This window comes from Podarcis tiliguerta, assembly GCF_965153285.1.
Source record: "Podarcis tiliguerta genome assembly, chromosome: 10".
Lineage (NCBI taxonomy): Eukaryota > Metazoa > Chordata > Lepidosauria > Squamata > Lacertidae > Podarcis > Podarcis tiliguerta.
In genome coordinates, this window is record NC_139543.1 from 19,845,444 (window position 1) to 20,422,159 (window position 576,716).

Consider the following 576,716-nt stretch of genomic DNA (forward strand, 5'->3'; position numbering starts at 1 on the left):
GTACATGTTAAATTTGCTGTGTTTTATTTTATTTTTTTAATGCTTTTTATTGAATTTTTCCACAAACAAAATAAAACAGTCATTCTTAGTGTCATCTTATTTACACTGTGTAGAATCACGCCTCGACTTCCTTCCTTCCCAGTTGCGGTTTTCTTAATATACATCTTCTCTTACAGTTTCTTCTTCATTTCTATACACGTCACAAGAATTATATTAACCCTGCTGTAGTTTTTAAACTTCTACAGTTAATTCCTATATATGTTACAAATCTACCCCATTCTTCTACAAACTTTGCCCCTTTTTGGTGTCAGATTTTATACGTCATTTTCGCTAATTCTGTGTATTCAAAAAATTTAGCCTGCCATTCCATAACCGTTGGGATCTCCGGTGACTTCCATTTTTGGGCTACAAGGATCCTAGCTGCTACCATGGCGTATTGGAATAATTTATGATCCTCCTTTTTTACTTCCTCCCCTATTATCCCTAGTAAGAAAGCCTCCGGGTTTTTTTGGGAATGTGTACCTAAAAAGTTTCTTTTTAGGGATCCTCATTCTTAAGTTTACATTTCCAACAGCCTTTGTTACCCAGTTTGTACATTTTCGCCAATTTGACCGGGGTAATATACCACATTTGCTGTGTTTTAAAATAAATTTAAAGTGTGTGTGTGTTAATTAAACAAGACTGTTACCTTCTCCAATCCTTGGTGATTAGAGGTGATTATAAATGGAATCAAGAAATCCGCCATAGACATAGGAAAGAATGGACATCTGGAGGCCTAATATGTGATTCATGTCAGCTTTGCATCTTACAAATAGTTGTGCCTTTGACCATTTATGCCACTCTGCTTGGCTGGAAGACGCTCATAACTTGAGCTGGAGCTGATCTACATGCATATGCCAGCTGATGACTCTGGACCAACATTTGAATAAAGAAGAATTACAACTGGAATTTGGCTTAGCGAAGACAGCTAATTGTCAGTTTCTCAACTTAAGCGCCTCACATCCATGTTGGAGACCTGCTAACAGGGCAACATCTGCTCCACCAAAACTCCTTGGAAGATCTGCTTGGGTTCCCTGGCCTGCCAAAGCCAGTGTCCTCTTTATACAGCTGGTTCTTAGACAGCTATAAGGTGAATAGATCATACCTTTCTGAAGAGTGAAATGAATAGTTGGAATGCTTTGTTCAACCGAAGCCCTGGCCTAGAGCATTCTTGTCTATCGAAAGATCCTCCTCTGATCCGATCGTATGTCTTATGCAACGAAAATGAATGTTGACATATCGGACACCACAGAGGCTCCACCACAAATTATTTTTGTCCCTGATGTGTTGGAGATGTGGGGGCAGAAATCAGGGCCACGTGGCGTTGTGGAATTGCCCACTGCACACCTCTTTTGAGATCCAGTTCTGGGGGCCTTCTGGTGGTTCCCTCACAGCCAGAAGTGAAAATACAGATATCCATTGCAGAGGGCCTTCTCAGCAGTGGCACCCACCCTGTGGAACGCCCTCCCATCAGATGTTGAGGAGATAAAGGACTACGCAACTTTCAGAAGACATCTGAAGGCAGCCCTGTATCGGGACGTTTTTAATGTTTGATGTTTTATTATGCTTTTATATATGTTGGAAGCCGCCCAGAGTGGCTGGGGCAACCCAGTCAGATGGGTGGGGTCCAAATAAATTGTTGCTGCTGCTGCTGCTGTTATATTGGGGTGAAATCTTGGTAGTTATCTTAGTCCTGGAAACCTTTCTGTATTTCAAAGATATACACATTTTGCTGATTACTATTAGGAATTCACCCTAATACACTAGGGTCAGCCAAAGGCATACTGCTTCCACAATGGAAAGACAAGTCATTGCTTTGCACAGAATTAAGGATTCGCACTCTCCTTATCTGAGCTGCCAATATAATGACGTGAGCATTAAGAAAAGAAATGCGAGAACATTTGGACAGTTCCCCCCCATGAGATTTATGCATCCCATTTGGCAGTAGAGTATATATGTGTCATTTGACAGTGAAGGGACTCCAAGGCTGATCTCAAAGCCTGGGTAAATATATGAAGGAAGGAGAAATGCTTTAGGTAACCTGCATATATATATTGTAATGGTTCTAGGGGTTGCTCGTGCGTAAAGCGTCGCCACACCTGGCTGGGTTGCCTGAGTGAACCCTTTCTGTCTGGACAGCCACTCGCCCGTGGCTGTCTCAATCGCTGGCAGAATCCGTCAGTGGGAGTTTCTTGAACTTCTTCCAGCATAAAAGTTCTTTGACGCCTAGTCGCCGCCTACTCTCCCTGCGCGGAAGCCTTCTGCGCAGGGAGTTTGTGGGCATCGGAGGACCCGTGCTCTCCCCGCTGGTCCCCGGCGAGGAGTCTTGGAGCCACCTCGCCGATTCCCCCATCTGCCCCCCTCCTCCACTGGTGCTACACTGATTTCCTTCCCCAGAAGATGTGCTGCTTCTCTCCCTCCCGGGAAGCTCTCCGGAATCCCCCTGGAGCCCTCCTTCTGGCTCCGATGGCAGTTCCCTGACATATATATATATATATATATATATATTTGCTTTCGTAGATTTTCACGGGTACAGGAATGCAGGTTTTGGTGTCCTCGGGTGTCTTCCCGTGTAAAAGTTGGGGTGTCTAGGCGACGTTTCGACGAGGTCTCACTCGTCATCTTCAGGCTGGTGCTTTCGGCTTCTTGTTACTGGAACAGAGCAGGATCTCAGTGTTTGAGTTCCTATAAATACTGTTGAGGAGGTGTGGTGTATAGCCTCCAATGTTCTGGGCAGAGAGGAGGTTCCCAGGCTAGTGTGCCTTTTCTTCTTTTGTTCCTTAATTACTTGAGGGATATCTTGAGTGATTTCTTGAGTGATTTCCTGAATCCCACTTAGGTGGGTCATTAGGTGTGGATTAGTTGCTAAAGCCTTCGTGTCTTGAACTCTTGAACTTTGTGAAGAGTTTTTCTGAGAAGATGGCTGTACTGCACTTGGTTGTGCTCTGGCTTGGCTTCGTGTATAGGGGCGAGCTGTGGTTTTGTGGCCTGTGCCAGCCAGATCTGTGTAGGGATTGCAGGGGGGTGCAGCATCCGGAGGTGCCACCCTGGTTTGGCTACTGGATGGTGTCTGTAATTTATCTGTGGAGAGGGTCTGGGTTTGGGTCTGGTGTGGTTGATTGGTGATGGCGTTCTGTGTGCAGACACCATCCAGTAGCCAAACCAGGGTGGCACCTCCGGATGCTGCACCCCCCTGCAATCCCTACACAGATCTGGCTGGCACAGGCCACAAAACCACAGCTCGCCCCTATACACGAAGCCAAGCCAGAGCACAACCAAGTGCAGTACAGCCATCTTCTCAGAAAAACTCTTCACAAAGTTCAAGAGTTCAAGACACGAAGGCTTTAGCAACTAATCCACACCTAATGACCCACCTAAGTGGGATTCAGGAAATCACTCAAGAAATCACTCAAGATATCCCTCAAGTAATTAAGGAACAAAAGAAGAAAAGGCACACTAGCCTGGGAACCTCCTCTCTGCCCAGAACATTGGAGGCTATACACCACACCTCCTCAACAGTATTTATAGGAACTCAAACACTGAGATCCTGCTCTGTTCCAGTAACAAGAAGCCGAAAGCACCAGCCTGAAGATGACGAGTGAGACCTCGTCGAAACGTCGCCTAGACACCCCAACTTTTACACGGGAAGACACCCGAGGACACCAAAACCTGCATATATATATATATATATATATATATATCTCCTCATTTTTATATCCTTAAGAGATCAATCCCTTCTTCTCTTTCCATGGTTCATTTTACATATCACAAATCCCTTCATATTTTACAGAAACTATACCATTCAGTATTCCATTATTACTCCCATCATAACTTATTTACAGTGTTGAATTTATCTTAATGCTGCCAGCGTACACAGCTGTACACAGTTATTTCCCATATATTCAATAAACATTTTCCAATCTTCTCTAAACATATGTTCTTCTTGTTTTCTTATTCTATATGATAAGTCTTCAAGTTGTCCATATTCTGTCAACTTAAGTTGCCATTCTTCTTTGGTTGGGACCTCGCTCGTTTTCCATTTTGGGGCTAAAAAAACACGAGCCGCAGTAGTAGCATACATAAATATGGTAACCTTTTTTCAACACCTGGGAATTTAAGTGTGAATTATCCCCAACAGAAAGGATTCAGGTTTTTTTGGGAAATTAACCTGCAATTTTAACACTGCAGGACAGATATACACGTACAGAGCTCATTCAGATGCTGGGGTAGTTGGAGGATAATGGTGCAACCTTTTAAGAACACTACATTTCAGGGTCCAACTAGTTATTCACATGTTTGAATATATATTCACAGCAATAATGCCATGTAAAACCATCATGCCAAGGAAAAGTATGTTTGCTTCAGTTCCTAGCAAGACAAGCCTATCCATGAAGCACCTCAGATGGCATAAGCCCAGAGGCAGCACCCCACCGTCACCTGACATGCCCTGCCATTCCATCACTAGCAGAAAAGCTGTGTTGGCCCCGGTGCAGATTTCCAGTGACATCTCACTGAAATGTCAAGGCGCGCTGAAGTTCTTGCAAAATTTCCAGCGAGATCTCACCGGGAATTGGTACAGATGCCAGAGCTGCTTCTCTGCTGGTGCCAGCAGTGCAGTGTCATAAAACTGTTGTTGTCATTTAGTCATTTAGTCGTGTCCGACTCTTCGTGACCCCTTGGACCAAAGCACGACAGGCACTCCTGTCTTCCACAGCCTCCTGCAGCTTGGTCAAACTCATGTTAGTAGCTTCGAGAACACTGTCCAACCAATTTCATCCTCTGTCGTCCCCTTCTCCTTGTGCCCTCCGTCTTTCCCAACACCAGGGTCTTTTCCAGGGAGTCTTCTCTTCTCATGAGGTGGTCAAAGTATTGGAGCCTCAGCTTCAGGATCTGTCCTTCCAGTGAGCACTCAGGGTTGATTTCCTTCAGAATGGAGAGGTTTGATCTTCTTGCAGTCCATGGGACTCTCAAGAATCTCCTCCAGCAACATAATTCAAAAGCATCCATTCTTCGGCGATCAGCCTTCTTTATGGTCCAGCTCTCGCTTCCATACATCACTACTGGGAAAACCATAGCTTTAGCTATACTGACCTTTGTCGGCAAGGTGATGTCTCTCCTTTTTAAGATGAAAAACAGGAAGGGACAACCACGAGCGTCATGTAGTTCAACCCCCAGAAAGGCAGTAATTTTTTGCCCAACATGGGTTTTGAACCCACAACCCTGAGATTAAAAGTCTTGTGCTCTACCAGCTGAGGTAGGAAGAGTCATGCTGGTGGAGGTGAGCCGTCTGGCAGCGGTGCAGCAGAGCGGGGCAGCACTACTCGTTTGGCTCAAGCGGCAAAACAGGACACACTGCTCCTGGTTCCTGCAGTGTAAATTTTCCGTCATAGCAGATAAACAGCACCCTCTCCTTGCCATTCCAAAATTACCTCTTTGTACAGAATACTCTGGGCACAGCAGTGCAACTCAGCTAGGCACCCATTGGATCCATTGCAAACAGTTTTTCATGGCTTCCCTACCGTTTCTGCCCCTTTGATCTTCCCCACAACTCACTGATCATAGCTCTTAGTTGAGCTAGGCTAGATTGGTTTGGAATTCATGGCTGCTTCCATACTGGAGCTAAGATTAGATCCCAGGACTGGAGGAAGTCCTCTAACTGATGGTTAGTGGTGCGCGGTGAAATTTTTCGTAGGGGAACAGTTACTGTAGTTAGGGCCAAGAGATGCCATCTTGCAATGGCGATTGAGGGGCTGATATTGCGTGCCTTGGCATAAGCTTGTTGGGCCTTTGGGAAGGTGGTGTAGGGCTCTTTGACCTGTCAGAGCATTGTGCCTCCCTCCCTAAGTCAGGCAGAAGCTTCCTGGGCTTTGAGAAGGAGGCACCAGGCTTTAATACTTTAATACTCCAATTTGCCGGGAACATTTAGGAGACTACCCTAGTTCCCGTGGTCCACATGTCACTGGTTCTGAATTCCTTACATGGCATTCATCACAACTCCCTTGATGCAACGGGAAGTATTCCTCCAATTTGGTTCTGAAGTTCAAACCGAGGAATCACAGCGATTGACTCGGTTTAGCTCTCCTTTTTTGAGCTACGTGGTCCAAACTAAGTTGCTTCCAGGTGACAGAACACCAAAGGGATCAGTCATACTTTCCCGATTGGACATAGCCTTCTGTACATCTAGGACACGTTCAGCAGGGCGGTGCTGAGATAAGTTCAAAGAAATTCATCAGAGCCATTTAACCAGAAATTACTTCAGCAACTCCTTTAAATCTATCTTTGTCTATAAAGCACAGCAATCTCCCCTTTGATCCTGTAAAGATAGAACCCAAGTACGCTATACATAGCACTGTGATGCAAGCTGAGGAGACGTTGAAAGCGAAGCATGCCACAGAGTTATACAAAGCATCCAAACACTGTGGGAATGAGATCGAAGGCTCATGATAAACAATATACTCCTAGCAAGCTTATCATTTCATTATGGTTCAGCTCGGGGAAAATCTTGGCCTTAAAAAGGCACCAAGTCAATAGAAAGAACTCAAGTGATCAGAGGTAAGGCCGGAGGACCAGAGGGTTTAAAAGCCAAAGTGCAGACATTCAAAGATTTTTTCCATGACCGTCATTTCCCAGGTCTTCCCTTTCCCATGTCAAAGTTTCCTCCGGGGAGGCTCCCTTAAGCTTTTGGTATACTGAAATCTTCTGCATAAATTCCTGAACGAGAGATAAGAGATTAGCAAGAAATGAAAATGCAGAGAATCTTCTTTGCTGAGTAACGACGGCGGCAATGGTACAAGGGAAAAGGCAGGAGCCAACCATCGATAGTTCTGTTTTCCGAGGCAAAGCAACCCAAAAGTAAGATATGTTTTCCAAATTGAAATTTGCATGGTTCCGTGTGTACGCCCAGCTGTTCACGTCACTCCAGTCTAGAGATTCTAGTGCTCTTCAGGCATTCATTACACTTGAGGCAGGGCAGAGAGGAAGAGAGTGCGAACTTATCTGCTTCCCAAGGCAAAAAAAAAAAAGGGGGGGGGAATGTAATTGAGAAAAGAGAATTTGAAGCAGAAGAGGTGAAGACTCACAGAGAGTGCCCTTTGCTACCAAGGACTTCAAGCCCAAGTCCCTGGTGGGCTGAGAGGTTGCAGCAGGAACTGAGACACAGACTGTCAGTTCTCTCCAGGAATCCTGGCATTTGCAGTGGAGTCTTGGTCCCCTGTGAGGAAAGATGTCTCCGTGGGGTTGTACACAGTGCTTCTGCCACTTTGCCCCCTTCTCCTTCCTCAAGGAAAGTGTTTTCGCTGTGGGAAAGAGAGAGGGGGAGAAGGAAACAGCTAATAACAGGATATGTTCACAGCACTGGTACATGCAGAATCAGCATGGCACAGGTGCCCGGCAAACAGCGCCCGCTTCAGTTCTGCTTACAATCTGAGCAGGGGTGCTCAGCTCTGCACCTAACCTCCTGCTCGCATTCTCACAGTAACTCTAATGCATATGTGGTTAGACTCCAGATGAGGTTGAGCTCTGTAACTTCCATCAGCCTCAGGCATCTTGGTCAGGGATGAAGGGAGTTGGACAGCCCTAGTCTGGGACGTGGGTGGCGCTGTGGTCTAAACCATAGAGCCTCTTGGGCTTGCCGATCAGAAGGTCAGCGGTTCGAATCCTCACGATGGGTGAGCTCCCGTTGCTCTGTCCCAGCTCCTGCCATCCTAGCAGTTCGAAACATGCCGGTGCAAGTAGATAAATAGATAGGGAAGGTAAACGGTGTTTCCATGCGCGCTGGCTTCCGTCACGGTGTCCTGCTGTGCCAGAAGCAGTTTAGTCATGCTGGCCACATGATCCAGAAAGCTGTCTGTGGACAAACGCTGGCTCCCTCAGCCTGACAGCAAGATGAGCGCCACACACCATAGTCACCTTTGACTGGACTTAACCATCCAGGGGTCCTTTACTCTTTTTTCTTTTCTTTTTTTTTAAAAAAAACACTTTAGTGTGTGAACTGTAGACTAACTCTTCTCTGCTTCTTCTATCTGGTATCCAGATTCCCAGTTAACCCCATACTTGTTCCATGGGGAGTTTCTGACATCAAGCATGCAGGAGTTGGGTCCCAAGACCGAAAAGAAATATTTAGAGCTACCCCTGCAGCCAATATAATAAACACAAACAAATGTCGGCAGTGTTAGAGCACACATTATATTTTCTCTTTTCAATCACACTGATTTTAAATTGTTTCAAAATAATTTTAAAGCTGTTGTTGGCATCCATCTGTCCCGAGAGACAGTGGAGTTTGCCTCCGGGTTAGCAGCACTGAAGTGACCTCCCTAGGGCCCAAGCCTGGGTAGTTTGTATGGAGGTCCTAAGCTGCCCCGATGACATGATGACTCTCAGTCTCACTGATGTGGTCCAAAAGAAAATAGAGCTGTTATGTACTAAGCTTGGATCCTAGAACAATAGGCAAGTACGATCCTTGAATGCAACAACTGATTGGCTTGTAGGAGAAGACCAATCAGGCTCCAGGAGGAAGTTAATCGGCCTATTAGGCTGGTAGGATTGTAGAATGCAACAACTGATTGGCCTGTAGGAAATGACCAAGACCAATCAGGCTCCAGGAGAGAAGCAGAATCAGCCAATCAGACTGGACTCATTGTCCTGAGGTTTGGGGGACAAGTCAATCACTGTTTTACAAGCTGCAATAAAGAGCATGAAATCACTACAGGACTCCGAGTATATTTCAAGAGCTATACTTTGGCACCAGCTTGGCTGTAAGAGTTGCCGGAAGGAGGCGTATAATACTCACATTGGACTATAAACACTCTGCTGTGAAGTGCCATGCCAACATAGAAGTTCCATAAGAATAACCAAAAGTTCCTGGGTTGACCCCCTTCTCAGCCTCACTGATGTGGTCCAGGTTGCTGGAAGGAGACATACAGTGGTACATCGGGTTAAGTACTTAATTCATTCCGGAGGTCCGTTATTAACCTGAAACTGTTCTTAACCTGAAGCACCACTTTAGCTAATGGGGCCTCCTGCTGCTGCTGTGCCGCCGGAGCACACTTTCTGTTCCCATCCTGAAGCAAAGTTCTTAACCCGAGGTACTATTTCTGGGTTAGCGGAGTCTGTAACCTGAAGCGTATGTAACCTGAAGTGTGTGTAACCTGAGGTACCACTGTACAAGGTGCCATCCAACCAAATTAGAACTCCACTCCAGATTTGTGGAGGATTTATTCATTTATAAGTGGTACACCCCCCTTAAAAAGTACTTATTTCCCTCCGGCGTGTTTTCGGCTTGTTTCCAAACAGAGCATAATTGAAAAGGACTTTCAGAATTTTCAGAATGGCTAACACTTCCGGTTACACTACATTGCTTTACTTCCATGGGAACGTTCTCCCTGATTCTTTTCCATTTTCAGTGTCATGGAAATTTCACGGAAGTTGACAGTCCAGCAGAAAGAAGCGCTCCTCGGGGACTGTTCATTAAGGCTGCAGAGCCTGCCAAACACTCATATGTCAAGGCTGCCTTCTTGCCAGAAGTGCTTGCTCATGCTTTGTGTCCAATGCATTCTCCGCAATCCATCACTTAAACGAGGGAGAAATAATAGAACGATCACGAAGCACATTCACACCTCTTTTAGACTGAGGCTCTGCACACACTCAGTGGGGCTCGCTTCTGAGTAGCTGTAAAAGGCAAAATGCAAAGGACCCCTGGGTGGTTAAAGGTGACCATGGGGTTGCGGCGCTCATCTCGCTTTCAGGCCAAGGGAGCCGGCCTTTGTCCACAGACAGATTTCTGGGTCATGTGGCCAGCGTGACTAAACTGCTTCTGGCACAGCGGGACACCGTGACAAGTACCAGAGCGCATGGAAATGCCGTTTACCTTCCTGCTGCAGCCGTACCTATTTATCTACTTGCACTGGTGTGCTTTCGAACTGCTAGGTTGGCAGGAGCTGGGACAGAGCAATGGGAGCTCACCCCGTCATGTGGATTCGAACTGCCAACCTTCCGATCTGCAAGCCCAAGAGGCTCAGTGGTTTAGACCACAGCGCCACCCTCTTATAGTATAGGATATAGAGGATTGTATATATAGTATAGGATTATATATAGTATAGTATATATAGGATTGCACTGTGTATGTGTATCCAAAGCTTCAGGATATTCAACATTAATGTTTAAATGCTCATGACCCTGCTTAAAAACATATACAAAATCAAATGCAGGATTTCAATGCCATCAAGGTGGTTTCAAAAAGATCCCTTTTTAGGAAATACCGGAGCAAATGTGGCCCGACTGCACTGGCTGCCAATTTGGTTCCGGGCTCAACTCAAAGTGCTGGTTTAATAATAATAATAATAATAATAATAATAATAATAATAATAATAATAATTGTTATTATTATTTTATTTCATTTATACCTTGCCCATCTGGCTGGGTCGGCCCAGCTATTCTGGGTAGCTTCCAACACATATAAAAATATAATAAGAACCCCAAACATTAAAAGCTTCCTGATACAGGGCTGTCTTCAGATGTCTTCTAAAAGCTATGTAGTCTTTGAACTATAAAGCCTTAAACAGCTTTGGGTTGTAATACCTCATGGATCGCCTCTCCCCATATGAACTGACCCAGACCCTGCAATCATCACCTGAGGCCCTTCCTTGTGTGCCTCAGCCCCTCCATGAGAGGTCCAGAGGGTGGCAACACGAGAACGGGCCTTTTCTGTGGTGGCTCCATTTATGGAATGCTCTCCCCAGGGAGGTTCTCCTGGTGCCTTCATTACATATCTTTAGGCACCAGGCAAAAATGTCCCTCTTCTCCAGCCTAATTAAACAACCTATGGCCTTTTAAACTGTGTGTGGGGGTATTGTTTTGTTTGCTATTATGTTATGTATTTTTGTGGTTTTATGTTATAAACCACCCTGTGGTCCTAGGATGAAGAGTGGTATAGAAATTTAACAAATAATAAGAATGATAAAATAGATGGAGAAAGCCAAAGGAAGCTTGATCTCCTGTATTCTAGTTATTACAGCTTTGTTGACGTGAGAAGACATAAAGGGAATATAAAGCTTTACCGCGTTATCAACTCTTTTAGAATAAGCATAATAAAATCTTATTGCTGATGACGCACGCGGTAGAAGGCGGGGAATGGGCCTGAATCTGCAACCATTCCTCCCATCTGCATCATATTTGCACTGAATAGTATATGCATGCGTATGTGTCATGCATCAATTAGTATTTGCATGCAAGGTGTAAAGGAAACTTAAGGTGCCTGCAGTGACAACTGCTTTATTGACAAATATACAAGCAGAGAGAAAGTGGAAGCAGAAGTCAGAAGGTATCCCAACAGGACAGCCATTCAGCATTTCTGATATCCTTCAAGCTAAGGGTGTTATCTTCTATCAGCTTTCTGGCCCTGTCTCTCCGAAACACTAGATCTGTATTGATCAGGAGACAATGACCTAACCCTTAACTGACCATATTGGACTTGTTATTCTGTTAGAAAGCAGAGCACTGTTTTAGAACAAGGATCTCTTCCAGGGCATTCTGCTGTTGCTCATCCTTTTGCTAATATATTTTCTCCCCAATCGAAGAGTTCATAACTTACTGAAAGAACCCCAAAGTCTGGAAAAATAAGAAAAGCTATTTATGGTGCATAATCCTTGCATGCTTAATTAAAATTAGCAAAACATTTTATGTATGCACACTACTGTACTGCATACTACTACAGAAGTGTTTTTGTGTTGTTGTTTTGTGTGTGTCAATTGAAAAATCACGTTTTGTTGGCGTTTATGTAAGAAAAAAAAAAGTTCAACCTTGTAAGAAAGGCTGCACAACCGAAAAAAGAGGCAAGGCATGTAAACCAAGATTTATTTATTTTTAAAACTTTTTTTTCAAAGAAAAGAAAGGCATTCATAATCCTATACATGTCCACTCAGTAGTGGACATGACCTCTGTCGTCCCCTTCTCCTTGTGCCCTCCATCTTTCCCAGCATCAGAGTCTTTTCCAGGGAGTCTTCTCTTCTCATGAGGTGGTCAAAGTATTGGAGCCTCAGCTTCAGGATCTGTCCTTCCAGTGAGCACTCAGGGCTGATTTCCTTACCCAATATGTAGCAATGGAGATTTATGTTACAGCTTTATGAATGAATTTTGGGGTCTCTCTAAAAGAATGTCAACAATTTAGGGTGTTTCCTAAGAAATATGGCATCGCACCGCGCCCAGATCACCAGGGATGCCTCTCTCCTCGCCCCAGGAGCCGGCGGGCCAGCCGTGGTCTCTAAGACCCGACAGAAGCCCGGTCTTGCTGTTCCTGCCGAGCATGCGTGGCAAGTACTTGTGCAGCTGGCGGCTGCCTCTCGTGGAGCCACCGAGGGGAAAGGAGGTGGGAGTCCGAGCGATTGGGCGAGAGTTATTGCCTAAGCAGCCCTCCTTTACCTGGCGGGGTTTGGAGAGGCTTTAGAACGGAGCACTTTCTCTTTCTCCTTTTTGCACCTTGGATCAGCTCCGTCGGGATCAGCTGTGGGGGGAGATCGCGGAGCTGCAACCCACGCGGCGAGCGTGGTAAGTAAGTTCACCAACTTCTCCCCGGCGCAACCCCCAGCGTTGCCCCGCGATCCTTGGGCAGGTTGGGCAGCAGCAGGGGCATCTGGAGTCCATGCCCACCGTTGCTTGTCCCGGGAAGGAGTTCAGGGCATGGCATGGGATCGGGAGCTGGGAGGGTGGGAGATGGAGGAGGAACCCGGTGGCTGCTCCCTGCGCCTTGCTCCAGCCGGATCCCTCGCCAGGCTTCCCTGTCATGGCTCGATCGCCCGTTTCTCTTATTGCAACCCGCACCCCACTCCCCTAAAATATTTCAGGGCCTCTCCAAAGACGCATTCAAATAGTGCGCCCCCCCGTCTTGTGATCGATTGTGCGCGGCGAAGCTTTCCTGGCCCCCCAATATTTTATTCAAGTTGGCACCCCTGTACCCCACTCTGACATCCTCGCCCTGTCACCTCAGCAGCAGTTCCAGGGCAGAAGCAATCGTCTACCCTGAATCCTAAAACAGGGAACGGCGTTTCCATGTGCAAAAAAACCAAATAATTAATTTAAAAAAAATTATTTTATTTTTTGGAAGAGGCGGGCTCAAAGAGGGAAGGGTCTGCGCTCTCCAAGAACGCGCCCCCCTTCTCCGATCCTGAACTCCACGGCTGTGAGTTGAGGTCTCCTTTCTCGCGCCCTGCCGTCGGTCCGCCATCGAGGTGGTTAATGAGTAATGAAAGGAGAAACTTCTTCCCACCCTGCCAAAGCGCCTTAACCGGAGCAATGATTCCGGGATGCGGGTGCGTGTGGGTAGAGAGAACGCGCGCCCTCGTGGCTTCAGTAAACAAGGGGGTTTCAGAAGGGTGCCACCCCGCGCGCGTCGTGTGAATGGAGGCCAAGGGCGAAAGGAGACCTCCCCTCCCAGGAAGTTTTGCATAGGGGCAGTGCAAAAAGCCAGCGCCTGCTGCTGCTGCTCCTCTCCCCCTCTCCGTCCCCCCTGACGCTCAAATGACACTTCAGTTGAAACGTATACAGCCAGCAGCAAAGAAAAGTTTGCAAAGTTGACTGCTGCAGCAAGAGAACTTTCCATCTCCGTCCTGCGGTGCCCGGTTGGTTTCACGCCCCTGGCTTGCTTTCTCCTTATACTGTCATCAGTGAAATGATTTTCCTTTTCCTCCCTCTCTTCCTGCCCCTCCCTTTCTCCCTCCCTCTTATTTTTTTTTTTGGAAGATTGCTGAAATTTTCTGTGTCAGAGGTGGCTGTTCGTAAGAGGATGTAGCGAGTCTGAGGATGGGGCTTTCTGCGGAGAGGCGCTCACAATGGCCAGAGAAGACTCCGTGAAATGTTTGCGGTGCCTGCTGTACGCCCTAAACCTGCTTTTCTGGGTGAGTTCCTCCTCCTGCTCAGATGAGAGGCTCCAGCATTTCCAGAGATTGCCCCCAAAGGGCAATTAGTTCGCTGGGCTCACTCCTCTGTTTCTTCCTTCTTCTAGGGTAAAAAAGTTCCCCTTATGTATAGCACTTCGGCCCTGTGCATTAAGGAAAGATTAATAAATGAAGGCTGTGGGATAGCTATGGAAGTAATGCTAGGTTTCGCCTTGCATCTGAAAAGTTTGTTGTCAAGAGGAAAGTATGCAAATCTGCTCTTGCAGGGCATTTTCATGCCCTCCTCGCTATTTCCAGTGTTGCCAGTTAGCCATATTGCTCATCAACAAATTGCGTTCTATTCAAATAATTTATAACCTACCTTTTAGGGCGGGGCAGTTTACAAATTAAAAGAATCTCCCACAATAATGGAATAATAATCACTATTTAAATTGGAATTAGGAGCAGCTAACACTTCTTTTTTTATACTGCCCGTTAGCCAAATGCAGACTAGAATAAAGGCTTCTTCAGAGTTGTCTTAAAAACCAGTAGCGATACAGCCCTGCAGATTTCCTTGGGGAAGGGGTTCTAAAGATGTGTGTGGCCACCCCTGAAAAGGCTCTGCTGACCTAGCCTTGATGAATTTATGTTATAGAGCAGGAATAGGGAACCCGTGGCCCTCCTCAACTCACGTTTGTCCTGGCCAGCATGACCAATGGTCAAGGATCATGAGAGTTGTAGTTCAACAACATCTGGATGGCTGCAGGATCGCTACTCTTTGACAGGGACTGCTCATTCATCAGAAGAAAAGTGGAACTGGGCTCCAAAAACCTGACAGCCTGACATCATGGGCAAATGTGTTCTTTAGGGTGGATGCAGTGGCGTAGCGTGGGTTGTCAGCACCCGGGGCAAGGCAAGTAATTTGCGCCCCCTAACCCGGGGCAAGGCAAGTAATTTGTGCCCCCCCCCGCTGCACTGTCCCTCGCCCAGATAGTCCCTCGCTCTCTCTCCGCACCGCACCGCACGCCTGGCACCCTCCTCTCCACAGTGGGCGGCGACTCGGCGGCTCGGATCGGATTCGCACAGCCAGCACTGCAGTGAGAGAGAGTGTGAGTGAGCCAGGTAGGGGCAGAGAGCTGCGAGTGCGAGCGCCCCCCCCCAGATTGCGCCCCGTGCGGCCGGCCCCCCCTGCACCCCCCACGCTACACCACTGGGTGGATGCATATATTAGAAGGTGCCTGCAGATTTCCATCGTTGTATTTTCCTAGTAACGCAACTGATTTTATGCAAATAGAATCTGGCCTACAGGGTGTGGCATTTGCACCCTTAGGCATCTGCCTAGAATCCCGACAGGGACTCACAGGTGCTGGTAGCTGCTCTGAGCTCCCTCCTCTAGGTGGCTGCTGCCCTGTATGTAAATCCATGGCCAAGATTGGCTTCCCCAACACAAGAATCTCTGCAGAGAGGATACTTGAGAATGCATAAATAAACGGATTACTTGTGTACTGTGTACTCCATACGAAACTGAGTGAGAATGTACCACTGGACAAGTAACTGTAGTTTGATGTTGTTCTTGTATTTATATGAAAACAATAAAAATTATTGGGGGGGGGGAGGGGACCAATTTAGGATGAAACCACCAGATTGCATGTTGCTGGTTCCCCCTTCAAACATGCCTGGCACTATCTTTGGGGCTGACATAGGCTTTCCATTCAGATTTGATGCTTTTTCTAAAATGATTTTTAGTGTTGTGTGTTGAAACAGAGTATTTTCTTCATTAGCTCACCAACTAGTAATTATTTTATATACAGTGGTGCCTCGCAAGACGAAATTAATTCGTTCTGCGAGTTTTTTCGTCTTGTGAATTTTTCGTCTTGCGAAGCACGGTTTCCTATAGGATATGCATTGACGGTTTCCCATAGGAATGCATTGACGGTTTTAAGAAAAAGGTGCAATACGTTTTCGTCTTGCGAAGCAAGCCCATAGGGAAATTCGTCTTGCGAAGCAACTCAAAAAACAAAAAACTCTTTCGTCTTGTGAGTTTTTCGTCTTACGAGGCATTCGTCTTGCGAGGTACCATTGTAATGGGTTGATAAAGCTGCATTGCCATCTTACCTGTTGTCACCCAGATCTGGTCTTGCGAAGTTCAGGTGCTTGCCTCGTGTCGTACTATGTTTTGGTTGTTTTATCCATCCACCTCAATTTTTGTCTTCCTCAAGGTTTCTTGCCCTTTTTTCTGAGAATTCATCTAGCCCCATATTCTCATTCGTCTGTAGTTCTTTATTTCTCCCACTGGAGTATATGACAAGCACTCAGTTATTTGGCAGAAAGAAAAGGGAGGCATTTTGGGACATCTCTGGGATAGGAGCTTTGTCCTCCACACTCTGGGCTGGTTAATCAAAGCCATTCAGAATCAAGTTCGTTCCTCTCTATATAACCCCTCCAATATTTGTTTCTTAGGCCTCATCTGCAGTATACCTTTAAAGCAGGGGTCGGCAACCTAAGGCCCATGGGCCACAAGCAGCCCATGGGGGTCATTTAACCGGCCCATGGACCTTCACTGCCTGCTCAGGGACTACTGCCACCTACTCAGTTGGCTCCTGTGCAGCACTGGCCGGGAAGCTGCGCACGCCTCCTCTACGCCGGAAGGAGCACTGGAAATAATGTTTGTGCATGCGCACGCTCACACACACACACACTCTGGCCTGCCGCGGTGTCTGTGGGACTGTGAACTGGCCCAAGCCACAAAAACTTTGCCGACCCCTGCTTTAAAGAGTATCATACCATTTTAAACAGCCCCAAAGAATCTTGGGAACTGTACTTTAGCATTGATCTGAGGGATTAGATTGGCAGCTTGAATGTGCTGTCAGATTTGGGCTTTTTTAAAAAACAGATTTTATTAAAGTTTGAAACAGAATACAAATGTTACTTTGTCAAATTTCCAGTATCTTTTTTATCAGAGATTTAAAAAAACCTAACCTAAATAACAACACAAACCAAAAAGAGAAAAGGAGAACTTCCGATTCTTCATCTGTCAGCTATATATAGAAAATTGTTGAAGGCATCCAAGATAACACCCCACAATTCTAATTTCTATAAACCAATCTTTTCTTCAATCCTCAAACCCAGGTATCAAGTTCATTTTCTTTTCCACGCAAAAGGTCTGTAAGGAGTTTCCAATCTTCAGTAAATAAGAGCCTACCTTATCTTTGGAGGCCCAAGCAGCACCCAGGGTTTCAAATACCTTTTTCCTACTTTGGTGCTCCATCTTCTTATATAGATGCGATCTTGCCTCACTTAATCCATGCTATTTTCACGGTAAGGTTAGATTACTGCAGTGTGTTGCGGCTTCTTGGGAAAAGCACTGGTCCATTATGCAGTGGTCAGATTGCGAAGAGGGTAGTCCTGCATTGAAAATAATTGCACTCATCTTGCAAAGTCTACCCTGGCTTCTGGTATGTTTTCAGGGGTGAAACGGAATGCTGCTTCGAGCTATAAACTCCAAATGGGGGAATCCAAAAGATCATGGCCTCCCTTGCAAAATTCCCATTTGCTTAAATCTGCATTGTAAGTCTGTTACCTTTTGAGGTGAGCAGGGTGTGGGCTTCAGAGAGGGTCTTTTCTATGTCCTGCCACTTAAATACATCCACAGCTGGTGTTGAGGTGCCAGGTAAATAATAATAATAATATTAATAATAATAATTTATTTTATTATTTTTACCCTGCCCATCTGGCTGGGTTTCCCCAACTACTCTGGGCGGCTCCCAACTGAATATAAAAAATGTGACAAAACATCAAATATTTAAAAATTCCCTAAACAGGGCTGCCTTCTGATGTCTTTTAAAAGTAGGATAGTTGTTTATTTCCTTGACATCTGATGGGAGGGCGTTCCACAGGGCGGGTGCCACTACCGAGAAGGCCCTCTGCCTGGTTCCCTGTAACCTCACTTCTCGCAGTGAGGGAACCGCCAGAAGGTCATTGGAGCTGGATCTTGGTGTCTGGGCTGAACGATAGGGGTGGAGATGCTCCTTCAGGTATACTGGGCCGACGCCATTACAAAATCGTTTGTAAAATTACAAAATGTAATTTTAATCCAAACCATGGCTTAGTTTTGAAGAAATGAGTGTGCTGCCTGTCAGTGAGAAGTCAGTACCGTCTGATGTTGCTGCCGACACTGTGCTCTGAGCTAAGCCATGGTTTGTCTTTGCGGTGTATTGCTTTGGGATTTTTTCCTTAAAAATATAAAGTGGTATAGAAATGGGGGGGGGGGAGTAATTATAATGTCTGAAGTGCAGGCTCATGGTTTCTCCCTCTCTGACAAAATACAGGCTTAGCTAAGATTTATTCTATGACTTACCGCTTATGGTTTGTTTGGGGGAGATAGACCATGAACTGGAGTTTGGGTGCAGCACTATGTTGAACTATGGTTTGGTTCCCAGCAGCAGCAGGATCAGAGGATGATAAGAAACAACCGCATGAAGTGACTAAGCCATGGTTTGTCTCAGTGTTACAAGTGACTCAGGCCCTGGATTGCTCTGATATAGAGATTCCCTTTTTTAGTTTCTTTTCCTTATTACACTGGAACGAATGGTCGTTTTATTGCTCTACGTGCAGCCTCTTGGAGAATCAAGACTTAAATGAGGTTAATAAATAAAATAAATTCACTGTTGTAAAAAGATCTCTCCTCCAGACTGATTGCGAAAAACGTAAGAAAGCTTAGTTAAATAATAAATGGATTTTGAAAAGTACCATGGTGTTTGCTTCTAACTGTGTGCAAAGATGGGCAGCTGGGGCAATCTATATAATGACTATATTAATGTTACTAATGAGCTGCTGTAGTTATTTGCTGAAGTGGGCAATTGCGATTGCAATGATTTTAAATGGCAAAGGACCGCAAAACACTTTGCCAGTCTACTACAAACCGTACTGCGGTTCTTCTAACAATGTCCTTATGGACTAGACACTCCTCAAAATCCCTTCCAATTTAATTCTATGATTCTACAAATTTAACACGAGACGTTCCAGTTATGTGCATCTTCTGAGTAGCACTTGTGATGATCGTTTAACTGATGTTACAGGACTCAAATACGACGCGATCTCTGCACAGTGTTCCTAGAAAATAATATTTTACAGTGGTGCCCCGCAAGACGAATGCCTCGCAAGACGGAAAACCCGCTAGACGAAAGGGTTTTCCGTTTTTCAATGCGCTTCGCAGGACGAATTTCCCTATGGGCTTGCTTCGCAAGACGAAAATGTCTTGCGAGTCTTGAGATTTTTTTCCGCTCCCCACCCCCTTTTTGTAAGCCGTTAAACCGCTAATAGCCTTTTAGCAGCTAATCCGCTAATCCCTTAAGCCTTTAATAGCCGCTAATAGCCGCTAAACCGCTAATAGCGCTAATCCGCTAAGCCGCTAATAGGGTTGCTTCGCAAGACGAAAAAACCGCTAGACGAAGAGACTCGCAGAACGAATTAATTTCGTCTTGCGAGGCACCACTGTACTTTTTTTAAAAAAAAAACAACAACAATCCAAAACATGTTGTGTGGCGTTCTGCATGCGCTCATGAGCTTTTCAGTCCTCCTCCTTGGGCTCAGCTTCTCAAGGCTACCCTAAAAGGCTAGCAACTCAGTCTTGGCAAAGCATACCACGAGGCACAATGATCTCTTGCCAGGAAGGAAAATGGGTTGTCTACCCACATAGGCGTAGAATTGTCTGGCATTCCCGCCCAAGCTCTTCTTGAATCCTGGCCGCCTTTGATGGCTCTAACCGCCGCAGAGACTTTTCAACTCTTGAGATGCCCAAGCCTGAACCCTTCCAAGTTATTTCAAAGTCATTTTCTGTTACCGTCGAGCAACCTTCCCTTCCAAATGCTGCTGCCAGATTTCCTAACTATGGCTGTAGGGCATGTGTGTCCTTGGTGTGTTCAGCTGCCGTGCCAGTCAAGTTTTGTGTGCGTTGCTTAAGGTCCTTCAGTGCCCCTGGAGCAAGAAAACAGACATGGCGCTGCTGTCCTCACTACGCTTTCCTAGAACTAAGGCATTCCCTTGGAAATGCTTCGGAGTTAATGTTTTTGAGATTGGGCCCCACGATTCAAGATGCAAGGACGGTCGTGGCGCCTTTATATTTTCACAGATTTGTTGTCTTACACTCCATGTCAGCTGTGGACCAAAGGGCATCTTGTAATCTGACAGCTGAGGCTGCTCTTGCACAATGAGATGATTTCTTTCTCTCCTCCAGAGGTTCAGAAGCACTGGCCTTCGAGCATTATTTCTTTGCGGCGTCTTCGGAAAGATTGGCAGATGGGCGTGTAGAACATAGAAAAAAGGCCGCAGTGTTGTGTACTTGCTGAAATGGTTTTATTTCCAGTGGGTGGTTAGCGGTCCTGAACCTTTTCAGGCTCACAGGCACATTTGGAACTTAGAAAAGGTGGCGCTGATTGGCGTTGAGTAGCGATTACTTAGGTGTGATTACTCAGGTGTGCACTGTCACTCTTAAAGGGATGTGGGTGGCGCTGTGGTCTAAATCACTGAGCCTCTTGGGCTTGCTGATCAGAAGCTCGGTGGTTCGAATCCCCGTGACAGAGTGAGCTCCTGTTGCTCTGTCCCAGCTCCTGCCAACCTAGCAGTTCAAAAGCATGCCAGTGTAAGTAGATAACACTGTGGCAGGAAGATAAATGACGTTTCCATGCGCTCTGGCTTCTGTCACGGTGTCCGGTTGCACCAGAAGTGGTTTAGTCATGCTGGCCACATGACCCAGAAAGATGTCTGCAGACAAACGCCAGCTCCCTCGGCCGTAAAGCGAGATGAGCATTGCAACCCCAGAGTCGCCTTTGACTGGACTTAACCGTCCAGGGGTCCTTTACCTTTTATAGTGGTACTTCGGTTTAAGAACAGCCCTGTTTACAAACGATTCGGTTTATGAACTCCACAAAACTGGAAGTAGTGTCTTGATTTGCGAACTTTACCTCAGTCTAAGAACGGAATCCGAACGGTAGAAGGGCACCGGCGGTGGGAGGCCTCATTAGAGAAAGCGCGCCTCGGTTTAAGAACGGTTTCGGTTTAAGAACGGACTTCCGGAATGGATTAAGGTCGTAAACCAAGGTACCACTGTACTTAGGTGTGATTACTCAGGTGTGCACTGTCTTAAATGACAATACCAACAGTCCTATCCTGCAACGGCTAACCCACTGTTCTTGTTGCATAGCATATACAATACGAAAATATTCCCCCACAAAATTCAGTGGTCAAACCCATAGAGATTGATTGATTGGTTTTGTCACAAGTATTGGAGAGGAGCCCTGGATTTCTTGGATAGACCTTTATTGCTATTTTTGCAGTTCCAACGGAATTCTCTGGGTTTAATATGGCTTATTCCTGTATTCCTGTGCAAAGGATTCCAACAGAATTAGCTCAGCAGGAGTCAATCGTTGAACACAAGGACTTACTAAGTACTTAATCCATAGTTAACATTTGGCTGCAAACAAGGACTCAAAACCACATTGCCGTTTTTTTGTTTGTTTGCGTGGTGTCAACTTTTCGTGATCCCAGGACAGGTTACAAAACAAAATAAAACTTCAATATAAAATATACAAACATTAAACTTGAAGAGCTATATGGCCTGCCAGGGGAGAGCTTAATTTGGCAAGTGAACCCATGCTTTCACCAAGTAACTGTTTGCTTTGAGGGCAATTACCTGGGGTCTTAACCAGGTTGAGGCAGCAAAATGCAGCGCTAGACTGTGTTTAAGCCTTCAAAATATTTCGACTGCTTCAGACCAACATGGCTACCTACCTGAATCTATGTTTAAGCATTGTTTGCACTGGATCATACTGTAAGGATTGGTAGATGATAATTCTACTGATTTTATTCTATTTTGTACGGTGTATGCCACTTTGATATATCTTATGAAGGAGCGGTTTGAATACAGGTATTTCAGTAAAGAAAGAGAAAATCAACCCCTTTTAGAATACTACCACCAACTCTCATCACTATAGAGAGTTTCTCTGTCTCTGACTTAAGATTGTTGGTGAGAAATTTGCCTTCTTTCAGAAACCAACAGCTATCTAATCTGGACAGGCCTAAACTTGGTGTTTCTAAAAGGCCCCTGTTGCTTTATTGTTTTTACACAGACTTGTTACAGCAGGTTCTTGGAAGGTGGTTGCTTTTAAGGTACATTATCTATTACTTGAAGTAAAGTAGCACTGAAGAAACCTTTTGGTTTCTGATCTCCTGAAGCCTGCAATACATATAGTTTAGTGCAGCAGGGAAAACGAGCGATTCTCAAATTTTAGGTAAAAATATAACTACTTTTTTTTTTGGTAAATAATTTTTATTCATTTTCCAATTAAAAAAACCCATTCATATTTATAACAAATCAAACCAAATGTTTCCACATTCAAAACCAAAAAACAATACAGCCAATTATAGTCCAAATTAATTAATTGATTTCAATGGGACTCCCCATGTTCTAGATTTCAAGAGCTAATATCCATCTTTTATTTTCTGCTGATATTGATCCTCTCCTCAGTCAGTCATCCATCGGTATAACTCTCTATCTTGTTTTATTTTACCATTCCTTATTTATAATCACATAGGGGGCAATTTTTCTAATATAGCTACTTTCAAGGTGCTGAAGTGGACATTGTGCCTGGCTTTGTGGGCAATGCATTCAATTTTTCTCTTAAGAAGTACACAGAGAGTCACCCAAAATAGGCTCTCTGCATTCACGTTGTACTTTGTCATCACTGTGAGAGATGCATGCGATGTCAGAAGCTGTGTGGAAACATAAACAGGTTTAAATCCTTTCAGGTAATGCGGAAGCTACAGGGTACGTACAGGAATCAGGTATAAAAGTGAGCCGAGTCATATAATGATATATCATACCCTCCAACATTTCTCCAATGAAAATAGGGGCATCCTATTCCATAGAGTTTATTATTATTATTATTATTATTATTATTATTATTACTACCCCACCCATCTGACTGGGCTCCCGCACCACTCCAGGCGGTTTCCAAAATATATAAAAACATAATAAAACATTAAACATTTCCCTATACAAGGCTGTCTTCAGATGTATTTTAAAGCTTGTATAGGCCTCCCTTGGCTTGGGCGTGTGTGACATAATTCCATACCCTCCAACATTTCTCTGATGAAAATAGGGACATCCTAAGGAAAAGCGGGACATTCCAGGATCAAATCAGAAACCGGGATGGCTTTTGTAAATTTAGGACCGTCTCTGGAAAATAGGGACATTTGGAAGGTCTGGTATATGTGGACTTTATAACAGGTGGATTTGTGGAGGACAGAAATAACAGTAGATTATGGTTAACTTTATTAATTTGTTTATTGAATTTATGTGCCTTCATCTGAGTATCACCGGGCAATTTACAATATAAAAACTCAAAAATGCATAACATAACAGCAAACAAAAACAGTAACCCCCACCCAGTATTTTATTTATTACACGGTATTTTATTTATTAAGGCATGTGATGTCAAGCTCAGAATGTCCTGTCATATCCTAGTCTGTCCAAAGGTAGGAGTGAATCACATGGCATGGAGTTCTTCAATTAATGATTTTTGCGGTTGTAAATGTCAGCGTTCAGAACTGCCTGGTATTGGAGACAGGATGGGCCCTATAGCTGAACTAGCGTTTTTGTTTTCTTCGGAGGATGTTCTGTCTTTCCTGGAGGGAAGGACAATCATCCTTTCAGGAAAAGGCTCAGCATTATTTAATGGCATTTGCCCTGGAAAACAGGCAAGCGCTCTTTCAGGAGAAAACTTAAATGGGTGTTAGACTATCCCAGAACTTGTCATTTGAGCAATGAAGCAGATTCTGCAATAATTCACCAGTAACCAACATTTCAGAAGCCGTGACACTATCCATGACACTACCTTCTGGATCAAAACTTTTCTGTTTCCCTGGGTATAGAATCATAGAGTTGGAAGGGACTCAGGGGTCATCTAGTCCAACCCCCCGCAATGCAGGAATCTCAGCATCCATGACAGATGGCCATCCAACCTCTTGTTTAAAAACCTCCAAGGAAGGAGAGTCCCCAATCTCCCGTGGGAGTCCATTCCACTGCCAAACAGCTCTTACTGTCAGAGAGTTTTTCCAAACATTTAGTTGGAATCTCCTTTCTTGAAACTTGAAGCCACTGGTTCGAATCCTACCCTCCAGAGCAGATTTTAGTGTCAACACAAGGGGGCTTGTGAAGAAGGCGCAGCAGAGACTGTATTTTTTGAGAATACTAAGGAAAAATCATCTTCCGCAGAAACTGCTGCTTGCCTTCTATCACTGTGCCATTGAGAGCGTGCTCACTTATGGCTTATGTGTGTGGTACGGAAGCTGTACTACCCAGGACAGGATGGGGTTGTGCAGGGTTGTGAAGGCAGCAGAGAGCATTGTTGGCTGCCCACTCTCCACCTTAGAGCAGAGTTATGCCACAAGGTGCCATAGGAAGGCACTGGACATAGTAAAAGATCCATTGCATCCTGGTCACTGTCTCTTCAAGCTCTTGCCGTCGGGACGGAGATACAGGACGATGAAGACAAGAACAAGCCGTCTTAAGAACAGCTTCTTCTCCAGAGCGATCTCAGCCCTGAATGGGAAGCCCGGACTTTGAAAGTCATCTAATCTCCCTTGCTGTATTATACTGTATTGTTTAATTAGTGTTTTTATGGAGCAGTCAAGTAATTTCGTTGTCCCCGAAGGGGGCAATGACAATAAAGATATTATTATTATTATTATTATTATTATTATTATTATTATTATTATTTTGTTGTTTGGCCAGTCACCACCCTGCTACCTTTTGACGGAGGGCAGTTTATAAATAGCTTAATAAAATAAAAGAGCTTCATACTTTAAAAGCTTGGCACTGAGGTAAAAACGGCAGAAGAGGGAGGACTAGTTAGCATGTGAGGGCATTGAGAGAGGTCAGAGAAGAGGCCGTGCCTTGATACATCAAAGGGATCCTTTAAATTTACTTTTAGAGCTCAAGGGGTAAGTAATGTTCTTTGGACATGCTTTCTGAGATGGTGTTATCCAGGAGAAATTGACCAACCTAAAATTAGACTGGAACCGGGTACAGACAAACGCTGCAAGATGACTGTCACTGGAGGCAAAATACTTCTTTGCCTTGAAAAGCTAGGTGTATATTTTTAAATAAATGAAATATGGAGTGTCTCGTTCTGATGAAATTTGGAGGAGGCATTGTCCATGAATCCTAGTTACAGGTAGGTAGCCGTGTTGGTCTGCCGTAGTTGAAACAAAATTAAAAAAAATCCTTCCAGTAGCACCTCAGAGACCAACTAAGTTTGTTATTAGGACGCGGGTGGCGCTGTGGGTAAAAGCCTCAGCGCCTAGGGCTTGCCGATCGAAAGTTCGGCGGTTCGAATCCCTGCGGCGGGGTGCGCTCCCGTTGTTCGGTCCCAGTGCCTGCCAACCTAGCAGTTTGAAAGCACTCCCGGGTGCAAGTAGATAAATAGGGACCGCTTACTAGCGGGAAGGTAAACGGCGTTTCCATGTGCGGCTCTGGCTCACCAGAGCAGTGATGTCACGCTGGCCACATAACCCGGAAGTGTCTTCGGACAGCGCTGGCCCCCGGCGTCTTGAGTGAGATGGGCGCACAACCCTAGAGTCTGTCAAGACTGGCCCGTATGGGCACGGGTACCTTTACCTTTAAGTTTGTTATTGGTATGAGCTTTCGTGTGTATCTGAAGAAGTGTGCATGCACACAAAAGCCCATACCAATAACAAACGTAGTTGGTCTCTAAGGTGCTACTGGAAGGGATTTTTTTATTTTGTTTCCATGAATCCTGTGTGCATCATGACATTTAAAAAGAAAAATTGGGTGGGCAACAGCTCCCACCTTCTGGTTGTGTTCTGCAGCGTCACATCCAAAACCAGATTGTTTTGCAGCCGTCCGCAAACGAAGCAGATGTTGAAATGCGAAGCTGCTCCCATTTGGCAGGCTTTAGTCCTTATGACCCCTGTGCATTTGTGACTGTGTAGCTTCTGCAGTATAACGTGTTAAATTTGCTAGTGACATACTATTGCTGAGGAGCATCAGGCTGTTTCATATTCAAAATCAGCCAGAAGAATTACGCAGGATTTGGAGAGTTTGGAAATATCAACACAATCGACAGCGTGCAGCACTCCTGCTTGAGCCAAGTCTGGTTTAATTTGGATAGATAGTTCCACTGGGAATAAAGATTCTCAGCCAGACATGACCTCTATCAAAGTCTGAAAAACCCACTATTCCTTTGGGTATCTCCCTAGCGCTTTCCTGCTAAAACCATAGCATTTTGTACAACATGAGATAAAGAAACACAATTTCCGGACTTAGCCTTTGATGTCTTCTGATGGAGAAGCCTTCTGTATCGGACTTCACTTTCTGACACTTAGGTTTGGTTCAGATGTAATGGAAAACCTGGCAAAACCCAAACTATTTTAATCCCCTCTCCTGCCCTCCTCTTTTCCTAGGGTGATGGAACATTTCTGCTAACCAGAGTTCCCTGTGATGTCCAGACATGGGGAGCTTTGGTTTGCTTGAATTAGAGTTGGTGAGATCAAGCTGGGTTCAACTCTGGTTTCAGATCCTGGCTAGTTGACAAACCACTGTTGTTGTTGCTTAGTCGTTTAGTCATGTTCGACTCTTCATGACCCTATGGGCCAAAGCATGCCAGCTTTAAACAAACCATAGTGTCCCAAATTCTGGACACCACAGGGTTCCGTGGGTAGTTTAAAATGGAATGCTTCTCTGCTTCATAAGGGACCTGTCTGTATTTGTGAGGACCTGAGACTCAGTTGTTGTTTAGTTGTTTAGTCGTGTCCAACTCTTTGTGATCCCGTGGACCAGAGCACGCCAGGCACTCTTGTCTTCCACTGCCTCCCGCAGTTTGGTCAAACTCATGTTCATAGCTTCGAGAACACTGTCCAACCATCTCGTCCTCTGTTGTGCCCTCCGTCTTTCCCAACATCAGGATCTTTTCCAGGGAGTCTTCTCTTCTCATGAGGTGGCCAAAGTATTGGAGCCTCAGCTTCAGGATCTGTCCTTCCAGTGAGCACTCGGGGCTGATTTCCTTCAGAATGGATAGGCTTGATCTTCTTTCAGTCCATGGGACTCTCAAGAGTCTCCTCCGGCACCATAATTCAAATGCATCAATTCTTCTGAGACTCAATACAGTATAGTGTTTTAGCAGAAACCATGGTTTCCTATTCCATGTGAGCTAAAATTTAAATGGAACCAGTTTCCCACCTCATTCTTAGTTTATACCAGGTTTGCAGTAATATAGGTGACTAAGAAGCCATGTGTCAGAAAGCATTACTAAGTGGTAAGCTGGTTATATGTCTTGGCAACCCCAGACAAGCAGGCTAGCTAAGGCAAAACAGCACTCTTGTTGGTTGTTTGGCCATCATTGGCATGGGCGCATCGCTGTGAATTGAAGTAGTTGTTTAGTAGTTAGTGCCATTCACTTTTGCCTTATCTTGCTGCTAAGGTATTTTCCCTGCTGTAAGTTGGAAGCAGAGTGGAATGAGAAAATGTGTACGCAAAAATATCCTGGGTCCCAGGGTACAGTCTGAGGTCATATGTAAGGCTATCACTTCACAAAAGCTAAGTAGATCTAGATCTGGTCATTGTCTGGATGGTAGATTCCTTGGGAACAACATGCAGGATATAAAAGCAAGCAAGCAAGAAAACATAAAAAAATGATGAAACTGTTGCCTGCAGTTTGCTCCAGTGTCATGGCTATCAATATATATTTTGTATGTTTTTCATTTAGGCTACAACATTTTTAAAAAATGTCTCCATTAAAGTACCAACTTTGTAAAGTATCTGCTAGTTTTGGGTTGGTTTTTTTGGCATAAATACAATTAAGCAAATGTCTGATTTAAAGTGAGGAAATGTAGCTTGAAAACGTAATGCTGGTCTGTGTGGCTTCATCACTTATTTTCAAGGCAATCACGGAGGCTGGCGTATCAAGCAAAAAATGTAAAGTAGCAATTTCATGGTGATGGCTATATAACATTCTGATGGTTTAAAATGAAACCAGAAGTGATTTGGCCAGTCGACTGTAACAAGCAGAAAATGTTGAATCGGTTACTGTTGTGTTTATAATATACCACAACTGATACCTACAGATAATTTTTGGATCTTAACATTATTGATATATTGGCATTTTAAGTCGCATATGATGCTTTTTTTTTTTTAAATGGTCTTCTGTGCTCTCAGAAACTTCAATATGGTTTGATTACCTTAGACTATCACCTTGATCTCAAACACTTTGCTGGAATGTAAATTCCATTTATTTCAGTAAAGCTTGCTTCAACATCCCTGAGTTTTATCTGGAAGCTCATAGCAAGTTTACACTTAAATAAGTTTCATAGAAATTAATGTGATTTGTGTAATGGGCACATTCCAGAGAAAGATAGGGCCACCTACATCCCATTAAGCAGGCTTACAGATGCAGTTAAATATAAGTGCTGACTATCAACACATTAGGGATGCGGGTGGCGCTGTGGGTTAAATCACAAAAGTCTAGGGCTTGCGATCAGAAGGTCGGCGGTTCGGATCCCCGCGACGGGGTGAGCTCCCTTTGCTTGGTCCCTGCTCCTGCTAACCTAGCAGTTCGAAAGCACGTCAGAGTCAAGTAGATGAATAGGTACCGCTCCGGCGGGACGGTAAATGGCGTTTCCGTGCGCTGTTCTTGTTTCGCCAGAAGCAGCTTAGTCATGCTGGCCACATGACCCGGAAGCTGTATGCCGGCTCCTTCGGCCAATAAAGTGAGATGAGCACCACAACCCCAGAGTCGGTCACGACTGGACCTAATGGTCAGGGGTCCCTTTACCTTTACCTATCAACACATTACATAGAAATAAGTTCACTGGTTTTAGTAAAACGTGGTTCCACATAATGCCCACCGTCCGGAGGTTGTTAGGATACAGAGTGCCCATTGTTGGCTATGAAAGGAAAGCTCACACAGGCAAGGAATAATTTCCATTTTCAATAGCTCTGCTTCCACTTCCTATTCTCCTGCAGTTGATTGTGGTCGGCTGGCACAGAAAGCTAGGTGTGTCCCACCAATGTAAATAGAATGGTGCAATCCTGCAGATGGCAACTCCTAAGTCCTGTTGTGTTCAATGGGGTTTACTCCCAGGAAAATGTGTTCAGAGTTGCAGCCTTAAGCACTTAGCTGTGTTCTTTCTATTCCTTTTTTTCTTGGTTTGTGTTTCTTTGGTTTTTCCTTTGTTTTTTCTCCCTTCTGTCTATGTTCTCCTGTAAGACTAAGTAGCTGTTTTATCTCAGTATATTATAAAAAGATAATGGGTAGGTATTTTTGTATATCTTTGAATAAGTATCAATATTTTTTTTAAAAAAAGCACTTAGCTGTGCTCTTCGGTCCCTCCAATTTGATGGTAATTATACATGAGTGAGATGTTCAGCAAAATTACACAGGGTGTAATTTTTTCCTTGCACTATATTGCCACTATATTGCAGCAGATCGCAGGTGCGGGTTTACATTCTAAAAAGAACAAAACAAATCTCTAATAGCGCACCAGATGCGTGTGTTTCTACTTTAGCCCACTTCCTTATGCACTAGGTTTCTGTGTGCGGGGTGTAATTTTTGTGCAGTGACTTTTTTTAAAAAAGGTAATTCCTTCAGCTACAGTTTAAAACGGCACACCTCCAGGAAGATTCCGAAATGTAATTTGCTGAATTTGTGAATTAGTTTGGAGCATAAGACGAATGGATTTCAAACTTTTTGTTGGATTGCACTCAAGGGATGCGGGCAGAAGTTCAGTATGCGCAGGGACTTCCTGTTCTCTTCTATGACGGGAAATATTCTTCCTATTATTGGGGATTCCCTGTTGTGCACGAGGAGTTTTCCTCTGCTTGTAAAATAGGACATGAAAGGCCAAGTTTGTGAGGGAATTATTTTGTCAGTGTCAGAGCTACTGAACCACAGGCAAAGTGTTTGGGATCCAGTACAAGCAATAGTTGGACTGAGGCTTCGATAATAAGGAGCACATTTCAATTTGTAAGGCAGAGGGGCTTGCGATTCTGATTTATTGACGTACTTTGAGGGGAAATTCCTGCGTTCTCAATGCACACATTACTTTTTGTGTAGGAGTTGGAGGTCCTCGTTTTGCTGAATGCCTGCTTTAATTTTGCATACTGAGAAGAAAGCAGAGAGTGCCTTCTGCATTTTTATCTTGTAAATTAACCCAACTCCTGTGTAATTGCGGAGTGTGTGGTTTGGGGACCCAGAGATACAGGCAAGACAGATTCGTCTGGAAATCTTCAACATTCAATAGGAGGAAGTGTTGAGAAGAACAAATTATATTAGAAGCACAGATGCTGTGTGGGCTGATGTGTTTTTTCCCTTGCAGTCAAAAGCCAAAAGTGCATATTGAATATATAATCCAGATGCCAGATGACTTCCACTTATATGTCATCTTCTGCTGGGTAGTAACCAGGTTTTTTTTCTCCTTCAGAGTGGGGGTAATACCCTGAACACTATTCCCACATTTGTGGTTCTGGCTCTGCATAACAAATACAGATAATATGCTGTTGAGCATGAATTTGCAGTGTCTCCAAAACTGACAGATTATTGCAGATGTCTCACAACTACTTCTCAAAATAAAAATTAAACACAGAGCCTCCGAGTGTCCCTATTTTCCAGGGACAGTTTTGGATTTACAGAAGCCATCCCGGTTTCTAATTTGATCCCGAAATGTCCCGCTTTTCCTTAGGATGTCCCTGTTTTCATCAGAGAAATTGTAGAGGAAATGGGATAGGGCACCCCTATTTTCACTGGAGAAATGTTGGGATGTCCCTGTGTTGGAGGGTATGTAAACTCACTCATTTTGAGTGGTTTTGCAAATCATAGGAAAGATTTTAGAATGGGGTTTCCAGCCTTTGCCAACCTGGTGCCCTCTTGGATCAAATGCTAAAGAGAGCTACTGTGCTTCATCAGTCATAAAAGGTAAAGGGACCCCTGACCGACTCTGGGGTTGCGGCGCTCATCTTGCTTTATTGGTCGAGGGAGCCGGTGTACAGCTTCTGGGTCATGTGGCCAGCATGACTAAGCCGCTTCTGGCGAACCAGAGCAGCGTATGGAAACGCCGTTTATCAGTCATAGAAGTCTCCTAAATGACTTAACAGAAACTTAATTTACTTGTCCCAGAACTGGTAAACAGGCGAGGAATATTCTTGATTCAGTGGAAAGATTTCTGGGAAGAATATTGTATGCAATGTAGAAGAAACCTGTTTTAGATACATTGAAAAATTATCTAGCTAGCTATATATTGACTCCAGTGTAGCCTAGAGAGCATTATTATTATTATTAATTACTATTATTTTGTGTTTATATACCACCCTATACCCGGAGGTCTCAGGGTGGTTCACAGAAAAGATCACAACATATATAATCAGAATAAAAACAACCCAATAACACCCTCACCCCAAGAAAGAGCCACATTTTAAAAGGGTATAGGATGCTGAGTTTGTCACATTTTAGAGACAGTGTATGTGTTCATAGGGAATTGTCTCACGCCATTATTTTGTTAAATCCCATGTTGCTTCCTACCTGCCTGCTGCGCCAGCTCTCTGGTAAATTTCTACCAAACATCTCTATTCTGATAGTTATGCCTTCATAGTTCCAGATGCCTTGTGTAATTAACACAAGACTTGAAAGGGCCCGTCTTAGAAGTTAACTTCACCATTGGCTGACCCCAAATCTGTAAATTATATTAGATATCTGTCTACAGACTTGGTTGGACAAGAATTCCCAAGCAACCTTAGGCTAGTGGAGCATTGTTTTGAAAGGAGGAGAGCTTTTCTCGTCGTGAAAGGGATATGAGTTTCCACATGTGCTATGGGAAAGCTGTGCACATCAGTACAGATGTTTAGCTTAGTAACCTTTTAGTCTTAAGGTCAATAGACCAACTGCCATCAATTGAAGAGCCAGGATTGAAAAGGCTGAATTATGTTTCTCGTTCAGTTTCTTTTCTAAACTGCCTGTAACTGCTAATGCTTATGCCTCTCTGTATTTTCCAGAAAAAATGTTCTAAACTGGTACGTTCTGCAAACTCAGTACTATATCCACCTACCCAGCCACTAATATTGCAAGCCTGTTCAAGTTTATTGATAGCCCACAGACCTTCATATTGCAAAAAGAAATATTTGAATCCATATGACGAGGAGAAAAGAAACTAAACTAAACTAAAACAAGCAACTTAAAGTAGAGTGGAAAATATTTATTGAATATATGGGAAATAATTTTACACAGCTCAAAACGCTGGCAGCGTTCAATAAATTCAACAGAGTAAATAATATTTGTTTGATGTAAAAGTGGAAAACTGATTTGAATGGTTATAGTAAAATATGCAGGAAACTGTACTATGAACCATGGAAGGAAAAGAAGGCAAGTCATCGGATGTTTCAAAGTTTGTAAAATGTTTAATTTGATATGTAGAAAAATGAAAACTCAGTACCTAAAAAAAAACACACAAGAAAGTCCATTGACTCTATATTTTCATTGTTTAAAAAAAATCAACAAAGATTAGGACAAATGTGATGAAGAGCAGTACAGAAATGCGATAACAGATTAGTTAATTAAAATCAATGCCCCCAAACAATTCTGTAACAGCAACGCACCCAGAAAGTGTGCTTTTCATCGCAGTTATTCCTATGGCAGTCCTTTGGCAGCAAAAACAGATGAACTGATGACGGTTAAGCAGCTCTGTGGTAATGTCAGAGAGAAATGGCATTTTAGTCATAGCGAAGGGATCAAACTCCTGCAGGTGAGCTCGTTCCCTTCATCTTATATAAGTGTGCAGCTCCTACTTTTTTCATGCTCCTGCTTTAACCTCACTTTTCAAAAGCGTCGGAATAGTAAGATAATGCAGTCCCAACATGAAAAGCAATATGACTGGGGAAATTCCTGCTGTTCAGTATGCTCACAAATTGTATTGTGCAGAGAAGCATGCCACGAAAAATATTTTGCTAGAGCTTACCAAAATGCTGTTTGGTTGGAGAAAAAAGGAAGAATGTTATCTCCTTTCTCTCTCTCTTTATATATATATAAATAAATATGTTTTGTTGAAAGAAAAGAAGCAGAAAGAAAGGATGGAAGGAAAAGGGGCGGGTCGGAGAGAGATTACTAGACTGGAGCCATTGCTAAGAAGAAGAAAAAAGAACTTTAGAAGGGGAATTTTAGAAAAGGGAAGAAGGGGATTCATGGAGCAAAGAAGACAGGTATACAATACGATTGTCACACACTTGGGAGCCCACAAACAAGAAATACATCACTGGAAAAAGAGGATGGAAGAGAAAAACCAATCTGCATAAAGCATGTAGATTTATATGGATAGAGGCAAATTTTAGAAATAATTACCAAAATTTGAATACACTATATATCAATATAACATACCCTCCAACATTTCTCTGATGAAAATGGGGACGTCCTGTTCCATAATAATAATAATAATTATAATAATAATACCCCACCCATCTGTCTTGGTTACCCCAGCCACTCTTGGCAGCTTCCAACATATATAATAAATGCAATAAAACATTTAAAAAACCTTCCCTGTACAGAGCTGCCTTCAGATGGCTCAGAGTCAAATAACCCATTCAATATTTATCTGATGCAAATAGGGACGTCCTACCATACCCACCAACATTTCTCTTTTTTTTTAAAAAAAATATTTTATTGGATTTTACAATAAGTATAAAGCAACAAAGAATAAAACACAACACGACAAAAAATAAGCAAATACAATAACATCCAAACACAAAACAGCAAAAAATGTAAAAAAGAAAAATAAAAAGAATAAAAACAATTTTTATCTCATTGTATTCTTTGCATTAACTTGTTTCTCCGACCTCCCCAGACCTCCCTTCTCTGTATTCCAGATCATATATTCTGTCAGCAAATTCCTTCCCTCTGTCATACTTTGATTTTATCATAATCTTAATATCTTAATATAGTTACATTTCCTTATATCTTAAAATATTAGATCTTTTTAATCTTTACACTTTTTTACTAATAACCTTTTACATTCAATCTGGTGTCATCAAACATTCATTATCTTATAGTGTTTCTGTAAATAATCTTTGAACTTCCTCCAATCTTCCTTCACCGTCTCTTCTCCCTGGTCTCTGATTCTGCCAGTCATTTCTGCCAATTCCATATAGTCGATGACTTTCATCTGCCATTCTTCCAGCGTGGGTAGCTCCTGTGTCTTCCAATACTGTGCGATGAGTATTCTTGCTGCCATACCCACCAACATTTCTCCAATGAAAATAGACGTACTAAGGAAAAGCGGGATGGCTTTTGTAAGTTGGAAAATAGAGACACTTGGAGGGTCTCATATAATGGGTAAAACTGTGACAAGATGAACTATGATTCTGCCAGGCGTGCCAACTCTGGGGGCCGAGGTTTCTTTAGCCCCCTCAATATTTGCTTGAAGGGGGCCCAGCCTCCCCATGTTGAGAGGAGCCCAGTGCAATGTTGCAGAAGGCTGCGCTGACTTCCATGATGTTGGGAGGTGTGTGTGATGTTGCCCCCCCCCAATCTTGGGGGCAACCTGGAGCCTCTGGTGCCTGTTCAGCCTGTTTTGGGGTCACGAAGAGTCGGACATGACTAAATGACTAAACATCAACAACTGTTGATGGGCAGCTTCAAGAGCCCTGCTCTGCCTTCTTATGGTTCCTTATCTTTAAACTGGACTTGGTCTGGACATCCCTTCCCACAGAGGACATCTTCAGACAAGCAAGTATTAAATCAGTCAAAATTAATACTATCAACCAACTGTTAAGCAAAATACAAAAAAAGCACAAAATCACAGCCTGCGTAGAACCAATTATTAAGGGAAGAATGTAAAATCTGCATTTAATTTTTTTTAATCCTCATCCCTATATATATATATATATATTTAAAAACACCCAACTTTCTAAGGCGCCTAACAAATAATACAAAAGCCAAATAAAAGAAATCATAAAACAAAACTTTTTAAAACAACAACAACAAAAAACCATGCTGAAAGAATCACCACCAGAATGACTTTCTTCTATATTGTATAAAATTCTCCACAGAAATATTTCTGAATTGAGAACATTCCTCTCTTAATTTATCAGTTTCGGAATAAGCGAATTAGATTCTGTAAAGCCATTTAGGAGGCTGTTATGATTGAGAGTAATTAAAATTTGTATGTTTTCAAGTAAAATTTTAACGTTTGCGTGTATGGTTGTAACATTTTCTTGGTCTTTTTGTTTTATCTTTTTGTAAACCACTTCAAGGTTTTTTTGTTTTTTGTTACCAATGTGTATACATTTTCTGAAATAAAAAAAATAAAAAAGGGCTTTTCAGGTATTTGACATGTGGGCATGTGCAAAGAGGCTGGGATCAGAAGTTCCTCACCATCAGAGGTGCCAACTTGAATAAAACATTGTGAGGGCCCAGGTAAGCCTTACCCCCATAATCGATCACAAGATGTGGCGCACGCACATCATTTCGATGTCCCCTCCAATGTTTTATTGGGGGGCCTTTGGCCCCTAGGAGTTGGCTCCTATGCCCACCATCGCTTTCCATGAGTTGGAGGCCAAACGCGGGGGTCGTACTTAGGGGTTGGCTAGATCTTCTTCTGCCCCACAAGCAGAAGTATGTGTGGCCCAAAAGCTAACTTGTTGTGTACAGTCATACCTTGGGTTGAATGTGCTTTGGGATAAGCACGTTCGAGTTGCGCTCCGCGGCAACCCGGAAGTAACGGAGCGCGTTAGTTCTGGGTTTCGCTGCTTGCGCAAAATGACGTCACGCGCATGCGCAGAAGCGCCGAAACGTGGCCCGCGCAGACGAGCGGACACGGGTTACGTTTGCTTCTAGATGCGAACGGGGCTCTGGAACGGATCCTGTTCACATCGAGAAGTACCACTGTATATCGAATGCCTCCCTCAGGAGACAAAACAAGGTTTCACTGGCACTGTGAGAGGGTGAAGAAAGGCTACGCCAGGGGTCAGCAAACTTTTTCAGCAGGGGGCCGATCCACTGTCCCTCAGACCCCGTGGGGGGCCGGACTATATTTTTTTGGGGGGGAAACAACGAATTCCAATGCCCTACAAATAACTGAGAGATGCATTTTAAATAAAAGCACACATTCTACTCATGTAAAAACACCAGGCAGGCCCCACAAATAACCCAGAGATGCATTTTAAATAAAAGGACACATTCTATTCATGTAAAGACACGCTGATTCCTGGACCATCCACGGGCCGGATTTAGAAGGCGATTGGGCCGGATCTGGCCCCCGGGCCTTAGTTTGCCTACCCATGGGCTATGCCTTCATGCCCATTTGCATTGTCATTCCAGGGCCTTGTGCCCATTTTTGTGCCAAGGAAGGAAGAAAAGGCTGGAAGAAAAAAGAGAACGATGAGTCTTGATGTGGGAAGAATGCCTTGCATACACCCTGGCATGTGCTTGTCAGTTTCGTAGCAGGAACTCCACTGCACGCCAAGAGAGCATGGTTCTAGTTGCAGCTGTTCCTTTGCTCCTCTGACATTCCTGCCTCAAATATATACAGGGTTCTTCTGTCTTCCGCATAGCTGCTTGTGGTGTAGCCTGCTGCCGAATGTAATTAATAGTTGCTCGTCCAGCAACTCAATGTCACCCCTTTGCTTTTGGAGGGAACGGAGAGTGAAAAATAAAGCGGCGCTGCTTGAGATAGCAGAGCTGTTTCTTAATTGATTGCGTCGCGGACGCAATTAGAAGTTACAGCTGGAAACCTTTTGTGCCGTTGTCATAGTTTGATGCTGTTAACTGCTCAGCGAGAGAGGCCAGATAAACCGATAGGTCTGTGCTTATCTTTCCTTAAAGCAAAGCTGGGGGGTGGTTTAAGGGGGCTTATTTCCACAGAGGCTAAATCAAATCGATAAAAGACGATTCTGGTTTTCAATAGGTAGAGCACATCAAACAGCCAGGCTTCTCCAAACAGATCTCCAAATCCCCCACATTGCTTGCACCCCCCATCACTTGCACTTTTGGTCATTTTTTGGTTTCCACCAGATCCCGAGTCCAGGTGCTGTGCTTTCTTTAAGCAGAGGCTTGACAACCATATGTCAGGAGTGCTCTGATGGTGTTTCCTGCTTGGCAGGGGGTTGGACTCGATGGCCCTTGTGGTCTCTTCCAACTCTATGATTCTATTCTATTCTATTCTATTCTATTAATGGCCGTTTACATGGTGCGGACTTGTCAACCTCACAGCCTCAGAATAGTAGTGTAGATTGCCCCCTAAAATCTAGTAATAAGAATTAGGCTGTTTTCCAGCCACTGTTACATGTGCAATGTGCAAACCAACTGCCATGAGCCTATGTAGATCTATCATGTTGCAATCCCATAGCTGTTCAGGAAAATCATGGAGCTATGCCAGACTCCCTCTCCAGGCCCCTCCCGATAATTAATGCTTACAGAATTAATGAGTGATCAGGATCTGATTTAAGGCCTAATTAAGAGCATGAATATTATGGTTAGAGTTGGAGGGAGGACAGGGAAATGTCTGATCCTGCACGTTTCTTTGGATTCTTAAATGTGGGTGCAGGACCCACAGTCTTAAGATCTGCATATATTATATAGGCTTCTTTGTGTAGGGGGAGAAGGGTTGGATAGAAGCATTGAAAACAAGTAGCAATAGTGGTGGAGGTGTGAGGAAATTAAGAAATTTTGGACAGTAATACAAGAAGAATTAAGATGTTGATAATATCAATAATAAAAAACCCAGAGATATACAGTGGTGCCTCGTAAGACGAAATTAATCCGTTCCGTGAGTCTCTTCATCTAGCGGTTTTTTTGTCTTGCGAAGCAACCCTATTAGCGGCTTAGCGGATTAGCGCTATTAGCGGTTTAGCGGCTATTAAAGGTTTAAGGGATTAGCGGATTAGCTGCTAAAAGGCTATTAGCGGTTTAGCGGCTTGGAAAAAGGGGGTGGGGAGCGAAAAAAATTCTCAAGACTCGCAAGACATTTTCGTCTTGCGAAGCAAGCCCATAGGGAAATTCGTCCTGCGAAGCGCATCAAAAAACGGAAAACCCTTTCGTCTAGTGGGTTTTCCATCTTGCGAGGCATTCGTCTTGCGGGGCACCACTGTATCTCCTTGGGTTGATAGGGGAAGAGATACCACGGAGGGGAAAAAGAATCTTCTTATATGCAAGTATAGCAGCTAGAGTAGTGATTGCTGCGAAGTGGAAGTCACAGACTCTACGCTTAAGGGAAGAATGGATTTGTAAACTAAATGAATACTTAACTCCGGCAAAACTAACAGCTATTATAAGAAACCAATCGAATCAAAAATTAAAAAAGGAGTGGGAATGTTTTGATGAATATATGGTAAAATATTGCTCAAAAAAGATATGCTAATATGCCTGGAGTAAAATGTAAAGTATCTGAGGGAAGGTAAATCAGTAAACGAAGATAATAAGAATATAGAGAAGATTTGAGAAGATTGTAAAATGCAAATATAAATGTAATCTCAGAATGTAGAGGAAATCGAGTGGGGGCGGAGGGAAGCGGGGGGAGGGACAAAAGAATATTAGGTTTGATTGATGGATATATGGGGGGATGGGGAGCATGTGATGGCTCTGGTTTATTTATATTGTGATGTAATATGGAAAAAACCAATAAAATTGTATCGGGGGGGGGGGAGAAAGAAAACGAATAGCAATAGCAACCTTCAGTTGCTTCCATTCTTTATCTAAGATCAGGCTACTCTTTTGATGCTATATCTGTGTTCCAATTCTGAAGGTTAATTTTGTAAACTGCCCTGTGATCATCGGGTGAAGGGCTGTTTAAAATTTAATGACCAATAATAATAGCAAATGATGAGGTAATCACTTTCCTTCAAACCTCCCTAAATGGAGATTATGAAAGCTCAATTTGATCCTCTTCCAGAATGGGTGTATTTATATGGTCCTTTTTTTGTGGCTCAAAATTAAAAATGTCATGGGCACATCCTTAGTTACTACTTCAGCAGTGTTAGAAACTGAGATATGAAAGCTAGGAGCCTTAAACGGAGTTTACGGGCATAAAAACAGAATGTGTTGGTGCGCCATTTTGTAACAAGAATACGAAGCTGAAAATGAATGAACTCCAGCTAAAATATTATGTTCATTTTTCACATGGTCTAGTCCTTCCCCTGCCCACCCCCCTAATATTCCTAAGAGGGTCTCTTCTCCAGTCTTCGGAGAGTAGCTAGAAGCGGGGAGGCAGAAAAAGGTCCTCCTTTCCTTCCACTCTGTCATTTTAATCTGAAATTTCAGGCGTGGTACTGCGCCCAGATCTCAGAAACTACTCGGGCTAATGAAATTCCCTGTCACAAAACACACCTAGAAAAATGGGAGTTTTGAACACTGTATTTCAGTATTGTGCATGTTTATATATTTTCTTTCTATCGAGTTGAGTACTTTGAACCCTCTCAGCCACAAAATTGCTATGCTCAGCAAGGAGTGGGATTTGGTGACTTCCACGGCCCCTTCAAATTCTGAAATTCTATGATTTTTAAAATCATGTATAAAATATGAAATCTTAAGTTCGTTTCGCTTTTCCTGATTGCCCACGTTTGATAACCAAACTGTGAGTGTTCAGAAGTTGGCAAAACCTTTTCAACAGCTGGAATTGATCCTATTACACTCCATCATCTTAACCTAGTCCAGGTCTCTGATGAGCTGCATCTTATTCATTCAGCTTCAATCACACAAGTGGCTTTCCCCATACATGCCAGCTTGGGTGAGGATTTCTCCCCTCCCCTGAGTAATCCGATAATTATACACATAGTGGTCTCTCAAAGCCAGTAGTCTGAAGGAAAACGTATCATGGTACCTTGTGGATTTCACTTATGAAATCTCTGCTGGAGTTATTAATCTTACAACAAGCAGAAAATAAAACCTCAAAGCTTACCGGGTCCCCGAGGTGCGCAGTTTTGGGGAGAGCAGCCAGTTCGGAAACGGCTCCGTTGAGAAACTCGCTCTTCCAAAGTATTAGTAAATTGGAAAGGAGCAGATTGCCATGTTTAGAGAAGTAATACTTAAGCAACGCATCTGCTCACAGCACTAAGTAGGGGGGGGGGAATGTTCTGTGCAACGGTGCCCACTGCCTGTAATGCTGTTTTAATAATTGAGTCTGCTCCAAATTGTGTTTGCTGAATAAAATCCCTGTTTTATTTCAGTTGATGTCCGTCACTGTGTTAGCCGTTTCCGCCTGGATGAGGGACTACTTGAATAATGTTCTCACTTTAACTGCAGAAACAAGGTAGGCTTGTCATGGTTGTCCTCATGTAGCTAGACTGCCAAGGAAGAAAGAGAGAATGTTTGGGTAGGCTGGGGGGAAGGGTGAGGTCCCACAAAGCTTCTGAAAAGGGCTTTGGTATTTTGCATAATTTATCTGAAATGCTGTTTAAAAACCCCCACTGCTGGAATAATCCTGGTTAAGGTCACATTTGCACCATACATTTTTTTTTTAAATAAAATTTTTATTAACAATTTCAACGTAAAAAATTATCAAAACAAATCATCTTCATTATTTCCCTCCTTTCCCCCCTCCCCCTCCCCAAAGAACTTGCTCGCCCCTCTTGGACTCTTTCTCTGAAAAGTCTAGCCCAGTATTTCCCAAGCTTGGATCTCCAGCTGTTTTGGGACTACAGTTCCCATCATCCCTGACCACTGGTCCTACTAGGTAGGGATGGTGGGAATTGTAGTCCAAAAACAGCTGGAAGCCTAAGTTTGGGAAACACTGGTCTAGCCCCTGGATGAGGAGTCTGTTGCCCTCCAGTTGTTGTTGGACTCCAACTCCCATCAGCCTCAGCCAGCCTGGACAAAGAACGTGGATGATGGGGATTGTAGTCTGGCAACATCCTCCAGAACCCCACAGTCAGAAAATGTAACATCCCTATTCTTGCACCAACAATCATTGCTTGAGCCTCTCCATCCAACCCTATTCCAAATTGCTGAAAGCTCCTCTTCACTTGTTTGCGTTTTATTTATTTGTATTCTGTTTCAACGGAAGACTCATAGCCTAGCAAAAAGGAATCAATGTTAAGAATTACAACGCAAATGCCTTACTTGCACATCCCAATAGAAAATAATTGATATAAGGAAAGCAATACAGATTCCATATTCAAAACTAAACAATACTTTTGATGCTAATTCCACATTTTAAGTAGCATAATGAGAGCAGGATTCAATTTCGCCCTCTTCTTTCCCCTGTGTGCCCCCCAAATTGGCTCTGGAACAGTAAATGAGGGGAGAAGCGGGGGGATTGTTCCATCTGGCAGGCTGAACAGATTGCACTGATGGAATGATTGACATAGGACCACGTTGAATTCCTCACTTGTGTATCTCTAAGCAATGCACATAAATGGGCAAAGCGTTTTAAACCACAAAAACGAACCATATACAAAACACCAAAATGCATCAAGATAGGACACCAAATGCAAGTGTATATCATCATGTGATATCTTCAGGTATCACAAAGAGAAACGCTAATAATAATAATAATAATAATAATAATACAGTTCTAATTCCAACAGTTCTCAAACAAATGCTTTTGTGCAGCTTGAAGGCGGCAGTCCTCTGGTTGTAAACTCACAGCCTATGTATTCAGAGATATACTGCCCCCAGCATGGAGGTTCCACTTCTCTATCACGGTTAGTTGTTGAGGGATTGATCTTCCCAAAAATTGGAAACCTCTCCTTCTTCCCCAGAAGGGAGAAGCCATTGAAGGATAGCAGTTTCAGAAGCAAAAGGCACAGGGCTTTTTCCGCCTAAGCACCCTCAAATCTTCCCTGAAGGGCAAAATAGGGACAATAATTTATACAGGTTCCAGAAAACTGGGGTTGTCCCTTGAGCACTGATTCCGTGGCTGTTTATTACTCTGCCTCTCATGAGATCTCAATAGGGCAGCCTCAGTTCATTCATTCATTGTCCGTGCGTTAAGGAATATGTACTTTAAAGTACACAGCAAAATGAGTTATTTCAAAACTAAGAAACTGAATAATTCCTAGCTTCTAAAAGCTGTTAGGCTATTTCCATGTAGATTCAGGGCAGCTAACACCAAATATCTAATACATTAAAAACACAAAATCAAACCATTAGTTTAAAATACAATTCTAATCACATTTAAAATCAAAATAAAATTACAGTGGTACCTTGGGTTAAGTACTTAATTCGTTCCGGAGGTCCGTACTTAACCTGAAACTGTTCTTAACCTGAAGCACCACTTTAGCTAATGGGGCCTCCTGCTGCTGCCGAGCCGCCGGAGCACGATTTCTGTTCTCGTCCTGAAGCAAAGTTCCTAACCTGAAGCACTATTTCTGGGTTAGCGGAGTCTGTAACCTGAAGCGTATGCAACCCGAGGTCCCACTTTCCGTGGGTACGACTAATGGTTTCTGCATTTTTTTATCACAAGACTACCATTTTCTAAAATGAGCCACGGTTCAGTTCTGTTAGCATGATCCTGTTGCTTTCATTTGCTTTCAGGGTAGAGGAAGCTGTTCTTTCCACTTACTTTCCAGTTGTCCACCCAGTCATGATTGCCGTCTGCTGTTTCCTTATCATTGTTGGAATGTTGGGCTATTGCGGAACAGTGAAAAGGAACCTTCTGCTGCTTGTGTGGGTAAGAGAGTTCTGTTTCCCCGTGCCATTTTGTCATTCATGCAAGGAGAATGTCTCTTAATATCCCATTGCCACTCTTTCTTCTTTGGCGATCACTTGTAGCCGAGTAAGATTGTCTTCCATGAACATGATTTTAACAGTGAGTCCATAAGTGACTATGGAGGCCAATTCTGGATCCACACGTCCTTCCACAGTGGGGATATAGGTTTCCGGGCGGGCGTTGATCACGGTGAGGGTTTGCCAACGGTGCCTTCCTCCTAGCACGTTTCTCCCTTTCAGCCTGAGTTCGAGCGTCTTCAAAGCCCATGACACCTTTGGTAAAGGCTGTTCTCCAATTGGAGCGCTCGCAGGCCAGTGTTTCCCAGTTGTCAGTGTTCATACTACCTTTTTTTAGACAATCCCACAGTGATTGGGATTGAGGGTTGGAGTGATCATTCTGTGATATTATGGCAGTGGGCAAAGCTGTATTGTAACTTTTGAATAAATGTTTTTTTCTTTTTAATGGCTTTGGAAAAAAAGAGAGAAGAGGGTTGCTGAAGGTATTTTGGTCACCCATAGTCTCAGAAGCTGGTAGAAGTGGAGAACTTTCTTCTCTGCTCTGGGACCAAGTCTTGTTCAACTTTTCAGTCAGCTTTGGAGCATTCTGCGTTTAGATACAGTTCTGTATGAGACAAAGCTTGTGGAAAGAAATAAAGCCTTTGCCAGTGGAATATAGATTAAGAGCTTGAGGAATGCCTAGCTTTGCTTGAATGGTAGAATGGTAGAATTTAGGTTCTTATTTACAAAGCTCTGAAACTGGTTCAATCTTAACTTCATGAGCATTATTAGAAAACAGCGCTGCAGTTTCAACACAGTTCTGTACTGGTCTGCTCCAAAGTAAGTCCTGTTGAATTTGGTGGGGCTTACTTCTGAGCAATGCATAAATTGCACTGTAATTCCCCATTTACCTGGAAGTAAGCTCCATTGATTCAGTGTCACTTACTCCCAGGTAAACGTGTATAGAGTTGCAGCCTTAGTGCAGTCCACTATCTGGACATTACAGTTGAGATAAGGCTGTGTACCAGGCAACATTCCACTGTAAGTTGTCCTTAACAGACAGATGCCTGGGAATGGGAAAGAATCTGAATTATTTGGTTCTTGCCACCCCAGACTTCTAAAACAAGCTCTTAAATCACTTGAGTGTCTTAAAACGTTTAACCCATTATCGTTTTGTTCTTTTTAAATCTCAGATGAATGTTCTGTTTAGCACCATTTTTTTTAAAAAATGCAGTGTGTTCAAATAACAAAATGATTTAAAACTGGGTCCTAATCCTTTCTTTCTTTGTTTATTTAAAATGCCAGTGGAGAAGCAGAATCAGTTACTGCTCTTTAACACAATCTGGAAGTAAACACATGTACTATGTGTAGAGCAATCAAACTCCATTAAATCAAGCCTAGACAGTTCTAGAGCTCTTAACCTACAATATTTCACTCTGGGGAGCCTGAGAACCAGCGCTTTCTGGCCCAACTGATAAGCAAAAAATAAATGATCTTTTCCTAAGTGCACTGCAGTTCTTGACTAATTGCTAAATAAGCCGTTTACCATGGCATTGCAGAGATGTGCAGGTGCAACTCAATAGTTGATTCATCACCCTAATAAGGAGCAACAACAACACCCCACAACAGCTCAACAGAAAAAGCTTTCGTAAAACCAGATGAAATGCAGGATAAAGAAACATGGTGTAAAATATTAAGTCTTTTCTGTCTTTCCCTTTGTTTTTCATTCTGAGACTTCTCGAGGTTTGAAGTAATCAAGCACACATTAATTTGAATGCATCCCGCAGCTAAATTAATTTAAATTTTATATATAGAGAGAGAGAGAATTACCGGTATTTAAACCCAGAAGTGTTTTTAAAGTACGGTGTACTGTAGAGGGATGGTCCTACTATTTTATATTATTTATTTTATTTTATATGTTTACTGCCCTGTAAGGTAAAGGTAAAGGACCCCTGGACGGTTAAGTCCAATCAAAGGCGACTATGGGATTGCGGGTGAGGGAGCCGGCGTTTGTCCACATATACCACATATACTTTTCCGGGTCACGTGGCCCGCATGACTAAACCATTTCTGGCGCAATGGGACACTGTGATGAGTGCCAGAGTGCACGGAAATGCCGTTTACCTTCCTGCTGCAGCTGTACCTATTTATCTACTTGCCCTGGCATGCTTTTGAACTGCGAGGTTGGCAGGAGCTGGGACAGAGCAATGGGAGCTCACCTCACTGTACGGATTTGAACTGCCAACCTTCCGACTGGTGAGCCCAAGAGGCTCAGTGGTTTAGACCACAGCGCCCTATACCTGTATTTTATAAGGCACGTAACCACCAGGGTGGGATTAGGTGGAGCTGAATGACATGCCACTGTCTTGAGATTGAAACAGAAACCCTAACCTCTTGCCTCAAGGAGTTCCACACTTGGGATGGCAATGCAGAAAAAGCATTCTCACATGTTGCCAACCACCCAATGGCCCATGCAAGCGAGGCACGACCATCAGTCTTAAAGAACAGGGTGGTTTGCATAAGTTGCACTGTTCAGAAAGGAGCTGGCTGGACCCAGAATGGATGGAGTCCTTGAGGAAGAGGACGGGATTAGCCTTCCTCCCAGTCACGTCTCCAAGTGCATCTCTTCACTTTTTGATCTAGGATTATAGCTTTCACATCCTTTGAACACAGCAGATCGCAGACTCTGTTCCTTCTGTCTCTAGTTTCTCATTAAAAAGGCATTGGATTTTGTGCGATGGGAAAGATCTTTCTCTCTCTGCCTGAGATCTTGGAGAACAGCAGCCAATTCAGGGCTAGATTCCTGTACCCTGGTCAGGGCTGTCTTTAGCATATGCGGCACCGGGGTTCAAAAATTCATCCAGTGCCCCCAATTTGGTGGGGGGGCAGGTCAAGTTGTTGAGTTTTTTTTAAGAGGGGCAGCTCAGAGTTGTTGAGCTTTTAAGGAGGGGGACAGCAAAAACTGCTAACATGAAAAAGTAAAAAATGGCTGCAATGCCTCCGTCTTTCCATTTTTGCAATCATGCTAAAATGAAAGACACCACTAGGGGCCACCGCCAGATATGTTGATTGTGCAGCTATTCTGCAATAGAGAGCGGAAATGACCCATTGAACGCAATCACCGGTAGGTCGTGGTTAACAGCTTAGGTGGCTTCAGTGGCGGGCGCCCCACAAAATTCAGCGCCCAGGTGCAACACACCCCTAGCATCCCCAGGTAAAGACGGCCCTGTCACAAGAGCAGGGGCTACATGGGGAAGGAGGAATAACTGAAAATAATCTTCCCACTTCCTCCATTGGTGTTTGGCATGAGGGCAACACTATTCATTGCAAGTCTTCTGGACCAATCCCAATGTCTGCTCACACACTTCCCAACCCTGACAACCATTGTCTAATTGTCTAAATTGAGAGTGAATCCACACCAGAGCAGCATTCTTCTTCTTCTTCTTCTTCTTCTTCTTCTTCTTCTTCTTCTTCTTCTTCTTCTTCTTCCTCTTCTTCTTCTTCTTCTTCCTCTTCTTCCTCTTCTTCCTCTTCTTCCTCCTCCTCTTTCTCCTCCTCCTCCTCCTCTTCCTCCTCCTCCTCCTCCACTGCCCTTCATTCAAAGATCACAGTGCAGTTTACAATATAAAAACACAAAAATGCATACCAGAGTAGCACTAACCTCCCCAGTTTAAGAGGTTATAGATTATTAATGAGCCAAAGGCCTGGAGAGGAATGTTTTTGCTTGGCACCTAGAAATATGTAATGAAGGCAGATTGGAACCTGCCCATTATGTTTGCTCGCTATATGTGTTTCTTGAAGACAAATTACATCTACATTTTGTTCGAGAATTATATGTTCAATTTTATTTGTCACGAGTCTTGGAAACAAACGAGCGTGGTTAATTAGAAAGATTTATTGCAAAAAAAACCCAACAGAGTTCACGGAGCAGTGAATGTTGCTGTCTGTCCCTCAGTGAAGATGTTCCTACTGAGGAGACTTCTTCCGGCGAAACCAAAAGCAGCCCAGCCTCCTCTTGTGACGTGATCTGTCCTGAAGGCCTCCTATTTGGCGTGAACGGGGGCTAAAGGGGTCAGCTCCTCCCCTTCTTCATTCCCAGACACGGAGCTTCCTTGTTCGTTCCTCCTCCGAGCTGCTGCTGTAATTTAAACTCCACTGGTCAGCTGGCAAATGGTTGTCTGTCTGCCATCAGGGCTGTTTCCAGTCGACATACCTGAGGGTTGGGGACAGGACTCCCGATTGTACTCATCTAGTCCTGCGTTTAACCCCCTCACTTCTTGACTGCCTTCTCCCTCTGCCTGCACTTCCTTCAATTATAGCATCCTTCAATTTCTTAGAGTTAAAAGTTACCAAACATTCTCCAGGCTGTTTCTTATCCTTATCTGATTTAGACTGGACCCTGTAGCAACTGTCAATAGATCCTTCAACATACTCCTGCTCCTCTCCTAACCAATCCGCAATTGTATTGGCTATGTATGTTTTAAGAACTCGTTCTCCCTCCGCCTCTGGAAGGCCTCTTATTCGCAGAAAATTAGATTTTTGTCTCATCTCTAAGACCGCGAGACAACCCTCAAATTGACCCTGTCTGCCAGCTAAACCTCTCATATCTCCTCTTACTATCTCTTGTTCCCCTCAAATTTCTTCGTTCTCTTTTCCATTTTTTTCCAAGTATTTCACAGATATGTCCAAAGCTTTTAATTTGCTAGACATTTCTGTGACCATTTTTGTGTTCTTCCCCAATTCCACCACAACTTTTCATTCTGTTTATGCATTTGTGTCAGCACCTCATTTTTAAAATCTGACAGAATATACACTATACAGTGGTACCTCGCAAGACGAATGCCTCGCAAAACGAAAGAGTTTTTTGTTTTTTGAGTTGCTTCGCAAGACGAATTTCCCTATGGGCTTGCTTCGCAAGACGAAAACGTCTTGCGCCTTTTTCTTAAAACCGTCAATGCATTCCTATGGGAAACTGTCAATGCACAGTGGTGCTTCGCAAGACGAAAAATTCACAAGACGAAAAAACTCGCAGAACGAATTAATTTCGTCTTGCGAGGCACCACTGTATTTGACTTTCTTCGGATTGTTTTACTGATGTTTTAATATTCTGTAAACCGCCTTGAGATTTTTCTTAAACATATAAAGCGGTATAGAAATTAAATACATACATACATACATACATACATGCATACATACCTGGGATGCTAGGATAGGAAGCACCCACATGATGTAGTCAGTGATGAATCATGGAAGCATCGTTAGAGCAGCAGGCACAGTGCAAAGGTTGCTTGAACTGGTCCTTAGATGCCTTGGCAGAGTTCAGAACCAAGCTTATTCACTGAAATCACTATCCAAAAACCCTCCCATGCTATTACATTGGGAAGTGAGGGATACAGGGAAAAATAAGAGGGGCATGATTGTTGCATTGGAAGTTAGCATGCACACCACAGGGACTTGAACCCTGTCCTGGGAACCAGGAGCGCCGGCCACCAGTGTCTTTTGCTTTTTTTTTTAGCAATGCAACAAGGTAAAAAGCGAATGTTCTCTCAGGAAAAAAACAACCCCATAAGATGTTCAGAAGAGCTCTTTGGAGAGACCTGTGAAAAAGAAAAGAAAAGAAAATGAGAAAAAGGAGAGAGCAATACAAAAAAAAGTGTCTTGGAAAAAGACCACCGAGTGGTGGAATGTGAACTTACCTAAATCAGCACAGTCCAAATGCAGGTGATTCTTCTCTCAGGTACAGTGAACCCTGGGAAGCCTATAGGAAAGAAGAGCTGGAAGAAAAGAAGAAGTGTTCTCCTACCTGCAGGTGAGCCTCATTGCGGCGACACAGAATAGGGCCTCTTCTGAAACTCTGTCACCGCAACCTGAAAGAGTCTTAGCACAAAGAGTTGCAGACGGAACACAGTAGAGATTTTCTCCCTAGCCAAGCAAGGCATACTCACCTAAATGTCCTTCAATCATACAATACCATTTTGACCGCCATTTTTGTTTGAAGCTGGATGAGCCATTGATCTACAGGGGCACAACAGAAAGATGAGATTCAGATTTAGTGTGGAAAGAAGGAAGATTGTTCACCCTTTCGTTTGTCTATCTTGAGGGTGACTTTGTGTCTTTCAGTTCTCCCTTTTTTGGTTGCGATCTAGAGTCACTAGTTTGCCCCCAGCCACCTTCCACCAATCCTACAGAAAACGAGTTTTTATTTATTTATTTATAAAAAAATGGCTTTTCTTACCACCATGACTTCTGGGACTCTGCTGAAAGCGCTGGCCTCATTTGAGGGTTGAGAGCTCTTTGGAGAGACCTGTGAAGAGACCAGCAGAAAAGAAAATGAGAAAAAGGAGAGACCAATACAAAAAATATTGTCTTGGAAAAAAGACCACTGAGTGGTGGAATGTGAACTTACCTAAAGCAGCACAGTCCAAATTCAGGTGATTCTTCCCTCAGGTACAGTGAACTGTGGGAAGCCTGTAGGAAAGAAGAGCTGGAAGAAAAGAAGAAGTGTTCTCCTACCTGCAGGTGAGCATCATTGTGGCGACACAGAATAGGGCCTCTTCTGACAACTCCGTCACTGCAACCTGAAAGAGTCTCAGCACAAAGAGTTGCAGAAGGAACACAACATAAATTTTCTTCCCAGCCAAGCAAGGGATACTCACTTAGATGTCCTTCAGGCATAATGTATACAAGTATATTGCTGCTCTCATTGTGATGTAGCATTTAGGGTTTACTTATGAGGTACCTGAGCCTGACATCGCCTCTGAAAATACAAGAGTACTTGATAGTAACTTCCTTTCACCGTGATGGTCACTTCAAAGTGAGAAGTTTGTATATTTTTGTTGATATAAAGTCAACGCTTTGTGTTGTCTGAGCTACGTGCTAAATAGCTGTTCCAAGAAGATGCTTAGCAAAAATGAAATAAAACCCCAAAACCTTGTTTATTACCACCAGAGAGCCGTGTTATGCATCAGGGATCATTTTGCCTGGCCTGTTCCATAGTTAACCTTTTGAGCTCCATTTCCCATATCTTTTCGTAATCTTGCAGGTTCTGCTGGAAAGGCTTAGTGGAGTTGATGTTCTAGTCTGCTTCCTCATTTGATCCTCACAACAACCCTGTGAGGTAGGTTAGGCTAAGAAATAGTTTCATGGCAGAGTGAGGATTTGAACTCAAGTCTCCCAGTTCCTAATCCACCACACTAGCCACTTCGATCTCTCAGGAACTTCCCTCAGAGAAAGCACTTTCCCATGAGATCCTGGACTTGCCATGTCCCTGAACAGTCACTCCAATCACCATCAGCAGGTTCATTCTCAAAATGCTTTATTTGCCTTTCCAGCAAGTTTTTAACTTACCTGTCTTTCTCTCCTTCCAAGGCAACCGGAGCCAACATGAAATTAGAAGGAGCAGTTTCATCCTCTGTCTTCTTTGCTCCCCCCATGCACATTTCTAGCTTCAGCAACAAAAAACCCCAACTTTCTCTTCATGAAATGACTTCTCTAATTGCCTTTTAAAAGAAATGCCTTCTATTTTCCCTACTCATTTTCTCTCTGCTTTAAGCAGGCTTCATATCCATGTGCTCCTTCTTTTCATCCGAAGACTAATTAGTTTGAAAGGTAAATAAAATTTGATTCCTCCCGCTTCACATCCCTTCATTCACCTTCATTTTCTCTTGGCTTTTCCAGTTAATTTTCTTGATTCTCTTTAACATCTCCATCTTGGTATTTTTCTGAGTATTCAGTTTAAATTTTGCTTGGCTAAACTCTTTTTTGGGGGTACTTTCTCAAGGTCCACCATCTGCCTACAATTTACTGTCCCTCTGTTATTAGGATTAAGTCTTCTTTGATTTCCTTCGGTTTCCTTTCAATTTAAAATTTAGTGCCTCTGCTAACACTTTTTAGGGACAAATACCTGATTAAGATACATGTACGCAGCATTTGAAATCAACCACAGCAGAGATCGCAGGTGAAAATTTACCTGTGTCCCTTTTTAAAGTTGTAAATGATGAATTTCAGCAGAGGGAAATCCCTTCATTTACTCCATTAAAAAAAATCCCAATGGTTTTGAAAAGTAATCTTACCTGAGCTGGTTTGTTGCCTTTTCAAACCTGTTACATCTTCCCCTACCTCCCTCCCCTAATCCCTCTGCCCATTTGCTCTTTCAGCTTTGACCAGTGAGAGGGCTAAAGCCAGTACTATAGCCAGGGACATGCTCACTCAGCGGAATGCGGCTCGCTCCTTCCACCACTTGTTGGTCATAAGAACACATAAAATAGTCCCCTGCGGCATTAATACAGGGGGTGCAAATGTCTTTATTTCCTTTTTCTTTTTTAAAATAATTTTTATTAAGTTTTGCAATTTTGTGTTCATCACAACAACATTGTCTCAAACAGAAAAAGAAATACAGCCCCCCCCGCCCCGCCCCGGAGACTTCCCTCAACTTTCTTTTCTGGTTTGTTGCGCAATAACATCTCCTGCTCATTTTCATGCCTTAAAAGGTAAAGCGACCCCTTACCATTAGGTCTATTCGCGAATAACTCTGGGGTTGCGGCGCTCATCTCGCTTTATTGGCCGAGGGAGCTGGCGTACAGCTTCCGGGTCATGTGACCAGCATGACTAAGCCGCTTCTGGGGAACCAGAGCAGCGCACGGAAACGCCGTTTACCTTCCCGCCGTTTACCTATTTATCTACTTGCACTTTGACGTGTTTTCGTGCTGCTAGGTTGGCAGGAGCAGGGACCAAACAACAGGAGCTCACCCCGTCGCAGGGATTCGAACTGCCGAATTTCTGGTTGGCAAGTCCTAGGCTCTGTGGTTTAACCCACAGCGGCACCCGCCTTACATTCTTCCAATTGAATATTTTATATTTTTATCGTTTTTCTTTTTCCCCGTACTTATTTTTAAATTACTTCTAATATTTTACTACTTTCCCATTATTACATCTTACTCTCTAATTTTGTTTTGTTGATTGTATTTAAAGCCTCTCTCAGTTTTCCAGTTAGCTTCGCCATTTTAGCACACTCCATCAATTTTTCTTGTCATTCTTCTTTAGTTGGTATTTTCTTGTCTTTCCATTTTTTGGACTAGTAAAATCCTAGCCGCTGTTGTGGTATACATGAATAATTTCTTCTAATCTTTTGGCAAGCCTTGACCTGTAATGCCTAGCAGAAAAGCTTCTGGTCTCTTAACAAAAGTTATCTTAAACATTCTTTTCATTTCATTTTAAATCATTTCTCAGAAATTTTTGATTATTTTACAATTCCACCACATTTGAAAAAACGTGCCTTCTTTTTCTTTACATTTCCAACACTTGTTGGAGCTTGTTTTATACATTCTGCCATCTTTGCTGGTGTGATATACCATCTATACACACACACACATACACACGAATGATACTAGTTACAGGTAGGTAGCCGTGTTGGTCTGCTGTAGTCGAAACAAAACAAAATAATTAAAATAAAATAATAAAATATTAAAAATCCTTCCAGTAGCACCTTAGAGACCAACTAAGTTAGTTATTGGTATGAGCTTTCGTGTGCATGCACACTTCTTCAGATAAGCTGCAAAGTGCATTTAATAATAATAATAACAACAACAATACTGTTTCTTTAATGTCCCCGAAGAAAGCCTTCAAAAAAGTGCATTGGGCATCTTGCTATAAGGACGTTTACATGTTTTATGAAACTCAAATCTTGCAGTTCTGTTTTGAAGCTTTGAGGCTGGCAGTACCTTCATTTCCTCACAAAACGCTACCATGTAGTAAAGTCTAAACCAAGTGGAAGCATTTGGGTTTAATGCAAGATGTAAATCTAAACTGAGTTGACATGTTTAGCCTCTCTAATAGCACTGGAACCCGGCTACAAGAAGACCATAATTTATTATCTGCAGCTGCCTGCATATGGTCACTTGACAGCAATCTAAACGGAAAGGTTAAAAATGAGGAGGCTTCCTTTTGGCTTAAACTAAAGTTGGGTCCATCTGTATAGATTGTATACATTAATTGCAAAAACCTATTAGTTGAGAGCTGGAGGGTCCTGTTAAGGATGAAGAAAGCAATGTTCAAGAAAGATGGCTGGTATCTGTAAGGGGAGACCAGTTGGGTATCTTTGATGACCCTGATTATCTAGACCAGGGGTAAGCAAACTGTTTCAGCAGGGGGCTGGTCCACTGCCCCTCAGACCTTGTGGGGGGCTGGACTATATTTTGAAGAAAAAAAATACGAACAAATTCCTATGCCCCACAAATAATGATGCACTTTAAATAAAAGCACACATTCAATTATTGTAAAAAACATGCTGATTCCCGGACTGTCCACATGCCGGATTTAGAAGGCGATTGGGCCGGATCCGGCCCTTGGGCCTTAGTTTGCCTACCCATGATCTAGATCCATTTCAATCTGGGTTTTAGGCCTGAGTTTCAACAGTAACTGATCATATTCTGTTGCTTTTAAAGCATTTTTTAAATCTTGTTTTTGGTAGGTGATTTATTTTTTAACCATTTTAATCCAACTTATTAATATATACTTTTCCTGTTCTTGTCTTTACAAATGGAAAAATGGACCAAAAAAAATACAATTCATAGTCCAATTCTGTGAGTTCCCTGTGAAAGACTGATGCTGTACCATGCAAATGAAGGTATATCTATTCCTAGCCAATGTCTGTGGTCTACTTGGGTTTGTGCTGCATATGTATTGTACATCTTCTTGAGTAAACATATATATAATCCGTGTAAGCAAAAACCATATACAAGCAGTATTCTGTTTACTTACATAAATTAAACTAGTTACAGGTAGGTAGCCGTGTTGGTCTGCAGTAGTCAAAACAAAATAAAAAAATTCCTTCCAGTAGCACCTTAGAGACCAACTAAGTTTGTTATTGGTATGAGCTTTCGTGAAGTGTGCATGCACACGAAAGCTCATACCAAGAACAAACATATTTGGTCTCTAAGGTGCTACTGGAAGGATTTTTTTTAATAAATTAAACTAATTCGTATTTTTACTTTCTTTTGTTGTCTTATCTATTTATTAACATGAATTAAAGAAAGAAAAAACCAGAAAATAAGAAAAAAGGTGTAGTTGGACTACCTGTCTTTTCCCGGTGTATAGCCTTATTCTAGTAATGAATATACCTAACATTATTGAGTTATTCTTTATATTCCTTCTAAGCCATTTCTGCACATTCCATAAGTTTTTGTATCCATTCTTCTTTCGCGGGGACTTCTTCTTTCCAGACATCTCCAAACAGTCGCAAAAGGTGGCTTGTCAGTGGCAAAATACAACTGGTGCAATGGGAGTATCAAACTGACTGTGAAAACAGGATGCTGGCCTGGGCGAGGGGGGGGGGCGCTTTGGTCTGATCCAGCAGGGGACTTCTGATGTCCTTATTGCGCTTAATCGGGTCCTCCCTTAAAGAGGGCACGTATTGCAGCGAGACCTGGAAAACTGACACCCTGTGTTGTGGGTGGGTACGATTGGTCAGCCACAACACCCGATTGGTAGGTCCCTCGAAGCTGGGTGCAATCTGGCCAATGGGACGCAGTCCAAAAGGTTTGAGGGACCCATGCACGTGACCCAGAGCTTCCTCTTTTGGCTCGTGCATTCGGAACACTCACCCACCTCTCCCTACTTTTAGGGCTTTGCGCTTGACCTTGCTATGCCGTCGTGTGTCGTCTGTCGTTGGGACAGGGGCATGGCAGGAATTTCCCCCCCTTGGCAGATTGACTGTTGCCATTTGGGTTTCGCTTGCCGCGTAGCAAATCGTCACAACTTGTAAGGTTGTGGATAGGCTCTGGTTCAGGTGATAGGGATGGGAGAACTCTCTCGCCATCCCTATGTGAAGGGTATTCCGTTAAAGGAATCCAGGGACTCAATGGTTTGGTCAAACCCTGAGAGGGGGTTGTACCTGTGCCTGAGTCCAGGGGGACATTTGGGTGGCGGAGTTAGCCCGTTCCCGGCTTTCCGCTTATCCAGGTGTTCACCCTTGGCTGACCTATGCTGGAACCCTGGGTCAGCGCTGTCTGCAAGGGTGCAGGGAGCTAGTCGAACCAGAGCCTATGCAACCACCCACTTTCTGTAATCAATAAAGTTGTGGCCTAAATTCTGCCAAAAACCAAACCAAAATTTGAGTCAAGTGTGAATTTATTTAGGGGGGAGGTTTCTGGGTCTGAACACGCAAATGCTAGAACTGCGTTAAGGCTGTACTGCAAAGCCTCCTTTCCAGCCTTAGATCTGTGAGCTGTAAAAGCTTGAGGGAACACTAGCTTAAGATTTGAAGCTTTGTTGTACTGCCTTTCCTCCTTCCAAGATGAAAGAGCTTGCCACACAGCCTCCTGAGCATAGCCCTATTTGAAATGGAGACACGTTTTTTGCAGACCTTCCATGTCGCCCTATTTTCAGTCCCAGACTTACAGAAGCTGTCCCAGTTTCTGATTTGATCCCCGAATGTCCCACTTTCCCTTAGACCGTCCCTATTTTCATCAGAGACATGTTGGAGGGTATGGAGTTGTATGACCCCTGAGCCAAGGAGATAACTGCAACCTTTAGAAAGACATATTAGGCAGTCCTGTATAAGGAAGTTTTTTTCTAATGTTTAATTATGTTTTTATATATGTTGGAAGCCACTTAGAGTGGCCGGGGCAACCCAGTCAGATGGGTGGGGTATAAATAATAAAATTATTATTACAGTGGTACCTCGGTTACGTACTTAATTCATTCTGGAGGTCTGTTCTTAACCTGAAACTGTTCTTAACCTGAAGCATTACTTTAGCTAATGGGGCCTCCCGCTGCTACCACGCCACTGGAACATGATTTCTGTTCTCATCCTGAAGCAAAGTTCTTAACCCGAGGTACTATTTCTGGGTTAGCGGAGTCTGTAACCTGAAGCGTATGTAACCTGAAGCGTATGTAACCTGAGGTACCACCGTATTGTAAAATATTATTTTATATATTACTTTAATATAAAAAATGATTGTTGTTATTATAAAATAGGACATCCCTATTTTCATCAGAGAACTGTTGAAGGGTATGTTTTTGAGATTGCAGGCCTCTCTGCCTCAGACTCCCATCTAACTAGCCTTTAAAGCTGGGAGCTCTCCTAGGCCACCAGGCAACTCCAATCTCCGTCTTAGCTCAACCAAGAATTACATGATTGAACAAGTGTCTGTAATTGCAAGCCTTGCCCAGCCTGAATAGTTCATGAGAGAGCTAGCTGATATTCTGCATTTGGCCTTGTGCACCTAAGTGGCTAAGCAACAGATCTTTTTTTTTTCTGAGGAAGCTATGCAATGCAATAAATAGCTCCAATGGCTATTTTGTGATATGAGCTTCTAGTGATGTAGCTTCTGGGGGAACATTTAAAAGTGTTCCTTGAGTAAATTTAGCCTTTCCCCCTATTGAACTGATTCTGGCGTGCGCAGTATGTGCTAAGATGAACCACAAATGCTGCAGAATGATTTTCCTAGCATGAGACTTGTTCATTTCAGTATGTGCTAAGCTGGTACACTGGAATAAGGTTTAAATTGCTGGCTGAATGATAAAACCAAATTTTTCATTTCCATAATGCTAAGTTTCCTGAGCCAGCAGTGAATTAACTCCAGTGTTGCTGCAGAAATAGGACTACAGCACCAAACCAAGATTTTATAGTTCTCTTTTTCAAAAAAACAGACTTGAAAATAAAAGCCAGTAGAGCTAGGTAGATAATGGTGGTCATTCTCCCTTTACAGGAACAATAGATCTGTCTTTTATATTGCTTATTTCCTCTTAACTAGACTTTCCAGTGTTTTACCTAATAGAATTGCAGCCAGTAATTCCAGTAAGAGACGACTTAAGAAGCAGCAATGGATAAAAGATGCTATCAGTTTCAGGTAGTTCAGGCTTCAAGGAATTGTTAAGCTTCCATTTAATTCAATGAGACTTTGAGCACAGATCGCCTATCAGTTTGGCTCTTTGCCAAATAATCTGGCTTCCTGTTTGGTGAATGCTATATATACAGAGATTCTGGTTCTTAAATACTTAGTTTTGTATTAGGTGGCTGGGGCATTCTGGTTGGAGGAAAACACTTGCCCATCATAAAGTTAAGATGTTTGCAGGAAGAATTTCATCACAGATTTTTTCTGTCATCTGATCCATTTGTAATGTATTTCGTTTCTGTAGCTTTAGGGGGTCGTTTTTATTTTGAAATAAAATGCAAATCTCCTGCTTCTCCTCCTCCGTATTTGCAAAAATCTCTCGCTATGTGAAAGAGCTCTTAAATATTCCATTTCAGCTTGACATCAAAGACACATGGGTGCCTGATATCACTTTCTAAAAAGCTAGCCATGCAATCTTATACATGCCTATCTGGAAATTATTCGTTGTTTCCAGTAGCGCTTTCTGCCAGGAAAGTAGGGTGCTGCCTCAGAGACAGTTCAGAGAGGCAGGGGGATCTCACGACTAGATGGGCAAGGCTTCAGGCAGGATTTCTGTCCCTCTCATAAAGACTTCCACTAATTTTTAATTGACAAAGAAAGCAGAAACACCAAGATATTAGTAGGCATATACCTTGAAAAACTCCAATTTTTCCTCTTGGAGGTCATGGAAGCAGTGAAGCTGGTCTGAATAATAATAATAATAATAATAATAATAATAATAATAATTTATTATTTGTACCCCGCCCATCTGGCTGGGTTTTCCCAGCCACTCTCTTTGACATCTGATGGGAGGGTGTTCCACAGGGCGGGTACCACTACCGAGAAGGCCCTCTGCCTGGTTCCCTGTAGCTTTGCATCTCGCAATGAGGGAACTGCCAGAAGGCCCTTGGCGCTGGACCTCAGCGTCCGGGCAGAACGATGGGGGTGGAGACGCTCCTTCAGGTATACTGGGCCGAGGCCATTAGATGAGGAACAGGCAACTTCTATGGCATGGAGAAGATGGCAGATCCATCGGAACATAAGAGGAGCCTAGTGGTTCAGGCCAATGGCCCATCTAGTCCAGCATCTTGTTCTCACAGTTGCCACTGGTGAACCAGTAAGCAGGATTTGAGTGCAAGAGCCCTCACCCCTCCTGTGGTTTCCAGCAGCTAGTGTTCATAAGCATTGCTGCCTCTAGCTCCATCCCAGCCATGACACCACCACAGATAGGCTCCAGTTGTCAGAAATGGGCTTCTTACTTTTCATGGGACTTGCACTGAACTGCAGATGGGACATCACCTGCTTGTGGCCACAGAGCAAGGGATTTCAAATGCTGTGGGTGCCCTGTGCAAGTTGGCAGGATGACCCCAGGGGCCTCTGCACTATTGCAAAGACACCTGTTTCATCTCTGTTTACTATGTGCATGGGAAGTAACTCCTTGACCATCAAGGAGTCCCTTGGACTCACCCGGCATCTGGTGCAAAGTGATGTTCTTGAGATCTTTCCTCCTCACCGGCCTGGGAAGATGGGAATAAGAGAGGGGACCACAATTGCAACAGGGGTGACCAGGTGTGGCTCACAGACCATCTGGCCATCCCTTGATTAGATCACATTGATCTATCTGGATGAATGAGCAGGGAGAGGTCCTGGAGCTAAACACCAGGAGCAGCTCACTGGGGGAGGTGGAGCCTCACAACTGCCTCCAAGGAGTGTAGTCGCTTCTGTTTACCGGTGTTAGACGAATTTTAAGGTCATATATATATATATATATGAGATAAATGTTCATAACTGCATATATAAACCACATGTCTGAAACCCCACAGAAAAAGTCCTGTAACCATTTTGTCCCTCCCAAATTGACCTCAAATATTTCTCTGCAAGGTCAAAGGAAAATGGAACAGCCTCTCCATTGTCTTTTTGTTCACAAATTACTATCATCATCATCATCATCATCATCATCATCTGACTAGAGTCCCATTGACTTCAGCTGGAAATATGTCAATCTAGGCATATATATTTTTTTACATCTCAAAATTTTCAGAAGAGTTCAGCCTTGGAAAAAGAAGCAGGAACACCATCAGAGCACAGTGCTGTGGTGAAAGGGGTGTAAAGACCTGGACACAAAAGGTTGGATACCCTGGATTCTTTTGAACAAAGCAGTTCATCTCCACTGGCTCAGGAACTAAGTATTTATCATTACAAAAGACTGGCCAGGCTCCCCAGGTAATCCAATCAAGTGACCATTAACAGGTAACCTTCCACAAAGGAGATAAACAGCACCCTTAGATTTCTGTTGTAGACCACCTCTTCTGAGATGTATGTATGATGTTTCTGGGGATGGTCTTGGACTCCAGGGCGGGCAATTTAAAATGTCTATATAAGGGCGGGCACACCTTTGTTCTCGATCCTCCTCTGTCCTCCTGCGTGTGAGGGGAGCATCCTGTTGCAACAGCTTTAATAAAGATCAGGCTTACTAGCTGCTTTGCTTCTCAATATTCTCTGGTTGGCCTCTGTTATTTTCTCCTACCAATAGGGAACCCACGTAAGGACTCTATACAGGCTCTTGGATACCCCATAAGGGAACAAGGGCAGGTTTTGTTTACAACACCAGGGAAGAGAGAAGAGCAAAGCAGCAGCAAGAATGGGACTGCACAAACACACCAGCAGGAGCTTCATTAGCTCAGCTGGTATCCAACACAGCTCCAACACTGTGACTCCATTGCTGGGAGGTTATTGCTCAACTTTACTTACAAGCTGTTGCTGCTAAATACAGTTAATTAACAAATTTTCTAAGCACCAGCTGATCTAGCACATAGCTTCATTTAGTTGAAGTCTTTTGTGTCCATAGCTGATCTGAGCTCTTATAGTTCTCACAAGAAAATTCTCTGTAGTCCATGAGCCAGTATGGACGCAGGTGGTGCTCTGGTCTAAACCACTGTGCCTCTTGGGCTTGCCGATCAGAAGGTCAGCGGTTCAAATCCCTGCGATGGGGTGAGCTCCCGTTGCTCTGTCCCAGCTTCTGCCAACCTAGCAGCTCGAAAGCACGCCAGTGCAACTAGATAAATAGGTACTGCTGTGGCGGGAAGGTAAACGGCGTTTCCGTGCACTCTGGCTTCCGTCACGGTGTTCCGTTGCACCAGTAGCAATTTAGTCATGCTGGCCACATGACCCGGAAATCTGTCTGTGTACAAACGCCAGTTCCCTCAGCCTGAAAGTGGGATGAGCGCCACAACACCATAGTCGCCTTTGTCTGGACTTAACCCTCCAGGGTTACCTTTTTTACCACAGGGGTGGACTGAATATTGACCACAGTTCACTGCTGGAAGACTGGTTAATTTCAGGTGGACCCACTGGAACTTGATGGGTGGAAAAAAGTCAGAGGTGACTATTTTGGCTACACATGGCTTTGTTACCAGTGAATAGGACATGGGAACAGAAAAACGTGCAGGAAAAGTTGGACACATTAAATGCTTAATAACTTTCAGATCTATGTTGGTCTCTTGCTGAAAAGCCAACATGGGGTTGGGTTTGACTTTAGTCATATTCAGAATAGACCCATTGAAATAAAGGAACATGACTAATTTAGGTCCTTTAATTTCATTGGGTCTACTGCGATCAAAACTTAGGTGAATACAACCCATAGCATCTTGCAGTGTCGACTAACAAATGTATTGTGATACAAGCATGTGGATTGGAGCCCACATTCTAAGAATCAATGGTTAATGTCGTCTAAAGAGGGACCATGGTTTCTGACCATTAATTTTTAACCTTTCTTCAGTTCCAGGTACGTGAGTCTATGACTCATCCATGGTTTGAAAAATGTGTTCTTCACATGCTCAGAGGCACTTTTTATTGCAGTTACACAAACTACAGGGCCGAGCCTTGGCTCAGATTCAGCCTTGAATATGCCAAGATTGTAAGAAGTAATTTCCACAAATGTCTACTGTCTCTTGAAATTCTTTTATCATCTTGGTTAGCCAATAAAAACACACTATGTCATTATTTGACAAAAATACGACCGTGAAGCTGGTGGAATTTTAAAAAAAGAAGAAGTAAGAAAATAGGCTTTTGTTACAGCCAGCCGAAGCATGGGCCAGAATTATTGCTTTCCTGTGGATTTGTATCTATATAACAAAGAAAATCTGTTAGGAATATATCTCTGAGCTGACGGCACAAATCTCTTTACTAATAGCTTTTATCGGAAAAATGGCAGAAAAATAAATATTGTTTGGCAGATAAGCACTGGAAGGCTCTCACTGCACAGCCAAATGATTTGTATTTTAACATTTGCTTAACACAGTCATGCATGGTGCAATGAATCTATAAACTGGCTTGTCCCTCTCTACCTAAGCCAGACCAAAATGTGTAAGATCTTGGTTTAACAATGATTAAGTTCCTTTATGACTGAATAAAGTTGTGCAGATAGAACCAAACAGGTTGTGGCAGCTGATAAGATTCCCAGATTTGGTAGCAGAAGATGAATAGCTAGCATTCATGACCTGTAGGTGAACTGGCGTTTCGTGCCATTTTAACTCCTAGAATACTTCTCTCCCCATCACATTTTTAATATGGATGCAACTTTTTCAGTTTGTCCATTAACACACCCACACACAGACCGTGGACTGGGTTGGGCCCTCAGAAGTAGCTCATACATCAAAAGTACAAAGAAGTCATAGTAGCTGGAAATATGTGGTTGCAGACCCTCCAAGTGCCCCTATTTTCCAGTGACAGTCCTGAATTTACAGAAGCCTTCTAGGTTTCTGATTTGATCCCGGACTGTCCCACTTTTCCATAGGACATCCCTATTTTCATTGGAAAAATGCTGGAGAGTATGGAGTTATCCAACCCCTGAGCCAAGGAGATAAGTAACTGTACAATCGTAGGGAAGTTTTTTTAAAAAAAAGTTTATTGTTTTGTTATGGTTTTATATGTATTGGGGGCCGCCCAGAGTGTCTGGGACAACCCAGTCAGAAGGGTGGGGTAGTAGTAGTAGAAGTAATATTGAATAGGACGTCCCTATTTCCATTGGAGAAATGTTGGAGGGTATGTGGTTGCAGTCTGAAGGCATCAGTGCTGAGTTCTGCATATATTGTGGGAAGACTCTTCCCTCTTCTGAAAGAACCCACACAACATCATCCACACAAGAGGAATTTTCTTGATGCTCAAACCTGTGCCTCTAAATTGCCCTTTGAGATGAGCCTCCCTGTTCTGGCTCTTCTGGGATGAGCCTCCTCTCTTTCCTCCTCCTTCCATACGATACAAGAGTCCATATAATGTTCATCAGTTGCACAAGCAAACAAATGGAGTTTGCTACCAAAAGCAACAACTGTACTTTGCTTTGTTGCTAAGGCTGGCAGTTCTTCTTCTTGTTGTTGTTGTTGTTGTTGTTGTTCTTCTTCTTCTTCTTCTTCTTCTTCTTCTTCTTCTTCTTCTTCTTCTTCTTCTTCTTCTTCTTCTTCCCAGTTACTTCTCTCAATAGCTTCAGGCCTTTAATCTCTCCTTTTCACTTTCAAGGCCGTCCCCATGCCTCTTACTAGAGGCTCCAGAAGGACTGTGAGCGTTGTTTTTGTCTTTTTGGCATAATAACACAGACCTGAAAGTTGCAGGTCCTTTTCAGTCATGTACGATCAAGAGGCTTCCTCCATAATTGCAAGGACTTGAAAGGCCACTTTCTCGTAATGAAAATGAGTTCATCACAAGGTTTCAACCCTGTCTCTTAAGCTCAGGTGCCATCGAATGAAGCTGATTGGCAGGAATTTGGGGCAATCAGAAGCACCACTTAACACGCTATTGTAATTAACTTATGAAATTCGCTTCAAGATGTAGTGTTGACCGGTTACTTAGACCGGTTGCTTAGACGGCCTTTAAAGGGGGATTATACAAATTCAATAGTTGCTGTTCATGGGGGTGGGGTGGGGCTAAATGGAGCCTTGTGATTCAGCGACAACATGTCTCTAAATACCAACTGCTAAGGAGCAACAACAGCAGAGAGCGATTGCCTTCATGTCCGGCTTGTAAATTTCCCTGAAGTGGCTGTATTGCCATTGTGAAAACCCTGATCCAATCAGGGCTATTACATTTGCAGTGTGTGACCTAGCCTCCCAGGTAACTCTTAGTTTCATGGCACAATTGTGTGATAGTTTGCGGTGGTAGCTGTCAGATATGACACTCACAAGCTATAGGCCATCCTGTTTATGGGGATCAACCATGGATCTGCATCGCATCGCATGGGCCAGCCATGGGTGGTGCTGGCCACTAATAATAATAATAATAATAATAATAATAATAATAATAATAATAATAAATAGTAGTAGTAGTAGTAGTACCATGCCAATCTGACTGGGTTGCCCCATCTACTCTGGGCGGCTCCCAACAAATATAAAAGCATAATAAACATTTAAAATTTCCCTATATAAGGCTGCCTTCAGATGTCTTCTAAAAGTCAGATACAGTGGTACCTCGATTTAAGAACAGCCCAGTTTAAGAACAGTTTGGTTTACAAACTCCGCAAAACCGGAAATAGTGTCTTGGTTGGAGAACTTTACCTCAGTCTAAGATCGGAATCCGAACAGTGGATGGTCACTGGCGGCGGGAGGCCTCATTAGAGAAAGCGTGCCTTGGTTTAAGAACAGTTTCGGTTTAAGAATGGTTTTCTGGAACGGATTAAGTTCGTAAACCGAGGTACCACTGTAGTTGTTTGTTTCCTTGACATCTGATGGGATGGCATTCCACAGGGCGGGCACCACTACTGAGAAGGCCCTCTGTCTGGTTCCCTGTAACTTCACTTCTTGCCCTGAGGGAACGGCCAGAAGGACCTTGGAGCTGGATCTCAGTGTCCGGGCTGAATGATGGGGGTGGAGATGCTCCTTCAGGTAAAGAAGAACCACATCATTTTGACTCCTAGCACTACAGTTTCTCACACGTTGCCTTCTAGCAGAGGAAGTGAGGCAAAACCTCTTCCCCCTAATATTTACCTTAATCTCCTGGAGTGCTTTGGTCACCTACACTTTGGGGTTTAGGTATTTAGGGGAGTTGGTGTCCGGCATGAAGGAATGCAGTCGCCACCTAAGTACAAAATTAAGAGTCCACCAGCTGCTCCATTACCTTGTACAAATATTGACACTGGACTTCGATTATTTGCTAAATGGGAGTGTTTCAATATATCACTCAATAGCCAATCAGTATGAGCAGCAAAAAATATAAACAACTGACAGAGATTTAGCGTTAAGGTCTGCAGAGAACCAGGCGTGACAGAGACTGGGATTCATCCCTGCTGGATTACCGGCTTTTAATCAGCTTTTTTTGTATTTTGGGGTGGCCAGGGCTGAATGTTTCAGCAAGGAGAGTATGCGCAATCCTCTTTTTTGAATTGCTTTCAAAATGTATAGCAGCAGCACTTTAAATACTTATATGGTCCCTTTTGCTTTCTTTGCAATCGCGTTCTGCAGAGTCCCACATCTCAGGAGGTATTTAACACTTCAGCTCAGAATAAAGCATGTAGTTCTAGCGTATGGCTAGAGAGTCTGCACATTCAGTTTTCAGATATATTTCCCCTCGTTTGCTGCCTCTTCTATCTAGCTTTAAAAACACTGAAAAATCTATGAGGGAAAAAGACACATAAGGGGCATTTTGTTATCTTGCTTTCAGACCAAAATTGAACAATTGAAAGTTTTTTAACAAGTTTAATAGCAGCCAGCTAGTTTCACACTGCTGCAAGTATGACACTGGCTCAGTGCTTCTATTACCTTAGCCATAGTTAAGTGTAAACTATGGTTTGTTGCATCGCCTGTGTTTTAAAGAAACATAGTTTGCTGAACCAAGTCTTGCCTCAGAAAAGCATGGATAGAGAAACAGAAGCAACTCTGCTGTGTGACAGCGGAACAGACTTCCACGAGAGGTGGTGGACTCTCCTTCCTTGGAGATGTAAAAGCAGAGGTTGGACGGCCATCTGTCCATAGCTGTCAACATTTCCCCCTTTTTAAGGGAAATTCCCTTATTTTGAATAGGATTTGGGATCTCTTAGAATTGTGTGATACTGTGTTTCTGTGGTTTCCTCGGCGCTAATGCAATGCTAAACCATGGCTTTTTAAAAAGCCTGGCGAACTTTTCCTTCAGATGAGTTTAGAGCCTTTCTTGTCCTTTGAGCTCTTCTGAGAGCTGTTTATTCAAGCAGTCTTGCTTTTCCTCTGTTATCAGATGTGCAAGGAGCCTGCCCCTTCCTTCAGTTACCCTTTCCCTCCCCAACCCTCTGCTGGGGTAGCAAGTCCCAGAAATGCTGCCTTTTCCTTCCTCCCATGCTGAGGCCTAAGTTGCTGTGGACAATCTTGCCCACAGCCTAGCAGACCTCTTTGTTTTCCCCCTGTTACTTCTTCTCCACCCTTGCTCTCTGTCAGGCTTCAGGGAATCGACTTCCTCCCGCCCCCCCTTTGGCAGTAGATAAGCAGAACAAAGGAAAGGAGTCTTTTTACCAGTTAGAAACTTTAATGATCACAGCAAGAGAACAAAGAATCCATTTTCTAGGAATGGTGGTGCTCCCAATTAAAGGTTTCACCCACTTCCTCCCTAGTCACTCACGTCACTAGTCACTACTGCGTCTTGTACCCTGAGCTCGTAACCACTGTGCTTTCTGTTCAGCTCTTCTTGACCTTGGGCTGAGCGGATGAATGCTTTCCAGAGACAGTGAATCTGTTAACCCTCTCTCTCCCAGTGTTACTTCTCCTAGCTGTCCCCCTTCCAGTATTTCCCAGCTTCTGCCTTCTGAACTATGCCCCTCTGCAAACCACTGTTCCAAATCTATACTGTCCTCCTGCTCCTGGGGAGATTCAGTATCCTGATCAGGAGCAGAGGGAGGGGGAGGTTCCTACCATTTCTCCTCAGTGCAGACCTTCTCAGCACGGTCCCTGACATCCCCTCCCTAAATGTGCTGCAGGGCACACCTTTATCCAGGTTGAGCACTCTTCCTTCTCCTCCCCCAGGGCTGCCTTGCCTGGCTTCTTCTGGTTTTTTGACTCCTGCCAGCAGCTGCCTATCAGGCTGACAGCTTGGGCAGGGAGCTGATGGTGCCAGCTGCTCCTGACACTCTTTTGCTGTTTAATCACGTTGGCTCCCAGACTCGTTTCTTCTAATAAAGATAGCCCTGTGCTTAACTGTTGCTCACAATAGCAATGCACTTGAATGCAGAAATTTCGATGATCAGGATCTCCTGAGAGTTGCAGGGGCCACAGGAAGGCCTGGGATATGTCTGGAGGGGTGGGGTGGGCTTCCTGTGGAATATCGGAGGAAGCTGAGTGAAGACAGCTTGTCCGTGAGCCCTCTAGCAGCTTTTCCACAGGTGGGCTATACTGAGAGGCTATGCTCTAGAGCAGCGCTTCCCAAACTTGGACTACAACTCCCATCGTCCCTAGCTAGCAGGACCAGTGGTTAGGGATGATGGGATTTAGAATCATAGAATCATAGAGTTGGAAGAGACCACAAGGGCCATCGAGTCCAACCCCCTGCCAAGCAGGAAACACCATCAGAGCACTCCTGACATATGGTTGTCAAGCCTCTGCTTAAAGACCTCCAAAGAAGGAGACTCCACCACACTCCTTGGCAGCAAATTCCACTGTCGAACAGCTCTTACTGTCAGGAAGTTCTTCCTAATATTTAGGTGGAATCTTCTTTCTTGTAGTTTGGATCCATTGCTCCGTGTCCGCTTCTCTGGAGCAGCAGAAAACAACCTTTCTCCCTCCTCTATGTGACATCTTTTTATATATTTGAACATGGCTATCATATCACCCCTTAACCTCCTCTTCTCCAGGCTAAATATGCCCAGCTCCCTTAGCCGTTCCTCATAAGGCATTGTTTCCAGGCCTTTGACCATTTTGGTTGTCCTCCTCTGGACACGTTCCAGTTTGTCAGTGTCCTTCTTTAACTGTGGTGCCCAGAACTGGATACAGTACTCCAGGTGAGGTCTGACCAGGTGAGGTCTGTCTGTTTTTGTAGTCCAAAAACAGCTGGAGACCCGGGTTTGGCCAACCCTGCTCTACAGCATTAATGGCATACCTGTGGATGTGGTTAGACTTCAGCTCCCATTATCTCTGATTGTTGGCAATGCCGGCTGATGGGAACTGGAGTCCAAGAAGCAACTGACGAGCTGTAGGTTCCTCACCCAAACCCCAGAGCCATGCTACCTTCCATGTACTAGGTTCATCGTACCCACTAGGTTCTTCCCCAAGGTTCTTCCAATATCTTATTGAGGTGACATAAGAAGTACAGTTGTTAGACGGTTTATGTGGCAAAGTTCCTAGTTCACCAGGAACGTGCTTCCTAGAAGGTCATATTTGACTTCCAAATGCGCCAGTGGGTTTCTTTGCTCAAGAGAATTCCACATGGCATTCTCAAAATGCTGCATCAAGGCCACGTCTTATGCTTGATCAGCCTAATGGAGGAGTATCTGCTTGTTCCTGTCAATGCTGCATATTCCTACTCTTACAGAAAGGGTGAGCAATTCGTGACACAACTTCCATACTTATTGACCAGTGGACTACAGGTTTCTTTGCTTTGCTTTTAAGCTGTGGCAGTCACCCCCTCCGCAGGGCTCTCCCCCTCTAACCTTGAGGATTATTTGCCAAGATGCCAAATAATGGGAGGATAGCACGGCACTATCTTGACATCCATGTATGTCTATATCTAGGGGCCCTGTTGCATCCATGGGACCGTGGTTTCCTCACCATCACCTGCAAGCTCTCACTTTGCTCAGGAAAACTCACCTTTCCTCTCATTCACTTTCTGTTCGAACCATCTGAAATGATGTTTCACTTGTATTTGATCGTGTGGGAATAAACTGATAAGCACATGGCATTTATTGTCTTTGAAATGGTAATGTGGAGAAGGAATGAAGTCTGCATTGAAAACACACACATGCACAACCCAAAAAGAATAATGATATTGGAAAGCTGTTACTTTTAAATTACAAGGAAACTCAGAAGGGAGGGATTTGAGGAAGTCAATCAAGATGTTTAAAAAGTTGGATTTGTGAAGAATTAAGTTTGTTATTATTGTCTATTTGTTTATTGTTCCCCCCTTTTCCCTCTCCCTTTTCCCTTCTTTTTCCTTTCTCTCTCTCCCCCCCCCCCCCCCGCCCTCTCTCTTCTTCTCCTTTTCCTTTTCTGTTTTTGTATATTAATCTGCTTTGTGGTTTGTGTTATTATGGCAGAAAAATCTAATAATTAAAAAAAAAAAAAAAGAATAGTGCCACATTCAGGGGAAACCTGAGAAAATTAACACACTCCGCAGAACATTTGGGGCTTTAAAAAAACCAACAATTTAGCAGTAATGTGAATCTTCACACCCCATGTACTGGCAAACAATAAGGGGGGTCATTTAGTTTCATCCTGATTTCCCTGAAGTCAACAGCTACATTTCAATTTGCTTGACCTAAGTCCACCCTTTTGCTTTGATCATATCTGTCATGAAGAGGATTTATTTTTAAAGACCTAACGACATTCATTCCATTTCTAAAATAGTTTGTCTTCCCAGCTGAGGAAACGCCCTTTTATTGGCATGCAAACGGGAAAAGCTGAGTTTCATCACTCCGGGATTTTGATAAGGGTAGCCGAAAAGAAGTGTGCCCTGAGGAATTCATTCCCCATTATTTGGGATGCTTTTCCCGGATTTAATCAGAGTTTTAAAAGAGCAGCTTCCAGAGTGATCTTTGGGCCGCCTCTCATCACGCTTCGTTGGGTTGTATCTATGATCTGAGCAGCAGAAGCCATCGGCTACAAAGGCAGGAACTTTTCTGTTTCCTGCTTGGCAGGGGGTTGGACTCGATGACCCTTGTGGTCTCTTCCAACTCTATGATTCTATGATTCTTGGCTCTCATCTTCTCCTTTTGAGTTCCCTTTGCAAATTGAGTGTTCTGCTGGGGGTCATGAGATGCTTCCGAGGGTACAGGCCGATGTCTGGATTGCTTGTTTCTCGGAAGAAAACTGGTAGCCAGTAGAAAATGCTGCACTTTCTCGTAACATTTATTGTCGTTTATATGTATATATATATTTGTACACTTTGTGGATGTGTTCTACACAAGCTAGCGGTAAATAAATTTTCATATAAATAGAATAAAATAAAAGATTAACAGTTTCAGAATAACAAAGTGTTTTGTAGAGACAAAAAGTAATACAATGATTCCTAGAAATAACAATAATAGCTGTTATAATTGTTTGATTTATATACCGCTTGCATGACAAAATGGCATCTGAGCGGTTTACAAGTATAAATTTAGTTATAAAATCCAAACATAAACCCCTGTAATGTGAGAGTGCCTGAACTATTCTTGACATTCTCCCAGGCACCAACCAATCTTCTTTCTCTCTTTCTTGAGCCAGAATCTCCCACCTACAATCTCACCTGTTGTTTCTGGGAAGTGTGTTTTGACTGCTTGTTGCAAACATTGTGTCGATTCCTTGCTTGCTGTAGATCAGTGTTTTGCAACTTTGTGTTTTCAGCTGTTTTTGGACTACAATTCCCATCATCCCTGACCACTGGTCCTGCTAGCTAGGGATGATGGGAGTTGTAGTTCAAAAACAGCTAGAGACCCAAGTTAGGGAAACACTGCTGTAGAGGCACAAAATACAGTGGTACCTCGGGTTACATATGCTTCAGGTTACATACGCTTCAGGTTACAGACTCCGCTAACCCAGAAATAGTGCTTCAGGTTAAGAACTTTGCTTCAGGATGAGAACAGAAATCGTGCTCTGGCGGCGCGGCAGCAGCAGGAGGCCCCATTAGCTAAAGTGGTGCTTCAGGTTAAGAACAGTTTCAGGTTAAGAATGGACCTCCGGAACGAATTAAGTACTTAACCCGAGGTACCACTGTAATGCATTGTACACATTCCATTTTATCTTCTCCTCTCCCCCCTGTCTTTTTAACAGTATTTAAAAGCTATCTGCGTTAAAAGCTATTCAGAAACTTTCTGAAAACCTGTTGTAAGGCAGAAAGCCATTTACACACACACACACACACACACACACACACACACACACAGTGTTGCTTCAGCTGTGAAACATTTAATGGCATTCAGAAAAAAAGGAAATGTTGGAATTAAACCAATATATTGAGTGCAGAAGAAGTGGCTGAACGGTTGCATGTGTAGCATTTTCTATTTCCACGCCCGGCATTCCTTGCACCATTACCTGAAACATGATGGCAGAGTCGATCCGTACGACACACTGTATGCATGTTCGTTATTTATTAGAGCGGTGAAAGGGAATAAATTAATAACAGCGGAAGACGCATCCTGACAAATGATTAATTGGTTTTCTAGCAACGTTGTAACTTTGACAGAAGAGAGAAAATAGGAAACACTTTCGCAAAGGGAAAGACCCATAAAATGCTTTTTTTAGAACAACAACAACATTTCCCAAGAGCAACGTTTCCCCCACTTCTTGACTGTAAATAACCTGCACATTCTCTCTCAGGGTTGAGGAAACTGCCCAAAGGCACATTTTCTTATAGGCGACTTTCTGAAAGCCATAAGGCAGTGATGGGGCAGAGCAACAGGTGAGACTTACCTTTGTAAAGTCACATGTTTCCTATATACAGCCACCTCTCTTTTTTTAAAAAAAATATTTGGTTTTTCAAATTAAAATTTTACAGAGATATATCAAACATAAATCATAAAGACAAGATTCCAAGGAATCTCTTGGACTTCCATCCTCCCCTTTGTGGGTCCTATTATTAATATCCTCCTGCATCTTTTATGATGATGCAAATCTTTTACATCTTCATTGTGTCCAGAATTCACCCTTAACCTACAAGTGATATTCTAATCCTACTAACGATTTTAACTGTTTACAATGGTTATAAATTTTCCCCTTCCTTATTTAAATTTTGGTCTTCCTGATTTCTGATTCTTCCGGTCATTTAAGCCCTTCCAGCGTAGTCCATCAACTTCATCCTCCATTCTTCTCTGGCAGGAACTTTATCATCTTTCCATCTCTGGGCCAATAACATCTGTGCAGCTGTGGTTGCATACATAGTCTTTTCTGCTCCCTTGGGATTTCGGCACCCAGCCACCTCATCCAGGGGTCAGCAAACCTTTTCAACAGGGGGCTGGTCCTCTGTCCCTCAGACCTTGTGGTGGGGCCGGATTATATTTTTTTTGGGGGGGGGAATGAATGAATTCCTATGCTCCACAAATAACCCAGAGATTTTAAATAAAAGGACACATTCTACTCATGTAAAAACACGCTGATTCCTGGACAGTCCATGGGCCAGATTTAGAAGGCGATTGGGTTGGATCCATCCCCCGGGCCTTAGTTTGCCTACCCATGTCATAAACCTATATAGCCAAAAGGGTAGCATTATCACTGTTCAATGATGCATTGACTCGAGGAGGGCACAGAACATGACCTTTGATGGATGCAATCTGAGGATAGGGGTTGTGGCCTGGGAAGAATCCCAAGGGGACCCAAGTAGGGCACATTTGGCGTCTGTTCCTGAGGTTCCTCACCTCATTCTACCCCCTCTGCAACCATTTCTCAGAAACTTGAGTTCCCCGAACCAGGTCTGCCACTGACCAAAGTAGCCGCCTATTCTGTGAAATACCTCGGACCATTTTAGCAAGCTGTACTCTTGTTCGGTGGTGAGCTGCAGTGCAGTTGGAGGTGGAGCAGTGTGGAGGCTTAATGGAAGGATGGGCCCAAAGCCGCTGCTGCCATAGCGACTGTGAATGGCTGTGCCACTTGCAAAGTGTGTTTCCTTGACCCAAACTGTTCAAAGCGGGCATGTGTGACTGGGTAAATCAGTCATAGAATCATAGAATCATAGAGTTGGAAGAGACCACAAGGGCCATCGAGTCCAACCCCCTGCCAAGCAGGAAACACCATCAGAGCACTCCTGACATATAGTTGTCAAGCCTCTGCTTAAAGACCTCCGAAGAAGGAGACTCCACCACACTCCTTGGCAGCAAATTCCACTGTCGAACAGCTCTTACTGTCAGGAAGTTCTTCCTAATGTTTAGGTGGAATCTTCTGCAGTCATAGGCCTGCAGCCTGAATACGAGAGATTCCTTGTTTTTGTTGGTCCCTGGTCGTTCTGACGCCAATAACAAATTTGTATGTGTTTGAATTTCAGTAACAAATGAGAAAGCAATGCTTCTCTCCCTCTGTCGTGTGCAAACATCTCCTATTAATAAGCCCTAAGACAAGAAATGCTTGATTCATGCCCATCTTCCAATTAAAGCTTGCCGACTGAAATCTCCTGGCGCTGTGACTGAACCGGAAGGTGCCAGGAATTATTTCTTCTATATCCACCCTATAAGTCGATGTGGTTACCAAACCACAAAGGTTGCATTTTTAAACACCTTTTTTAAACAACTGATATAGCTGTGGATCAGCACTCACTTTAACTATTTGCTTACTGGGTGACCTTAAATAAGACCCACTGCCTATGATAGCGACCAAATAGCTTTCTGTAGGTTTCCTGAAAGGACACATGGGAAACACTTCGAACGCTCAGATGTGCTGTATATATGCCAAACTGTGGTTGCTACCAATAATATTCCTCCTAGTGTGTCGTTCGTCACGTCAGTGCGATTTGTGGGGTAGTGGCTAGAGTAGCAAGGCTCCCCCCCCCCCGAAATAACAGTATGGTAAACCAGCTTTGATTTACTACATGGTAATGTATGCCACAACAGCAGCAAGAATACTTATTGCAAAGTATTGGAAGACACAAGATCTACCCACCCGGGAAGAATAGCAGATGAAGCTGATGGACTACATGGAATTGGCGGAAATGACTGGCAGAATCCGAGACCAGGGAGAAGAGTCGGTGGAAGAAGATTGGAAAAAATTTAAAGTATATTTACAGAAATATTGCAAAATTAATGAATGTTAGAAGAATACTGGAATGAAGTTATATGGTTTTAGCAGAAATGTTATAAAGAACTAAGCAAAAACTGATTGTTAATGGGCCAAAGTGGAAAATTTAAAGTTAGATTGTGTTAAGATAAATTATGGAACAAAAAATTGAGAAAGATGGAAAGGATTTGCTGAAATAGCTAATTGAACTTTTATTTTCGATGTATTGTCTGTTAAATTTTTTATTGTTTTTTTCCTTTCCCCCCTCTTTTTTCTGTAACTATTAAACCTCTAATAAATATTATTATTTTTAAAAATGTTATTTTTAAAAAATAATTATTAATTAAAAATATTATTTTTTAAAAAAAATGATTTACTACATGGTAAATAACTGCCTTGTAACTTGATCCTAAAATTATTACTTGGAATTGAACAGCCACTGATTATGTAACCTGCTATGATAGCACCAGCTGCCTGTTCTGAATTCCTCTTACCCTGAATTCTTGAAATCTACCCTCAGGGCAAAAACTACCCTCTATGAGCAGCTTTTGTCGAATTGTTTATTATCACAGCAGTTGGCTTGCATCCATCCCATTGATTAAGTGGGCTTGGAACATCTCGCTTTGCACGGGTCTGGGAGGTAGGTTAACTATACCAAAACAACCGTTATATGCTTTTGGTTAAGAAGCCAAAATTATTTTAGGAGTTTTAGGGCACAAAAATTGTGTTTTAAAACAAGAAGTCATTTCTCCCTACTAGACTAGTTACAATTTAACTCCTGTTTTGTGTTTTGCAGTATTTTGGAAGTTTGCTTGTTATATTCTGCATTGAACTGGCCTGCGGTGTTTGGACTTACGAGCAGGAAATTGCGGTGAGTGGGTAATGTACAGCGTTCAAATATTTTGATTGGGAAAAAATACAGCCGTACCTTGGTTTTCAAACAGCTTAGTTCTCGAAAGTTTTGGCTCTCGAACGCTGCAAACCCAGAAGTGAGTGTTCTGGTTTGTGAACTATTTTTGGAAGCCGAACGTCCGACGGGGCTTCCGCGGCTTCCAATTGGCTGCAGGAGCTTTCTGCAACCAATCAAAAGCTGCGCTTTGGTTTCCGAACGTTTTGGAAGTCGAACGGACTTCCGGAATGAATTCCATTTGAGAACCAACTACAATCCCTTCTCTCTAATTTGTGCTGCCATTCTAAGCACGTTTATTTGGAAACAAAGCCTATGGAAATCAATTGAATGTTTGACATGCAATCCTTTACCGTTCTACTCAGAAGTAAGTCCTGTTGAGTTAAATGGAGCTTACTTTCAGGTAAGTGGGTGTCCAATGGCAGCCTTGGGATTCTCTTGCTTAGTGACGTGCCAATCTTAAACCCACCAACTAGGCTGTAAGTCCAGTATATCTCACTGGAATTCTCAGTAAATGTGTCCAGGATTGTGTTTTTTATCTATTTTGAAGCATTCTAATTTGTATTATTGCGTAAAGTGGAACGTCAGAAAACACTTCTGCCATCTCCTTGATGAATAACCATAGATACCCCACATATGGAGACAGGTGGCAGAATTTTTAAAATTTATAACGCTGTGCATGTCTAGAGGCGTTTTTCATTATTATTTTGGGTGTTCTACAGGAAGGAATCCTAGCAGTGAAAACAGGATGTGGGGGCCAAGTATGAGCTCAGATTAATCCTTGAATAGCAGTTTTAACAGCAGGTGCTTTTGTATGTGTAAGATCAGCAGTCCTTTCGGAAATGCAGTTGATTCTAAAACGTGCTTAATATGAACATAATTGGGGTTTTTTGAAACCTAGCTCTCTATGTCTTGCATTATACCGAGGCAAATTTTCATTGAGAAAAAATTAGCCTCACCAAAGGATTATAGGGATGGCGACCCATGCAATCAGAATTTGCAGTGAGAATGGACAAATTAACTCGCCACGTAAAAGCGACTCTCAGCACAACCCCCTTGCAAGTCTACTCACTGAGCTTAATAAGACTTAAGGGTGGCGCTAAACCACTGAGCCTCTTGGGCTTGCTGATTGGAAGGTCGGTGGTTCGAATCCCCGTGATGGGGTGAGCTCCTATTGCTCTGTCCTAGCTCCTGCCAACCTAGCAGTTCAAAAGCAAGCCAGTGCAAGTAGATAAATAGGTACCACTGCAGTGGGAAGGTAAATGGCGTTTCCATGCGCTCTGGCTTCCGTCACGGTGTTCTATTGTGGCAGAAGTGGTTTAGTTATGCTGGCCACATGACCCGGAAAGCTGTCTGTGGACAAATGCTGGCTCCCTCGGCCTGAAAGCCAGATAAGCGCTGCAACCCTATAGTTGCCTTTGACTGGACTTAACCCTCCAGGGGTCATTTACCTTTTTTTTTTACCTTAATAAGACTTACCCTCAAGTAAGTGTGTACAGGATTGCAGTCTCAGATTCTACCCATATTAAAGGCTTCCTTTTGATCACATGTTGCCCACATAAGCAGTAAAGTGCAAACACAGAATCACCTGATAGTTACAAATTATTTCATATTAATCCCGAAAATTAGTTTTGGATGTGCAGGCACTGTCGTGTGAGGATGTTTTGCTTTTATTTGTATTTCTTTGAGTTGGGGAAATGGCACCCATTTGTAACATATTTTCAAAAAATGGGGAAACTATTTCTCTCTCTCTCTCTCTCTCTCTCTCTCTCTCTTTCTTTCTTTCTTTCTCTCTCTCTCTCTCTCTCTCTGTGTGTGTGTGTGTGTGTGTAGAGAGGGAGAGATAGCATTCTTCATTTCCTTTTGAGGAGGTTGCATCTTGAAATTCTGTGTTACATGACCAGGCACTAGTCCCTGATTCAGATAAATGTAGCTGTTCTTTTGAACCCATTGAAATAAATGAAACAGGTCAGTCTTGACTTGTTTGAAAGCTTTGTTGCTTTCAACAAGGTACGCACAGCAGTTCCGTACAGGTTAGCTCCCCATTGGGTGTATTCATTGGATTGTTAGGATTGCTGTCTTAGTCACAGCTGGATCGGGGCCACAATATATTCCATCCATTAAATGCCATGTGCTGGAAAAAGTTTAGCGACTGTTTCTTAAGTTGCTCGTGGTCTGTGGAAAACTCGCATCATTTCTAAAACAGCAATTATTCATATGAGCTTTTGCCTTGAGGTGGCATCCTTTTCAAGCTAGAGGTGTTGTTCTTGCATGGGGAAATAGTTTAATCACCAAGGAGAAAAGAAGCTGGCATGTTATTCGGCTAACTGTTAAATTCTCCCATCTTATATTCCGTCTGGTACATATTTATGAAGAGAGTGACAAGTTTTTTCACACAGCTGCCAAAATATAACCGCGGCAGTGGCCTTTTCAACAGCAGCAAGTGTATTAGAAATTACAACAGCGTTGGCTGTTTTCTTTTTCTTTTTAAATAAAAAGAGAGAGTTCATTTGGTATTTGTACAGCACTGGGACCAAAGGAATTTCTGGCAGATCTCGCGTCTGAAAATGCATGCTAACAGTTTTCATCAGAAATCATTCCCTTGCTGTACAGATTTCCAGCGAGAGGCGACTATTCCAAATACAACTGCAGTTTCTAAAAATAAAATAAAAAATAGATTACTTTGTTGAAATGTCAGAATAAAAATGGAAATGTAACTGCATGCTTCCTTCATCCGCTGAGCGTTTCCCCCCTTCCTCTGGGATTGTGAGGAAGGAAGAGTTTTTGGGAGCTCAGGAGTAATGCTTCTTGACAGGGGCTGCCTGAGGGTTGGACTTGAAGGAGACGTCATACCAGTGTAAGGCACTGGGGGACGATTCCTCCACTGTGCCCCAGTCTCATGGCAGGCCCCCCATGTGGAAGATGCTGCTTTTTCTATGTACCTTTGTCACCACTTGCATGTTTAGAGAGGGCAGGTGAACAGGCAGCAACAGTGCAGAGGAAAAGACACAAGAAACATTGGGTCACTGGTGGCCCACCCTGCGTGGCTGTAGGTCTTGGTGGGCAAGGCTGACCCCTGCTGGGTGCTGTACACATGGGTCTGTCGGTTTTCCTTTATCTTAAAGTGGTCAATAATGCTACTCAGGAACCAGGTTGGTTTCAGAGGTGTATGTTTGCAGTTTGACCTACCTGTGGTCTCTCGACTTTTTGCCTAATTAAAAGGGGAGTTACTTTCTGCACCGGGTGCAGGAAGGGATATGGATGTTAGAATTCCTGCTCCATGATTGCAGTCATGGGATTGTTGTCTTTTACATGACGGTGTATGTTTTGACTCCGCAAAGTGGGAAGTGACGGAGACAGGATGTTTGTGTTACTGTGTCGCATGAAGTGGGACTATTGTCCTTTGTTCTTTTTCTCTTTGCTGTCTGATGCTAGAGAGAGAGGGAGCCATGTTGCAGTGCTCCATGTGTGTTTATATGTAAATAAAGTAGATTAGCCAAAATGCTGACTTGCTGAGTTCTTTTACGCAAGCTGCGAAGACTCTGCAGATCCCTAAGTGTGCCGATGTCTGTTGGCATCGGTCACTGTGATGTTCGGGCTGAAGAAAGCTTTTGAAGCTCCCGAACGAACGACCAGGAGGGAGAGAACATGCCAGTCGGGCATGTGTCTCTACCAGGCTCCTACTCGAGTGTAGGATGAGCTCCTGACAATGATAGGATAATTGGTTAATTCAAACTGTATTTAGTTTGATCAAATGTCTTGTAAGCTGCTGCTGAGGATGAGTGATGGCTTGCAGCGTTTGGCTGTTACGTTTTCGAAAATAAAACTAAGAAAAGATATTGCGGACAGCTTTTTATTTTTACACTCCATTCGCTGCACACACTCTGTGTTGATGAAGAAGTTCAACAGGGTCATGTTGTCTGTTGTATGAGGGACTGTGGCGAAGATCACTGGAATTAAGTTCCTCATCCTCTCTTCTGGCATCCACACTCCTGTGATGCAGCTATATCTAGAATAGGAATTAGGACCCTCTGAGAATAGGAGCAAGGACCTTCTGGTCCTCCAGATGTTGTTAGGCTCCAACCCCCATCAGCCTCAGCTAGCATGGCCAGTGATAATAGTACAACAAGAGGGCCACAATCTCTGCTCATGTGTGTGTGTTTGTGTGCTGGTCCCGGGGGCTAACCGAGAGGCGAGGTCCAAGTCCAGTCCGAGGTCAAGGGAGGCTGTCCGTCAAAGGCGAGGTGGGTCCAAGTCAGGTGAGGTCAGGAACTCTGGCAGAAGAGCAGGACAGGGTGCAGGCAGGAACAGGCTACCATCAATGTTGCTCCCGCAACCTGGGGCTGACTGGCTTTTATCTGCCCTGAGGCATAGGGCGGCCCCAGTCCACAGGTGACTCGCCTCTCCTGGCCTGGAGGCGAGCACTCCTCCTGCAGGAACTTAGTTCCCTCCGCCTCTCTGCCCTGAGCCTCTTGCGGCTCAGGAGAGGCTGAAGGGTTACCAGACCCAGAGTCAACCTCCTCTTCCCCTGACGGGGCTGAGAGTGGAGCACCTGCAGGCAATGGGTCCTCCATCACCTCAGGAGCCAGAGCAGACTCAGCTGGTGCCTGCACCTGAGGATCCAGCACAGGTGAGGACCCTTCAGGCTCAGGCCCCAGCCCCAGCTCAGCTGGTTCTGGAGGTGGGGACTCCTGTGCAGGCTGGGATTCCTCAGGTTCAGCCTCTGAGTCCGAATCCCAGGCCATCACAGTTTGTTTATTACAAAGGGCACTGGAAATTAGTTGTGTGAGTCTGCTACATAACAACTATGAAGGATTTGATATTTAATTTGTCTTTACCTGTACACGCTATCCTTCCTGCAAGGAGTTTATCCTATTTTATCCTCTGTTCTCAGCACAAAGACTCTGCTTCTGGTTTGGCAGAGAACTGTTCACTAGACCTGTTCGCTCAACCTGCCATGTTCAGTGAATGAATGTATTGGTGGTCGAATCACCTGGCTTCCCAGTGCCACATGTTGCTCCTGGCTACCGACAGGTAAGGGAGCGAGGCAGCCAGGAGCCTGGTGTGGTCATAGCAGAAGCAGCATTGGATTAGCTCTGCCTGCACCTTGTTGAGATCCCCGCTGCCTTGCATCCCTCACCCCGTAACCAGGAGCAAGGCATATTGTTGGGAAGCCAGCTAAGCGATGCCGCCCTGCCCTTGCCATTGCAGTAGCCTCTGCTGCATAACTTGCTGTGCAAATTTCTCTGCTGCTTATATCATTCTTGCTGGGCAAGAACGTGACATTTAAGAAAGAAACAAACTACCGTATTTTTCGCCCTATAGGACGCACTTTTCCCCCTCTAAAAATGGAGGGGAAATGTGTGCGCGTCCTATGGGGTGAATGCAGGCTTTCGCTGAAGCCTGGAGAGCTCTCCAGGCTTAGCGGACCTCTCCCCAAGCAGCGGAAGCACTCCCGCTGCTTGCGGAGAGTTGCCTGCATGCTGAAGCCTACGGCGCTGAGCTCAGTGCGTCCAGGCTTTGCGGACCTCTCCGCAAGCAGCGGGAGCCAGCGCTGGGCTCCCACGGCTTGCAGAGAGCTGCCTGTTTGGGGGCTGGGGTCGGGGGAAGCTCGGGCCTCCCCCGCCACAGCCCCGCGCCTGGGGGGGAAATAATTTTTTCCCCTTTATTTCCCCCCCAAAAAACTAGGTGCGCCTTATGGGACGGTGCATCCTATAGGGCGAAAAATACGGTAAGTTCAGCATTCTTTAACAGCGAACTCTTAAATTTATCCAAATTTCCAGCTTTGATCAGGGAATAATATTTATTTCCCAGTATTTCCCAAGCAATAGCTTTCCTCTAGTTTCCAACACAAGTTTTCACTTTTAGGCCACCAGTGAGTTCCCTGCTTTTGTCTTTGGGCTACCCCTAAACCATGAATTTGCTTTGAATCCTATCAATTCACAAAAATATTCCTTCTCACCTTCACTCCATTTACATCATAATCAGTTTAAAACCGAGAGCAGAAGCTTTCAGATTTTTCTTCCAGCACATGTGTGAAGAGGACTAGGGAACACGTGAAGTTTGCTCTGGCTTGTTCTCGTAAGCAGGAAGCCATGCCTTCCCATTACGTGTGAACTCGACAAATCTCTTTCGTTTTTAGGGCAGGAATGTCTAGCCAGTGGCCTTTCATATGTTGTTGAACTATACCTCCCATCAGCTCCAACCAGCATGACCAAGGAAGATGGGAGTTGTAGTTCAGGGTCACAGTTAGATGCTGTGAGAGATGTATAACCTGGAACAAGTGTCCTTTCACTCACTATCGTTGCTATTCATAACAATACTAAGAGAAACTCATTTCTTTCAGTTCCAGTTATGCAGCTCGGAGTATCTCTCAGGAGTTACGGCTCATGAAGACTAAGCAACAGACAGGGCAAAGAACAATCTGAACTGTGCCCTGTTTTGGTTTCAACTTCGCATAAAACTATGAAAGCGCCCGAAGCAGTGTCAGAGGTCCAGTCAGTGCTGGTGCTTGTACATCCTTGAGGGGGGGAAAGTCATTGCTGCATTTAAAGTCTCACTTGACACTTTTTTGGCATGTATCTGCCTTGAGAACATTTGCATCAAGGATCTGATTTCTGTTATGATAGTTCTCACAACCAGAAGTGTGTCTGGTGTGTCTAATGTCTTCCATAAGACTGAGAAACCACAAACTGGTGCTTAGCTTCCTCGAAGCAAGGTTTTAGGCCTGGAAGCTATTAGAAAAATGACAATAAACATGATTTTAAAATCCAGACTGCTTGCTGAGAGCGTGCTTGATTAAGAATTGACACAATCGTGCACATTGATTCCTCAACCTCCTTACACACCCCTAAGAATTAAACCATTTTCTCAGAAATATTATAGACACCTGCTTTTGTCTTGATGCACATTTATACAAGATGTAGGGAAATGATTTTGTTCTGGAAGGTACATCTGGAGACCTTGGGATGCAGAGAAATGTACATTTTCTCATTCATGATTTGAATGACAGTTGAACACAAGAACATCGGCCTACAAATGTTGACAATCTCTCTCTCTTATTTAATCACAACATTTGTGCCATTGTGCTTGAGATTTCAAGATTTGGATGTCTTGTAGATGTCCCAAGAATTTTTGTGATCTCCATTAAGATAGAGATCTCTCTTAAGACAGAGATTTTAATTCTAAGCATTCTTATTCCAAGTTCCTGTTTGTTAATATTGACAAAGACTGGAAGGGGGTTGAGCTGGCCAATTAACTCCATCGGCAGCTGTGACAAAAAATAATAATTCAGGTAATACAACCATCCTGCATTTTAACGGTAGTTTCCATAGTTGTCATTTGATGTTTGGCTCTATGTCATGGCATGACATTTCATTTTCAGGCTATAATTAATATTTATTAGAAGTGTGACAATGTCCAATTTCACCCATTTTGTAGAGAAACTCGTGGCGGAATGAATAAACATCCTGTGTAGGTTTCTGTTCACCAATCCACAGATATCATGAGGTGGGGTAACATTAGAAGGGCATGTTACAAAAAATCTGAAAATGTAAAGGGTGATATTGCTTGCCCTCCTCTTTTTTGGGGGGAGGGAAGTCAATTCTGAGCCTGTCATACGAGTTGTCCTCTCATTTACAAATTCTGTCCACAACCACAAAGACACCATACTGGTACAAAAGTCACAGTTGGTCCTTGTCAACATGAATGGCTGGAAATTTATTAATACTAGTTCTCACCTGATGTTGTTGTTGTTTAGTTGTTTAGTCGTGTCCGACTCTTCGTGACCCCATAGACCAGAGCACGCCAGGCACTCCTGTCTTTTCTCACCTGATACGTTGAAACAAATCATAACCTCACCTGGTTATGGTCCTTCTTAATTTCTCTTTTGCCGCAGTGGCGTAGCGTGGGTTGTCAGCACCCGGGGCAAGGCAAGTAATTTGCGCCCCCTAACCCGTGGATTTGCGCCCCCTAACCCTAACCCCCAGATGTTGCGCCCGGTGCGGCCGACCCCCCTGCACCCCCCACGCTACGCTACTGTTTTGCCGCCTTGCATTTTGCGATAGTGTTTGTAATGCAGCAGCTTACCATTTGCATTTTGCTTTTGTGGTTTTTATACTTTTAAACCGCAGAGCCTAGGGCTTGCCGATCAGAAGGTTGGCGGTTCGAATCCCCGCGACGTCAAAGTGCAAGTAGATAAGTAGATAAATAGGTACTGCTCCGGCGGGAAGGTAAACAGCGTTTCTGTGTGCTGCTCTGGTTCGCCAGAAGCGGCTTAGTCATGCTGGCCACATGACCCGGAAGCTGTATGCTGGCTCCCTCGGCCAATAAAGTGAGATGAGCGCCGCAACCCCAGAGTCGGTCATGACTGGACTTAATGGTCAGGGGTCCCTTTACCTTTTACCTGGAAGACACTTTGTTTTCACCTTTGTTTGATGGAGATAAGTGAAAAGTATATCATTAAACTAACTTAACTAAACCCAGGGTAGGGGAAAATACCAAGTCGGAAGGTGCAATGATGATTTGCTATAAGCTTTGAAAAAGCTTTCTTTACCTAAGCTAGCAGTGACTTCCTCTTGACTGAAGGGACGCGGGTGGCACTGTGGTCTAAACCACTGAGCCTCTTGGGTATGTCGATCGAAAGGTTGCGGTTCGAATCCCCACGACGGGGTGAGCTCCCATTGCTCGGTCCCAGCTCCTGCCAACCTAGCAGTTCAAAAGCACACCAGTGCAAGTAGATAAATAGGTACCGCTGAGGTGGGAAGGTAAATGGCGTTTCCATGCGCTCTGGTTTCCGTCACGGTGTCCCATTGCACCAGAAGCGGTTTAGTCATGCTGGTCAGATGACCCGGAAAGCTGTCTGTGGACAAACGCCAGCTCCCTCAACCTGAAAGCGAGATGAGCGCCGTAACCCCAGTCTCCTTTGACTGGACTTAACTATCCAGTAGTCCTTTACTGAAAGGCTGAATGCTGATTGTGCTAAAAGAAAGGGAAACAGCTGATATTACCTTGAATCAGATTTAAATAGAACCAAGTTCAGCTGGAATCATTTTAAATTGCGTTTAAGAATGGATTCCATAGTATTGTCATTCACACTCCAGCATGTACCAGTCTGGAAGCGTTATTTCAGGATGGAGGCCCCCGTCTTGAGTCACACCATCTGTTTTCATGAGAGGATTTAGTGCTTTTTTTACACGATAAACCTCCTGCTCTATAATAGTTGCTTAGTTTTACGAGGAGCCATTATCACTAGTTTGCTTTTGCAAAATGCTTTCCCGTTACCTCGCTACCTAATAAGGACAGGCAGGGCAAGGATGCCAAGTGATAAAACCCATAAAAACCTGAAGATACCTGCAGATTATCGCACACTAAAGTGGGAGGGATATCACTTGAGGAGCTGCAACAGAAATTTCTCTGCCTGGCCACCCCCTTAACATTCAGCCAACTAGGAAAAAAGCTGTAATAGTTTTGTTGTTAATGTGAATTTAGGAATGCAGAATTACAGAATTGAGATCAGAATTATGGTGTTTCAGTGGGCGTTTATTTTGATGCAGAATTGCTCTCTCACTCAGAGAACAGTGAAGTTGACGGAAACAGAATCATGCTGAATCTTGTTACTCAAGCACTGACTGGGGTCATGAGAAAACAAGCTGTACACATCTAAAAATAGTCTTTATTTTTTGTGGGTGGAGGGGAGAATTGTAAAGGAAATATTTCCTCACACCTATCAAGCACGCACTGCTGGGCAAGTATTGCTGCTGCTGTTTATTTTACCAGCGAAAATAAACTATGGGTAGTATTCAACTGTGGTTCTATTTAGCCCCACCGAAGCTAATGAACGTGACTAACTTAGCTTCATTTATTTCAATGGGTCTATTCTGAGTAGGACTTAGTTGAATACCACCCATGTGTTTTTTTCCTATCGATTCTCTTCACATTTTGTGGATCATTTTATTAGAGTGTTTTTCAGTCAGGTCTTTTACTGGATAAATATTCATTGTAATTGATTCCCTATCATCCTGGCCAATTTCATGTGCAGGAGTTGTGGTGGTGGTTGTTATTTTGCACAATTCTAAACAAGAATGTATTGCTTTCCTTCAACGAAATATCAAATATAGTCAATATAACTGTTTTTGAGAGGAAAGAGCAAACTTGATGAGGTTTTTCCTCCCCAGCCTTCAGAAAAGGGAGCCATGAAAATCCTCACTGTGAAAAACGATGGACAACAAGCTTGAATTTGTATTCAGAAGTATACTGCAGAGCTTAGACGTTGTGCTAGTAGTCTTATCCTTTATGAATTTCTCTCATCCCTTTTTGAAGCCATCCAAGATGGCGGCCATCACCGCCTCCTAGGAGAGAGAATTGCATAGCTGAATGAAGTACTTTATTTTGTCCGTCCTGAGTCTTCCAACACATGGATTTATGTTTTTGTGTTTTGTCTCCCTGCCTTCAGGTCCCTGTGCAGTGGTCAGATATGGTCACTTTGAAAGCCAGAATGACCAACTATGGCTTGCCTAGATATCAGTGGCTTACTCATGCTTGGAATTTCTTTCAGAGAGAGGTAAGTGGTCGAGCTGATACTAAAATAATACAGAACTATGACAGAACAAAAATACTCATAAACCGCAGATAAAACATTTAAAAAATACAAAACCAAGCTGATCCATTTCCCCATAAATCTGAAATAAAGATACAAAAAAAAAAAAAAAAAACCAGCAAGAAAAAACCCCAAACAACATCCCAGCCCCCTTTAAGAAAAAAGTAAACCACATAGTTTGTGTTGGGTTTTAATGAAGTAGTATAGAAAAGGGACGTGAGAGCTGGACCATAAAGAAGGCTGATCGCCGAAGAATTGATGCTTTTGAATTATGGTGCTGGAAGAGACTCTTGAGAGTCCCATGGACTGCAAGAAGATCAAACCTCTCCATTCTGAAGGAAATCAGCCCTGAGTGCTCACTGGAAGGACAGATCGTGAAGCTGAGGCTCCAATACTTTGGCCACCTCATGAGAAGAGAAGACTCCCTGGAAGAGACCCTGATGTTGGGAAAGATGGAGGGCACAAGGAGAAGGGGACGTCAGAGGACGAGATGGTTGGATAGTGTCTTCGAAGCTACCAGCATGAGTTTGACCAAACTGCGGGAGGCAGTGGAAGACAGGAGTGCCTGGAGTGCTCTGGTCCAGGGGGTCACAAAGAGTCTGACACAACTAAACAACAACAACAACAATAACAATAGAAAAGGGAACAATAGCTCACTCTCTTGCCCGCTCATGATGAACAATAACCCTAAAGACATGCTTTTATTTGTTGGAAAGAGCAGCCGGATTAAGGGAGCAACTGCAACTCCCTCCCCCCGGCTGCAGGTTTTAATGAAATGATGGGGTCTCCAAAGTATTTGTAGACCTGTTGGGCACGGTAACCAGAGCAGAAGGCGGAGGATCAGGCAGATTGCTGTCCCGCCATGGAGCTAGCAAAGCAATTGAGCCCCGTGCTGTCACATAATGGAAACTGCCTTGGCATCCATCAGTTTCCAGCTCAGGGTTGCCCCCACACTAGAAAATCCCACACAGGAATCCTGCCAGCGACACTTCTGCTCACCCCCACATTTGGTGGGCAGAAGGGGGGAATTCTACAGCAGCCCACAGGGAACATGATTGACATGTCCGTCCATTGAATCCAGCACCACCCAGTTAAAAGGGGGTTTGAATTGCTGTGCCACTAAGTTATGCTAAGGACAGGCAGTAGAAATAGTACTCAGGCCTGACCTAGAACTCAGCTACACAGCTGCAAATAAAACATTTTAAGTGTTTTGTAATGTGCAATGTACAAATGCAACACTAGATGGCGAGAGTGAGCTATGGCAATTTCAATGTATTTTTTAAAAAACTCCCCCCCCCCAAAAGCGTTTTTTAAAAAAGTGTGTAGATTCCACCCTAGGGTGGGGGAGTTTAATGTTCATAAGTTAAAGCGAGAAGCTTTCCCACAACATGAAAGCAAAGAGCTTGTCAGAGATTGCTAATACTGACTCTAGAGGTTTTTGAATGTGAAACTTGAATCTCTAAAGTAGGGTTTGAGGTGCGAGTACTGTGTTTTGGATTGTTGATATATTAAAAAGGCCAGTTTTTGTTTGTGTTTAATTTATTGCAACAAACCTATGGTGAGAACAGCCCTGGTTTTGTATATTTTTGGATCCTTGCTGAGGGGAAACACAGCACTGTTTGTTTGGTTTTTTTAAAAAAGAATGAGCTATTCTATAGCGAAAGCATGGAAGTGCACAAGGTAAAAGCCATTAATTCTAGATATATGTTCAGGCACAGGAAAAGAACACTTTAAATGCCTGTCATTCTCTTGCCCTGGTTGAAATCTGAAATCTATCACTGTTGCACAGATTTCCTGTTTATTTAAGCGTTTCCTGGCCACATTTGATGTCCGTATTTGTTTTAGAAAGCACTCAATAGACAGAACGTAGAATTAACAAATTTAAAGTTGCACTCCTCTAAAGCTATGTAAGCGTTAGAAGAAATAGCAGCTTTTTATGAAGACAGAATGAAAGAATTCTGGTTTGCTTAACCTGAAAAAATAACTTCCTTTCTTGCACTCGGGTGACTGGATTTAAAAATGGAGTCACTAACGTCTTCCTCCAGAAAGCTCAGTTTCTGAAATAGCTGTGGGGAGTACTTGTGGGGAACTGCTGCCATGATCAGTAATTGAGACTCCGTCTCTTGATGCTTTGCTCTAACTTAGGGCTGCCATTCATCCAGAATTTCCGGGACGTATCTGGAATATGGCAGTTGGAGACAGTGTCTGGGGGGAAATTGCTGAAACGTCCTGGAAAATCTGGATGTATGGCAACCCATGTCAGAATTTCCTTAAAAATACAGTGGTACCTTAGGTTACAGACGCTTCAGGTTACAGACTCCGTTAACCCAGAAATAGTACCTTGGGTTAAGAACTTTACCTCAGGATGAGAACAGAAATCGCCTGGTGGCGGCAACGGGAGGCCCCATTAGCTAAAGTGGTGCTTCAAGTTAAGAACAGTTTCACGTTCAGAACGGACCTCCAGAATGAATTAAGTTCTTAACCCAAGGTACCACTGTAGCTCAGAATCTTTTTCTTCTTCTTCTCCTTCTTCCTCTTCTTCTTAAGTGAAAATGTGCAGAAGTGTTTTACCCAAATGCTCATTGAGAAATTAACCTGATCCTGCTTTCCAGTGAGCAAAATGACATCGCAATAAATCGCATTTAAGTCATACTTAAGCCACTGAAATAAATGGACTCAAGTTAGCTATGCCGCAGATTTAAATGGGTTTACGCTGTGTGTGACTTTGGTTGCAATTCCACCACTTGCTACAAGATTTAGATTGGGCAGACATAGCCCTCCACTCACTTCCATGGCCTCAGCCGGCCTCTTACTGGCCTCTTATTGTTCACTGGTGGCATCCCTGAAATAGGGTGTTTGGGGGGTGGGAATGAGCCAGCCCAGGATCCACTGCATTGGGTCCAGTCCAGACCCAATTGATGCTCCATCCCAAAGCTGGCTCAGGAAGAATGCACCATCTTCCTCCAACACAACAGCTTCCACTGCTGCTACTGTGAGGGCCCAGGCTGTGAGCGCAAGTGGTCATTGTGTTGTGATGGCACCAGGGAGTTAGTATAGCTCTGCCAGTGGGATACAGCTGCTTTATTGCTTGCACGGATGAATGGCTGGAGATTTTTTTACACTTCCTCCCCTGGTTGACTCTCGTTGGCTGTGATTATTTGCTTGGCTGGTAAGACAAAGACACTGCTTTTCTTGGCTCGACAGCAAAACGATGGGCACTTGGCATTTGTGTGTGTGTGTGTGTGTGTGTGTGTGTGTGTATATATATATATATATATATATATGCAGGTTTTGGTGTCCTCGGGTGTCTTCCCGTGTAAAAGTTGGGGTGTCTAGGCGACGTTTCGACGAGGTCTCACTCGTCATCTTCAGGCTGGTGCTTTCGGCTTCTTGTTACTGGAACAGAGCAGGATCTCAGTGTTTGAGTTCCTATAAATACTGTTGAGGAGGTGTGGTGTATAGCCTCCAATGTTCTGGGCAGAGAGGAGGTTCCCAGGCTAGTGTGCCTTTTCTTCTTTTGTTCCTTAATTACTTGAGGGATATCTTGAGTGATTTCTTGAGTGATTTCCTGAATCCCACTTAGGTGGGTCATTAGGTGTGGATTAGTTGCTAAAGCCTTCGTGTCTTGAACTCTTGAACTTTGTGAAGAGTTTTTCTGAGAAGATGGCTGTACTGCACTTGGTTGTGCTCTGGCTTGGCTTCGTGTATAGGGGCGAGCTGTGGTTTTGTGGCCTGTGCCAGCCAGATCTGTGTAGGGATTGCAGGGGGGTGCAGCATCCGGAGGTGCCACCCTGGTTTGGCTACTGGATGGTGTCTGTAATTTATCTGTGGAGAGGGTCTGGGTTTGGGTCTGGTGTGGTTGATTGGTGATGGCGTTCTGTGTGCCTCTGGATCTGGTGTCAGATTTTGTGGGGAGGGCTAATTTCCAGATGTCTGGCAAGCGGGATGTGTCGTCACGCTTGTTCATGTTGTGAGGGTGTTTCTCTATCTCGATGGCTTCCATGATTATTCTCTTGTGGTGATGTTCCATGTTAAAGAGCAATTTGGAATCTGCAAAATTAATTTCGTGTCCTGTTTCTTTCATGTCTTTTCCAACACATGAAAGAAACAGGACACGAAATTAATTTTGCAGATTCCAAATTGCTCTTTAACATGGAACATCACCACAAGAGAATAATCATGGAAGCCATCGAGATAGAGAAACACCCTCACAACATGAACAAGCGTGACGACACATCCCGCTTGCCAGACATCTGGAAATTAGCCCTCCCCACAAAATCTGACACCAGATCCAGAGGCACACAGAACGCCATCACCAATCAACCACACCAGACCCAAACCCAGACCCTCTCCACAGATAAATTACAGACACCATCCAGTAGCCAAACCAGGGTGGCACCTCCGGATGCTGCACCCCCCTGCAATCCCTACACAGATCTGGCTGGCACAGGCCACAAAACCACAGCTCGCCCCTATACACGAAGCCAAGCCAGAGCACAACCAAGTGCAGTACAGCCATCTTCTCAGAAAAACTCTTCACAAAGTTCAAGAGTTCAAGACACGAAGGCTTTAGCAACTAATCCACACCTAATGACCCACCTAAGTGGGATTCAGGAAATCACTCAAGAAATCACTCAAGATATCCCTCAAGTAATTAAGGAACAAAAGAAGAAAAGGCACACTAGCCTGGGAACCTCCTCTCTGCCCAGAACATTGGAGGCTATACACCACACCTCCTCAACAGTATTTATAGGAACTCAAACACTGAGATCCTGCTCTGTTCCAGTAACAAGAAGCCGAAAGCACCAGCCTGAAGATGACGAGTGAGACCTCGTCGAAACGTCGCCTAGACACCCCAACTTTTACACGGGAAGACACCCGAGGACACCAAAACCTGCATTCCTGTACCCGTGAAAATCTACGAAAGCAAATATATATATATATATATATATATATATACACATACCCCGCCCACCCCGTCCCAGACCGGGCTCAGGGCAGCTAACATCAAATATAAAAACATTTGATTAAAATACAACTTAAAAACAGGATTAAAATACAAGTTAAAATGCAGCCTCGTTTCAGTGGAAGCCCAGATCAAAAACTGGGGGGAAGGAAACGTCAAATCTTCACCAAGGCCAACTATCCAGACTGTTCCTACATGGGCCAGAAAAAAGCCAGGGAAGTCCCCAAATAGAGGTTCCATCACAGAAGGAAAAGGAAAGGCGGGGGGGGGGATCATTTTGAAATGTTTCTGGAACCTGAACAATTTATTATAGTAATTTGGTGAACACGTCTCAGCTCTTTGAAAATTTTTGTGTTTAGGGTTTTCACAGCGCCCCTTTAATATATCCCACTCTCCTCCTCCAAACACTTCTAGCTATAAACCTGCCAAACACATGTTTTTTGGTGGTGTTGTTGTTTTTTGCATGGTTAGAGCAGTATGTGTGAAATCCTTAACATACACACACACACACACAGACACACAGCAGAAGAGAGGATGTTGTTTCAGAGGCCCAGCAATGCAATATCTATTAGTCCACTGCTATGCAGAGCAAGGGACGCAGGTGGCGCTGTGGGTTAAACCAAAGAGCCTAGGACTTGACGATCAGAAGGTCGGCGGTTCAAATCCCTGCGACGGGGTGAGCTCCCGTTGCTCGGTCCCTGCTCCTGCCAACCTAGCAGTTCAAAAGAACCTCAAAGTGCAAGTAGAGAAATAGGTACCGCTCTGGTGGGAAGGTAAACGGTGTTTCCATACGCTGCTCTGGTTCGCCAGAAGCGGCTTAGTCATGCTGGCCACATGACCTGGAAGCTGTACGCCGGCTCCCTCGGCCAGTAAAGCAAGATGAGCACTGCAGCCCCAGAGTCGGTCATGACTGTACCTAATGGTCAGGGGTCCCTTTACCCTTTACCTTTATGCAGAGCAAAAATGTAAATGAGAGCCATTCGAAATAATGGAGCATGCTTTTGCACAGAAACATAGGTCAAAACCAGGCTGTCTTTATTCTCAGAATAAATAGAAATAAATCAGGCATTTTATAACAGTAATGCTCAGAAACATGGTTGTGTATTTCACTCCCCAATGCAGACTGGAACATTGTCGTATTTCAGAGTGAGACTCCCCCCGTGACGCTGCTTAATTGGAATTCATAGGTTATATCCAATGCTAGTCCTACTCTAAGTAAACCCACTAAAGTTATTGGACATGAGTAACTTAAGTGCATCAGTTTTAAAAGGTTGACTCTAACTTAGTTAAATGCAACCCCAGTTATTAGATTTATCTGTCTTCATAGGAACTTGCTTCAGAAGGTTCCTTCATAAATTATTCCTCCATTTGCATTATTTATCTTGCATTGCCATTCATTATCAGTTAGGATCTGAAGATTTCAGACCCCTGTCCCCGTTCTCCCAGTTTTCCACTGGACTTCATTTCTGCTTATTAAGGAGACATGATAGTTATTTCTTGCCACGCAGGAGCCTTTTGGTGTCAGTTTGAACTAATATTCTCCACTCTTTTCTTCTCTCTCTGCGCATGTGTGTGAGAGACATACATCTGCAAGTTGCACCTGACAAAATGAACTCTGGCCCACAAAATCTCACGCCACAATCAAACTGTTAGTCCTTAAGGAGACATCACAGTTTTGTTTCAGTTGACCAGTGCAGCTGTTCCATTGAAATTTGTTGCTGTGCACTTTGAATCCCGTTTCTGTTTCATGAGGACTAGAAACCTGTTTTAAAAAGAAGAAAGCTGAGATTCTTAAGGCGCAGAATGCCCTTCTGCCTGATTCAAATGCCGCGGAAGTGACAGCCTATGAATAGAATTTCCTGCTGTAGTCCTTTCTTTAAAATTAGCCAGAACCCCAGCAGCACTCTCTTGCCAGATATACTTTGGAAATAGGAATACATATTAAATGTATCCCTGGTCAGGGGCAATCTTTTAGGAGGCTTAATTAGAAAAGCTGTCTTCCTATTATGGGACTATAACTGATTTGGTGTGTTTCCCGTTTTGAACATTCTGCTAACTATTTTTGACCGCTTACAGATCAGCTATTGAATGCGTTAGAGCGGCGCTCATTCTCTGCCCTAATGAGGGCCTATCTTTTTATTTTACCGAAAGCAGATAATTTTAGTTTGGAAAGGATGTTATTTTTTAAAAAAAAAATATACTCGGCTGTGTTTTATGCAGAGTTCTCTGACTTCCTGATACCAACTTGTTAAAAGGAGCTATGCATCACAAGACACAGGAATGAACTTGAGGTTAAGGGGAATGTGTTTAATGACTACAAATCACACAATTTAGTGTAGGGGTGGGGGTGGGGGCTCTCACTTGAGCTTTCCTGGAGTTTATGGCCCATTTCTAGAGTCAGTGATTTGTGAATTTCAGCCAAGGTAGAAGACTGACAGGCAGAAGGAAGTAGCCAATTTGGCACACCAGAATATTTATTTATTTGTTTGTTTATTTGTAGAGCCAGTGTGGTGTAGTGGTTAAGAGCGGTGGACTCGTAATCTGGGGAACTGGGTTTGCGTCTCCGCTCCTCCACATGCAGCTGCTGGGTGACCTTGGGCCAGTCACACTTCTCTGAAGTCTCTCAGGCCCACTCACCTCACAGAGTGTTTGCTGTGGGGGAGGAAGGGAAAGGAGAATGTTAGCCGCTTTGAGACTCCTTAAAGGGAGTGAAAGGCGGGATATCAAATCCAAACTCTTCTTCTTGTTTATTTGCATATAAAACACATACATATACATTTACACAATACACATACATAACATACTACCTTATTTTCATAACATAAAACATAAATACTCTATATAATAACTACCTATACTGTACATATCAACATACCTACACACCTACCCTACACGGACACCCACTTCCAGCCACTCTTGTTACCCTACTTTATTTTTCCAACTAGCTTAAACGCATTTCATTATTTCTTTAATCTCTTCTTCTGTCTTGACTTTACTCTCCTTTCATCCTAATCATTTTCTGGATTCACTCTGGATTTCTGTCAGAAATCCTACTTTTTCCACATAAAGGCACACCAGAACATTTAGTTGAAGGGAGAAATAAGGTGCATTCAAAGTCATACTAGGCTCCATGCAGGGTGGAAGGGGACCTCGAATTCTTCTTAAATCCCATGGAGCATCACACCTGTTCCACCTTCCTCTTGCAGTTTAAATGCTGTGGAGTTGTGTACTTCACGGACTGGCTGGAAATGACGGAGATGGACTGGCCTCCGGACTCTTGTTGCGTCAGAGAATTCCCAGGATGCTCCAAACAGGCTCACCATGAGGATCTCAGTGACCTTTACCAGGAGGTAAGGACGTCCACAACATGTTTGTTTCTAAGCTTTGGAAGGTGGGTGCTGCTGTTATGGCAGTAGCTTCCCATGGAGGTCATTCAAACATCAGGAAGAGCTTTTGGATGGTAAGAGTGGTTCAACAGTAAAACAGTCTCCCTCAGGAGGTGGTGAACTCTCCTTCCTTTTTTTTAAAAAAATATAATTTTTATTAAATTTTCTGTTTTACAATTTGGAATACTCACTTAAACATCCTTAAAATATCAATGGCTTCCCTTCTTCTCTTTCAATGGTTCATTTTGCATATCATAAATCCCTGCATATTTTACATAAACTAAACCATTCAGCATGCCATTATTACATCCATCAAAGCTTATTCACACTGTTGAATTTATCTTAATGCTGCCAACGTTTTCAAGTGTACATAATTTCCCCCATATATTCATTAAACGTTTTCCAATCTTCTTTAAACGTATGTTCTTCTTGTTAATAAATTATTATTATTATTATTATTATTATTATTATTATTATTATTATTATGCCATTGGTTCAAAAATTCTGCTCTTCTAATTTGCCTCCTTGCACAGGTTTCGTTTCCCTCACTTTAAAAACCCCAAACTCCAGTTTTATGTTCCCGCATTGTGATAATATGCAAGCTACAAAAGACTTTTAATTTCACCTGCAGTGAATTAAATGCCTCGCTCTTTTCATTATCTTCCCACTGAAGAGCTGAAGTGTTTTGTGTGGAGATTTGGATGGAGTATGAACTTTACGGTTATTAGTGAATAATTATAGGCGATCCCATCAATGAGTCTCTATTTTCACTTGTCACATAGCTCCAAAGATCCCTCAGAAGTATGTGGAGAGCGTGGCCTTTTGAATCTCCTCCATGAGAGACCTATAGCTTTCTTTTTCAACAGAATGTGCTTTCCTGTGAAAGGAACAAACTCATCTCATCATTTTTGGGAGTTCATTAAAAATATCTGTATAGTGATATGGAGCTTTGGAGACTTTCTTCAAAGTCCTCAGAGATCTTGGCATCTCGGCTTTTTAACGAACATAAATTTTTGTGACATCAAAAGGTTCAGTAGAAAACGGGGGAGGGGGGAAGTGCTAGAACAGAAAAGGCTGTTTTATGACTAGGAAACTAAAAATTTTCTCTTTCTCTCTTTAATTTATTGAAAATTATTGTCTTGTTCATTGGCGTTCCTACTCCCCACGATACCTAGCTCACTTGTAATAATAATGCCATTAAATATCAGCATTTGAAAGCATATAAAACGCTGGAACAGCAGAACAATAAAAAAACACACAAGACAGAATTAAAAGCAACTCTAACAATAAACTAAATGGCATGGGGGAAAATGAAAAAGGAAAAAAAAAGGCATTTCCTGGCAGCGGAAGGTTATGAGCATTAGTATCAGGCAACTTTCTCTGAGATGGGAGCGTTCCAAATGTTGCTAGTGTGGTTGAGTGACTTACCCTCAGAGCATCGGGAGTACAGTGGTACCTCGGGTTACATACGCTTCAGGTTACAGACTCCACTTACCCAGAAATATTGCCCTGGGTTAAGAACTTTGCTTCACTTAGTCATGCTGGCCACATGACCCGGAAGCTGTACGCTGGCTCCCTTGGCCAATAAAGCGAGATGAGCACCCCAACCCCAGAGTCATCCACGGCTGGACCTAATGGTCAGGGGTCCCTTTACCTTTACAGGAAGGAAACAAGTTTGAAAGGATTTCTTCTTTAGAGAAAAAAACTATTCTATTTTCAAGCAGATGGCCAAGAAAACTGTGCTGCAATTAATATAGTTACAATGGTAGAGGTACAGTGGTACCTCGGGTTACATACCTTCAGGTTACAGACTCCGCTAACCCAGAAATAGTGCTTCAGGTTAAGAACTTTGCTTCAGGATGAGAACAGAAATTGTGCTCTGGTGGCGCGGCAGTAGCAGGAGGCCCCATTAGCTAAAGCGGTGCTTCAGGTTAAGAACGGACCTCTGGAACGAATTATATATATATAATTCAGACCTGAAACCAAGCTCCTAGGATGCTCAGACTAACACAACAAGTACCTTGCCCCAGCAGAGAATATTTTCAGCCAGTTTGTATGATCTTTGGAGTCCTGGGAGGGGGGGGGGGTTAGGGCAGGTCCCATGCCTGATTCCTTAGGACAGCTGGGATCACCTCCCCTTGCAAAATATATCAACTACTTCCCGAACACAGCCAGTCAGGACACACGGCCAACAAGCCAATGATTTATTATTATTGTTATCATCATCATCATCATCATCATCATCATCATCATCATCATTAATACTCTGCCCATCTGGGTGGGTTTCCCCATCCACTCTGGGCGGCTCCCAACAGAATATTAAAAGCATGATAAAACCTCAAACATTAAAAGGGCTGCCTTCAGATGTCTTCTAAAAGTCAGACAGTTGTTTACTATGTTGGTGCTGCACCAAGAACCCAAGTGGACACAAAGCAGAAATATCAACTTGGCTATGTCCACCTGTCTTCTCTTGTGGCTTCCAGGTCAGCACCCTTCTCCCAGATGAAGTCATGGATGATAGCTGTTTTGTTTTACGGACTGACATTAAGCAGCAACACCAAAAGCGTTGCAAAAAAGATCTGGAAATTTGGGGTAATGACTTCCAGTGGTGGTTGACCTTTCTCATTTCTCTTGGTCCACAGGGTTGTGGTAAGAAGATGTATACTTTCCTGAGAGGAACGAAACAACTGCAAGTGCTTCGGTTTCTTGGAATATCGATTGGGGTCACCCAGATTCTGGCGATGATCCTCACTATTACTTTGCTGTGGGCTCTGTATTACGACCGACGAGGCCCAGGTACAGATCAAATGTTGTCCTTGAAGAATGACACCACACAGCACCTGTCATGTCATTCAGTGGAACTGCTGAAACCTAGCCTGACGAGGATTTTAGAGCACACATCCATGGCAAACAGCTTCACCACACACTTCGAAATGGAGGAACTTTAGGGTGAACGTCCCTTTTGCTAATTGTACATTTGAAAAAGGAGTCTGAGGTCATCATTCTGATTCAGAGAAGAAAACAGAATGAATGGAGATGTTCTTCGTGAATGACAGCGATCCCGGGCTCTTAACCTTCTTATTTCTTAAAACGTTCGTGACCTGAAGGTTCTAGCTATAGTTTTACCACTAAAATATATCTGTCATTTTAAGTACTGAGAGTGAATAGGTTCTGTTTCGTGAGAAGATGTGCATTATATAAAATGCTGATTGTAGCAGGGCCTTTAAACTTTTTAAAAAAATGATCAACATTTTAAAATTAAGAAGCACCTGTCAAAAAGAACACATTCAGGTTATGACTTCAGGGCTCTTTGATTCTGTCTGAACTTTTGATTTTAAATGATTAGGTAAGAGTGTGGGCGACTTGCTCAGCACCGAGGACTGATCAGTGTTTTTGCTTACTTGTAATTTAAGTAATTTTCATAATCATTTGAAGAAATGGTAGCTGGATGTGTTGCACTCTGATACTCTGATGTGTTGCAGGCCGCAGCTGTTGGGTATGTTGCACTCTGATAAGCTTCTTCTGGGGTTGTTAATCACAGCCGAAGGCAGACCCTTCAAAATCTGGAAAAGGGTCTAAAGCCATGAGGTTGGAAAACAGGGATCTCTTTCTCTTTTAAGTGCTTCTTTCTTTCTTCGGTTTTAGAAAAAAAAATCCAAGATCATCACCTTTCCCGCTCCGTGGACAGAATCCACCTAGACTGGCTTTTGAATCTGACTTTGATGCTTATGATGGGATGGCATCCTCTGTCATACCTGAGGGAGCCACACTAATTTAAGGACTGTGGCATACACAGCTTTGGAGTGGCTGCTGCTGCTGCTGCTCAGAATTTGCTGCCTGAGGCAGTGCTCTCGCTCTGGCTAATGGTAGGACTGGCCTTGGGTGAAAAATATTCAGCTGCAGCTTAGTGAAATCCATGTATCTTAGCTTCCCTGTGTAGCCATAGCCAGTGCAATTGGATCTTCGGATCTTTTTCTCCCCCAGCATTTCAAAACCCTGAACATCCAGCCCTCCTACCACGCGCACCTAGACGCACAAAGCCCATATGCTATGGGCAAACTAATTGTTGGTACACAGTTAGTTGTTTGTAAGCTGATAGGACTTGATAAATTGCTAGGAAGGCCTATTTCAACCCCTCTGCTTGGACTTTGCGGAAATTGCCTCTAAAAGATCAGGGATGTTATTTGTATATAATAAGGCATGTGTATGTATAGCAGAACTGAAATCCATATTCACATTTTACTTAACACTTTTAAGTTTTGTAAAAAGAGAAACATGTGTTTTTAGCAGTGTCTTGATCTAGCTGTTTTTTTTAAAAAAATAATACAGTGGTACCTCGGGTTACAGACGCTTCAGGTTACGCGTTTTTGGGTTGCGCACTGCGTCAAACCTGGAAGTACCGGAACGGGTTACTTCCGGGTTTCTGTGCTCGCGCATGCGCAGAAGCGCTAAATTGCGCTTTGCGCATGTGCAGAGGCGCCGAATCGTGACCTGTGCTTGCGCAGACGCGGTGCTGCGGGTTGCAAACATGCCTCCCACACGGATCACATTTGCAACCCGAGGTTCCACTGTACCTGAATCATCTACTTTTTAAATGAATTTTTAATGTTCAAATTAAATTATGTGGTCCAGAGAGATTTTTAAAATGCTAATAAATGAGATATATCTGAAATACCCACTTTTAGGAGAGGAAATGAAGTGGTGAATGGTCTTGGAACTGGATTTATTGAAGAGAGATTCTACATTCTTTCTAAGCAAGGGATCGTGAGGATGTCTTTAATCCTCTTTTTTCCTGCCCTGTTCATTTTTTGTTAAGAATGTGTATGGTGTTAACTCTCCCATTGAAGCCAATGATACAGACATGTGTTTAATTCTGGCTTGATTACTCTTCACTTTTGGATTCCTTCCTGTAGCACATGACCTGGTTCATTTTCTAGAATCATCTAGAACTGTTTGTTCCTGTAGAAAGCATTCTGTGCTTGAAGCATGCTTTAATCTAGATTGCATGGGGAGAAGGATGGATGGTCAACACCTGTCCAGCCAGCCTCCCCCAGCCTGGTGTCTTCTATATGTTGTTGGACGGCAGTTCCACCAGCCACACACAGAATGCCCAATTATCATGGATGGTGGGAGTTGTACCGTATTTTTTGCTCTATAAGACTCACTTTTCCCCTCCTAAAAAGTAAGGGGAAATTTGTGTGTGTCTTATGGAGCGAATGCAGGCTGCACAGCTATCCCAGAAGCCAGAACAGCAAGAGGGATTGCTGCTTTCACTGCTTAGCAATCCCTCTTGCTGTTCTGGCTTCTGAGATTCAGAATATTTTTTTTTCTTGTTTTCCTCCTCCAAAAACTAGGTGCATCTTGTGATCTGGTACGTCTTACAGGGCGAAAAATACGGTAGTTCAAAACATTTAAGAGGCACCAGATTGGGGAAAGACAACCTTGTTTGTTGGAGTAGGAATTTGGAGCGGTTTATTGGACTGGGAATGAGCAACAGCTTGCCTTCCCCTTCTCTGGTGGCTTGGGTATAGACCCAAATTTGTTGAAATACCATTTTCTGAGATCCTTGTTAACAAACCAGGATTATACACAGTGCTTGAAACAGCATTTCTCATTCTGGACCTCTGCGCAGACTGCAATTTAACGGAGAAGGAAGTCTTCTCCCGAAGCAACATGGTAAAGAGATTAAAATGTATTTATTGAATTGCGAAAAGTGCATCTTACTGTATTTTATGTGTACTATAGAGTTACGGTTGTTTCCACCTAGCCACATTCTTGTTTCGCATGTTGTAGTAGTTAATTTAAACGCTTGCCAATCCTATGGTAGCTGCTTAAAAGCTGACTTTGTGGCAAATGCAGGCACATGGCAAGCTGAACTTCTCTGGCTTCGAGCCAGGTTGGTCCCCCGTTCACTGGTGCTCAAAAATGGGTATGTGGGGGTAACTCTGAGTGGAAACCAAAGGTTGGAGTCTGCTGACTTTTGCATTCCCACAAAAAAACTTGAAGTGGCTGCCATGTGACTCTGAGATATATGAACCCACCTTTAAGCTTCTTTCCTCTTGAGCAGTTTCCCTCAGTGCCTGCAAAGTCAGACCAGGGAACTTTCCTCATGGGATAAAGCCAGCATTGCACTGGCCCGAGTGGAAATTTGTGTCCTCCTATGATTTTAAAAATTGTTCCAGTTTGCACTCACAGTGCTTTAGGAGAAGAAAAAAAAAGCTATGTGTATTGTTGCAGGCAATAAAACCACTACTGTCGTATATTTTGTCATGGCTTTATTTTTAAATGGGAGCTGCCCTCCCATTTTCCTAAGATTCTGTGCGTTGTAGACAGAAACTTTCGCCTTCTTTATATTTAGCTAATACAGTGGTACCTCGGTTTTCGAATGCCTCCGTAGTCAAACGTTTCGGAACTCAAACGCCAAAAACCCGGAAGTAAATGTCTCAGCTTTCAAACGTGACTCAGAAGTCAAACAGGAAACGGGGCTTCCATTTTGAGCTTTCCGTTTTGAGGCTTCCGCTTTCAGTTTTCGGTTTTCAAATGCTTTGGAACTCGAACGGACTTCCAGAATGGAAGTGTTGTGCTGACCTTTAAAGCCCTAAACGGCCTTGGTCCTCTATACCTGAAGGAGCGTCTCCACCCCCATCGTTCAGCCCCGACACTGAGGTCCAGTGCTGAGGGCCTTCTGGCGGTTCCCTCATTGCGAGAAGTGAGGTTACAGGGAACCAGGCAGAGGGCCTTCTCGGTAGTGGCACCCTCCCTGTGGAACGCCCTTCCATCAGAAGTCAAGGAAATAAGCAGCTGTCCTATTTTTAAGAGACATCTGAAGGCAGCCCTGTTTAGGGAAGTTTTTAATATTTAAGGCTGTATTGTTTTTAACACACGATTGGGAGCCACCCAGAGTGGCTGGGGAAACTCAGCTAGATGGGTGGGGTATAAATTATTATTATTATTATTATTATTATTATTATTATTATTATTATTACATTCGAAAACCGAGGTACCATTGTATTACGGCAAGCCCACAACTTGTGCACATTCACCTTTACACAAAGAAATATAAAAAGGGGCTGGGGTTGTGGGGAAAAATACTATGGCATTCCCATTCACCATTGAACCCAGTGGGTTTGGGCTATACACAATTTTGGCTTCAGACGTGATCCCTGAAACATAAGTTGTGGATCTACTGTATAATGGGAGGGGGAATAACTGCCTCTTTCAAGACAGAGGCCAGCCCATTCTCCCACAAGGATGCCTTTGTCACCCTCTGGACGCAAGATACGTCCAGACTGGGAAAATTATCCCGCATGCCCTCAAACCACAGCAGCTCAAAATAAGATCCCATACAACAAGATGAGACAGTTCCTCAGGGGCCATCTTAAAACCAGCACGTGGTTTCACGTGGTGCCACTGCAGTGTTTTCACAGATAACAGCACCTCGCCAGCGCCTAGGGTCCAATAACAAATATTTGCCTATAGAACAAACAGACATTGCTTGAGAACTGCCAATCTTTTCTTTATCGCAGGCATGGAGAAATGTCTCTATCTCTGTAGTGCCTGCCAATATTTCCTTTAAGAATCCCCAGAACCGGGAGGCAGAAAAGGTACTGTCAGTCATGTAGACCTGTGCGTGAATATTAACAGATTCGGGTGCAATACAAATGAGGTGAATGAACTCACAGGAGTAATTTTGTAAATTTGGCCTCCTTGGGTCTCTGTTCTCCATCTGTACTTTCACTTCACTTAACGGAGCTTTGTCTAGACACATTAGATGGAAAGCTTTGGCAACACGTAAGTACAAATAGTTTTAGAGATCGTGTTTTACGGAGCCCTTTTTTAATCTGCCAATTTATGTAGGTGTCCACAGCCTACTTAAAAAAAATTAAACTACAAAAATAGATGGGGATTTATTCCTGCCCATATGGAAGGCATTCATGATTTCTATTGTAATTTTTCTCCCATACAGAAGTATTTGCTTATGCTATATATCAGAATTTTTCAACAGTTGCATCAAATTCAATCTTGACTGCCTTTCGTCTCATGGATTCACTTGCCCAAAGGGCCGTTTTTCATTTGTGCTGAAATAAACTGGTGCCTGGCTTTAGTGAGAGTAGACTCTAAGCCTGCAGATTGTATCTTTTGCTCCACAGCTTTCCTCTAGCCAACACTACACTGTAGCTTGTGGTCAAGAAGTAGCCTAGGCACATTAAATACGTGGAAGCAGAGATGCTTATGCCATATGTCTTGGTCACTGTGGTGCTGTGGGTTAAACCACTGAGCCTAAGGCTTGCCTATTAGAAGGTTGGTGGTTCAAATCCCCGTGATGGGGTGAGCTCCCGTTGCTCGGTCCCTGCTCCTGCCCACCTAGCAGTTCGAAAGCACAAAGTGCAAGTAGATAAATAGGTACCGCTCCAGCGGGAAGGTAAATGGCATTTCTGTGCACTGCTTTGGTTCACCAGAAGTGGCTTAGTCATGCTGGCCACATGACCCAGAAGCTGTCTGCGGCCTATAGAGCGAAATGAGCACTGCAACCCCATAGTCGGTCACGATTGGACCTAATGGTCAGGGGTCCCTTTACCTTTACCTTTATGACTGATGATCAGACTAGAACTGTGTGTGTACAGGTGCGGAACAGGATTTGAAGAGACTTCATGCATTAGAGGGTGTGTGTGTTTTGCAGTAAAAAGTGTGCTATTTTGAGGCAATGGAGGAGAGACTGATATTCAGAAGAAAGTGGTGCTTTTGCCTGCACGATAAGTAGAATGAATGGCATCTCGAATCACATGAGGACCTTTAGCAAAGGTTTCTCACATTCACTTGAGGTTCGTTTGAAATCCAGGCAGGAGCAAAGCGCTTCCTGAATGAGGTTATTGCAAAACCAGTTGTCCCATTCAAGCATGCAGAAGTTTTATTTAAATATTCCTCAGATGTCCGATTTATTCAGCGTAACACATCTTGTTATACCGCCTTTCCGAAGTACAATATCAGTTTCAAATCTCCCCACCCCCACTCCAAAATTGTCAAAAAAAACCTCCAACAACCTTGGTTTCTTTTGTGTGATACACAGAAATAATTACATTTCATTTACAGCACAGATGCATTTTACACAGTCGCCAAGTCATTCACTACCGAAAAACAGCATTTAAATCACCTAAAACACAAAAAGAAGTTTTAGCATCTGAATTTCAGAGGGGGGGAAATATAACATTTTTGCATGGGTGATGGGGCCGACGAGCGTTGTGGAAAATCCTTACCAAATTCAAGGGCAGCGGGGCAGAGAGGGGTGCATGAAGGTCACACTGCTGGAATGTAACCTGTTCTATAAGGAATGTAGCATCTTTAGAGATGGCATATTTAAATCCCAGCAGGGTTTCAATAGGGGACAAGATTGGGGGGGTCTTGCACGCATCCCATCATTGTGCTTCTGCTCTGTTTTCCTCTTGCACAAAAGCCTTTTGTGAAACCGGTGTGGCAGATCTCTGTGTTATAACCTGTTTTTGCATGCAGAGTGCATCTCCCGGACCAGGTCTTTAGTCTCCAGGAGTTTTCTGTGGCTGCCATATTCTATCGGCAAATCTAACATTCGTTAAACTCAGTTCAGAAGTACAATGCTGCTAAAAGAAGCAGAAGCTGCTGCAGTTTCAGATTCAGAAATTGACACAAATTGCAAACAAAGCGAGTTATCGTCAAAGTTAATTGGAGGGAGGGTTTGTAAACCTTGAACTGCCCTTTCTTGCTTTGTTTTTTTTTAAAGAGTCCAGAGCAGATCACGCACTCCCTGCATGGTGAGGCAAGCCGAGGGCTGCTTCACCATTTTCCAGCGCATTATATGAAAATGTTCATATTCCGCAGGAGTAAAGGGTTATGGCGGCAGGTTGTCAAAATGGAACTGCGTTTCTGTGGCTGAAGAATGAAATGATTGTGTGGTTTCAGTGGAGTCACTTAGAAAGATTACAGCAGAGAGCAGAAAACTCTAGCTTTGCATATTATAAAAAACGTCGGTTGAGTAAAAATGGCCAGATGTCACTTGCAAATGCTGTAGACTCTTTCTAGTGTGTGGAAATGAATGGGTGTTCCAATGCAAATGATTAAAATTATGCCTAAGTATCACAGCTTATCTGCCTTCTTTTATAAAAAAAACAACAACCCACCAATTTGACCGTTTTGAGTAACGTTTCCTATGCAAACTTACCTGGCAGGAAGCCCCATTGAAAATCTTCTGCACAGACAACATAATGTAACTGATAGGTTATCGGACTAGTTCAGTATCTGCCACAGCGTCTCGTGTGAAATACCACCAATTGGTGCAAACATAAGCCCTGGCAATGGGGGTTGGAGAGAGGGAGGAAGAGAAGGACTGGGCTCCTGTTTCCATAACAATTGTATGGAAGAGGGGATTTTAGCAGGTGCCTCTATCTGCCTAGTTCTTAGGCACAGTCCTTAGATCGCTCTGTTTTGCACCTGGCCACTCTACTGGCAAAAGACTTACTTTGGAGAGGATAATTTCCAGGGCAGATACATGCGGCCTAGGTGAAAAAAATGCCAGAAGAAGCAAAAGTTATTTCACTTTCTGCCTTGCATTCATCATTGGTCTCTCTCTCTCTCTCTCTCTCTGTGTGTGTGTGTGTGTGTGTATATATATATATATATATATATATATATATATATATGTGTGTGTGTGTGTGTGTGTATATATATATATATATATATATATATATATTTGCTTTCGTAGATTTTCACGGGTACAGGAATGCAGGTTTTGGTGTCCTCGGGTGTCTTCCCGTGTAAAAGTTGGGGTGTCTAGGCGACGTTTCGACGAGGTCTCACTCGTCATCTTCAGGCTGGTGCTTTCGGCTTCTTGTTACTGGAACAGAGTTCTGTTCCAGTAACAAGAAGCCGAAAGCACCAGCCTGAAGATGACGAGTGAGACCTCGTCGAAACGTCGCCTAGACACCCCAACTTTTACACGGGAAGACACCCGAGGACACCAAAACCTGCATATATATATATATATATATATATACACACATACATACAGTGGTACCTCGGGTTACATACGCTTCAGGTTACATATGCTTCAGGTTACAGACTCCGCTAACCCAGAAATAGTACCTCGGGTTAAGATCTTTGCTTCAGGATGAGAACAGAAATTGTGCTCTGGTGGCGCGGCAGCAGCAGGAGGCCCCATTACCTAAAGCGGTGCTTCAGGTTAAGAACAGTTTCAGGTTAAGAACGGACCTCCAGAACGAATTAAGTACTTAACCCGAGGTATCTGCAATTTCTTTTATTAACCCCCCCACCTCTTTTAGAACCAGGCTCCAAAAAAGGAGTTTTACCTGTGCAACCAATGATACCTGCATGAACATGTCTCTGTTGCCCCGGCTTAATCCCTGTGATCCTCTGCTCTTGTATGTATAACATTATGACAATTCGTTTCATTTCCCCTTGATTCAGTTTCAATGGAGGGGGAGCCACACCAAAGGGAGATATTTTCCTGCCCACTCCGAGAACTATTACTCTTAATGCACTGATATAGCATGGCTAATCCGTCCAGAGGACTGGGCTGGGAGAGCCTATAATTCTACATACCCCATACCCTCTCTTATAAATGAGCCTCTGACCCAATGTTGTGGCAATGTGAAATGTATTTGGATGTGATGCTGGTCACATAATGTTACAGTAATAGATGCAACTAACCCATACTAGACAAATTGTTTGGGAATAGATGAGGATGGCATCTGATGACCAACATCCAATATATTATTTTTAATATGACATAATTGCAGACAAGAAACTATGTAAGGACATCCTTACTTCCATACAGCAGTGTATTCAATGACTAGATGAAGACACATCTGTTAATACACAATCATATAGGACCCATTCTAGCAGAGGTGCTATATAAATCTATTTAGTAGTTTCTTGAGAAGCACCTTCAGTGTTTGGTTAAACGTTCTTACTTAGAAATATCTTGAAGATTTGAAATGATGAAAAAAACTCCAACCCACCATGTTCCTAAACAAATTAGCAACGATGGAGGAAAGTTACTTTCCTGGAAACAGCATTTTAAAAATCCTTTGGACAATGAAACAAACAAAGAAAAAAAAATTAAACAGTAAAGTTTGTGTATTGTTCCTACAATTATATGAGTAATCCTATTGGGGTACATCCTTTGACATCACTGGTTTTTTTTGCAAAATTCATCCTTGTCAGGGTATTGCATTACTAAGTGTTTCCGACCGACTACAGATTTGACAATCAACGTTTTCGTAATCCTCTGCAAAATTAACTTGCATGTCTCCCAGTGCTCAGCTTATCTAATAATACAACATAACAGCGACGTTTTAGAGATGTTAATCACTAAACCAAGTGATTGTCACTTTGGAAGAGATTTACATTGTATCACTGCACTAGGAAGACTGTCGTTTTCAGGAAACATAAAGGATGGTGTTCATAAAACAGGGTTTCTCAGTTAATTTATGGAAACCCTTGACATTCAAAGAGGATAGAAATGCAGCGAAAGGCAATGGTTGGCTTTAAGGAATTACAGGGTAATGAGAATTAAATAAACTTTTTAAAAAAACAACCAAAAGCTAACATCTGTGACACAAAAAATTTGCTTTTGAAATTATTCAAAACATTTTCATACAACAGAAAATACTTTACTGTCTATCCGGGTGATTATTTTACCTGTGTAGCTGAATTTGTGCAGCTTTATACATAAAGGCCTGATTCCTGATACAACAGGTGTATGTTGAATTATTGCAGTTGTAACAGTACCAAGGAAGCAAGCGAAAAGAATGATAGATGCCAAACTAACTGAACACCTCAAGTTCACTAATGCATGTTTCAAGTGAGAAATACTTCATTTCCCCCACAAGAAAGGAAGTTATTTGCACAACCATGGAACATTAACAATCAGTTTTTTTGTAAGTGCACAGAAATGTCCCTTTTCTACAGTAAAATGTTATCATGCCTAACCTGAAATAAACAACAGAAGTAAACTCAGATCACAGCTCCAAAGAATTTTCACATGCATTATGGTTGTGTTTCTTTCAATCGATACAAATATTGTATGAGCCATTTTCTCACTATCTCTTTTAAACTCACTTGGTCATGGGTTCATGGTTTATCAACAGGAAAAAGGAGGACACATTATCAAAACTTCATTTCCAGTCTTGGTTTTGCATTCATTTGGAACTGTCTGACTGGTGGGTTGCCGGGTGCGTTGTTTTTTTTTTTGTTGTTTTTAGATATTTTATCAAAAAGATTTTTCATGGTAAGAAGAAGCATCAATGGGAGACCTTTCATTGTGCTCATAGAGTAAATCAAAAGAGTCACAGAAGAGTTTGCTCCAGAAAAGTTCAAGTGATGTGTAGAAATTCCATTTGGTTGCCCAAAGCACACAGTTCAATATGGAAAACCCCAAATGTTTTGCATCTCCAGAAACTCAAATTTTCTTTCTTTTTCTTGTTTGCCATTCCACTGAACAAAGAGTTGTCGTGTCCCTCTTTCTTCAGGATCTTATGCTCTTGGCCGCAGCTTCCGAGTGGTCTTTATTCTAACTGTTTTATAAAGCAGATACTCTCACAATGTTTCCTCCTGAATACCTTGGAGATTCCGGTCTATCGTCTCCCTCTGGCGTAGTCACAGGCGGTGTTGGAATGCTGATTATTGCTGTGGTTACATAAGGCTGCTCACAGTTTAGTTTAACACACTCTTCCATTTTGGCATTTAAACTGGATCGGCTAGAGAAGTTTAAAAAAAACAAACAAAAACAACAACCAATGGATAAAAAAAATTATACAAATGTCCCATCTGCTTAGTGTTTTCTATTCAATTCTGGTATGTCACAAAAGCATCCGGGTTGCATGTAGGATGCAACGCAAATGTCTATTATCTCTTCCAATGCTTATTCTACTGTTCATCCACCAGCCTCAACACCTTTTACATGGAAGCAATTAGGAACCATGTCTTCATTGTAGGTAAGAAAGAAACACAGCGCTACAAAGGTAGGCAGGTCTGTGAAATCACCATGAACAGAACACCAAGGCGGTTTTCTGGTCTACAGCTTCATACTGGTCCTAGTGACTGGTGGCATCTCAGGTGGCTGTATTTGCTGTTGAGAGTAATGGAACAGCTGACCTCAGTTACTAACATTAGATAACCAACTTAGATATCATAGATGTTATAAGTGCGGACACCTGAGTCACAGACATGTGCAATTCGTCTATCTACATTCATTTCAGCGGAGGCCACCATATTGGGGTGCAAAGAAGTGCTTGAGACATGTCACACATGCAAAACTCTGTGTGCCTGTCAGTGTATACAAATCTTTGAATTGCAGCAGATTTTGGTGCACTAAATTACTCTTTGGGTTGTTTTGGAGGCTATTATTACAACATGGTTATAAGCTTTCACAAGACCAATGCACCTTATTAAAATGCCCTCAAAGGTTAGCATATTTCGACTTCACCATTTTACAAAAAAAGGTCATAAATCTCAGGTATATTATGTACATGTTATGGATATGAGAATCTTTCAGTATATGACTAAAATTAAGTCTTGATCATGTTTATTTAATAGATTTCTTTTCCTTTTAAAAAACACCTCTCTCATGTGATATGGTATGAGATCAGTTGATATGCCTGTAGTCGCAATATTGCCCAGTGCCATGAGTAAGTTCAGTGCTCATCTACACAGCAATATTTTCTCAATAAAAATTTTCAATCCTGGTGCAGTTAAGATTTTTTAAAAAATGAGGCCATCTATCAAGGGGAAGTATGACAAATGGTCTTGTGAAGAGCTATCTGTAAACATACTGACCATATTGAATTCATAGGTGTTTTCAATTCATTTGTGCCTTGTCACAATGGGACTACTCAGAGTCTCTCAAAATGTGGTTTCCAGTAGAGCCCAACATTTTACACAAATGATTTGCTTTGATATTTAAAAGGACCAACATTCATTCACTGTTCCTCTGCCAGTTAAGCACTTCAAAATCATTACGTTCAAGACTAGGAAACGTCTTGCCTCGTAACATTACAGAACACAGGTTTGACCCCAAACGGAGCAATATTTTGCGCGGGCACACACACACACACACACACACACACACACACACACATGTTCCATGCTAATTCTTTGATAGGCAAGATTGAACATCATGTTATCTCTGCCTGGAGAGCGAACATAATGCTATCTCTGTCTGGGGTCATTTTTAAGCTGAAGTACCTGTTAGACAGAGGTGTTCTTTCCATGCATCTGATCTGAATGGTACTGAGTTCTTGGACACTACTTGGGCGACTGCCAGTTAGGTTAGTGTTAGGGATGCGGAATGTCTTTTTATGTCTCCGTGAGCAGCAAGAGCTTGTCACTCCATGTTGAGAAGAGAGGGAAGGACTATGGCTGGACTGCCTGTTGACAGCAGACACCTCCATGCAGCTTTCTTCGTAGGTTTGTTCATCCAGGAAGTCGTGATTCTGCTCAACATGATTTAGAAAGGAAAACAGCATTAAAGCTAAAAGCAGCTGTGATAAATGAAAGTTTCCCCATGGCTCAAGATTCGGCCTAATTCATATTTCATGGGAAGAGACCTGGTTTGCTTATTTAATAAATTTAGTAGCCCAACTGTTCAAAATACAATGTTTTCCCATTTCAGCTTACAACATTTAAAATAATTTAGAACTGTATCAAAATATAAGCAATGTAATCAGAAGCACGATAACAGCGGAAGGAAGGGGGGGGGGACCCAAATTCTTCTATATCGTTTGCTTCCTGCCCAATATATCACAGTCAGCCATATCGGTAACAGACTTAAAACAAAAATACTGCCAATTGAACTCCCTTCACTAAAAGTAATTTAAACAAAAGCATCACAGAGCCCAAGTAAATAAGGCAAGGAGCAAAAACAAGGTCTCCTTCTGATTCAGATTTCTATAGCTTATTTTAAAAAATGGCATCATTAGGGCTGCTAACTTGAAGTCTGGCAGACCCAAACTTTGCTCAATTTCATGCTGCAACACTCTGAATTGCATTTCAGTCTGCTATATGTATGCTTCAAAACATGATCCAGTGCAGTGCAGAGTAAGTAAAGCGACCCCTGACCATTAGGTCCAGTTGTGGCCGACTCTGGGCTTGCGGCGCTCAACTCGCTTTATTGGCCGAGGGAGCCGGCGTACAGCTTCCGGGTCATGTGGCCAGCATGACTAAGCCGCTTCTGGCGAACCAGAGCAGCGCACGGAAACGCCATTTACCTTCCTGCCGGAGCGGTACCTATTTATCTACTTGCACTTTGACGTGCTTTCGAACTGCTAGGTTGGCAGGAGCTGGGACCGAACAACGGGAGCTCACCCCGTCGCGGGGATTCAAACCACTGACCTTCTGATCAGCAAGTCCTAGGCTCAGTGGTTTAACCCACAGCGCCACCTGCGTCCTCGCAGTGCAGAGTATGGATGGTAAATAGGAGTGCACATATAACTGTGCTTTTTTAAAAGTTAAAAAACCCAAGGTGCTGGCACTCATGCTTTTGATCAAAATGCTGTGTGTGCCAGCACAAAATGGCTGCCATGCAGGTCAAAAGAATAAGCAACAGTACTTCCTGTGGGTGAGCCCTGTCACAAAAAAGCCAACCTTTCATGTTTAACAGACACTATTTTTTAAAGGGATCAAATCTGGCGCTGTGGAACTCCTCATAACTCAGATTCGTTCGGCTGCCAAACTCAAGGCAATGGCCCTGAGACATCAGGTGGCTTCTGAACACAGGAGCTTCATCCACACCTGACTGAGCTTCCAGGAGCAGATGAGGCTCATGTCATTGAAAGCGATGAAAACAAACACCATATAATGGTCCAGTGTGGAATACAAGAGGCTACGTTTTCTATTTCGCAGTGAGCAAAAGCGAAAAAGAAAAATGCATATAATAAAACCACTACTGAACTCAAAGTTCTCTTCTTCCAACAAAGGGAGCTTTCTCCAGGTCAGGAAGCCTTCCCCCATTGGAGGAAGTGAGTTTTTGCAGCCAACCTAGTACAATTTTGCCAGCAGAATTGTCTTGTGGCGTTTTTGGTATCTGCTGAGAGAATTTGCTGCACTGGTGTTGCATTTCCAATAGCCAGCATGTTCAGATTTCCCCTTGGATCTATCCCCTTTCTTTTTGTTGTCAGGACTCATGAATGGGAATGTAAAATTCAGGCTATGGAAAGGAGCAAGTATGAACAGTGCTGCACACTTTGCTGGAGGGAGCCAGTGGTTACTACGGATAACCCTCCAAGTTTCCCTATTTTTCAGGGACAGTCCTGGATTTACAGACGCTGTCCCAGTTTCTGATTTAATCCCAGAATGTCCTGTATTTCCTTAGGGTGTCCCTATTTTCATCAGAGAAATGTTGGAGGGTACGGAGTTATGCAACCCCCAAGCTAAGGAGATACAACCTTTAGAAGACATTTGAATGAAAGCCCTGTATAAGGAAGTTTTTTTAATGTTTAATATTTTATGTTTTTATATTGTATATGTTGGAAGTTGCCCAGAGTGGCCCAGTCAGATGGATGGAGTATAAATAATAAAATCATGATGATGATGAAATAGGATGTCCCTATTTTTATCAGAAAAATGTTGGAGAGTATGCAACTCAGCCCGCGAATTATCTGATCAAGCTGTTCATAGGTTAAACTGAGCTATTAATCATTCAAGCACAGCGGTATTCTCAACAGAGCTAATAAAAACACAAATGAGTGCCATTTTTCCATATAAATTCTGCCACCAAAATAATTTCAGGAAACTGCCACTTCATGAAATTTCACTTGCTAAGTATGATGAAAATCTACTTTATCAGAGTAGCTCTTAACTAAGAGCAACAAGAGAACAGGAAATCAACACCATATTTATTTTTCTCAGATCACAAGGAAGCTGCAGGTTTATCATCTTACCGTGGTTTTTTCCAGACAGTGCAGCAGGTGATGGTGCTGGATTTCAAAGGAAGAACCAGATTTGCTAACAAAGGCCTCTTGTTCATCACCGCATAGCTGTAAATACATTGAATATTATATTTTTCTCAGTTGTGAAGGAATAGACTTTAAACTAAATTCTTGATCAGAGCACATCTGGACAATTTATAAAGAGATCTGTTTTGTGGAAATATCAATTAATATAAAATAACTTGCGCATATCCACTGATCATTAGATTTCCTCGAAAAATCCTTTCAATGAGCCCCCATCCCTGCTAATAACCTGATTCACAGTTCATTTCAGGTGAAGTATTCGGTCTTAAGACCAAGAAAAGTGGAAGCATTTAAGCAAATGACCGGTTTGCCCTCCCCAGTAGCTGTTGATCAAAGCTATCCTCTATGAAGGATCCTTTTGACATTCTAATCCTTTTTAAAAAATACGTCTACGCTGGTTATCATCAATATATGTTGTAACAAACTCCATATGTTAAGTAACACTCTGCAGCACAATCTAAAAGCGTCTCAAAGGATAGCCAGCAATTCTTAATGCTCTAAAGCTTTCCTGAATAAATGGGCTTTAGAAAATCACCTCAATGTCAGGAGGGAAGAATATAGGCTTGCACCTCTTGAGGGAAGTGATTGCAGAATTCTGGAACTGCTAGTGATAAAGGGCCTGCTGTTTGCTGCAGATGACTTCGCCTCTTACATTAAAGTGGGCAGGTTACTAAACTGCTGCTCACAAGTTTGTTTAGATGTGGGTTTACGCTCTGTCTTCCATCTCTTTCCCTGCCCTTTAACGTATGTGATGCAATAATGTGCGATTTAGCAGAGGAATAAGTGAACAGAAAGAGAGTCAGGAATGGACAGATCAAGAGGAGAGAAATTGCAGGAGAGGGATTGTGATGCAAGCACATCCTCATTATAGCAGGGACCAGTCATCTGTAATATACTATACATCAAAGTTGCAGACCAGTATGAAACTTGGTGGAGACCAGCAGGCATTTGGTCCATGCTATTTAATGGTGTGTCTGCCTGGATTAATCTATCCTGGTGAGTTATAACGTTATAAATGTATTATAAGAATGTGACACCAGGGGGCACTGTTCAGCAGCCAATGGAAAATTGCAGAGAGCTATATAATGGTTTTTTATATCTGTGTGTAGATCCAGCCCCTGTCTGTATGCGAAGGGGAGATGCTTTCTGGATGGCAGCTACAAACTCTTGGGAGCTGTATCAGAGATTCACAGGATGAAGGCTGCTTTCAGAGCTGAGCGGGCAAGGCTCCATCACCTTTGACAAAGAGCTGACTGAGTCCCAAGGGAAACCTGGCTGTCACAGCTTCCTCTTAGGAAGCACAATGCTTCCTTCCTCAACCTGACTGTCATTCTGTGTTTGGAGGCCTCTGGTGTGAAACAGAACATGGATTGCTGGGCTATTATTGAATGCTTTCCCCGAATTTAGAATGCACACGCTCATTACCTGGTTACTGAGCAAGCCGTTCCTTTTGCTCTGCATGTATGCATTGGCAGTCCCACTCTTCGCAGCGTGGATCCTAGCGAGCCTGGCTTTCTGTGTTGGGGGAAGGGGGAGGGAATGAGGATAAGAAAGAAATGTCACTTGCCTTGGTATCCTTCATTCTGTTTTCAAAGGAAGATAACAAAGCTAATTGGAATTACGTTTCCGTGAATAGCAAGGTCCCTAATCACGGAAGGGACTCTTTCAACTGGGCTTTCAGGTGCGGCGCTTTCAGATTTACAATGCAAATGAGCAAGAAGCATTTGTTTCTCAGCATGCATCAGCCAACGAGAACAATGAATGGTGTTTACACGCATTTTCACATTAGACATGTTGTTTCTCCATTTTTCCGTCACCACGATCATGCTGTTGCTTGTACGTCAAGGTCAGAAATGCTGCTTTCATCTCACTTTAATTACTCCATTTCTAAAGGTTCCTTCGGAGAAAAGGACAATACGCCAAAAAGAATGTGCCGCTGTTAAACTGCTGTGAGGTGCCACACACAATTGCTCAGAACATTCTGATTTGTGGTAGAACATCTGCATAACACAAGGAGAGCAAAACCAGTGGATCTCAATTTCTTTGAGTACAGGGCCTTGTGATACGACAACAGTGTACACACAACAAGGCCTGGTTGATGGGACTTTGCTTGGATAAATGCCCCAAACACTGAAGAATTCAAACGAAAACCTTCGTATTTGAATAACCTACTTTTAATTTCCATTATCAAGGCAATCCAGGAATGTCCACCTTAAATTCAAAGCACAAACATCAACAATAATGTTCCAAGGGTTAGTATAAAGAAGTGTAAGACCCTGTGGCTAAGAAGCAGTAGTCTAAGCAAATCATGTTAGATGAAAGCTCTTGAGTTCTGACACTCTTCTCAAGCTATCTACAGAGCTATCTTCAGTGCTATGCTTAATAGACAACTCTTTTCTACAGTGACAGCTTTTGCATGTCACACATGCTGACACTGGAAACATATCCCATTTTCATATATCCCATAACACTTGAAAAGGAGGCTTATATGTCTTTCTTAATAATTGCACAGTTTTGCAGTAACCGACATAGAAGCAACAGTTGCCCTTAGGGTAAAGAAAATATGCATCAGTGTTTAATATGGAGCCATTCTCAGCAAAGCATTTGGATTCTCCTTCTCATATCACAGGCCAAAGAGACCAAGGAGTATGGCGATTCTTCAGTTGTATTATGCATCAAATTTGTACTAGTGCAACTTTGTTGAAAACTATTATAAGGGAGGGTAAGATAAGGAAAGGACTGGGTGCAGTTCGGCTCGCCCATCTGTATACAACTTTCTGAAGTGCAGTGACTTTTTAACTAAGACACACTGCATATGCCAGGACTGGCCGACTTCAATTTTCTTGAGGGCTATTCTATTCTCCAGATAGCCATTTGATGGTGCAACCCCCTGTCTCCCTCTCAGATAGCTGTGCTTAATTTATAATAACTGGCAGAAGCTAGCAGCAACGACTTCACAAGTATGCAGGATGTAGCCTGGGACAGACCTTTACCTGGATTGGGCTAAGAAGAATGACTGTCCTGAGAAGACAGATTTGTGGGAGACTGGCAGGTAGACAATGGTAAGTTGGGCCTGAAGCTTCAAATTGATGTCTCAAGGTCCCATTTAGGGATGTGATTGCTCTTCAGGCACAATGACTGGCTCTACAACCTGTGTCATTGCTATGATAAATCAGAGGTGCAAAACCTCTGGTTCTACCCAACCTTCTGTGGTGATCCTCCAGCACCCAGATCAATTTATCAGGGGTTGGCTAACATACTACATTGCAAAGCAAAAGGAACAGGTACTAAAAATGCTGCTCTTGAAGTGGGCTTAGGAAATAACTTCAGGGGTCTGGAAGGCGAATTTACAATTCTTCTCAGGCTCAGATTTAAATCCGAGCCAGAGAAGAACTCCTGGCTTCCTGTTTCTTCTTTTCACACCAGGCCTCCCTATCTCCCAAAGGCACAATTGTACTTCAAGCGCCGACTCTCTTAAATATTCTCCCTTTACTTATCTGGGCAGTGGTGGTGATGAGAGCAGTGGCTCATGGGGAGACCCACTCTCTGTACCATGCTAATCCTTTGGCTTTGTAGTCTTCTCAGAACTAAGGAGGCAATCCTTGAGAAGAATATGAATCCCCATGCCTTTCCCCAGCGCAATAAGCTGATGGAAAGAAAGGGAGAGAAGTTATGGAGGGGAAGAGTAGCAGGACTCTGCTAGTCCTTTGCTGCACTTGCCCAGGTAAGGAAAGAGAAGAGGGTGGTCATGTTTTGGGAAGTGGAGTGCTGGAGGAAATTTACCACCCCCTAGGTCATTTCTAAGTCAACATTGGCTTTGGAGAGCTGAGCCATCTCTTAAATAAATAAAATAAATCCCCTGTGCTGTTTTATTTTAAAATGACTCTCAGTCCCATGTTGATAACAGCTGGGTAGGAGTCTCATCAGGGCTGATATTTTAGTCCTGGTAGGTCCCTGCAACTAGTTCCACTGATTCCTTGCCTTGTGTTGACACCATAAATGAAATTAATGTTTTTAATTGGAGTTTGAGAGGCACTAAAGAGTCATTGCTCTGAAGCTTCATTTCAAATGCTGCATGCCTCCAGGGGCAGGGCTGATGGATTTTCGTAGAAGCCACGCATTACAACCTTCCCAAAGTCTCTCTCTATATTTGTTCTATAATTCTAAATCTGTGACAGGGTGGGAAGGGATTTTTAGGGCAGCCATTTCCTTGCTCGCTAGCCAGCACAACTTAGAAGGAAGATTGCTCTTCAAGTAGGGGACATAACACGAGGGAGAACAAAGAAGACTGCAAAAAAGAAGAAGTTTAAAGTAAGAATGTCAGCTTGAGCAAGTAAGATGTGTAAATGGAACAGCAGGAAGTCAACATTAAAGATTACAAGTTCTGTTAGAAAGGAACAATTTTCATAGGATCAAATGCATGGCAGATAATAAAACAGCCTTCCCCTGACCTCTCAGAATATGAACAGTTGTACTCTCTCCAGTCACTTTACTTTTATGGCAAAATGCGTGCGCTGGGTGAAGCCATATTGAATTTGTTCATGTGCTTAAGCTGCTAGTGTTTGATATCTGAAGTCAAGCGCTGAATATTTTTTAGGTGGCAGTCCAGGTTGACTCACGAAGCACATTGGAAGAAGCTGGTCTGCAGTTTTGCTCCATTAAGATTTAAATGCTTAATTTTTAAGAAAGCAAGTTACCAAGTTAATTTTGGGGGAGAAATGAGGCAGACCTCCCTCCTACCCCCCCCCCCAGCACTGTTAATTACAAATACTGACAGAATCCTTGAATTGTATCCATAGGCCAAAGCACAAAAGTTGTATTAGCCAAATTAACTTCCACTGAAGATCTACAATGGCTTCATGGAAGTAGGATACATCACCTTCCACATGTGTTGATAGTGTTACACCATATAGCTGTTCTGAGCAGGTTTGTTTGTTTGCTATGGAGCTCAGTTTGTGGGGCTGGGAAAGGAAGGATCCAACACCAGAGCCGACCTATAATCAGTTACACATAATATACTATGTGGGCAAAGAATGCCTGTCAAAACCCTTCTAAGCTGCCACCTCAGGATAATGGCTGACAGGCTCTTAAGAGTAATAATAATAAGAAGAAGAATAATTTATTATTTATACCCCGCCTGTTTGGCTGAGTTTCCCCAGCCACTCTGGGCGGCTTCCAACTGAATATTAAAAACAATACAGCATCAGACATTAAAAACTTCCCTAAAGAGGGCTGACTTCAGTTGTCTTTTAAAAGTAAAATAGTTGTTTATTGCTTTGACATCTGCTGGGAGGGCGCTCCACAGGGCAGGCGCCACTACCGAGAAGGCCCTCTGTCTGGTTCCCTTCTCGGACCTTACTTCTCGCAATGAGGGAACCGCCAGAAGGCTTTCGGTGCTGGATCTCAGTGTCCGGGCTGAACGATGGGGGTGGAGACGCTCCCTCAGATATACAGGACCGAGGCTATTTAGGGCTTTAAAGGTCAGCACCAACACTTTGAATTGTGCTCGGAAACGTACTGGGAGCCAATGCAGATCTCTCAGGACCGGTGTTATGTGGTCCCGGCGGCCACTCCCAGTCACCAGTCTAGCTGCCGCATTCTGGATTAATTGCAGTTTCCGGGTCACCTTCAAAGGTAGCCCCACGTAGGTAGCCCCACGTAGTCCAAGTGGGACTACTAGTATTTATTTCATTTTTGGCCACTTCTGCACTGTACCACAAGCAATATCATACCACTTTAAACAGCCATGGTTTTCCTCAGAGAATCATGGGAACTTGATAAGAGTATGGACAACTCTCAACTTACTCAGGGGTTATGTTCTGGAACTTTTGGGGATAGCGTGCACAACCAAAATTGTGTCTAGTCAAAACACACTGGATCAATGGCAGGTGGGATTGCCAAAACCCTTTTTTCCCCTGGATGCCTGTCCCCTTTCCACCCAATTTTAATTTTTTTAACTTTTGCCAAGCACATAAAGTTGGATGTGCACAAGTTAAATGTGTGTAAGTTGTGAGTTACCTCTACCGAGTATTGATGAGACCCCTATTGCCCCAATACAGCTATAATTTCAATGGTTTAACAATTCATCCTTCTTCCCAGGGAACTCTGGAATCATAGCTCTATGAGGGGAATTCTTGGCACCCTTAGGAAACTTGAGTTCCCATGATTCTTTGGGGGGAACCATGGCAGCTTAAAATAGTATGATACTGTTCTACATGTATAATGCAGATGGGGCTTGTATTATTACATTTATAGGCCAACTTTCTTCCAAGGAGCTCAAGGTAGTGTTCATGCTCTTCTTCCTCTCCGTTTTATCCTCACAGCAACTCAGTGAAGTAGATTAGGCTGAGAGATAGTAACTGACCCAGAATCACTCAGTCGGCTTCATACCTGAGTAGAGATTTGAACCCTAGTCTCCAACTTCCTAGTCATTCACTCTAGTATTTCATACTCTTAAAGAACATATAAATTAGTTAAAAGGTGCAGCCGTCATGACACAAAGTTTCAAGCTGCCTCTGCATTGTAAGATGCGGCCTTAAGTAATCTTAGTGGAATGCATGCTGAGCTGGTTAGAAAAACATGAGGATGACGTACAACACCAGAAAGTAACTCCTGATGAATCAAGTGCCATTGAACAGTACAGAGGAAAAGCCAACTGACATCACAATTCATTATGCAATAACTGGAGTGAATTTTAAGTTGTGGTCAGCAGGCTAGCCCAATACATTTTGGCACCTGAGGTGAGCCACAAAATGGCGTCCCTCTGGTCAGGGAGGAAGGCACAAATGAAGAGCTAAATCAGGAACAAGGTAGGAATAACTATCTACATCGGGAACAAGGGTTGGAGGAGAACAGCAGCGCCTCCTATTCGCTAAGAGGCCACTGTGGGGCTGGATCAGGCGGGTATTGCCACCCGAGGCAGTTGTCTTTCCTTGCCTCATGGGCAAGTGCTGGTGATCTGTATGAAACAATCACACAATAATGTAGGGCTGCCATAGGGGAAAAAGAACTCTTCCAGTAGCACCCATAGGGGGTTTCAATGCCTAAAAAAGCTCCTAACTCACTTAACAATGTTACTAAGTTTGGTTTAAATACAGTTGAGATTTATGTTTGTTTGTTTATTTGTTTGTTTAATGTTTTTTGGAAAATTAATAAAAAAATTGAATAAAAAAGCTCCTAACTCAAAAATTCTTGTAGCTTTTATGGAAAAAAGCTCAACAACTTTGGGGGTTTCCTAAAGAAAGCTCAATAATTTCTGTGTTTCCTTAAAAAACTCAACAATTTTGAAATATGGCAACCCTAAATAATGTTGCCATGCACGCCACTCAGTTGAAGGTGAGCACAAGACATCCCAGCATCTGAGGTATTATTATAAACAATAACAACATCCCAAGGTTTAAAAACACACACAAGTGGACGTTTCAGGCAAATGCCACACTGTAACTCATGACAGGGCCAGCCCTGAATCTCACCCAGATATCCTCACCCAGATTGTCATCAAGTTGGGCTATGTGACGGCTTTAAGAGTCCACACAAAATGGAGGTCAAGTATATTCCTATGCACTATAGATTCATTGTGTGTGTGCACCTGTATGTTTAAAATCAAAGAGGAACAGAACAGCATGTTTTCTAGTAGGCCCTCTAGTGCTTTGTGGAAGAGAGCCCTTAGCTATATTAAATCTTTGCAATGCGACATTACTGGCAGGTGCAATCTGTGGGCAATTCCCTCTTTCCTAAGCAGTGTTCCAAGCAAATACATGTCCAGTAAATATCACTTAGTTGCTCTTGAAATTACTCCTGTCATTTTTTCTCTCTCATGCTGCCACTGTACTACTAATCATAGAACAGGCTGCCAAAATGGAACTTATCAGTTACTGTTCATATTCAGCTGCTTTTGACAGAATTCACTGGGGCGATTTAATATGTTTAGTCCCCGAGAGGTGCCAGGTGGAGAATGGATGGTTTCTGTATGTCATCAGAGAGTGAAAAGAACTGTATTTTTTCCATTAGCACCTGCCACCTGAGTGTTTTGTCAGGTGCGCTGAAGGGGCTTGGGCTTTGATTTCGCCAATGCAAAGCACTTTTCTCTTCGTGCAACAGGACGGGGAAAAACACGCACGCATATGCCGCAGTTCAAAACAAGGGAATGCAGGTACTACTGGAGCAAGTCATCTGTCTTGGCTGTGATGTTTTTCCCATTTCTTCCCTTAATCAGTAGAACGCTGATGCTAGGTAAAGGCACCTGTGAGCCTGGCAATCTCTGGAGGAAGAGCAGGATATTTAAGATGAAAGATGCTTTAAGATTTCTCCCTGCACATACAGCTCAAAAATGCCAACACAAAGGGAACTTTCTGGAATCGCATGCCCCCTTCCTTGTATGTGTCTTGAATTCAACTATTGATCTTGTACGACGAATTTGTACCACGTTTGCCTGCCAACTGCATCTCTTTGTCTGGCTAAAATACGACACCACATTCACTCACATGAGGCAAGCAGTCAAAATGGCACCCCTCTGCTACTCAGTTCTTTAATGATTTTGGAATCGGGGAAAATGGGGCTGCCTTTGAATTTTGTGGTCTCCAAATGTTAACAGCGAACATGATCTCACAACTTCCCTAATGGATACTGAATCTGGAAGCTCAAAAAATGCTGTTATTCTCAGAGGCTGGGTGATAGGTGACAAACATGAATTCATTTAGCGACTTGCCAAAAAAATTTCATATCCCAGGAGTAATGCATCCAGCTTTATTTCCGGAACCCCACTCCCCGAATTCAATCTGTTTTTCCTTGTATGCTATGAATTCTTAGTCTATAACATCAAAAGAGTGTATCTATTCTGTGTGAATAATTTCTGGATCGCTTGGATATTCAGTAAACACAAATTGGGCCCTGGGTTTGGGGTTTATTCCCTGTAATTTGCATCATAATACATCACCAGTGCAGAACCTTTAAACATCTGTTGTTTATTCTTCAAGACATTTCCCTATATTTCAGAGGACACAGCCCTACAATAAATAGTGATTTGAAATTCTCTTGCTTTCTTCCTTTCTAGCCTTTGAGATTGATAAAAATCTGTCAGATTTTTTTTTTTTTGTAAAGAGGTAAATTTGATTCTATTTCAATAGCATTTTAAATATCTACTATTCACACAAAATCGAGCATGAATTTTTGCTGCTTAGTGTTCGTTCTTTAAAGCCTTGATGTTCTAATGTGAAAGAGAAAGTGGGGGGAGAGAGAGACCAATTTGTCCACTGGTTTCAAAGAAAACGGATTCATGAAACAATCCAAAAGTGAGTGGGGCAACCTTTTCCTATGCCCTGCCAAGCTCATGCATAGCTGTCAACGTTTCTCTTTTTTTAAGGGAAATTCCCTTATTCCAAATAGGATTCCTCGCAAGAAAAGGGAAAAGTTGACAGCTATGAGCTCATGCCACCATAGCAGATGGGTGGTGTTTCCCCTTCGCTCCTGCTTTCTAGGTTTTTATTCATTTTAAAAAGTTTCCCTTCCACTGGTTGAGTAGAGAGTGAAATAAGGTACACAACAGGACGTCCCTCTTTTCATCAGAGAAATGTTGGAGAGGATGGAATAGGATGCTCCTCTTTCCATTGGAGAAATGTAGGAAGGTATGCTAAAGTTAGTATAGCTTGTCCCCCATTTTGTGGGAGGGGGGTATAAGGGGAACAGGAGTGCTTTAGATCTGTTGGATCCACTTTCTTTCCCAGCACACCCTCTGGAACACCTTTTTGCCTGCTCCAGAGTTGAAGCCCAGTGGAGGGACACTGGCTGTCTTTCTGCAGTCTCACGGAGGAGTCATATTGCAATAAGAATTTTAAGGTCTTAGATATATAATAAATGTTCATAAATGTACCAAGCAAACACATACATAAACCACATGTCTGAAGCAGCACAAGAAGACAGTCCCGAAACCATTTTCACTCCCAAGCTGACCAAATGTTTCTTTGCAAGGAGGGAGAAGGTGAAAAGAAGAAGAAGAAGAGTTTGGATTTGATATCCCACTTTATCACTACCCGAAGGAGTCTCAAAGCGGCTAACATTCTCCTTTCCCTTCCTCCCCCACAACAAACACTCTGTGAGGTGAGTGGGGCTGAGAGACTTCAAAGAAGTGTGACTAGCCCAAGGTCACCCAGCAGCTGCATGTGGAGGAGCGGAGACGCGAACCTGGTTCCCCAGATTACAAGTCTATCACTCTTAACCACCACACCACACTGGCTCTCAAAAAAACCCCACCTTCCTTGTTACAGGAATTTAGTAATGACCATTTCAAAGGGTGACAGACTACCAGGAAAAGACTACTAGAAAAGGCAATCAGATAAGGCATTATCAGATAACCTGGCAGACAGAAAAAACAACAAATTTCTGTTGTAGACCACCTTTTCTGTGATGTAGGTATGATGTTTGTGGGCGGTGGTCTTGGGTTACACCCCTTCTGTGATGTATGTATGATGTATGGAGGGGTGGTCTTGAGCTCCAGGGCAGGGAATTTAAAATGTCTACATAAGGCCTTGCGTGCCATTGTTCGAGGTCCTCCTCCTTTCCTGCCTGTGAGGGGAGCACCCTGTTGCAAGAGATCAATAAAGTTCAGGCTTACTAGCTGCTTTGCTTCTCAATATTCTCTGGTTGGCTTCTGTAATTTTCTCCTACCAATAGGGAACCCACGTAAGGACTCTATACGGGCTCTTGGATACCCCATAAGCGAAAAGGGGCAGATTTTGTTTACAACAATATGAGGTCCAGTGCCCCACACTGAGGGTGGACCTCTGTTCTTGCCCCCAGTGAGGAAGACCTGGAGATGCTCTCCCAGGAACCAGAGGATTGCAGAGCATCAATTACCTATCTATTTTATCACACCTCAAGTCTCAACAGAGACTTTGGGATTTCCTTGGCTTTCCCACACATTCACAGACAGGACAATATTCTTGGAACTGGGTTTACTTAAAGTTCAGATAGTTATGAGTTGCACCAATATTTAATGTGTCTTTCCCTCATCTACTCATGCAGATCTATGTGTATGATGACTGAAAGAGGATTTACAGTTCCTGAAGGGATAATTGTCTGAGTGCAAACTATACTTAGCGTTTGTTCTATATGAAAATGTAGGGCAAGCGCTTTGCTTAATTATATCCTCACGTCTCCAGTGAAGCTAACAACTTGTTTAATCTGAAAGTCATATTTATGTGGCTTATGTAGAAATGCACTTTGGTCCCTGGTGAGGTAGTTCTAAAGTATTCCTCAAACGCTGGGAGCATTTCAGGAATTAATGAAATGGTTTTTCAAATACATTTTTATATTCTATAGGCTGTTTCTTCCCTGTATATGGTACATCCACTTATACTACGCTTTGGTCAAAGAGGAGGTTCAGATAACTCACCCCCCTGCAGGTTCCACAATCATTCAGGAAATAAAGGAAGAGGTGAAGAATACTCAACACAAAGCAAAGGTTCTTAACAGATCACAATCATGTGAAATGCCTTGGCTTAATAATGGATTCAAAAGTCACTTTTTCCTTAAGCTCCTACTACTCCACCTTTTATTAAAAATATCACACTAGCTTCTCTCTAGGTAGCCAGGGTTTTTGCAAGCTGTTAATTAAAGTTTCCCGTGGCCATTTGGAGTGAAATTGATTTTTTACTGATTATGAAGAACACTTCATTCATAATTCCTTGGCTGTGCAGAAATTAAAGGTTTCTTGAATTCACAGCTGGAAAGGAGGTATGAGAGAAAATGAAGGGTTTAGCTTTGTTTGTTTTAAGTAAAATAATACTAACAATAATAATATAAACACTGTTGTTTGGGGAAATAAATATAATGCTCCCAACAAACCACTTAAACTGGTATCACATCCCATATAAATGATCTTAAATGGTTTAAGTGCCACAGGGAGGTCGATCCTATGCACATTTACTCAGATTTGAATCTTACTGGTTTCAGTGAGGTCTTTTTTTTCTCATATAGGCACATATAGAGATACTCATTGTAAGCAACCTTGAAATCAGGTAGAATGAAAGATGATTTATCAATATTTCAGATACGGAGGAAAAATTAAGACTGCAGGCTTAAAGAAATAGACTATGACTTCCCATTGCAAACCCCACTTCTATCCACACAAAATCTCTAGTATACTTGCAATTTTTGAATGTTAATAACGCATGCTCAAAATGTATAAAAATCCACTCAAAATGGTTTAAAAACGTAATTTTAGAGATATTTAAAGCAATCATTAAGGTTGTTTTTTTTAATGTGTCAAACCAACCAATCAAGTAGTTATATCTTCAGGAGTGAAGGCTGATTTCCAATTGATGGTTTTTGTTTTTGTTCCAGAGCTTCGGAAGCCGCCACATTTTTTTCTTTGTTAACAACGGCAAATTCACTTTGATAACGTACAGCATACAAAAGAACCACTTTGTGTCTATCCCAGAATGTAATGAATGGAAAGTAGAAGCACACCTTTTGTGCCTTGCGCTTATCTGCCCGCTGGTTCTGATGGTAGATGCGGCTGAAATTGGAGACAATGACAGGAACTGGAAGGGCAATGACTAAGACCCCACTCAGGGAACAAATCGAGCCAAAGATCTTCCCAGCGATTGTCTTCGGCACCATGTCACCATACCTGCGGTGGGGGGGGGAAAAGGAGAGATTTCTGTTTTAAAGTTAACTTGCAATTTACACACATATTTAACCAGCTTGACTGAAATTATTATTATTATTATTTTACGAAAAGGAGGTGGAAACAAGGCAGGTGTCCAGGAAAAAAGACTTTGGCAGTCCTACCTGCCATTGAACCCAATGTGTTTTGACTCTGAGATTTTGGCTTTAAGTGCTATCCCCAGAACATGACTGCCATGTAAGTTGAGAGTCACCTGTGTACATTTCCCTAGATAGAATTTTAATGGATAGAGCCACATTACAGCAGTACCTTGGAAGTCGAACGGAATCCGTTCTGGAAGTCCGTTCGACTTCCAAAACGTTCAGAAACCAAAGAATGGCTCCTCATTGGCTGCAGGAAGCTCCTGCAGCCAATTGGAAGCCACAGAAGGCCCATTGGACGTTCAGGTTCCAAAGAACGTTCACAAACCGGAACACTCACTTCCGGGTTTGGGCATTCGGGAGCCAAAATGTCCGACTACCAAGGCATTCAGGATCCAAGGTATGACTACTACTTTACTTTCATTCGTAAGTAACTTTTCCTACTTTGACCCACATTCTGTATGCAGCATCCCCAGAGATGTAAACAATATTGAGATAGATGGACCAATGGCATATTCCATATTCCTGTTTGTTACTTTTATACAGCACAGCATACAAAGGGATTACCCATTAACCCTCTCAAGGTTTTTGTTAGGTTCAACAGAAATGCACCCAAAACAGGGATGGACTTTGGTAATATCGCATCTGAGCAAGGACAAAGTTGGGTGCACCCTCCCAAAAAATATTTCGTATTTTCACAATACAGTCCTACCTTGGAAGTCGAACAGAATCCGTTCCGGAAGTCTGTTCTACTTCCAAAATGTTCAGAAACCAAAGTGCGGGTTCTGATTGGCTACAGGAAGCTCCTGCAGCCAATCGGAAGCCACGGAAGCCCCATTGGATGTTAGGCTTCCAAAAATTGTTCGCAAACTGGAATAGTCACTTCCGGGTTTGTGACGTTCAGGAACTAAGCTGGTCGACTTCCAAGGTATGACTGTAATTCCTTTTGTTACTTTGTTACATATGAACACAGGTTTTCTTATTCTTATTATTTTGTGCCCCCTCGGCTCAGCATCTTGTGCGGGGGAACCACCCACACAACCCTAAATCTGGCGCTGACCTACCCCATGAACTTCTTGGCTGGGGGATGTTGAATTTATTTACCATCCCTTCTGAGATGGCAGTGCTCCTTTTTATGGGCTGGAAGAGAGTAGCACTTCAGAGATTACTTCATAAGGATGGGCAGTCAGACATGAGGAAGTGTGACTTACACAGCCTCGTCCCTCAAAAGGTTTCTAAATTGCCCTACAGCAATAGATGGGCAGGGGCTAAGACGCTGTTCCCTCGCATTTAGAAGGAAAAATTTAAACTATTGATCAGTTGTATAGAATTAAATTTTCATCAAAAGTGTGTGGTGCATTTCTTTATTTAGGAACAGTTTATAAGATACTTCTCATCTGAAAAGTAAAAATTGTATTGTGAATTCTGCCGAGAAACTTTTAAATTTTTTAAAAAATTTTTTGCTGGTTAAAAGTTAGGAATGAATCCAATTTATCCATGAAATACAGCCAAAGCAGAGGAAACTAATGTGCTACAATAATCTTCTGCCCCACTAGAGGGCATAAAACACCACCAGAAAGCAGCCACTCAGCTGAAATGTGTCATATTTTACACCATGAGACACAAATGTACCCAAACACGTTCTGCAGATACCCTCCTTTCCAGTTCAATTACATTCTCTCCACAAATGTTATACCCATGTGGGGTTTCTTGTCCAACTTCTGCTGTGCTTGCTGAAAGGGGGGCGGGGAGACAGTACAATGACTTTTTGGTTTTATTTTGCAGCTTGTAAAAAGGGGACTGCAGAGACTAGGAAAGTAAAACAAATAGGTCATTGAACCTGACAGTGTTCCTTTTAAAAGGCAAGGTCATTCCTTACTAACGCATGAAAAAGATGAAAAACTTTAGACAGCAATGATCACAGTGGCTGATAAATAAATTAGAAGGCGGCGGAAATCAAATTTTGCAGGAAAACAGAACGGAAGCAGGGTGAGCAAATGTATTCTAATTTGTATGAGTTATTCTTGTCTGAAAATATAGGGCCTGCTGGTTGAAGAATTCAACAAGGTGTCTAGGGACCCTGAGTCTTGAAAGCCAAGTCAAATGAGTCTTAGGCCACCTTAAAAATTAATAGATCTATTGTGGAGTTAACACTTTGAGGACCAGAGGCAACTTCATCAGGTGAGTGATGCGGTCACCAAAGTGGGCAGGTGAACATGGTCTTGAGTACAGAGAAATGAAAATCATGGTGCAACGGTTGTCTGAAAAGAGTGAGGCCAAATGGGGAAGCAAAAGATAGAAGGGCATATAATATATATTTCCTGTTTGGTTCATATTGCTGCTTATAGGTAAAAGGTAAAGATAAAGGACCCCTGGACAGTTACAACCAGTTAAATGTGACTATGGGGTTGCGGCACTCATCTTGCTTTCAGGCTAAGGGAGCCGGCGTTTGTCCACAGACAGCTTTCTGGGTCATATGGCCAACATGACTAAACTGCTTCTGGTGCAACAGGACGCCATGACGGAAACCTGAGCACGCGGAAATGCAGTTTACCTTCCTGCCACATCGGTACCTATTTATCTACTTGCACTGGTGTGCTTTCGAACTGCTAGGTTGGCAGGAGCAGGGACAGAGCAGTGGGAGCTCACCCCGTTGATAGGATTTGAACCACCGACCTTCTAAGAGGCTCAGTGGTTTAGACCACAGCACCACCCGTGTCCCTATTGCTGCTGATAACACCAGTGTAAACAGGAAAACATTACAAAACAACAAAGCCACAGTGATGATCTTTAAGAACAAGAGGGGAGCCCCTTCTGGAGGAGCCAGCTGACAAAACAGCTCAGCCCGAGAGGCAAAGTGACAAGCGACAGGTGCCGTTGAAGCTCACGATTGCTGATACATTGAATGAAAATAAATAAATACAATGGCGTACAAAATACCGTATTTTTTGCTCTATAAGACTCACTTTTCCCCTCCTAAAAAGTAAGGGGAAATGTGTGTGCGTCTTATGGAGTGAATGCAGGCTGCGCAGCTATCCCAGAAGCCAGAACAGCAAGTGGGATTGCTGTTTTGGCTTCTGAGATTCAGAATATCTTGTTTTCCTCCTCCAAAAACTAGGTGCATCTTGTGGTCTGGTGCGTCTTATAGAGCGAAAAATATGGTATGTCTGCTTCAGACTGTAGTATTTCATTTCATTTTTGAGATTCTGAGCTATTGCATTAACTATCTGAATGAGGCTACACTTTTTGACAAACGTTGCAAAAGCTTGACAACATAGTCATAGAATTATAGCGCTGGGGGTTGAATCTAGAGATTTAAGAGGCCCATGCCCTCCATTGACGGAGCTCTCCTGCATCTCTGAGTCTTCCTGCCTTTTGCTTTCCAGTTTAGCTGTCACTAATCAGAATATGAGAAGCTCCTTCTGATCTGTAAAATGGCTCAAATCACCAAGAGTGATTTGCCACCGAAAGTTCAAGTTGTTCTGAGAAATGGAAAGCCGGTGTGGAATTTTGTTGTGCATTAGGAGGCAATCAGCTGTATCACTAGTCGCCTGCACCTAATAATTATTCCAAATTATTCCAAAGTTCCAAATAACCTGGAATATAGCACAATAGTCCAGTAAGCCATTGTAAAAGCAAACGTACAAGCAATACTGAAATGGGTTTCTTCTTCTGGAAAACAGGAAACAATCTACAGGCAACTTTCTGTGGCCCTGTTCACACACACACCAAAAACAACTTTGGTTTAACAAACCCTTAATGTGTTTTCATTTCTGTAATATCCTGTTTTAGAGGACAAAAATAAAGAGCAAGTCTTTATATTTGCAAAGATGGAGATTACTTTTGGGTGCTGCAAATAGGAGGCAAATTGGATTGAGAAGATATGCCAGATTCTGCATTTGAGAGTTTTCCTGTGGTGATCTTAAGTCTCTCCCATTTCCAATTATTCCTGTATTGTGAAGAATAAATATTGGGCTATTTCGGCTTAACATTTCTTATGTTTTTAATGCATGGTTCTATTTCTCCCCCCAAAATTTTACACCCAACCTAATTCTCAAGAACCAGGTGGAGTATATTGTTTGTTTATTCACAAACAGCCAAACAATTAATGTGGGAAATTAGGGTAATTCTCCAATGCTGGCATGCTTCTCTGTACATTAAAGCAAACAAACAGTCAGATGCTTTCATTTGGATAGTGGCTCGAGAAAATACCATTAGTGAAGGACAGGAATGGCCTGTGTTGAAACAGTGGAACAAGAAAGGAAAAATATGAAATAATATTATAGAGCTGTCAAATTATATTTGGCAACTGCAAAATAGGCTGCTTGTCTGTGGAGGGTGAAGCAAATCGGTATAAAACTGTTCCCTATAGCTTCCAAGCCGCTTGGTGACTAAACACTGGCAAGTGAGCCCTAATTAGTCATTTATTTCAGAACGGCACACTGGAGTAGTTAATTTAAAATGCCACTGGTAATAATCTTAAGTAGCATTTGGAACCATTCATGTGCATTACAAATGCACACATCTCTTGCATTCTGGTAATTTTTAGGAGGCTTCTACTTCCTGCAGTTTCTGTTTTGAAACCAGCCAGATTTGCTTCTGTCTATTTTTCCAATGTGTGCATAGAGCTCAGGATGAGCTGAGGCGCATCCTTTTCAAAACACGTAAGGAAATCCTTCATGTGCACTGGATATGATAGGGTAGCCGAGTCTTGGGTTCTCAAGCTCCTACACAGTTTGGCAATAGGCTTGTGCAAAGCTTTGCAATGAATGGAATCCTTTGCAGCTTTTGATCATTGCTGTTCCCTACAGGAAGGGACATGGTGGTGCTGTGGGCTAAACCACAGAGCCGAGGGCTTGCCGATCAGAAGGTCGGCGGTTCGAATCCCCACAACGGGGTGAGCTCCCGTTGCTCGGTCCCAGCTCCTGCCAACCTAGCAGTTCAAAAGCACGCCAGTGCAAGTAGATAAATAGGTACCGCTCCAGTGGGAAGGTTAACGGTGTTTCCGTGCGCTGCTCTGGTTTGCCAGAAGTGGCTTAGTCATGCTGGCCACATGACCCGGAAGCTGTACGCCAGCTCCCTTGGCCAATAAAGCGAGATGATCGCTGCAACTCCAGAGTCATCCGCGACTGGACCTAATGGTCAGGGGTCCCTTTACCTTTACAGGAAGGAAACAAGTTTGATAATTGAAAGGATTTCTTCTTTAAACAGAACGCTTAGAGAAAAAACTATTTTATTTTCAAGCAGAGGGCCAAGAAAACTGTGCTGCAATTCATATAGTTACAATGGCAGAGGTACAGTGGTACCTCGGGTTACATACGTTTCAGGTTACAGACTCCACTAACCCAGAAATAGTGCTTCAGGTTAAGAACTTTGCTTCAGGATGAGAACAGAAATCGTGCTCCGGCGGCGCAGCGGCAGCGGGAGGCCCCATTAGCTAAAGTGGTGCTTCAGGTCAAGAACAGTCTCAGGTTAAGAACGGACCTCCAGAATGAATTTAGTACTTAACCCGTGGTACCACTGTACAATGGAAAAGGTGGCTTCATTTGCCTCTGCGCTGGTGATGAGATGGTAGTACCAGAACTATTTTTGACACACAGGTGATAGACTGCTTCAAGACCAATTAAATCTTTAATGGCATGTTAATTTATGGTTGCGTTTTTCTTATGATTTATGGCAGGTTTTATGAGCAACGTCGACTGTTTAATCAGTTGACTTTAAAGGCCTGCGACTGCATTAAATTAGACTGTTTCTGTCATGACCTATGGTGTAGATAAATAAACATATGCTACTATATATCATGACATTATGTGATATGTTCCTTTTTTCATACCCTCTGACATTTCTCTGATGAAAATAGGAACGTCCTATTCAATAAATAAATAAATAAATAAATAAATAAATAAATAAATAATAATAATAATAATAATAATAATAATATACCATTGATCTGGCTGGGTTGCCCCAGCCACCCTCCAACACATAAAAACATAATAAAACATGAAATGTTAAAAAAACCTTCCCTATATAAAAAAACTAACCTTTAGAAGACATCCGAAGGGCTGCCTTCAGATGACTTCTAAAGGTTATATGGTTACATCTCCTTGGCTTGGGGGTTGCATAACTCCACACCCTCCCACATTTCTCCAATGAAAATAAGGATGTCCTAAGGGAAAATGGACGCGGGTGGCGCTGTGGGTTAAAGCCTCAGTGCCTAGGACTTGCCGATCGAAAGATCGGCGGTTCGAATCCCTGCGGCGGGGTGCGCTCCCGCTGTTCGGTCCCAGCGCCTGCCAACCTAGCAGCTCGAAAGCACCCCTGGTTGCAAGTAGATAAATAGGGACCGCTTACTAGCGGGAAGGTAAACGGCGTTTCCGTGTGCGGCTCTGGCTCGCCAGAGCAGCGATGTCACGCTGGCCACGTGACCCGAAAGTGTCTTCGGACAGCGCTGGCCCTTGGCCTCTTTGAGTGAGATGGGCGCACAACCCTAGAGTCTGGCAAGACTGGCCCGTACGGGCAGGGGTACCTTTACCTTTTAAGGGAAAATGGGACATTCAGGGATCAAATCAGAAACCGGGATGACTTCTGTAAATCTGTGACTGTCCCTGGAAAATAGGAACACTTGGAAGATCAGGTTTTTTGGATCTGTCAAATGTTTAGTTACTGCGAACATCAGTAAAAATGCAAATAGCTAATGAGTGTTGGAACTGCAAATAAAAAGAAGGTATCTTTTACCACATGTGGTGGACTTGTAAAGAGGTAAAGGCCTTCTGGGAAATGATATATAATGAGTTAAAGAAAATGTTTAAAAATACTTTTGTGAAAAAACCAGAAGCCTTTTTATTGGGTATAGTGGGGGAAGAGATACTAAGATAAAATACTGTTCATGTATGCAACAACAGCAGCAAGAATTCTTTAAGCCCAAAAGTGGGAAAAAACAAGAAGTACCAATGAAAGAAGAGGGGCATATGAAAATAATGGACTTTGTGGAACTGGCAAAGCTGACAGGAAGAATCCGGAACCAGCATGATCGAGTATTTCAAAAAGACTGGAATAAATTTACACAATATTTGAAAGATTATTGTAAGCAATTAACATCACTAGCAGGGTTGTCTGAAGACTTGTAATGAGAATTTTTCTCCCTTTTCATATTTATTTAAATTATAATGTATTTCGTAAGGAGCGAAATTAGAATTGGGAAATGCATAAAATGCTATGATATAAAGATTAACTTTTGAAAACCATGAGGTGGGAGGGAAGGAAGTCGATAGGCTCTGAAGAGCCAAAGAGGTAAAGTGAATGATAATGATGTGAATATATATTGTTAAATGGAAAAATTATTATTATTATTATTATTATTATTATTATTATTAATGCAAATAATGGCTCACAGAAACGGTCTACAGTGGCATGCACTCACAGAAGACTATGTTTGTGATTAGAAACTTTGCAAAATGCAGGATTTCCACCCTTCTAATTATGGAAATGGCTGTTACAATCCCTCCAGATTTCCCGTGTTGCATGCTATACCGCACATATGAGCCTATTGTTGTAAAGTCTGCAACAGCTCCTCCCCCCCCCTCGCAAAAAAAAAAGCCCAGCAGCAATGAAAATGAGTCGAATGCTTGACTGGATCGTTATTGACAGGCTCATAACACTTCTACAGAAGTTAAACATTCTCTTCAGCATATTGCTCCTGAGGTTTTGCTGCTCTGCAATAGTCACGTGGGGCCAATGTGCCTTAACTCTGCACAGATCAAGAAGAAATAAGGCAAGGAACAGCTGACATGAATGATCAGAGCAGACTCTGCATTATACCTCTGTCTTACCTATCTCCTTAATGGAAAAATCTCCAAGTGGCCTGCCTATAAAAAGAATGTTCCTTGCATGAACACTGTGCCATTTTTCAACACGACTGTTGCATTCTTTCCCCCTCTGAAAAGATTAGATTGTCTGACTTTTGGGGGATTCAGAAACCAGAAACATGGGCAAGATCAGAAAGAATGCATTATTTCCATCCCCAAGAACATCTTGCAAAGTGATGGATTATTGTCGAAGCCACGACTTCCCTTCAGAACAACAGAATCTCACAAGGTGAATTAATGATATTTTGGTTTCAGTGAAGGTCATTAATCTGTTGCACTGCTTAATTCACAACAACCGTCATTTTGCACTTTCCAGGTTGAATAACCAGTTTATATATGCATTCTTTTTACAACCGATTCTTCAGTTGTGATAGCTTCTTGATGGAAGAAAAACTAGCACCAGCGATCACATCAACTTTCCTGCCGCACATTTATTCCTATACCCTCTGAGAGGATGGGTGAACAAAGCATGGTACTCAAAAGAGCCTGAGGAATATGTAATGGCAGATGAAGCTAAAAGAGAGGCAATTTATTTATTTCCATTTTTTTTTGGGGGGGGAGGGACGTATAGAGCCCCATCCTAAACATACCTGCATGCCATGTTTCAGTCTGCCATCTTGATTCAAAATGGCACCCAGCATCCAAGCAGTGAAGACATTTGCCACTCCCACCTCTGGAAGCCTTGTGCCAACTAAACCTATGCCAAAAAATGGGCAAAGTCATGCCAAAGTGATGATTTGGCTTGCCATCTGGATTCAAAATGATGCCCAGCATCGAAACAGCGACAAAGTCTACCACCCCACCTTGGGAAGAAACTATGTGCTGAGTTTGCTGACAATATCTCAAGAGACAGGCAAACCTATGCCAAAATAATGGGCAATATCACATTGTGGTCTGCCATTTTGAATCAAAATGGTGCCTGCTGTCTTGACCTTGGGAGCCCTTGTGTCAAGTTTGGCAGTGATATCTTTAGAGGCATCAGAAATAATAGTGCGATCTCAGATGATAAATCAGCTATTTATCTGCAATTAGTTTGATAAAGAGCACAGCTGTCAACGTTTTCCTTTTTTGAAGGGAAATTCCCTTATTCCGAATAGGATTCCTCGCAAGAAAAGGGAAAAGTTGACAGCTATGATAAAGAGAGACATGCCAAGAAGTTCAAGGCATGAATTAAGCATAAGCTTTGTTACGGCAAGTAGGTGTGGGAGGAAACCTACATAGTACCAAGAACAAAAAATCATGTTCACACCCACCTATAATAAATATGTATACAATCAGACTCTGTGAAGCATCTGCAGATTTAATTATCTCTGCTGCAAACCGATAACGTTTTAATGCATTGCACGAAACTTCGCCTTCACAGACTAGGAAGCAGGTGCCCACAAGCTATCGAGCGCAGGCTGTTTACTAAGCCAGGCCAAGGGAATCAGTTCCCAAAGCTTGGCTGCCCCAGCAAAGTCTAATTATGTCCATAGTACAGATGGTAAACTAAGCCACAGCAAGCTTCGGGGACCTGCCAAAGGTTTCACAGTTAGAGAAGCCATGAATCCAATGTCTGCTGGAATGAGCCTCTACAAACTCTCCCATGTGGGACAAGCTTTGGTACACGATGCTGTTGAGACATCAATTCAAAATACACTTGCTAAAAATAAGTCCATGCCTTAAGTTGCTGCTACTTACGCTGTGTTCCCATAAGATCAGGAGCCCCTCTTCCGTTGCAGATTTTATTCTAAGAACAAGCAATGCCTTTATCCAGCATATAAAATGGGTAAAGGTCCTGTGAAGTGCATAATCCAGGCATAAGATGCCTTTTAAGCATCTAGAAAGTGTGATGATATACTCATACCCTATTTAAACCAATGGGGAAATTCCCATTGATTGTAGTAGACCAGTCTTATATTTTTGGGTCACATGAAGTTCGATGTAAGCAAAGTAAATAAGCAGTGCTTCAAGTTCAACTGTGGAGCGAATAGTATACTTTCTGACTATGCACCTGTGTTGAGGATGGGTAAAAAGAACATAAGGGTGGAAGGTGAGGTAATAAATAGAAGCAAAAAAAGGTACTTTGGCCAGATACCCAAAGTTCGAAGGATGTTCATAATTACATTTTCATTACTTAAACAAATCAATCTTTTTATTCTTATTTATTTATTAAATTTGTATACTGCACTTCATCTGAAAATCTCATAACATAAAAATACAACATAAAACATAAAACATAAAAATACAAAATGAGAACACAAAACACACAATAAAAGCAAAAACACATCGGTATACCATAAGGCAGATGTCTCATAATACAGTATCTAGAAAACTGATATGGGGAGGTATAAGAAGTCTGAGTTCTGTGGTCTTTAAAGCCTTATATGTGTACTATTCGGCTCCTCGCTAGCAGTCAGTGTGCAAGTGATTGCTAGTGACAGAGTAGACCGCAGCATTTTATGTTGTCCTCTATGGTAAGGCAGAATAGTCAAGTGCCCCTTGTTCATGAACCTAAATAATCTCATATTGTGGTAACCTCGGTCTCTGTGAGCATTTTAATTCACATAGATGCCACGAGTGCGTTCTCTTATTCAAACCATAGATGGTAACTATAGTTGCTCCATCAGGAAGCTTGCCAGATATGTTCTGGAATGGTTGATAAAGTTTCTGCTTGTTATAGGTGCAGACCTATATTGAAGAGTAACAACCATCATGCCCGAAATCAGGTTACTAGGTCTTTGGAAGCTCACATTCCGAAACTTCAGAGGTTGGAGCCTTGAAGCTAAAGGTGGTTTCCAGTGGAACTGGCCATGAGGCCTGTGGAGTAGGGATACAGCTTTATGGCACCTGATGCAGGCAGACGATGGAGCCTGGCAGGTCAGATGAAGAGCGCTCAGCTACGCAGGTGCCTCAGGGTGGATCCTGATGATTGTGATAGGGTGGAAGAGTGAACAGTGTTATGTATTCAGTGGTCCGTGTTTGCCTGAGCTTGAGTCTGGACTAAGGATTCTGAGCTCCTGTGTTCTGATTTGATACCTGATATCCAATCACAGAACATTTCAGGATTTGGGCCTCTGCCATTGGCCCTCTGAGTCATGATTCACAGCTTGGAAGTTTAGACAGGCAATCACGTTGGGAGTGGGAGTGACCCAGGCCTTCAGAAATGTATATAAGCAGTTGCTTTGCCCTTGTTATCCAGTTATGTAGTTCAATAAAGGTTCTTGCTGTTATCACTGTGTCTAGCCTCATGGGAACCCATCTACACTTCAACCCATTCAGATGGGTTGTTTTGTTGTTGTTTTTTTCTCTTTTCAAGGAGAATGTGCTGCACATATCTGTACCCACTGCCCTTCGTATGCGCTCTGTGTGTGTGTTGGGGGAGACAGTCTGAACACTCCTTGCCCCAGATACTAATCAGGAATAATAGATTTCCCTTCCTAGCAAAGAAGATCTGGTAATGTCAGGAACATAGCCTGATAAACTGTGCTTTCATTATTCCCTTTAAACAGTTTTATTTCATTTGAGAATGGTATCTGAGATCAAGCTAAGCAGCTGATAAACAAGAGCATTGTATCATTTTGCTTATTGCCATTATTCTCAATGGGGGGAAAATGTTTCCAGATTTCTATCTCAGCTTCAGGCAAACCAGGAACACGCAATATGGTTTGCGCCAATGAGAGATTGATACTGGCACAACATTTACATGAAGCTCTGCCAGTTACTGAGCACTGCAGTGAATAAACGGTTCAGAGACACTAATTATAAGTTTGCTGTATCCATGGGATGCTATATTAAGATAGAAAACCTTCATACTAATATGGTAGCAGACAGAGCAATCCTACTCATAAGTAAATCCTATTGAATTCAATGGGGCTTTCTCCCTAGGTGCTACTTTCATTTCTAACCCTTTTGAAACCCCCTTTTATTGGACTCATTCTTGTTCTACCTTTCCTGAGAGGGAGAATAAAATAACCAAAAGTCTCTTCAGCATGAGCTGAGATCCCTCTTGCAAATTCTTTTCTATACCAATATGTTCCCACACCTCTCTGACTTATTTCCATCGGCCTCTGGAAAAGCTCAGATAAACTGAAGGAAAGAAAGGAACTATCTACTGTTCTGAGGGGTGAACAAAACGGGGGAGAATCAGGTATGCCAGGATTCAGAGTTCAGCTAGTTAAGAAAGGAAGGCTTTTCACAGCCAACGTTTCCTTTCATCGCAGGTCAAATATCCGAGAGCATATAGTGGATGGTTCACCTTTCATTCCTCTTATAATCCCTCCTAGCAGCCTTAATTCATTCCTGCTGAGCCCAGTTAAATCTCACCCTCTCTCTACGAAACACCCACCCACCTGAACATGAGCGCTTTGTCTCCTGGAGGAAACTAACTTTCTCCCTGCTAGTCATAGGGATGCCAGTTTTTAAGGATGACCTGCTTGTTGTACCTTTACCCCGCAGATAATTGCACCCAGCATAAATGTGGTGCTCAGCAACTGCATCCGTGACCTTGCAATGGTGCTGAAGGAAAGCCTGGCACTAAAAAAAGAAAGTTAAACATTATCCCTGTGCTTAAAAAAGCATGCAGATGTTAAAGGCCCAGGAACATAGGAAAACATGGGAGCTCTAGCTCAGGAGGAGGCAAGGTTTACCTCGCCTGGGCCAGTTCATTCCAGCGGAGATCGCAGACACGATTTCTGGCACAATGGAAACGAGTCCCCACGCCACGCTGCGCCATGCTGGTTTAGTGCAGCATGTGGGGACTCACAGAGTGGGTGGCTCGGTTCGGGGGTGGCTCATGGGCTGGTTAAATGACCCACATGGGCCGCTTGTGGCCCATGGGTCTTAGGTTGTGTTATGTGCCGGTATGGTTGCTCGAGAGCGAACAGGCAAGACTCCCACCGGTCTTTCCCAGGCTTTATTATCTGTACAAAAACATTTACAGTGCAAAGCATCTCAAGTCCATGTCTCCTCAGTCGCTAGCAGAATCTGGGAGTGGGCGGTCCTTAAACTTTCCCCAGCATAACAGTCTTTTGACCCCCATCCTTCTCCTCCCCTCTGAGGAGATTTCACCCCTCCCATATCCAAGAATCTGCTGATGTTCTCTGCTGATTCTCCAGAGAGGAGGGGCGGTTTCTGCTCTCTACTTATTCCGCTCCAGCCTCACATCAATGTGTCGGAGAGAGAGACTGAGTGTTAGAGAGAGATCGTGTGTATAGATAAGGTTGCTGCTAAGAGCAGCTGCAGACACTCAGTGCAGTTCAGCATTTTTGTTTAGACCTCATTTAGCTCTGTATATAGTTGTGTATTATAGTTGTAGATAGAATAAAGAAGATATTCTCCAGAGCTGCTCTCCGAGTCGTTTATGCTCTGCTATACTCTGCTATACTCTGCTGTGTGACGACTGTCTTCTTGTTGGAGTGAATCCGGTGCTCACAACTCTAAGCTGTGAGTCCACAGCACTTTGACCTGTTCCTGTGCAGAAGGTGGTCTCTGGAAGTGCTACCCAGCTCGCCTGGCCCAGTCGGGGCTGAAGTGGATGAGTCCAGTCGGTGGCGCTGGCTCAAGGGCGATGCTGACACCCTCTCTGCGTGCGAACCGACTGCGCAGAGAGGGCGTGGGCAAAGGGGGACTTGTCTCTCCCCTGCTTTGCTCAGGCTCGGTGTTGTGGCTCTCTCTAGCATCTTCCGATCCATGCATCCCTTCCCCACTGAAGGCGGGGCTTCCCTCCTGGAGGAAGAGCTGCTTCGCAGGATCTTCTTCCGAGGCTCCCTGTAACCCAACTGCCCTTCCACCTCTCGCCTCTGAGCTGATGGCAGTTCCCTGACAGGTTGCCTACCCCTGCTCTTGCTAGTACTACCTGCATCTACAAAATTGATTGGGGGGTGGTGGTGATGGAATTCTTTGTTAAAGAGCTGCTGCTTGAGCATGCTCATATTGAGCCACAGAAACGGCTTTGCACACTTCACTGCAGATCGCCTCTGGAGCAACAAGGTGGGATTAACCCCAAAACCAAAACATGCTAGTGACTGCCTTTTGCATTTCAATGAGCTGGGCATTGGACAGATGTTGCTAACTAATCTGATTTAGGCTACTATGCTTCCCCAATTTAAGCCCCATTGAACTGAATAGGCATGCATAGGACCGCATGGTTACACCCTGATCTTCAGGGTTACTTACTTATTATGTGAAACACCATGACTATCAGTAAGTAATCTGAAGATTGCAGTCAGAGGTTCCACCCCATGACATCAGTGATAATGGCTTTGTTTCTTTCAGCCTGCATCTGATCTGAATCTTGGCCCCTGAGGTTAAAGGTTCTGTTTCCAATTATTGGCTCCCTGAGTCACCCAAAAACACTCCATTTTCACCCCACTGCTAATTTGTTTCTCTTGGCAACACTGCTAACTTCCCTGTGTTCCCTCCATCTTTGACTATCCCATCTTCTCTCTTTTTGTGTCTATTGGAAAATAATTTCAAGCCTAAAGCCAAGTCCTTGGCCATCCTATAATGTGTTCATTTGTTCAGATATAGTCAGAATACTCTGCCCAGCAACTCCTGAGCAGTCATGGGCTCCTTTTTAACCCCTGCCACCTGTTGGGAAGAATAGCAGCAGTGCTTGCAGTTAGTTACCTGAACCATCTGGGGGCGATAGAAATACAACATATTCTTTCTCCTGTTGGTTCCTTCCTTAGGAACTACTTATTGGCATACAGATCACTTCCCGTTTCACTTTTATTTCCTCCTCCTATTTCCATCAGTCTTTTCTTTGTCTTAGTGTTAAGATGCCTTTGGTTCTTTTGACCACATGACTCCATACTGGAGCTTGTGCTCGAATGTCTTTGAAAAACTGGAGTTAATTGACCTTTACTTTCTTTATTCTTTCAACCAGCAATCTTACCGTGCTATTTATTTCGACACACCGCTGCCATATATTTACCAAATTCCAATACCGTCAAGTTATTTTACGGAAGCAAACATGCTCCAAATCCAAAGGAAAAAGGCACGAAACCACCCATTATCCTTTCCTTTGAATACAACTTTCATTTGTGCACAGCGATGCCATAGACTTAAGCTAATTTCATAGCTATTTCCTCTTTGCAGGGAACTCTGACCCTTCACCAGAGGGCTAGGGATACATATGAGAGGAGACAAATGTAATATATAAAGAGCCTTGTCTTGTCCAGGGTACTCTCAGTGCTTTGAGCTGACCTTTATAACAAAACTGACAAACGAGCATTCCAAGTTGTCAGTTTCCCCCTTCCATATCCATTTTCTCCCTGCTGCCCTCTTCTCCTTCTGCTTCAGCCAGATGTCTTTCAATCACTTTCCAAGCTGTGTTGGGTTGTGGGAGGTGGAGCAGGTATTATCAGCACCCAGGGTCAGGGAAAAGGCAAGCACACAGGCAGGGCAACATGGCCAGTTTGAACAAGCATTAAGATTTGCTGCTACAATGTTCTTCTGCCATTGGAATTGTGGAGAAAACTCACAGCACGGCTGAAATCAGAGTCTTGTTTTTCCTATTGCCTGTGTTTTCTCCAACAGAATTTGCTAGGAAACCATACTTCCTAGTTGTTGTTTTAAAAAAGTTTTTTTATCAGTTGAACTGATAAAACACTGATTTAGGTCTGTAGGCTAGATAAGCTGCTAGAATATTGTAGCGTAGATAAATTCCTAAAGTTGGCCAACGCTTCTGCCTCCCCAGGCATGGCATCTGTGAATCTGGATTATGGAAGTGGAAAAGGAACGAGTGTCCAGATCTGTTAATTGGCTGGATGTTCCATGCCATAGCAAACACTTTCTGCTTTGCAAAATTAAGGGCTGGCTCCAATATTTGCTATTTTTGTTATTTAGAACATTTATCAATCAATGCTTTGCCCAAAGGCGCTTGATGTAACATACAATATTGACAATATTTGCTAATTCTCCTGTTGAAAGATCTCCCCGGAGGCTGATAACTGGAAGAAGCATCATTTGACCAAGGACAGAGCTCCCACTTCTTGGCAGGAATTTGTCTGAATGTCAGCGGTGCTGCTAGGGAGTGCAGGTTGTTGTGCTACAGGTCTGGGGCAGCCCCACAGCTCAGGATCCTCCCAAATCACTCCCCACACCAGTAGCAGTTGCTACGGTTGCTTCCTCCTTTCCAGTTTGTTTCTGTTTCAAAGAGCAGCCATGCTGCAGAGCAAAGCTCCTAACTGTCGTGCCCACCTTCTTCCTTTCCCAGAGGGCTGCCTGTGAAGTGAAGATGGCAGGTGCTTCATTCTGGAACATGTCTATCCTGTAAAACGTGGGGAAGGGGATAGGGAAGGGGATAGTAAGTCTCATCAACTTACTAGCACCTCCGATGCCCACTGCTATGCCACCTAGTGAGGGAGAAGGACCAAGTGATGCATAGGAATAATAATAATAATAATAATAATAATAATAATAATAATAATAATAATAATAAATTATTATTTATACCCCGCCCATCTGCTTCCAACAGAACACTAAAATACAATAGGAAGAAAAGAGTAGGGCCCCTTCTCTTTCTTCACAATGTTTTAAAAGTTGCTCTGTACAGGAAACTGTTCATGTATGCTACAACAGCCGCTGAGATGTTACTAGCCCAGAGATGGAAGGAAGAGACAGCCCTGACCAGACAAGAATGGCAAATCAAGTTGATGGATTATGCCTAAATGGCAAAACAAGGAGACAAGAAATTTAAAAAAGGATGGGAAATGTTTATAATGTATATACAAAATCACTGTAGACAGGTCAAAACATTAGCAGGATTTTAAATACAGTGGTACCTCAGGTTACAGACGCTTCAGGTTACAGACTCCACTAACCCAGAAATAGTACCTCTGGTTAAGAACTTGTTTCAGGATGAGAACAGAAATCGCGTGGTGACGGCAGCAGGAGGCTCCATTAGCTAAAGTGGTACCTCAGGTTAAGAACAGCTTCAGGTTAAGAACGGACTTCCAGAACGAACTAAGTTCTTAATCTGAGGTAGCACTGTACACTTGTAACAGAATTTATAGATAACTTGGGAAGATGAAAAATTGGAGAAGAACTGATATACAGTTGAAAATAGAATCAAAAGGACCCATGGAAGGGATTGGGGTAGGGGGGAGGTCTTGATATTTGGATTTTGTACTGTTTTTTTTGTTGTACGTTTATATTTTTGAAAATCAAAGAAAAAGATTATTAAAAAGTTGCTCCATACAAGCTAAAACCATTTTGCCAGGTTCAGCCAGTCGTTCTCAGCAGCTGACCGCCTCCAGCATCTTTCTCTTTGGCATATTATACCTCTCAGTATTCTCCCTTTCTGTTCAAGGTTTGATTCATCCTTGCCGCTTTTATCCCAGTGACAACCTGCTTTAAACAGAAGAGAGCCTCAATTAAAGATTGCCTATCAAGGCCTCTCCATTTTACAGGATTTAATTTTCTTGTTCTTCTCATTGATTGTAACACTCTTCCCCCCCCCCTCCAAAGCCTAAAATAACAAGTCCTCTGTCCTGTTTTGTTGTTGTGTTCGTCCTTTTCTGTTTGTCAAACATTGATTCTGTTCGCCCTCCTCCCCTTTCCCCACTGTGACTCTCCCTTTTGTTTTGGATACTTCCTTACTTGAGTCGACAATGCGATGTTGGTACAGCTGCAGGGAGGCCGTTAGGTAATTAATTGCTGTTGCTTGTCCAGCAGAGCAAGTTAACCAGAGCCACAGTCTTAATACCACTGTGAAATGTGGTTTCATGAGCTAAGCAATAAGCTTTTCATCTTTTCAAATACTCACCTGTTGGTGAAATACTGGGTCTATCTAAAATGATACTGTGCTTTATTGATGGGTCACTCATAATGTATGCAGCCCAGTGGCGTAGCGTGGGGGGTGCAGGTGGGGCCGGCCGCACCGGGCGCAACATCTGGGGGTTAGGGTTAGGAGGCACAAATCCACGGGTTAGGGGGCGCAAATCCATGGGTTAGGGGGCGCAAATCCACGGGTTAGGGGGTGCAAATTACTTGCCTTGCCCCGGGTGCTGACAACCCACGCTACGCCACTGATGCAGCCACTTATTAAATTCAGTGATGGCCTAGTCCTATGTCAGGGATTGGCTAGATGTGGAGGAATGGTCTGAGGACATAGCCAGGGAACTCTCCAGGAAAGCATCAGAGGGGGAAGGCTTCAGGCCAGGAGAATGGTGGTGGGATGCAGGAGACAGGTCAGAGGAAGATGGAGGTGCAGATGGGTTGGAGGCTGAGCAAGCAACAGGTTTAAGTGAGGTCCACCTCCAAGGGCCTTCTGGCGGTTCCCTTGCTGTGAGAAGTGAGGTTACAGGGGACCAGGCAGAGGGCCTTCTCGGCAGTGGCGCCTGCCCTGTGGAATGCCCTCCCATCAGATGTCAAGGAAATAAACAACTATCTGACTTTTAGAAGACATCTGAAGGCAGCCCTGCTTGGGAAGTTTTTAATATTTGACGTTTTGTTATGTTCAGGAAGCCTCCTAGAGTGGTTGGGAAAACCCAGCCAGATGGGTGAGGTAATAAATAATAATAATAATAATAATAATAATAATAATACTGAGGCAGCTGAGGAGGAGGAGGAGGAGGAGGCTGAGGCTGCCACAGATCCCCAGCCACCTGCCAGTTCCACTGTTCCCATCTCCCCTCCTCCTTTGGGCCCGAGATCGAGGAGGGTGTAACATGTAGCAGAACAAAAGGCACAGAGAGCACCTCCTCAAAGCAGTTTGTGACTGTTGGGTAGGGAGTCGGCTGGGGAGGAGCCTTAGGAGGAAGTAGGAGGCTGAGATCCTCAGTTCTAGCAATTGCCTCACTGGGCTAGACCTCCCTGTGGAGCTCTCTGCTGGGTTTGGTTTCTCTGAATAAAGAACCAGCCTTACTGCTCATCTCTGAGTTTCTCTGCTGAACTGCAGCTGGGCCAAATAAGGGTGTCCTTAAGGTGGCCCCTCTGTTTGTTCCACCCGCTGCTGCTGTCCTTGGGAGTCCTTTCACGAGGCCATCCTCCACAAAATCAAATACAGATTATTAAACAGAAACCATTTAAATCATTAAATTATGGATTCTGTCTGACAACAATGTTCATGTTCAATGCAAAGTCAGATAAGTGCTTTCTTTATCCTCTATTCCCCTGCATCCGTCCTTCTTAAAATAGCCTCAGCTGCCTGATAATCCATGATCTTTTGATTGATAGAAACAACATCCAGCTATCACTTCATTACCTCTCAAGAGTCAAGTTGTAAACTATTGACCCGCTAACATCAGTCCCGGCTTTCTCTGATATGTTCATGTTGCTGGTGCATAATATGGTGGTGATACAGAGGCTGGCATTTTCAAGATGGGAATCAGGGGAAAGAGATAAGCGAAGCAGAGGCTTCCTGCATTGTCTCCTCGATCCAACTGATATAACAGTGTAGGCTTCTCTGATGGTGTTAAAGAGGCAGGTTGAAAAGAAAGCCTGATCTAAAGGGGTTGGGACTCACCCCTCCAGTATAAGACTAGCTCCTACCCCAGTTGCTATACTGGTTGGTGAGTGGAGACATAGCTGTCAGCTTACAGATTTGAAAATAAGGGACCAGCAGCCTCGAAAATAAGGGATCAGCAGCCAAATAAGGGATTTTCTTTTTCCTCACCATGTGCCCCCGCTCCAGACAGACCTTTTCCACAGCACAGCAACCTGGCAAAGGGGATGCAGCAAGGAAAACCACTGTCACCTCTCTGCTGGGAAGCGCTGAGCAAAGGCAAGTCCCCAGGCAACGCGGCCGATTTGATCGACGCAAGGCATGCAAGCTCCACCCTCCAGTCTTTCTTAGACTCCTTATTGAGTGAGCAACACAGCCAAGGAACACAGTTGGAGCCTCCCTCCTCCCTGGCCAGCAGGGAGGGAGGGAGAGGAGCTGCTTCCTTTGAAACCCGGGAAATTTATGGGATATCATCAATCTGGGACAGCAGTGGGAAACGGTGCTGGGATAAGGGAGTTTCCTGCCAAATAAGGGACGGTTGACAGCTATGAGTGGAGAGCATATAGTTGCATGATAGGCCCTTATTCTTCCTGGGATAACTGGCTGAAAGCAATCAGAAATAAACACAATTTTGGCTAAAAAAGTAGGCCTCCCTCCCTCTCTCCCTTCCACCAGGGGCTTTCGGCAAGCTCATATCTCCGGTCTTCTTAACTATCAACTGAGATGGGTGCTGTGCTCTCAAGAAGCCATTGCTTCCCAGCCAAAGCTTGTTGTGGGTCTTCAAGCTGCAGTGAGATATAGGCAGCTTACAGGATACCTTCTCCTGGACCTGTTCCTTCACTCCTTTGGAGATGATTGCTGCCACCACCAGGATGGAGCCAGCTGCAGGTCTGGCATTGCTGCTGTTCCCCTCCCAGAGGTGTCAGAACAGGGAAGGTTCATGTTCCTTGAGAACCTCCCTACCGCATCCCTCACTGCTTCTACCTTTCCCGAGCCATCTGGTTCACCATGGCTAGCTTCAACCTCTTAATGGAGACAGAGGGCAAGACCAGCTGGCCATGTTGAGTTGGGTTGGCAGGCTTGCAGTTTCCTTTCAGGTTCCAGTCATTTAATTGTCAGGGTTTCAGGGCAGGATTTTTCCAGTAAAAAAAAAACAAAACAAAGCAAAACAAAAGGGATAGATTTGTGAGCTAGTAACTATATCCTGTTACTTTTATTGCCCTTCTTAACTATATTTTTTTGCCATCCAAGTAACTTGTACTTTTCACGTGTATTGTAATGCATAAACTCGCAGAGGTTGTGAGTAAGCTTCTTGCAGTGATTGGCTGAGCTGCCACACTGTCACAGAAGGGTGAGATTGGCAGAGGGGTATCTGCCTAAGCAGTTTATATCCTAAGAATCTGAGGATACTAGAGTACAATAATGGGGGGGGGGGATGCATTTTCCCCTACTCTTCTACATCATTATAGGAACAGTCTTTCAATCTTCTTTAGCATGGTGGTGTATGGGCAATCTATCCGGAAGATATTTGTATTTCAAGAAGTTAGCGATTTGGCATGGTTACCCTTCCTGCCCCCTGTTCCTTCCCCTTGTCTACCTCTTGTTAAGCTCTTTGATGGCTGAGAACAGCCTTTAATAATGTCCTAATCCGTCAGAAGGAAGCCATAGCGAGGAGTACCTTCTTTGATGTTGGACATTGTTTCAAGAGAGTGAGGCATTGGGAGAGGATGGCTAATGAATAATCTGCCAGTAGCTAGTGATCTGCATGTAGTCAGTCGGGCAAACCACACAGGTTAGCTATCTATAAATCAGATAGTTGTGGGCAGAGTTAGAGAGAGAAGCTCATGCATAGACTGACGGCTGAGGGGCTGTGCAACCTGAGGCTGCCTGGGGAGTCCCTTCACCACTTCTTGAGGTCTTGATGTTGCGAGCTGGAGATGGTCAGCAGCTATTTGGCATGTTATTGGTGTTGATTGGCTGTCACTGCGTCAACAGGGCAGGCGATTGGCAGCTTGTGCCGACATGGGGACAGACGATAGGTGATTTTCCCGAAGTGTGCGAGTGGCAGTGCAGGTCAGACGGGTGAGCGATTTTTGGCAACTCCCCGCCTAAAAGCAGCTCAACAACTCTGGGCCACTCCCCCTAATAAAAGCTCAACAACTCCCCCCATTTTCTTAATTTTTAGTCCCCCAAAATAGGGGGTGACTTATACACGGGGGGCGTGTTATACACAGAAAAATATGGTACTTCTGAATCTCATTTTAAAATTACACCTTGCATTTGGCAAGACAGGTGAAAATGGCCCTGCCCAGTTGGGCTTTGTGAACAAACAAATACATAAATAGAAGTTAGGTAGTCCTGTGAGGGTTCCTAATATAATGGCTGCAGCTTTAGCAAACCATTATTTTGTCTCCTGTGAGATGGGAATCTGTAAAACAGTGTTTTGGTAGAATGGGCTGACTTCACTCAACAGGTGTTTGCTTTGGTAATGTTAATGCTGAATCAGAGAACCAGTAAAGACAATCAGAACTTTATGACAGTCAAAATAATTGGTGCATTTTATCTTGTAGCTGAGGGGTTTAGTGGATTTAGTTAATCCCCTAGGAGGAGGGGGGCAACTTAAGAAGTTCACCCAGCCATGTATTGCAGCCTCTGAAAATAAATGAGAATATAATAGAGCCCCGCCCACACAGGTTCAATAAACGCAATTATTTATATCTGTAAACTTCTTCTTTTTTTTTGGTCTTGTTGGATGTAATTATTTCATTATATATACTCACATAAAAGGGCTGAGAATGTAACCGGGTGTTCCATTTTATTAAGCTTTTGCAGTCAACCAAGCTGCTTAGCAGAATGTACAATGGGTGGACAGGCTATAACTTTTGCATGCAGCTGTAGATGCGTCAGAAACGTGTGTGTGTGTGTCAGGCTGGAGTTTGCAACTGAACTGGCTCACAAGACTGCTGGTTCTGCTGAGAGTGAATTCAAAACGGGTTGGCCAAAAATAGGTTTGGCCTTACCAAAAAAGAGGAAATGCAATAAAAAAAGAAGAAATGCATATTTTGCTTATGCTAATTTACACGCATAGTTGCAAATCTAGAAATAGTCACTATAATTTAAATTGAAATATATTACACCATGGCTGGGAAGACTGATCAGGTCACCTGGATGCTGTTCTTCTTTCTTAGGCTTTTATGGGAGGAATTTGTTGCCAAGTTTTCCTAGTAGTTCCATCTGAGCAAGCCTTACAGCTTGGCAGATGGGACGATTCCTCCCCTCTCCTACCTCTCATGACCCCCAGAGCCAATTTCAGGGTTGCAAGGCAAAGAAGGAGAAAAGCCCCATGTCAAGGCTTCAGGGAATCCTATCTCTCTCACGGTGGGATGCCAAGAATCAGAAAAACCAGAAGAGTTCTTACCAAGTAGTTTATTCAATATTCACAGAGAGAGATGAAGGAATGAAGTCTCTCTTAGATAATAGCATTGCTCCAAGTAAAGTGCCACCCCCTCAGTCCCTCCTATTCTACGTCACCCATGTGCTGGCTGATCTGAGTTTTCTGTCTCTGAGCTTTCTGTTCTACTACCCTCAAAGCACACCTGGTTCGGGGGGTGGGTGGGTTCAGGAATGCTTTCAAGAGACACTCTGTCAGCTGTCTCTCCCCTGGTGCTCCTTTTTCCTGCTTCTCCCCCAATATTTCCCAGCTTCTCCCCTCTGCAGCCTCTGAACTATGCCCTTCTGCAAACCACTGTTCTAAATCTATACTGTCCTTCTTTTTTGGGGAAGGTGCAGGAAGAGGGGGAGGCGGCCGTTCCCACCAATCCTCCTCAGTCCAGCCCCTGACACCCTATTGCACAAGCAGAAGTCATTGCATAGGGCTTCTGTTGACGGGGCTGCTCAGGTGAATCCCACCCTGTATCTGTAAGCCATAATTCTCAAGCAAACCTAGAAAACTGCCTTATATTGAATCAAAACATTGACATGTCTAGTTCAGTACTGCCTACACTGATTGGCTACAACTCTCCATGATTTCAGACAGGTCTTCTGGCTCTACCTGGAGATGTCAGGATTGAACTTGGGACCTTCTTCATGCAAAGCAGATGCTTGTACCAGTGTGCTATAACCTTTTCTAAGGGGCCTTTAACCAGAGAGCCTTTCAAATAGAATATATCTTCAAATAGAGGACCATTCTCTTGCAGCCCTTCCAATGGAGATCCTTCATCAGCAAAGTAGACCATATGGCAACCTTACTTGAAAATTCTACTCATGCCAGTTCCTGTCAGGGACTGGACAGAGGAGGATTGGTGCAGACTGCCTCCCCAGCCTGAACCTTCCAGAGAAGAGGAAGACAGTATAGATTTACAACAGTGGTTTGTGGGAGGTCGCAGCTCAGAGGCAGATAAGGGGGAAAGTTGGGAAATAATGGGAGAGGAGGAGACCTGGACAACTGGCTCACACATTATCACTAGAAAGCATTGCAGAAGCCCCCTCCCAGAACCTGCGAGCATTGAAAGTAGGAGACCAAAGGGCTTGGAGACAGATGGTCCTAAGTTGCAACCGTAAGGTGGGTGTGCTGTTGACGAATGAGGAAGTAGGAGAGAAGGGGGGAGTGTAGGGATGATCGCTGGGTGCGGAGCACACTCCCCGCCCGCGGGCAGCCTCAGCTGCCTGCACGCATGACCTTGGGGTGCAGGGCACACTCCCCCTCACAGATAAAGCCACAACTGTCTGAACATCTTGCCCTCTGTCTAACCCTTTGCGTTCTCAGTAGTCTGCGGTGTCCTGTCTGCGACCTTTGTCTCTGAGACCTTTGTCTCCTTCGTCATACACTGTGCAAGGGGAAAATGACACGGTGGAAACAGGTGCCAAAATAACCACCCCACGATCCCAGGACTGGAAGATGTGTGAAGGCCACAGCCCAAAATGTATCTGCCTGGGTTTGCATATTGTGTCAATGAAAGGAGCCTCCACATAGCTGGCTGGCAGCTTGCTTGCAGCTCACCTGCGCTCAGCTCACCTGCATTATCAACTCCTGCCTCATGTCCTTCACTTCAGGGAGCAACACCATTACTTCAAGAGGCTGCATTTCTAAGCCTCTCTCTATGAATATTGAATAAACAACATTGGTAAGAACTTTCCTTGTCTTATCCATTCCTGGCAACCTACAATTGGGGGTGGGGTGGGTGGAGTGGATCTTCTGACGCCTGACAGTTCCCTGTAACAAAGAATGTGAGGCTCTTGCGCTCTAAATCCAGACAGAAAACCACATTCACTTGAACGAAGGTGAAGGTAGCGAGGGATAAATGTGAGCCAACACTTCCATTTGGAACAAGGACTAAGGGGTTAAGCCAAAACACCCCTCACTGCACAAAACAGGTGGCACCATATGCAAGATTCAAAAATTTGGCATGCCGCTGCAAATGGCACACATTGGGCATTTGCTGATGAGTTCTGAAAGCTGGATCATGCAAGTGATGGTCGATACACATGGCCGGCAGCTGGTGACAGCCTAGGAACTGGCAAGGAAAGGGGCCAACTGAAACAGATGCAAGCTTGTGATCCAAGAGGTGCGCTTCAGGGTTTGGACCACACAATTTAACACCTGGGATTAATGTAAAATATGGAGAGAGGGGTTAGTTGTGATATTTAGTAGAAATCCGAACAAAAGGCTCGCCCAGTAACAAAACACCTCAGTCCAATGGACAGTCTTTTCTGCAAATCAGGCAAATAGAAGCTTTGCTAGAGAATGTTCCTAGCTGTTGGCACACTCCATGGGAACACCGTCAAGCCCATTGAGAAGAGTGGGGAGCTGGAGTGGTGCTATTGCTAAGCTTGCCTTGGTTTCAATGGAGCTTGTGCAGGAGAAATTCCTGCTGGATTGTACTCAGCATAGCTGTTTCTTCTCTAACAATGTGGGGGAGTTTTCAATGGACTTTTGGAGTTGGGAGCGCCAGAATAAAATATTAGTCTTTCATTAATTTGATCTTTTTAAAAAGGAAATATTACACAGACACTATGTTTTGAATAGTGTGGATCTCAAGATGGGCAGTGTGCCCTGAAACCATTGAATGTTTGGCTCAGGAGATCTGAGCTTTCTTTCTGACTTTCCCTCAGAACTACCTTTTTGACCTTTAGCAAACCACTTAGCCTCATCATCATTTCTGGCCGTTTTCTACATGCTTGTAATTCCTGTTACGAGTGTCGGGACATTTACAACAGCAGATCCCTCTTAATTGTGCATTTGTATACCATTTTGTATAATGAAGCCTTAATCTTGGCTCACGCCTTCAGGCACTGTTTGCAATGCAAATATTAAACAGCAATTCTAGAAAGATTAATGGGATACAGTGGAACAGAAAGCAACAACAGCATACCTATGAACTGGACTTCTTCCAATGCCTTGGCTTATCTGAAGCCACTAAAGTAGACACAATGTCTAGCTAACATCAGTCTCCAAATCTCAAGTTGCACAATGTCGCACCAGTGCCTTTCTAAAAATATCTAAAAAGTAGTTTCTGTCTAGTAGCTCGAGGCTATGGAAATACTGATTGGGCTAATAGTGTTTCTAAATTCTTGTCCCATTGTTTCTGCTCCGGGCTACTTTCCTAGCAAGATTAATAAATGAAACAGGGTATGTGACATTGTACTCAAATCAGCAGTGGTTCTTTTTCAAAAGAATCAGCGGGTTTCTTACTGGTTTCACTGCTCATTTAAGGTTAGCGCCCTCTTTTCAGTGTAGCTTTGGCTCTTTTGTTTACAGCAACAGTACCAATAACATATTCTTCCGGGGTGCTCCACATAACACCTGTATGTGGCTAATAAAAATGCAACCTATTTTTACATAAAATATTCATGCTGTTGTTCTTTCTTGCACTTCTGTTTTGAATAGGGATGGGGGAGATGTTTGATCCAGCTCCCATTTAAAGGTGAGCTCACCTAATCCACACTTCTGAAACAAGACGCGAAGTGAAACACAGCCATCCTTTGAACGCCACACGTCTCTCGATTTTGCAAAACAGTTTCCCACCCAAAATCTAGTTATCCAGCCCTGTACAGCCAAAGCCCCGACAATCAGCTGGAATCACATGCAATTTGCAGCCAAGGGTTGGAGGGGTGACTTAGATTCAAAGCACTTCCTACAGTGCTTCAAATTCAAGCCAGTTTCTGAGAGAGGGGCGGGGGGAATATTCAGTTTAAAAAGGAACATTATTTTTTTTCTTTCCAGAGGAAGCAGTTTGCATTCAAAGTGCTTTGTCCGGTGTTTACGTAAAGCCAGAAGACCCTTTAGAATGGTGCTGTATCAAGTTCATCTACAAAACGTGGTTTATTTTATTTTATGCCTCTGCTTCTTTTACATATGCATGAAAGTTTTCACTTTCATGCCTGGTTAGCTGCTTACTGAGGTACCAGGGACAGCATGTTCCTCTCTTTGCATGCTCATGTGAAGTTGGGGATGCTTTCGTAAGACTGACAAATCATTAATGGGGGCAGCCCACTACTGTAGCACCCAAAGGAAACAGGATAATAATAACACACTTGTCCTTGCAACATTCTCATATTCATATTCTCATATAAGACCGGTCCTGAAAGATCTTCATTGGCTCCCAGTATGTTTCCAAGCACAATTCAAAGTGTTGGTGCTGTCCCTTTAAAGCCCTAAACGGCCTCGGACCCGTATACCTGAAGGAGCATCTCCACCCCCATCATCCAGCCTGGACACTGAGGTCCAGTGCTGATGGCCTTCTGGCGGTTACCTTACTGCGAGAAGTGAGGTTACAGGGAACCAGGCAGAGGGCCTTCTCGGCAGTGGCACCTGCCCTGTGGAACGCCCTCCCAGCAGATGTCAAGGCAATAAACAACTATTTTACTTTTAAAAGACAACTGAAGGCAGCCCTCTTTAGGGAAGTTTTAAATGTCTGATGCTGTATTGTTTTTAATATTCGGTTGGAAGCCGCCCAGAGTGGCTGGGGAAACCCAGCCAGATGGGCAGGGTATAAATAATAAATTATTATTATTATTATTCAGCTGGAATTGGGGGGGGGGCTCTCTTTTCTCACGTCCTCTTTATTGCCAGACACTTAATTGGAGATGCAGAAAGTGGTCCTTCATGGAACCCTGAAAGCAACTAAGGCAAAGTGGCAACTTTTTGTTAGCAGGTTTGTGCCAGAGGTAAGTAGCTCATCTATATAAGTGAGCCAAGCTGCATTCTACAAGCAAAAGTGAAAGCAAGCAAACAAACAATTAGAGTCAGCAGCCTATTGTTGTGCATAAGGGAAATTCATTTCCCTGGTCTGAAAGTTCAGCCCCTGACCACGAGCAATGTGCACTCATAGAATCTTTCCAAGGGAAAAAATATTGGGGTACAACTCATTGCCACCTAACAATCTAGAGCACTGATGGTTCAAATCCCTGCATGCACCTGTAAGCTCCTCAAGTGAAAAAGTAGAGTTTGAGATTCAACTGGGAGCTGCTGGCAGAAAAAGGTCACCCTGAAACTCATGCATATTTATTGTCTCACTAGACTGAGGTCCTTGACTCCAATTTGAGCAGTTCTTAAGTTGCTGGGTGGTGGTGGGTTTAGGAAGACGGAAGAGCAGACAGTAAGATCTGTGGCCGATAATGAGTGGGTGGGTTGCGGCAGGATCACACCCTCCAACATTTCTCCAATGAAAATAGGGAGGTTCTATTCAACAACAACAACATGACTCTTTTGGCCACGCCGATTTGACTGGGTTCTTCCAATCACTCTGGGTGACTTCCAACACATATAAAAACATAAAACATTAAAAAACTTCCCTATACAGGTGTCTGGCAGCCGAGGAACCAACCCCCACAGCCGGTTGCCAGGAATGGATGAGACAAGGAAAAATCCTTACCATCTGCTTTTATTCCATATTCACAGAGAGAGGCTTGGGACAGTAGCATCTCAGAATAAGGGTTTGCCCCGAGTGAGTCTCCAGCCCCTCCCTCTCTCCTTTTCATGCATCATCACTATGGGTGCTGAGAAGTGCCATCTGCCTCTGAGCCCTCTGCTCTCCTACTTTCAATGCTCGCTGGGTTCTGGAAGGTGGGGTCCAGAATGCTTTCTAAAGACACTGTGTCCATCAGCTGTCCTGCCCCTCTGGTGCTTCTTCTTCCTCCTCTCCCATTATTTCCCAGCTTCCCCCCTCATCTTCCTCTGAGCTGTGATCTCCCTCAAACCCATGTTGTAATTCTGAACGGTCTTCTTCTTCTCTGGAAGGGTCAGGCTGGGGATGCGGTCTCCACCATTCCTCCTCTGCCCAGTCCCTGACAACAGGGCTGCCTTCGAATGTCTTCTAAAGGTTGTATGGTTACTTATCTCCTTGGCTTGGGGGGCAGAACTCCATACTCTCCAGCACGTCTCCCATGACAATAGAGACATCCTAAGGAAAAGTGGGGCATTCCAGGATCAAACCAGAAACCAGGATGGCTTCTGTCAATCTGGGACTGTCCCTGGAAAATAGGGAGACTTGGAGAATCTGCAAGATTTTGGGCCTGAAAAATCCTCAGGGTTCCGTTCCTAGACAGTACCTTGAACTGAAAGCATGAGAGGCCACAACCTGTGGGGAAAGATAACAGCTTAGTTGTGGAGCACATGTTTGTGTGCAAAAAGGTGTCAGGATCAGTCCTTGGCTTCATCAGGTAAGGATAATAAGGATTCATATCTGAATCCCTAGGGAGCCGCTGCCATATAGACAATAGTCGAACGAGACTGACAACAACAACAACAACAACAATAATAATAATTTATTATTTATACCCTGCCCATCTGTCTGGGTTTCCCCAGCCACTCTGGGCGGCTTCCAACAGAACACTAAAATACAATAACCTATTAAACATTATAATGGTCATCAGTCATGGTTTCCTGTGTTTCTAATAACACCGCGCTGATCATGGAAAGAAAAATTTCCCCCTAGCAATGTGTATCTATCACAAAGTACTACTGAAAGCCCTTCTGTGACAGAACAATGTACTGATTAGGTCATCATGTGATAACTGCAATTGCCATGTGAAAAACATGGATGTTGTGAGTGCGTGCACAGTATGAGTTCTACGCTATAGGATTGGGAGATCATGGGCTAATTAAGGGTGGTAAATCATTTAAACACATACAGACACACTAGGGCACTGTGAATGTTGCAGGGAAAAAGCAGCTATCAAGAAATAATGTCTTTACATTGCAACACAAAAGCGCCCAGTGGTTTTTGTGCCGATAAAGTGCATTTATTTAGACACTCATGCCAATGTCAGCTGTGTTCCTGCTAAGGTCAGGTCCTGGCAACTGCCTTAGCGTTAATATGCAAGAATTGTAATGAAGTTTAAATATAGTGCTCTCTGGCAGAGTGCATATGTGCTGCACAGATAAGGCTCACTTTCAGTCAAAGGAGCTGAGGCTGAGAGCCGGTTTCAGTTCACTAAAGCCATCTATTGCCCTGACAGTTCAACAAAAGAAAAAGATGGTTCACAAATTGATGATTATGCCCTCAGCTAAGGAGGTAGATGGAACCCTGATTACTGTATATGGAGCACTGATTAGTTTCATGCATCCAGAAATAATGCTTGCTAAAAATATTTCAGAATGGCCCAGTGCATCATCGGAAGTTCTTTTTTTAAAACTTATTTTGGTATCATGGAATTGAGGTTACGTGAAAGGCAAAGGGGATACATTGCTCAAGGTTACCAAAGTTACAGGGGAAAAAGAATGGGCATCTCCTAAATCAGTTGGATACCTCTTCTTGCATAAGAATTTACAGTGCAAAGGTGAAAAGACTAAACACTTAAACTGCAGGGAAACAAGGCTCAAAGAAATGCACAACAGGCATTAGACATCAACCTGCACTGAATTAGACACAAACACATAATTATGGGCAATAAGAGTTTGCTTTCTGATCTTTGACCGGCAACCACACCAAGGGTGGACCTACACATAGGAAGAAACCCACTATAAATAAGTCAGAAATTAAATTGTTATAACAAAAGAAAAGAAAAACCTATGTAAAAATCACATACATTTTTTTTTGCTCTCTGGTGCCATCTGGTGTTGCATGTTTATAACAAATTCAAAATGTTATTTTTTTTACTATTGTAGCTGAGTCCCAGGTGAAACCCAAGAACACTCTTAGAAGGCATGCTTAGAGAGCCTATAAATACTGGTAACTAAATGGATTGTATGTGGACGCGGGTGGTGCTGTGGGTTAAACCGCAGAGCTTAGGACTTGCTGATCAGAAGGTTGACGGTTTGAATCCCCGCGACAGAGTGAGTTCCCGTTGCTCGGTCCCTGCTCCTGTCAACCTAGCAATTCGAAAGCACGTCAAAGTGCAAGTAGATAAATAGGTACCACTCCAGCGGGAAGGTAAACAGCGTTTCTGTGTGCTGCTCTGGTTCACTAGAAGCAGCTTAGTCATGCTGGCCACATGACCTGGAAGCTCGGCCAATAAAGTGAGATGAGCACCGCAACCCCAGAGTCGGCCACGACTGGACCTAATGGTCAGGGATCCCTTTACCTTTATAAATGGATTGTATAGGGAAACCTGAGGTTCTTCAGTAGTAATGTGTACCACATTGGTTTTCGAACAGTTTAGTTCTCGAACATTTTGGCTCCCAAACGCCGCAAACCTGGAAGTGAGTGTTTTGGTTTGCCAACTATTTTTGGAAGCCAAATGTTTGATGGGGCTTCCGCAGCTTCTGATTGGCTGCAGGAGTTTCCTGCAGCCAATCAGAAGCCGCACTTTGGTTTCCGAACATTTTGGAAGCAGAACAAACTTACGGAACAGATTCCGTTCGACTTCCAAGGTACATTGCTACATTGTGCATTTAAATGGTTGGTAGTTGTGGCAATTTGCTCTAAAAACCACTAAGGCCACTGCTGCTGTAGCACCACGGAAATAAGGCTTGCATCTTTTTTACTATTTTGCTCTTTCAATGAAAATTTCAGGCATTCGTGGCTGTGAGTGGCCAATGTATGAAAGGTCCCTGATTATCAAACGATGTTGCATCTGTGAACCTTGCAATTCATTATATTTTCAGATGGTCAGAGACAGGAGGAGAAGAAGTGTTGTATGAGAAATAGGAAATATGTTCTGTTACCATGGCAAATGTGTGCAGTGGCATTCACAAAAGAATTGCAAACCATTGCTTTGGGTGCATGTTATTTGTGTGTGTTTGTGTGTGTTTCTCAGTTCTAAGCGGAGCTTGTCTCCAAATGAAGTAAATTATGCTCATACGTATCAAATCTGCAAGACCTTAGCTGCATAATGAAGCACGGAAGATTGTTTTCTATGGAAGAAAACTGGCGGTTTCAGGAATCTTGAGCTTAATAATAATAATAATAATAATAATAATAATAATAATTTATTATTTATACCCTCCCATCTGGCTGGGCTTCCCCAGCCACTCTATTCCCCAAAAATATTAAAATACTGTAATACATCAATACAGTGGTACCTCGGGTTAAGTACTTAATTCGTTCCGGAGGTCTGTACTTAACCTGAAACTGTTCTTAACCTGAAGCACCACTTTAGCTAATGAGGCCTCCTGCTGCTGCCGCGCTGCCGGAGCACGATTTCTGTTCTCATCCTGAAGCAAAGTTCTTAACCTGAAGCACTATTTCTGGGTTAGCGGAGTCTGTAACCTGAAGCGTATGTAACCTGAAGTGTATGTAACCCGAGGTACCACTGTATAGGCTTCATAGCAATGGAAACAGGCAAAACTGATATCATGCTTGTCATGTCTATTATCTGGATCTCTATTCAGTGGGATAGGATAATAGCTCCTCACCTGTTGCCACTTCATCTCTCTATCTCTGTGACCAACCATACATTTCTAATAAAGGCCTAAGGTTATCATTGTTGCTGGATGTGATCACCACTTTGCTACCTTTCAGGGAACTGCCATCGGAGCTGGAGGCGGAGAGGAGGCTCCAGAGGGATGGCGGAGAGGGTCCCAGTAGGGAGAGAGGTAGCCCATCCGCTGGGGAAGGAAATCAGCGTAACACCAGTGGAGAAGGAGGGGAGATGGGGGAATCGGAGAGGTGGCTCCAGGACTCCTCACCAGAGACCAGCGGAGAGGGCACGAGTACTCCGCTGCCCACACCCACTGTGTGCAGAAGACTTCCGCGCAGGCAAAGTAGGAGGAGACTGGGCGTCAAACAGCTTCTATGCTGGAAGAGGTTCAAGAAACGCCCACTGACGGATTCTGCCAGCGACTGAGGCAGCCACGGAACTTGGGGCTGTCCAGACAGAAAGGGTTCAACCAGGCAACCTAGCCAGGAGTAACGGCAACTTACGCACGAGCAACCCCTAGAACCATTACACTACCCTAGAACTTTTGAGCCTCCAGGTTCATGGCAGGAAGTGAGGGTACTTTCTGTGCTTGCCTTTTCCTGTCAAGCATACACTGAGAGGATGGGGAGGCAAATGCATTCACGGAGTACTGGGAATGGTACCCAAGATAGGCGGTCATGAAACAATACCTTCACATAAAATTCACTTTTGATTCAGGAGAGGTTCACGGTAAGGAAGCCACACAGATGACGTCTAACTGTTTTGAGTTAAGAACTAATGACAAACGGTGTACACTCGATAGCCGGTAATCTAAAAGCCCCAGGAAAAGCCAAGATATACTTGCCTTTCCAAGGTCTTTATGGCCCATCTCAAATGTAACATTTCTGTGTCTCTAAGATAGAGCAAGTAAATAAGTTTGCCTCGAGCAGCTGCTATCATTATGTACCACAACAGAAAAGCAGTACGACAGAGTTTGGGGAGCCATTAAGTTCCTTTATGTCCCTTTCAATTTGTTTCTACAACATTGATGTTTGATTGCCACACAATCCTGACTTGGGGGTTGTCTAAATGGTGGAGATTTTTATACACGGGCAGCAAGATCTATCGCTACTGCTGACAAAACATTCCTAGGTAGAGATGTTATTTTCCCCCAACCCAACTGCTTGTGTCTAAAGGAGTCATTTGGAATGGGAACTACCAACAACTCTTTTCATGCTGTGTCTCACTTTTTCTTTTGGTAGACTTTCAGCAAAGAAAATAGAAGAGTGTTCCACAGTAATAGAACTGACTTCAAAAGCCAGACAGAGATTGCTTAGGTCTACCCGCTGAATGAGTGATATAAAGCACATAGTTTCTTAAATTATAGATGTAAGAAGAAGAAGAGCGACTGATGAAAGAAGCTCTGCAAATACTAAGAATCAAAGAATGTAATCCCGTTCTTGTAGGAAAATGTTAATCATCTGTAAATCTATTTTATTATCTTTTGTTCTTGGACTTCAAGACATCAGAAGAGATATTGCTGAGGATTCACACATGTTTTATGGAGCTTAGACATAGGGGTGGGTGAGGAGATATGAACTGATTCTGTTCTCCTATGAGACAGAGCAGTAGTGTAGTGTGGGTTGCCAGCACCCGGGGCCACATGGAGGGGTGGGAAGGGAAACAGACAGAACACACATGTGCTACACATGTGCATTCCACTGCCTAATGGTGCCCATGTCACCCAGGAGATCGCAGTTACAGAGATAAGAAAAGAGAAGTTGTTCCGTTGTCTGGAGAGGTCAGATGGAGAAGCCATTTTCAGCAGAGCCCAGTGACAAAAGTCCACAGCTGTATTTTGAGCCCCTAAGCATTTTGTGCCCAGGGAAACTGCCCCTGCGACCCCTCCATTAAGCAGAGGCTTGACAACCATATGTCAGGAGTGCTCTGGTGGTGTTTCCTGCTTGGCAGGGGGTTGGACTCGATGGCCCTTGTGGTCTCTTCCAACTCTATGATTCTATGATTCCATGCTACACCACTGAGACAGAGGAAGCAAAACAACCTACATGTATGCACACAAGTTTTTAAGGCTTGCTTACTTAGGTGGTAATCCATGGAGGTAATCCATGCTAAAAACATATGGAAATTAATAGGACATTAATAACAATAGCAACAAGAACAACAATATTTATTTGTTTATCCCCCCCATCCAGATGGGTAGACATGGCATGGTAGATTGTTACTTTATTCTAGTAATGGCAGTGAAATTCTTGAGGTTCAGAACCAAACTCTTCCAGTTTGGAAAACATGAAGCCATTATGAGGTGAGCCCAACCCTAAAGTTTGAGTCCAGCTCACTATCAGCTTGTCTAATACATCATTTTCTACTGCCAGTGCCAGCCAGAATTCCTGGCCATAATGGATCTTAGTTGTTATTGGGATGATGCTACAAGTCTGCACTGAATTTAACATGGAAGAAAGAACCACCAGAAGAATAAATTAGGAAAAACAAAGGTACTACATGGAAAAGGGAAAAGGAAAACATTTACAACTAAAGGAATTTCTGAGGACAAAACTCAGTCCCCTTAGCTACATTTGGCCCTCAAACTGTGCACCCCTATTGTTACATATTCTCTGGGTGGCAATTCTAATGTTCTTGAATTTATTATTGGGCAGGATCCACAATTTGTGGAGATTATTATGGTTCCATTTGCTGATCCATGCCAATATTTCAGAGTTATTGCAGACTTTCTAGCACTAGAAAAAAAGAATTATGGAGTGCTATGCATATATAGAACTTCAGATACTTAATTCTCTTGCATCTGTTAGCTTTTATAAGCACCATACCTATTATTTTCTAATTTTGCCACTAGACAGCAACACAGCACAGTGTACAGATGTTCTGCTTTGCAACATCAGGCATCAGTGTCTTAATTCTAACATGGGACCTTCATCCAGCCACAGTGCTTGGATAGCAGCATTGACCGATGATACTATGTACAACTGTTGTCCTTTATTTGCCTAGGAATCAAGCCTGTAGGTCCCACTTCCACACCAATGAAAGCCAGATCTGCCTGAAGATTTGCATTACATAAACCTATAATAGTACAAGCTATAAACCCAGCAAATTCCCCCCCTTAAGATTAAAACGTCCACATTTTAATACCTTGCTTTCAAATTACACATAAAGAACAAAGGCTTCAGTGAACTGCTGGCATACACGGCCTTTGCTTTGTTGAAGGCTATCGTTGCTTCGAGAGATCAAACATTATGCAGCTTGATAACACCAGGTTTTGTTTTAAAATGCTCTTTTTAACAAGCCTGGTGGAAGCTGGTATGCACCAGTATGTTGTCTGATGAATGGTGGTGGCTGATTCCATGGTACAATGTAATGCAAAGTTATGATTGCAATCAAATTGGAAAACTCACCACCTGAAATAATCTTGCAGCTTTTAGTTTTGCCTTTCAAAACAATTTACTTGTCCAATGATTTAAGCAGAAAGCCTTCTGGAGGCTTATCATATATTCCTATCGATTCAGATTTGCATCTTTATACAAAATTGGAAGAGCAAATCAGACTCCAATGGCATTCAGTTTTTGAGGTCCAGGATATGATCATACAAAACATGTCAGATAAATGTATCTGGAGTGGCTTGGTATTGATTTTGTGAACTCCGGAGTTAAGTACTTAACTTAAAAGGGAAATAAACTTTGCTGGATTCTGATTGGATGGTAGGAGTATTGTGAACTTCATTTTGGATTTTCATGGATTGACTGTAACCCTCCTTTGCCATCCACACACAATTATCCACATATTTAGCTGAAGACACATATCAAAAGATCTGTCCCTACTGGCCTCATGTAGGATCATATACATGCAAAACTATTATATATCTGTTTTGGGTCCCGTCCCGTCCCCCGAAGATGGATGCTGGTAACCCTGATATTAAACAAAGCTTTGATTTCAACAGACCTCAGATGCAAAGTGGTTTTAGTGGGGTAAACCCTACGGCTGCTATATTGAAAATCCAGACAGAAAAGTTGTTGAGCTTTTTTTTTTTTTTTTGGCTATTGTTGTTGAGCTATATTTTTTTTTAAGTTTTGGAGCATATATAAGACTGATCGCCGAAGAATTGATGTTTTTGAATTCTGGTGCTGGAGGAGACTCTTGAGAGTCCCATGGACTGCAAGAAGATTAAACCTATCCATTCTGAAGGAAATCATCCCTGAGTGCTCACTGGAAGGACAGATCGTGACGCTGAGGCTCCAATACTTTGACCACGTCATGGGAAGAGAAGACTCTCTGGAAAAGACCCTGATGTTAGGAAAGATTGAGGGCACAAAGAGAAGGGGACGACAGAGGACGAGATGGTTGGACAGTGTTCTCGAAGCTACCAGCATGAGTTTGACCAAACTGTGCCTGGCGTGCTCTGGTCCATGGGGTCACAAAGAGTCGGACACGACCAAACGACTAAACAACAACAATATATATATTTGGAATATCACCCAAAATGACACTGCTAACATGGGTTGCCATACATCCAGATTTCCCTGGATGTTTTTCCGCGATTTCTACCTGGACACGGCTTTAAATGCAGTATTCCATGTATGTCTGGGAAATTCTGGGCGTATGGGAACCCTGCCCAGTTCACATTATTAGACTGCCAATTTTTAAAAACTTTTGCATGGATTACAAATCTTCATGGGGTGTTAAAGTTATGAAAAATGAAAAAAGAATGTATGTAGGAGTAGGTGGAATTGTTGTATATTTCCATCTGATTTTCTCTAATAATCAAACCAATTATTGGGCTTACCTCATATTTTGATTAATTTATGATTACTCCTCATTTTCACAAGATTAGGTTTACCAATATGTCTGTAATCCTCTACGAAGGATGGGCAGTAAATTTAAGAAGCTTCCAGCAGAACAGCTGTTTTGAAACTGTGAGATGCCATAAACTATTTCTGAGAGAAACTGGTCATGCTTTACTAGAGATCATGCCTAATAGAGAAATTACTACACAACGGAAAATGAAACGAAATGATGCGGCACCTCTTTTATCACGTATTTCGAAAAGCACCCTCATTTTCGAGATGATGGAACTCGCACTATAATTTCACTGATTTGCTGTACCCATTCGATTTCTTATGACATGTTGAAAATATCCTTTAGAGAAAAAATGATTACCTGCTTACTGGAGACGTGTGTTATTGGGAGGGATGAATCTGTGGGTGATTCAAACAGAAGTAAATAGGATGGTCAAAACAGTTCCAGTTAAAAACCCGGAACTAATATCTTGGAATCTGCCAGATTTTTACATCCCTGCCCTGTAAACCCTGAATCCCATGTGGTATTGACTATCACATTCAATTTTGGATTTTTAAAAAATGTATTTTTAAAACTATATTAGAATCAGATGACAATCAATTTAAGGGCACATTTTGTTTTTTAACCTTCAACACAGTCACATACTGTTTTCAGATGGCAAAGACCACAACCTGTTGAACTAAATTGCCTTTCTTATATAGATTTTCCCCCCAAAGCTTAGGATGGTATATTTTGTGAAGTGTTCTGCTTCTGCTGTTCAACACTCCTGGTGAAAAACAATTATTTCCCTGATGGTGGAACATGGTTTTATCCATTCTAGGCATACAGAATGTGTTTCAAGGTTTTATTTTAATCCCAAAATATTTCACTGCAATTCAGGTGTGAAATCTTCTGGACTTTAAAATGCCTGATTTAGATAGTTTATGGGGAATGAGTTAAATGGATAATATATTCAGTGCATCTTTTTTTAGTCCTATATATTAATTTTGACAACCCTATCCCATCCGTCCTAACTCAGAAAAATAAGACCAACTGATTTCAATGTCACTTACTACAAAGGAAGTGAGCATGGAATTGCAGCCTTAGTGAATTTCTTTGTTTAATTATATCTATATCTATCTATCATCTATCTATCTATCTATCTATCTATCTATCTATCTATCTATCTATCATCTATCTATCTATCATCTATCTATCTATCTATCTATCTATCTATCTATCATCTATCTATCTATCTATCTATCATCTATCTATCTATCTATCTATCATCATATCAATAATATATATAGAAAGATGCATAATCATATATCAATAATATATATAGAAAGATGCATTATTAGAAGGCAGCCAGCCAATAGTAACATCCAGGCAGCTGGATCGAGGCGGGTCGGGGCTGCTGATTCTTCTAGACCTGTCAGCAGCCTTCGACATGGTCAATCACGAACTCCTGGACCACCGGCTTGCCGACGTGGGGATTCAATGGCTGTGCTCGTTTTTCTCTGGTCGGGGACAGAGGGTGGCGCTTGGGGGGGAATTGTCATCACACCACTCCTTGGTGTGTGGAGTGCCTCAGGGTGCGATTCTCTCCCCGATGCTTTTTAACATCTTTATGCGCCCCCTTGCCCAGCTTGTCCGGAGTTTGGGGCTGGGTTGCCATCAGTATGCCGATGACACCCAACTCTATCTGTTGATGGATGGCCATCCTGACTCGGCCCCAGAAACACTGACCAGATGTCTGGAAGCTGTGGCTGGATGGTTACGTGGGAGCCAGTTGAAGTTAAATCCTTCGAAGACAGAGGTCCTCTGGCTGGGACGGGGCGATATGGGATTGAGGGGGCAACTCCCATCTCTTGCAGGGGTGCAATTAGTGCCAGCATCGTCCATTAAGAGTTTGGGTGTAATCTTCATTACCTCCCTCTCTATGGAGGCGCAGATTACAGCTATAACAAAGGTGGCATTTTTTCATCTCCGCCAAGCTAAGCAGTTGGCTCCTTATCTCTCTGGCCCTGACCTAGCCACTGTGATCTACGCGACGGTCACCTCCAGACTGGATTATTGTAACTCGCTCCACGTGGGGCTGCCCTTGAGACTGACCCAGAAACTCCAGCGGGTGCAGAATGCCATGGTGAGACTCTTTATGGACTCTTCGCTGCGAGATCACATTCATCCGGTACTATACCAGCTGCACTGGCTCCCGGTGGAGTACAGGATCAGGTTTAAGGTGCTGGTTTAAACCTTTAAAGCCCTATACGGCCTAGGACCCTCGTACCTACGGGACCACCTCTCCTGGTATGTCCCATGGAGGACCTTAAGATCTTCAAATAAAAACATATTGGAGATCCCAGGCCACAAGGAGGTTAGGCTGGCCTCTACCAGAGCCAGGGCTTTCTCGGCTGTGGCTCCAATTTGGTGGAACGCTCTGTCACAAGAGACTAGGGCCCTGCGGGACCTGACATCTTTCTGCAGCGCCTGTAAGACAGAGCTGTTCCACCAGGCCTTTGGTCAGGGTGCAGCCTGACCCCCTCCTCTGGCAATCTGCACAGAATTTTGCTTAGTGGTTGCCATCAATTTGATTTTAATTAATTTTTATAATGAAAGGTTTTTAGAATGTTGGATTATTTTGATTGTTGTTAGCCACCCTGAGCCCAGCTTCGGCTGGAGAGGGCGGGGTATAAATAAAATTTATTATTATTATTATTATTATTATTATTATTATTAACCTGAAGCACAGTTTCTGGGTTAGCGGAGTCTTTAACCTGAAGCATATGTAACCTGAAGCGTATGTAACCTGAGGTACCACTGTATATATATGTGTGTGTGTGTATTTCCCCCCCCGCCATTCTTTATAATCACACTTTCATCCAGTGATGTCGAATAACTTACAAAAAAACCATTCAGTCAAAAATCTAACAATAACATGCATCAGAATCCTCCTCCTATTAGTTATACGTAACAGTATATACTTTTGTCCCTACTCATTTATTCTATTTCCCCCCTCCCTCCCTCCCCTTTAACCCCTCGCCCCAAAACTTGTTCTCTCTTCAAATCTTTAACCATGTGCACAGATTATTCATTCTAATTTGGGTGCCTGGGTTGGCTTCCCCCCGTGCTATCCAATTCCTATAATGCCACTCCCGACATCCGGAGGGGGCGATGTTGCGGGCTCACGCCCCATTCACACCCCCACGGGGCTGGCTGCAGCCCCGCGAGACCAAGGAAATCCCAGGATCATTACTATTCATTATTCACCGCACCAGCCAATCGGCTGGCGGTGGGGGCGGGACTTGTAAGGGGCATTTAAGGTCGGGGCAGCCCTTACTCGCCCCTTTCTTTTCCTTTCAGCAGCTGCGGTTTCCCTCCCTCCTGCCCTTTAGGTTCTCATTTGGACTTTGCTATGGGCTTCGGCTGGGCTTCCGCAAGGGGCCTGGTAGGAGTTTTTTTCGATTTGGCTAATTGGCTATATTTCGGAAGCCACTTGGTTTTTTTGCCTACCTCGTAGCAAAACGTCACAACACCTTGGTTTGGCAGTTAGGCATTGGCAGGGGTATTATTATGCAAATGAGATGGGGGGAGGAACGCCATCACCTCCCCCAAATGCTGAAGGGTAGTTCGTTAAAGGACTCCTGGGGGCGTCGCCTCGTCCGAAACCTACGGAGGCTAGGGCCTAAAGCCCGCTCCCGAGCGGTAACCCCTCGGGGAGCGCCCAGGGATGTGCATCTCGGGGGCTCCCCCTGTTGGTGCTTAACCCTTCCCGGTTATACCGGTTAGTCTGTTAGGGCCAATGCCTAAAGCCAATACCGCTCTTACCTGTAATCAATAAAGTTGTGGCCATTTTACGCCCATTAACCTAAATTTAGTGTCCTGTGTCTTTATTTATTCCATTCCGTGGGAGGGGGCGGGAATAGCCACGGAACTTGTCTATTTATTCAAAATCTTTTGACATTTATTTTCCCATGTATCTTCCGTCATTACCTGTTCAAATATATCAGATTGTAAATATTAAAAAACATAGTCATTTCATTTTTCCATTGTCCATTTATCCTTTTCTTCCCATCCTGATGCAAAAACAAGCATACCAGCTAAGATTATAATTTTATAATGTAGGTACAATTTGAATATCTTTCCCCCTCCATTTTAAGGTGAAAGGTGCAAATTTGACCTAGGTGCCTACAGTCATGCACGCAGGAACTGAGTTTCTGAAGTAAAGCTTGTTGTGCTGCAAAACTTTATAGCTGGTTTCATCAAAGATCCCAACAGGCAGAAGAAATGTATGTATTGCAGATGTCAGTTGCTTTATCTTGCCACTTCCGCTTTTTTGAAAATGCTGCATCTGTTTATAGCTTGAGTGACTTGGACTGCTTGCTCTGTGAACACATTTATTTGGGTTTGACGGCGTTTTTCTTGTGGTATACTGTGGCCTAAATCATGAATTAATCTCTGTTGGTCTGATGTATGTATAGCCATGTCTCTCTATGACCTATGATAATTTCCAGTGCTATAGCTTTAATCAAGGAATCTCTCTCGCCTAAATAACCACTTGATGCTGAGGTATATAGCTCTATGCTCAAGTGCTATTGCTTTAATGCATAGAATGAAGTATTGTAAAATCCACTCTCCAGTTGCAAAATCTTACTTTGGGTTAAAATCATTATCCGCGGCTGCCCAACTTTTAAATTTTTTGTTTAGTTGCACTCAAGACAACAGAATATAGTTTGTTCTATCTGCCTCGCTTTTAGCTAAGGAACGATAAATCAGATCAATATAATATATATATGTATGTTAGTCAATTAACAGCTGTAGCAGCACAAATTATATGGTCACAGTACTTTCTGGAAATATTAAAAAACCTATAAAAGCTCCGAATTCCCCTTATTCCCCCCCATTTTTATTGTAAATAATTTTGCTTGTGACACCTTTTCTGCATGCCCTGAAGGAGCAAACACTGTTAAAAATGTTATGAAGTTCATTTTATTACTCAAATCTGCTATGTATGTGCCTCCTATAATAAAATTGGCTAATGAGGAGTTTCATCAATGCATGATAGAGACAACTGCATTTATAGTTCAAGTAATGCTTAATTGGTATGGGTTAAACCAAACATGATTTTTTAAAAACGATCATGAGCCTCTATTATTAGCAATTTCCAGCTGACTGATAGAGGGGAGGAAGAGTGGTTATGGCGGTTGTATGCCCACTCCAAACAAAATGTGCTCCTTTGAAGGTCTGCATACTTTATGTACATACAATAAAGGACTCCTTCTTTATGATTGTGAACCTTAAGTCTCATTCTCCTTTCCTCCCACACATGTACGTACATGGGGATTGCCAGACAAGACGTGGTTTTGGTTGATGTTTAGGCATTAGAAGAATTAGCCTGAGAACTTATCTAGATGGCATCCAAAGGGGGAGAGAGTTGTACCAATACTTTTTCCCTTGTTGGTGCAAGTTCCTTCTTCTACTCAACCATTTGCGTGCTCCACATGCACCCTGACATGAGCGATGAGCATTGATGTGTCCATTTAATTGCACATAAACCCTACAATAGTGGTAAAGGTAAAACATAGAGGACCCCTAGATGGTTAAGTCCAGTCAAAGGCGACAATGGGGTGTGATGCCCATCTTGCTTTTCAGACCCAGGGAGATGGCATTTGTCCACGGACAGCTTTCTGGATCATGTGGCCGGCATGACTAAACTGTTTCTGGCACACAGAGGACTGTGATGAGTGGATTTCCACCAGTACTGTGTGGAGTAAAGTAAAGGTAAAGGGACCCCTGACCATTAGGTCCAGTCGTGACTGACTCTGGGGTTGCAACGCTCATCTTGCTTTATTGGCTGAGGGAGCCAGCGTACAGCTTCCGGGTCATGTGGCCAGCATGAATAAACCACTTCTGGCAAACCAGAGCAGCGTACGGAAACGCCATTTACCTTCCTACCGGAGTGGTACCTATTTATCTACTTGCACTTTAACGTGCTTTTGAACTGCTAGGTTGGCAGGAGGTGGAGTAAAGTAGATGACTGCATTTGCTGCATTTGATGGTGTACACAGAATTCACTATAGGGAAGTGATATTCATGTAGGAAATCTAGTATGTTAAGCATTCTTAGTCTAAAGCTGTATGGGACAAGGTTACTTGAAGGACTGCCTTCATCCATATAAACCTGCCCACACTTACTTCAGAGGCCAGACTTGTGTGGCCACCTGTAAGACCAATTAGGTTGGTGAGCACAAGGGGCAGGGCCTTCACAGCAGTGGCCCCAGACCAGTTTTTTCCTTAAGGTGCTGGTACTCACCATGAAGTTGTTATAGTAAATGCCACAACATTTGGGGGAAAATGGTGCTGTTACTGCATACCATTGAGTACCTCCAGAAAAAAAGCACCGCCTCAGATTACTCTAGTTGTGATATGCGAGGGCCCATGATGTAAACTCATTAATATGTTAATACATTGCAATATGAAAAGCCAGGCCCCATGATGTAAACTCATTAATATGTTAATACATTGCAATATGAAAAACAAAAACAAATTATCAAATAAAAATGCAACTCCATGGAACTGAAAAGGTGTTGCTGCTCTTACACTCTGCAGGAAATGCCGTATTTTTCACTCTATAAGACGCACCAGACCACAAGACGCACCTAGTTTTTGGAGGAGGAAAACAAGAAAAAAAAATATTCTGAATCTCAGAAGCCAGAACAGCAAGAGGGATCGCTGCACAGTGAAAGCAGCAATCCCTCTTGCTGTTCTGGCTTCTGGGATAGCTGCGCAGCCTGCATTCGCTCCATAAGACAGACACACATTTCCCCTTACTTTTTAGGAGGGAAAAAGTGAGTCTTATAGAGCAAAAAATATGGTAAATCTTGTTTGTTCCGTTTCTTCCCCTAGCTCAGTGGAACACAGTGCAATGATGAGACAATATATCTGCTCATCCCAGTAATGCATGATGCTGATGTGCTGCCTTTGAGGGCTGCAACCCTGCTGCCTCCACAATGGAGTGTTGTGTCAAAATATTACACTCCAGCTCATATGATAAATCCTATGTTATGCAGTGCAACAAGAGATGGATTCCCCCCTCCCTTTATTTTTGCACTGTACTGTGAGGCAATCCATTCAGCCCCACTAATTGGAATAGAAGTTAGAAGCCTGCATTAGGGATGAAATGCTTATTTTAGCTTGATATGTTCATTACTGGGAGGTGGAGCCACAGCTTAATTTGGCAGTCTATAGAAATGTCAGCATAATATTTCGTCACATGAGGCTCACAATATTAGCTATATTCCAGAAGAATTGCATGTACTCGGGGCATTTTTCTTAAATTAGGAGAATAAGTTGTTGCTATGTTCAATAAATTTCATTAAGTGAAAGGTTAGGAGATACGTTTTCATTATGAGATAGAGTAGCTCTGACACTAAGATCATATTGCTTTCCTGAGACACAAATCATTTACTTCTGGTATGGTTCTCTAACTTTTTAACTTCAAAATGTGTGATCTGTAATGTTTTTAACATGCAGTTTCATTTATAAGAAGTAGCAAGATTACCTCTTTGTGTACTATATTATTTAATCTAGGATATCTACTTTCCTGTAGAGAAACCATATGTTTGTTATGCTGTTTGTGTCAGACAACCCGATGTGCCAAAATTTTTTTACTGGGAAAGATATGTGTGTGGTCTTGCAATTTCTGCAGCAATGATGAAATCCAAAAATATGCATGACAAACTGGGCCAGTTGATGCTGCCATGATCAACCCAGAACAGGGCAGAAGAAGCAAAGTCCTAGGAAACCAAATGTAGCCCACCAGTCAGAAACAATGGACTGGCACATGTGCCTGTCAATCTCTTGTTTTTGCCATGTCAGGCAAGCAACAAACCAGAAGGTTATCTGCATGTTGGTAGACAAAGGTTCAGGGTGACAATGGGCTGAGGATCACAAGTGGCAGAGACAGAATTTGGGAAAGTGATTCATTTTGAGTGATTTTTAAAAGCCAGTTCTGAATAAAGGTAAAGGGACCCCTGACCATTAGGTCCAGTCGTGACCGACTCTGGGGTTGCGGCGCTCATCTCGCTTTATTGGCCAAGGGAGCCAGTGTACAACTTCCGAGTCCTACAGCCAGCATGACTAAGCCGCTTCTGCCAAACCAGAGCAGCGCACGGAAACGTTGTTTACCTTCCCACCGGAGCAGTACCTATTTATCTACTTGCACTTTGACATGCTTTTGAACTGCTAGGTTGGCAGGAGCAGGGACCGAGCAATGGGAGCTCACCCCGTCGCGGGGATTCGAACCGCCGACCTTCTGATCGGCAAGTCCTAGGCTCTGTGGTTTAACCCACAGTGCCAACCACGTCTCATACATACATACATACATACATGTAATCCGTTCCAGAAGCTCATTTGGCTTTGGAAAAGTTCGACAACCGAGGCACGGCTTCTGATTGGTTGCAAGAGCCTCCAGCATTCAAGCGGAAGCCGTGTCGGATGTTCGGCTTCTGAAAAATGTTTGAAAAAATGTTTGAGCATTTACTTCCGCCTTTTTCGGTGTTCAGAAGCCGAAGCGTTCCAAAATGGAGGCGTTTGGGAACCGAGGTTTGACTGTAGTTTAAGATTACAGCTCAAGGATCCATACTTGTGTACTTGGAAGGATGTCTGAATGACTGAGTTCAGCTAGGAATGCCTATTATGCAAGGAAGCATCTACTATGGAGGAAGTTGTAAGGCCCAAAGGTGCAGCCATGTTTAGGACTAGTCTTTAAAAGTCCAGCCTTGAACTACTTGTGGCTCTATTACTTCAAAGTAGCAGATAGGTCTGTGTTGCAAATGTTATAGAATCTGAGTGAGAAGAGCTGTGATAGGAGCTCATGAACTATGGTGAGCAGAGGTAGAGACTGCTCTTTTGCTCTGAGAAATATAGCAGTTATCCTGTTGTATATGCTTGATGTCGGTATAGCTTGGGTATGTGTTTCTGTGGTTGTGGAACGCAAGTTAAATGATGGCTCTTAAAATACAACTGCAAGAGAATGAGGTGGTGTGGAGTGCTGCTCTTCAGGATTTCAGCCAGTTGATTCTAATATAATACTGGAGATAAGAATCTAGGATGTCTCCCGGGACGTGTGAGTCATTTATGAATGAAAATATTACTTGATGTGCTTACTAATTATTTCCCATAAGTAAGATTTGGAGTGCACAGTCCATAATTGTTATAGTCATTGTTTTAGCCTGGTTTTTAACAGTTAATTTGCTACATAATGACCGAACACATAATTTATATTAATTCTGGTAGCCACGAACATTAAAAATCTATTTTGTGCAACTAATACGAGACCATAAAATTATAAATATGAAGCGAAGTTGGTGGAATACCAAAGCAACAATGAAATTGATATAAGGCGATTAAGTCTTAATTAAAAAACAAATGCATTTTCCTCAATTCATTAATTTAACTCGGCAAATAATATAGCAAAAAGTTTTGCAAACTGAATGTATAGCAGTTCTAATCACATCATTTGCATGTGTTTATAGCTACTTATGTCATTGGCATCCGTCTGTCTCAGGAGATAATAGAGGAGTGTGCCTTTGGGGGTGAAGTCAAACTGTTGGGCAGTTACGGCGCCTGCTGTGGATGTAGAGACTGATATGGGAGAGACATGTTTTGTTGTAGCTGGGGCAGATGAAAGCATTTGGTTGTGCTGCTGCAGATGCGCCATGGAGCTTCTTTTCTTTGCGCTCCTCCCAGCAGTCATTCCTTCTCAGATCACTGCTATGGATGCACCATGTGACTGTCTGCCTTTAGGGATTCACACATGGGAGGGTTGAGGCTGCCAGCCTCCATGCAAGCTTTGCAGACATCTTTGTAACACAGAGTTGGTCTGCCAATGGACCTGCTGCCTGAAGTCAGATCCCCATAGGACACGTCTTTGGGGACGCTGCCATCTTCCATTCTGTGGGCATGACCATGCCAGCATAGATGTCACTGAGACAGGAGTGCAAACATGCTGGGAAGAGCACATCTTTGTTTGAGGCTCTGTCTTGTCATGTGATGCCCAAAATCTGTTGCCCTCCTTGCCAGAAAAAAAGGTGCAGTTTTCCTTAATTGACACATACAAACATACAGGATGTCTCTGATTACCATACATTCACAATTTGCAAAACATTATACAACCTTACTAGCTTGAGCTAACGATGTGAGAAAATGAATTCATTTCTCAATTAGTGGAGAGCGCGCACACCCTTATTTGAGATGGGTAAATTATCCACTATTGGGACGTGGGTGGCGCTGTTGTCTAAACCACAGAGCCTAGGGCTTGCCGATCAGAAGGTCAGTGGTTCGAATCCCCGCGACGGGGTGAGCTCCCGTTGCTCGGTCCCTGCTCCTGCCAACCTAGCAGTTTGAAAGCATGTCAAAGTGCAAGTAGATAAATAGGTACCGCTCCGGCGGGAAGGTAAACGGCGTTTCCGTGCGCTGCTCTGGTTCGCCAGAAGCAGCTTAGTCATGCTGGCCACATGACCCCGAAGCTGTATGCCGGCTCCCTCGGCCAACAAAGCGAGATGAGTGCTGCAACCCCAGACTCGTCCGTGACTGGACCTAATGGTCAGGGGTCCCTTTACCTTTACCTTTTTAAGTCATCCACTAAAATACAACTTTTACAAATATTCAAAGCTGGTTTGTACACCTGTCTTGTTATACTTGTATTCATTTTGAACTGAACTATTTGATAAAGGATGACATTTTGAATTTTGAATACAGAATCTGAATTGCATTTCTTATTTTTGAAATTATTGTGTTATCAATCAATCAATCAATCAATCAATATCAATTACATTTATATCCCACCTTTCCTCCAAGGGGCTCAAGGTAGCATACATGGTTGGTTCCTCTTCCCATTTTATCCTCAGTGACTGGCTTAAGGTAGACCTGGTGATTTTCATGGTTGAGTAGGGATTTCTACCCTTGTCTCCCACAACTTAGTCTGACACTATTAATACCACGTCACATTGACACCTGCTTTTTGTGTTCAAACACACAGTCCTTTGCTCAAGTGCGACCTGAGTGAACATGGCAGGGCATTTTACTGGTCACAGAGTCTCAAACTAACCATGACTGTTCTCTGCATTTCCCCCCTGTTGAAACACAGCAAAATGAAAAGAACCCACTAAATACTAGGTGCAGCTTTAGTTAAAAATTTAGATCAGCATTGTTCCTACCATGTGAAGAAAGGAGCAATCACTGTGGTATAATAATTATCGTTACGTAGACATAATTAGCAACGCGACTGTGAGAACGTAATGGTGTGTAAATTACTACAGTCTCAAGGATCCAGTAGCAAACACACACCTCCTTTGCAAAAGTTTGCACTTTGATTAGCATGCCTCATTTATGCCATCAAAAATGGAAATCTTCATGCCTTAAAAACAAGGCTGGCTTTGACTCTTTATGAGCTAAGTAACTACCGTAATTAACTGCCAAGGGTAGAGGCACTGTTTAATTTGTAAAATAAGTTGCCAGGATTTATTTCTGACTACACTTTCTGACATGGAATCTCTGACCCTTAATTTTTTCAGAATAAGGGTACCGTTGGGGTAGCAGGGGAGAAAAAACTTCTTCTACCTAGCAAGCATGCAGATGTAGAAGCGGCAATCATAACCTAATGTGATGTGGAGCATATGAGAGTTGTTGCTGAAAAGAAATCCCAGAGCTTATTTCTTCTAACTCAAATTAAGCCCTTGTTAGAGTGGCTAAATGAAATATAAGGACCTTCATAAGGCCTATAGAACACATGCATTGTGTACAAAAGATTCAGTCTTGGAATCTCCAAGCAGAGCTACAAAAGAATGCTGTCTGAATCCCTGGAGAACCCGCTGCTAGTCTGAGCTAGATCATTTCTATTGACAGTCTAAGGTGAATTTGCAGTGACGCAGGTAGTGCTGTGGTCTAAACCACTGAGCTTCTTGGGCTTGCTGATCAGAAGGTTGGTAGTTTGAATCCACGCAACGGGGTGAGTTCCTGTTGCTCTGTCGCAGCTCCTTCCAACCTAGCAGTTCTAAAGCACGCCAGTGCAAGTAGATAAATAGGTACCGCTGCAATGGGAAGGTAAACGGCGTTTCCATGCACTCTGGTTTCCGTCATGGTGTTCTGTTGCTCCAGAAGCAGTTTAGTCATGCTGGTCACATGACCCGGAAAGCTGTCTGTGGACAAACACCAGCTCCCTTGGCCTGAAAGTGAGATGAGCATCACAACCCCATAGTTGCCATTGATTGGACTTAACCGTCCAGGGGTCCTTTACCTTGTTTTTACCTAAGGCGAATTTGTATACATCCTATTAAAAAACATCATGGATATGTGAAAGGTGTAAACCGAATCTATTATGAAATTTGTTTCAGAAAGCTGAGAGTTTCCACAATAAGGACAAAAAATTGGCCAGTTCTATTTGTGCTGTCGTTCCTTAAAAATATCTACTGGGTTGCAAGGGTCGGGCAAGGCAGGCAGAAAAAGCTATTACCTGCTAGCCAACACAGAGTCTCTTTCTCCCCAGAGTTCTGAAAAGCAATAACCCTTTCCCCATGAAAATGGCTTAAGGATGGTTCCTTGGTTAATGGCATTTGGGGCTGAGAGGCAGTCCCACTGGACTCAGTGAGGCTTGCTTCTGAGTAGACATGTATAGGATTGCAGTGTTGTTGTTGTTCTTTAGTCGTTTAGTCGTGTCCAACTCTTCGTGACCCCATGGACCAGAGCACGCCAGGCACTTCTGTCTTCCACTGCCTCCCGCAATTTGGTCAAACTCATGCCGGTAGCTTTTAGAACACTGTCCAACTATCTCTTCCTCTGTCGTCCCCTTCTCCTTGTGCCCTCCATCTTTCCCAACATCAGGGTCTTTTCCAGGGAGTCTTCTCTTCTCATGAGGTGGTCAAAGTATTGTAACCTCAGCTTCAGGATCTGTCCTTCCTGTGAGCACTTAGGGCTGATTTCCTTCAGAGTGGATAGGTTTGATTTTCTTGCAGTCCATGGGACTCTCAAGAGTCTCCTCCAGCACCATAATTCAAAAGCATCAATTCTTCGGCGATCAGCCTTCTTTATGGTCCAGCTCTCACTTCCATACATCACTACTGGGAAAACCATAGCTTTAACTATATGGACCTTTGTTGGCAAGGTGATGTCAGTAGGAAAAATAATCAGTTACTGTGTTATATTTACCCTTTGCTAGTGTAGTAAAATAATGCTTCCTATGTAGAAATAGAAACTAACATTGAATGAGAATTCAATACAAACTGATTTATGGAAATTAAACCTTGTTCCAATGGATGAGTCTATATTTCCCATTCAAGACAGGAAATCCCTCCCTCCCACTTCTGCAATATAGCTGTTAACCTCTTTAACCATATACTTTTTATTGAGATTAAATATATTCAAACACAAAAAGGATACATAGAACATGAGTCCTATGAAAATATGCCCCTCCTTTCTACTCCCAGCTGCAGAGCAGCTCCTCATCTTATTGTTATACAACATAGAGACAAATGGCCCCATGCAGTATGCTAACGGTGGTGCTTGTATAAGTACAGCTTGAAAACAGAATCAACAATATGCAATATGGCTGGATGCAGTTCAGAGAGAATCTTACAGACTTCATGTCTTGCAGTGTGTACTGCTGTTAACTGACCAACCTGCTAGTTGCAAAATGAGAACCATGTCATATACAAACAGCTGTAAACCTGCACATACGGTGCACCATTGTTCTACTGGTGAATCTTCCAGTGCCAAATCTAATTCAATTTCATCTGACAAGTATTTCATCTCCCAAATAAAGAAGTTAAAAGTCGCCTAAATGCACTTATTCAGGTTTGGGGAACAAATGCACTTTTGCTCTCAAGTTGCCTTGAGGTGAGGGACGTGGGTGGCTCTGTGGGTTAAACCACAGAGCCAGGACTTGCCGATCAGAAGGTCGGCGGTTCGAATCCCCGCAACGGGGTGAGCTCCCATTGCTTGGTCCCTGCTCCTGCCAACCTAGCAGTTCGAAAGCACATCAAAGTGCAAGTAGATAAATAGGTACCGCTCTGGCGGGAAGGTAAACGGCGTTTCCGTGCGCTGCTCTGGTTCACCAGAAGCGGCTTAGTCATGCTGGCCACATGACCTGGAAGCTGTACGCCGGCTTCCTTGGTCAATAAAGCAAGATGAGCGCCGCAACCCCAGAGTCGGTCACGACTGGACCTAATGGTCAGGGGTCGTGTTACCTTTACCTTTAAATGCACTTATTCAGGTTTGGGGAACAAATGCACTTTTGCTCTCAAGTTTCCTTGAGGTGAGCCATTTTTATGTGTTGCAAATGAGGACAGAAATATGGGGTGGGTTTTTGTTTTTCCCCCAGCACTGGAATGCTAGCTGGATGAGTAAAACAGCTGCCAAGATAACTAGGCTTAAGTGGATTGTATAACTAGTCCCCGAACGGAGTAAAGACTGCTTTCTGCCCCTATTCAAATGTATAATAGGGTTCTTATTATCTAGGAATAAAAATGTTTCCTGCAGCCCTTAATGTGAAATGCAAGAACAAGATCCGACCTAGTCATTTGGAAGCCGCAGCTTCCCAATATTCTGTCTTCAGCTCATCACTTCCCTATCGGTTTGAATCTCCCAAACTGTCAAGTGGCTTCAGTGCCTGCCGCCAATTAGGTTTGCTCAGGTAGCAGGGATGGGTTGAGCACTGCCAAGCAAGTCTGTTGACAGATTTTAATTGCTAGAAGCAACTGCAGGGCTTCTGGCTACTTGGAATAGGGCTGTGGCCCGAACAATGTCCAATTCAACAACAGAGCACCTGTAGCAAACTCACTGTTCATCACAACAAATGCCATGTACGTTTTAAAATATGGAGTCTTGATTTAGCTTAGAATGTGTTAAGTATAGAAGGCCAAAACCAGCTTGCAAGAAAAGAGTAAATGAATCTTGATTAGGCTCTGTTCCACTAATCTTGCAGTGACATGCGCTTATACGAATCCATGTTGCAATAGATTTATTGCAAATCTATGTTACGACACTTGCAACAGCATGCAGAATATCCCACATCTTAAAGGATTTTGTGGAGCTGGAAATGATGTATAAAAGAATCGCCAAACTGATTGGGCTGGGGGGGATGGAGTGCCTAAGAAAAAGCTACAATGTTTGTGATGTTATGGTTTGGGAAAGAGGTGACTGGGATGAGGGGCATAATATAGGTTTAAAAAATCATGTATGGAGTGGAGAAAGCGTATAGATAATGGTGTAGTAATTATTATTATTATTATTATTATTATTATTATTATTATTATTATGCATCACTGTGCACTGCACCTTCCAGAGTAGAGGAGCACGGATTCAATTGCAAGAGATCCCAGTCTATCATCTGGCACAATGGAAAGACCAGAAGATGGTGGAGGCAGGGGTAAAGTTGTGTTAGACGCCTATACTTTGGAATAGTCACAGTTGGGGCATGGGAATTTGTACACAAGGGGGTTGTGCCAAAGGCTTCATGGAAAAGGTGGCTTTTGGGGAGGGATGCCAAAGAACCAAGAGAGGTGGCACCACACAGATGATCTAGGAGAAAGTTCCAAGGACATGGAGCAGCAAGGAAGAAAAAGTGGAGTCTTCTGAGGAGCAGAAGGCAGAGGCCAGTGGTGGAGCTGGAAGAACAAAGATCTATGAGCAGGGATGTATCAGGATATAAGAGCAGAGATGCAAGGACAGACAAGATCATGAAGGGTTCTAAAGATAAGGAGGAGGAGCTTGTACAGGATTTGCAAGCAGACAGGAAGCCAGTGTAGGGATTTAAGGAAGGGTTCCATGTGATCAGAGCAATGAGAGAGGTGAATGATTTTGGGCGCAGAGTGCTGGAAACATGTGAGAGGAAGAGGGAGACCGAAGTAATACAGAGGAGAAGACTACAGTGGTCCAAGTCAGAGATGACCAAGACATGGACCAAAGCTTTTGCCAAGGAAACAGAGAGAGGGGTTGTATTTTTGTAATACTGTAAAGGGAGACTTGGCTATCGACTGAACATGGGAAACTAGGAAGAAAGAGGCATCAAAGATGAAGCCAATGGGAGTTTTACTTTTCTTCTTAATACCAGAACTTGGGGTCATGCAGTAAAACTAATGGAAATGAGCTTTGGGCAGGCGAAAGGAAGCATTTTTTTCACATGGGGTATGGAGAGCTTGTGGAACCTCTTGCCTCAAGATGTGGTGACAGCCATTAGCTTAATTGACTGTTAAAGGGAGTTAGGCATGAAAGATAAAGTTCTCAGTGGCTACTAGTCTTGATGGCTATGGGCTTTTTCCAAATTAAGATGCAGCATGCCTCTGAATAGGCCGGGCGCCATGGAGCAAGAGCAAGTGAGGTTCTTGTCTCCATATCCTGCTTATAAAAGGTGAAGGACCCCTGGATGGTTAAGTCCAGTCAATGGCGATTATGGGGTTGCAGCGCTCATCTTGCTTTCAGGCTGAGGGAGCTGGCGTTTGCCCACAGACAGCTTTCTGGGTCATGTGGCCAGCATGACTATACTGCTTCTGGCACAATGGAACACCGTGGTGGAAACCAGAGCGCACGTAAACACCGCTTACCTTCCTGCCGCATTGGTACCTATTTATCTACTTGCACTGGTGGGCTTCCTAGAGCCAGCTGGCAGGTCACAGTGGGGAAAAGGATTCTGAACTAGGCAGGCCTTTGGTCTAATCCAGCAGCACTCATAATGCTTGGCCACTGCAAAATGTTAACCCATTCATTGCCCTTGCTTTGCTTCCCCCCATTAGTTCCTTTTTAAAAAACCCACAACATTTATTTGTGGTTCGAGGACCCCAACCCCCGTGAGGTGGAAATAAACACACAAGGACACGTGGTATAAGGTTTATGGGCAAGGAAAAGGCCACAACTTTATTGGTTACTGCAATGAAAAGGTATTGGCTTAGGCATTGGATGACCACAGCAGAGGGGTTGAACCACCAGTAGATGGAGCCAGTTGATGCCGATCCAACTATAGGCTCACCCATGATGTCACCGGGGGTCGTGCCATGGCCTCCAGCCAAGCAGGCATCGGACAGAATACACGACCGCCAGATTCCTTTAACGGAATACCCAAATCGAAGGCGTAGGCGATGGCCACACCTAGCCTTCCCACACAGCATAACACCCAAATCCAATGCCTAACCTACCCACCAATACCACGGAAGTTGTGACGGTTGCTACGAGGTAGGCGAAAAAACCCAAAGGCCTAATGCCAACAGGAAAAACTCCTACCAGGCCCCCGGACAACCGGGCGACCAACCTAAGGTCCATAGCAAGGCCAGAGAAAGAACTTAAATCCTGAGCTAAAGGGAGTGGAGGGTGGGTGACTCTCGGAGTGGCGACGACGAAAAGAGGCTGAGGGGGGGCCGGCGCCTGAAGATAAAGGATGGCTAGGCACGCCCCTGCTACGGGCGGCTCCAGGTGGGAGCCGCCCCCTGGGCGGGAGGCGCCGGCCAGGTACACAGGAAGGGGCAGGGGCTCACGCCCCTGCGTGGGCGGGGGTTGGAGCTCCCGCCCACAACCACTCCCCTCCCCTCTGGGGAGGAGAGTCTTTATTAATATTTTTTACAACCCAATTCTCATACTGAAGAATGCTATTTTATGGATAGGAACGGTAGCTCAAGAAAACTGGACCAAGATGAAACAAAATAAAGTAACATAATCAACATACATTCTCATTAGCTTTCATTCAGAATGCCAGCCATGAATTTCATTAATGAGATTAAAAAAACTGTGCCGTGTTGCTTGCAACAAACCACTGTGAATAGAAATGAACTTTTAAAAAACTAAAAAAAGAAAAAGTAAATGCGAAGCAGGGAAAATGAACATCACATAGTTTTGTAGTTACTAAAAGCACCAACAATAACTGTGAGCAAGCCAGGAGCAGCAGGCTGCAAGGCATACAGTTAAATCTAAAGAGCCGGCGTTTTAATGTGAATGTAACATTGTAGACAATCACAGTGACAAAATAGCAGAATGTGTCAGAGTTAGCAGGAATGTATTGATTGGCATGTGTGGTGCACCACAGGCTTCCAATATAGCTTGACTGAGAAGGATTAATAAGGGATTGCTTAGTCAGTGGGTGCCGCAATTACCTGTGCATGGGCACAAAGGTATATCAGATTCTTCACAAATAAGGTGTTCTCACCTGAGCAGCAATCTAGCTCTGCTCTTCTTGCCAAAATGCAGAATTGCCCAACCCACCCATTTCCTACACAAAGTAAACCACACACCACAAAGAGCATGTACAATAGAGAGCTGGTGTCCGAAATACAGTCATACCTTGGTTTTCGAACAGCCTAGTTCTTGAATGTTTTGGCTCCCGAATGCTGCAAACCCGGAAGTGACTGTTCCGGTTTTTGAACGTTCTTTTGGAAGCCGAACATTCAATGGGGCTTCCGATTGGCTGCAGGAGCTTCCTGCAGCCAATCAGAAGCTGTGCTTGGGTTTTCGAACGCCTTTTAAATTGAACAGATAGCATGGAACTAAATGCATGGGGTGGAATTAAATGGGTAACGTGGAAGCGGAATGAGGTCTGCTCATGTAACAAGATTTGAATACCACGGGATTTACTTCTGAGTAACTTCTAATATGCATAAGATTTCACTGTTAGTTTATTAATTAACCCTTTGTAATGCAATGAATTAACCAGCTATTTCATCAATTGGTTAATTAATTTATTAGCTTTAAGAAGTTTGCATATTCCCAAGATCTCAACAGTCATCTATTTGTGCATTAGAAATATGTGTACAACAATTTTCTGCTTAATTAAAAAAAACCCTACCATTCATGGTTAGATAAAAGCATAATTTTTGATGTAGTTTTTTCAATTTCTCTTACCAGATGCAACAGATAAACTTGTTTGCCCTTAACTCTCAACCCCACTCATTAAGATTTGCCCTTGCCAATTAAAATCGGTCCCACCAATTAATCAACTAACGCTTTAGCTGATTAACTGACCGATTAAACCTCACAGTGCTAAAAATACCACATCGGCTTTTTAAAATATTAAAACAGCCAAATAACTGATTACTTTAGAGGGTTCTACCGGGGATTATAAATCTCTTTACAACACACAGAACTACCTAATGTCGGCGTGCAGGATTTACAATGACTCTTAAGTTTAAGGTGCCTTTTCACACTGCACAACCGTTTAATGAAAGTGTTCAGCGAAGCTTATTGACATTTACTCTTCCCTTTCCCATACATTTATTAAGCCTGACGCCACATCCACATTAACATCAAACACACATAAAATATAAAATAGCTGGAGAGAACACAAGGCATATTTTAAGGCTTTGATGTTGATGCCAAAGTTTTATTTAAGATATTTATGTCACCTAAAAAGGATAATAAATTTCACTGAAGGCTCACTGTATTACCAGACGTTCCATCAACTAACTCCACAGGGTAGTCTCAAAGTGCCAAAAGGAAAAAAAACACACAGAAATACCACGGAATAATCAATCTTTGAAAGCATGTTATTAAAAATATGTTTAAGATACCCATAATTTAAAAATGTGATTTATGAAAAGTGGAATGACATATATATATATATATATATATATATATATATATATTAGTTCTAGGTCAGGCATAAGAAGCAGTGCATGTAGATTCTTTTGTCTCTTTCCCCCTGACACAGAGATCATCCGTTTCATAAGCGTTAACAACTATGCTGCCCCTAACCCACCCTGCAAAGTATTTTGTACTTAGTATGAAGCACAATATGATTTAGGAATGCTTGCTTTGGGTCACAGCCAGCTGGAGGTAAAGACAATTCCCAAGAGTGAACTGCTTGCCAGTCACTACTTACTGCTGGCTAGATGAAAATAAATCCTTCTATAGATTTGTAGCAAGCCGAGGAAATAAGTGCAAAAGACAGGAGCAGGCACTCGATGGACCAAATGCAGTTCATCCAGCCGTAAATCCACTGGGTCCTTTGGTATTAGAGATGAACAAACTGAACCCGATTATATGCAAACTGACCTCTGCTTTGTCTAAAAGCAACTAAATGTGCATAAGGAGTTTAATTCTCTCTCTGTGTGTCTGACTGTCTCTGTCTATCTCTCTCTCTGCTTCAAAATGTGTCCAAATCAGAGTTTTAGAATATTAATTAATTCAAAAAAGCAGCAGTTAGACATCACTTGGAAGCGAAATGTGAGTCAGGTTTTGGTCGTTGTAATAATATCTGAGTGAATGAAGCCACAGAGCTGATGCACAGATTGATTTCTGAAATGAGAGTCCTGAGAATCATACCTGTCAGGAAGTAAAACTTCCTGTTGCTCTGGGAGCCTTTCCAACTCACCCCAAATAAGGACATAAGAAAAGCCTTGTTGGAGCAGACCTGAGGCCAGTCTAGTCCAGTGTTCTCACAGTGGTCACCCAGATGCTCACAAGAGGGCACACAAAAAGGGCACAAAGGCAATTCATGATCCCTAGCAACTGGCATTCAGAAGCATGGCGCCTTTGATACTGGAGGCATTACACAGCAAGCTTGACTGGTATCCAGAAATAGTTTTATCCTCCAAAAATTCGCCCAGTCTGCATTTAAAGTGTTAGAATTCCTGCTCCGTGATTGCAGTCATGGGATTGTTGTCTTTCACATGACGGTATATGTTTTGACTCCACAGAGTGGAAGTGACGGAGACAGGATGTTTGTGTCACTGTGTTCTGTGAAGTGGGACTATTGTCTTTTGTTTTTTCTCTTTGCTGTCTGATGCTAGAGAGAGAGGGAGCCATGTTGCAGTGCTCCGTGTGTGTTTATATGTAAATAAAGTAGATTAGCCAAAATGCTGAGTTGCTGAAGTCTGTCACGCGAACCACGCAGACTCTGCGGATCCCTAAGTGTGCCAATGTCTGTTGGCATCGGTCGCTGTGATGTTTGAGCAGAAGAAAGCTTTTGAAGCTCCCAAACGATCAACCAGGAGGGAGAGAACATGCCAGTCGGGCATGTGTCTCTGCCAGGGTCCTATTCAAGTGTAGGACGAGCTCTTGACATAAAGCTGTTCAACTTGATGGCCACCAATATATCTTTTGGATGCAAATTCCATAGTTTAACTGTCCCCCCCCCCAAAGCACTTCCTTTTGTCTGCCCTACAAGTGGCGCTGATTTTCATTATGCACGCTCAGTCTCACTATTCCTAAAGATTACTTCATATATTCTAGGGCAATGTCCTTTTTTCTTCTTCAGACTTTCTGAGGCTGAGTCTTGATGGAATCCGATGCTACTGAAGTCCTTTTCTATATGGTATCACAGCATCATGGGAAGTCAACCCACTGTATGTGTGCTCACGATGCATAGCTATCAGCGATTATATATGAAAATTAGCTGCAGCTTTCCATGCTGAACAAATTGTCTGCCTCGATGCAACAAAACACCTTAGCATCTGGTGTAATGGTTCTAGGGGTTGCTCATGCGTAAGTTGCCGTTACCCCTGGCTAGGTTGCCTGGTTGGACCCTTTCTGTCTGGACAGCCTCAAGTTCTGTGGCTGCCTCAGTCGCTGGCAGAATCCGTCAGTGGGCGTTTCTTAAACCTCTTCCAGCATAGAAGCTGTTTGACGCCCAGTCTCCTCCTCCTTTGCCTGCCCGGAAGTTTTCTGCGCAAAGTGGGTGTGGGCAACGGAGTACTCGTGCCCTCTCCACTGGTCTCCGGCGAAGAGTCCTGGAGCCACCTCTCCGATTCCCCCATCTGCCCCCCTTCTCCACTGGTGTTACGCTGATTTCCTTCCCCAGCGGATGGGCTACCTCTCTCCCTACTGGGACCCTCTCCACCATCGTCCTAGAGCCTCCTCTCCGCCTCCAGCTCCGATGGCAGTTCCCTGACATCTGGGTTTGGGTTTGGGTTAAACTTAGGCTCAGTTTTTTATTTTTACTTTCTGGCACCAGACTGGGTTTTAGGGCTGGTATGAACGACATATTTCTGAGCAGGACAATCTGTGTGATCCTTCCACTCCTTTGGGGAGGAGGAAAGACTGATAGCATGTATATTGTGGGCTGCTTCATATAAGACATCATTCACATGGCCTCTGCCCCAGCGCCTATTACATGGAAGAGTTTGAATGTATGAACCAGGCCAGAAAGAACTGACATGAAACAATCAAGTCCATTTCCCCCAATTGTATCCTTATTATATTTCCATTCTAGATATGGATCTGGTTCAGGGATTCAATATTTTCTGTTGTAGATAGATGTGGCCTTGAACTATGAGTCTAGCAGCCCTGTCATATCCTATCATGCTGTTACAGGGTTATAAATCTGAGTGCAACAGAAATAGAAATTTTGCTGGCTCAAGGCAGTGGCAACAATACAAATCGGATTGCTGCTTATAATTCCGTACACATCATCTTTAAACTGTCTGTGCAAATATTACAATGTTCCCAATTGACCTGTACAGAATTGCACATTTTTATATTCCACAATGGAAGCAATATCATCAAATTCTGTCCAGGCTCTCCTTTTCAAATGTCAGCGAGTTTTGCACTTAAATATTATGGCTGCTTGAATACTGAGTACCCTCTTAGGTTTAGAAACAAAGATAATATGCTTCAGTGTGTGGGGAAAGTATAAGCATCCTTACAAATGGCCCTGTGTTACAAAACTGCATTCACAGATAAAGATCCTAAAACATTATTTAAATATGCACAAACACAATTTCATGATGCCCTTTGTTTGATTTAACACTATCAGCCAAAGAACATCACCTTGATCACATTTGCAGATTGAACCTCAAGATAATAGACGTGTATTACCTTTTGTCAACAGCTTTAGAAACAGTTGTTAGCAAAATATGTAATCGCTTTCAAACGGCAGCTCCTCAAGGCTGATGGCAACACTAAGCCAAAGGATTTTCTCTCCCAATTTACAGATTTAGTTATCAGATGCAGTTAGCAGGGCTCTAGAAGCATTAACAGTCATATATGCCTAATTTCAAATTCTGCCATATGACATTATATTACAAGTCTGCTTCCAGCAAGAAGCATTTGCATAGTAACATAGGTTGTTTTTTTTAAAATGGAATGGAGATGTAAAAATTTTTACTCTGAAATTGTCCAGAGCTACTTGGCTCATCATAAAAACAAAATATGCGTAAGCAATAGCATAGCCCCCAGAAGCTGATTTTCACCTCCAGCCCCATTGTACTACAGGGCTGATTCATTTATGCACACAGTACACAATTTACATAAGCTAGAGTACTTGGATTCAAGCTGATTTATGTTAGCTGCATGTGTGGTGTCTGCGGGTTATTTTTGAATGGGATGGCTAATTCTAACTTTGAAGTGTTATCGGAACTAACAGAAATACAAGCCTCCAACATGCCAAGCTTTATGCGTACAAAACATCATGGGCCCTGGAAGGATAAACTCACCCTGAAGCTGCCTCAAATCTCGCTGATTTTAATGGGGCTGCACCTGATCCGACATGTATGGTTCATCTGCAACAGTCCAAATGGTGCAATGCAGTGCAGCACATGATACAGGATGCTCACATGGTCAAACTGAATGGCGCCATCTCACTATATAGTATATACAGTGGTACCTCAGGTTACATACGCTTCAGGTTACATATACTTCCGGTTACAGACTCCGCTAACCCAGAAATAGTGCTTCAGGTTAAGAACTTTGTTGCAGGATGAGAACAGAAATCGGGCTCCGGCGGCACGGCGGCAGCTGGAGGCCCCATTAGCTAAAGTGGTGCTTCAGGTTAAGAACAGTTTCAGATTAAGTACGGCCCTCCAGAACGAATTAAGTACTTAACCTGAGGTACCACCGTACTAGGCTCCATATTCTACTTCCCAGACAACCACCATACTACTGCTATCACTATTCTATGAGACCTCCATAGAGTTGTATGGATCACTGTGCTTCTAACAGTCCTGAAAGCTAGACCTGGCAAGTAGATCCCCTGCCTTCTCAGCCAGTGTTATGAAAGTGACTTTGTGCAGTGCTTTTATACTGAAAGTTCCTTCTAGGCAAAGGACTGCAGTTCCAGCAGATTAATTTTGGCCCCCTGCCCCCGTAAAACAACAACAACAACAAAGACCAGCCACAGACATGGAAACAGCAGAGTGAACTACTAGACAGAGTTCTTCAAGCGTCTTTATTTAGGGAAGGAATATACTACATCATGGAACAGACTAGATCTTAACCAGAGTTTCCTGAAATGTTTTCCTTGGTTCATACAGGTTGTGTGCAACAAGCTCCTGTTCACTTCTATGAATTAAACCTGATTAATGTACCACCTCTCTTGTGTTGGGAAATGGTTTAATTGCTTTGAAAACAAACTCACTTGAGCTCTCAAGCCAACATAATTTGTGAATGCATGCTTTCCAACCCCAACCCCACCTGACATAATAAATAAATTTCCAGAACTGTAGCCTTCATCTGCTGCAGCAAAAATAAGGGTACAGTGGTACCTTGGTTTACGAACTTAATCCATTTCGGAAGCCCGTTCTTAAACCAAGGCGTGCTTTCCCATAGCAGCGGGGGACTCAATTTACAAATGGAACACACTCGACAGGAAGTGAAACATGTTCTTATTCCAAGGCAAAGATCACAAACCAAAACACCTACTTCTGGTGTTTTGCAGCGTTCTTAATCCAAGTTGTTAAGAAACCAAGCTGTTCTTAAACCAAGGTACCACTGTATTGGTGACAATCATTTTGAAAAGAACTCTAAAATGAAAGTATTTCAGCTAACTCAGACATATTTGCCCCAAGTCTCAAAGAGAGACACTTCTAAAAAGATACTTCTTAAAAGGCACTGTAGCCAATGCATGGCAAAGAATATATTTGCATGTCAGAGGAGCCACTTCCATTCTATCTGCTGTCGAATGACAGTGCTCTGTCTGGTGACAGTGTTCAGAGAGCCTGCTTAGGAGTTTTTGAGATCTGCTTACCAATAATAGTTGACAGCACTGGACTAGATAGAATAAAGCATCTCCTTATATTTTGGCTTTTGTGGTCCGGCTGAAATTCAAATATCTGTTTCAATAGCACATAAAGTCAACGCCAGGGCATCTTATATTTAAGTTACAAAGACAGCAGAAAGGTGGATTCTGCTAAGGAAGAAGCTAAATAATTATGATTCTTCCCAAGCACTTGCCCAAAGCATTTCTAAGCAAGCTGTTATTGAGTAGGGAGTCACAGATCAGATTTATGTCAGTCATTTATCCTGATGCATTTTTGTTTTGGGACATGGGCATCTGCCATTCAGCTACTAGAAACATTCAGGAGAGACTGCAGATGAAGTCAGAAGATTTGGTTAGGGACTGAAGTGATAGACGGAGTAATCTTTGCTGAGATATATTTAATGAGACTATTAAACTTTGCTATTAATAGCTATCGCCTTACTTTGCTGTTTTGCTAGTGTTTCTTCAATTACTTAATTTGCTTCATTGGCTCTAAGTGATGGGATGTACTAAATCACTTTTTGCTGGGCGCTGTGTAATAAGGTTACTGGGAAGACACTATAATTAATTCTGCACCAGTTATAGGAAATGTGAATATACTATACTAATGCAACTAGAAAACTTTTCGTATCCTGCATACACTTTTTTCATCCTATGTGCAACAAAAGAAATTTGCTTTTCATTTAAAAATGAGCAATTTGTGTGTTTGTGTGGTATTTTAAAAATGTTTGCCTAGTCACTAATTACTATTACTATTATATTTGTATTCCACCCTATATCCATAGATCTCAGACACATAAGAAAAAACGGAAGTTAGAATAATAAAAAATAGGAGAAAAATTAGACGACATCCCCCCCCCCCCGGGCAGTTTCTAGGAGCGAGTTAACAACTGAAAAGTTCCAATCAATCAATATTCCTAAGAAAATGTTTTCATTACAAGAAAGATGCAAGGATGCTTAAAATTTTGATCACAGAGTTGACACAAATCCTGGAATCACAAGTGAAGCATCTGAAACATGTGACTAAGAAATCGTTGTGTTTTAATCAGGACTGATGATGTCCTAATTTTTCTGCCAGACTTGATTGTTGACAAGTACATAAAATGGGGGGGGGGGGACTTGCCAGCAACTTAATTACTGTAATACGTAAAGGGTGGTATTCAACGAAGTCCTACTCAGAGTAGACCCACCGAAATGAATGCAACTTCAATTGGTCTACTGTGTGTAGGACTAAGGGTGAATATCACACAAAGGGCTGGGGGGGGGACCTTTGCCTGCTAGCATTCATATATTAGGAAAAACACACACCATACATTTTGGTCCAAAACAGCTATAATGCAGTGCTGGCTACCAAGTCAATATGCTCTGCTGATTATGTAAGCTGAAGTGTATTCGCTGAAGTGCCCACTCAGATGTGTTAGGCAAATCCAGCACAGAATTTACACCTGATTATACCTATCTCTTTGAAAAGAAACACCTGCCATGTCAGTGCCTCTTGTCTTATAGCTATTACTCTTCTAATTACTCGCAATGGCTTTCAAAGCATTCAGTGATGCTTGATTGTGAACTTTGCTTCGTATAGGTCACTATTTACATTTGAATGAAATTTGATCTTGATTGTATTTATTAGTTAAGTCACTCCCCCATTGAAAAAGAAATAGCACATGCCAACAGAGCCTGCTTAGTCTCCCAGTGGAGCTGGTGGAAACTGAGAGCTCTTGGACTGTAAGAGTTCTGCAAGACTAGCCTCTTGCTATAAATGATTTCAGAGTGATGATAATTTTTACGGCCACATTATTTTCACAATAGCCGAAGTTGTCCAGGTTCACCAATGGGTAGGTAGCCACATGATATTTCCCAACTCTTTTATACCAGTCTAAATAGCGGCAAAATAAAATAAGTACCATGGACAGCTCTCTCCTTTTCCTAACTCCTGTCTTCCCAGTCTCTTCCGAAATGATGTTTCAAACTGAAATTTGGTGAGAACATCACTACCCAATCTTTTCTAGCGTTCTCTCCTTGTTAGCACGACATTGGTGAGTTTTGTGAAAGATGTGGAGATTTCTTCTTCTGAGCAAATATATGAAAAAGTAATTGATTTTTTGGGGGGTCTGTACCATCCCTAAGAATGTCTGTTACGTTCAATTTGTGGAGGAAATCCTTCATCACAGCAGCATTTTGAAGGATGCCAGCCTCCATTTCTCCCTGATACAGCTGTTGGAGGAAGGAATTTGGAGATTGTGAACAAAGGGGTGTCCTGTCTCGCAGTCAAATTCTCCCTACATGCCCCTCCAGAGATGACGAGAGGGATTAGCTCAACTTTGCTCCTCAAGTGACCATTGAGGGGCAGCACCATGTCTTTGAGACAACATCCCATGTGTCAGAGTCAAACATATCTCTCACCTCATGGTCACCTAGAGGAAAGCGGGGGAAATCTCTACTTCCTTTCATTCCCCAAAGGGCATGCTCTGAGTTCTTCTTCTTCTTCTTCTATTATTATTATTATTATTATTATTATTATTATTATTATTATTACCCTGTTCTGCCCTGCTGCAGCTGTTTCATAGAGGGAAGGACTCAGAGTCTTGCCTCCATTGTGACAATAGTTTGGATGAGGAATTTTGGATTTCAAGATAGTAAAGTGGTACCCCGGGTTACATACGCTTCAGGTTACATACGCTTCAGGTTACAGACTCCGCTAACCCAGAAATATTACCTCAGGTTAAGAACTTTGCTTCAGGATGAGAACAGAAATCGTGCTCCGGCGGCACAGCGGCAGCAGGAGGCCCCATTAGCTAAAGTGGTGCTTCAGGTTAAGAACAGTTTCAGGTTAAGAACAGACCTCCAGAACAAATTAAGTACTTAACCCGAGGTACCACTGTATTCCAAACAGTATTAAGAAAGCATAATTCACCCTCTTGTCTGGTCAGAGTGATGCTCATTCAGTGCCTAGGACTTCTGGGAATATGACACACATCATCACTTGCCAGAACCAATTTGGGCGTTTTGGGGCTAGGGGTGGAAAATTCTCCCCATACCTTGGTGACCCTCTAAGGACTTGATTTATTTTTTCTGATTTCTGTCATTTGGAACTATGCTTTACTAACTGGAGGTGTGACGAGTGTTTCAATATTAATGGTCTCGGAAACAAGTAGTCAAATACTGGTAAGTGCTGTGTTATTGGATATGATCCGTATGTGATTCCTTTCAAGTACGTCTGTAAAAATGAACAAGCATGGCCTATATTACCCTGATTTCTCTTCCTTCCTTCCTTTCTCTCTCTCACCCCTCCTCATCCATAATTTATGTCCTTTATTAAATATAAAAGCTCTAAAATAAGCCATAATTTCTCAGATAAAATGCTTTCTTCATAAAAAAAAAGGCTCCCATATACTGATTTACACCCACAGAGAGATCAAGGCCATATTGTGGCACCTGAATTCATGGTTCTTAACCTCGACATGTAATTGAGGTGTACAATGGGAAATCAAACTTTGAAATACTGTTTCAATTATGAGTGATGCCATATTTAAGCTCTTCTAATACATATTCCAAATACTTTCTCCCTCACAGTACAATGCACCATTATCTATACTTATTCTAGTATAAAGGATCATTCTGCACTAGCCATTCTTTCAAATAATGAGTGTTCCTAAATGGGAATGTTTCTGTATCAATTAATCTTGAGCACCACCCTCCTGCTTGTGTTCTTGCATTCATCTCTCCACGCTATAAAGGCCATATTCACAAGGTCAGTAAAGATGGAGTACTTATCACACTTAGGAAAGTGGAAGAATCCATTACACTTAATTCTCCTGGTTCAACATACTTCACCTTTATTTACAAGAACAGTAAATGACCTTCTGAATGCTCTTTAAGAAGGTTTAGGCCTACTATGTTCAGTGCTGAAGAACGACTTTAAATACTACTGTAGAAAAGTAACCTCTCCGCAGGAAAATGCAGCAGAATGTTAAGATAAAATATATAGTAAAGACAAGTTCACTTTGAAAGCAGAAACTATCAAGAGCAGCTTGCCTAATACATTTTTTTTTGCACCCCATGAATGCTGAACATTGTCATAGTGTTTTCCTGAAACTCTGTGAAACTAGTTCGTGATTAGTGCAGACAAGGCATAAGCCTGTAGCCAATATCTTATGCTGAACCATGAAATTAGACTGTTACAGTTATTTAAACTGATTTAAATGAATTCAGGGACGCGGGTGGCGCTGTGGGTTAAAGCCTCAGTGCCTAGGGCTTGCTGATCGCAAGGTTAGAGGTTCGAATCCCCGTGGCGGGGTGCGCTCCCGTTGTTTGGTCCCAGCGCCTGCCAACCTAGCAGTTCAAAAGCACTCTCGGGTGCAAGTAGATAAATAGGGACCGCTTACTAGCGGGAAGGTAAACGGCGTTTTACGGCTCGCCAGAGCAGCGATGTCACACTGGCCACGTGACCCGGAAGTGTCTTCAGACAGCGCTGGCCCTTGGCCTCTTTGAGTGAGATGGGCGCACAACCCTAGAGTCTGTCAAGACTGGCCCGTATGGGCAGGGGTACCTTTACCTTTACCTTTTACCTAAATGAATTCAAATGGTGCACTTGGAGGTCTGCAAATGTTAAATTTATCACTTCAAAATGGCAGGTATATGAAGCAATATGAAAAACAAAATAGAGTGGACCAAGAATGGGGAGTTGCACAGTGAGGAAAGGAACTCCATTGCCAAACTTGCATGGCAAAATGCCTCATTTGAGCTCCTCTTCTCTTGACTACACAGCCTCTTCAGATCCTGTTGCATAGGGTTCCCTGCTTTTTGTCTTCTTCACAGGAAAACTGACACAGACCTCAAATCAGCCATGACCCTCTTTTCCAAATACGTTTTCAGCTTACACAGTAAAAACCATGCTCTCATAAGCTTCCATTACTTTCTGGATATAGTAATCTTTTGATACAAACTTGATGGACAATTGACTATCGCATGCAACCCCCTTCCTGACACTGTTTCTTTTCTAACACCCCATTTTTCCTAATAAACATTTGTGGGTTAATTTTGCCAGCTCTGTATTGAGTAGCTATTAAGTAATAGACAACTATGTAATCACCTGTGATCCATATATCACACAACTGGGAATGCTGCAGTATGGAATAGTCCTGTTCAAGGTACCAGCTTGTCACCAGCCATATCCTCTTCCAGGAAATTCAATTCCATCCCTTCTGGCTTTCAGTTTTTTCTTTTACAACTGGTTCCCCATTTTTCTTTACCATCCAAAATGGCAGAGGCAGACTTTGGGATCTCAAATTTCAGCAGTGCCCTCTGAGGCACCAAAATTCACTGCCCCCTGCCTCTCGCGCTCCATTCTCAATAATAGTTGTGAAATCTCCCTGTGGCGCCCCCAAGCCTGTGCGCCCATTGCAGCTGAACTGGTTGCACTCCCCTAAATCAGCCTGTGCCCATGGCTACTGAACATGTTCATAAATTGGGACTTTTTTTGGGGGGGGGGAATTAGAGGGAGGTGTACACCTGTGATGGCCTGGGATTCCGATTCGGAGGATGAAACAGAGGAATCCCGGCCTGCACAGGAGTCCCCGCCTCCAGGGCCGGCTGAACTGGGGCCAGGCCTAGATGCTGAAGAGCCTGCACCTGTGGCAGTGCATCAGGAGCTGGCCCCAGGTGAAGCCCTTCTGGCCCCAGAGAGGCTTGACGACTCAGTGGCCACAGGTGAGCCTCCTCCAGGGCCCAGTAACCCTTCGGCCTCTCCTGATCTGCAGAGGTTTAGAGCAGAGAGGCGAAGGGAACTGGTTGCCCCCAGGAGGAGTGCTCGCCTTAAGGCCAGAGGAGGCGGGGCTCCTGGGGGCCGGGACCGCCCCTGGCCTTAGAAGAGGATAAAAGCCCAGTCAGCCCGGCCCCAGGTTGCGGGAGCAACGTCGTTGTTGGCTTCGGACCTTCCTGCGTTCTTGATCCCTGCTCGGCCTCCTGTTCCTGACTATCCGGTACTCCTGTTCCCTGCTCGGCCTCCTGTTCCCGACCATCCGGTGTTCCTGTTCCCTGCACAGCCTCCTGTTCCAGCGTTCCTGTTCACCGCCCGGCACTCTGCCTCGGACCTTGCCCCTCTTCGTGTGGACTTTGCTACACCCAAGGTACCTTACCCCCGGGACCAGCACAGTTTGCTCCCGCCACCTCCCGCACTCCCCCTTCGTCGGGGTGCGTTCGGGAAGAGCCAGAGGCCATGGCGGAACAGGCGGCTGCACTGGTGGCTTTGGCCCAGGAGAACCAGGCCTTGTCTCACACCGTGCAGCAGCTCAGAGACGCGGTTGAGGCACTTCAGCAACGCTTGGAAGCCCTACCGGCTTCTGGGGCCGACGCCCCGGCTCCGGGCAAGTACCCAGTGGCTTTGCCTGAGAAATTTGATGGAGCCCCGGCCAGCTTTCCCATGTTCCTGGCCCAGGCCAAACTGTATATTCAGGGGCGAGCCCGGAACTTTCCTGACGACCGTACCAAGGTGCACTTTTTGATTAGCTTGTTAAAGGACCAGGCGGCCAAGTGGGCGTTGCCGCTACTCAGGCAAGACTCCCCCTTGCTGGCAGACTATACGGGGTTTTGCAATCGTTTGGAGGCCGCGTTCGGCAACCCCCAGAAAGAGAGTCAAGCCAACCGGGCGATTCGGCATTTGAAACAGGGCAAGTCCACGGTGGCCACATATACCACGGAGTTCCGGCTGTTGGCACAGGACTTGACCTGGAATGACTCGGCACTGCGGGACCAGTATCTCGAAGGGCTTTCGGACGAGGTACTGGACCAGTTGGCCACAATGGAACGCCCCACCACGCTGGACACTCTCATTCAACGGAGTCTACAAATAGGCGACCGGTTGGAGGATCGTCGTCAGGCCCGGGGTCGCCGACACTTCCAGTTCACGGCACCAGCTTTTTCCGGCAGCCCCACGGTCACAACTGATTTAACGGAGGAGCCTATGCAGCTCGGGGCAGTGCGGCCACGCCTTTCCCCCGCAGAGAAGGCGCGGCGTCGGGATGGAAATCTCTGTCTTTACTGTGGCGGAAGTGGACACTTCGCTCGGTCCTGCCCTGAGAAACGCCAGCCGCAGGGAAACCGCCAACCCCAGTAGCTGATGGCCCTAGCTACCGGGGGTCCCAAACCGTACAGAATGGGCCCGCACCAATGGACTTGCAACATCTTATGGTTTCGGTACGTTTATACCCTCCAGGTGGGCCCTGGATCCTCACCCATGCTTTGGTAGATTCAGGGGCAACCCGCTCCTATATGGACGCTGCTTTTGCCGCCCATCATCAGGTGCCACTTCGGAACAAGCCAGTACCGGTCCAGGTGGAAGCGATTGACGGACGACTTCTGCGTTCAGGTGCCGTTACTCAGGAGACCCAGCCTCTGGTCCTGTGTCTCCAGCAGCACCGGGAGTTGCGAACTTTGGACATTGCCTCTATGCCCCGCTTCCCCCTGGTGCTCGGGATGGACTGGCTGGAGGCCCACAACGTTCAGATTGACTGGGTCAAACGGACCGTGCACTTCCCAGACCCATGTTCCCATGCTCAATCCGGAACGCTGGCGGCCGCGCCCTCAGAGGAGGCAGCACCCACGCTCCCAGCCGTATACCAGGACTACCAGGACGTGTTCGAGGAACGGGGGGCAGACCAGCTGCCGCCGCATCGGCCTTTTGACTGCGGCATAGACCTCCAACCCGGAGCGCCTTTACCAGTGAGTCGCTTATATTCCCTAACAGAGCCAGAGCGCGAGGCTTTGCAGGACTTCTTGCGCAAGAACCTGGAGCGTGGGTTCATTAGGCCTTCCACCTCGCCCACCGCGGCGCCGGTGCTTTTTGTTAAGAAGAAATGTGGGGAACTCCGCCCTTGCCATGATTACCGAGCCCTGAACAAAATTACCGTCCCAGACCGGTACCCCTTGCCCCTTATCTCGGAGCTGCTGGAGCGGGTGCAAGGGGCACAGGTGTTCACCAAGCTGGACCTCCGGGGGGCCTACAACTTGATTCGGATCCGAGCCGGGGATGAGTGGAAGACAGCGTTTGGGACCCGGTACGGGCAGTTCGAATATTTGGTTATGCCTTTCGGTTTGTGCAACGCGCCTGCTGTGTTTCAACGCTACATCAACCACGTGTTTCAGGACCTGTTAGACAAGTACGTGGTGGTGTATTTGGATGACATACTGATTTACTCCCGTGACCCGGCTCGCCATGAGGGACATGTCCGGACCGTGCTGCAGCGCTTGCGTGAGCACCGTTTGTACGCAAAGCTCAGCAAGTGCGAGTTCCACCAGCGGACTGTGGACTTCCTTGGTCACCGGCTCTCTCCAGATGGGGTGCAAATGGACCCGGGGAAGGTGACAGCGGTTCAAGAATGGGCGGCACCCCGGAACCGCAAGGACCTACAGCGTTTCCTGGGGTTCGCCAATTACTACCGGACCTTCATCGCTGATTATGCTCATCGCACCACCCCGTTGACCCGGCTACTGCGCCCAAAGACGCCGTTTTCCTGGGACAAGGAGGCAGAGGAGGCGTTTCAGGGGTTGAAGGCCTGTTTCCAGAGGGCACCAATCTTACAACATCCTGACCCCTCTCGACCCTTTGTGGTGGAGACCGACGCTTCCAGTACGGCTCTCGGTGCCGTCTTGTCTCAACAGATTGGTCCTGAAGCGCCACTCTTGCCCTGTGCCTTCTATTCCCGCCAGCTCCTACCAGCGGAGCGTAACTATACTGTGTGGGAGCGGGAACTACTGGCCATCAAGGTAGCCTTTGAGGTCTGGCGCCACCATCTTGAGGGGGCACGACATCCGGTGGAGGTGAGAACCGACCACCGGAACCTGGAGTACCTCCAGACCACCCGCAAGCTGAACCAAAGACAGATCCGGTGGGCGTTGTTCTTTTCCCGGTTCCAGTTCCGGATCCGCTACATCCCTAGCTCTCAGAATCAGAAGGCGGATGCCCTGTCCCGGAAACCTGACGACAACGCAGACACGGTACAGAAAGCAGAACCCACCACGATCCTACCTCCGGCTGCATTCCTGGCCACCCAGGAGGCGCAGCCACTGCAGGTTCGGGTGCGGGAACAGCAGCGGGTCGACGCTTGGGCCCAGGAACGACTCCGGGAGCTGGCTGAAGGGTCCAGCCCACAGTATCCGGGGCTGGTCCTGCATCAGGGCCTTCTGATGCACCACGGTCGTTTGTACATCCCGCCAGGGCCACTACGGCTGGAGGTTCTCCGGATGGCCCATGATGCCCCAGCAGCGGGGCACTTTGGACGGTATCGGACCACCCATCTGGTCAGTCGAGAGTTTTGGTGGCCCCGCCTGAAGGCTGACGTGGCTCGCTACGTCGCTGGTTGTGATGTCTGCCGGCGCGCCAAGGGACCTACCGGGCGACCCCCCGGCCTACTTCAGCCATTGCCAGTTCCACCGCACCCTTGGCACACGGTTTCGTTGGACTTTGTAGTGGACTTACCCTCGTCTCGTGGCTGTACCTGCCTTCTGGTTTTCTCCGACCATTTCACCAAGATGGTGCACTGCGCTCCCTGTCCATCTGTACCCACAGCCAAGGAAACTGCTCAGCTGTACCTTCAGCATGTCTTCCGCCTGCATGGCCTACCTGAGCGCGTGGTGTCCGACCGGGGCGTTCAGTTCACATCCCGGTTCTGGCAAGCACTACACCAGACCCTCGGGACGGAGGTCTGCCTCTCGTCAGCCTACCACCCACAGACCGATGGCCAGACGGAACGGGCGAACGCGGTGCTGGAGCAGTACCTCCGGTGTTACTGCAGCTACCAGCAGGATGACTGGGTCGACCACCTGGCATTGGCGGAGTTCGCCTACAATAACGCGGTGAATGCGTCCACCCAGCAGACCCCGTTCCAGGCCAGTTATGGTTATCATCCACGGCTGTTTCCAGAGGTGCTGCCGACATCCGCAGTCCCGGCGGTGACGGAGTGGCTTCAAGAGCTCCAGTCCCAGCAACAGCTTTTGGTGGAGCAACTGCACCAGGCCAAGGAAGCGTACAAGGCCCAGGCCGACCGCCACCGCCAGGTGGGGCCGGAACTTCGCGTCGGTGACCTGGTTTGGCTCTCCACTCGTCACCTCCACCCCTCTCGACCTTCGCGGAAGTTGGACGCCCGCTTCACCGGCCCGTTCCCTATCGTAGACCAAGTCTCTCCTGTGGCATTTCGTCTCCGGTTACCCGCAACCCTGAAGGTTCACCCGGTCTTCCACAGGTCCCTTTTGAGTCCGGTGGCCCCACCCGACGAGTTCCACCCGAACCGTCCCCGACCGCAGCCAGTGTTGGTTCGGGGAGAGCCTGAGTACGAGGTGGAACGCATCCTGGACTCCCGATACCGCAGGGGGAAGCTGCAGTATCTCATTGACTGGAAGGGGTACGGACCGGAGGACCGTTCCTGGGAACCAGCGGCCAACGTCCACGCACCTGCCTGCCTCCGAGAGTTCCATGCGACGTACCCCGGCAAGCCGGGTCCGGACCCTCGGTTGAGGGGGGGGCCTGGGAGGGGGGATGGTGTGATGGCCTGGGATTCCGATTCGGAGGATGAAACAGAGGAATCCCGGCCTGCACAGGAGTCCCCGCCTCCAGGGCCGGCTGAACTGGGGCCAGGCCTAGATGCTGAAGAGCCTGCACCTGTGGCAGTGCATCAGGAGCTGGCCCCAGGTGAAGCCCTTCTGGCCCCAGAGAGGCTTGACGACTCAGTGGCCACAGGTGAGCCTCCTCCAGGGCCCAGTAACCCTTCGGCCTCTCCTGATCTGCAGAGGTTTAGAGCAGAGAGGCGAAGGGAACTGGTTGCCCCCAGGAGGAGTGCTCGCCTTAAGGCCAGAGGAGGCGGGGCTCCTGGGGGCCGGGACCGCCCCTGGCCTTAGAAGAGGATAAAAGCCCAGTCAGCCCGGCCCCAGGTTGCGGGAGCAACGTCGTTGTTGGCTTCGGACCTTCCTGCGTTCTTGATCCCTGCTCGGCCTCCTGTTCCTGACTATCCGGTACTCCTGTTCCCTGCTCGGCCTCCTGTTCCCGACCATCCGGTGTTCCTGTTCCCTGCACAGCCTCCTGTTCCAGCGTTCCTGTTCACCGCCCGGCACTCTGCCTCGGACCTTGCCCCTCTTCGTGTGGACTTTGCTACACCCAAGGTACCTTACCCCCGGGACCAGCACAACACCTCTGATTTTTTAAAAAGCTTTATTTTCACTTCTGTTAACTTTGGGGCTCTCGTTGTTGTTGTTTAGTCGTTTAGTCGTGTCTGACTCTTCATGACCCCATGGACCAGAGCACGCTAGGCACTCCTGTCTTCCACTGCCTCCCACAGTTTGGTCAAACTCATGCTGGTAGCTTTGAGAACACTATCCAACCATCTCATCCTCTGTTGTCCCCTTCTCCTTGTGCCCTCCATCTTTCCCAACACCAGGGTCTTTTCCAGGGAGTCTTCTCTTCTCATGAGATTGGAGCCTCAGCTTCAGGATCTGTCCTGCCAGTGAGCATTCAGGGTTGATTTCTTTAAGAATGGATAGGTTTGATCTTCTTGCAGTCCATGGGACTCTCAAGAGTCTCCTCCAGCACCATAATTCAAAAGCATCAATTCTTTGGCAATCAGCCTTCTTTATGGTCCAGCTCTCACTTCCATACATCACTACTGGGGAAACCATAGCTTTAACTATATGGGCCTTTGTTGGCAAGGTGATGTCTCTGCTTTTTAAGATGTTGTTTAGGTTTGTCATTGCTTTTCTCCCAAGAAGCAGGCGTCTTTTAATTTCGGCTGCTGTCACCATCTGCAGTGATCATGGAGCCCAAGAAAGTAAAATCTCTCACTGCCTCCATTTCTTCCCCTTCTATTTGCCAGGAGGTGATGGGACCGGATGGGGGCTATCATAGAACCATAGAACTGTAGAGTTGGAAGGAACCCTGAGAATCATCTAGCCCAACCACTTGCGATGGAGGAATACGCAGCTGTCCCATATGGGGAATGAACCTGCAACCCTGGCGTTATCAGCACCATGCTCTAACCAACTGAGCTATCAGAATGAATTATCCCTGCTGTCTGCTTCTTAGGTGAGATTGTTTTTCAGTGTCCCCCCATTTTGGCTCCAATCCCGTTGACATTCCCCATCTAAGTTTACCAATAGAGGGACTATTTTATTTATCAGTTTTTAAACAATAGCATAACAACACCCAAGATGCCAGCACCATACGCTAAACCTGATGTCTATCATGCTACCTTATAGAAGAGAAAAGCTACAAAAATCGCATGCATTTCAAAAAAAATATAATAACACCCATAATAGGCATTTAGGGAAAGCTATTACATTTGTCCTCCCAGTAAGTAATGACAGACACATTTAAAGTGTATAGCTCAGAAGCAGGATTTAAGAATTGCTTGTTCAATATTCTCCATTTGCCAATAATTAAGAGTTGAAGTTAAATGATGTTTATGACAAGGAGAAGGTTTTGCAAGCCCCAAGGTATGGCTGACAATACAGCAGGGCTTCTGGATTTACAAGTTAATCCTTTTGCAGCTGAGGAAGGCAATGCTCACACTTCCTAGGTATTACATTCACTGCTGGGTATTTTATTTCATTCTAATAAATTATATTTATTTACACACATAAAAACTATATATCATATTCATTTTGGGGCCCTCCAACATGTTGAATGCTCCCTCTTTTCCTCTTCCTGGTGTTTATAGGGTGATCAATTTTGAACATTGCTTCTTCCTACTAGTATGAAAGAAAAATGCCTTCAGAGATATATCACTTATATTTATTCATATTTCAATGCAACTAAGAAAAGCACGATTGCAGTACAACAAAAAACAACGTCGATCCACTTCTTAGATGAAGAGGTTGGACTGCTTTTGCAAATTTCTTGTTGTTTCATATAAGATTATGAATGCTATGTGCAGAATATAATTGTGCAACTTTAAAAAAAATATTGAGACACAGAAATAAAGCTGTTGTAGATTTTTTTTTAAAAAATCCTTGTATCCCTTGAAAAACCTGAGGTTGGCTGGGGCTCCATGTAGATATATTTGGATAGGTTTTCTTGGCCATTATTTATTTTTGGCAACTCATCTAACCTTCAGTTTTATTCATCTCTGAATACAGCATGAATTCATATATTGACTATTTTTGAATCGTATTGTCATTAATTTCAAACACTCTACTTCCCAAACAATGTTTGCCTCCACAGAAGTGCTTTTTGAATTATTCTTTAGCCGAACATATATTTAAAATGTTGTGATTGTATTGAAAATCCAGGTGGACTTCCCCCCAGAAAATATATGCAACTACAAGCTGACAGGTGTCTAAATATCTACTAACAAGTCTTTCCTGAAATATCTATGTGGATTTGAGTTCTGATGTAGTGCTTTTTGTGCAGATACCGCTATCATTTTGTAATGTAAATATCCATGATGGTTCTGTGGAGGTAATCTACTCATGGATTCATATATCATTAAAAGTCTTCAGCTTTTTACCTACCTCACATGTTGTGCAATCATGCTTCCTATTACCTTTATTACCAGTATTTCTATTTTTTATTTTCCAATGTAATGAAACTGATAATGGCTTTTTTTTTACATTACAGAATGGCACCTCCATGGAAACAATTCCAAAAGCACTCCCATAGAGACAAAAATTATATTAGAACTACTCCTAATTTAAAGTCCCTTGAGACTCAAGTTTGGTAAATAATAATAATAATTTATTATTTATACCCAGCCCATCTGGCTGAGTTTCCCCAGAGTGTTAAAAACAATACAGCATTAAATATTAAAAACTTCCCTAAACAGGGCTGCCTTCAGACGTCTTTTAAAGATAGGATAGCTGCTTATTTCCTTCACATCTGAAGGGAGGGTGTTCCATAGGGTGGGCACCACTACCGAGAAGGCCCTCTGTCTGGTTCCCTGTAACCTCACTTCTCACAATGAGGGAACCACCAGAAGGCCCTTGGCACTGGATCTCAGTGTCTGGGCTGAACGATGGGGGTGGAGATGCTCCTTCAGGTGTACAGGACCGAGGCTGTTTAGGGCTTTAAAGGTCAGCACCAACACTTCAATTGTGCTTGGAAACGTACGGGGAGCCAATGCAGATCTCTCAGGACTGGTGTTATGTGGTCCCGGCAGCCACTCCCAGTCACCAGTCTAGCTGCCACATTCTGGATTAATTGCAGTTTCCCCCTTTTCTTACAGAGCTTTTATGGAGTTTATTTTACTTCCCTTCCTACACCAATTGTTTCAGACAGATATTCTTAGGAACAACTTGAAATAAAGCCTTTTATAGCAATATTTGTAGCCCACAACTGATTTGATTTTCTTCGGTGAAACGGACTAAGTATGATGAACAGGAATTGAGGAGCTACACTGATGTAGACCGAGATTTGAATCCATAACCTTCAGGAAAGTACTCAAGTGCCATAACTGATAAGCTAATATGCCTGTGGATAATTTACAGCGGAGTTGCTGGCTAGCATTGGAGAAGCTGGTTCAACTTTCATGATGAATAGCTTTCCAGTGCTTTTGAAATTGCAGCTATGATTTTTCGGAAGCCTTTTGTGCTTTACTAGCACATTTTTAAGGCAATGCTTCTAAGCATATCTGAAACAAAACACATAAACCTAAACCAGGAGTCCTTCCAGCTATGGAGAAGTTGTAGTGTTCTATACAAAGAGTTTTGGGATATGCTGTGGTGGCTCAGAGAGTGAGCAGATGTGTCAAACACTGGAAAGGACATCAGTGAAACAGAAGACAAAATAAATTGTGTGCATCGAAGATGTATTGCCGGTTGTGTTCTCGCAGGGGTGGGATTGTGATTAGATCAGGCCTCGATTTCAGTTCAGTTTGTCTAGCGCTAAAATGTTTAGCAGGCACTGCTTTTTCTTTTTCTAAAATAATTACCACTGGAACTGAGAATTAGACATAGATCCCAATTCAGCTAAAGCTGGTCATGACGACAAAGTCCCACTGAGACTAATGAAATAGGTTTGACATGTGACTAGCTTGTCTCATTGCTTTCGGTGCAGCATACAATGCAATTCTCAGAAGTCCCATTGTATTCAATGCTCTTGTTCTCTAGAAAGTGCGTTTAGAAACTGCAGCCTTAGAGCCAGTTTAAAAATGACATTAAATCAAGATTTGCATTTAGCATGCATTTGTTTTAAAATGCAAATGGAGACCATTGGGCATGGACTGATAAGATCAGGATCACATCTATCAGGAGGGGGAATTTAATCCCTGGCACCGTGGTCCTGGTTAAAACTGCTCCATAGAAGCCACTGTTTGCATTGGAAGAAAATCTCCATTGGCACCATGTCTAATTTGGTCCTCTCTCACGCTCAAATTTTAAATCTAGGATCTTACTTTTTAATGAAAGCTGCTACTGACTTGAATATGATATACGACTAGTGTCAGAATCCCTGATACTTGATACAATGGCCCAGTCACATACTGAACCACCGTCCTGTTTTAAGAGGGACATCCCAGATTGACAGAAGCCATCCTCGCTATTGATTCCAATCCGGGATGTCACATTTTGGCTACTGTTTTGGCAGCAAGTGGGTGAGGAGGTGAGGAAGGGGGCAAGCAACAGGGATGGCAGGATGGTGGGGGTGGAGGTGCCCCAATTTGTCCTCCCAAAATGTTGGGGGGGGTATGCAGTCAGCACATAATGCTAAGTCAAACTACAGTGGTACCTCGGGTTACATACACTTCAGGTTACAGACTTTGCTAACTCAGAAATAGTACCTTGGGTTAAGAATTTTGCTTCAGGATGAGAACAGAAATTGTGCTCTGGCGGTGTGACGGGAGGCCTCATTAGCTAAAGTGGAGCTTCAGGTTAAGAACAGTTTCAGGTTAAGAACGGACCTCTAGAACGAATTAAGTACTTAACCCGAGGTACCACTGTATTGCGTAGCACAAATGTGTGAGCAAGCAGCTACGCACGGTACAAAAAATACACCTGCTGCTCTTCTCTGGTTCTGCTACTGATGTATTACTCTGAATTAAGCCATGGTTTGGCTGAATGTTATGTCTGAACCTGAACTTGTGATTTGTCTCCCTTGGACAAACCATGAGCAGTAAGCCGGTGAAAGAAGATTGGAGGAAGTTCAAAGAATATTTACAGAAACATTACAAGATTAATGAATGTTAGAACGACATCAGATTGAATGTATAAGGTTATTGGTTTAAAATTTCAAAAATTAGAAGATTCAATATTTTAAGTTATAAGTATTGAATAAGTTAAATTAAGATATTCAAATTAAGACAAGAGTTAAAACATGACAGAGGGAAGGGATTTGTTGTTTAATTGTATCATTTGGAATACAGGGAAGGGAGGTTTGGGGAAGTCGGAGAAATAAGTTAATGCAAGGCTATTATGAAGATAAAATTGCTTTTATTTCTGTTGTTTTGGTGTTCTATGTTTGTGTAACTGTGTATTTTTCTTCTGTATTGTTTGTTGTTTATTGTATGTTTTTTTTTTATTTCTTATGTAAAACTGAATAAAATATTTATTAAAAAAAACAACCATGAGCAGTAAGCCAAGAACAAACCTCAGTTACACCTCGAGATTTGTCTGGAGCAGGGGTCAGCAAACTTTTTCAGCAAGGGGTTGGTTCACTGTCCCTCAGACCTTGTGGGGGGCCAGTCTATATCTTGAAAAAAAATAAAAATGAACCAGTTCCTATTCCCCACAAATAACCCAGAGATGCATTTAAAATAAAAGCACACATTCTGCTCATGTAAAAACACCAGGCAGGCCCCACAAATAACCCAGAGATGCATTTTAAATAAAAGGACACATTCTACTCATGTAAAAACACACTGATTCCCGGACCACCCACAGGCCAGATTTAGAAGATGATTGGGCTGGATCTGGCCCCCAGGCCTTAGTTTGCCTACCCATGGTCTGGAGTGAGACAAAGCATAAGCCCAGGTTCAGACATACCACTAAGCCAAATCAGGGATGAGTTTTGGGCAGTGCAGTAGCAGCAGCAGAACCAAAAGTGGAGTGCCGCAGGAACATTTTCATGGTTAGCCGTGGTTCGGTTTAGTTACGTGCAAACTGGGGCGGCTCCAGACACAGATTAAATAACCAGTCAACAGCTTTTGCTGTTTCTCTGAGACCTACACAAATTATGAAGTGAAAATCTTCACTATGGCAATAAACATCATGCACCTAAGTGACTACTATATTGCAAATGAGGTAGTCAAGTAATGCAGCATATATCACTCTATACTGCAATTGTTGTTTTTAAAAATGGTGGGATTCAATTGGTGCCACTGTACTCGTGGAAGGGTTTTTGATCCAGTGTATGCCTCCACTGATGAAAGAAGAATGGAGGTGATTTTTGATGATTATCCCTCCCCAATGCAGTCCTCAAAATCAGCTCCCAGAGAGCAAGGATACCCTCCAGAGCAGAGCAGATGGTGTCATGGGGACTGCAGGTTGAAGGGTGGATTAGCAAAAATTGCTTCTCCTCTTCTGTTACTGGAACCATCCATTGGATCGAAACCCTTAATGAGTGCAACGGCATCAGTTGGATTCCACATGAGAGACATAATAATGTAGAAGACACACAGGACTGGTATACAAATACACACACAAAATCTTTCAACTACAATGGGTATCAAAATGTCTGCTGTATGGCCAGTTGCTGTAGAGAACAAGACTACAAATATAGTAGCAAAAGAGAAATGTGCTACTGTCCCACAAGCTTTGTTCCAAAAATAGAAGCGAACAAAAATGAAATGCTCCTCAGATGTGCTCAGTTGTGCAATGTGTTTAATATTTTGCCACTAGCAAAGACTTTTAATATCACCCTGCAAATATTGGTATATTGCCTTGGCAGATATTGGTGCATTTGAACAAAACATCAGTCAGTTTAATGACAGTCTCCTGTAGATCATTTCATAGAAGTCCAGATTAATTTCTTTTGAGGATTCGTTTGAAGCTCACATAACTGATTTTGCAACCCTCCTGGCCCTTACAATATTCAACTAGATCACGATACCGAAGGCTGCAATATTATATACATTTACCTGGAAGTAAATTCTGCCAAATTCAGTGGGGCTGACTTCAGAGTAGACAGGGAAAGGCTTGCACTGTAAGCGGCTTAGAATTTGATCCAAGGTGAATGCAAGGTTATTGAACAAATGTTACTGATGTTTTAAATATACTGTATAAGTTCCACCACGGCTGGACTATTGCCCATGTTATCTGTTATCTTGAAAGAAAGAAAAAACCCACCTTCCACAAATGGAAAACCGTGTGTGTCTGAATGCAAATTTCAAGTCTTTAATTTTATACACTTTTAACATTTAAGCCAAAGTTTAAGTGATCAGAAGTACAGGTGTTAATACTGATGCAATGAACTGCTCCTTGTTAACACCTTCACACCCTCCCTTTAATCCCCGAGGTATCAGGAAAATGTCATTAATGAGAGGTAAATGTAAGTCTCAAATGATTTTTGATTTATGGAACTTTTGTGAAGCTGAGCCAATTCCCCTCTGGTAGTAAAAGAATAAATAAGAATGCAACAAGAAAGACCTTTACAATTCGTTCGGTCGCTGATACCAGATCTTTTGAAAATGTAACAAGATAAGTCACATATAATCATGATATGTTTGTTCCTATTTAGCAATATACTCTTCTGTCTAGTGGTCAGGATGTGAACAGTGAAGGTTCATTAATGGAGAATTAAGAATTAAGATCAGGTAGGAATATTGGTCACACCTACCTGCTGAGACAGGGGCTGAAAGTCAGGTTATGAGGAAAATGCCTAGTTCATTCACCTAGTATCATGGTTGCAAAAGTTTCCCATGGTATTTTAAGCCGAGCGAATGAAGCAGGCACCCATTATTGACTAAAAATGTTTTTGATCTTTTTATGTTTGTGAGCCTCCAAAAATATTGTTGGGCTGCGTTGTATAAAATATAGTAAATAATTTTTTTTAAAAAAACAACCACATGTTTCTGACACTTTGAGAAGACAAATTTCTGGTATAAAATGTTGGTTGTCAGCGGTTTTGCCTATGCTTTAATTTAAAGATGACGAGTACATATGTGGGAAACTAATATGGTGGTCAGACTCAAAGGTAGGAATAATGTATCTCTACTACTTTGTGGAGGAAAATGCTACTCATTTTTAGAATGAATACTAGACTACTAGAATTTCCCACATCTGGGAAACTTAGTACTGAAGCCCGTTTCTGATTAAAGCAGAGTTGCCAATCAACTGAGCAAACAATGGGCTGGACGCTTTCATGAGAGCTTCTATAGCCCGATGATGGCAAAGCCAAATTTCGTGACCCCATCACAAGTTCATTCAACAAAAGTCTTTGGCTTATTAGCCATGTTCACGGATAGCAAACCTGCCTGAATCTACCACACCACTGGAAAGCTGCTGATAATTGCATTAGAGATTATGGAACTGGCTGAGTTCACTGCACTATTTATTTATTTATTTATTTTCAAACTGTAAAATACAGAGAACAAGTAGCAATTCCTTTCTTGACCACTGAGCAACAGTCCTCCAACCTCAGTCCTCTACGGCACCAAATACTTTTCAGGAAAAAGGATTGGGTCTTTTTCAAAATATAATACTTCTTTGGAGCCTTGTCATAATTATTGGGGTGGGTGTCCAAAGAACTTTTATCTTTTGAATTATTATCTTGTTTTCACATGCTATGGTATTATTTTCATATAGGATCTACCTTATATCCTATATAATCTCGTAGAAAAAAAGATGGCTCAGACATTTAATAGCAAGTAAGTAGGCAAAACCTGAGAATTGACTGCTACCTGTTGCAATACTGAAATTGCAGTCTAAATTCAATCTAGCCAATACAGTATTCTTTTGCTTGTTGTCAAAACACCATCTTATGCTTAGTTCAGAATTACCATACAACAGCAATTCTTTTTTAAAAAATTCTTTTTTATTAAATTTCCATTTACCAAATCATATCATACAAATTATTCCAAATTATAACAATACAAATCATAAAATCCAAATATTTTGCCTAATTATAATTTTTTGTGGGGGGTACCCATGCTTCGAGATCGGTAGGAGTCCAATCATCTTATATTCCTGCTGCTTTGATGTTTACAATATAGTCACAATCCCGTCTTCTCATCTCCTTGTTCTTGTTCTTCTCAGTCACCTCCAAGTTATCTCCACAAGTGAGTTGAAAGAAACAGTCTTGTTTATATTCTGTGTGAACTTTGTAATGCTCTCTCGTAATTCACTCACATAGATCAAATAGTCCAAGAGTCCCTTTCGAGCGGGCATCACCATCTTATTCCGTTCCGATGAAATACAGTCTAAATGTCCACTCGTTAATTTTCCCAGACCCCATACAACAGCAATTCTCCGCCAAATTGGTGCGGCTGGAGAGGATGGCAAGTATGGCAAGAAGGTTCAAGGACAATCAATATTATATTTTGGGAATGACTCATGTTCTTATGTAGCTGCATTGTTTTGTATTTTCTACTGCTATGCACTATGCTTAAATATGGCTATACCAGTCTACTTATTGGTATGTCATGCAATGTAAGCATGTATGCATGAATAATGCAATCTGCATAGTTCTCCTGCTTCAAAACAATGTTAAGGTTCCTCAGTTAAATACTAAAGGAATATCAATATTAATGTGGTTGCATTTGATTTTAAACTGCTCCCTTGTGCATTTATAACGACATGACTCTCAGCTACCTAGGATTCTTTGACAACAGCAAATCCCATTAAATCCTGAGTTAAGGAAGAAATACAGTTTAGTACAATTTTAAATGTAAATAAATTCAATGCTGAATATACTTGCTTTTTCAAGAGTCAGCATATCAACTTCCATATGGTCCCACACTGAGGGGTAGCAGAACTCAAAGAAACCTTCTTTTATCAGAAACTACATCCGAGGATTACAAACAATTACAGAAAATCATGGCTTGAATGCATTACCAGTTCTTATCAATTTTTTCTCCCTACAAATATAGATGTCATGGTTCTTAGCACCATTACTAGTGCAATCTGAGATGAATAAGCCCTACTATGTTCAACAGAGTTTATTTCCATGTAAATGTGCACATGGGTGTCTGCGGGGATGGTGTAAATGTATTTATTTATGTATTTTAATGTAGATATTCAATATACATGCACATCCAGCTAGTAAAGAGGGACCCTGGTGGCACTGTGGGTTAAACCACTGAGCCTCTTGGGCTTGCCGATCAGAAGGTCAGTGGTTCGAATCCCTGCGACGGGATGAGCTCCCGTTGCTCGGTCCCTGCTCCTGTCAACCCAGCAGTTCGAAAGCACGAAATGCAAGTAGATAAATAGGTATCACTCCAGTGGGAAGGTAAACGGCATTTCCATGTGCTGCTCTGGTTCGCCAGAAGCGGCTTAGTCATGCTGGCCACATGACCGCTGTCTGTGGACAAACGGCGGCTCCCTCGGCGCCATAAGCGCCACAACCCCAGAATCGTCTGCGACTGGACCTAATAGTCAGGGGTCCCTTTACCTTTTTACCAGCTAGTCAGCAAGAGGTTTAGAGACCAATCCTACTGAGAGTGGCTATTAAAATATCTATCCTTACAAGCACTTTTCCTCCCAGTTACAAAAGGCACAACTGAATGATCCTTCAGCACTTTGGTCAGTGTGAAGACATGGCTATGCCTGACAATGAGTGAAGATTGATTGTCTGGCTTGCTGAGCGTTCATAGAGAAAAAAACAAGAACTATCCCAAGGAGAAATTTGTCCAAGACTCTCAAAGACTCCAATTTTCATTTAAAGAGTGATTCACTTTGTATTATATGTTTCTTTATGTTATAGATGTGCGAGGGGTGGAGGGTGGGAAGATTGTTTCTTACTTCAGGCATTCACCTCAGCCAGAAGTTTTACACAACTTTTGTGTAAAAGTTGTGAAGTTCAGCCTTAGGGCTTTTAAAATTTGGTTTAGAGTCCATGGGTATCGTTGATCAATGGACAGACGGAAGCTGTATATCCTTCTGGTGCCTTACTCTTATATTGTTAAATGGACAAATAAAGCAATTTGTTAGAAGTGAGTTCTGAAATATATCATCCCATACAACACTGGATCGAGAAAACATCAAAGAAGCGATTCAGTTAAACACGTTGTAAACTAAATACAGGGAAATTCTGTTGGCGAAAAATAGGACTCCACAGCGCTATTTGGTGCCACAGTGTTACAATGCATATTAAGTGCTTTATCTTTACGAATGTAGCTGAGTCCTAAATCACCATGGTTTCTCGTGGCTTCTCTTGAGCAACTTGTCATGGTGGGTAGGGTTTAGTCATATAAAGACTGCAAATAGTTTAGCCAACAACCTGTAGTTACAAGTCACATACCTCCTCCCACCTTGAATTATTTTTCAGATGCCCAGCAGTGTGGACAGAAATAACCCTAACCCTTAATACCTCATTCCCACATATCCTACAGCTGTTGTTTTTCTTGCTATCTTAACTCTTTAGAATGGTTAAAGGGTACTGTGTTGGCCGTCATGGATGGGAATGGTAGGAGCCTGAAATTCCTTCCTTGGTGGTCTTTAAATTAGACTAAAACACCTGCCTAACTCTGTATTTTAATGGAATTTGTTACCATTGAATTTCCTCATGTTTCTGAAGTGTCAGATGCTAATTACACAAGTGCACACTCTAGTCAAGCATTTCCAAGTGATGTGTGCAATTAAATGAGAAGTATCCTCCTGTGCTGGAAAATAGGCTATAAATTTTGGCATTCTTTCTGCCTTACATCTCTCAGCTTTTCTATGGTGTCAGCCTCCTCATTTTTTAAACCTGCTGATTTTTCTCCCTTCCCATTTTCCTTTGAGAAGCTTCCTTCAGAAGCCCTCCTTTCAGGAAATGTGCTTACTTTCATGTGGCGATGGCCACTAGATCACTCTTAGGAAGTTAAGACACATTCAGAGTGGATAAATGTTAATGTAGTTAAATGCTTGTGTAAAGGTAAAGGACCCCTGGATGGTTAAGTCCAGTCCAAGGCGACTATGGAGTGCAGTGCTCATCTTGCTTCAGACTGAGGGAGCCAGTGTTTGTCCACAGACAGCTTTTTGGGTCATGTGTCCATCATGACTAAACCGCTTCTGGCGCAATGGAACACCGTGACGGAAACCAGAGCACATGGAAATGCCGTTTACCTTCCCGCTGCAGCGGTACCTATTTATCTACTTGCACTGGCATACTTTCTTATTTTTTTATTTTTATTGGAATGTTATTTACAACATAACATAACCCCCCACCCTCCCAATACACAAATCCACACTCATTAAACGTGAACATAACACACAATGAACATATCATGCAACAATACAACCTTTTCCTGTATCTGTCCTCCTTATTTACTTCTTATAAACTGTTTCCTATATGAATAATTATTAAGATTTTTCTAATTATAACTTAAATATCCACAAAGTCTCCTGCAGACATTAATCGAAACAAGTCCAGGAATATATTTTAGGGCACTGTGGCGGGTGGCGCTGTGGGTTAAACCACAGAGCCTAGGACCTGCCGATCAAAAGGTCAGTGGTTCAAATCCCTGCGGCGGGGTGAGCTCCCGTCATTCGGTCCCAGCTCCTGCCTACCTAGCAGTTCGAAAGCACCCCTAAGTGCAAGTAGATAGGGACAGCTTTCTAGCGGGAAGGTAAACGGTATTTCCGTGTGCGGCGCTGGTGTTGGCTCGCCAGATGCAGCTTAGTCCCGCTGGCCATGTGATCCGGAAGTGTCTTTGGACAGCGCCGGCTCTCGAGCGAGATGAGCACGCAACCCTAGAGTCGGTCACGACTGGCCCTGACGGGCAGGGGTATCTTTACCTTTACCTTTACTGTTTTGTGAAGTATTCTCTGCATTTTCCCCATGCTTTTTGAAACTCTTGTCTAGTGTGATCTCTGATTGCCTCTGTTAATCTAGCCAGTTCAATATACTCTAACCGTTTGTCTTGCCATTCGCACAGGCATACTTTCAAACTGCTAGGTTGGCAGGAGCTGGGACAGAGCAACAGGAGCTCACCCTGTCGTGGGGATTCGAACTGCCGACCTTCCGATCGGCAAGCCCAAGAGGCTCAGTGGTTTCATAGCACGCAAGTGACAAGCCTGTTTGCTCATTGTCTATTCTCCTGCTAGCCAACACAGGATGGTATTCAATTAAGTTTTACTCAGAGTAAATCTATTTAAATGAATGGACCTAACTTAGTCTAGCTCATTCGTTTCAATTGATCAACACTGAAAAAAACTTCATTGAATACAATGCAATACCTTCGTGGTGGGTCCCTCTGACAGCTGCAGAACCAGCGGAAAGTGGGGATATGCTCTTAAATACCAATGATCAACAGTCTGACTAAAGCCTCCACCAAGGAACCTGAGCTAATCCTGTGGCAGAGCCCAAAGTTCTTGGTGCAAGCACAGCTGTTTACTTGGATACCGTCCATTGTTTCCTGAAGTTATTTGTCCTTTGAGTAGCAAAGGATATATACCCTCAATCAATTAGAAATTTGGGGGAGCATGAGAGTGACCTAGCCACTGTGATCCACATGATGGTCACCTCCAGAATGGATTATTGTAACTCACTCTACGTGGGGCTGCCCTTGAGACTGACCCAGAAACTCCAGCGGGTGCAAAATGCCGCGGCAAGATTTCTTACGGGGTCCTCGCTGCGGGATCACATTCACCCAGTGCTATACCAGCTGCACTGGCTCCCGGTGGAATACAGGATCAGGTTTAAGGTGCTGGTTTTAACCTTTAAATCCCTACACGGCCTAGGACCCTCGTACCTACGGGACCGGCTCTCCTGGTATGTCCCAGGGAGGACCTTACGGTCCTCAAACAAAAACATCTTGGAGATCCCGAGCCACAGAGAGGTTAGGCTGGCCTCAACCAGAGCCAGGGCTTTTTCAGCTGTTGCTCCGATCTGGTGGAATGCTCTGTCACAAGAGACTAGGGCCCTGCGGGACTTGACATCTTTCCACAGGGCCTGCAAGACAAAGCCTTTGGCCAAGGCACAGCCTGACCCTCTCCTTTGGTAATCCTCACAGAACTTTAGCCCAATGCCACTAATTTGATTTGAACTGATTTTATAATGAATTGATTTTTAGAATGCTGTATTATTTTACTGTTGTTAGCCGCTCTGAGCCTGCTTCGGCTGGGGAGGGTGGGATAGAAATAAATAATTATTATTATTACAGTGGTACCCCACAAGACGAATGCCTCGCAAGACAGAAAACCCGCTAGACGAAAGGGTTTTCCATTTTTCGATGCGCTTTGCAGGACGAATTTCCCTATGGGCTTGCTTTTCAAGACGAAAATGTCTTGCGAGTCTTGAGATTTTTTTCCGCTCCCCACCCCCTTTTTCTAAGCCGCTAAACTGCTAATAGCCTTTTAGCAGCTAATCTGCTAATCCCTTAAGCCTTTAATAGCCGCTAATAGCCGCTAAACCGCTAATAGCGCTAATCTGCTAAGCCGCTAATAGGGTTGCTTCGCAAAACGAAAAAACCGCTAGACGAAGAGACTCGCGGAACGAATTAATTTTGTCTTGCGAGCCATCACTGTATTATTATTATTATTATTATTATTATTATTATTATTATCCTCGCTTCACAGTGTAGTTGCCATTTGAGGAAAAGGTTCTGTATAGGGCTCAGCTGAAAGTTTTCATAGGATTCAAAGTGAAGGGTGGGAAATGGGTGCTGAAATCTCCCATCAATTTGGGGTGTGCGTGTTCAAATATCAGGGGCAAAATTGACCATAGCCACCAGAGGTCACCCTACTTTCCCTAGCATAGGTGATGACAGTATTTATCTGATGGAGGTTTCAGGCTAACCACCACTCGACAACCACCAGTAGGAGCTGCAGAGCTGTTTGTGAGTTTCTCCCTCATCCCTGACTTCTGCCCATGCCTAAGCATCCCCACAGTTTAAAAAGGTAAAGGTAAAGGTACCCCTGCCCGTACGGGCCAGTCTTGCCAGACTCTAGGGTTGTGCGCTCATCTCACTCTAGAGGCCGGGAGCCAGCGCTGTCCGCAGACACTTCCGGGTCACGTGGCCAGCGTGACAAGCTGCATGTGGCGAGCCAGCGCAGCACACGGAACGCCGTTTACCTTCCCGCTGGTAAGCGGTCCCTATTTATCTACTTGCACCCGGAGGTGCTTTCGAACTGCTAGGTTGGCAGGCGCTGGGACCGAATGACGGGAGCGCACCCCGCCGCGGGGATTCGAACCGCCGGCCATGCGATCGGCAAGTCCTAGGCGCTGAGGTTTTACCCACAGCACCACCCACGTCCCACCTCCCCACACTTTAATGGCCCTCAAATGGGGACTGTGGAATCAAGGCTGCCATTATGGGACTGTCCTAGCATGGATCATAATAGCAGAGAAACCAGTGACAGCTATAAAGCAGGCGTATTAATATTACATTGCCATTTCAGAGTGATGCTATGCACCTCATATCTGCTAGCCATTTTAAATGGGATTGGGTCTCCCAAGGCAGTAGAGGAGAATGAACACGTCTCATTTGCTAAGCATAAGATGTGCTATAGCTACAGTAAGTCTGTCTAGGCCATTGCATATTTTAGGAGATGAACACCAAGTTATTATTTAATAGCACACATCCTACTTTTGCAGGTGTGCAACACACACACACACAGCACCACATATAACTTATCTGATAAGCAAATCTGCACAGTAATGAATGACTTCATCTGCAATGTTAACTTGAAACATGTGACTATATTACTCCCTATTGATAATCAAACGACTATAACATATAGAGTTGATTTTTGCCATTTATTAGCTAAGCAATATGTAGTCACAAAGAGATAAGTTTTAGAACATTGTTGTTGTTATTATTATTATTATTATTATTATTATTATTATTATTATTATTATTATTTACAGGTAAATGAAAGGAAATGTAAGACCTTGTAAAAGGCTCAAAATGTGGAGTAGCATTTCTGCACCCAATGTAGTCAGGTCTGAATGTAAACTGAGTGTTGAAAATGTTTAATTGCTATATATATAAATGGCATTTCCGCTCTGGTTTCGGTCATAGTGTTCCGTTGCATCAGAAGCAGTTTAGTCATGCGGGCCACATGACCCATATATATATATATATATATATATATGCAGGTTTTGGTGTCCTCGGGTGTCTTCCCGTGTAAAAGTTGGGGTGTCTAGGCGACGTTTCGACGAGGTCTCACTCGTCATCTTCAGGCTGGTGCTTTCGGCTTCTTGTTACTGGAACAGAGCAGGATCTCAGTGTTTGAGTTCCTATAAATACCGTTGAGGAGGTGTGGTGTATAGCCTCCAATGTTCTGGGCAGAGACGAGGTTCCCAGGCTAGTGTGCCTTTTCTTCTTTTGTTCCTTAATTACTTGAGGGATATCTTGAGTGATTTCTTGAGTGATTTCCTGAATCCCACTTAGGTGGGTCATTAGGTGTGGATTAGTTGCTAAAGCCTTCGTGTCTTGAACTCTTGAACTTTGTGAAGAGTTTTTCTGAGAAGATGGCTGTACTGCACTTGGTTGTGCTCTGGCTTGGCTTCGTGTATAGGGGCGAGCTGTGGTTTTGTGGTCTGTGCCAGCCAGATCTGTGTAGGGATTGCAGGGGGGTGCAGCATCCGGAGGTGCCACCCTGGTTTGGCTACTGGATGGTGTCTGTAATTTATCTGTGGAGAGGGTCTGGGTTTGGGTCTGGTGTGGTTGATTGGTGATGGCGTTCTGTGTGCCTCTGGATCTGGTGTCAGATTTTGTGGGGAGGGCTAATTTCCAGATGTCTGGCAAGCGGGATGTGTCGTCACGCTTGTTCATGTTGTGAGGGTGTTTCTCTATCTCGATGGCTTCCATGATTATTCTCTTGTGGTGATGTTCCATGTTAAAGAGCAATTTGGAATCTGCAAAATTAATTTCGTGTCCTGTTTCTTTCATGTGTTGGAAAAGAGAGGAAGTTTTTTCTTCTTTTTTGACGGCATTCTTGTGTTCTGCGATACGTGCATTTATTCGTCTGTTTGTTTGTCCAATGTACGTGGCTGGGCAGACTTTGCAGGGTATTTCATAGACCCCTTGGTTTTCCAACTGAATTTTATCCTTGGGGTTTCTGAGGATATTGGCTATTTTTTGGTTGGTGCAAAAGGCTGTTTTGATATTGTGTTTATGGAGGATTTTGCTAATTTTATCTGTAGTGCCCTTGATATAAGGAAGGAGGGCTATGCCATTGTTTTCTTCTGTGTCTTGGTTTTTGGGGGGTGTTTCTTTTTGGATTAGCTTCGTAACCCTGTTTTGCTGGTATCCATTGGCAATTAACACATTTGAGAGATTCTGTAACTCAGTTGTCAAGTGGTCTTCGTCAGCCAGGCGTTTGGTTCTGGAGATGAGAGTCTTGGCTACGGAGTTTATTTGTGCAGGGTGGTGGTGTGATTGTGCATGTAAGTAGCGGTTGGTGTGTGTTTTTTTCCGGTAGATAGTGTGTCCTAGGGAGCCATCAGGTTTTTTGTAGATTAGGACGTCAAGGAAGGGAAGTTGGTTGTTGGCTTCTATTTCCATAGTGAATTGTATTTTGGGGTGTAGGCTGTTGAGATGTGTGAGGAAGCTATCCAGTTTTTCCTTCCCGTGTGGCCAAATTACAAAGGTGTCGTCAACATATCTGAGCCAAAGTTTGGGTTTGTGTTCTGACTTGTCTAAAGCATTGGTTTCAAAGTGTTCCATGTACAGGTTAGCGATGACCGGTGAGAGGGGTGATCCCATAGGTGCTCCTTCTATCTGTTTGTATCTTTGTCCATTGTGGATGAAGTACGTGTTGGTTAGGCAGTGGTTGGTCAGGTCCAAGATGTATTCGGGGGGATTGTATTTGTTTTGAATGGCTGTCAAGGCTTCATTAATGGGCACTTGTGTGAAGAGAGATACAACATCGAAGCTCACAAGTAGGTCATTGGGTTGTAGGTTTTGCTTCTTTATTGTTTCTATGAACTGGAAGGAGTTTGGAACGTGTGAAGATATGGATTCTGCATAGGGCTGAAGTTGCTTGGCGAGAAATTTAGCGAGATTTTGTAGAGGTGAGCCTATGGAGCTGACTATTGGTCTGAGTGGTGTTCCTTCTTTGTGTATCTTGGGGAGGCCGTAGAGTTTGGGGCATCTGGATGATTTTTCTCTGGGGATGATTCTTAGCTGGATTTCTTCACTGATAGGAGAGGCTTTTATTTTGGATTTGGTGGTTTTTTCCAGATAGGTGGTGGGATCTGTTTTTATAGGTTGGTAGGTAGGGTCTTGGAGTAGATTTGATAGTTTTGCTTGGTAGTCCGATGTGTTCATCACAACAGTGGCATTACCTTTGTCTGCTGGGAGAATGATTATGTTGTTGTCTTTCCTCAGGTTGGTGAGTGCTTTCTGTTCTTCTTTGTGTAAATTGCTTCTGGGTGGTTTGCTGGAGCAGAGGATGTTGGTGACTTCAAGTCTGATTTTATTGGCTTCATCTGGATTGATTTTGGTTAGGCTAGCTTCGACTCCGCATATGATGTTTTCCGTGGGGATGCGTCTCGGGGCGACTGCAAAGTTGAAACCTTTGGAGAGTACTTTGGTTTCAGTTGAGGTGAGGATCCTGTCTGATATGTTATGTACTGTTTGTTTCATGGGTTGTTGTGGAGGGTGGCTGGGCTTCTGGCGTTTCTCTAGTTTGTGGAGTTTGTTGGTGTGTGTGTCTGTCTTGTGTGAGGTCTCCGTTTCAGCTCTCCAGACGGCTAGTTGTTTGCATTTGTCCCAGAGTGCAGGGTGGATTTTGTTACAGAGTTTGAGGTGAAGAGTGAGTAGATCTTTGTTGGTTTGGTTTAGTAGGTATCTTTTCTTGTGTAGTTCGTTTCTGATTAGAGATAGTTCAGTTCGTTTCAGGATCCTTTCGGTAGCTGGGGTTTTAGAGTGGAATTTAACCACAAAACCACAAAAACCACAAAACCACAGCTCGCCCCTATACACGAAGCCAAGCCAGAGCACAACCAAGTGCAGTACAGCCATCTTCTCAGAAAAACTCTTCACAAAGTTCAAGAGTTCAAGACACGAAGGCTTTAGCAACTAATCCACACCTAATGACCCACCTAAGTGGGATTCAGGAAATCACTCAAGAAATCACTCAAGATATCCCTCAAGTAATTAAGGAACAAAAGAAGAAAAGGCACACTAGCCTGGGAACCTCGTCTCTGCCCAGAACATTGGAGGCTATACACCACACCTCCTCAACGGTATTTATAGGAACTCAAACACTGAGATCCTGCTCTGTTCCAGTAACAAGAAGCCGAAAGCACCAGCCTGAAGATGACGAGTGAGACCTCGTCGAAACGTCGCCTAGACACCCCAACTTTTACACGGGAAGACACCCGAGGACACCAAAACCTGCATTCCTGTACCCGTGAAAATCTACGAAAGCATATATATATATATATATATATATATATACACACATATATACATACATATATATATACATATATATATATACATATATACACACACATACACTTTGACTGAAGGCTGCTTTGGGCCTGAGCAGCTGTTAATGGAAAGATTGTGGATTCCCAGGTTACTGAAGAATTTGCATTCTTCAGATTCTTTTTCAGGAGTTTTATGAAGATGTGCTAGCTTATACTGCTAAGTGTGCACTTCAAGTGCTATAAACCAGAAGCAACATTGTAATGGTTTGCTTTTGATAGCACTGTACCAGAAAACCTATCATTCCCCCCCCCCCATATATATATATGTGTGTGTGTGTGTGTGTTTAAACAATCACTGGTTGGAATACTTTTGAAATTATTTAGCATAAAAACAAACATTTTTATTTGGGAAGTGCTCCCTGATTTATTTCTGCTAAGCAGCTCAGGCACTGCTATTTTACTTATTTATGTAAATATTTATATATCGCTATATCATAAAAAATATATCGCAGTGGTTTCCAACAATATAAAAAATGCAAAACCAGACAAATCATAAAAAATCCAAAACAAGTTGCTCCCATAATTTGCTCAGCTGGGCTAAGAGTGACCCATAAACCCTTCTATGACATCAAAATAGCTGAGTCAATGGCAGCCATAGAGTTTATGATGCTTGTAATCAAGCCTTGGGAGGTGGGTGGCGCTGTGGGTTAAACCACAGAGCCTAGGACTTGCCGATCAGAAGGTCGGTGGTTCAAATCCCCGCGACGGGGTGAGCTCCCGTTGCTCAGTCCCTGCTCCTGCCAACCTAGCAGTATGAAAGCATGTCAAAGTGCAAGTAGATAAATAGGTACCGCTCCGGTGGGAAGGTAAACGGCGTTTCCGTGCACTGCTCTAGTTCACCAGAAGCAGCTTAGTCATGCTGGCCACATGACCCAGAAGCTGTACGCCAGCTCCCTCAGCCAATAAAGTGAGATGAGCGCCGCAACCCCAGAGTCAGCCACGACTGGACCTAATGGTCAGGGGTCCTTTTACCTTTACCTTTAACCAAGCCTTATGAGGAACAGTTGAAGGAACGAGACTGAGAGGTGATACAATAGCCATCTTCAAATATCTAAAGGGATGTCACATGGAAGACGGAGCAAGCCTATTTTCTCCTGCTCCGGAGGAAAGGATCCAATCCAAACTATTCAAATTAGAAAAAAGGAGATTCCAACTAAACATTAGGAACAACTCTCTGACAGTAGGAGCTGTTCACCAGTGGAACAGACTGCCTCACAAGGTGGTAGACCTTCATTAGAGTTTTTCAAACAGCGGTTGAGGGATTCTTCAGTTGTGATTCCTGCATTGCAGGGGTTTGGACTAGATGACCTTTTAACTCCCTTCCAACTCTACAGTTCTATGATTCTATGAGGCCTGCATTAGACCTTGTGACCTCACAGCCAAGAGTTGCCAAGGGGAAACCTAGGGCCAAACAGATGCCTGATTTGCAAGAGAAGCACAGGTCTATGGTGACTTCTGAACAAAGCAAAAGGTATGATGTGTTTGGGTGTTTGCTTGTTTTGTAAATAGCGTTGTTCTCTCTACTTCAAGTTCTCAGTGTGATTTTGCATCCTGGCTATTCTGATACACTTACACCTTCTTCTCTGGAGAGTTAAAAAAGTGTAGAGAGAATGGGTGCTGATGACTAAATTTTGCATTTGTCGGGTATCATACAATGTGTAAATTCATACATTGTCCCTGCAGAAAGATACCTGAGTTCAGTTCCACATGCACTTGGATCTCATGAATTTTAAATACATGGGGAAGATGTGCAAGTTGTATCACACTTCTTTGGCTAGATTTCCCACAGGCATATCTATAATATACAAATGACAGTAATCAGCAAGTTTCTTTATTTCTTTTGTGATCTTGTTGTATTGCAAATTGCATTCTTTTTCTTGTCTGTATTTTAAATTTCTTCAAAAAAGGAGAGAGCATAAAGAAACAGAATATCACTGAAAGGAAATGTGGATTATTCACATATCTTGCTTCGGTGTTCCTTTGGAAATCTGAACCCTCCCTATGTTTCAATTACATTTAGTTGTCAAGCCCAGACATTGATATTTGTGCAGACCTTTAGGATGATAACTCATTATGATACAAGATTATCATATGCTACTCTTTCTGTGAACAGAACCTCTGATTATGAACATCCTCACTCCATGTTTTTCAGGCCTATTTAACCACAGTCACCAAGCCCAGAGCATCATCATATTACCTGGGGTTGAATTACTAAAACACTATGGGTTAAAAACTTGAAAATACAAAATAGCCAGCCTTTCCACTGAGTGAAAACATGCTGAGCCAATATAAGAGAGTTTTGTTCTTTAGAGAAACACAATTATTGAATCTAATCCACTTTGGATTAGTGTATCCCTCCATCTGCAGTACACGACTTCATGGAACAGTCCTGAATCTCTCTGTGTGTGTTTTTGCACATGCGCACAAGTAGAACGGGCTCGCGTATAGGATTTACCAGCTGTTGGTTTTATGGTATTTTGTTTTGTGATTTTATAGCACAATCCTATTTGCTGAGTTTAATGTGACTTCAGGAACAATCCAAACCCAAGATCCACAGGGATGTGCAGAGTATGGAACAGGTGGATGTCCATCTAAGACTACCTGAGCCTGGGTTTAATTGTGGCTCTTGCCAGCTGAAGCTTGAGATAAGTCAGCAAAGGGGAGTATTCCAGGGACATGGCAGGATGAACTGAAGCCGTGTGACCTAGCAAAATGGGTGGTGTTAAGTCACAGTCTTGTCTTTTCCCCATGCCAGGGGTCTGCAACCCGCGGCTCCGGAGCCGCATGTGGCTCTTTTACACCTTTGCCGCGGCTCCGGGGCGGATACTAGCGAGGGGAGGAGGTGCATTGTGCGCCCTGACACTCCCCACTGTGGCGGGTGCTGTACTGGCTGTGACGTCGCATGGGGGCGGTGCGTGCGTTAGTCACGCACCGTCCCGACGTCACCTTCCTGCCCGCCCGCCCGCTACATTGTAAGGGGCATGTACGCTGGTCACTGCATTGAAAGGGGGCATGTACGCTGGTCACTGTTTTGAAGGGCAGTGAAGAACACATACACAAAAAAAGGTAACTTGTTAATTTAACGTTTATTTCTATGAGGAGGAGTAATTCTGAGGGGTCAAACAAAGAAATAATAAAAAAGTGACAAAAAAGTTATTTTTATAATGACGAGTTTTGCGGCTCCCAGTTTTTTTTTCCTTCGGAAACGGGTCCAAGTGGCTCTTTTTGTCTTAAAGGTTGCAGACCCCTGCCCCATGCAATGACACTTTAGGACTGTAACTTTGCCCTCCTTCAGACAGAATGAACACTGTTTTTGCTTGTAGCCTTCTGAATTTAAAATTGAGCACTCCTAAGGAATCCATTTGGATCTCTTTTCGTGTTTCTTTCCATAGAATGTAAGTTGTGCAAAAACAAAACAAAACCCAGTGCTGAACTTTTAATCAACCTTTCTTTTTAGCTAGCTTTATTTTCAGAAGTAATGTAGTTAAGGAGGACTCTGGTAAACTGAAAATCCATTAGCGTTTAATAGCTGTTCAGATTGTTTAGTTCAGATATTTACTCCATTTTAGTTGCTTTTTCTAGAGAATTTTTTGTGCACAAATGAATTAAATTGTCCTTTATTTTAATCTTCTTTTAAGACAATAAGAAAGAGGAAATGCAAAATGCCATGTTTCAAATTAGATTTCACCATACAATCTTGTGAGCGAGAGATCTTTAGAAATGTAAGTGGTTTTGATATAGCGGTACTGTATAATTAGGTAAAGCTATTACAGTTCTGTTTGGTTATATTTCATCTTGCTTTCCTACTGCAATAACAAACTAAATAAAATATTATGTACTGATGTAACATTAGGCAACAATTCTACACCTGCTGACTTGGGAGTAAGCCCCATTGAGCTCAGTGGGATTTACTTCTGAGCAGACATATAGTGGGATGCACTGTAAGATCGCCTTTTACTGTAATTTAAGAGCAATGGGAGCTTACCCTGTCGTGGGGATTTGAACCGCCGACCTTCTGATCAGCAAGCCCAAGAAGCTCAGTGGCTTAGACCACAGCACCACCCGCATCCCATAGTGCAGTTGTAACAGAATTGATGCTCTGTATGATATGCTTGACTTCAACCAGGCAACAGTTAGACAACAGCATTCTGCATTAATTGCAAGCTTGCAAACCATTTTCAAGGGCAGCCCCAACATAAAGTGTGCTGCAATAGTCCAGTCTTAAAGTAACTGGACTAAACTATCCCTGCCCAGATCGGCTCATAGTTGGGCCACCAGACTAAGTTGATGGAGGGCACACCATGACACCTGTGCCTCAAGTGACAACAGCAGAGAATCAACAAATTATGAACTCACACCTTCAGAGGGAGTGTGACTCCGTCAAGAGCAGCCCATATGCAACTCGGCTGGATAGAGAAATTACCCACTAACAACATGTCAGTCTTGTCTCAGTTGACCTTCAGTTTTTTGACCCAAAACAATTCCCTTATCCTGACCACACACTATAAAACTCTGTATAGCCCCACTCAGTAGCTTCATGTAGTTGTTAGACAAGATGGAGAACAGAACCAACCCCATACTGGAAAAACCATGGATCTGAGCAATTACCAGTCAGTGTTGATAATATTAGGATTTCAGGGGAAGACTGTGGGATAGGAGAATAATTTAGCACCCCTCCCACACCCACTGCTTCTCTGATTTGAATTGCATTCACCCCTTCCACTTGTGGCTTCCAGGTGGAGGTTTGGGTTTGCAGAACAGAAGAAAAAGAAGAGGAGTTTGGATTTGATATCCCACTTTATCACTACTATGGTTTTCCCAGTAGTAATGTGATGCTTTTGAATTATGGTGCTGGAAGAGACTCTTGAGAGTCCCATGGACTGCAAGAAGATCAAACCCATCCATTTTTAAGGAAATCAGTCCTGAGTGATCACTGGAAGGACAGACCCTGAAGCTGAGGCTCCAATACTTTGGCCACCTCACGAGAAGAGAAGACTCCCTGGAAAAGACCCTGATGTTGGGAAAGATGGAGGGCACAAGGAGAAGGGGAAGACATAAATGAGACACGACTCAATGACTAAACAACAACAACAACAAGGAGCCTCAAAGCGGCTAACATTCTTCTTTCCCTTCCTCCCCTACAACAAACACTCTGTGAGGTGAGTGAGGCTGAGAGACTTCAGAGAAGTGTGACTAGCCCCAGTTCCCCAGATTATGAGTCTACCACTCTTAACCGCTACACCACAGAGTCTTCTTAATCTGTAGTTCTCGCTTTAGGCTTCTTAGGTGGGGGGTGAGCACCTGCTGGGGGAGCTGTTCTCTTATCACCTGAAAAACATGCCCCTTGCTTTCTGCCCTGTCAAAGGCTGCTTCTTGTATAATGAGCTAAAAAAGGACCTTCCATCTGGCTGCAGCAGAGGGCAAGAAGGGAAGCAGCACCACTCCATTGGTTCTGTTAAGGGACCAGTTTGTGCAACTGTCATCATCTGGAAGCAGCCATCCCTTTGGGCTAAAGGAGAGGAAGAGAGGGCAACCATCAGGCCTCTCCAGTCGTTCTGCTGAGACATCAGGTCCTTTCAGCTCTTCTTGTCCCAGAACTGTTTCCAATCTAGATTTTTCTCTCGCTTCGCATCTCTTTTTGCTTTTGTGTTATGTCTTTTAAATCGTAAGCTTGCGGGCAGAGGCCATTTTGTCCTTAATATTATGCCAACTTTTCTGGGAGCCATTTCTGCTGAAGAATGGGGGTAACAAAAAATAAATAAACTTATGATGCAGACTGAGGCTTGGTGATGAGAGGAATACTGAAACTTCCCTTGTACTTCAAACAAATACAGAGACTGAATGCAATCCAGACCTTTGTTTCTGGCTTGGATGGCACAAGACTTTGTATAAACCCAATCAAGGTCAACCCTGAAGCTCTGTCAATTGTAGCAATAAATAAACGTTTTTAGAGTTCCATCTGGATTTAAAACCTGCAGTCATTTCAGCTTTCCATATTAGAAAGTCTGCTTGTCTTCACAGAAGCATTTTAAGAACATTTCCCCCCCAGTTATCTTTTCCTCTCTAATGTCTGTTCTTTCTGTTTCTCTCCCCCGCCCACCCTTATTTTTTCCCATGTTTCATCTGATATAAATTATCCAACTGTGCAGCTCTGTAGAAGAGATTGCAGATGGCAGGCCGTTTGACAAGTCAATTCCCTCCTTGCCATGTTTTCTCGATTTGCTTAATCTATTTCCAGCTATCGGCTCTGTTTGTTTGCTTATTTATTCAGGTGCTACTGGTTACCTTTAAAACGCGGCTTGTGGCTCCAGTCCTGGCACAGCTCAAAACGGAAATGAAAATGCCTTCTTTGGAGTGGTTTATTGAAAGACTCATTGGTTGTGCAATGCCAATGTTTCACATCATAAATGAAATAGTTGCCACATCTTATCATCACTTTTCTAAGGGTTACCCAGCATCTACAATATGGAGATAATTAAGCTGTATCACCACTGTTTTCAATATATTGCTGCACATGAAGTGGACAGCAAATTGTAGACTTGAAAGGATTAAAATAAGGATCTCAGAGGACCACACTTTGGGCAAAAGGCTTCTGCGGTTTCTATTACTTAAGGCATAATTTCTTAAAGATTCTACACCAAATTCTTTTCCACTGGTTCCTGCAAACATTTGGGCTTTGGACCATGTGGAATGAAGTTCCTCTCCCAAGTCGAGGAGCTGAATGCATTTCCCATTCCTGCCCAATTCCTTCATGCCCCAGCACAGTCAATTTGGCCAGTTGTGGGGCTTAACTATGTAGCTGAGCCAGATTTCTCTAGAGGAAAGTAACCTAGATTGTAATAATGCAACTTAAAATAAACACAATGTTTACATATCCAATTAATGGTGTTGAGCAGAGAGGACCTGTTAAGCACAGCAGGTACCTCCAACCAGGAAGCTTAGCAGATCCGATGTTAGTCCACTACCATCTGCAGAAACCTTTGCGAACTTGGTGTCTTCCAGATTTTTGGGGGAGACCATACATCCCACCAGCCCTGGTTAGCAGGAGCTAACTGGTGCATAAGGCTTCATATGCTTGCTCTCTCACATGTCTTCTCTGTCATTTCGAGCAGCATGTAACAGCATCAGCTCTTGTTTATTCACAGGTCAGAACTGAACTGAACTGAAGGGTTCAGCCAGCCTGCTTATATAGAGCTCCACTAGAATGCAACAGTAACCATTTTCTGTAACTATCCAATCACTGAACGTCACTTTCGATCCTTTATTTGCATATGTGGACCTGAACTATCTACAGTATCCCCCTGTTGGCCCAGGGTGAAAACTTCAGTACATAACAGGAAGCTGTCATACATGAAGCCAGCTCAGTATTGCCCAAACTGTCTAGCAGCGTATCTCCAGGGTTTCAGACAGGAGACATTTCCAGCCAGCCCTACCTGCAGGAACTGAACTTGAAACCTTCTGCATTCAAGGCCAAGGTAAAAGCCTTATTCAATAAGGCTTATTCAATAGCCTCTTATTCAATAAGAGCTATAGGGCTTTCCTTTAATTTCCTATACATCAGCAGGCTTTCCGTCAAGGTACAGAAGACAGATGAAGATCGGACTTCAAGGCATCGCTATTCACTCTGCTGAAAGATCAGCTTCATCAGGTTCCTCCTTCAATTGTCATCATCAGCTATCCCACCAAGGTGTCAGCGACCAGGAGTCTGATTCCTTTTCATTGAATGGCAGCGGTGAGGACTCTGAGCCTGAAGAGGAAGGGCATACAGGGCCAGCCCCAGAAGCGCTGCTTTCAGATGTCCTTGTGATGCCAGTTTCCACCACCCAGGCTGAGGATGTGGCACTGCCATCTTCTTCTGTCATATTAGCTTAATGGAGAAGGCTGTCCCCTCTCAGTAAACAGTATCTTGGTCCTAACAACCAGGCTGCTCTTACTACTATATAAGGGCTCAGTGGTGCTATGTGAGTCTAGTCTTGCCTTGTCACAAAACGCAAGCTACAGAAGAGGGAGAGACATGCGCACACAGGTTCTTCCCATCAACTTTGCTGAAAGACTATCCAGGTTTGGTTCTGGACTCCCTTGAAATCTCTCAATTCCAGCTGGTATTTACAAGAACTCTGTTAACTCAGGAATAACGCTATGGCTGGCTTGCTTTCCTTGCTCCTATCTGCCGATTCCCTTTCCTTTTGCAATATATCTTTTAGAATGTATGCTGTCTAATCACTGACATTTGTAAGGATTTGCCCCCCCCCCCTTTTTGGCTGAAGAGTGAGCTAAAAATGGCTGTGAATGAATGAATGAATGAATAGATAAATAAATAACTTGGCTTTGTAATTCAAAGCCAGCACATGAGTTGAGATATGCTAACCTAGAATTTGTGTCCTGAACACAAATTTTAAAAACCAGTACATATATACTTGTTTACAGAAAACAACAATTATAGCAAATATTCTTTTAATAAAGAACAACAAATAGTTTTATTTCCCAGACCCAGAGTACTTGACTTCCATCTTTAATGGTTACTGCAACTTCACATCTTTTTCCTATGGTCACTCTCTCTGACAGTCTTTCTCAGTCTGACTGTTTCCACCTGCCACTCAGTCACTCCCATCGCATTCTGTTACACTTCCCTGCTGTCAATCATTCTTCCGCTCACTCTTCTGTTACACATTTTGTTTTCTGTCACCAGTTCTGTGTTTCATGTTTTGGTCAGGCATTCAATCCAGGTGGGAATGAGCAAAGGTGGGGAAGGGGCCTCCATGCTGCAATCACGTTTGCAAGCAATGATATTTCTCCTGATTAAAATAAAATAAAAATGATCAGTGCATACTAGTCTGTATGTGTATTGGTTCTAGGTCAGTGAATGTGGATAGGACCAAACCAACCCCTGATCTCCTCCAGTGTGGTGTAATGGTTAAGAGCGGTGGACTCGTAATCTGGTGAACTGGGTTCGCTTCCCCGCTCCTCCACATGCAGCTGCTGGGTGACCTTGGGCCAGTCACACTTCTCTGAAGTCTCTCAGCCCTACTCACCTCACAGAGTGTTTGTTGTGGGGGAGGAAGGGAAAGGAGATTGTTAGCCGCTTTGAGACTCCTTAAGGGGAGTGAAAGGCGGGATATCAAGTCCAAACTCTTCTTCTTCATACCGTGAATGAACACCTGAAGAGAGTTAGAGTCAAGAAGCAGAAATTGGCCCTACCTTACATTTATTCCTTTTATCCTCGAAAGGTGAACCAGAGCAAGGAAGATATATGTGAGGCAATATTGCCTGTTTGGGAAATGAAAGGTATACTTTAGGGGCAGACAGAGGGCAGCAACCCACTTCATGCAGCCCTAGGCTGCTAAGCATGGCCTAACAGCCCCCTCCCTTTAGAATCTCAATTTTCTCCCCTTGACAAAGAGCAGCCATTCCAGTAATCTCACCTTGATCCCAGCAACTTTCTCTTCCCTATTCTTCTCTTATTATCACACACCGCTCAGTTAATCTCCGGTTAAATCTCAGCCGCTAAAATGATTAATTATTCGCCTTCATCATAGCACTTTGTCTCAAGCAGTTAATAGCGTCTGCACACAGTCTAAATATCAAACAAATCTATTTAAGATCACTCATATTGCAGGAACTATTTATAGGGCTCTGGGTCTCTCTCCTCTGAATGAAATCCCTAATACCTTTTGAGCACTTAATACCATTTCCACTGATGTAAGTACACCTAATTAGAAGAAGATTCCTCTTGCCTCAGGTCAACTAATTCCTTGAGCGTGGTCCGAAGAATACTGAATGCTGGAGTTCATCTAATAGGCCTTCCAGAAAAAGAAGGAAATGTCTAGCTTGTAAAAGATATCAATGGCATTCTTATACTACAGGGAAATTTTCATCCGTCAACTAATACTACTCTAATCCGTTTCGATTTTCTGGTGGAAATTAATTTCTCAGTTCTAGTGGTTCTCTTCTACCAATCCCTGCATTCTTTAGAATATATTAATGCTATCTGGTCAATTTGTGGAACAGCTGCAGCTCCCCAATGCTGCCAGGTAGTCCTACTCCTTACTTCAAAAAGGGGGCGGAGAGAGACACCAGAGCAGTCACAGATGGACCTGTGATGTATTTTATAAGCTGCTAGAGATTTCTTTCCTAGCAGCCCAATTAGATGAATTCCAACAGCTCATGGAAAGCGCGCCAGCTTTCTACACACTCCCCTATTGCTTAGGCTTGATGTAGGTCCACTGATCATCTGAATAGTAGGGGAAGTGATGTCCATGTTGGAGAAAAGCATGTCCTACATTGGGTAGTTTTGCACCACTGGCAATATTAAAACAGTGCTTGCTTTGTCCCTGCTTTTCAACAAGCCACTCATAAATACTATTTCATTGTAACATAAGGAGTGTAGAAAGCAATATTGTAAAAATACTCAGTTTATACTGTTCCACCACATCCTGTGAAGGACTGTATATGAATTTAGCAAAGAAAAGCACCACCCTGACATTGCACTAGCCTATTGCACTCCTGGCAGAACAATTGCCTTTTAGGGAAAGGGCTTAAGGCAGCAAGGATGTTCTCCTGTGAAAACTCAACTGAACGAAATGGGAGCTGCAAAAGAGCACCACATCCATCTTAGCATAAAGCTAAACTGCATTAAATGCAGAGCCATCGGCAGTTTCTCTCTCCATAGCATCAGTAGAATTACCTAGTAGAGCGGCACCTCGGGTTAAGAACTTAATTCATTCTGGAGGTCCGTTCTTAACCTGAAACTCTTCTTAACCTGAGGTACTACTTTAGCTAATGGGGCCTCCCGCTGCCGCCGCACAATTTCTGTTCTCATCCTGAAGCAAAGTTCTTAACCTGAGGTTCTATTTCTGGGTTAGCAGAGTCTGTAACCTGAAGCGTCTGTAACTGAAGCATCTGTAACCCGAGGTACCACTGTACCACAACATCATGGCATTTCCTGCATTTTCATGCTATCTGCTCTTGGTTGTCAATGATAAGGCGTGGGAGTGGGGGGACATGCAGAACGTCAGAGTGCTACAACAGGACAACAGGATGTGAATACTACTAGTCAGTGGGGAGGGATGAGGCAGAAGTAGGATGCGCTGCAACTGGGATTTGGGGGGGGGGCAGCGATGGTATGTGTTCTATGAGACAGAGCAAATCAAAGTCTGACCCTAAAAGCCTATCTGGATCCCCCCACATTTTGTCATCTTATTTTTCTGTTGGTGCCACCCTCCTATAAGACTCCAGGAAGCGGTTTGGCCCCTGGATCTAAGATCCTCTCCATCTTGTTATAACCATCAAAGAAGGTCAACAGAGAGGCTTCTGGTTTTGAATGGAAGTGAATGAGAGACTGTTCAAGATTCTGCATCATCTACTCCAACTGTGTGCATGGTCAAAAGGGAATCATCAAAGGCCAGCGCAATGGTACCTTGAGCTTGATGATGGAGAGTTAACATCCAGGAAACACCAGAAAGAAGTTATGGATATAATTCACAAAATGTAAATTGCACCTTAGAGGGTTATAGTTAAGGTTCTTGCACATTCTCTTTGTTAGAAGGTCAGGCTCCCTCGACCATACCCTGTACAATCACTGAAGGGACCTAAGGGGGATGGGTGAGATAAAATTGGATCTGCGCGAAATGGTAGCAATTTCACATCAGCGTCTTCCTGGAAGGCAACAGTGCTCCTCCACTAATTAGTCACTTTTGCTACATCACGGCAACCTGCCCTCCCTCTGTTTTAAAAATCAATTTACAATTTACCTCCACTGTCTACTGGTTTCCCTCGGAAAGGGCATTTAAGAGATTATGGGAAATTAAAAACTAATGAAGTCTGCAGTCCACTTGGAAATCATTAGTATTCTCATACACCAGATGTACCTCCTACACTGATTTCCCCCCCACTAGTGTTCTACTGGGCAGCATAAAAACGAAGCCCCCAAAAGAGACTAGCCCAGCCCAGAGAATCACAGGAAATTTTACGCAGGAAATATCACACAGGAAACACCATGCCTCCTAATATTTAACATATTCAGAAAATTCAGGAATCAATCACCTTGAGACAAAGTTCATTTATTCTCTGCCTCCCTTCTCCCTTCCAATTAATTTGCAGAGGATTACTAATTACATGTACCAGTTTTAATAACCGATGAGTCAAGTGGTGAGTCGAATAGGTCAATGGATTGCATGCAACCGTGATTCAGAACTGTCTAGAATCCATTGTCACTGGGTCAAGTAGATAAGTATGCTGCCAGGTTTGTAGCACGCCATCAACTGACAGTACAAATTATTAAATCATTTAAACATATCATATGAGTAAACCATTGCTTTGCTTTGCTTCCTCTCCGCAGCTACCCCCCCCCCCGCAATGGATTCTGGTGCAAGGATAATCTCTAAAACAGTTTGAATGAGATAACCAGTGTGTTTAAACTTATTATGAAACTTGTGATAACTCATGAAGAATTGCTTCTCGAAGCTTTTAGCCAGAACCGAAAACATTGCACTTTGACAACACAGTGTTCACTGTTGACTGAGCTACAAATGTTCACACCAATTCCTCTTGTCCAGACAAGCAAAATGAGAATAGGTGTTTTTTTTCTCACAATTTACTAAACGCATGTTGTTACTTTTCTGTAAACAGTATCCTATTGAGTTAAAAGTCACAGCTGGGCACGAAAGGAATGCTGGTGATGTAACATGCACTATCATGAACAACTGTATGTGTTATGATCGCAGGCAGTGAAATGCAAACTTGTTTTGATTGATTTGTTTGCTTCAGGGAGCTGGGGGTAGGGGGTAGGGAGACGTTTTCTTTGCTCCAGATGATTCAGAGTGACACCTCACTGATGTCTGCTGAAAGTCAGACTATTACACACCATGTCTGTTCAGCAAAATAAAGTGTATCTGCTTTGGGGAGGGGGGGGGACAGCCTCTTTCCAACAACATGAAGGGTAAAAAAGATGTCACATTCAGTTAAAATGATGTGATGTTTTTGACACATTAACTATAGCAGTGCTGCTCTAAGATTGCTTTTCTATATAAAAAAATAAAAGCACGTGTTCAGCTATTGAAGACGTGCCCCTTGTATTAACAGAAAATTATTTAGCATTAGAGATTGCAAATTGTTCTTGGTGGTGGTGGTCAAAATCTGATTGCTATAGAATGAAAGAATTTGGGAAATGAAAATCGCTGACGTTTTTTTAAAAAATAACACCAGAAATGTCTTGCCCTACCTCTATTGGAACTTCTCTCTTCCATTTTTAAAGTAATCGTTTAAGCCTCTGCAAACTGTGGCTTTTCTTTTGTTTTTGGAAATGGAAAACACATTTAGAATAAAGCCATCCATCTCAAAATGAACTTGCATTTTAATCTTGTATAGATGGAGGTGGATCTGGAAGGTTAATGCCTACCCTTTCTTAAAATTCATGCAAATGCTTTCAGCCAGATGTGAGACGTAGTAAAGGGATTTCTGAATTAAGGAACGATTGACACTAGAAGACATTCTTGCTGAGTTACTGGAAATTCACTTCCCCCTCTTTTAATTTCACATTTTTATTATGCCAGGTTAGGTTAATGGAACATTTCATTGCACTTGCTTTTTTTATTTAAGCAACAGGAGCACTGTTGTATTAAATTGAAGGAGCTTTTTGCATTATGGTTGGAATTGCTTGGGTTGATGTCACACTGTCTGATGCTTTTCAGGTCTCAGGTGAAATTCTGAGGTGCATCTTTTAATCACTTTGAGTATGATCCAGTCATAGCTGAGCATTTCCACAAGTATATTTTAATTGATTTCCACTTTAATAACTTTTTGCAAAACAATTTACATTGCAACGCTATGCATATTTGCTCAGGCATAAACACCCTTGTCTTCGCTAATTTATCTTCTTCCACTCAGCCTTCAGTGCCACCTCCCAGGATGTTTCACAGGGTTCCCCAACACTCTGGAACAGCTTTTCAGGGGTACAGGGGACTCCAGAGGGAAGGAGAAAGTGGTAAAATGTACCTTCCTCCCCAGTCTCCTTACTTTGGATCAAACCCCATAACTCTATAAAGTCAAATTAGCATTTTCAAGTTATTGATTTAGTGGGATGCAAAATTAAGTTGGTTGGATTGCAACCTTTTGTTACAAGCCTAAAATACCAACGCCAGAATAGTCTCCTAATGCAATTTTATAAGACTCTGATAGTGGATTCCATATATGTTCCATTGCATTGAAAGAAAGAAAGAAAGAAGGCTCTTTTTGAACATCTGCTCTACAGCTCTTTCAGCGATGTTTGCAGCCTGACCCTTTGCTTGTTGGCAGTGGCAGAATTTATTAGCAGTGATGATTCATTCATGGTTGCTTCTTTCAGCTAAGTTTGCCAACTTTTCTCCAGAAGGGATCCCTGTGCTTTAAGGAACTCCATGGCAGCTCTTGAATTAAAACCTTTTTAAAATTTTCTGGCATGCCAGAATTTAATCTTTCAAATTTCAACCTTGCACGGTCAGGAACCATGAGAGAGTGAAGAAAGTAGCAATGCTCCTGCAGGGCTGGACTGCACTATGGTCTGAGCCAGAGTCCAAGCTCCAGGATTTTATTATTATTATTATTTGGTGGGGGAGAGGAAATCCAGAGATAGCAACACAGAAATCAGTACTGCCTCTTTAAAGAAAACCCAAGGGGAACCTAGCCTCTGTCCTTCCAAACCTGTTTCTCCACCGGTAGCTTCGCTCACCTTCATTCTCAACTTGTGGAACCAGATGTAGTGGTGGGCAGTGGCGTAGCGTGGGGGGTGCAGGGGGGGCCGGCTGCACTGGCCGCAACATCTGGGGGGGGGGGCGCGCTCGCACTCGCAGCTCTCTGCCCCTACCTGGCTCACTCACTCTCTCTCACTGCAGTGCTGGCTGTGTGAATCCGATCCGAGCCGCCGGGTCGCCGCCCACTGTGGAGGGGAGGGTGCCAGGCGTGCGGTGCGGTGCGGAGAGAGAGCGAGGGACTATCTGGGGGAGGGACAGTGCAGCGGGGGGGGGGCGCAAATTACTTGCCTTGCCCCGGGTGCTGACTGTTGAACTGTTTCTTTAAATCTAAAGGTTCATCATTGTTTCACCCAATGTGTATACCTTTAAGGGGCCAGAGCAAGGGCCAGAGCGAACTAACGAGATCCAGCTTTACAGCTGTGGGGTATAGCAGGTGCTGCTGAGTTGCATTGATTAAGCTGTGTTGGGAATTGGCTGCAGTATATAAGGAGCAGCACCTAGCTCTACCATTTACCCTGGGGATGGGTTGGTGGTTGGGTCGTGTTTGTTTGTAGAAGTATTTAGTGTTTAAGGAGTTTTTGTTTTTCTTATTAAAACCTTGTTTAAGTTATTTTTGAGTCCCTTCTTTTTAATGCAAGCTCTCCCCAGCAAGCTCTCTGCGTTACTATACTGCGAAAAGCCAACACTGACAACCCACGCTACGCCACTGGTGGTGGGGCAGAACATGGTGGGCAGCATCGCTCCCTCGGCTTCCTAACATGGAAGTCATTGCTAGGAACTGAGAGGGGGAGAAGCAATGTTGTGGGGAGGTCACTGTGGTTCAAGCACATCAGTTGAGTCAATCTATTTCTCCTACCGCCATGCCCATGCGGATAAGCACATCCAAACCACCAAACTGTCCCCTACTACTGCTAAGCATATATATACAGTGGTAGCTTGGGTTACAGACGCTTCAGGTTACCCAGAAATAGTACCTCGGGTTAAGAACTTTGCTTCAGGATGAGAACAGAAATCGCGTGGTGGCGGTGCGGCGGCAGCAGGAGGCCCCATTAGCTAAAGTGGTGCTTCAGGTTAAGAACAGTTTCAGGTTAAGAACAGACCTCTAGAATGAATTAAGTTCTTAACCTGAGGTACCATTGTGTGTGTGTGTGTGTGTGTGTGTGTGTGTGTGTATAATGCTCTCATAAAACTCAGTGGACCATGAATATGCTTATATTTAGTTGGATGATGTCCAATGTCTGTGATTGAAGACCTCGAAATATCTGCATCCATTGCCACGTTCCTTGATCTTTTGTAAGAAGAGCTCTGATTTCATGTGGGGAATTTGAGTCTTTTGATGCGAAATCTCAGTCTGTTTACAGTTTGTTGGGAAAGCTGCCTTTCCTCCTGGTAAAGTTGTGAAAATGAAAACGCTATCTCTCTAACTCAAGATTTCAAATAGATTCTCCTGAATAAAATTATTTACTCTACAAAGAAGCTAATAGCAGTTGCATTTTTTTATATACCGTGTTATTTCTTTTAAAAGAACATTTCCATGTTGATCGAAGTCAACAGGTCATTGAAAATGAAAATGATTGATGGCCACCAATGCAAGACAAATGGAAAAAAAGGATGCCAATGTTATAGACCTGATGGAAATGAAAATCTTATATTAACTGGGGCATTTTCAGGGTGACACTTTGGCTTTTTAGAGACACAGCTGGCATTCGTGTTAATAGGGGTTATGCAGCAAAAGTCAATTTCATCCAATTTAAGGGAAGATTCTTGAGTTAATAGCATACTACTTGACAGAACTTGAGTTTTGTTTAATTAACAGCAATTTAATTTTCTACAGAAATCTGGTGTGTGATTAAAAAAAAAGGAAGATAAATTGCTTCAGTTGGTTCTTCATACCACCCAAGGGAAGAATCTATGGGGTCTTGCTGTCACTCCTCTCCCAGCTGAGATGGAGAGAAATCCACCCAGTTGGCATTTTAATGTGAACAATTCTCACTTCCTGAATCAACTGTGAACTAAAAGGAAATTCACACACTTCTCCAAATTTTGTGATACTGTTCTCCAACCCAAAATACTGCATGAGCACTGGTCTCCCAAGCCATAATGCAACACTCTAACCCAATGGCGTAGCGTGGGTTGTCAGCACCCGGGGCAAGGCAAGTAATTTGCGCCCCCCCCCCGCTGCACTGTCCCTCCCCCAGATAGTCCCTCGCTCTCTCTCTGCACCGCACCGCACGCCTGGCACCCTCCCCTCCACAGTGGGCAGCGACCCGGTGGCTCGGATCAGATTCTGCAGCCAGCACTGCAGTGAGAGAGAGTGAGTGAGCCAGGTAGGGGCAGAGAGCTGCGAGTGCGAGCGCCCCCCCCCAGATGTTGCGCCTGGTGCGGCCGGCCCCCCCTGCACCCCCACGCTACGCCACTGCTTTAGTCATTTCACCACACTGGCTATGCTTCAGATACTGCTTTAGTTGCAAAGATACATATCGTTGTCTTCACAACCACCACTTTTATGAGGTGGAATCAAACTATTAGGAAGCAGTAAGCTGATTGAATAGGTCAAAAGCATTCTCTACTTCAATCAATGTCACACAACTTTCAGTTATTTTTCACACACTTACTGAAGCACTTAATTAACCAAAAATGAATTCGACACCGGAGGCACTGAATAGCAAATCAGGAAGCATAAGAACTGGAATAATATATGTCAGCATTTAAAGGCTAATCATATGTAAGGACAACTCTAGATAAGGAAAACCCGAGATGTGAAAAAGCTGGGTTTGAGACAAGGGAATGTGTAGGCGAACGGTCACTCTAGCTTGGGAAGCATCTGTTTCCTCTTGCACACCAAAAAGTAAGCTTTTAACCTAATTCCCTTAATTTTTGGAATTTTGGAAGGGCAGAGGATTAAAGTGAAGTGGAGAAGACGGAGGGGGAAGCAGCTAGGGAGAAAATGACTTTGATGTGGTCGTCTCTACTGGAGAAGCATGTATGGCATTGCAGTCTCCGCCCAGCTGCCACCAGCAAAGCCAGAAAACTCGTGAATTGAGCAGTGGCAAGGAAAGCACAAACATTGACTGGCCATATGATTGTGCACATGGATATCATGTTTCGCAACGTGGGTGGCGCTGTGGGTTAAACCACAGAGCCTAGGACTTGCCGATCAGAAGGTCAGTGGTTCGAATCCCCGTGACTGGGTGAGGTCCCATTGCTTGGTCCCTGCTCCTGTCAACCTAGCAGTTCGAAAGCACGTCAAAGTGCAAGTAGATAAATAGGTACCATTCCGGTGGGAAGGTAAACGGCATTTCCGTGTGCTGCTCTGGTTCGCCAGAAGCGGCTTAGTCATGCTGGCCACATGACCCAGAAGCTGTATGCCGGCTCCCTCGGCCAATAAAGCGAGATGAGCGCCGCAACCCCAGAGTCGGTCATGACTGGACCTGATGGTCAGGGGTCCCTTTACCTTTACTATTGTTTCGTGAAGATGGTGTGCATCTTTCTGATCATGGAAATGATCTTTGGTTAGCCAACGTTATCGAGGGCGTTAAACGTTGGTTGCAGTTGTGAGGGTATTTGGCAGCGAGCCATTTGCTTGAGTGGCGGTTAGGTATTGGAAAAGCTTGGTTCATGGGAGGGGAGGTTGTGGCCATCACCCACCCCTCCCCTTTAAGAGTATTCCGTTAAAGGAATCCAAGGGTCGTGGTTCCTGTCCGAAGCCCGGGTGGTGGCTGGGGCCATAGCACAAGCTTTCCGGTGACCCTGGGGGATGTGCCTCAGCAGGGCTCCCCCTACAGGTGGTTAACCCTTGTGAGACTTCCTGCATGACAGGCAGGAGTCAGATATAGTCGGTTCACATCCAATGCCTAAAGCCAATACCACTCACATTCTGTAACAAATAAAAGTTGTGGCTTTTTTTCGCCCATTAACCAAAATACTGGTGTCTACATGTTTTCATTCCTCAAGGGAGGGGGTGCGGGGCCTTGACACACAAAACTGTTGCAGGTTAGCCTTCAAAAATTTAGGAGATTTCATGCCCTCAAAAGTAGTGATGTTGCCTGAAACCTTCGTGCAATTCTGCCATTAATCTTAAAAGTTAGAGGTTCCTTTTGAAAATATATCAAATTTAAAGGTGACCAGGATGAAAGCCCCTGGACCTATTAGTCCAGGCTTTATACACTCTGGAGGAACAATATTTTTTCACTCAAGAGGGACTGGTATGCCTTAAAATTTCATCTACTTATGTAAAAGTGAAACAAAGAATCATTTTTGGACCCTGGTCTAAACTGGAGATTCCCCAAGCCATCTTGAACTGAGACATGTTGTTTTTCTGAAGAGTTAAACTGGGGCAGAACAAGTTCTTGTGGTTGGTGCACATCCTTAGCATATAACATTACATCCCAAAATAACACATGGATATATTTGGATGGAAACATGAAAATGTTTGCAATGTTCAGTTACCCTATATTTTTCATCCCATCTAATAAACTGGACATCACTGGAGTCAACATAGTGTATCAGCTGACAGAAACTATAGGAAACAATCAGCATACTGAAAAATGAAGCCTTGGGGAGCTATGATAGTTTAATGGTTACTATATTAGTAGTCTTGGTTTCTACTCCAGTAATTCCCCCTCCCCTGGTTGAGAAAAGAAGTTGCTCATTCCATTTTAAGGAATTCTCTCCAATATTTATAGGAAAGGCACCTGGAGACAAGATATGCACATTAAATTATTTATTAAAGTCAAACTGCATACATTAAAAAATAAGACAATTGTGCGTTGGTGTGGAAAGATGCATGCCCATAGAAAGACAATCTACCACACTCAGTCCCTATGTAACTAGAAGGAGGTGGGTGGGGAGAGAAAGAGAGAGAGAGGCGATTCATTAAGAATCCAGAGAAATACTCCACTAGTAGCTTTAAAAATGCTACAATTTTTCAATGCAAACAACACTGCTGCCAACTTACACTTCTGTGTCTTTTGAATAGAAAACTCAAGCACATCTGTATTTTGTGGTTCACATCTCATTACATCACTGTTCATTTTAAAAGGAATATCAATAAACTTGATGGAAACAGCAGGTTTGTACAAATGTTCTTTACGGAAAGAGCTTACGTATTTGAGTCATGCTCCATTTCCACCCCCAGCGAGAGAAGACTTTCTTCTAGGGCTCTGGAAGGGCCTGCTGTCCCCTTTGCTGCCTTCCCCAGCACCGCAGATGCATTTCTGGGGCCTTGAGGGACAGCGAAAGGGGTGGTGGGATGGACATTTTGTGAGGGCTCAGGCTGAGAGCTCACAAAAGCTCAGCCCTCTTTTGGGTTGACTAGGGATGCCCGTGCCTCCATGATTGCAACATAAAGGGTTAAATATACTTCCCCCTTTCTTAAGAGGATAGAATTTTTATTGATAGCAAAATGAAAATAGGTTTGGTTTTTCTCTGTGGCAATCATTTAACCATGCCATGCAATGTTTTGGGTGGGTGTTAAAATTCGCCCTTGATTCAGCAGCCTCTCTGATTTGTATGCTTCCATGGCAGAGGATGGGGAGATGACGTCTGAACTGAACCTTTAAAACCAGAGCCCACATGGTGCTCGACATCTGTCAGAGCCAGTCAGCATGGACAACAGTGATGGCAACTGTACACCAATAATGTCTGGATAGCAGCATGTTTGAGCATATAACTCCTATCCTGGCCTGACTGCACTGGCTGCTGATTAGTTTCTGGGCCCAATTCAAAGTGCTTGTGTTGACCTATAAAGCTTTACGCAGCTCAGGATCTCAATAACTTAAGGACCAACTTATCCCATACAAACCGACCCAGTCTGTTCGCCTGTTATCTGAGGCCCTTCTCTATGTCCCCTTCACCAAGAGGTTCAGAGGATGATGACAAAAACGGACCTTTTCTGTGGTGGCTCCCCGTCTGAGGAAAGCTTTCCCAAGAGAAGCTTTCCTGGCTCCATCACTACATGTCTTTAGGCACCAGGTGAAAATATTCCTCTTTACTAAGGCCTTTGGCCATTAAATAATCTATGGCCTGTTAGATGGGGGGGGGGGGCGTTACTATGATTATTCATCTGATGTCTATTATTCTGCTTTGTATTGTGTTTTTTATTATTACGCTCCATAAATTATGTTCTTAATGTTGTACACCACCCTGAGATTTTTTGATGAAGGGCATTATATAAATCTAATAATAATTCATAATAAACAAATCAAATTAAAAAGTAATAATGTTGTTGGCCTTTCTTGCTTTAAAGAGATAGAACAAGTTAGTATAAAGTGTAACAAATTTAACCTGCCAGGCGAACTTGACACTAACCAAAGAGAAAGGTATAATTTAGCAAACAACAGAAATAATTTTCCCCATGATTCATGGGCTGCTAACAAACTACCTAATGAGCTTCCACAAGATGCATCTTGTTTTTAATAACAAGCCAGCTTATTTCTGTTGCAAGCATGTGATTTATGTTCTGAGAGGTACAAAAGAGGACGTCTCAATATAACTTTCCCATTAGTTTATGAAGGGAATCCATGGAGTGTTATTCATATATCACTTTTTACTACGCAGGGATTATAAAATAATAGAAGCAGCAGCAGTAACGTAGTGCAGTCTGTTTTGGTAGCTCTCGTTCTTCCAGATTTTAAAAAAGAGCAATCTGAGAGAAACCTTAATTAGGATGGTTAAAAACAACAACAACAACCCTAATAACAGCACAGAAAGCTTTTGAGGATTACTGATTAGCTTTTTTGCACAGTACGGTACATTACAGGCACGCTTCATCCTCCCACACAGCTAGTTCAAAGTATGGGCAGAGTGTGCTAGATGAAACTACATATTGGCCTCCCATGGCTGGCAATGGCTGGGCATTGTGATGAGCATATTTCCAGCAGGGCCAGCCCTACTGTTGGAAAAAGGGAGGAAGCCACCCGAGGCAGCAGATGCTGAAAGGAGGCGGGGAGCACAGGGCAGTGGCAAGGACATCAGATTTGTGTGTGCTTCCATACTTAGCCTGCTGACTTTAGGTGCAGTGTGTGGGGGGTGTGTGTGTGTGTCCTGGTGCCAGTCTTAAAATTAGATTTAACTTTTGGGCTGTACGTGGATTTGGGGGAAGTGGGAGCCTTTTCCACCTCAGGCAGTAAAATGTGGTTCGCTTGTCCTTGGAGAAAGGTTTCAGATGAGCCCTTTGGAAATGCCTTCTGGCAATAACAGAACGATGGGCTGGAGCAGCGGTTCTCAACCTGTGGGTCCCCAGATGTTGTTGGACTACAACTCCCATCATCTCTGAGCTCTGGCCTTGCTAGCTAGGGGTGATGGGAGTTGTAGTCCAACAACGTCTGGGGACCCACAGGTTGAAAAAGGCTGGGCTGAAGGATGGATGATGCCCCTGCTTACTTATTATTATTAGAGTCTAAAGACAATGTAATTTTTGTGCGTAACCGAGCATGATATCAGAGTGAGAGCAATGCACCAGGGAAAGCTGTCAGATGGGGGAAGTGTTGCAAATATTATGCAAATAAGGAATATACAAATAATGTGCTAAATTAACGTACCTCATTTGTGTGTTTAAATTAAAAAAAAAATCACACTGTAGCTGGAATTTGAAAACTGAGATCTTGCGTATGAAAACTGAAATCTCTGGCATGATAGTTGAGAGGGAAACATGTGGAGGAAGGTTGTCGCAGTGATGCTCCAGGGGTCGGAGGGCTCTTTGGGACCACTCCACAGACTGCCATCTCCTGGGATGTAGAGACACTGCTCCATCGCCTCATCACTGCTTGTGTATGTGGGGAGGGCAGGTGAACAGGCAGCAAACAGTAAAGAGGAGAAAGAAGGGAGCGGTGTCAGAGTGCTCCAGAGACTGGCTGTGGCAGTGGCGTAGCGTGGGTTGTCAGCACCCGGGGCAAGGCAAGTAATTTGCGCCCCCTAACCCGTGGATTTGCGCCCCCTAACCCTAACCCCCAGATGTTGCGCCTGGTGCGGCCGGCCCCCCCTGCACCCCCCACGCTACGTCACTGGGCTGTGGACCCCTTACTGTGGCCTGGGACTTGGCAGGGTGCCCAGTGATGCCACTGCCTGGCACCAAGTCCAGGTGTCAGTTTGCATTTCTTTCTTTCTTTTTTCTCCCCCCACCCCAAATAATCTTTATTAGTTTTTCAATTAGATACTCCACATACACATATTGTATTACATTTTACATTTATACTTGCTCTTCAGAGCTGACTTCCCTCCTTCCTTCTTCTGGTTTTTTATATCACATATAATTTTATCGCATTATTTTCTTCCATTTTATATATTGTTATTCATTTTCCATATTTGTCCATAGTGTATCCATAAACAAATAAGTCTTCATGTTTATACAATTCTTGTTGTCTGTCTGTATTCATTTACCACTACTGTTAGTTATATTAGTTTCCTTGTACATTTTGCTTATTATTATTTTCATTATCCATCACTTTTATTAATCTTTCCCGTTATGAGGTTTGTTTCCAATTCTACTGGTTTTACTATTTCATCTTATCTTTCCTATATACAACATAAATTTTTCCCATTCTTTTTGAAATGTTTCCTCGCCCTGTTGTCAAATTTTCTCTGTTAGTTTGGCTATTTCTGCATATTCCATGCAGAATATGGAATATGTCAGTTTGCATTTCTTAGGGCAGAAAGTATTGATTTTATGTGTAGAAATGTTTCATATTCTACTTAATTCAAGAGGGTTCTGGAAGCTTCTCTGTGTGAAGGAAACAAGCAGAAGGTTCATGATGTCTGGGTTATAGGCATGGCCAAACTTGGCCCTCCAGATGTTTTGGGACTACAGTTCCCATCATCCCTGACCACTGGTCCTGTTAGCTAGGGATGATGGGAGTTGTAGTACCAAAAACATCTGGAGGGCCAAGTTTGAACATGCCTGGATATCTTCAGAGAAGCTGAGTGCAGCTGGCTTAAACGGGTTCTGTTATCTCTTTCTGTCAAGATCATGCGGACTATAATAATAGGCCAGAAGGAGCCTGGTTTTCACTTTCTCTTTCTATCCCTCTTCCTTCTGGTGTGGTTTTCTGTACATAGTATGCTCACTGTTAAGGTTTAGAATTGTTTAAATTAAGTCGGCTGCAACCGGATTTCTCATGGACAGTGCCATCCTGAATGTATTGGATTTGTGACCATTATGCTCATTTACCTTCAGTAGCAGTAAAGCTCTGCTGGATGAAATATAATTGCCCCTGGTCGATTTTTGGGAATCCTGCAACGTGTTTAAGTTTTTACTCTGCTAACTATACATTGGCATTTGCTCTGGATGAGTTGTATGAGTTGCATGGGGTGGCGGACGGAAAAGAAAAATTGTATTTAAGTTCCACTCTTTCTTAATAGGTTTGGAATGTGAACAGCAAGTACAGTAGTACCTCGGGTTAAGTACTTAATTCGTTCCAAGGTCCGTACTTAACCTGAAACTGTTCTTAACCTGAAGCACCACTTTAGCTAATGGGGCCTCCTGCTGCTGCTGCACCGCCGGAGCACAATTTCTGTTCTCATCCTGAAGCAAAGCTCTTAACCTGGGTTAACAGAGTCTGTAACGTGAAGCATAAGTAACCTGAAGCGTATGTAACCCGAGGTACCACTGTAAGGAATTCAGAAGCACAGGATATATTTGTATCATTAGAAAATTGGTGGGCATGTGTGCCTTTTCGTAGCCTTTGGAGAATGATGCCAGGACTCCAGCATCTGCAAGAGATTCTATGAAGTAATGGCTATCTAACATTCACATATTAAAACCATAACACAAATTCAGTGCTTAGAAATGGCAAGTCAGTTGTTTCCCATTTCCACACAGTGTTTTGCCTCTCCTCAAAGAACAGCAGATTCAAATTACATGAGTGTCTCAGGGAGTCTTCCCACCCTCCGTTATCTGGAAGAGTCTGTGAATCGATAAGCAACTGCCCTGTGTTGATGTCCACCCTAATTATGTTAGTTATTGTCACATTATTTTTAGAAATGCTCTTTCATGTCAAATCTGTATTCATGGAGGTGAAGTTGTAAATATGCCTGGGGATGCATATGCTAAATCATAGTAGTGAAATTTAATTAAATTGTTTGTTTCGTTCTTTGTTCTTTTTACTGCAGTCCTTTTAGCTCAGCAGTTGCTGCTTTAAGACCAATGATAAATATTTATTTATTTCAAAATTTATATCCCATCCTTCTGGCACAAGAAAAGACCACTCAGGGCAGCTTACTACATCTAAAATTACAACTTCATAAAAACCAAGCATATAAAACACTCAACTAAAGAAACAGGATCAGCAGTTAAAACCAAATGTAAAAACATTATCTGGCAGGTACAATGAAAACCTGCTGGAATTAAATGTGATCTAAAATATGATCCATAAACTGCGCTTCACTCTTTCAGGGGCATCATCATGAATAGTTTGAAAACTGAAGCATGAAGACCTTATCCACCAGGGCTGCAATCCTGTCTACACTAACCTGGGAGTAGTCCCCTTGAACTCAATGGGACTTATTTCTGAGTAGAGATGTATAGGATTGGAGATGGACAGTAGCTTAATGCTGTTGTTGTTTAGTCGTTTAGTCGTGTCCGACTGTTCGTGACCCCATGGACCAGAACACGCCAGGCACTCCTGTCTTCCACTGCCTCCCGCAGTTTGGTCAAACTCATGTTCATAGCTTCGAGAACACTGTCCAACCATCTCGTCCTCTGTCGTCCCCTTCTCCTTGTGCCCTCCATCTTTCCCAACATCAGGGTCTTTTCCAGGGAGTCTCCTCTTCTCATGAGGTGGCCAAAGTATTGGAGCCTCAGCTTCACGATCTGTCCTTCCAGTGATCATTCAGGGCTGATTTCCTTAAAAATGGATGGGTTTGATCTTCTTGCAGTCCATGGGACTCTCAAGAGTCTCCTCCAGCACCATAATTCAAAAGCATCAGTTCTTCGGCAATTAGCCTTCTTTATGGTCCAGCTCTCACTTCCATACATCACTACTGGGAAAGTAGCTTAGTGCTAGAACACATGGTTTGCATACTGAATTCAGTATCTGGCATCTCTTGGCAGGACTGAGACTATCTCCTGACTGAAGCCCTGGAGAGCCACTGCTTGCCAGTGTAGACTAGGGTTTCCCAGACTGGGGGCTCCAGCTGTTTTTGGACTACAATCTCCATCATCCCTGACCACTGGCCCTGCTAGCCAGGGATGATGGGATTTGTAGTCCAAAAACAGATGGAGGCCCACATTTGGGAAACCCCGGTACAGAAAATACTGAGCTAGAGGGATCAATGCCCTGATTCTGTATAAGTCAGCTTCTTTTGCAGCTATCGGACTGTTAAAGGAAATTAAGATAGGAATCTTGAGTTTCTTACACCAAAGTTAGTTCACTTTCTTAACACATGGTTCTATATATAAAAGGGGTGTACCTGATTTTTTATGCTAAAAAAATCAACGGCAAAACTCATTTGAATGGTTCAGGATTCCACCCAAAGCCTAACTGGTTTTCTTTCAATTAACACATTTATACTTCACCCTATCTGCAAAATTGCTCCCAAAGTGGATTACAAAATACAAACCAAACAACAATAAAGTATATATGAACATAATCACATCAACAGCAATAACAGATGCTCTCAAAGAATAGCATTGCCTGTAAATAGCAACAATAAGTCGAGAAATGCCCAGAACAGGGCTGTGTTGACCTGCCACCAGGATCACAACCATACCATGCATTTAAAGCAAAGAATCCTGAGAACGGTGTTTTTTTCTTTTAGGTGCTGAGAATGAATACAGTTCCCAGTATTCCTTGGGGGAAACCATCTTTAAATGTGTGTTAAATGTGGTGTGACCTGTGTCCCTGTGTCCCTGTGTCTTGAAGAGGTGCTATGGAATTGCATCTCTGGCTCAGAAATTAGCTATCAAGTGTCTTCAAAGGGTACTTAGAAGGAGAGGGAAAGAGAAGCAGACCCCTCATCCTCTCTTCTGGTTCAGCTTAATATTCCGGTCAACCTTCAAAGCACCCCCACCCTTCCTTTTATTTATCTGCATGTGAGGATGGTGCCAACGACAGCAGTACCATAGATCAGGGAGAAAGAATCTCCTTCTGTTCCCCTCTGTCATCCTGATGTGTCTCTGCGGTGTGTAGGTTCAGACAGCGTGGTGTCATCTGGGATTGTGGGTCTTCACTTGGGACTTCTCCAGCTGTCTTTGGGAGGCATCAAAATCCCAAGTCATGCTGTCGTTCCTAACCCCCGAGGCGCTGCACAGCATATCAGGCAGAACTGCGATCTGGGGGGGGGGGGGGGAAGCTTGGGGTTCCTTGACAGCTTAGCAAGGGTTCCTCAATGAGAAAATCCATATTGGCAAACAAGCTTCCTCCAAAGGTGGTTTGTCCACCACTATCAGTTCCCTCCCCGATTGTGCAGCAAACTAGGAAAGCGTTCTGGAGCAAATTTCTGGCCGTACCAGCTCAGAAAGTATCCAGATATGCACATCTGGGAACTTTAGTCTGTTAAGGGTGCTGGGAATTGTAGCCCTCTGAGGCATAAATTTCAGTTCCCAGGGTTCTTTGGGGGAAAATCATCTGTTTTAAATGCATAGTGTGTACCCACAGAGGTTACTCAGCAGACAAGCTGATGTGGAAAAGGCTTCTTTGAAGGCAGAAAGTTGGAAAAAAACACTACTTTATATGCTAAGTATAAACCAAATCTCCGGCTTCCAGGTTAACTGGATTTAACGTAGTCTGATTGTCACCTTCAATTTCACAAGTTTCATTTGAGGGTCACACCTGATACATAAATGAGCCCCGTTTCCTATATTCCGCCACAGGAATCATGAATTCATTCTTGATACTCTTAAAATATTGAAGACATTTATTTCACTGCAGAAAATTGACTGTTTTCATTATGTTAGCATAGCCCTCTACTTGTTTCATATCTTCCCCAACTTGAAACGTGTTGAGTTAGATTTGCTTTAAAGACCTTTAGCCTCTGCAGGGATTTCAACCTGAAGTAAAAGGAAAGTCAATATCCCGGGATGTTCAACAGGCATTTTTGCCAATTTTGTGAATGACAAAAAGGGCCTCGTTGCCATGGTGATGGTAAGGCGGTACAAAACAAAAGCCTAAGCTTGCACATTAATGATGGCTAAACTAGAAACGGGGATCAGCCCACCTCCCTGTCCGGAAAGTAAATTGGGCTGCTTAAGCATGCCAACTGAATGCTTGTCAAAACCCAAGAGGCATGACTAGAAAACCTGAAATACCTCAGTAGATTGGCCACTTATGAAAAGCCCCATTTCATGCCCTCCAACATTTCTCCGATGAAAATAGGGATGTCCTAAGGAAAAGCGGGACATTCTGGGATCAAATCAGAAACCAGGACAGATCCTGTAAATCTGGGACTATCCCTGGAAAATAGGGACATTTGGAGGGTCTGTCATTTCCATTTGCAGCCATGGACTACAAGTCCCATGATTCTCTGCCCAGCTGCTTCCCAGCTTCTACAGGTAAGACTTTGTTGTTGTTGTTACTTGAGGAGTAAGGAGCGGTATAACAGGCAGTGGGAGCCATGGTGAACTGTGAAATTCAAGCTGGAAGGGGTCTCTATTCCAGTCAAAATTGAACATACTTTTTTTGAAAGGAAGGGTGCTATATTTTGAGCTCCCCTCCCTGTCCTGTATATTGGCCCCATCCCTAGCAGAAATTCCAAGTCAAATGTTAATGTTTAATTAGAACGGGGAATATTTATACATTGTTACTTACTTATGAATTAAGATAGTGTTTGGATCATATGGCATTGTGTGTTAGAACACAGAGTTGTATTGTTTCTACAAAAAAAGCCAACTAATTACAGCAAGAAAAATGCACCACAATTGTTACAGTGCTACAAAAACCAAACCAAATGATGAACTCGAGGGACAATGTGCTCCAACAGCTGAGTTTTAATTCTGAAGGGAAAAAGAAGAAGAAAACAATTACAGTGGTACCTCGGGTTAAGAACTTAATTCGTTCTAGAGGTCCGTTCTTAACCTGGAACTGTTCTTAACCTGAGGTACCACTTTAGCTAATGGGGCCTCCCACTGCCACCACATGATTTCTGTTCTCATCCTGAAGCAAAGTTCTTAACCCAAGGTACTATTTCTGGGTTAACGGAGTCTGTAACCTGAAGCGTCTGTAACCTGAGGTACCACTGTATAAGAATGCTGTAAGGCAGCCCCCCCCCCACCCAAGAATGGGGATCTAAAGAGTCAGCGCAGCTATCAAGAAGGTAGCAAATTGGGACAGGATGCAAACAATTCCTTCTTGCTGCCAAAGGGGTCTTGGTTAACCCTGGGCAGATGAGTTGGAATGCTTGCTGGGGTGCAGCGGGAGGCCCCATTAGCTAAAGTTGTACCTCAGGTTAAGAACAGTTTCAGGTTAAAAACGGACCTCCGGAACAAATTAAGTTCTTAACCTGAGGTACCACTGTATTAAAAACAACAACAGTGGTAGCAGAACATCTTTAGCTGCCTTTCTTTTTTTTGGCCAATGTGCTTTGGATGTCGCATTGTTATGGGCAGAGCTTTTTTTCCTAAAAAAAATATGTATAGGTGTACTCTCATTATCCTACTCATATTGAAATACTGCCCCTCAATGAGGCCAAACTTAGATGCACAAAATGTTTAGGGGTATGCGTACCCCCAGGAAAAAAGCACTGTTTATGGGACATTCTGAGGAAAAACATGTCAGCCGTCACAAACAAATGGCAGCCCCACTAGCCAATTTCTAAGCTGAACATTCTCATTTCAACAAACCTGTAGGGCAACTATATTAACAGGAGTGGGACTGAAGCAGAGAGTCACTTGAACATACATGGTGAATTTATGGCAGAGACAGATTTGAACCAGGGGAAATTCTTGATTTGTAGCTCTGCCTCTTAGGTACTATACAACAGCTTTCAATGAGGGACTTGAACATATATTATTAAATTATCTTAATGGTTCTAGGCATTCCCCCCAATAGTTTTGACCAGAATACCATACCACTGACATATTAGAAAGGCAACATAGGTTGTAAGAGATAATTTAAATCATGTCTCACTCATCCTGTAGAAATGACAGTGCTTTCTCATATTATAAAAAAGCATTATGCCCATATGTCTCTGCCAATTCTACACATCAGGACTTTTCTTTAGTTTCATTGTACTTTCCCCAGGGAACAAAACGTTGAAATGATTTACATTTCATGAAATATTTACTAGAAATGAAACCAGCTCTCACTTTTAATGGTCGAAGCCTAACATCAGCCACTCTGCATAATTCCTATTGGGCTTGAGCAATAGCTCAGTATAATACTTTATTTGCAAAATAAAGTGATTTCTTCCTAATGTCAGCAAATAAGTGCTACACGCACACACACACGAAAGCCACATTTGTTTCAATGTAAGTAACAAATAAAAAAGCCCGTTAAAATATAAAATAGCAGCAAGATAAATAAGCTACACATCAACATACAAGGTGCAAAGAGAAAAGCTAAGTTAGTGGAGACATGATAAAGATATATAAAATTATGTGTGGATAGACAGATGTTTCTTGCCTCTTGTAATACTAGAATCCAGGGTTAGTCAACTGGTAAAGAGGACTTTGGAAGATACTCCGGACAGCCAAAAGGAAGTACTTATTTACAGAGTGCACAGTTACACTCTATTTGCCTCCATGAGATGTAGCAATAGCCAACCATTTATTGGGCTTTAGAAAGGAATTAAACTTACAGAAGATAAGGCTATGAACGGATGCCAGATTTGATGGCCATAATACCTCCAGAAGAAACTTAACCTGGACTCTCTTTAACAAATATAGGCATCTCAATGCCCTTTTCACAGAGCAGAGCCCCACATCAAAGCACTGGGCCAAAGCAATTTGGGCCAAAATTCTGGCAAGAGGGGTTTAAATCTAATATCATGACCTCCTGGAGAAGACATAGACTCCTCATATGCCTCAATAATAACAGGAGGAGTTTTTTCAGACTGTATTATAGATATTAACTGGGCTGCTGAAAGAGAGTTCAGTTTAATGCCAGCAAGGCTGCTTTAAGTTAGCTGATCATTTCTTCCTTATCTTCCGCAGACCTTCAATTGCAGTGTTAGTTCGAAGGGATTGGATTAACCCCACACCAAGCTCTGGAGTCAACAGGGTTGTTGTTTTTTACCAGTGGCTGATTATTGCTATAGCCTATATAAAAGGTTTTATAACTGGAAAACATTTCTGGAAACCAAACAATAATCTACCACACTGGAGTCCCAGTAATTCATAAAGGTGAACACACTGTGACCATCCTTAATAACCATTCTACTGAGAATTAGTAGGTCTAGTCTGTACTGTAGATGGGCCAAACAAAAGCCTGAAAACTTCACACCCTGATGTTTACAATTTCTACAGGGGAAAGATCTATCCTCCTTGGCTTCTGCAGCAATTTGGCTTCCAACATATGATCATTGCCTTGAATTTGGGCATTTAGCTACAAGCAAATAGACCTCAGGAACTTTTGTGGATAAAGATACAGTATTCCACTTTAATGCATGCTTCCTTTACACAGGTTTTACGTTTAAATAGAGAGTTATAAATATTAATAAAAACCACTAGATTTTAATTTCAAATGAATCCCAAGGGCAAATTGATATCAGTCTTCCCAGAAGGTTATTTTAGCAGTCAATGAGGTTGAAATTAGAATAGCAAGAACTAGCATGACTTTTATCAGTTTTCCTAAATGTTCTTGGTAGGCAGCAGGGGTCTAAGCCCAAAGTCCATAAATACAAATGCAAAAAGTGTTTTAAGTATTCCCCCCACCCCAATATGTTTTGGAATATCTGTTTTAGCAAACTAAAGAAGAACCCTCACATGCTCCAAGGAGATAGGTAATAATTCTGCTGACTCCAAATTAGAAAAATTAATATTCAAGAGTTGCTCAAGTTTAAAATTAACACTTGGGACTGAGTCCCAAGAAGTCCCAAGCTCTTGAAAGGATAAACATTTACTTGTAATATTAGACACTAGTTCTTACAGTACATTAGAAATTCCTTCAAGGGTTTTGGGTCAGGACACACTTGGCCTTGAAGGAGATAGAAATACACCCAGCAAATGTTGACTAGCTATAAGTCTAAAATGTAAACAGAGACATACTTGTCCATGCAAGTCATTCAGCAAAATTACTTTATTGAAATGCAAGGACTATCTAATATAAATAGTATATTAGATCTTGTGTACATGCCAAGAGAAATATATTTATAACAGGCAATTCCAAATGAATGTAACTCAGCACTTTGAAGATTCAAGGAAGAGAAATCATAATGACCTTTTCAAGCATTACTATTTCTATGCTCTTTATTACCCTTTACCATATTCATTATTATAGTCTAGCTGGAACAAGCCAAGTGAAAACCTGTAAACTGGAATATCACCATTAACTTTAAAATGTTGCTCTTGGTGATCACAAGCTAGAAACTGATGCCACTGGTTCAAGGTCTAGTTTAGAGTAGCTCCATTAGCAGCGAAGCTAGAATCTTTTAGTGGTATAAGGTTAAATTGGTGTTGGTGATACCAGACACAACAAACATTGCTTCTTGGCTCTACTTGGCAGAGTGAAATTTTACTAAGCAGTGCTTTCCAAGTCTTAAATTCTTTTTTTTTTTTTTTTTTCCTTTTTCATAATATTTTTATTAATTTACAACAAAATAAAACAAACAAATAAAATATCATTCACATTTCATATTTCAATCTCTTGGTTCTTGGTTTTTGACTTCCCTCAGCTTTTCCGCAAATCTTTCGTAGCCATATTTAAATTTTCGCATTTCCTTTATTACCCATTGCCATTGAATATGTTTTTCCTTCACCTTCCTTTAGACAATGTCTCTCAAATAATCAAATAATCACAGTGCTCTTTTGAAACCTTCTAGCGTTATTTGTCCATCACTTAGGCTCTCCAGATATTTAACAAATTTCCCCCAGTTTTCTGTAAACTTTTGGTCTCTTAGGTACCTAATCTTTCCAGTCATCTTATCCAGTTCAGCATAGTCTAACAACTTAGATCTCCATTCTTCGAGTGTTGGTATTTCTTGTTGTTTCCACCTCTGCGCCAGTAGCATTCTTGCTGCAGTCACTGCATATTGGAAAAATTTACTGTCCTTCCTCTTAATTTCATTTCCTAAAATACCGAGCAGAAAGATCTCTGGTCTCTTTGAAAAAGTATACTTCAAAATCTTCTTCAATTCATTATATATCAGTTCCCAGAATTCTTTCACTCTCTTACATTCCCACCACATATGATAGAAGGAACCCACATTTTCTTTACATTTCCAACACTTATTACAGGTCTTATACATTTTAGCCAGTTTTACCGGTGTAATATACCACCTGTAAAACATTTTCATCACATTCTCTTTCAGTGACATGCATGCAGTAAATTTTAAATTCTCTTTCCACAATTTTTCCCACTCTGCCAATTGTATATTATAACCAAAGTCTCTGGCCCAGTGGATCATAACCGACTTCACCTCTTCATCTTTTAAATTCCATTCTAGCAACAGATTATACATTTTTGAGATTCAAGGAAGAGAAATCATAATGACCTTTTCAAGCATTACTATTTCTATGCTCTTTATTACCCTTTACCATATTCATTATTATAGTCTAGCTGGAACAAGCCAAGTGAAAACCTGTAAACTGGAATATCACCATTAACTTTAAAATGTTGCTCTTGGTGATCACAAGCTAGAAACTGATGCCACTGGTTCAAGGTCTAGTTTAGAGTAGCTCCATTAGCAGCGAAGCTAGAATCTTTTAGTGGTATAAGGTTAAATTGGTGTTGGTGATACCAGACACAACAAACATTGCTTCTTGGCTCTACTTGGCAGAGTGAAATTTTACTAAGCAGTGCTTTCCAAGTCTTAAATTCTTTCATTCTTACAATTTAAATAATGTCATCAATCAATCTCTAAACTTCAGCAGATATTTGGGAGAGGCATATTATAGAAGGTCCATCAATTATTTCAAAAATAAGTTTGCAAATGAAAAGCCGTTCTGAGTATTTCCATTGCCTTATTCATTCATTTCTTAAACATCATAATCCTTAATGCTCATCTTGAAGTACACATTTAAATTGAACTTACTTCTGCGTCGGTAGCTTGGAATTACTGCATTAACATTCTGTTTTATACTGTGTTTATCTGCTTTGTCCTGTGTTTATATGACTGTTATTCAGCCACTGAGTGTCTTTGGGGGAATCACTTATGACAAGGATTCTCACATGATCTACTTCTATTCATACAGCAGAGAACTAGCCTCAAACTATTTTGAGGGTTGACAAGCTTGCGGCACTCCAGATATTGCAGGACTGCAACTCCCATCAATCCTGGCTACTGGTCATGTTGACTAGGACTGATGGGTGTTTGAGTCCAGAAACATTTGGGGATCACAGTTTAGAAATGCCTGGGCTTCATGATGTTCTGTACATTATGGGACAAAATCCAATCAGTGATCACTGAGCCTTAATAACGAAACAAGTTTCTATTGCCATCACCTAGGAATTTTCATCATTACACTTTCTGAGACCCACATCTCAACAGGGAGCCAGCTGCTATCATCAGAAACCTATGGCCTTAATGCTGCTCCTTTGTAATTGCCGTCTGCTCAATTTCTGGTCAGGAGGGACAGCGTCAGCAAACAATGGATTGGGCAAAAGGAACAGCAGCTTTCACTGCCTATACACTGATCAGCCCTTTCTCTCTGGGCAGGGATGGGGACTTGACCCAGTAGGAGAGCATGTATGCAATTGGCAGGAAGGAAGAGAGGACCCCATTAATAGCATCTTGAATAAGCCCCTTCTTTGAACCGACAACCAGTGTTGCCAATACGCATGATCCCAGCTCCACTTACACATGCACATAAGTCATGGAATCATAGAGTCAGAAGGGACCACGGGGACCATCTAGAAGAAGAAGAGAAGAAGAGTTTGGATTTGATATCCCGCCTTTCACTCCCTTTAAGGAGTCTCAAAGCGGCTAACATTCTCCTTTCCCTTCCTCCCCCACAACAAACACTCTGTGAGGTGAGTGGGGCTGAGAGACTGTGACTGGCCCAAGGTCACCCAGCAGCTGCATGTGGAGGAGCGGAGACGCGAACCCGGTTACCCAGATTACGTGACTACCGCTCTTAACCACTACACCACACTGGCACACTGACCAGGATCCTGAAGCTGCCCAGGAGCAGTGTAGATTTAGAGACTTGGTTTGGAGAGGAACGTAGTTCTGAAGACAAAAGTTAGGAAGAACTGGCGGGTGAACAGCAAAGAACAGGAAGGGAGAGAGCTAACAGTCTCTCTCTAGCTAGAAAGTATTCAACCTATCAGTCCAAGGTTACGTAGAGCAGATAAGTTGGCTACACAAAAAACAGGGTGGTTGCCAGATCAAGTTGCAAGATGGAAGTGACTAGGGGGGAATTGGGGGGAATCCTTAATTGGGAACACCTTTATTCCGAGAATGGCTGCTTTGTTCTTCTGCTGTGATCATTAAAGACTCTTTAAATGGTAAGCCAGCATCTTAAAAAGCAGAGACATCACCTTGCAAACAAAAGTCCTTATAGTTAAAGCTATGGTTTTCCCTGTAGTGATGTATGGAAGTGAGAGCTGGACCATAAGGAAGGCTGATTGCCGAAGAACTGATGCTTTTGAATTATGGTGTTGGAGGAGACTCTTGAGAGTCCCATGGACTGCAAGAAGATCAAACCTCTCCATTCTTAAGGAAATCAGCCCTGAGTGCTCACTGGAAGGACGGATCATGAAGCTGAGGCTCCAATACTTTGGCCACCTCATGAGAAGAAAAGACTCCCTGGAAAAGACCCTGATGTTGGGAAAGATGGAGGGCACAAGGAGAAGGGGACGGCCGAGGACGAGATGGTTGGACAGTGTTCTCGAAGCTACCAGCATGAGTTTGACCAAACTGTGGGAGGCAGTGGAAGACAGGAGTGCCTGGCATGCTCTGGTCCATGGGGTCACGAAGAGTCAGAAATGACTAAACGACTAAACAAATGGTAAGCGACTCTCTTCACTTTGTCCTGCCTATCTACGGCCAAAGGGGACGGAGGACTTGGGAAGCCAAGTCCCAGATCATGACAGCTGACTACTTTGACTGCAGGCAAAAGCCTTTAATTATTAAGTTTTAGGCCTTGAAAACAAAGTGTTTAAGAGTCAAGGATTTGTTGTTCCGTCTTTTATAAAACACAGTGACTTGGAAAAAAAGCAGAGAAGGAAGGAGGTGAAGAGAACCAGAATAGGTGTGAGCAGGTCACACTTTTCCCCCAGCAAAGAAGCAACAGTGAGAGTAGGGAACCAAAGCAAGACACATTTCAGTTCAGTTAGGTGCTTACTTTGTGTAATATTACAATGCTTAAGCGTCCATGGTAGCTTTGCAAGGAGGGAAGATGTGGTGAAAACCAGAATAACTTTGCTCCACTCCCATGACCTCCTAGCAGCTCCTCTAGGACTGATGAGCACCAGCTGGCACTGGCCACAGCTATCACATTATTGTCAATTTTTTTGCCTCAAAACATGTGCCTACTTCTACAAAAAATAATAACCGGTGGAGTGCCTGATTTCAGGATCATAATTTGCATAAAATGCCTTGCATTGCTAAACAGTTTTACCCTTTAAAAATTAAAATTAACCCCCCCCCAATACTTCCCTCATTTACCATTCCTCATTCACAGCAGTTCTATTTAGGAAACACTAATAGTTTGAAAGGTCCCTATTTGAGAACTAGTTTGAATTAAAGTCAAAGCAGCATCCCCTGCAGCCCTAGATTAGGGAGGCAACATTTTATCAGCTGCTTGGCAGCTTAAACTGTCAACAATCTTCTTGATATATTTATAGTCCAGGGATGTCCCTCAACTACTTTTGGAACACATGTGCAATACAAATGAGCATCGTTTGTAACAAGGGCTTCTCTTTGCAGGATTTTTTTTTTTTTTAGTAATTCTAGCATGGAGCCCCATTAGAGAGCGATTTGGTTGGGGGATTTACATGCCAGACCTGCATCCTAATGAGTGAACACCGGCCTCATTTAAATTCTACAGAATGCATTCATTGTTTTAAATTAGGCAAGAATCTGCCCTGTAATGTCATAGCTGTAAGTTGTCACAAAGGGATTGGTTTCAAATGCTCCAAAAATTTCCACCCAAGATACACAGTAGATGTTTCTAAGCTGTTCCCCCACCCTGACCCTCTGAAATGTACCTTGCTGAAGTTTGCCTGAGCTTACTGTATACTACATTAACAAAGTATGATGCAATATTAAGTCAACTGCAAAAAGGCGCAATCTGAGCAGGTTTTCCTCCCCTCCTGATAGCAATTAGTAGCTCTAAATGACTTGGCTAAATGGAAGTCTGAAAGTGCAGCCAAGCATATAAACCAGTCAGAATGTTTTAAAGACTGTGTTTTTCAATGACTGATGTTGATACGGTTACCAAAGGTAATGTGTAGCAATCATTACACAAGCTATTCAGGTCCTGTTGGTACATTATATCTCATGGTTTTCATTAGGAAAGGCTACTGAGATGAACCAAAAAGAGGAAGCATTTTTAGAGGGGACTTTGCTGCTGTCATATCAACCCCAGATGTGCATCTATGACAGACAAAACTAATAAGCCTATTTATCTCAAAATGTAGCGTTGATTGGCAGGCACACGAGAAAGAGCCATACTCAACAGGATGCATGGATTTGGTTAGCTCTTGGATTCACTCTTAAATATAGATTTTCAGGTAGGGGTACCTCTTGACCATTTCCACCTGATGAGAAAGCTGGCCCATTCTTTTAGCATTGGATCCAGTTGAGTCTCTTATTCGCATGGTGACTCAAATGCTCCTTTTGAAAGTTTAACAATTGCACAGTATACACTTTGGGAAGGGCAAATGTTCAGTGGAAGAGCATCTGTTTTGCATGCAGAAAGTTGCAGACACAATTCCTGAAATCTCTGAGTAGGGCTGAGAGAGAGACCCCTGTCTGAAATCCCGGAGAGCAACTGCTAGTCAACGTGGACAGTTCTGAGCTAGATGGACCCGTTGTTCTGTCTAGGCATAATTCAGCTTCTTTTTGTTTCTGCTGCATTTGCTAAAGCCCATTGTATCAGTGATTCGGTGCACAGATTTTAATACTGAAACAACGTGAGTCCTGCGAACCTTGTGGACATCCTTGTGTCCAATTGTGGACATCCTTTCTCCCAGAAGTTCCCTAAACCTTGACAATGCACACCTTCTACAAATGATACAAGACCAAATTTTAGTGGTCCCAGATGCGTAAGACATCTTAAGAATGTAACTATTGTAAGATACAGTGGTACCTCGGGTTAAGTACTTAATTCGTTCTGGAGGTCCGTTCTTAACCTGAAACTTTTCTTAACCTGAAGGATCACTTTAGCTAATGGGGCCTCCCGCTGCCACCGCACCGCGGGAGCACGATTTCTGTTCTCATCCTGAAGCAAAGTTCTTAACCTGAAGCACTATTTCTGGGTTAGCGGAGTCTGTAACCTGAAGCGTATGTAACCTGAAGCGTATGTAACCTGAGGTACCACTGTACTTGGAATTGGGTGGAGGGGGGACTGTATTAGTGGGTTCAGTGGCTGCAATATCATCTTTTCCCGATAAGCCTTCTTGCCTACCCTGCCCTGCTAATGATGTGTTATTTTTATGTTTTTCCATAGGTTTCAATGTATTGTATTAAATTTTGTCTGTTTAACATTATGAACATCCTTGAGACCTCATTGGTGAAAGGTGGGGTATTATTAATAAAACCTAGTTTGTTTTAGAAGAGTTGTTCCCTGCCCTGAGCCTCCTGGAACAGGACAGATTAAAACTTAAATAAAAAAATAAAAAATACAAGATAGTAGCATATTGCTGCCCACAACAACCACAGAATATATAGGTTGCTGAACTCTTGTGGAGGAAAGCATAATAAGCCAGTTGTATGAAAGTCCTCCAGGAGAAGGAGTAGTTATCCTGTTAATGATTCATTCATCCCACACTTTACAGTGTATTTCCCTATCACTTTCCAAATTGCAAAAAGTCTGGTTTGTTTTTGAAGTGGATTTACAGTGCTCCAGTGACAACAATATTTTAATTCACTTCAGTCATGCAAGCCTAAAGTTCCAGTAGACACTTGAGTAACTCCTGAAAAATGCCGACAGTCTGGAGGTTACCCTAATGAAACACAGGTATAAAAGCTGGGAATGTTTTCTGCTTGAAACAGCTCAATTTTATACGTTTAGATATAGCTTGTCCATAGTCAGGCTGCATGTCGCTCACATGCACAATGTGAAGTCAACACATGCTCAGTTGCGGCAGTAACTACAATAACATCTTCAGTAACATGTATCTGTGAAGACAGATTAAGATCCACTTTTGCTGATATATTACTAGGTAAAGGTAAAGGGACCCCTGACCATTAGGTCCAGTAGTGGCTGACTCTGGGGTTGTGGCGCTCATCTCGCTTTATTGGCCGAGGGAGCTGGCGTACAGCTTCCGGGTCATGTGGCCAGCATGTGGCCAGATATATTACTAGAGGCATATCATTCACACAATCAGATATGCTTAGCAATTCTTGGTTGAGTTGCCCTTACAAACACACACACAAAGAGAAAACAGCAACAATTTAGATGCAGCACATCTAGATGATGTTCTCTAAGACAGCATTCAAATGCCCCGGCTGGAGTCTGATAGCTGCTGTGTCAAAGACAAAGATCTGTGTTGAGTGACCCCACAATGTACCATTTTTCAGACCCACTCCTGGATAACTTTTAAATGTGCACAAGTGAGATGAGGCAAACCGGATTTCAATCTGGAGCCCATCACTGGTAATTGCTCCTTTTCCTGTGTCTTTTCCATGTGTCCTAGTGGACAGTTTCCATGAATGGCATGCAACCATTCCTACACACTGCTTGTTCCTCCTGGGTCTTATCTCAAACATTATCTGCAGAAGCATCCAGGTGAGTCTTTGAAGCTGCCAAGAGTCTGGAGCAAACTAGGGGCAAATTTAAACAAAATTTAAAGGAAATATTTGTTTAAATGAAATTAAATGGAGCATAATTTTGGGCATCTAAAAAGGAAAAAAGAGAGAGAAACAAACCCACTAAATGTTTTTAATTATATGTTTAGCAAATGAGCTGTGCTTCCATACACCTCAGAAGACAATTCTGACTGCACTCCCTTGTTACCATGCAATTTTATCTGGGGAGAAAATTCTGTTCTCTCTCTTCAGTCCTCAAAATCAGTTCACAAATCACAGCCTGATAAGAAACAGGAACAAACTGTTTAAACTGGTCAGCTCTAGAACATATTTTTACTAATCTCTGAACTTCCCTAAAGAGATCAAAATATCAAAATCTGATTAAAGGTAAAACATCTGGATATACACAGATGTATATCTCAGTCACCCATAGTCCCTGTAGCAGGTATTTGGCCTGCTGTTTATTTTTTTAAGTACAGTGGTGCCTCGGGTTAAGTACTTAATTCGTTCCAGAGGCCTGTTCTTAACCTGAAACTGTTCTTAACCTGAAGCACCACTTTAGCTAATGGGGCCTCCTGCTGCTGCTGCGCCGCTGGAGCACGATTTCTGTTCTCATCCTGAAGTAAAGTTCTTAACCCAAAGTACTATTTCTGGGTTAGCGGAGTCTGTAACCTGAAGCGTATGTAACCTGAAGCGTATGTAACCCGAGGTACCACTGTATTTAATATTGAAAGCCCATTTAGAAATTGTCAGTTTGCTTCTCAACTGTATGTGTTTTAATTTTATTTTTTTAAATTTATAGTACTTTCAGCTCAGTAATGGCTAAATAAATAAAAAAAATCACTGCCCTATGATTTTCAAATAGCAGACATTTAATATATATTAATAGAGAAGGATTCAGGGGGAAAGTACTTCTATAGCACTAGCAGTAAATAAGAAGCAATATAAATTGCCTTCCAGATGTCTTATTTATTTCCCCAAAGAGTGAAGTTTGAGTTGTTGTGGCAGCCTGTATTCACAGCAGTCTGCTAAAGATATTAGCACTTGTCAAATACAAATTGATTTCTGTCTAAACTGTCCTTCAGCCTCTTTAGCTCCTAATCAGGTTGTGAAATTGGATGACTTTAAATTCCTTTTATTCGTGTTAGTGATGTCACATACCGTTTTGAAAATTGTAGCAATATTCATTCAGCGCTGGCCTTGCTGAACGCTCCCCCATCCTCCAAAAGAAACAAACAGAATGTCTTCTAAAATGGGCAAATATCATCTTAGTGTGAAGCCATCTGAGTGGAACATGGGGCATGTCTGAGCAATGTCTGTGCAGTTACAAGGGTTTCATAGGCAGGGGTGAAATATAGAAAGAAAGGTAATCACTAATACTGGATGCTATGGTGGTAAGGAGATTAAATAAATGCCCAATCCAATAAGCAGCAGCACCAAGGGGATGTGGGTGGTGCTATGGTTTAAACCACTGAGCCTCTTGGGCTTGCTGATCAGAAGGTCAGCTGTCTGAATCCCCACAATGGCATGAGCTTCTGTTGCTCTGTCCCTGCTCCTGTCAACATAGCAGTTTGAAAGCATGCCAGTGCAAGTAGATAAATAGGTACCACTGCAGCGGGAAGGTAAATGGCATTTCCGTGTGCTCTGGTTTCCATCATGGTGTTCCTTTGTGCCAGAAGCGGCTTAGTCATGCTGGCCACATGACTCAGAAAGCTGTCTGTGGACAAACACCGGCTCTCTTGGCCTGAAAGCGAGATGAGCACCGCAACCCCGCTGGACTTAACTCTCCAGGGGTCCTTTACTTTTTACTTACTAAGGCAGTAGCTTATAACAGGTTTCCCTACTTGTGATTCACCAAGGTGAATGCAGTCTACCAGTGATGATTGACAGCAGGGATATGATAGTCCTTCTGCTTTTGCTGCTGCAGCAGGCCATAATGTATGGCTGGTAGACCATGTTGGGCATGGTGGGCCACAAATTGTCCTATTTGTGTTAAACGTAAAGATCTAATGCCAGGAGAAGACGATGGTCCAGAAGGAGCAGAGGCACTTCTGAGACTATTATCTAGACTTCATTCTGTCTATAATAGGCTTCTTCTTCTTTTAAGGATGCAGACGAGGAGGAAAAGGATTCCTGATGCTGTATCTAATTTAGTGCAGAACCAAAATGGTATGTGTGTGTTTGTCAACGTCTTTGAAAGCGTAATGCTGGTGGTCAACAAAAGAGGTTTAAAGACGGTCTCAAGGCAAATCTTTAAAAAATGTAGTATAAAACCAACAATTGGGAAACACTTGCCTGCGAGCGCTCCAATTGGAGAACAGTCATGGATTTTGAAGACACTCAAACTCAGGATGCAAGGGAGAAACATGCTAAGAGGAAGGCATGCTTGGCAAATCTGAACCATGATCAACTCCCGCCTGGAAACCAATGTCCCCACTGTGGAAGGATGTGTGTATCCAGAATTGGCCTCCACAAGTCACTTATGGACTCATTGTTAAAACCGTGCTTATGGAAGACAATCTTACTTGGCTACGAGTGATTGCCAAGGAAGAAAGAAGAAGAAGACTCTGTGAAAACATTTGGGGATTTTTCAAACCTCCGATGAATGCATGCAAATATGTTCACAAGAAGTCGGGTGTTAGGGTTAGGGTTAGAATGTGTCTCCATTGCTTAGGTAACTATCAGGTGGATGCTCGCTCAGTCTCCTCCAGTGTCATGCAGTTGACTGGTTGTGACACAGTATGGACGAGGGTACTTATCCCACTGAAAGTAACGAAGCACAGATGGATTGCATCTGTGTTTGAATGCACAGTTGAATGTGGATGTCCTCTGTTCACACAGCATTAATTTTGATGGCTTGTGCTGTTCATATAGAGGCATTGAACATGGACACATTTGGATATGGATATGGAGTGTAACATGCATCAGTGTACATAGAACCAAGAAGATAAACAAAAAGGTTGCCTATAAAAATTGATAAGCAGAACAGTGACAATATTTGCAGGAATACGAAAAATTCAAGTGGTAAACAAAATGCCCTGCTCTGAAATTGCTTGGCCTGCTCAGAGGGTGAACTGCTATTTAGGAAGAGAAAGTGACAATTTTGAGAAAATCAGATGTCTTTTAAAGAGATATATTCAATAAAATTTACAATATTGCTACTGAAAAACCCTGTCAGCGTCTTCTTTGTACTTAACTGGGTGTTATTTAGAAATGTGCTCAATTATTTTCAGTTATTGGGAACAATTTATCAATAACTATCCTCAAACAAGCCTCTGCTCTTATGATGGTGTTTGCATTGAAATAGTGACTTGACACAACATCCTAATTCTTATTATTAAAAGCCCAACTAGCAGATATAGTATGATTTAATATTATTTTAAGCAATCTGTTTTTAGTTTTCGAACTTTGGGGGAGATAATTAGAGGTAGGGCTCAGAATTGCTTGCCCAATTCCCCCTGCAAAGCCAAAGATCCCTTAAATGGGAAAGGGAGGATTGCTTGTTTTTATTAACCAAGTGGGGTTTTAATGTAAAAGGTAATTATTTAAAAGAGTCTTAAAAATGGGCCTTTAGATTCTGAGAAAGAGAATGAAACCTAAGGATTAGAACTGACTCTACTCCACATGTCAGAAGAACTGTGCAAATAGCCTCCAGCCAAGAGTTAATTCTTTCCCTCAGAAAGAGAGGCCAGACAGAGGAAGAGGGAAGGGGCATGGCTAAAATGGACACTGTGGTGTTGTTGGTTCCCACTCATCACACTGAAACAGATGATGCCATGTGCATGTGCCCTGGTACTTTGGTCAAACGGCTTGTGGGCAACAACCACTCTCCTGTGTCCTGACATGGGTCTGCAGCAGGCTTGCTCCCTGTGGGATAGCACAAGAAGGCAAGAACGGTTTTCATAAACTGGGGTGGAGGGGTGGGTCAGAAGCTAAGAAGAGCATAGATCCAGATCTTTGGGGAGTGTGAGGAATGGCACGTCCAAAGTCTAGGCCCTAGACTAAAAAGAAGAAAGAGGCAGAAGGTTTGCTTCCCTGACATCCAGCTTCTGAAATCCTCCCCTCCATCGGCCTGAGTGCTCATACCAGCATATTCATTCTGCAGCTGTCTCTTGTCTACATCCATTTAACAACAACAACAACAACAATAATTTTTTATTTATACCCCTCCCTCCCTGGCCAGGGCCGGGGTCAGGGCGGCTAACACTGAATATAAATTACAATAAAATGTAATAGAAAAAAGAAAAAAAAAAACAGTTAATTAAAATATGTCTTAAAATACAGCTTAAAATGCAGCCTCATTTTAGTAGTAGCCCATAAATCAATTTAGATTCCTGGAGTGTCACATGCAAAGACACCTAATGTTAAGAAAGTCTCTAGATTTTGTTCCATTTTAGGCTTAGGTGATACATTGCTTTTATTATAGTTTTGGGTTTTATTTAAAAAAAGGAAACAAAGTGTATACAGTGGTGCCTCGCAAGACGAAAAGAATCCGTTCCGCGAGTCTCTTCATCTTGCGGTTTTTAGCGCTATTAGTGGTTTAGTGGCTATTAGCGGCTATTAAGGGATTAGCGGCTATTAAGGGATTAGTGGCTATTAAGGGATTAGAGGCTATTAAGGGATTAGCGGCTATTAAGGGATTAGCGGATTAGCTGCTAAAAGGCTATTAGCGGCTTAGTGGATCAGCTGATAAGCGGCTTAGCATCAGCTGTTAAGCGGCTTAGAGAACAGCTGTTAAGCAGCTTAGGGGCTGAGGAAAAAGGGGGGGAGGGAAAACCCCCCCGCAGAACTTGCAAGACATTTTCGTCTTGCGAAGCAAGCCCATAGCAAATTCGTTTTGCGAAGCACCTCCAAAACGGAAAACCCTTTCGTCTAGCGGGTTTTCCGTCTTGCGAGGCATTCGTCTTGCGGGGCACCACTGTATTGCTTTTCATTGAAGCTAGTGGTCATGATACAGGTTTAATAATGAAGGGTCATCATCATGCAGAATAATTTACTACCTTCACGTGGCAGCTCATGGTGTTGTTTTACAATATAGATTAGCATCATAGCATGGTATACAGGGACATGGTAGAAGTTATAATTCTTACTGGCAGTATGAAAGTTGAAGGCTGCTTCATATTTAAACCACCTGAGCCATCTCCCAAGAGGACCAGTATTAAAGTTTGACAGTGAAAAGGAGAGAATGATATTTCCCAGTATGACCCAGAAGTAGCTTCTGACTTCAGGAAGCACCTAAACTAAAATAATGAATTTTTATGGTCTTTAGAATTTTTTTAAAAAAACAATTTATGGACTTTTAATAGCTCCCTGTGAGGGATTTACACTTGGGTCTCATGGAAGGAATGAAAGCAACAGAGAGTTGGGATTCAAAATATAGTCCCAAAAATGTTTCCAGAATGAAAACATGAAGTTTTCTTCTACTTTTTCTTCTAGGTTAATATTCTTGTAGACTAGAGCATATCCTGGTATGGGTATGGTTTTCCTAAGCCACAACAGGATAAGGACCAGTGGCGAAGAACAGCTGGAACCACAATCACATGCAAAGAAAGAAAGAAAGTGGGTGATCTGTGGTGCTAGTAGGAGACAGAAATTCAGGGCAGGTGAGACTTATGCTAAAGAAAAGGCACAAATTCTGTATACAGTGCTACCTTGGGTTAAGAACTTAATTTGTTCCGGAGGTCCGTTCTTAACCTGAAGCACCACTTTAGCTAATGGGGTCTCCCGCTGCTGCAGCACCGCCGGAGCACGATTTCTCTTCTCATCCTGAAGCAAAGTTCTTAACCCGAGGTACCATTTCTGGGTTAGCGGAGTCTGTAACCTGAAGCATCTGTAACCCGAGGTACCACTGTAATTCGAAGTGATGTGTCACTGGTTCTGAGTGGTCAACTGACATGCTGCTCAGTCAACAGGCCTCAGCCTTGGCCTGAAGGGTAGCAATTAAATGTCCCTGTAGGAGGTACTTTGGTGGTGATACTGAAGGGCGTCAGAAATAGAAATTCCAGCATGTTGTTATCAAAACAACTGTTACAAGACAGGGAAGGCCATAAGCAGGCAGACAAACAAAGAATGAGTAAATTAAGAAGTGTTAACCTTCAAAAGGAGAAACATGGAATGTTACAGCCTGATTGGATAAGAATGTAAAGTCTCACTCTCTGGGTTTTTTTGTATAGTCTATAAAAAGTGGGCGCACCCTGACTGGGGTGTGCAGATTGCGAGCTTATCACTCTGTACCTTTGTTCTGCATATGCATTTCAAATAAACCCTGTTACAACCTGCAAGGTCTTTGCCACTTTGTGTGAATCTGTGCTCCGGGGACCAAATAGCAGATATGGAACAGTTCCAACAATACTCAAATATCCAATGAAGAAAGGAAGTACAGTGGTACCTCGGGTTAAGTACTTAATTTGTTCCGGAAGTCCGTACTTAACCTGAAACTGTTCTTAACCTGAAGCACCACTTTAGCTAATGGGGCCTCCTGCTGCTGCCGCGTCGCCGGAGCCTGATTTCTGTTCTCATCCTGAAGCAAAGTTCTTAACCTGAAGCACTATTTCTGGGTTAGCGGAGTCTGTAACCTGAAGCGTATGTAACCTGAAGCGTATGTAACCCGAGGTACCACTGTATCCTCCTCTATTCATCCCACAAAGCAAGGCCAAACATGTCCCTTCAGGTCTCTCTATCTAGCTCTCATAACTCTTCACAGGTCATGTCTCCTGCTCAGGCCATGCCTACGCCACATACCTCACTGGCCTACTCCAACCCCTGCTCTGTTTTTCCTTTTCCTTTTTCTTTCCTGAATGTGTCCTTGAGCTGTAATGATGCCTCTAGCTTGCCTGGGTGGGATAACATGTAGAAAGCTCTTTGATGCGGCTGATGTTCTACACACTACTGGCGCGTCCCCCCCCCATAAGGTTTCCCACTAGAAACCTAGAGCTAAAAAAAGGTTCACAACCCATGCCATATTAAGAAGCCCAAACATATGTAGAACTTTGGTTTTTATCACAACTCAGGGAATAGTTTTGATGGAATTTATGCTGGAAAGGAGATTACCAGCGCTATAGATTGTGACCTTCCTTATTGATAGGTGGCAAATTAATTAATTAATATACTGCCTTATACCCACAGGTCCCAGGGCGGTTCACAGGGTAAAATCGCAATATAAAAACACAAAATACATAATCAAAATAAAAAGAATCACAGGGTAAAATCGCAATATAAAAACACAAAATACATAATCAAAATAAAAAGAATAACCCAAGAACACCCCCCCTCAAAAATAATAATCAGAGAGGGAAAATAGAATTTAAAACACACACGTGTGGATAACTTCACCTGGTTTTGACAACAGTTCATAGGTGTGAGCATCAAACAAATCTGGATAGATGCTGAGAGCGGAGGTTCATACAGCTATTATGTGGAGGTCATTCTTCATTTTCAAATGATGATGCATTTAAAAACCAAACTAAAAAACAGAAGTTTATAAACAGGAAGTGGAAGACACTTATTCCTGCTTATTTCAGGTGGACATGTCTGAAGCCATACCCTAGCGATTATGCCTTGGGATGAACAATTTGTTATCAAGCATTAAAAGTGGCTAAGCCAATTGCAGTTAAAATTGTAACATCTGGGCAGATTTTTTTTTTTTTAAATCATATGATTTGTCACCATCTTATTTTAAAATGCTGCAAATTTTTTTGCTGTTGCATTGTGCATCTGCCTGGTCTTTTGTGCTTCTAGCCCAGGTGATAAAACGATTAATATGTGCACTGTTCATTTGATATGATAGGAATAAAGTCATTGTCATAAGATCAATGCCTATTACTTTGGGAGAAAAAAATATGTCTTGCTTTTCAGTGGTATTTATTTGGCAGCTGGAGTCAATTAACCTAAGACAACTTTTTATTTCATTGACATAATAGCTTAATTAAAAGCATGCTGTCAAGAGTTTTAGGAGGGGGTGTGATTACATTTTTCAAATTGCTTTTGGCAACATGCCTTTCTAGGAGCTACGGAAAGGGATCCTGAAGGAAAAATCAACTACTTTCCACAATTCTATTGAGCATGAGTGCAAGAAACTGAAATATACAAAAATCTAATGTTAAGAGAGAAATAAGGCACATGATAAAGAAAAAGGGTGGCATATCCATTTACAAGTTTCAGAATCTTAAGATTCCTAAAACAGGTCTTTCCTATACTCTCTTTGGAATAAGTCTAAATACATCAGCATTCCGACAGTTATTTTGGCTTTATTGTATATTCACAGCATCACTATACAGTAAGGTAGGAGGAGACACAGGTGGCGCTGTGGTCTAAACCACTAAGCCTCTTGGGCTTGCCCATCGTAAGGTCAACAGTTCAAATCCTCACGATGGGGTGAGCCCCCATTGCTTTGTCCCAGCTCCTGCCAGCCTAGCAATTCAAAAGCAGACCAGCGCAAGGAAATAAATAGGCATTGGTGCAGCGGGAAGATAAACAACATTTCTGTGTGCTCTGGTTTCCATCATGATGTCCCGTTGTGACAGAAGTGATTTAGTCCTGCTGGCCACATGACCCGGAAAGCTATCTGTGGACAAACGCCAGCTCCCTCAGCATGAAGCAAGATGGGCGCCGTACCCCATAGTCACCTTTGACTGGACTTAAACATCCAGGGGTCCCTTACCTTTACTTTACCTTACAATAAGTTAGGCTGAAATATAAAGACTTACCCCAAAGTCAGGTTCATGGCTTACTTGAAACTGGAATCTAGTTCTTAGTCTAAATATGACTTTCTTTGTGGTTCGAGGACCCGACCCCTGGGAGGTGGAAATGAATACACAAGGACATGAGATATATGGTTTATGGGCAAAGAAAAGGCCACAACTTTATTGGTTACCGCAGTGAAAAGGTATTGGCTTAGGCATTGGATGACCACAGCAGTGGGGTTGATTCACCAGTAGATGGAGCCTGTTGATGGCGATCCAACTATAGGCTCACCCATGATGTCACTGGGGGTCGTGCCATGGCCTCCCGCCAAGCAGGCATCAGACAGAATACACGACCGCCAGATTCCTTTAACGGAATACCCAAAATTGAAGGCATAGGCGATGGCCACACCTAGCCTTCCATCACAGCGCAACACCCAAATCCAATGCCTAACCTACCCACCAATACCACAAAAGTTGTGACGATTGCTACGAGGTAGGCGAAAAAACCAAAAGGCCTAATGCCAAAAGGAAAAATTCCTACCAGGCCCCCGGACAACCCGGACGACCAACCTAAGGTCCATAGCAAGGCCAGTGAAAGCTTAAACGCTGAGCTAAGAGGGAGTGGAGGGTGGGTGACTCTCGAAGGTGGCGACGAGGAAAGAGGCCGGGCGAGGGCCGGCGCCGAAAGATATAGGTAGTTGGTCACGCCCCCCTTGGGGCGGCTCTGGAGCCGCCCCCTGGGCGTGGGGCGCCGGCCAGGTGAGCAGGAAGGGGCAGGGGCTCTCGCCCCTGCGTGGTTCATGGCTTACTGGAAACTGGAATCTAGTTCTTAGTCTAAATATGACCTTCTTTATCACACTCCATCTTTCAACTTTTTAATTTATTATAATTCTTTTTCTTAATCTTTAGGATTATAAGAAAATTTGTATAGCTCAAGAACAAATCTCAATATTTGCCTCCTTATTTATTTTTAGTTCTGCCATTCCATTGTTTATGCTATACAGTGGTACCTCGGGTTACAGATGCTTCAGGTTACAGACGCTTCAGGTTACAGACTCCGCTAACCCAGAAATAGTACCTCGGGTTAAGAACTTTGCTTCAGGATGAGAACAGAAATCGTGCTCTGGCCACACAGCGGCAGCGGGAGGCCCCATTAGCTACAGTGGTACTTCAGGTTAATAACAGTTTCAGGTTAAGAAAGACCTCCAGAACGTATTAAGTTCTTAACCTGAGGTACCACTGTATTCTAGAAGACCTGGGGAAAATATTCATTCACATCAGAATGGAAGGTACTGTTCAAACAGACAGCTGGTACAAGAAATAAATTACTCTATCCTTGTCAAATGTCATATTTAATGAATACTTTTGACAATTGTTGAGGTCCTTAGTAATACATAATGACACGTAATGATTGAGATCAGGTAATACTTTGATACTGTTCCCAATTTCAGATTTTACACCATTAATATTATATTACATGAAGTAGTTTAAGAGACAGCTGAAATCCATGCAGATCTCTTACAAAGAAAAATGTGTTGCTTTTCTTTATCCCTGTCTAAGTGAATTTAAACACACAGCCCTACATGATGACAATGTCAAGTACACAGCTGCATGTGTTCTTCGAGATCACCGTCAGCTTGAATTCACATACAAATTTTACAAAAAACAATTCACATGTAACATGTTTCATGTTAGACTTAGATCACCTGCTCTGCTTCAAGTTATCAAGCACTGATTTATCAAGCAATGAGACAAAAGAGTGTGGAGTGACGTATATGTGGATGGTAGCAAAGATTTCTGCAGCATCTCCTTTGAAACCATAAATTTCAAACACAGTTCCCAATAACTCTCCTTCTTGCAATCCCTGTCTTGAATCAACAACAATGTATGTAAGTAAGGAGAAATACATTTTGTTTTTGCAGAACGATGAACCAGAAAATATGCTGCTAATTATAAACAAACAGGGGTTTTTTCAAGGCTTGCAATTAGGCAAAAGTTCAGGCAGCCTTTATCAAACGACACATTTGCTAAATTTAGACATCCATACAGTCATATGTATGTGAACGTTGTTTAAATAAGCTGTTGTACCAATCATTTTAAGTATTGGGAAATGAGTGTTTATGACTAGGGTCCAAAGAACCTTGTGAATAAGTCTGTGTGCCCAAGGAAAACATGGGCTTGTGTTAGTCAAATAAAATAAAAGCGCAGAAGCCCTTGCATAAAGCCAACAAGTGGAGCAACATATTTCTTCATTCAAAGTCATTCTTTTCTGGAATTTTAAAAAAATCAGTCTGAATTTTATACAAGAATGCACATTTTGTATCAGATAAAATGTAAGTTTAATTTAACCATTCATATGAAACTTGAAAAGTGGCGTATAAAAAAACATCAGGGTACAAATGCAAAATATGCATTCATGAGTTGTACTAGAGATAGCATTTGGCATCCCTTATTTCTCTTTTAAAGTTGCACGTTCCTCCTCTGAAGTGAACGATAAGAACAGTTGCATCAAGATCACACCAATTATACCTTTTAAATCTCTGTAAACACACAACGTGACTAAAGGTATTTGAATGAGACAGTAACAATAGCCCAACATCAGTGAATAATGTCAACAGCCTTGATAAAATGGTGGCCACAAGAATAGCCTAAGGTTCAAATGTGTGAATGTGCCCTATATGAAGAAGAAGAAGAGTTTGGACTTGATATCCAGCCTTTCACTCCCTTTAAGGAGTCTCAAAGCGGCTAACCATCTCCTTTCCCTTCCTCCCCCACAGCAAACACTCTGTGAGGTGAGTGAGGCTGAGAGACTTCAGAGAAATGTGACTAGCCAAAGTCACCCAGCAGCTGCATGTGGAGGAGAGGAGATGCGAACCTGGTTCCCCAGATTACGAGTCTTAACCACTACACCACGCTAGCTCTCCACACTGGAGAAAACTTCCCCAGCCTTTTTACATTATTTCTTTTTAAACTATAGATGCCAGTGATTGGTGCAAGCTGACCCATTAGGGCAAATGGGGCACTGCCCACAGGCCTCAGTTTGCTGTCACCCAGACAGTCTGCTTCTTGCCTTCTTGCTATTTCCAATCCAGGGGCACCACTTCCTGTCAGCTTCCTCTTCTTTAGTGTCTGCTGATCTTTTGCAGATCTCAGCAGGGAAGAAGATGGGAGCAAACTTTGAATGAGCTGGCTTGTGCCCTTCGTTGGCTCTGTATCAATGGGCCCCAGCCGCAGCCACCACTGTCGGGGGGCACATTTAAGATTTCCTGAAAGCAAGGCATGCATTCCATCACTGAGATATGACTTGAAGCTTCAGCAGAGGCAGATTTCGGGGAGTGTGACAATTTCGGTTGCACTGAGCATGGAGCCTCAGGGGCGTTGCGGGGATGCCACAACTATGATTTAGAAAGGAGGGCACTGCTGAAATTTGAGAGCCCAAGATCTGCCACTGGCTTCAGTTAGTAATCTAGCTGATGTTCAATCACAGATACCTAAGGGCTGGCCAGGTTGGCCCCCACCAAGGGCACAGATCCAGGGGGGCGCAAAACCTATGCTTCTCCCCTCTGGGAAAGCAGCGAGCGAAAGGTGATGAAAAGCAAACCTTTTGAGTTTCTGGTCCATGGTCTCTCGTGGCCTCAGAGACACCAATACAGCTCCTGGCTAAGGTATGCCTCTGCAGGTACCAATGAGAGTTTAAATACTTTTCCACACTCCATTGTGCCTGGTACAGGAGCAAGGAAAGAAGGAAAGGCTGTACACACCATGCTGGAGTAGAAAGAGGCTCCACCATACTAGCTAGTTGGAAAGAACAACTTGATGGATGGATAACTCAATCTGTTTCCTGGCTGTGGTGCTTTCAGATGTGTGTTCACCCAAGTCCATTCAGAGCTAATTCTGCATTGATCCATGGTTTGTTTTCAAAAAATCATTGGTATAACTGTTTTGGGGTTTGTTTGTTTTTGACTGAGCATGCTTACTAGAAACATTTTAAAATATCAGGAAACAGACAACCATTGGAAGGTTTGAAATGTTTTCCATTTGCTGTTGGCTGCTCAGCAAATGGGCTGGAGTCATACAGTGGGCCAAGGGCCGTCTGTGTACAAAATATGTGTTTTGAGAGAAAATACACTGAAAACTAGGCATCTGAAAGTGATTTTCGTGTGTGTGTGCAGACTGAAAATAAAATAAAGATTAATGCTGAACTTATTGTACCAACAAAACATTCCTATTTATGCAATACATCTCATACATATTCTGTAGATAACAACTGAACTGGATGGAGCGAAGTGGTTTGCCCTGTCTTGGTATTATTTCTAGGTCAGCATCATATCTATCTAGGAAAGGGGCCTTGGCCAGAGTTTTCCTCTTCGTGATTTAGCTGACATAGTTGAAACCTTGCCAAGGTGAGAGAGCATTCCAAGTTCAGCAATGAGGAAAGCAGCTTGGGTCAGTGCCATAATAAAATAATAATAATGCAGCTTTCTGACCGTCATGGAGCAGAAGTTCAGGTAATTTTCAAAATGAGGAAAAAACACGCACGCCCTTGGCTTTGTTGAAGCTGGGACTTTTGAAGGAGAACCTTTGCAATGGAATGGGAACCTTTTCCCTAATACAAAGAGATCTGAAGTGCTCCGAAATTGGAGATTATATTTAACACAAATAACAAGAGGCATTTCAAGTTGTGCTTTTCTCTTCCATGAATGATAGAACAGGGATGTTTCAGGAATAGAAAATGAACGATGTCAAACTGCCCATGGGGAAAAGGCTGTGTTTTAATTGTATTGTGCTGTACAGAGTATGGAGAACAAATTATGATAAAGCTTTGATATTTACATTTTAATAAAGAACACCAACTAGAATACAGTGGTACCTTGGGTTACATATGCTTCAGATTACATACACTTCAGGTTACATACGCTTCAGGTTACAGACTCCGCTGACCCAGAAATAGTACCTCGTGTTAATAACTTTGCTTCAGGATGAGAACAGAAATCATGCTCTGGCGGCGTGGCGGCAGCAGGAGGCCCCATTAGCTAAAGTGGTGTTTCAGGTTAAGAACAGTTTCAGGTTAAGAACGGACCTCTGGAACGAATTAAGTACGTAACCCAAGGTACCACTGTACTTCATACATTTTCCTTTTGAGCTTATAAACATTTTTACATTACTGTGTTAATGCTAGTGCAGTTCATCATTATTATACCCATATTACAGGGGACAGAACAATAGCAGAGAGTGTGTGCTACACCAGCCCTGCAAAGTAGTCTGCTGCAATGACCATTTTGATGAAGAGAAGAGGGCAGTAATGTATGACAACATACCCTCCAACAGTTCTCCAGTGAAAATAGGGACATCCTATTCAATTATTATTATTATTATTATTATTATTATTATTATTATTATTATACCCCACTCATTTGACTGGGTTGCCCTAGCCACTCTGGGCAGCTGCCAACGTATATAAAAAACATAATAAAACATTAAACATTAAAAAAAACTTCCCTATCTAGGGCTGTCTTCATACATTTTCTAAAGATTGTATCATTTCTTTGGCTCAGCGGTCACATAACTCTATACCCTTCAACATTCCTTCAGTGAAAGTAAGGGCATCCTACCATACCCTCCAACTTTTTTACTTTCCGAAGTTTCATCAGATAGCTACAAAGTTTATTAATCTTACTGAAAATGTTGGGATATTTTATTGGCTGTGCATGATCCTTATTTTGGTAATTAGCAGTTGATTGCATGCATAGAAACCAGTGGGTCTTCTATAATATAATAAATCATGGGTTTAAATGGGACTTTTTATTACATTTGTGTCCTACCTCTCCTTCCCCCCCCCCATCTCTTTCTCCCTCCCTCTCATAGAGAGATCACCTTTCTTTGGCCATGAAGAGATTTTAATTATTTGAAATACTGGTATTTGTGTGTGCAGACAATTATATTACCTAGGTATACCTTGATAACAAAACTGCCTGCAATTTGCTGATATCTAAATACCATCACACAAAATTATTCAGAGATCAAAGGGTAATTTAGCCTATGGAGACTCTCTTCAAACAATTAATTCATGTAATCCTCTTTGAGATAATGAGAGAAACCATTACTTGAAAAAAAATATGATTTCTCCCTGCAAATATTATGATGTTTAATAATTATGTTAATCTGTAATTCATATTCACAACTTATCTGGCAAAATCATTATATACATTTAAGTTGATTGCATAAATATTGCATTACCTTTGATCACACATGTACTGTGCAATTAGGTTGTTGTTGTTTTTTTTAAAAAAATGAGCGCAGATGAATCAACAACTACGAATTCTAAAAGAATTGTCCCTTGAAATATTTGATGTGCCCATCCTTACTTTAATTAATCTGCTGGTCTTCTTTACATGAAGGGGCACCAATATAACCATTCTTATAGATTTTCAGACGTTGGGGTTCACTCCCCCTGTGGTGGAGTGAAGTCTCTTGATGAGCTTATTCACAGTGAATAATATTTTCATACAGATTTATCATTTCCTCAGATAGCAGGAAACAGCTGGTATAACAGTTCAATACTGACAGAATGCAGCTTGCTTGTAGGTTTTCTTCCTTTCCTCCACCTAGGCTTTAAGTCTTCAACTGCAATTACTTATGCTTAGAACCTGTCACTGTTCCTGTAGCCTTCAGTTTTGTGTATACCTACTTGGTGTTGGACATATGTTTGCAAGCAAATTGCTAAGACATTCAGTTTCCGTAGGTTAGGTGAAAATGATTGTAACGCTGGGGCTGCTCAGTCTGAAAGTATATGGGGGGGGGGGGGATTCAAGTAATTTTACAGTGATAGCACATACTCTGATCTATTGTTCCATGTGTGGTCAAATATACAATGAATCTTCAACACAGCTAGGTTTTTTCACTGAGCTGGAAGTAGATGTCCACTTGGAGGTGCTCTGAATGTTAGTGGTGTCAATCACAGATCTTCTCTGAGAGAGGACCCTGCCCCCAGGGCCAGATTTAGGTTTGATGAGGCCCTAAGCTACTGAAGGTAATGGCACCCTTTATGTGTCCAGCTGTCCTTTGTCAACAACAAATTGTCACTGTTTTTTGTGTTGAATATATGCTATATGGTAATTTATGGACCAGTCCATGCAGAATGTGGGCACCCTATATATAGAAATGAGCAAACCAGTGATATTTAATGGGGTAGGCTAGCAGGCGGGGGCCATTACTTACATCATGGGGGCCTACACAACACAAAACATTGTTGCTGTATGTAGGTTATTATTTTATTTGTTTTTTATCTTATATTTTGGAAATGTACATCCAGGTTTTTTCCTTTAAATTTTTTTGGGGGGGCCCAAGAGAGTGGGGCCCTAAGCTATAGCTTGTTTAGCTTATATGTAAATCTGGTACTGCCCTCCCCTTAATTCAAGGGGCTGACAAAGCACTATCCTTTTTATTAATACAGTGGTACCTCGGGTTAAGAACTTAATTCGTTCTGGAGGTCCGTTCTTAACCTGAAACTGTTCTTAACCTGAAGCACCACTTTAGCTAATGGGGCTTCCCACTGCCACCGTGCCGCCACCACGCGATTTCTGTTCTCACCCTGAAGCAAAGTTCTTAACCCGAGGTAATATGTCTGGGTTAGCGGAGTCTGTAACCTGAAGTGTTTGTAACCTGAAGCGTCTGTAACCTGAAGTGTCTGTAACCTGAAGCGTCTATAACCTGAGGTACAACAAAATGGCAACAAAAAACATTGTTTTGAGAATGTTGCTTGAAATCCTAGGAGTTTATTCTGAGACATGTTGAAGACTTGAAAAATAGAACACCACATAAATATCCACACCTTAAATCAAGGGGCAAGGTGTATTTTTTCAAAGTGCAGAGTTCAACAATATAAGTTAGAAGTCTAAAATCTAATTTTCAATGTGGTGGTAAATCTGTGGCTGGACTGACTCACGTGACATAGGCTGACTCACATGCTTGGTTTTGTTTGGGCATTATTGTTGCCGGCATCTGTCTGTCTCAGGAAACTATGGAGGCATACGCCTTTGGGGATGAAATCAAACCACTGGAAAATTGCAGCAGCTACTGTGGCTGTAAAGACTGATATAGGAGAGACATGCTTTGTTGCAGCTGGGGCAGATGAAGGCATCCAGTTGTGCTGCTGTAAATGCCCCATGAGGTTTCTTCTCTCTGTGCTCCTCCCAGTGGTCATTCCTCCTCTAGTCCCTGCTATGGCTGCATGACCTGACTGTCTGTTTCCAGGCACTGCGGAGTCCAACATGGTAGAGTTGATGCTGCCAACCTTCATGTCACATTTGCAGATATCTTTGTAACATAGAGTTGGCCTGATGACAGGTCCGGTGGCTGAAGCCCGCTCCCTGTAGAGCAGGTCCTTGTCATCCCGTCTCTGGTCACTGCTATGGATACACAACCTGACCGTCTGTCTCCAGTCTGGGTGTAACACTAAATTATGGTGAGCTTGGCAAGTATCTCTCTTCCTAAGGTACAGTGAGAAGCTTTGACTTCCATGTTCAATGCGCTTTATTCATTTTCGTGTCAAGCCCCAAAACCCGCCCCCATGGAATAAAGACACAATGGACACAGAATTTAGTTTAAAGGTTAATGGGCAAATTTAGGCCACAACTTGATTGAATACACAAGCGTGGCTGGTGTTGGCTTAGGCATTGGTATCTAATGACTATAACTGGCTCCTGTCCACCCACAGCAGGGAGCCTGCAAAGGGTAAACTACCAGCAGAGGGAACTCCAACAATGGCTATTGACTGGTGCTCACCTCCGGGGTTCCTGGGGGTCCTGGCATGGCCCTAGCCCCTCCCCGGGCTTTGGACGAGATCCAGACCCCCAGATTCCTTTAACGGGATACCCTATCAAATGGAGGGGTAGGTGATGGCCTGCAACTCCCCTCCCCACATTCTCCTAAACCAATGCCTAACTGCCAAACTTTACAAAGTTGTGACGATTGCTAAGAGGTAGGCAAAAACCAAGTGGCCACTGCCAATCTGCCACACTGGGAAAAATTCCTACCCGGCCCCCATTCCAAAACAGGCAACCAACCGAAGTCCAAAGCAAGGCCAAACGCCAATCTATCAATGGGTGGATGGATGAGTGTTTGGCAGCATGAAGCAAGAGGGGTTCCCCATGTCACGCTACCATTTAAATAGTAAAGCCCCGATCACCCCACCACGCCAATTGGCTCAGAGCCAGTGGCATGATTGTGACACGACCCCCCCGGAGCGGGGCAAAGCCCCACCTCCAGGCCGGTTGGGGGGAGTCCCAGGGTTGCGTGCAACATGGATCCTCGGTTAGGAGGATCCAACCTGGGCAAACCGCTGTTGGTCAACTTCAAATTGTGGTTTACAACTCTGGCTTGTTTCCCTAAACCATAGTTAAGACTAACCACAGTCAGTCATGGCGCATGAGCCGAGGTGTCACTGTTGTGCCACTGGGAGTAGGATGGGGAAGGCCAGGGTGATGGCAATGGTAGAAGAAGCACTGGGTTGTTTGGATGGGGATGGGACAGGGCAGGGTGGCAGAGTGGTTAGAGCTGCACAGATGCTCTATTGAAACCACTGGTGCTGGTGCATCAGTGAATCCCTGGCCTCCCTGCCCATGTGCCCAGACTCCATCCTGATAATCTGTAGTGATTTGGTGGCAGGAGGTCTGGCTCCACAGCTCTGCCCCACCACATCAACTGCTACTGCAGCCCAGAAGCAGGTAGCAGCAGCACTTGAAAGCTACACCTAGTGGGCAGATTAGCACTTGAAAAGTAAACTGAAAAGTAAGAGCGAATGCTTAAAAAATAAATAAATCAGCTGTACAGTTGGCTTTCTTGCCATGAAGATATAGCCCATCTGTATGAAGAAGACAAGTTGTTAAGGGAATATTTAGCAAAGCTGTGATTGTACAGATGGTTTAACTGAGCCTTAACCTTGTTGTCTTTCAACAGAAAAACTCTTTGTGGATGTAAGCCATAATTGATCATAACAAGCACGTATTATCTATAAATAACCTAATCAGCATTCAGTAAGGAGTTGCATAAATGAGCCCATCTACACATTGCACCTTATAATGAGCCACTACAAGACTAATGACTTATTAGTGCCACAGGCAATGAATGATTAATTAGTCAATTCAAAAATGACTTTTTAAGGGTCTAATTGCTACCTTTCCTAATTTCTGAAGGTTATGCAGAATTAATGCCATGTTGGCATATTAGTACTGATATAATAGTCTTTTGTTTACCAGCAATGAAATTAAAGAACTGAGTATACCCCAAAACCATGCTCTGTGGTATAGAAAATGCCTTTCCTTTCTCAAGAACACATGTGGGGGAGAAACATGGAACATGCTTTGATTAATTCTCAGCAAAGAAGTATGATGGACTCTGTGCTGCTGGTACTGCCTTCCTATATCCCAAAGCTCAGGGTCCATTTTGGAGATTTGGAGGAACACAGTTGAAAATGGATGCATTCCCAGTCACTGCTTTCCATAAAAGGTGGATGTCAGGAAGTGAGAAGAGGGGGAAATGAAGAGAGGATGTAGTTTTATGATTGTCAAGAATTGACTTTACCAGGGCTCTCTCCAATCACCAGTGTTGTGGAAAGGGACATGGAAGAAATATATCAAAACGATCTCACTGTTTCCCATTGATTTGGGCTAGTTTAAGTTTTTTTAGGAGTGGGGATGCTGAAATAATCTGTGGTGGAGTGTTGGTGGAAGTGTTTTGGCTTCTGAGCTGAAAAACATGGTTCTCATTTTTTTATTTTCAGTTTTGGTAGACCACTTAAAAATTGGTGGAGATCTTGGTAGACCACATGTTGTTGTTGTTGTTGTTGTTGTTGTTATTAATTTGCCTGTCTGTGAAACAAAGCATATACATAACTAATATTTTAGCAACCATAGTCCTGCCTTTCATTCTGGTGATACCGGGGCAAATGAAAAGGCAAATTCAATGCTAGGGATCATTTGGAAGGAATTTAAAATAAAACTATCACTAAGCTGTTATACAAATTATTTAGAATGCTGCATACACTTCTGGTCGCTTCACCTCAAAAAGGACGCTCGTTGTACAGTTGGAAAAGGTTCAGAAAACAGCTACCAAGATAATCAAGGGAATGGAGCGACTCCCCTTTGAGGAAAGTGTTAAGTTGTGGGTGAACATATCAGACAACACAGTGATTCTTCAAACAGCTCTTGTTTATTCACAGGCCAGGACAGAACTGAACTGAAGGGTTCAGCCAGCCTGCTTATATAGAGCTCCACTACAACGCAACAGTAACCATTTTCTGTAACTATCCAATCACTGAACGTCACTTTCAATCCCTTATTTGCATATGTGGACCTGAGTGAAAACTATCTACAGTATCCCCCTGCTGGCCCAGGGTGAAAACTTCAGTACATAACAGAAAGGTCGCAAGATTTGAAGCTTTTTAGATGAGAGAAAAGGCAAGTAAAGATGACATGATTTATAAAATCATGCGTGGCATGGATAAAATGGGTAGAGAGATGTTTTTCTCCCTCTCTCATAAAACTTGTAGGCATCCAGTGAAGTTGATTGTTGGAAGATTTAGGACAGATAAAAGAATTTACTTCTTCATGCAGCATGGAGACAGTAGAGTGAGAAGGCAGAGTGACAGAATTTTGGGTTTTTGTTTTTTAAAATTCACCACACCTGCCATAAAGTGAGTTTATATACTAGTGTTTTGGAGCATGGGTAAGGAATTGAAATACATCCTCTCACTTTTTTTCCTGAATGAGTTTGCAGTCTACTTCAACTGAGCCACATTTCCCTTTAAATATAAATGATGACTGAGCCAACACAATACTTTCTACATACTTAAAGATAACAAATACATTCACATTTCTGTAAAAACGCAGACGGAGCAATATTAGCTGCTTTAATGTTAGGAGAGCTATGTTGGTGTCTCCTTGGTAATGTAAGGAAGGGAACCGAAGCAATTGCATCTAAAATTAATACATCTAATTAACATCTGAGCCCTCAGTTAATGTAGGTCATTTGCTAGAAAAGTGCTGGAATAATTAGTGGGCCCATGTCAAGCTGAAGAACAAGAAATAAACAGCACGCAAAGAATTCAGAGAAGTGGACTAGGTCTCTAAATGGTCTCGAGTTTATGAATATTAACTGTCCTGGATCAAGAGTTATGCAAAATGAGATACGTTTTTGTACATATGGAATTCAATACAAAAAGACAAGCGATCACCCATTTCCATGAATATATGCAGGATTAGGGACGCAGGTGGCACTGTGGGTTAAACCACAGAGCCTAGGACTTGCCGATCAGAAGGTCGGCGGTTCGAATCCCTGTGACGGGGTGAGCTCCCGTTCCTCAGTCCCTGCTCCTGCCAACCTAGCAGTTCGAAAGCACGTCAAAGTGCAAGTAGATAAATAGGAACCGCTCCAGCGGGAAGGTAAACGGTGTTTCCGTGTGCTGCTCTGGTTCGCCAGAAGCGGCTTAGTCATGCTGGCCACATGACCCGGAAGCTGTCTGCGGACAAACGCCGGCTCCCTCGGCCCATAGAGCGAGAAGAGTGCCGCAACCCCAGAGTCGGTCACGACTGGACCTAATGGTCAGGGGTCCCTTTACCTTTACTTTATCCATGATATATCCATGATATATCCATGAATATCCAGGACATCTGGCTTGCCAGATGTCATTGGACCCTTCAACCCCAGCCACCATGGTCAGTGTTCAGGGATGATGGGATTTGTAATCCAGGGAGAGTTGGGGAGCCATTGGTTCCCCAACCTTACTCAATAGGTGTAGAAGGAAGGAAGGAAGGAAAAGAAAGAAAGAAGGAAGGAAGGAAGGAAGGAAGGAAGGAAGGAAGGAAAATAGAGATATTAACCAGTCTCCATACCTATCTTATCAAAGCACAAAGCATTTTCTGTGGATGTTCATGAAATTTTGATAAACTAACCAGTTTTTTGTGCCATCATGCAAAGCAGGAAAGAAATAGCTCTTGTTCCATGACCGTGGTTCTTTTTGTTAGTATATTTTTACAGGTGCCAGTGGCTTACCTTTACAGCCTGACACCATCCAATTAAAAACCCACGGATTGCATAGCGAGTATTTCTGCCTCAAATTCATCATTAGGGTAATAATGAACTGCTCAGCGTCGAAACAAATGTGGAGGAGGTTCGAATGTATAACATTTGTTTATTTATGCATCACCTTTTACATATATGCCTCAAGGTAACACAGTCAGTATCATAAAAACAGCAAAACAGTACAAAAGCATCAACTGACAAGATACAATATGAAATGAATGTATCTTTAATGGAGACTGTCTGTAGGAAGGGGCATAGCCCTATGTTTGGAGAAATAACAAAATGGTGGGAAACCTATTGCAGAGAAATGCAACATTGAAATGCTTGTATGGATGGATTAACAAACAAATGTTGTCCACACAACATGCATTTTTAAATGCATATGCACTAGTTTCCGTAGAAAAACTTGACTATTATGAACCAGACAATTATGAGCCTAGTCAGTTGCCTTTTATGAAGTCCCTATACCTCAATAGCAATTCCTTCTAACATGCAAACATAAGAAACCTCCTTTACATAGCTGAGTGTGAATAAGATACGATTTGTAAAGCTGTGTCATTTATTAATAGCCTTCAACTAAAACTACTGCAGATTTAATATCCCAGTAATCCTGCAACTCAAATGAAGCATCTACTCAGCAAAACGAAGTCTACACAAACTCAAAAAGCATCTGAGGACTTAATCTCCATGAAAAAGGATGAGCATTTCAAAGTGATTTACAAAGGGACTTTGATAGTCATTAGGAAGTCTATTTTCAAAATGTTAACCATGACGTAGCTGGCTTTTATGTTTTTCTGAATAAAACTTTAATTAGGAGCATATACACAGTTGTGCCATGGTTTGCATGTTCGGTAGTAGACAATAAAAACACCGAGGTTCATTAAAGCGATCAAAGAAAACTGCACACCCCTCACTCCTCTTAATAAGTGTTCTGCAGAAAGCTAGAATGTTTTTAAAAGCCTGAACAGGCCTTGCCATTAGCGTAATAAGTGACTGTAATTACCTAAATCAAGAAAAGACAACTTATTTGCAATGAACTTCCCAAATTAAAATAAACGTTTGACTGCTAACACAATGAGTTTTGGCTCATGAAATGCTAATTAGAACGAGACCACAAACTATTACTTTAAAATAGAATGAGTTCTCAGGACACTGCCCAGTCATATCTTTGAGGGAGCTGTTCTTTGCTGTATAGCATCTTACATAACAGTATTTTTATTTTTATTTTTAAAAGGAGAGGAGTTAAGCACTTTTTAGTCCTTCCGGTATCAAAGGGGGAATTAGGCATAAATCAGAACAAGCATCAGATATTCCTAAATCTCTCCCACTGACCTACCCATATTTATAAAATGAATTCTATGATTCTATGATTCTATGAATTTATAAAATGAATTACTGCAGTAAGAATCAGAGTTACCATGTTTGGGCTGTGCAGCGATAAGTAAGGCATTAAGTCTTCTCCAGGAGTTGAGCTTCTCTGTTTCGTAGCTTAGCTTTGGATCAGTTGCTTCAGCACCCAGAAAGAGGGCCCACAACACCTTACTGAGTGTCTAAAAAGCTTATATTTATTAGAATATAACATATTAGACGATTCTAGATTCAGGCAGGTAGCTGTGTTGGTCTGACGCAGTCAAAATAAATAAAAAAATTGTCCATTAGCACCTTAGAGACTAACTAATTGCAGTTGTCAACAGTCATCTACAGGTTTACCATACCCATTGAGTCAATCACCCATCTCCTACTACCCTTCTGAGAAAAACCCCACCCCACCCTCCCACTATATCTAAGGGTCTGGTGACTTCTGTTTCAGTGTATCTGAAGAAGTGTGCATGCACACGAAAGCTTGTACCCAGAACAAACTTAGTTGGTCTCTAAGGTGCTACTAGACATTTTTTTTTTATGTTAGATGATGTGACACATTTGACACGCAAGTAAGTGTGGGCAGGGGAATCAATGCTGACATAAGAAGGAATCACCCCTTACCCCTGGGCAAATAAACTAGCAGGCTGGGTGCTCCTCAGCAAAAGATGGGGAAAAACCAGTGAGTGTTGGGTATATGAAGCTCATGCTGTGTACCTGGGCCTCATTGTTCAATGCTGACCATGATGTGCAGGCCAGGCCCCAAAGGAACTCCCAAGTACCTGCAAGCCTTTGGTTCTGGATGATAATTCAAGAGCATCCCTTGCTCCACAATGGGTTGCAGTAAATTAAAATCTTACCTTTCCTTACATGCCTGCACTGAACGATCAGCTTAGGCTGGTTCACCTCCAGCCACTAAACCCAAGAGCTCACTAAGAGTTCTCCACAGGCTCTTCAGAAAGATGTCTATTCTCTCCTGGGAAAGGTGAACGCCATCTGGGCAGGAATGTCATACCAATGAGGGATGTTACACACGCAGAGCCGAGATGCAAGGGCATCCCTCCTGACAAAATGGTTAACTATTTGGTGAGCCCCATCAATGTTATTAGGAGTCATTAGGGTGCCTCTCTCCAGCACCATCTCTCCAAGAGTGCGGACCAAACTGCCACTAGCCCTGGAGTCCAAGCACAGATGCATTGAAGGTCTTTCACGGTGCCATGACTCACCGTGAGCCCTGTCTGCTGCACCAGGCTGTTCTCCACCAAATCGGCCACTAACACAGGCGTCGGCAAATGACTCCACAGTACCTGGAGTACTGTGTCCAGTTCTGAGCACCACAGTTCAAGAAGGACACTGACAAACTGGAACGTGTCCAGAGGAGGGCAACCAAAATGGTCAAAGGCCTGGAAACGATGCCTTATGAGGAACGGCTAAGGGAGCTGGGCATGTTTAGCCTGGAGAAGAGGAGGTTAAGGGGTGATATGATAGCCATGTTCAAATATATAAAAGGATGTCACATAGAGGAGGGAGAAAGGTTGTTTTCTGCTGCTCCAGAGAAGCGGACACGGAGCAATGGATCCAAACTACAAGAAAGAAGATTCTACCTAAACATTAGGAAGAACTTCCTGGCAGTAAGAGCTGTTCGACAATGGAATTTGCTGCCAAGGAGTGTGGTGGAGTCTCCCTCTTTGGAGGTCTTTAAGCAGAGGCTTGACAACCATATGTCAGGAGTGCTCTGATGGTGTTTCCTGCTTGGCAGGGGGTTGGACTCGATGGCCCTTGTGGTCTCTTCCAACTCTGTGATTCTATGATTCTATGTTTTGGGACTACAGTTCCCATCACCCCTAGCTAACAGGCCCATGGTCAGGGATGATGGGAATTGTAGTCTCAAAACATTTGGAGGGCCAAGTTTGCCTATGCCTGCACTAACAGATGAGGCCACCCACCCACCCAGAAGTGGATAAGGAACTAACCTCAGCATAGCTGTCAACTTTCAGATTTGAAAATAAGGGATCAGCAGCCTCAAAAATAAGGGATCAGCCGCCTCACCTGTCCTGGGCACAGTCTACAGGATATCTAACAGTCCGGGATAGCAGTGGGAAACGGCGCTGGAATAAGGGAATTTCCCACAAAAAAAGGGAAGGTTGACAGCTATGAACCTCAGAGCATCCCTCTCTTACATACCCACTGTTGGGAGTTCTGTTGGACATCTGAAGTAAGGCTGCAGAGGCAAAGGTGTGGCCAAAGTAGAACAGAATGGCCACACAAAAACACTGGAGCTCTGATCCCCAAACAGGCCCAAACCAGGATTAGATGGCTGTTCGGAAGCGCCCCTGGCCCTGCTAGTCAAAGAAGACTAGATGGGCAAATAGTCTGGTATAAGGCAGCTGCATATGTTCGTGATAAACCCAGAGTAATTCCAGTCCAGAGTTTATTTGGTGTTTTTGTGTTGCGATTCTCTCAGCTTGGGTTCTAGGCTGCTTGATTCCCTTCAGCCTAATGACTCGTGAAATACAGAAACATTCCTCTTGGTCTTTCCTCACCCTTGTTTTCCTGCCCAGCACTTCTATCTATTTTCCGTTTATTTATATGCTGTCAACTTATGTAAAATATCAAGGTGTTGCACAACAATATATACAAATACAACTCCCCCGACCCAATACCATAAAACAGTGCAAAAATAATCATTAAAATAAGAGGCTTATCCTAAGAAAAAATAAATACCGGTAACTACATAGGCATAAAAAGTATTGAAGAGACACATGAAAGTTACATAGCATTAATGCATATTGTTAAATTTAGTATTGTTGCATTGGTGTATGATGCATGGGTGTTGTGTATTATCTGCTGTGGTAATGCACAACATACAAAAATTTAGGGACCCTAAATTATTATTTATGCACCTACCCCTACCCCCATGTTAGAGCTAACAGCTAAGAATTTCACCAACAAGAAAAAGGCAATCTCTACTTCATAAACACACACACACACACACACACACACACACACACAAATATGCATGGACACACACAATGAAAAATATGTACTGTTACTGACATGCTACAAGGAACCAGATCCTTTGACCCGCACAATTTTCACTTGTGCACCTCACTATGTTCCCTTTTTTCCATAATTGATTTTAAAATTGAAATCTGTGAGGGGGATTTCTATCTTCCCAGAAAGGCTACTGCCTACCACATTCCGCCTCCAGACATGTCTAAACAGCCTGGATTATTTCATATTTTGTTTTTAAAATATTCTGAGAGACCTTCTAGCCCCCTATTATTCTGAGCAGGTATCTTTTTCAGTTTAAGGCTGTAAACATATATGCTAGAAAAGCAAATTGCAGTGAACTCTGTGGAACTTGTTTCATATCCGCCAGCATTTCTGGAGACACACTTGCATCCTTAGAATACCCCTATCCCCACAGCAAGAATAATTGTCTGAGATCCACCCACCCGCTATTTCAGATAATCTTTTTTTGACTGCTGTTCAATGTACTAACTTAGTCTACAATAGACTGCCCTGCATAGACTTCCGAAGCAGGTGTATTAATGAACTGATTGTAACGCTTTCCTTTTTTAAAAAAAGTCTTAAGTCTTAAGAGTCTTAATAAATTATTATTAAATTGTTGTAGTATCTGTTGCTGCCTTATTAAGGTGACTTACATAAAAAGAATGAATATGAACATAAATCCACTTTTCTGAAGCTTATACGCTTCAGGTTACAGACGCTTCAGGTTACAGACTCCGCTAACCAAGAAATAGTACCTCGGGTTAAGAATTTTGCTTCAGGATGAGAACTGGAATTGTGCTCTGGCAGAGCGGTGGCAGCGGGAGGCCCTATTAGCTAAAGTGGTGCTTCAGATTAAGAACAGTTAATCTGCTTTCAGGTTAAGAACGGACCTCCGGAACGAATTAAGTGCTTAACCCGAGGTACCACTGTACCTAGAACAAACTTAGTTGGTCTCTAAGGTGCTACTGGACAATTTTCAAATTTTTTATTTATTTCAACATAAATTCAGTTAAATACGATCATACTAAAAATGACTATTACAGCATTCTAAAGGCCAGCACGCCACCAAAAAAGAAATTACATGGACAACCAGCAATGTAAATCATATACTGAGAAGTAAATCTCATTGAGTTCTATTGAGTTTACTCCCAGGTAAGTGGGTATATGTCTGCAGCCTAAGAATTTAAAACAGCAGAAGCATAAAGCCAAAACATTCGGCACTGCATCTGCTTAACAGTGGCAGACTTTGAGCTATCAAATTTCAGAGGCATCCTGTGTGATACCAAAATTCAGAGCCACCCCCCAGACTTATTGCCTTCCACTGTTTTTCATTGCTGTGGTGCCCCTTGCAGCACTCTCTAGGATTGGCACCCAGTAAGAGTCCCTGCTGGGACGCGGGTGGTGCTGTGGGTTAAACCACAGAGCCTAGGGCTTGCTGATCAGATGGTCAGCGGTTCGAATCCCTGCAACGGGGTGAGCTCCCATTGCTCAGTTCCTGCTCCTGCCAACCTAGCAGTTCAAAAGCACACAGTGGAAGTAGATAAATAGGTACCTCTCCAGCGGGAAGGTACACGGCGTTTCTGAGTGCTGGTCTGGTTCACCAGGAGCGGCTTAGTCATGCTAGCCATATGACCCGGAAGCTGTCTGTGGACAAACGCCGGCTCCCTCAGCTTATAGAGTGTGACAATTGCGCAACCCCAGAGTCATCCACAACTGGACCTGATGGTCAGGGGTACCTTTACGGGTGAACCAGTCACGCTCCCCAAAATCCACCTCTTTGCTTAAAGCCTAACTTCAATGGGGCCAAGATATGTTCACTGGGAGTCAGTTTCAATAATATGGAGTTAATTATGAAAAAGCCTTCTAATTGATTTTAAATCTATAAATTTACTATAGAAGAGGTGCAACTTAAATACTTGAGGTCATTGAAAGAAAGATGGAAAGCTAATGAATACAGAGCAGATTTCCCAGTTTACAAGTGGTTCCATTTCATGGAACTTGAATGCAGAAATGAGTTCTTTATAGGGCTGGGTGTAATTTATGTGTGTAAAATATTGCATCTAGGGATACGAAACATCCCACTCAGAAGAGGATCAGCTCTGCCTGATGGAGGAGAAGGTACCATCTCTCTCTCTCTCTCTCTCTCTCTCTCTCTCTCTCTCTCTCTCTCTCTCTGTCTTTCTCTCTCATTTTTACACACTTTCACCTAACCAAGGCCAAGAAAGTTGGCCCTGGATACTTGACATCTTGGAAAATATTTACCCTCAGTTATATTGAGTTGCTCCTAATGCCATTATGAACGAAAGCAAAAGAATTTTATTGTGCTGTTCCTGGTATTAATAGATAGACTCACTATAGAACTCAGCAGAACGGTGGCTATGTTTTTACTTTTTAGAAAATTAACGAAGGAATGTTCTGGTGAGGTCACTTCCTCATATTTTGGGATGAATCTGCAATGGCCGGCCATTCAGAGACAGTTTCTTCCTACCTGACTGAAATTGAATGGCATTATGTCTGTAACATCAACACTATGGCACACTATGCTATGGCACAACATAATATAGCACCAGCTTTTGAAGGGATTTGCAATCTTTTTGGTGCAACACAAAGTTCACCAGTATGAACAGGACCATCCTTTCCCAATGGCTGTTCTCAAAGCTGCTGCAAGAGATTTGAACACACCTACCCACCTGCTGCAAAGTTTCAGAGATATTCATGACCTGCTGTTGTCTGTCATAAAGGGAGGGGAACAATGATACACTGCTACTTGGGGAATGATACAGTTCCATTTTAAAGCTATTCCAAAATGACAACGATGAGAAATTAACATTTGTAGCATTTTGTAGAGCGTTCTGAAACATTTCTCTCCCTTAATTCTGAATTCAAATATGCATGCTAATATTTTCCTAATTTTAATGACAATTGTGTCACCTGACTCCAATGATGGCATAATGCCCAGAAAATGTTTCAGTTAATTACACACCAAGATGATCTACTCTTTGGATTGTCTCCAGGACAAAGGCCTTGGTATATAATTAAAAACAATGAACAATTAACTTCCATCAAACATAACGTGAAGGACAAGCACAGTAAGTTTTTCTATAGATTACTACGAAAAACATAACCCATTTTCTACAACAAAATGACCGAATAACCTCGTGTTTAGATAGTATATGCACACTATTTAAAGCTGTAAGTATTCCTTTACAGTCACGCTGTCAAATTAAACACAAAAGAAATATATTCAGCATGCCCTAATAACTATTATTCTCTCCTCAAGGACCTGAGAAACAAAAAGGGGTCATGAGACATCTCAAACATTTCCTGCCCCATGTTTGCAAAGCCATAAACACCCATGTGGATTTTTGTGGGAATGTTTCTTGCATCATAATTAATGGGCCCAATACAAGGCTCAGTGGATTTTAAACCATGTAACGATGGCTGCTGCTTTCGCCTTAAGAAAATAATGAAGGCTGCCTCTAAAGAAGTCAGTGAACATGCATGCTAATTCAAGGACATCCTGTCTTTGGAGGAAGAAAAGTTGCAAAATACTATCTTTTCTCTCAGAAGGATTATAGGAATATTCGCATGCTTTCCATTTTCTCTGAAGGAGGTAAAAGGGGAAGGGCAACTGAGAGCTGGTTACACACATGTCTCCTTTTTCCTGTTCCCCTTTCTCTCCATCCTGTGTGCAGTTAATCTCCTCTACAAGTCTTCCGCCACCTTAAGGAATCTGCCATATAAATATTTCTAATGATCAGTGAATACTGCCAGGGATCTCATCAGTCACTGCAGAACAAGTACTCTTTTGGGCAGTCATCACATAAATCGCATACCGAGAAATTATAATTCCTTCAGACACACCTCTTGATCTTTGGCAAGGTCATGCGCGTTCTGTGCCCATGGATAATAAACACCAATGTAAGAAGATAGATAAATAAAGACTCAAGAAGATACACAATGCTGTAAGAACACAGTGCACCATCTTATTCCTTTAAAAAGCGGTACAATAACCCCATGGTTATAAAAAAATAAAACTGGTGTAGATGACAAGTGAAATCTAGTGTGCTATAGTGCAGTCATGGGTAGATTATGTTTATATTTGCAGCAGAATGAGTCGTTGCAGGTGCTCTCAGAATGCCTTCAGAAGGCGTTCAGACACATTTTTGAATGTTCCTGCATGCAAAACAAAACACAACACGCAAGTTCAGAGATAACATTGGGACAGAACTTCCTTCCTGACTTCCTCCTGCATTCCCAATGAGTTATGTGGTCTTCAACACACACACACACACACACACTTCTCTGTGTTCTTTATCTAAAAGAGGTGCAGTGAATGGCAATATGAGACTGGTCTTTTACAACATGCCTGGCACCATCATTTCCAGTTTTTAAAAGCCAGCCTAAGGCATTTTCATCTACACAGGCTTTGGGTGGTTGTGTCTTCTTCTTTTTTACATTCTACTAGTGTGTGGTTTTATTTATCTGTTGAAATATTTATAGACTTCTCTTTCATAAAAATATAGGAGGGCAGTATTCAGCCTACAGAATGACAATAAGAAAAATGAAAACATCAGTAAATATTTGGTACAAAGACATTCTCCTTGCCAATTTGTCCCTTTTGCAACAAATTTGAGTGTATGTAAATTCTTTCTTTCTTGGGACGCGGGTGGCGCTGTGGGTAAAACCTCAGTGCCGAGGGCTTGCCGATCGTATGGTCAGCGGTTCGAATCCCCACGGTGGGGTGAGCTCCCGTCTTTCGGTCCCAGCTCCTGCCCACCTAGCAGTTCAAAAGCACCCCTAAGTGCAAGTAGATAAATAGGTACCGCTTTATAGCGGGAAGGTAAACGGCATTTCCGTGTGCTGCACTGGTGCTGGCTCGCCAGAGCAGCTTCATCACGCTGGCCACGTGACCCGGAAGTGTCTCCGGACAGCGCTGGCCCCCGGCCTCTTAAGTGAGATGGGCGCACAACCCTAGAGTCGGACACGACTGGCCCGTACGGGCAGGGGTACCTTTACCTTTAAATTCTTTCTTAAGGAAAGTCCATTCTTAAGGAAATCAGCCCTGAGTGCTCACTGGAAGGACAGATCCTGAAGCTGAGACTCCAATACTTTGGCCACCTCATGAGAAGAGAAGACTACCTGGAAAAGACCCTGATGTTGGGAAAGATGGAGGGCACAAGGAGAAGGGGACGACAGAGGGTGAGATGGTTGGACAGTGTTCTCGAAGCTACCAACATGAGTTTGACCAAACTGTGGGAAGCAGTGGAAGACAGGAGTGCCTGGCATGCTCTGGTCCATGGGGTCACAAAGAGTCGGACACGACTAAATGACTAAACAACAACAACAAGAAGTGTGTGGTTTTATTTATCTGTTGAAATATTTATAGACTTCTCTTTCATAAAAATACAGCAGGGAAGTATTCAGCCTACTGAATGACAATAAGAAAAATGAAAACATAAGTAAATATTTGGTACAAAGACATTCTCCTTGCCAATTCGTCCCTTTTGCAATGAACTTGAGTGTATGTAAGTTTTGATAATTTTTAGCTTTGAGAATCTGCGTTCACTACTGACACTGGAAGTGTGACAAGGATCCTTGAAGCAACAGAAACATTAGGCACATTATCCAGGATTTTTTGTTCAATATAAACAAAAGGACTCCTTGTTGTGCCACAGACTTTGGAAGACTTCAAGCTATTGCTGCAAGTTCACAACACAGATCTTCAACATCAATATCTTTGTTCCATCAATGATTTTTTTCCAAATTCTTACAGGCCTTATATAGATTTTTTTTGGTTGATACTGTATATATCATACATGAAGCCAAATAGAGAATTATATTGTTGGAACTGTTGGAACGCCCTTCAACAGATTTCATGGCCATGTCTAGTGCAGCACAGGAGAACTCTACTTTTAATACCTGCTTTGGATTTTGTGGTGCCTCTTCTTGGGCCTCATACTCAAACTGCTGTTTCTTCCTCCTTTTTCTACCTTGTTCTGATTCAAGAGTTAGCTGGTATTTCTTTGTTATCCTAGTAGCATCTATCAAAACTTGTTGAAAACCCTTATCGCACTTGCAGCCCACAAGGTAATACTTGGCCACTTGCAATAGGCTTGTAGCTGAATTTAAATCAGCTTCCTTATTTTGTAGTAGCTTGCTTGTAAGATTGACTCCAGAAAGGATGCTGTACCATGTAACAAAGGGCAACACAAACTTGAACTTGGAAATTGCATCAGCCAGGGGCTTAGCTACTACTCCCTAATGCAAAAGGAAATGTGTGAGGGGAAATATGCCTTTATAGGGCCATAGTTGCACCTTGACCTCAGTTCACATTTTGCTCAAAAAATATATATTCCAACATTCTGAATATGGAACTCTGCGTTTGTGGTTATCATACGATTTTGCATAAGGAATGAGGAAGTATTGAATGGACAACTTCGGATTTGAAAAGTGCAAGAATAGCTTCAGAGGAATCATCATAAATGTCTCTTCAGAAAACTCTCACTTCTCCTCAAGCACTTGCTTGTTACATTAAATTGTTTTCCCACTAGCAAAAAAATATTAGATATATATATATATATAAAACCTAGAGGGAGGGATAATCTCAAATTTGTGTTTATATTATTAGTATCTCTTCTTAACTTAATTGCTTCTCTGGCAGCTTTTATCGAGACACGAAGCCAATAAAAATGCAGCCAGGAGGCAAAGCAGTTTAACACGAAGATCTTTAGAAGGCTGAAATAAATTCATATGCAGAAAACTCGAGTGTATGAGATTTAGATTTTATGCCTTTTAATAAAGTTATTTAAAACTGAGGTGGGTTCTTCAAATGCTACAGAAAATAAGAGAAACTTTTGCTGAAAGCCTTAACTCCACTAGAAATGTTGAAAAGATACTCCCATTTTTTTAAAAAAACAACAACCCACCATTGAAGATTTCTGTTGTCCATTTAGTGTAACAGGACTGTAATGGTACAGAAAGAATTGTGCTCCCTGCAGAGTAACTGTAATTAAATTATTTGGACGTGCACTCCTGCAGAATCACTTTCCGGACAACCAAGCATTCACTCAGGGGTAATCCTGGCCCTATTTTTCTTAGCAGGAATTATGTTTCTGTTTTAAATATAGCCATGTTATCTTTAATTTATAATTCGCTGCATACACCTAGGGCGAAGCATTTTAGCATTCAGTTCAGAAGTCTCTAAAGTGAGTGTAACTATAGACTTCTCAGAGTTTGCAAACTTTACTTGGGAATACAGTGGTACCTCGGGTTACATACGCTTCAGGCTACATACGCTTCAGGTTACAGACTCCGCTAACCCAGAAACCTTGGGTTAAGCACTTTGCTTCAGGATGAGAACAGAAATCGTGCTCCGGTGGTGCGGCAGCAGTGGGACATCCCATTAGCTAAAGTGGTGCTTCAGGTTAAGAACAGTTTCAGGTTAAGAACAGACATCTGGAACGAATTAAGTACTTAACCCGAGGTACCACTGTATATTTTTTCATAAAAAGAGGGAAGCACAATCTAATTAATTAAAAGTTATTTGATTTAAGCAAGTTTGATCCAGCTGGAGGCAAGGTCATTTACAACCAGGCCTGACTCAAAGCTGCAACTAACACCAGCACCTAAGTATTTATATTTATCTGCAAGGCTCTTAACTACTCAGGACCAAGATACCTGAGGGAATACCTTGTTCCCTTAATCCCTGCCTGAGCACTGAGGTTTTCCAGGGAGCCACTGCTAGTGGGTCCTTTTCTTCCTGTCTTTTCTGCATTCAGCAAGAAGTGTGTATTGATGACAACAACAACGATGATGATATTATTATTATTATTATTATTATTATTATTATTATTATTATTATTATTTAGCAGAGCCAACTTTGGGTCTCTACTTGTCAAGCAAGGCAAATGTGGTAATAAAAGCTATTCAGCTATGTATACAAGGGCATCAATCAATCTATAAATACACATAGATTCGCTGAACCCAAATTTCAAGGTACAATATTCAAGTATTTAATCACAATTATGAAAAGCCTTCCAGGTGAGATGTGACTTAGAAAATTCTATTGCTGAATTAAATCCAGCCAGGTAATACAAGGCCAATGTCCTGATCTGATTGATTCACTATTTGTTTCCTTTAAATCAGACTGTTATTAAAATGCATATTAATACAACTCTACAAAAATCTAATTATAGCTCCAAAATTGGTCATTCTGAAAGAATAATAGTTTAACTGGGAATTAATTATATGCGTCTGTGTGTCTAACTCAAAAATAAGATCTAAGCCACATTACAAAGACTACTAGAGCTTGTCCAACAGATTAAAATACATATTTTGATTCCAAATTGTCAGGGGTTCAGGAGCAGAGGCACAGGGAAGAGAGGAAATGGAGAGCGAGGGGGAGGAGTCTGAAGGAAATGTCAGCGATGACAATGGTCCGAGGTCTCTGAGTCTTTCCAGTGAATCGGATGATTCACAGAAAGGGGCTCCCATGGTCAGGGGAAGGGGGGTGCCTAGGGGGACACCCCAGGAAGAAGGGGCCAGAGGGGACTCAGAGAACAGCAGCTGGAAATCCGGACCAGCGTCCACACCAGAGAGCAGTAGGGGGGAGGAGTCCCAGGCATCGGGATCAGGCAGCGCGCTGCCAGCAGGAGAACATGAGGGAGGATTGACCACGCCTCCGTCGGGGAGCGAGGAAACGGTCAAGAGGAAGGTTGAAGGCTGCGCGCGCGCGCCAAGTTCAAATGTACAGGAGGGCGGCACTGTTGGCAGCCCGGATAGGGAGCCAGGTCCTAAAGCCCGACGAAGAGAGAGGGAGGACTCAGGGGGGTCAACGTCTGCGTCGGAAGAGTCCAGGAAGGAAGGAACCCCGGGGGGTAGCAGGACCCAGAGGAGAAAGGAGAGACGGAAGAGGTGGAGTAAGGCTAGAGTCTTAAACTGGTGTACAGGGGGCGGAGATTCAGACGGAGCTTCGCCGGTCTAGACCCTAGACGTAGAGCTGGAGCGCTGAGGCTTGGAAATGGAGACTATACTTCAATAAAGACTTTGTTACATTACTACCGGCTAGCGTTGGTCCTCTGTGAGCTGGGACCAGGAGCCAGCTCTGACACAAATATATGTTATAAACATCTTGGAATGAACTCGCTTTATCATCAACTTACTTTGCCCTAGTTTGTCAGAAACTGACACTGTCACCTTTTTTATAGCAAAAAAACTGTAAAGCTGAAATAAATTACTACCCCAAGGTCATAAATGGAACTACTAGGGATTTACTTTAAAAGAGAGGGATTAGTTGCTATTTTGTCTCTATTGGTTAAGGGAAATTGGAACATTCATCTCTTGGCTTCTGGATGAAATTCAACTAGCCATAACCTACATATTATTATATTAAATGAAACAGTGACAACTATCTAGCTATTAGAGATTGCTTCCCACATGATCAAAGTTATTAGCATTAACCTTACAATGTAATGAGAGGGAACACTCTAATGTATGTGCAAGACTTATCCAAGACATTTTGCTGAAGGACTGTGACTCTCTTCCCTCCATGCTCAAAAGCCAACCAGACTGGCAGCTGAAACTTACTACAATATTACTACAATACTATAAATGGGACGTTGTTGTTGTTGTTGTTGTTGTTGTTGTTACTACTACTATGGTATATCGGGTTACAGATGCTTCAGGTTATAGACACTTCAGGTTACAGACTCTGCTAACCCAGAAATAGTACCTCAGGTTAAGAACTTTGCTTCAGGATAAGAACAGAAATTGTGAAGTGGCAGCAGCGGGAGGCCCCATTAGCTAATGTGGTACCTCAGGTTAAGAACAGTTTCAGGTTAAGAACGGACCTCCGGAACGAATGAAGTTCTTAACCCGAGGTACCACTGAATTATTATTATTATTATTATTATTACCTTCATGCTTCCAAAAAGTATTTGTGCCTTCAACTTCCATTCAGGTTTTTTTTTAAAAAAATCATAATTCCAAAATTAAGTATGACTATGTTGTACTTCTAGACTTTTTCTACTTGTACATATGTTGAACATTATATTGTTTTGGTTAATGTTCCCCAGTGGTATGGTAACACTTATACAGTCGTACCTCAGTTTACGAACTTAATCCGTTCTGGAAGTCCGTTCTTAAACTGAAGCCATTCTTAAAACTGAGGCACGCTTTCTCTAATGAGGCCTCCCACCGCCGGTGCACTTCCACCATTCGGATTCTGTTCTTAGACCAAGATAAAGTTTGCAAACCAGGACACTATTTCCGGTTTGCCAGAGTTCGTAAACCGAGTAGTTCATAAACAGGGCTGTTCTTAAACCGAGGTACCACTGTATTCTGTACCAGATCTTTGGCAGTGCCCAGTGTTAAGTTATAGATCACCTCTTCTCTCAAACTGTTCAGTCTCTCCCCCCCCCCCCACAACCTGGGATCCCAGATGTTGCTGGACTACAAATCCATCATCCCTGATCAATGGCATGTTTGCTGGGGATGGTGGAAAAATCTGGACACACAAGGCTGCTTTAATCATTTGCCATATCTAGAAACCTTCCCTTTCTTTCATGACATGAGTGCAAATATAACCAGTCAATCTGCAGACAACTGAAGATGCTGAACATAACAGACAACCATTGTACTTGTAACCCACCAAATGGTGCCTTCAACCCACACACAGATAAACTTCCATGTGACAGCAACCTCAACATATTTCTCTGACTTTGAATGTGTACACTGAATAATTTCCCAAGTCGATAAGCAGTTAGTATTTAAGTGTAAAGTCAGAAGTGTGTTGCATTCTTAATGGAACGGAGGAAGATTGAAACAACGTGTATGGAATTACGTTATTAAAATATATATCTCCCTCAAAGCTGCTTTGGGCTTCTCTTAAAGTTGGTTTAGGGTTTTTTTTTACTTTATTCCTGTTTTATTTCCTGCATATGGCGAATGGTAGAAACAAACAGATTGGAGCAGTCGGAATACACTTTCTGTAATTCTCAGTGCTATCGAGCTTTGTAAACATGACTTTTACAGACGCATTTTGCCAGCTCTTTAAAGACTTGAAGTAGGTTTAATTAGCGCATTCAGAACTACCTTTTCACATTACATTTGTAGCTGCAGAAACATGTCTCCTTCTGATACCACTTGAGTAATATGGTCAAGTGGAGAAGCCCATCACAGGGCAACTCTCCCTTCCATCAGCACTGATTTAGTCTCTACAAGGGGCAAAGTGGGGCAGAGCTATAGTCTGAGCTTTTCCCATGGGGCCTAAAAAGCAGTGTAGGAAGGAACATCATCTTCTAAGCTTCAACTGGAGGAGGAGGAGGAGGAACATGTTTTCTTGTAACACTTCCTTCCATTGACGATTGCAACATGATCTAATATATTACTGCAGAAATACGCAAGTGAAATGCATGCTATTATGGGCAGATCCTCAAAAGTAAATCCCACAATGTTAAATGAGGCTTACTCCAAGGTAGGGATGGATGAATTTGTGAATTTCTATTCTCTATGTTCCTCATTTTTCAATCTTGAATTCAGTTCTCCCCATTTCTGAAGCAATTTGCCATTTTTTAAATATAAAATTTTCCTACGAAATTCATCAGTATTTTAGTATGGATTTATTTTAATAAACACACGTTACAGGGAACCAGGCAGAGAGCCTGCTCAGTAGTGGGACCCACCCTGTGGAACGCCCCCCTAATAGATGTCAAGGAGATAAATAACTATACAATCTTTAGAAGACATCTGAAGGCAGCCCTGTATAGGGAAGTTTTTAATGTTTGATTTTTATTATGTTTTTATATATGCTGGAAGCAGCCCAGAGTGGCTAGGGCAACCTAATCAGATGAGTGGGGGATTAACAACAACAACAACAACAACAACAACAACAACAGAATAGGACATCCCTATTTTCACTGGAGAAATGTTGGAGGGTATGTTGTCATACAGGGGACGCGGGTGGTGCTGTGGGTTAAACCACAGAGCCTAGGACTTGCCGATCAGAAGGTCAGCGGTTCGAATCCCCGCGATGGGGTGAGCTCCCATTGTTCGGTCCCTGCTCCTGCCAACATAGCAGTTCGAAAGCACGTCAAAGTGCAAGTAGGTACCGCTCCGGCGGGAAGGTAAATGGTGTTTCCGTGCGGTGCTCTGGTTCGCCAGAAGCGGCTTAGTCATGCTGGCCACATGCCCCGGAAGCTGTACGCCGGCTCCCTCGGCCAATAAAGCGAGATGAGCGCCGCAACCCCAGAGTCAGTCACGACTAGACCTAATGGTCAGGGGTCCCTTTACCTTTACCTTTTATGTTGTCATACACTACTGTCCTCTTCTCTTCAGCAAGAGGTACAAATGATGATGATGTTTATACATATACAGTTATAATGAATGCACACATTGAGTGCAAATTTCAAAGGCTGACATGTTTTGATTTGCGTATTGGCTTGAGAACTGAAAATTCATTTTTACTAATCCCCTCATTTGGGTAAATTTCCTCCTTTGAAGTCAAACATGACCATGTTGGATTTTCTTGGCAATTGGCCATTTACACGTGTGCTTAGTTTAATAGCACTGTGGTCAGTATTTTGAGATCCTTGAAGCTGTTGCTTTTGAACTTCCGATCTATTACTTTTATCTATGCGATTTCCTGAAGTTTCAACATCCTGTTTTGTAGATTTCATTGTATTTCAAAGAGAAAAACAAGACAGAAATCCCAAAATGACTACTTTAGGAAAGAAGAACAGGAATGGAAGAGCTTCTGACATTCTTTGCAGCATAATGACACTATTATATTAAAACAAATTATAATAAAAAGGGAACACGTAGTGCAGCTAAACATTAAGCAATTAATAGGAGTAATATAAGATAATAATGGCAAAAATTAAGCTACCTAGAAACTCGAAGGCTGCAAACCTGTAGCCACATACATTAGAGTAAGCCACGTTCAACTTAGTGAGACTTACTTCTGAATGGACATTTATTAGATTGTACTATAAAAATAAACCCCTTTTGGTGACAAAATATCATTACTTAAGAGTCATTTTGGAGAAAAATAATTACGTTCATCAAATAATCATCAGCTTCAGACAAATTACCTAAGATTTTCAATACCAAAAGTATTGATGTGGAGATTAGGTATGATATGCAATATCAAATTGGAAATCGTAAAAATTATGTAAGATTGGTTGAGTGAAGAAAATATGCAGCATAGTTTTGGAAGAAATAAAACTGCATGAACTATTCTTCTGAAAGCAATTTTGCCCTTAATACAGCAAACTGCTCCCCCTCTTTAATTCCTGTGCCCAATTATTTTTAATGAGATTGCATATACTAAAAGTTTCCAAAACAAAATATATCTAGTCAAAAACTATGTAGAAGACTATATAAATTAAGGTGTTTTTTTTTTAACCCTAGAGCAAACTGCTTTCTCTTATAGCTTCCGAGTTTATTTTAAGGAGTGAAAACGACTGTGTAGTTTTACCCAGGTGCCTTTTGTGCATCTGTATATTATATAGCGGGGACATGGGTGACACAGAGCCTAGGACTTGCGGATCAGAAGGTCGACGGTTCGAATCCCTGCGATGGGGTGAGCTCCATTGCTTGGTCCCTGCTCCTGCCAACCTAGCAGTTCGAAAGCACATCAAAGTGCAAGTAGATAAATAGGTACCGCTCCAGCGGGAAGGTAAACAGTGTTTCCGTGCGCTGCTCTGGTTCGCCAGAAGCGGCTTAGTCATGCTGGCCACATGACCCGGAAGCTGTACACTGGCTCCCTCGGCCAATAAAGCGAGATGAGTGCTGCAACCCCAGAGTTGGCTATGACTGGACCTAATGGTCAGGGGTCCCTTTACCTTTACCTTTATATTACATAGCACAATCCTAAGAACATTTACTCAGAAGTGAATCATAATGTATATAATGTTCCTCCCTCATTAGTAAGTACATGTACACACATTAAAAAATAGTCCTATTAGACACGATTGGGACTTCCTTCTAAGTAAACATGTTCAAAAATTAGACATTTTAAAAAACCAAAAACATAAAAGACAGTTCGATCTACAAGCCAGAATTGTGGGATTTGAAGTAATTCATTCCAATATCCTATGCACATTTATCTACAAGCATTTGCCGATGCAGAAGACCAATTTAGCTGTGGTGACCCCATTTACACTCAGCTTATAGGTCAATGCAGGTGCATGGAAAACTTAAAGCAGTGCAGTTGTCAGTTTAATGAAGCTCACGCTATCTTATTCCATTCTGTATGATTATTCGCATTCCACACTCCGTAGGCAACTGGCAGTCTATTTGGCTGCTATCAGCCCACTTAGGATTTATATAAATTCTGCAAATAGTCATTTGAACCACTCTAAAGTCCTGTTCACACATGTATCAGGGTTTGTCTGAAGAGGTAACGCTCCGCTCTGGGAAAGCAAACCTCGCACCAGACGTGCAACAAGGAGCGTTATACCTGCTTTCCCTGACCTTTTGCCTTCTTGTCTAGAAAACAGGATTTCCCCCCCTGACCTTTTGTCCTTTCACAATTTGTTTGCTAGACATATCGCTTGGCTGGAGCATGGCGGGGAAAACAGACGTAATCAAGTATCGGGGGGATATTTGAGGAAAGCACCTGCTGACACGTGTATTTGCTAATGCTGGAAATGTGCTGAGATGGAAATACGTTAAGTTCAGGGTGGTTTCACTACTGTTTCCAATTGGTGACTTCTGCTAATAAAAGGAGCCTTTACAGAGCTAGACGGCAGCTTGCTTGGAGCATGCTTGCTCCTGAACAGCTCACCTGCATTACCAACTCCTGTCTCATGCCTTCACTTCATTGGTCCAAGGCAGGCATAGGCAAACACGTCCCTCCAGATGTTTTGGTACTACAACTCCCATCATCCCTGAACACTGGTCCTCTTAGCTAGGGATGATGGGAGTTGTAGTCACAAAACATCTGGAGGGACGAGTTTGCCTATGCCTGGTCCAAGCAGTAGACACATTCTACAGTCTACAGTTTACTTGTTGTTGTGACCATCATGGTCATTTCAACCATCACTGGTCCAACCATCACTGGTCCAAGGCATTTTGGTATCTGCGGTGGACCCCCTAAATGGTGTCTCCCTCCCTGCCAGTGGAGTAGGAGCCAGGGAAGATCTACACCAGGAACGGGGGTGGGGAGATAAACACCAGAATCTCCTATTCTGGCTAGCCTTGGCATGTATGACAAGTCACAGATGGATATGACTAACATCCACAATGAGCCACTCAGTGTGAGGTGGCAACTAGTGATATGAAAATTCAATTGCTTCCAATTTAGGCATACCATGCAATCAAAACATCCAATTGTGTGGGGTCCCCAAATGTGTGGTGTTCTTGTGTGTGAGCAGTGTTGGCACTCAAGGCTTCCCTTGCAAATAACCAAGCTCAACATGCCATGGCCTAGGACCCTCGTACCTATGGGACCACCTCTCCTGGTATGTCCCACGGAGGAACTTACGGTCCTCAAACAAAAACATCTTGGAGATCCCGGGCCACAGAGAGGTTAGGCTGGCCTCAACCAGAGCCAGGGCTTTTTCGGCCATGGCCCCGATCTGGTAAAACGCTCTGTCACAAGAGACTAGGGCCCTGAAAGACTTGACATCTTTCTGCAGGGCCTGCAAGACAGAGCTGTTCCACCAGACCTTTGGCCAGGGCACAGTCTGACCCCCTCCTTCGGTAATCCTCATACAACTCTAGCCCAATGGTTGCCATTAATTTGATTCTGAATCGATTTTAGAATGTATTTTAATTAATCGATTGTGATTTTATGTACACTGTGTTATTTTTACTGTTGTTAGCCACTCTGAGCCTGGCTTCGGCTGGGGAGGGAGGGAGGGATATAAATAAATTATTATTATTATTATTATTATTATTATTATTAATGGGGGTAGCTTGCATAGCAGTGCAACTTCAGAGGTGGGACAAGAAGTATGTTCCACCCCTCTGCCTTGAAACTGCGAGTGCCCTACCTGCTGTTCACATATTAATTGGACTTTTATGTTGCCATCATTACATGTGAACATATCTGTGTGAAGCAGTCTCAAGTCTACAAGTAATGGAGGGGGGGATTCGTTAATTTCTGTATTACAGACTGCTATTAGATAGCAGAGGAGCAGGGTAACAATGTAATCCTATAGGTGTCTAGGGCTCAGTGGAACTTACTCCCAGGTAAATGAGTACAGAACTGAGGATTTAGTCTGTAAATTGAAGTAGTGTATTACAACACATTTTTCAGGTGAACCCTAACAAAAGAATGGACTATTTCATTGGAATTAACTCTGTGTAAATCATGCCCTTTATTATACAAATATATGTAATCCAGATTCTAATAATGACTCCAAAAAGGCTAATTATATATAAATATTTGCATGAATAGGCTGGTCCATACGGGCATACTGTTAAGTCCTGTATGAATGTAACATAATGTGTCCCCGTTCTTGTTCTACTGTTATCATTTATGAATATGCCAAATCTGGTAATTAGAGGCAATTCTGTCCACTGCATGGGTGATTAGCATAATTAATCTAGTTGAAGAGAAAGGTGAAAATCGAAGAAAGAGCCTGTAGGTTAAAGGCAAATAAACCAATCCGCTGGTGAAGACTCTACATGCTGTAAGTCAAAGAAAGGCAGGCATTCTAGTGAGAAAGCAATTACAAAAAATACAGAGGTCCAAAATGATAGACATGAAGAGTATCAGCAGTGGGTGGGATTTGCTGAAGCCCAGAGAATGTTGAGAAGAATATGCTGCCATATTCCTTGAGACTGCCCTTTAAAAATACTCAGAAACTGCAGCTAATGCAAAATTGTTTGGAGTCAGATCACTTCCAGAAAACCTGTTTCCTGAGCTGTTACCCCAATTTGTTTGCACAAAGTTTGTGGGGAGGCTGTACAATGTGCTTATTTACTGTGCATTCGTTCTGATTTGTTTTCAGGGACGTTATACGACATCATGTGAAGTTATCCCACACATTTTATATATGTCACTTTACCCATAAGGCATATTATTCGTTGTTGTTGTTGTTGTTGTTGTTGTTGTTATCTGGGTTTGTTGTGCAAGAATGCCAAATCAACTTTAATTGAATTTTAACCTGAATTTTAACCTGAATTTTCTGATACACAGTTGAATCCCACCTGCAAAGAAGTGACTGCTTGGAAGTGCCCTCAAAGCGGTCTGGCTTTATTACTTTTGATTTTTGCACAGGCTTCCAGTTCACTTCCTGGCTTGGGACCAGGCGATTCGAACCTGCCTATCTTTTTAATTTCTCATTGGATGCTGCAGCATCCCATCATCTTTGGCAGTAGCTGGCTGGGACACAGAATAGAGCCTGTTGTAGCTCACAGGTAATGGGACTTCCTAGAGATGTCCAGCTTGCCTCATCTTTTATGGAGCTTAGGCAATCTGCAAAAACATTTTTTCCCCCTACATTGAGTTCTCTCTGCTGTTATGGCTCTGTTTTATGGCTCTCTTGTGATACTTGTTATCTTTAAATGGAAATATGGGGGTGGGGGCGGGGAAAATAATGTACCGTATTTTTTGCTCTATAAGACTCACTTTTTCCCTCCTAAAAAGTATGGGGAAATGTGTGTGCGTCTTATGGAGTGAATGCAGGCTGCGCAGCTATCACAGAAGCCAGAACAGCAAGAGGGATTGCTGCTTTCACTGCGCAGCGATCCCTCTTGCTGCTCTGGCTTCTGAGATTAAGAATATTTTTTTCTTGTTTTCCTCCTCCAAAAACTAGGTGCGTCTTATAGAGCGAAAAATATGGTATATTAGGTTGCCAACGTTTTAATACATAACCTGCTTCTATTCATAAAAATAGCCTGAGATGTGCAGTCCTTCAATTCATGAAACAAAAGGTAATTTTCACATAGGATTATAGGACAGTGATTATTAGAGTCACAAAGGCCGCTCGCACGAGCATGGTATTTTGAGCAAATGGAGCTTCCTTTGATCATCAGAACCTCTCCCTGCTTCAGCTCCAGAGATGCTAGATGATCAAAACACATGACTTCCCCCAAAGAATCCTGAGAACTGAAGTTTTCCCATTACAAAGCTACAATTCTCAGCACTTTGACAAACCACAGTTCCCATGATTTTTTTTTGAAGGAAGCCTTGCGCTTTAAATTCATGGTGTATACACAGCCACTCTCTTGCAACAGCTAAGAAAGTGGGCTGAGAGAAGAAATATGAGCAGAAATGACAGACATCCATCATTCCTGCCTACACAAGTCTCTCTCTCTCTTGGATAACCTAAGAGGCTGTTTTAGAAGAACAAACCCAAATATCAATGGTAGTGATGACAAATTTAGCTAAAACCCTTCTGTACTGCTATATGCAACCTCATTTTGCAATGCTCCATTTACAGTGGTACCTCAAGTTACATACGCTTCAGGTTACATACGCTTCAGGTTACAGACTCCGATAACCCAGAAATAGTGCTTCAGGTTAAAAACTTTGCTTCAGGATAAGAACAGAAATTGTGCTCCGGCGGCGCGCTAGCAGCAGGAGGCCCCATTAGCTAAAGTGGTGCTTCAGGTTAAGAACAGTTTCAGGTTAAGTACGGACCTCCAGAACGAATTAAGTACTTAACCTGAGGTACCACTGTATTTGGATATGCTATAGCCTGTTCTTACACAGTGTACAGAAGAATTGTGTAGGGGAGGATTAATTATTTAAGCAAACCATTGAGAGATCTTTGGAAATTGGCGTTAAATTAAGGTTACCAGATTTTTTCCAAAGAATCTGGGGACACTTTTTAATTTTTTTGAAAAGAGAAAAAAAGTCATTGAAAAAAGTTATTTTTTAAAAAAAATAAGAAGCAATATCTTCTCTTCTGTGGACTCCTCTGTCGCACCACCTTGCTCTGGGCCCTGGCCTGCTCTCTTGGAGCGCTAGCTGCAGTGGAGTAGGCTCGGCCATGTGTCTTTGTCCTCTTGGTGCTCTTCTACTTCTTCTCCTCAGAGGCGGAAGCAGCATGGCAAGGTCAGGGCTCCTCTATTTTTTCCTCCTTCCTCTTCCTCTCTTCCTCCTCCTCTCCTTCTCCCTGCATCGGCTCTGGGGTTTTCCTGGCCCGGAACGCCACTGAGCAGTTGGCCAGGTGCTCTCGCTCCCAGCTCGATTTGGGTCCTGCGCGCATTTGTGTCAGTTGATGCGCCGGGCGTCCCCGGTTCTCCGTCAGCAGTGGCAGTGGCAGTCTCAGCAGCCCGGAGCCAGCCTGGTAGCACAGTTAGCTCTGACTGGCTTCAGGAGCTGCTCGCTGCCATAGCGCCCGCAATTTTGCCTCACCGGAAGTCCCCATAGTGCCGTTGAACTAACCACGCAACATTCGTTCTCTACTAATAAATCTACAACACTTAAAATATAAATCCGGGGACATTAAATGAAATCTGGGGACATTCCAGGGACGGATTTTGTCCAGGGACAGATTTGTAAATCCGGGGACTGTCTGTGGGAAACGGGGATGTCTGGTAACCATATGTTAAATCCTATGAAGTCTCTTTTACTTGAAAGGCATGTATCCTAATCCCAAAAGCGAGGAGCTCTAAAGGCACTCTGTTCATGCTCAGAGACACCCCATTATTATCAAGTATATATGAAGGCAAAGATTTAACATTGAAAAGAGGGTTGAACCCTGATGCAGAGTCCTGGTTCTCCTTTATATTTCTACTACAACCCACAGAAAGCTGAATGCAAAGATCGCATTGAGCTCAAGGAGAATTTTGTGAGGGCTTTGCATCTCAGAAGCTTCTGTACGTCACAAAGTGCATAAGGCTCTCATGCAGAGCATACAGTGGTTAAATATATCTGAGTGCAAAATACATATTTTATGAATTATCTGAAGATTAATAGCCATTTCCATTTCTTAACAGTGGTGTGACAGAGACGAAGTGCTCAGCGTCTCAGCACAGAGTATGCAATTCATCTAAGTTTTTTGCTTTCCTCATGCTCAACAACTAAGGAATTTACACAATAAAGTACATTTTGGGTCAAAACCCAGTAAATCTATAGTGTAGTCTTTAAATGAAAAGCTGTATCTTCCTGTCATGATGAAGTGCACATTGATTATTTTTGTTTTGTTTTGTTTTTTAAGAAAAGTAGCTTGCTATCCTCTCTTTAGTGGGGCTGGAGGAATCGTTCAGAAGAACTTCTGCTCTCCAGGCAAGTCTGTTTGGGTTCCTGTGGAAGGGCTTAACAAAGCTCTTTGGAATGCATTCCACATTCAGGCAAAAGCTGACTCATGGAGAGGCCAAGGATTTTATCTACGCAGCAAAGTTTGAAGCCATTTCCTGACCTCACTGATTGCTCCTTTTTCACTGTGTACAGATTTCAATACGGTATCTAAAACTGGGCATACGTTTAATTAATATTTGAACAGCTCGGATAAATATATGGGTTACATAGCTGGACCTTGCTACCTCACAAAATGCAGTCATAATACATAAATGATCAGTGTTTTGTTTTCTAAATTGATTTACGACTTGTATTGATCTGCCTCAGTGTGGGAACTTGTACCACTCACTAGCTGGGGGTTTGCTGACTGGGGCTTTTGTTATATTCTGGCTTTTAAGAAGTCTCTTTTAAGAAGAATTCCCAACGGGAGAAAGAAGGCGTTAGATAAAACCGTTTCCACTTTTTCGTATCTGAAAAGACCACACAGGTCCTCTTGACATGGCGCCATGGCAGCACCAGGAATCTTCCTGGATGTGGGTGACAAGGAACAGGCAAAGTGGGAGAAAGTTTCATCCCACATATTAGGGCCAAACTGCTCCTTACATCAAATACCAATTTTAAATAAGCACATATAAGCTGGTCATCTTCATTTCGAAGGCATGCTAGCTGCAAACGGCCCTGATTTTGGCTGCGTGTGCACCATATGGTTAAATTTAAATTGAAATAAATTGAAATTGAATTGAAATACTTTATTGTCACTTGTACAACTTGTATACAGTGAGATTACACGAGCACCCCCCACTCAGCTCTCTTAGTCTTAATTCCCCTCGTTTACTGACGCACACACACCAAACCCGAAAGTCAGTTGCCCTGTTGTTATCTTTTCATTCAGCAGCCTAACAGCCCACGGATAGAAGCTGTTCTTTACCCTGTTGGTGCGACTAATCATGCTTCTATATCTTCTGCCTGAGGGCAGGAGATCAAGAAAGTGCTGGCCAGGGTGTGAATCATCCCTGAGAATTTTCCTCACTCTCCTGAGGCAACGTTTTCCCACAATGTCATCCAGTGAATTCATGGGACAGCCCATAATATCTTGTGCTGAATTCACCACCCTCTGTAGGCACTTCCTATCAGTTGATGTCAAACCAGCATACCACACCGTGATGCAGTATGAAAGGACACTTTCTATTGTGGACCGGTAGGATGAGATAATCAGATGTTGATTGACATTAAAGCACATTTAATGCACCTGACTACCCCCCAAAGAATCTTGGGAATTGTAGCTCTATTGGGAGTAAACTACAGCTCCCAATATCCATAGGGGGAAGAAATGTGTTTGGAATGTATGGCGCATGTGTGTGGCTGAAAATGCTCCCTCGCTACTCTTTGCCCCTCAAATGCAGCAGTAAGCAGTAAAATGAACATTCACAGCAACTATCAACTGATTTTTGTTTTCAAGTATGAAAAGATTTGCAGACTAATTTTTTATTTTCCAGTGTATGAGGCGGGTATAATTTAGGTGTGAAAAGTGCATCTCATTTGAGAAATGGCAGAGATCCAGAAATCGTGGTGTCAGCACTTTCCATGGGCTTTTCCCTGTTTCATCCCTCCTCTCCTTTTTGTTGACCAATCTTGTAGATCCATATCTCCCACATTTTGGGGGATATATATTTTTAACATATGAGTTCATTCTAACAGATGAGTTCATTTTAACGTTTGAATTCATTCTGAGCACAGCTTCTTTCCACTGTTTTGCCAATCAGTGTAGAAATCACAGATCTAGATGTACCAGTGATCTGACTCAGCGTAAGGCATCTTCCTGTGTTCCTAAATTCTCAGAATAAAATAACTTTACAGTGGTACCTTGCTTCTCAAACTTAACCCGTTCTGGAAGTCCGTTCCAAAACCAAACCGTTCCAAAACCAAGGCGCACTTTCCCATAGAAAGTAATGCAAAATGGATTAATCCGTTCCAGACTTTTAAAAACAACCCTTAAAACAGTAATTTAACATGAATTTTACTATCTAACGAGACCGTTGATCCATAAAATGAAAGCAATAATCAATGCACTTTACTATAAAATAAATAAAAAAAATAAATAAGACAGTATTGTAGATGATAAAAATTGAAATTTATTTTTTTTCTTCCCTGCACTGATGATAGTCATTGTTTGGATGGGCGGCTTTTATCAATTTCCACTGTCACACAATCAATCAATCAGTAGCTGAACTGGGTTCCATGCAGTCACAAAAACAAATTAACAGAAAAAGACTCAAAAACAAAAAAGTCAAAATAAATAGAAAAAACGAAAGTGCCAAACTTAATCCGTTCTGGAAGTCCGTTTGGCTTTTGAAATGTTCGAAAACCAAGGCACAGCTTCTGGTTGGTGCAGGTGCCCCGGAAAATATAACCGACAGCCGCATCGGACGTTCGGCTTCCAAAAATCGTTTGAAAACTGGAACACTTACTTCCGGGTTTTCGGAGTTTGAGAACCAAGGCGTTTGAGAACCAAGGTACCACTGTAGTTCCATTCTAACTCATACTCTTGTTACATTGTAGGAAATCTGTGTCATTACTAAATCAAGAGGTAACAGGATGAAACCTGCTTTTTTTTATTCAGAAGCCATTAGTTTTAGACAGGTAAGGTAAAGGTAAAGGGACCCCTGACCATTAGGTCCAGTCGTGACTGACTCTGCGGTTGCAGCACTCATCTCACTTTACTGGCCGAAGGGAGCCAGCGTACAGCTTCCGGGTCATGTGGCCAGCATGACTAAGCCGCTTCTGGCGAATCAGAGCAGCGCATTTAGACAGGTAACTTCCATTAAAAAAACCAAAACACCACTCTGTAGGTTGCTTCTTATGAAAATAGTTGTGCTCACGAATCCAGAGCCCTAGCTCAATGCAGGCCCTGCTTCAAATGAATTCTATACTTTCTATATTGGCTTTGCACATGCCAATACTCTCCATCTTTCTCCAGGTGTGAACAGGGAAACATATGAACTTAAGATCAATTGAGCTCACGTTAATTTGTGAGCAGTGGGATCCAAAGGGAGAGAGATTCTCACTTATTTGAAGAAGAAGAAAAACAGTTACAGTTTCATGCAATTTATCATTTATCCAATGTATGTGATTTTTACCGTTCGCTATTGTTCATTATTGCATCCTAAAAACGCATCTGTCAGGAGTTAAATCAGTCTGTGTGTTGTGCCACACATGGCACAATGATCCATGATTGGGAAAGAGAATGATTGTCAGCATTATCATAATCCAACTCCCACTACACATTATTGCCCCTTCATTTAGTCAATGAGTAAAATGAGATTGTAAGCTTTCTGGCGGCACCACTTATAATTTGTCTGCCCTAGGATATTCCCTAGCACACGTCTGGGGGTTGTAAAATCATAAATGCCAACAAAAATCGGAGGATGGTAAATCTTTACGTACTAACAGAATCCCTGTCTAGCTGGCATTCAAGTTAGAAAGTAAATCGAAACGGAGGACATTATCATTAGATAAAAATGGAAAATTAAAAGCCTTTTGGCTCCAAACCTCAAAGGCCTCTGCAAATGTTTGACCTACAACTGGGCTGTCTCAGTGTTAGTATGAGTTCAACGGTAGTATGAAATGTGTCATAACCCCTCTGTCATTCTCCTTCCCATCATCTATTTCGGCATGCTGGTCCCAGAGGCTCATGATGAATTTCAGTTTCCAGCAACCTCCATTATTTTACAAGCTCAGGGCTGCCTGGCTTGAATTCTGCTGCATAATTTGATGCCGGAAAATGAATTGGAAGCAAATGCATGTGAAAATTGCAAGTTTCCATCCACACTGAGAAAACTTTATTTCCAGTTTGGCAAATTTATGGGAAGCAAAGTCTGGAACACAGTCCCTCCATGATTTTCTAAAAATTGTTATTTTAGGGCTAATTGCTTTCAGATAAAAAGGTCCAGGCTGTGATCACCTGTATTTATGACTAGTGTGTACAGAGAAAGGGGACCAACAGGCAACCAATATTAATCCTCTAAACCATATCCTCTATTTCTGATGTTCATTCTATGACTGGCACCACCCATAAGAGTGAGGTTTGCAGAAGTACAAAAAACAAAACAAAGCAAGCTACCATTGTTGGGGGGAAATTCCATAGGTGTTGAAATCCCTATAGGTGATGATAGGTTAGAGTACATAATGTTTTAATAATATAAATGTTTTAAGTCTTTTTTTACCAATTCAGTATATTTTCTTTTAATTGTCAAATAATTCTGTGTACATCGCGACAGCCTTTGGCTATGCGCAATAAAACTGACTGAGACTATAGGTGATGATATTAATAGACAAGATGTTAAATTGTTTTTATATGCAACAATAGCGGTAAGAGTATTGTTAGCCCAGAAATGGAAGCAAGAAGAAATTCCTATGAAAGAAGAATGGCAGACAAAATTAATGGACTACACAGAATTAGATAAAATGACCGGAAGGATTCAAAACTGCGGGACCAGAGATTTACAGAAGATTGGAAGAAATATGCAAACTATTTGAAGAGCAACTGTAACCAACAAATTACGCTAGTAGGACAACAAGAAGTTTTGTAAGGAGAAATATATGAAATATTGCAAAGAAGATAAATAAGAGAGATATTAGTTATGAGATTTAAATGTAATAGTGAAAGCAAGAAATGTATATTAAGTGAATAGATTGGAAAATTTTCAGATGTGATGGATGGAAGTCAAAAAAACTGTATAAGATGTTAAAGTGTGTTTAATTATTGTCGAAAATGATATGTAAAAAAAAAAAGAAATCCCTATATCAGTCCAGTGAGGACTGAGCATGCTCATTCGCCACAGAATGCTGGCTAATTGCTTTTGTTTGTGTTGTAGGGGGGGGACAGAAGGGAATGGTTGAAATCTTGAACAGGGAACATTGAGCACTGCAACATTTCGCCACAGGTCTGTTTGTTAAGGGTCAGTTTGAATAAAGTGTTATTCAGGAATCTCCTGCTCACAGCTAACACACAAACACCAGATAATTCATTGCCAGTGACTCATGTAAGCTCCCCCACCTGCCGTGATATATTGGGCTGGATGTACTGAGAATTTCTCCCTCTTATTGGGCTTTCTTCCCTACTTTCCACACTCCTGACACCTCTAACCACAAACGTGCCAACCATGTTTCTTTAAAAATGTTTGGCACATACTATACTTAGGTTTCATACAACCAATCCCACAGCCCCTCTCGTTTCCCGATTAACCATAGACTCAATATGCTTGTAATTACTATGCTGAATTAAGATTCCTTTGTCACTGAAGGCAATTTAAAACATATTCATTATGAATCTCACAGCTATATCCCCCATCCCTTGGTTAATTGCTCTTATGTAAAATTAGGAAACAAAACCAGGCAGCAGCATGGGTGGTATCTTTCCAGACCTGCAAAGTCTTTCCTCACAAAATCATTCCCCCACCATGTGTTTTTCTGATGAGTCGCAACACTGTGGGACCATCTCTTAGGACCTGTCCACAATTTCATTTCTCCCACAATTTCTAGTACTTTGTGTCAATCTGTTCTATTGGGTCCAGGGGGCGGGGGGTGTTTGTTTTTGGTCACACCACTTTTCCAGGGAAACCCCGCTGTTTAGTGCTGAATCAGAACAATTTGTGGAAAACCTGCAAAAAATAATTGCCTCTTTTCTGAACTAGTCCCCAAAGAGCTCCTGAACAGGATTTTGTGTGCTTTTCTGGGAAATGGGGGGGGGGGGAGAGAGAGACCTTCTTTTCCTGCTTTGCCCTGGAAGGTAATTTTTCCAGTTATTATGGATTGAATTTATATACCGCCCCTATAGCTGGAGGTCTCAGAGTGGGTCACCTGGAGGTCTCAGAGAGGTTCAGGGCAGTTGTCTCTCTAGCTTTGAGCAGTGCACTTCTGGTTTTCTTGGGATGCTTAATTTTTAAATTTATTGTACTTTACCCTGTTTAGCACTCATATAAAAATTGTGATCAGGTTATGTATGCTTGGTGTGTGTGTGTTCTTGCTCATTTGTTTTGATTGGTTGTGATGGTTTCAATCACTGTTTATTTTCTCTAATAATACGTATTGGAAGGATCCCAACTCCTTTGGTCAACATGATCCTCTGGTTTTCTGATTCTCTGTCTCTCTGCCACGGGTGGGTGGAGCTGAAGGTGGAGACAACATGAAAAGCGGACTATTGGTTTTAGGAAAAACAGGGTTTCAGGGGTGTTTCCCCAAGTAAAATCCAAGGCAGAAATCACAGGTAGGAGCACCCAGGCCAGACAAAATCCAAAACAGGTCAAAGAGGTATGGACTTAAGGGAAAGTGTGGCTGAGTCCTTAGTTTCATAGACATGAAGAAGAACTTGATGGGCCTCATGTGGTCCATGGGATAGTCTGGGTAGATATTTTTCCAGAAAAATAATTACAGTTCCAAATTCGCACATAGAACATAGCACATAGTGCTTTGGCAATTTTCTAAGTCCATTTTGTACTATTCATTCTATTTTGTTCTCTTGTTATTCTCTCTCCCCCCATTAATACCTATAGGAGCAGTAAAAGAAAAAGATAAAGATAAAATTCAGTTGATTTTACTATCTTGTTTTTATTTCTATGTAGAGAACAGGGAATGGAACCCTCTAGCACCGCCTTCTGGGGTTGCTCCTCCAAGAAGAAATGGAGCCATTATATAGCGGTGCCTATATGTCCCATGGGACGCGGGTGGCGCTGTGGGTTAAAGCCTCAGCGCCTAGGGCTTGCCGATCGAAAGGTCGGCGGTTCGAATCCCCACGGCGGAGTGCGCTCCCGCTGTTCGGTCCCAGCGCCTGCCAACCTAGCAGTTCGAAAGCACTCTCGGGTGCAAGTAGATAAATAGGGACCGCTTACTAGCGGGAAGGTAAACGGCGTTTCCGTGTGCGGCTCTGGCTCGCCAGAGCAGCGATGTCACGCTGGCCACGTGACCCGGAAGTGTCTTCGGACAGCGCTGGCCCCCGGCCTCTTGAGTGAGATGGGCGCACAACCCTAGAGTCTGTCAAGACTGGCCCGTACGGGCAGGGGTACCTTTACATTTTTTATATGTCCCATCCCAGCAAGGTGGCCCAGATGGATCCCATGACTGATGGTATCGAAAGCCACTGGCAGGTCTAGCAGAAAAAACAGGGACACACTCCCCCTGTCCTACCCATCATTTACCACGATGACCAAAGTCATCTCCGTCCCATAGCAAGAGAATTATGCACTCTCTTAAAATATTGATATCAATGTAAAAAATCTGTTCCAGATGCACCTGCAACCTAACGCCTTTTCTTTTTCTTTTTCAGCTGTGGTTTCTGCTCATTAGCAACCATTTCTGGAATTCAGGAAGGCTGTGGAAAGGATCTCTTAAGGTTCATATGACAGGGGGATGGCACATACAATAAGTAGGAATTTGAATACGTCCTTTTCCATAGCAGTACCGCACTTGACCCTACGTGTTGTATCTCCACAAGCTGTGACATTTAAGGTTCTGTAAAGTAGTTCCTGCCAGCAAAGTCTTAAGAACAAAAAAGTACTTCTGAGCAGATACATAGCAAACTCTGCAGTTCAGCTGATACTAATGTTAAGTGCACAAGCCTCTATATTCCAGGATAGCCTTCTATAATCTCCTTTCCCTTCCTTTCCGCAGGAGTCTAAGCTGACCACCTGTCTGCTTTTCTTTTGCTGGCAGGCAAATACTTTTTCTTTTGACAGGTCTTTGGCCACTACCTGTGTGTTGCAGTTGGGACTTTTAAGGGTGGGTGTTGTATTCCCCCCCCTCTCCTCTTGCGCTTTTAAATGGTTTTAGAGGTGTGGAACCTTATTTAATTGTTCTTTAATATTTATAACAGGTGTTTTTTATTTTTAAAAAGCTGATTCTTTTTTTAAAAAAAAATACATGATGGGAGTTGCCTTGGGTTCTGCACTGGGAGAAAGGCAGAATATAATAAATTAAATTAATATTTGTATTTAAAAAAATAAATAAATAAAAATAATTTGTACCTATCGCCTGATCTTCACCAAATGGTTCTACAATTGACAAATGGGTTATAAATTGTCATAACTAAAACAAGTATAGTTTACATGACAAACCATAAAATAAAACTATAAAACTATCCCCAGATGACGAGGTCATGCTGAGTCTTATGTCTGTTTATTTGGAATCAGCTTCCTTTGACGTCTATGGGTTTCTATCTAATTCCCTGCGTATTTCATATCCCATGTACAACAGTGGACGGGTGAAGAAGAGCATTTTGAGGAAGCATAGTGTCTGGTTTAAATGCATCAATGAGAAATCCATCCGGTCTGTAGGTAGCAATTGATTTCTGGCAACCAGTTAAAACATGTTTGTTCTCACAGGCTTTGGGTGGATATTGATTAGTCTGTCCAAGTTTGCTGTTGTTACCATGAACTGTTGCAGTTGTGATCGAAATGATTTGCTTCTTTCTGTTTTATAGTTTTATAATGGTTTGATTGTGGTTAAATCGTGCTTTGTCGCTATATATATATATATATATATATATATATTTTAATCACCCTGGGATCTATATTGCATGAAGGGCATTTTGGAAGTGAAAGAAAGAAGAAAATGACTGGAGAGATTGCTGTACTTGTTGATTCCCTCATTCCCATGGATTCAGCCCTCTCCCCAATATAATGTTCACCTGAAAGATCAAAGCAAAGTGTGGGAACCTAATATGTAAGTGAACACAGTATATGAGACTGGACAGAGTCTTTACAACTTAATCCCTGCCCCGCGCTTAACTTAATTCATTTGGTTGTGGGGTCATGAGTGAAAATTATAAACACTGCAACCTATCTTAAACCCAATGGCTTTTTTAAAAAATAATGAAATGTATGTATCGATATATATGATTCAAAGCAACACCCTGCTTGGCAGGGGGTTGGACTCGATGGTCCTTGTGGTCTCTTCCAACTCTATGATTCTATTCTATGATTCAAACACAGACCCAGAGCATTTAGAATGTGGTATGAATACGTGGATCCATAATATTTGAATTCAAATGTTCTAATCTCTTGTGTGATGATTTTCAGCAGGAATAATCATCCTTGATTCACCCTCCATTGCTTTGCTAGCTATAAGTTGGAGGGATAACATATGAAGTGGGGAACCTTTTGCAGTCCTGGACTCTCCCCACATAGGACGCGGGTGGTGCTGTGGTCTAAACCACTGAGCCTCTTGGACTTGCCAATCAGAAGGTCAGCAGTTCAAATCCCCACAACAGGGTGAGCTCCCGTTGCTCTGTCCCAGCTCCTGCCAACCTTTGAAAGCACGCCAAAAAAACAAAGTGCAAGTAGATAAATAGGTACTGCTCCAGCGGGAAGGTAAACGGTGTTTCCTTGTGCTGCTCTGGTTTCGGTGTTCCGTTGTGCCACATGACCTGGAAAAACTGTCTGCAGACAAATGCCAGCTCCCTCAGCCTGTAAAGTGAGATGAGCGCCGCAACCCCAGAGTCTTCTGGGACTGCACTTAACTGTTGGGGGTCCTTTACCTTTTTACTTTCCCCACACCATTTAGAACTATGATCTTCCAGGGCTCTATATTGTGCAAGGAACCTAATTGGGTACAGGAGGCTGCCCGGTGCAGATATTTGTCTCCAGCTTGTGGAGAGGTGGTGGAACTTGTCCCAGTCTCCTTCACACAATTCTTGTCCCAGTCTCCTTCCAATTGTGTGTGGAATTAGAACATCCAAACAGGTTTTTTGTTTTATTTACCAGCAATATGAACGTGAAATGGTGGGAGTGATTGAAGGCCGAAGCACAACCACTCAGAATTCTCAGACATGTAGATCTGGGAGCCTATAGAATGAGAAGATTTGTGTACTATCATCTGATGTCTAAATGGCATTAACAGAGCCCTTTCTACTGCTCCTGAAGAGATTAGATGTTTGAAGAGGGCGTGTGAAAAATCTCTGTCCAAGGTGAAAAGTCACAGGTTGGTTATCTTGACCTCTTTCTCAGTTTTCTGACCACAGAAGTGAAAGTTTGAGAAAGGTAGGCTGGAAGAGTTGTCTGCATCTAGGCAAGCATATTATTATAGAAGATTTACTTGTTTCTTTACATAGTTATATTAACCATGTCTTGACAATTTATTGCACCCCATACTTCACAGAAAAGCCGCAAGGGTGATCAGGCTTCTGTTGAAAAAGGTCTGGTCCTTTCCGTTAGCTCTCAATATCTGACTCTTCCAGGCCAGCACTCAGATGCGGCAAAGAAAGCTAAGAGTGTAAGTTGCATTCTTTGAGATAAATGAAGTAGCTCTGAAAGCTGCTCCAACATGGCTTGCAGGCCTAAATAAAGGGGAAAGTGTAGGTGGTCTCTGAAGAGGCATAAAACCATTGTGCGAGGATGGCCAAGAGGAGAACATATATAATGTTGTAACTTGCACTGAATCAAAACAGAACCGAACTGACTGAAGTGACTGAAAGTGTTCCACACACAAAGCATATTTTATTTAGCGCATTACGCATAAAACTGTTCACATATGAATTACAAGCCATTTGGAGGAGAGACCCTTGAGTACTTTCACAATGCCAGCTGGAAGTTTTTCCATCGCTGTGAGCATATTGGAACGCGACCATTTCCCACGACGCTGAAGCCACTTCCACCAAGTTCAGTTACTAAACATTTGCTACCTTCATTACTTCAGTGCCTTAGGTCATTTTTGTTCTTATTACAGAACTGTTTGGTTTTTGGAAATTAAGTCTGTGGCTCGAAGTGCAAAGATCTCAAATTGCAAAGTGTTCCAAAGGCATCATTTTATTAGTTGCAAATAGTTACAGTAAGCTTAAGGCCTGTTCACAGCTAACACATTTCCTACCTTCACAAGCAGCCCTGGTTTTCCTTAGTTGTGAGGACATATGTCTGCATAATGATCCATGTTATCACATATGTCTGATAGCAATTTTTGTTACTGTGACAGTGAGAATAATGTGACCCAGGAAATGGTTTTCTACTATGTCTGTGATGTTCCAGACCTCTCATTCCTTTAGGCCTTATGAGTGCATGTATTGAGAGCAAGCTAGTTTGGCTTGTGTGGACAATAAATTATTTATCATTATTTATTATATCTCACAGTGGCTGGCTTGGCTGTTTACGGCAAGACATGCTTAGCTTCAGCATAAGTTTATTGTGTGCCTTGAAATCAGCAATAACTTATTGTGTGATCTAGTCCTTGAGGCTCCATTTCACTGAAGTGATCTGCCTTCCATTTCACTGAAGTGATCTACCTTCCCCCGTCATACACCTCAAAGATGATCCTTCAAGGTGGATCGAAGTGCAGGATCCAATGCCACAGAAACATATCACAGATGACAATCTAAGGAAACACTTTTTGCACTCATCTATTCACCATGCATCACAAAAACACACAACCACGAACGTTTTCTCCATCCTGGACAATTTAGAACTGCTAACCTTAGAACCGTACCCATTCCAAAGTCTCGCATAGCGGGGAGACCTTTGGCATGATAGCAATGATGTACATGGTAAACAGGTCTGAAAATGTTTTGGGCAGGACAGGATGATTCATCACAAGCTTTTCTTGAGTGTGATTTGTCTCCCAGACTGAAAGCAACAATGGAGTGTGTCTTATGTGTCTGGCGCATAGACGCAACTTATTAAGAGTATAACTTACATCCTAACAGTTGCAGCAGCTTGTGGGGCTTAAACCATTCAAAATGTAAATTGTAAACAACCAAAACCAGGAAAGGCAGCTTGCATTATAGGAACTGACTAGAGCAGATGTTCAGAAAGAACCATGGGTGGATGTGTTGTTGTGAGCCTCTAGCATTTTAGGGTGCATACTAGAGAATCACATGAGTAGCTATTTTTGCACAGTGAGATTTTGGACTTGTATTTTGGGAGTGGCTCTCTATGGTTTCAGAGAGGAGCCTTTCTCCACCCAGGCTAGAGATGACAGGAATTGAACTGGGCATGCTTTACATTCATCTCATAAGTTCTACCAATGAGCTCCAACCCTTTGACTTATGTCACCCTTTGACTGTCAGTGTTTGTGGCCAAGATTCAAGTGCATTCCAGAAATTTAGGTTTGCACCATTATAGTGGATTAAAGTGCTCTGTCACTCTTAACACAAGAAATCCACTTTAAAAACAAAACAAAAAAACCACTGCCTTTTTGTGGTTAGGGTGTGATGGGGAAATGCACTGAAAAGCGTGAGATGAAGAAATGATTAATGGGAGGCATATTAAACATTGTGCATGCAGAATAAGGATTTGTGCTGTTTGTAGTATAACCTTCCTGATCAAATGCTTGATAAACAACTATCTGACTTTTAGAAGACATCTGAAGGCAGCCCTGTTTAGGGAAGTTTTTAATGTCTGATGCCAGATGAGCGGGGTATAAAAAACAAATTATTATTATTATTAAAGGCTGGACATTGTTTAAACCACACATAAGTTTTGTGCAAGCAAATCAAGTGGATGAACGTTCAATAATCAGGTTTTCTCGAGGAGCCCTTTAATTTGAAAATAAATAGGACTTACTTTGGCTTAAGGTTGGGCTGCTTGCATTTGGAATTTCGTACATTTTCCCGCATGAAATTTGCCGCTGAAATGATCCATGCTGCTAACAGCTTGCTTAGATATATAAGGTGCTATTTTGGTACAGCAGTGTGACTTATCTATACTTCAGGTGCCCTCAGCTGACCAGCCAATGCCGTTTTTCTTCCTTGAAAATGGGAACGAATTTTGTAAGGAAATGTGTTACAATAGCACACTGGCTTATAACACCACAGCTGTGCTAAATTCTTCCACACAACGTGATGCCCATTATGGCATCCTAATGCTGCGATGCTGAGTTATGTGCTGAAGGTGGAGTGCTGTGGAGTGAAGAGGTTTGGCAGCCAGCCAGGGTTGTGCTACAGTACTGCATGCTTGGCGGAGTGTAGCAGACGATAGCTGGTTGCTAGAAATTACAGTTCTCTCATGCTGCCTAGAATTATGAAGTGGTGTGAAGTACTGGCAAATGGTGGCTATGATTTTATGGTACAATTGAACTGCATTAAGGAGCAGGGAGGTATTCCTTAACAGCTTTAGCCCATGACAATTTGCTTTTTACTTGCAGTGAACTAATAGCCAAGCACTGCGGTCCCAGCATATGGGGGAATAAGAAACTATTTAAGCTTCACAGTCACAGCAGAAAGGATACCTAAATGTTCAGCAGTTCAGTTTTCTATGGAATCATTGTCCATGTTCATATGATGGGGTTTTTATAGAAGACAAATGTGAGATGAAATGTGAACTGAAATCTTGAACGGAGACAGCAACATCATTTATCACACTTGGGTTTTTTAAAGATATAAAACACAATGTTATGTAGAGCTGGAGTAAAAGTGCATCTTATAATAAGCGATACCTTATCAGGGAATGCCAATTTTCTGTTAAATCTAGCATTAAAGGCAGTCACTTGGAGATATAGAAATCTCTTGTTTCTAATTCCAGTGTATTTATTATAATATACATTGTATAAACATGTACAGTGGTGCCTCGCAAGACGAAATTAATTCGTTCTGCGAGTTTTTTCATTCTACGAGTTTTTTCGTCTTGCGAAGCACCGCTGTGTATTGACGGTTTCCCATAGGAATGCATTGGCGGCTTTAAAAAAAAGGCGCAAGACGTTCCGTCTTGCTAAGCAAGCACATAGGGAAATCCGTCTTGCGAAGCAACTCAGAAAACGGAAAACTCTTTCGTCTTGCGAGTTTTTCGTCTTCCGAGGCATTCGTCTTGCGAGGTACCACTATCCATCCAAATGTCTATTGTAAGAGCTTTAAACTTCTGAAAACTGTGCTGCAACATTTGGGAAAGAGCAAAATCTGTTAGAGAGCTAAGTGCTGATCTGTGCATTACCAAGAACTGAAGATCAGGTTAGGGTTAGGGTTAGGGTCATACATGAATTTCCTAAGTTCAAACTCCACAAGCATCACTACAGCTACTTAAAACAAAAGATGTTCCCACCTTTCTGTTGGCTATAAGCAACCTTGCATGCCTTCAGTCAGTAGAGAGCAAGGTTGAAACTAACAGATAGTCAGGGACAATACACTTTGTGGTTTCCCACTAAACATCTAAGCTCCACCCCTGATCTGATCTGAGATGTCTGATTAAAGGAACAACCAACTTGGAAATGTGAAGCATTTCCTGAGCCATCCCAGTGTGTCTCATGATTTGGGGTATAGATGGAACAACCCCCCCCCCCATATTTACATTAATCCCTTATCTTTCTTTTTTTTTAGTTTCAGTCTGCTGTCAGAGGAGGCAGATAACTTTGTTTCAGTTCACTATGATGATGAAGATGATGATGTTTGTACCGCCCTTCATCCAAGGATCACAGGCTGGTTTACAATATAAAAACACAAAAATACATAAAATAGTAACAAAGAAAAATATTAACATCTACAGTTTAAAATGCCTTGGTTTTTTCAATTAGCCTAAGGCCTGGGACGCGGTGGGACGCGGGTGGCGCTGTGGGTAAAACCTCAGTGCCTAGGACTTGCTGATCGTAAGGTCAGTGGTTCGAATCCCTGCGGCGGGGTGAGCTCCCGTCGTTCGGTCCCAGCTCCTGCCCATCTAGCAGTTCGAAAGCACCCCTAAGTGCAAGTAGATAAATAGGTACCGCTTTATAGCGGGAAGGTAAAAGGCTCGCCAGATGCAGCTTGTCACGCTGGCCACGTGACCCGGAAGTGTCTTCGGACGGCGCCGGCTCCCGGCCTCTTGAGCAAGATGAGCGCGCAACCCTAGAGTCGGTTACGACTGGCCCGTACGGGCAGGGGTACCTTTACCTTTTACCTTTTAAGGCCTGGGAGAAGAGGAATGTTTTTGCCTGACACCTAAAGGTGCCACAAGTGGGGAGCTAGTGCAGAAAAGCCCCATTCTCATGTTGCCACCCTCTCAACCTATCATGGAGGAAGCTCACAAAGAAAAGCCTTGTGTGATAATTGCAGGGTCCGAGCCAGTTCATATGGGGAGAGGCGGACCTTGAGGTATTGCGGTCCTGAGCCATTTTCTACAGAGAAAATGGGGATGCTTGATAGCGAAAACCAATAAAAAATATTTAAAAGCAGATAGAAGAAGAAAATGGAATTCTACCTGTATCAAAATACAATAACTTACTGCCTTAGGAAGTATTTGGAATATAATAAATCATTTCTGATGAACAATTCTTTTTGACAATTTTCCATTATGCCATAAAACCTCTTAAGGAGATACAGATGTGTTCTACTGTCTTCAAAAAGACTCTAAATCCAAATGATTGTTAGTAACAGCAAAGAGGAAGTTCTTCAAAATATTCAACTAATTTTTACAAGATGCCTGCCAACATCTATTTTATATAATTCCGAAGAAACCAGATTGTGACAGATGACACCCACCCTCTTTGGTCTGAATTTTCACCTGCTGTATAAATAGTGATGATTGAAACCATTTCTGTCCTGTCTTTTTGGAATTAGATCTTGTCATATTTTGAGGTATGCTTCATATGAAAATTTGTATTCCATTAGCATGGAAATGTGAGACAGCAGCAGCTCACTGCATACATTTTACTTTGTCAACTTACATTTTGTTTTTGTTTTCAGTATTTATAGTAGAGCCCTAGAATATTTTGGAAGAGTTCTGGGGGAAATTAGGTTTAATTATGTAATTTTACACCTAGCATTTCCACAGCTTCTTGCTTTCCTCCATGTGCCAAGCACCATCATTCTTTGGACATTTTGCAAAGTGTGATGATAACTACAAGATAGATGAAGACTACAGATGTGCTTAAAAGGGAGTCATTGCTCAGTACAATCAATGTACAGTACATGTGAACCTCACTCTTGTTCATTCTTCAATTTGCCATGATTACATTGCCACATCAGCAAAGGGGCTGACACGTGCATAGAATGAAGGACGCATACATTTTGTTCTTTTGGATTAGAAAGTTTAAAAAGGACTGCTACAAGCGGCACTTTTGAAACAGCTTCAGGAATTGTACCAAGGGGTGGATGAGGCCTATCATTAATGGAGCTTTCAAACTGCAATCCTATGCAGAGCTACCTGGAAATAACTCCCATAGAAGCAAACTATTGAGGATAGAAGTCAATATGTTTTAAGTCAATTATAAGAACGTTAATCTGCTAAATTCAGTGTTTTAAATCTTGAAAAATCATTAAGAGGGTATCTCCAGACTTCCTGTATTTTATGGTAAGCACATGCTAGGGAATTTAGGCCTGTGTTCCAGCATAACAAATCCACTTTTAAAAAAGAAACAACCTTTTCGTAGTAAAGTGACAAAGAAATGCATTGAAAAGTGTAAACTGAGCAAATAATTAATGCATGAGCAGGGAAACTTTTTGGCTCCATGGGCCATGTCCTTATTTGGCTTGACCTTGTCAGCCAAATAGGATGGGGGTTGGGGCCACCCATCTGGGCAGGGTCAGACTCCTGTCAAATGTGGAGCTTTGCAAGTCTCCCTCCTGTCAAACTCCTAATCTCGGAAGTTTAAAAGGAGAGTTTGGGGAGACTTGCAAAGACTTTAAGGCAGTGTGAAATGGGATCATGGGGGCTCCCTTACAGCCTTCTCAAAAGTGCTGTTTGACGCAGCCTCTCATTGTCTTCATTCGAAGGAGAAGGATGATTCGATCTGTCCTCCTGCACACAACCGATCTTCCCCAAAGCAGCCAGCTGCTTATCTCATCTTCCAATCACCTGAACTGGAAGGGAGAAACAAGACTGCCTTTGGAAAAGATTGCCTGCATGCTGGACTCCCCAGCTTCACAAACAGCCCGATGTCCAGGGCTTGCAAAGAGTCCAGTGACTCTTTCTCCTCATAGGGGACAGGGAAAAAGGCACTGGCATTTTAAGAAGCATTGCTGTGCTCGAGAGAAACCTTCCTTTTTGCACATCCACTGGGAAAAAAATGGCTTTTTTGAGCACAGCAACACCTCTTGCAGGAGATCTGCAAAAAGCTTTGGGAACTATGCAATTCTTCCTGCCCTGGGGGAGGGAGAAAAAATGTAGGCATTTTATTAGCATAGCCCCCTTTGCCGTAGATCTTGCAAAAAGCAGAGGGGGGGGGGGACCCTGTTTTTACAGCTCCACTTAAGTGCAGCAATGGTTGTAAAATATTACCATCTTTATTTTAATCCTCCACTTCCCGCAAGAAGGGAGAGCTATGTTGCAACTTCTGAATGCAGCAGCCAGACTGGGGACTTGGAGTGGCCGCTGAGACCGTATAACACCGGTCCTTAAAGACCTACATTGGCTCCCAGGACGTTTCCAAGCACAATTCAAAGTGTTGGTGCTACGCTATAAAGCCCTAAATGGCCTTGGCCCAGTATACCCGAAGGAGCGTCTCCACCATCGTTCAGCCTGGACATATAATTGGGAGGTCCAGCACCAAGGGCCTTCTGGCGGTTCTCTCACTGAGAGAAATGAGATTACATGGAACCAGGCAGAGGGCCTTCCGGTGTGGTGCCCGCTCTGTGGAAAGCCCTCCCATCAGATGTCAAGGAAATAAACAGTGATCTAACTTTTAGAAGACACCTGAAGGCAGCCCTGTTTAGGGACATTTTTAATGTTTGAAGTTTTATTCTGTTTTTAGTGTTCTGCTTGGAGCTGCCCAGAGTGGCTGGGGGAACCCAGCCAGATGGGCAGGGTATAAATAGAATGTTGTTGTTGTTGTTGTTGTTGTTGTTAACATAGAAGAAGAAGAAGAAGAAGAGTTTGGATTTGATATCCCGCCTTTCATTCACTTTAAGGAGTCTCAAAGCGGCTAACATTCTCCTTCCCCTTCCTCCCCCACAACAAACACTCTGTGAGGTGAGTGGGGCTGAGAGACTTCAAAGAAGTGTGACTGGCTCAAGGTCACCCAGCAGCTGCATGTGGAGGAGAGGAGATGCGAACCCGGTTCCCCAGATTACGAGACTACCGCTCTTAACCACTACACCACACTGGCTGCTTGAAGCAGGAGAGTCCCACATGCAGATAATCCTGCTTTTGGAAGGCCTGCCACAAAAGTACCTTCTCTTGAGAGTAGTGAAGCCCATAAAATTCTGAGTGTAGTTTCTCCTCTCCTATCTTCTACTTCTCTTCTCGCAGTCACCCTGTCCTGACCATGGCACCACTTTCCCAAGGAAATGCTGCAGATGGATGAAAGGGGAGAAGAAAGTGCATTGTTTTGCATAGGGTAGGGTGATTATGAGAAGAGAAGGAGCTGGGGAGGGGAGGGGAGAGCAGAAACCACCCCCACACTCCTCCACTCTGATGTTAGGGTTGAACCAGCCCCATTGGGCAGGGCAAAGGAGGACACGAGCGAACTGAAGGAGCAGGTACAAAACAAGCAGTAGGGAGCTTTCAGACAGCCCTTGCTCCCAATTATCTGAACTGAGCAGGATTTAACCCCCACGCAACAGCTGGTGAGCAGTGATTAAATCCTGCTGCTTTGGCCAGTTTTGGGACTGAAGATATTAGTAAAAATAGCATATAAAAATGCACCGCATCAGGGGAAACCACAAGCAAAAATTTGAATTTTAGTCAAAACTGCATACAAAAAAAAATGTGTTTATTGGGAGAAATTGCACAGCAGAATGCTGAAGGGTGTTGAACAAGTTTTTTTTTAAAATAAATAAATATATATATATATATATATATATATATATATATATATATTGTGTGGCAATGTGGAGAACTGAATTAAGAATGGCCAGATCCTTCAAACCATAATGCCCAGTTTCACTTTTCACAACGTAAGCCTCTCATGACACACTGCAGCTTTCTAAGTTTCAAAAACGGTTTCCCCCCTTTACCAGAGGAGCACTGATATTTCCAAAATTGAGGCAGGGAGGGAGAAAAAAGCATTCATCCCTTATTGTGTGCAACTAGTTACACAATTCTCTAAATTTCAGTCTAAGTTTATTACAATTTGTTCTGGCCTTGTTTTAAAACGGTTGTTGAACGTACATTTGCTCTAATCCCAATAAGAGAGCAATAACATTCTGTTTGGCTACACTAGGGCACTATGAGTACGGCTCTCTCTTTTTTCATAAAATGCCTCAAACACATTCTAGTGCAAATAATGCACCTATATATATTCATTCACCCTTTGATGTTGCTAATATTTAATAATACTTTCCCAGAAAAGAGGAATACACCATGCTGTAACTTGACCTACAAAATCAACAACTCAGTGGTTACCAAATGCTCCATAGGAAGCATTAAAAACCCTGGTGGGAGCCATCAGCAGAAACAGAATCGAAATGAGGGTTTCCCGAAATAAGCTTGAACCTGGGGAAATGATTCATAATGTTGATATTCCTTCAAGCAAAATTAAAAGGATGGTTTGAAAAATTCAGCTCTAGCTTATCACACCGATTGTTATACCTTTTAAATCAAGATAATGCCTTGAAATTGTAGATGCTTTTAAATGCTTTTAAAAGTATGCTTCAATCTACACTTTGATGTTTGAATAAATAGCAATCTGCTCTCCCACTCCATCTCCCTCCCAAGGGAATAAAGCACTCTCCCCTATTTACTGAATTCTGAGTATTTCTGTATATGCATGATCTTAAGGCCAAATACATAATAAAAAAAATATGTGGCAGTAAGTTGAATTCATCAAAGATTCTGCAAGGGTAAACAAAATGTCTAAGAGATGTGAAAATATTACCCTATTAATTTTTGAAATTACTTTCCAGATTAAAATATGGCAGTAATTTGTACAATCTACAAGAAAACTAAGCCACTGCTGCTGGGATTCACTTCACACTCAAGGATGTCAGTTTATGTGGGATGTGGATAAGCCTGCCAAACTTTCCTTGAAGTTGCAACTAGGGGATTAATTCTCATAGTCACTTGAGGTGGTAGCTGAACTTATCACACTGTAAGCTTGTAAGCAGCAACTAAGGAGTACTTTAGATGCTCTCCAGAAAGCAACATTAAGATGAAGCAAGAATGACACGTTCTCCACAGGTAGATGAAAGTTCTTTCCCTTCATCTTGAAAAATACGCATTACACCACAGGAGGCATTTATTAATTGAAATGTTTCCACGCTGTCTTTCATACACAATAACAAAGTGATGTACAAAAATCCAGAAGTACCACGGAATTTACCATTCAGAATAAAATGTGACTAGCAAATAAATTGAAAAGAAAACCAGCCAGCCCCAATCCTATGTCAGAGCTGAACCCAATGTTCAGGTGGAACAACTGAGGAATTAACTCTACTCAATCTACCCACCCATGTTGGTAATACATGCCAGGCCAGATCCCTCAGCCACAATCAAGCTGCGCATTAGCATGAACTTATTGTGAATTGACCTGGAAATAAAAAGCAGCAACATCAGGCCACAGGTTGCAACCTTAGAGCAGGCATCCCCAAACTCGGCCCTCCAGATGTTTTGGGACTACAACTCCCATCATCCCTAGCTAACAGGACTAGGGGTCAGGAATGATGGGAATTGTAGTCCCAAAACATCTGGAGAACCGATTTTGGGGATGCCTGCCTTAGAGCAAGCAGGGTCCTTAAGGCTGGGAAAGAGGGCCAGAAGAGGGAAAGGGCAGAAGGCATCAACCTCCTCTTCTCTACAGATGACCCACCCTCCATCAAAGCTGTACCTCCCCTACCTATAATCACTGGTATAATGATGCTCTTCTTACCTTCACTTCTTTTCTGCCCATTCAGGCACACGTTTACCCAACCTACTCTTAAACACTCTCAATATCCTTCAGCAGCATCTACCCAACACTATACACACCATTGAAACTCCCAACATTCACATAGGTAAAGGTAAAGGGGCCCCTGACCATTAGGTCCAGTCGCGGACGACTCTGGGGTTGCGGCACTCATCTTTGCTTTATTGGCCAAGGGAGCCAGCGTACAACTTCCGGGTCACTGCCCCACCCAATTCCACCGAGGTGCTCCTCCATTCAATGCTGATCAGCTTTTCCTCAAGGGCAGCGAAGACAAATGGCAACGCCTCCCTCTCACCAGCGGTGGAAGTGGTGGAACGGGCAGAGCTCTGATTACTAGAAGACAATAGAACCAAAATGGTATAAAAGATTCACCAGCCAACCTTTCTCCCTGGGCAGAGCCTGCCACGTTGAACATGATCAATTGCCAGTCCTGTCTCCCACTTGGAGAAAGAGGCCATACTGACTAATCATTTGGCCTGCTCTGTTGAGGTGGTCCTATGCTCATAAGACTGCGGTTCAGGTGTTGTAGCCAATCAGTGGCTCTGCACTCTTCCTCCCTCAGCTGAGGAGACAAGGTGGTCAGGAGACCTCCTGTCCCCTCACTCCCACCTTACTTGACATCATGGTCTGTGGGAGAATCAGCTACCATATGCTAATTTCCTCCAATTGGAGGTTAGACAGGAACGGGGAAGGGAGCATGACTCCCTTATACTTCTTTTCTTGTCCCTTCGTCCTGTGCTGCCTCTGAGGTGTCCTTGAGTTTCCTTGAAAAGAAAGGCCTCTTTCATGGAGGCGGTTTTAAAATAGTAGTTTCACACAAGCAAGGTATATTATGCAATGTGTGGATGAGACATATGGTTGTGTGAACAGTTGCGTGTCGAGGTCTCCAAGCCACCCCAAATAAACTCACACTTCACACATCAATTTTTGTTTAAGGTTTTTGTCATGATTTTGGGCACAACTTTATTTAAATACATACATGTGAGTGGTTGCTTAGGCACTGGTTACCACTATCCATCCTTGCCCCAGGGACAGAACTGAATTCTGGATTCCAGCGGAAGCCTGTCAGGGAAAACAATATTGGGGGGGAAATGAAGCTGGGCAGCAGACCCTCACTTCTCCCTGCATGCTCCCAGGGACTTGTACGGCCCAAGCACGATGCCAGGGACTTGGACGAAAGGATGGCAAGCCCCTCGATTCCTTTAACGGAACTCCCTTTCAGCACCACCATTGGAGGGGTAGGCACTTACCCCTCCACCAACCAATTTTAACCAATGCCTAACTGCAAACCTTACAAGTTGTGATGATTTGCTACGCAGTAGGCAAAAACCAAATGGCAACAGCCAATCAGCCAAATGGACAAAATTCCTACCAGGCCCTTGCCCCCAAAGCAGGTGACCCCATGACAGGCATAGCAAGGTCAAAGCAAAGACCCCCCCCCCCAATTCAGGGAGGGTAGGCGGGTGATCCGGTGCATGCAGCCCAAGAGGACGCCCAAAGCTGCGTGTCCAGTATTTAAAACCTTTGACCCCTCCTCCATCGAAATCCCCCCAGAGACTTGAATTACCCAATCAATCACTGCCTATGAACATCCAAACGTATCTGCCCAGCAACAGTGGGGTGGCCTGCTGGGCCCCACCGCAACACATGCTCTCTGTTATGGAGAACACGCTTTCTTATCATTTGTTCCTTTGTTTTAGTGGCATGACAACAAAATTAGTAATTTACCAGTAGCAATTGCCACATTAATATATATTTTTAAACCATTTATATGTTTGCAGTGTTACATGCTTACTGATAACAATTTTCCATTACTGAATTGCCCGCCACTGCCACACACTAGAAGAGGGAAGAGAGCAAATCTCAGGTTCACATAAAGAAGAAGTCCTTTGTGGACACTGTATCACATTGCACAAGTGCCTGCACACAGAAAGCACCATGAGCTCTCTTAAGTATCTGAATCTCCAATGGACAGAGAATTAATATTGCCTTCTAGGAAGGAAATAAGGAGATAGGGGGAAATACTAATCCTTCACTGCTTTACTCATACTGGTTTTACTGCAGCTTGCTAAAATTCACTAAAATACTAAATTGAGATGACAGATGAGACAGACATAATGCAACTTGATATCTATTTCAGAAGTCAAATTAGAACTGCTAGAAATCAACATACTGCATAACATATTACATTGGCTTACAAGCACACCCAGACAGTCTGAAATCTTTGCTTTCTGAATGATAAAACACAGAAAGCCAAGGTCATGCTTCGCGTGTAGCATACAAATCACATCTGCTGTCCTGAGAGAGGAAAGGTAAGTAACAGCAGAGAACACACAGAAAGAGAGAACAGAACAGAAATCACCAAGGAAGAAAGCCCGGCTATCAAAATGACTGTAAGGTTGCACCTACAACTGTGGAATTGCATAAATATAAAATGTTTGCTTTTCTTTTTTTTTGCTTTTGTTGGTTTTCTGTACTATACAAAAGGGTTAGGTAACATTTATAGAAATCTGTTGTAAGGGAGGAAGGCAGTGAAATTTTCATTCTGACCAGAAATGTGCCTATATATGTGTGTTTTTCAATAGTGCTGTGTCAAAATCTCCAGTTTCTCAGAAGTTTTCTTAACCCTGCAAAAGAGCCTTCCTTTTCTTTTTTTCCCCTCAGGGCATCATTCTGAGCACTTAAGAATGTTGGGGATTGTGAAGTTTTGCACTTATGTTACTGTTGTGAAGTGGCCAAGTGTGGTATGTGCATATTCCTTTCCAGTAAACATTTCCTTCAGCAATCTGAAGCCTCCCCAACTGCCTGCTCCTCCTAACCTGAAAAAGCCTCTTTAGCTACCTATGTCTTCCCCAGAGGGATGCGGGTGGTGCTGTGGGTTAAACCACAGAGCCTAGGACTTGCCGATCAGAAGGTCGGTGGTTCAAATCCCCACAACGGGGTGAGCTCCCATTGCTCGGTCCCTGCTCCTGCCAACCTAGCAGTTCGAAAGCACATCAAAGTGCAAGTAGATAAATAGGTACCGCTCCGGCGGGAAGGTAAACGGCGTTTCTGTGCACTGCTCTGGTTCACCAGAAGCGGCTTGGTCATGCTGGCCACATGACCCGGAAGCTGTACTCGGCCAATAAAGCGAGATGAGCGCTGCAATCCCAGAGTTGTCCACGACTGGATCTAATGGTCAGGGGTCCCTTTACCTTTAATGTCTTCTCCTGGGCTATAATTGAGCAGCTAATAATGCTGCCAGGTGCAAATCTCTGGTAAGGTATTTTTAAAATGGATTTACTGTCTCCCTCACGCCCAAACTATGGTGAGATTTATTATATTTTTATTTAAAATATAACAATTATTTCTAAATTTGCACCTGTACACCTTACACTACCATAAGCAATTATTCTGCAAATTGTTGCCCTTTTTTTTTTTTTTTTTGGTGTTGCTAAGCTGCCACTCAAATTCTAATATCAGGTAGCCCCCTGTAAGCCATGATCATGTACCAACCAATATAAAGAGAGGGTACATTTTGTACACACAAATAGAGATCTGTTAACAACTTGTAAAGCATTACCTGGGACTCGGCTACACTGGCAAAGAAAAAGCGCTTTACATGCGTTGTTTATGCATTATACCACCGTGACACCAGATGGCGCTGTGGAGTTCCGTTTTTGCTTAACCCAATTTCTCATTCAAGGTTTACAATGTCTTTAACTGAAATCCCATTTCTTAGACGGGTGTAGATCCAGCCCTGGTTAGTTCAGATCGGTGTGTATATTTTAGCCTCCTAGCTCATTTCACAGCTTCTTTGGCTCTTCCTTGGTTCCACAGCCCTCTGTTTCCCAACCTTGAGTTTCATTGCTTGATCTCTTTCTACTTCTTTCAGGTCCCTGCTTTTATTCCCTATCTTTGTCCTTCTTCCCTCCCATTTCTGGCCTTTCCTATTAAATGTCTTCTAGCTACTCATACCTAAAACATTCTTGTCTGTCCAGTATCCTAGTCTTCACTTTCTGTCAGCGGTACGGTACATATTGTTCCATCTGTATGTGGGCCTTCTGTGAAATGCTTTCTTCATCCTATCTTTCATTTCCCTCATAGAACCTACACTGTTTGTCAAACTTCTGTTGGCAATACTTTTTAAAAGTGGGTTGCAGCTTTCAACGTTTGGAATGGCTTTTGCAAAACTTGTCAGTTTCTTTGGATCATGAACATTGGTTTGATTGACGGAGATATAAAATTCCTGTCATATGCTAAACACAGTGAAAGCAAGTTTGGAATCTATTATGTCAGTGAAATGATTTGTTGTGATTCTATGGGAGATTCTCTCAAGATTTACAGGCATGCATTGTATTTCAGCATGGAGAATTTTATCTACTAACAGCCACTAAACTACAGAAAGTTGAAAAATCACGTACTTCATTACATCTTAGCAAATGCTTTATTGATATAAAACATCAATAAATTTATTCTGCATCCTAAATCATAAAGTTAAAATGGAGAAGTCAAATAATCTATTTCAGAAATTACTGCCCCATAACACGGAATTACTTTTTAAGTAGTAATTACAATGATTTCAATTAGTGTTCATTCTTTGAAATTAATAAAATGATCAGGGCCTATTCTTTTTCATCTGAAAACATCTGCATTCTAGGCTGGAATAAGGTTCAGTAATAGAGTTCTTATGTGCAGATAACCTTCCTACCCCACAAAAATCTTGGTGCTGGATCAAAGCCACAGATGAACTGCCAAATAGATTGTTGGCATTGTAAGCTATGGCACCCTCTTGGGAAGTGATGGTGGACCAATTCTACACACCTTACTTCCCTCTGTATGGAAGCAGTTTTGTGTTGGACAAGGTGAAAGAAGCTGAAGCTTACATTAGGCAAGTTGGACATGCTGTGGGTGGGAAATGTAGTATTGTGATCCCCGCTTGGGGAATAAAGACACGTGGACACAGTATATAAGGTTAATGGACAAGGAAAAGGCCACAACTTTATTGATTACAGCATGTGAGAAGGTATTGGCTTAGGCACTGGACCACGGAACATTAGACTCCACCCACTCGGAGAGGGGTGAGTCTGAGGAGGGGTTAACCACCAGTAGGGGGAGCCTGTTGATGCTAATACAACTATAGGCTATCTCCTGATGTCACCGAGGGTCGTGCCATGGCCCCCCGCCACACGGGCATCGGACAGGATCCACGACCGCCAGATTCCTTTAGAAGAAGAAGAGAAGGGGGATACCCAAAAGTGAAGGGGTAGGCAATGGCCACACCTTGCCCCCCGAAACACCAACAACACATTCCAATGCCTAACCGCCAAATACCACGAAAGTTGTGACGGTTGCTACGAGGTAGGTGAAAAAAACCAAGAGGCCGGGCCAATTTAGCCAATTGGAAAAAACTCCTACCAGGCCCCCTGGTCAAACAGGGCAACCAACCAGAGGTCCATAGCAAAGTCTCAGGAAAAGCTAAACTCTAAAAGGGAGTGGTGGGTGGGTGACTCGAAGAAAATGTGTGTGCAATGCCAGGGATGGCTGGCATGGCCGCATTTGAGCGGCAAGCCACGCCCCTGCTGAGGTTCCCTATTGGGTGCCCAACTGGGGAGGGGCACGGCACGGCAGCCATTGAGTTTAAGCAGGGGGCAGAACGACCCCTGCATGACGTGGGAATCGTCTCCCGCTCACAACCCCTCCCCTCCGGGAGGAGGAGAGGCTTTCCTGGATAAAAGTGTTCAATCTGTCCTGACGGGATTGCTCTTCCACTGAAGGATCAAGTTATCTGTCCATTTAGGGTGTTGCTGGACTCGTTGCTAATTTGGGAAGCTAAGGTAACAAAGGGTGCCGTTCCCCAGCGTAGACTGGTTCATGCTCTGCAACCCTACCAAGAGAAGTCTGATCTTGCCACTATTGTCCATGCAGACTGAAAGGAGCAAAGAAGTCAGACAATAAAGGCAAAAAAAGGAAGTTGAAAGGCAAAGTTGAGCAGGTCAGATCTCTCCAGAATGTTTGGGGCTTCTTCAAAACCATATAATAGAAGCTCAGCTAGAATGTATACTGCAAATCAAGAAAGGTAACACCAGGGCCAGGGTAGTTAATGAACAGACTGAAAGAAGCTCTTAGAGCCAAGAAGGCTCCTTCAGAAAAAGTAAGTCGCTTTCAAATGAGAACAAAACAAGCACAAGAAATGAAAGCAGACAAAAAAGGAAGAGCGCATTACTAAAATCAGAAAGAACAAAGAAAAAATATTTAACAACATTAATAGCAGGAGTTCAGCTTGGTAGGTGGTTGAACTTTTGAACAACAAGGTGCCAAATCCTTATCTGCCAAGCTCCCACAGAACAAATTTGACAGGTGGGTGTGACCAGCTGCTTGCCAGTCATCATGATGTTAGGTGATCGACACCTGTCAAAATCCAGAGATCACTGCAACCGCTGTTCAGCTAATCTTATCCCCCGTCTCTCTGATTTATATAATTAGAAGTCAATAATTTTAACATGTATGAGTAAAACCTGGCTGCTGGCTAGGGACTGGGGGAGAAATTTAATTCAGTTCATATATAAAGCTGAATCTGTCAAATTTGCAGTTTCCATATCCTTTCATATTTTGCTGATTAGCAGAAGTGAGAAAAACAAAATACTGCAGAAGCTGTAGTTTGTTTTTCATCTATATAAAGAGCCAGCTGCTTTGAAGAAACACAGTCTCTAGGGATAGAGGCAATAAATAATAAAAAAGAGGAGGGACCTTCGTGTAAATAAAGCATGAAACATAAATACTACCGAAGTATTAATAGTATCAGGCACTAAAAGCCATTCATCACCTAAAGAAAGAAACTCTGCTACACAGAATAACCCTCTGTGAATTCATTCCACATCTGTTTGACCTAGAGGCTACAGGGGGGAAAGAGAGATGAGAAATATTAAAGAGAGCAAGTGAATAAAAGAGTATGAAACTCTAGATTATTTTTTAAAAATCTATGGTTAAAGAGAATAATTAAATCTCTTACAAATTCACCCATACACCAAAGGCACTGAATATTATAAATTAAGATTCCCACCTTGACGTCCTTGCCATGTAAGCCAGCGATGGCCAAACTTAGCCCTCCAGCTGTTTTGGGACTACAGTTCCCATCATCCCTGACCACTGGTCCTGTTAAATAGGGATGATGGGAGTTGTAGTCCCAAAACAGCTGGAGGGCCAAGTTTGCCTATGCCTGGTCCAAGCAGTAGACCCATTCTACAGTCTACAGTTTATTTGTTGTTGTGACCATCATGGTCATTTCAGCCATCACTACAAAGAAATATACGTCCTATCCATATGATACAGAATGTGCATAGATACACCATTAAAAGACAATGTTAGCCAATTTTACATACATACATACATACATACATACACACACACACACACATATGTATATCTTGAAATGCAACCCAAAACACATGAGTTTCTATATTTCATTGATGATCAAATCTTTACAATCCACCATATTATCATTGATGAAAGCTCTTCTCAGTTTACAGTTTCACTTTTTTGTGTGCTCAATTACAACTTTGGCTCTATGCAAGCTCACTTTCTCTTGGTCTTTCAGACCCATTTTTCTTCTTCTACGGCTTGGAGGTAACACAATTTCAGATTGGTCCTAGTTCAAAGTTTAATAAGATGTATATACTTGTTAATTCTAAACTTTAATTCTGGCAACCAAGCTCTTGCAAAGCTTATCACTCCAGAAACCAGTTCTATCCAAAAGTAAAACCAGCCAATAAACCATTTTAGGCATTGGCAGAACATCAGACCCACAGACTCACTCAATCTATTCATTTAAGGCTTAGCTCATCTCTTATAAAGTACGATTTTATGCATATTGAATCAATATTATTCACCTCTTCCTTTCTCTTGTTGACCTCTTATGTATATGACATTGGGATGGTGCCCCAATGCATAGCCTGCATCAGTCAGTATGCGGCTGGTGGAGAATATTCCGCCTTCTTTGTACTATATCCAACCTATTCCTACTAATAACTTCTATTTTGATGTAGGGAAAGCAGGGCTCAGTGTACAGCTAAAAAAGTTGCTGCCGCTGTTGAGTACTTTGCAGCATAAGAAGGTTATTATGCAACAATGATGTTAAATACAGGTACCAATGGATTGGGTACAAGATGCTAGTAAAGAAAAAAACAAGTTTATGCATTCAGAGAAAAGGGAAATAAAGGGTTAATTTAGGTGTGCCTGCTCGACACTTGCAACCAAGTGTGAGTCAGCAAACTTGCGAGAATGAGTCGGAGAGTGACTCAGCACAATATAAAGTATGAATACCGTATTTACTCGAATCGAATGCTCACCTTCTTTGGCCAAATTACATTGCGAAAATTAAGGTGGGCATTAGATTTGATGGCGCATTTACATTCACCAGCAAATAGGTTTTTTTGTTTCAAGGTTCTGGAAACTGAGGTGCGCATTAGATTCGATGGCGCATTAGACTCGAGGAAATATGATACCCTTGTGTTTGTAGCATATTTGCCTCGGGGCCCTTGCCCCTAGGCTAGAACCGAATCTGTGTTGGAATGCTGCAAGGAGGACATGTTGCCGGAAAAAGACTTTTTATTACTTTTGTTGTAAGCCGTCTGTTGGGACAGATTGAGGAAGGATTACTTTATGCTACAACTGTATGCAACTGCTAAGCTGAGGAACTGCAGTATACTTTGGACTACCTGTCGGTAAAGGGACTGACCCCACCCAAACTGTCTGGTGTTTTTCTTTGACAAACCTAATCTGGGGTTTCCAAAGCACAAGCTGCAGGCATGTTGAATGGGCACTCTGCACATGCCCCAACAAAAAAAGGAGATATCAACATGTGCATTTATTGAAGAGTCAATGCCCCCCTCTGTTCCCAATTTCTGCTTTTAAAACTGTTTTCTGAAACAACTGCACATGTAACAAACTATCAAATTATCGTGGTACATCTTCAAGTGTCGCATGGATCAGTTTGGATTTCAGTATTGTAATAGGCAGTGTGTATAAGAAGTTCATATATTAAAAGAAAAGCACACAAAGGCTGGATCTAGATGCATCAAAGAAGCGTTTCAGTTAAACTCATTGCAAACTTTGTATGAGAAATCGGGTTAGCAAAAACGGAACTCCACAGTGCCATCTGGTGTCACGGTGTTAGAACGCATAAACAATGCATATAAAGTGCTTTTTCTTTGCCAATATAGCTGAGTCGAAAGGGGCACACAATTTTTCATGTAGACTTCTTCACAAAAGTTCATAGACTGATGCAGAAACAGGATGAGCAGGATTTAAAACTGAACTATGAGAGACTGAAATTGACAGAATCCTCCATCTGTAGCACACTGTCAGGAGAGTATCAGAACAAAGGATTTAGCTGTAATGTTAACAGCGGATTTTAATGTTTATTTCGTGCATTATGTAAATGGATGAAACACAGCTTCTTATTTTCCTTCCTACATTTTGTGCATCTCTTCTCTACCATGCAAAAGTTATATCCACTCTAACTGCCAAGATATAAATGGATTCAAAAATTATATTATGGATTTGGATCAATATACAGATAGATAACCAACTGGCAAAAGACTTGGCTGGACTTTCTCATAGCCTCAGGTGATGCAGTTAACCTTATGGTTCCAAATTAACTGAGCATTCCCGAAACAAAATATTTTGCATATACAAAAGTCACTCTCTGCTCTAAATGGCATTTAGCAATTCACAGGGCATTTGTTTCAGCTTTAGCTGCAATGAGCTCCTCACTTAAAACTGTGTTATAAATTTTCTGCATGGGTTCACATAGAAGACATATGCCAAATAGTATGGCTGAATGAAATAATAAATGGTATATGTCTCTCATTCCATTGCCCTTTCAGTGTAAAGTATATAAACTAATATGAATTTTCACATGCTGGTTAAATGACTGGGTAATTTTAGATATTGTGGGAAGTTGTAAAAGGAAAGGATATATAGAAAAAGTTACATGTCATCTTTTAAAATGGTGATTCTCATCTAGAAGCAACTTCTACCCCAGGTGAAAATGGTGTCAGAAAAGGACAGGCCGGATTTGACAGGCCATCAACTGATGTCCTTTAACCTGTACAGTATTGAAAATGTCAGTCACCTGCATTTGGCTCGGGAAATGAATCTTCTGCCAGAGCTTACAGCAATGACCATCTGTCGACACGTGGAGGGGAGAGGGAATTTTCAGCAGCAGCAGCAATGATGTACATAACCTCCAACCCTATATGAAATGTGTCTCACTGCCTATGCTAAGCTCCAAAAAAACTGGCCACCTACAAGCGAGTAATCTTTCTCTGCAGTGTTATCCCAGAAACAGAATGTCTCTCCCCCCACCCACCCAAGAAAGGTTCATCTAGCACCAGTCACTAGCAGACTGTCTTGTCACAGGGGTGCATGCTCTAGTTATCTCTCGCTTGGACTACTGCAATGTGCTCTACGTGGAGCTACCTTTGAAGGTGTCCCGGAAACTGCAACTAATCCAGAATGCGGCAGCTAAATTGGTGACTGGGAGTGGCCGCCGAGACCACGTAACACCGGTCTTGAAAGATCTACATTGGCTCCCAGTACGTTTCCGAGCACAATTCAAAGTGTTGGTGCTGAGCTTTAAAGCCCTAAACGGCCTCGGACCCGTATACCTGAATGAGCATCTCCACCCCCATCGTTCTGCCCGGACACTGAGGTCCAGCTCTGAGGGCCTTCTGGCAGTTCCCTCACTGCAAGAAGCCAAGTTACAGGGAACCAGGCAGCGGACCTTCTCAACAGTGGCACCCACCCTGTGGAACACCCTCCCACCAGATGTCAAAGAGAAGAACTACCATACTTTTAGAAGACATCTGAAGGCAGCCCTGTTTAGGGAAGCTTTTAATGTTTAACAAACCACTGTATTTTGATACAGTGGTACCTTGGGTTACATACGCTTCAGGTTACATACGCTTCAGGTTACAGACTCCACTAACCCAGAAATATTACCTCGGGTTAAGAACTTTGCTTCAGGATGAGAACAGAAATCGTGCTCTGGCGGCACAGCAGCAGCAGCAGGAGGCCCCATTAGCTAAAGTGGTGCTTCAGGTTAAGAACAGTTTCAGGTTAAGAACAGACCTCCAGAACAAATTAAGTACTTAACCCGAGGTACCACCGTACTTTGTTGAAAGTCGCCCAGAGTGGCTGCGGAAACCCAGCCAGATGGGCGGGGTATAAATAATAAATTATTATTATTATTATTACACCAACCTTGCTATTATTGAGACACTAGACAAAACCTTTTTTTTTTGTACCCAAATACACACACATACCAGGGAGTAAGCACTGATGAACTCAGTGAACAAACATGCATAGGATTGCATAGCTAATTTGTTTAAAATTATATGCCTTTGTACTATTTATGGTTGTTCCTTCCTTGACAAGCCTGCTAAATGCCCCAAAGTCCAGAATTTGTGATTTGTATGGATCCTGCTAGCAGAAACTTGACTTTATTTTTTATACCTATGTATATGGAACCTGATTTTCAAAAGAAAGAAATTCAGAATCATGCAGAAACACAACCCGTCAATTTGCATAGACAGTTTCCATGATTGCATCGGTGAAACATGCACTGCATACAAAAAATGCTCCATTACAAAATTGTCTGGTTTTGCATGCAAATATTCTGTCTATGCACAAAATTACAGCTTTTAAGGCATGGAAATCTATTGTGTAATTACACCCACATTTGTAAATGGTCCCTCAGATCCCGCACTTATGAAAATTGAGCAGAGAGCTATGCATAGTAAATATTGGGCACAGAATTCCCAACTGATGTGCTTTTCTTAAATATAGAAAAACAGTTGTTATTTTTTAAGACAATTGCTTGTGCACAGACTCTGTAATGCATGACCCATGACCTTGTTGTTAACGTGACTAATGCTGCTTGAAGGAAATGTACATAATCTCTCCTCTTCAATCTCATTCACATAAGGCAAATTGTCTTATAACTCTTGGACGGAGTGGCACTTTTTACTGTATTTATTTCACGCAAGTCCACATATGCAATGGTAAGATACAGCAGAAAAAAATATGCACGGCCACGTCAATAATAATGCCTTTTTCCTTTTTTGAAAGTTGCGGTGCCAGTTTCAGGGCCTGCAAGCAGTGCTATTTTGCATTCTGCATGGGATTAGTGGGATCAGAATAAAAGGATGCAAATTAGACATCCCAAAAAGGCAACTTTCAGAAACTAGAGGGAGAACGTTTAAATCAGGGGTCAGCAAACTTTTTCACCCAAGGGCCAGTCCACTGTCCCTCAGGCCTTGTGGGGGGCCGGACTATATTTTGGGGAAAAAAATTGAACGAATTCCTATGCCCCACAAATAACCCAGAGATGCATTTTAAATAAAAGGACACATTCTACTCATGTAAAAACACGCTGAATCCTGGACCATCCGCAGGCAAGATTTAGAAGGTGATTGGGCCATATCCAGCCCCCGGGCCTTAGTTTGCCTACCCATGGTTTAAATCACCCACAATATTCAACTTCTTGTCTGAAAGTTACTGTTCTGCAATAAAAGTGTTTCTAAGGGGGAGTACAGTATAAAACTACAGAGTAAGATCATAAGTCTTATTCTCATCTTATCAAGGCTAGAATGATTTTGTTATCACCAATTACTGCTGCTGTGAATTACCAGTGCAGTTATCTTGCATGTCTAAGCTTCTCATTTTTGCATTCCACTGTCCTGTGACCCCACTGTTTACAATTTCTACACCTATGTGCATCTATACTTCCTAACTGAAGAGCGTGTCATACAAATGATGAAGCAGACCAGGGGTTGTCAACCTGGTCCCTATCACCCACTAGTGGGCATTTCAGGCTTCTGGGTGGGTGGTATGGGGTTCTACGGCATAAGATGAATCCTCCTTCCATCGAGCACTGGTGGGTGGTAAGGAAATTTTACCATCAAGAAAGATGCATTAGTGGGTGGTAGGTACAAAAAGGTTAACTACCCCTGAAGTAGACTCTAATTTATGAACGCTTATGCTTTAAGGTGGTATTGGTTTAAGCCACACTCAGTGTAGACCCATTGCAAATACTGGGCTTAACACCAACTTTAATGGGTCTGCCCTGGTGCTAAAGTTTCTTATTACTAATTGCAGTGGAGATGTGAGATCTTTGCAGAGATGGTAGCTTCAAAGGTAGCTTCAAGACCTGTCACCCCATGTGCCATGGCCCTGATCCAATCAGGGCAGCCCACACTTAATATTAAATAATCTAACAACTCAGACTGTCAAGAGTGGCACATTTAGCATCACGTGCAGTTTGGCCCTGAGCCAACAGAATGAATTATGTGTTAAGGGGTAAAACCGTACCTCAAAGACATACAGTGTTTCTACACTTTTAATTTGATTAAAAAGAACATCAGTAATCTCTTTTGAAAAAGGGCATCCAAATAGAAGTCACTTGTCTCTAGTAAAGGGAAACAGATTATCTCTAATGCTTAGAAAGAACTGTAGTCCACTTGCAACAGGCACACAGAAAGAAAGAAAGAAATTGATTTAATTAAGTCTGCTCAGGCTCCTGGAAGAAAATGGCTTGTTAGCTGGCTTTTCAAATGGTAGCCAATGGTTCATTAGTTTTAATGATATTCTATTCATGCCAGAGAAATCAGAACCTTTTCACATATAAAAATATGTTACTCCATCTTTTAGCTACATAAATAGAAGCGGTTTTAAATGCAATTCTGTTAGGTGTTCCTAAAAGAAGCGTCACCAAGACACTTTAAATCAATAGTAACTTATCCCAGTGCTGTAGATTGGTGCCTATTCAATTTAGTTAAAATAGATCAGTGCGAAATTTTGTCTTGCCACCAATGGGCATTCCGAGCAACAAACCCGTAAAGGTGTCTGTGTCAAGCCTGAAGGAACTGAATGAACAATTCCCAAAAGAAGACCAATTCTAGGAAGGATGACATTGGACAACATATTACAGTTGGTAAAGAAAGAAAGAAAGAAAGAAAGAAAGAAAGGAAGGAAGAAAGGAAGGAAGGAAGGAGTTTGGTTCTAAAAGTGAGTATATAAAATAAGTGCTCTATAAATATAATTTATGGGACACAGGTGGCCCTGTGGTCTAAACCACTGAGCCTCTTGGGCTTGCCAATCAGAAAGTTGGTGATTTGAATCCCCACAACGGGGTGAGCTCCCGTCACTTGGTCCCAGCTCCTGCCAACCTAGCAGTTCGAAAGCACATCAGTGCAAGTAGATAAGTAGGTACCTCTACGGCAGGAAGGTAAACAGTGTTTTTGTGCACTGATCTGGTTTGCCAGAAGCAGCTTAGTCATGCTCGCCACATGACCCAGAAAAACTGTCTGTGGACAAACATCGGCTCCCTCGGCTTGTAAAGTGAGAGGAGCGCCACAACCCCAGAGTCTTCTGCGACTTGACTTAACTGTCAGGGGTCCTTTACCTTTTATATATAATTTGGAAATTTTACAGGCGAACCTTTCAAGGCCCTGAGGGATGCACCACCACCTTCCAGGGTTTGTATAGCTGAATATGGGATGGGGCCACCCAACAGCTGGCATACACATACCACATACACATCCGCAAATTCCCACCCCACCATGTTCCACTGACCAGCTGAGGAGGGGGAACTATATGGCCAGCTGTATGCACAGATGTGTGTGGAGTAGTGACACTTACTTTTGGTCACACTCACTACTGAAATGTGGACCTGGGTGTTTGAGTGCAAGATCCCTCGCACAAAAACACACCCTTGACCTCCACCACCAATCTGTTCCCTGTTGTCGTTATGAACAACTATTGTTCTGGAAAAAAAATTACAAGCAGGACATCTGACAATTCTGCTTCTTACTAGGAATGATGGTTCTATGGCTGCCCAGAGTGGCTGGGGGAAACCCAGCCACATGGACAGGGTATAAGTAATAATAATAATAATAATAATAATAATAATAATAATAATAATAATAATAAAAATTATTATTATTATTATTATTATTATTATTATTATTATTATTATTATCTACAGCACTTGGTGAATGCCAGCAAATACACAGCCATACTAGTGAATGCAACAGTCATGTACAGGCTATCAAAGTTAACCATGTGTAGGTCTGGAAACATTGCTTTGGAAAGGTTCACAATCCACATTCACACATATTTATCTTACAGTTTCCAAGATAGCTGCTGAACCTCTGATGGAAGACATACTGTGGGGCAGATTCTGAAAGAGTACTTAGGAAAGCCAGTGATGGCTCTAAATAATCGCACTGCAGGAATATTTTATTCCCTTTCTAATTATGCTATTTTAAATATGCACTTTGTATTTGACTTCCCTTAGTAATGTTTTCTTTTGAAACATTTAAAATATTTTGTGTGTGTTTAGCTTTGCTGCATTAACTGTTCACTCTGTAGCTGACCTCCTTTGCAATGTTTCACTTTGAAATCTTCAAGGAAATGTTTTAGTTTCCTGTTGATTCTTGTTGCTTTTAATGTATACTTTATATTTAAACTGTTTTCAGTAATGTTTCTATCACGGATTGTTTTATTTAATGTTTTAATGTGTTGTAAACTGCTCTGAGATTTTTAAAAATAATATAAACTGGTATAGAAATAAACAACGACAATATTCTCCTTGTTGTCTGCAATATTTGCAAGTGCAGGTTTTGCTTCTGGGCTGTTTAACTTGGTTTTCTGGACCATTAAGAATGATTTATCATCAAGACTGAACCCAATACCAGGAGTGAAGTGCAAATCTACACAACATAATACATATAGTTTCATATTATTTCCCTTTTCTGTGGCCCACAAATTGATCTGTGATGGTTGCTTATAATCTTAAGTAGCAAAAGAGATAAAGGTTCTTATAGAGTTGTCGTCCGCCCCCTCCAAAAAAAGTTTATTGCAACATTTTGGATTCTTTCCCCACCTGTTCTTCAGCTACAATTATTTTTGTTGGGACACTGCCAAAAAATCTTACTGAGGCTTCTTCCTTAGCCAAATGCATTTCAATAGCATTTTTCTGCAGTGTTCCAACAAAATGTATTTCCCCTGAAGAGTGCCCCCAAGTGTTTTATATTGACAACCACAACAAACTTTTTGAGGGTACTCATATAACCCATTCATTTTGTTTTTCTTGCATTCAGTGTCTCACCTTCCTTGTTTTGCTTATACTCTTAAGTAATCTGGGGGAAAATACCACTAGTTCATTGATAGAATCTTGCATATAGATCATTAGTGTTTAAAAATGATTTGTAAAGACGGGGGGGGGGGGGATCCTAAGCGTATCTGGAAAAGATATTACCCTTCTTACTATAGAAAATCAACAGATATTGGGTGCAGTTAACTAGAGGCTACAATACAGGAAACCCCAGTTGGACCCATCATCTGAGGCATCTCAAAGATTTTGCTAGCAAGAATTGTATTGCAGTAATTTGTCATTTATAATTGCCTCTGGAGCCACGACTGAAGGTAATGTCATTCATAGAACTCTTAGAATTTGGGCTTTGCACTTTCTGTGATACCTGCTAGTGTGAAAACAGAAAGTCACTTTTCTTCAGTTTGCCCTTTGCTTCATTATAGGAAAATATACCTTGGTTTATTCATTTGGTTTTCCCTCTCTCTTCTGCTACTTATAGGTGTTTAGCAGACAAAAGGAACAAAGAATGAGAAAATGGAATATTGTAGAAGTTGGAGAAATAACCTTCAAATAAATAGTTCATTTGGCATGTGAATAAGACGTTAGACTTACCTGAAGGAAAAGCAGGAACATTTCTCTAATTTCCTAGAGGAATTCTGGCATATTTCCAATAATTCTTACAATTACACCCCCCCCCAAAAAAACCAACCACATAGAACATAGTCACAGTGTAGTGAGTTTAAGCGATTTTCTATGGGTAAATTCTTAAATGGTTGAATGGTTGACACCAAGATTTCCATCCAGAATGAGGATGATTTAGATTCTCTCCAAACTGATGAAGACTTTACATCAAGTCACTTTAAAAGTAGGGGCCCATCCACACCTCATCCTAACGTGGATTGTGAACCTCACCTTCTGCCTCCTGAGAGCCAGTGTGGTGTAGTGGTTAAGAGCGGTAGTCTCGTAATCTGGGGAACCGGGTTCGCGTCTCCGCCCCTCCACATGCAGCTGCTGGGTGACCTTGGGCCAGTCACACTTCTCTGAAGTCTCTCAGCCTCACTCACCTCACAGAGTGTTTGTTGTGGGGGAGGAAGGGAAAGGAGAATGTTAGCCGCTTTGAGACTCCTTAAAGGGAGTGAAAGGCGGGATATCAAATCCAAACTCCTCCCCTTCTTCTTCTTCTTCTTCTTCTTCTTCTTCTTCTTCTTCTTTAGTTCCCTTCATTCATACTGTGTTATCCTCCAGCCACTGCAGTCCCACACTTTGTCCTCCCCAAACACAGAGTTTTCCTACACATTGAAAATCCTAATCTCCAGATTTGGGGAGGAGAAAGTTTGAGACAGCAGCAGTTGGAAGAGAATGCCACAAGGGGTTCACAATCCACATTAAACCAAGGTGCAGAGAGGTCCTATGTCCCATGCAGGTGCAGAGCCACAGCTCTGCTGCCACCCACCTTACCAAATTGGCTTGCCTCGTTCACCCATGCAGTCCCAACCTTGTCACCAACCTACCCCAGCCCTACACTGTGTATGTAGGTCACAAAGCAGTACATTGTTCCATCCTTACCCAAAGTGTTTAATGACAAGAAATAGAGGTGGTGGTGGTGGGAATCACTACATGATAATCTGTATTTTGTCAGTTACTGGAGTTAAACATTATGGTTGTAGAAGGAAAACTTAGTACACAACGGCCTGGTTTTCATGTCACATCAAACCATAAATTGTTTAAGATGAATGAACAGTGTGCTGTTGCATGCTGCTCAAAAGTCCCTGCTTCACTCGGCCACCACTCCCGGACATGCTTGAACCCAGTCCTGCAGTTTGTTTCCATCCAAACAAACCAAGAGAAGCAGTCAAGGTTTCTTGCTGGCAGACTGCACATGCCTGGGGAAAGCAAACCACAGACTCAGATTCAGGCTACATGACAAACCTTGTGGTTCATTCCTCCCTGAGTGGTGTGGCCTGCAGCCCAGAGGACCAAAGTGGGGACTTCTGAGCAGCATACATTAATATGTTGCTTGTCCATGCCAAATTATTCTTAGCCATCTTGGCAGTTGTGAAATCAAGAAGAATGTTACTATTTCTGTTTCTTATTAGTCTACCGTCTTAATAATAATAATTTTTATTTATACCCCGGCCTCCCCAGCCAAGGCTGGGCTCAGGGCGGCTAACAAGCAATAATAAAAACAAGCTGAATGATTACAACTTAAAAACAAAATTAAAATATTGAAACATTAAAATATTAAAATGTAGCCTCAATGCAGGAGGAGAAAGGAAAAGAAAAAAGAAAGAGAGGGAGGGAATCAAATTGGCTCCAAGCCAAAGGCCAGGTGGAACAACTCTGTCTTACAGGCCCTGCGGAAAGAAATTGGATCCTGCAGGGCCCTTGTCTCATGAGGCAGAGTGTTCCACCAGGCCGGAGCCAGAGTTGAAAAGGCCCTGGCTCTGGTTGAAGCCAATCTAACTTCCTTAGGGCCTGGGACCACTAGGGTGTTGCTATTTATGGACCTTGAGGCTCTCCGTGGGGCATACCAGGAGAGGCGGTCCCATAGGTACGAGGGTCCTAGGCCGTGAAGGGCTTTAAAGGTCAAAAGCAGCACTTTAAATCTGACCCTGTACTCCACCAGGAGCCAGTGCAGCTGGAAAAGCACTGGGTGAATATGCTCCCATGGCAGAGACCCCGTGAGGAGCCTCGCTGCAGCATTCTGCATCCGCTGGAGTTTCTGGGACAGCTTCAAGGGCAGCCCTGCATAGAGCGAATTCTTAAGAGAAAGGTGTCCTGCAGGTCGTTCCATAATAATAGGAAACGGTAGTTTGCATGACACAGACCACTTCTGGGGAGGCTTCAGTGTTCAGCACCTTGCAGAATGGATCCCAAATGAAGGAAAAGTGCCGATAAAGCAGGAGCAGGATTATTTGTTTTATCTCAGTGCCAATTTCACATTTCCATTGGAGCAGGTCAGTTATCTTCTATGCAATGAAGTTGAAACTCTGCGCTTAGAAGCTCTGGGCTTAACAGTGTTTAGATCTGTACTTTAATACTTAATTTCATATTTTTTTTCCTGAAGGGAAATGATTAATAATTGTATTCAGTGAAGCATAAACTTTAAAAAGATTGACCCTGCAAGCTGTTTGGAGCAGAGGCAGTGTGGGAGAGAGAAAGGAAGGAAGAACAGGAGAAGATTAAGGGGGGAAAGTATCTGGGTTTTAGCTAAAGCTCAGCACTCGTGTGACATAGTTGCAGAATTGCAAGTGTATCACAGCCAAGTTACAGCCAAGTTCCTAGATACAACAAACTTTTAGATAAAGATTAGCAATTATGAGTAAGGCCACTGGAACGCAGTGTGGCAGAAATAAATAAACATCCTCATTAGCTCTAACTGAACTATTCATTGCATGCGGCTTTGTTCTTTTGACTTTAAAAAAAAACACAGAAAAAGGTCATGAAATAAAGTTCTTAGTTGCAAGTCCCTACACACTGTCAACTAAATGCACGCTGGAGTTGAAATCCAAGGTAGCTTGCATTAAAAACCTTACACCAAACAAGAAGTGAAACGTAAACTGTCATAAAATACTATTCATAAAAGCAGCAGTGTTGCAATGCATACTATCCAAAAAGGCATCTCTAGTTAAAGGAAACAGAGAATCATAGAATTGGAAGGGAACCTGAGGATCATCTAGTCCAACCCCCCTGCAAATTCAGAAATATACAGCTGCAACCTTGGCATTATCAGCACCATGCTCTAACCAACTGAGTGATACGCTGATGGAGTCAGGCAAACTATTGTGTGACCATTCCCATTGAGCATGGAAGAAAAAGGTCTCAATGAAGGTGTCAGTCCTTGGGAATGTTTCTCCCCCGGCTACATGTTTTAGTGTTTTTGACTTCAAGTTCAATTTCTGCCTCCCGACTTAAAAGGATCAGATAGCAATGTGAAAGTTTTTAATATTTAATGCTGTATTGTTTTTAACACTTGATTGGGAGCCGCCCAGAGTGGCTGGGGAGACTCAGCCAGGTGGGCAGGGTATAAATAATAAATTATTATTAGTAGTAGTAGTAGTAGTAGTAGTGGTGGTGGTGGTGGTGGTGGTATTAGTATTACTGAGACCTTCACGTAAGATTTTGTGCAGGACCTTGCACACCTGGCATTCTCAACTGTATCAGAACCCTCTGCTTTCTGTGACATGTATGGCATAAGGTCCAACACCTTTTACAGCCCGAGGGTGACACGCCCTCTGGGCTCATCTCCTGGGATCCATCTGCCAGTGGTGGTTGGGGCCAAAGTTACATAAACATCCTCACAAACCCATTCATACAGTATGTCCACCTATCATCCACATGTTCTGTCAATCCATCCACATGCACTCATTCACCTGTTCACACATGTTCATCATATGTATTTTCCCCCACCTATTTCCCTTCAACCTCACAATCGTGCTTCTTTACAAGGAACTGAGAAAGGGGCTTTAAGACGAACTTTAGGCGTGAAAGAAAAGTCCTTCTGCTGCCAACTGCAAATGCTCTTCAGCACATTTGTACTTCTAGAAACAATTCTGTCTTCCATTATCACAAACTCAAGGCAAAGGATACATCATGCAATATTTATGTCTGACTCCACTAAAACAGGTTTTTAAAGTGAGCAATTTAAGAACTAGAAAAACAAAACCACATGGAGAAATACATCATTGACAGCAGCATTTCACATATCCAGATTTTTCTGCACACTGGGCATCTTTCTATTATGCTCCCTATTGACAGCAAGCTTTCGACTGTGTAAGTGGGCAGTGTAATTTATTAAAATAATAAAAACAAATGATTGCACTTAGATGAAAAAGCAATGTTTTAGAGAGGTGAGAGGAAGAAAAATTTTAAGTGCTCTTCATGAGGTATTGAGGACAGAACAAAAATGAAATGCAAATGATTTCATCTTCTCAGTTTCTTACTTGCAAGCACTGGACATAGACAACCAGTTAGGACAACAGCATCCCTTGGTGGCCAGTCGTTTTAAGTAATGCAATATAGGAGTCATGAGGCTGCAAGTATAAGCTTAAAAAGGTAAAGGTACCCCTGCCCGTACGGGCCAGTCTTGCCAGACTCTAGGGTTGTGCGCTCATCTCACTCTATAGGCCGGGAGCCAGCGCTGTCCGAAGACACTTCCGGGTCACGTGGCCAGCGTGACAAGCTGCATCTGGCAAGCCAGCGCAGCACACGGAACGCCGTTTACCTTCCCGCTGGTAAGCGGTCCCTATTTATCTACTTGCACCCGGGGGTGCTTTCGAACTGCTAGGTTGGCAGGCGCTGGGACCGAGCGACGGGAGCGCACCCCACCGCGGGGATTCGAACCGCCGACCATGCGATCGGCAAGTCCTAGGCGCTGAGGTTTTACCCACAGCGCCACCCGCGTCCCAGTATAAGCTTACTCACATCTTTTGTATGCTGGTTATTACTTATACATTTTAATACCACTCTCCATCCCTAATAAGCATCCCCATGGCAGTTTATAACAACAACATCTCAATACACTTAAACCCAGAAGGTACTAAAAGCTAGGGTAAAACAGTTTTAACAAAGCAAAAACAAAAAAAGAATAGCTAGAAAGATTAAATCACACAAAGAACCTGTAGTAATAGCAACATCTTCTCTGTCTACCTAAATGACGACAGAGAAGAGGAGAAGTATAACTTTCCTTTGGAGGGAGCTCCAGAAACAGGGAGCTGCCACTGAAAAGGCTCCACCCTGAACCCTCACCAATTGTACTTCTCTTGGTGATGGAATGGTGAGCAGTCCCCTTGAAGATACCTACCACTAATAGATGGGTCCGTGTGGGAGATGGTCCCTCAGATATCCTGGTCTCCACCCCTATCATTCAGCTTGGACACTGAAGTCCAGCTCCGAGGGCCTTCTTGCAGTTCCCTCCCTGTGAGAAGTGAGGTTACAGGGAACCAAGCAGAGGGCCTTCCCGGTAGTGGAACATCTTCCCATCAGATGTCAAGGAAATCAACAAGTATCTGACTTTTAGAAAACATCTAAAGGCAGCCATGTTTAGGGAAGTTTTTAATGTTTGATGTTTTATTGTGCTTTTAATATCCTGTTGAGAGTCACCCAGAGTGGCTGGGGAAACCCAGCCAGATGGGCGGGGTATTAATTATTATTAAAAGTTTTATAGGTATTAATGAGCATCTTGAATTCTAATGCATGACCTAAAGCCTCTAAAAGGGAACAGGTCGCCTAAGAGAGGCCACAGACGGGATATAATAAACATATATCAATTCAAATATATAAAAATAATTCAGCGTGATAGCTGAAACTGACCTGTCTGAAACTGACTTTGTCCCCTGGCCATACAGAGAGATGGTGCAACAAACAGAAAGTATGGAATGGAACGTAGAAAGGAACACTTGAACACAAGAGGTCGACAAACAACATGGGTAAACTACCGTAGAAGAGAACTCTTCACTCCTGATCCTGTGCACATTTGCAAAGGGTAAGTCACATTTGATAAGTGTTCATAGGATTGCTATCATCCTAATACATCCTCTTATGATTTTGATAGCAGAAAATAAGAAACTGAGATCTAGATCAAGGGAAGTAATAGTGCTACTGTATTTTGCTCTGGTCAGACCTCACCTGGAGTACCCTGAAATTGGAGTACTGTGTCCAGTTCTGGGCACCACAGTTCAAGAAGGACACTGACAAACTGGAACGTGTCCAGAGGAGGGCAACCAAAATGGTCAAAGGCCTGAAAACGATGCTTTATGAGGAACGGCTAAGGGAGCTGGGCATGTTTAGCCTGGAGAAGAGGAGGTTAAGGGGTGATATGATAGCCATGTTCAAATATATAAAAGGATGTCACATAGAGGAGAGAGAAAGGTTGTTTTCTGCTGCTCCAGAGAAGCGGACACGGAGCAATGGATCCAAACTACAAGAAAGAAGATTCCACCTAAACATTAGGAAGAACTTCCTGACAGTAAGAGCTGTTCGACAGTGGAATTTGCTGCCAAGGAGTGTGGTGGAGTCTCCTTCTTTGGAGGTCTTTAAGCAGAGGCTTGACAACCATATGTCAGGAGTGCTCTGATGGTGTTTCCTGCTTGGCAGGGGGTTGGACTCGATGGCCCTTGTGGTCTATTCCAACTCTATGATTCTATGATTCTATGAGATTCATTTATTGCATTTGAAAATATAAATGAGTTTTGTGGCATCTTAAAGACTAGCAACTATGTTTTGGAACAAGTCCATGAAAGCTTATGCTATAACAAATCTGTTAGTCTTTAAGGCACTACAGAAGTTTTCACTGTTTTTGCTGCAACAGGTTAATATGGCTACCCCCCCCCCGCCCCCTGGAATTTGAAAATATGTCACACAGCACTGCTAATTTATTTTCCCCAGCAGGAATGACCAAATTGCTATTGTAACAAGAAATATTTTCTTGCTACGATGCTACTTTAGAAGCACTGTCAATGGAGAATGTTTCTTAATACATTGGTCACTGTGTGGAAGGAGCCACCCTGAAACTGCTAACAAAGTTAGGAGGGGAAGAAAAAGCATCAAGGAAAGCGAGACTGAAGAAAAAGTATCAAGGAGATGGGGGAAGGGAAATTAAAGCATTTAAATTAACAATTTTATCAAAAATTAAGTATACCAAAGCTCCTCTTGGGGCTAGTTAAACCTTAATACGAATATTTTTGAATATTTAAAAGCATATCATCTTCATTTTAAATTGCCAACCTGATAATCACAGTCAAACATGCTTGTTAGTGTTGCTTATTAATATATACCTGGGGAGCATTTGGGGCCCTCTGCTTTGGCTGTGCTTTACCTTACATCTTTGAGGTAAGTTTTAATTAATCAGCACCAACACATGGTTTGTCGTTTCTTAATCATAATCCTCTCTCCTGTGGGTTAGAGCTCTGTACTCATCAATATTCCCATAAAGGCACATTCTCTTGAATGTTAAGTAATTAGTAAAACGTACAAAAAGAAAGCTTCTTGGGTGGTTTAAACCAGGCTTCCTCAACCTCGGCCCTCTAGATGTTTTGAGACAACAATTCCCATCATCCCTGTCCACTTGCCCTGCTAGCTAGGGATCATGGGAGTTGTAGGCCAAAAATATCTGGACGGCCGAGGTTGAGAAAGCATGGTTAAACTGATAAGCTCCTCTAACTTATGCAAGTATTTTAGCTAACAAGCCAATTGTCTATGTATGAAGTGTAGCATAGTTTAGGCTTGCCCCTGAGTTTTCTAATTTGATTCTACAGAGCGTACATGGAACAGGGACGCAGGTGGTGCTGTGGGTTAAACCACAGAGCCTAGGACTTGCCAATCAGAAGGTTGGTGGTTCGAATCCCCTTGACAGGGTGAGCTCCCGTTGCTGGGTCCCTGCTCCTGCCAACCTAGCAGTTCGAAAGCACATCAAAGTGCAAGTAGATAAATAGGTACCGCTCCGGTGGGAAGGTAAACGGCGTTTCCATGTGTTGCTCTGGTTCGCCAGAAGTGGCGTTGTCATGCTGGCCACATGACCCGGAAGCTGTACGCTGGCTCCCTCGGCCAATAAAGCGAGATGAGCGCCACCACCCCAGAGTCGGTCACGACTGGATCTAATGGTCAGGGGTCCCTTTACCTTTACCTTTACATGGAACAGCCAGGATACTTTTTGAGGAAGCTGCCACCTCTCTGACCCACAACGTTGGGAAGGATACAATTGAGTCCTCCTCCACTGGACTGGATGTCAGGCCAGACCAGGGTGGAGAATTATAGCACCCACTTAACATGCACAATTTGCCATACTTCTGAATGTATGGCATTGCTTTAGACTGGGTCAGACCACTGGTCCATTAAGCTGATTATTATCCATGCTGATTGGCAGTGGCTTTGAATGGTTTCAGAAAGGAGTCATTACCAAGTCTTCCTGGAAATACCAGCAGCTGAACATGGGACCTTCTGCATGCAAAGGAAGCGCTCTACCATTGTGATACAAAACTAGCAAACCACAAGCTCTAGGAATATGACACTGTAAGCCTGATTTTGTACATGTATAGCCCATAACTGCAATAGAGTGAATGAACCAGAGCTTGATTTCTGCTATGAAAAGGAAATAGCTCCAATTTCAAATGAAGTTCAGGGAATTTTGCAATGGGTTCAATTTTTACACAGCAGAAATTATATCTGAGAAGCAATTTAGCATACTGTCATTAACATTTTCTCAGTATTGAATGATTCATGAGAAACATATGCTTATAGCCATAGATTTTCCCTTAAATGCTTTTTGCTAATTACAATATTTATATCCCAAGGTCCTGATCATATAATAAGTTCTATATAAAAAGGCCTGTAGGATCCCACAATAAGATACAGATGTCTGCCAGGATGAAGGTTCCAATCTGGCAATGAATTAAAAGCCTAATTCTCAAAATGCTTTGCCAGCACCTCGATTATTCTAATGGGATTAAATGCAGGAACTGATGTGTAAATCATATTGTCAAAAGGTCACAGTGCTGAGGTCACTACCATTCTGCTGATCTCATGGGTATCTGCTCCCCATAAAGTGTGGACTTCCGCAGCCAAAAAAAATAAATAAATATGTAAAACACCACCACCAAAACAAAAACAACAACTCTAAATACCAGAAAGAATGTTAGGCTGCAATCCTATTGACCTAGGAATAAGCCCTGCTGAATTCACCTGGACTTTCTTCTGAGTAGAGATAGAGAGGACTGTGCTGTAAGATCACTAACAATAAAAATCAAATAGTGGGTATTTCCTACTGCTTAACATTTCCTTGAGAATCCCCCCCCCCTTCCATTATCCATTCTTGCTTTTAAGTTCCTGAAAGAATATATGAAGAATTTTGTGGGATCAGAATTAAGTCACATTGAAGTCATTGTAATATACATCAAAGTAAACACAAGTAAGATTGCACTGCTGTAACACTTGATACTTGATGGTACTGTTGAGAGAACAACCTGGATTGATCACAAAACTCATTGTAAGAGAAGCAGAGGTCTGTAAACCCAATAAAGAAATAGTCTTTGGATGTTTGGCCAATATAGTATTTCGTTGTGAGTGGATAATTTCAAATATTCATTGGAAATAGATTTGCTACAGGATTTATACATAGATCACTCACAACAATACCATCAGTAGCAAATAACATTCGCAGGAGACAGCAATAATTAAAAACCCATTAAAAACGAGCATCTTTTATCCAAACTCAATGGAGTAATTGATTAATCATGCTGATTAGCTAATTAATATTTTCAGAAGGTGGTGCAGAGTAATAGGAATTAATAATATAATGCTAAAATATTCAGCAACAGAAATGGCTTCTGTTTGTGCTTGAACTATTCTTGTTCATTGATCCATCTCTCCTAACCCCCAGTCATGCCTGGAAGGTTTTGATCATTATTACCACAAACACAAAATTTTAAAAAGTTAATTAAATGTGTTTAGGGATGCCATGCTGCCTACACCAACATGGCTCCTTAATATTATTTTTTTTAAAAAAAAGCTGGGGGAAAGCACATCAAAGGATAAATTTCCTCAGGCATGATGGGACTGCCTCTGACAGCAAAGTTATAGGTAGGAGTTGTAAAGCACTGTGGGGAAGAATCCAATGCATAAATTGTGAATGCCTCTCTGACATTTAGTAACTAACAAATAATAGTTCAAAAGCAGAAAGACAGCAAAACATGAATAAAATAAATGAACAATGTACTGAATGTGAAACCCCTCCTATTGAAGAGGGAAATTGATTTATTTGTTTTTATTGCCTTGGCTGATAATTTAGGAGTGAATCCCAACGCCAGCAGTGCCTGCACAAACAGCAACAGCAGGAAGTGTGGTCCTGCTGGCATATAAAGTCATGAGATGTTAGCAAAATTCTGAAGATAATGCAGTCCAAGCTTCAGGAAGCCACAAAAGACGCACACTGCCATATCCCTCTTCAGCTGGTCACAGTGGCAGAAAATCAAAAGACACACCTCCATAATAGTCACTTGTTGTGGTATAAGCTTTGGCATAGCCCAGCTTTTCTCAAGCTCCCTATTCTGAATGTATTCTACCTGCTGGGCTGCCACAACTCAGTACCAATCACACTGCTGTTTCCAAATAGAATGGGCAAGATTGCCGCTGTACATTGCTGCTGTGTCCAAAGGTTTGTGAATTGGGCACTAAACGGGCAGTGCCATTAGAAATGGAAATGGACTAAGATATCTCTGACTTCCCCTGAATCCACAGGGAGAAACTTTGTGAGAATAATAATCTAAAAGGGAGCAGCTCTTTCCAAATCAGGTAGGGATGCTGCTGCAAGTGAGAGAGTAGCCAGTTACTCCCACTATTCTGGCAGTGGGGAACCTCTGGCTTGCAGCTTAAATTGAGCCCAGCAGAAGTCCTACATGACACCCAGGTATGGGGTGGATGAAGATGTTGCTGCAAAGGAACAATTCAAAAGCCTTAATGCGCATTTCCAACTGTGCCTTGCTAAATGCAAGCCCCATTGGGATAGGTTCCATTTTGGAGTTCCTGAATTTAAGCTGGTCACTAAAGGAAAATGTTTCCTTTGTCCACACAGTTTGTGGACGGGGTTGAATTCAAGCCAGTCTGTGAAGAAAAAATGCAAATCTGTCAAAGTGGCCTGTGTAGACTGGGTGACGTCAGAATTTGGCCCACAAGCCAGATTTTGTTCCCCACCCCAGCACTAATTCAGTGGAAATCAATCTCTCCATAGATTATCTGATAAATGGGATTTAACCAATACTTTCCTTAGCTGGTGAGTTGAGGAAGTTAGTACCTGCATCGGGATAGTAACACTCCTTGGAATGTTGTACTCACTGAACAAGCTCATTGCATGACTTGAAAAGCATGGCCATTGCAAAATAAAAATAACAATGAGTTATTAGTGAACAACTAGAGCCTTTCCAGAGTCCCCCAAAAGAGTTAAACTGGGAACCTCTGAAATGCTTAGGGGTACTTTGAAAATACAGACATAAAAATAATCTGTGGGATGAAAGTGAAGTTGTGTCTCCAAGGTTGCCATAATGCCAGGATGCTGTGATGAGGGAAGGAGGAGCAAAAACAAATGTGGGTATGAGGAGAGAGGATGCAGAAAGAGAACTGCATTGTGACTGGCAGGTCAAACTTGCAATTAGAAGGAATAAAGAGGAAATATTTTTACAAACTACCCTTCTGAAAGTTGGCAGGGTTCATGCCCTCAGAAGGGAGCACCTTGGCTACAAACATAATTTAATTCTACTTCAAAATAAACCTTTATAGATACTTTTCAAATATATATATTTCAAAACCTGGACCTATTTCCTAGTAGTCTGACAGGCTTGAATGGGTTAAAGCCTGCAGATTTCATCCACTTATGTCCAATTTTTTTTTTTTTGGGGGGGGAAATTGGACATAAGTGGATGAAATCTGCAGGCTTTAACCCATTCTTCTTCTTCTTGTTCTTCTTCTTCTTCCCCAATACTAAATAGGGTTTGATAAGGACTAAGTGAGCTGAACTGAGCAGCTTCCAAACTGATTAAATCCCAATCAAACTGCTTTATGAAATACCAAATTATGACCTGACCAAATGTTGTGGTCAGTGCATGCTCCTATTGGTTAGAGGACCAGCACAATGTGGTTGAAGAGGCCCCAGGACAGGTATGGGTGCTGGTGTCAGGCATGGTTTTACAGGGAGAGTAGAGGACACCTAACTGTTATCATGATTTCTAAACTACAGTCATACCTTGGGATGAATATGCTTCAGATTAGGCATTTTCGGGTTGTGCTCTGCAGTGACCCGGGAGTAATTGAGCGCATTACTTCCATGTTTCACTGTGTGCGCATGTGCAGACCATCAAAATGACATCACGCACATGTGCAAAAGCACTGGAACATGACCCGTGCATGCGCAGACGCGCGGACACGGGTTACGTTCGCTTCAGGATGCGAACGTGGCTCTGGAACAGATCCCGTCCGCATCCCAAGGTACCACTGTACTTAGAAACTTAATGTTTGACTGTACTCTCTATATTGTAGATGTACACTGTTTCAGAAGAGGTGAAAGGAGCATTGAAAAAACAATAAAGAAAAAGCCCCCCTAACATTTCTGTCAAATCTTTATGTGGGTCATGTTAGAAGAAATACTGACTAGAATGGAAGGATCTCTTATCCTTTCTTTCCCTCATAAATTTTCCAACAATGGAAAAGTTAATATGTTAAGTGAATCTGCTGCTTTTGTTTTTTGTTTGTTTCCCTACTGTTCTGTTTCTCCCTCTGCTTCCAATGAGCATTCAGCCCCCTCTGTTCAGTGTGAACTCCAGAGAGAAAAAAGTTACTATTATGATGGATTGCGTCTAAGGCTAAAGCTTAGAGAGGAAAACTAGCATAAAATGATCGCCTCATGAATGTGCAGAGCATGCTTCAACAAAGCTTCTTTATCCTTACAAAGGTAGAAAACAGAAACACAGAACTACCTAGGGATCTTGAGATGAAAAAAGAAAAAAATCTTTAGTAGTTACGTTTTGATATAGCAATAAGGCTTCAGAATTATTAGTTTACACCCATGCTTAGACATAACAAAGTGGCTACATTAGAATACAATGATAAACTATGCCTTTTTGTTATATGAACAAAAGCTTTCGCTTCTCTTTTCAAGTAATGAGGTTTGATTCAACCCCCTGGTTGTGGTTGTCTTAACTATGGTTGTTGAAACAAGCCAGATTCACAAACTATTGTTTTTAATTTGTTTCAGTAAACTAAGGGTAGAGAACTTCAGACCCAGGAGCCAAATATTTCTAGGGGAAATGTACATCTCTATCCAGCCCATGGGACTTTCATCATGCCGTGTCTCCTCCTGAGGCCACAATCCTCATTGGCCATCTTGGTCCCATTTTTGAACACTTTTGTCTTTGAACTGTGATCATGCTTCTTACTTGAATAGAGGGTAGTGTGTGTGTGTGTGCAGAAACCTTTTGCATTTGTGTGGCTGGAATGTAACCTACTTGAAGTGATGGACATGAGGCAGGAGTTGATAATGCAGGTGAGCTGCGCACAGGTGGGCTGCATGCAAGCTGCCGGCCAGCCCTGTGGAGCCTCCTTTTATTGACACAAATATGCAAACCAGGCGGATACATTTTGGGCTGTGACCTTTACACATCTTCCGGTCCCGAGATCATGGGGTGGTACAAAGTTATTTTGGCACCTGTTTCCACTGCGTCATTTTCCCCTTGCACAGTGTATGACGAAGGAGACAAAAGGTCTCAGAGACAAAGGTTACAGACAGGACACCGCAGACTACTGAGACCGCAAAAGGTTAGACAGAGCCAATGATGTTCAGACAGCTGTGGCTTTGTCTGTGAGGGGTGTGTGTGTTCCACACCCCAAGGTCACGCGTGCAGGCAGGCTGAGGCTGCCTGCTGGTGGGGAGTGTGCTCCCTCCGGACCCCACTCCCCACTCCACGATCATCCCTACACCTACTGTTCAAAGCTTCACATTAATAGCCCTGCCCACTTTTGCCCCCCACCTGGCCTTGGGCCCAGAAGATTGCTTATCAGGAAACATGGCCTGTGAACTGAAAAATAGGTTCTCCATATTTGCAATTAAACATAGTTAAGACTACTCCTGCCATTCACGTCCCCAAACCAAAAGTCGAAAGAGAAACCCATGATGGGGTAGGGGGCTCACAGGATGACTTTCTGAACTTCCTTAGTTAAAAATGACACTACTGAGCATGACCAAGGCAAGCATTTTCCTCTGGGATATGTGACAATTTTAGTTTTCTCTGTATACCTCAACCCTGTTTCAATTCAGAAGGCAGAGGGAGCTATAAATCACTTGTCTCCAGCATAACAACACACTTGAGCATGCTTAGTTCTCCCAACCCCACACTTAAAGGTAAAGGGACCCCTGACCATTAGGTCCAGTTGTGACCGAATCTGGGGTTGCGGCGCTCATCTCGCTTTATTGGCTGAGGGAGCCGGCGTACAACTTACGGGTCATGTGGCCAGCATGACTAAGCCACTTCTGGCGAACCAGAGCAGTGCACGGAAATGCCGTTTACCTTTCCGCCGGAACGGTACCAATTTATCTACTTGCACTTTGACATGCTTTTGAACTGCTAGGTTGGCAGGAGCAGGGACTGAGCAACGGGAGCTCACCCCGTCGCAGGGATTCGAACTGCCAACCTTCTGATCAGCAAGTCCTAGGCTCTGTGGTTTAACCCACAGTGCCACCCGCGTCCCTAACCCCACTCTTAGCATGCAACAAATAGGAACTGTTTTGAATGCAAACTGAAGATGAACTTCCACATATCACACTGAAAGCATTCTGTAGTTGTGAAACTGCATGTGGTCAATAAAGGACCCTGAACACCCATGATAAGATACATTGAGTCCTGCTGGGTAGCGTTGATGTATTTTCTGAATCATCATTATGCATAATTTTACAAATTAGTAACTATATTGTGATATAAATTTTAATTATGTGTTCAACTTTATCTGTTTACATCTTTGTAACATTTTTGCAACAGCTGGTTTTTTTTAATGATGCAGATCTCACTTCACGGAAAGTCTAAATTTACCCATAAGATACTTCGATTTGCAGTGGAGTGTTTTTCCTGTTTTTAATTGTTGTTATATAAGAAAAAGTAATAGCTAATACCCTGGTGCAGACACGGTACCTGAGTGGCAGACAAATAGCACACAACAGGAATTACTACATTTACAGTGAAGATCTATTAGCAATATCACTGGTGACTGAATTTCACAAGGTAAAGCCACTACAGGGGATTTCAACAATAGTTTAATAGCAGCTGTTAGACAACAGAGGCTATATTTTTCTCAGTATAATTAGATTTTTTGCGGATTATTTGCTTATTGACCTTTTAGTGTTGAATCATAATAATCTATGTGGCATTTGATTACCAACTATAAATATAGTGCTATTCATACTCGTGTCTTATTCATATTTTTTTTCTTTTTTAGCTAAAGACTGGTAAGTATAAAAATATCAGGGATGACACAGATACCTGATGCGCATTTCAAAACAAATCACAAGAAATAGACTATGCCTCCTACTCAAAACTGCATCAGGCAGGATAGAAGAGGCAAAAACATATTCATGCGCTGAGAACACAGCTGTTCAAGCTTTCATGCAGCCAGCAGACACACACACACACACACAAAATCACAACAATAAAAATACTCCTGCATAGATAGAGCATTGCTACTTTTTAACAAGCTCCTCTCTTGAAATTTCAAAGAAAGGGATTAAAGGGTTTGCAAATATTTCGGATGTAGAGATTTAGAAATCAGGTGCTACATAGACCTTTTGTGACACACTTGTCTATTTAAAAAAGCATGCACAATAAATGTACATATTAGTAAACTAGGGGCTGTGCCTCTTCTCTCTGTGCTCACCAGCAGCCCTCATTTACCCACTACGCTCACTTTTAACCTTCCCTATCCCATTTCTGAAGCCAGTTCTCTCTCCTATTCTGCAGTTCCACTTTGCACCCATTTCAACTTCACATCCACGTTTATGCCTTTCTCCTCCTTTCATGCAGCTACCCCCTTGTACAAACCACACCCCATAGTAATCTCCTTTTTAAATATCTGTCTTTTTTTTTTTTACACCTAAACTACATTATTTTCTATTTATATTTTTTACACAGTACAGTGGTACCTCGGGTTACATACGCTTCAGGTTACATACGCTTCAGGTTACAGACTCTGCTAACCCAGAAATAGTGCTTCAGGTTAATAACTTCGCTTCAGGATGAGAACAGAAATCGGGCTCCGGCAGCGTGACGGCAGCAGGAGGCCCCATTAGCTAAAGTGGTGCTTCAGGTTAAGAACAGTTTCAGGTTAAGAATGGACCTCTGGACGAATTAAGTACTTAACCTGAGGTAGCACTTGTCAGGGGTTCAGGAGCAGAGTCACAGGAGAGGGAGGAAACGGAGAGCGAGGGGGAGGAGTCCGAAGGAAATGTCAGCTATGACAGCAGTCCGAGGTCTCTGAGTCTCTCCAGTGACTCGGAGGATTCACAGAAAGGGGCCCCCATAGTCAGGGCAAGGGGAGTGCCCAGGGGGACACCTCGGGAAGAAGGGGCCAGAGGGGACTCAGAGAGTAGCAGCTGGAAATCTGGACCAGCGTCCCCCCCAGAGTGCAGTAGGGGGGAGGAGTCCAAGGCATCGGGATCAGGGGGCGCGCGGGCAGAGGGAGAACGTGAGGCAGGAGTGACCACACCCTCGTCAGGGAGCGAGGAAACGGTCATCAGGAAAGTTAAACGCGCGCGCGCGCCAAGTTCAAATGTACAGGAGGGCGGCAAGGTGAGCAGCCGGGGTAAGGAGCCAGGTCCTAAAGCCCGCCGAAGAGAGGGGGAGGAGTCAGAGGGGTCAACGTCTGCGTCAGAAGAGTCCAGGAGGGAAGAGACCCCGGGGGGTAGTAAGACCCAGAGGAAGAGAGAGAGAAGGAAGAGGTGGAGTAAGATTAGAGTCTTAAACTGGTGCACAGGGGGCGGAGACTCAGACAGAGCTTCGCCGGTCTAGAGTCCAGACGTAGAGCTGGGACGCTGAGGCTTGGAAATGGAGACTATTCTTCAATAAAGACTTTGATACTGTACTACCGGCTAGCGTTGGTCCTTGGTGAGCTGGGACCAGGAGCCAGCTCTGACAGCACTGTACCCATCTCTAGTAGAAACTGCTGGCTGCAGCCGATAGCTTAAGGGGAATTCCTATTTGCATACAGCAATAACCAACAGGAGGCAGCGATGAGGACAAGGCACCCCATCTGTCAGTATGTTGATGCTGACAAGCTAGCCATTCTCATTGGCACCAGCTGCCCATGCCCACAACTGGGGTAGTTATTGAGGGCACTCCAAGTCCCACAGATGGGTGGGACGCGGGTGGCGCTGTGGGTAAAACCTCAGTGCCTAGGACTTGCCGATCGCATGGTCGGCGGTTCGAATCCCCGCGGCGGGGTGCACTCCCGTCGTTCGGTCCCAGCGCTTGCCAACCTAGCAGTTCGAAAGCACCCCCTGGTGCAAGTAGATAAATAGGGACCGCTTACCAGCGGGAAGGTAAACGGCGTTCCGTGTGCTGTGCTGGCTCTCCAGATGCAGCTTGTCATGCTGGCCACGTGACCCGGAAGTGTCTCTGGACAGCGCTGGCCCCCGGCCTCTTGAGTGAGATGGGCGCACAACCCTAGAGTCTGGCAAGACTGGCCCGTACGGGCAGGGGTACCTTTACCTTTACCAAGTCCCACCACCATTTCCTGACAGTGTCTGGCAAGGAAAAGAATTCCTTTTTCCTCTTGATTTGCATGCAGAGACAAGCTAGTGTTTTCTACTATAAAAATCATTTACTCCCTGCCTCTGCTGCGGATAAATTACACAGGACAGTAGGCTAGGAAAGTGCTTTAAAGGCAAAACTGAATTACTGGCTTGTTGTAGGGCAGGATTTCCATTTCTTCAGATCTTAAGCCATAAAGAGCAATGGGTTGTGTCAAAACCTCTGCTCTCTCTTTCCTTTCCCTTCTGCCCACTCACCAAAATGACTTGAGGTGTCAGCCACTTCTAATGAAAAGTTTTGCTCCCCCCCCCCCCCGCAACTGATTTTAATTCTATTCTGTTCAGGCAAAGAAATTGCTTCTAGAATGATGAGAAATCATTCCACTTTGTCAGAACTTTGAAATAATCAAAACGGACAGGTTTTCAGTTATGAGATGAGGAAAACGTTGATTTTTGCAAGAAGCTCTTAAACTTTTCGCAACTCTTATTCAAACCAAACCCAACACTTCTGTGTTAGCTTTAAGCAAAAGATATTAATATTTGTCTCAGGAAAAGAAAGAAAATAGCGTACAGTAAGTCTGAAAAGAGAATGGCTACTCTCCTATGCAAGATAGGCGTAATAGTTATTTTGTAGGCAGCAGTCATAACCTTTAGGACTCCTATTTTTAACCACACGAGTTATCTCTTGCTAAAGCAGCAAATATAATCATTTGAGGAATTCTAGAGTAATAAGCACAACTAAATTCATATCTTAGTCCATGCCCAAAAAAATACCCTAAGGTGTCATGGGGAGACTTGGGTTCAAGTCAGATATTTATCACAAATTCCATATTTTTCATTAGATTGCTCAGGACTGGGAAGGGGGGGGGATACCAGCATGTGCACATCCAGTTTTGGGAAAGGAACAAATATTGCATGCTTGCCTGGATGAGCCTTTTCCAGATTTGGTTCTGGATGCATGAAAGGTTGCTGTATAGATTAAATAGGTGTACAGTTCCTATTACTGGGCTGGGATCAAATCTGTGTTGGGTATGAACACAGAAGGGCTAGATCCATACCCACTAACAGAGACAACAATGACTGTTTCATTGGTGTGGGTGCCAGATCTCCAGAGTACAATCATAGATGCAAAATGTAGCCCCTGGTGTTTGAGGCTGCCATTTTCATTTTATGTTCTGTCAATGGCAAAAGTCAGTTTCATTAACCACCTGGAAAGTATTATTTCATTTACTGCTGAGCTGTATAACAAAAGTTTCCTATTAGAGGCTAGAACATATCCTTTTATAAAATATAATTATAAATGAGGCAAATACAGAAAATTACTTCAAGGAAACTAGAACCTTCACCTGCACTTAAGAAACATATTAGGTTGCCTTATCCTCTAAATATTCTAAATCATATTGGACCCCTGCCAAAAAATTCTTCCTCTGTCTAGCTAATCCCTGGATTCTCCTCCACCACTTCTTCTAAGAGGTACTCTGCCTTTCAGACAATGTTCGATGCTTTTCATATCTCAACTGGCGCTTATCTGCTAGGTACATAACTTACTATGAATTCATCTATTTAATTCATTCCATTGTAGTATTAATCCTAGTGAATCCTCCTGTATAGTTAAAGCACACAGTCATGGGATGATTCAAAGGAAACAATAGATTCAAGACATTCAAAATGTTAAACTAAGGTTGTTTTATGAGTTAGTTGCCCCTTGCTATATATCTTAAAACAGAACTCATCTAAGAGCATGTTCTCCGATGGAGCATGAGCAGCAAGGATAATTAAGTCTTAAGATTACAGGTCAAAAGCAGCAAAAAGCCAAAGAGACAGGGAGTGAATTTGCTTTTCATATTTCTAAAGTCAGATCTATGACATACATTTCTGTTGAGAAGGGAATATTGTTTGAATCTGTTCAGCCATCCTATGGTCACATCCTAGGTTTGGGTTAGGATACTTCCACATATGTGGAGAAAATAACCCTGTACTTATTCTTCAAATTAATGTTAGCATTTCTCCTGGCCAAGTATTTCTGTTTTCTCTTCTAATTACATGCCTCCTTGAGCCAAATATTAAGCTTTCACGCTGATATATTGTCACACTGAGATAATAGTTCGCAACTAGCCCTTTAATCATTATTCTGTTCTGCACATTGCCCTGGTGAACAGGTATCCAGATGAAAGCCTTTTGATAAAGGCAGGTTCATTACCAAACTGGATAGGACAATCGAGGTTCCCAAATGGCTATCACCAGCCAATGTGCGTAAGGGTCAAGAGGCAAGTTATGGAATGGACTTGAGCAATGACCTTGCTTGCATCTGCAGGTGAAATCTATCAGCACTCATCCAAGCAACTGCAACAGACAGGTGCTAGGGGATTTCCACTTCCCGTCAGCAAGCCAGCATCCAAATTAGAGCACATGCAATTTGCAAACATATCTCAACAGGAAACCGATGATTAACAAAAATTGTAATGTCCACCTGGATTAATCATTTTCTTCTATTTGGACTGCCTGAAGGCTTCCACAAGTGAACAGGAATTATGGAATTTCCAACTATGGTCTTCCAAGTTCCAGCAGACCACTGAAGCATTCATGGCTCCTGTGTTCCATTCCTACCAATCACGTCACAAGCAAGTTCCTATCTAAATAAAGGAGGCTTAATTTTTTTGTTTTTCTTTTGCAAAGTTAAAAGCCAACAGAACTGTCATACCTATAATTCACTGTTTACATCGTATTTTACGTTGAAATCCTAGAAACCAAGACCCAAGTTTGGGGCAAGCACTCTTGGTTTAGAGAACCCCAGCAGAGATTTGCAAATAAAAGTGTGGCAATATAGGCTGTAAAACCTTGTATTGTGCCCTTCCAGTGAGTCTCAAATTGTCCCTTTAAAAAGTAATAATAATAATAATAATAATAATAATAATAATAATAATAATTTATTATTTATACCCCGTCCATCTGGCTGGGCCTCCCCAGCCACTCTGGGCGGCTTCCATAGAAACCAAAAATACAGTAAAATATCACACGTTAAAAACTTCCCTGAACAGGGCTGCCTTAAGATGTCTTCTGAATGTCAGGTAGTTGTTTATCGCTTTGACATCTGCTGGAAGGGCATTCCACAGGGTGGGCGCCACTACCAAGAAGGCCCTCTGCCTGGTTCCCTGTAGCTTTGCTTCTCGCAATGAGGGAACTATCCCTCACTATTTCCAAACTATCCCACTTCCCTAGCATTGAAACAGACAACACGCTTGGCATACTATAAAACAGCTTGCTTACAAAACACTTCAAAAGTCAGGTTTATGTGCTGTTCCACACAGCAGTCAGAAAAGAAGCACAGGCAGTTAAAATGTTGCTTAGTTGCAAAAGGTAAAAGTTTCTATTGGAATAGAAAAGTTTTTCTACTGGAATAGAAAAGTTTTTCTATTGGAATAGAAAAGTTTTTCTATTGGAATAGAAAAATTCTAGATTCAGACTCCATTCTGGGCTGAAACAAAAGAGGCTCGTTAAAACCATGAGCTGACCAGCTCAAAGCTCCTTACATGCTGAAGTCCACATAGAAAGTGAGAGATAACAAAAGTTTGGTGCCCCATTTCCTCTCAGAATGGGAAACAATGACATAAGCTAAGTCTGGTAAGGTGGCTTATTCATGCACTAATTAGATTCAAAAATGCTAGTTATATGAGCTTGGAATCCTACATTTGATTGAGATGTTTTAATATAAATGGGCAAAATGCTTAGTAGTTACCGGTATGTCTTCTGCTAGTGTTTGTGCTTTACAAAATGAATGCTATCCCTTAGGAATCATACTGGTATAGACTTCATTCAATGTCAGTGGGGAACTGCAGGCACAGAGGCTAAGCTTTTATACAGAAATGTCTAGGGGATTAAATAATTTAAGGAACAATTTGCAAAAGCACCTAACAGCTGTATATATGTGGTCCTGCTGCTTGCTTAATTGTTAATGGTGTTGTTTTTATTCACCCTGTAGAGACCTACCGTGTTTGTATTAATGGACTATATTTTCAGATGAGCTGTGGATCAGATCATTAATTGACTTAAGACTCCCATCTATTCAGACAGCTACATAGTATTCTATTTTTATTATTTTATTTGGGGGAAAACCCCACCGCCACACCCAAAACAAAGCATGGACTTGTATATATATACACACGAGTGTTTTAGCTGTGTTTATATGCAATCACTTTTAGACTTGTCATGGGAAGTAGTTCATAAATTAAATAAATAATAAATCAACAACAATTATATACCTGCTTGGGTCATTTTCAGAAAGGACATATCTCAGAAATCGCTTCCACTTCCGAGTGGGGGCGGTTTGCTGTCTCGCTGCCAGGCCCTCCCCCCACCTCGGCGTTGGAGCGGGATTGCGTCCCGCGTCCCGCTGGGGAGGCCCAGCCATGCTAACTTGCCAGGCAGCCAATAAGGAGGACTGGGAGGCGTGGCTGGGGCAATTTAAACTGTGGCGTGAGGCTGTACCCTCCGTGAACAAGGGTATTCCATTAAAGGAATCCGGGGGGTGGGGATCTCATCTGAGGGGCTAGGGCCTGCCATGACCCCCTTGGGAACCCAGGGGATGCTCGAGTCGAGGCTCCCCCTCTTGTGGTTTACCCTTACCAGACTTCCTGCAAGGCGGGCAGGAAGTCAGATATACTGTAGTCTGTTGGTACCAATGCCTAAGCCAATACCACTCACATTCTGTAACCAATAAAGTTGTGGCCTAAATTTCACCCATTAACATTCACCTAAAATTCTGTGTCATTGTGTTGTTATTTTCCTGGGGGTGATGCGGGGGTGTTGACACGCAATGCTTGACTGAGACTTAAGCCAATATAAAGGAGGTTTTGAAATCATTGATTTAGCCCCCCCAAAGGAACTCAGTGTAGTGTGATTGAGTCAAAGTTATCCACACCAACCCTCTGAGTAGTGAGGCAATAGAGATACTTATTGAATCTGTATTTATTGAATTTTAACTCACCTTCCCTCCAAGAAGCTTAGAGCCCAAAACAACCCTGTGTTGTAGGTTAGGGTAAAACAGAGGGACTCGCTGAAGTTTATTCAGTGAGCTTCATAGCTGATTGGGATTTAAACAAGGGCCTCTTTAGTTCTGGTCTGGCACCCTCACCATGATACCATACTAGTTGCTTGTCTGTATGGTCCAGAACAGCTAACTTTGTCTCTGACATGATGGCAGAAATATGTATCGCAATTTACAGTAAAAGTGACCTGGTCTTCTTAAGGCTTCTTCTATTCTTTGTTTTGGGGGTCATTTCACGGACCACATCGTCCCCACTATTTGCCAGCTACCAATTTCTGAGGTGGATAGGTGGTATCCACTGAGGCTCATCCACTACCGCCAAGGATTTATGGCTGTGCAAAAAAACATATCTTCCCTCTCCTCTACCTGCAAACCTCCTAAATCTGTTCTAAGTTTTTTTCTGCAACTCTCCAGAGCAAATTTAATTTGGGGGGGGGGACATGCAAGGAGAGGAGAGGAAGTTCCATTGTGCAACAGAAATCTGTGTGCTTAGCAGAAGCACTTAAATTCCCATTTTTGGAACAGCTCAAACAAGTTTCCACAGAGTAAGGATTTAACATATTGCACACAGTGAGTTGTCTTTAGTGGCTGGTCTGCTGAACACTTGAAAGACTCAAGGAGAAATAACACAGAGTTTGAAATCAACTGTGCATTATGAGGTACATAAGTCATTATTCTGGATCACCAGTTACAGAATTCAGCACAATTACTACCTGAAAGAATGCCTTTTGCTATTTAATCTTTAGATGCAAAGCAGCCCTTGGAATACTATATATATATATATATATATATATATATATATATATATATATATATATATATAGTATTCCAAGGGCTGCTCTGCATCTAAATTATATATATATAGTTGTTGGTCTATGTGTCTGCATGTATAAATATAGGCTTAAATAGAACTGTTGTGGCACTTCTGTTTCCAACAATCTATGGGAGATTTAATAATCTGGGATACTCACCATACCCTCCACTATTTTTCCAATGAAAATAAAGACGTCCTATATTATTATTATTATTATTATTATTATTATTATTATTTAATAATAATAATACCACCACCCCACCCATCTGACTGGGTTATCCAGTATATATTAAAACATAACTTCATAACCTCCAACGTTGCTCTGATGAAAATAGGGACATCCAACCATACCCTCCAACATTTCTCCAATGAAAATAAGGACATCTTAAGGAATACAGGACTGTCCATGGAAAATAGGGATACTTGGAGGGTCTGCTCTGCCACCATCCATTATTTCTATGGATTATGTATATATGCTATTTCCAGAGCAATTGTATCCTTCCTACACACACACACACACACACACACACACACACACAAACATTCTGGTACAGCAAAACGAATCACTTGTAAAGAGAGCAGCAGCAGCAGTGACAAGAAAGAATAGAAAGAAACAGATTTGTTCATTCTCTGGCGAATATATGTGAAGCAATCACAAGTGTCTGTGTTTCCAGAAATCAATTTCCATAGCAAAGGATCCTGTGGTTTGCAAGGCCCTGAGGCTCCATTATCACATGCTCTCCAGCAGGTCAGGCACAGAACCAAATTCTTCTCCTGCTGAATTCTATGGAGTATTGCTATTGACATCAGTGGGATTAGGAGCAGGACAATTGTCGCATATATTTGCATAAATCCAGCTAGAAGTCTGGCACTGTTTAATACTGTCCTGTGTTGCTGTTTACAACACATGCTAATATACCACTCTTATTTTCCATATCCAAATGTGTTATCCAAATGTATTATCCATACATTTTAGATTTGATGGAGATTACTACAATTTTAAGAAAATAATATGAGAGTGAAGCCATAGCAGCAGCACCATTATGTGAATCCTGATTATTCAAATTCATGTTGTTTCTCTTGCACGATGATGTAATGCTGTACTGAATGTGAGCAATCTTTCCAATTCTTCAAGTGTAGTCACTGGAAATGTTTTTGCTGCTCTCAACTGCCTGAGACTTCACTACGTGCAATTTTCAACACGAAGCCTAAATACACTGAAAGATGCATTATGACTGATTAACATCTTCAGGTTGGAATATCCGACATTACCTTGGTTGTGTGAACTGTACTTAAAAATAGCCTTCTATTTTGCTTTGAGTTTTCCACTGAGCAGTGACTCATTCTCTAAAGGGTCAAGCAACATGTAAAACAACCAAGCTGAAAGCTGGCCATTTTCCTACCAAAAATCACCCCCAGGTGCTGTTTGTCCATAACAATATCATTTGCAGTCAAGATACCTTTGGGAAAACCAGAAGCTTGAGGAGATATTTGGTTCCACCCTCATCCAGTTACCCCAGTTGTTCCCAGTTACCTGCAATAGTATTACTCAGTTCTTACTTTGGAAGAAATCCCACTCATCTTGATGGGACACTTTCAGACAGTAGTATTTCAGATAATTGCTAATTCATATATTTGTATACTAGAACCACTTATGAAGTCATTCCTATCGAAATCTGGATGACAGACTAGATAATAAATTCTAAGCAAACTTTCCCCCCATTCCATACTATGATGAATTTTCAACTGACTTTTCATGTGTGCACATTAGTTGGTTCCCCCCCCCCCAAATGAAAGCACTGTTTGGCTATAGACTCTTACTAGAATGATATAATTCACCCAGCCAACCAAAAAATAACTTTTCACTTCTGTCTTAGAAAGCAAGTTATTAGGGATAATATAACTGCCAGATCTAATCATAGCCGAGGAATGCATTGCCCTCTTTTCATATCAACCTTGATTCAAAATAGAATTTCTTATTCTGCTTCTCTTCTCAATTCCTTAGTTCATTTTAGTAACCTTTATTATGTGCCTACAGAGCTCACTATTCCGTGCTGAAATAATTCATTATATGTAAAGACTGCAGTACAAGCTGTGCCCTGGCCAAAGCAGTTTTACCACAGAATATTTAAAAATCCTCTCTCCTCTACCTCTCCCCTTCTTAAGGATTAAATCATGAATCTGTTTTTGGTACTGGATTATAAATGCAACAGAATTCATCATACTATTTAACATTTACATTGCACAATCTTTTATTTACTATGTGTATATTTTGTTCTTCATATTTCTCTATTTTGATGTTCAAAACCGCCAGCAATTTTGTAAAGTTTTTCCCCCCTTAGCAGATTTAATGCAGAAAGTGTATTGTCACTATAGTTTTATAATGTGTGTGCTGGATCTAAGGAAACATGAACAGAAGGGAAATAGTCTTTTTTAGTGCTGTTCTGCAAATGCTTAGGAGTTCACTCAGTGCTATTATGGGTTGTATAACCATTCTCACGCTTCCACTTGTGCAGGAGTTTGTACAAATTGTTTCACAGGCAGAACATCACCTTTGCCTAAAGTTTCACTTTGCTCCTACAATGCCCTAGTGTAAGGTGTAAAACAATTCTTCCATCAATGGGAGGGGAACCCCACCCCCATCATCAACCAACTTTAGATATTAAATTAGTGATTAATGCAGTCCTTCCATCACAGAATAACATCTGACAGAGGTTTATAATCTGGTCCAACAATGGTTTGGATACTCAAATGTTCTCATCTTCAAAGTGAATAATAAATTCTTGATTTACAGCCGAATCCTAGGCATGTTTAACCATTAGTAAGCTCCACAACTATAAAACCTACATATAGTATATCAGAAAAAACACTATGCCTCTTCCAAAGCTTTTTTTTCTAGCACGTACACAGTGAACCGGAAGATTGAAGGACGCTGAAGGAATGGGTGGCATTTGGTTGGTTCAACAGTAAAGCATTTTATTCAAAAGTTCCTGGCATCCAAGGACGGAATCTTCTGCTCACAATTTGAGTGGAAATTTGAGTGGAAGGGCACCTTTTGACTCAACTCTGTTCCCTGAATCTCGTTGACTTTCTTGTTAGCTGAAAGAATTGATTGCTTGTAAGAAATTTTTTTAAAATGTTCCATTTATATTCTGCCACTTTACAAGGGAAAGTAGTATTAATAAACATAAGACAATGGGCTAGATCTAGAAAGATTAGAGTTCCCTTTAAAATATATATAAATAAATGAAGGCTCAGAGTCTGAAATCCCTGTTCAGAAGCGCCAAGGACAGTTTTCATGGGCACCAGGGTTAGTGACTCCCACCCTAACAGACCAGGCCTCCAATGACTTTAATCAGAGAGTAGAAACCATGCACACACTAAAATACTAGAAGTCAACAATGGCAAATCACTGTTTGTAGTGATGTTTCAAATGTATCCTCTCAATTAACTTGGGGCTGGGGGCTCAGCTGCAAGGGCCCCTAATGTTTTCCATACCTATAAACCCACCATTGGTGGGTCTTCAGAATTCACTTCTACATAATCTCATTCTGACAAAGTGGCTCTCTCATCAGTATCAAAGATCCTCCAAGTGTCCCTATTTTTCAGGGACATCCCTGATTTAGAGACGCTGTCCCGGTTTCTGATTTGATCCCAAAATGTCTCATTTATCCTTCGGATGTCCCTATTTTCATTGGAGAAACATTGGAGGGTATGGAGTTATCCAACCTCTGAGCCGTCTGAAGGCAATCCTGTGTAGAGATTTTTAAATAATTATTTTGATGTTTTTTTGTGTTTTTATATATGTTGGAAGCTGCCCTGTGTGGTTAGGCAACTCAGTGAGATGAGTGGAGTATAAATAATAAAGATATCATTATGGAATGGGATGTCCCTATTTTCATCAGCGAAATGTTGGAGGGTATGGTATCAGACACAGTTGACGAATCCTCTTGAAATTCTTCCTGGTCTACAGCCATGCAGGAGAATGCAACTTCAGAAAAAGTTGCAGGCCTTTTAAAGATTGGAGACATCTTTCCCACGGGGCCTGAAACCACTGCAAGAGGTCTTCCCAGAAGAAGAAGAAGAAGAAGAAGAGTTTGGATTTGATATCCGGCCTTTCACTCCCTTTAAGGAGTCTCAAAGCGGCTAACATTCTCCTTTCCCTTCCTCCCCCACAACAAACACTCTGTGAGGTGAGTGGGGCTGAGAGACTTCAAAGAAGTGTGACTGGCCCAAGGTCACCCAGCAGCTGCATGTGGAGGAGCGGAGCGGAGACGCGAACCCGGTTCCCCAGATTACAAGACTACCTCTCTCAACCACTACACCACTACACCACACTGGCTCCAGCCTTCGTAGGGCTTCAGATGACTCTGTTCCTTTGCTGAGACAACAACTGGTAATGTCCAGCCAGCAGGGACTAAGGGGAACTGTCTAGGATCCTGACTGGTTTGTCCTGAAGAGGCTCTGGTAATTGCTACCACAGTGAACCCAAGGCTCTTTCAGAAAAGAACAGACTGGAGCCTGTAGCTGCAGGGAAGCCATTTTGATTCTCTGCTGATATTTATCATGTTCAGGAAAAGCTTTATGCTAGTTCTTTGGCCACCTCATGAGAAGAGAAGACTACCTGGAAAAACCCTGATGTTGGGAAAGATTGAGGAGAAGGGGACGACAGAGGACGAGATGGTTGGATAGTGTTCTCAAAGCTACCAGCATGAGTTTAACCAAACTGCGGGAGGCAGTGGAAGACAGGAGGGCCTGGCGTGCTCTGGTCCATGGGGTCACGAAGAGTCGGACACGACTAAACGACTAAACAACAACAACAGTTCTGTATCTTTATATTTGTATTAATTGTTTTATGGGTTGCACTGTATTTGGTCACTTTACTGATTTTTGTGAATAGCCCAGGAAATGTTGGTCAATAAGCAATGTAGAAATGGCGTAAATAAATAAACAAACCACGTGGAGATTCAGAATATTTTATTTTAAAAACGTAAGAAAAGCCCTGCTTGATCAGTGGACGACCAGATGCATATCTGAGCTATGGGGCATGACTGAACCTAGCCTGAACTTTCAGGAAATCTCTGTTCAAATTGTGAATTAAATCTTGAACAGCCCAAATCCAAAACTACATCTGTTTGAAAACATTACCTAGTTGAATGTGGAAAAGGGATAAAGATAAGCTTTAATGCGCAGATGTCTGTATGTTATGAAATTCTCTTTCAAAAATCACAGGCAAGCTCCTGAAAAATGCTGGAGTAAGGTTTTTCTTTTATTGCTCTTGTTCTATAACCTATAAAAGGTAGGTTTTGCTCCTGCAAATAATCAAATTATATTATATAGTATGTATGTGAGTGGCCTTTGTGTGTTCCCAGGAGGCGCTTTTAGTCATGGAAGGATAGCAAAGCTTCTTTTGATTCCACAGATCTACAGACTGAGCCACTGAAATTTGCAGCTTGGCTCCCATTCAAAAGCAGCTGTGTCACCGGGTCACTTCTAAAACATATGGTGTATATTGGGGGCTCAGTGGTGACTCTAAGCCAAGGATCTCCTTAAGTGTGGTACCAACCTTAGGCTATAGTTGATGATACACAGCCAGATTTTTCTATACGAGACAAAATGGCCTGACACCTGTCTTTGCCGCATATCAATCCTACACTCCTAGATTCTCAGAAAGAAGTCCCACTGTGTTCAGTAGGATGCCCAGGTGTGTATAGGGCTAAATAGGAACTTGTTAGTACCTGGTCGTCTCTCCAAAAACAGCAATTGTTGGGCAGCAAAGATGAGGTCTTGCTGAAACTGGACCTTCTTCATTTCTTTCCTGGTTTTTCACCAAAGCTGGACTAACAACCTTATTTTATCTTTATAGAGTAGCTGCATAGTTGGTTTTGCAGAATTTTAACAGACTATTAAGAAGCCCTCTGTAGTACAAAGTGCCAGTTGAGATGCTGGTTGCCAGCAAATGGGGGGTCAGGTGTGAAAGTGAGCTTGTAAACAAGAATCAGTTTGTTGTCCCTCCCCCTAAATAAATGCCTGCTCAAATTCACATTTTGCAGGTCTCTTAAATTACCAAATTTATCCACACACAAAAATCCAGTTATATTTTATGAAAGTATTTCTTATAGTGAGGCTTAATGCATCTGTCCTTATGATAGCTGAGTATCTCCATAATGAATGAATCACCAAATGAAGCATATTTTCATGCTGGAATTTACACTGGCATAATGCACTCCTCATGTCCAGAATCAATTTGTATTTTATTACAAGGTTTGCCAGTAACTATAAAGAGCCAATGCTTCATGTGTTTCAGAATTAGCAGCTGGGGGGGGGGGGGAGAATTGACTCTTTCTTCAGCTGGTCTATTTTAAGTTGTTTGTTTTACCCATGCATGACTAAGTTAGGACTGTTGCAGTTTTGAAGAGAATCACACCAATAAGCCTGATATTCAAGCAGAACAGAAGACAGCCATTTGTGTGCGTAACAGAGAAGGAGCTATTTTGTGCATGGCGTCCCAATATAACAAACAAGCCACCCTTTCCTAACCTCACACAGTGTACTCGGCTGTGTCTTTTTGAGATGAGAACATTGCTTTCCAAAGAAAATATTTCTGCCAGGACATCCAAAGATGTATTTGACATGACAAAGATGCTGTGTGTACTGTAGAGCTGTTGGTAGCATAACCTGTATAATTCAAGTCAGACAGTGCACATAAATTATAAGACTCAATAAAATTAATTACATTGTTTTTGCTCAGAGAGATTATGTCATAAGTGCTCATCTCAGAAGAGCCAAAGAGAGACACATACTCATTTTAAATTCAGTTAAGTCATTTCTGTAGTCTTCAGAATTATGGATACAATATGTTTTTACCTGTAGAGGACACACCTAGTTATACTAACTTGGGTAATTTTTTTTAATAGAAAACAAATCCATTAAAATTAATTAGAATTGAAGCTTAGACGAAACATAGTGAAGCTGCACACAAAGGCTGCATCCTGCTAAGTCAAATTTACCTCTTGAAATAAGAAGGATCCGACCCTCTGTCTCCTTCAGCAAAAAGTGATTACGCATGAGGAAGCTGTTTCAAGCAATTTGGCTCCTGCTTGAGAGGCCAATTCACCACTTTTGACAATTTGAAGGCCATGTGGAAGGGAGACTTGGGGAAGGCTTTAGAACCAGCTCTGCAAGAGAAAAGTCTGGTTTACCAAGCCGTTCTCCTCAGTTTCTGCCAATATACAGGAGAACTCTTTCAAAGTAGTACACTGGTGGTTCAATGCACCAGCCAAGCTTGGATCTAGGGTCTAAAAGCTATTGGCAGGGCTGCCCAAATAAGGATACATAATGGCATATATTCTGGGACTGTTGTTTTGATTCTGCTTTCTTGGATAGAATGCTGGGGGAAATTATATCCATAACTGGCAAAAAGGTGGTTAAAGACCCAAAGTTATGCTTGCTCTCCATACTCAGATTGAAATTCCCTGACCTTGAGCCATGGCTAGGGACTATTTGTTGTATCTTTCAAATATGGCAATGCCCCCGCCCCAAATGAGAACATCCCCACTTTTAAAGTTTCAAAATGTTATACAGAAACAGAATCTCTGAGGTTACAATAAAGTCTCCATTTCAGTAGTCCAATAAATTAACAATTGGCCAAAACAACGACAACACAAAAACAGGTGAAAACATTTGTTTGTTTTACATGTAGTTGTTAAAATGGAACAGGCACCATAAAATACTAAACTAAAAGTTTTTAGCTTTTCTGTCACATCTCGGTGCACTTAATATCCTCCTGTCATATTATTTATGACTTCAGAAAGTAATGGGTTATTTCCTATTATCTCTTCAATAAATAAGTAAATCAGCACATATTGCAGAACTACAATTTGTTAATGAGACAGCCTAAAAAATTGTCATGGTCTCTGGCTTCAAACGCTTGCACAGCATCTAACCCTTAGCGCTCAATACGGAAGAGTAATTGCATTTTGCAAAGTGAATTACATAAACTAGCTGAAGAATTCTATGACAGGCTCAAATATTATGTGTTTTCATTGTGGGTATGGAATGGAATGCTGTTGATTCGACATACTAGGTGTGTGTGAAAGATTCACACAAATCCCGAGTATTGAGCTCATGTATTTGATTCTGACCTGTTTTTAGAAAGTAATTTAATTATTATTTGATTTTATACCTGTGTTATATATTTGATGTTAGCTGCTCTGAGGCCGACTTCAGCCGGGGAGGGCAGGATATAAATAAAGTTGTATTATTATGATGATGGTGATGATGATGATGTGGGCTGCCTTGGAGGGATTTGAGGGTTCTTACAAAATGAGCTGAGATTGTTACAGGATAGGTATGAATTGAGCACTTTGTGCCACTGGCAACACAGACATTGTTTAAAAGTTGCAAGAGAAACTATCCAGCTAAATCACTATGCACGGGGAATGATTTCCATAAGCACATCAGTTTCCCTTGCACCACTCCCAAAATCAGCTTTGTAACAATAGGGACTCAAAGGATCAACTTTGTTGTCCCATGTCTCAGGAATATAATTTAAGAGTGCATGGCCATCCACAAATATCAAGGATTTTTCCAAAACCAAGTTAATACGAACAATACTTTTTGACCAAAAAGAAGGGGATCCACAAGGAAGTAAGCTAGGAATCCCCACTCTATGAATCACATTTTGTCTGGCACATTTTAATTGCACTAGCATGGCATCCTATTAAGCTACATTAAGGAAAGAAATCATAGGCAAAAGATATAGCAGCTGTGAGAGACTTAAGCTATTCATCAGGTAGTACCATTAGGCTCAGTTGTCAATGGATATAATTTCTGGGCTAGCCTATTTAAAATAGTTCTCTGCCAGAATCTATTCTCCAAATACTTAAAAACTTCAAGGAAGCTTTTATTTTTTTCTGTTTCTTACCAACACTGTAATGAAATCCTGATTCGCACTTACCGTATTTTTCGCCCTATAGGACACACTTTTCCCCCTCCAAAAATGAAGGGGAAATGTGGGTGCTTCCTATGGGGCGAATGCAGGCTTTCGCTGAAGCCTGGAGAGCGAGAGGCGTCGGTGAGCACCGACATCTCTCGCTCTCCAGGCTCCAGGAAGCTATCCGCAGCCTGCAGCCCGGAGCACGGGGCGCCCTCCGGAGGACGCCCCGTGATTTGCGCAGGTGTCGGCAAGCCTTGCGCACCCGGGGGATCTCCCCCCGGGAGCGCAAGGCTTGCGGGCAGCAGCCTGCAGCGCAGAGCACGGGGCGCCCTCCGGAGGACGCCCCGTGCTTCGTGCAGGTGTCGGCAAGCCTTGCGCGCTGGGGGGAACTCTGCCCAGGAGCGCAAGGCTTGTGGGCGGCAGCCTGCAGCGCAGAGCATGGGGCGCCCTCGAGATGACGCCCCGTGCTTTGCACAGGTGTCCGCAGCCTGCCGCCCGGCGCATGAGGCTTTGATGGGTGATCTGGGTGTGCTTTACAAGCCTTACAAACCTTGATTTTGTTGGGGAGAGGTATTGCACCATCTCCTTTACAAGAAAACATATTGATGAGGTTAAGAGGGGCTGCAACAAAACCCATCACCAAACCCACAAGCATTTCACAGAAATTTTCTTTCCCCGTTCAGGTCAGTGCATAAAGATATTCCTGATGCAGTGGTACCTTAATTCGTTCTGGAGGTCTGTTCTTAACCTGAAACTGTTCTTAACCTGAGGTACCACTTTAGCTAATGGGGCCTCCTGCTGCTACCACACCGCCGCCACACGATTTCTGTTTTCATCCTGAAGCAAAGTTCTTAACTTGAGGTACTATTTCTGGGTTAGCGGAGTCTCTAACCTGAAGCACCTGTAACCCGAAGCGTCTGTAACCCGAGGTACCACTGTACCCAGTTATGTACAACTTCTTCTTAAATGCTACTAGACATTTCCATCTGGCTTGATTGTATTTATTGTGTAATGTAGGATACCATTTCTGTCTATACTAGCTGAAATACCACTTATTCCATTGCACCTGCCCACACTAAATGACTTCAGTATATAATGTAACTTATTTTAGATTCACTTGCTGATATTTTATGACATGTATCTTACATGGTTTTTAATATTAATAATAATTATTAATATTTTAAAGAAACCCATTACCCTACTATTTAAAAAAATGTGTTCTTCCTCAAAACACAGATGACAGTAGGCTTGATACATAGTGTTCTTTGAAATTTTACTAGTACATTGGTGCTATTTTTTAAGCTATGGTTTCCTCCTCAGCAGATGCTGCTTTATTTCAGTGTTCTTGATGTGGGATTTATGATCAGAAAGACGAACCTTTCAAAAAACATTTCAATATAATGAACATTTTTATCATTTGATGCATAAGAGTAATTGTTGAAGTTTCATATAAAAATGCCATTTTCAACGGACAGTTTCCATTTTTCTATTTGTTGGAGGATGAGGAATGACTTCCTTAAAGTCATTCTTAAACTACATCTCTTTCTTCTCACATCTCTAAGAAAGAATCAGTTTTTCATCCAAAAGTGAATAGTGAATAAAGAATACTTTTGATGGTGTTGTATGAATGTTCTACGGCACAACTTTTTGATTTTTCTCTAGGCGGTAACTTTTAAAAGTACGTTCTTAACCCATTGTAAGCGTTAGGAAGAAAATGATAATGGCTCAAATAGGATACATTAAATCAATTTTGAAACCATCAGTTCTATTATGTAATACTTCTAACAACATCAAATGACTGAGCTATTTTCATATGTACCACAATGCCCAACTAACTTTCTAGGCACTTACTGGGGTTCTTGAAATTGGAATCTACTTTCTCTTCACAGAAGAAAACAAGAAAATGTTAATAACTCACTGACAGTGCTTTTAGAGCATATACGTGCCTGCTGCACCAGACCAGTGGCTTATATGGTCCCACATTTTGTTCTTACGGGGGTCAACCAGGTGCAGTACTTTGCATGGAGAATGTTTTAGGCTCACCCACCACACCTCCTGCTCCCAGATCTCCTGCAGAGCTTGGGCCCGATCTTTTCTGACACCAGCTGTGAGATTGCCTTGGGATCTAGTGAATCCTGGACCAGCTCCACCTCACCCTTGGAATGTCCTGTTTGGGGGCTTTCTGCTGGTGGGGATACCAACCACAGGACTCCTGCCCACCCCTTCAGAAGGGGAGGACTCTGTTGTTGGAATGCTGCTTATATTAGCAGAAATGAGCGGAGGGATGCCTCCACTTGATCTCCCTACAGTCAAGCAGATCAGGGGGTTGGACTGCAGCCTAAATGTCTGAAACCAACTGCCTTTTCTGTAACACCTTGGCTTGTTATACTTTCTACAGTTCTGCATTACTTCTGATACTCCTTATTTTAGAAGTCATTACCTATGATTGCCACTACAGGAAGCCTATCTGTTCATTTGTTAGCTGGGTTTTTTTAAAAAAAATTAACAGCCAGATTTTAATGGAATTGAATTTAATGCTGCCTTCTTTTCCTCTCTGTATTGGGTTTATGGAATTCATTTTATTATATTTGATTTTTATTCTGTCGCACTGTGTTGTTTTATATTTTCATTGACTGCAAACTGTTCTACTCCCCTTCAAACAAACAAACAAAACTATAGCAAAACTATTTTAATAGGCACAACATTCTGTCTCTTCCTCCCTATTCTTCATGTTTGTAAAGTTCACCAGCACTTCATACAAAGGCAGGACTGCCTGTTCTGTGAAAGCTGGAGCATGCATTGACTGGTCATCTGAGCTGTACGGTGGTACCTTGGTTTAAGAACAGCCCTCTTTACGAACTATTCGGTATACAAACTCTGCAAAACTGGAAGTAGTGTTCCGGTTAGCAAACTTTACCTCGGTCTACTAATGGAAGCCGAATGGTGGAAGGGCACCGGCGGTGGGAGGCCTCATAAGGGAAAGCATGCCTCAGTTTAAGAATGGCTTTGGTTTAAGAACGGACTTCCGGAAGGGATTAAGTTCATAAACCAGGTACCACTGTATTTAAGTATCAAATATTTTCAACCCGATTTGCATGTTGTTCTCTAGTGTTCCGTTTACAATAGTTATCTTCAGATGGCATCACCAATGCTATATATTATATTCCAGGGTTGGTATCGTAATCAAATTTCCATACTGATATTAAGAATAGTAACTTTTATGGAATGAACAAATATTCTACCAGACATTTGTTACAACTTTTGCTACCTATTGAAAATTTGATTAAGTTTGGTGTAGTAAGCAACTGTGATTTGATTCCTTTATACAGAGGTGGAATTTCTTTCTTTCTTTCTTTCTTTCTTTCTTTCTTTGGATATTTATATTTTTTATTACCTGGAGAAAGACAATCTAATTTGTAGCTCATAAAGCTTCCTGCTCAATGATCTGAGTAGAAAATTACCATTCATTATATGATAATAGGCTCACTAAACTTTCTTCTGAAGTTGTTTTGAGATTATAAGTATTTTTAATGTAGTTGATTACAGTGTATCTGATGAATATTGTAACATCCAAATAACTCATCTGTTTTTATTATTGGAATAATTTACTTGTCCCAACATTACTACCATCTGGTGTGCAGTTCTATCTTAATATTCATCTTTGTTCAGGCTCTTTATTATCATAAGTAGATTTGATGAATAAGTAGCATTCTGAAATTAATCTAATCTAAGTATAAAGCATATTCTAAAGCTTCTTTTAACTTATAAAGCTATACAGATTCTCAAACTGAGGTGTGATTTATTTTAAGTGCACATATACCAATATACAAAGTGAGTAGTCAACTGAATGTTCCTCTCTTGGCCCCTTTGATAGAAAAGAGATGTCAGGATAATTTCTGATAGGGAGCTATTGCCTTTGGGCTTTGGGTAGGGAAGTACTATGAGAAAGGCAGAGTGATTTGAGGATGAACATTTTCAGAATTATGAATAAATTAGAGGTAGAGGGAAGTTTTTACTGAGTTGTTTAATTGGGAGAAATTCTGAATCTAGTATGTAGTACTTAGCAATGCTTGCTATCCTGGATCCTAATTTTGTCACAACCATTTTAATTGGCTTCAGCCTTTTTTCATTTTGTGTGTGGGAGATTTCCTGAATTGGGAGCCATCATCTCATGACATGACATACTTGCGTGCACTCAAATTAACACAGTTGCATTCATCTATTCAAAGAAACCAATAGGTGGAATTTATTATATTAGAGACTAGAATAGCAGCAGTCAGCTCCCATTATCTAAGACCAATTGTGTACAGACACAACCTTTCAAGAGGAGATCCCTACTTAGAAGAGGAGCACACACATTGTCCAGGGGAAGAAAGAGTTCATGCAAGATCGAAACTGGGTGATATCCCCAGACAAATTGTTAGTGACAGGACCAACCCATCTATTCAAAATCACTCTTCTGCATCCTGAATGTTTGGTGTAATCATGAGCAATTTGGCTGGTGCTGTGCACACAGCCCTGGACCCTTCACTGGGCTTCTTAGCTCAAGAAAATGTACATGCAGCAGCTAAGTTTGCTACGTGTACTGTGAAAACTCTGTGGCAAGGAAAAAGTCATGAATAGAGATCAGTTTTCCCCTGAAGGGGAAAAAGGAGTCATTCATTTTAGCTGCTATGAATCATCTTCAGTCCAAAGTTGTTTCTCCAGTAAATGCATAGGAAAAATCCTATGCCATTATAGCTGCATTTTCACAAGAGTGATGTTCATTTTTAAATGTTTTGGTTCACATCAGTGACCAGATTAAACTCTTTTCTTAAAGCCAGTGTACAGTGCTTTCTTCTTCTTTTTTGTGATGGACAACATATCTCCCATTTCTCTGCAAAAGAGTCATGATGCAGCTGAAATCCACCATAGCAAAATGCATCAACTTTATTCCTAAGCCGTTTTAGCACAACCTCGTTGCTCCTGTCCACAAGTGATAAAGGCAGCTCAAGGAAATGTTAGCTAGCTGGTAGGAAAGTGAATAGAGATTACAAAAAAAAGATTGTACTATCTCTGTGCTACCCTTATTATAAAGACCAGCTCAAAAAATAAAATAAAAAAAATGGTGGACATAAATTAGCCTCTTTCCCCCTTTATGGTAGCGCCTACAAACATGGGGCAACACATTCCTTTTGACAAGAGGATTGAATTCACTCAGAAGAGATTCAGCATTTACCACCAGGATGCAAAAACTGTTTAAATGTCTCTGGGTGGTGATAACTAATAAAAAACAGTTTTAATCTGGGGGGGAATGGGGGGAGGGACAAAAACACCACAATAGTATTAATTCAGAAGTCATATTCTACCATAGGTAGTTGTAATACTTTGTATTGTCACCATATCACAATAATGGGTACATCTGTGGACTGCAAAAGGGAGATATTTTCTGCCACTTCTACAAGACAAGTTCGTAGGGTAAGAAGCATAATGTTAAGTCTCCCTGAATATGTTTGCAACAGTTCTTCTGTCTCTAAGCCTTGGTTTATACCTAATAGCCCTGCTGTGGACCAGGATGCCACCTCTTGAATATAATTTATAACAGCAGATGTTGGTAGTCTCCCTTAGGAGTACTTTCACTGTATAAATAGAAAGTGAAAATAGGGAAATGCTATTTTTCTATACAGTGGCTGCTGGATAACTTCCAGTGGTCTAAAACCTGAAATGGTGTTACTTTTATTATGATGACAATCCAATATTGTATGAACAACATATTCATTATTAAACAGTAGTATATATATTTTTCAGTTGCAGAACAATTGTCACACGAAGTGATCCAAAGAGACAGTCAGGCAGACCTTCTCTTTGAAATACTTCTAGTGATTATGCTCCTCATCTTAAAAAAATATAAATATGCTTGCATTTAGCTGTGGACTTTGTTCAAACACGTGTTCACATACTACAGTGGTACCTCGGGTTAAGAACTTAATTCGTTCCGGAGGTCCGTTCTTAACCTGAAACTATTCTTAACCTGAGGTACCACTTTAGCTAATGGGGCCACCATGCCACTGCTGCGCGATTTCTGTTCTCATCCTGAAGCAAAGTTCTTAACCCGAGGTACTATTTCTGGGTTAGCAGAGTCTGTAACCTGAAGCATCTGTAACCTGAAGTGTCTTTAACCTGAAGCGTCTGTAACCTGAGGTACCACTGTAGTTGAAAAGTTTGCCAGTTGAGTCCATTTTGACAGCACTACTACAGTATATGGTCATGATCAGTGCTACTATAAAAAGGGGTGTCAGAACTCACCATAAACGCCCCCCCCCGTTCTCTTATAAGGGCAATGGCGCCCACCTGAGAGGTGCCAGAACTGAGCTCTGGTGTGTTCTGGCTGAAGAAAAGCCATGGCCATGATCAACAATAAAACTCTGAGCTGGTGAAACTAGATAAATCACAAAAAGCTGGAATATAGTGCCAGATAGTAACTAAACTACCTGAATTATGGTGCTGGAGGAGACTCTTGAGAGTCCCATGGACTGCAAGAAGATAAAACTTATCCATTCTTAAGGAAATCAGCCCTGAGTGCTCATTGGAAGGACAGATCGTGAAGCTCAGACTTTGGCCACCTCATGAGAAGAGAAGACTCCCTGGAAAAGACCCTGATGTTGGGAAAGATGGAGGGCACAAGGAGAAGGGGACGACAGAGAATGAGGTGGTTGGATAGTGTTCTCGAAGCTACTAACATGAGTTTGACCAAACTGTGGGAAGCAGTGGAAGACAGGAGTGCCTGGCGTGCTCTGGTCCATGGGGTCACGAAGAGTCGGAAACGACTAAATAACAACAAAGTAACTAAAATGGTGAAAGCATAGTTTTCTTGGTAAAATGACCTTCGGGTATTAGAATAATTGGCACAGAAACTGATTAATGGAATCAGGAATGTTAGTTATCATGTCATGATCTAACAAGAAGGAGATTAGCTAAGTGATTTGGAAGCAATACTGGTAAAGCTGTTTAAAAAAAACAACCCTAACCCATTTATTCCTTTACATGGTTGCCATGAAATAGGATCTGATAGTGGATTGGAGTCCAGCTACATGACAGAATGTTGAACTGGCCCACAAAGAATTCTCTGTTTCTCTGAAGCTCGGCCTGCACTATGGTCCACATTAGTTTTATCTGTGTATTTATTATGGTGTTATTCTGGAGATCAGCTTAATGCTGTCACTCACTCTGCCTCTGTGGTTGCTGTTCTACTGAGGCAATAGATTAAATGGACAGCACGGTATTATTTACCTACATTATCAATATTGATTACAAACAAAATAAAAGTTTGTTTATTTGTTATATTTATAAGGGGGCTCATTAAGTAAATTATCTAGGGAGTACAAGAATAACAATTGGATGCTGATGAATCACATTTTCCCCCTTCTTGTGCCAGGTTGTCCCTTTCTCCATTACAATATTGTAGCATCTTTCTGAATTGCTGCCCCTTCAGCCAAAGCATTGTTGTAGCCATGCTATTAATTTTAATACGTAGCCTCTACCTGACTACTTCAGTCTCCCATTCTCCAGCTTTTCCCAGACCTCATCATACATCTTTCTATCTATTCAAGCTTAGAGGTAACAGCCATTCTTCTGGGTAATTGCTTCAATCTCATCACCTTTTCCACTCCATCTTTTCTACCATATCAAATATAAAATTTTCTTTCAAGGCTCTTCGCAAGGTTATTCCCAGCCTACCTATCATGAAACTATCAAGATGACGGCTCTTACATTGGGTCTGCCAGTGATTCCACATTCACCCACACATCTTAAAGTTTCAGACAAACTTCATAGGGTAGGACTGGAAGACTGTATATTATCCAGGAGACACTGCACATCTGGTGGCTTTAACCATGTTAAGAGCTAGATGTGTGTAGACACTGGCCATGTGACATGGAACATCAAGCATTGCCGCCAAGCTTCACTTGTCTAGATTATGGTTACCAGATGTCCCCGTTTCCCAGGGACAGTCCCTGGATTTACAAATCTGTCCCTGGACAAAATCCGTCCCCAGAATGTCCCCGGATTTATATTTTAAGTGTTATAGATTTATTAGTAGGAAATGAATGTTGCGTGGTTGGTTCAACGGCACAAGACACATCAATATGGGGACTTCTGGTGAGGCAAAATGGCGGGCACCACAGCAGCGAGCAGCTCCTGAAGCCAGCCAGAGTCAATTGCATTACTAGGCTGGCTCCGGGCTGCTGAGACTGCCACCGCCACTGCCAAGGGGGAACCAGGGATGCCCGGTGTGTCAACTGGGGGAACCGCTGACCCCCCCAATGACCCAACTGCCCAGCGGCACTCCAGGGCCAGGAAAACCCCGGAGTCAACGCAGGGAGAAGGAGGAGAGGAGAAGGAAGAGAGAAAGAGGAAGGAGAAAAAAGAGTGGAGCCCCAACCTTGCTGCACTGCTGCTGCTGCTCAGGAGGAGAGGTAGGCGAGGACCTGGAGGGCAAGGACATGTGGCCGAGCCCAGGCCTGACCTGAGCCTACTCCATGGAGGCTAGCACTCCAAGAGAGCAGGTCGGGGCCCAGAGGAAGGCTGTGTGACAGAGGAGACCACAGAAGAGAAGATATTACTTCTTCTTTTTTAAAAATAACTTTTTAAAAATATCTTTTTCTCTGTCTCTCTCTTTAAAAAAAAAAAGTGTCCCCGGATTCTTTGAAAAAAATCTGGTAATCTTAGTCTAGATTGAGCTTATTGCATGGCCAAAGTTCAACCAGCTACAGATTTATTACATAACTGCTTAAAGAAACAATCCTAACTCCTGTTTGGGAGTATAGGGCTGAATGGAGCTCTGCCACTTATGCTGGCCACAATGGAAGGTGTGGGGAGGAGAGTAGTTTCTTCCCCCTTTTTGCTGCAGTAGCTCTAGGCTGGTGCAGCAGAGAGGCCCATGCCAGGTCCACTGTTGGTAGCTAGACCATCTTAGGATCCACCAACTCATTGCCTGGTCCAGGTCTGTCCATTTTTGACCTCACTCTCAGAAATGCCCTATGACTGGTGTTTCGAATGGCTAGTGCTGGGGGAGGAAACCCAAACCCTCTCCAACACGCCTGGGGGCTTAGACTGCTGTTAGGGAAGTTTCAAAACACATACATCCCATATAGTTACATGATTCCACACTCAGGTATTTCATGTTCTTAGGAACTCTGAGGCTATCAACAGAATTAGGCTATATAATATGCCATTAGATTTGGAACAAGTCGCCTAAACAGCCATTCTTGCCCCCTGTGCTGAACCCCATGGAAGTAAATTTGTGTAAACGATATGTAGGACTTTATTGGAAAATGGTAACAATTGAGCCAGTAGAGGGAGATTCAGTGTTTTAGTATTACGTTTATAGCTGTTAAAATTAATTTCTTCGGATTATAATGGAATGTAGTATTTTTAATCCACTGTAATCTGCAGTGAGTCTTTGGGATGGGTCCAGGTACAGCTTTGAGATACATATATAGACTGTGTTCATAAAAAAGGATTAAACATATATGAGAAATACATATAGTGTGAATAAATGAAGCTCCTGCAAACATCACAGCAATAAGGTTTATAGATGCCATAGAAATGCGGAGAGCACTTTGCCCCAATATAGTAAATTAGTTCATTCTTGTTTAAAGATGTCTGTATAATACCTGGGATTTTCATTTAAGTCATAGTTGTTTATCAGATCTACTCCCAGATATATAGCAGAGCACATATTTTGTCCTAGTGAAGCCCATGGCACCAGATTGTCTAACTCAAAATACATCCCTTAACTTGGTTGTGTATTGAGTTACACTGGCAGAATGTCATGTCCATGCATTGATTGCTTTATATCAGAAACACTGATATATCTGGTAGCACTTTGTTCCCTGATCACATAAATATTTACTTCCATCCAGAAATTTGCTTTGCAGGATTCCTCTTATATCCAAAATGCTTTTATACTTTTCAGTTAAGTGTGTGCTTAAAGAAAGCTACCTAATCCTGGTGAGGTATAATATTGAGAATTTATTTGGTGGGGGGTTGATTGGGTTGTTTTCACATCTATTCCACATTAGTTTCTTTTTCAGAAAGATGGAAATGTTTTCTGTGATAAGCTGGAAAATAATAAGGGGTTTTAAAATGTTTTAAGGAGGTAACATAATTCTCACCAAAGCAGACCACCAAATGTTGGACCATAGTGATGGAAAGGGCTTGTTTTTTAATATATGCATTTGCAACTGTATCACTAGTTCTGGACAGTTTATTAATTCGTAATTGTTTTAAAACAATTGCCATATAAATACTGATTCTCTTCTCACTTGGTTTTTTATAAAACAGGGATTTTTCTGTGGATACTGAGTAACCTCCAGGAACAAAATTCTATATGACAAAGAAAGCAATAAGATGAACAAAATTTCCTGGTAAATAATAAACAAGGTGAGTACTTTCTCTTGTGCTTGTAAAATACCGTTCATGTCAACAAAATATCAGATAAATATTTTATTTGCAAAGGTTTTTTTATATTTCACTGTGCTTCATATTACAGCTCCCTTTTCCAACCTGGTAAGAACATTTCAGTCACCAGTATTATAAATGTTTCAGTATTTTTGTAAAAACAAATGGGGACAAGAAATGAGGTAACACTCATTTGGATTCCTGGATTTTTCTGTTATTTTAAGTCAGGTTTTTAATCTCGTTCTAACACTCTGGAACATCACTTAAATAATAGTCCAAGACTAATAAATCATATCCTAGCTGCCATTATCATACATGACAGCTCATGCTGTTAGTGTTGCAGTAAAATATTTGTTGTTTTGGCTTTTGGTCTCCACTGCTCCAGTCAAACTGCTATTTTCTGACTCATAATGACTCAACTGCCAAAACACCAGATTCCATCTGCTTCCAATCTAAGGAAACGAAAATGAATTACCGTACCTGCCACCAAACTGACACTTGGTGACACAATACTCAAGCCATGGCAGTTTCATGAAATCAGCAAGTCATCAAAATACTGTATTATCTGTTAGGGGAATAATCTTGAGCATGTGTTCTTTTTCTTCAACTACTACAAACTCTTTGACCTTCAAAGTTCTTCCTGGCCTTCTCCATGGTATATTCCCACCTGTAAACTTTGTTCACTACCTGAGCTGATCCAAGATTTAAATCAGAGGCCCTCTTCCATATGCAACCTCCATGACAGATTCAGAGTGGTGACAAGTTAGAAGGTCTTTTTGGTTGTGGTCTCCAATCTATGGGAGTGCCCTTCTCAGAATGCCCCACCTGTTACTATCTTTTTGGCATCAGATGTGAATTTTGCTCTCAGGCATTTGATAGGCTGTTTTACTCGGCATTAGAACACAACTTGCAGAGCACTAGGCAAGATTTGATCACCTAATATCAGCTGATCAACCATTTGGGAACCAATCTATCTAACATGAGCTATGCGGTGTGTTGGGAGATAAGGATCCAGCCTGACAGCCAGATCCAATTCTCCAGCCCTTGAATATAGTGTGATTCTGCCTTGGGACCACAGTCATTGCCCTTGATTGTAAACCTAAAAGAGAAAGCTTATCAAATTACATAATTATAATGCGTGTTACAAGCTGAATTAATTCAGACATTAAAAGCAATATATTTCTAACCATTTTTACACAATCATGTTTACACAATCTTTTCATTCTGGCTTTTTAACTTTGTTCTGTTAAAAGCCATAGACTTTGCATCATAAATTGTACATTCTTAGAACATCCTTAGCATTGTAGAGTGGGAAGGAACCCTCAGGGTCATCTAGTCCAACCCCCTGCAATGCAGGAATCTAATCTAAAGCATCCATGACAGATGGCCATCCAACCTCTGCTTCAGAACTTCCAATGAAGCTGAGTCCACCACCTTACAAGGTGTCTATTCCTACTGTCAGAAGGTTCTTCCTGATGTTCAGTTGGAAGCTCCTTTCTTGTAACCTGAAGTCATTGGTTTGGGTCCTACCCTCTGAAGAAAGCAAGTGTGCTCCATCTTCCATGCAAGAGCCCTTGAGATATTTGAAGATGGCTATCATAACTCTGTTCAGTCTCCTCTTATCCAGAGTAAATATACCCAGCTCCGTCAACTATTCAACATAAGACTTGGCTTCCAGACCCTTGATCATCTTGGTCACCCTCCTCTGCAAATGTCCCAACTTGTCAATATATTTGAACTTTGGTGCCCAGAACTGGACTCAGTACTCCAGATGTGGTCTGACCAAGGTAGAATAGTGTGGTACTATTTCCTCCCTTGGCTGGGGCATTTCATCCAAGCTGTTTATAAATACATTGAACAATATGCCCAGGACAGAACCCTAAGGCACCCCTCTTGTCACTTTTTTCTAGGATGATGAGTATCCATTAGTGAGTAAAATCTGGGCTAGTTCAATCAACCAGCTACAAATCTACCTAACAGTTACCTCATCTACATTTTACCAGCTTTTCTGCAAGAATATAATGGAGGGCTTCGTCAAAAACCTGGATAGGTACAGTAAAAATGCACAGAAGAAGACAAGTTAGCAATAATGACGCAGAAATACAGCAAGAATGACCAAGAAGGGGACTTCATTAGCAGCAAGGTTTTAAGCAGGGATGGCCAAAAGAGAGGCTGTAGTGGTCAGAGGCAGGGGATAGAGAACTGAGAAATAAAGCAGTTTTGTGGGCTTTGGGGGCTGTCTCTTTTCCGTGAAAAATTGGCTAGAAATAATTGGATGCCTCTGATGCTGGAGGTGAGATTACTATAGTAACAAGTGACACCTGCAACAAAATGTTGGGAAGTGTATCCCATTTATAATTCCAGGCAGTCAATAACACAAGCCTTGCAATACTGTTCAGGCCTTCAGTGGTGTTGGTGGGGAGGAGAGCAGGCAAGTTTCATGAGTTGAAAAGGTATAAGGACATCATTTTTCTTCACCCACCTACCCACCGAAAAGGGTTCCCTCTGTTCTATATATAGTGTTGCAGGACTGGCAAGCCAAAACCAGAGTGGAGGACGTGCAGTTTTAGTGATGAGAAAGGCATCTCTCCAATCCAAACTTAATTCTCTCTTTCTCCAGGATACTTTCTCTAAGCTGTTTGGGATGTGTGCAGGTTGATTCCCTTTCTTGAATGTGACCTCCGTTGCGTGTGTGATGGAGAGAGGCTACTTTCAACTGACGCATGAACATTCTGTGTCTCAAAGTGCACTTAGCCACTAACTTGATTAATAGAGCCACACAATCAGTCTTCTAATTTCTTTAAACCCTTCCCCCCACCCCCACTTTTCTATGTAGGCCGCACTGCCATCCACATTATGCAAGCTCACGGGTTTCTGTCAGGCAGCACTTATATACTTCTGTATGTTTGTCGTGTCCCCTGAATTTGTAAAAGCTACTGTTTCGCTTCAAACTGATAGACTGCCACTGTTTGCTTTTAAACAAAACGATAATATAAACAAATAGCAGCTTTATATATTTGGTACATAAAGGGGCAGCAGTTCACAGCTGGAAAGCAACCAAAGACCAAGGATGTATTTGCAAATCACCTTCAAAAAAGTCTACCATTCACCTCTATGTGGAAATATAATCAGACACTGAAATAGCTAATAATACTAATAATACTTCTATGTATTATTGCCTTGATAATTACTTTTGCCTGGTTACTAACTGCAAAAAATGTAGCAATGATTCATGAACTGCAATACTAATTAAACAAAAGTTTTGTTTTTGCTTTTTTACTTTATCCATACTTTACTAAAATCTCCATTATTGATTTATTTACCAGATCTCTGGCATTACAAATTAGCATAGATTCGACCCACACTGAATTATCAATAAAAAGTGGCAAACAGTAGCTGTAGCTATCACAAGCTGGACTACAGCTAAACAAGATTGTTTCTGGTCTACTTTAAAGTTGGTCCAAGCTTTTATTCTAACATCTCACTTAACTCCTTGAAAAAGGCTGAAGTATTGTGCAATATGTTCCAATGAACATATTGCGACTTCTGAGTAAACATGCATAGAATTGTATTATTAGAGCTGTTTTTGGAGACTAAAATATGACAATATTTAACATGAGGAGTGCTCTGTAAAAAAGGAAATGTAATCTGTTGCATTTTTATAAGACTGGTAAATTGTCTAGCAATCACAAAGAAATATGGCTTTGCTCCCAGCATTATGACTTTTCCATGACTAAGTTCTCATTCCATATCCTTGCTATTTCAGAAAAGCCCATATTCATTTTCTACAATGTACGAAATTTAGCTGTTTACTTACCAGAAACCTTCATGTGGTTTTATAGCATTCAAGAGAAGTTACTAAGCAAAGTGTAGTTCATTTCACTTTGTCCATAATTAAAACATTCTTTTATACAAACAAATCTTAATGTCCTTAAATAGGCTTTAAGCCAGCCATGTAAACTGAAGATAATTTTGTCTAATGGAGAACTGCAGAATTTAACACTGAGTTTTAGAAGTGAATAATATATAACAACCTTGAGTTTGCTTTCTCCTGCTTCTACTTTTCCTTCTTTTGGCCTTGTCCCAAATGAAAATATAATTTGTGGGGTGCAGGGATTACTCTTGAGACTACTGTTTCGCTATAATTTCACTATAATTGCAAAGAACTGATATGAAAAGATACATAGAATCAGTCAATCTGTTGATGTGTATAGTAATGAACCACAAGAAAACTTACAGAGTGCTTTTTTGTCAACGCCCCTTCAAGCCAAGTTTAACATTAATACATATTCTTGGTACTAGTAATACTTCTTCTCTCTAAGAGCATTAAGAATATCCATAGAAGTGGTCCTAAAAGGGAAAGGGGGTATCATACAAAAGTAGGAAAGCTGCCTTATAAAGTATCACACAGTGGGACAATGGACATTTTGTCATAAGACGCAACGTGGTCTAACTAGTGTTTAAGGAGCGAAGAAGCAGAACAATTCTGTTTATCTGCATATCAGACTACCTACTTTCCTAAGTGTCCGGTGCCATCATCCCACTAAATAATAACAACAACATGGGGGAAATTCAAAGGCAAGGCGATGTAACAAAAGACAAGTGCCTCTTCAGCACCATGGACAAGAACAAGCAGATACTACCATCAATGCAGTCATTTAAACATGTCCTGCACGTAATGTGAGTCACAGCAACTACTGACCAGACTTTCTCTTCTTCTTCTTCTTCAGATATTGCGGCAGATATTGCATCAATATTGTTTCTTCAAGTGTTATGGCAAATATTAGATCAACACTGTGTACCACTTATTTAAAAAAAATGCTACTGATATTTCCCTGAGTGCAAAACTAGACATTTCATTAGACACTTTAGTTTAATATATAGGCATGACACAGATATGCCTCAATCCCATCAAAAACAAAGGATAAGGGTCTACTTTTATGAGCAAAAAGAGTGAGCAGGTGGGAGGTACTGAGGCTTCCCTTGTCTCTCTGTTTTCTTCCCACAGTCAGTCAGTCCCACCTCCCAAACAATTTTCTCTCCGATGCTCCAAAACTAGGTTTGCCTATCTGGGAGAAAAGTGGTGGAATGGAAGAGTTGGGGAGAAATAAACTGTTGAGTGGAAGAGGATTCAGTACTCCCAACATATACAACCCTTCTGCTTTAAAATCAGCTCCCTGCCCCCGTTTATTCATGACTGGTTCCTTTTCAAAGACATTATCATTACTAATTTCAACCTAATTTGTATGCACAATCAAGCCAGAGTTAAGCACTTTTACACAGCACTGATTTCAATGGGAGAGTTAAGTACTTGCTTAAATCTCTTCTATTGAAAGTAATGGAGCTTAATTGACTGTATTTTGCCCTATGCATGAAACAACATTAAAATGGATAATAATAATAATAATAATAATAATAATAATAATAATAATGTAACATATAGAGAGGGACTACCAATTTCCTGTATAACTAGATCACTATCCACTACTGAAATGCCAAGTCCTCTGCAAGAACAATATTTTCAGTGTTCAGGATTTACCTCCATAATAATTTTCCTTATCAGCCAATACCATTGTTGAATAGAAAATGATAGCAGTATACTTATGCACATTTTTAAATGCTTTGCAAATGGTTTTATATATAAAACATAATCTGTGAGTTCATTAATTCTGATACAGAGAGAGTTTATCTTCAGCAAATAAGTTTATATGGATGTTAGAACACAGTTGCAGCAATGAAAATTTTGAAATGAGATAAATACGGTTACATTTTTTAAGCCATACATTTGAGTAAGGTTTTGCAAAGATTTGGGAATACAAGGACTATGGTGTCCCTAGAATTGACTTACCTCCTCAGGTCAAATCCAGCACTTGAACCACTGATTTTAATGTTGTATCATATTCCATCTTAAGCAAATATATTTACACAACATGTTTTTAGAAATACAATACTACACCAGTTATTAATGTCCTTGGTAAATTTGCTGCTGTTTCAGAAGAGTTTGACTTCCCACAAAAAGTTCACTATATTATTACGGGTTTGAAATTTTCATTGTTATATTTTCAAAGTTAGCAGGAGTTAGATTTAACACATATTAAGTACTGTGGTTAAAAACATCATAATATATCATTCTGATATACCAGCACTGGCATAAATGCATGTAAATTGGTAGGTATCATCCCATTTCTGATTCCGTTGGAGAATAATATTGACTTTCCTGAGGTTAGACTAAAGTTTGTAAAAATATACTTACTCTTTCTCGGACAGATACATTCACCTTTAAAATATTTTAAAAGAATTTACAATTTGGGTCCAACACTAACATGAGAGCAAAATCACCAAATTTTAGATTGGATTTCAAGCATGTAACTCATCATCTGTTGTTCCCTAACATTCAAACCGAAGTAGGTGAATGGAAATTTAAACACTGGGATCTCAATATGCAAGAGGAAAAATATTAAAATTAAAGCGATCTTACAATTGCAAGGACCTCTCATTATTGTGCTCAATTAGAGATGGAGAACTCGCATACTTCTGCACATCACCACAGGCAGATAAATCAGAGGCACTTCCTTGATCAAAACACAGGTGTGCATTGTCACTTTCCTCACGCAATTTTGAAACACAAAATCGGAAAAGCAATGATAGCAACATGGCTTTTTTCATATTCTGTTCAGGTAGCTACCAAAACCAATATGCACTTACCCAAGGGTGGTCATAGTGACAATGGTATACCAGAAAGCTGCAGGGATGCTGGTGAATTTGGTGGACGTTGAGCCTTTCTCAGCATAGAACATGACCGTAGCAAAGATTATGATGGCCATAGTGAGAGAAAAGAGGAGAAAGCCAAGCTCTGATGCACAGCTTTTCAGAGTGTAGCCCAGGATGCGCAAACCCTGCGAGTGGCGGGAAAACTTAAAGATCCGGAATACACGGAAGACACGCAGTGTTACAAAGGCCCCACTGACATCCTCATTGTTGGTCATCACAAGACCAATGTAATAGGGCATAATGGCCACTACATCAATGATGCTCATGACACTACGCACAAACTTGTAACGGCTCGGGGCAGCCACTAGACGCAACAGATACTCAACTGTGAAGATCATGACACAGGCCGTATCCAGGCAGAAGAAAGCCACATCATAGCGCTCTCCACAGGACAGCTCCTTGATGGTACCAGGACTTAGCCCACAGGGTACTGTCTCCACTACATTGGCAAGGACGGAGACGGCAATGAAGAAGCCCGTAACATAGTAAAATACCAGGGCCAGCGTGCTAGTGTGTGGATTCTCAAAGGCCCGCCACATCCTCTCCCGGGCTGTCATGGAGGGCAGATTGCATTCATCGGCATTATCCTGATCAGCATCATCCTGAAGACGTTCGGCATTTTCCCGCCGCCGGTCCTTGTATTCCTCATAGCAGCAGTCACCAATGATCTCGGGGATTATACCAAAGAAGGCCAGCTCCTCATCATAGGCTGAGATGCACTCTTGACGTGGGTAGTGTAGCTTCCCTGTTCGGTAGAAATTGAGGATGTGTCGGAAGATGTCAGGGTCCCGGTCGAAAAAGTATTGCTGCGTCTCAGGATGGTAGAAGAAATCCCTTTCTGAGCTGCCCAGCAGCGTGTCAGGATAGCGTTCCAGGGTATCCAGCCAGGTCTGGAACTGGGTGCCACTGACATTCAGCACAATCAGAGAGTCCTGGCTACGCTTCCTCTCTTGGCGAGGGGCAGTCGGCATGGGGTTTGTGGCCACCGGCATCCATCCTATAGCAGCTGCCCGAGCAAAAGGCAGCCATGCTGCTACTCCTGCTGCCATGGTGTAAGTTGCTACTGGTATGCCCAGGGGTTCTTTTTAGAAACAATCCAGTCTACATAAAAAAACAAAATGTACCAAGAAATTAGGATGCCTGTTATTTCCAAAGAATATAAATTTCTATGTTTATGTCTGCTGCTTTGAGGTTTATTTTATCATTCTATTATTTTATATGTTTAGTCTACCGATGTGTTACTTGGTGTTCTACTGTTGGGATCATCTCATAGTGAAGAGCAGTATCAACATACTCTGAGTGCATAATAAAAACCTTACCATTTCTCCCCTCTCACTCTATGTCACCTTCTCTCATTTGCCACCATTCCATCATTATTCAAGTGAGACTAAGAAATCGGATTTTGTATATTAACTATTGATGGTAGATGGATAGATGTCATGTAGTACTATAATCCCCAAACTGGCACCTCCTGTCTCTACCATTCGGTTCCTGATAAGGAAACCTCCACATGCAGAAAAATACAGCAATAGGACAGCAGCTGCAAGAGGTAATCAGTCAGCCAGCCTGCCAGGTCCAATAAGCAGCAGTTAGATAATATTCCAGGCCAAAGGCGCAATCTACTAGCTAGGAACAATTCCTGTACTGTCCTGATTCCTGGAGATGCACTCCAAGCCCAAATCCCTTCCCACCTATTCCTACATTAGCCATCAGCTGCAAATATCTGGCTTGGAAATGAAGAGAGAGAACAGATGATTATGCTATGTTCCCTTTGGTAAATCCTTAAGCTATGCTGCTGAAGGAACACTTGCTAATTTTTCCACATCCATTTATTAGGAAACAGCAGGTTTAGGAAGAAGATGTCCACTCTGAATTCACAGCTGATTTCACATCATGCCAACCCATCACTCACCTTCTCCAGACTCGTCCTGTTCTGGGGGAACAGGGCAGAGGGATAAAGGCAAACCAGTAACTTAAAAGTTAGGGAAAGACAAGCTTTCTTTTAGGAAAACATGCGGAGGGACGGTTTGACTCCTGAGGAACAGGTGATGGAGGGAACAGGTGTTTAGAAGAAAATGGGACCTGGATTCTGCAAGCTGTCTTAGGGAAGATGAAGAGGAAAAGGGAAATAGAGTACCTTAGTAAGCAAGGTGGGCATACTAAACAATTGGGGAAAGTCAAAATGTGACTTTCTCTGGGCAGAAGTTCAGGAAGAAGGACCAGTTGTGGGCGCAGGAGTAAAAGTAGGAAACTCTAAGGGAGAGGTTCTTATGAAAGGGGAGGGGGCATATTTTATTAAATGGAGAGAGAAAAGGCAGGAGCTTCATAATAGGTTGGGGAGGGGGGAAATGAAGGAGAAGTTGGAGGGGAAGAGAGGGAGGGAGAGGTGTTGGAAGTTTGTTCCTGAGAGGATAAGGATGGAACATGAGGGTGCTGGTGTGGGTAGAGGGGAACCAAACTGATTTGAGTTAGCAGATGCAGTCGAGTTAGGCTAGACTAGAGTATTCATAGTTCAAGAAGAGGAAGGGAGGGTCAGTGGGTGTCTGGGGAGCAAGAGGGAAGTCACATGCCTGACCTTCTTCAGGAAAGGTTGGAGACAGGTTGGGGTCCTATGAGCAAGTGTGGGTGTTTGTGGGTGCCTTGGGGCATGGGCATAGGCAGGACTTTGTTGGGGGCGGGATTTGGGTTAGGGGGGCAGAACCAACATGATAGGTCAATTAGTTATTTCTATTGTTTTACTTGATCTAGGGGGGACAGCTGCCGACCCCATGACTTAGGGAGTACAGGGATGTCAGAAAATAAGCTTAGGGAGTCTGAAGATACTATGAGGGAGAGGGGAAAATACAGCTCACGCAGCGCAAAAGCAAACAGTTCCAGCAACAGTTCCGCAAAAAAGAGATTTATGGGCAATATGAAACCGAGGACACGCGGTGGGGGGGGGGGGCAGGAGGACATAGGCAGGAAGTTCATTTGTAGTCTCAGGGAGGAAAGGGGGCTGGTAGGGTGTGATTCCCTCCCCCCCGGGGACACCCACACCCAACAATCTAATGAAAGAGATTAGAAAGCAAATAAACTGCCTCAGTTCTCTGGGGAGCCCAGAGTGCTCTCGGTTCCTCTCCCCCCCCCCGCTTCCTGCAACCCCCCCCCTCGCCCGAATTCGTCTCGCCCGCCCCCCCAAAAAAGAGCGAAAAAGGCGCGCGCCTTCCCTCAGCGCCGCCTCGCCTGGGCGCCTCTCGAGCCCTCGCAAACTCTCCTCGCCACTTGATGCTGCCGAGCAGGTGGCGCGCAGCCCAAAACCTCTGGCGGCGGCGGCGGCGGAGAGAGATGGAATTAAACGTTAAAAAAAAAAAAAACCGTTGCTGACCCGTGTGTGTGTGTGTGTGTGTGTTCCTAATAATATGGAGTAAGGGCGTGTGACCACTGTGTGTGTGTGTGGAGGCGAGGGGGGGTTCTCTTTCCCGAGGTGGGCTCCGTCCCTCCCTCCCTCCCTTGCAGTATCTCCTCACCTGGCGAAGTCGCCTCGTGGCCGGGGCGCCCCGTTTGGCATGGAGGTGGCGGGCGCGCGTGCGTCTCTCCCCCCCACCTCTCTCCGCGAGAGGCTTCTCCTCCGCCCGCCCCTTCTTCCCGCCGCTTCCCCTCAGCAACAAGTTCGACGGCGGCAGCGGGCGGGCGGCGGGGCGGCCGGTGGGCGTGTGGCGAGAGCGACGCAATCCCGCCTGCTGGCGGCTCAATGCAGACCCGCTTCTTCTTCCTCTCCTCCTCCTCCTCCTCCTCTCAGGAACCAGCCCTGCTCGGCGGCGGCGGCGGCGGCTCCAGTCAGGCAGTCGGAGGGCTGCTGCTGCCGCCGTCCATGCCGCGGGCTGCTGGTGCTGCTGCTTTTGGCGAAGGGCACGGCTGGGGGCGAAGACCGGCTTCCTCCTCGCTGCTGCTGCTGCTGCCTTTCCAGTGGATGGCCCATGCCTGGCAGAGCCGGGCGAGGGGGGCTTCTTGCTTGCCGCCGCCGCCGCCGCCGAGGATGCTGCTGCTGCCGCTCCTGTCGCCGCTCGGGGCTGGCGGGGCTGCGGAGAAGGAAGCGGGGAAGACGGCAGCAGGAGGCGGAGGAGGGGAGAGAAGCCCACCCTGCTGCTGCTGCCGCCGCTGCTGCTGCAGGTTATGATTTCACACAGGCGCCTCTTTCGCCTCCTCCCACCCGGCAAATGTCACTGGGGCGGCGCGGGGGGGGGGGCGGGGGGGGAGAGAAGGCGGAGGGAGTCCCGGTGCGGAGGAGGAGGGCATCGATCCGGAGAGGAACAAAGAGAATTGCAAATCGGTGCACACTCCGGCTTGGCAACACAGGCGAAGGGGCAGCGGGGGTGTTTGTGTGTGTCGCTCTGCCCCCATCGGAATCACGCAGACGACACCTTGGTTGTCCGTCTGCCCCACGTTTTCTGAATGAGTCTTTGCAGAAGGTGGTTTCTCTCTCTCTCCCCCCCCTTTTCTAATATTTCTGAAACTTTGTGGGATTCCCAAGAATGCCCATTTGCAAATGACAAGCAAGTAAGCTGAGGTTATGCAATGTTTCGCTGTGTTTTGCAGCCGCTGGCCAAATCGCCTTGAACCAGCTTTCGAAAATGATCGTCATTCCTGGGAGGTTTCTCTCTCTCTCTCTCTCTCTCTCTCTCTCTCTCTCTCTCTCTCTCTCGTTTTCCAAATCATCTTCGCTTATCGCCGTCCGCTTTGGAAAACCAGAATCCCTTTCTTTTTGACCGCTAGATGGCGCGTAGAGGACGAGTAAGGCTCCGCTGCACCTTCATGGCTCCAACTTCAGAAATGGTTGATACCTGTTGTCTGAGCTGGACCACTTCAGCCTGGGGCGATGTTACAGGACTGAAATGCTTCTTGGTCCAAAAATTATATCTGCATAAAAACTTGATGTCGGGGAAAGGCATCCTCTCCTCTCTTTTTCTTCCCAAGAATATATGAATCAGGAATTTCATTGTATATAGAGGAACCAGAAGCGACCCACCCCATTATGCCGCCTGAGGCAAATCAGGAATGTGTGGCATGTGGTGTACAGCTTAGATGCATGTAATCGAATCATAATGCATGTAATCATACATGCATCTAAGCTGTACACCACATGCCACACAGTCAAACTTTGAACACATGGTGCTCTTCCTACTGATATTCATTCTGCCGCAATGTGGGGTGGCCCATCCTTTCCTGCCAACCCAGCAGTTCGAAAGCACGTCAAAATGCAAGTAGATAAATAGGTACCACTCTGGCAGGAAGGTAAATGGTGTTTCCGTGCGCTGCTCTGGTTCGCCAAAAGCAGCTTAGTCCTGCTGGCCACATGACCCGGAAGCTGTACACTGGCTCCCTCGGCCAATAAAGTGAGATGAGCACCGCAACCCCAGAGTCGGTCACTAGTGGACCTGATGGTCAGGGGTCGCTTTACCTTTACCTTTAAGGCAAAACAGGAAGGTCCTGCCCTGTGTGTGCACTGTGCAGCATCCACCTCACTAAAGCCTTGCTTACTGGGGTCACACAGCTGAGAGGTTTGCTGGAATATAGTTCTGGAATCTAGTATATCTTTAAGTTCTTAGAATCATAGAGTTGGAAGGAACCCTGAGGATCATCTAGTCCAACTCCTGCAATCCAGGAATATGCGGCTGTCCCATACGGGAATTGAACCTGCAACCACGCGCTAAGCAAATGAGCTATTGCTCAAAATTGTATAAATCCTAGGTTAAGATGATGATGTGCTGAATGATGAGAAAGCAGTGGTGGTGGTAAATCACTATGGTATAAATGTAAAGAAGACAATGTGCAGTAGAACCACAAAAAGAACTAATAGGACAATTTAGCTACAGATCTTAACTGAAGCCAATAACTAGTGGAAACTTAATGAAGACAATGGAAGCAATGTTTCCTTTCCCATCATCTTATTTGAAGGCACTTTCTCCCCCCTCCCCCCCAAAAAAAGCCTCTCCAGAAGATCAGGGGACCCTCCTAGAGAAAATGGGAATTGCACAAGAGTGTGCTTAAACCTAAGATAACCTAAGGAAGTTAATTGGGAAGAAATATTTCTGTCTCCTCCCCTTGTCCATCTAACATTGGTTAACGGGCTTCCCCAACACTCCAAGAAGCTTCTACAGATCCAAATAGCTGTAGGAGGGAGAAGCAGACAGGAGACCATTCTTCCATCAACTTCTTTAAGTTAATCTATCATAGATTCCAAGCTAATAATAACAGTACCATTGACTACAGTACTTGTAAAACTATGCTGATCATGAAACAAGGTGAACCCTTGACTTGTGCTGCCCAAAACATCAGACTTGTCTGCTGTGTCCCAAAGTCAATTAAAGAGGAAATGTAAAATAACTTAGCTGAAATCATTGCTATAAACAGCTAAAGCATAACAGGTGTCAGCCCTGCCTTGCCTGGACCCAGATCCCTGTGGCTTTAAATTTGAGCTAGAGCATCATGGTTCTATATCATTTTGTGGAAATTCCAGGTTAGCTCTGAATTCTATGAATAAAGAACAGAGGATGAGCCTAAGGCCTAAGCACAGACCCTGCAAGTTGTTGGCTTTTTTCAGTATGGTAGCGCTGCAGAGAGCTTGCTGGGGAGACCATGCATTAAAAAGGGACTCAAAAATAACTTAAACAAGGCTTTAATTACAAAAACAAAAACTCCTTTTACACTAAATACATTAACAAACAAACACGACCCAACCACCAACCCATCCCCCAGGGTAATGGCAGAGCTAGGTGCTGCTCCTTATATACTACACCCAATTCCTGACACAGCTTAATCAATGCAACTCAGCAGCACCTGCTATGTTTCACAGCTGTAAAGCTGGATCTCGTTATTTTGCTCTGGCCCTTGCTCTGGCCCCTTAAAGATATACACATCGGGTGAAACAATGATGAACCTTTACATTTAAAGAAACAATTCAACACAAGTGTCCCTATTTTCCATGGACATCCCTGATTCAGAGAAGCTGTCCCGGTTTCTGATTTGATCCTGGAATGTCCCGCTTTTCCTTAGGATGTCCCTATTTTCATTGGAGAACTGTTGTAAGGTATGAAGTTATCTTACCCCTGAGCCGTCTGAAGGCAATCCTGTATAGGGAAGTATTTTTTTAATGTTTAATATTTTATTATGTTTTTATATATGTTGGAAGCTGCCCAGAATGGCTGGGGCAACATGTGGGGTATAAATAGTAAAATTATAATTATGGACTGGGACATCCCTATTTTCATCAGAGAAATGTTGGAGGGTATGTCTGGCGCATGTTTCTTGCACGTTGCACAACCACAACCAGTCTTCATGCAGAAGTTAGGGCAAGAAGCATTTCTGGTCAGGCTTGCATCCCAGTACGTGTGAGAAGTTGAAATCCTCACCTACCAGCAGCTTAATGACTGCTGCTGCTGAAACCTAGCCCAGAATTAGAGAAGGGGTCTGTCTGAGCAATGTTTTTAAATGATGTGCACTATGAATGCGCTACCAGGCACCTTCACGGTAATTATTAAAGGTACGCATATGTACTGTACAGCAGTTAGGGGAGTGATTTATGACGGTAAATGAATGAAGTCATTGTTGATGGTGCAATGTTGCATTACATTTACATAATGTTTCAATAAAATGTGCTTGGTAGACAAAGACGAGCTCTTCATTTTAAACAACATATGGTTTACTCTCACATTTAAAAAATAAAATTAACTGGATCTTGCAACACAGGGTCTATTTTTTAAAACTATTTCAGTGGTGGGGCCTGCTACATATTGGTTGTGTTTGGGGGGACTGGTTGCAGCGTCGTCCCCTCCCCACACTGTACAGAACAGGGGCTACAAAACAGTGAAGAAGAAGAGAGTTTGGATTTGATATCCCGCCTTTCACTCCCATATTAAGCGGCTAACATTCTCCTTTCCCTTCCACCCCCACAACAAACACTCTGTGAGGTGAGTGGGGCTGAGAGACTTCAAAGAAGTGTGACTAGCCCAAGGTCACCCAGCAGCTGCATGTGGAGGAGAGGAGACACGAACCCGGTTCCCCAGATTACAAGACTACCGCTCTCAACCGCTACACCACACTGGATGTGTACTAAGATCAGAGGTGGTGACTAATCTTTTTTTGGCCAGTCCTCTAAGGACCACTTGCCAGTAGTGGGTGATCACCCACCCACCCTTCCTTCCTTCCTTCCTTCCTTCCTTCCTTCCTTCCTTCCTTCCTTCCTTCTCTCTCACCCCACCTCTCTCTCTCTCTCTCTCTCTCTCTCTCTCTCTCTCTCTCACACACACACACACACACACACACACACCTCATTTGATCCTTGCAGGTCAGCTAAGAAAGGCTCCCCTTTTCACCGCTCAAATGATGGACCTGATGACTAGAGAAGGGACACTTTGAATCCTTATGAGGACCCTGGGCTCTGTTCAGCTCAGCAGTGTGCCTACTTTTTTTTTTTTGCTATTGACACCAAAATTAGTGGAGTCTTAGGGGGCAGAATAACTTTTTTGGGAGACTAGGTCTTAGCCACCCTGAATTATAAGTGAAAGTAGTTGGACAAAACTTTCATTAGGGTCTAGCAGGAGTGATGCTTTAAATAGACTGACCTTGAAAAGCTGTGTTATATTGAGCTTTGTGCAGACAAGAGCTTTAACACCCCAGATATTGCAAAAAAAAATAATAATGTCGTAATTGTATTATTAAAAAGCCCTGCTCTTCAATTTCCTGTAAGCTAGTCAGGACATGTAGAATAAATGTCAGTGATGCCATTTTCAAATTCTAAGTGAAAGGGCAGGGCCTCTGATCTAATAATGTTGGAAGATAATGTTTTGACTGCTATCAAAGCAGCTGATTGATGTCTTCACTTCAGTAGGACAGCAATGAGCCATTGTGTACTACCAAAAATGTGTTTAAAGTGTGTTTTCCTGCTGACCAGACTCCCACAATATACCCTTATTAAAACCTTTCTTTAAATTCTGCAAACTTTTAAAGAATTGCAGCAATACTTTGCTGAGAAGTTAGCTCCACTTACCTTAATGGGACTCACTCCATAGGAAGTACATTTAGGATTGCAAGACTCCAGTTGTAAATGGAAACTTGTTGCTGTTTAAGATCAAGAGCAGCCTATAGTTAAACATTTCTGATGCCCCTGTGATATTTTCTGTAAGTCTTAAAGGGGGAAAAAATCCTTTCTTTAAACTGCTTTAAGTTGGAGAACTTGTTTGTCAAAAATATTCAGATTTGTACATTTAACGTGACATTTGTGTGTGTCTAAATCACAAGAATTGGATTGTCACTGCAAACAAATAGTTGAAAGTTGTTTCAGAAAACTTTGGTCAGAAATGTGCTGGCTAAATTTTTATTGGTAAATTCATTTGCATTGTCTCTCTGCAGAGGTTAGATGTATAATGGATTATTCCCACAGCTTCATTCGTTGGTCAATAAACCTCATATAGACTTACAAGAAAAGTTCAACAATTCAACAAGAACTTCAGCCCGGGGAAAAAAAAATTCCCTCTGATGTTTGCTCAAATCTATCCAGTTATTTCTAAGTGAATCATCTCTCAGAGACAACTGCTAATCAATTTCCATTTTGAGACATGAAATTACTCCAGCAAACACTTCATATTTCTGAATACAAAGTACAAAAGGCTGTATAAATCTAAACCTACTATATATTTTGGGAAGCAGTTTGTATCTTTGTCTATTCTCTCTGTGCACGGGCACCTGTTGAAATATTGTTACCCAATTTGGCCTGACTGTTCCCGAGATTAAGTTGTGGGTTTGGGGCAATGTTTGGATAGTGGTGCATACTGATTTGAGTCCAAATTGTGAACTGAACCAGTCCAAACTGCACAGATTGGGATGCCTCTGAAGATGTTCCTACCCTATTTAGTTCCATGAATGGGATTTGGTCTATGTGGTAATAATAATAATAATAATAATAATAATAATAATAATAATAATAATAATTTATTATTTATACCCTGCCCATCTGGCTGGGTTTCCCCAGCCACTCTGGGCGGCTTCCAAAAGAATATTAAAATACTGTGATACATAAAACATTAAAAGCTCCCCTAAACAGGGCTGCCTTCAGATGTCTTCTAAAAGTCTGGTAGTTGTTGTTCTCTTTGACATCTGGTGGGAGGGCGTTCCACAGGGGGGGCGCCACTACTGAAAAGGCCCTCTGCCTGGTTCCCTGTAACTTGGCTTCTCGCAGTGAGGGAACCGCCAGAAGGCCCTCGGTGCTGGACCTCAGTGTCCGGGTAGAGCGATGGGGGTGGAGACGCTCCTTCAGGTATACTGGACCGAGGCCATTTAGGGCTTTAAAGGTCAGCACCAACACTTTGAATTGTGCTCGGAAACGTACTGGGAGCCAATGTAGGTCTTTCAAGACCGGTGTTATATGGTCTCGGCGGCTGCTCCCAGTCACCAGTCTGGCTGCTGCATTCTGGATTAGTTGTAGTTTCCGGGTCACCTTCAAAGGTAGCCCCACGTAGAGCACATTGCATTAGTCCAAGCAGGAGATAACCAGAGCATGCACCACTCTGGTGAGGCAGTCCACGGGCAGATAGGGTCTCAGCCTACGTACCAGATGGAGCTGGTACACAGCTGCCCTGGACACGGATTTAACCTGTGCCTCCATGGACAGCTGTGAGTCCAAAATGACTCCCAGGCTGCGCACCTGGTCCTTCAGGGGCACAGTTACCCCATTCAGGACCAGGGAATCCTCCACACCTGCCCGCCTCCTGTCCCCCAGAAACAGTACTTCTGTCTTGTCAGGATTCAATCTCAATCTGTTTGCCGCCATCCATCCTCCAACCGCCTCCAGACACTCACACAGGACCGTCACCGCCTTCACTGGTTCTGATTTGAAAGAGAGGTAGAGCTGGGTAAGTGTAGTCCGAGGTAAAAGTGGGTGGAACAACGAATATAAAATTTACCTTTGCTCACTAGGCTTGTTTTTACAGACACACCGTCTCAGAAGCAAAATTGTTAGGGGGGTGCAAAATGTCAACACTCAGTGCTGGCTCAATACGGCTGCATGCATCCGTCACTGGTCTCTGTTGAAAATGGCTTCTCCATGTGAACCAGGCAGTGACCCCTTCAGACAATGGAACAACTCTTGGTGTTATGAACTGAGTTGAATAGGATCCAAAATGCAGCAGTCTGATTGGTCCTAGAATAATAGGATTCAGAATGCAGCAGTCTGATTGGTCCTAGAACAATGCAGCAGTATGATTGGTCTGCAGGAGCCACCCAATCCAGCTCCAGATGGAAGTGAATGCACAACCTGATTGGCCTATAGGAGAATTCTGGAATTAGCCAATCACGTGCAGCCCATTGTGTAAATAATGTATATAAAGCAGATACTTTGGGGAAACTTTCATTCCTCATCACCACTATGAGCTGAATAAAGAGTATGAAATCCACTCTCGACTCCGAGTATATTTCATCTTCATTTCTTATCACTGTGGCTGCAATCTCCTGGGTGGCATGGACACTGCTTGGCAGTTGAATGCGCATGTATACTTCATCTGTTTCTCCCCTCCATGCAGCCCCGGGCACTGGCAACCCACGCTTTGCCACTGAGGCAAGCAGAGTCATTATAGCAGTTCAAGGACACAATCCAGCCAAGCCAAAATGTTCAAAGAAGGTGCGAGACCAGGCCGTTGAGGGTTGTGAAGAGATTGGATGTGTCTGGGGAGGTGGTGAGCTGATGGCAGTCCTCACAGCCGGACAAAAATGCCTGGAGGGCTTCATTTGACCCCTGGGCTTGGGGTTTCCCACCCCTGTTATATGCGGCAATGCTCGCCATTCAAGAAAACACTCTGACCACAGTTCTTCACTTTATGTACCATTCTGTATGCTGTTGCCATGCCACTGTTGCGCTGGCGTTTCTCACAGCAAATATACAATACAGGTCCCAACTCACTACCTGTGAGTTGGGGTGGCCATACCTCCTTCATGTTTTCTCCTAATTGAGGTGCAGAGTGTTTGAGGACCGGGACATTTGCAGGGAAACCAAAATGCTTGTTTACAAAGCTATTGTACTACCAACCTTACTGTATGCTTGTGAAACGTGGACCACTTACAAACGCCGTCTCCAACTCCTCGAAAGATTCCATCAATGGTGTCTCCGAAAATTTTTACACATCACTTGGGAAGACAGGTGAACTAATGCCAGTGTACTGGAAGAAGCAAAGATCACCAGTGTTGAAAAAATGATTCTTCAACATCAACTTTGTTGGACTGGTCCAGAAACTCCAGAGGGTGCAGAATGCCGCAGCGAGACTCCTTACAGGGTCTTCACTGTGAGATCACATTCATCCGGTGCTATACCAGCTGCACTGGCTCCCGGTGGAGTACAGGATCAGGTTTAAGGTGCTGGTTTTAACCTTTAAAGTCCTATATGGCCTAGGACCCTCGTACCTACGGGACCGCCTCTCCTGGTATGCCCCACAGAAAAACCTACGCTCGTCAAATAAAAACACCCTGAAGGTCCCAGGCCTCAGAGAGGTTAGGCTGGCCTCAACTAGAGCCAGGGCTTTCTCGGCTGCGGCTCCAATCTGGTGGAACGCTCTGTCACAGGAGACTAGGGCCCTGCGGGACCTGACATCTTTCCGCAGAGCCTGCAAGACAGAGTTGTTCCACCAGGCCTTTGGTCAGGTCCCAGCCTGACCCCCTCCTCTGGCAACCTGCACAGAATTTTGCTCAACAGTTGCCATTAATTTGACTTTAATTAATTTTTATAATGGAATGTTTTTAGAATGTTTGATTATTTGATTGTTTGATTATTTAATTGTTGTTAGCCGCCCTGAGCCCGGCTTCGGCTGGGGAGGGCGGGATATAAATAAAATTTATTATTATTATTATTATTATTATTATTATTATTATTATTATGTTGCGCGGATGCCTGATGAACCTAAAAATGGAAAGTGTAATGTTGGTGGTCAACAAAAGAGGTTCAAAGACTGTCTCAAGGCAAATCTTAAAAAATGTAGTATAAACATAGACAACTGGGAAACACTGGCCTGCGAGCGCTCCAGTTGGAGAACAGCCTTTACCAAAGGTGTCATGGGCTTTGAAGACACTCAAACTCAGGACAAAAGGGAGAAATGCGCTAAGAGGAAGGCACATTTGGCAAACCCTCACCATGATCAACTCCTGCCCAGAAACCTATGTCCCCACTGTGGAAGGATGTGTGGATCCAGGATTGGCCTCCACAGTCACAGACTCACTGTTAAGACCATGTTCATGGAAGACAATTGAACTCGGCTATGAGTGATCACCAAAGAAGATGAAGAAAATGTGGAGCAGAGTACTATTCATCATGAACTAGGCAGCCATGCTATACTCTTTCACTGTGCCACAAAATCCATTTCATACGCAGCTGAGATTCACCCCCACAAAAGTTGAATTGGGAGGAGTACCGGTACTTCCTTGTGTGTGTTTTTATTATCTGGGTATAGGTTCTTTTCTCTCTCTTTGTCTTTGGGGTTGTTGCAGTAGCACTCCATAAAAATGTAAGTTAGAAAGCCTAATTTCATATAAATTAAAACTGCTTCATAATCAATTAATCCCTTAAAGTCATAATCCTCTTTCTGTGACATCACAGTCATTTACCAGGAAATTGTCGTGATGTGATAAAAAGGATTATGACTTCAAGTAAGAATTAAACAGCAGGATCTGTAAAGAAGGGGGTGGAATCCTGTTTTCATGTGAATAATCCCAGACAAATGCAATGATGGAAGCCAAAATGTTATCAAATATAATGGCAAAAGATTTTATTGCTTAAGGGTTTTATTGAGACGATCTCTAAATATAAAAAAGACAACAGTTTACATAGACTACAGTGCATTACACTAAATTATTAAATAAATGAAGTTGCTTGTTGCTGACCTGAAATTCAGTTTAGATATTGGAGGCTGGTTTGGAACATAATGGCCCTCAATGGCTACCATAATGGTGGTAGCCATTTTGTTTTTACTTTCTAAATCACCTTGGAGTTGTTAGGCATCAGACATTGCATTGCTTTCCCAATAATTATTTTCAGACTGATCCACTGCCACAGGAATGCAAAATGTAAAATTGCAAAGCAAAAAGCACTGGATAATGGGTAACAGAATGACCCAAGCCCCTGATCCAATGGATTGGAGAAGATTCGGATGTAGTAGAGGTGTCCCCCAGCATTATGATGGGGGCTCCAGCAGCTTGAAGGTGCAAGCAGTCAAAAGCCACCGCTGGCAGTATCCCACCAGTTGTAGCCAGTATAAGCACTGAAATAGGCTGTTTGGAGGTCAGGGAGGGAGTTCAGAAGGACTGGGAAGATGACAGAGCTGAGCCAGCCAAAGATGTCCCATACCCATGCAGTTGTGGGGCAAATCAACCCTTGAGGCTTGCAGAGCAAAAACAAAACAGGGCCGCATATATGTGAGGGTGTCCCCAATTTTCTGCTTTGGCCAGTTGTGAGCAGCACTCCCTTCCTAAAGGGCAGCAGTGCATATTGGTTTGTCTTTATTTTACCACTAATTGACAGCCTGAAACAGGTCCTGTCAATGCATCAAGGCTCTACACTGTAAATATGAAACCTAGTATTTTGGTTAAGGAATTTTCAGAAGATGTTACTGAAGCATGTTTTAGCATGGGGGGCACAGGGGCGATTGCCTTTGGTGCAAAATGCAATATCATATTGCCATGAGATGTCAGGGAAATGCCAGCTCAGTTGGACTGTGGGTACCATGCTTTCTGAAGGCTGAGTGGCGATGGACACATCTGACTTCACTTCCGGGATGTCCACTCTCATTCACACCATTGCCCATGTGGGAATGTTCATGGAGGCAGGAGAAGATATATTCTTTATTAATATCCTTCCTAATTTGCACTAGCAAGTTCCTTTACTTAGCAGAGTTTCACATTCCCCCTTTTAAACACATAGCAGGTAGCTGGTTGCAGGCTTGTGTAAGCCTCTGTGATGGCCTGGGAATCTGATTCAGAGGCTGAACCAGAGGAATCCCAGCCTGCACAGGAGTCCCCGCCTCCAGGGCCGGCTGAGCCGGGGCAGGGCCTTGAATCTGAAGTGCCTGCACCTGGAGCAGACACCAGATGAATCCACTCTGGCTCCGGAGGTGATTGAGGACCCATTGCCTACAGGTGCACCTCTCCCAGCCCTGTCAGGGGAAGGTGAGCCTCCCCCTGGGTCCAGTAACCCTCCAGCCTCTCCTGAGCTGCAGAGGCTCAGGGCAGAGGGGCGGAGGGAGCTGGGTTCTCTCAGGAGCAGTGCTTGCCTTAAGGCCAGGAGAGGCGGGTCACCTGTGGGCCGGGACCGCCCCTGGCCTCAGAGAAGATAAAGGCCAGTCAGCCCTGTCCCAGGTTGCTGGAGCAACGTCGTTAGAAACCTGTTTCTGCCAGCACCCAGACCTGTTCTTCCAGAGTTCCCGTCCTTGCCTGGCTCCTCGCTTTGGACCCCGCTTCGCCCTTGGTGGACAGTCTCCAGACCCTTGACCCAGGACTGGTCTTTGTCCATGCCTCACGGTAAACTCCCCCCGGACCAGCACAGCCTCTCACTATTAGGTTCCTGGCAAGTTCCCTTATATACCTCTTAAAAGAATAAATACGCCACAATCTTATGTGAAGTATATAAAAGTAGTTTACTCACATTCAGTTCACAGCTGGATCCCTGATGGCAGATTTAGTTACGAAGTATATACATGTGGAGCCATCCCATATGGGGATAATCCCAGTGACCTCTGTTGGCTGAAAGCCAACAGAGCATCTCTAGCTAAAAAGATGCTCCAACGATGGAGGATGTCAAAAAGAGAGAGTGCTGCATACCTAGTCCTTTTTGTTACCTGGGCAGGTAAGGTCACGCCCACCTCTAGTCACATGCAAAAGAAGTATGTCCCAGCCAGGAGGAAACAGGAAGTCTTTGACTGGCTGGACCAAACATTCCACCCGCATGTCCACTCTAGGAAAACAAGGAATGCTGTACTTGACTGCTATTTACCGTATGTATCATCCCACAGCCCAGACTGTCTCCACCCCTCCCACACACCTCAAGACCCTCTTCCTCCTTTGACAACTGCCAATTTTGCCCCACTCCAATTGGTGCCGCTGGACCCATGACTTCATATGTAAGAGAGGTACATTATGAAGAATATCAGCTCTGGAAAATCAGAGGCACATCGAAAGGTATAAGAACATTGGTAGGTTTTCCTGGACACACTTTTATTTCAAAAGCATTCGACTGAGGATCTTTGCTCTTGATTTTGAATTTTATTGATAAAGTTTGCGTTTGATCCAAAAAAGCACGAGTGGAAGGGAAATAGTCACTAGTGGTGTTCCACAGATTGTTACACAAGATATTGTGCAATACCTTCAGGCAGTTTTTTAAATAGGTATGTTCTATAGTAGTTCTCATGTCTCCACTTGTGTCACACATTGCTCAGGTTTTTTCACAAGTGGATTGAGAACTTCCGGTTTAGTTTCATTTTTCTTATGCAATTTTCTAGTGTGAAAGGTTTTTTTAAAAAGACTTTCTGTAAAGGAAAGATGCCTCCCACAAGTACAAGGGCCCCTTGATCCAACCTATTAAATTGAACAATAAATTATTGATACATGCCTAAATGGTAAACAGGTAAAGGTTAAATCCAGTCAAAGGTAACTATGGGGTGCGGCACTCATCTCACTTCAGGCCAAGGGAGCCAGTGTTTGCTCACAGACAGCTTTCCGGGTCATGTGGCCAGCATGACTAAACCGCTTCTGGCGCAACAGAACACCATGGTGGAATCCAGAGTGCACGGAAACACTGTTTAGCTTCCCACTGCAGTGCTACCTATTTATCTACTTGCACATGTGTGTTTTCGAACTGCTAGGTTGGCAGGAGCTGGGGCAGAGCAATGGGAGCTCATCCTGTCACAGGGATTCGAACCACCGACCTTCTGATCTGCAAGCCCAAGAGGCTCAGTGGTTTAGATCACATAAGAGCAGTCTTTTGTTTTAGAAATTAAAAATGCTGATAAAAGTTACCGGTAAGCTACTTTAAAAGTTCCCTTGATTTCAATAGAGAAGTTGGAAGCACATGCTGAACTGTCCTTAAAAGTCCTCATTTTTGGTTGAACCATGCCCTAGGTGTTTCTTTTTGCACTGATTTTAATGGGAACCTATTTAGCTTTTTACAGAAGTATGCTATTTCTAGAAGATGGAGCCTGTTAAATTGCACAAGATATACAATATAGAACAGCCAAAAGCCACTTCACCTACTTTTATGCTTACAGCAACATATATATATTTTAAGCCCCTCCAAAATGTTACTCTTATCAGCTATTTGAACTCTGGGGTAAAATATATATGAGAATGAATTTTTTTTTAAGGCTCACAGAGGCCAAATGGAATTTATATGTATTAAAGTAGACATGCAACACCTGTAGAATCCTTAATGTACCATTTTTAGCCCAATCAATGTACATTCCTTTATTCTTTTTTTCCTCTCCTGGTGCGACTGAAGGCATTAGTGTTCTGGGGGTTTACAACTATCTTCCTGCTCTCCTAACAAGAATGAGATGTGGGAAACCAATTTGTTTTAATTAAGGACTTTTATGCTAGGCGACATAGCACAAGATAATATCAGCAGGGAATTATGAAATCAAAGGATCTGTAAATGAGACAATGAATTGGGCACAAGAATGATGGGAAGTAAAAGCAAGTGTTGTCGTGGGGAATGTGGGTGGATGGGTGGGCGGGGGTTGCTTATCAAAATGTTGTGCTATTAAAAACCATCATGGGATGAGGTTCAGAAAAACACAAAATGAATATCTGGCTTGACCAAAGAACAGGAGTGCACCAGCAAGAGGACTTTATTGGTGCATGATAAAATTTAGCAGAACGGTCACTTGTATCTACCTCAGTGACAAGGAATATATATGCCTTATATTTCTAATCCTTATATTTAAGGGACGTGGGTGGCGCTGTGGGTTAAACCACAGAGCCTAGGACTTGCCGATCAGAAGGTCGGCGGTTCGAATCCCCGCCATGGGGTGAGCTCCCATTGTTCAGTCCCTGCTCCTGCCAACCCAGCAGTTTGAAAGCACGTCAAAGTGCAAGTAGATAAATAGGTACTACTCCAGTGGGAAGGTAAACAGCGTTTCCATGCGCCAGAAGCGGCTTATCATGCTGGCCACATGACCCCGAAGTTGTATGCCGGCTCCCTCGGCCAATAAAGCAAGATAAGTGTCGCAACCCCAGAGTCAGCCACGACTGGACCTAATGGTCAGGGATCCCTTTACCTTTTATATTTCTAATCAGGGAGGGTAGGGAGGGTGGATGGTCAAATTATCACATTTGAGAGGATTCTACAGATGATTAGCTTACTAAGTGATGGTGTGCACATGTAATAAATAGATGGTTGTCTGCATTCATTTATGATCAGATACAGAAGTATGCTAGCTACTGGTTTACTCTGAGGTTACATAGACACCTTGGTAAGTTACCACATTGAAATGGTTATTTGTATCACCAATGGAACTGAGAAACTCCAGTCTCATCAAACCAATTCTCCGTGAGTCAACCTGTGCTAGAAATCTTACTATGTTCCTCAAAGACCTGTCTGTTAAGCAGAACAACAGCTGATTCCCCATTTGCTAGGATGAAGTCCAAGACTCTTCCATTCCCACTGTTGACTTAATGGAACAAATTTAATACACAAGTAATAACTGGCCTAAAATTATGGCTATATGTTACACAAATGAGTAATTTATGTAATATCTCAGGAAGAAGAGAAATTATATAGCAATTTGTACTGACACAGATTCACAGTATATATTATTTTTTCATAGAAGATGGATGGTGTCATGGGGTGGCATTCCTTGAGACCCAGTGTAAAATGGAAGATCTGTATGTGGAGAGCTCTCAGTGTCATGTAAATTGAGGCTTTTTAAGAAGCCATTCATTCTGAGAATTGGACTTACTCAGGGCAAATTGCAGATATTTCCTTTAACTATGCCTACTTGCAGACAGGAAAAAAGAAAAACTTTACTGAACAAAGCCACTCATTTGTGTGGCTGTAGGGGCTACTGAAGTCTGAGATGAAAAGAAAAAAATGAATTGAATGACTTAACATTTTGGATATTCCCTTCCAGAGGGGTAGCTGTGTAGTCTAAACATAAAAACCAATGAAACCCCATACTTTTAAAAAACTATTATTATGGCATATGCTTCATCAGTTGCATCCTTAGTTGTTAGTATGTATATACACCATTTTCTCTATAGTCTCTATTGATTCCCAAATGCATAGAATTGAACTTTTGTATATTGGTGTGTTCTACACCTGAAAGAGAACATGAGAAGAGCACAGTTGAATCAGATTATGCTAACATCACAGAATAAAGAATCAGGATTCAATATGGCCTTAGCGGATTGGAGAGCTGGGCCAAAACTAACAAAATGAATTTCAATAGGGAGAAATATAAGGTTCTTCAGAAATAACCAGAAGTACAAATATTAGATGGCTTGCCGATAGTACATGCAAAAAGGATATAAGGGTTTTAGTAGACCACAAGCTTAACATGAGTCAACAGTGTCATGCAGCAGCAAAGATGTTAATGCTATACTAGGCTACATCAACAGAAGTATAATCCACCTTATTCAAGGGAAGTAACAGTACCGTGCTATTCTGCCTTCGTCAGACCTCACTTGGAGTACTGTGTCCAGTTCTGGGCACCACAGTCTAAGAAGGATATTGACAAGCTGGGATATGTATGCAGAAGAGGGCAACCAATACGATTAAGAGTCTGGAAACCAAGCCTTATGAGGAACAGTTGAAGGAGCTGGGAATGTTTAGCCTTGAAAAGAGGAGACTGAGAGGAGATATGGTAGCCATCTTCAAATATCTTAAGGGCTGTCACATGGAAGATGGAGCAAACCTGTTTTCTCCAGCTCTGGAGAGAAGGACTTGAAGCAATGGATTGAAGTTACAAGGAAGAAGGAAGAACATCAGGAAGAACTTTTTGACAGAAATAGCTGTTGACCGTGGAATGGATTCTCACTGAAGGCTGTGGACTTCCCATCGTTTTGTTTTATGTGCAAATATCAATGTCTGTGCTGTGAAAAAGCAACCACATGTTCTCTAGCTGAGAAGGATCTCCAGGGGAGACATCTACCCTGCTTGCAGATGAGTAATGAGATAAGGGGCTGCTCTGCATGTCAGTAAATGACCAGGTGTGTTAGCAGCAAAAGGGCATAACCTCCTTGAAGACAAGACAATTATAATGAAAAACTCTTTTTATGCTACGACGTGCTCCTGTCTTATATGTTTGTAAAATGAGGGTCACAGAGAAAAATTAAATTTCATTATTATGCCTTATCGTTGAATTGAAACACCAGCTTGAAATATTTCCTAGGATCAATTAATTACCCAGAGTGCAATTTTCTGCAAATAGTGTCAAAGCGTGCTGAATGATCTTAGGATAGGACCACCCACGGGCCAGAAGAAAATTAATGCTAATGTAGTTAAAAGTAATAAAGGTTTAATAAAGGCAAATTCACTTCATAGACAGATTACGCTATTTGTTTATCAATTAAAAGAGCTTTTCCTGAGGCAATGTTGTCCATAAAGCAAAATGTCAGGGCAGATATCTTGCTGAATTATTATTTTATTAGCGAAAACAATCATGGTGTCAAGTATGCTGCTTCCCTTCTAATATGTGTTTTCAGTTAAGACTTTCCTTTGGAAGAGAAATACTCGACAGAATACCAAACAGCCTTTAGATGACATACACTAAATGGTCTAGAAATCTTGCACCCACCAATCAAATCTGAGGCGCATGAATATAGAATTTATTGTGCTTTGCAGTGCTGGGATCGTAATGGTTCTAGGGGTTGCTCGTGCGTAAGTTGCCGCCACTCCTGGCTAGGTTACCTGGTTGAACCCTTTCTGTCTGGACACTCTCAAACTTCGTGGCTGCCTCAGTTGCTGGCAGAATCCGTCAGTGGGCGTTTCTTGAACCTTTTCCAGCATAAAAGCTGTTTGACGCCCAGTCTTCTCCTACTCTCCCTGCGCGGAAGTCTTCTGCGCAGGGAGGGTGTGGGCAGCGGAGTACCCGTACTCTCTCCGCTGGTCTCCGGCGAGGAGTCCTGGAGCCACCTCTCCGATTCCCCCATCTGCCCCTCCTTCTCCACTGGTGTTACGCTGATTTCCTTCCCCAGCGGATGGGCTGCCTCTCTCCCTACTGGGACCCTCTCCGGCATCCCTCTGGAGCCTTCTCTCCGCCTCCAGCTCTGATGGCAGTTCCCTGACAGGGATATAGGAATTATATGGAAGATATGCAAATAGAAGAAACTTGGTTCAAACATGACTTTCTCCTAGAATTGCCATACGCCTGGAAATTTCCATACATAGCTGGCAATCGGCCATCAGAAAAAGTTTCTGGGACGAAATCCCTTAAACAACCGGGGAAATCTGGACATATGGCAGCCCATGTTGGCAGTGCTGTTTTGGGTGACTTTTCTTAAAAATAGCTCAGAAGAAGAAGAAGAAGAAGAAGAAGAAGAGTTTGGATTTGATATCCCGCCTTTCACTCCCTTTCAGGAGTCTCAAAGCGGCTAACATTCTCCTTTCCCTTCCTCCCCCACAACAAACACTCTGTGAGGTGAGTGGGGCTGAGAGACTGTGACTGGCCCAAGGTCACCCAGCAGCTGCATGTGGAGGAGCGGAGACGCGAACCCGGTTACCCAGATTACGTGACTACCGCTCTTAACCACTACACCACACTGGTGTATTCAAACTTTGGGCAAAACTAAAAAAAAACCACACTTCTTTGCCAATTTTTTTTTGAAATATGGCACCCATCCCTTCTCCTGCATTTGCCAACCAAATAACATTTGATCCTAACAGATGATCCTTGAGTCTCCAATGGTTTGTCCACCCTATCCAATATTCTATCAACATTTTATTTGTGTGCTAATTCACAAAGGTCCTAAGTAATTTGGGTCCATGTTACCTTTTGGACTCCCTGGTTCCATATGATATATTCAGAAATATTCTGATGGGACACATTTGGTGGTCCCTGAGGTTTCATTGATCTTCACCAGGATCTTCACCAGGATCACTAGCTTCTAGTGTGACAGGCCCTGCCCTGGAGGACTCCTTGCCAATAGAAGACCAGCAGGAGTTTTCTCTGCTTTTCTTTAGACGTCTATTTTTTTATTTTATTTTTTAAAAACTCTCCACCGTTCAGAAAAGCCTTCGGAACGTTTTATATATATATATATATATATATATATATATATATATATATGTGTGTGTGTGTGTGTGTGTGTGTATAACCAACCAGTCTTTATTGATGTTTTAAATCATGCTACTGTAGTTGTTTTATGTTGTTGTTATATATATTTAATGAAAGAGTGGTTTCTAAATATTTAAATATTTAAATGAATAAACAAGACTACCAATGGCTCCAACTCTTCAAAAATACTGTTCTGAGACTGAATCTGGTCTAAAGGTTATTCTGTTGTTCTTGAGTTTCTTAACCCAGCCAGCCAGCTTGTTTCTGCACAGCTTATCCTACCTCCCATCTGGACTGAATGACCACCCTCTTCTTCCACATCCTATAGTTATAATATCTTAGCTCTGTCCTGCCACATACGGTTGAGCTATTCTTGTTATCTTTTGGCATCGCGAAGTCTTGAGACATCCTGGATGTTTGGTACATAGCTAAATGCTGCCCTCCTCCCGTTGTGTTTATGGATCCCAATATAACACAGGTAGAACGGTCAATGACGCACATTTTTCTCCATTCAGAGGGAAAACATAGCTGTTTGGGGATAACAGATGTGAAGGGATTAAAATGACATCTGGAACTCTTCTACAGCAATTGGGCGTATTCCAACACAGTTAACTCCCTTGTGTCTGCCAGTAGTAAAAGCAAAAAAGAAAATTCAGGGGGGAAAGTAGATGTTGGGGAGAAAAAAAACTCTTCTACAGAAATCCCTTCCAGCTCAGAGACAAACATCAGGTCTATATTTCACAGCTTTCACTAGATCTATATAGGTATATTAGCAGCCTTGTCCCAAGGCTGCAAAGCAGGTTCTGGTATTCTCTATCAGTACAATGACAGTATTGCAGGTCAGATCAGGTGACAAAAGAACCTCCGAGGGTGACAAAAGAACCTATTTTCCAGGGATGTCCCTGATTTAGAGACGCTGTCCCTGTTTCTGATTTGATCCTGAAATCTTCCACTTTTCCTTAGGATGCCCCTATTTTCATTGGAAAAATGTTGGAGGGTATGGAGTTATCCGGCAACTGAGCTGTCTGAAGGCAATATTGTATAGGGAAGGGTTTTTTTTTAAAAAAATGTTACAATACGATACAATAATTTTATTGTCATTGTTTTATATAGAACAATGAAATTGAAAAAAATCTACATCAGATATTTAAAAAACCAACAAGCCTGCTATCCCAGCTATCCCAGCCTGGTTAACCCCCTAAAAACTCTGATACCCCTAATTAAATGCAATATACTCCCATAGAGACTATCTTACACTGCGTTTAAAACCAAAATCACATTTGGGTAGAAACTGCTTCTCAGGCGGCAGCTGTAAATTCCAGAATTTACAGCTGTCAGTTCTGAAGGAAGGCAGGCAAGGACCCACAGCCCAGGTGGGGTTTGTTAGATAAGATTTGATGTGCTGTGACATGTACTCAACTACAGTGGTACCTCGGGTTACAGACGCTTCAGGTTACAGACTCCGCTAACCCAGAAATAGTACCTCGGGTTAAGAACTTTGTTTCATCCCCCCCCCCTATTTTTTAAAAATTGATTTTCCATAATTATAAACAAACAAACAAACAAACAAACATATATCTTAAGTGTAATAATTCCACTTTTCTTTACATTGTTGGTTGACTTCCTCGACCAAGAAGCGGACACGGAGCAATGGATCCAAACTATAAGAAAGAAGATTCCACCTAAACATTAGGAAGAACTTCCTGACCGTAAGAGCTGTTCGACAGTGGAATTTGCTGCCAAGGAGTGTGGTGGAGTCTCCTTCTTTGGAGGTCTTTAAGCAGAGGCTTGACAACCATATGTCAGGAGTGCTCTGATGGTGTTTCCTGCTTGGCAGGGGGTTGGACTCGATGGCCTTTGTGGTCTCTTCCAACTCTATGATTCTATGATTCTATGACTCCCCCAAGCTGAGTTTCAATGTACAGTGGTACCTCGGGTTAAGTACTTAATTCATTCCGGAGGTCCATACTTAACCTGAAACTGTTATTAACCTGAAGCACCACTTTAGCTAATGGGGCCTCCTGCTGCCACCATGCCGCCGGAGCCCAATTTCTGTTCTTATCCTGAAGCAAAGTTATTAACCTGAAGCACTATTTCTAGGTTAGCGGAGTGTGTAACCTGAAGCGTATGTAACCTGAAGCGTATGTAACCTGAGGTACCACTGTATATCATTGTAACAGTTTTCCAAAACTATTATCACAAATAATTTACTTAATCAATTAACATCTTTCTTTTTATTTATTTTTACTTTAGACATATTATTCTATAACCTTTTTTAAATCCTAGGCCAATCTCGTACTTGCAAGTATTTCTGTTTAGATTATCTTAGCATATTTAGCAAAGTCTTTAAATTTCTTCCATTCCTCCTGGTAAGGAACTTTGCTTCAGGATGGGAACAGAAATCAAGCGGCGGCAGGAGGCCCCATTAGCTAAAGTGGTACCTCAGGTTAAGAACAGTTTCAGGTTAAGAATGGACCTCCGGAACAAATTAAGTTCTTAACCAGAGGTACCACTGTACTGCTCCTCACCACCACCATTGCCTGCGCCAGAGCGAATGGCAAAATAAGTGAAAGAATCAAGTAGATTGCAATGATGAAGAGGCAGAGCAGGTTCAGCCTTCGGTGGGTGTGAACCTTTGTCAGATGCCTGACCATGCTGTTGATGCTGGCCCTGAGTCAGCTTGAGCCACCATGGTACAAACATTGCCTTCTACTAATTTATTGCATTTCGATGATGTACAGGTAATTAACATGGAAAACATGCTTAAGGGGATATCCTAGTTTGAACCTTACAGCAACGCTGTGAAATAGTTCAGGCTAAGGGAGTATGATTGACCCAAGGTCACTGAGTGAGCTTCATGGCTGAGCAGGGATTTGAACCCAGCTCTCCTGAGTCCAGGGACACGGGTGGCGCTGTGGGTTAAACCACAGAGCCTAGGACTTACCGATCAGAAGGTTGGCGGTTCGAAACCCCACAAGAGGGTGAGCTCCCGTTGCTCGGTCCCTGCTCCTGCCAACCTAGCAGTTCCAAAGCACGTCAAAATTCAAGTAGATAAATAGGTAGCGCTCTGGTGGGAAGGCAAATGGTGTTTCCGTGCGCTGCTCTGGTTTGCCAGAAGCGGCTTAGTCATGGTGGCCACATGACCCGGAAGCTGTACGCCAGCCAATAAAGCGAGATGAGCGCCTCAACCCCAGAGTTGGTCACGACTGGACCTAATGGTCAGGGGTTCCTTTACCCTTTACTTTTACCTCCTGAGTCCAACGCTCTTTACTGGGGCTGTTACACAAGCATCAGTTGCTTTGGAATTGGATCAGACACCACCTGTTCTTCCCTGAATAACATATAATACCCATATTACATTCTCAGGGAAATATCTACATGGACACACAGAGTAGGAGGAAACTAAATCAGTAAGTGTAGCGGATCATGAAATCCGCCTTCTGAACGATATGCAGGCTGATTGTTCCCAGCATGTGGCTTTGCGACATAAAACAATTTTATAAATCTGTGGATATTGGTACATTTTCATTGTGCCGAGCATTCCAAAGCGAAATCGGGCATGCTCAGAACTCAGGTGCAAGAGCTCTTTGTGGAATTGCTAATGCATCATCGAAACTGAATCTTGCATAGCTATAGCTATGGCAAACAATCGACTCTCCACAAGCAATAGGAAAGCACATGGCGATTGCTGAGACGGCCACTCATCCCATTTGTTTGTTTGTTTGCGAAAGCTCCAAAATAGAAAGTATAATAAAATAAATTAGGTATCCTCAGAAATCAGATAAACAAAGAAACAAACATATATATGGAAAGAATCCAAGCTTTCCCCCAAGAATTGAGAAAACATGAGAAACCTGAGTTGAAACCAGAGCTCTGCTGGATCAAGCCAAAAGCCCATCTAGTCCAAATCTCACTGTGGTTAGTCAAGTGCCTATGAGACAAGCGGAACTTGAGTGCAATAGCTTTCTCCCTGTTTATAATCCCCAGCCTCTGATATTCAGAGGCATGTCATGTTGGCACATTGCCCTCAATTCTAATAGCCACTGCTAGCCCTGTCCTCCGTGAATTTGTCTAATCTCCTTTAATCACCCAAGGATTCAGCTAGTCAAAAATAATAATAGCATTTTGATTGCGTTATAAACATGTGACACCAGATGGCAGTGGAGAGCAAAAAAAAATCTAAGCGATTTTACATAGTGCTTTTTTCTTTTGTTATAACGATGTGATTTCTGATTTATTTATAGCGGGGGTATTTTTTCTGTGTGTAGATCCACCCCAAGTCGATGGATAGCACTACATCCCTTATGAGAGCAAATTTCATGATTTAATTATGCATTGTGTAAATAAGTACTTCCTTTGGCCTGTCCTCAGTTTAATTAGATGACTCTGGGTTCTAGTATGATATGTGTGGCAGAAGAATTTCTCTTTCCCATAGCATACATAATTTTATATATGGCTATCAAGTCTCCAAAACTTGTATCGTTTAATGGAAATCCCTTTCCCTGCTGAATGTCTGGGGTTTAATTGATTTTTGTTTTTTTCTGTATTGTGTTTCTTGTACACCTCTTAGAGATGGTTATAGTTAGATCGTATACAAATTGTTTAAATAAAAAAACAAGCCATTTGGACCAGGTGCTTTTTTGGCTTTTAATTTGTCAGTTAGGCCGCAGCTCTTCCTGAAATTACAAGGCAAACCTTGAAATTCACACTAGTTTTATCACATTAAATACCATAATATTACTGCTAATATTCCCTAACTTACTTCATTATAAGTTTAAAAAGATGCAAACTCAATCAATGAATTAATTTTTAAAAAACAGATGGAATAAATATGGTAATTAATAATAATAATAATAATAATAATAATAATTTTATTATTTATACCCTGCCCATCTGGCTGGGTTTCCCCAGCTGCTCTGGGCGGCTCCCAACAGATCACTAAAAACAGAATAAAACTTTTCAGAATGTTTCACACAACCCAACAGCTCAACAAGTTAAATGGTTTACATGTATCAAATGTTTGTGGGGTGGAGAAGAGAAAAAATAAATTTTAAAGAAGAAGAAAAATGGTAACTGGTATCTAGAAAAAGCATTTAACTTTTTTTATTGACACTGGCAAATTAATAAATTAACAAGTATGTTCTCAAAAAAAAATTCTATTAGTGTCAACACCACTGAAGTGGTATCCTAAACAATCAATGTGAATGATGATTTTCCTAATGTATTTTTATCAGCTCTTGGAAACATTGATGATTTATTAATGATTATTTGGGTGGAAAACAGTTTCTTTCATTAAAGCGAAGCCTTTGTTTTTGTTGGATACAATTTATCTCTTTCTGTTGGTGTTTGATTTGAAGGAAGATGTTTAACCAATTGAATGCTCACAACTTATGACTCAAGCTGAACTCAGCCAGCCAGCCAGCCATCTTGGGAGACCCGTCAAGGCTCAACAGAGCTCCAGATTTTGCTGCCCACTTGAAACAGTAAATACAGGAGGAGCATCAAGCTACATTATATGACTAGGGGGCTGCATTTAGCCTGTTCAGTCGCAAGTGGTTCATGCCTAATTTAATTAGCAGTGTTCATTTATTTGAGCCTTCTATTTGCATAGCCTTCTAATCAGAACATGGGTTTTACGTGGCCTACTAGTATATTTCTGCCTCTTTAAAGTGCAGTGGTACCTCGGGTTAGAGACGCTTCAGGTTACATATGCTTCAGGTTACACACTCCGCTAACCCAGAAATAGTGCCTCAGGTTAAGAACTTTGCTTCAGGATAAGAACAGAAATCGGGCACAGGCGGTGCAGCAGCAGCAGGAGGCCCCATTAGCGAAAGTGGTGCTTCAGGTTAAGAACAGTTTCAGGTTAAGAACGGACCTCCGGAACGAATTAAGTACTTAACCCGAGGTACCACTGTACCTGCTTTCTTCTGGGCATCTGGTGAAAAATATATACCCCCAAACCAGTGTTGTAGCCTTATATTTCCACCACCCACAAAACAAGCAACCAAAAGCATAAATGAAGATTTCAGATGTTATCCTTTAATAATTTTTGAAACACTCTTTTGTACTGGAAACCAATATAATGTTTTGGGCTGCCAGTCAGAGGAGAAAATGAGCGCAGGAAAATAAAGGGGAGGGAGAGAAGAAGAAAGGATTCATGCTGCTTTTTCCTTAAACATCGTGATTTCAGATCAAAAGTATATTTTTCTTTGTTAAAATCCCCCCTATAATCTCACACTGTTTGTTCTCTTATGTGTGAAAATGTTGTATTAGTTGGAATTCATGCAGGGACACTCAAGTAATTCAGACAATGCAAAAGTTTATCCTCAGATGATATCACCGGTGTATTGTATTGCTTTTTTTCTGGCTTTCTAATTCTTTCTAATCCTTTGGGATGCGGGTGGTGCTGTGGTCTAAACCACTGAGCCTAGGGCTTGCCGATCAAAAGGTTGGTGGTTCAAATCCCTGCAACTGCTCCGGCGGGAAGGTAAACGGCGTTTTCGTGCGCTGCTCTGGTTCGCCAGAAGCAGCTTAGTCATGCTGTTGGTGCTGAACTTTAAAGCCCTAAATGGCCTCGGTCCAGTATATCTGAAGGAGCGTCTCCACCCCCATCGTTCTACCTGGACACTGAGGTCCAGTGCCAAGGGCCTTCTGGCAGTTCCCTCATTGTGAGAAGCCAAGTTACAGGGAACCAGGCAGAGGGCCTTCTCGATAGTGGCACCCGCCCTGTGGAATGCCTTCCCACCAGATGTCAAAGAGAACAACAACTACCAGACTTTTAGAAGACATCTGAAGGCAGCCTGGTTTAGGGAAGCTTTTAATGTTTGATGCATTACTGTATTTTAATATTTTGTTTAAGCCGCCCAGAGTGGCTGGGGAAGCCCAGCCAAATGGGCAGGGTATAAATAATTTATTATTATTATTATTATTATTATTATTATTATTATTATTATTATTATTATTATTATTCTGGCCACATGACCTGGAAGCTGTCTGTAGACAAACGCCAGCTCCTTCAGCCAGTAAAGCGAGATGAGCACCACAACCCCAGAGTCGTCCGTGACTGGACTTAACGGTCATGGGTCCCTTTACCTTTAATGCTTTCCTGCTGGTTTTAAAAGAGACTGGTTAGCACTGTCCCTGAAGCTGTATCTAGGCAGGTACAGAGACTTGTGACCTCATCAGGGCTGGCTCCAAAGGTTGGCTAAGTTGGACATTTGCCAGATTAGCAGACTGCCACAGTCCTAGCAACATTGCCCTTTCCAATTTGCAGAGATTATCCAAGAGCTTCAGATGCAGCCCACCATTTTGCGTGTCCCACCTCTCACAAGTCAAGGGGGCCCACTGAGGACCCCCTGCTTGAGGACTCCCCCCTTTTCCCACACATACTTCCTTCATCATCGGAAGGCAGAACCACTGAAGGCAGTCTGTCTGGAGTACCTAGACAATAGATATTTCCAGAGAGATCTATCCTCTTTCTAGGTGCACTGTTTCTCTGAAGTTTCACCGGCCCAATCACGTAAAGGTGTCATTTTTTCAGCTGTAAACCAAAGGGATTATACCAATAGGTTCAACCCACAGTGACTATTATCAATAGTTTTGCTGGGAGCAGAGCAGAATCAGAGACCTTGCACAAAAAGATAAAAATGTGGCAGTGAATTTGTGTCACTAATTCTCTTTATTAAATGGAGCCTCGCCTCGCCTTTCCCTTTTTAGATTGCCATCCTACCTTTCAGTCCTAAAAAGTGACCGTTTTTTCTTTACAAATCACACAGCAAAGTCAGCGCTGTAACTGAACCAAATGGTTCACAGTGAAGCCCACATCCATCAAATTTAGTGGCTTCAATTTGTTTAATTCTGGATAAAGTACTTCAGTGAATTTACAAAGTAGGCAAGTCTTATTCTTGTAGGTGTTTAACGTATGGTACGGCTGACCACACAATGGCTCAGCATCCAAGGAAATGCATGAATGACCACACTAAAAGCAGACTTGAAAGAAGACTTTAGAATGAAATAAACTTTCAGATCGACACGATCACCTTTGCCCGTAACCCAATTCCAGATTTCACAGAATCTCCAGATGTCCTTCTTAAACTCCAACAAGAAGAATGAAAAGACCACTGCTGTATGAAACCTCAGTACTGGAGCTTCACAACTTTGTTAAATCATGGGTTTGTATGGAGGTGCATTTGATTTCTTTTCTGTGCGCATTTTCTGAACATTCTGGTGAGCAGCTGACTGACAGGTGGCTGATAAAAATGCCTTTTTTTTTAATATCGGCTACTTTTTATGGTAGGATATATAAAGGATTTTAACAAGCATGCTTTCTGTTAAGCTGGCTTAATCTCTCTCTTTTGGCCTCAGAATTGCTATGCTAATCTTAAGTGAAAGTTTGCTGGCATAATTCATGTATGGATCACAGTCTTCGTTCTTAAGTATGCTGATAACATAATTGGAAGTGTTATATTCTCCCAGGCATTTATTTCCAGTCAGAAATGTCAGGATTAATTATTAATCAACAGGTGTAGAATATCATTTATGGCACAATCCTACGCTTTCGTGCTAGCAGCACCTTGCAGTACAGCCATCAGACACCAGTGGAGAGCAAAAGTCTATGTTGCTCATTTAACCCATCTCACTTCATTGAATTACACACAGCACAATCCTAAAGAAGGGTTCATAGGAACACAGCAAGTTGCCTTATTCTGAGTCAGCCTGTTGGTCCATCCAGTTCAATCTTGTCAACACAGATTAGCAGTGGGACTCGCTCCCTAATGTGCGCGGTTAGGACCGCAGTCTCGAGGATGATTGATTCCCCCCAAGATTGAACCCTAGTTAATATTCTCAGAAATATTATTTACTTTGCACACGCTGAATGTGAATAATGTCGAGATTGTGATGGCATGCCACTATTAAACTGATCTGACCATATTTTTAAAATATTGTTAACTCCCCCCCCCCTTTATATTTAAAATATTGTGGCCTTTCATAGTAATTTAGCATATTAAATTCATAAGATTGATCTGAGTACTAAAGTTAGAATTCTAGGCCATAATACACTGGAATCAGGACCCTGCAGATTTTTATGGTTATGGCTAGCTCTTCAAATCTACAGATGCAAAATTATCCAGCAGCCCAGGACAAGGTACAGTATATTTGTTTTAAAACACTTAAATCCTGCTTTTCAATCCAAACATCCAAGGAGACTAATAAAAGTGTAATTGTCTCTCTGTCTTTCCATCTATCCATTACAGTAATGAAAAAAGACAACAAATCAATGACTTAAAAACAGCAACCGAATAAATAAAACTAGCAACAAGATGAATAACTATATAGGATCAGGTTGCAGCTTCGTTAATTTCATCCTTACTCTGCCTCTGCTTCTGCATAGGACAGGAATACTGAACTATTGTATGTGTCATCATAAGGATTACTAAGACAATGTATGTGAAGTAATGTGATTACTTTTGTTGATAATGAAGCAGAGGTGGGTAACTTGTGGCTCTTTGAATGATATTAGACTCCAGCTCCCATTAGTCCCAGCCAACATTGTCAATGGTCAGTGATGATGGAAATGCATTCCAGCAACAAGAGGAAGGTTTCAGGTTTCTGTTGTTGTTGTTTAGTTGTTTAGCTGTGTCCGACTCTTCGTGACCCCATGGACCAGAGCACGCCAGGCACTTCTGTCTTCCACTGCCTCCCGCAGTTTGGTCAAACTCATGCTGGTAGCTTTGAGAACACTGTCCAACCATCTCGTCCTCTGTCGTCCCCTTCTCCTTGTGCCCTCCATCTTTCCCAACATCAGGGTCTTTTCCAGGGAGTCTTCTCTTCTCATGAGGTGGCCAAAGTATTGGAGTCTCAGCTTCAGGATCTGTCCTTCCAGTGAGCACTCAGGGCTGATTTCCTTCAGAATGGATAGGTTTGATCTTCTTGCAGCCCATGGGACTCTCAAGAGTCTCCTCCAGCACCATAATTCAAAAGCATCAATTCTTCGGCCATCAGCCTTCTTTATGGTCCAGCTTTCACTTCCATACATCACTACTGGGAAAACCATAGCTTTTACTGTACGGACCTTTGTTGGCAAGGTGATGTCTCTACTTTTTAAGATGCTATCTGGGTTTGTCATTGCTTTTCTCCCAAGAAGCAGGCGTCTTTTAATTTCAGGTCTTTTAATTTCTTTAATTAATTTCTTTTAATTTCTTTTAATTTCAAGAAGCAGGCGTCTTTTAATTTCAGGTTTAATTTCAGGTTTCTGACTCCTGCATTAAAGAGCGACCCATCCATATGATGCATCAGGTGACTCTTTATAGGATTCTGTTATTAATGGCATGATGATCTGGGGTTGCCATATTTCAAAAAGTAAAAACCAGGACACCCTGAAAGTTGTTGAGCGGAATGTGTGGGAAAATCAGAAGTGTGGCAGCCCTAGGATGATCACCACTGATGAATTTAAAGTTCTCCCTAGTGTTGTACAAACTGGAGAGTAGGTGACGTAATGTATTTTATTCTTAGCAATACAAAAGGAACAGGGAGAAAATGCTAGTCCTTACTTCATAGGGCTAGTCACCTAGAAAGGAGCATAATTTCAGATACAGCATCTTGACAGCTCATATCCGTTAGCTTTAACTATTGCACTACTATGTGGCATTCCATAAATCATTCCAGCAAGGTCCTATAATTCTAAGACGCTATGGTTATGAAAGGTATTTAGCTTGTTCTTGCTTTAGATCATGTATTATTATCTTGAGGAGTATTATCATTGGTAAAGTATTAAAAGGTCACCTTCTAGTGAGAACCATATTCTCCTCTCACTGCAGGTCTAGATAAAATAATTCAGAGCAACTTCATACTCCTGGGCTATTTTTGAAGAAGGGACCAGTTCAATTCAAGCCTGTCCCTTAATTGAATTACATGATCTGAATCAACACTGTGCTGCTTTGTCTATTTTTCAACTGAAATTAGGGTCCCCAGTCTGAGAATCTGTGCTCCTGGAAAGCTTGACTGCCTTATTACTTCTTTATCATCAGTCTAATACAATATAAACCAACACATGCAATTTTGTGTGACCTTTATTGTATAACATTGTTATCGCCGATAATATATGAGGGCCTAATTGGTTCTGGCACTCACCCATGCAAGAAATGAGGATCACACTTTACTGATCTTTGATGGTATGCATGATGGTGTCTCATTCTAACATCTTATCATTAATTTTCTTTACATTAATATGAGTTTTAAGAGCAGTTAAATATTCCCAATACAGAAGCTCATAATTTTTTTAAATGGACTTCCTTAGAGGTTAATAATATTAGATAATACCACAGTATAATACCCAGTGTGCAAATAGCAGGGATATGTATGGGAGAAATCAAAGGACTGGTGGCCATGAGAGTTTCTGGTGGCAGAAACTAGACCATGAGTGATTCGTGGTTTGTAGTCTTGTATTTAGGGAGAACATATACCTGACCCATATCATGGGCCAGGAGTCAGCCTCGCCTGCTGAACAGCAGCCTGAAGGGGGGGGGGGGGAGAAGGCAGAGTGACTCCATCTGCAACTGATCAGCCTTCAAGGAGGCAGAGGAGAAGGCAATGATGAGAACCAGCTGGCTTCAGGGTTCTTAAGCAGAGTTTCCAGCAACAGCTGAAAACACTTGTAGTTCCTGGCTCTACTTTGCTGCTTCCTGCTCATCTTGACCCTTTGGCCATCAGATTTCCTGACCCCTGGACCATCTGACCATGTGGATTTCTGTTTGCCCAACCCTAGGATTGGACTTGACTTTGGATACTGACTTGCCTGCAGGCAAGTACACTTCAGAGGTTGGGTGGCCTCCCACTCCACTGAGCTCTGTTCATTGATGCTCAGACTACAACAACCCATGGGCAACCTGTGGTCCTTCAGGTGTAATAATAATAATAATAATAATAATAATAATAATAATTTATTTATACCCCGCCCATCTGGCTGGGTTTCCCCTACCACTCTGGGCGGCTTCCAACAAAACACTAAAATACAATAACCTATTAAACATTAAAAGCTTCCCTAAACAGGGCTGCCTTCAGATGTTTTCTAAAAGTCTGGTAGTTGTTTTTCTCTTTGACATCTGGTGGGAGGGCGTTCCACAGGGCAGGTGCCACTACCGAGAAGGCCCTTTGCCTGGTTCCCTGTAACTTGGCTTCTCACAGTAAGGGAACCCCCAGAAGGCCCTCGGCGCTGGACCTCAGGGTCCGGGCAGAATGATGGAGGTGGGGCAGAACGATGGACTACACCTCCCATCTTTCCTGATTATTGGCTATGCTGCTGGGTCTGAGGGTGGTTTGAGTCCAAAAACAACTGGGATGTCCCAAGTGCCAGTACATAATCCTTGTGGGGGAAGATGACTATCCCCATCAACATTGACTTTAGCTCTATATTCCTGGCCCTAGTGTTGCAACTGGCAAAACCTCCAAGGAGGTGGTAGCTATCTTAGCCAGATTCCTTTGAATAGATCCAGGGTGAGGCCTGATCCACATGCAGTAGGATGAAGTAGAGTGCTGAAGGGGGAAAACAGACTAGTGCTTTAGGTGTACACTTTCTAATGCTTCTTTACATAAGCATTTGTCTAGATCTACAAAACAATTAGCAGTGAGAAGAGTGGTTTTGGGCTTTTCTGCTTGATTCACTGAGTTTTGTTAAAAACTTGAGATAGAATTCGCAACAAATACTCTCCACCTGCCCTATAATAACACCGGCATCTCAAGCGTCTATGTTATTCTTCTACTCGACGTGTGTAGACCAAAGTTCATGCTGTTCTCTGATGAACACATCCCATTAACGATGGTGACAAAAGCACATTGTTACTCTTGGTTGTATGGGGATGCTCGCATGAGGTTTCTGACCTTGAACTTAGGCCACCTCACTATATCTGTAGTGTATTGGGGAACGTATGTGATGCCAAACATCCGTTGAATTGTCCTCCAAGATGTCTCTAATGAGAATTCAAGATAGCTTGTTAGGAAGTGACTTTTCTAGTCTCCCCATATGCTGCTTAATATGGTGGCTGTGTCCAGGAAGTGCCATGAAGAGCTGTGTTGAAAGTGTCTTCTTTTGCAAAAGACAGTTCTGTTTTCTGTCTCATTCGCAGGTTGATGGATGCAGGGTTTTGAACTTGCCTTATCGTGAGGTGGCTAAGGAGGCTGTATGTTTGTGGCTGCCTGTGTTTCCTTATGTGAAAAAGACCCTGGACTTTATTCGAAGCATGGCCATCTTGGACACTGAAGAGATGATTTGTAGAATGGAAGAACAGACACTTGCAAACAATCCTAGGCAATTTATTTTCTTATTAATTGATGGAGAATGGCAAAGGGAGAAATACAGGATAAATGTTCAACACAGCACTACTGTCATCCCTTTTCTTACTGATTAAACTTCAAATATGCAGTAGCTGTTTTTTAAGTGAGGCAGCAATTTCCTTTAACATGTCTGTCCCCAACGCTCAAGTGGTTGACAAGTTTAATTTTAGGTTGCTATTCAGTGAGATGAGATTAGTGCTTCTTTCTTTTTTTCTTTTCTTTTTAAAGAAGGGTTTTACTTACCATTAAAGTGCACTACAGTGGCACCTACGGAGAATATTACACTTTCATTGTGTGAGAGGACATGAAAAATTACCTATGACAGAAAATTCACACACTCCCAAAATGTGTTATTTAATTTTGTCAGAAATATGTGAACTACCGCGTGGGTCTAATGAAGTTCAATGGATTTATAAGCACACCTTCCACTTGCAATCCACTGTGCCGTTTTGCACAAATACTATTTGTCGGAAATGAAAGGATAAGACTTGAATTACAAGAGAAAAGAATCTCAAACTGACTTACCAAAGCATTAGCAAAGGTTGGGAAGTATATTTGTTGGGAATAAGGAAGACCATGCATGTTCAAAATCCATCCACTGAATTTGTTGTTTGTAATTTTTTTTGGTTTTGAAATAATTTTTTTTTTTTAAAAAGGAACACCATGCATTAACTGTGTACTATTAGATAGACAGGGACGCGGGTGGCGCTGTGGGTTAAAGCCTCAGCGCCTAGGACTTGCCGATCGAAAGGTCGGCGGTTCGAATCCCAGTGGCGGGGTGCGCTCCCGTCGTTCGGTCCCAGCGCTTGCCAACTTAGCAGTTCGAAAGCACCTTCGGGTGCAAGTAAATAAATAGGGACCGCTTACTAGCGGGAAGGTAAACAGCGTTTCCGTGTGCGGCTCTGGCTCGCCAGATGCAGCTCTGTCACGCTGGCCACGTGACCCGGAAGTGTCTGCGGACAGCGCTGGCCCCCGGCCTCTTGAGTGAGATGGGCGCACAACCCTAGAGTCTGTCAAGACTGGTCTGTACGGGCAGGGGTACCTTTACCTTTATTAGATAGACATTTCCATCCAAGAGACTTTGTAGATAGCATGAGGTTGTGCACATCCTTCTAGGAATTCTACGATTGGAACTAGAGCATGGATGAGGAACCTCTGGCCTTCCAGATGTTGTAGGACTATAACTCGCATCAGGGCTTTTTTAAAAGTTCTTTTTAGGGGAGTTTCAGCTGACTCCCATAATCCCTGATAATCAGTCATGCTGTCTTGAGCTGCTAGGTGCTGAAGTTCAACAACATCTGCCCGGCCACAGCTCCCTCACCCTCGTGCTAGAGCGTAAGAATATCATTTTTAAATTTCACACCTGATATTACATGTTCTGTTCCAAAGCTGTGGGGCTATATTTACTTTATGATGAATCTCACAGAGTTATGTGCTCCATCTGTGTAATTATGAGCATCATATATCACATCTTCTGTTCTAGTATTAGTCCGTCTTTGGCTATTACTTTTCTACAGCAAACAGCAATGCTTTAGCATATTGTTAACACAGGCAACTATAGTTTTCATCCTCAAACACAGGAGCCAACTCGTAGGGGTCAAGGTCCCTTCAGACCCCCCCCCAATAAAATATTTGAGGGGACTGCCCTCCCAATGTTGATGGGCATTGCCATTTAAATGGTGTGCATGCACCACATCATGTGATTGATTCTGTGGGGTGGGGCTTACCTGGGCCTCCTAATATTTTATTCGTTGGCATCCCTGTCCTCAAAACAATCTCAGGAAGAGTCCTTTTTTGAGAGACGGTAAAGTGAAGGTGGGACTTGAAAGTGGGACGCACGGCTAAGTCCAAGATATTGTCCATTGGATCACATTTCTCATGAACAGAAAGCAAAACGCTGAAAAAGAATACTGGAGAACACAGGGCGGAATTAGTATGTATCTTGCGATTTACTTATTTGGGGAATGAAAGGCAAACTGTACATATCTCCTTTCTTCTTCTTTGGCGAGTAAGATTGTCTTTCATAAACTTTGCTTGTGTGCTCAAGACATCGATTCTATAAAACATATTTTGCTGCACTGTGTGAAATATGAGCTAGCCAGGGCTGAACTGATATTACCCTTGTTGGTACCTTTCCCAGGAAAATCAGAGGCTCACTATGTCAGGTTCCTACTGGAAGACTGGACAAACGCTAGAACATTAGCAGTGGTGAAGTTTGTATTGGTGGTTGCAAGAACCAATGATCCCTATCTTTAAGTCTGAACAAAATGCTTGTTTAACCCAGAGGTAGGCTGTCTGAATTGTGCGTTGCTTTGTAACGATTTGTTGGGTCTCTGGACCATAATAAAGATTGATTGATTGATCTATCATTCATAAACACAGTTTTAACAGTGAGTCTGTGACTGTGAAGGCCAATTCTGGATCCACACGTCCTTCCACAGTGGGGACGGTTTCCAGGTGGGCGTTGATCATGGTGAGGGTTTGCCAAGTGTGCCTTCCTCTTAGTATGTTTCTCCCTTTTGCCCTGAGTTCGAGTGTCTTCAAAGCCCATGACACCTTTGGTAAAGGCTGTTCTACAATTGGAGCGCTCACAGGCCAGTGTTTCCCAGTTGTCGGTGTTTATACTACATATACTGAGACCCTGGAGGCTTAAGTCTGGGTTCATCCCTACATTTATCTGTTAACAGAGTGCAGCCATATACTTAACAAATGCTATTTCTCTTACGTTTGCAGAGATGCATGCAAAATGGTCGTCCTGTTATTGCAGATGGTACATAATAAAAGAAACTTTCTGAGTGCAAGGCAGTGCGAGGGGAGCGGGACCCTACTGCCTGCAAAGCCTTCCCATCTGGTTTGTCAGTACCCTCCAGTGGCATAGCGTGGGGGGTGCAGGGGGGCCGGCTACACCGGGCACAACATCTGGGGGGGGGCGCACTCGCACTCGCAGCTCTCTGCCCCTATCTGGCTCACTCATTCTCTCTCACTGCAGTGCTGGCTGTGCGAATCCGATCCGAGCCGCCGGGTCGCCGCCCACTGTGGAGGGGAGGGTGCCAGGCGTGCGGTGCGGAGAGAGAGCGAGGGACTATCTGGGGGAAGGACAGTGCAGCGGGGGGGGGGGGGCGCAAATTACTTGCCTTGCCCCGGGTGCTGACAACCCACGCTACGCCACTGGTACCCTCCAAAGCCCCACCCACTCTCCCCAGCCTCTCCACCCATTTCCTAAATTCTCCCCTGCTTCCCACAAATCAGCTCATCAGTGACCAAAGAGATTGTGGAGTGGGGCGGTTTCAGCCTCTCTTTCATGCAATCTTCTCATCCCTGCTGTTTAGCTAACTGAGAGAAACAGCCGAGAGGAGGGGAATGGGATGCGTGGCTGCTGAGTCTTTGCAGAGCTGCTGATGGAGGAACAAAGCAAACCGCCTAAAATAGCTGTGAAATCTCCTTTAATCAGAGGCATCATTTGAGCCCACTCATTGCTCCATATTTTGCTCAGTACAGGCCAACTCCACCTCTGTCCTCCTCTTCTGCAGCAAACAGCTTCTGCTAGTTTACAACCGCTCCACCCACCTTCACTGCTTCCCGCAAGCATCCTGACTATAGGGAGAGTTAGGAAAAGGAGGTTCCAGCAAGCTAGCATGTCTGAGGCGGAAATGAGGGAGACAAAAGACTTTGGGGTGGCAGGTCGACTGTAACAGCATCTGTCAAGCGCCAAGGGGGAATATAGTGTGAGAGAGGCTTTGCATAGAATCATAGAGTTGGAAGAGACCACAAGGGCCATCGAGTCCAACCCCCTGCCAAGCAGGAAACACCATCAGAGCACTCCTGACATATGGTTGTCAAGCCTCTGCTTAAAGACCTCCAAAGAAGGAGACTCCACCACACTCCTTGGCAGCAAATTCCACTGTCGAACAGCTCTTACTGTCAGGAAGTTCTTCCTAATGTTTAGGTGGAATCTTCTTTCTTGTAGTTTGCATCCATTGCTCCGTGTCCGCTTCTCTGGAGCAGCAGAAAACACCCTTTCTCCCTCCTCTATATGACATCCTTTTATATATTTGAACATGGCTATCATATCACCCCTTAACCTCCTCTTCTCCAGGCTAAACATGCCCAGCTCCCTTAGCCGTTCCTCATAAGGAACGGCTTTTAAACATTAGTAATCACAATCACAGTCTTTAAGGGATCTTTTTAAATGCAGAGGGACACATGGAGCTCGTGTGATCCAATGCAGTTCTTGGTGTTTAAACAATTGGTTAGTTTCCCAACTGTGCTCAAAATTGCCGTGTGCCTTGCTCCTTCCTTAAAGGCATCCCCAACCTCTCTTTCTGTATAGTTAAGACAATTGGCAAAGGCAGTGTTTAGTTTTCTTCAAATAAATCATATCTCTCTCCCCCCCCCACACCTCATTTAAGGACTTGGGGGGGGAAAGGGGTGTGGGGTGTTTTTTTCTGTATGCTAGATTTTATTTCTCTTTCTCTCTGTGCAGCACAGTAAAGTCAGAAAGGAATTGGTTTCATATGCTTTCTAGAAAATTAGTTGTGCCTGCTACCAAAAATAAAATAAAATCATTTACATAGTGTCTTATATGCAGTGGGGCTTAAATAATAATAATAATAATAATAATAATAATAATAATAATAATGATTATTATTATTATTATTATTATTATTATGTATACCCCGCCCTCCCCAGCCAAGGCCGGGATCAGGGCAGCTAACAAGCAATAATAAAAACAAGTTGAATGAATACAACTTAAAAACAAGATTAAAATACAACATTAAAATATTGAAACATTAAAATATTAAAATGCAGCCTCATCACAGGAGGAGAAAGGAAAAAGAAAAAAGAAAGAGGGGGAGGGAATCAAATTGGCTTCAAGCCAAAGGCCAGGTGGAATAACTCTGTCTTACAGGCCCTGCGGAAAGAAATCACATCCCGCAGGGCCCTGGTCTCATGAGACAGAGCGTTCTATCAGGCTGGAGCCAGTGTTGAAAAGGCCCTGGCTCTGGTTGAAGCTAATCTAACTTCCTTAGGGCCCGGGACCACTAGGGTGTTGCTATTTATGGACCTTGAGGCTCTCCGTGGGGCATACTGGGAGAGGCGGTCCCGTAGGTACGAGGGGTGTTGTAAAGCAAAGACTGGTAGGCACAGTGAAAAATGAAGCAGGATGTTCTTTCTTCTAGATAATTTAAGCCAGAACACTTTTCTGCTCTGGCCTGGCCCATTTTGGGGGGTACTGGCCCCACCTACTATACTTTCTGGCTCTGCCCATTATTGGCATGGGGCCCCCAGAAGTGTATCCACATTGGCATGTGGTCCTGGAGGTGGAAAATGTTCCCCACCTCGTGTTGAGAAATATTATTAGTACTGAAATGCAGAGACTTGCTTTCATGAACCCCTGTGCTAGAAGAGGAACACAGGCAGAACTCACTGTACTTTATCGCCATCCATGGGTTTGGAATGTCGAGGTGTTTCCTCAATTGATATGCACGCATAAAGAATCCACTAAAAATTGCCATGGAGAGCAAGTCAAACTCTGAAAGTAGGGGGAGGGAGGGAGAGATAATGAACAAGTGTATTTAGATATATACAAAGAATCCAAATACCTACAGCAAATTACTTTCATTAACTGGGTTTTAAACAGCCTGTACTTTCAGGAACATTAAATACACTTAATCTGTAGCGTCAGAGTTAAGCCTTAATCTGTCCTCAGAGATGACCGTCAAGTACCATCATTTCTTAAATAAACCAGATCACTTTTAATATCATGCTGACTTGGTGCACCGAGGGAGAGGAGGAGAGGCGAGAAATGGCAAAGAAACGAGCCTTTCAAAAGTCAAATTGTAGGCCTGAATAATTGTAGTGAGCAAGGGACTTGGGGTCGTGATAACCCTTCCTTATGTGCAAGACAGATGAAATGTCAGAATAAAATTGCAGACTAGCTTTAGTTTTGGCATCTTAAATTAAGTGAGGTAAAATCCTTTGAAGTGTGCTGTGTAATATGCTTTTAATTTGTGACTCTTTCTACCATGTCAAAGCTTGTGAAAACTTTCCACTCATTGTGAGTATTACCTGCTATGTGATCTGCCTTCATATCAGGACCTTTTCAGGTTCTGAGGAAACTAGCACAATGTTTTGATTAGTTAGCGAACAATTGCTGACTGACACTAAAGCTATTAATTTCTTTAACGTTTAATTGTTTGAAAATACTACTAGGAGGGCTTAATAAGCCACACGCTTATCTTTGAATGCAGTCATCTGAAAGGTAATTTCTCTTCAGAAGTTTACAAAATTGTACTTAATTGCCGAAATTACTCTTCAGCCAGCCACCTCCACGTTGCAATCATATGTGCAGAAATGTTTTGACCATAATTTTCATGAGAAAGAAAATAAACAAATATAGCCCTGCTGTGATATAAAATGTGTTCCACCAAGGCAATTATTTTTATATTAGCAATGTTCTAATGTATTTCTTAATAGATGGGAAGCTGTAATTAGAAAAGTCTGATGGATTAGGGTTTGCTTTACCATATATCACAAAGTATTGAAGTATGGCACATTTGCATATTTATTGTTTTATTCTAGCATATTAGACTGGCATATTTTATGGCATGCACGTTCATTAGGGAAGTAAAATATACCAGGCTACTTGGAGTGCTGTCATCTGTGAAATAAATTTTAAAAAAATCTCTGGCTTTTCAGGATGATTGAAATGTAACTTATTAATTTACTATCAGTGTCACAATAATCTTCGTAATGTGTAAAAGCCATATAGAGTAAATTTTTGGCAACTTTTTATGTTTGCTTCCTGATGAGCATCCAGCCTGATTTGTTTTGCATGGAGACTTTTGTGGAAACTCACCTGGGCTGCATACACACCATAAATTAAAAAGACCTTTTAAAAAAAAGACTCCAGGGAACTGCAGTTTTTTTAAAGTGTTGGGAATTGTAGATCTGATAATTAAACTACAGTATCCAGGAGTCGGGGGGGGGGGTTACTTTAAGTGTATGGTATGTACGCAGCCCAGATCTGTTCCCATCAATCATTTCCCCACACTTTGAAGTGTGTTTTCCCATCACTTTCCTTATCACAGAAAGTCCACACCTTTAAAGTGGGTTTGTTGCACCCTGTTGACTGTATGGCATTGTTGTTTAGTCGTTTAGTCGTGTCCGACTCTTCGTGACCCCCTGGACCAGAGCACGCCAGGAACTCCTGTCTTCCACTGCCTCCCGCAGTTTGGTCAGATTCATGTTTGTAGCTTCGAGAACACTATCCAACCATCTCGTCCTCTGTCGTCTCCTTCTCCTTGTGCCCTCAATCTTTCCCAACATCAGGGTCTCTTCCAGGGAGTCTTCTCTTCTCATGAGGTGGCCAAAGTATTGGAGCCTCAGCTTCATGATCTGTCCTTCCAGTGAGCACTTAGGGCTGATTTCCTTCAGAATGGAGAGGTTTGATCTTCTTGCAGTCCATGGGACTCTCAAGAGTCTCCTCCAGCACCATTATTCAAAAGCATCAATTCTTCGGCGATCAGCCTTCTTTATGGTCCAGCTCTCACTTCTATACATCACTACTGGGAAAACCATAGCTTTAACTATACGGTCCTTTGTTGGCAAGGTGATGTCTCTACTTTTTAAGATGCCGTGTAGGTTTGTCATTGCTTTTCTCCCAAGAATCAGGAGTCTTTTAATTTCATGGCTGCTGTCACCATCTGCAGTGATCATGGAGCCCAAGAAAGTAAAATCTCTCACTGCCTCCATTTCTTCTCCTTCTATTTGCCAGGAGGTGATGGGACCAGTGGCCATGATCTTCTTTTTTTTGATGTTGAGCTTCAGACCATATTTTGCGCTCTCCTTTTTCATCCTCAATAAAAGGTTCTTTAATTCCTCCAAATTTAATTCCTTCAAAACAGTGTTTTGAATGCATTATAAAAATGCAACACCAGATGGCGCTGTAGAGCACAAAATTTTCTATGAGGTTTTACATAGGGTTTTTTTTTATTTTGTTCTAGCAATTTAATTTATGACTTATTTGCAGTGGTTTTTTCCCCTGTGTGTAGATCCATCCTAGGTCTGATCTGCATGAAAGTGTGGGGGGAGGGCAAGATGAAACACCCTAAGACCCAAGTATTTTAGTAGCTATGGAAAGTCAAGTCGCAGCCATCCATAGGAGCCAACGCAGAGGGGTCTTCAGTCTCCCCAAGAAAATATTTGAGGAGGCCCCTGTTGTGTGCTTTGTCTAGATTGAAAGTGAAAAGTATAATGAAGGGAAGGCCACAAAGACACAGAAACAACTTTAATGTAAAATAGGGTTTTGGATGGAACCAGCAATGAAACAAGTTGCTGCTTGCATTGCAGAATTGTACTGAAACAGCACACCTCCTAAGAGCTGACTCAGCAATTCCTGGTACGGCAAGCCAAGAAGGTCAATACACTACAGAAAGAGCATGAGGAGAGGCACATTCTTGGGTTCTCTCACAACTGTGAAATTATCCTTATAGAAGGTTGAGTTCAGCATCTTTCATGAGTGCTGTATGATTCACTTCTGCCTTTGGACTCATAAGGCTTTGGAATGGAAATTTCAGCACTCGACTTGGTTTTTTTTATTTTAAAAACAGATAGTTTTGGATTACTGCTCTCTGCGCTGATTCTCTGCAAGGGATGGATGAATCACTCTACCTTTGGTGAATGTCATTTTGTCACGCATTCGTTCATAAATCTGTTCCATCGCATCGCCACCTTAATTTGCAATAAAATAATAATCCATATGAAGATTCATCTTGAAATACATAATTCTGAATGCCTTTTCTTAGAAAATACACATCTGATGAACATATTTTATCTCAAAGTATCGTAGAAGCCAACAAAGTGTGAAATCCATTCTGCATTTTAATTCCGGAAGTTTAGCTCAGGTCTGTTTGCATCAGAGAATGCAAAGATCCCATTTCTCAAGCATCCCTATCTCTGACATGGGGCAGGTGAAATACTGACTTAGGTGGAAATATTTAGAAGCAGACAACTTATTCTGCCCATCATAATTCCCCTCCCACAAAAATATTTCTCCCCACCATCGTCTGTGTGCTATGGATTATCCCTTCCTTTGGCTAGATACCCTGGCCAGGGTCCAATGAATGCAGGGGATGGAAACAGAGTTCTTATTAAAAGTGGATTAAACCAATTCATGGAGGATAAGTCTTATCAATGGCCTTTAGTCATGATGGCCATATGGAATCCCTGTGTTTAGAGGCAAGATGCCACTGTATGCCGTTTGCAGGGCAGCAGAAGTGGGAAAGGGTTGTTGACTTCAAGCCCTGCTTGTGGGCTTCTGGGCAAAAGCTTGTTGGTTAGGAGTAGACTAGACTAGACAGCAGTCACGAAATTAAAAGATGCCTGTTTCTTGGGAGAAAAGCAATGACAAACCTAGACAGCATCTTAAAAAGCAGAGAGAGACATTACCTTGCCGACAAAGGTCTGTATAGTTAAAGCTATGGTTTTCCCAGTAGTGATGTATGGAAGTGAGAGCTGGACCATAAAGAAGGCTGATCGCCGAAGAATTGATGCTTTTGAATAATGGTGCTGGAGGAGACTCTTGAGAGTCCCATGGACTGCAAGAAGATCAAACCTCTCCATTCTGAAGGAAATCAGCCCTCAGTGCTCACTGGAAGGACAGATCGTGAAGCTGAGGCTCCAATACTTTGGCCACCTCATGAGAAGAGAAGACTCCCTGGAAGAGACCTTGATGTTGGGAAAGATTGAGGGCACAAGGAGAAGGGGACGACAGAGGACAAGATGGCTGGATAGTGTCTTTGAAGCTACCAGCATGAGTTTGACCAAACTGCGGGAGGCAGTGGAAGACAGGAGCGCCTGGCGTGCTCTGGTCCATGAGGTCACAAAGAGTCGGACATGACTAAACGACTAAACAACAACAAAAGACTAGACAAATCTGTCATTCAATCCAGCAGGACTCATCTGATGATGAGGTTTCCCAATCAACGTTTCCATTTGATTGCTAAGAGTCAATAGGATGTGCACTTTGATTCCCTATAGTTTGAAGGCACCGTTTGAACAATGTGGTCCAATGTGGTCCACACGCAGACAAAGACTTGTACGCCAAGCCAGAGTTTGACTTGCGATGTCTATCCCAACTGTCTTCCACTGATGAAGAACCTTCAGTTTAAAAAGTCGCTTGCCTTTTTGAACTGCTTTGGCAGAAAGAGCAGGTGAGGCTCTGGCTGTGTGTAATTCTCCCTCGCTCAACCCTTCGCCACCTTGCAGAGAAGCAAAGGTGGCCGTTGTGAAAGCCTTTGATCCGTACAAAGAGTTGGCTCATTAATTTAAAAGTGACAAACACACAAAGTTAAGGATCCACCCCCAAAGAAAACACACAAATCCATTATTGTGTTTATTTTTTTCTAAACAGATGCTGCATCTGTTAATTTCTTGTTTGTCGCATTGTTCATACAAACCCTTTCTTCCTTCCGATGCCATGGAGTTCATGCCTCATTTGTAAAAGTGCTGTGTCTCTGATTCCTCTTGGGTGCTCTCTTAACAGCCCAATCCACAAGCCAGTTAAGTCAAAGTACTGAAAGTCAATGGGACTAAATCTACATAAATCTTAATACCGCAGCTTAACTGGATTATATATCAGGCTGATTATGTGCTGGCATTAACAGATGTCCACTGAGGTCAATGTTTCTTAGTTCCTACCCGTCATTTATGCTTACTAGACTAAGGGTGAACAACATTACATAATCTGCGTGACTGCAAAACTAGAGTTTTGCAGATGTTGTCATACTGGCCTAGAGGGCAGAAAAATAGAGTGGAGAGATGTGCATTAGAGGGCAAATATTGTTGTGTCAGAAAAGTCATGATTCAAACAATGGGTGGTAGTCATCCAGGTTTTCCCCAGAATATATGTATTGGAATTAATGAAAATTACCGTATTTTTCGCTCTATAAGACGCACCAGACCACAAGACGCACCTAGTTTTTGGAGGAGGAAAACAAGAAAAAAAATATTCTGAATCTCAGAAGCCAGAACAGCAAGAGGGATCGCTGAGCAGTGAAAGCAGCAATCCCTCTTGCTGTTCTGGCTTCTGGGATAGCTGCGCAGCCTGCATTCGCTCCATAAGACGCACACACATTTCCCCTTACTTTTTAGGACGGAAAAAGTGAGTCTTATAGAGCAAAAAATACGGTATGTCCATTAATTTCAGTAAGTTTACTCTGAGCAAAACTTACTTGACTAACACCTGTTGCCTGGGGGATATTCTCTGTTGGCTGTTTCATTAGAAACTGGGTTGGATAATGTTCAGCACAGTGGTGTATATTAAGCAAGCCCTTCAATGCCGACATTATATTACATACATTTTCACCTGGGAACTTGATTATTTATCTTCTTCACAGATGCTTACCTTTGCTGTGTCCATTCTCCATGTTAGACTCATTCCTTGGTGTGTTCCTCTTCCCTTCAATAGGGATGGGAAGCTGTTAGCAGAGAGAAGGAATTCCTTAAGGGGATAAGAGAAGTGTGTCGAGATTTTCCATTTCGCCGGCCTTTCCCAACCAAGTGCAGCCTGGATGTTTCAGACTCTCCCATCATTCCTGGCCATTGGCCATGCAGACTAGGGGTGATGAGAGTTGTAATCCAAAATGTCAGGAGGGTACCAGAATGGAGAAGGCTGTATGACATTTCCCCCTGCCTCATCTTATTTATAGTTGAATCCTTCTTAGCTCCCTGCCCTTCTGTTTGTCATTCTCTTGAAATTTACAGTGGTACCTCGGGTTAAGAACTTAATTTGTTCTGAAGGTCTGTTCTTAATCTGAAACTGTTCTTAACCTGAGGTACCACTTTAGCTAATGGGGCCTCCCGCTGCTGCCACGTTGCCGCCGCACGATTTTTGTTCTCATCCTGAAGCAAAGTTCTTAACCCGAGTTACTATTTCTGGGTTAGCGGAGTCTGTAACCTGAAGCGACTGTAACCTGAAGCATCTGTAACCCGAGGTACCATTATAGTTGAGTACATGTCACAGCACATCAAATCTTATCTAACAAGCCCCACCTGAGCTGTGGGTCCTTGCCTGCCTTCCCTCAGAACTGACAGCTGTAAATTCTAGAATCCTGAGGTGCCAGAGTTTCTGGGTTAGCGGAATCTGTAACCTGAAGCGTCTGTAACCTGAAGCATCTGTAACCCGAGGTACCACTGAACCTGTATCTAGGTTAGTTACCCTTTTCATCCTCCAGCATCCCTGAAGCTCTACAGAAGGAGAGGAAGAAAGACCCTTGACCATTTTGACAAGTGGTCCATCCCTCTCAGATTCTTGCACTCTGCATGAGATAATGTTCTTCTATTGACCTGGCTTTCCTTGGTTGATTCTCCTCTTTTATTCTTCCCTCCCTAAAGTGTCCCTTCTTCAGCTTTTAGATTCATTCATTCAATGCTGAAATCCCTCTTCATCACGTGTGAACCCAGAGCATTTTACTAACCAAAGGACGTATATATAAAAACTATAAAATGCAATGTAGCTGTTTAAAACCAGTCTGAAACCCACCGTGTCATACAGCAAATGGGCATCCATGAAATTGCTGTTGGCTTTGAGAAAACCACCCCCAGCCCCTGTGGTGTTGGGGGAGGGGTACATCTTTAACCAGTCATGGAAACCGAATAATGATGGGACTTGCTGTGCAACTGAAAGAAGGGGATTCTATAGCTGGGGAGCCACCACAGAGAAGTCCCTGTCCTGAGTCACCACATCTGGCTTACACTCAGCAGGGGAACCTCCAAAATGGCCACCCTTGAAGATCTTAGGGACCAGGCAGGCCGATATATGAGGAAGTGCTGTATTTAAAGCCTGAGGGCAAGGTTGGTGCTTATTGTACATTATCCAGCAACTTTCCGTGTTTTGTAACTATAAATCAATGTTTTATTCTAAATAGTTCCAGCCAGTGTTTTTTTTTCTTTAAAAAATGTTTAGGGGTACTGTAATGGTTCTAGGGGTTGCGGGGCTTCCGGGTTGGCGCGCCCGGCAATGGCGGATTTCCTTCGTCTCGGAGGAGACTGCTCTCCGAAAAGAAGGGTCTGACCGCCTACGGCGAGGCGGAGACCCGCAAAAAACCACGGTCGGAGGAAGACCGTGGACATGGGATCCGGCTTGTGCCAGTAGCGCCTCCCTTACTCGCGGGGAGACCCGGTTACGGGCTCCGGAGCGAAGTGGGGTGAGCGGCGCGGCACTTTGGATCGACCGCTGTTTTCGGGGAGTGAAGCCGCACAGCTGCTGTCGGGAAGCGCTAACCTTTCCTGTTGACATTTGGACTAAAAGAACTTCTTGTAAGTAAATGGAAATTGGATTACAAATTATTGAAATTCAGCACCAGGTGGAAGGCTAAAACAGGAAGCCCACCTTCCACTTTGTAGAAAGACCAAGGCAAAAGTGTGAGAACTGGAGCCTCTAAAAGGTATTTTCTAAGGAATACAAATCTGTCACCTAAGCTTTTTAAACCCTCCTCGGAAGCAGGGAAGAGGGGGAGATTGTTTCAACAGTTTATAGCCCTGCAGAGCAGTATACTTTGATCTTATTTTCCTCCATCTCGAGCCCGGGACCGGGTTGCCAAAACGAGAAAAAGAATCTTTATAATAAGAAATAATCATTAAGAAGAAATGGACTAAGAGAGAACTGAAACTTTTCCCTACTGTTGGGTGGAAAGGAAAAAAGGAGTTAAATGATAATTGTTTTTGAAAGGTGGATGAAAAATAACTAGAGGAAACTGTAACCAGTCGGCTGTGGAAAGTTACAGAAACACATACTGGATTGTTATATTTGTTACACTTTTGGATAGAAACTTTCACACAGGCTGCAACTTTACAGACTAAATATAAGCATCTGACCTTGACAGTAAGATAATACTGAAAGAACAGACTTGGGAACATGGAAGGGAAAATAACAGCTCTGTTTGAACAATTTCAAAAAAACCTGTCTATTCTGGAATTTGGCATCTCTGATCTGAAGGAAAATTTGCACAGCCTGGCACAAGAAGGAAAAAAGCTAGTAAACTCGGCTCAAGGACTGGAATTAAACCAACAAGGAAGGATAACTGAGAAGAATATGGATCAAACAGAACAGGATTTGTCTTTGCAAGAGGAATCTCTGGTGGAAAATACAGAAATAGAGCCTCAAGTCGATGGACAAAAAGTGGACTATGAGAGTAAAGAGTTCAAAGGACAGATTTGGAAAAGGAGTGCCATGGATGGACTAAAAGATACAGATTTGATAAGATATATTTTGGAAACTGGCACTCTGAGAAAGTTGGAAGAAGTGAAATTTAGCAACTCTAAAGAGAGTGTGGAGCAAGCTTTGGACAATTCTTTGACTTACAAGAGGAATTACAGAGTTTGGGCAAGCTTGTTTAAAAAGGTTAAAGGAGATGCTGAGGGGATTGTGGTCTGGGACATAATTTTAGGCTCGAAAAAGAATTTGCAAACAGGCCAGAAAGATGATTTGAAGGCCTCGGACATAAGACAACCTGGCTGATGGATTGAATTCAGGGATTGGAAAGACTTTAAAAATTTGTAAAAAGGATTGGCAGTACCCGAAATCGGGGGGAAGAGATGGGGGGGGGAATTGGAGATTTTTAAATAAAATTTGACAAAATATGGTTCTAATAAGCATTTTGAGGGGATGACGGAAGGAATTTAATTGGTTCCAGGGAGCAAGTTAAGGAAGATGAAAAATTAAGATATAAGGGTATATAATCACAAGATTTAAGTTTAGAAGTTTTAAGGTAAATTTTCTTTTTTTCATTATTATTGTTTTTTTAAAAAAGGGTAAAGCTAAATGAATGAAAAAGCATTAAAAGTGGGATGGAATTTGCCGATTAGATTAAAAATTTGGCATACAAAGAGGGAGGTGGGGGGAAGTCATGGAAACAAGTTAAGGAAAAAAAGGGAATCTGAGACTCTGTGTTGTATGGGGTATTTTTGTGTTTTGCTTTTCTGGGATCTTGGTGTTGGGGGATGGGGAAGAGGGTTTTTTTTTTTTTCTGTGGGGTATTTTTTCCCCCTCTTTTTTATTCTTTTTATTCTATCTCCTTTTGATACTTAATGTCTTTCTTTTTTCATTTTTGTCTTTTGTGGATATGTTTTGTTTTGGTGTTATGCTGTTGGAAAATCTCAATAAATATTATTTTAAAAAAAATGGTTCTAGGGGTTGCTTGTGCGTAAGTTGCCGTTACTCCTGGCTAGGTTGCCTGGTTGAACCCTTTCTGTCTGGACAGCCTCAAGTTCCGTGGCTGCCTCAGTCGCTGGCAGAATCCGTCAGTGGGCGTTTCTTAAACCGCTTCCAGCATAGAAGCTGTTTGACGCCCAGTCTCCTCCCCCTTTGCCTGCGCGGAAATTTTCTGCGCAAGGTGGGTGTGGGCAACGGAGTAGTCGTGCCCTCTCCGCTGGTCTCCGGCGAGGAGTCCTGGAGCCACCTCTCCGATTCCCCCATCTGCCCCCCTTCTCCACTGGTGTTACGCTGATTTCCTTCCCCAGCGGATGGGCTACCTCTCCCCCTACTGGGACCCTCTCCACCATCGTCCTGGAGCCGCCTCTCCGCCTCCCGCTCCGATGGTAGTTCCCTGATAGGTACTGCCATTTTGATTCAAGAAAATCACCATTTTATAGTTCAGATCAGGAAAAATAAATACAGTAAATGGACAAAAGTACAATGATTCACAAAATTAGGGGTATGTGCCCCCCTGTGTCCCCCCCGGAAAAGAAATTCACTGGTTCCAGCTGATGACTGGTGTACAGCACACATTACACAATCTTCCTTAAGATTCAGTGTGTGTGTGTGTGTTTTCACTATATTTCAGAACATAGCTGCTCAGTTTATCTATTGCTAATAAGCACCTCGTGTTTGCAGTACGATGTTTTAAATGTAAGCCCCTTGGAATCATGTAGCATGTGTCTCAATATTAATAAAGACCTCGGCAGGTACTTAGAATGCATGCTGTACACAGTGCGCAAATCAAAATGCGTAGCTTAGGTGCCCACGTGGAAATCCTCATGTAAATTTCATTTTAGTGCAATGACTATAATAGAAAAATACAATCTTGCTGCGAGAAGGTGCCAGCATTGTGCAAGGATGCATAGACGGAAAGAACTGTGCTTTCAGAATTCTTACAGCTATGTTGCCTTTCTAAAGGAAAGCAAAGAAAGAAAGTCCAAAGAACCTGGATAAATGCCATTGGTTTGTTTCACATCGGCACTGGTTGTCCACTTTATTTGAAATATCAATGCCCCATACCATTTGTTTCACTCAAGCAGAGGCAAGCTGCATCAGCTGGAAGAAATGCTGGGACTCGTTTCCTTTCTCTTTTATGTTTCTCCAAATTGATGTTGCTTTTTGTGCAGCAAATATTTTTAAAAACCATCTTTTAAAAATAATATCAAGTAGCAATTGAACACCTTGAAATGTGAAAATGGAAGGAAGTAGATTTCCTTTTGTTGTCAGAGGAGAAAGCTCATATTATCGCTAAATATAGCCATAAAGAAAACCTGAATCTACAGCACACACATACACAGCTGCAGTGTCCTTTCCCATCTCTGTGATACAAAAAAATAAATTTATCCTCATATATACACAGTGAGACACATAATGGTGCTGTTTACCTCTCAAGTCTCTGGGGGAGCAGCCTTAGTTCACTGGGAAAAGCACGTGCGGTCCTTGTGTGAGATCTACCGTATTTTTTGCTCTATAAGACTCACTTTTTCCCTCCTAAAAAGTAAGGGGAAATGGGTGTGCGTCTTATGGAGCAAATGCAGGCTGCGCAGCTATCCCAGAAGCCAGAACAGCAAGAGGGATCGCTGCAATCCCTCTTGCTGTTCTGGCTTCTGAGATTCAGAATATTTTTTTTCTTGTTCTCTTCCTCCAAAAACTAGGTGCGTCTTGTGGTCTGGTGCGTCTTATAGAGCGAAAAATACGGTATCTCTACTTCCCTGACTGGCAGCTCCAAAAATTTCAGGTCATGGGTTTTGGCAAAGATTTCTACCTTAGCCCATGGACAGCTCCCTGCATGAATCAGCAATGCTGAACTAATTCTCCAAGCAATTTCCTGTGCTTGGTTGGAGGTGCAGAGGGGACATGGTGGAGGTGTACAAGATTATCTGTGGTGCTGAGGACGCAGATAGAGAAAAGGTTTCCTCCCTCTCTCAGAACCCTAGAATTTGAGTCAATGGGTCTTAATAGGGAAATCTTCCTGCACCCCTTGGCCTCTATACCCAAAGGAGCGTCTCCATCCTCATCATTCAGCCTGGGCACTGCGATCTAGTTCTGAGGACCTTCTGGCGGTTCCATCACTACAAGAAGGGAAGTTGCAGGACACCAGGGCCTTCTCAGTAGTGGTACCCACCTTGTGGAACACCCTTCCATGAAATGTCAAGGAGATAAATAACTATACAACTTTTAGAAGACATCTGATGGCAGCCCCTTATAGGGAGGTTTTTAATGTTTGATGTTTTATTATGCTTTTATATTTGTTGGAAGCTGGCTAAAGTTTTATTATGCTTTTATATTTGTTGGAAATTGCCTAGAGTGGCCAGTCAGATGGGTGGGGTATAAATAATAATAATAATAATAATAATAATAATAATAATAATAAACTTTTTCTGCCCCTGAAGTTATGATAGAGGTTTTTTTAAAATGCATGCTATGGGGGAAATTGCTAAAGGAATAAAAACAAACAAACCTGTATTTGGACTTCATCACATAATTTAGCACAATTAATCTGTGGAATTTTTCTACTATAAAGTTTGATGTGGAATTCTGGCTTATACAGCTTGGCACAAGGAGAAGGGGATGACAGAGGATGAGATGGTTGGATGGTTGGATAGTGTTCTCAAAGCTAACAGCATGTGTTTGACCAAATTGCGGGAGGCAGTGGAAGACAGGAGTGCCTGGCGTGCTCTGGTCCATGGGGTCATGGTAGTAAATTCTGAAAACAAGGTGCTGGACTTCCTGAATTCCTGGTCTGATGCAGCATGGCACTTCTGATTCTTCTGAGCATTTGGCTGGGACTTGTTGCAAAATCCCTCAACATGTTTACGGTTCACATGTTGCAGAACTTTGTGCAGGTGCTTTAATTTATAATTTTAATGCACTCATGGCATTATCCATCGGCACATCAATTAACATTTGTATGAACACATTAGGACATAATTAATCCAATTAAGATTTTTTTAAAAAACAAAACTTCAGTATAAGAGAAGAGTTAAGACACTAAAAACATTCTCCTGTGCCACAGGTATTTGTTGTTTAGTTGTTTAGTCATGTCCAGCACTTCGTGACCCCATGGACCAGAGCACGCCAGGCACTCCTGTCTTCCACTGCCTCCCACAGTTTGGTCAGACTCATGTTTGTAGCTTCGAGAACACTATCCAACCATCTCGTCCTCTGTCGTCCCCTTCTCCTTGTGCCCTCCATCTTTCCCAACATCAGGGTCTTTTCCAGGGAGTCTTCTCTTCTCATGAGGTGGCCGGAGTATTGGAGCCTCAACTTCAGGATCTGTCCTTCCAATGAGCACTCAGGGCTGATTTCCTTCAGAATGGAGAGGGTATATAGAAAACATTTGGCCCTCCAGATGTTGCTGAACTACAACTTCCATCAGTCCCAGCAAGCATGGCCATGGATGAAGTGACTTTTCTGCTAGATGACATCATTGCATTTCCAAGACCAGCTGACAAAGGTAAATGGACTGTAGCACAACACCATTATTGGGGCAGAAGCTGGACCTGCCAAGTAGAGCAGTAGTTTTCTCCACACCATGAAGAGCACCAAAAGTCCTTCCAGAGATAGAGTGACATATAGCAATCCTAAGAGTTAAAAACAGAGGTTGGAATTCAATGTCCTTGCACAGGGCTTCCACTGATGAGAATCTCACCCAGAATTAATTAATAAATCCATTCAATTTGACAGGTTGTCTAGAAGTATTAAATAGTTAGATAACAGATCGTCCATTCCTTTGGAGACTTTGGTTGTTGTTGTGTTTTTTTTCCAAGAGAGGCAGTGCAAGATCCCATAATACTCTAAATTGTGTTGTAGTTAAACAGTAGGCCTTCTGACATCAGTTTCCATGGCAACTGCCAGACCTCAGAAACTAGTTTCTCTCAGTGCTGTGTGTGAAATAGCGGGATGATGTACTCTTACCGGCAGGATAGTAAAGCAACAATAACTTTCAGCGGTTTAAAATATTTATTATCCTAATGCTGAAACCAAGAGACTATTTCTAGGAAGAGATGTGTAGCGTAAAATAAAGAAGCGTGGATGAGGAGACTTATATATTGCCTGGTGAGATGCGCTGTAATCTTTCTGGCAATACCTTTTAAAAAGACTGACAGGGTACTTTTGCCTGGAGGCTTTGGGCGTTCAGGTTTGTTTAAGAAAAACACAGTACTTAGATTGCTGAACTTTTCACCAAGGGTGTAGACTGGAGGAAGCTAGTCTTCCCTCTGGTCCACAACTCTGTCCAAGGACGCTTGATTGGCTCCTGGGGCTGTCATCTCAGAGACTTAGCTTGTTCCTTCCTTCTCTGCCATGCTGAGAGCACTATCCGGCTTCCCTTAGAGAGGCAGCGAACCATGATTTTGCTAAATATTTCAAAGAGTTCTGCTAATAATTCAGAAACCAAAGACAATTCAAGCATGAAGCAATGTGGGGAAGAGTTTTAAAGAATTAAAATATCCTTTGCTTTCCTCTCCGAAACAATTCTTGTTATCAGCCAGTGCTCACCCAAATATGCCTTTGGCTGAATTATATTGATGATTCATTCTGAAAGATGCGAGGTTGCAAGAGTATGCTAAGATAATAATCACCCCCTGCCATTAGATTCATTATAGACAAAGATTCTGCAGGGGGAAAATGTGTAGGTTTTTCGATATTAATAATCCTTTCATCCTCATTTCAAAACGACTGCTTCTTTTTCTATTATTATTTTTTTAAATAAAAGGGGAAGCGATGTTCTGAAAAAGTGAATATTGTGATTTCCGCAAGCACAAAGAAAATTATAGGGGCTTACTACCCTTCTCTAATTTCATCTTATTTATTCTGGAAGAAAAGCTTCGGTGAAATAACATGCATTAAAGCGTTCATGCATACACGTGGCAGAGAATGTGGCTAAGATTCACACCTTGGGACTGTAGCATCAACTCTAGCTTTCAGAAGCGTAGCTGTCTGAATTATGATGTCGCTTCATAGAGGAGCGATTTAGAAAGTTTTAACGTACTGCAGTCAATTATTATTGGGTTCAGAAAGAAAAGGGTGGGGTAGGGATTCACACTTCTCATTTTATAAAAATCAAGGGACTTCAAAACTGCCAAAGTTTGAGAGTGGAAAGGAATATTAACTGAAAACTTAAATTGTTCCCCTAGGGAGTTAGAGTTTTGCCAGCTTCAGAGAGATCTGATGCAACACTGTAGAGTTACAGATTTCTGAAATTTAAGGGGGGAAATATATGACAACAGTTAAACTATGGCTGCCATACGATTATGAGAATCGTTAGGCAGTGTAATGGTTCTAGGGGTTGCTCGTGCGTAAGTTGCCGTTACTCCTGGCTAGGTTGCCTGGTTGAACACTTTCTGTCTGGACAGCCTCAAGTTCCGTGGCTGCCTCAGTCGCTGGCAGAATCCATCAGTGGGCGTTTCTTAAACCTCTTCCAGCATAGAAGCTGTTTGACACCCAATCTCCTCCTACTCTGCCTGCGTGGAAGTCTTCTGCGCAGGGAGGGTGTGGGCAGCGGAGTACCCGTGCCCTCTCCACTGGTCTCTGGCGAGGAGTCCTGGAGCCACCTCTCCGATTCCCCCATCTGCCCCCCTTCTTCACTGGTGTTACGCTGATTTCCTTCCCCAGCGGATGGGCTACCTCTCTCCCTACTGTGACCCTCTCTGCCATCCCTCTGGAGCCTCCTCCCCGCCTCCAGCTCCGATGGCAGTTCCCTGACAGGCAGGAATGCACCACAAATGTACTCCAAAACTGTTCTACATACAGTGGTACCTCGGGTTACATACGCTTCAGGTTACAGACTCTGCTAACCCAGAAATAGTACCTCGGGTTAAGAACTTTGATCAGGAGGAGAACAGAAATCGTGCGGCGGCAGCAGCAGGAGGCCCCATTAGCTAAAGTGGTGCTTCAGGTTAAGAACAGTTTCGGGTTAAGAACGGACCTCCAGAACTAATTAAGTACTCAACCCGAGGTACCACTGTATTCCAGTATGAGTTGAAGAGTCAAAGCAGAATGAGCTGTGAGCTCTAAATACTTGCCCATGGCAACCTTCAGCAATGCAGTGCCCCCTGTTTTAGACAACAGTTCCAAACTGGGGCTGATGGGAGTTGGAGTCCAAGCAGGGGCGGAGGAAGTCCTCCATCCCGGGTGTCATCACTGAGGGGGATGACGTTCGGTGCACCACCCACCCGCAACTCCCAAGCCTACCCCAAGCCGTCGGGGGAAGGGGCGGAGCTGTGCCGCTTTGCCGGCGCCCTTCCCTCTTCGTTTTGACAGCTCAGGGGAGGCCTGGGAGTCACAGGTGGGTGGCGCGCCATTGCCCCCCGCTCCCAGGCTGCTTCCGGGGGGGGGGGGGAGCCTCCGCTGAGCTATCAAAAGGAAGAGGGAAGGGAGGAAGGCTGCTAGCAGAGCGGCACAGCTCCCCACCCCACCACCCAGGAAACAGCCCACCATGGGTGGCTCATTCCACCAACCATGGGTGACTCACTCTGCCCCGATGGGTGGCTCGACTTCTGGGACGCTTGCCTCAGCACCCCCCTGGGACTCTCGCCACGCCCCCCCCGGGTGCCAGAGCAGTTAGCTCCGCCTCTGAGTCCAAGACATTTGGGGACACTATATTGGTGGAGGCCAATATAGTTGAGCTTTTCTTGCAAGATCTCCAAAATAAGTTTTTGAGCTATTTTTAAGGAAATTCGCCAAAAAAAATCAACCCTTCCAACATGGTTTGCCATACACCCGGGTTTTCCCTGGAAATTTTCACTGATTTTCGGAAATTCCGCCCGGTCGCTATTCCCGACAGATGAATCCTGGATATGTCATGGAAATTCCAGGTCTATGGCAGCCCTAGCATATCAGTACTGTTCAAGGATCTGAATGGCCTCCAACAAAAATGGTGCTGTGGACAAGGAGTGGGAAAGATTGTCATAATTTTGTTTATTATGTATTAAGAGCATTTATAGCCCAGGGGCAGATGGGGCTCATCAACCTGGGAAGGTAGCCCATCTAGGAGTAGCAGATGGAAACATCTAGGGCTGGCAAGCAGACATTTCACATTAACACCCCATCTTCCAGTGCCTTCATCAATCACCACTTAAAATAAATAATCTTCCTATATGTATGGTATGTTAATTTCCCCTTTTTTTGTCAGCTACCTTGACAACCTGTTCTCAAAGGAAAGGAAAACTCTTGACATCAGCAACAGAAAAAAATAAACAGAAGGAATGGGAAGGGAAGAATCTGCAGGATAAATAAAAAAATTCTGCCTATGAAATAGTTAGCTTCAAAGAGTGAGCAGAGACTCATGGGGAAACCGCAAGAAGACAAGGTGAATGAAGAAAAGGACGTGCTGTAGGTATAAAAGAGTAACTGAATTGTAAGCATGTATATGATAATAGCAAATTTCCGAATAAGAGGAACGAAAGGACGTAGATACTGATAAATAAAAAAGCAGGAAGTCTAAAATAAAATCTTGAGGAAATCTTGATGGATTTCGGAAAAGAGGAGAAATTATGACTGGGTCTCCATTAAGGGACATAAACATGATAAAAGCAAAACGGAGTCAGAGCAGAATCCTGAAAGTCAAGAACATACAAAGGAGAACAGAATGATAAATAGTATTGAAACATAGTGTAGATGAAGGAAAATACTGGTGCTGCTCTCTTGGTAGATTAGAAAAAAAGTTAAGAAAGGTAAATAGCTTCTGTTGAATGGTAAACCCAGAAGCCAGAATGGCAAATATCAAAAAGAAAATTACATTTTTGAAAACACTAACAGAAAATAACACGTAAGAAATACACGAGGTGGAGAGAAGCATGGAAGAAGCAAAGAAGGTTCTGGAAGAAGTCATAAATAAACAAAGATTGGTCAACAAAAGTAGAGGAATGAATAGCAGCTGGGGGAATTGACCCAAAAATTAGTTTTGCATCATCCAAAATATGATGCAATCAATCAAGTTTTTATTCTAACTATATTTATAGTTCCTTCTCTCATTTCTACTGTTAATGAAACATTTTAATACAAATTATTGGTGACAGGGAATGAGCCCCTTGATGAGTTAGAGATGAGGGAAGAGAATCAACTGCGGACAAGAGATGGCAAGGAGAAGAGGAGTGAAAAGAATCCATTTTGAGAAATAAGATCGTTTCACAAACAGAAGCAGAAGAGGAATCAAACATAAATGTATATTGGAGAAAAGTAACACATGCTTGGGATCTGTGCCATGAACGTCCACTAGCCCAAGTACAGTGGTGCCTCGCAAGACGAAAAGAATCCGTTCCGCGAGTCTCTTCGCCTTGCGGTTTTTTTCGTCTTGCAAAGCAAGCCCATTAGCGGATTAGCGCTATTAGCGCTATTAGCGGCTATTAGCGGCTATTAGCGGCTATTAAAGGCTTAAGGGATTAGCGGATTAGCTGCTAAAAGGCTATTAGCGGCTTAGATCAGCTGATAAGTGGCTTAGATCAGCTGTTAAGCGGCTTAGGGGCTTGGGAAAAAGGGGGGAGGGGAAAAAACCTCAGGAATCGCAAGGCATTTTCGTCTTGCGAAGCAAGCCCACAGCAAATTCGTCCTGCGAAGCACCTCCAAAACGGAAAACCCTTTCGTCTAGCGAGTTTTTCGTCTTGCGAGGCATTCGTCTTGCGGGGCACCACTGTACTTGAGTGAAGTTTGTGGCTGCTTACCCAGTCCCGGCATGGGTGGTGATTGCAGCCCAGCGCAGTAGGCCAAAATCCCTGGAGAGCAACACTAGGCATGGTGGCTGGCATTTTGGGATTCCCCTGGCTGGTCCCTTTGGTTAGCAAATTTTCCCACCTGGCCAGTTTTTCAATTTTGGCCAGACTGGGTGGACATTGTTTGGGTGTGGAGCAGGCTTCACTCAGGTCTACCCCCAGCCAATGAGAGCCAGCTGCGCCTGACCTCAGAACCACAGTCAGCCGAAGAACACCCTCCCTGCTCACTTCTTATTTAGTCCTATTGTGGTTTTGTATGCTAACCTCCCTCCCTCCCTCCCTTCCTTTCGCACTGTGTTTATCAACTTTGTGTTGGTTCGATAACGGTTGCCATGTTCAGAGCTGGGAAGGAATTTGCTTGCAAACAGATTGGCCCCATTTTCGGATGTTGTCTTCACCATAGCAATGGTCATGACTTTGGCAGATAAGGCAAATATTTTAGTCTAACATCAGGTGGGGGTCTGAAGTGGTACATCAACCCAACCTCAGAAGTGTGTTCACAGGGTATCCTGTTTGAAGTGTCTACATGGAAGTCTCTGTCCAAAAGCCAGGGCATTTGGTTGATGGGACATAGAGCTGTCTTCAGCTGCCCGAGATGGCCATCTGTGTAGATCTTTGTCTTGTAGATGACCCATTAATCCTAGGCTCAACCCTGTCATGCCTCAGCCCTCCACCAAGAGGCTGAGAAGGATATACACCCAATGCCTAAGCCAAATCATGCCTACATTTTCAAACATTAAAGTTGTGGCCAGTTTTGAAATCCCAGAATGTTGTCTTGTCCAGTTTATTCGCCTTTCTTAGGTTAGGCCTTGCTCCCTAGGGAGGGGTCACTGCGAGTGGGTCCGCAGTGCAATGAAAAGAATAAGCCAAGGGTGATGGAGAAAAACAATGAGAACGAACCGAGGATTGAGAGAATCAATTGTTGTAGAACCAGCAAACAGTGAAGCAGCCTCCTTAGGAAATAATGCAGAACAAATAGGAGAAAACAGTGAAGTTAACTGAGAAAGAAAGAAAACAGGAGCCATGTCAAGTAGATCAAGATTGCATGAAACAAGAGGGAAAGAGTCAAGAGAAGCAAGGAAGAGATCTACGTGGAATGGCAACCACTTGCGAGAAGCGGAATTGTCTGCTGTTTAGAAATGGAAGCCAGCAACGTACAGTGTTGGCTTTGGGATGTTTCTTACATTTAAAAATCCAGGCCATTTGTCTCTCAGGAACAGAGAGGGCCTAGGGCACTCAGTGAAGGCCAGGAAGAACACAGCACTCATCCTGTCGATTTAAAGTCTGCAGATGCACTGTAAAGGTGGGCCTTATAGATAGAGCACATAATCACCTTTTCTGGTTTGAGAAGATCCCCAGTATCTTAGCTCTTCATCACATTCTCTATTGTAGGATTTAGAAGAGATTTAAGAGCATTTCTGGCTTGGCTTCTCCAGCAGCAGGAAAGATGAGGGAAAGAAATTGCGAGGGAAGAGCTTTCTGTGTTTTGGTAACTGGCAGCAGTGGGTTTGCCTTTCCGCATTTCTGCAGTACAGGATGGCTGAACCTTCTTTTCATTTCAGAATATTCTGGCATGCTTATGTTCAGGGCCGTCTTAAGCATATCTGGCGCCGTGGTTCAAAGCTCCCTCTGGTGCCCCCCCCCATTTCCCAGAGTTTTTTTTTAGACAGGACGGTGCTGCCGGTGGGGCTGGAGGAGGTGGGCAGAGACTGGAGGGCACCTCCTCCGGCGGGGATGAGGCAGAGGCTGGACGCTGTGCCTCCTGGCTCAGCTGGCCACTTCATGCCGCGGTGGCCACGCCAGACGGAGGCTCCAGGTGTGGCGCTGCTTTGGCGCGGCATGGCGGAGGCGGCCAAGGGCGACGAGCTGATGCCTGGAGGAGCCACATCCATCCTCTGCCTCTTCCCTGGCACCCTCCAGAATTTGGTGTCCTGGTGCCCCGTGCCACTAACCTCTATGGGTAAGACGGCCCTGCATACATTGGTATGTGAGCAACTGCGCCGAAGAGGAGGAGGAGGAAGAAGAAGAAGAAGAAGAAGAAGAAGAGTAGTTTGGATTTGATATCCCGCTTTATTACTACCTTAAGGAGTCTCAAAGCACCTAACCATCTCCTTTCCCTTCCTCCCCCACAACAAACACTCTGTGAGGTGAGTGAGGCTGAGAGACTTCAGAGAAGTGTGACTAGCCCAAGGTCACCCAGCAGCTGCATGTGGAGGAGCGGAGACATGAACCCTGTTCACCAGATTACAAGTCCACCGCTCTTAACCACTACACCACACTGGCTGTACTAAGGCAATGGCCCATAAAATAGGCCTTTGTCTTTCACAATGTCAGACCCTATTTTCCAGGGATAGTCCCAGATTTACAGAAGCCGTTCCAGTTTCTGATTTGATCCTGAAATGTCTCGCTTTTCCTTAGGAGGTCCCTATTTCCATTGGAGAAATGTTGGAGGGTATGCAACTCTCTGGTCGTGTTGATCAGCACTCTGCCTCATCCCCTGGTTGCAATGAGGCAATAAATAATTTCTAAGCCACACCCCTAATGCTCCCCCCTCCCTGCTTCCTGCAAACCACCAGTGGAGCAAGTTAGGAATGGCTGTGGTCCATCAAGGAGGCTGCTGATTAACTTCTGGACTAAAGAACATATCAATTAAGAGGCACATTTTTGGAGTAGATATGCTCAGAAATAGGTATCTCAACAGAATGAAGGGAATTGTGGATGAGCTTCCAAGTTCTTGTTGAGTTTTCTTGAACTAAGAAGCAGTTACAGAAATCTCTCACATTGGGAAGTCTCTCACTTCCTACTTTGATGTGTGCCTCAGAAATAAAAGTATTATTGCATTAATTTGCATTGTTCATTGTACTGTCCTATATAGTAAAATATTTATGCTCCCCTTCTGTCTTGTTTCTAATATCTCTTGATGTAAACTGACTATGTGGAAAGATGGGATATAAATAAAATTAGGATGATTCATTTCATTTAATGCATTTCATTAAAATCCCAAAGCACTTGACTTTTTAAAACATGTTTTTTCAACATTGCAGGGAGCATGCAGTATAGGTCTCCCTATAGCACAGTCCCTGTGGTACAGTCCAAAGCTCATTAGCAGTACTTGGAAGTAAATCCCATGTTTAATGGACCTCAATCCCAGATGATTGCAGGCAAACAAACAAGAACTGAATGAACACACCATGCGTTCATGTTTTCTAATTGGGGCTCTTTGCATTTACCTCATACGCAGCTTTGGCAGGTTCTAGGATACCACTGAGACACAACCACACCATTCTCATGCAAAGGTATCCCTTGTATGAGCAGATACCTCCACTCTACTCTGATTTGTGCTATTGCAGTGACCTGAAAAATGGAGGTCACGTTTTAGGAATGGCAGTGGCCATATTTGCAGCTCCCACCAGGAGGCTCCCATATATAAGATCAAGGTTCTCATGCAAATGCTACACTGGGCCTCTATTTCAAACAAAAACTAATCGGAATATAAAATGAAAGCCCACAGCTGTTTTGAATGTAATTAAACACATACCAGACACATGCTATATTGATACATGAGATTTCAGGATTTCTCTGTGTACAAGTGGCAGCTATAAAATAATTCGATTACTTTTCAAACAAGGGTTTAACTTTCATGTTTGCCTCCTTTAAGATGAGATGTCTTAATCCTGCAGAAGACGACCACAGAAGACGTAAGCAGAGGATATGCTTATCAGGAAGCTTAAGCCTAACAAACGTATTTGAGGATTTGTTCTAGTGATACTTAAATCTTGAAGTGCTCATATAAATTCTAATTTGTCATTATGGGTAATATTTTCTCCAACGTTGTGTTAAATATATAGGGTGGCATTCAACTAAGCCTCATCTAGAGTAGACCCACTGAAATGGATGAACATGACTGCTAAATTTAATGTGTCTACTCTGAGTAAAACCTAGGTGAACACCACCCATAGATGGCTCTTGCACCTCACATTTCTGAGGTAAACCAGCAAAGGAGAAAAGCAACTGAAACTGAGGTAAATTAATGGTCTGCATTTAGGGTTGTAAACTTCTTGGGAGCATGATTCCTTATGGCAGGAGAGAAGAACCTGTGGCCCTCTCAATGTTGTTGGACTCCAGTTCCCATCAGCCCCAGCCAGCATGGTCAATAATCAGGTTGGCTGGGAATTGTAGTCCAACAACATCTGAACACCCATATGATCTGATCTCGGTTGCCTTATGGAAACTAAAAAGCTGTGTTTCTCTCTCTGTGTGTATTTGCTTTTTTATTATTAAATAGCCACCTTCATGGTTATACTTTTTGGCCATTATTCTTAGACAGAACCAAGTAAAAAAGTTTACTTTTAACTACCTCATCTTTGAAAAATAAGGGATGCAGGTAACTAGAGCTGCATCTGAATTGGTACAGTTTCACATTATGGGCAATATTCAGCTAAGTTTTACTCAGAGTTGAAATCAATGGCCGTTTTATGCTACAACAGCTGTTTGGATGTTGTTAGCCCAGAGGTGGAAGGAAGAGACAGCCCCGACCAAAGAAGAATGGCAAATCAAGATGATAGACTATGCTGAAATGGCAAAACTAACTGGGAAACTCAGAAACCAAGAAGACAAGAAATTTAAAAAAGAATGTGAAATATTTATTATGCATATACAAAATCATTGTAAACAGGTCAAAACAGTAGCAGGATTTTAATTACACTTGCGTTGTAACAGAAAACATAGATAATCTAGAAATATGGAAAAAAAGTGTTGATATGCAGTTGAAAATAGAATTAATAGGACCCATGGATGGGATTTTATGATATTATGGTGTAACTTTATTTTTTCTTTTCTTTGTTCTTTTAAAAAAATTATTTTCTTTTATTTTTTGAAAATCAATAAAAATCATATTCTATATATAAAAAGAAATAAATGGCCCTGACTTAGTGAGGTTCATTAATTTCAGTGGGGCTACTCTGAATGAAACCTAGTTGAACACCACCTTATATTTCTAGTATTTGGATCTGTAGGGCACCATGGGGAGAATTCTGGCTGCTTTAAATATATGGGGGCTGGAACAGAACGTGGGGATGGATCTGTCATTTAGAAAAGAAGAGGCGTATGACAGTATTGCAACTGAGAGTATAGTAAGTTTGAAAACATGGCTGACAATGAGTGTAACCTTGAGAACTGACACTGAGATGTGACAAGGCGCACCAAGAGGTGTCAGAGTAACTGAAAAATACAGTCAAAAGAAGTTAAATGACACACTAGGAGAAGCTATAAACTTCTCCGAAAGAGCAGTTATAGAATTTAATGGACAATTAAAGAGACAGAGAGGGAAAGGCAGAAAGAAAAACCAGGAAGGGACAGAAACAAGGAATATTTTTTTAAAAGTTTCTATTCCAGCAAGTATAAGAGCTAAAAATGGGTTTCTATAAGCCCATGTGAAACATTCAGTTAGTAGTTTTGCTTCACAAAGGTATCCTGAGATTACCCAGAGTTCATTTGTAATATCACTGAGCAAATCTCATATTCTACCAATTTTACTGTGCAAATGCTTAAAAATAAAAGGAATAAATTAAATCAGGACAATCGTGCAATACTTACTAAAGGATAAATCAAACAAAATGAGTCCTGTAGGAATTTCAGATTCAAGTTTTGTGTTTACGTGGAGAGTGCATATTATCTTATTAGTTTACTCCAGTAATAGCTCCAAACCAAATTAGTTCTGATATTTTTCATTTACTTCTTGCACTTGTCATAACAGTACGCTGTTAACTTGTCTTGATTCAACCTTTGAATATGTCAAATGATAAATTCAGTTTTCCACTTTCTCTTAATTATGAAGATTTCATAAAAAAAGAGTAAGTACTGAAAGATAATCCAATTGTGTCTGATGCATATTACTTTTATCATTTACTCAGTGCCTATCATCATACTGCTATGAAATTTGCTGCAGTTGAAAAGTAACGGTGTTTCGGTTAAGACACATCTGAGAAAATCTCCCTTTGTTAGGCGGGAGTAGACGATACATAGCTTGGATCTGGAACTGCTGCGCCTGTGGATCTTGCCATCTGGGGCAGTGGCCTCACCTTGCCTCCTGGGTGGTCCAGCCCTGACTCCATGACCTATAAGATTTATCCGCCCCTGGAAGGGAAAAAAAAAACCTTTCACATTGAAGCGAAAATCAATGAAGCAGGTCTGAAAGCTCCCCTGAAGATAAGTTGGTCGTTTGTCCCAGTACTTGCAAGTAAAGTGTGCTGTCAGTGTTGTGATCTTGGCTTTACCTTTTTCTGGCTGGTATCTTGGGATCTGAACTACCCATGAGCCTCAGAAGATGGTGGTGTTATCATCCTCTGCAGTCAGCGAGAGGCCTAATAGGCCCGTACTATGCTCTCCTTCGGGGACGCGGGTGGCGCTGTGGGTTAAAGCCTCAGCGCCTAGGGCTTGCCGATTGCAAGGTCGGCGGTTCGAATCCCCATGGCGGGGTGCGCTCCCGCTGTTCGGTCCCAGCGCCTGCCAACCTAGCAGTTCGAAAGCACTCTCGGGTGCAAGTAGATAAATAGGGACCGCTTACTAGCGGGAAGGTAAACGGCGTTTCCATGTGCGGCTCTGGCTCGCCAGAGCAGCGATGTCACGCTGGCCACGTGACCCGGAAGTGTCTTCGGACAGCGCTGGACCCCGGCCTCTTTGAGTGAGATGGGCGCACAACCCTAGAGTCTGTCAAGACTGGCCCGTATGGGCAGGGGTACCTTTACCTTTACCTTATGCTCTCCTTCAGGGATGCGGCTGGCATTGTGGGTTAAAACACAGAGCCTAGGACTTGCTGATCAGAATTTTTGCCACCAGATTTCAACTCCAAACTGAATTTGAAGGTTTCTGCACGGATGAAGCGTCTGCGGAATTTCACGGCATCTTTGAGGCATCTTACATCTTACATATAACTATGTGCTGTACCTAAACAGTGTAACTAAGCACTATGTACAATGCGTACTATTATACGATTTGAAAGGGAGGTGAATTCCCATTCGGAATAAGGTATCGATAGCTATTTGACGTTCACAATGGCAATTGTGGGGTCTGGTCCTGACCGGACGGATACTAGAATCAGCAAGGGATACCCACATGGCCTGAAGGTGCTGCTGTGCAATGCCAGGTCGATGATTCATAAAACCACTGCAATCCATGACTTGATCATGGATGGAGGATTTGACCTGGCATGTGTAACAGAGACTTGGTTGGATGAAGCTGATGGGCCTGTTCTTGCCGCTGCTTGTCCACCAGGTTTCTCTTACGCACAGCAACCCAGGCCTTGTGGGCGGGGAGGGGGGGTTGCAGTGATTTTTAGGAAGTCATTAGTTTGCACCAGGCGTCCTATTGGGAAGACCCAGTTTTCTGAGTGCATGTTCTGGAAGTTGGGCAACAGGGGCAGTACAGGATTCCTTCTGGTGTACCGACCTCCCCGCTGCACCAAGGATTCCCTGCCCGAGCTGCTTCAGGTCGTGGCGGATGTCCTCCTGGAGACACCTAGCTTGGTTGTCCTAGGGGATTTTAATATCCATGCCGACACGACCTTACAAGGGGCCGCTCGGGACTTCGTGGAAAGCATGGCCTCCATGGGGCTGTCCCTGAATAAGTTTGGCCCAACCCATAGCCGCGGACATGCCTTGGACCTGGTGTTTACCTCAATGGATGTTGGTGATCTGACACTAAGTAAAAGCGAAACAAAAGAAGTGCCATGGTCAGACCACTTCCTGGTGCAACTTGACTTCTCCGCAACCCTTCCCCTCTGCAGGGAGGTGGGACCGATTCGGATGGTCCGCCCCCGCCACTTAATGGATCCAAATGGTTTCCAGAGAGTGGTAGGGGATGCTTTATCCCATGTTGATGGCCTTTCAGCTGATTCCCTGGTGGCCCGCTGGAATGTGGAGTTAACCAGGGCTATTGACTGTTTGGCTCCGAAGCGCCCTCTCCGATTGCATGGAGCCCGGACAGCCCCGTGGTTTTCCACGGATCTGAGGGCAATGAAACAATCGTTGAGACGGCTAGAGCGCCGGTGGCGGAGGACCCATTCTGAAGCTGACCGGACACAGGTTAGAGCTCAATGTCGAGCCTACCAAGTGGCAGTAGCGACGGCGAAGAAGACTTTCTTCACCGCCTCTATTGCATCTGCAGAAAACAGCAGCAGGAGACTTTTTCAGGTGGTCCGCAATCTAGCGGAACCACCTGCTACATCGGGGCCCAGTACGGGCCACATGATCTCCTGCAATGATTTTGCAAAGTTTTTTGCAGATAAAGTCGCTCAGATTCGGGAAGAGGTCGATGCCACCATGGGAGCAGGGCCGGGGCGGGAGAGTGCTAGAGTCCTGTCTAGTCAAATTGCGTGGGATCAATTCCAATCTGTTACCTCCGAGGATGTGGACAGGCTGCTTGGACGAGTGAAACCAACCACCTGTCTCCTTGATCCTTGCCCATCCTGGCTTATAAAAGCTAGCTGGGAAGGGCTGGGCGATGGGCTTCGTGGGGTGGTGAATGCTTCCCTCCGTGAGGGAGTCTTCCCAGACCCGCTGAAAGAGGCGGTTATTAAACCGCTTCTTAAAAAACCATCTTTAGATGCGGCCACGATGGCCAACTATCGCCCAGTCTCAAATCTTCCATTCTTGGGCAAGGTGATTGAGCGAGTGGTGGCTGAACAACTCCAGGCACGCCTGGAAGAAGCGGACCATTTGGATCCCTTCCAGTCGGGATTCAGGCCTCATCACGGGACTGAAACTGCCTTGGTCGCACTGGTTGATGATCTCCGGCGGGCTAGGGACAAAGGTGAGAGCTGTTTCCTAGTTCTGCTGGATCTCTCAGCGGCGTTTGATACCATCGACCATAACATCCTTCTGGACCGTCTTGAGGGGCTGGGAGCTGGGGGTACTGTCATACAGTGGTTCCGCTCCTTCCTCCTGGGCCGTGTTCAGAAAGTTGTGGTGGGGGATGAGTGTTCAGACCCCTGGGCTCTCACTTGTGGGGTGCCTCAGGGTTCTGTCCTCTCCCCCATGCTTTTTAACATCTATATGCAGCCGCTGGGAGAGATCATCAGGAGGTTTGGGCTGGGTGTTCATCAGTATGCAGATGATACCCAGCTCTACCTCTCTTTCAAATCAGAACCAGTGAAGGCAGTGACGGTCCTGTGTGAGTGTCTGGAGGCGGTTGGAGGATGGATGGCGGCAAACAGATTGAGATTGAATCCTGACAAGACAGAAGTACTGTTTCTGGGGGACAGGAGGCGGGCAGGTGTGGAGGATTCCCTGGTCCTGAATGGGGTAACTGTGCCCCTGAAGGACCAGGTGCGCAGCCTGGGAGTCATTTTGGACTCACAGCTGTCCATGGAGGCACAGGTTAAATCCGTGTCCAGGGCAGCTGTGTACCAGCTCCATCTGGTACGTAGGCTGAGACCCTATCTGCCCACGGACTGCCTTGCCAGAGTGGTGCATGCTCTGGTTATCTCCCGCTTGGACTACTGCAATGCGCTCTACGTGGGGCTACCTTTGAAGGTGACCCGGAAACTACAACTAATCCAGAACGCAGCGGCCAGACTGGTGACTGGGAGCAGCCGCCGAGACCATATAACACCGGTCTTGAAAGACCTACATTGGCTCCCAGTACGTTTCCGAGCACAATTCAAAGTGTTGGTGCTGACCTTTAAAGCCCTAAACGGCCTCGGTCCAGTATACCTGAAGGAGCGTCTCCACCCCCATCGCTCTACCCGGACACTGAGGTCCAGCACCGAGAGCCTTCTGGCGGTTCCCTCACTGCGAGAAGCCAAGTTACAGGGAACCAGGCAGAGGGCCTTCTCGGTAGTGGCGCCCTCCCTGTGGAACGCCCTCCCACCAGATGTCAAAGAGAACAACAACTACCAGACCTTTAGAAGACATCTGAAGGCAGCCCTGTTTAGGGAAGCTTTTAATGTTTGATGTATCACAGTATTTTAATATTCTTTTGGAAGCCGCCCAGAGTGGCTGGGGAGACCCAGCCAGATGGGCGGGGTATAAATAATAAATTATTATTATTATTATTATTATTATAATTGGTGGTGGTAAGCCCAGTGGCCTGCATCCAATAGGTGGCTTTGCACTAGCAGAACAAGCTGATGCAAAGAGGGGTGTCTAATTTTCACTTATGCCCCCACCCTCTTCAGCTCACTGCACAATGTCCCAGAATGTGCTAGAAGGTTCCCCAACTCTCAGGAATCGTTTTGGAGACTAGAAGGGGCTGCAGTTAAGATTGGCAGAGATTGAGTAGCCTGCCTTCAACAAACAAAAGTGCTTTTCATTAGAACAAAAAGCAAGTAAGGAAAATAAAGATTTATCAAACCCCACTGGAAGTGGTCTACCACATATTCCTGACTGCTGGTGTTTGACTTGGGTCACAAGCTACATAGGCCTGCCTTACCAAATGGATAGCCTGACTGCTGGGTTAGCATCAGCTGAACTTAAATCCAAGTAAACATGAGTAAAATTGCAGCATGCATCACTCTGTAGCATTTGGGCCTGAGGAGAACAAAACAAAGTAAACAAATAATAATCACTTTTATTAGAGTGTCGGCAATCATTTATTAATTAATTACTCCAGCTCCGCTGGAACCCTCCTTTTCCAAAGAAGAGCCTGTTTTCTCATTACCGAATCAGTATAATTTCAAAACAAGTTAATGTAAAAATAAAACAAAACAATTAACTCTCCCAGAGTACCCATTGCAACAAATATTTACTTGAAGGCAAGGATTTCAATTTCTCTGACTCATAGCGCATTACAAATTCAGCAGCATGAATTTTGGCTGTTTCTCGTGTCTGTCGCTATGCAGTCTTTTCAAAATGCCCCTATCTTCATGTGTGCAGGAGGGGTGTGCAAAGGATTAAGTCACGTCTCAAATCAAGAAACAATGTGCGGCTGCTTCAGACAGATTCGGTCCTCATGAAAAATCAAGATGCAATCTCTAGGAACTGGAGTTTGGACCTCCAAAGTGCTGTGGAGATTTGGAGGTTAAAAAAAAATATGCTGCAAAAACTGAAGCACCTCTCCCCAACCTTGCCGTATAGGGAAAGAGCCAGGATGGGGAAAGTTGGAAGGGAGAGCTTTTTGTACACGTAACTGATGGATCTAACTTCTACCAGGGCTTTCAATCACTTTGCTTTGGGGAAAGGATATTGACACAATGCACCAGCTTGTTCTTGTCTGTTCTGTGCTCCTACAGATGCTTGCTTATGAAATACTGGATATTCAAGTTTTTCTGCTTCTGTCTCACATTTCCAAACATCTATTCATGTACATCGGTGTTGCACTTGGTTTCTGTGAATTTTGGGTCATCATAACTTCCTAGCAACCAGCCCTCATTTCATCCAAAATTTTGCAGTCCTCTAGAAGTATTGTCCACAAAACCACGGGGAGGGGGAGCAAATTCAATTTAGTATTACCTTTTCCTTAATGAATTCTAAAGTTCCCCAAATGAACTTTTGGGCCTAGCACAAAAAACTGCTGCACCTCTTCATCTGTAATTTGGCAGGGATTCATCTCTTTTGTGTATGCTATTTTCATACAAATTGCCTATAAAATAATGGAGATTAAGTGATTTTTTTTAACCACTCCTAACTGTAGGGATTGCATTTGCAGGAAAACTATTGCTTCTGTCCTGAAATTTCACAGGGTTCGTTCCTTCAGAAGAGGCTACCATGCCTGAAAGCTTCATCAAATTCTGTTCGTTTTCAAAAGAAATTATTGATATTTCTTTTTTAGAAAAAGAAATTCCAACTGTCAAAGTTACCCAGTGCAAAAGTCCTGAATGTATTCACCTGTAATTTGGCAAACTTTACATGCTCAGGAGGAACTGATACTCCTACAAATTTCATCCAATTATGCCAAATATAGAAAAAGGTATAGCCATATTTTTTTTTAATGGATTCAGGGAATAAGGGAGGCATGAAGCTTCATTTTCTCCCTAAACTGGGGCACAGCTTTAAACTCCAGGTCAAATCAGACTATGAAGTGCTTGCCCTTCTTTGAAGTGCCAAATTCCAGTCCAAACCAAATCTTGTGGTCAGTATGCAGAGTAGACCTATTGAAATCAATGGACTAAATCTGTCATGACTAATTTAACCTTTTTGATTTCATTTGGTCTTCTCTGCATATGAATCACTTGGATACAACCCAATGTTGTTATGATGCATTGACAAACAAATTAATGAAAAATAGGATGTTGTTCAATATATACAGATTATTCATGAAATTCTCTTCCTTTGATTTTTGAATTGGATATTTTGTTTGTCACTCATAACCACTTCCTCCTTAAAATTTATAAAAATATTTACAACGATACTTACTTCCTTACATTAGTCGGTCTCTTGAAAACCTACTGATTTGTGGTTTGTTGTTGTTTAGTCGTTTAGTCATGTCCGACTCTTTGTGACCTCATGGACCAGAGCACGCCAGGCACTTCTGTCTTCCACTGCCTCCTGCAGTTTGGTCAAACTCATGCTGGTAGCTTCGAAGACACTATCCAGCCATCTCGTCCTCTGTCGTCCCCTTCTCCTTGTGCCCTCCATCTTTCCCAACATCAGGGTCTTTTCCAGGGAGTCTTCTCTTCTCATGAGGTGGCCAAAGTATTGGAGCCTCAGCTTCACGATCTGTCCTTCCAGTGAGCACTCAGGGCTGATTTCCTTAAGAATGGATAGGTCTGATCTTCTTGCAGTCCATGGGACTCTCAAGAGTCTCCTCCAGCACCATAATTCAAAAGCGTCAATTCTTCGGCGATCAGCCTTCTTTATGGTCCAGTTCTCACTTCCATACATCACTACTGGGAAAACCATAGCTTTAACTATGCATACCTTTGTTGGCAAGGTGATGTCTCTACTTTTTAAGATGCTGTCTAGGTTTGTCATTGCTTTCCTCCCAAGGAGCAGGCGTCTCTTAATTTCGTGGCTGCTGTCACCATCTGCAGTGATCATGGAGCCCAAGAAAGTAAAATCTCTCACTGCCTCCATTTCTTCCCCTTCTATTTGCCAGGAGGTGATGGGACCAGTGGCCGTGATCTTCGTTTTTTTGATGTTGAGCTTCAGACCATATTTTGCGCTCTCCTCTTTCACCCTCAATAAAAAGTTCTTTAATTCCTCCTCACTTTCTGCCATCAAGGTTGTGTCGTCTGCATATCTGAGGTTGTTGATATTTCTTCCAGCAATCTTAATTCCGGCTAGGGATTCATCCAGCCCAGCCTTTCGCAAGATGAATTCTGCATATAAGTTAAATAAGCAGGGAGACAAAATACAGCCTTGTCGTACTCCTTTCCCAATTTTGAACCAATCAGTTCTTCCATATCCAGTTCTAACTGTAGCTTCTTGTCCCACATAGAGATTTCTCAGGAAACAGATGAGGTGATCAGGCACTCCCATTTCTTTAAGAACTTGCCATAGTTTGCTGTGGTCAACACAGTCAAAGGCTTTTGCATAGTCAATGAAGCAGAAGTAGATGTCTTTCTGGAACTCTCTAACTTTCTCCATATTCTAGCGCATGTTTGCAATTTGGTCTCTGGTTCCTCTGCCTCTTCTAAATCCAGCTTGCACTTCTGGGAGTTCTCGTTCCACATACTGCTTGAGCCTTCCTTGTAGAATTTTAAGCATAACCTTGCTAGCGTGTGAAATGAGTGCAATTGTGCGGTAGTTGGAGCATTCTTTAGCACTGCCCTTCTTTGGGATTGGGATGTAGACTGATCTTCTCCAATCCTCTGGCCACTGCTGAGTTTTCCAAACTTGCTGGCATATTGAGTGTAGCACCTTAACAGCATCATCATTTAAAATTTTAAATAGTTCAGCTGGAATACCATCACTTCCACTGGCCTTGTTATTTGCAGTGCTTTCTAAGGCCCATTTGACTTCACTCTCCAGGATGTCTGGCTCAAGGTCAACAACCCCACTACCTGGGGTGTATGAGACATCCATATCTTTCTGGTATAATTCCTCTGTGTATTCTTGCCACCTCTTCTTGATGTCTTCTGCTTCTGTTAGGTCCTTACCACTTTTGTTCTTTATTCTTTGAACGAAATGTCCCTTTCATACGTTCTGATTTGTGGTACTCACCGCAAATCTTTTCATCTGTAATTCTAAAAAAAGTTTTTAAAACTATTTTCTATTTTTTGTGTACTCAAAACTCATACTACATTTTGCTCTTGCCTATTTTGAACTGACTGTGCATTAAGAATTCTGCTGTTCCTAAGAGAAACGGCTGTTTCTTTGACAATGGACGTTCCACTCAAGGAGTCCCAAGAGACGAGAAAACTGCTGCAGGCTGAGACAAATGGAATAATCAAGAAAAAATGTTCCAGGCATTTCTTTTTTACTTTCTGATATTCATATCATTTGCATGGCTAAGGCTTTAGCAGCATGTGCTGTTAAGAAAAACAGTTCTTTATCGCAATACCAGTTCTATCATTACAGGTTAAAACACCCTTAAATTAGCCAGCTCCTATACATCACTGCTATCAAACCTATCCATTCTTAAGTAAATCAGCCCTGAGTGTTCACTGGAAGGACAGATCCTGAAGCTGAGACTCCAATACTTTGGCTACCTCATGAGAAGAGAAGACTCCCTGGAAAAGACCCTGATGTTGGGAAAGATGGAGGGCACAATGAGAAGGGGATGGCAGAGGACGAGATGGTTGGATAGTGTTCTCGAAGCTACCAGCATGAGTTTGAATAAACTGCAGGAGGCAGTGGAAGACAGGAGTGCCTGGCGTGTTCTGGTCCATGGGGTCACAAAGAGTCGGACACGACTAAACAACTAAACAACAACAACAACATAAATCACTGCTAACATACCTGAGCAACTCTAACTCTCAGCTTATATATGCACTCATCGGCCAAACTGATACGGAAGCATCAATGTTTGGTATTCCATACATAACAGCAGTGCCATTGAACACTGACTTCCTGCAGGAGACAGGAGCCAAGTCCAGAAAGTCAGCTCTAGTAGAGGCCTGCTACTAAAAAAGGTAAAAGCTAAAGACCCCTGGACAGTTAAGTCCAGTCAAAGGCAACTATGGGGTTGTGGTGCTCATCTCAATTTCAGACCAAGGGAGCCGCCGTTTGTCCACAGACAGCTTTCTGGGTCATGTGGCCAGCATGACTATACTGCTTCTGGCACAATGGAACACTGTGACAGAAACCAGAGTGCACGGAAACGCCGTTTACCTTCCCGCCACAGCGGTACCTATTTATCTACTTGCACTGGTGTGCTTTCAAACTGCTAGGTTGGCAGGAGCTGGGAAAGAGCAACGGGAGCTCACCCCATCGCAGGGATTCAAACCACTGACCTTCTGATTGTCAAGCCCAAAAGGCTCAGTGGTTTAGACCACAGCGCCACCCGTGTCCCAGGCCTGCCTGCCTTGAGTTTTACTGGTATGATAGGCCTGGTACTATCATAGCAGTAATACTCAAGTCAGGATATCTTTGGCTAGAATAGAAGGGAGCATTCCCCTTTGGGGAGTGAGAAGAGGAAGAGAGGCAGAGAGTTCTGTTTTTCTTCTATTCCACACTCACTGTGAATTCTTTTGAGTCTCCACTAGTTCACAGCCATCTTTCCAAAGGTCATCTTTGCACACCTTATACCTGTCTATCAATTTGGCACCTTATCCAAGCACATGACTGGGTCTGTTTACACTGTCAACATACAGCATGGGGGGGGGGATTCTAGTAGAGGAAGGGCCATGATGAGACATTGCCTCGCACCCTCTGCATCTGTTCAGAAATAAAGGAGATTATAGTGAATGGCTCTGCTCTTTGGAAGATGTTGCTCTGAATTGCTACTGATACACAGGCTGATTCTAACAGACCCAATCTAGTCCTAAGCATTATTCATTAATGCACTACTGTTTACCCTCTCTTGCAGATCGCTAATGAGAACGCCAAACAATGCAGGAGCTGACCCAGATGTACAGTAGATTGAGCTCCTGAATATTTGATGGTGATGACCTCCTGTGCTACCGAGGAAAGCACTAACATCAGAGGTCCGAATCCTTTGCCAGGGAAACAAACATTTAGCGCTGCACACAATAAATGATTCAAACTCAACATATTTGCTTACATGTAAATCTCCGAGATGTACTTATGATGAAACAAGATTAGGAATGGGGGGGGGATCTATCAGTTTTCTGATTTCTCTTTTTCCCCATCTTAACTTCAGTTCTCTACATTTTCACAACCATTTGCAGTTGATTTATTTTTTAAAGGTTTACATGGAAATCCACCAGCATTATAGTGACATGTTTGTATGCAGTTTTGTTGAACATGCTGATTTTTTGCAAAACAATTTTTGTCTAATATGCTGCATTTTGGTATGTTATTTTCACATGTGCATTTTCCCCCCATGTTTCTCTAGGTCTGCCTCCAGAATATCCTTTTGATGGGCCTTCTGGGTGGGTTGGAGTCTGAGTACTAGAGGAGAAGCCCCATAGTGGATCCTGCAGCAGAGGTCAAGTCACCACCACCCAGCACTTGAGTGCATAGGAACCTAAAGATTCACAACTGGCCCTCAGACCCAGGATGAAGTGGTCTCCAAGAGCCCAGTCACCATGTTGCACAGGAGTAAAAAACCCAAGCCTGAGGTTTTCCATCCCTGCTATACATACTCTGAGTCAGGAACCAGCCCAGCCATAGGAACGCTTCTAACAATATCTATTTGTCTGTATGCCTGTACAGAATATCTGTAAAGAATTGAAGTATTTATAGAGTTCTAATATGAATAACCTTCATTATGACAGAAAACTTCAATAAGGCGCAAGCTACTCAGAGGTTTTCCTCACAGAGAATTTCAGTTTTGAAACATAATCAACATTGTAATTACAAATTCAAAACATAAATTATATTGTGCTATAGACTTCTAGCAAAAGTGAAAGGCGAGTCTTGTAAACATTATAAATCTTGCTAATAATACTCTAAGGCTGCCTAGTAACGTCTTTCTCTTACATCATAGATGTTGGCAAATTGGATTTTAAAATGGCAAAATAATATGAGAATTGGAACTGTCGGAGATACACAAGGGGAACTTTGTTTTAATGCTCAGGAACTTAGCAAAGTATTTTCTATATTATGGATTTTTATATTATGCACGTATATTCTGTATTGCCTAATGCAAGTTTGCCATGGCCTTTGGCTAGAACAATAAACTTATGAACTTATGAACTGTTAGGCACCTGGAGCATAGCTCTTGATCTGAACATCAGGAAAAGATGCTTAGATAAAAGGAGATTGTCATATCAATAGCTACTTGTCATGATGCCTCTATATTAGGGGTGTGCACTTTGTTTCTCCTTTTCCAATAAGTGGCTGAAATTTGCAGGCATAGGAGCGCCCCCCACCCTCCCCAGAGTAGATTAAGACTGTGATATCATAGATACACAGATCCAGGGGGTTCCATTCAGGGCATCTTTTTAAAAATGCTTTTTTTAAAAAAAATCTATACATTTTTCCTTTTCTGCCACAATTTGATGCAATTTGGAAATAGTTGCCCCTTCTAAAAGGCTAAAAGGTAAAGGTACCCTTAACCATTACGTCCAGCAGTGGACGACTCTGGGGTTGCGAGCTCATCTTGCTTTACTTTAGCCACCCTGAGCCCGGTCTTGGCTGGGGTATAAATAAATTATTATTATTATTATTATTATTATTATTATTATTATTATTATTATTACTGGCCGAGGGAGCCGGCGTTTGTCCGCAGACAGCTTCCAGGTCATATGGTCAGCATGACTAAGCTGCTTCTGGCGAACCAGAGCAGCGCACAGAAACACCGTTTACCTTCCCACCAGAGCAGAACCTATTTATCTACTTGCACTTTGAGGTGCTTTCAAACTGCTAGGTGGGCAGGAGCTGGGACTGAACAACGGGAGCTCACCCCGTTGCGGGGATTCAAACCACTGACCTTCTGATTGGCAAGCCCTAGGCTCAGTGGTTTAGACCGCAGCGCCACCCGCATCCCATCTAAAAGGATAAAGCCTTCCAATTTTAGAATGATAGCTACAGTGGTTCTCTCACAAGGGCACACCTGACTGTTTTACAGCAGATATATTAGGAGACATGAAATGGCAGGATGACATGGAGTAGGAAGAGGATCCTGGTGAGGGGTGTAGTCAGGACTGGGACACACCAGGGCAAGCATGGAATGGGGAAGGAAGTACTCCCGGGGTGACAGAGGATGGTCAGGGGATGTGGGTCAGTGCACAGGAACCAGAGCAGCAGGACCCACCACTAGAGACAGGCGAGGCGTAGGGAGCAGTGGGAGGGGTGCTTCAGGAGGCTGAAACTGGCAAGGCCCCACAACCCAGTTCCATAGTTGGCCAGGTGTGGCTTGCTTGCTCTGGGAGAGCTCTGATTGGTCAGCTGGGGTCAGCTGGACTAGACCTGGAACAGGTGAGAGTCACTTGCCTCGTCAAGCCCAGATGCTGCAATCAGCATGTGAAGTACAAAAGGGAAGCCGAGCTGAGGTGCTGTGTCTGCTCAACTGCCCATGTCAGCTTGGATACTCCAGATAAAAAAAGGTAAAAGGTCAAGGACCCCTGGACTGTTAAGTCCAGTCAAAGGTGACTATGGGGTTACAGCGCTCATCTCGCTTTTAGGCTGAGGGAGGTGGTGTTTGTCCACAGCTTTTCGGATCATGTGGCCAGCATGACTAAAGCACTTTTGGCACAACGGAACACCATGACAGAAACCAGAGCGCACGGAAATGCCGTTTACCTTCCTGCCGCAGTGGCACCTATTTATTTACTTGCACTGGCGTGCTTTCGAACTGCTCTGCTAGGTTGGCAGGAGCTGGGACAGAACAATGGGAGCTCAACCTGTCCTGGGGATTCGAACCACCAACCTTCTGATCAGCAAGCACAAGAGGCTCAGTGGTTTAGGCCACAGAGACAGCAGCATCCCTAGGATGCTCCAGGAACTCTATGCGACTGTGCTTTGGGTTTGATTCTGGACTGTATCCTGACTGCGGTACTTCAGACCTGGCTACTTGGATTGACCCTGGACTGTGTTTCCTGACCTTTTGGACTTAGCATACGAACTTGCTGCCAGGTAGGCCAGGGGTTCAGGGCAATAGGAATCAAAGGGGGCTGAAGGTGGTGGGAAACAAACATTGATACCCAGGATACACTGGGGTAGCAAAAATGTTATACACACACACCCAGCAAGGACTCTGTCACCCCAAGAGTCTGAAACTTTATAATAATTATTTTGTTATTTATATCCTGCCCATCTGACTGGGTTTCCTCAGCCGCTTTGGGGCAGTTTGGGATTATTGTGATTTATTTTTGAGGTAAAATTTTGTCCCAAAGGAATATGCAAGCCAATCTATACTGTTGAATGTGAAGTGTTAACTGCATGCAAACTCATGACTTTCTGCAGAGAGCTGTAGGGGTACAAAGAAATGGCAGAGGGGCTCTGGGTCACTTAACTGCCATTTGCATTGTGTCAAAACAAAGGTAGTTGTGAGGTAGGTTTAGAAACTCATGAGTTCTGATTGGTCATTCTGTGGACATTCTGCCTTATCTCATTGGACCATAGTTATGGGCATATGGGGGGGAGGAGGGGAGAGAGAATTCCACCCAAGCTTAGCATGATTGGCTGGAGAGAGGCCCTGTTTGGAAATAAAAGGCTGGTCCCAGGAGTTAACTAGAAAATGTACACTGTATGAGCTGGAATGTAGAGTCAGGTGGAGGATGCTGAGGATTAGATAACTGAGAAGACAAGTTCTGAACTTGGTTTAAATGAGGTCTGTGGGGAAGAGTATATGTCTCAAGAGGCAGCTTTTGAGGGAGTCATTAGGGATGCTTAGTGCCTGATGCCACAGAGGCTACTAGACCAGGATGAAGATTGCAGATGGAAGGGCTGAAGATTGCTCTCAGTGCCTACTTAATGAGTGTTCACTGGGTAGGAATGGTTTAAGGAAATTTGCTAAAAGTTTTGACTATTGGGAGGAATGGAATCTCTCATAATTGCCTTCATAAAGAAACACTAATCTTACAGTGTAACCATTCTGACTTAAAGAAATAGTAATCAAGTGATGTTCAACATATGGTAGCCATGCCAGCTGACATCACCTTCTATTTATGATAGATAGATTAGATTAAACATTACCTACCTACCTACCGCCCATCTATCCATCTATCCTACCCTAGGCTCCTTTGGGAGGAAGAGTGGATATATATGTGATTAAAAAAACTTTTCTTTCCATAGTTGAGTCTATGCTGTTTTATCCCATGCCTTTGTATAGCTACTGGTATAAAGTTGACCTGGTATTTAGTGACATAGTGGCAGTGATAAAAGACTGAGAAAGACAAAGTTATTGCTTAAATAAACAGAGATACTAAGGTGTGAAGCAAACAGGACTTCTTTTTCAGCTGGAACTTGATGCAGTTCGGGCACCTCTCAGGTGTGCGCCATTACTGTTATCCCAGAACAAGGGAGGCATTCACAAGGGTGACACCTCTGGCACCTTTTTTCCTAGAAAAATAGCACTGGAGACAACCCTCCACAATACATAAATACATAAATAGAACATGCAAATTTTATTGGAGGTGGGGTGGTTATCTGCAAGCACATTTTCAGTTTATCTATGCCTTTTCATAATGGATCTTCAGCTGTCATCAGTTCAGTACTTTGTAAGAAGCAGTTTGTTAGTATCGTTCTGTACAAATTGATGAAAGCTAATTGAGCTGCACTTAAGACAATTGGAGTCTAACAGCCACTCCACAAGATGAATTTCCTAGGCTATTGTAGGGGCAAATTATTTATTTATCATATTTATATCCCACTGCTCATCTGAAGAGCTAAGAGCAGCAGACATATGGTGCACAGGCAGCCCATATTTCACAATGCACAGCCGCAGCAGGAAACCTGAACACCAGCCAGTCCCTTCAGGGCAATAAAAAATACCTATCTCTGTAAATTGTCTGCGGTAGAGATGGCCGAGCTCTGATTTTGATATGAATTTAGTATAAGAAACAAAAGCACAGAAGCAAAAGACAGAAATGATATTCCAAAATATCAGTTCCACCAAAGTATCCACAAGTACAATAATACGTAGCATTCATGCATTTGATTGAAACTGAAATCTTGTGTTTCCCATTCCAAAGGACTTAAGAGAAGGAGACCCTAAAACATTTTTGAGATCATTTTCCTGTATGACATTCCATTTTCTTAAATCCACATCTTGGATTCCTCAATATCTGAAGTTTGTTGCTCATTAGGGTTGCCGTATTTCAAAAATGTGGACAGAAAAGTTGTTGAGCTTTCTTTTTTTTCAGCAAAACACACCACTTAATAAGCAGAGCAATTAAACTTCTGTCTTGCAACCCAGCTAAATGAGACTCCGAAAATAAAAACTTTCTGCTTCTTGTTCAGATCATTGGAAGTATATCATCTTGTAACTGCTAAATCAGAAGTCCCTCGTCTACTGTTTTTTACTATTGGTCAGGGAAGTCTGTAGCCCTGGTCATGCATGCATTTATGTAGAAAGGGATTCTAGATGGCTACTAGTTCTTACAAAGCTCTACATATTCTTCAGGATCTGTGAACCAAGCCTGTTTGTAGAACCTAGGAACTTTCCATTGACTTTATTTGTTGGCTTACACTTCTATCCTACCTTCATTCACCCATCTGGGCACTGAATAGACTCTGAGATGGACTCGTGTAGCTTCAGATTTTACCCAGGGGCCATCGCTACATGGAGGAATGTTGGCAACTGTTTGCAGCTGTCAGCAACCAATGCCAGAAGATGGGCAGCTGGATGGGTCTGTAGCAGCAAAGGGACAAACTGCTGTGACATGTTAAATTAAATAGGCTCTAGTGATGCTACAATAAGCCAATGTGACTTGTTTTATAGTAAACATTTCCAGAGGGGTATCTGTGCTAGTGTTTTGCAGCAAAAGTATCAAAAGGTCATTAGACTTAAGATTCCACAAGACACTTAGCTGTTATTGTTGATAGTATTCATATCAGAGTTCAGATGAGGTACCATAAAATTAAATAATATCACAGTGGCTATTGCTAAGACTTCTTATTAAAACATTCAGTCACTGCTTCTGAACATCTCAGAGTTAAGCAACACCATTTTTGCCAAGAGTTACAACGTACAAGCATGCAAGGAGTCAATGAAGTGGTTTCATTTTTATTTATATAGCTTCCCATGAAACATCCCTGAAGCAATTTAATAAAAAAACAACAGTGAAACCATATAAAAACAACACCAAATTCAATTCAGGTATAGACTGTGATGATGATGATGATGATGATGATGATGATGATAATAATAATTTATTTATTTATACCCCGCCCATCTGGTTGTGCTTCCCCCCAAAAATATTAAAATACTGTAATACATCAAACATTAAAAGCGTCCCTAAACAGGGCTGCCTTCAAATGTCTTCTAAAAGTCTGGTAGTTGTTGTCCTCTTTGACATCTGGTGGGAGGGCGTTCCACAGGGAGGGTGCCACTACCGAAAAGGCCCTCTGCTTGGTTCCCTGTAACTTGGCTTCTCGCAGTGAGGGAACTGCCAGAAGGCCCTCGGTGCTGGACCTTAGTGTCCGGGTAGAAAGATGGGGGTGGAGACGCTCCTTCAGATATACTGGACCGAGGCCGTTTAGGGCTTTCAAGGTCAGCACCAACACTTTGAATTGTGCTCGGAAACGTACTGGGAGCCAATGTAGGTCTTTCAAGACCGGTGCTATGTGGTCACGGCGGCTGCCCCCAGTCACCAGTCTAGCTGCCGTGTTCTAGATTAGTTGTAGTTTCCGGGTCACTGGTAAATTCCACTTAAAAGGGTTTTTGGAAAAGGAAGATCTTCAGTTGACAGTGACGTCAGACAGCATTTGTCTGATATGTAATGGGAGGTAATTCAGAAGTGCCAGCACAGTAAAGGTCCAATTCCTGCATTGTATGGAATTGAGGTCCTGATACCCTTTCCTGTAGAGCACAATGATCAGTTGGGTATATAAAGGATGAAACGATCTTTTAGGCTTCCTGGTCTGTATAGGGCTTTGTATACCAGTACCAGCATATTGAACTTAGCCTTGTAGTTAATTGGCAGCCCCTGCAATTCTTTCAGCAGTAGCATAATAGGATGGCAATATTCTGTCCCAGTGAGCAGTTGAGCTGCTGGTGCCTTCTGCTCCAAAGTCCTGTCCTGTTGGCACCACTGCATGGTTTTTTCTCACTACTGAAGGAAACCAATGGAGCAACTCTTGATTTGTCAAAGCTTGCATGTGTGTTGGAAGCACCATCCCATTTTGAGTTGTAGTCACTGTTTGACAAAAATTCAGCTGGGAGTGGTTGGTTTTTCCCAGGGATCTTGCCAGTAAAAACCAACTCTACAATTCAATATCTGACCCCACACTAAGTTAATTGTGCACATTATATTCCAGTTAAACTGTGACCCGCTGTACTTTCCCACCATGTCAGAAACAATATAAAATGTCGTTTCATACTTAAAGCCCCCTTAGACTTGCTTTCTTTATGAATTATGACTTTGATTCATATCTGCAGAACTACCTCTTTGTTTAATTCTGCTTTTTTGTGGTTTTGCTTCCAAAGTGACAAAAGCCTTTGCTCACATGCTCTCGAATTTTGCAGCTCGGTCCCAAAAATTTACCAAAGCATTGATTCCTTTATATTACAGGGAGGAAAATGTTACTTCTTCAAGGCTTATTTAAATTAGGTTTGCATTGTGTGTACTTTGGATAAGATACTGTATCAAAAGCTATATTATCTATGGTATTTTCTACAGTTTTGGGGACAAACGATGAAGGCATGCTCCATTTAAAGGGCTGTGTGGGTGTGCTGTATAGCACAGCCTTCCACAAAATATGTAGAACTATCCAAAACTTGATTCTTTGTCCTCCGCAGAAATTCTTGAATGTGTCTGAAAAAGAAGGCATTAAAAAGGTATTCAAAACCTAGAAGTAAAGGCTTGCAAGTCCAAATGTTTTATTAAGTTGACAGCCTAAGCTCAATTTTCTTGGGAAAAAGTCCAGTTGAATTCAGTGGGGTTGGGTTTACTTACAAGGACATTGCAGTTGAGTCATCACATTGGCTTATAGCATCACCTTATGTGATCAGATTTGTACCAATGGCACAAAGCAAATGTAGAACCACTATATATGCTTGCAGGCAATTTACCTGGTTTTCTCATTTTCATCAAACATTAGGCTGGGTTGTGGAACTTGTAAATATTCAAGAGGGCTTGGTTCTGCAAATATTCACAGTGACAATAATGTCTTATTAAAGTGATCAGTCTTACTGATGTTTATGGGACTGTTCCAGAAAGGTATTCTAGAGAATGAAATGAATTAAAGGAGAATGTCCTGGTAAGCTTGTCAGCTCAGTCCTCAGTAGGTTCACTCAGAATTAAATCCCAATATCCATCTGCCCAATATTCCAAGGGTGCCAGCTTGAATAAAATGGCAGCTTCTGTCTACTGCAAGTCCTTATTTTCACTGGGAATATGATTCACAAACAACTATACTTACAGAAAATAGTGAATAAAATGGCAATTCAGTTTACAGCATTCAAGAGTTTGCTATATGAAAAGCAGTCCTAGATTTAGGGCAGTTCCACCACACAGGGCACTCAACCTAATGAGAATAATAAATGCCTATATTTATGTGCTACCTACAAATAAGCTCCATAAAAAAGCAACTGTACCAAAAGGAATTAATGTGAATATAAGAAATATTTTGGGTGTGCATGCCAAATTTTGTCCTTGCTCAGGGCACCATATTGCCAAAGTTTGCCCTGGTGAAAAGAAGCTATTTTATGGAACTGAGGCAAGAAGATTGAGGCTGGAATCCTATATGCACTTACCTGAGAGTAAACATTGTTGAATTTGACGCCAAGTTCATGTTCAGTAATCCTTTCCATGTAATGCACCAACTGGGAGGGAAACACATTTTTGTTATAGGCAGAGTAAGCCTCTGAATACCAGTTGTTGGGAATGACATATATCACTATTTATTGAATTTATATACCGCCCTATACCCAGAGGTCTCAGGGTGGTTCACATAAAGACACCACAGTCTCCACGGGCAAGCTCTGTTGTCTGTTGTGCCCAGATTCTGCTTGTGTGCTTCCTACAGGCATCTGGTTGTCCCTGGCTAGATTGCATCCGGATTTTCACTTTTTGAAATATGGCAACTCTAGGCTACAGCTGCATCTATAGAAGACATGGACAACCTTTCTTGGTGATAGGAGTTTTAGTTCAGCAACATCTCACAGGGCAGAAGTTCCCATGCCTAATCTGTAGCCTTATTTTGTGAAGACTCCTGCCATTGTTGTAGCACGTTTGTTTCATTGTTCCAATCACAGCAATTATCTCTGAGCAGTTGTGTCTATAACTGTGGACAGCCCAGCTCCACAGTTTGAACTGCAATTCCAACCAGCTTTCCAGATGCATTTCATGGAGAAAGTTTGGATCCTGGAACTGGTCTTATTTCTAAGCCGCTTCTGAAACCTTCCTGGAAGTTCAAAAATATGCATTTAGTTCAACCTGGTGTGTGTGTGTGTGTGTGTGTGTGCGTGTGTGCGTGCGCCAATGCAGAACCAGTCTGAATAACTACAGAAGTGCTGATCTGTAAGAGACAGATTATAATAGAATCACAGAATAGCAAGCTGAAGCCTGCAAAATTGCAGAAAGTAATGGTGGAGAGGAAGAGGCACATGGTTCATAAAAAAAGTTGCAATTTTAAGTCCTTACCCAACAAAATTGAATATTCCATCCACTTTCCCCACTTGTCTAGAGAGTTGTTATTCCAGGACGTAACAGAACAAAAAGAATGCACTAAAGAATGTCTGACTCATTGAGAATATACTATTAGCACACCTGATTAGAATATAAAACTGTTTTCCTTCTGTCCCTCCTCTACTTCAACTTTCAAAATAATGAATCATTGTAGGCTGCATTTCAATTTTTCACCAATATTCAAGCAAAAGAACTCCAGGTAGTTTAATGCCCTAGTCTGTAGAGCTGTGAAAGTGCAGCATTGAATGTACTGGTTTGTGCCACTGGCGCAGTCCCGCAGCCTCTTGCTGAGCCCAAATCTTCTGAGAACAGGGATTTTATTTACCCATCTCATGGGATATGGAAAATGAAATTTGTGAGGCCCTGTAAAAGACCCTATGGACTAGTCTCGGTTGAGCCAGATGGGCAGCTCAACCTGTCCTCTCCACTTAGCTTGCAGGATTAATGCAGGCCACACCCAGTCACTCTTTTGAAGACCAGGAAGGATTATTTTATGTCTTCTGGACTACTTGGCACTACTGTACAGATTTGAGGCATCTATGGGAGGGGGACCTGCCTTTGTTCACTGCAGTTCCCCCCTAGGAAAGATGGTTGGGTGTGATCAGGCCACCTGAGGGCATTTCTGGTATAACCAGGCCAGTACCCTGGATGGATAACAGCAGACCATCTCCTCTCTCCTCCCATCCCTTCCCAATTAATTCACAGCACTGCTTTGATGTGGCTGCAGAGTTAAGTGAAGATGTAGCCCAGGCATAGGCAAACTCGGCCCTAAAGATGTTTTGAGACTACAACTCCCATCATCCCTGACCACTGGTCCTGTTAGTTAGGGATGATGGGAGTTGTAGTCCCAAAACATCTAGAGGGCCGAGATGTTTGCCTATGCCTGATGTAGCCATTATACACCAATACTGCTCTTCATTTTTTTATTGCTGAGCACAAAAGTTATTTCTTGTAATGATGGAACTGCCAGAAGGCCCACGGAGTTGGACCTCAGTGTCCAGGCTGAACGGTGGTGGTGGAAGGCCAAAGCCACGTAGGGTTTTCAAGTTCAACAACGAAACTTTGAATTGTGCTTAGAAATGTACAGGGAGCCAATGTAGACCTTTTAGGACCAGATTATGTGATCCCGGCGGCTGCTTCCAGTCACCAATCTAGCAGCCGCATTCTGGATTAATTGATGTTTCCAAGTCACTTTCAAAGGTAGCCCCATGTAGAGCTCATTGCAGTAGTCCGCTCACACAACAGAACTTCTCTTTCATCTCCACCTGTGCCCCCTGCATGCCCTCAAAAACCTTTCTGGTGAGGGACCCTGAAGCTGATTTTGATGGTACAGGAAAGCAGAGAAAAACCAGAAATCCTGTTGTGAAATCATTGGATGCCACCTGGAGACCCCACTTCTTTTCCTTATGAGTTCCCTGTGGTGCTTTGACTGTAATGATACAATCTGATTTTCATCTAACTCTCGCATTGTTATTGATTGAAGTTTTGGAAGGAGTTGCTTGAGAGTTGAGGCTTTGGCAAACTTGGTTATTTGCTGAAGGGTTATAAAACATTAATCTCCACCTCTGGAGCAAATGTTCAATAAAATTAGGCTTGATATTTCATGGAAAAATAAGCATGTAAACTGTATAAAGGCAAATTTAAAACAAACCCTGATGTTCTAGATCCTGAGATAAGTTTTTCTCTTGTATATGGATGGGCCAATGACTGCTGTCTTTTTCATTTTATTCCCAAAGTGAGCTTGCCTGCATTATTTATGTAAATTTTATTTAATCTGCTTTTAGCACCACTGTTCCTTCATCCTTGTCCAGTCTACTTACTACTCTGTGAGTGTTTCTTTGACATTTGCATTTAATCACATCCATATTATACTTTTGGTCTCTCGTAGTCTGATTTCTGGCCTATCGTTTTTCCTTTGCCTATATCTCAGAATGTAAGCAGACCCTTGGCAATGATTTTGTCTGCACTCTAAATACATTTACTGGGAAGTAACCATCTAAATCAACTTGCTTCTAAAATCCTATATGGTCAGGGTCTGACGTTTTGTAAAGCGCTTCGTTAGGCTTTCAGTACAAGGCTATACACACGCGCAAACAAACAAACAAACAAACAGTACAGTGGTACCTCAGGTTAAGAACTTAATTTCTTCCGGAGGTCCATTCTTAACCTGAAACTGTTCTTAACCTGAGGCACCACTTTAGCTAATGGGGCCTCCTGCTGCCGCTGTGCCGCCGGAGCACGATTTCTGTTCTCATCCTGAAGCAAAGTTCTTAACCCGAGGTACTATTTCTGGGTTAGTGGAGTCTGTAACCTGAAGTGTCTGTTGCCTGAAGCGTCTGTAACCCGAGGTACCACTGTATATGGTAAGGGAGAGAGGGGCCACAGAGAGAAGTAAGTAGTGGTGAGAAGAAATGAAGTCTTATGCTTAATGGACAAATTAAAAACCAACCAATCAGCTGCATAGCTCAGTTGGTTAGAGCGTGGTGTTGATAATGCCAAGGTTGCAGGTTTGATCCCCATACAAGACTGCTGCATATTCCTGCATTGCAGTGGGTTGGACTAGATATCTCCCAAAGTCCCTTCTAATTCTATCATTCTATGAAATCTCTCAGCCCAGATGGTTTCTCTATTTATTTATTAAACCAATTTATTTCCTGCTTAATTGCAATTGTCTCTACGTGCTGCACAAGGAATACAACACACAGAGAGATGCGGTTTAAAGTATAATGTCAGAATTCCATTGAAATGCCTGCTAGAATAAAAAAAAGTCTTCAGTCATTTTGGACTCACAGCTGTCCATGGAGGTGCAGATTAAGTCTGTGTCCAGGTCAGCTATCTACCAGCTCCATCTGGTATAGAGGCTGAGACCCTACCTGCCCTCAGACTGTCTTGCCAGAGTGGTGAATGCTCTGGTAATCTCTCGCTTGGACTACTGCAATGAGCTCTATGTGGGGCTACCTTTGACAGTGACCCAGAAACTACAACTAATCCAGAATGTGGCGGCTAGACTGGTGACTGGGAGTGGCTGCTGAGACCACATAACACCAGTCTTGAAAGACCTACATGTTAGGATATTTCCATTCCACCTTAAAAAGGGGACAGGCTGTTGTGAGTCACAGCCTACGTATTTCCTGCTCACAGGAAGTTTATGTTTTGTACATAGCTTTTGTTTCTCTCTCTGCGTCTGGACATCGAAGTAGGCAGTCATGTTTTCTTTGTTCTGACCAACGCTGAATAAAGTTGTAAATAATGCTCTCCTGGGTGCATCTTTCGCTGTGCAAACTCTGCTGAAAAGCGTGCCCAAGCCCTGGAATGTGGCAAGCTATTTCTGAGGCTTGTGTCACTAATTGACTGATAGTGCGTTTCTACGGGAGGTCGATGAATCGTCCGGAGACGGCGTGGGGGCTTGATGGCCTTTGTCTCCCTGGCAGTATCCCAATACCCAGTACGTTTCCAAGCACAATTCAAAGTGTTGGTGCTGACCTTTAAAGTCCTAAACAGCCTTGGCCCACTATACCTGAAGGAACATCTCCACCCCCATCGTTCAGCCTGGACACTGAGGTCCAGCTCTGAGGGTTGTCTGGCAGTTCCCTCACTGTGAGAAGAGAGGTTACAGGGAACCAGGCAGTGGGCCTTCTCAGTAGTGGCACCTACCCTGTGGAACGCCCTCCATCAGATGTCATGAACAACTATCTGACTTTTAGAAAACATCTGAAGGCAGACTTGTATAGGAAAGGTTTTAGTGCTTGATGTTTTAGTGTGTTTTTAATATTCTCTTGGGAGCAGCCCAGAGTGGCTGGGGAAACCCAACCAGATGGGCGGGGTATAAATAATAAATTATTATTATTCAATAGACAGCAAAAGTCCAACAGGGAGGGGGCCTGTTTGGCCTCAGCTGGAAGGGAGCTTCTTAACATTGAGCCCATAATACAGGTGAAACTCGAAAAATTAGAATATTGTGGAAAAGTTCATTTATTTCAGTAATGCAACTTAAAAGGTGAAACTAATATATGAGATAGACTCATGACATGCAAACGAGATATGTCAAGCCTTTATTTGTTACAATTGTGATGTTTATGGTGTACAGCTGATGAAAACCCCAAATTAACAATCTCAGAAAATTAGAATATAAAATGAAATCAGCAGAACAAGAACTGCAAATAGAGCAATATTGGACCTCTGAGAAGTAGAAGCTTGCACATGTACTCAGTACTTGGTTTGGGCCCCTTTTGCATCAATTACTGCCTCAATGCGGCGTGGCATGGATGCTATCAGCTTGTGGCACTGCTGAGGTGTTATGGAAGACCAGGAAAATTCAATAGCAGCCTTCAGCTCTTCTACATTGCTCTGCGCATGTGAGCCATGGAGGGACTGCTAAGAAGTCTCCAAAGATCTCAGTGATCGGGCACAGGTATTGAAACTGAAATACTTTATTGTCACTTGTACAACTTGTATACAGTGAGATTACACGAGCACCCCCCACTCAGCTCTCTTAGTCTTAATTCCCCTCGTTTACTGATGCAGACCCACCAAACCCGAAAGTCAGTTGCCCTGTTGTTATCTTTTCATTCAGCAGCCTAACAGCCCACGGATAGAAGCTGTTCTTTACCCTGTTGGTGCGACTAATCATGCTTCTCTATCTTCTGCCTGAGGGCAGGAGATCAAGAAAGTGCCGGCCAGGGTGTGAATCATCCCTGAGAATTTTCCTCACTCTCCGGAGGCAACGATCTTCCGCTATTTCATCCAGTGGATTCACGGGACAGCCCATAATATATTGTGCTGCATTCAACACCTGTATTATATTTCAATATAAGGTGTTAGGGAGTCCTGGACTCATTCAGAACCTTGAAAATCAAGACAAGAAACCTGAACCTGGCTTTTGAACACTGGAGGCATATTTTGGCGGTAGTGTGTTTCCATCATCAGTCTAGTCACTAGTGCAACGTATTGGACCCTACAGTAGGGTGGCAGTAGTCACCAAGCCACCTATTCAACACTGGCATTGCTGTAGTTTATCTGGGGAGGGCAGGGCAGGGGTGGGGTGGGCTCTACTGATGCATCCATGCAGCCCCAACCTCACCCCTGACCTGTCCAGGTAAACTGTAGCATTGCTGGTGTAGGGATTGTGGTTGTGACTACTACTCTGGATGCAACTCCACACGTGTGAATCCTCCCGCCACCGCCACTAATATTGCAAAATGAAATGAGGAAGAAAAGGTGTATGCATTAAACCTCCTTTTACCAACTCTGCTAGCAGCGATATGCACAATTCAGCAGGAAGAAATGATGAGGGATTGAGCACTTTGGAGAAGTACTGAACTGGCCAGAAACCAAAGTGCTTGTGGAAATCCCATCTGAAGGTCAATTGGAAGAACCATTTGTGAATATATTGGACTGATAAAGATTGAAAGGACTTTTTTTACAGCTATCTGTCAAGGAGCACTCATAAAGCCATAGCGAAGTATCAAGAAATGAATCCCCTGTTTTATAGTACGGATACACTGTGCATAAGTGCTGCGTCCAGAAAAAATTCAGAAGTGTGTGCATGGGACCCAGAGAATGTCAGTGCTTAATGGAGAATACAAAGATTTTAGGATGCCAATGAGAAAAAAGTAAGAACTTTTTGACAGAAGATTCTAAGTTGTACTTCTTGAGAAGCGTCCAAATGCCTTCGCTAGATGACCCCATTTCATTCTCATTTCCATCATTTACCAGTAAATGGCAGCATTTAGGACAGCTGAAAAGAGATCTGGAATTATGAAAAGTACAGCTTTTTGGATAATCACTGCATTGTGATTTGCTACCGAATGTCATAAGCGTTTGTGTCATAAGGCTGGCTTTCGACATTTTTGCCATGAAAATGCGATCCTTTTAGCAGTCAGTGTTGGAAGTGAGCATGAAATGTGCTCACTTCCCACAGCCACAGCAGAAGCTGCCTTGTGCTTAGGGAAAGAGCTGTGTTCCAGACACCAGGAAGTCCATGTTACTTTGACATGTGTTCACAAGTTTATTCTGTCCTGTTTAGCCATTTCCCGTTCCCAGGGAAATGACGTTGTGGGCTGGAAACAAGCCCTCACTGCACCATTGGAGGGTCCCTGGCCACGTCATCCTTAGGCCATCCAATCTGGATGGTCCAGGGGCTTGGTGCGGGCTATTTAAAATTGCCCACAGCAGGTCAGAGGTATTCCATTAAAGGAATACGAGAGGCGTGGTCTCTGTCCGAAGCCCCAGACGGGGAGCTAGGGCCATGGCACGACCCCTAGTGGTGACCCTGGGGGAGTTCCTAGTTGATGTGCACCAGGAGGGCTCCCCCTACTGGTGGTTAGAATCATAGAATCATAGAGTTGGAATAGACCACAAGGGCCATCGAGTCCAACCTCCTGCCAAGCAGGAAACACCATCAGACCCTTCCAAGACTTCCTGCAGACAGGCAGGAGTCAGATACAGTCGTGTGGTTTCCAATGCCTAAGCCAAACCACTCACATTTTGTCACCAATGAAGAAGTGGCCTTTTTCGCCCATTAACCTGAAATACTGTTTCACGTGTCTTTATTCCACTTCCTGGGAGGGTTTGGGACCTTGCCACGCAACTGCATTAACCCCACCTAGTTTAAATGCATATTAATAGATATATATATATCTAAATGCATTTCCGCTCAAATTTTACATTTCTAAACATATTTGCTTTCAAAATAGGCTTTTTTTTTTTTTTGCAGTGGGGAACTATATTGTTTGTAGAAACATGCCAGAAGTATGAAAAATGGTGACTAAGTTCTGTTCCACATGTTAGCCTTTGCCAACCTTAGTATCCTCCAGATGTTACTGTCAGCTCCTCAGCCGACAAGATGGCAACTGCTCTAGGAGTGCTGATCCAACCAATTCTTATAAGAATTCTGGAAGCTCAAATCTCTCAAACATCCCTACTTATACTGGTCCATCTACCTCCAAGACTTTCTGCAGTGACTTGCAGCAACTAATGTTTTGCACAGGAGTCTTTCCCAACCCTTTGTGGAGATACCATGGACCTCAGCCACTAGGGAAGGCTCCTTACCAAATGTCAATGAAAGTTAAGAGCTTTGGGTGCAGAAACTCTGAGGGAGAGAGCATGCTTTACCTATATAACCACCCAGTTTTGTTCTAGTGGCGTGTGGTGAAATGTTTCATTAGCACCAGAGGCACCAGCTTGCGAGGGCAATTGAGGGGTGATGTCATCCATGGGACATCTTGATGTCCTAACGTTGCATGCTTGAACATCACACCTCCCTCCCTAAGGTGGGCAGGAGCTTCCTGGGCTTTGGGAAGGAGGTGCCAGGGGTACATTTAGGGGACTAGCCTTGTCCCCCTAGTCCACTGACCACACACCACTGCTTCATTCTCTGGCATCTTCCATAGAAGCACACAAAGATGGGAAACTGTGTGCATTCATTTGCCATTGGATTTCAACTCCCATCTGCCCAACCAACAGGAATGATGGGCGCTGTCATCCAACATCTGGAAGACCACGTGTTAAAATGTTTGTGCTAGTAGAGACCTGCAGAAATCCTCTCCCCATCAGAAAGGACCATGCTCAACTGGATATGCATATATTTGAGCACATCCATATTACAATTTGTCCAACAAATGACAACAAATCTCTGGGGATTTTCTGAGTAATTACATTGAAAGTCCCCATTGCTCAATGAAATGACTAATGCAATCATTTTGACTTTAAATATGCCCCTAGGGTGAACTGTTGGCCCGGTGGCCTTAGCAATACCAACATGCCATTACTCACACTCATGCAAATTATTTCTAAAATGCTCATTCATACTTGTGCCACGACCCTAAGCAGCATAGCTTGCCTTTCATTCTGAGATGGAGTATATTCACAGATGGTAGGGAGCAATTGGCAATTAATCCATAGCTATTCAAGCACTGATGAGGATGACACAAGAGGGGACTTTTGCTCAGGGACAAGGCCAGGGTGAGCAACCCCACAGAGTTGCACAAAGAAGACATTTTAAAGGCAGAGTATATAGCGGAAAAATACACAAACCTTTGAATGCACCATGAGCAATTTTTGAAGGACAAATGCATGCCAGGAAAGAAACAATGGGTGGCAGTGAGCACAGAATAATGGGGAAAAACCCGACTTCTAAGCTGACGACAGGGAAAAGGTGATAATGGCAAACATTAATACCTGCATTATAAATAGACAGACTATTCACCAGGAGCAAAGAAAGATTTCTTTTTATCTTGAGACATCATGACAAGCAAAAAGCACCTCGCACGGTTGGCTGAGGGAGGTGGAGAATATGTATCGCCCTCACTGATGATTGACACAAACACACATGGAAAGTGAATATGATTTAGTACCTTCCAGTGCATGTCACACCACACCATTATGAGACGAGCTACACTGCCTGGAAATCAACAGAGTGACACGAGAAAAGGGGAAATGTATGCATTTGCCCACTGAAAGGTTTCTTAGGCAGAAAGCACAAAGGATCTCTGCACAAGATAGATGCATCCCCCAAACGTTTGCTCCATGGCAGGCAACCTTTTACTTGCAGAAAACAGAAGGGAGACCTCTTTACTCTATAGGAAGCCACAGTGGGTGCTGTACAATTAATGGAGCACTGCCTCGTCAGCCCTCCAGGGTGTCCTCAGTTATCCCCCCCCCCCAGCTGCCTTCAGTATAGGGGATGGTGCTGGCTCTTCCTCTTTAGTCTCAGTTGTTTATTATTATTATTATTATTATTATTATTATTATTATTATTATTATTAAAGATTTTCTTGTTTTACAGAAGTATGTGTAATGTGTCTCGTATTTTTTCCATGTAACATTTTTACAAATCCGTTTCATTTGTTGAGACATTAGGGGAGAGAAAAAAAGGGGGGTGGAGGGAGGGAAGATGGGTGGGGTCGGGTGGCGATGTTTCTATTATGCTTAATGTATGTAGGGTTTGGTGTCAAGGTTGCTTGTGCTGTTCACTTGTGTTCCTTTGGTGGTGAGAGAGGTTGGGGTTGGCCTAGGGTGTGGTTGTTCGTTTGTGATTGGCTGTGGTGATCTTTGTTTTTGTGTGTGAGTGGGGTGGGTGGGTTGCAACATGAGCGTCAAGATGCACTACCTATTTTCACATATGGACCAGTTTCCTGAGAACCTGGGTTCAATGAGTGACGAGCAGGGAGAGAGATTCCATCAGGACATGAAAGAGATGGAGACCAGGTATCAGGGTCGCTGGGACGCAGTCATGATGGCTGACTACTGTTGGACTCTGAAGAGAGACCTCCCTGCTGCTGAGCATTCCTGGAGTTCCAAGAAACGGAAGTTCAAGCCCTGAAGTTTGAAAAATGGTGAAGCAACATGCAATTTACGTGTACTTAGCTTTATCAATGCCCACCATTCAGTTTACAGTAAACCTGACCTGATGGAGAGAAACGGATGCCATTTCCTGATTCAGCAGTGCAAAAATACCCTAAATCAGTTGTAGAAATCTAGACAACATTCAAAAAGTAAAAAATTGTTGCCCAGTACAACCTATTTGTGAATTAATACTGGATTTATAACTGTTTCAAACGGCACCAAAACACCACTCCTAACCTATTTTCTAATATTTCTCAGGAGAAAATTCTGTGAAGTAGCCTTCTTTTCTCTGGAAGAAATGTCTTCAGAAGTATTGGCTCAGTTCTAATATAAACTATTTTGTTTTCACAATAGCCACAAGCACTTGCAATTAAGAAGAGGGAATAAATGAATGTGATTCATGTGTGCATTGAGTGAATGTGTAGTCATATAAATTTCATTTATTTGCCTAGGTCTGGCCAACTCTTTAAAAGACAGGGAAGTATTGCTGTTGTTTTCAGCAGACACTGAAGATCAGTTAGATGCCTAGGTTTGTAAACCCTGGAGAATATAGCCACTCTCAGCCCATTTGTTCAATGAATTCGTATTCCATTGACTCCGTAATTTCTTCTTCATCTCCCTTTCAGTCTTCTTTATGCCCATGACATTTCTCTGTCTCTTTATAATTTCCACTTCTCTGTACTAGCTTGTCCAGGTGTCTATCCAATGGAGACACACATCCAGAGAGTCAGTGGCATGACTGAAGTGGTTGTGTCGAAATCCAAAATTGAGGTCAAGCACCAGATTGGAGAAACACACTTGTATTGTAGAATCTTTTTGTTTGTTACAACAATGACTTGATATCTGATCTAATATTAGAAGTCTGGTCTTGCTCTGGCTTTTATTTACTAGGCGATCACGCTGAATTTAAATTTGGGTCCTAATAGGGAGATATCAAAAGAAATGAAAGAACAGAAAATGAGCCTCTGGTCTATTGCCTTCCAGTGTCCCCAGGATGAAAACAATATTTTCTATAGAAAGGAATACCGAGATCCTTTGATGATTCGTTCAATATTATCTCAATATTAAAGTGAAAAGTTCAATGCAGCAAGATTTTTAAATAGTTGGGAGCATTCCTTTGTCACAAAATAACAACACACCCTATTATTAGACTGTGCAGCATAGATTCAGTAATATGATATGGTGATATGAAGAAATGAACTGGCATTGTTCACAGATGTGGGTGTTCATCATGGGTGTTAATTCGTTTTGATGGATTAAAAAACCCCCAGATAAGCTGAAAAACTTGCAAATAAATCTTCTCAGTGTATGCTAAAAATTGATAAATGAAAATGGGGGCATATGTATGAAGTATTTTGTATTTTGAAGAGTGTTTACCCTTTATTGTTGTTTTAAGCAATTTGACTTTGGCCTCCATAAATACCTTTAATCATAGGAAGCAACGGAGGATAAGAAAAAGGGTGTGTGTCTCCCCCACTTTTCATATACTTGTTACATACATAGCTAGCCCTCCTCCCAAAATGATTGCAGTTACATAAATATGAAAAAAGAAAAGACTTGGATCACTCTTCCTGCTCATTCCAATTTATCATGTTTGTGATTACGAGATTAATTTCCTTCTTTCACTCACACCTCCACAATGGCATTCCTTTTCTCAAAGAAAACTCTTGACCTGCCTTTGGTATTACAGGCCCTGCTTGTTATTCTGCCCCGGTTGGCTTTCATTCCACAGAATAGTGGTGTCAGTTTTACTGCCTGGTTTTAATAGATACTGTGGATTTATCCAAATAAAAGTAGAGTACACATGTTTTATTACAGATGAAAACTGCAGAATACATCTAGAGAACAGCTCTTCTATTTCGATCAGTGGTCCTTTCCATCTTGACATTCTTTCAGAAAACCCACTTGTCAGACAAAGGCATCTCTGAACTATCATAGGCTTCTTGTTCTGCTCTCAGCCAACCTCTCCCTAACTCTGACTTCTCAAGTATGAGAGCGGAACACAATACTTGTAGATGGAATGAGGCGCTCATCCCAACTTTACCACTCGTTTTTTCCAATTATATTAAGTTTCAACGTTTTTAACATACACAATCAAAACACAATTTCACCTTTTCCTCTTATTTTTGTCGACTTCCCACCCCATTTTCCCTGGAGTTGTTGTTTCTCCAATTCTGCTGCACCCTATTTATTAAATCGTAACCACAATATTATAATCTAATTACTTCTGTTGCTCATATCTCAAATCCTACGTGGAGGTTCATCATATTATAATATTTCTTTAAGTAGTCTGAAAAGGGCATCCATTCTTCCACAAAACACTCGTCATTAGAATCTCTTAATTTTGCTGGTTCTGCGTAGTCCATTATCTTATTCACCGATTCTTCTTTGGTGGGAACTTCTTCGTTCCATTTCTGTGCATGAAGAATCCTAGCTGCTGCTGTTGGAACCATGGCAGGGAGGGGGGAGGAATAGTTCAGAAGTGGGTGGAGCTCTGTTCGGTTTGACCAATCCCTACTTCTCTAGAAACCCCCCCCCCCATTGTTCAGGAGGGGCCCTTGACACCCCCCACTCTGCCGCAGAGGCTTTTTTTTGCGGGGGAAGCAGGTGGTTGGAGGGTGGATGGGATGAGAAATATTTAGTTCCATCAGTTCACTTATTTCAGGATGTAGGCCAAAATATTTATCCAGAGACTGAACTATAGCCCAGACTATATCAGCATGCAAAATGGTTGCTTCTGCTTATAGCAAATAGCCTATTCACTAAAGTAAGAAGGATGAATTTAAGCACAGTGGAGCACAGTGATGTGAGGATTGGAGTGATGTGAAGATTGGAGTGATATGAGGATTGGAGTTTATCCCTAACACAGCCCTTACTAGAGACAGTGTGGCATAGTGGCTGGATTCAAATTCTATTCCTGCCATAATATTCCTATGCAGCCCCACACACCTCACAGAGCTGTTGTGAGGATTTAAAAGGGGGGTGAAAAACAATTCACGTTTTACTCAGAACCAAACCAGTCAATGTCCAGAATTGATCAAATTTGGATCTCCAATGATTTAACCCCAAGAACCATGCAAATTGAAATCCAGCCAAAAGTAATCTCAGATCACAACCCAATTGAATTGAAATTAAAAAGTCTTGAAGAAAGAACTTTTAGATGGAGAATGAACGACTACCTCTTAGATGATCAAAAAATATTACAAGACGTGCAAAAGAAATTGACGGAGTATTTTGAAGATAACTGTAACAAAGGTACAAAGATGAGTATTGTATGGGACGCTAGCAAGGCGGTGATGAGAGGGTTCTTTATACAAAGGAACTCAATTAAAAGGAAGAATAGAGAAAAAGAAAAGAAGGAGATTTTAAAACAAATAATGGATAATGAGCAAAGACTAATCAAAAATCCAAATGATCCTAAAATCAAACAAAGTATTAAAGTGCTACAAACACAATTTGCTATGATAATAAATAAAGAGGTGGAGTGGAATATTAAAAAGCTAAGACAGAAAAATTTTGAATTTGCCAACAAATCCGGGAAATGGCTTGCTTGGCAAATTAAGAAGAGAAAAGAACTAAATACAATAAATAAAATTTCAATAGATGGAGAAGAGATAACCAATCCGAAAGGAATTAGAAAGGGATTTTTGGATTTCTACAAACAATTGTACAACAACAAGGATAAAAACAATTTGAGAAAAATAGAGAGATATTTAAAGGAAAAAGAGGTGCAGAAGATCCCGACAGAAAAGAAAGAAAAGCTGAACATCCCAATAGACAACGATGAGATAATAGAGATTATAAAAGAGCTGAAAAAAGGGAAGGCCCCAGGACCAGATGGATTTACAGCAAGCTATTATAAAGAGTTAAGACGGACTTTGATGGCACCACTGAGGGAAGTAATGAATAATATTCTGAAAGAAAAGGAAATACCCGAGACATGGAAAGAAGCCTTCATAACCTTTATTCCAAAGCAAGATGCAGATCTAACACAAGTAAAGAACTACAGGCCAATTTCTTTGTTAAACACAGATTATAAAATCTTTACAGGAATACTAGCGAAAAGACTGAAAAAGGTTCTACAAGAAATTATTCATGATGACCAAGCGGGCTTCCTTCCAGGCAGACAGATGAGGGATAACGTCAGGAACATAGTTAATATTATAGAATACCTGACAGCCAGGAATGAGAAGCAGGCAATTCTGATGTTTGTAGACGCCGAAAAGGCTTTCGATAACATCTCATGGGACTTTATGTTAAAAAATTTAGAATACATGGAGGTGGGGGAGGACTTTTACAATGGAATAAAGGCAATTTACACTGAACAAAGAGCAAAATTGATGGTGAATAGTGTAATTACGGAAGAGGTGGAAATATCGAAAGGTACCAGACAGGGATGTCCGCTCTCGCCTTTGCTGTTTATACTAGTTCTGGAGGTTCTTCTAAATTCAATTAGGAAAAATGAAATGATAAAAGGGGTATCAGTGGGCCAAAATAAATATAAAGTCAAAGCCTTTGCTGACGATTTGGTGTTAATGACGGAAGACCCGACGGAGAGCGTAAAAGAAGTGTTAAAGGAGATTGATCAATTTGGTAAAGTAGCAGGGTTTATATTAAACAAGAAAAAAACTAAAATCATAGTAAAAAATATGGTTCAAACACTGATAGAAGATCTGCAACAACAAACGGGTATTGAAGTGGCGAAAAAAGTAAAATATTTGGGAATATGGATGACTCCAAAAAATATTGATTTGTTTCAGAATAATTATATACCTGTGTGGAACGGAATTAAGAAAGACCTAGAGGTGTGGGGAAGACTAAAACTATCCTTCTGGGGGAGAATTTCAATGATTAAGATGTGTGTACTCCCAAAAATGTTATTTTTATTTCAGATGATTCCAATACTTAAGGGCACGAGGATATTCAAAGAGTGGCAAAGAGGAATCTCAAGATATATCTGGCAGGGCAAAAAACCGAGAATCCAATATAAATTACTAACGGACGCAAGAGAAAGAGGAGGTTTTGCCCTGCCAGATTTGAAATTATACTATGAGGCCTCATGCCTTTGCTGGATAAAAGATTGGATAAAATTAAAGAACACAAAATTGCTAGACCTAGAGGGATTTGATAACAGATTTGGGTGGCACGCGTATCTATGGCGGGAGAAGAAAAAGGGCCACAAAACTTTTGGAGACCACATCTTTAGGAATCCGTTAAAGGAAGTATGGGAGAGATATAAAAATTTATTGGAACCAAGGATCCCACACTGGTTGTCTCCACTAGAGGTTATGTGTGTTAAAAAAACCAATATGAGAGGTAACTGGATTACCTATGGAGACCTAGTGGTTAAGGATGGAGAAAAATGGAGATTGAAGCCATATGAACAAGTAAAAGAATATGTGTTTGATTGGTTTAATTATTATCAAATAAATGATATGTTTAAAAAAGATTTGAAAGAAAAGGGGTATATAGGGAAAGATTCAAGATTCCAAACGGAAATAGTAAACAACGACAGTAAAACAATTTCTAAAATGTACAAAATGTTATTGGAATGGTACGCGATGGATGAGGAAGTTAAGTCGGTAATGATCCACTGGGCTAGGGACTTTGGGTACAATATATACCAGGAAGATTGGGCGAAAATATGGAATAACAACTTGAAGTTTACAGCATGCACCACACTAAAAGAAAACACGATGAAAATGGTATACAGATGGTATATCACACCAGTGAAATTAGCAAAGATGTTTAAAACTAACAACAAGTGCTGGAAATGTAAAGAGAAGGAGGGAACCTTTATCCATATGTGGTGGGAGTGCAAAAAAGTGAAAGGGTTCTGGGAGAGAGTATATAATGAATTAAAGAAGATGTTAAAATACAGTTTTGTAAAGAGACCAGAAACTTTCCTTTTAGGAATAATGAGGAATGAAATCAATAAAAAGGACTGTAAACTTTTCCAGTACGCGATAACAGCAGCGAGAGTATTGATGGCCCAGAGGTGGAAACAAGAAGAATTACCGACTTTGGAGGAGTGGAGGATGAAATTAACAGATTACGCAGAATTGGATAAATTAACTGGGAAAATTAGATACCAACGAGCCCATAAATTCATTGAGGACTGGAAAAAATTTTCGGAGTATTTGAAAGGCGTATGTGAGGAACAAACAACGCTAGTAGGTTTTAAAGAAGTTTTGTGAGTAAGATAAGGAATATTGCAAAAATGTAAACAAATTTGTTAAGATATTTATTTATGTATTTATTTGTTTACTTTAAAAGAAAAAGGAAAAAAAGGAAAGGAAAAATGGTGATACGGAATTTGAGAAATGTGTAGGAAAAATTTTTATCACGGATGATTGGCAGAGAAGTTGTGGGAAGCCCATATGAAAAAACTGTAAATATGTGAATGGGAAATTTGTACGACTATATATACTTATGTAAAATTTGAATAAAAATGAAATGTAAAAAAAAAAAAATAAAAGGGGGGGGGAGAACCAATAACCAAGCACCTAAGCACCTTGGGACACAGTCTAAACCACAGAGCCTAGGGCTTGTCGATCAGAAGGTTGGCCGTTCGAATCCCCGCAACTGGGTGAGCTCCCGTTGTTCAGTCCCTGCTCCTGCCCACCTAGCAGTTCGAAATCATGTCAAAGTGCAAGTAGATAAATAGGTACCACTCTGGCGGAAAGGTAAATGGCGTTTCCGTGCTTTGCTCTGGTTCGCCAGAAGCGGCTTAGTCATGCTGGCCACGTGACCTGGAAGCTGTACTTCGGTTCCCTCGGCCAGTAAAGTGAGATGAATGCCACAACCCCAGAGTCCATGACTGGACTTAACGGTCAGGGGTCCCTTTACCTTTACCTTTAAGCACCTTGGAGGAAGAGCAGGAATGTAAAAATGTAATAATTAAATACAAGACTTTGCCACCAGATTTCAACTCCAAACTGTATTTGAAGGTTTCTGCACGGATGAAGCATCTGCGTAATTTCACGGCAACTGAAATGTGTTCCAATAAGACAAGTGCCATTTTTTGAGGGCCAGCACATTCTAAATTGCCACAGGGTTTTGCCTAACATGAAATTTCAAGGTTCATTTCGCAAGTGGGGGGGGAAACATATGAGGAATTCCAATGGAAGCCTAAAGGAATTTTTGATAAGAAAAGGAAAAACTCAATCCAGGGGTTGTGGTGTCCATACATCACTAATTCGAAGTACGGTATATTCCAAATTTCATTGCAGCTTCATGAAAGATTTGATTTTAGATGCTTATGAATGTTATCAGCCTTTGACAATATCCAGAGAACACAACGAAAATTCATTGATTCTGATGGCCTCTTCGTGACAAAAACAGAAATTATTCTTTTTTGTTTCTTGGGCGGGGGCGACTAAATAGCTTCAAACCTTTCCATTTTAAATACTGAACATGTTTAATCCTTCCTCCTCCCCCCAAACAATTGCTCTGATATCTTAATGAATTGTTGACTGTTAGCTTGAACAATGAATGAATGAAAACATCTCTCCATAACTGTGAATCATAATCTGAACACATTCATATTACAGCAGCCCCCCCTCCAAAAAAGCCAAAAAACCCTGTTCAGCTGCTGCTTTAGAGAAGCAGTTCCTGTTAGCTACGCTTAATTTCTAGAATGTGCATGCATATAATCACATTAGCTGTCTGTTTTATGTATGGGACCGAAGAAGTCAGACTGGAAAATTAATTAACAAGTGCCTCTAATCCTTCAAAGATGTTTTCTGCTGTGTGAAAGAATGATTGCTCCGACAGAGGAAGCTTTCAATGACCTGTGTGCTGCTGTTCATTTAGAAAAATGCTCTCTTCTCTCTGAGCTTTATTTATTTTGTGCTAAAAACACCATTGAGAAGGATTAAATGATTTGATGCATTCCAGTTTCATTTTGATGCAGTGGAACAGATCTGAGGCAGGCGCGGGGACAGAGGAAGAACTAAATATGATGCACTCTGGGAAAAGAAAGTTGGTTTCAGGGACAGAGCACGCTGCAGAAAATGGCGAGGCTTCCCCGCCTTCCTTATTATTAGGCAGATGGATAATTAGTCGCACTGCTAGTCCTACATTTTCCTCTGGAAACAAGAATCCTCGGGAGCTCTTGTTGAAGATGTTTGAGTATTTATGGGCTGAGAACTGGTCTCTCTTTAGTTGTGTCCTCAGTGATTCACAGAGCAAGTGAGATAAGAACTGGTCTCTAATAGCATGAAAGAAATTTTTTGATCTGTATGTCCTTCAACAGGCTTGGATTATCCAAGTAGAAGTCAACAAGAGCAACAACATCAATAACAAGGAGCGGTACTGTGTAAAATTTAGATTCTACAGTTTCTTTAGAACAAAGGATAAACTGGACTCCTCTTGGCAAGGGGTGTTGCAAGCCCTCTGCCCCAAGTGCTAGGGATATATCAAAGCTCCACTTATGAGTAAACGCACTGGAGCTAACAGATTCAAGTTAGTCATGTCCTTTTATTTTTGTGGGTCCACTATGCCTGTGTAGACTGCAAGATATAACCACTAGGAATGGGTGGAGCTGTTTATTTCAGTTTCTCTGGAAAGAATGAGGATCTTAAATTCAGGTTGCCACATTTCTGCATTGGTTTACAATAATTTTTTTTTTATGTCCTTATGAAAATGTTTGCGTTTTAGGCTGGAATGTGAGGGGAAAGGAACAGGGAAAGTTCCATTGTTTGTTTGTTTGTTTTTATTAGAGATTTTGTTGATTTACAAAAGTGTGCAATGTCTCTCTCTTGTGTTTTTCCCCCCCATGTAACATTTTTACAAATCATTTTCATTTGTTGAGACATTAGGAAGAAAAGGGGGAAAGAGGTGGAGGGGGGGGGAGAGATGGGTGAGAGTGGGGTTGGGTGGCGATGTTTCTATTTCACTTACTATATGTAGGGTTTGGTGTCAGCGTTGCTTGTGCTGGTTCTTTGCTGTTCGCTTGTGTTCCTTTGGTGGTGAGAGAGGTTGAGGTTGGCCTAGAGCGTGGTTATTCATTTGTGGTTGGCTGTGGTGGTCTTTGTTTTCATGTGTGAGTGGGGTGGGTGGGTGTTTTGGATCAGGTTAGCCATATTGATTTAAATGCTGTTGATGGATTTTTGTCGTTGTCTTGTTGGGCTGTGTTTGTGATAAAGGGGAGCCATACCGGGGTGAAGGTGTCTTCTTCTATTTGTCCCCGTGTCAGTTTCAGTTTACTGGTTAATTTTTCTAGTAGGGCTGTTTCATACTATTTGGTACCATTGGTCCATGCTTACTCCTGACAGGTCTCTCCAGTGTCTGGCTATGATGCTTCTGGCTGCTGAAAGTAGGTGGGTTATGAGTTCTTTGTGGCATAAGTGGGCATTATTGTCTTGGAAGATGTTTAGTAAAGCCAATTCTGGGGTGATTTCTAATACTTGCTTGGTTATTTTACTTATTTCTTGTACTGTTGTTGTCCAGAGTGTGAGGCTAGAAGTCCTTGCACAAATGAAACTACATCATTGGCTACAACCCATAGTGAACATCTCGGCCAATGCACACATTTTTGTACACAACGTTGCCCAATATACACAATTTTTTCAAGCAATTTCCCCTAACGTAGTGTATAATATATCTGTTCTTAGCCACACTTTCCCTAATGTATGAATTTTTGAGCACCTTTTTCAGTCAGAAAACTGCATCACAAGATTTGGAGAACTCTGAATTTCAAAGGATAGCTATGCTGTGGATTGTGGATTGTTTCAGAAAATATGAATTACGTTGGTTCACATCGAAATGCCAAAAGCTCCTGATTTGTTCCGTATCCCTGCCCAGGGCACAGATTGTTACCTTGGGATGGGGATAATCAAAGTAAAGCACTTGGAACACTGGAAAAACAACAAATGAGTGTGAATAATAATAGTGACAATAGTAGTAGTAATTATAATATATTCTTAAATAATTTTTTTTTAAATGAAAGGTAAACCAATAGTCTTGGATCTAATGTTTGCTGCCCTCACTCAAAATATTACTTTTTAAATTATAAGTTTATTTTTCATTGTAAATATGAAAACAACATTATGGCTTGGCTTAAGAGTACTTCAAAACTCCCTGGAGCAGCTGTGCAAATGTGCTTTTGGCCCTGACATTCTAGGCTTCCACTTCTAAAGAACGGAGCACACTGGTGGTTTCATTATGATGTGCAGAAGTGTACAAGGCTGCTGCATTCATTTTAATTGCCTTTCATGTTGAACTGCTGAATCTATTTTTTTTTTCCAGGGGTCATGCATTGCCCACAGTACTCTTTGCCACTTGAGGTGCTGTTAAAAGAGAGTTGTGTCAATTTTGCGAGTCCCCAAACTTCCAAGGCCGTAACCTCGTAACACTTGAGTCTGGCAAACCGCTCACTGTAAAGCACATTGCAGGCGGTAATTTTATAGCCTGTGAGCAAAGCGCTGTCAGGTTATGTATAAAGGTCTAGAGAAATAATGTCAGGTGTGGGTGGGGTAAGACAGCTCACCGAAGGTGAAGTCAAATCTTTTGCTTCCGTTGTTTACAATATAAGAAGGGCAGAAAATGACACTTGGGTGCTGTGGTGTCCGCTTATATCTACAAGCTGCTGATGCCATTTGTCAGGTTGTGATCTCGTTTCCTTCTTTGGCAGATAGATATTACTGCAAATCTAATTCTATTTCCCCCCAAACGTTCAAGTCAGAAGATTCCTTTTGAGGATACCAGAAATGGAACGAAAACCACTGCGGTATGGTAACCTCTTAAGTCTGTGGTAGCAGCTCCTTGCCATACCAGGAATGCTCTAGTTTCCAGGAAATGGTGATAGAAGAAACTGCACCCTGAGCTTCACTGATGTGTCCTCCATTGTCTGATGTTATCAGAGTAGGATGTGAGGACACCCACATTGCCCCACTAAGGCTATGTGGGCAAGTTATATGTGGAGCTATTAGGGCAAATTATAGGTTGAAATTGAGACTGCTCACTTACCTGGGAGTAAACCCTGAATGAGACTTACTTCTCGTATAGAGTGGCACTGTGGTCTAAACCACTAAGCCTCTTGGGCTTGCTGATCGGAAGGTTGGCAGTTCGAATCCTCGTGTCGGGGTGAGCTCCCATTGCTCTGCCCCAGCTCCTGCCAACCTAGCAGTTCGAAAGCACGCCAGTGCAAGTAGATAAATACCACTGTGGCAGGAAGGTAAACGGCATTTCCGTGAGCTCTGGTTTCCATCTCGGTGTTCCATTGCACCAGAAGCGGTTTAGTCATGCTGGCCACATGACCCGGAAAGCTGTCTGTGGACAAACGCCGGCTCTCTCGGCCTGAAAAGCAAGATGAGTGCCGCAAACCCATAGTTACCTTTAACCATCCGGGGGTCCTTTACCTTTGCCTTTACTTCTTGTATAGAGGATTGTACTCTACGAGATTTTCTGAGGAAAGAAGTACATGTGATGCTGAACACTCAGCAGCTGAGTGTTACTGGATGCCACAGACAGGGACAGAGAAACGAAATGACACAGGGAAGATATACTGTAGTGCTTCACACAAGCAGTATTTGTGTCAGCAGCAGACCATTGTCTATAAACATGCAGTATACAGCACATACAGGAGAGAGTGACAGGAACTCACTGACTGTCTACCTTTTTTAACCCATGACTCTGGATTCAAGCTTAAATCTCAAGGTTGACACACATTGCATTCTACTATAAAATGATGTTACATTTCCCAGAAATGTACTTGCCTTTGACAGACAGGCAGGTTGCTACCTGAGATGGGACCTTTTCCAGTGACAGCACCCATGACTGTCTTAATCATGCATGCTGGGCACCTTCTTCTTAATCCCCCCCTTCAAGTCAGTCCTGTTCTCTTTGGCTTTTAATGACATTTGCTCTGCCTTTCGAGAGAGACACTCCCCCCCTGTGCTCAGGTTGTGTGTTTTGACTGGCTCTCGGGCTGCTTTATTGATTTGATGCTGTCTGCTTGCTTTTTAATGATTCCTTTATTGCTGTTTTTTAAATTGACTTCACCACCTTGAAATGTGTGTAGAGAGGTAGAATGCAAGGCCACAGACAGCCCTCCTTTTAGCATATTGAAAGCAGTGTTGCTCCTAAACTGGTATCTAAATCCGATAAAGCAAAGATGGCCAGGTGTGTTCACTCTTCACCTAAGATGAAGATGTGTGTGCCCTGAAAAGCAAAAACATCAGACAGACACCCGACTAGAGAATAAAAAACATATACACTTGTTGAAATGCTGTTGCTTGTAGTATATTTGTACAGTTTCTTTCTTTCTTTTCATCCTATCCTCACTTGTTAAGCGAACTCTGCTCCTTTTTGTATTGCTTCAAAAGCCTACAAAACCTGTTTAACCAAATATGGAAGTAGGGGAATTTACATTCCAAGTACCGTATTTTTTGCACCATAACACTCACTTTTTTCCTCCTAGAAAGTAAGAGGAAATGTCTCTGTGTGTTATGGAGGGAATGCCTATGGGTGGCATGCCTACGGATTTTCCTCCTCTAAAAACTATGTGCGTGTTATGGTTGGGTGCGTGTTATAGAGCGAAAAATACGGTAACTTCAGTGCTATTAAGTACCTTGTAGGAGGTTTTGTTTTTTTAATGGCAAACATGATTATACCAGTGTGTTTTAGGGTAAGCACCCTAAAAAGCAGGGTTACATATCTAGTACATAAATCATAAAAGTGTATTTTGTGAACTGGTTTTTTTTAATGTTTTGGTTCTGCAACTCATGTTCAAAGAGTCATGTAGGATTTCTTAGACTACCATTCTGAAATACCCATGGGAACTTTCTAAGGCCAATCCATTAAGCATAAGACTATATTTAATATTTCTAGCCCTGGTGGATTTGCTTCGCAGTTTATATTTTGTACCTTGAATCTAATCTTTATTTGTTATTGTTGATAGTAGGAAAACAGATTTCTTCATAAGAATCTTTCTGGGCTGAATTTGAACACTGCTTGGAAGCAATATATTAACTATACTGAATGTGTTATTATCCAGTTCACAAAAGAAAGCGCTTTTCTGTTTTCACTATCTTGAAGTCTCAATACTATCTCCCCAAAAAACCCTCTTCCTTCCTTGCACACACCTTGCCTCTTTACTGCCTGGCTGACTCCTTCATAAATTAGTACTTTTGCAGAAGGCAATCACAGGGAAGAGAAACAAATATGCTTGCCATTTCCGCAATACTGAATTTATTATAAATCTTTCCTCTGGACCAACACTCCTCATTTTTTCCAAGTTCCTGCAGAATGCCAAAAGTTAACAAAATGTAGGTATGACTAACAGTACAGGTAAGGTATTGGTAATAGTTGCTTTAGTATGCTGTAGCTACATAAAAGAGCTAAAACAGCAAGGAACAACCTGCAGGCTAAGGTTTCTTTATACATTTTAAAATGGCTCTCCATGCTAACAAGCTTAAGGTCACCTCTACTTGTCGTTGCTTTGAAGTTTATGTGTTCCTACTGCTAGGTATCTTCGGAGAAGAAACAACTGCATTTTACTCAAATACTATGCCACCCAGTTGATAGTCTGTGGGAAGCAGAATCCTATTCTTGTCTCCTGTGAATTTCTTTCTTTCCTTCTTTCTTCCATTTACATATGATGCCCTACTTAATTTTGCCATTGTGCACGCATATATATATATATATATATATATGTCTTAATTTTACAATGAAATTGAAATATATTTTCAGCCCTTATTTCTAACTATTGTGTAATAATGACTAAGCTCATTACAATTACAAAATAGTTCAATCAGTTTCTATTCAAATATCCTCTTTCCTCTGCTGGGACAGAAATGGAATGCTCACCAGTCTTCTGTTATCAAGAGAAGTTTTGTGTTTTTTTCTTCAAAAAGCAACACAATTCAAAGACTTCTTTTGCACCCAGGTGGGCCTGGTGACAGGAGATAGCACTGCCAGGCAGGTGCCAATGGTCTGAACGCCCACCGCTGAGCCTGCGGCCAATCTAAAATGCAAGTTATAGGCAACCAAGCTGAGTGGTTTCTTTTCAGTGTTCCTTTATCCAGGGCTGGAGTCTTGACAGCCGTGTTGGGCTCTGCCATTGTGATTTCCCTGTAATGCCTGTGAGAGTCTCAACATGGCTTCACTCTGAGGCGACACTATATCAGGGATCTAGATACATGGTGAGAGAGTTAAAATGGTGGATGCTATCAGAGTCTGATGACTAGATTGACTTTTTTTCTGCTGCTGCATCAGCCTGTTGTTGTTGTTTAAGCTTATTTACTGAAGCTTATTCATAGCTATACAAAAATACAAACCCATTTCTGCTGCATTCTGGGTCCTATTGCTCTAGGACCAATCAGACCTCTGCATTCTGAATCCTATTGTTCTAGGACCAATCAGACTGCTGCATTTTGGATTCTATTCAACTCAATACATAACAGTATCTTTTTTTGGGGGGGGGGGAGCCAAAGAAAAATTGAAAAGAGTAAAAGGACTTCCGGCTCTGTGTTCTGCAGCTACATACAATATTCATTCCTTAAAATCCAACCATTTTATCTTCTATAAACCAGTATTATTTCAATCTTCAAATGCCGGAATTACCAGTTCATTTTCTCTTTCATGCAAAAAGTCCATAAGAACATGCTATTCCAGTCCTTAACAAATGTCAGTGGTGATTTTTCTCTCATTACACATGTTAGCTTTGCCATCTCAGCCAGAGCCAATAATTTTATCTGCCATTTTTTTTTACAGTGTGTAGAGCTGTATCTTTCCGTATTTGTGCATATCAAACTGTATCTGACTGTTGTTGACAAGGGAGACAAGTGGACCCATAACTGTGGAGGAGTGCTACTGATGATGCCTCAGTTTATCCTATAAAATAATAATATCTAACATCATGTGGTTTAAATCCTAATAACGCATAGCACATAGTTTAGGCATATGCAGAGCCACCAAAGAGTCAAATTCAGAGACAATTTAGTATGACAAAACATAGATTTATTGTTCGTAAATGAGATTCAAAGTGTAAAAGAAAAAAAGATTTGCAAAAAGCTCTCTACGTGTTGGGTGCGCTTGTAGGGTAAATACATAATTCAAGGAAGTATATGCCTTTCCAGTCTATGCTGGAGTAGACAGCATTTTGCAATACCTTATTTGCTTTTAAGTTTTGACTACCAAGTGCATACCCTCCAACATTTCTCTGATGAAAGTAAGGAAATCCGGTGCTTTCCCCCCCAGGGGATATTCAATGGTACACAGTACCGGCACCACTTTAGTGTAACAACTTCATGATGAGTACCGACACCTATTTTTCTAGAAAACAAACAACTGGGGATATTCTGTTATCATCATCATCATCATCATCATCATCATTTATTTATTTGCCCCACCTATCGGACTGAGTTGGCCCAGCATATATGAAAACATAATAAAGCATTAAACATTATAAATGCTCCTCTACAGGGCTGCCTTCAGATGTCTTCTAAAGCTTGTATAGTTACTTAACTCTTTGGCTCAGGGGTCGCATAACTCCATATCCTCCAACATTTCTCTGATAAAAATAAGGATGTCGTAAGGAAAAGAGGGACATTCTGGGATCAAATCAGAAACCGGGATGGGTTCTATAAACCCAGGACTGGAAAATAGGGACACTTGGAGGGTTTGCAAGTGATCTAAATTCCCTACAACAAAGCAATGTCCTAACTTAGAAATTGCCTCTGGATTTGAAGAGGCGTTTAAACATGCTGTGCTTGTCTATATGCTTAATAACTCTTAATGGCAACTATATATTTTGGTTTTACAGGGGAAGAGGTTTCAGAGAATCAAATAAAAAGGGCTAAGGGATTGATGCCAGTCCCCATTATCTTGGAAGAAGGGAGTAATAAGAATTTGTCCCCATATCCGTAGAACATCCAAAAAGGAAAAGAAATGAATTAAATGTTAGTCTTCAATAGAGGAGAAAGCTTCAGGAAGGGGAACGTTTGAGCACTTATCTATTGCGGTTGAAAGGAACCAATATCTTCAACTGCCTCAGAGACGCGTCTGATGACCCTGGCTCTACCTAGTGAGCAACTGAGTCAGAAAGGCTGAGGGAGCAGACTATGAAGGCCCTAGGCTTAGGATGCTGACCAGGAACTTCTTCAGCCTGAATTCCCCATAGATTGCAGTTCTAAGCAGGATTCCACCCAAGGCTGGCCTAGCTATGCAGAAGTATGGAGCAACATTCAGGGTAGATAGGAAAAGGCAGGAACTAGTGTTTGAATGGTGCAGCAATACTTTTAATATTTAAAGTGTTGGTCCTAACAGGTGTGTATGTCATTTTAGCTCCACTTCAGGCAGCAGACTGTCTCACCAGAGTGGTTATCTCCCGCTTGGTCTACTGCAATGCGCTCTATGTGGGGCTACCTTTGAAGGTGACCCGGAAACTGCAATTAATCCAGAATGCGGCAGCTAGACTGGTGACTGGTAGTGGCCCCTGGGACCACATAACGCCGGTCCTGAAAGATCTGCATTGGCTCCCAGGACGTTTCCGAGCACAATTCAAAGTGTTGGTGCTGACCTTTAAAGCCCTAAACGGCTTCGGTCCTGTATGCCTGAAGGAGCATCTCCACCCCCATCATTCAGCCCGGACACTGAGATCCAGCGCCGAGGGCCTTGTGGAACTTCCTCCGATCAGATGTCAAGGAAATAAGCAGCTATCTTATTTTTAAAAGACATCTGAAGGCAGCCCTGTTTAGGGAAGTTTTTAATATTTAATGCTGTATTGTTTTTAACACTCGATTGGGAGCCGCCCAGAATAGCTGGGGAAACTCAGACAGATGGGTGGGGTATAAATAAATAATAATAATATAATTCTGTTAGTGCTGATTCTACTGAGCAAAGGTGGATTTAGGGCACCAGTGTGGTGTAGTGGTTAAGAGCGGTGGATTCGTAATCTGGTGAACCGGGTTCGTGTCTCCACTCCTCCACATGCAGCTGCTGGGTGACCTTGGGCCAGTCACACTTCTCTGAAGTCTCTCAGCCCCACTCACCTCACAGAGTGTTTGTTGTGGGGGAGGAAGGGAAAGGAGAATGTTAGCCACTTTGAGACTGCTTTGGGTAGTGATAAAGTGGGATATCAAATCCAAACTCCTCCTCCTCCTTTTTCTTCACCACAACTGGTTCCTCCACACAGGGTGCAGATGCCAAGGGGACGCTTCCCACTTCCTTCCCAAAGCCTAATAAGTGCTTTCCCAGCTTTGGGAAGGAGGCAGGAGGGCTCTAGGATGCTACAAGAGTCTCACACCTCTGTCCCAAAGCCTGGCACCCCACTCACTGGGCTTTAGGAAGGCGGCGCAAGGGCTGGCAGAGGGGGCTCAAATTTTGACCTTGCACAGGGCACCATATTACCAAAGTCTGCACCTATACTGAGACAACCTTGTGTCAGGAGTGTGTGCAGGAGCCAGGCCATTGTGACCAGTAGGGCTTCGTAGGACTGGGGCCTTCCTAAGTTTGTTCTGGAGAGGCAAGGCACGGCTGCACAGGTGAGGACGCTTGGTAACTCACTGCACCTGGTGGCAAGAGCCGGGAAGGGATATAAGGTCAGCATTTCCCTTCGGCTCTTTGCCACAGCAACACGTTTCCTGCCTTGCTGCGTTTGGCTTCTTGCTTCCTGATCCTCGGACCTTGGCTTCTTGACTCTTTGCTTCTCGACCCTCAGACCCTTGATTTTGTGACTCCCTGCTTCCTGATCCTCGGACCCCTGGCTTCTGGACTCTCATTCCTGCTCCCACCCTGCCATCTTGCCCCCAGTCCCGACGTCCTCAGCCAGGACTTCAATCGCCCGTAGAACGGACCGTGACACATTGCCCAAAAGGATGTCGGGGTTCAGAGATCCTGTTTGCCAATACAGAACTACTGGTGAGGTGAAAGAATGCTGTCTCCAGGCCCGACAGTCTCCAGGCAAAGTGACAGTGCCTGGGAAGAAGAGTTAGTTGTCATTGCACAATGTCTGCCCCCAAATGCCTGAACTCCTATAACTCCCATGGGCTCCTGCTTGTAGCTAGGACAGCACAGACCGCAAGAGTTTGGTTGTTGTTTTTTTAAGCTAGTTAAGGGAAGCCCTGTCCGGGAGAGCTGCCCCATTGTTCATGCTAATTCAAATTAATGGTTGTCAGAGGGGGGAGGGGAGAGATCTAATTTAAGATTTCTACCTCTGTGGACAAGTCTGACCAAGAACTATGAAAAGGGCAATTAATGGTAAATGGCCAGGCATTATCTATGCAGTAGAAAAGAGAAGACCTACGACTTGGTTGCCTTGGTGACAGAAAAAGAAATGTGCATCTCAAATAAGACAAGCTAGCTTTGCTGATTTCCAAAATGGATTCCTCCCATCTTTTCCCCCCTCAATGGCAGTTGCTCAGTCAAGCAGCAACTAGTAGATGTCAGATATTGGGTGCCTTCTCCAAATAATCACAGGTTCATGCCTCCACTAGCTGAAGCAGAGGTGGTGCTATATTCCATTTAATCAAACACTCCCGCAAGTTTGCTGCTGCTGAACATATATGCGGTCTTCTGAGTTGAAACGCAGCCGTTCTTGGCCCTACCTGACATTTGCAGAGAGAAGTTTGCCAAACAAATACGAAAACTTTACAGAGGCAATATTTCTATTACTCCATGAATCTGCAGCTTGCCATATCTGCAGAAATAAATCAAACCCCTTGCAAGAACAAATATTTAATAAATTATAACTTCTATGAAAGCCTGAGACACTTTCAAACCTGGCAGAGATATATGGAAAAAGAACCCGCACAAGGCAGCTCACATCTGTGATGCATTCTGAAACGTAATTCCCAGAAGTACTGTTTTTCCCAACACTCAAAGTACTAAATAGTTTCTAACATTCTAAGAAAGCAATAGTACAAATATAGGAGCTGTCAGTGTTTTCCCAAGATAGGGTCAGAGGAGAATCTTGTTCTTGCATAAAAGGCCGCTTCAAATGAGGAGCAAATCTTTAAAATCACTGTACAGCGGTACCTTAGTTCTCAAACTTAATCCATTCCGGAGGTCTGTTCCAAAACCAAAGCATGCTTTCCCATAGAAAGTAATGCAAAATGGATTAATCTGTTCCCAATTTCAGAGGAAGAGGGGGGTGGGGGGAGCACACTGCCCCTGGCACCATGATCCCGCTGGGGTGCTATTGTGGCTGCCCCCCCACGCTGGACCCCACACCCCCAGAACGTGCACCACGCCCCCAGGACATGCGTCACACCCCCGGGACGCACACCAGCCGCACCCCCGCCTGCTGTCCACCCCTGGTACCGGAGCATGAAGCTCCACCACTGTCTGTTCCAGACTTTTAAAAACAACCCCTAAAACAGCAGTTTAACATGAATTTCACTATCTAACGAGACTATAAAATGAAAAGCAATGAACAATGTACTGCAGTCACCAAATCAATCAATCAGTAGCTGAATTGGGTTCCACACAGTCACAAAAACAAAAAAAAGAGCCGCAAAAACAAAAATGCAAAATAAATAGCAAAAACAGACAAATCTCAGCATAACACTCAAAACAGAAGTGTGGCGCTCAAAATGGAAGTGTAACACTCAAAACGAAGCACGTTCAGCTTCCAAAAGAATTTCACAAACCGGAACACTTACTTCCGGGTTTGCAGGGTTTGGGTTCCAAGTTGTTTGAGTACCAAGGTGTTTGAGAACCAAGGCACCATTGCATTCTTCTCCAACTTAGATCAAAATATGACCCAAATAATTATTCTTCGCTTGCTCTTGCCCTTTCCCAGACTGCTGGCCAAGTAAGGGAAATGGAGGGTATTTTGGAGAAGGGGGGACTTGTATGGCAGACTTTCGAAAATGAGGAGGGCTGGTGTGAGGGGAAGTCAAAATGGCTTAGCAAAATTCAGTTGTTCTTGATTTTAGAGGAAATAAATTGAGTAATTTTTCAGTGAATCCAAGGCAAGTGTATCGCTTTTACACATCTGTAATAAACAGAAACATGCATAATTCAGGTTAAGCATTCTTTCTGGTTTTGTTTTTTTTCGGTTGGTTGGGTTGGCCAATAAGATTACTACCGACTTTCAGTTTTGGGGTTCTTCTGTATTCTTGGATAGGACCATTGACTACATCTATTTCAATCAGATTTCACACCTGATTTTGATGTAGAAAGTATACAAGTAAAAGTTATATCAGACCGTTATGGTGACCTCTTCCAGGAAAGGGATAGGAGAAATACAAGCCTGCTGCTTCTCATGGACCTCTCATTCCCCTTGGATACTATCAACCATGATGTCCTATTGGATAGACACTCTGGGTTTGGAATTGGAGCCACTACACTGGTTTCCTTCCTACCTGATGGGCTGCTTCCAGAAGATAGTGTTGGGAGACTTCTGCCTTAGCCCATGACGCACGTGAAGATGTTCTAAGATGCTTTCCACCATCTAACTCAGGAATGGGGAGCCTTTGAAAGAAGCTACAGATGAACACACAACAATGGCCTTGGAGCAATTTTCCAGTGCTTAGTTACAATGATACTGGCCGTTGTCAATAAAAGACTTAATAACTGGACATATTTGTGGGGAAACCAGATCCTTTACATATCCCAACAAGGGTTATCAGGCAAGATAAGTGAAAATCAGGTTTGAAAAATCTATTTGAAATTCTATTTAGCTCTGCTTAACTGGATCAATTTCTTCCCTTAGCTGCTTGTTATTCCCTTGAGTCTCCCTTTGTTTCCTTTGCCATCATTATGCTGCTCCTACCTGTTAAGATTTGGGTCTGTCTAGTTGGTCCTGAAGCTGGGACTTGTTATAAGGAGGCATTTAGGTTGTGTACCACCATCCAACTCTGGCTTACACCATGCCAGAACTACATAAGCCATTTGTTAAAGGGACCACCTTAACTGCACACTGCTTGCTTCTCTGCTGTCACCTTAATCTCCGCTATCCTGGTTGATACTGCCAACCAAGGATCTCTCTCTTTATCTGTCAGCAGTGGATCTGAAAACATGCCAGGCAAGAGCCATGCCTCTCTATATTCTGGACAGCATCTGGTGGACTGATAAAAATAAAGAATTGCAATGGTATATCAGAGACGTTATCCAGAAAGGCATATTTATGTGTTACCCACTTTCCCCAGAAATAAGTACTCAGAGGAGCGCTATCAGGTTTAGCTAGCTTTGACTGAGAGGGAGAGAGAGGACTGGAGACTTATGACATCTTAATAATATTTGCTTTATTGCAAATACACATGAAAACAGGCACTCTTGCAACAGGCAGCAGGGTCCCAGCACTGTACTTCAGCTTTAGCTAGAAACTAGAATTATTCTCTCCCACTGTCCCTGTTTCTCAACCACAAGACTTCTGGTTTCTTCCACATAAACAGAGAGTAGAGGCCTGAGATTCCACCCATGCAGGTAGATTTCCCACTTTGGAAATGACCCCACAGCCATTAAACTGAGGAACGTTGAGGCTCTCTTGTCAAATCCCTAACCATAAAATGGCCAGAAACATTTATTGATACAGTGGTACCTCTGGTTGTGAACAGGATCCTTTCTGGAGGTCCATTTGCAACATGAAAAGAGCGCAACCCACAGTGGCGCATCTGAGCATGCACGGGTAGCGATTTGTCACTTCTGTGCATGCGTGTGATGTTATTTGGTGCTTCTGCGCATGTGTGAGCAGTGAAACCTGGAAGTAACCTTTTCCAGGACTTCTGAGTCACTGCAGGAAGTAACCTGGAAGAACGTAACATGAAGCAAACATAACATGTTGTTGTTGTTTAGTCGTTCAGTCGTGTCCGACTCTTCATGACCCCATGGACCAGAGCACGCCAGGCACTCCTGTCTTCCACTGCCACCCGCAGCTTGGTCAGATTCATGTTTGTAGCTTCGAGAACACTGTCTAACCATCTCATCCTCTGTCATCCCCTTCTCCTTGTGCCCTCCATCTTTCCCAACATCAGGGTCTTTTCCAGGGAGTCTTCTCTTCTCATGAGGTGGCCAAAGTATTGGAGCCTCAGCTTCTCGATCTGTCCTTCCAGTGAGCACTCAGGGCTGATTTCCTTCAGAATGGATGCATTTGATCTTCATGAGGTATGACTGTATCTGCATGGCAAGCCTACTGGCAATGCTACTTGCACCAGTACCCATGGTACAAAATTTGCTTGAAATTTAACATTTGTGTATAATGGCCAGGGACATGGGTGGCACCGTGGCCTAAACCACAGAACCTAGGGCTTGATGATCAGAAGATTGGTGGTTCGAATCCCCGCAACAGGGTGAGCTCCCGTCGTTTGGTCCCTGCTCCTGCCAACCTAGCAGTTCAAAAGCACATCCAAGTGCAAGTACATAAATAGGTACCGCTCTCGCAGGAAGGTAAACGGCGTTTCTGTGCGCTGCTCTGGTTCGCCAGAAGCGGCTTAGTCATGCTGGCCACATGACCCGGAAACTGTACGCCGGCTCCCTCGGCCAATAAAGCGAGATGAGCGCCACAACCCAGGAGTCAGTCACGACTGGACCTAATGGTCAGGGGTCCCTTTACCTTTATAATGGCCAGGGATAGCTCAGGACAGACTCCTGATCTCAGGGTTGTGGGTTCGAGCCCCACATTGGGCACAAGGACCCCCCCCCCATTGCAGGGCATTGGACTAGATGACCCTTGTGGCCCCTTCCGACTCTACAATTCTGTGACAATGTCCCAAAGAAGGGTGAACACTTTTTGATCAAGGTTTATAAAAAATATATATCATGGTGTAGTGCAAATGGGAGGCTTTATTTCTCCCCCGTAACACTGGAACCTAGGGTCATATAAGGATGCTGACCTGCATGAGATTATGGATGGACTTCCATACTTAACCTGTGAATTTTGTTGCCACCAATTGTGTTGAGTGCCATTAGCTTAGATGACTCTAAGTGGGAGTTGGAGAAAATTCGTGGAGGAAAAAGATGTCACTGGGTAGTATTCTTCTATGTTTTACTTCTGTGTGGACCCAATGAAATCAATGAACATGACCATGTTAGGTCCATTAACTCTAATGTGTCTACTCTGAGCACAGCTTGTTGGATGCCATCCAATGGCAGCAAGCAGAGGCTAGTTAGGAGACAGTATTTCAGTTGCCGGGAACAGTAGCAGGACAGAGCTATTGCCCTCATTCCCTGCATACGGACTTCCCATCAGCATCTGGCTGGTTGCTGTGAAAAATGTTCTTCTCACATTACATTCCTGTCCCCCCCTTTTCCCTTCTCAACCATCACATTTCCTCGATGTATTTGTAGCACCCGCATAAACCAGTCTTCTTAAAGGATGGCTCCCTTAAAATGGTTTAGACAGGAAAGATACTGCGGATTTCATAAAAAAAATAAACTAAACTTGAAGATAATAATAAAATAATCTTGGGATCATAGCTTAGATTGTGTCACCTAAAAATAACTCCCCTACATTGTACATGACAGCTGCTCCAGCGATGCACAGCTTCTTTGTTTTTCTGGCACTAAGATATCTTCTTAGTAAAGGGATAGGGAGCCTCAGGCCACGGGCAGAATCCGGCCCTCCAGGTCTCTTTCTGACCTTTGGGACACTGCGTAGGAAGACAGGAACACCCCCTCAAAAGAATATACAGGACAAAGAAACAGAGAGCAAGCTTTGGTGCTCAATGAAGCAAGATGATTATAGCTTTACAGATTTCTGAGTTAAGAACTGACAGTAGGAACTATTCAGCAGGGGGGCTGACTCCTCAGAAGGTGGTAGACTCTCCTTTTTTGTAGGTTTTTAAGCAGACGTTGGATGGCCATCTATCATGGATGCTTTGGTTGAGATACTAGTAGTGAGACTCATGCAACACGCTGGCGATTAATATACACAGAACCAATAATTATACATACTTTATCAACCTTCTGAGAAAAATACAAAACATTGAACAAAGCCACAAAGACTTCCGAGCTACCCAGCCTAAAATGAATTTATAATGCCTGGTTTCAATAGATTTCTCAAATGCTTAACTCAGTCTTTTAGATGGGTTCATGAAGATAGCAACAAAAGGTAAGTTCACAATACCGAGAGATGCTAGTAGAGTTGTAGATAGATGTTAATAAAGTTGTGGACAATGAAGTTGTAGATGACAGGGTGCCGGCATTTTGCACCTGTTTCGCCCTGGCAGTCCAACTAATCAAGAGGGCACTGTTCACCCCTGATGGGGCCCTTTAACTGGGGCTAGCAGGTAGCACACTCCCAAGGTAGTTTTCCGGGCTTCTTCAGTGGTCTAATCTCAAAGTCTTGATTCGTATATTGATATTCAATCTTATAGAGAATACTCTTTCGTGGCTTAAGCTTAAGAGACTGATTTGTGGCTTTGTTCAATGTTTTGTATTTTTCTCAGAAGGTTGATAAAGTATGTAGACTTATTGTTCTGTTTACAGTGGTACCTCGGGTTAAGAACTTAATTCGTTCTGGAGGTCCCTTCTTAACCTGAAACTGTTCTTAACCTGAAGCACCACTTTAGCTAATGGGGCCTCCCGCTGCTGCCACGCTGCCGTGCCACGATTTCTGTTCTCATCCTGAAGCAAAGTTCTTAACCCGAGGTACTATTTCTGGATTAGCAGAGTCTGTAACCTGAAGCATATGTAACCTGAAGCGTCTGTAACACAAGGTACCACTGTATAAAGGTAAAGGGACCCCTGACCATTAGGTCCAGTCGTGACTGACTCTGGGGTTGCGGCGCTCATCTCGCTTTATTGGCCGAGGGAGCCGGCGTACAGCTTCCGGGTCACGTGGCCAGCATGACTAAGCCGCTTTTGCTGAACCAGAGCAGCGCACGGAAACGCCGTTTACCTTCCCGCCGGAGCGGTGCCTATTTACCTCCTTGCACTTTGACATGCTTTTGAACTGCTAGGTTGGCAGGAGCAGGGGCCGAGCAATGGGAGCTCACCCCGCCACTGGGATTCGAACCGCCGACCTTCTGATCGGCAAGTCCTATGCTCTGTGGTTTAACCCACAGTGCCACCCGTGTCCCATACCACTGTATATTAATTGCCAGTGTGTTGCATGAGTCGCACTACTTCCATCATCAGCAGAGGTTTCATTTTTTCTAGCTTTGTTGAGATACTGGCATTGCAGGGGGTTGGACTGGATGATCTTTGGGTCCCTTCTGACTCTACAATTCTATTATTCTTCAGGAGGTATCAGCAGAAAACAGATAACACTAGTACCATGATTCTTACACTAGTACCATGATTCTTACAAATATGACCTGTTACATGGTCTATCCCCCCCCCCCAGTTGCACACAGGTTATGTTTTATGACAGAATGCTTCAAGAGCATTGACAGGTGTATATTTTAAATGCATACTTTTTTGTGCATTCTCCCTTTTAAAAGATCACAGAAAATGGGATGAAAGGAGCCTACTGTGTGACAGTAAGACTGAAGATTGATCAATCCACCCCTATTGGCAGGGCAACTGCTTTGCGGAACCGTATAATCACACCCCCAATGAGATTATCTGCTTGTAAGGTCAGGAGTCAATGTTATTGCCTGATGAAAACCAAAACTGGGATATTCTTCAAAAATTAAAGGTCTTCCAAGACGTGTGCCCAAGTGCCGGTTCACAGACATTTTACGGAGTGCTACCTATGTTGTTTGGGATCACAGCAGTGCTCACAAGTCACACCATGACAAAATATAGTGTTGGGAGATTTGTAACCTCCCCCTACTTTTTGACAGATGCTGTTGCCCAGGTGGAAATTAGCAGAATTCCTGCTGGCTTTAATAACCGGCTAGCAGGGAATATTGCTGATAGAAGCAGAAGGTTTTTCACTCAGGACTTATGGCAGAGAGTGAGCTGTGCAGACTGCAAAGTCTGTGGTGTTGGTTTCTATCAGTCATGCAGCCCTGGTGGAGGACGGAATTTGAGTACTCTTGACATCCAGTCCAGAGAAATAAGAAGTTCTGAAACAGTACACACAGATTTCAAAATCCGAGTCCCTCAATCTGTTTTACTCCTGAAGCTGCAGCTCATTTTGGATCACATTCTCAGGTATAGAAAGAATGAGCTACATCCCAAGCTTCATATATTCCCTGAAAAGTGATGGAGCCATTCCATTTATGACACATTCAAAGATGTCTGATTGCTTCTCCTGCAAGAGACACGTTCCCTTCCTTGCCAAGTCTAATTCCAAAAAGTTAAGTGCTCAACTGTACCCTGCTCAACAAATCAGTAAATTGAGAAGCAAATCTGAAAGATATGGAATCTATGCTTAGTTTCCCTGGTGCTTCTTTGCTGCAGAGACAGAGAGAGTCATTACATGTAGTAAGGATCTAATTGAACCAGTGCATAATGGCAGAAAATCAGAGCTCTGGTGGTGGAATAGCAAAGTGTGATTTTGCAGTTTTAGGGTGTTTTTTTAAAAAAAGGCATCGTGAAACCGCATAATGATTAAAGAAGCAAGGCATTTACCAAGACAGATGGAAAGAGCTGATTTACACTCTCTAGACTATTGTGGTTTTATAGGTACTGTGTACTTTTCAAATGTTACTTCTATAGTCGAATCCATGAATATTTACTGCTAGGTTGGCAGGAGCAGGGACTGAGCAATGGGAGCTCACCCCATCGTGGGGATTCGAACCGCCGACCTTCTGATCGGCAAGTCCTAGGCTCTGTGGTTGAACCCACAGCACCACCCACGTCCCTTGTGTGCGCAGTACACTCTGCTAATTGCATGCCCTGGCTTTTGAAGTTCGGGTCGCTGATTTACATCGGAGCAAGGGGCGATGAATGGAGACATCCAAGCTGGGCTTGCCAGCTGGCCTCCCGGCCCTCTGCATGTCGACACTGGCTGTATTCATAGAAGTGCCTTCATCTGACCAAGAGCCCCAATTTGTCAGAGCTCCCATATTCTAGAGGAGCCTCTACTTGTGCAGCCAGCCAGCGGCGTAGCTAGCTGCTTGTGTGCCTGGTGCAGGGATATGTTCTGCAGCCGAGGGCGGGGCAATCTGTGCCCATGGGGGTGGGGCGAGCCTCTCTGATGCTTGGAGCCTCTCCACTACCTCCCCCTCAGCTGTAGGGCGGCTGAGGGAGAGGCAATAGGCAGGCCAGTGCAAGTCCCATGCTGCCATTTTAGGCAGCGCAGAACCAAAGCCACCATGTCACTCCTAAAAGGTTTCGTGAGCCCAATTTTTTAAAAACTCATTTTGTCACACCCACACCCACTCAGTGATTGTTAGAATTCCTGCTCCATGATTGCAGTCATGGGATTGTTGTCTTTCACATGACGGTATATGTTTTGACTCCATAGAGTGGGAAGTGACGGAGACAGGATGTTTGTGTTACTGTGTTCCGTGAAGTGGGGCTATTGTCTTTTGTTCTTTCTCTTTGCTGTCTGATGCTAGAGAGAGAGGGAGCCATGTTGCAGTGCTCAGTGTGTGTTTATATGTAAATAAAGTAGATTAGCCAAAATGCCGAGTTGCTGAGGTCTGTTACACAACTGCGAAGACTCTGTGGATCCCTAAATTTGCCGATGTCTGTTGGCATTGGTTGCTGTGATGTTCTGGCTGAAGAAAGCTTTTGAAGCTCCTGAACGATTGACCAGGAGGGAGGGAACATGCCAGTCGGGCATGTGTCTCTGCTAGGGTCCTACTCGAGTGTAGGCTGAGCTCCTGACAGTGATGACACCCGGGGCGGCCCGCACCCCCTTCCTCCACCACTGCAGACAGCTCCCCTGTCAGACTTCAATTTGATCTGAGAAAGTCATCGCAACAGTACCAAGAAGACAGGTGTGAAGTTAGAATCATAACCCTGCTTCTCTTTAAACATGTAATCAGGGCTTTCTAGACCCAGATATCTTTGCAGACCTCTGTTTATGGGCACACAGGTGGCCTTCCCCAAATCAGACAATTTTTCGGATACAATTTGTAAGGCATGCCATAGGCAGAGTTGTCTGTCACTCAAGGCCCTACTTTCTCTGCTATTAATATACTTTTAAAGGCTTTCAATGCACTATTCAAGTTACACAAGAGCTCAGGTCACAATGACCAGCTTTAGAAAGAGGATAACTATTTACATCACTAATGGTAAATTAATCAGTTCATTCTGAACATGATCCAGAAAACCTGAGAACTTCACTGGGAAGCCCTAGAACCGTGCCCCCTGTACCCGATATGGGATTACGTGTGATATGTGAGCGTCACTTGTCCTGTGGATAATCTTACTTCTTCCATTTGCCTTCATGTTTAAATGAACAGGACAGATGTTCTGACTGATCAATAGGAATTTGCTCATTTTATTTCTGAATTCATTTACTTTAAGTACGACACCTTTCGGAGTCCTCCCAAATCATAAAATACATTTAAAATGTTTCATTTTCATAAAATGCAATAATTTTAAAACAGCCAGTCCGGCCCAACATGCATATAAAACCAATTAAACCATTGGAAAAGTACTTTGAAGCCAGCAGTGTTAGAAATTCAGCCTGCTGAAATAATCTTGTAACAAATGGGGTTTCGAGGAAACTCCAGAACTTAACAGAAGTACCCATGTATCCATTGGGAGGGGATTTCACAAATAAGGGGCCATGATTGACAAGGCCCTGTCCATAAATGTGCTTACAGTTCAAATATGACTGGATATTTTCCTGAGAATTTCCAGAGAATTGTATTCTCTTTTTAATGCTTTATTGATTTAAAAAGCTATGTAACATATGTAATCAACAGGAAAAAAGAAAAAAGATCAAAGAAACAAACATTCGTTCCATAGTTAGTGCTTGTTATATATCACACCTAGTAATAACTTTCTACATGACCTCTGCCCCCCCCCCTTTGTGGTTCCCATATCATTCCATAGTTGCACAGTAAACTTTATCTCTTCTAGGTTATTCCAGTTACAATAATTTTGTAAGATTCTCCTATTACACACAGATAAGTCAGTCCAGACCTGCCAACAGATTTATATTTTTGCAATGTTCTTTTAGATAAACTCTACACTTCCCACTCTCTATTAAATTTTTCATTGATAACATTTCGGAACCTTGCTGACAATCTCGCTAGCTCTGCATATTCTCACATCTTATTTTGCTAGTCTGATTTGGATGGGATAGCGTCTCCTTTCCAGCCTTTTGCAATTAGAATTCTGGCCGCTACTGTAGCATATATGAATATTCACCTAAATTTCTTTGAAATTTCATTGCTCATTATTACTAGTGTTATGTACTGAAGTTCTCACCCTGGGCCAGCAGGGGGATACTGTAGATAGTTATGCAAATGAAGGATTGAAAGTGACGTTCAATGATTGGATAGTTTGTATGCAAATGAAGGATCGAAAGTGACGTTCAGTGATTGGATAGTTTTAGAAAATGGCAACAGTTACATTGTTCTGGAGCTCTAGATAAGCAGGCTGACTGAGCTCCTCAGTTAGTTCTGTTCCAGCTTACAAATAAAGAGCTGCTTGGAAGAATCGCTGTGTCGTCTGATATGTTCGCCCACAACTTAACAACGAGCAGGAAGGCTTCGGGCTTTTTTTGGAAGAAACTTTCAAACATTTTCTTAAGTTCATTCAGAGAATTGTATTCATGGATTGGATACTGTGCTAATGATCCTATCCACATTTTACTTCAAATAAACTGCTACTCAGTTTATAACCAGATTTTCCACTGGTACATTAAAAAAATGGGTTGCAACAAATCCTACTGCTACTCTGAGTATACCCATTGAAATTAATAGACATGGCTAACTGTTAATATGCCTGTACTGTTCTGACTCAACTCACCCCCTTGCAGTGCTGAAAGTAGCGGGCACCAATCCTGCACAAATGGGGAGTTCTCTTTAAGCAAACCACAAGTATCAACGTTAACACAACAAAATATACAAGTACAAAATATTTAAAAAGTCATAACCAAGAATGAACACAATAAGGGTTTGTTTTTTAAAAAGTAAAAGCAGTTTGTTCCTTTAAAAAAACAACAGCACGAATTTGCCCTTTGAAAAACTCGAAGTGTCTAATAGCAACAGAATCATTAAAAAGAATTAATCACACTACAAGATCATAAACTTAATGTCTGCAGCAGGAGAACAGGAATGGTCAAGTACACTGGAAATCCCAGCAATATCTTTTTTCAAAGCATCAGTAACCAGCTATGCTACTCCCATCATTAAGAAAGAATATAATGCATAAGTCAACTGATGCCAAAGGCCTTTTGAAAACAGCCACTTTTTTTTTGCTTGACTGTCATGGGCTTCTCTGAAGAATCTCGTGGCAGTGAAGCTACAACAGAGAAGACCCTGACATGTGTGAGTATTATTACATAGTGTGGAGAATGCTGGGATGGCCTTTTTGCTTGACCCTGGTAAGAATATAATTCTGGAACATTTCTAAGGATCCCTTTGAGGAAGAGTTCAGTTGGATCTTCTTCACACATCACTTTGAATTAGACCACCTGAAGAGACCTCCTGTTGAGGAACTCTTCGCTAGCGAAACTTCCTGAAAAAATATTTATATATTTCATTACGCTTCAATATTTAGTTTCAATAAGGTCTTTGAGATGCCTGTCTTCCATTTTCCAGTCTGAATTTAAATTGCATCTTGCAGGCTTACTTCTACAGAAAGGCTCCACATTTCAATTTAAAGCCATGTATTATAATGTACCAGTCTGGCCTACTTTTCCTTATTTTTGCAATATGGAGATAATCACCATTGTCATTCCATAGAATAGAATTTTTTTATTTTTTATTTTTGATGACCATTTTATATTGCCTTAATAACATTTCAAGGTAACGTGAAGGGCTCTCAGATGTTCTCTATAGCTCCTTGGACATTTCAATATATACTACATTTTGACAGGTTTCTCAAAAACAGCTCACTCAGGGCTCAGCAAAATAAATGCAAATAAATGTCTTCTCTAAAGAAAGGATTTAGGGCTGCTAAGGGAATCAGAAATTTACTAAGGTACTTGCGCATTGTTTACGGCTTTAGGACATTTTTCTGCTTAACCTGAAGTTGACTGTAGGATCATACCAGTCAAATGCCACACCAACACCATACATTTAAAGCACTATTATACCACTTTAACAGTCATGGCTCTCCCCTACCCAAAAAACCTGAGAACTGTGGGAACTGTAGTTTAAGAGTGCCACGGGTTGTGAAAGACCTCTGTCCTCTTTACAGAGCTACAGGCCACAGAATTATTTAACAATCAGCCCCTCTTCCCAGGGAACACTGGGAAGTGTAGTTCTGTGAGGGGAATAAGGGTCTCCTAGCAATGCTCAGCACCCTTACTAAACCACAGTTCCCAAAATTATTTCGGGGAAGCCATGATTGTTAAAATTGGCGCCATAGTACTTTAAATGTATTGTGTGGGTGTAGCTTAAGACTGGAGAAATCCAGGGTCGGATCAGATCAGAGAGAGAAGAAGAAGAGGAGTTTGGATTTGATATCCCACTTTTATCACTACCCGAAGGAGTCTCAAAGCGGCTAACATTCTCCTTTCCCTTCCTCCCCCACAACAAACACTCTGTGAGCTGAGTGGGGCTGAGAGACTTCAGAGAAGTGTGACTAGCCCAAGGTCACCCAGCAGCTGCATGTGGAGGAGCGGGGAAGCGAACCTGGTTCACCAGATTACGAGTCCACCACTCTTAACCACTCAGTCAGTAGAGCATGGGACTCTTAATCTCAGGGTCGCGTGTTTGAACCCCATGTTGGGCAAAATATTCCTACATTGCAAGGAGTTGGGCTAAATGATCTCTACAATGCTATTCTATGCATATTCTATTCTATGCAGGGGTGCCAACTTGAATAAAATATTGGGGGTGCCCAGATAAGCCCCCACCTACATAATTGATCACATGTTGTGGTGCATGCACACCATTTGAATGGCAACTCCCATCAACTTTGGGGGGAAGCCCTCACAAATATTTTACTGGGGGGCCAAAGACCCTAAGAGTTGGCTCCTTTGATCCAATGTCACTCATTTATCTGGCTAACCTAGCTCACAGGGTTGCCGTGATAATTAAATAACTGGGAGAATTGTGTAGCCACCCTGGACTCCTTGTAGGAAGGGAATAATATAATTGTACAGTGGTACCTCAGGTTAAGTACTTAATTTATTCCAGAGGTCTGTTCTTAACCTGAAACTGTTCTCAACCTGAAGCTCAACTTTAGCTAATGGGGCCTCCTGCTGCCACTGCGCCGCCGGAGCCTGATTTCTGTTCTCATCCTGAAGCAAAGTTCTTAACCTGAAGCACTATTTCTGGGTTAGCGAAGTCTGTAACCTGAAGCGTATGTAACCTGAGGTACCACTGTATTATCACAGTGCATGTATCTCCATGTACTGGGCACACGATTTACCTTGCACATCATATTTTGCCCATGTGGCCCTACGGCAACAATCCTGAGCACGCCTGTGAGTAAGTCCCACTGAATGTAATGGGACTTCCTTGCGATTAAGCATGCAGAGGATCGCTCTGCAATCTTTGCAGGATCATTATGTTCAGCTGAAGACTTCAAATAAATTGTGTGAATCGTTTGCTCGTGGTCATGCTGCTTTACGACCTTTTATAGCCATTGAAGTGGCACAGACATATGATAGTTGCTATGCGTATGCATTTCCTCTCACATTACGTTCATGCGCTCACACATCATATGCAGTGATAGCTTTTCTCTCTCTGTAGTGCATGCTTGTATTTTACTTCCCTCCAAGTGTAGCTTCATCAAACATGGCGTACCGGGGTTCCCTAGACATCACCTAGGAAATTCTGATTTGATAATAAAGTCTCCATTTGTATTCTTAACACTCCGGTATTTGATTGTGATCATCTAATCATTTGTGCCAGAATAAGCTGTTTAATTTTTGTGGCATTGTTTTGAAGATTCTGCGCCCTATGCAGTATACATTACTTAAAGACAAAGCCGGTTAAAAATAATGACAAATTTACACAGAACATTTTCCAATAAATTCCTCATATTTTCCTTGAACAAGCAGCTTCCCCCCCCAATGTGGAGAAACGAGAGCTTCTTTTCACCAATTTATAGCTCATGGTGTCCTTTAGCAGGAGAAATAAATTTCATTGCCATCAGGGGAAAATGACTAAAGGCAGAATGAGTTCTGTTTGGATTCAAGTTCCTCTTTTAATACCATCAAGACAACCTGTTCATTATTTTCCCTCAGGGCTGATAGAAGTTCATTCTGCCAACAAACTGTCAGAGTTGGTTAGTCTTTAGAGCACTATTTGCATTTGATTTCCACGTAATGTTGAGGAAGTGAAACGAAGGGAATAAAACTTTTAGAGAAACTTTTGTGCAACAGATTTCTCAGCCACAGAGGCAAGTGCGCAGCTCGTGATTGGTGCAATGCTACATAGGAAACCACTTGCACAACGTGACTTTCTGTGTGCTCTCATACCTGCCAACATTTCTCTGATGAAAATAGGAGCGTCCCACTCCATAATGATTATTTTGCCATTTATACCCACACATCTTAAAAGGTAAAGGGACCCCTGACCATTGGGTCCAGTCGTGGCCGAATCTGGGCTTGCGGCGCTCATCTTGCTTTACTGGCCGAGGGAGCCGGCGTACAGCTTCCGGGTCATGGGGCCAGCATGACTAAGCTGCTTCTGGCGAACCAGAGCAGTGCACGGAAATGCCATTTACCTTCCCGCTGGAGCGGTACCTATTTATCTACTTGCACTTTGATGTGCTTTCGAACTGCTAGGTTGGCAGGAGCAGGGACTGAGCAATGGGAGCTCACCCCGTTATGGGGATTTGAACTGCCGACCTTCTGATGGGCAAGTCCTAGGCTCTGTGGTTTAACCCACAGCACCACCCGCGTCCCCCACACATCTTACTGGGTTGCCATTGTGGGCAGCTTCCAACATATATAAAAACATAATAGAACATTAAACATTAAACAAAACAATACAGGATTGCCTTCAGATGGCTTGCGGGTCAGATAACTCCATACCCTCCCACATTTCTCCAGTGAATATAGGGACATCCTAAGGAAAAGCAGGACATTCCCAGATCAAATCATAAACTGGGATGACTTCTCTAAATCAGGGATGACCCTGGAAAATAGGGACACTTGGAGGGTCTGTGCCCTGTGCATTTGTAACACATTCTGGTCCCATCGACACCATACATTTGAAGCAGCATCATACTGATTTAAACAATCATGGCTTTCCCCAAATAATTCTGGGAGTTGTGCTGAGAGTTATGGGGAGACTCCCTTTCCCTCCAAATAGTGTTTCCAGAGCAGTTTAACAATCAATCCCTCTTCAGAGGGAACTCTAGTAATTGTAGCTTGGTGACGGGAAGTCTCCTAACAAATGTTTAAAAGTTACACAGAAGATACCTGTTGAATCTAAATTAAAACAACATTCCACAGGCCTAGGCCAATAACAGCGAAGGCTCCATTTTTGTGTCGATGTCAAATGAGTCTCACCAATTCATGGAATAACCAGCAATGCTCCCACAGATTACCTCAGTGATCAACCTGAGGATATCAGGGTTTGGGGAGTCCCTAAGCTACTATGAAAAATGGTAGGAATGGTATAAATTGTGGTTTGCAGTCTGTACTCTTCAGTCTTAATAATAGGCAGGTGCTTTAGCTATGAAGGAAGTGACTTACTCATGCTTCAATGTCTTAGTTTACTGTAGGAAAATAAACTCCACCCCAAATGGATGACATCAAGGCTATGGCCTTAATTCCAAAGGAGTACCTACATAGACTCCTTGCTTCATTCATGTGGTCCCTTGAGTTCCCTGCCTTCTCTTTCATTCGCAGCACAGGGTTGTGCATTGGATATTTTCAGTCAGAAGAGAGTCACAGCGATTAACTGTGGCTCAGCTGAGCCAATTCATTCATAGGCAGGACACATTTCAGTTATACCTAGAGGAAAATTGTGATTATGCAGTTGTCCAGCAAGCTGTTAGATAATCCAGAGACAGCTGTCTTCTTCTTCTTGAGGAATGCTGAATGCTGAGTTTGTTTAATATTCACATGTTGGGGTCAAGTTGGTGAATGAAAAGGCAACAAATTGACTCTGCATAAGGTTCTAGGTATAACCAGTGGGTAGCCTTATGAATATGCAACACAATGTCCAGGATTTTTCTCTCTCCATGTGAAGTCTACCTATGAATCTTCTGTCTTTCTGTAAAAGCTGTATAGAAAACAAAATATAAGGCAGGGCTGGGGATTCTCTGGCCTGCTTAATCACGCCCAGCATGGATCCCAGTTTGATCTGTCAGATGTTTTGCCAAATCGGGTCCTCCCTTAAAGAGGGAACGTATTGCGGTGAGACCTGGAAAACCGACACCCTGTGTTGTGGGTGGGTACAATTGGACCGCCACAACACCCAATTGGTAGGTCGCTCATAGCTGGGTGCAATCTGGCTAATGGGACGCAGTCCAAACGGTTCAAGGGACCTATTTATGCCCATGCACATGACCCAGAGCTTCCTCTTTCGGTGCATGCATTCGGAACACGCGCCCACCTCTCCCTACTTTTAGGGCTTTGCGCTTGACCTTGCTATGCCGTTGTGTGTCGTCTGTCATTGGGACAGGGGCATGGCAGGAATTTCCCCCACTTGGCTGATGCCATTTGGGTTTCACCTGCTGCGTAGCAAATTGTCAGAACATGTAAGGTTGCAGATAGGCTCTGGTTCAGGTGATAGGGATGGGAGAACGCTCTCACCATCCCTATGTGAAGGGTATTCCATTAAAGGAATCCAGGGACTTGATGGTTTGGGAGTTGTGCCTGTGCCTGAGTCCAGGGGGACATTTGGGTGGCGGAGTTAGCCCGTTCCCGGCTTTCCGCTTATCCAGGTGTTCACCCTTGGCTGACCTATGCTGGAACCCTGGGTCAATGCTACCTGCATGGCAGGGAGCTAGTCGAACCAGAGCCTATGCAACCAGTCACTTTCTGTAATCAATAAAGTTGTGGCCTAAATTCTGCCAAAAACCAAAACCAAAATTTGAGTCAAGTGCGTATTTATTTAGGGAGGAGGTTTCTGGGTCTGAACACTCAAACCACATCCACCTGCCCACACCCAATGTTGTATGTGATGCCGGATGCAGGACAGACAAGGACATGGATGAAGTATTGAGAGTTTAAAGTGATGTCTCATTGTTCCTTTGCAAGGAAACTTGCTGGCAGCGCCCATGAGCCCATTGACGCTCACAGTGAGCCCCTTTGAAGGCACACTTTTAGCAGCTACCACCTGATTTTGTCTAAAAAGCCAAATTGAAACCCCCAATTTGTCTATTTACAGGCACAGTTTGTATTCAAGATGCACCTGTAAATAGACTGTTCCCCATGTGCAGACATGGGTGGGGGGATTCAAACCATGCCTGGGTGAAGTGGGGATTACAACAAGCTCCTTGGAAACTTCACCTGAAGTGGTAACGATCAAAGGTGATTTCTAGGTGTGTAAAAGTGTCCGTGTATCAAAATAGCCTATGGGAGAGGTTGAAAAAAAGTTCCCCACCACTGATGTAAGTAAATAACAACCTGTGAAATGCAAACTTATCTTTCACTGGTGGGGATCTTCAAAATATAGTAACAATATTAGGAACAAATTCAATATTTATGATGACAACTTTCCAAAGACAGACACTTTCCCACAATGCACACGACCTTTCAAAAAATGATGTGGGTATGTGTAATTTATATTTGTATCCTTAATTTTAAAATCCATACTCAAAAGCACACACTTCTGTTTACTTTTTTATTCTGGGGAAGCTCTTTAAAGGTATAACTGCTGCACTTGAGATGTTAAAGTAATCTTAAAAAACCCTAGATTCCTTGTGAATTGTTTGTTTGCTTTTAAAAAGGAGTGTGAATTCCAAGGAAAGAGTTTTTCTGTGTTTCTAAAATGTTATTGCTTGCAAAAATCTGGTAAACCAAGGCGAAAGTTGTATTGATGCAATCCATACTGTATAAAGTCGTGACACTGGAAACATATTCTTTTATAATGCAATCCTATGCATGTTTATTTAAAAATAAGTCCCACTGAGTTTAGTGGGGATTACACCCAGATAAGTATCCCTATGACTGAAATCTAAGACTGCAATGCTGTAATACCTACTTGCGTGAGGAGGTCCCCAAGCCACCCCTCAAATAATTCACAAATCACACATAATTTTTGTTTAAGTTTTTGGCACTATTTTGGCCACAACTTTATTCAAATACATAATCTGTGAGTGGTTGCTTAGGCATTGGTTATGACTATCTGTCCTCCCACCTGGGACAGAACTGACTATCTGAACTCCCTCGGAAGCCAGTGAAGGGAAAACAATGTTGGGGATCAGTTGAGCTGAGCAACGGTCCCTCACCGCTCACCCAACCAGCTCCCCAAGGCTTGCCAGCCCTCGTCCCATTTCAGGGATTGGATGAAATTGTGGCAAGCCCCAGGATTCCTTTAACGGAATTCCCTTCCAGCACCATTGGAGGGGCAGGCACAGCCTATCCTGACCCCTCCTCCACCAATTTTTATAACCAATGCCTAACCGCAACCTTACAAGTTGTGACGAATTGCTAAGTAGTAGGCAAAAACCAAGTGGCACCAGCCAATCAGCCAAATGGATAAAATTCCTACTAGGCCCCTGCCCCAACGGCAGATGACCCCACGACAGGCATAGCAAGGTCAACCAGATCACAGGGCGGGCGGGCGGGTGATCCGATGCACTCTGCGAAAGAGAAAGCAAAAGCAGTGTGCCCTCAATATTTAAAGCCTTACCTAGGAGTCCGCCCCATTAACCTCCCTCAATCCTGCTTCTGAAAAGACTTGTACATAGGATTGGACCATTAGTCATGCAACTGTTTCTCTCTAGTTAAGAAGCTAAACCCCTGCTTAATTTGCAAGAGGCATTTTGCCTTGGATATTAAAAATTACTATGAAACAATAGATTAGGATGTGGCGATATTCTATTGTATGTAAATTATCTCCATTTGTTGTTGTTGTTGTTTTTTAAATAAAACATTGTTAATAAATTGCTGCTGTCTTTTTGCCACCACATGTAGGTTGCTAAGATAAATGAGTTTATTTTGGTTTTACAAATTAAAACCTTTTCAACATTTCTGTTGCCCATCCAACCTAAGGATATTAGGACCTGGCTTATCTGGAGGAAGCCCATGCCCCATCAGGCACTGCACTGTCATTTAAAAAAGTTTATTTACATTAATTTTCATCCCATCTTTTTCACCATATGTGCTCTGGCCAGGGAACTTGCAATGATCACTCAGTGAATTTCAGCTTAGTACTTAGTTCCTTGGTATTTGTCCAGACAAAGCTCATCAGTTTTTCAAGAGTTTTCTGCCAGCTTGCAGTGTTCACCCCACAGCACCAAACATGGCAGACTGTCACTTGGAACTTCAGCCACCCCACCCTCAAAGAAACAAATTCGACAACAAAAGAGGGTTCTAGATTTGGGCAAGGGATGGGGGGACGACAACGCAAATCTCGTCAAACAATCCTTTACACAGCTCACAGCAAATCAATGAGAGCAAGGGGATAATGAAAGGGAAACAAGTACATTATTATTATTATTATTATTATTATTATTATTATTATTATTTGCAACTTCACTTCCAATGCTGCTTCAAAGAGCTCCTTAACTCACTGAAGAAGATTGTTGGAGGCATAAACAGGGTTGCAAAGGACAGGAAGAGACAGTGAGAATCACTCTCTTCTGCATATGGAACCTCTTTGGGATTGTAGAGCCTTCCGTGAGCAGAGGAACACAACTGGAGAAGAGAGGAGGAGGATGACGAGAAGGAGGAGAGAGAGAGGGAGATACTCTCGCACTGGGGTATTGCTATTATCAGGCATAGGCAAACTCAGCCCTCCAGATGTTTTGAGACTACAGTTCCCATCATTCCTGACCACTGGTCCTGTTAGCTAGGGATGATGGGAGTTGTAGTCCCAAAACATCTGGAGGGCCGAGTTTGCCTATGTCTGGCCCATATACACAAACTCTCTCTCTCTCTCTCTCTCTCTCTCTCTCTCTCTCTCTCTCTCTCTCAGCATGTCATTGGCTTGAATCCAATGAGTTGTGAAAGATGTTCAAGCACTCTCAGGAGGTCTCAGGATTGTGCTTCTTAGGTGAAAGGATTATAAATTTAGGAGGTTTTTTAAATAAGGTCCCAGAACTTTAATTGGAGATTTTCTGCCAATTCCTACTTATCTGTTTAATCCCTGGTCCTTGGGAGCCTTTAGTTCACCTGCTGGACTTAAATATGGTGTATTCAAAACAAATATGTTTATGGTTTTAACACAGATTTATTGGAAATGCACAGAGCTTCAAACAAACACGGGGAAAATAATAACGGTGAATAAAGAAGATAATAAAGGAAGTTTTCTTCCATTCCAGAGTAGCAGAGATGGTGGCGACCAGTCAGCCAGGATACCATATCCCAGCAAGTTGTCTCAGGATCCTGGTCCAAGAATGTCACACACTCACAGCTTATCTTTCTATTCCTTCTGATACAGTTGTTTGGCTCTATTCGAAGGCATTTTGGCACCTAAGGCAAACCACAAAATGCTGCCTGGCCCCATAGCAGGCAGAAGGTGTGAGTGAAAATCTACATTAGGAAAAAGGGGGAAGTGAAGATCAGGGGAGGGGGAATCAAATCTAACTTAACCAATGGTTGAAGTGGAAATCAAAGGCTACCATTGGAGGAGTCAAGGGGACCGCTCTGAATCATGATGGAAGGCACACAGCCAAGGAGACCCCAGAGGGCATCCCCTGCCATTTCCTCTCTAGGGATGAGAGGGGACCAGCTGACCTCCTATTTGCCAAGGGGCCAACTGTGGAGGTGGCTGCCAAGGAGGCTGCAGATCTGGCCTCCAAGGAGTGCGCCTCAGCCATCACTGCCACCGCAGCGCCAGCAGGCAATGCATTCCCTGGAGGCCAGATGTGCTGCCCCTGTGGATCCTGCCACCTGAGGAAGTTCCCTTACCTTGCCTTTGGATGTATTGGCCTTGCTCTCCACACTTCCCCAAATCAACACAGACTGTGGAAACTTCACACTGGACTTCAAGCATCTGGCATTGTGTGGCCCCCCATTCTTCCTCCAGACTCTGGATCCTTGGTTTCCAAATGAGATGCAAAAGCTGCTCTCATCAGAAAAGAGATTTGGGGAGCCATGTCAGCTGGCGTTGGTCCACTGTGCTTCATTAAGTCCAGGGCCAACGCAGCTGTCTACCAGGAGATTTTGGAGCACTTCATGCTTCCTTCTGCAGATGAGCTTTATGGGGATGCTGACTTCATTTTCCAGCAGGCCTTTGGCACCTGCCCACACTGCCAAAAGTACCAAAACCTGGTTCAGTGCCCATGGGATTACTGTGCTTGATTGACCAGCAAACTCGCCTGACCTGAACCCCATAGAGAATCTATGGGGCATTGCTAAGAGAAAGATGAGAGACATGAGACCAAGCAATGCAGAAGAGCTGAAGGCTGCTATTGAAGCATCCTGGTCTTCCATAACACCTCAGCAGTGCCACAGGCTGATAGCATCCATTCCACGCCGCATTGAGGCAGTAATTGATGCAAAAGGGGCCCAAACCAAGTACTGAGTACATATGCATGCTTCTACGTCTCAGAGGTCCAATATTGCTCTATTTGCAGTCCTTGTTTTGCTGATTTCATTTAATATTCTAATTTTCTGAGATTGTTAATTTGGGGTTTTCATCAGCTGTACGCCATGATCATCACAATTATAACAAATAAAGGCTTGACATATCTCGCTTTGCATGTTATGAGTCTATCTCATATATTAGTTTCACCTTTTAAGTTGAATTACTGAAATAAATGAACTTTTCCACGATATTCTAATTTTCTGAGTTTCACCTGTATACAACTCACATGTACAACCCAGATGTTTGCCATGTGTGCTGTCTAGGAGTCAAACTCTAGCACTGGTCGATGGCTCATACAGTGGTACTTCGCAAGACGAATGCCTCGCAAGACGAAAAACTCGCAAGACGAAAGAGTTTTTTGTTTTTTGAGTTGCTTCGCAAGACAATTTTCCCTATGGGCTTGCTTCGCAAGACGAGAACGTCTTGCGCCTTTTCCAATGCATTCCTATGGGAAACCGTCAATGCATTTCCTATGGGAAACCGTGCTTCGCAAGACGAAAAATTCACAAGACGAAAAAACTCGCAGAACGAATTAATTTCGTCTTGCGAGGCACCACTGTATACCCTTTATTTCTCTCTGCATGCACACACAATACATCTCACTGGGCTACAGCCTTTATTATATGTTACACGCAGACACTTCCACTGATGGACTTTTGATGTTTGCTTTGATATCAGAGCATTTACTGATTTATCAACTGTTTAATCACTCTTTGGCTAATTATTAATATGCTTGTGGTACTGGGTTTTGGGGTGCGCATGTTAAATATCTGGTTAAAACACAAAGACAGTGTTCCTTCATAATGTTTATTATAAATTCAGCCATGATACATAATCCATATTAGATTCTGGCACATTAACACTCCATTCAAAGATGTAACTATCGCTTCCTCTGGGCACAGCTACTATACTCAGAAGAAATTAACTGGAAATCAGCTTGGTGGAAATCAGCTTTTTACAACTGTTTCCCCTAATGAACAAAAGTAAAGCATTGTCAAAAAGTTTTGAGTTCAGATTTCTGTGGGGAGCAAGGAGAGAGTTGTATTACATTGCTCCTGAGAACATCCTACAAGCCAGCAATATGCTTCATTTTGTAGAAAATCAAGGCCTTATTACAGAATTTAGATGAGAGGCTGATACGTTCAGAGAAAGCATTGAAGTTTCTCAGGTTTCAGTGAAATGCTAAATGTTTATTGCTACAGAATAAAAGAAAGGGGGAGAGACGTTTCTTTCATAGAATGTTGTCAACTTTTCTCCAGTTTAAAATTTCAGCAGTGCAACACCAAAATTTGGCACCTCCTATCTCCCACCTTCCATTGTTCAAGGAGAAGTGAAAGCCTACAGACAGATTCCTGCTTGGCTGTACCACAACTGTTGGAAATATTTTTCAGTTTGAGGGCTGCATTCCCTTTTGGCCCATCTTTCTACAGCCCCATGTCACTGGAATCAAATGTGTCAGTGGCAAATGTGGGTGGAACAATTAAATAGGTATTATTATTATTATTATTATTATTATTATTATTATTATTTCCACTTATGTCCCACCCTGCCTCCCAAAAGAGCCCAGGGTGGCAAAAACATCATTAAAACATTAGCATTAAAAACATTCTAAAATAGTCTTGAAAAATAGTTCAGCAGAATTCAAGGACACACTGCAACCAGGCAAATATACTTGGGTGTGGGGTCAGAGAGGGGTGTGGCCTAAATATATAGTCTTGTGTGTCATACAGAGAGGCCTGGAGACCTATGTTAATGATAATGTAATACAAGGAAACCAGCAATTAAAGCCACTCCTGTAGGCATGGAAACTGAAATTGGGACTGTTGGGAGGCTACTCATCACTAGTGTTTTGCGGTGATCAACAGGAAGCTATAAAACAAGCACGGCAGAGGGACAGGAGACTTTTAACTAAAGGCACAGCATCCATGCAATTTGCCTGTCCACAGACTGGATGAGTTTGTGCTGCTGTTGTGTTTTACTGTGCAAAGAGTGCCACAATTAAGGTCTGGGAGGGAATTATAGGAAGACATCACAGAGAAAAACTGGAGTGCAGTGATCCAATGCTAACAATGTCTGGATTCTCCATAAAAAGTGAGTGAATAAAGGATGGAAATTCCAGACAAAAGATGTCTGGTGTGAAAAGACACACTCCATTTCCACTGCATGCAATATTCAATACAGCAGGAGTCTTATAACATTTTCTACAGAAGTAGATATTTGCTTGGCACAGCTTGTTTGTTTACTAAATGGATTGCAATAAATATATTCGCTTATTCAGTGTTAAGATACCCTCCTCCAATCTCGTTTTAAGCAATTCTTTAAGATACACTTTCTCATTAGCATAGCACTTGGAGAACAGGAGAGCGTCAAAGGATTGTCAATATTATTTTTCTTCTTTCCATGTTTGGAAAGGAAAGCATGCTCAACTTCCCATTTGCGTACATCTTTGTCATTCCCTTGCATCTGCTTTCATCTGCTGTATAAACCTGTAATCTTTTGAAGGCTTAAGAATAATGAGGATTTAAAGGATTGTTCTTCATTTAATGTCAAGAGATAACTCGGACTTACTTTTTTTTCTGCAGCGCAATGGAAGCAAATAGGCTGAAAATGAGGTAAAGATTTCCTGCCACCCTTCTGAACCGCTTCTTGGTCTTATTGCAGTTGTGCTGAATAATATGAAATATTTTAAAACTAAAAGCAGAAGGGTATTACATTGTTGGATGGACATATTTACACAGTGCTATTTTTCTAGGAAAAGAGGTGCCAGAACTCACCAGGAACCATGTTCTCTTATAATGGCAATGGCACCTACCTGAGAGGTGCCGGAACTGATATTACACTTCATTTGGGAATTAAGCGCTTTGAGGAGGAGAAACGAACACTGATTTTAAGCATTTGCTCCTGCAATGGTGGAGTGATGTGCCAGTACCAACTCTTACATTTTTTCATTGTAAGGCAGAAATATGGATTTGCATTTAGGTAGGTTGTAATATCACTTGATGACTGAACAAGACATCACTGTTATAGAATCTTAGGCAGAATATCCAGTTTGCCTGTCATCATTTCAGTAAGCAGTTCAGCGTCAGTAAGTCTTCAGTAATCAATTCTAGATAAATCAAGTGATATACATGAATGTATTGATTCCTTAGGCCCTACACATCAACTGTTCACTAGAGTGATTGATTTTATGGGATTTTCATCCCATTTCAGACCCCGTACTTACGCTTAAGACTTTGGTTGGCCAATGTATTTCATAGACTGAAGATTTTCTGTGTGCATTAACTCAGAGGAGTTACAAAGAGATCAAATTATGCCTCACACTTCAGTAAGAATATTTGTAATTCAAGGGATTCTGGCAGGATTGCAGACACTAAAAGCTAACTGAGTATTATCTAAAGCTCTGGTTTTTAAGAATTGTGAGGTGTGCACCTTTTGTCAACACAGAATATAAAGGCAAGGGGGAATTTATTGTCACTTCTCTCAAGCAACAATGAGACCTTTTCCCCCAATGGTACATCAGCAAAGTGATTCATGGCAAGATCTTAGCAGAGGAACCAACACTATAGTCTCCATCTGAATTTCCATAGTAGCAGATTAAATTCTTTATCCACCTGGCATTTAGCTGCTCAATCAAGGCTGCTGTTCCTAGGAGGAACTGTTATCCTGCAACTGGAGTCTCACAGAAACAGGGATTGAACTCTGCCGATACATACTTGGGTCATCTTTGGGTTCAAAGTTTACATTCAGTTCAATCAGGTTCTGTACCAGTTCAATCTGCCCCAAAGGGAATTGTTAATCATGTCTTCAAATGGAACTCTTTAATATCATACCTCTTAAAAGGCTGAAGCCTTTCTTTAAAGTCCGGTTCTTAGGAGAGGGCCGAAGAGCAAGAAGCGTTTGTGGTGAATAATGCTGACTATTTTTTACCGAGCAGTGTCTTAGGTCAGCTTCATATATTTCCACTGGGAAAGGCCCTATATTTCAGTGATGTTCAAAGTCTGAGGTTCATTCCCTGACACCTCCAGTAAAACACTATCTCCGAAAAAGCTTGCTTCAGAGATCACATCGCAGTGTGTGGGGAAGCCTTGGAGCTCAGCAACAGAGCACACAATTCACATTGTGTACTCCCGGAGACGTACAGATGTTTAAAAGCTTGGCCTAATTTTGCAGCTGCTCCTTACCTAACTAACATCACTAACGAAGCTTATAGATGGGCTTTTTCTAGAGCCCGCTTTGAGACAATGCCCTCAGCAGTGCTGTACGGCAAATTCACGCGGGTACCAATGCATGCGCGTCTCTGCCCCTGTATGTCCAATAAGGTAGAATCTGTCACTCACATCCTTCTATTTTGCAAATTTTATAGTGAAGAACGAGTTCAACTTATTTTGCAGCTTTTATCAAAATTTACATTACAACATTATTTGGAATCCTCCCCCGAAACTCTACGAAAATACCTTCTGGAAGATTCCTCAAGCTCAATATCATATGAGGTGGCCAAATTTTGCACTTTAGTAATCAGGAAGCGTAAATCTCCTCTGTTGAATGGCACAATGCGAAGTTCCCTTGTGTAATCCTTTTCTCTCTCTCTCTCTCTCTCTCTCTCTCTTTTCTGATGTCATTGTTGAATTCTTCCTGTCTGATTTTGTGGTGTTTAGTGTTACTGGCTTTTGCCGCAATAAAACTTGAAACTTGAAAACTTGAATTCACATGTGTATGATTTCAGACTTAATCAAAAGCTTTGTCTTAAGAAGTCGAAGAGGATGGGCAAGATTCAAACGTAACAGAAACATGTGATAATGGGGTAGCGACATGCATATGACAGAACTTTGGTGAGTTAGGGGACATAGACAATTCTTCTCTTTCTGCTTGGCAAGCTAATTGTGCCATCCTGCTTTTTAGGATGATAATCACAATGCACAAGCGAGCATTTCATCTTCCCAGCAGGTGATATCTCAGCTGGCTCTCCTGTGGTCTTTGTTTAGCATTTAAAACACAGCTGGGTGTGGCCCATCTGTCACTGCAGCAAATGCTACAGTCGTATTGTCTGGAAATGATGTTATAATTCCTGCATTGAGAACAAGACAACTGAAGAAGAAGAAGAAGAAGAAGAAGAAGAAGAAGAAGAAGAAGAAGAAAACAACAACAACAAGGAACTGAATCTCATGACCACCACCAGAATGCTATCTGCTCCTCATGCTGACTTCAAATCACTAGTGGCATGTATAAAAACAGCCATACGTAGGCTGTTGGAACACAAAGCCTGCGTAGACTTTTAGCATATCACTAGGAATGACCACAGAGTCCAGTTCGCAGTAGGCTGCTAAAATTCAGTGTGTCCTGGAATTATGCCAGGGCCCATGGCTCTTCACAACACGGCTGGCAAGTAATGTTCGAGGAATTCATTCTTTGTGAATTCTGATGCCAACAGAACATAATCACACCTCCTGGGCTAATATGTGAATTGGAACACACACTTTACGATGGATTTTGCACTCCTACATATTTTGCAAAGTTTTCAGCTCAGAAAGTACATTTAGATGTATGCAAATATGTAGAGAAAATATGTTTAGAAATGCACAGTTTGTGAGAAAACATACCGGTGTGTATATATATATATATATATATATATTTGCCCCTTCATGGATCACTGCCTTGCCGTGGCGAAGGTGCTTGAAGAACTCAGAGAAGCTATGAACTATGCCGAGCAGGGCACCCAAGATGAACAGGTCATAGTGGAGAGTTTTGACCAAACGTGATCCACCTGGAGCAGGAACCGGCAAGCCACTCCAGTACCCCTGCCAAGAAAACTCCATGGACAAAGACAACAGGCATATAAAAGATATGATGCTGGAAGATGAGCCCCTCAGGTCAGAAGGCGTCCAACATGCTACTGGGGAAGAGCGGAGGACAAGTACAAGTAGATCCAGAGCTGATGAAGTGGCTGGGCCAAAGCCGAAAGGACGCTCAGTTGCGGATATGCATGGAAGCGAAAGGAAAGTCCAATGCTGTAAAGAAAAATATTGCATAGGAACCTGGAACATAAGAACCATGAACCTTGGTAAGTTGGATATGGTCAAAAATGAGATGGCAAGAATAAATATTGACATCCTGGGCATCAGTGAACTAAAATGGACGGGAATGGGCGAATTCAGTTCGGATGACCATCATATCTACTACTGTGGGCAAGAAACCCGCAAAAGAAATGGAGTGGCCCTCATAGTCAACAAAAGAGTGGCGAAAGCTGTACTGGGATGCAATCTCAAAAATGATAGAATGATCTCGATACGAATCCAAGGCAGACCTTTTAACATAACAATAATCCAAGTTTATGCACCAACTACTGGTGCTGAAGAAACTGAAATTGACCAATTCTATGAAGACTTACAACACCTTATAGAAGTGACACCAAAGAAGGATGTTCTTTTCATTATAGGGGATTGGAATGCTAAAGTAGGGAATCAAGAGATAAAAGGAACAACTAGCAAATTTGGTCTTGGAATTCAAAACAAAGCAGGGCAAAGGCTAATAGAGTTCTGTCAAGAGAACAAGCTGGTCATCACAAACACTCTTTTCCAACAACACAAGAGACGACTCTACACATGGACATCACCAGATGGGCAGCATCGAAATCAGATTGATTATATTCTCTGCAGCCAAAGATGGAGAAGCTCTATACAGTCAGCAAAAAACAAGACCTGGAGCTGACTGTGGCTCAGATCATCAGCTTCTTATAGCAAAATTCAAGCTTAAACTGAAGAAAGTAGGAAAACCCACTGGGCCGGTAAGATACAATCTAAACCAAATCCCTTATGAATACACAGTGGAAGTGAGGAACAGGTTTAAGGATTTAGATTTGCTGGACAGAGTACCTGAAGAACTATGGATGGAGGCTCGAAACATTATACAGGAGGCAGCAACGAAAACCATCCCAATGAAAAGGAAATGCAAGAAAGCAAAGTGGCTGTCCAATGAGGCCTTACAAATAGCGGGGGAGAGAAGGCAAGCAAAATGCGAGGGAGATAGAGAAAGATACAGGAAATTGAATGCAGAATTCCAAAAAATAGCAAGGAGAGACAAGAAGGCCTTCCTAAATGAGCAATGCAAAGAAATAGAGGAAAACAACAGAATGGGAAGAACCAGAGATCTGTTCAAGAAAATTGGAGATATGAAAGGAACATTTTGTTCAAAGATTACCATAATAAAGGACAAAAGTGGTAAGGACCTAACAGAAGCAGAAGACATCAAGAAGAGGTGGCAAGAAAACACAGAGGAATTATACCAGAAAGATATGGATGTCTCGTACACCCCAGGTAGTGGGGTTGCTGACCTTGAGCCAGACATCCTGGAGAGTGAAGTCAAATGGGCCTTAGAAAGCATTGCAAATAACAAGGCCAGTGGAAGTGATGGTATTCCAGCTGAACTATTTAAAATTTTAAAAGATGATGCTGTTAAGGTGCTACACTCAATATGCCAGCAAGTTTGGAAAACTCAGCAGTGGCCAGAGGATTGGAGAAGGTCAGTCCAACTCAGGTCAGTCTACATCCCAATCCCAAAGAAGGGCAGTGCTAAAGAATGCTCCAACTACCACACAATTGCACTCATTTCACATGCTAGCAAGGTTATGCTTAAAATTCTTCAAGGAAGGTTCAAGCAGTATGTGGACCGAGAACTCCCAGAAGTGCAAGCTGGATTTAGAAGAGGCAGAGGAACCAGAGACCAAATTGCAAACATGCGCTGGATTATGGAGAAAGCTAGAGAGTTCCAGAAAGACATCTACTTCTGCTTCATTGACTATGCAAAAGCCTTTGACTGTGTCGACCACAGCAAACTATGGCAAGTTCTTAAAGAAATGGGAGTGCCTGATCACCTCATCTGTCTCCTGAGAAATCTCTATGTGGGACAAGAAGCTACAGTTAGAACTGGATATGGAACAACTGATTGGTTCAAAATTGGGAAAGGAGTACGACAAGGCTGTATTTTGTCTCCCTGCTTATTTATGCAGAATTCATCATGCGAAAGGCTGGGCTGGATGAATCCCTAGCCGGAATTAAGATTGCTGGAAGAAATATCAACAACCTCAGATATGCAGATGACACAACCTTGATGGCAGAAAGTGAGGAGGAATTAAAAAACCTTTTATTGAGGGTGAAAGAGGAGAGCGCAAAATATGGTCTGAAGCTCAACATCAAAAAAACGAAGATCATGGCCACTGGTCCCATCACCTCCTGGCAAATAGAAGGGGAGGAAATGGAGGCAGTGAGAGATTTTACTTTCTTGGGCTCCATGATCACTGCAGATGGTGACAGCAGCCACGAAATTAAGAGACGCCTGCTTCTTGGGAGGAAAGCAATGACAAACCTAGACAGCATTTTAAAAAGTAGAGACATCACCTTGCCAACAAAGGTCCGTATAGTAAAAGCTATGGTTTTCCCAGTAGTGATGTATGGAAGTGAGAGCTGGACCATAAAGAAGGCTGATCGCCGAAGAATTGACGCTTTTGAATTATGGTGCTGGAGGAGACTCTTGAGAGTCCCATGGACTGCAAGAAGATCAAACGCATCCATTCTTAAGGAAATCAGCCCTGAGTGCTCACTGGAAGGACAGATCGTGAAGCTGAGGCTCCAATACTTTGGCCACCTCATGAGAAGAGAAGACTCACTGGAAAAGACCCTGATGTTGGGAAAGATGGAGGGCACAAGGAGAAGGGGACGACAGAGGATGAGATGGTTAGACAGGGTTCTCGAAGCTATAAACATGAACCTGACCAAACTGCGGGAGGCAGTGGAAGACAGGAGTGCCTGGCGTGCTCTGGTCCATGGGGTCACGAAGAGTCAGACACGACTGAACGACTAAACAACAACAATATATATTTGAATATGGGTATTCACGTACATTTTAAAACAAATGTTGTAGATTTAATGCAAGAATGGTATGGAACTGATAGATGGGTGTGAGATCGGCCAGAGCTAGACTGATTTGACCTTCCCTGCAACTCAATGCAGATGAAACAAAGTGTGCAGAATGCATTTTCCATTTTTTAGGCTTTATTTTTTTTTTGGGAGAACTCTTGGTAAATTTTCATCTGCCTTTCCACCCTAAGATATCTACCCTTCAACATTCAGATTCAACCTTGGAAAAGCCCTTCCACCACCAGGCCTCTTCTTAACCAGTTTCCTAAATTCCACTTTCCCACACTCGCCAAGTAAAAGATGAGGGAATAATAATAATAATAATAATAATAATAATAATAATAATAATTCATTATTTATACCCTGCCCATTTGGCTGGGCTTCCCCAGCCACCCTGGGCGGCTTCCAACAAAATATTAAAATACCGTAATACATCAAACATTAAAAGCTTCCCTAAACAGGGCTGCCTTCAGATGTCTTCTAAAAGTCTGGTAGTTGTTGTTCTCTTTGACACCTGGTGGGAGGGCATTCCACAGGGCGGGTGCCACTACCGAGAAGGCCCTCTGCCTGGTTTCCTGTAACTTGGCTTCTCACAGTGAGGGAACCACCAGAAGGCCCTCGGTGCTGGACCTCAGTGTCCGGGTAGAACGATGGGGGAGGCTGTCAAGAGGGCTCACAAAAGCTAAGAGCGCTTCCTAAGTTTCCAGCTTTGCAAATGACGGCTTCTGAGCATACATTGTTCTCTATTCACCGAAGATATCTTGGAACATTAGGGTTTGCAGGGGCCCTATGGTAAAGGAGGCTTGCACCTGGTCCGGAAACTCCAGCTTTGGCTAGATTATTTTTTTTAATGCTTCAAAGATGAGTGAAAAACACATAGCATACACAGCTACCCAGACCTTTTAAGGGTATTTGCATTACATCTTTTATGTCAAAAGCTTGAATCCTTTTATTGTTATCACATGTGTTTGTCTTGTCAGATACTGTCAAATCCTGCAGGAATTCTGTCCACTTATAGCTAAACCCAGATTTCCTATAAGGAAAAGTCAACCTCTTTGTAAAACATGGAGAAGATATATCATTCTACCAATGTAGCACTATAATGCTGGATAAATGTGTAAACACAAGACATGTTGGGGGAAAGGTTCTCCTTTAATCTTTCACCCTCCTGTTATCAAGTAGGAGGGATAATGACAATAAGGTCATATACCTCAGCTATGTGAAAGCTGGACCATAAAGAAGGCTGATCGCTGAAAAATTGATGCTTTTGAATTATGGTGCTGGAGGAGACTCTTGAGAGTCCCATGGACTGCAAGAAGATGAAACCTATCCATTCTTAAGGAAATCAGCCCTGAGTGCTTACTAGAAGGACAGATCCTGAAACTGAGGCTCCAGTACTTTGGCCACCTCATGAGAAGAGAAGACTCCCTGGAAAAAACCCTGATGTTGGGAAAGATGGAGCGCACAAGGAGATGGGGACAACGGAGGACGAGATGGTTGGACAATGTTCTCGAAGCTACTAACATGAGTTGGACGAAACTGAGGGAGGCAATGGAAGACAGGAGTGCCTGGCGTGCTCAGGTCCATGGGGTCACAAAGAGTCGGACATGACTTAACTATTAAACAACAACATGTAAAAGGTTGCATTTAGGTTTTCTTAACCTTTTTCTTCCCTTGTTCCTTCTTCGGTACAAGCAGTGTAAGAACCCACAAAATAGTGTTATCTGTAGCTCAAAAAGGGAAAACACACAATACAAGATGTGTACTTTGCACTGTGGAAGACAGGAGTGCCTGGCGTGCTCTGGTCCATGGGGTCACGAAGAGTCGGACACGACTAAATGACTAAACAACAACACTTTGCACTCATACTTACAATTTTAGACCAAATCACATACTGTTGCTATCAAAAAGCCACTGCTTATATTTTGTCGTCCTGAATGCCTCTTAGTATGCAGATTTAGGGGGGGAAATAAAGTCCAGTATCCATGGATTACTGCTGCCCAGAAATTTGGTATTGTTCAATTTCTGTTGTGAGAATTCTTATTTTCTGCCTTCATGTGTCCAAGCTAGCGCAGATTCATGCATTTGAAATAAATTTAAGGAGGGATAAATTTATCCTACAGAAAGTCAAGGTATACAGTATGTTAAATATGTGATAGCTTTTTCTTATCTTGAACTGGTAGGAAACCCTCATCTGGAATGTGAGAAGGTTGGATGTTTCCCAATAGAAATTCCCCTCAAGCTCCTATTTGCTCTGAAAGGGAAATTGGTGTCTCTACCTATGCCACCTATTCTCCCGGGACAAACAGTTAATTTTCTTAGGTGTAGAAGCCGCCAGCCACAGTATTATGATGAGTTTATCCCTGTGAATGGAAACGAGGATAGCTAGAAATGTGTATCGCAAAAGATCTACGTTTTCTTCTAGCATTTCTTCCTCCGCTTCCTCCAGCATCGCAATGATTAGCTCTCCATTTAAGGCCTATTAGAATATCCTGACTTTTCATTCACATTTTTTTCAGCGTGGATCAGTTTTGAATGAAAGAAATGGCACTCTGTACTCATAATAATTCCCCGGAGAATAAAAATGTAGTGCAAACAAGACTTGAGTTTGATCAGAAATTCCCATCATGTTTCTGGCAAGATAGAGTAAGAAGTGTGACAGTTCGGGACTAATTCTTAAGTGATACTATACAGGGCCATATTATGTCTAACTGTTTTAAGAACAAGTCTAATTGTACATTTGGAACTTTCAAAGCAAGATTGGATGCTACAGGAGGAGGGGAGGGAAATGAAATAAAAGAAATTGTTTAGCTTTGGCGGGAAGATGGCCTACGTCAGCGAGATTCTCAAACAGTGAGCAGAGGCTAACCAGTGGACCAATCAATGGTGCCAAGTTGAATAAAATATTGTGGGGCACAGGTAACCCCTGCCAATTTGAATGGCAATGCCCATCAAGTAGGACTTGGCTCCTATGGGACCAATCCATTGATTGCAAATGTATCCTTTCATTTCAAAGTCATTGGATGCTTCGCTAGCCATTTTTTTCTACCAAAGCTAGCCGCCATACTTTTTAATACCGTATGGTAGGCATGTCCAACCATCCCTGGTCTATCATGGAGGAGGTCAACAATTTTGGGTCTTCCTTTCCCCAAAAAGCTCAACAACTTTGGTCGATCCAATGGGTAGATCACTGTCAGTTTTTTTATATTGGGAGTAGATTGCAGTCTCTTGGGAGTTGGACATACTTTTTAATACCATATGGCAATTGATGCTCCTTCCAGAAATTTCCAATACCTTGCTACTACTAACCCAACTGCCAACAGTAACTGACTAATAAGATGTTCAAAATGAAGGTTCTGTTACCTCACAAGATAAGGCTGAGTAAAGGCAGCGCCAGGGATTAAGCAATGTTTTCTCCAGATTTCCCTGAATATTGACTGTTAAATTGTGGTCACTTTTTACAGGTCCACTACACATGCTGGTGTCTTATTTAGTACCAATAATAAAGACTTTTTAAATTTATTTTTAGCTGGTAAACATTTACAAAGTGGCATACCCTTCAATGAAAATAGGGACATCCTAAGGAAAAGTGGGACATTCCGGGATCTAATCAGAAACCGGGATGGCTTCTAAAAATCAGGGATGTCCCTGGGAAATAGGGACACTTGGAGGGTCTGAATTGGCAGCACCAGCTCCATTGCAAATAAAGCAAGAAATTAAAGTGAGACTGAGAGAGTATGAGTTATGCCAGCCATGCAAAGTTATCTGTTGTTGTTCTACCAATTTTGCAAAGGGGTAATTAGAGCAGTATATGAGAGCACTGAAGTGCAGGCTACTATTAACATAGCATTTGGGGGAGGGGGTTAGGGGAATGAAGAAATGGTGGCGGGCTCTGAAGTTGAATGTAGCAGCAGAACAATTAATTAAGGACTGCAGAGTGTGAACAGAGAGCTTCAGTGATGGATGGAAATACACTGTCTGGATGCCAGGTCTACCTGTAAATGAACAGCTATCTACCCACTGAGATACAAGGGAGGGCTAGACCTGGACTATAAGTTTCGCTAGTAGACCTTGCTATTGCTCATTTACCCGTTCTTCAAGAAAGGATACATTAGTTCTCAGGTGCAAGGACATAAGAAGAGCCCTGCAAATCAGATCAAAGGACCATCTAGTGCAACATCCTGGTCCCACGGTGGCCAACTAGATGCCTATAAGAAACTAAATGGAACAACACTCTCCCCACTTGTCATTCTCAGCAATCAGCATATTGCCTTCAACAGCGGAGGTAGAACATAAACATTGTGACCATCCTGATTAATCCTTTTTTTAAAAATACATCCAAGTTGGTGACTATCACTCCATCTTGTGGGATCCAATTCCACAGTTTAACTATGTGTTGTGTAAAAAAGTTACCTTCTTTGTCTGTCCTGAATCTTCCAAAATTCAATAACATTGGGTGGTCCCAAGTTCTAGTTTGTTTGGCGTGTTTACTGTGCTTCCCTTGTAAAAAAGAATCAGCAGAGGCAAATGGTTATCAGGATCCATCAGCCAATATGTGTAAAAAAAATTGTGGACGAAAGTCAAATTAGGACCAATGAGCTTTGGCCATTTCAGATAAACCTGAGGATGTACAGAGTACTTTCCCATACAAATAAAATGATGATGATGATTATTCCCATTGCCACAGTGTAAGAGCTGCCCTTCTGGGATTAAGAGGCTGAACATGTCTTCCATGGCTTGACTTCCATGGGTTAACTTAGTCACATACACACATACACATCTTTCTCTTTAAGCAATTGTAGGTGAAGGAGTGCTGTGCCATAAAGGAAACCAATTAAAGGCTTCCATTTAGCAAAGCTCTGGGGGCATCCTTGTAAATTAACTTAAGACATGGTTAAAGTTAAGCACATGATGAATGAACCAATTGGAATGGGTCCAAGCCAACACAGGAGAAAATTAGCTGATTGGAATTCAGTGCCAAGGGATGAAGCGGGAGCCAAGATTCAAGCAGGATCCTAGAAGAGATCAGATATTTAGAAGGATTGCAAAAAGGCGTCCAGGTGCAGAACAGCTGCGACAGTTATAAGCATCAAACAATGGGAAGCAATGTCGACTTCCTGGAACCCAGTACGAAACAGATTATCCCACACTGCTTGAGAGCTCACCCTTTTCTCATTTGCAGTATATCGCTCTGCGGTAATCCATGCCCTTACTTTATCAACAGGAGTATACACTTTCAGCCCTGGACAACTGCCTGGTAGATGCGGTTTGGCCACAGAGTCCTGATAGGAACTTTATTATTTGAATCCTGGTCAGATTGACAAGTCACCACCTCCTCACAATGGCACTATTGCTATGTGCCAGAGCATAAAAACCCAGAGGCACGCCAAGGACAGATGTAAAACTGGTATAAAAGTGACCTATCTCACAGAGTTCGTGTGAGGATACAGTAACGACAATATTAGAACTTGGGCTGGGACAGATTTTCTAGAGAATCTGGATTTTTCTGCCCACCTAATGGTTGGAAGTTTTAGGGAAGTTCTAAGGACTGATGTTTTAATGTATTTTTAATCCTTTGTTGGAAGCCGCCCAGAGTGGCTAGGGAAACCCAGCCAGATGGGCAGGGTAGAAATAATAAATTATTATTATTATTCGAGAATTTTAGTGCCACCCACCCCAGAAAAATTCAGCAAAATCCCCTACATATCTGCAGATCTGTCCATTCCATACAATAATGGGGCCTTTAGTATTATAGCATCTCCCTTTGAGACCCCCTGCCTCTTAAATATTAGACAGGCATCGTCTCTGTTGACCTGATGAATACCTTTCTTTTACAACAAATCTTTTAAAATGGGATCTTTTTCAATATGCATCTGCACTGGACTTGTTTTTAGATGTTGTAACTGATGGAAATTTTTGTATTTGCCACCCTTAGCTCCATTGGAAGGAAGGGCAGGATATAAAAATAATAAATACATAACCAGGTGAAGAATTTGGGGAGCAGTGGTGAATTCTGTTTTTTTTGTTTTTTGTTGCTTAAGATCAGGGATCAACAAATTTTTTCAGCAGGGGGCTGGTCCACTGTCCCTCAGACCTAGTGGTCCCTCAGACCACTGTCCCTCAGACCCAGTGGGGGCTGAACTATATTTTGGGGGAGGGGAAATGAATGAATTTCTCTGTCCCACAAATAACCCAGAGATGCATTTTAAATAAAAGCACACATTCTACTCATGTAAAAACACCAGGCAGGCCCCACAAACACCCCAGAGATGCATTTAAAATAAAAGGGCACATTCTACTCATGTAAAAACACGCTGTCCGTGAGCTGGATTTAGAAGGCAATTGGGCCGGATCCAGCCCCTGGGCCTTAGTTTGCCTACCCATGCTTAAGATCATTCTTAATATTGTTTAAGGAAGGGCTTGATGCCCTAGTCCTTTCTGTCTTCATCATTTAATCCATTCACCAGTACAAAGGAAGCTGCCATTTACCAATTCAGACACCCATTGGTCCGTCTAGTTCACTAACGTATACACTGACTAGCAGTAGCTCTCCAGTTTCAGGTAGAGAACATCCCCAGTCCTACCGGGAAGTGGCAGTGATTGAATCTGGGACCTTATGAACGCAAAGAAGATGTTCTACCACTAAGTTACAACATTTCATCCAAGTACTGACTAACACAGTTTTACCATTTCACTCAATATTAATGGAATTGAAATTTCCCAGTGTTTTCTGAGGCATTTTCTGAAACAGTGGTACCTCGGGTTACATATGCTTCAGGTTACATATGCTTCAGGTTACAGACTCTGCTAACCCAGAAATATTACCTCGGGTTAAGAACGTTGCATCAGGATGAGAACAGAAATTGTGCTCTGGTGGCACGACAGGTTCTTCAGGTTAAGAACAGTTTCAGGTTAAGAACAGACCTCTGGAACTAATTAAGTACTTAACCCGAGGTACCACTGTATTTCCCAGTCCCCAGTCTGTTGGAGAATTTCACCTCCATCCCCTCTGATGTGCCCCATCCATTTCCCTACTCATCATTAGCATAGTGAACAATATCAGGAATGAATTTTTGCTCAGTCCTAATTAGAAATGCGTTAATAACAATTAAAATCAACAGTGACTCCAACAACATTTTTCACTCTCTCTGTGATAAGCTGTTCATCTCTTCCTCCTGTCTTTGATATCTCTCTCTCTGCCTGTCTCAGATCCTGCAACACAAAGAATTGTAGCAGGATCTTAATAGCCACATGTGCCATGACTACAATGTGAATGATTTCTCCTTATAGTGCTTTCATTATTAGAATCCTTGACCCCACTTGGGCAAAAGCAACAGTGAGTAACAGTTTCATTCTACAACACTAAAAGAGCCTCAAGCCTTGCATGTATTAAGGCCCCAGGTTCAGTTACCAGCACCTACAGTTAAAAGGATCTTCAGTAGTTGGGTTAGGCAGGATCGTGCACAGCTGCTGCTGTTCAGAGTAGGCCACAAATGGCCTTCTAAAGATTCCTGGACTTCAAGTCCCATCAGCCATATATAGCCAATGGCCAGGGATGTTGGGATCTGTAGTCCAACAAACTGCTGGAGGGCCACAGTTTCCACATCTCTTGAGAACAGGCAAAACAACTCACCACTGCCGTTTTGGAGTGGGAGAACCACTGCCAGGTGGGTTATAATTTTTTTTACTGGGAGGGAGATGTTAGTATTTCACGCCTCCGATGCTGCAGATGAGATTGGTGTAAATCACATGCCTGTCTGGGAAGAGTGAGGGAACGGAAAACAGTCTTATCTCTTCCTCTGTAAGTACTATTTGTACTGTACTTTTGCTTTTACTTCTGCCTGTTTCCCTCATGAGCTGGAGAGAGAAACCGCCATGATTCCTTTGTCCATACATAGTGTGTAAATAAATATGTAGATTAGATATCTCACACTTCTTGCTGTGTTATGCTAGAAGATTAGTGTGCATATATCATTTGATACATGTCACTGAAGCATACTGGAGAAAGAGGGAAATGCTTTTCCAGAGCTATGCATACTGGAGGACGCTCAGAGTTTGGGGGCTGCAGGGGCACCCCAGGGCGTTATCCAACACGAGAAGGAGAGGGTCAGTCATGGGAAGGTCACGGCAGTGATCCAGTCTGGTACTTCTGCCAGTGTACTTTTGCACCACACCAGCTCTTCCACTGCCTTGCCTCTTCGATGAGCAATACCAAACCATCTGCTGGGAACCTATAATAAATAATAATAATACATTTTTATTTATACTCCGCCTTTCCCGGTTCAGAAAACCGGGCTCAGGGTGGCTAACAACAAATACTTAATCGATGCAACGAAAAACAGCATAAAAGGTGAATAACAATAAATTCAGAATTCAAAAATCAATTTATGGGGAAAATCCATCCAATAAACATTAGGTGATCACCAGGGCTAGCTGGCTAAATTAGTCCTATTTGGGCCAGCATGCAGACCAGGGGAGAATTAGCTGTGGGATCCCAGAGCGAGTAATCTTCATAAAAAGGGGAAGGGGAGGGAAGGAAGGGGAATAAAAGATCAGGCTAAGTTCAAATTGAAAGCCAGGAGGAATAGCTCTGTCTCACAGGCCCTGCAGAAAAGTTAAATTCTGCAGGGCCCTGGTCTCATGGGACAGAGTATTCCACCAGGTCAGAGCCATAACTGAGAAGGCCCAGATGTAGGATAATCTGACTTCCTTAGGGCCCGGGACCTCTAAACTATGATTATTCATGGACCTTAAGGTCCTCTGCGGGGCATACCAGGAGAAGCGGTCCCATAAATATGAGGGCTCAAGCCTAGTACAGTGCTTCCAGTCCACCCAGTGTACTAATTCCAGTAAACAATACTGGGTAAGTCGTAGCAGAGCTAATGTTGATAGATGACAACTTCATATATGGAGTATAACACACAAGTCCATTTCTGGGGCCAATTCAAATTGCTGGTTCCTTCAGTGCTTGGGACCACAGGACCTAAAGGACCACCTGTCTCCATGTACACATGCTTGTCCTGAAGATAACTTACTGAAGCCCTTCTCTGGGTACTCTTGGTGGCTTAGGTGCAGCAAGGATTTTCGGGTGGTGGCATCTCAGCTATGGCATGCTGTCAACACAGAAGCTCACCTGACCTCATCTTCAGCATCAGATGAAGAACTTCTTGTTTCCCCAGACCTTTTAACAAATTCCCTTTAAAATTTGTCCTTTATATTCTTTATTTATTTATTTATTGTATGCAATTTAAATTTTGCCGTGGCTGTAAGCTGCCCAGTTTAATTTACCTTATTATATTGCAAAACACTTTGGAATGTGTCAAGGGAAGAGATTCATAAAGGAAACAGTAATAATAACTTAGCTAAAGGATAGCATATAAATATATTAAATAAACTAACCGATATTGATTGATTTTGCCCAATAGCTTTGGCTGGTTACTTTCTAAACAAATCAAATCATTATATAGAAAAGCCTTTTTATAAAGCATTCTTATTAACAATAGATTTATAACAGGCCCATATAGTAAAAAAAGTAAGATAAACAGGAATGTTGGTGTTGCATATAAAAAGTAGACCATCCTACTAATTAAAGACAATCAGATACCCTCCAACACGTCTCTGATGAAAATAGAGACATCCTATTCAATAATAATAATAACCTTAACAATAAATTATTATTATTAGTAGTAGTACTAGTTATTATTATTCGTTTTACAGTGGTGCCCCGCAAGACGAATGCCTCACAAGACGGAAAACCCGCTAGACGAAAGGGTTTTCCGTTTTGGAGGTGCTTCGCAAAACGAATTTGCTATGGGCTTGCTTTGCAAGACGAAAATGTCTTGCGAGTTCCTGTGATTTTTTTTCGCTCCCCACCCCCTTTTTCTAAGGCACTAAGCTGCTAATAGCCTTTTAGCAGCTAATCCGCTAATCCCTTAAGCCTTTAATAGCCGCTAATAGCCGCTAATAGCGCTAATCCGCTAATGGGCTTGCTTCGCAAGACGAAAAAACCGCTAGACGAAGAGACTCACGGAACGAATTCTTTTCGTCTTGCGAGGCACCACTGTATTTATACCCCATCTATCTGACTGGGTTGCCCCAGCCATGCTGGGCAGCTTCCAACATACATATAAAAACATAATAAAACATGAAACATTAAAAATCTTCCCTATTCAGGGCTGCCTTCAAATGTCTTCTAAAGTTTGTTTGGTTACTTATCTCCTTGGCTTGGGGGGGTCACATAACTTTATACCATCCGAGATTTCTCCGATGAAAATAGCGACCTCCTAAGAAAAAGTGTGACATTCTGGGATCAAATCAGAAACCAGGACTGCTTCTGTTAGTCCAGGACTGTCCCTGGAAAATAGGGACACTTGGAGGGTCTGCAATTGCATCTCCCAGAAAAGCGGTTTTCCTGGGTATATACGACAATTGGATCCTCATTATTTATCCACTGTCGATTATGGATCTTCCTTACAATGAAGGAGCTAAATTAGGGCTTTTCAACTGGCGATGCTAGAGAGAGTTCCTCTTGTCTTTCTTGGTCGTGGCCAATTAATGGTGCAATGACCATTACCTTAAGTACGTTACTAGTGGCAAACTTTTTATATCTAGATGCCATTAAGGAAATTGGCCAACTAAATCTCTGTTTAAGAAAGGGAAACGACATGCCAAACATCTCTTCCAAATCAGGCTGTCTCTTCTTCACTTGTAGGAACTGTATACTATATTCTGCTTGTTCAGGTTGTTTCAGCAAAATATTGATTTTTTCATTAAGCATTTGAAATTATTATCTCTTCCAGTGATGTAATCTTTTACAGTAAACACTTGAGCTACTATATCAGGCTAGGATCAGTGGCATTCATGCCTCTCTCCCCATGCAATGCATCAATGTAAATTGATGGCTGCTTCTGCCAGCACTGAGAGGAATTAAGACCTCTGGACAAAAACTGCTTAGAATGATGGCATTATCCTCATTGCCACTTGGCCCCCATACATAACGACATGTACATAATGACCATTGTCAGGACAAATAAACGGGATTTATGTTGGAACATTTCAATAAATAAGGAATAACTGCACAACAGGAAGGGTAGAGTAACCATCCCAGCTTTATATATTTTCCCTGAATCATTCCTGCCTCCCCACCCACCAGCCATGTGCTCTGGCCTGAAGGATGCTCAGAGTGTCATTGCATGCACACACCACACTTTGAGCAATAGGATAGCCAATAGGGATGGAATTTTCTGAAAATTCCACCGTCAAGCTTATCTGCACTGATTCTCCACCCGCAACACCCCATTCACAGCTTGCTCCTTGGTTTCAACGAGAACTGGTTTATTAATTTTCCTACTTGTTCTTGCAACAATGTAGCATCCGATCATCTTCCAAGCTTACGTGCCAGAGTCTCCTTAGTTATTGAAATTGACCAGACAGATAGCTCCATCAACTAACAATAGGAAAAATTCTCACACACACCCTATGCATTATTGTACACATTATTTTATGTATACAGTGGTGCCTCGCAAGATGAAATTAATTCGTTCCGTGAGTTTTTCGTTGTGCGAGTTTTTTCGTCTTGCGAAGCACTACTGCATTTAAACAGGGGAGAAGCAGGACAGCTGCCGCAGCCGGTACCTCGGACTCACCCGCGCCTTGTGGCCACCGCACGATGCTGCTGCTGGAGGGCGGCGGGGCTCAGGAGCGCGACTCTGGCTGCAACGCTGGCTGGTGGTGGCAACGGCTCTCTGAGAGGAGCGCGTGAGGGTGGTGGGCAGCGGCGCAAGGCAGCCGGAAGGTCGGCCGTCAGCCGGAAGGTCGGAGGGAGCCAGAGGAGTCGTCAGCCAGAAGGTGGGAGGGAGCCGGAGGAGCGGGGAAGTGAGCGTGCGTGCGTGCAGTGACCGTCGCTATGACAGGAGAGGCAGGGCCGTTTTGTCTAGCGAAGCAAGCCCTTAGGAAAATCCGTCTTGCGAAGCACCTCAGAAAACGAAAAACCCTTTCGTCTAGCGAGGTTTTCGTCTTCCGAGGCATTCGTCTTGCGGGGTACCACTGTACACATGCACACTCCAGTTTTGCTAACTTTATGAAATATACTTGGAGTTGAGAGTGGATTTCATGCTCTTTATTCAGCTCATAGTGGTGAGGAGGAATGGAAGTTCCCCCAGAATGTCTGCTTTATATACATTATTTACACAATGGGCCCCACGTGATTGGCTAATTCCAGGATTCTCCTGTAGGCCAATCAGGTTGCGGACTCACTTCCGCCTGGAGCTGGATTGGATGGCTCCTGTGGACCAGACTGCTGCATTCTGGGTCCTATTGTTCTAGGACCAATCAGACTGCTGCATTTTGGATCCTATTCAACTCAGTACATACTGGTAACACTTTATGTGGCAGAAATACAGTACAGTGGTACCTTGGGTTACAGACGCTTCAGGTTACAGACTCCACTAACCCAGAAATAGTTCCTCGGGTTAAGAACTTTGCTTCAGGATGAGAACAGAAATTGCACGGCAGTGGCGGCACAGCGGCAGCAGGAGGCCCCATTAGCTAAAGTGGTGCTTCAGGTTAAGAACAGTTTCAGGTTAAGAACAGACCTCTGGAACGAATTAAGTTCTTAACCCGAGGTACCACTGTAACACATGGGCCTAGGCTGTTTTATTTGTATTTTACATGTATTATAATCAGTGGGGTTTTCCCCTTAAAAATGTTTAGGGGTACTCTCATTTTCCTACTCATATTGAAATACTGCCCCTCAATGGGGCCAAACTTAGATTCACAAAACGTTTAGGGGTATGCATACCCCTGCGTAATCCCCAGAAAAAACGACTGATTATAATAAGGTAAAGGTAAAGGTACCCCTGCCCGTACAGGCCAGTCTTGACAGACTCTAGGGTTGTGCGCCCATCTCACTCAAGAGGCCGGGGGCCAGGTCTGGAGACACTTCCGGGTCACGTGGCCAGCGTGACATCGCTGCTCTGGTGAGCCAGAGCCGCACACGGAAACGCCGTTTACCTTCCCGCTAGTAAGCGGTCCCTATTTATCTACTTGCACCCGGGAGTGCTTTCGAACTGCTAGGTTGGCAGGCGCTGGGACCGAACAACGGGAGCGCACCCCGCCGCGGGGATTCGAACCGCCGACCTTTCGATTGGCAAGCCCTAGGCGCTGAGGCTTTTACCCACAGCGCCACCCGTGTCCCTGATTATAATACATTTGTATTATATGTTTTGTGATGTTTTTGCAGATAATTTTGTGTATGATGGGTTCGGCTTTATAACAGAAAAACTGACAATGCATGTCTGGCTCTGAAGTTAAGCGGGTTCTGAATGCAAGAGGCACTCTGATATACGCACAACTCACTTGGGTTGGAACAGGAAAATTCAGCATATAAATCCATTTAAAATTCATTCCTCCTCAATCCCTAGTAGCCAGGAGACAAGACTCCTGCACCTTTAATTATTGTGTAGCTGGTATTCAGAGGCATGCTGAAATTGTCCAAGGATGTACCCTTTGGATTAGCCTAGAGAAGGTTAATGAATAGGTGTGTCACCATTTTCTTTTCTCCTAACTTTTGCCTGCACATTTAATAGCAGCTTCACTCAGAAAAGTGTGCCAGGTGGAACTTTGGCTTGAATGGAGTGGGAAAGTGCTACTTAATTTCACCGACACTGGCTGCTGAAAGCATTGGCAAAACCAGTCACACCCACACCCATATATACACAGTGTCAATTGTAGTGATTTGTCACATTCTCCAAAGCAGCTATTCACACCAGGAAGGAAGCTTCCATTGACCATGGCAGGGGGAGAGGTCCTTAAATTCTCGTTCCTTACCCCTGATGCCGCTCAGTCTCTCCACACTGCTGTTATTTGCATTTTTTTAAAAGTGTATGTTAATTGCACTCACATCTAGAATTCCTCCAGACTGCCCATTTACTGAGCATTAGTTCTGATTTCCATTCTTAAGGAAATCAGCCCTGAGTAATCACTGGAAGGACAGATCATGAAGCTGAGGCTCCGATACTCTGGCCACCTCATGAGAAGAGAAGACTCCCTGGAGAAGATGACAGAGGACAAGGTGGTTGGACAGTGTTCTCAAAGCTACCAGCATGAGTTTGACCAAACTGCGGGACGCAGTGGAAGACAGAAGTGCCTGGCGTGCTCTGGTCCATGGGGTCATGAAGAGTCGGACACGACTAAACAACACAGTTCTGATTTGCTTGCACAAATCTTAAGCAGAAGTTAGATGATGTGCAGTCTTTATTTATTATTATTATTATTATTATTATTATTATTTCTGGGGCAGTTATACAACAATGAACACCCTGATTGTATGTGGGTTGTTTGTACAATTGGTTTATCCCACGTTTTTCAGTGTGTTTCCTAATCACATAACTCTATTTTTAAATGAATTTGCTGTGCTTCAGGCAACGAAGTGCTTTAATCTACTTTAGCTGAGCAAACTTACATTTTTGGTATGTACTTGAAATCCACCTACAAAATGCAGAAAGTTTGGAGGCACCCCTGGTTTGGCCCAAAGCTGGGGTCCCAAAACTTCCTCTGCGTTCCAGACCTGCACATCTGGCATGAGTTCAGTCAGCGCTCTCCCATTCTTGCATCTCCATCTCAGAAAAGCAGCCACTTTGCCTTGCTGAATGTTTTTCTTGTCATGTAGCTGATACAGGTGTAGGGATCGTGTTGTGTGTGTGGTGGTGGGAATCCTGGTAAGAGATCAGAGTAATATTCTTGCAAATTAAGTAGTGGCTCTGATCCCATTTTGCAGTAATTTGCCTCTAGAGGAATCTATTGGATGAAAGTGGTTTCTGAACACAAGCTACCATTAATTGCCATGAGCTTTTTTAAATGCAAGATGACGCAGTTCTGAATCGGCTCATGAGCAATCAAGCGTGTTTAATCACAGAGAATGGAAATACAAAGAGATGAACCCGGAAAAAAAATCTGAAGTGCAGTATTAGAAGCTCAGTAATCAAGCTGGTTTTTTTTTAAAAAAGCTGTATTTGTCAGGATTTCCTATACATATGTTTAAAGCATTGCCTCAAAGGCTGCCAGAAATATGGCTAACCAGCCATAGTCATGCAGAATGTACTTTCCTCTGAAAACATCATATTGAAACATGTGAGCAGCTCATTCTAAGCACAGACTATGCACAGAGCCATGTGCTACTCACAGCCCTTCAACATGAATAGTTGCTGCTCCTCACATCCAATACAGGGAGACAGTGGTGAAGAATAATGATGAAGGCGAGCCTTCAGATCAATAGAGGGGGATGTATAAGCAGGAAATAGTCAATGGGTCCTTGGGTGGCCTCCTTCAAAGAAAGAAGAGGGGAGAGTGTGGGGCAGAGCAGGTTTAAATAGCCTGTAACCACCTCTCCTCATTGGGCCATAATGTCCTTCCCTAGGGAGATACCACCTCTCCATTCTTCCAGGGGAGGAGGAGTGTGGCAAATTCCTCCCCCCCCCACACACACACATAAATGGGGTGAACAGCATTCACAGAGAATCTACAACGGATTTTTCTAAGCATCTGCCAGATGGCAGGGGAAGAAGGCGCTAAGTCAAAGCTAGTATTTGCCTGCATGAAATAAAGGAACCATTTTCAGACTGAGGATCACATTTCATGCTGATAAAGCTTCCAGGGGCCACAGGCCCAAAGGGGTTAAAAAAGGTAAAGGGACCCCTGACTGTTAGGTCCAGTCGTGGCCGACTCTGGGGTTGCAGCGCTCATCTCGCTTTATTGGCTGAGGGAGCCGGCGTACAGCTTCCGGGTCATGTGGCCAGCATGACTAAGCCGCTTCTGGCGAACCAGAGCAGCGCACAGAAACGCCGTTTACTTTCCCACCAGAGCAGTATCTATTTATCTACTTGCACTTTCACGTGCTTTCGAACTGCTAGGTTGGCAGGAGCAGGGAGCAAGCAATGGGAGCTCACCCCGTCACGGGGATTCGAACCGCCAACCTTCTGATCGGCAAGCCCTAGGCTCTGTGGTTTAACCCACAGCGCCACCTGCGTCCCTTCCAAAGGGGGTAGGAGCAGAGTTAAAAGCAGGCAGAGAAACAGATGTAAAATTTACAGACACTCTATTTAGGCAAGCAAGAGGCATTCTCAGAGTTCAACGGTACGTTCCAAACAGGCCAAAACATTCAGCAAGCCATTGTGGGTGTGGTCCAGGGAGATGGTGTGTGGCTAAGGAGGAGATGTATCCTAGGAACAGTGCCAAGGGCCAGATAGAGAGGTCTTCAGGGCTGCCTTTAGCCTCTGGATCTGATCATGTTCTCCATCCCTCAAGTATGGTATGTTGGTGAGAACCCTGAGAGGCAGAGTGAGAACCCATTGAGGGGTGAATGGCTTTTCCCTAGCCTTGATTCTTGGCTCAAGAGATGAAACTTCATTGGGGTCCGTTTGCTTCTTCCACTAAAACTCTCTTGCTCTGGGCCTGATGACTCATTGATGTGTAGACTATGCCAAGCGGCAGAACTGGGGACTATTCTGGGATGTGGTTACCCTGATAATGGGAATAAAGATGGAGGAGACAGATTTTCCATCCCCTCGTCCTACGATATGCAGATATTGGCACTATGTTTTGGAGCTGAATATAAATTTCATATTCTTTTAACACGCATAAAAAGTGGCCCGTTTAAAATCCAAGAATGTGTCTCATCTCTTCATTTCCATGTCTACCCACAATTGTTGAATCACACCTTTGGCTTCTTTCTACCCACCAGTTTAACCAGTTAATCAGATATGGCCAGCTACCCTGACCTTTTCCATTTTAATTGGGAGATTTTCCTGTGATAGGGGAGATATAATTGGATGTGGAGCTGAACTTGTGTTTGCAGCTTTTCAAGGGACTAGGAAGCCTTGGAATTTGTTGCTTCTTTGTGCGTGTGAGCAAATGTGAGACTGTAATTGCCACTTATATGCTACATATTATTGTGCAGCAAAGTGCCCTAGATTCAAAGGTCAGCATGTATTATGGGTAAATGCCCAAATATTTAGCCATGCATCTGCTTTGTATTGCCATGTGTTTGTCCTGCCAAAAGTATATTCTCAGAATAAAGTGTAACTCCCAGGTTTCGGCACTAAAATAAAAAAATAAAGTGTAACTTCCCAGAATACTCATAACATATATTTAGCATTCTGTGCAGAGAAGAACTTCGTTTAGTAGCAGACTCATGCAAATAACTAACATGTACAGCATTTTGAAATCTAATTGCACTGAAGATTCAACATTAACATGACATCAAGTGACAGTTTAAAATACTCCGTTTCCATAAATGTACTACTACAGTTTCTGAATTTCTATATATTAATTGATCTTTTTCCCTTTTTTCCTCCTTTTTGCAGTCTTCTTTTTATCATATCACTACAAGTAAACTGAGACTAATGCCAATGTTTACAGCTACATGTAAGATGCTGCTGCAGAATACATAAGAGAAATTGAGTTTGCTTTGTGACAATTCTTGTATCCCAATAGCAATAGCATTTTCCTCCAATCTTCTTTGAAGCTTGCTGTAGTTAAGGAGATGGTTGGAATTCTGCACGAAAATATTATCCCTTCTCATCCAGGAGAAATAAAAAACTGGACACAGAATCCAAGTCTAATGTATCTTGGGGTAATAGAATGTCCCAACACAAAATGTGTGTTGTGTCATAAGAGCCCTTTGGTCTGTTTCCATGGATTGGTTTCCCTGAAAAATCATGTGTGACTTTTTTTAACCCCAGTACAGAGATTCTGAAACTAAGAAACTGACCCAGTTAGTTTTAGGATGGTAATTTTTTTACTCACAAGCAGATCTGGGGGATAAATTTGATTCCAACCAAAACAATAACCTTCCATATTCTATCCCACCATGCCTTCAACGGAACTGAGTGTTGAAAGATTCACAACAGGCACTTCTCCATGCATCGAGAGCCAGTGTGGTGTAGTGGTTAAGAGCGGTAGACTCGTAATCTGGTGAACCGGGTTCGATTCCCCGCTCCTCCACATGCAGCTGCTGGGTGACCTTGGGCCAGTCACACTTCTTTGAAGTCTCTCAGCCCCACTCACCTCACAGAGTGTTTTTGTGGAGGAGGAAGGGAATGTTAGCCGCTTTGAGACTCCTTAAAGGGAGTGAAAGGCGGGATATCAAATCCAAACTCTTCTTCTTCTTCTTCTTCTTCTTCTTCTTCTTCTTCTTCTTCTTCTTCTTCTTCTTCCTCTTCTTCTTCACATGGGTAAACTATAAAACTTACTCCCACAGGAGGCAGAGATGACGACCAACTCAAATGGCTTTCAAAGAGGATTTGACAAACTCATGGATAAGACAGTCAGTGACTACTAGCCACTAGAGGCAGTATGCTTCTGAATATCAGTTGCTGGAAACTACAGGAAGGGAGAGTGTGCTCAGGCCCTACTTGCTGTTGTCCCACAGGCATCTGCAACTGGGATACCAGCCAAATGAAGCCCTCTTGGCCACCTTCACCATCCGCTGAGCTTCCTCAGCACCAAGTTGCAAGCTTGGTAATTGAGTTCCACCTTTCTTGAAGCAGAATTCAGTTTGCAGAGAACGCACCATCTTGGGCAGTGTTTTTCCACATGAGCATTTAAGGCAAGGGTCTGCCATGTCGCCTCTCCTTTTTTATTTATTATGTGCATCAATGTGTATACACAACAGAGTAGAAAAGGCACACGGGTGGCGCTTTGGTCTAAACCACTGAGCCTCTTGGGCTTGCCAATCAGTAGGTCGGCAGTTCAAATCCCCACGATGGGGTGAGCTTCCATTGCTCTGTCCCAGCTCCTGCCAACCTAGCAGTTCAAAAGCATACCAGTGCAAGTAGATAAATAGGTTCCGCTGTGACGGGAAGGTAAACAGCATTTCTGTGCGCTCTGGTTTCTGCCACGGTGTTCTGTTGTGCCAGAAGTAGTCTAGTCATGCTGGCCACTAGACCTAGCTCCCTTGGCCTGAAAGTGAGATGAGTGCTGCACCCCATAGACACCTTTGACTGGACTTAACCATCCAGGAGTACTTTAAACTTTTTGTTTTGTTTTGTTTACACACCAGAGTGACAAATGCTTGCAAAGTCCCCTCACATTTTCACAACACAAGCATTTTTTTTAATAAATGCTACATTCTCAACAAAATGCATTCTGTTTGAATACATTGAATGGATCAAGCCTTGAGCTCAGCATTGTGGGTCAGCACATCACTTTGCTTCTCTGGAAACAGACAAAGAGGCAGATGAAAAGACAAGGATGCAATCTGTTTTTGATGGTTCCCTCCACTGCAAAGTGTTTCCTCGAAGCATTGGCAAGCGGTCATGGCACTTGAATATGGCAAGCTAAGCATTAGCCGTGGGCACCAGTCTCGCAGAGAGATGAAGTCCTGTGAAGTAGCAACCTACTTCCAAAGAACTAGTCAGCCAGTACTGAATGAAGCAGACTTCAAGTTAACCAGTGAGTAAAAGGAAAGGAGTTTAGTCAGAAGAATGGCCAGTTATAGATAGCCTTAATCAAAGGGCTCAATTGGTCCGACACCTCCCATGAATTAAGGGCTAATGAAAAATTTAAAAACCAATCTTTAAAATTCACCTGCCATGTGATGTCTTTAGCTCAGTCCTCCATGCTTTACTACAGTGATACCCAATGTGATGCCGCCCAGACATCGTTGGACTCCACCTCCCTGCTGCAGATATTGGATATTGTGCAGTTTGAAGCAACTGGAAGCATTAAGAACTGACTCCTTTGGAAATGAAACATTGTCCATGCCGATGGAAATATTATTCAAATTTTACTGGCAGAGCTTTCTTTAAAACAAAAGTGTGTGTGTGTGTGTGTGTGTGTGTGTATGCAATACCTTGTGCTGTCCAGCACAGGCTCAGCATCTTACAAAATATGAAATAATCCAACCAGACCTATAAGCAAAGGTCTCTCTCTCTCTGCCTGTCTCTGTCTCTCTCTCTCTCACACACACACACACAAACACACACCAACCTGCTTTCCAGCCTCCAGGCTGTTTGCTGTTCCTCCAGGAAAGCCGTTTGCATGCATTGTTCTCTCTGTGGGGTTCAGAGAGACAACTCCATTTTACATCTATACTCCATTCAGTTTGGGAGGCAAAGACACAAAGGTAACTCCTTTTGAAATGCAGACTGCAACCCAATACTTCTCACATGATTCCAGGTTTACAACTTTAGCTATCTGAAAACAACAGTTGCGTGTTCAGACCCAGAACCTCCCCCGTAAATAAACACACATTTGACTCAAATTTTAGTTTTGGTTTTTGGCAGAATTTAGGCCACAACTTTATTGACTACAGAAAGTGAGTGGTTGTGTAGGCTCTGGTTAGGCTAGCTCCTTGCACCCTTGCAGACAGCGCTGACCCAGGGCACCAGCATAGGTCACGCAAGGGTGAACACCTGAGGTAGGTAGAAAGCCCAAGAATGGACTATGTCTACTCCCCAGATGCTCCCCTGGACTCAGGCACGGGCACAACCCCCTCTCGGGGGTTGACCAAACCAAGTTGAGTCCCTGGATTCTTTAAAGGAATACCCTAACCCTAACCCTAACCCTAACCCATCCCTATCACCTGAAACAGTGCCTATCCGCAACCTTACAAGTTGTGACAATTTGCTACACGGCAGGCGAAACCCAAATGGCACTAGCCAATCAGCCAAGTGGGGGAAATTCCTGCCGTGCCTCTGTCCCAACGACAGATGACACACAATGGCATAGCAAGGTCTGTAACAAAATGCCCTAAATATAGAGAGAGGTGGGTGGGTGTTCCGATGCACGAGCTGAAAGAGGAAGCTCTGGGTCACGTGCATGGGCATAAATAGGTCCCTCGATCCATTTAGACTGCACCCATTGGCCAGATTAAACCCAGCAACGAGGGACCTACCAATCAGGCAGTGTGGCTGTCCAATATACCCACCCATAACCAAGAGGTTAGTTTCCAGGTCTCACCACAACATGTGCCCTCTTTTAGAGAGGACATGCTTTAATTAGTTAATCATTAACTCTGCAAGAAGCTCAGAGTCCATTGGAAAACTCTCATGGGGGCAAAAACCCAGTGTTTGCAACACACATTTAGCCATTTTCAATTTTAAACCTTCATTAATACATATACATCTCCCCCCCCCCATTTATGTGTGAATTAAACCATTATCCTTAACACTCCCATCATCCCTGACCATTGTCCATGATGGGAATTGGAATCCTGTCACATGTAGAGAGCGCTAACTTAGCCTTGCTTGTAGAAACACATGGATAGTCAATAATCAAACCTAGGCACATGCACCTGAAACAATCCCATCTCCTAACTTGATCTGTCAATTTCCTCATAAGGGTGATGTGCCACACTTAAATGTGATGAGGTTTAGACACCATGTTTGCAAAGAGTGACTGTACCAGATCCCCATGGTTATACTTTGACATAAATCCATTTCTATAAAAGTGTCTCTGACACAGCACAATATTATTTACGTGTCATTTATTTATAAAGAATTATGAGAATCTATAAGTAACTCATTTACATTTATAGTGTTTGTCTTCCAGAAAGGTTTTTAAGTGGGTTGAGAACTTTAAGCACTCTTGTTCTTGTTGTTTTCAAGTGAATCTTAGCATGAGAGGAGGGAACAGTATTGTTACATTCAATTATAGCTATTCTTTGATGAAGGGCACCACAGCTTTCCTCTGTTTAGAATTTGGATTCCATTTTCTCTGACATTTAACATAAAAAAAAACACTAATCAATATTTTACACTCTGCATTCAGTGGCCACCATCTGCCTACCTATCAAACAAGCATTTGTGTACATTTTACACATTAAAAATTCCTTTGCCACGTAAACACTACATCTGAAAATAAAATATCAGGAAGGCTTCAGTGGATTCAGGCTTCACTGCAGAGGGATTACGATGCTTAAATCCAAGCACCATGCACATTGATGGCGCTGCGTAAATGAAAAATAAGCTTGCTTGCTTTGCTGGATTAACTCCTCCAAAGCTTAGCATTGAAGCTGCAGTGTTTTGTCATTTGCTTGGGTATGGACAGGATTATTCCTTTGCTAGCACCCAACTTTCCTATGCACCATTTTAAGCATTCATGTTTGAGAAGTAAGAGAGTCTTTGTTTCTTTGGGGTTTCCCCCTTTTGATACTGTGCCTTCCCACATATATCACTTTTAATTGTATATCTTGACAAAGCTGGAACACGTAGAGTATTTCTCAATGCTGAAGGCAATGGGGCATCTCTCAGCAGAGCCAAAATGCATAGATTTATACGCGGAGCCTGAGTCAAAAGATTTGCTTTCTGTATGCCCAAAGGCTTGGACAGGCTCAACGACGAGTGTTTTTTGATTTAAAAAATGAAAAATTGAATGGCAGAACCTCTTGTCATATTACAGCCTGCTTGTGCAACTCTTCCAATGAGGTATTGGTTCGAAATCCCCCAAATCTCCTTGGAATAAGGAACTAACCATGTGGTTATCTGGATTCAGGCCAGTGCGAGGTGCCAGTGAGGCAGCTAAACTCAGAAAAATCACCAGAGATTGCTTGTATGATTGAGTGGGAAGGCAAATTCCAACCCATACGTTTGAGCTCTACAAAGTGTTGCAATGTGTGCAAGTGGCAGTCTGTGCTAGGGACTGCTCTCACTTGCACAGTGCTGAACGAGGTATACCAGTGCCCATCCTTACCTCCCGGTACTTAGACATGGGCAGGATTTTTTTCTCCCCACTCAGTCACCATGCAGCAGGGACTAGTGACTTGGCCTAGCAACCTGTGTTTTTAATAACCTTGGTGGTATACACCCTAACCCATCTGTAGCACAAAAATGTAGTTTTCCCCCTCAATCCAGAATCATTTGTGCTCACCATCAATATGCTGCTTTCAATCTAGATTGGTTATAGATCCTGCCATCCACAAAGGCGGGTGTGAGCTGGTATGGATGCACTCCCCATTGTTGCAACCACCGACATCTGCTTTCATCTGTTTCATTTGCCAGTTGACCACTATGAGAGCAGGACGTTGGACTACTTGTGCCACGGACCTTATCTGGCAGATTCTTCTTATGTTACGGGATGTGAAACTTACTTCCAGGTAAATATATCTAGGACTTCACTGGAAATGGCTTATTGCACTGTAAATGCCCAGGCATGTTTCCTTGAAAGTAAGCCCCACTGTTTTCAGTGGTGTTCACTGCCATGAATTCTACTCATATTGATCCAGAGCAGATTCCAACATATAGTAGTAGTAGTAGTTGTTATTTGAATTTATATACCACTCTATACCCGGTCTCAGGGTGGTTCACAGAAAAGATTGACATAAAAACCACAATTAGCAAAGTAAAAACTTAAACACGTTGCAGGATTCCCCCCCAGAATAGACCATAGGCAATTAATATTTCATCTGGCAGAGATTGCTACTGCTACTGAAGGCAAATAAGCATAATGGTCCCAAGTCCAATACATTCAGGATTGGCACTGTCCATAAGAAATCCAGTTGCAGCAGACTTAACTTAAACTTACAATAACTTATCATAAAACCTTAACACTAAGCATACTATATACAGAACACCGCACCAGAAAGAAAGAAAGAAAGAAAGAAAGAAAGAAAGAAAGAAAGAAAGAAAAGAGTGAAGCCCAGGTTCCTTCTGGCCTTATTATTATCGTCAGCATGACCTTGACAGAAAGAGATAGCAGAACCAGTTTAAGCCGGCTGTACTCAGCTTCTCTGAAGGAATAACCCAAACATCATGAACTTTCTGCTTGCACCAGTTTGTATCACACAAAAAGAAGCTTCAAGAACCCTCTTGAATCAATTAGAACAGGCAAGATCTCTACACATCAGATCAATACTTTCTGTACCAAGAAATGATTGTAGCCTTGGTGTATGTTTACTCACAATGTCATTGGGCGGGTGCAATTAGATTCCACATCGCCAGATGTTCATCTTTTTCAAATGGACATACTGTGGGGTATTGTAGAATCAGTCTGCAATGAGCTTTTGGCTTTTTTGCAATGAAACCAGTTTCTCAAAAAGAGCTTTACAGGGACAATAAAAAAATGCAATAGCTCTAGATGGTTTGTGGACTATGCTGAAAAAACAAGCAACCAGTCACCATTGATTCAATAATAAAATGTTGTATGCATGCAGCCACTGTAATGCAACCAAGGTGGTCATAGACCAGCCATATATGTATATGTATTCCTTTTCCAACAATGTTTAGACCATGGGTACGCAAACTAAGGCTGGATCCAGCCCAATTGCCTTCTAAATCCAGCCCATGGATGGTCCGGGAATCAGTGTGTTTTTACATGAGTAGAATGTGTCCTTTTATTTAAAATGCATCTCTGGGTTATTTGTTGGGCATAGGAATTTGTTCAAATATATTTTTTTTCAAAATATAGTCTGAGGGACAGTGAGGTCTGAGGACCGGCCCCCTGCTGAAAAAAATTGCTGACCCCCAGTTTAGACCTTTGGAGGCACAATTTACAGATCTCTGGCCGTCACAGAGCATCTATTGTTTATTGTGCTTCCAACTCAAATGACAACACCATTGGTCTAATGTGGCGGAGCCATCACTTCTCTACATTACGTGCTTGAGGATCCCTTTCAGTCTGCCAGCCTGCTTGGAGGTATATGGGCATAGATAAATGCTTTTCCTTTCTCTAGAGGTGCAAATTATCTCCAGGTTATGTGAGCTTTGAGGGCCCACCAGGATTGCTTATGATGCACCTACCCAAAGTGTGGAACGGGCACTGTACATTTCTAAGGTGGCTAAGACTGTGTGTGTCAGCATTTTGAATCTTTGTTTCTTCAATACTAACTGATTGTGTACATACCCCTCCTTTCTACAAGGAGCTCAGCGTGGTCCCATGGTTCTCCAGTCCTCATTTTATCCTAACAACAACCTGTGAAGTAGGGGGAAGGAAGAGAGAGGTAAAGGGGGGGAAAGAGAATATGGCCCAAGGTCACCCAGTTAACTTCATGGCTGAGTGTGGATTTGAAACCCGATCTTTTCAGTCCTTGTACAACCACTATGTTCTAACCTCTATGTCATTCGAGTTATTTCTTCCCTTTGACGGAAGGCAGCTGCACACCAGCAATTCGCTATGCATTGCCAGATGGCGAATTTGTCTGAACAAAAGCTCTGATACCAAAGCCTTGCCCTTAAACAATTGTGACATTCCTTTTAAAGTGCACCATGGTTGAAATATGCCTTCCAGCTAGTGTACGATAATGGCCCTTAATGGGCTTTTTAAAGCAGGTTGTTCATATTAGCTGGTTACACTCAATAAGCTTAAAAGAAAAATTAAATAGAATTTTATTACACATAAAGTCTGTATTATATACTACATTGACTCAATACCTTTCATTTAGCTCTTTCCTACACTTGTTTACAGTGCTTAACTAGATTAGTTTCAAAAGTAAGGGACTTAAGAATCTGCCTTCTGCTAAGTAAGGTCACTTGGTGCACTCCAGAAGTGTTGGACTACAACTCCCATCAGCCCAGCAATTGTCTGGGAAATGGAAAGTACAAAATATCTGGATGGTACGAGATGTGGAAGCTTAGTCAACACTGTCTAGCAGCAGAGGCCCAAGATTTCAGACAGGGATCTTTCAGATCTATCCTGGAGAACCTAGGAACAGAACCTGGGACTTTCCCCCACAAAACCTCTGCTCTACCACTGAGCTACAGAAACAAACATTCGTTCACCCACAATCAGAGAATGGTGGTTTTGGAAAATGTGTGTAACAGGCTACTGATAAATGACAGGTGGACTATCTTTCATTGGATGGTGTAATAAAACATACTTCTGGCCTTTAGAAAACAGAACACAAGTTGAGCATCCATGTTCTGTGGATCTGAAAGGTCTTGAGTCTAAATTCTTACTTCAACCTTTGTTTAAAGTCACTGTCTTCTCTGCCTTACAACTGCTGTGTCAAGATGTGTTGTCTAGTGGGAATAATGCTTTCTTTGCTTATGGAAATTGCTCTGCAGTTGATGTCACTGGTTCTCTTGTTGCTTTTATCAGATATCATTCTGGCCAGTCAGGTTAATTTGTTTCATCTGAACAATGCTGTGTTTCCAGCTATTGCTTGAAAACTGATAAAAGCTGGTCTAGTCTAGCCCTATAATATGTGTTTGGCATTTAATTTACATTGCCTAATCTGGATGGAAGTAAACAGTTTCAGTGTGCTGGTCCCGGGGGTAAGGTACCTTGGGTGTAGCAGAGTCCACACGAAGAGGGGCAAGGTCCGAGGCAGAGGGCCGGGCGGTGAACAGGAACGCTGGAACAGGAGGCTGTGCAGGGAACAGGAACACCGGATGGTCGGGGACAGGAGGCCGAGCAGGGAACAGGAGTACCGGATAGTCAGGAACAGGAGGCCGAGCAGGGATCAGGAACGCAGGAAGGTCCGAAGCCAACAACGACGTTGCTCCCGCAACCTGGGGCCGGGCTGACTGGGCTTTTATCCTCTTCTAAGGCCAGGGGCGGTCCCGGCCCCCAGGAGCCCCGCCTCCTCTGGCCTTAAGGCGAGCACTCCTCCTGGGGGCAACCAGTTCCCTTCGCCTCTCTGCTCTAAACCTCTGCAGATCAGGAGAGGCCGAAGGGTTACTGGGCCCTGGAGGAGGCTCACCTGTGGCCACTGAGTCGTCAAGCCTCTCTGGGGCCAGAAGGGCTTCACCTGGGGCCAGCTCCTGATGCACTGCCACAGGTGCAGGCTCTTCAGCATCTAGGCCTTGCCCCAGTTCAGCCGGCCCTGGAGGCGGGGACTCCTGTGCAGGCCGGGATTCCTCTGTTTCATCCTCCGAATCGGAATCCCAGGCCATCACACCATCCCCCCTCCCAGGCCCCCCCCTCAACCGAGGGTCCGGACCCGGCTTGCCGGGGTACGTCGCATGGAACTCTCGGAGGCAGGCAGGTGCGTGGACGTTGGCCGCAGGTTCCCAGGAACGGTCCTCCGGTCCGTACCCCTTCCAGTCAATGAGATACTGCAGCTTTCCCCTGCGGTATCGGGAGTCCAGGATGCGTTCCACCTCGTACTCAGGCTCTCCCCGAACCAACACTGGCTGCGGTCGGGGACGGTTCGGGTGGAACTCGTCGGGTGGGGCCACCGGACTCAAAAGGGACCTGTGGAAGACCGGGTGAACCTTCAGGGTTGCGGGTAACCGGAGACGAAATGCCACAGGAGAGACTTGGTCTACGATAGGGAACGGGCCGGTGAAGCGGGCGTCCAACTTCCGCGAAGGTCGAGAGGGGTGGAGGTGGCGAGTGGAGAGCCAAACCAGGTCACCGACGCGAAGTTCCGGCCCCACCTGGCGGTGGCGGTCGGCCTGGGCCTTGTACGCTTCCTTGGCCTGGTGCAGTTGCTCCACCAAAAGCTGTTGCTGGGACTGGAGCTCTTGAAGCCACTCCGTCACCGCCGGGACTGCGGATGTCGGCAGCACCTCTGGAAACAGCCGTGGATGATAACCATAACTGGCCTGGAACGGGGTCTGCTGGGTGGACGCATTCACCGCGTTATTGTAGGCGAACTCCGCCAATGCCAGGTGGTCGACCCAGTCATCCTGCTGGTAGCTGCAGTAACACCGGAGGTACTGCTCCAGCACCGCGTTCGCCCGTTCCGTCTGGCCATCGGTCTGTGGGTGATAGGCTGACGAGAGGCAGACCTCCGTCCCGAGGGTCTGGTGTAGTGCTTGCCAGAACCGGGATGTGAACTGAACGCCCCGGTCGGACACCACGCGCTCAGGTAGGCCATGCAGGCGGAAGACATGCTGAAGGTACAGCTGAGCAGTTTCCTTGGCTGTGGGTACAGATGGACAGGGAGCGCAGTGCACCATCTTGGTGAAATGGTCGGAGAAAACCAGAAGGCAGGTACAGCCACGAGACGAGGGTAAGTCCACTACAAAGTCCAACGAAACCGTGTGCCAAGGGTGCGGTGGAACTGGCAATGGCTGAAGTAGGCCGGGGGGTCGCCCGGTAGGTCCCTTAGCGCGCCGGCAGACATCACAACCAGCAACGTAGCGAGCCACGTCAGCCTTCAGGCGGGGCCACCAAAACTCTCGACTGACCAGATGGGTGGTCCGATACCGTCCAAAGTGCCCCGCTGCTGGGGCATCATGGGCCATCCGGAGAACCTCCAGCCGTAGTGGCCCTGGCGGGATGTACAGACGACCGTGGTGCAGCAGAAGGCCCTGATGCAGGACCAGCCCCGGATACTGTGGGCTGGACCCTTCAGCCAGCTCCCGGAGTCGTTCCTGGGCCCAAGCGTCGACCCGCTGCTGTTCCCGCACCCGAACCTGCAGTGGCTGCGCCTCCTGGGTGGCCAGGAATGCAGCCGGAGGTAGGATCGTGGTGGGTTCTGCTTGCTGTACCGTGTCTGCGTTGTCTTCAGGTTTCCGGGACAGGGCATCCGCCTTCTGATTCTGAGAGCTAGGGATGTAGCGGATCCGGAACTGGAACCGGGAAAAGAACAACGCCCACCGGATCTGTCTTTGGTTCAGCTTGCGGGTGGTCTGGAGGTACTCCAGGTTCCGGTGGTCGGTTCTCACCTCCACCGGATGTCGTGCCCCCTCAAGATGGTGGCGCCAGACCTCAAAGGCTACCTTGATGGCCAGTAGTTCCCGCTCCCACACAGTATAGTTACGCTCCGCTGGTAGGAGCTGGCGGGAATAGAAGGCACAGGGTAAGAGTGGCGCTTCAGGACCAATCTGTTGAGACAAGACGGCACCGAGAGCCGTACTGGAAGCGTCGGTCTCCACCACAAAGGGTCGAGAGGGGTCAGGATGTTGTAAGATTGGTGCCCTCTGGAAACAGGCCTTCAACCCCTGAAACGCCTCCTCTGCCTCCTTGTCCCAGGAAAACGGCGTCTTTGGGCGCAGTAGCCGGGTCAACGGGGTGGTGCGATGAGCATAATCAGCGATGAAGGTCCGGTAGTAATTGGCGAACCCCAGGAAACGCTGTAGGTCCTTGCGGTTCCGGGGTGCCGCCCATTCTTGAACCGCTGTCACCTTCCCCGGGTCCATTTGCACCCCATCTGGAGAGAGCCGGTGACCAAGGAAGTCCACAGTCCGCTGATGGAACTCGCACTTGCTGAGCTTTGCGTACAAACGGTGCTCACGCAAGCGCTGCAGCACGGTCCGGACATGTCCCTCATGGCGGGCCGGGTCACGGGAGTAAATCAGTATGTCATCCAAATACACCACCACGTACTTGTCTAACAAGTCCTGAAACACGTGGTTGATGTAGCGTTGAAACACAGCAGGCGCGTTGCACAAACCGAAAGGCATAACCAAATATTCGAACTGCCCGTACCGGGTCCCAAACGCTGTCTTCCACTCATCCCCGGCTCGGATCCGAATCAAGTTGTAGGCCCCCCGGAGGTCCAGCTTGGTGAACACCTGTGCCCCTTGCACCCGCTCCAGCAGCTCCGAGATAAGGGGCAAGGGGTACCGGTCTGGGACGGTAATTTTGTTCAGGGCTCGGTAATCATGGCAAGGGCGGAGTTCCCCACATTTCTTCTTAACAAAAAGCACCGGTGCCGCGGTGGGCGAGGTGGAAGGCCTAATGAACCCACGCTCCAGGTTCTTGCGCAAGAAGTCCTGCAAAGCCTCGCGCTCTGGCTCTGTTAGGGAATATAAGCGACTCACTGGTAAAGGCGCTCCGGGTTGGAGGTCTATGCCGCAGTCAAAAGGCCGATGCGGCGGCAGCTGGTCTGCCCCCCGTTCCTCGAACACGTCCTGGTAGTCCTGGTACACGGCTGGGAGCGTGGGTGCTGCCTCCTCTGAGGGCGCGGACGCCAGCGTTCCGGATTGAGCATGGGAACATGGGACTGGGAAGTGCACGGTCCGTTTGACCCAGTCAATCTGAACGTTGTGGGCTTCCAGCCAGTCCATCCCGAGCACCAGGGAGAAGCGGGGCATAGAGGCAATGTCCAAAGTTCGCAACTCCCGGTGCTGCTGGAGACACAGGACCAGAGGCTGGGTCTCCTGAGTAACGGCACCTGACCGCAGAAGTCGTCCGTCAATCGCTTCCACCTGGACCGGTACTGGCTTGTTCCGAAGTGGCACCTGATGATGGGCGGCAAAAGCAGCGTCCATATAGGAGCGGGTTGCCCCTGAATCTACCAAAGCATGGGTGAGGATCCAGGGCCCACCTGGAGGGTATAAACGTACCGAAACCATAAGATGTTGCAAGTCCATTGGTGCGGGCCCATTCTGTACGGTTTGGGACCCCCGGTAGCTAGGGCCATCAGCTACTGGGGTTGGCGGTTTCCCTGCGGCTGGCGTTTCTCAGGGCAGGACCGAGCGAAGTGTCCACTTCCGCCACAGTAAAGACAGAGATTTCCATCCCGACGCCGCGCCTTCTCTGCGGGGGAAAGGCGTGGCCGCACTGCCCCGAGCTGCATAGGCTCCTCCGTTAAATCAGTTGTGACCGTGGGGCTGCCGGAAAAAGCTGGTGCCGTGAACTGGAAGTGTCGGCGACCCCGGGCCTGACGACGATCCTCCAACCGGTCGTCTATTTGTAGACTCCGTTGAATGAGAGTGTCCAGCGTGGTGGGGCGTTCCATTGTGGCCAACTGGTCCAGTACCTCGTCCGAAAGCCCTTCGAGATACTGGTCCCGCAGTGCCGAGTCATTCCAGGTCAAGTCCTGTGCCAACAGCCGAAACTCCGTGGTATATGTGGCCACCGTGGACTTGCCCTGTTTCAAATGCCGAATCGCCCGGTTGGCTTGACTCTCTTTCTGGGGGTTGCCGAACGCGGCCTCCAAACGATTGCAAAACCCCGTATAGTCTGCCAGCAAGGGGGAGTCTTGCCTGAGTAGCGGCAACGCCCACTTGGCCGCCTGGTCCTTTAACAAGCTAATCAAAAAGTGCACCTTGGTACGGTCGTCAGGAAAGTTCCGGGCTCGCCCCTGAATATACAGTTTGGCCTGGGCCAGGAACATGGGAAAGCTGGCCGGGGCTCCATCAAATTTCTCAGGCAAAGCCACTGGGTACTTGCCCGGAGCCGGGGCGTCGGCCCCAGGAGCCGGTAGGGCTTCCAAGCGTTGCTGAAGTGCCTCAACCGCGTCACTGAGCTGCTGCACGGTGTGAGACAAGGCCTGGTTCTCCTGGGCCAAAGCCACCAGTGCAGCCGCCTGTTCAGCCATGGCCTCTGGCTCTTCCCGAACGCACCCCTACGAAGGGGGAGTGCGGGAGGGGGCGGGAGCAAACTGTGCTGGTCCCGGGGGTAAGGTACCTTGGGTGTAGCAGAGTCCACACGAAGAGGGGCAAGGTCCGAGGCAGAGGGCCGGGCGGTGAACAGGAACGCTGGAACAGGAGGCTGTGCAGGGAACAGGAACACCGGATGGTCGGGGACAGGAGGCCGAGCAGGGAACAGGAGTACCGGATAGTCAGGAACAGGAGGCCGAGCAGGGATCAGGAACGCAGGAAGGTCCGAAGCCAACAACGACGTTGCTCCCGCAACCTGGGGCCGGGCTGACTGGGCTTTTATCCTCTTCTAAGGCCAGGGGCGGTCCCGGCCCCCAGGAGCCCCGCCTCCTCTGGCCTTAAGGCGAGCACTCCTCCTGGGGGCAACCAGTTCCCTTCGCCTCTCTGCTCTAAACCTCTGCAGATCAGGAGAGGCCGAAGGGTTACTGGGCCCTGGAGGAGGCTCACCTGTGGCCACTGAGTCGTCAAGCCTCTCTGGGGCCAGAAGGGCTTCACCTGGGGCCAGCTCCTGATGCACTGCCACAGGTGCAGGCTCTTCAGCATCTAGGCCTTGCCCCAGTTCAGCCGGCCCTGGAGGCGGGGACTCCTGTGCAGGCCGGGATTCCTCTGTTTCATCCTCCGAATCGGAATCCCAGGCCATCACATTCAGACATTTTCCTCTAGAATCTAGGAAGAGAGAGGGGGGTGGGAAAAAACCTCCACAAAAGCCAGACCATGGCGCTTTGAAGTATACACAGGGCTCCCTCTGTTCTAAGCATGGAAGAACAGGAGAGTGAATGGACTTGCCAAGTAGATGGAAAAAGAAGCTGGTGTGCTGAGCATAGAATGGCTAAGGACTGCAAAGTTGGACAGGAAAAATAGCGAAGAGTTGATGTGGCCAAGAATGAGAATAGGAAGTAGACTGAGAAGCAGTTTTGAAGATACACATGGCTGGGAAAAGAAAGGACCCCAAAGAAATAAGGTCAACACCTGTCAAGACTCAGGCTCCTGCAGGAAACCTATCACCAAGAAACACCTACTGTCACTTGCTGCCATTAGTTGTCAGTATTGCTGCCTGATAGTTTCCCTGCCCCCATTTTCCTCTGTGTGCTAGTCCTGGGGGCTAACAGAGCGGCGAGGTCCGAGTCTGGTCCGAGGTTGAGGTATGAAAACTGTCCATCAAAGCTGTAGCTGGATCCAAGGCAGGGAGTCGGGTGGGGTCAGGAACTCTGACAGAAGAGCAGGACAGGGTGCAGACAGGAACAGGCTAGCAACAACGTTGCTCCCGCAACCTGGGAACTGGGGCTGGCTGGCTTTTATCTGCCCCGAGGCATAGGGCAGCCCCGGTCCACAGGTGACTCACTTCTCCTGGCCTGGAGGCGAGCACTCCTTCTGCAGCTTCCCTCCGCCTCTCTGCCCTGAGCCTCTGCAGCTCAGGAGAGGCTGGAGGGTTATCAGACCCAGAGGCAACCTCCTCTTCCCCTGACAGGGCTGAGAGTGCAGGCAATGGGTCCTCCATCACCTCAGGGGCCAGAGCAGACTCAGCTGGTGCCTGCACCTGAGGATCCAGCACAGGTGAGGACCCTTCAGGCTCAGGCCCCAGCCCCGGCTCAGCTGGTTCTGGAGGCGGGGACTCCTGTGCAGGCTGGGATTCTTCAGGTTCAGCCTCTGAGTCCAAATCCCAGGCCATCACACTCTGCTTCAGAGGAGCAAAGCTGAGAATCAGTTGCTCTTGCTTGCCTTCCCACCAACTCATGAGCTGGCCATTGTCCCTGTGCTGAGTAGAAGCATCCAATAGCAAAGGTGGCAAAAGGGGAGTTGGGTCCATTGAGGGAAGAGGATTCAGTTTTGTCCAAAAAACTGGAGCTGGCACTGGGTAGGAAGAACTTTCAATGGTTGGCAGAAAAAGTGGACAAGTAATCAGAGGTTTAGGGTCTGGAGAAATGTGGAGCAAACGAGGAGGAGGAAATAACAGTGGGTTGGATTATTTTTTCCTGACATTTATGGCCCATCTTTTCTACAATGTGCTTGAGGCATCATTCATTGCTCTCTCTGCCTATTTTATCCTCACAGGCTGAGAGACCGAGGCAAGAAGAAGCTAGGACTGAACCTGATTTTCCTAAATCCTAGTCTGACATTGTAGCCATGCTGACTCTTGAACTAATCAGCTAAATCTTGACCTCTGACTATACTATTAATCCTCCTGGCCAATGAAGATGTGATTAGTTTAGACTAGACAAGGTAGCTGATTAAATTATACAATGTGGATAATAATGGTCTGATACTGTCGGAGGTTTGCAGGAGGGAAAAGATTTTCTTGGTTCAAGGCAACAGTATTTGTCTTCTGTTGTGCTAGAGAGGTCATAAAGCAACACTTAATTTGAACTGCGATATTAATCAAACCTGTATTTATTTTATAAAGGTCTTAGTATCTCCTAATTGAAAACTTCAATCTGCTGCAAATACCTTAGACCTTTGAAATGGAGGCACCTTGAAGAGCTGCTCTCATACATCAGTGTTCTCCATATCATCAAAAGGCTATGACCTCAAGGGCGACTTTGAAGTGGCGCAGAGAAGCATAAAATGGGAGGGTCACATGTTCGCAGGAGGGTTTCAGGCCTAAAATTTTACTGTACCCTTTAAACTGGCAAATTATATAATTTGTAATTTTTATCAGGCATACAAGGAGCTCTCTATTAAAAGGCTCAATTAACTTTAGAGCGCTTTTATTAAGAGAAAGGTCATTTTGAGTGATACTTCTAGAATCATTGTCCTGTGCTTTTCCATAATGCCATGCAATGATGCTGCAAAAAATAAAAAAGGAAGTAATTAAAAAACAAACAAACTTTGGTTCCCTAGTTAAACACAGGAGATAATTGAGTAATAAGCCTATATTTAGAGAATTCCGCTGATTCACAAAAGCTTTATACAGAGTGGAACAATAGCTGCAGTTTTCCATTCAATAGGAATACTTTTGGGGGAAGAGAGGGATTTATAGAAATGTTGAAATATTAATGAAATAATGGAAATGTTGGAAAGGATAGACAAAGTGAAGAATAATTGCTTCTCGTATATATCGAAGAGGAGATCTCTATTAAGAGAATTAATGATTTTAAAATATTATTTTGGTTTTGTTGTAAAGGCACTCTACACATAGATGGCTAAAATTCATTTAGCTTCATCTCAGAAGAGAAAGAACCACTCAAACCTAACCTTTTCAGTATGGCATTGATACTGCAGTGTTATCATTAACAGGCCTTCTAGGAGGAAGGACCAATTTCCAATTACAGGGCTACTTAAGGTAGACCCATTCAAATGAATGGATATTAGTAACTTGGGCCCGTTAATTTAAATGGGCTTACTCTGAGCAGGACTTAGCTTAGGTAGATAAATCAATGATAGATGCAAACCAGCTTTTCCTGAACATTTAAATATAATTGCCCCATTGCAGCTGAAATTAGTTGTCCAAAAAACTGATGAGACAAGCTAATCATAACTGTAGCCCATTGCTTCTGTCAGACTAGGGATGGGCACATCTGTCAATTCATTTTATCTCTGTTTCTCATCCCACCCACCCTCATCTTAGTTCACTTCTCCACATTTCCATATAAGTTTGCAATTTATTTTTTTGAAAAAATACCGGCAAGAAAACATCTCGGCCTTTGTGCGTGAATTTCTTCTGAATTTCTTCCACAGTTCACCTCCCCACCCCAAAGTAAGGTTGAGGGGTTGGCTTGGTGGAAGGGGCAGAAGCGTCATTTTGATTATATATATTGAGGTTTATATGTTGATCTTTTCTTTGAACCGCCCTGAGACTTCCCGGTGTGGTGTGGTATATAAATTCAATAAATAACAATAATCTGAAATTTCAGATTGAAATTTTGTACAAGCCCAAGTGTGAACATCCCTGCTCTCCTCAGCAGATTTCAGCTTGGGAGAGCCAGTGTGGTGTAGTGGTTAAGAGCGGTAGACTCCTAATCTGGGGAACCGGGTTCGCGTCTCCGCTCCTCCACATGCAACTGCTGGGTGACCTTGGGCCAGTCACACTTCTTTGAAGTCTCTCAGCCCCACTCACCTCACAGAGTGTTTGTTGTGGGGGAGGAAGGGAAAGGAGAATGTTAGCCGCTTTGAGACTCCTTAAAGGGAGTGAAAGGCGGGATATCAAATCCAAACTCTTCTTCTTCTTTAAACATTTTTGAAATAATAATGCACACCAGCTAAGATAGCAACAAACAGCCTAGATGATGATATTTACACTATTCTAACTGAGTGCAGCCTTCTTGTAAATACTGCTTTGTAATACCCAAACACCTTCCAGGTTTAATTTTAGCTCTATCTTCCCACTGGATGTCAAAGTAGATTTTTCCTACACAAAGGATAAATAATAGATGTAGCCACATGTACTAGAGCAATAATCCTCAACATATTCAGACCAGGGACCCACCTCTAGCCCAGATATGCCTTTGGGGACTCACTTTTTATTCTACACCACAGAATTCGTACAGAGATTGTGTTGCTGCTGCAAACCACCTTAGGTCAGGCCATGATTCACTTGTAAGGGACTTAGAAGTATTTCCTCCATCTGAGACTTATGGCACAGCTAATTGAGGCAGCAAGACATCTATGACTGAATCACGCATATTTTTATTTAAATGGTAACCACAAGACAGAGGGCAATTCTGATTTACCCTGCAAGCCCCTGCTGCCCAGATACCTACCATCCATTAGGAGAAGCTGTAGGAGTTTAGGAAGCAATCTGGGTTTATTGTTGCTTGGCGGGGAAAGGAGCCATGGGCTGCTGGAGGGCATATTTAGCTGACCAAAACCGAAACCAAGTCAGGGAAGTCATATCTGGACAGTGGCGTAGCGTGGGGGGTGCAGGGGGGGCCGGCCGCACCGGGCGCAACATCTGGGGGTTAGGGTTAGGGGGCGCAAATCCACGGGTTAGGGGGCGCAAATTACTTGCCTTGCCCCGGGTGCTGACAACCCACGCTACACCACTGTATCTGGAGAAGGCAAAATAAAAGCAAGGAGACGTATTGAGCAAGAAGGCATCATAGAACAACGATTTCAAGTGGTAGACCCACAAGAAAGCTAGTTTATGAACTGTCTTGCTTGCATTTTCCTGCTCTACTACAGAATGTCAGCTTATGCTTCAATTCACAAACAAGCACAATGGAAACTCTAACATTGCCCTTTCTGCTTCCTTCCAGTGTGGGCTGAATACTAATGCTACTATACAATCAAGCAAGGTGAAATAGCTTGCTTGGAAACCCTGAGAAAATATGGGCTGGTGCTAGCATGTTGGTGTCATAGATCTGTCCCGGTATTCATCCTGTTGCACCTTTTCCTAAATTGAATCTCTCCTTGCCAACAAGAAAAGTGAGAAAGGTAATAGTAATAGTAGTAATAATAATAAAATCCTTCACATGCTAGCATTTTTTTATATATTATTTTTTTTTTGAGAAGGAGAAAATCAGTTTGTTCTATTCCTGCTGTGTATCATTTTGGAGGTTCGAAAATCAATTTGTGCTTTTTGCTTGCAAGTGCTTCTTTTCCTTGATTAAAAATGTTATAATCTCTTCTGCTCACAGGCAGGAGGTTCTTATATGGTAGTTTAGGAAGTCAAGCTAGGCAGCATTTGGTACAATGGCCGTTTCTTGAGGGATAGAAGCATTTACAGTCTAATTTGTATCAATATACCCACACTTTTCCATAATGTATACAAAATGGTTTTACAGACATGATTTGCAAAGGTCAGATTTGACCAAGTATACACAGAGAGTGAATTTATATGGTGGTTTTTGTGTGTGTGGTTCCCCCCCCCTTTTCTGCACTTGATTGAAACTATTACGTGTTAGGCTGGTGATTCTGAAAGGTCTATCATGCATCAAATGTTTTGCACGGCCTCCAGAATATAAAACAACGTATTTCTGTTCTTGTTAAATTTATTACCTGTCCCCTACACCAGCAGGTCCCAGAGTGGGTTACAATGATTTTAAATTCAGGCAGAAACAGATTACAGCCACAAGAATAGGGCGGATCCTGAAAACAAATGTCTCACGTGTCAAAAGGCGAGCGTAAGGAAGTGTCTTTTCAGCACACCAGCGAAGGAAGCAATCTTGTGATTCGTGCCTTGCAGGGGGTTGGACTAGATAACCCTCAGGGTCCCTTCCAAATCTACAATTATTTGCCAAATGCTAAACAATATGATAAAGCCAGACATACCTGTTTGCGGAGAAAATTCCACAACTGACTTCCTCAACCTCGGCCCTCCAAATGTTTTGAGACTACAGCTCCCATCATCCCTGACCACTGGTCCTGCTAGCTAGGGTTCATGGGAGTTGTAGGCCAAAAACATCTGGAGGGCCGAGGTGGAGGAAGCCTATTCCACAACTTAGGGGCTGCCACAGAAAACATCCTCTCCTGCCCAACCTCTGAGGCAGGTGGAACAAGATCAAGCTTTATTTGTGTGTGGCACAATCCAGTGGTACCTCAGGTTACATGCGCTTCAGGTTACAGACTCTGCTAACCCAGAAATAGTGCTTCAGGTTAAGAACTTTGCTTCAGGATGAGAACAGAAATCGGGCTCCGGCAGCGCGGCAGCAGCATCAGGAGGAGGCCCCATTAGCTAAAGTGGTGCTTCAGGTTAAGAACAGTTTCAGGTTAAGAACGGTCCTCCGGAACGAATTAAGTACTTAACCTGAGGTACCACTGTAGTTCATTCATTAAGCTGTCACAAGAATTGTACAGAATCCATGATTTCAAGCAGCCCGGCAATTGATATTTTGATGGCATAATCTACAACTGGTGCCAGTGCCACGCTATTTTGCACACCAGGCAAGGTTAACTGCTTGCACACAAACATACCCCTCAGTTGGAGCACTGTAGGCTCGGAACAGGTGAGGGTCACCTGCCTCATCAAGCCCAGATGCTGCAATCAGCATGCAGAGTATAAAAGGGCAACAGAGCTGAGGTGCTGAGTCTGCTCAACTGTTGGTGGGTCTCAGCTTGGATGCTCTAGGATCTCTGAGGGACTTTGGACACATGGATTGACCCTGGGCTGGGAGCTTGATGTAATGACTTGCTGCCAGGTAGGCCAGGGGTTCAAGACCATCACAAAGAACTGTCTGACAAAACAGATTTGATCTTTCTGTATTTTATTAGGATGTACCGATGGCAGTGGAAGAGCACCCACTTCTCACTGAGGTCAGGGGCAGTTTGGGGTGTATTGCTCTTGATTTATATTTTATTTAAAAAACCCCATTCCCCTCAGAAGCACTCTTCCCATCTCCTAGCATCAGATTTGAGGGCAGAGCTGTTGACAAACCAAGCCAAAAGGACACGGCAGCTCCTGCAACACAGTTCTTTCCTCAGACAGCTATATATTTAATAATATTTCATGTTGCATGACCGTCTTCACATATCTATCTATCTATCATCTATCTATCTATCATTTTCACATACAGGTCAGCACTGTAGTTTTGCTCACCTTTTGCTTAGGAACATCAGTATTGTCTTTGTCCCTTGTTTTCTGGTATTGCCACTTTAATTACTGGAGCAGATATATGCTTTTAGTGTTAATCTGGATAAAACACGACTGCCAAAAAATAAAATTAGATGTTCAATTATATTTGGTTACTTTTCAATTCTTCCCAGAGGCTGATGACACTTATTGGATTTATTCCCCACCCCCTCTAACCCTGAAATATGTGGAAATTGGAACTTTATCCAATTTACTAGTTATGGGCTGCACAAAGAGGCAGGATAACCCTCAAGATCATTTTAACTATTGGCCTGATGTGGAACTCCTCTGAATCAGAGATTGTACATTTATCTGAGAATGGAACTTCTCCTAATAAGATGCTCCAGGCTTGAGATAAAAAGCCATGGGACAGCCATTTCTACTGGTTCTGCATAACTTGGAGCTATAGCATGAATTCACAATTGCCTTTATTATTAAATGTATTTTCTAAATAGTACTGAAGCTGGAGCATACAGTTTTGATTTTAAATAACTGAGCTGAAACTATCCACTATATATATATATATATACAGTGGTGCCTCGCAAGACGAAAAGAGTCCATTCCGTGAGTCTCTTCGTCTAGCGGTTTTTTCGTCTTGCGAAGCAAGCCCATTAGCGGATTAGCGGATTAGCGCTATTAGTGGTTTAGCGGCTATTAGCCGCTATTAAAGGCTTAAGGGATTAGTGGATTAGCTGCTAAAAGGCTATTAGCAGCTTAGTGCCTTAGAAAAAGGGGGTGGGGAGTGAAAAAAAAACCCCAGGAATCACAAGACATTTTCGTCTTGCGAAGCAAGCCCATAGCAAATTCGTCCTGCGAAGCACCTCCAAAACGGAAAACCCTTTCGTCTAGCGGGTTTTCCGTCTTGCGAGGCATTCGTCTTGCGGGGCACCACTGTGTATATATATATATATATATATATATTCAGCAGTGCTGGAAAGTCTCCTCATTCCAGGGACTTATCATTTACATTGTCTTCCTTTCCATTCTTCTCTTTTGTGTTAGGTAGTGTAATGCTGCTAATACGAATATTTTTGCAGCATTGTGATGTCATACCATTTCTTCTTCTTCTTTGGCAATCACTCGTAGCTTAGTATGATTGCCTTCCATAAACACGGTTTCAACAATGAGTCCGTAAATGACTGTGGAGGCCAATTCTGAATCCACACGTCCTTCCACAGTGGGGACATTGGTTCCCAGGCGGGAGTGTGGATTTGCCAAGCATGTCTTCCTCTTAGCATGTTTCTCCATTGTGCTCTTGAGTTCAAGTGTCTTCAAAGTCCATGACACCTTTGGTAAAAGCTGTTCTCCAACTGGAGCGCTTGCAGGCCAGTGTTTCTCACATTTTTTAGATTTCCCTTGAGACAGTCTTTAAACCTCTTTCATTGACCACCAGCATTACGCTTTCCATTTTTAAGTTCAGAATAGAGTAGTTGCTTTGGAAGACAATCATCAGGCATCCACACAACACGACCAGTCCAACGAAGTTGACGTTGAAGAATCATTGCTTCAACACTGGTGATGTTTGCTTCATCCAGTACACTGATATTAGTTCACTTGCCCTCCCAAGTGACATGTAAGATTTTTCAGAGACACCGTTGAAGGACTCTTTCAAGAAGTTTGAGGTAGCATTTGTAGGTGGTCCATGTTTCACAAAGCATACAGTAAGGCTGGTAGTACAATAGCTTTGTAAACAAGCATTTTGGTTTCTCTGTGAATGTCCTGGTCCTCAAACACCCAGCACCTCAATCAGGAGAAAGCTGCACTCACAGAGCTCAGGCGATGCTGGATTTTGGCATCAGTGTTGACCCTTGTGGAAAGATAACTGCCCAGGTAGGAGAAGTGATTGTCATTTTCCAATGTTACACCATTGAGTTGGATTTGTGGTGCTGCAGAGGGATTATTTTGTGCTTGTTGATGCAGCACTTTGGTTTTTTGGATGTTGAGTGACAGGCCAATCTTTTCGTAAGCTTCTGCAAAGATATTTAGCATGGTTTGGAGGTCATCCTCTGAGCGTGCGCACACTACGTTGTCATCAGCATACTGAAGCTCTATGATGGAAGTTATGGTAACCTTACTCTTTGCTTTCAGCCTGCCCAGATGGAAGAGCTTTTCATCTGTTTAACAGGGTTGTGTTGTTGCCCCAAATCTATTCAATATTTTCATTGCCATGATCCTACACTCTGTCATAGGCAAACTCCCCACTGGGGTAGAAATCATATATCGAACATACCGTATACCATGATTTTAAAAGGTGAATATTGATGCAATCAAAGTGTTTTTCAGGAATGATGTCTGCCTCACCAAATTTGCTAATTTCTACCCAAACAAATAAAGCTGAAGAGTGCCCTATGTGGCTCAAATCAGGGGATTTTTATTGCTAGAATTTATAATTGCACCCAAGAATTCCAGTTCAACTATCTTTTATGGGGTTGCTGACTCCAGATCCACATAGTGCTTCCAGTTGTAAAGGCTTCCACATTTGCTTCAGTATGAAAGAAAGTTTAGCCCTCGCAAAGGGAGGTCTACAACGAGCTCACACATTTCTTCAAAGTGAATAAGCCTAGTTACGCAACCTTATGAGCATAGAGTTCAATTCCAAGTGAAACCAGGAAGGCCCCATCCCTCATTAATTTCATAAGGGCCTAAAAAAAATTTCCCAGCATGTTCTTGGGGGCTAACTGGATGCTGTGTTTTTAGAGCAAGTTGGGTTATTTTTCTTTTCCTTTATGGTGGTTTGGGTATTTTGGGATGGGTGTATATGTTTGAAATGTTTAATGGATTTAATTTTAATTTTATGGGATTTGGATTTTATACAGCCGTAAACTTGGGGCAGGATTAATCTAATGTGTTCTATCAGTGCAAGCCCTGTGTGAGGGCTTCTACTTGTGCAACGAAGTGCTTGCTATTTTGTTGAAGACGATTTGAACTCGATTAAACTCCACACTGAAGCAGAGAACGATATAGTCAAGTTTTGCTTTTACGTACCATTGATTTCAGTCAATGCAAGTAGCTCTTTTGCTTTGAAATTACCGAAACGCAGGTGATCTTAACTTCGGATGGATTATGACCACAAATCTACCTGGAGCGTTTCCATGTAGTTATTTAACATATTGCCATCAAAGTTATGACTACCCAAGGCTAGAAAATTAATGTTGGTCTAATTAACTAAGGAAAGGAGGCAGTTTTCTCTGTGATCTGTAAAGTATTCTGCAGCTGGGAACAGGTTAAAAAAATTAAGATTTCTGTCCATATTATAATAGTATGCTGTATTTGGCCTCAGGTGGTTGGGAGTTTTATGGTGATGACCACAGCCATTTCAGATAGATTAATTTCTAATCTCCGGAGTTAATTTTAGCTAATTTGTTTAAAAGTTTAATTAGTATTATATCTCCACATTAAATTGCATAATCATCTATTTTTTAAGAAAGTCCATTTTTCAGCTGCCTCATTTGAAATATAGTTAATAAGTAGAAAACTCTTTTCAGAAATTAAAGGTACATTGTTGATACAGAAAAGTCGCTTGCATAGTGGCGATATAGTTAATTCAACAGCAAATAAACAATGGAGACTTGAAATCTTTAAAACATGGAATTAGTCAATCTAAATAAAATATTTGTTACATACACAAGTAAAATAATAATCCCAGTATGACCCTTCTTTGCCCTCCTTGATGTACAGAACCCATGCATGAGCAGGTCTACATAGAGGGATGATCTCAATAGGCCTCTGAAGACCTTAATGGAATGAGATCTTCTTCTCCAAACCTAACTACAGGATGGCATGCTGCCCCAGTGCAAGGTGCCAGACGATATGCCTGGCCAATGACCACCCATCCTATATACATGTGGGGCATTGTTGCAGTCAAACCAACAGCTCACGCTTTGCCAGATTGGCACTGGAAAGGGCTGAGGCTCGCAGAGCTTTCCTGAAAAAAATTGCTAGAGAACTCTGTGAAATTGCTTTCTTGTCTGTCTTGGCAGAAAGCTGTAACACTACATACTTCCTTCATGTCTGAGTAGCCTCCTCTTTCTTCATCATGCTTCCAAACTGACCACTTGTGCATCTCTTAGCTTTGCAGCTCAGATAGCAGTTATAAGCCGGCCTTCATTTTGCTACTGTAATTGCTGCTTCAAGACCTAGATTATGTAAGTAAATACTGCTTTTATTTCTTCACAAAACAATGTGTGTGGGGGTTGTTATTTTTAAGGTGGAGAAAATGGATAATACCAGGGGAAATTCAGTCTGCCTTAAAGAATCCTACATTATTGTTTCTAGAAGGTTGTATCAACCTTGTCTTAGCTTCTAAGCTTAAGCGGCGAAGGATGGCTAGTCTGCTGATCTCACTAATGTGAGCATGGAAAGATTTTAACTAAACAATACATAATCTCTTGATGTCTAAATCCATTCCTACAATATACCCTCTCTCATTTGTGGGCATTGAATTCTGTGGGTGAGGCCTAATAATCTTCAGATTGTTTTGTCCCAACTGCTAGCTCCATGATTGGGAGGGGGGGGGGCTGAAAGAAGTAGAACATCCAAACTGAGAATACTTTTATGTGCTCTGGTCTTCTTGAGTATTCTGTGCAAAGTGGCAGTGGTCAGATGGTGAGGCCTCTCTTGCTCCTAGGGTGCATGGCTTCCTTGCTCCATTACAGAGCAAGCCATAGATTGAACCAAGCAGAGATCACTAATCTAAGTTTACTCTCATTCAGGGCAGTGATTACACTCTCTTCCCAGCTCCTGAATCCTTCCCTAGGCAGTCTAACAGCAAAGGCGCTTTCCTTTACTTCTCTTCATTCTCTCTCCTTTTGTTTTTCTTGCTGAAACCAATCCTGAACTGCTGCAATCTTTTCCCTCCCTTTTCTAGGCAACCAACCCTCTCTTCCCAATGGGTAGCTGGTTCCTTCACATTCTCAGGTGCCACACTCTCTCCAGGGGAGACCTATATTTTTGCCCTCCTCTGGCTGCCTCTCCTGTTCTATGTACACCTCCTGACTTTTTCTAAAACCACGTGATAATGCCATTTTTAGAAAAGCAATAGCTGTGTCTACATCTAAGTATTTTTTTAAAGGTTATTTATTTTCATACAATTTAATTCCCTGTCCTTCAGTTCAGTCGGAACTCTCAAAGTGTTTCACAATTAAAAGATAAAGCAATAGAAATGCATAATCAATTACAATGCACAGGAAGTAAAAGCAGCAAATAGACAGGGGGGGGGGAGGAGTTGGAGAAGTCAGCAAAATTAAAGTTTCAAAGCTGAATATAAAAAAACTAAAAGGAACAAAGGAAAATTGCTGAAAATGGGCTCCAGGCCAGTGTCTCTGGGAAACAACTTG

The 576,716-nt window shown here is 43.0% G+C and overlaps 2 protein-coding genes and 1 long non-coding RNA gene across 5 annotated transcripts; 1 reads left to right on the top strand and 2 right to left on the bottom strand.

The window, feature by feature from the left end:
* Positions 1-12,323: 12,323 nt before the first annotated feature.
* On the top strand, positions 12,324-98,427 carry TSPAN12 (tetraspanin 12). Of its 3 annotated transcripts, XM_083400037.1 has the most exons (9): positions 13,207-13,649; positions 13,771-13,929; positions 33,025-33,165; positions 40,120-40,202; positions 42,428-42,563; positions 73,108-73,182; positions 83,672-83,779; positions 91,988-92,131; positions 94,810-98,427. In XM_083400037.1, the coding sequence occupies exons 3-9, from the start codon at positions 33,037-33,039 to the stop codon at positions 95,113-95,115; spliced, it is 981 nt and encodes a 326-aa protein (XP_083256163.1). In that variant the 5' UTR covers positions 13,207-13,649; positions 13,771-13,929; positions 33,025-33,036; the 3' UTR covers positions 95,116-98,427. The 3 variants fall into 3 exon arrangements, with proteins under 3 accessions (XP_083256164.1, XP_083256163.1, XP_083256165.1); XM_083400038.1 differs by lacking the exons at positions 13,207-13,649; positions 33,025-33,165 and adding an exon at positions 12,324-12,579 and having other exon boundaries at positions 13,771-13,925; XM_083400039.1 differs by lacking the exons at positions 13,207-13,649; positions 13,771-13,929; positions 33,025-33,165 and adding an exon at positions 15,295-15,314.
* Positions 98,428-105,459: 7,032 nt separating this feature from the next.
* On the bottom strand, positions 105,460-392,640 carry KCND2 (potassium voltage-gated channel subfamily D member 2). Its single transcript, XM_083399752.1, has 7 exons — positions 391,973-392,640; positions 388,401-389,567; positions 122,632-122,794; positions 111,592-111,681; positions 110,095-110,190; positions 107,402-107,649; positions 105,460-105,915 (listed from the first exon to the last, which is right to left on the bottom strand). The coding sequence occupies exons 2-7, from the start codon at positions 389,513-389,515 to the stop codon at positions 105,738-105,740; spliced, it is 1,890 nt and encodes a 629-aa protein (XP_083255878.1). The 5' UTR covers positions 389,516-389,567; positions 391,973-392,640; the 3' UTR covers positions 105,460-105,737.
* Positions 392,641-430,143: 37,503 nt separating this feature from the next.
* Positions 430,144-436,153, bottom strand: LOC310658353. The gene is made up of 3 exons (XR_014502265.1): positions 436,124-436,153; positions 435,477-435,549; positions 430,144-430,179 (listed from the first exon to the last, which is right to left on the bottom strand). It is a non-coding gene; the product is annotated as an uncharacterized lncRNA (long non-coding RNA).
* Positions 436,154-576,716: the final 140,563 nt, after the last annotated feature.

Coding starts and splice junctions, on each gene's coding strand:
- TSPAN12 (XM_083400037.1), top strand. CDS start 33,037: ATGGAAGGAAAAGGGGCGGGTCGGAGAGAGATTACTAGACTGGAGCCA. Junction 42,564..73,107: donor ACCTTCTGCTGCTTGTGTGG/GTAAGAGAGTTC, acceptor TGTGTTTTGCAG/TATTTTGGAAGTTTGCTTGT. Junction 73,183..83,671: donor CTTACGAGCAGGAAATTGCG/GTGAGTGGGTAA, acceptor CCCTGCCTTCAG/GTCCCTGTGCAGTGGTCAGA.
- KCND2 (XM_083399752.1), bottom strand. CDS start 389,515: ATGGCAGCAGGAGTAGCAGCATGGCTGCCTTTTGCTCGGGCAGCTGCT. Junction 111,682..122,631: donor ATAAGCGCAAGGCACAAAAG/GTGTGCTTCTAC, acceptor CCCCCAACACAG/AAAGCCAGGCTCGCTAGGAT. Junction 105,916..107,401: donor AGAACACCTCTGTCTAACAG/GTACTTCAGCTT, acceptor AAACTTCTCTAG/CCGATCCAGTTTAAATGCCA.